Source organism: Strix uralensis, chromosome 17 (assembly GCF_047716275.1).
Source record: "Strix uralensis isolate ZFMK-TIS-50842 chromosome 17, bStrUra1, whole genome shotgun sequence".
NCBI classification, from domain to species: domain Eukaryota; kingdom Metazoa; phylum Chordata; class Aves; order Strigiformes; family Strigidae; genus Strix; species Strix uralensis.
Genome location: NC_133988.1, coordinates 12,995,021 through 13,482,607, shown reverse-complemented (window position 1 = coordinate 13,482,607; position 487,587 = coordinate 12,995,021). Strand labels below are relative to the sequence as shown.

Here is a 487,587-nt window from a genome sequence, read left to right as displayed (position 1 = left end):
CCACAAAGAAAGTATAGCAACATCCTACCGGAATAACTTGAAAGAAAATCTCCTTTGGGAGAAGAATTATTTTGAGGATCGCATATGGGAGACCCAGATTATGGCACCAACAGGTTCTGGGCGGCTCGGCTGTCTCAGTGGCATCTCCTCACTCAGCTTTTGCTGCTCTTGCACCAGAAGAAGATAGGAAAAGACAAGCCACGCTGTAAGCCAGCTAAGGAGCTTGGAAACGGCTCAGTGACTGATACAGAAACTAGAAGCTCTGATGAATTGTGCAAACTCAGTCAATGAGCATTTATTGTCCTGTTGCTTTGGCGAGGAAGCTGCGCTTCATCAGCTGTAGCTGTTTATTTTGTAGATTCATCTGCAATTCTTCCTTATGCTTTTTTTATTCCCCAATAATCCCCTTCTGTTTTCTCACACCTTCTCTTTTAAACTCACTGAGGGAAATAAACACCGGTTGCCCTTACAGTTAGTGATCAGCTGGATTATCCAAGGGGTTTGGTCCCCACTGAAACACCTGCAGCAGTCCCCAGTAGCCCCTGTTAGGGGAGCAACTCCTCTGCCACGGGCTCACCCCACAAGGAGCTTTCTCTGCCGGAAAATCTCTAATTCCGATGCCCTTTCTCTGTGACAACTTCTGGTTTCCCCTCTTTATTTGTACACAGTCCCTAGTGTTCAGTGGCAAAGCCTTCAAAAAAGTTTGTTATTGTTTGTATTTTATTTTCTTATGGTTTGTTTCTTGCAACAGAAACAAGCTAACCTACAGGAGGAGGAGAGAGGGCAATGCCAGAGCAACCATTTTACAATTTGCAGACATCACCTGTTTCTGCTTCACCTGAATGATATTAGCCTTCGTTAAGAGACAATAAAAGCGTGAAAGCAGCTTGCAGAGGAGGGAGCAGATCTTACTGCTTTGTTTAGCTGAGAGAAGCACATGATGAATCAGTACAGCTTTATTATTTGTCTTAATCACAAGTTTTATTAACCAACTAGTCCTATATGCAGCTAACAGGATCGGGGCCCAGCACCTCCCAGTCGATGCACCTGGATCTACGTAAGTAGGATTGGTTCCTTGTCAGCACTTGTTCTGTCTGTGAAATTTCTCACTTTGGACTTTCTTTCAAATGTTAGTTATAAAATAACTCTTAAAAGCGTGCAGCAATGCTGGAATAAAGTCTAAATGCTTTCCAGTGCTGCGTGCAGGGCTTGCAGGTGAGATGAGGGGGACAGGAGAAGGCACTGGCCCTGTTTTCTCTGGCTGGGGGGTGTCTCTGGTTTTGAGCTGTAAAAGAGAGTTGTCTTGTACTGTCCTGTGCCCTGTGCTCAGGCCTGGGCACCTGTAACCCCCCCCCCCCCCCCCCCCCCCCGCCCTGAACTGCAGGGCAAAGCTCATGGATGGCTTCTGGATGCTCTTTGCAATCTCCTGTGCACACCCCGATGGAGGTCAGGGGCAGCGTGTGTACCTCTGCTGGGCTGCCCCCAGCAAACTGAATATTCCTCCCATGCTCCCCAGGAAAGAAACTGGGATGTCTAAAGTAGCTAATTCACTTATTTTGGATCACCAAGTTTCCAGTAGCAGCTAAATGTTCCTGTTGTATTGTATTATATGAAGTACCAAGAGCAGACAGCAAGATGATCTTGATTACTGCAGGTTTTTTTTTTTTTACTTGTTTTACCTTCTCTGAGAAGACTAAGTATTTGTGTTCTTGGGTTTGTTTTTTTTTTCCCCATCTGTGTGGGCCCTGTTCCTCCAGCTTGAGTTTGATTTCTGTCTGTGTGACTCTCATGCCACCATACAACATTTCCCTACATGCAAGATAAGCATTTATTCACGTTTCTGTTTGTGTGGAGTGGTAAAATATTAGACTTAAATTTTTTATGACATTCATAGGAGTGGTTATGGAGGCAAACAAGATTACAGCAAGTACTACATAAAAGGTTGTTTATGCAGGAAGGGAAAAAAAATCAAACTCAGAGACATGTTTGCAAAGCTGTGGAAGAACCCAAGGGGATGGTTTTTTAGTTTTTCCTTCTCCTTTTCTTTCCCTGCCTCGCTGTTTTTATTGCTATCACAGTAACAACTCCCATCTCTTAAAGGGCTGAGTTTATTTTCAGTGAAATACTGGTTCCAGCAGCGGGTTATTTTTGGATTCAAGGGTAGAGGTCTACAGAAGGCGGGCAGCCCTGGGCTTCCTGGCTAAAGCGCCACTTCCCACCGTTCTGGGCTGTGCCTGGCACCCCTCTGCGCGCCCCCAGGCTCCCGCTGCGCACCCCCGTGCACACCCCCTCCCTCTTGCCTGCCCTTTCCGAGGGTCCCCAGCCCTTTGCACAATTCCTTGCCCGCCCCTGGGGCTGCCCGCTGCCCCCCCCCCGCAGGGCTCCTTGCACACCCCCCGGGTGCCCCGGGCCGCCCCCCGCGCCCACCTTCGCACACCCCCGCGCCCAGCTCTTCGCTCCGCGCCCGCGCAGTGACGGCGGCGGCCGCGAGGGGGGGGCCGTGCTCTTCCCGGCGCTCCGCGGCCGCCGAGGGACCCCCCCCCACCCCCCCCTTCTCGCCGCCCCCCGCTCGGGGGTGCCGGGGCGCACCGGTCTGGGGCGGACCCCAACCCACCGGCGGGGAGAAACTTCTCCCGGCCCCCGCGGTAGGGGGAGGGGGGGGGGTCGCGGAGAAAAGGGCACACGGGGCTCCTCTGCCCACCCCATCCACAACCCCCCCCGGCTCCCCAGAGCCGCGTGTCCGGGCGGCGGCGGCCCCCCCGCCCCGGGGCGCAGAGGGGCACCTACGGGGCGGTCCCGACCCCCCCCTTCCCCACCCCCCGCAGGTGAGCCCGGCGGCGCCGCCCCCGCCCGGCCCAGCCCAGCCCCGGCTCGTCTGTCCGTCCGTCCGTCCGCGCCGCCGCAGCCCCCGGCACAGCGCCCGGCTGCCCCCGGGGAGCGCTGCCGCTGCGGCGGGCGGGGGCGGCGCCGGCTGCCCCCCCCCCCCAATCGGGGCGGCGATGCGGCGGGGGCGGCCGTGAGCGCGGGGCCGGCGGGGAGCGGGGACCCCCCCCCCCTGCCCCCCACCCCCCCCCACCCCTCCGCGGGGTGCCCGGCCCCGCCGCCGGCCGGAGCCGCGCAGCGGAGGGGAGCGGGCAGGCGCGGGGGGAGTGGTTACCGGCTCCGCCGCGACACCCCCAGCCCCCCCCCCCCCCCCAACCCCCCCGCCGCCCCGTTAAGCCGCCCCTCTCCAAATAAATCAGCACCATGACTACTTCTGGGCATGGAACAAAGAGGATGCGCTCCCGGGGCCCCGCGCTGCTCCTGGCGCCGCTGCTGCTCCTGTGCCGAGGTAACCCCCGGTTCCGCCGCCGCGACCCCGGCCCCGCGCTTGTTTGTTTCTTTTAAACTCTTTTTATTTATGTTATTCCCTCCCCACCTCCCTATTTTTATTTATGGCTGTTTCCCCTCTCCCAGCCCTCCCACCGATGTGGCCGAGGAGGGCGGTTATGCCCCCCCCCACCCCCCGGGCGCTCCGCGCTGCTCTGCGCGCCCGCGGATGGGACGCACCCAGATCCCCATCATTTGGGCTCACAAAGTTGTCCTCATCCATCTCCACCGCGGCAGTCTGTGGTCCCCCTCCCCGTTGCGTCCACAGTCGCCTCCCTGTGTGTGCCCCCCCCGCATGTCGCAGGATCCCGGCCCCCCTGCGTGGGGGGAGCCCTGGGGCTTCGGCCGCTGCCAGCGGGTCGCTGCCGGCTTGGGGGGAAAAAGAAAAAGTTTGGGTTTCCCGAAGCGCTGGGGGCCGGGGAAGGGTGGCGGGGTTGGGGCTTCCCACAGGGCTCCTGACCCCCCGCTTCTCCCTGCCTCTGGCAGTCCTCGGGTGGGTGGGTGGGGGGAAAGATGTACAGGAGTTAAATTTCCTCGGTAAAATAATACTTGTGCTGCTTTTCCTGCGCTTAATTTTAAGGAGAGGGGGTTTCCATGGGCAGGCGGGGGGCAGGATCAGGCCCTTAGGTGAGCTAAGGTGGCATTTCCTAATTGTGGCCAGCTGTGAGGCAGCACGCCCGTGGCTTGGGGAGCGCGGCTTGGAGCAGCTCTTTTTTAAAATTTTATTTTATTTTTCTCTTCCCCCTCTGCCCCAGCGGAGCTCAGGAGCAGCCTTTTGGGTCCCAATTGCGGGTGTTTGCCGGGGAAAGGCTCATCCCCGGGCTGGCAAGCCAAAGCGCAGCCCCTGGGAAAGTCTTTTGCAGGACTTCTCTCCTGGCATGTTTTCCTCCCCTTGCTCATGTGAGCTCCCTGGCAGATGTTGTTTTTAATAAATAGAGGTTGTTAAAAGCAAATTAATTAAGGTGCATCGGTGCTGAAGTTGCTCAGTGATTCCTTTGCCTTTACTGCTGCTCGGGACGGTGCTCGCATTTGGCCGTAGCGTGGAGCCTGGGCTGCTGGGGAAACTTCGGTGGGGCTTTAGGAATATGCCTAAAAGCAAGGATTTTAGGTGAAAAAGGGGAGTGATCCGTGGGAGGGGTCATAGCAGCAGCTCTCCTTCCTGGGGAGGGCACAGGGAATGCGTTGTAGTAGGGAATTGTTTCAGGAAAGGTCCCTGCAGGGACAGTAAGAATAATTTGCTAGGAAGGAGGGATCAGCCTTGGGGACACACACACGCGAGGGACGGAAGGGGCTCCTTGTTCTGCTCACCCCAAAAAGCACTGCTTGCCCCTGCCCTCCAGCTCCCTCCTCCGCCTGGCGTGTGTGCAGCCACAGGAGCACTGGGAAATCCTGTCGAGGAGGACACGGGGACTGGGGTGCAAGGTTTGGGGTGCAGGGCACAGAAGGTGGGGTGCAGGTCATGGGGAGCGGGGCACCCAGCACGGGATGCGGGGCACAAGCTGCCTGTGGGTCAGTACTGCCCCGGCGGAACGACGGCTTCGTGTGGCCACTGTGATGCCCTGTAGGTGCTCCGTGAATCTCTGCCTTTATTTGAGGAGTTAAGAGCAGCAAAGGAGCAGGTTTTCTGTGCTTTTTTTTTTTTTTTTTATTGCTTTGACACATTAATGATAATCTTTTCACTGATATTCCCCCCTCCCGTCTCCTCCTGTGTGGGTAGCTACCATGGTGAGATTGGGCTGTGGGTGTAATTCTTCCAGCGCTCTGAGTCCTTAAACATATGGAAACCCACTTTGAAACAGTTTGTAACTGCAAACCTACCGTCGTACCCATCCCTCTCCCCTGCTCCCTGAATGCCTCCCTGCACAATGTGTGCGTTAGAAACTCGCAGTGCGCTTTCAGCTCAAGCTGTGAATAATGACTCGGTCCCCAGCCTGCGCCTCTCTCTCCTCTCCAGCATCCCTTCGCTTTCGTAGCGGAGCGCTGCCCTGTCGCACCCGTGGCAATGTCTGCGTGTGGAGAGGGGGTTTGGGATCTGGGGAAACCTCTTCCGAAAGAGGCGAGTGGCGGCAGTGCCCGGGAACACCTCCCGCTGGGGCTGTGCCGACCTTCCTGCAGCTCGCCGCGCTCCAAGTTGCCTTTCTCCTCTGGATTACAGGGGTTAACGAACCACATCTTGGTTTGGGTTGTTGCAGATGGGAGAGACACCTGCATGAGTCATGCCGTGGTGCTGCCATCTCTGCAAAGCTCCCAGCTCACACAGACGGTGGTGTTGGGCACTTGCCATTTTTCTCTATTTATTTGCCTTTGCTCCCTTCCCCCTTGCCGGGGCTGGCTCTGGGCAGGCTGCGTTTCAGGGACCGGAGGTGCACTGGGCTGGGTTCCTCCGGCATCTTCAAAGCGGGTGGCATTTGTTCGCCTGTCAGGCAGGTCCCCTAAATAGCTTTGTGAAGGTCCAATTAAGAGATCACTCTCCTGTCCCCGGGTCTCTGGTGGCCCGGCTGCTGGCGCGTGCGACTCCGAGCAGAGGGTGTGCGTGTGTGTTTGGCAGCCGAAGGCCGCTCACGCCGAGCTCGAGGATGTCTCTTGCTGGCAGCAGGCCCCCGTTTGTTGCTGGCATCTAGGCAGGGTTTTTGGCCGCCTTCCTTGCTGGCGGCGGCGGAGCTGTCTCCGAGGTTGTATGAATAGGTATCCTGTGAATGACCTGGATGAATTACCTGAATATTTTTGTTTTCCTGCCTGATGCTATCTCGCCGGCTCGGTCCCCTGCCCTGTGCGCGGGCAGCGCCGTGCACCCCGGAGCAGGCGTGGGAACGCGGGGCTGGCTGCTGACGGCGGTGGGTACGGCAGCGCGGGGACGGGGCGTGCGAAGCTTAGTGAACAAACCGACTGCTTCAGCCCCTGCGAGAGGTGCTTGGGCTGTCGTGATCCGTGCGTGAGGAAGGACCTGTGAATTGCTTTTAGACTCTGGCTCCAGGGAGGTGTGGGTGGAGAGACATTATGCTTATTTTATTATGTGTCCCTGTATCACTCTACATAATATGGAGGCACTTTTTATGCAGAGGCTCTTCAGGAACAAAAATGAAAGACCTGTATTATCTACTGTACAATAGATTTGCAGAATGTGATCATACAAACTGTTGAAATGTCAGTTATTTTCCCCACGTTAGTGCAGATCTCAACATTTTATGCAATGACTGTCCAAACTGATGTGATTTGGGGGATAGTGTGGTGGGGGGAGAAGTCTGAAATTATTACACTGCCTCTTGCTCCAGCATCCATTAGAGCAATATATTTCAGATATTCTGATTTTACTTCCCATCAAAGTAAATCTTGAGCAGCTCCTCTGAAGTCGGTGAAGCTGCTCTGGATTTATGCATCGCTGCTGTGATCGGTGTTGGGCTCTCTGGGAATGCAGGAGACAACTGTGTGACTTGCCCTGTGCAGCATTTTTCACTTCAAAAATATCCTGTCATTGATGCTGCAGCATCCTTTGTATACTTGAAACGGGGAAGTCCACATCACTCACTGTTTTTGGGTTTTGATTATTTTCTTCAGTTTGTCAGGCTTGGTCATAGAGCTCCATTCACTGACACCTGCCTCTTTGGCTGATCAATAGTCCCTTGAGGTTTGAATGCCAAAATAGTTACACTTAAAAACCCGGAAAATCAATAAAGTGCAATTAATTTGCTGTATTTTATTACCAGGAATGATAGGTGCTCCAAGACTCTCACTCCAAGCCCTGTTATCTCTGTGTTTAAAGCAGCTTAGCGTGGTGAGGAAGGTACGAGCGCAGGAGCAGCTGTAGGAGGTCAGAGCAGCAGGTCGCAGGCACCAGGACGCGCTGTGTGTCTCAGGCAGGATTTTTGGATCAGGGATGTGTTCCTGAGCCGGAGATGGCATCCATTTGTTTAGTTGCTGTGATGGGTTTGCCATCATGGGTTTGGTCACTCTTTGAGCCCAGGCAGATGTCTGGTGTGCACAGCATCTCTGGGCAAGGACTCCCATGTTTCAAAGAGCCTGGAGAGAGGAGTCCGTGCACCACGGAGCATGGCAGGGATTTGGGCTATGTAGCATTTTAGGCTATGTAAGGTTTTGCCATTTGTGCCTATGGGATGGTTTACACCCTGGTGACCCCACAATGAGTCAGGATCCTCCTGCCCTTCTCCATAGCTCCTCAGAAATGTACTTTGAAGCCGGGCTGCTCGGAGGGCCTGTGCTGGCAGCTGTCCCCAGAGGGTCCCTTGGCTGAAAGGTGGAGGAAGCGAAGGTATTGTGACTTGTGGCACTGGGTTATGTGGTGCTGCTCTTCCCCAGCTCAGCGGCTGAGGCTGATAGGGAGCATGAGTTTTGCCGTGCTGGAGAGGTGGCTTCACCGAGCAATGTGTCTCGCTCGTGCAGGTGGCTGCAAACCTGTCCTGTCTCGGAGGTGCAGCTGGGGAGCAAAGGGGAGGTGGCAATCTCCTACATCCTGCAGGAAGCAAGCAAAACTAAAATATTCTGGCCTTAATAAACATCCCACTGAAATAAATACTGTCAGCTCAACAAATTAAAATCACTGAACTTGATTCCCCCCCTTCTCCCCCCTGCCTAGATATAACTAATGTTTATTAATGACAAGCCATGACTTGATTTGTTGGCGTAGCATTAGCACTTACCCCTGTCAGTGGCTCAGCTGATGTGCTGGCACATGGTGGTAACGGAGATGCTTTCCCGACTACGGCTGTCAAATCCTCTTGCAGTAAGTGCCACGGAGGCTGGGGAGTGTGAGTTACCATGTGGTGCTCTAGATGTCGTGGAAGATGCTTCGATTTCATGCTGTCGGGAGTTTCCCAGCTGGCATTTCAGAGGAAGCTGTTCCCACGTGAGGATGGGCAGGCAGAAATTACAAGCAAAGTGGTCCTCTGAGATAACTTACAGGGGTGGACGGGGATTGCTCAGTGTCTGGCTTTCCCTGGGTATTTCCATTCGCCTCTGTGACATAGAGTGCTGCAATGGGAAGTAACGCAAGTGCTTCTTGAAGTGTCTGTGCTGGGTAAATTTGGGGTGCAAGAACTTCACTGTTTGCACAGCACCTTGCACGATGGACTTGAGTCTCAGGTGCAACGTAAATATTAAGCTTTCTTCCACACTATCCAAAAATTCTCTTGCAGCACACTTTCAGCTTTTCTTTGTTTACATAAACGTGTTTGTTTCTGACAGCATTCAAAAAGCTTCATGAATTTATGATGTGCTCCAGATTCAAGCACACTTTCTTTTTTCCTTTTTTCTTTTTTTTTTTGAAATGCTCTTTCTTCCCAAATTTTGGTGATGAAATGGCAAGAGGTATGCATATTTCAGCAGGCTATTGAGAGGCAATGTAAACACCATCTTTCATGGAAAATCAGTTTGTTCAAGTTCAAAAGCAGCCCAGCCTCCCTGCTTGATCAATTTGCCTGTCATAGGAGATGATTTTAAAAGTGGCGATTACGTCCTATCTTGTCTCTCGCAACTTCAGGCAAGGAAAGAAAAATGAAGTGTAGCATTTGATTTTTAACTCTGTTTTTTCTGATTTTTTTTTTTTTTTTTTTTTTTTTGGTGATGGTGGTAGTCAGGGATGAAGCAAAGGGGTGCCCTGAGGGGAGAGGGATAGCCAGGAGCAGAGATGTTTCCACGAGGCTGTTGTCTGCTGAGTAGACTAATTGGAAACTGCGTGTAAACAAGCTCTCCTCATCTCACCGTGCCTGCACCAACTGGCCCTCGAGAGCCACTCTGCCCCGTTGCTTCCCCCGCGGTGGAGGAGGAGACCTGCAGTGGCAGAAGAGTGGGCTTCTAGTGACAAAGATGCTAAATCTTGGGGACAAGGTACTCAGGGCTCTGCTGTTGCATGGCCATGTCCTCCTGCCCTCGGGTTAAAGACTGTGCAGGGACCAGAGTTATGGTTATGGGGGGAGATGGTGTAAAACCACCTGTGTTAGGCAGCTCTACCTTGACATCAGTGATAGTGCCACAGAGCTGCCCTGGATGGAAAGAAATGCTGGAAAACCCCCATTGATGCAATTCAAACTGGGGCTAAATGGAGAAGCAGGGACCAAAATCCTTGTTCTGGCCAAGCCGAGGGGCTCGGGAGGCTCCAAAGTGGGTGTTCCCCAGGACCAGCCCACTGGATGCTGTCGGAAATGGTGCCTCTGGGCAAGCAACTGTCCCTATCCCGAGCCCGTTTATCTGCACAGCGGTAACACGTGCCCTAAATACACAACACTGGGAGAGTTTGGTCACAGACTGAGGGAGCTCTGGGGGGAGTCGGCCTGGGGAGGAAAATATTTCTGCTAGAGAGGGGGGGAAATGTCATCCTCATTACCCAAGAAATAAAATCCTTCAGAAGATTAAATTAGAGGTGCAGATATCTTTGGGGGTTTTTTTTGTTTTGCTTGTGTGGGAACATTTCAAAAACAGATGGCAAAGAAGAGATTTATTTCCCGTTAAGTGCAGAGGGCTGGTGCACAGGACCTTATCTGCTTGTGGGCCCTGTAATAAACCTGCCAGCAGGTGATTTAAATCCAGTTTTTCTGATTGGGAGAGTAGTGGAAGAAACAGGGTTTATATTACTTATGAATTTTATGGGTAATGTTAGATTTTTAAGATGCGGGAATGATCGGGACATGGCTCTGTAGCACCAGAGACTTTCATTCCTTTCATAAAGGATCTTTCCCGAGTCAGAAAAATGAACCATTTTACATTATTTAGCAGTTGGGCTGCTGAAGCCAGCTGTTTGCATGAGTGACAGACGCAACTATTTTATATCTCGGTTTAGGAGTTGTTGTCAATTAGCAGCAGCTTTTGCTTAGCAGCAAGACCTTTGCCATGATGGTGAAGGAGGGCTGCTTAATGGATGCTGCAGCTCTTGAAACAAACATTTATGCTGCAGCTCAAAATAAAGATGAAACTCGCACCAAAAAAAGACAGAGTCCATGCACCCTAAAAGGGAACCCTTGAGCAGATGGAGCAGGTTTCTATGCAACGAGCAGTAATTAGAAACTCAGCAAATAGTCGGTAGCTGTTGACTGTCTTTGATTTTTGACTGAAAAAGAAACAAGTCCGAGATGAGTTTTGGAAGGAGCTGGTCTGGATGTGTGCGTGGGGCGAGTCCCTGGCTGGTGTGAGTGCCCAGTGTGGCAAGAGACAACAGCCTTGTTGCCTCTGTCCCTGATCCCGCAGGGCTATGGCAGTCTGAAATGTCACTGCTGGTTTTGAAAGGCACTTAGAGAGCTGGGGGTAGAGGACTGATAAACACAGAAAGTCTGATTGTCCTTCATTGAGCACAAAAAGGACACAAGGCAGACCTGCACAATGAAATGGGCTTTTAAAATGTTGCAATGGAGGCATCTAGAGAGGATGGTAAAAGCTCTCTGGAAGCAGCAGAGCTCTGTCAGGGCAAGTGTGAAGGCCAGTGTGCCTCAGCCATCCCCAAGTCATGGGAATTAGAGCTGGAAAAGTTGGTGGTTAAGCTGCCTTTCCCATCTCCGATGGTTGTTCGGTACAGCCTGTTCCTGAGCGTGGCTGGTTTTCAGTGATGCAGGCAGCAGGACTTCTGCCGCTTCCTTTGGCAGAGCGTTTCACAGCCTATTAGACCTCTCCCATATTCCGCCTACGTTTTTCTTTCTCTGCTGCTTTCCATCATTTATTGGATGACCCGAATCCACAACTTTCCATCCTTATCATCCATCCAAAACTGAACCCGGGCAAAGCTACAAAACAGGGACAAATGGTTAAGCAGCAAGTGGGAAATGCTCAAAAGAAGAAGCTGAGCCTGGCATGTAAATACATTTACAGTTGGAGGTTATTTGGAGAATAAAGGGCAAGGACTTGAAGTGCACGTGGTGATGAGCCATAGATTATGCTCTGTAAATACTCAGAAGGCAGTTACAGTTGCACTATCTAATTCATCTCCCACTAAGACGTTCTCCTCCAAGGTGTTTGAAAATAATGGAGTAGCTTAGTTACTAACATTATTAAATCCTCATCTCTGACAGCTACGAGAATTAATATACAAAGGTTTCCTCCTCTTTTTTTTTTTTTTTTAAATGCAGCTCAGTTACTCATTTCCTGTCTTTTGCTTAGGAGTAGCCCGCTGAAAGTTATTAGCATGAGTATTGGTGCAAAAAAGGCTCAACTCCATTAAACAAGAGAAACAAGCAAGAGAAAAACAGGAGATAGCATGAATTTTATTGCAGTCAAGGCATTTTTTTTCCCCAATTATTAATCATTCATTGTTCTTCCACCTGTAGATCTCAAAGGGCTTTAGAGAAGAGAGTGGGCATCATCAAAGATATGGTCCATGCTCTCCCATCGTCCCCACGAGTGGCCTCAGGGCAGCAGCGCCATACGTAAAGCCCTGCTGGCAGGGAGAGCAGAGGTGTTGGGTGAAGCTGGGCTGTGGGGTTATGTTTTTTGAAGACAGCTGATGTTGTGTTGTTTTGGTTTTTTTTTTTTTTTTGCTGCTGCTCTTTGAGCAATGAGGCTCACCTTGGATGGGAGGCTGCCGAGGTGGCATGACCAATCCGTTGGCCCTGGTGTGCTGAGCACTGCTCGGACACCATCTCCTCCTCCATGTCTCAGCCCTGGCTTGTTTTGGTGGCTGAGCTGCTTGGCATCTTCAAGCCCCCTCCTTGGCACTGCTGAGGCGTGTGGGTGGGTGTCAGGGTGCTCTCAGGCTTCCCTAGGGTTGACATCACCAGGCTTAGTGCCGTGAGTTCTGTTAGGGAAGGGCTGAACTAACACTTGTGTCTATTGCTGAGTTTGATTTGCACCAGCCTGTTTAAAACCGTTATGGGAAGTCTTAAGCAGAAATGAAGAGATGGAGTTAATGTTCTTTACTGCTGAAATCAAAGACTGTTCTACAGAGCAAAGCCCAGCCTGTGGTGCCCACCCCATCACCCCCCTGGTGTGATGGAGCTGGGCAGCCCATGGGGACTGGGGGCATCTTTTCAGGGACAGCTGTTCTTCAGATGTGACCTTTTAAAACCCACGTGTCCATGTTGCACACCTTATTTCACCACAAAGTCCTCCATATTTGCAACACTGTTAAGTGTCATTACTGATGTCTGCTGTAAGCCCTAGGGAATGCAGGCTTTGACAAGTATCAGCTCCTGGGTGCAGCTTCAGCTATGTCTTATCAAAGCATCCTGCTCATCCAGAGTTAAAATATCTTCCTTCCTTTCTCTGAGCATATTGCAGCCCAACACATTAAATGCATTAGAAAGCTTTATTGCATTTAGCCAATTAACAAAAAGGGAAAGTCAAAGAGAAGTCATTGCTTTGGTTCTTACACCAACCAGCAAACTTTTAGATGGTTTTCCAAACTCCCCTAGGCTCTCTGTCCCCACCACACCCTCTCCTTTGCTGCGTGGCAGCCCCCACTAGCCCTCCCACGGCCGGCGGTGCCGATAAAGCCAAGTCCAGTGCGTATCAGCAGCTGGGCTCCCTGTGTCCCCTGGCGAATGCCCCTGCAAGATGTGGAGTCCCCGCGGGGCTGTGCGAGCCCCATCCGACACGAGCAGTTTACGTTTGTCATGGCTGAAAAGCCCTCAGCCCTCCTGTGTGCCTGTGGTCTAATGCGCTTAAAAAGCTGCTGATAAATCACAGCTCTCCCGGCTGCGCGTGATACGCGGCCGATGCTCAGCCCCAGCGGAAGGTTAGGTGGGGAGGGGGTCTGTAGCCAGCCGGGCTGAACTGACCCTGTATTGCTGCCGTTTCAGCTGGCTCCGTGGACTCGTGTTCGAGGCAATGACCACCGTGGGACTGTGGCCATCATGAGCAAAGGGCCAAGAGCAGGAGCAGCCCCAGCTCTAGTGTGTATCTGTCGAAATGCTCAGCCCGGTTAGGTGTGCGGGGTCTGGGAATTGCCGTATCAGACTCCAGTCTGGGACTTCATCATCTGAGTTATTATCTCCAAAACACAGTTATCTCCCTGAATGGCAGTCTCCTATTGAAAATGATCTCTTTCAGCAGGGCACTTGCATTTATTTACTGCACAGCTTCTCCCATTAGTATAATCATTACTCCTTGGACTGGGTTTGAATTCAGAGCATCCCACTGTGGTACTTAGAGAATTAATTACAGAGATGAAGGAATTCCTCTAAAGACTTCTATGAATTGGTCTGGTTGAAGTGTTTTAGCTTTGCTTCAATTGGTGCAGCTCTTGTCAAAGGATTGTGAGAAAATGCATGGGTCAGTGATTTAGATTAGGCAAATTACGTTAGAAAAATTGATTTGATTTAGAAAGTGAGCTTTCAGATCACAGGGAATTGCCTGCTTCTTTCTCTGCTGTGCTGCTTCTCCCTGAGGATGAGCAGAGGCAGATAATTCAGGGTTAAAGTAAGTGGCTATTGTAAAAGGTTTGTCTGAGAGTGGACGAGAGATGGGTTGACACGTATCTTTAGATAAATGATTATTGACCCTTATATTGCTATCTGTGCATCAGCTGGAGATACGGACGGATGGGATCGCTTATAAACAGGACTCACAGGCAGTTTGTGTGGCTTGCTAAAGAACTGGGTCCCTATTTTTAGATTTGGGTTTGTTTTTTTTCCCCCCAGAAATGGCATTTCTGTACAGCATACCTTCAGAGTCGGCGCAGCTCTGGCAATGTGTGTTGTGCGGTTGCCTTTGCCAGCCCAGCGCCTGCCTTGCCTGGCTCTGTGCTTAGTCATTCCTGGGGCTGGGAGTTTGCTTTTCATGGGGTGTTTTTACTTCCTCAGATCAAACTGAGCGTTTCCTTCTGTCCCTTGTCCTCGTCTTAAAGGGACTGCAGCCCCTGGGCTGCAGCGGGATGATGCCAACAGCGGGCATGTTGGGCAGTGTCTCCTTGGAGGATCAGTTCCTAAAAAGCACCTTCTGAATGAGCAGTTCCCTTCCCTGCACGCTGAGGAGTTTCTTCCAAGTTGTTCTTCTGATGAGCTGTGTTTCGCCTGTGAGAATGATGGGTTGTGAATGCAACGGCTCTGGCCGGAGACCCAAAGTGTTCATGACTGTTTGTGAGTCCCTTACTGCTGCGAATGGGCTCGATGAGTTTGTCAGGGTAGCAGGGATCAAGTTTGGCAGCAAGTGTTTCAGTTTTCACTTTGTAAAATTTATCTTTTAAAAAATAGTTAAGGAGATGGGTTGTGTCTAGCAGTGCTTTTTGTTTCCTTGTCACCTTGCAAAACCCTTTAAATTCCAGCTTATTTCCAGGTACGCTGGAGAGATCTCACTTGTGGTCTGGCTGGTGCTGGTGGCATTTCTCTCCATAGTGCCACCGCCATCTCCCTTGGCACAAAAATCCAGGTGTGGGGGTCTGGTGTGCCTGTGCCGTTCCCTCGCCCCCAGCGTGGGCACGAGAGGTGTGGGGCTCCAGCGGAGCCCATGTGGCTGGGTGCCCCCTTCGGCTCCGGGGGTGCAGCGCACCCCCGGAGCCGAAGGGGGCACCCAGCCACATCAGGCGCTGTGCAGACAGCCTCTTCCATACCCCATCCTGGGGCTGGGCAGTGAGATGGCAAGTGTGAGGAGAGAAAGGATACTGGGGAGCGCTGGACCGGAGGCTCCCACCAGCAACTGAATTCAATGCTGCAAAAAAGAAGTTGCAGAAGTAGCAATCCATCTGTCCACTTAGTGGGAGAAACCTAAGATCATTTCATAGTAATCAGCCCCCTGGTGTTTAAAAAAACCAAAAATACTACAGGTTTTTGCTTTAATGTGGATAACTGGCAAAATCTACAGTACATTAATGTGCTCGGAGTCTGTGGGGCTTTTTTTTCTCCTTTTGACAAATAGAAGCTGTATCATATTAAAAAATAATATAAGAAAAAAAAAAAGATTATCTTTGCTTTTTAGATACCATGTATCTGCCGTAGCATTTCGGAGGTATTCTTTCCTCCCTGAAACTCTCTAGTTAATTACCAGCAGAGTTATCGGCAAGTGGATGTTTTTCTTCGCCGCAGGTACAGTTGGATGGTGAACACTGTCATCGCCACATATCTCACAGTAATACATTCTCAAGGTGATGCATTATGCAGGTGCGTTGCCATGCTATAGCTGCTTGGCTATATCAGTGTCTCCATTAAAATCCACAGTATTCAGGGATTTTAATTTGGTTGTAAAAACTTGCTCTAGGCACTACCTCAGATGACAAAGTCCGGGAGTGTTTTGGCGTTTTTTTTGTAATCTTATTTTATCTTTTCATGCATTTCCTATTTTTCCTTTCCCCTTAACTGTAAGGACACAGAGGAAACAGGCTGCAAAGGCACTGCTTGATTCTTGCTTATATGAATTGACAGGCATTGAGTTTGAGTAAGATCATAAAGACTTCTGCCTCCGCATCTTGAAACGGTCATTCAGATTAAAAGAGGGGTTACAAATGGCGGGGTTTGAACATGGCAAGCTCGAAGGTGTCCATAAGGAGCCCTTGTGGCAAGAAGTTGCCGGGGAGGGGTGTTCAGGGTGGGCATTTCTGCAAGCCAGGTGTGGGTGGCATGTCTCCACTGCCCCTGGAGGGATGCCCCCACTGTCCCCAGCCAAGGCTGTGGCCACCTGGGTCCGTGCTGCTGGCTCGGCCCAGTGTTTCGCTGGGGCTGTGGTGAAGAGCTGGACACTGAGCACAGGAGTGAGACACAGCAGGGCTTTGCTTTGGGACTGGAGTTGTTGAATTGCAGCAGATGCTTTGCTGCTACACAACAATTTGTAATTAAAACACAACTTGCCATCCTGATTAGATGAAGCAGTTAAATTCATTTGCAATATTTTTTCCCCCTGCATTGTGTAATTAGCAACATATGATGCTTACATTAGCTCAATTAAAAGTTATAATGATTAATTTGCACATCAAAGCCTCCCCATGAATCAACGGGTACATCACACCGGAGCGAGCTCAATTACAGTGTGGTTGTGTGAAGTGAACGTGTCCCCCGCCCGCTCCTGTGGCATGAGGGCAGCGGTGTGATGGATGCTCCAGTGCAGTGCTTCCCGGTGTTTCTGGAAGTCAGCCTTGTTGGTGTGCCTTGAGTCGCTCGATAGACACTTGCCCGTTGATGCTTGCCAGGATGTGGCAGTTCCTTCCTTCCATCTGAGTTGGGGTGATGCATCCCAAAGCACCTGACTGACCGTGCACCTCTGAACACTTAGAAGTGATAATGTTAAGGTTACTGGTGGTTCTTGTTGTTGCCTTGTGAATATAAGCATCGTTCTAAAGTGTTTTGGCCAAATTCTGAATGTTTTAACGAGGTTAATCTTTGATTAACATGAGCTTTGCCTGAAGGCTTTGTAAGTCAGACCGTGGCTCTAACTAGTAAAGAACCTCATTTAAGCAAGCCAAAACCAACAGGAGAACTACTATAAGCTAATTATAATGAATTTTTTTTTTCTTATGTAGTCATAATATTGTCTTTCTTTCCACCTTCTGCTGAGCTGTGAAAATATTCTGCAAAATGATATTTTTGAGTTGATGGAAAAGTACACCCCTGTCAACAATATTTTTCTATTGCTCATCAGAGACAGGCTTCATAACAAAAGAGATCCATGTTGGAAAAGTACATCAGCTGCAAACAGTTTATTCAAAGTCTTCTCAAATAGCAGGGACGGTTTATGAGTTCCTGCTCCAGCTGAAGATGAAATGCAGAATGTGGCTTCTAATCTTTCAGAGAAGTGGACAGGGCAGCTCGTAATAATGTATTGCCATTTTCACAAAAGATGGATTTTATATTAAAGGTTCCAGTGGAAAAAGGTCTGGAGGTGTTAAAATATTTATATATTGTTTAAGTTACTGTATGAGGGTGCCTTTTCCTTCCCTAGAGCACTGTGGGGGTTGTGGACACATAAGCGAGTGGGAAATGAGCTCCCACCTTTTTTGGTCCGCGTATGTGTCTGTGTACATACATGCACGTGTGTGCACCGATGTTAAATTGGTAGGGTGTTAAATGTTTCACTTCTCCAACCATCAATTTCAATTGAATTTCATAAGCCATTAAAGTTCTCCGCTGCTTCCTTTGCTGTTCCAGTTACGTGAGCTCCAGCCATTTAGCTGCAGGTCCTGGGGCGTGATTGCTCTGTGGAGCAGCAAAAGTAAATTGGTTCCTGATGTAGAATCTTTTTTTATATATATATATATATTTTTTTTTTAATGTGTCTAACTCACTGTGAGTGATGATGTTGGGCTGATGATGTGAATTTTCAAGCTTGGCTTTTTCTGGTCCACTTCTGGATCCCCCCAACAGCATCTTTTTTAAAAAGCTTTTGTACCTACCTTGAATAGCAAAGTCTTATTTGTAGAGGAAGAGGATTTCTTTTGTTGCTTATGTATTTATCTTTAGAATCATGGTGGAAAGATTTGACTGGGGTTTTGGGTTTTCTCCCTGTAGATTTGAAATGTTTATGAGAATGATACTTATTTGGATCAAAGATCTCTGGCAACCCTGACTTTGTGTCAGTACTGGCAGCGTGACAAATAATGTACAAGCTATCATTTCCCCCTCTTCCACTTTTATTCTCAGGATAAATGAATGGTTATGATCTCTGTGCTAAAAAATAATTGGTTGTGGCCCTTACAAAAAAAATTAAAATCCATAACACCCTTTGAATAGATGATTTAATCTTTTCTGTTGGTTTGTGTTTTGCACTGGTGAGTGAGTGTCTTTGCTGCCAGTCTGAAGCTAAACTTGACAAAGTTTATGTGGAGGCTGAGCGGGTTGAGTCTGTGGGAAGGAAAACTTGATAAATAATTTTACTGCTTTAGAAAGCAGTTCCCACGGCGGGAGCTGAGCAGCGGGGATGCAGCAGGGCCATGCTGCTGTGGTCCGCTGGTAGAAATGTTTTGCACAGCATAAAGCTAAAGAATTTGCCAAAATACAGAATGAATGGAAAAAAGAGTAATTTTCATTTGCCATGTGATTTAAAATAGCTCAAGCATCTTCTAAAATGGGCGTGAGCGGCTGCTGAGACCTGCTGGGCAGGAGTTCACTGCTGCGTGTTCCTCCTCCAGCTGCCTCTGGGGGTTGATGAACAGAGGGAGGTGTCCACTGGTGCTTTGCTGGGATTTCTCTTTCTTTTCTTGCTTTTATGGCAGTGGATGTGAGGGTGAACTGCTGTATTTGACATCTCCTGTCCCCTAACAGTCAAATGGTGCTGTGCAACCAGCTGGCTTGGGTCTGCAATGGCTGCATGGGGGGACCAAGCTGGCAGCCCAGCCCAAGTCCTGTGCACTCCACTTCCTGGGGCATTAACCTGCTGTCATTTCCAGCAAGGCCAGGCATAAAAGATTAGGCTGGGCCTGTACCCCTTGTTTGGGGATAACTGCAGTGGTTTCATTCCTTTTTTTTTTAATGCTGCTAATTGGTGCTCTCAGCCTCAACTCCACCTTAATGAAAGCTGCTGCCTGGGAATCAGTGTGAACAGTTATGGAAATGTGTTTAAATGCTTAAATCCATTGTACTTTTCTCTTTATGTGCTTATTCCTTCCAAAAGGATAAATACGCCCCGACTCCCCACCTGCCCAGGACAAATGCTTGCCCTGAACCCTGCAGTGAGGCTCCAGGCACCTCCGCAGCAGAGTGGGTAGATGGGGGCTAGCACTAATGCCACGAGGAAGCCCGGCCCCGCTGCACCCCTTGTGCTGAGGAAGCACCACGTTCAGTCTGTTCGCTCCGTATTCCAGATGGGGCCTTTGGATGCCAGGATGGCCATCGGTAGAGCATCCAACTTCCCTCCTGCCCAGGGGAGGAGAGCATCCCTTCTCCTCTGACCTGCCCATCACAAGCATCAATTACTCAAGCCAGTGGCCCTGTTCAATCAGCAGGGCTGCTGATTGGTGCCTGCTATGGTCCTTGCTAACGCCATGGCTGCACCACTCATGTTGGTCTGTCCAGCAGGTCAGTTGGTGCCTGTCCCTCTACACTCTATGGTGGGGACACTGCACTTGCACAGAGGCAGAGAAGGTTTAAGCTGTGTCTGTGCTAAAAGCAAAGAAAAAGGGTCACTTGATGGGTTTTCCCATCATGGCTGTTGGCTGCAGCCATACATTCCCCAGGTTTGGAGATCCGTTCCCGGTGGTCCTGGAGGGCATTTGGGTGAGGGCTCGTGATTTCTTCTGAGACGGAGAAGCACCATCCAGTTGGATGTACACTCTTGCAAGCCAGGCCAATTAATTCTGCTCCGGGCATTGAGCCAGCGATGGTAGGAAGCAGTGATGAATAGCCAGGCTGTCGCTTCCTCCTCCGAGAGAGCATTTTGGGAGCTCAGGAGCCTCTGCGGTGGGTGTGTTTCCGGAACGGTTTGCAGCTTGTTTCTGTTGGTGAGACACAGAGCTGGCAAAGGTGCTGCTTCCATGAAGTATCCTCTGAGGATAATGAGTGAAGTTGGTTTTAAATGCCTCTTTAAAAGCTGGCTCTCCACCAAATTTATCGTGCAGTTACTGAGTTGCAAGACCCCAGGGTGGTGACTCGGTGCCCTTGGGATGGTGTGGTTTGGGATTTTTTTCTGAAAGCCTCATCTGGTGCTTGCTCAGGGGTCACCGATGGGAATCCTGTGCCAGCCAGTGGTGTCCAGACGTTGTCACCTCATGGTGGCCTTGCCTGGGCTCATCCAAAATGAGCTGCAGGTCCTTGAACAGGTGTGCAGATCTCCATTAGCTGTTGGCAGCTTTAATCAGAAAAACTGGATCGAGCATCAGCTTATCGTCTTATCTCAGGAGGTGGTCGGTTCAGGCTGATGATGAGGGACAGGATCTATGTTGTCTCTCACCTTTTATCACTGGCAGGAAATGCAAAACCCTTCCCATGGTGTTGGGGGGATCTTTGGGGCTCACGGATTTCCACCCTCCACCCCCCTTGTTTTAAGGCAGGCAACGTGCTTCTTTGAGAGCATGTTCACTCAGAAGCCTTTCAGGTAGGGATTTCCAAGGTGCTGGGTGGATGATTCTCTAACTTTTTGTCTGCAGGCAAAAAAAGTGATTCTGAATGCTGCTGGTGAGACGAGGCATCCAGGCAGAAATGCAACCCCCTTCCAAAAAAAAAGAATTAAAAAAATGGTTGTGTTTGTATGGAGGTATAATTGTCCAGGCTGTCTCAGTGGTTGCAAATGACTCCAAGTACATGGTGCTTCAAAGCCAAGAGAGTGCCCAGGGCCTCCTGAGTATGGCTGTGAAAGTAAAGCAAGTGCTTGTGTTTAAAGAACAACATGGGGTATTGTTTATTTTTGCTCCTAATTAGAGGGAGATGCGAGTGGTCTAATTCCAGTATTTTAAGAGCAACATTCAGCCAAAATGATGGACAGGGAAGATGAGAAGAGACTGCTACAAGCCAAAAGCAGCAAACCCATGAAGCAGAGCTAGAGACAGCTTTAAAGCTATGAACATAATTGCCCGAGGAATCTGCCAAGGAACCAGATGCTGTAAACGAAAGAATAACTTCCATGGCTTGGCATCTGCCTGCGATCCAGGGAGAGGAGGAGGAGCAGGGGAACCGCATGGAGGGCTGGGAGACAGTTGGTCCAGCTGCAAAACGGGTACTTTCAAAAATAGTTGGTCTGTACTGGTATCTTTGTATGGAGGAGAGTGAACCTGTTGGAAAGAGGAGAGATGACGGTCAATGTGCCTGTCTTCTGGGCTGTTTGACCCTATTCTGCGTGTTTGGTGTCAGCGTTATGTGGTTGTTCAGCTGCTGGGAAGATCTGGGTGCTGCAGCAGCTTGAGAGGTGGTAGTAAATGAGGAAGCTGTGGCTGGGTTGAATTCTGGACGTTTTTGGGACCCATTTCTGACCAGAACCCTACGGAGCGGTCTGTTTGCTATGCATGGTCAAACTTGATTGATTTTTGAAATAAGTGGATACACGTGACTTGTCTGAGGTCATATCACACTTGGCAGCGCTCTAGTTTTGAAAACCAAACTGGAAAGTTCCTGTTATTTTTCTCCCCAATTTATTTTTACAATTATTGTTAAAATAATTGCAGTCCTAGCAAAGGTAAACAGCTGGGTTTGACATAATCAGTACATAAACAATATCCATCATTTACATGGTATAAAACCTGTGCAACACAACATATTACCGAGGCTGCATCTTAAGGAAAAAATCAAGAGCTTTTATGGGAAGGGGAGCAGAAAATCAGCCGGGGTTCTCCTTCTGCATTGAGTACATGTGGATAACGGCCTCAGTGTTTGCTGCAGCGACGCAGTCTCCTTTCTGCTAGCGCTTGAACCAAACACCCCAGAAAAAAGTGATAATAACAGTGCTGCGCATGGGGCATCTTCAGAAAGCTGTGCGGGCGGTGCTGCCCGGTGTGCATAAACATAATGTGCCTTTTGCAGCTGGGGAAATCAAGGCAGGGAGCAGTAATTAGAGGTAATAGGGGAAGTTCATGCAATTTCAGGCAAGGACAAGGAGGATAGCGCTGTTTTTCAAGCCAGGGAAAGGAGGGAGAGCTTTGTTCATAGGTTAGGCATATTTTTACTATTTTAATAGCCTTTTGTTTTCTGCTCTTCTTTCTACTCAGTCGAGAAGAGGTTCAACATGCTCCTTAGGTGCACAGGGATCAGATAGAGATGTGAGTGGGATGGAGGGCTTGGGGCTGGGGAGCATCCCTGGCATGCTGAGGAGCCTGGCAGGGAGTGGGGGGAAGTGGATGCGGCTGGGGGTGAATTCAGCCCCTGCCTCCGCACGCTTGTGGCAACCTGCTGCATGTGCATCTGTGCCTGTAGTAGTTGGGGATGTTTTGCCTCGAAATAACAAAGTGTTTTTGCAAGGAGGGGCGGGGGGAGGTCTCTGTGCATTGCTGCAGCTCGGGGACACAGTCGTGTGCAAGTCAAATAGCCACATCATGTTGAGTGCTGAATGACTCTGCTTATTAATATAATAAACCAGAGGAACATGCTGTCATGACAGTCTCTGCAGTGAGAATCCAGGGGGTTATTTTAACCAAGGCGGCATTAAATCTTTCTGTCTCCTGAAAATTGCACCCTGGAGATCTGGGCTGTAGGGTAAGAGGGTAGGAACATTTAACAAGGGCTTGCAGGAGTTTTTATGCATATTGTGATCTCCAGAACAGTGCTTTGCTGTCTGAGGTTTTTATATCTTGCTCATCTCTATAGTTAAGTTCCTCAGACATGATAAGGAGCAAAGCACTCTTTCTTGCTCTTTTATTTTTTTTTTGTTTTAATTTTCCTTCTTTTCTTAGTTTCAAGATGAAAATTTCTCTGCTGTAGCACTGATACAAGACCTTTCCTTCAGATGTACTATGTGAAGACATGCTGTCATCCTCTGCTTCTGAAGCTGGGAAGTGTGTGTGTGTGTGTGTATGTATGTTCTATATATACACATACACACTACAGAGAGATACATGTGTGTATATAGAGATTTTTTTTTTTCTTTCAGATAAAATAGGCCTTTCTTTCATCTTTAACAAAAACTGAGTGTTTGTTAGGTGATGGAAGATCAAATCTGCCCTGGGGTCCCCTGATGGGCTCACAGCCCCAATCTGCTATGATTGATTCAAGGGCAATAGCACTTCTCTCCAGCACCCCTGACACCAGGATTTTGGTTAGTGAGCACACGGGTGGGTTCACCAAACCCTTGGAGAAGACCTGACATGGGGTTAGTTAATGCCCACAGTCTCTGAGCCCACAGAGGGACCTTTGTGGCTCCAGATGGCCCCAGCTGAGGGGCTGCCCGCTGTGGACTGGGCTTTCCAGGAGGCTCTGGTCCCTGCTAGGGAGAGAGATAAAAATGCAAAAGGCAAATCTCTCAGAGAGAACAAGTTGAGGGGAGTCCCTGCAGGTTCCTCTGAAGTATTTTGCATTGTCCACATGCCTAATGCCAAGCACATTGGGCTGGTCTGTGTTGCTTTATTCCCAAGTGGAGCTGGAGCACCTTGGAACTGAGGGCTTACCTTTGCCAGCCTCTGGTGAAAAATGCACCTGAATCTTTCTGTATTTCCTAGAGGTTGGCTCGACAAGGCAGCAGCTTTCTCTGTTCTTTTTCTCATTGTGTAGAGATGTTCAGTGCATTGTCTGAAATAACTTTTTTGCCTCATCAGGGAGGTTCCTTGAGGCTGTAATTGACTCTTTCTCTCTTTCAAGCAATGGCGTTTTACCTGGGAAAGCAGCCAGTCGGTATTTTCAGCACAGTAGAATTCTGCCTTGCATTAAAAGGAGGTGGTTCCAGATTCTCCTTGGGGTTTTTTCCCCTTACGATGATCTCATTTTACTTTATACCCTCTCTACCATCCTGTCCACAGTCTCTCTAGCTCCTTCTTAGAAACACTCCCATTAGATGGGCACTTCTTTAGTTTCATTGAAACAGCACCTGCAGGACCAACAGATGAATAACCTGGAGTCCTCAGCTGCATCATGATGGGCAGCTGACATCTCCTTTAAGTGACCCTGAAATGAGGGCTGAATTATTACTGATGTTTTTTTCTTTTCAGTGAGGATGTGTGATAGTACTGAAGGTAAATTGAAAGTGAAGAAGATGCTGGATACTGGCAAGAAATCTGAAGAGGCCAGGAGAGAAGAATTTCCAAAGCAGAAACAAACTGTTCTTCGTTCTTAGTTTTTCATGCCAATTTAACGTATTCATGAAAATTTCCTCAATTTAACTTCAGGGGAGAAGAGAAGCTACAGGGTTGGTGTAGCTGAAAGGCTGCATCCTGTTTTAGTAAGTTTGCTATACTTTGGGTTTTCACCAAGAGGTTTTTTTTTTTAATGGTACTTTCTACCGGCACTTTTCCACACCTGGTTCTCTTTAAAAAGCGCTCTGCAGACTGCAGGAAAAAGATGCTAAGTACAGTTATCCCTGTTTTGCAGGTAGAGGGAATTGGCAGAGATGGGCAGTAACTTTGGTCCCTGCCAGAGCCAGGAACAGAGATGAGCCCTTAGGTCCCACATCCCGTATGGTGCAACACCACACGCCCCTGCCTGGGAGTTGTCCTGGCAGCGTGTGACTGGAGCAGGGGGAGTAGAGCTGAGTCGGACATCCTGCTCGACTCAACCTCATTTTATGTGCCTGCCCTTGGGTACAGTGAATTACCTTCTGTGTGATGAGCAATGAAAGCAGTGGTGAATATTTTGCATTATATATACCTTATATAGCTGGAGGCATGAAGCCTTGATAGACTTGGCTACTCGTCTGGCCTCTCTTGCCAGTTAACTAATCTGGGGTTGAATATCTCCACCCCTCTGGGCATTGGTTTTCCTGTCTAGCACTCTCCCTCCTCATCATTTCTCCATCATTAATCTGCCCACATCCAGGTGGGATTTAAGAAGTACTCGCTTGGCTTTACACGATGGAACTAACCGGTTCCGCTCAGGTCATCGAGGTACATAAAAATGCACTAGGAGTCTGGAGATGCTGCTGGTTTTACTGTTTCCTTTGCAGGGTCCGTGCAGCCACCCAGCAAGTCAGTGTTAGTCACTGATCTCTCTCCAGGACAGTCTTGCTTGGACTCACAGGGGTGGGAGATCAGTTGGCATCTGGAGTTATTAAGAATGTACTCTGAGATATTTTGTTAATGTAGCACCACCACCTCTGCCTATCCACCTCCAGCAGCTGCACAAAGTGAAGGTCCAGGACCACATGGGCACAAGCTGGATTTGTTTTCCAGGAGGTTTTGATGCTTGAAATGCAGGGACAGAGTTTCCCGCCTAGTACCTGGTAGAACGTGATCCTCCGCAATAAATGAGCGACGCTGCCTTGTGTTCTGCTTAGGAAAGGGCTTCAGGGAGTTTTATTGTGTAACTTGTGCTGTGCCTCTTGTGTACAAGCTGGAGACTTTAGTTTCTGGGTCTACATCCTCCTCTAAATTTAAAAAAAGTCCTTAGGAAAAAGAGTAATACACTGTCAAATTTTCATAGTTTCCTTCGCATAAGTGTGGCCTTGTTGGGGTGATCACAATACTGATAGGCACAGATCCTGCAGCGTGCTTAAGTAGAGGCATAAAAGTTTGTAGGATATGGGTTGTAGATGTTCAGGTCTTGCAGCCCAAAGGCATTCCTTTCCTGTCTTTGCAAATGTTTCTGATGCTGTATAAATACTGTCTTTGAGGTTTACTGGCAGCTAACATTATTGCATGCTTTCATTTAAAGCAAAATCAGAGTGCCTGTTTCATATCTCTAAGAGAATTATGAAAGCCCTCTTTGCAGCATTGCAAACAAATGGAGATTGACAGTTATTAGTTTATGATCTAACTGCTCTGACAGTGTTTGACGCAGAGGGATTTTCAGTCATTGACTGTGAGGCGTCCCTTGTACGTGCTTGAGAGGGATGCTGAATCCGGCATACCTTTGCTGACCATTTACTTGGCCCCTGTTGGGGACCTTTAGGTCCCAGGGGGGTGAAGGTACTGGTGCTGAGTAAACTGGGCAGGTTGCTGGGCAGAAACCTGCTCTTTGCAGCAGATGCTGAAAAGGGGCTGTAGAAGCTGTTTTTTCTTCCATGCCCTTGTTTGTGGGTATTTGGGAGCAATATAGAAACTGAAGATTATTATGCACATTGCAGGTCACTTTTAGTAATAATCGGCATGAATTTAGCACCTAATAAATGTCTAATAAATCTGAGTTAAATCTTTAATTGAAGGGCTTAATGTGAAGAGTAGCAACAAAAAAAACAGACCAACCTGTTTGGTTGCTATTGCTCTGCTGTTCACTGTCTCTGCTGCGTGAGGCAATTACTGCAGGTCATAATAGCTCATTTTATCTAAGTATAAGCAGCATCGCTGCTGGAGTAAGGGTTCAGGCAGCACAGGTCCCTCTCTGCCCCGTTTGCAGGTACAGCGTGGGCCACTTCTTGCATCCCAGAGCAGCGCTCTAAAGCCCTGCCCGTCGTGTCTGGCATATGGCATTGCAGCCCTTAAATATGATGGCTTTCATTTGTCACAGCTGTCAGTGATTTGAATGAACCTCTGGCACCGTTAATCCATCCTGAGTGGAGATCCCAGCAAAGCTTTCTGGTAGTCGGGAGAAGTTTACTCTCTGCTGATACTTTGCAACAGCAAAGAGACAAGTATGTTATTGTTCACAAATGACTGTGGATGTGCCCAAGCACTCAGATTGCCAGCGCAGGCTGCTTTTTGGGACGACAGTAAGCTTTGCAGTGAAGTCACTGGGACACTGGCGGGGAAAGCAAGGCATCACCTTGGTTAATTAACCATCACCATCCGCTTCCTGCGATGCTATGGCGAATTGGGAGTTAAATTTTTGTAAATCACATATAATAAGCACCCTGCCTTTTCTATATTTTGCATGCAGATAGTGCTCCTGCTTCTTGTCGTCAGTATTTTGATTGCTGTCGAAATCTCCCTCCTCCCTGGGTGTAGGCAGCAGCGTAAGGATGGGCATGCATGGGCTATATTGCTAAGCAACACTGCCAGAGCGCTGCGTACCCCAGGTGCTGTCATTACCACACATCCATTTTGCATCGTCCACTGCCTCAGTGCTGCGCTTCCTTCATTTCGATCTTGCAGCCCTGTCGATATCATTGATTAGGGGAGATTACAGTGATCGTAAAGTTAAGCAGAAAATGGCATTGCCTGTTGCTGGTGGGAGGCTGACGGCACAGGAATGCTGTTCGCAGGGAATTGATGCTCATGGCTATTGATTGGGAAACACTTTGCATTGCATTGAATGTCAGTCTAGTTAGTTCATAAATTTATGGATGTCATTCTGCATTTGGCACAAACTTACCTGCTTTCTGTGTCATTTTGTCTGGAAAGTTTGTCTAAAATGGCAACGTGATCCGGTACAAACAGAATGGAGATAAGGGAATAAAATACTAGCTTTATTATTTGCATTTACATCTCGAAGAGCAGTGTTTACCATACCTCTGTTTTTCTAATATTACTTTTTAACACGATTTGAAGCCCAGGGAGAGTCATTACATGTCGATATAATGATATTGGTACAATATTGGTATTTGGAGATGGCTGTCACATAACTTTAGTTTTCCATGCACAAGTGCATAGTAAATACACAGCATTTATTTAATGCTTTGGGGACAATTTTAAGTCTTTCAAATATATGCTGGGTAATTGAAAACAAATGTTAGCTTCTCTTTAATAGTGCTTCACAGTAGTCACAGTGCAGTGTGACTGAGTTTTCATTTTAGTATTCTTTGGAGACATTTGAAGTATGTGGCTTCTTAAATCTGAGCTGACTTTAGAGCATGGGGATCGCTCTCTGTAAAACACACTATTGCAGCATTTGGAGGAGAGTCCTCAGTGAGCGGTGTTTGCCCCTCTGGATCACACCTGGCCTGTTCAAAGTGGATGCACTCCTTGCAGCTGACCAACTTTCTGGGCTGCAATTTGGTAAAAACCATGGTAACAGAGGCTCTTGTGTGGCACCTCGCAGCTGGGAGGCAGTTGCTCCACGCAGCCTTGGGAGTGTTGTGAGCCGTGGCAGCACGGGATCTCATTGTGCCCCCTCAGGGCTCTTTGCGGGCCAGATCCAGCCCATGGGGTGCTGCATTTGTTTGCGTTTTGCGAGCAGCGAGGCTTGCTCAGAGGAGCTGACCTGCATTCGGAGCAAGACTTGAGCTGCTGAGTCAGCAGTGATCCTGTATGCCACGTCCCCAAGGGGCCAGCCGGCTCCAGGTGGATGCTCAGTGGTTTTGCTGTGGGGATGGGACTCAAGAGGCAGCTTGGCTTGGCTCTGCAGTGAAGACCCATCCCTAGATTGCCAAAGGTAAGCCAAAAGAGAGCCAAGAGAGAGCGATGCCTTTTACTCCCTGCAGCGTGTTGAATTTGGACTGGTGATGCTGAGGAGGTGTGCCACATGTGGGATGTATCTTGTCTAACAATTAGTCATCTAAAAAGGGTGTTTTGGTTCTCTGTTTAATTGCTGCAGAGGAGTCGGCCACTTCAGAGGTAATTTGTCCTGCTTTGACCCACGTACTTGTACAGGGGAGCGGGCTCCCTTGTCCTGCTGGGTGGCGAGGGGCACGTGCGGGCACAGCCATGGGGTTGGTCTCCGACTGGATGGGGTTTTCCGCGCTGTGTGTGCCCTCAGCCATCCCTTGAGCTGAGAAGTATCCTCTTCTCCTGCTATGTCTTCACGGGAATGTTTCTGAGGTGGGGAAGGGACCGTCAAGCTCCCTATGCCCTGTGCCACCATGGGAAGAGGAGCCACCACACTCCTCTCCGAGGCACAGAGGTTTTGCTTTTAGCAGAATAAACCACTACTGAAGAATGGAACCTAATGAAGAGAATTTGAAATGCATTTACTCTCTGAATACTGAGTCTAAATATAGTGCTGTGGAGTTCAATATCTGTCTCTCCAAGACGTTCAGATCAAAGGTACCCATTTTGAGATTTTTATTTTTTCCTCTCATTTCTATCAGCCCGATGGCCTCCCCTGGGTGTTTAAATTCCAGTTGAGCTCCTTTGGATTTGTGGATCACTTCCACTTACAAAGGCACTGTGGTGCAGTTGGGATGTGGGTAATTACGTTAGTGTTGGGCAGGGCAGAGTAAAGCCCACCTCGCCTCCCTCCTATTGTATCAGCTTTTGGTACTGTCTCAGGAATAATAATAATAATAGCAGCAATACAAGGGCCACTGTGAAAGCCAGGGGACCTGACTCAATGCATGCAGGTAAGAGAGAGGCTGAGGAGGTGGCAGTCCTTCCCAAGTGCTCCCCTGGCAAGTCTTTACTGTCCTCAGCCTTTTTTTTTTTTTTTTTTTCCTTCCCTTGATGAGCTGGGGCTGTGATGAAGCAGTGGCTTCTTTTGCGAGACAGGTATACCCAGAAAGGCCATTCTCATATGCTGTATAAAAATGGAAATTCATCCCTGAACATCCACATTCATTTGTAAAACAGTTAAGAAATGAAAACTGTCAACACCTGAGACTGAGAGTGCATCTGGCCCCCTGAAAGAGCTCAATTTTCCCTTTGCTGATCTGGGCTGGGTATATAAATGTGATCACCAAAACAGCTGCAGAGGTGCCCAGGCTCATTTCTGTTTGCATCCATCCACTGGAGACTTCTTTTTAAGGATTTTCTAGGCTCCTGAATTGTCATCTTATCATAAAAAGGGAAATAAATCCTTTTGTTTGCCCTGTGCAGCGGTTCTCCACAGATCTATACCAGTATTGGAAAATTCTCTGCCTGACATGGTAAAGTTTGAAAACCAACTTAACCTGTGCCTTGCTGTGCATCCTTTTGAAAAGATGTGCTGAAGATTTGTTCTGTTTGTTCATTAAATAACACTAGCAGAGAAAAAAATCTCATTCAAATGCGTTATTTTCTGAGAGTGACATATGCTGTTGACTCACACAAATATGTCTCCTCTGGAGAGTCCCTCGTGTAAGAAATCTCGGAGCACTTCATCTTCAGTCATTAATGAGATTTTTTTTCTTTTAGCAGAGCTATTAAAAACTCTGATCTTAATTCTCCAAAAATACAAAAGATGTCAACTTATAGAAATCCAATATTTGATATGTTAATAACTGAATAGGTTATAAGAGGGGGAGCAAAAATTATAACCTGAGGAAATGCATTCTCTTCCTGGTGATGTTTCTTCCCTGGTTGCTGTTTATTACTATCCATGTTACCTTGGTAGCAGTTTCCAATGTATTCCTAGATAATAACATGCACGCAGTAATATGAAGCATGTATGGTATACAGGAACACATATAGTACATGCAAGGGTAATGAACTGTATGTCTGTCTGTCTTTTTCCTTCTGGTATTCCTGAGGCCATAAAGTCTTTAGAAGTAATTTGCTGACTTTCCTTATGCTGTCATGAGGGTGGTGTTTCTGTACCACTTCCAGGGCTTACCTTTGAGGGCTGTGTCCTGGCTTAGGGTGGCAAAAGTCACGGTCCTGGCTGTAGGAGCATTTTCCTGCATTTTTCCCTTTTATTTCAGCTGACAATTAGCAGCTGTTTGTGGCATGTGGCAATCGGATTTTACTTCCTATCTGAATTACAAGAGTATTCTCTATCAACAAAAAACTCATCTTGGGTGGTATGTGCTCAGTTTTGTCCTGCTTTTGGTCAGTCTTTGAAAAGATACTCTCAGTTGCCAGCTCAGATGTTTTAAATACTTCAGCAAAAATCATAGAATGGTTTGGGTTGGAAGGGACCTTAAAGATCATCTAGTTCCAACCCCCTGCCATGGGCAGGGACACCTTCCACTAGCCCAGGTTGCCCAAAGCCCTGTCCAACCTGACCTTAAACACTGCCAGGGAGGGGGCAGCCACAGCTTCTCTGGGCAACCTGTGCCAGGGCCTCACCACCCTCACAGGGAAGAATTTCTTCCTTATATCTAATCTCAATCTGCCCTCTTTCAGTTTAAAACTGTTACCCCTCATCCTATCCCTATACTCCCTGATGCAGAGTCCCTCCCCAGCTTTCCTGTGGCCCCTTTAAGTCCTGGGAGGCCACTCTCAGGTCTCCCCGGAGCCTTCTCTTCTCCAGCTGAACCCCCCCAACTCTCTCAGCCTGTCCTCACAGGGGAGGTGCTCCAGCCCTCCGAGCATCTTCGTGGCCTCCTCTGGACCCGCTCGAGCAGGTCTGTGTCCTTCTGATATTGGTGCCCCCAGAGCTGGACACAGCACTGCAGGGGGGGTCTCACAAGAGCAGAGTAGAGGGGGAGAATCCTCTCTCTTGCCCTGCTGCCCACGCTTCTCTTGATGCATCCCAGGACACGATTGGCTTTCTGGGCTGTGAGTGCACATTGCTGGCTCACAGTCAGTTTTCCATCCATTAATATCCCCAAGTCCTTCTCCTTGGGGCTGCTCTCCATCCACTCCTCACCCAGCCTGTGTTTGTGCTTGGGATTGCTCCAACCCATGTGCAGGACCTTGCACTTGGCCTTGTTGAACTCCATGAGGTTTGCACGGTCCCACCTCTCCAGCCTGTCCAGGTCCCTCTGGATGGCCCCTCCCTTCCCTCCAGTGTGACGACTGCACCACACAGCTCGGTGTCATCAGGGAACTTTCTGAGGGTGCACTCGATCTTACTGTCCATGTCACCAGCAAAGATGTTAAACAGCACCAGTCCCAACACCCACCCCTGAGGATGCCACTCGTCACTGCTCTCCACTTGGACATCAAGCTGCTGACCACAACTCTTTGGGTGTGACCATCCAGCCAATTCCTCATCCACCAAGTGGTCCATCTGTCAAATCCACATCTATCCAGTTTAGAGACAAGGATGTCATGTGGAACAGTGTCAAATGCTTTGCACAGGTCTAGGTAGATGATGTCAGTTGCTCTTCCCTTGTCCACCAATGCTGTAACCCCATCGTAGAAGGCCACCACATTTGTCAGGCACGATTTGCCTTTAGTGAAGCCGTGTTGGTTGTCACCAACCACCTCCTTATTTTCCACGTGCCCTAGCATTGTTTCCAGGAGGATCTGCTTCATGATCTTGCTGGGCACAGAGGTGAGACTGATTGGCCTGTAGTTCCCTGGGGTCTTCTTTTTCTCCCTTTTGGTTGTGTTTCCCCTTTGCCAGTCCCCTTTTGCATTTCACTGGACTGCCACGACTTCTCAAATATGCTGGATAGTGGCTTACCCACTTCATCTGCCAGTTTCCTCAGGTCCTATGGATACATCTCATCAGGTCCCCTGGACTTGTGCACCTTCAGGTTCCTTAAATGGTCTCAAACCTGATCTTCTCCTACAGTGGGTGGTTCTTCATTCTCCCAGTCCTTGTCTTTGACTTCTGCAACTTCAGCAGTGTGGCTGGAGAACTTGCTGGTGAAAACTGAAGCAAAAAAGTTAACGAGTGTTTCCTCCTTGGATCAATGTGTGGTGAAAGGCCCTGTCTGGAGGGATGGGGTGGGGCTTTGCTAAAATGGATTTATCTTGAAGCTGAAGCATTTCAAATCCTGACCCAAATAAATTTTTCTTCCCAATGAGATAGTTCCCCTCTCCTAGCAGAAGGAATTACCATTTCAGCTAGGCAATTTAGAGCTATCTTAGGTGGTGGTGTCAGGCCTGTTCCACGCAGGGTCAGTTCAGCGTCATGATGATGGTTTTGAAGGTTCCAGTGGTGTTTATAGTGCTGTACTAAATTGAACAGAAAGTAGTTACAGCACGCAAATGGCAAAGGGCATAACAAAAGCTAAAATCCATTTCAAGTAGGTATGAAGTTCCAGTTAGGTATTTATTTGTGCTTATGTAGGAAATGCCATCACAGTGGTGACAATATGTCCCCCCAGTCCTCTGTACCTACCATGAGCCAACCCCTCCTGGCAGGGGGTGGTTCCTAGATATATCTGTGCTATTTTGTGATGCCACTTGCAAGGACAGTGTTCTAATGAAGTTGGTGCTTTTTCCGCAGGAAGGACTCTTCATTGTGCATCCAGCCTGACTTGGATTTCTCTGGTTGTCTGTGTCTCTAGTCTGCAGCCTGTATCTCTTGTTGTGTTGCCCAACTGATTCCTGTGACAGCGAACAGGAGTTTGAGTCAAAGAAGAATGCAGAATCAGGTCTCTGGTGCAAATGAGCATTGGGTAGTTTGCTTTCTGGGATTAGTTAGGGATTAGTGGCTATTTTAGGAGCTTTTAGAGTTAGCTTCCTTTAAAACAAGTTTGTATGAAAATTGTTTTTTGTGGTGCAGTTTTATGGAAAGCAGAGAAAATAATAAATCAGACAGGCTCTGCTGAGGGAAGTCTTCTTTCCCTGCAGTCAAATATGGCAAAGTTTAGCTGCTGGTATCTCTCAGGATGGCTGCATAAGGACTGGATCTTCAAAAGCTTGTCTAGCTCTTTGGGAGTCAAGCTCAGTCCTGCCGGATGCTCGTTTCCTTTTCTTTGCTACCAGAGGATCCTTGCAATGACTTCATGGATGCTTAAGTAAGTGTTTAACGTCTCTGACTTCAACTACGTGTTTTGCCCTATTGAAGTCTGCTCCCATCTTGGGAAGAAGAGAGGGTGCTTATCGCTGAGCGGGAAGAGGAAAACATACCCATCTTCTGGCTTTGAATTGTGTTAGTTGATGTACGGGCTCGAGGGCACTGCTGTGCTGTGGTGGATATTTAGGAGAAAGCCATCTGTTTTCTGCAGGTTGCAATGAATGGGAAGTCTCTGGGCTTTTGATTTCAAGATGCTTTAGTTTGCTGCTCTTTGGGAGTTATGAAATACTGTACAAATGCTGGCAAATTAATGACTTGGAAAACAAGCTCTCATAAAGAAAATGTCTGGGTTTGGGAGACCTGCTTGGTGGCTAGGGAGAGTCCTGTGTTTTTTGCCAATGATTACGAAGGTGCTGGAATGGCTAATTTTGTGCTTTCCTCTGCAATATTTTATGACACGTTATATACTTGGCAGAACAAATCCGGTCACTGCCTTTACTATCTGCTTGTGCAACATGTAACTCTGGGGACTGGAGGGCAACATTTGAAATTTGCACAGAAATTGGAATTTAGCTGTGAGGATTCAAGACACTTATTTTGCTTGGATTATGTTCTTGTTTATCAGCATCGGGAGGTATTTGAGAGACCTAAAAATTGAATTCAAGGTTTTGCATTAAAAAAAAAATACTCTATTCGAATGAGTTTTTCTTTGTGGAAGTTGGATATTGAGTATAGATCTGACTCCTGTGTCTGCAGAAAGAGGATAAAGGATAAACCAAGCTTATTCTTAAAAGGCACATAATAAAAAAAGAAATGACAGTTTAAAAAAAAGTCTATTGGACTGCTTTGAATCAACAACACTGAACTGGGAACTTCAGAAACTCTTTAGAACAGATTGTGCCTGCTTTCTTTTTATCTTCATAAAAACTAAAACTTAAAAAAAAAAATAGCCGTCACTAATGAAAACACTGAGGCAACTATTAACTATCATTTTCGATTAAACCATCTAGCGAGGAGCCTGTGGGAGTTGGCTTGAAGAAGGATATTATTATTACATTGCTTTATAGCAATACCAATTTTTAACCACAGAATATGTTCTTTAGGCATTAAGTACTGGGGAGAGCAAAGAAAATGAAGATCCTGAATTACATAAAGCTGATGAAAATACATTTATGGGATGATCTTTCTCTGCTGGTGAGAGAGTAAATGCTAATTTACTCTTGCTGTCTAAACTGAGCTGGAGTAACAGGCACACCTATGGTGAATGTTATGACCTTTGTGTAGTGCTGCTGTGCTCCCTCCCAGAGCTGGTAGTGTTTCGTGGATCAACAAAGTACTTCCCATTTACATAAAGACTTTTAAACTCCTCTCTTGAATATATGATTCACTTCAGAGATGTGCAGTTGTCTAACAGAGCAATGGCTGTTGCAGTTAGTAATGTATTTTGAGATCTTTGAGATTGGAAGATGCTATCAAACTCTATGATGTCTGTTATTTTAATTTTATGTTCTGCTCTATACAGTCCTGAAGCCTAATATATCTTCTATTCTGCTAGAGGGAACTGGCTTCTTTTTAAGATTTTACAGGCTGTTTCTGTTGTGCAGTGGAATTCAAATTAGGAATTATTCTGTTCTATTCAGAAAAGAAAATTTTATGTTAGGATGGAAAGATAGGCAAGGTTCAGTGGCAATAAAATTGTGGGGTAACTGAATCTGTGGCAGTCCGACACCTGCTGTGAGGGCCTTTGCATACACATAATAGCTGGGATTTTCAGTCTGGGTCTTAAAGAATACAAGCCCACTTCATGTTATTTGGTGTCCCTTCTAAATAAAAAAGTTTATCTTCAGTCCTTGGGAGACATTCTCAGGGAACAAACTGGTTTAGTCAAACCTTGTCTTGATTTTTGCAAAGAAAAGTAAGGGATGGTTCCTGTTATGTGCTCAGGGCCCTGGTGTTCACTCGCAGCCTTTAGGGATGAGGGATATGTGCCTGACAGTGATGCATTGATGCATATTGATCTCAGAAAACTGATGAGGGGCCCAGACTTGAGTAGTCCATGTACATGGAAGCAGCTGCAGTCTTATCTCACAGCTTAATTGATTATTGAAGGCTTTTCTGGCTTGCAAGCCAGAATGAGTTCTTATTAGATTTGGCCTTTAATGGCAGCACAGTTACCTGAGGGCAGAACTGCAATGGTATGGCTCCTGAATGTTTACTGACTCCTCCCTTCTCTCCTTAATGCTGCTCAAGGTGACTGTCAAACCCACAGAAGGCTTTCCTAATGAAATGTAGAAACTGTGTAAATCTATCTTCTGCACACGGAAGTTTTTTTTTCCTCTGTTCTTTTTATCTCCTAGTAATTGTTCCCTCTAGGATCGGCTGCATGATATTAAAGAATCTTTTCTTGTTGTGCAATTAGTTTCAAAATGGCATATTCTGCTGGTGCATCAATCTTGTTCTGCAGAGGCAGGCGGCCATGGGCCAGGAAAGACCTTGGCACCGCTCCTGCAGGGACTCTTTTTGCCCTTGTAGACTCAGGTTTTTTTCAAAGCCTTGATGGTGAGGATGTGAGCCATGTGCCAGGTCTGCCTCCCAACCCACGTGAACATGTGTGCTTGGATGTTTACAGGTGACTCTTCATCTCCCATCTTCCCTGGGAAGTGCTGACATTCCCCTGGGATGAAACCAGCAGCATTGAAAAAACTAAGGTCCAATAAAGTATTTAAGCACCAAAGTCCCATTAATGTCTGCAGGGCTTCAGCAAACCTGGATTAGTGAAGCCAAGCTTATAGTATTTGACCAGAGTTGAATAGGAGACAGTTGGCATCAAACTTGGATCTTCCAGCCCCAAAGCCAGTTCCTCGCTGTTGCATCGTTGTCCCCTTGCGCATCAGGCGATTGTGTTGCTGGAGGAGGAGCAACCATCACTATTTTTGTTGCTGGTGCTGTCACTGCAGATTCCTGCATTAGCGGACACGCCAGCAGGCTGTTTTGTGACTGGTTTCAAGCCTGTGCATGCCCTTGTGTCTCTCTCCTGCAAGTTTCAAAGTGCGGCCCCTGCTACTTGTATGGTTGGAAGTGCAGCAGGGTGGGTGCTGGGTGTGAGGTTTGCTGGCTGCTTGCTCCTTAAAAAAAGAAATAGATCTGTGCAATTCCTTCATGTCAATGAACAAACCCAGATACATTGTACAAGCCTTTCTGGGCTTCGGACTTGTTTAGATTTAGTCAGCAATTCAGCATGGATGGACCAAATGCAGAAACAGCTGAATGAATTTAGCTGGATCAAATTTTCAAAGAGAGTGACAACAAAAGATAATCTGCTTGAGTAAGGATATTCTCGACCATTTCAAACAGGTTTCATATGCCTGCAAGCCCTGGATCCTTTTTTGGTTTTGTTGAATATATCCTACCTGTTGTAAAGCAGCCTAGCCTTGTTTTAATAAATGCTACATAGCTCTGTACTGTAGCTCCACAGCAACAGAAGAAAACTGGGAAAAAACATTCTCTGCTTTCGGCAAGCCTGCAGAGTGACTGAGTTGCTATGGGTTGTATTCTTGCATGTGCCACTGTGAAATTAAAATACCAGGAAAGCTGGAAAAAAACCCCCCAACAACAGCCATACCAACCTTCTTATTCCTATCTTCAGCTAAGTTACAGCAGTGATAACTAGAAAAGATCTTTTCAACTGTCTGTCTTTCTCCCATTTGGAAAAGCAAAGCTAATGTCGCTTTTTAAAGAGTTTTTACACCGCGAATGTTCTCCTGCACTGATCTAATGTTAATCTAAAGTTTGGACTGCCAGCCGTGGTAAAGAATATTTATTTAATAAGCCACCCCCGTCATGAAATCCCTTTGGACTTAAGGAAAAGATGTATAGAATAGAAATGAAATGTAGCAGAGGTAAACAGAAATTTAATAAGGTTCTATAGGAATTTCTGTACAAACCTAAGGAGTTTAATAGAAAATGAGAGGTTATTTTTAATCATCCTCTGGAACTCCATAGCACGGTTTTAATTAAATTATGTAGGATGGGTAGGAAAAAAAAAACCTAAGGAAAGATGACTAATTTTCTATTAACCTTTATTCAACTTTTCCATAAAATGAATTAAGTTAATGACTCATTTCTGTTTGTGTGGTCTTGGTGAAAGCTCATATTTACAAAGTTTAAACTGTCTCCAGTATTTCCGGTCTGTCCTTGTCCTTCCACCCCTTGTTTGGTTATTCTGTGCCCTGGTGTGGGCACTCAGTAGGAAGATGAACCTATAGAAAACATGACACTATAGGGTACTAAGCCATGCTGACCCTTTGATTTACTGGGGGACAATGGGGGCTTTTAGAATTTTTTTTTTTCTGATTTGTGTGATTCTGCCTGGAAAGGGGATGGTTCTGAATTCCAGGTTCCTCCAGGCTGATTTGAAATGGGTGTCTGAAAGAGCCACCTCAGTTCTGACCATCAGCAGTCGGAGTGGACCCATATGGACCCACTGGCTGCTTTTTTTTTTTTTTTTCCAGCCTTGTTGGATTTGATTTGCCATGCTGCTTTAATAGCTGTAAAATGAAGTAATTAAAGAAAACTTGAGAAAGTTGTCAACCTTTTGGACACTTGTAATTTTTTGCTAGGCCGCATCTGAGCCTGGTAATGATTGCACTCCCATGGGCCATTGGTCTCTTAAATGAAATTTCATCCTATGCTTTGAAAAAATGCTTGATGTTTCCTTTAGTATGAGGGAAACCAAGTCCATAGATACCCCCTTGAAAACGGCTTTAGTAATTAATCCCACGAGACTCATCAATGTTGCTGGTGTCTCCATTAGTTACATGCAGAAATAAAGACAAATGGCTCTTGTTAATAGCCCCAGGAATGCATAAATCTTGCTTGTTTATGGGAGAAGGCAACACAAGGAGACATTATGTTACAAGGCTTTTTGTTCGATTTATGGCATGTTGCCTGCCTCTACAGTCGTGGATTTAAGTCAGAAATGTGCGGATGGGTACAGTGTCCTGGTTTTATTTGCATTACCCAGAGGTATGTCCTGCTGTCGCTGCAGCCCTGGGGGTGGGAAATGCCTCTGCCATGGGATGGGGAGGCTAGAGGATGCGGCCGGGCTGTGGGAGACTCTCTGTGCCCGTCATCCCCATGGTGGGGGGTCTTGAGCCTTCGTCCTCAGCTTGAGTGGGAAGGGGTGCACACATGCTGGCTGAATGCTTCCCTTTGCTGCAGGTCTCAGCTTGTTGCCTTGCAAAAGATCAGACTACTTTTTTTCGTCGAAAAGCAGTTTTTGTAGAAAGACATGTCATCCTCAGGGCTTCAGCCTCCTACTTTTCCTTTTCTTCATGGCCTGTGCTTTCCTGCATCCTCCCCCTACCAAATGCATCTCATTGAATCTCACACAGGTGGTATCTCATGACAGTGTAGAAACACTGGTTGGAAGGATCTTCTGGAGGTTTCCAGCCCAGCCTTCTCCTTGGAGCAGGACAGTTGCCCACATGAGGTCAGGGCAGCAGTGGCTTTGCTGAGCTGAGCCCCCAACCCCCCTGGGATGGGGATTTCTCCCCTCCCAGGGACTGTTCTTGTGCTCCCTCTGAGGGAAGACCTTCCTGACCCCCAGACTAAGTCTTCCAAACTGTGACTTGTGGCCATTGTCCCTGTTGTCATGAGGGATCCCTCCATCTGATCTTTACTGCACTCAATTCAAGCTGCTTCTGCTCCCCTCCAGTCCTTACTGACCCGTCATCACCTTCCCTCCTGCCTGCCAAGGCCCCCCCAGTCCAACAGGGTGAACAATAACAATACATCATTTCCTGAAAATGTTTTAGTTTTTCAGCTGTCACAGCTCACACATTTCTTTGCCCTTCCACTGTGGCCCTGCTCATCTTTTTTTGCTTGTCTTATGAGAGCCCCAGTCCCCTTGTTGGGCATGGACAGCTGTCTGATGATGAGCTGGCTGTGGGTGCTCACGATGGCTGTATTCATCATCTTACGAGAAGGCTGGATTGTTCGAAAAGGGTGAAGATGGGTACTTCTGAAAATCAGTTTGGATATCTGTCTTAGAAAATTTTGGCTTAATTTTTCTCTGTGAGCGAGCAGGGCTTCATGGAGTCAGACCTGGAAATCAGTAATGAAGCAGGAGGGGACTGTGGCTGCTCAAACCATCACTTGATCCTCAGACAGTGCAGGAATGACTGAGGAATTTCCTTTTGATTTCGAAGTAAAGGAACAAGCACTCTGTATAGCTTGTTTTAACAGTTGATGTAATTAATTCTGCTCTTTTAGCTGGGGCTGCTATTTTTATCAGCCCTGGACTTGTGTACTGCTGTAGTAACAGCTCTGGGGCAGACCTCCTGTTTCTCCAGTCCCGAGTGTGAGGTACGGCTCTAATTATATTTACAGCTAATTCACAGTTCACTGAGTGGAGCTTGGGGCCCGTTTCACAAGTTCGCTTTGTTATCAAACTGCTAATAAATACGGGGAGCCGTTGTGAGTGAATGCAGGTAGTAAAATCCTAACTAGTGTGGAAACTCGTGTGTCATTAACTCCATGCTGCAGCAGTTGATGAAAAGCAGAAGGAGCGCATGGGATATCGCAGTGCATCCATCACAAAAATGATATTTTACTGAAACACGATTTAATTGGTGTGTAGGCTTTCCTGATCCCTTTTGAATCTTTAATGATTACTGAGGTATTTGGATGGAGGAGAGTAGGAGATATTCTTGTATTTTAAGTTATTAGACTGGGATCAAGAGATATGCGTTCAGTTCTGCGCAGTGGCTAGGCTTTGAATTTCAGAGGACACTTCATCTGTGCGTGTCTCAATTCTCCAGTCATAAAGCAGAGCTAATGTTTGCAAAATTAAGCTGCCATCGTAAGTCCTGCCTGGCTGCCTCCAACCCAGACGGAGGCGCGACTCCTCCAGCTGACGGCTCCGGCTGTCTCCTCTCCTGCTGCCTGGCCGTGGGCAGTCCTGCTGCCTGGGCGACCACCACACTTCTGGCCTTCCCAGGCTGGGCAGGCACCACGTAGGCAGTGCCGGCAATAACTGGGGTGGGCAGCATGGCTGGGGGATGCCACTGACCCTCTGTTGGAGCATGTTAAGCCAGCTCCACTGTTGAAACTTTCCTGCCCAGGCAAGCCCTGTGCTGTATCTGGATCTGTGTTAGTTCCATCCCTGAGTTGTCCCTGGTGTCCCATGGGTTTCCCTGTGGTGGGATGGTGGCTCTGGGGGGGAATATCCCATAATCCCTCCCTTTCTTTCCTGTAGTTGCATCCGTGCACGGCGGCTCTCCAGTTTGTCCCTGATTCTGTGCAACTCTTTTCAAAGCAAACAGGAAGAACAAGGAATAATGGGAGAAGAGGGGGTTTGGGTGGTGGAAGACTTCTGTGCACATCTGTCTTACCTATTGACTTAGTTTTTACTCCAGCACTCCCATCTCTGAGGGCTGAGCTTTCTTCCTTCTTGTGTCTCCCCAAAGCTGTCAGTTCATTTCTCCATTAGGTTTTCTCCTCTCTAAGCTGGTTTCAAGCTCAACAGTTGGAGCTGGTGGGACTAGAGATGGGATTTCAGAGCAAGCAATGCCAGCCTTGCCCATCAGTGGGAGCTTCCTCAGGGGGTGGTGCATTTTTTCTGAGTCCCCGCTGTTGAAGCTGGGGTTAACTGTGAAATTATGTAGCAAACACCACAGTTGAGGTCAGGTCACTGCACTGCTTCATTCTATTATGGAAATATTTTCAGACTGATTGAGAACCCCTTGCACCAGTGAGAAGGAGGAAGGGGTGTACAGCCTGGTGTTCAGAAAAATCATGAATCATTGATTTGTCTGACTGGGATAGTGGATATATAACATGGCACCATTGTGCCTTGCTTTCCTCCCAAGGATAGGCTGTGTATCGATTAGAAGCTCATCTGTATTTTCAAATGTCTTAGGCTGTAGGTGTTGAAGAGTTTTTCAGTGAGTATGACAAAATGTCAAGCTTATTTTGTGGATTAAGCCCTCTCCCTCAACTAAAAATCCCCTCCTGCCTTGGCACTCTTTATGATACAGATGTTGATGTTTATATTTTAAATTAATTTTTAGACTACTGAGCCAGATCAAAGGGAGAAATTGAACGTCAGCAGTGGGCAAAAGGCTGCCCATTAAGAGAGATGGAAGTCATGCAGCTTTCCTACGGCAGAGCTATGCAGGAAGCTAAAACCCCTGTAGTAACTTATTTTCCCCAAATCCACTGCTGGCTGCTTAGTGGGAGCACATAATTTAGGTCAAATGATGCAAAAAGTAAGGAAGAGCCCCCTCTGTCCCTGCTTTTTTTCCTGCTTTTTGTCGAATTTCATCCTCCTGCACCTCCCATAGTTTTTTGGCATTTCCTGGGAATCTGAAGGTGGTGTGTCCGCGTGCGGCAGGTCTGTGCGTCCCTGCTCACCTGCCCCATGGTGGTGGGGCTGGTGTTACCGGCTGTGCAGAACTGAACACCACGCAGTTTTCCTGCATTTTTGGGTTATTTGTGTCTCTCACTAATATACCAGCTTGCTTTGCTTGATAAAATACCAGGACCTAGTGACAGGGAGGAACAAAAGGCTGAATTCACGTTATATAGGATTGGTGCTCTTGTGTTTATCTTTCCATGCTGGTTGCTAGCCGTAGGTTCCCTACTAGGTTTTATCCAATTAGTATCTATTGTATTGATTTAGTGTTTGGATTCGAAGCAGGGTTTGAATGCCATTGCCCTGTACGTGCTGACAGAGAAAGGGCGAATGACTCGAGTGCGCTGGTGTCCCATTTCTGAAAGCATTGGCCAGTGGATTTGTCCACCTGTGAGTTACTGCAGAGGAGGAGAGGGCAGAGCTCAAGCTGGAGCAGCTGCTGTTGAAGCTCTGTGTCTGCAGACAGCTGGTGGGGCTGGTCGACGTGTTATTTCCCCATGGACCAGCCCTAAGCAGCTCTCATGTGGGAAGGAGTGACCTTTTTTCCTTTCTTTTCTTTTTTATTTCTTTTTTTTTTTCCTTTTTTTTTCCTCTAGTCTGCTCTAGAAGCAGATCACTAAGTCACCAGAAGGATGGAGCTGGTATCAAGCTGTACCTGCTGTATCAGTAATTATAATTAGCTGTTACAGCAAGAATTATATTGGGAAGGCAAGCTCTGAGCCATTGAGTCCTCACTATTATTTAAACTCCTTAGGTGCGTATGTTGCTCTTGAGAGTCAGAGTTGAGCTCTTAAATCACTTTGAATCCTTTTGGACAAAATAGTTATTAGAGCTGGGGGCTTTTTTTCCCTGTGACGCACAGAGGTATTTGTAGAGTTGTAGCCTATATGTTTTAATGGAAGAGATGTGGCAATGATTAATAACGTGGTCAGCCCACGCTGGCCCTTCCACTTCTAAGACAGCAGAAGATGGAAAATGGTGTGCAGAGAAACACATCTCCTCATGGGATGCTGGGCTGGAAATGCCTGGCGAGGCTGAACGGAATACTGTGTAAATGGTATAATAATGCTGCTTAACTGAGGGTTTTATGTAACTGCAAATAAAAATTTTGGAGTTGCATAAGAGCCTTTGTAAAACCTGAGACTGTGGGTTCTTCCCTGACTTCAAAGGTTTAAGCACACCGTGGAGTTCTTTAATAAGCTGAAGTCCTTAATTGTGAAGTGCTAGGACTGTCCTCATGCTGTGAGTGCAGAGCTACAAGTTATTATAGGTTATGCACGATGACAGTGACAAGGTGTTGTGAGCGCTGGAGTTGCTGGAGACCGTGTGTCCCTCAGCAAGGATTGAATTTAGCACCCTCTAGTCTAAAAAGCCACTGACCCAGGCCTGCCCCTGTGCAAATTCATGGCGGTATTGTTGTGGAGGAGAGTTCTGCATCAGAATTTCTGAGAACATGGATAATATCAGGGATTATGGCCTCTATCAGTGGGTACCAATTAAGGGGTGTCAAGATCATTAATGCATAATTAATCTTAATCTTTCTGCTGCTGTATGTACTTAACAAACTAATACAGAAGCAGGGATCCTTGCGCTCGTTTTGACACTTCTGATAATAGAGGCCAGCAATAAATTTGGTCACGGCATACTTATGTTTTTCCTTGTAAGTTCGTTCTGAGCTCAAACAATTAAAGATTGCCTTAAAATTTATTCCCACTAGAAATCACACTGAGACTGATGAGACTACAAAAGGAAATGCAGTGCTGGCTTTTGGGCTCTGGGCTGCAATAATTGTTTGCTTCTGCGTTGCTGATTGAAGTGCAGGGTAGGTATTTGAAAGGAAATACAGAACTTTAAATTTTTAGCTCATGTTTGTCCTGAGTTAGCAAATCACCAGGAAACTGGCTAAAAAGAAGTGATTTCTTAGCAAATGAATTGTTAATTATTGAGCTCCTGTGAATTCCTGTAATTTTAAAATCATGTTGGCAACAGATCAAAAGAACATGTGGTGCCACAGTGTTAGAGTATTTTTATTTATATCTGATTCACAATTGTCTCCATGGCAATGTGAGAGATGAAGGCAGAGGAAAGAAATGAGTTATCACATTATTAAATGACCCAGTGGAAAAAAATTAAGACATGTTAAGGATTAATTTTACATTATAGAGCTGCCTAGCAAGCCATTATCATTATAGTTAAGGATTTGTTAGCCTTTCTATTATAAACGTGTTTTTGAAGTGTTTATTACTGTTTTAATTTGCATCAGGCTGCAACTTTGTATACAGGTTCTCAGAAAAATTAATTCTAATTTTAAAATGCACCGAGTAGACCAGTTTATTAATTTTAGAACATTTCCGTGCTCTGTGTCTTGTAGAGAGTGATATTTCTCCACTCTAATAACTAAATAATGGCTTTTTCCCTTCCAAAAAGAAACCCCGGTCCCTCAGTTGGAGAAGCAGCCTTTACTAGCTTTTTTTAGTGGAATTTGGGGCAAAACTGTATATGGTTTTTGCAGAGGTGAACACAGCCCAGCTCTTTGCAAATTGAGCTGTTTCTGCTCTGCTTTTGTCACTAGTATTGTCAGTAGATGAATGAATAAAATGGAACGAATAGCTGGTAAAAGTGAACATCTCTTAGAGGACAGAGGTTTTGTTTGTTTTGTATGGGTTCGTTGTTTTTTTTTTTTTTTCTTTTCCCCCCTAGCAGAGGGGGGAGATGCTTTTCATTACAGCACACAGTTTATGCAAAATCCCCCTGCTCTCAGTGGATTATTGCATAATGCAGGATAGCATTTTCAAGCTTGGCTAGCTGTGATTAGAAAGCTAAATGGGGGGAAAAAAGCAACAATTTTTGTTCTAAAGCAAAAGCATATTTACGTCTTTCACAGACCAGGGTGCTGGTTGTGAACTCTGGGCAGGGAAAGGCCAGAGGCGCTGACGTGCCAGGCTTTCTCAGCAAGGGTGCTGCGAGTGCGAGGCCCCACATATGCCTCTAATGGAGAGGAGACCTCCCCATCGACCGCAATTTTACATATTTTTAGCAGGGTCTTGGGAGCTTCAGATGCCTCAGAGACCTGGCTGCAGCATCACAGTGCCACGGAAGAGTGCTTTGGGTGTGCATGCAAGGTGGAAGTTGCCTGGAAGATAACAGTAAAAGTGTTACCAGTGTTTAAAACAGAGAGGAAAGAGGAGTCAGGGCTTTATGGACCAGCCCATTTATCTTGGATTCCCAGAAAATCTGTGAGGCTCTGCAGGGCTGGCTCCTGTCCATCTCTGTTCAATATTTTCATTATCAATCTGGGTAATGGAATGGAGAATACGTTTGTTAAACTGACAGGTGATATAAAGTCAGGACTGCAGATTCTCGGTGAAGAAGAACCAGAGCACTTTCTTAAAATAATCTGGACAGATTGAAATGGTGATCTGGAAAAAAGGGTAAAAGGGCCAATTGATATCTTGGGGCAAGAATTGCTGCAGATGGCAAATAGCAGGCTAGGCAACACTTCAGGAAAAGGATCTGGGGTTACAGCAGGCTATCAGCAGGACAAAAATCAGCATGTCATGTAACGATAAAAAGGCAAGGATGTGTGTAGGGAAGACACATGAAGTGATGCTGCTGCTCCAACAGCTCTGGGAAGGGCTCGGTGGGATGTGGGGCACAGTGTGAGAGACTGACTGTTGACGACCTGGCTGGCAGGGGGAGAAGGCCTTCCAATCTTTTTGAAATCTCAAAGCAATTCAGGTAGGCTAGATGGCTTGGTGTGAGAAGACACTGGGAGGAGCGTTGCTCCTCCTAGGAGGTGCACCATATAATCCAGGACCACAGGAGCACTGAACCTTGCTTTGTATTTCCTCCAGAAGCCATGGTGTCTGGCTGGAGTATTTATGCAGAAGAAAGGATCAGTAATATACGTTTTTTCTGCAGCTCACCTGTTTTCTTGCAGATGTCTCTCTTCTGAGCACCGAGCTAGCTTGACTATTCTTAGCTTTCAACTTTAATTTTAAAGAAAGTTATTAACTGGGTAACAGCACTGAGCAGGACAGAGCTAGCTGAATTCCCTCTATGAAATGCTACTTTACTTGATTAAGTCCAATGACATCTTTGCATTCAGCTAACTAGCTCTCTGCAGGTGATAGAATAACTAATCAGAGTAAAAACATCAAATGAAATGAAATATAGACTGTAAACACCATTCTAATTAGTAGCTTTATGGGACTCTGTCAGTGAATGATCATGGAGCAGATTTCTTGTTTTCCATCTTGAGAATATTTGGGGTATTAGTCATGGCTGAATGCCTGCTTGTGTCTTCCTGTCTGGGATTTAGGATATTTTAATGCTGGCTCTCTGTGCAGGCCCTGTCTATTATGAAGTGCTGAAAGCTGTCCTTGGCCTCACACCGACCTCTGGTTTTGCGTTTGTATCAGTCAAACCTGAAGAAGGTGGGCTGGGTTTGGGGCTATCATCACTATCAGAGTGGTTGAATGATTTGCTGTTTTAACTGAGGAGTCTTCTCCTCGTGGTTTTGTTTGGGGTTGGGGTGAAGGTGCAGGTGAACAGAGGAAAGCACACAATCTGAAAGTGCTGCGGGTGTGTGTTTTAGCAGGACATGGGGCTGGGGTGAGCACGGCTGTGTGGGGATTGCTCTCCATGGGCGAGTAGGGCCACCGGTGGGATTCCTGACTCCAGTAAAGCAGCTTTTCTTTGCGTACTCCAGTATAATGTATTGATGAGACATTAACATCCTCTTCATCTAGCCTTGGTCCAGGTTTTAGTAAAAGTGACTGATGTCATAGGTGTTGATTAGAGCTGTTCTCTGCAAAGGATCGCTGTGGATGGTTTGAGCTTTGTCGTGCCCCAAGTCTGGGCCCAGGCTTTGCTTTGAATGTTGATGATAACCTTCACTTTTGATTGCCTGCACTTCACTCCTTCATTCCCAACTCCTCTATCTCCTCTGTCCACTGAGCAGCGTAGGGGAATGGGGAACAGGGGATTGTGGTCTGTCATAAGAGTTCCTCTCAGCTTGCTCCTTCCTCCTCACACCCTTCCCCTGCTCCGCCGGTCTCTCCCTCATGGCTGCAGGGGACTCTCTGCCCCAGGCCTGCAGCACCTCCTCCTCCTCCTCCTCCTGCTCTGACCTGGGTGCTCGCAGGGCTGTTTCTCACACTTTTTTCCTCACTCCATGCACCGTTTTGCCCTTTCTTAGATGCGTTTCCCCTCACTGAGGGGCTCAGCTGTGCCCTGCGGTGGGGCCGCTGGAACCGGCGCGGGGCAGCCCAGGCCTCTCCTCACAGAGGCACCTGCAGCCCCCTCAGCTGCCGCCGCCTGCGCACGGGCACCCAGTGCAGCATTTTAATGGCTTATATTTTGAACACCGTTATCTCTTCCTTTCTCCTTTGGAGCCAGATCAGGCCTGCTCTGTTTCTGGAGCCAGCAGCCTTCGTCTTGGAAGTTCATCAAGGGTGATTTTCAGTAATTAACTTTCCAGCATGGAGAAACAAACAGTATTTCTTGACTGCGGAATTATGGCCCGTTATGTAAGCAGAAACTTCTTTTAAAAAAAATACCCAAACACTTCACATTTACATCTCTCTATATATAGACAGAGAAGAACAGGTGGCTGTGGCTACGCTCTGCATTTGATAGCTAATGGCTCCTGAGCTGTAGGGGTATTGCACGTCTGAGAAGGAAAGTGGTGTAGCAAATCCGGTGATCATCCTAATAATGTATTAAAATGATATGTTGTGGTGATGCCCAGACATTCCGGTCATGTCAGCCCACTGCTGTGGGAGAAGGGCAGCGGGGGGGCACATGTGGGCTTTCGCGGCCTGGCAGAAGGAGCTGCCGGGGCTGTGGTGTGCTTGGGGAGGAGACATGGTGTGGCTGATTGCTGGAAAAGTGGTAGAGCAGGGGGCTGTTGTTTTTTAAAACCTTTTAGTAAGATGGAGAGGAGGAATGATTTCCATGACAACAATTCAATTAGGGAGAGAAATGAAGGCTCTTGGAGAGGAAATCTGAAGGGAAGGTGTCACTGCCATGAACCTGGAGGGGGCTTGGGGGAGAGCGGGGACGATCAAACATTAAAACACAAAAGCCTGATTGTTGCTCGTGAATCAGCCCTTTCAAAAGGAAACAAATGATGGGAAGAGCCATGTGAAGCAAGCTGGTGGTGAGGAGATGGAAGGATGGTGGGGAGGAGGAGGGCACACTCCTGCCCAGTGGTACCTGGGTATGGGAGGGGAGTGGGAATGGGAGGTGGCCACTCACCCCGTGGAGCCGCTTGGCTTTGCTCCACCACTGCAACTCCTCCATATGTGTAAGTGAAACCATCTTCTCTGTGGTTCAATGGACATGGTAGGTCTGGGGTCCAGCTCTAAGCATTCAGATTCCTTCTCTGTTACTTTGCACATGTGGTCTCTGTTTTTTTTCAGGTTTTCTTCTCTTGCCCTGAAATCTTGTAGTTGCATGTGTCCCTGCAAGCTGCTCCCCAAGTCGGCCTCTAACTATTTTCTTTTTTTTTTGTCACTCTTTATTAAGCTGATTTTCATTCCTATATCCTTGAAGCCCAGCTCCTTTTAATGCTAATGAGAACTGATCTATCATTTCAAAATTACTTGAACCTTGATTATGATTATTCTTCCTTTTAGACACTATATTTTTGGGCAATATGTGCATGGGGAAACTTGGTTCTGGCACTGACACTTTTGGTTTTAAAAAGTTTGTTTGGCCTTAAGCCCATCCTAAGACAATACTGATTAACAGAAAACATAACAAAAATGTGAATCACATCAAAACTAAACTATGCAAAAATGATGTTCATTGAGCTATTTGAATTCTGTGCAGGAAGAGCAGGCTTGAAAGGCACTTGGATGCGTTTTCCTGTCGTAAACCAAACAGGTTGTCAACTTGAAAGGTACTTGGTTATTGCTGATAAAAGACGTGGCCAGTAAAAGGCAGAAAGATACACTGGGAATAAATAACCTAGTCTATAAACAATTGGTATTTGTTATATGTCTTTGTAATGCAGTGTTTTTGCAGACAAGTGTACTGAAATTTCAACTTATCAGATTAAAACAAACAAAAAAAAGTAAATAAATTCTGCTTGGGATGGGTGAGATAGTGTTCTGCAGGGTAATCACTCTCCTCTGAAAGCTCCGTGGGAATATGTGAGCATGAAGTATTGCTGAGCTCACAGCAGCCCCGAGCTGCTGAGGGGCTGTGCCAGATCTGACCGGGTACCTGCCGTGTAACCCTGTGCCTGGTGGCGTTGAGACCCTCCCCAAGGCTCTCTGCCCCTGGGGGACCCATACCAGCATGGGGACTAGGGCAGCAGCAACTGGTTTGAATTAGTGTTGGAGGGGTGTAGGGTGTACACAGAGCATCCTTCACGGGAGGCGTGCTTGTGGCATGTGTCTGTGACTGTGTGATGTGGTGATGAACAGTGCACAGTCCTAGGAAGCGCTAATGGAGAAGCAGGAGTCCTTTCTGGTTTCAGTAAGCCCAGACATCAGCACTTGCTTATAATTAGCACTGCTACCCCCTTTTCAGAATCTGGCTTCCAGCAGCTTTTAACTCTGCCGGTCGTTAACTGTTTGCGCTGGAGTGATCCATGGGCAGAGAGATTGCCACTGAATTATGAAACTTCTCTCCTTGCCTTCACCATGGATTTTATGTGCAGTGCCAAGGAAATCCGTGCAGCCCACGCTGCCACAGGGATCTGTGGTTGCCTTTCCTTGTTCTCTGGTGTCCCACCTCGGCATTCCTGATTTGCGGGAGAGCTGAGTGGCGTCCTTGGAAGTGAAGTGCAGGACAGCTGTGATGTGAGCACATGCTGTTGCATATTCGAAGTACAGATCTGAGTTTGAGGCACCCCAAATTGTGTGCCTTGGATGATGGGTGAGGGTTTAGGCTTTTGCCTTTTTCCAGCTGTGGAGTTGAGCAGAAGCCTCACTCAGAGCTGTGTAGAGAAGATCTGATAAGGTTAGCTGTGCTCTGGGATGTAGTGTGGTGAAAGAAAAGCAATGAAGAAAGAAGCTGCCTTGTGCTCAGGGCCACACGAGCAACGTGCTGGAAACAAAGCATGGGCAAGGAATGAGAGAAGCAGTGGCTTGTAGCTCCCTGAGTGAGCACCTGATTTGCCTCACCCTGGCTAAGGCTGGTGGAAAATGTCTAACTGTATATAGACTGAATCATAATGTGAAGCCAAGCAGCTGTGCAGCCCTTGGCCATGTCCTCCTGTTGGAGCTGCGACAACCCTGGTGCTCCCATCCCCAGTGTGGTTGTACAGGGAACTTTAATTCAAACCCTTGTATTTTTTTCATTGCTGACTTATGTAACCACAAGGTTCTTTTGGGTTTTGGTTTGTTTGTTGTTTTGTTTTGTTTGTTTTTCTTTTTTTTTTTAAATGTCACCTTGTGTGAAGTAATGATGCTGCCTTAATTTAGGAGTAAAAGCTGCCCTGCAATAAAGTGAAGGTCCTGGATTGATACCAGGTTTTTCAGTGCAGCATCTGCACATGATTGTGTTTGCCACTTGTTTGCACTTTGGCATGATCCAGCAGTGTCCGAAATGAGTGCCAGAAGGAGAAGTCAGCGCATGGTTCTCTTTTTATTTTTAACCGGTATTTACATAGAAGAAGGACTTCACAGACCCCTGTGGTGGTGTAGCATGTATCATCTTTGGAGAGCTGCAGAGGAGCAGTGAAGCCACATGTCCGTGTGGAGGGGCTGGTAAGCCGAAAAAAAGAAATCTGTGTAGGCTCCTGCATGTGGAACATGAGGCGTGTGTCTTCCTCATTTTTATTTCAAACCTTTTGGGGTAGAGCAGGAAGGGAGGAGAGGAGAACCAACTGACTCATGTTCAAAATGCTCTTCGACCTTGATAGGAAAAGCCAGATCGTGTGATGGTGCATGAGGCATTGGGAGTGACTGATGAAGCTCTTGGGCCAATATAGCCACTTTTTTCCCCCCTTTTTTTCAAGAGATGATCTTGCTTCTGTTTTCCAACCTCATTGGGCATTAGGAACCATCTACCTCACTGGCTCCCACTCTGTTCTGTTCTGAGTTTAGTCCCAGGTCAAAAAGTCCCAATAACCCTGGCAAGAGTGGAAGGCAGAAGGGCAAAAGGCACTCTCACATTCCCAACATACAGTTTAGCCATGTTTTTCCAAGTGGCGTTGTTAAAAAGTGGATACGCTTTAAAAACATGCACAGTACTGAAGCCCCAGTTTAATTGCTGGTTACAGATGCTGCTTTTGATCCAAGCTAAACTTATGAGCCAAGCTGAAGTTCTTACAGAGAAGAATTTGTAAAATTCTAAAGAGGAGGAAATCAGCATTAAAATAGCATTTGTAGAGAATCTTAAGCAAAATGTGCACTTTTCAGTAAAGGCCTTTGCATCATAAATTAGCAACATCTGTCCTCCTATTCTATATGTTATTTCCTCTCCAAATCCCCTCCAGAATCTGCCATTTTTCAGAAGTATTCTTGGATACATTGAACCGTGGTTGAAGATGCTTCATAAAATATGCATAAGCACTTATCGCTTGGATAATGCACTTGCCACTTTGCTGTATTTTAACAAATTAACCCTCAGAACATGACTGATACCCATGTTGAATATGGGTTGGATTTCTCAAGGGCTTGGTACCCACCATGGGTGGCAAAAAGCTGTCAAATTAGTCCCTTCCTGTGTGGTGGTTGTGGACTGTTTTTCAGAGAACCCTTAGCCCTTGCATGTGCCACCATTCTGAAAACCTGCCTGGGCTTGTTCCCTTCGCTGGTGTGTGGGCTGAGAACTCCTAAAAATCTGGTGGCAAGGGCTAAATTTGACTTGCAGCTGTGTTAGTACTTGGTCCTGGGAGCGACAGCTGGAGAGAGTCAGGGCCAAAACTCAGAGGTTTTCTGCAATCTGCTGGAAGGGCAAAGACACTTTTGCTATATCATGCATTGGTAAAATAACAAGGGGAGGAATTTTGGTGCAGAACTCATCAGATTGTAGCAGTATAGGCATTGGGTTTAGAAAAAAAAAAAAATGCAAACCCCTTTAAAAAAGAAAAAGGCAGCTTGTGTGTGACCACAAAGGAACATGTCTCATGGCAGAGGCGCTGAATGCAATGGGCTCAGCTCTGTGCTGAATCAACCTGAGCCTTGACTGAAGGAGAGCAGGGTTTATTGCGTCAGTGAGGTCAGAAGGAGGGCTGTATCCATGTTATCTCTCCGCCTGTGGATGTTTTGACTGTAGGTGAAGTTATCTGGAAGGCACTCCAGGTTTGGTCAAAGTGGTTAATGAAAAAGAGAAGTGTTGTGGAGGTGTCATGAGGCAAGACCTTCCTGCAGTAAATCCAACCTTTAAAGGTGAAGGCAGTCCAACAGCTGATGTGCCACACTGTGCTGACTCACACAAAGAACCACACTGACCTTACAAGAATTGCTGGTGGTATGAGTCTCCCTCTCAACATCTCCCCCCTTTGCCCATAGGCGAAGACTACACTATTATCTCCTGTCTCATATCCCTCATGTGAGGAAACAGCAGTGTTGTTGCATTCTGTAACTGCACATTAGACTGTTGTGTTTATAACACTCTAGCAGCAAATTTTAGAAGTCCTTCATTTTGTCGTAATAGTCTCAAAACTGTGCATGGGTAAATAAGTGTATGAGTATTTCCAGTCTTGAGTGAACAGGTCAGTATCAGGACAAGACTATATTGGAAATACTGTTGTAGATGTGTGTGTTCAGTTCTGAAAAGTTGCTGCTCTTTTTGTACAATATATTGCGGTGATTGGTAAAATCTGAGAAATTCAGATGGTTTACAGATAATCTCCGAGATAACCAGATTTTAGAGGGATGACATAAGGTAGGATAACCTGTCATCTTCCCCACCACTGAGCTGCTGCTGATGTCTCAAAGGGCAGATTAACTCTCTCGGTTGTTTCAGGTGCAGAGTGTGCTTGACTGCTCATAGAGAAATAGGGCTGGGAGGGAACATGAAGAATCATCAAGTCCGTGCCTCTGTCCCAAGGAAAGCTCAGGTCTACCTATGAAATTCCTTGCAGGTAGCCTGTCCTTATAGACTCTCAGTGATGAAGACCCTGTAGTGCTCCCAGGCAATCTGTTCCAGTGTTTCACTGTTGAGCGGATAATACTGAAGAATAAAGTCCAATCCTGGAAAGCTTCTAAGTGTGAATGAAAACATTTAAAAATCAATACTGTGCTTTACAAGGAGAAAATAGCTGTGCAGTGACACTGGAGAGGGATACCAGGCAGATTTAATGCCTGATCCAGAAGTCCTTACTCAAGCAGAAGTTTCATTTTATTCCTAAATTCTTTTATTTCTGCTTTACTGACTTAATGGCCGCATGCATCCATTAGCGGCACATCCTGTGCTTTGCGCCGCACTGAGGCCAGCTTTGGCATGGACTGACTGGAGTTTGAGCTATTTCTAATGAAACCACCAGCAAGTGTCCCCTTCTGTGAGTCTGAGTGGGGTGGAAGCTGTCATCATCTCAGGGGCGAGCAGGACAGGGACCGCCCATCCTCAGTCCCTGCAGAGATAGTGTCTGTCTCAGTGACTGCCCATTTCCTCTCTTTCCACATACCCTCACGTCTGGCCAGGCTTTGCTTGCATCTATTCTGCAGGTGGAAAAAGCTTGGAGGTGTCTTTGCACTTCGCTGATCCTTTGGCCCTGCTGGACTAGGCAGGCGTGATCAGGAATTACATGGCGGAAGGCAGAAGCCAGCTCTGAGCTTCACTGAAAAGCTGGGCTTTGCTTTTTGGAAAATGCATTGTGACTACTGTAAATCAAAGAAAAGAAGGCAGAAAACATGAAGTTGTGTAATGTATGCTACACTAGTCACTGAAAGGTCAGCTGGCTTCATGCACATTAGCAACATGCATAAAAAATTAATGAGTCTCACTAATTGGTTTGTTGTGGTGGAATTTTATTAATGAGACATAATCAATTTTTAGTTTATGCTAAAAACCTAATAAAGTGTGGTGAAAGCTGGTCTTCACACATTTCTGGTTCTCATTGATAAAATGACAAGACTTGAAGGTGGTGTGGGCTACGCTGTTGGAGGCAGCATAGGCACAGTCCCAGAGCTGGGGCTTATGCAGGCCTGTGGTAGGGCACGAATTCAGCCTTCGCTGCCTCTGTTCCCCACTGCTGCTCCGATCGCCCGAGCGTCCTGATGTTTGCTCCGATAGCAGTACTGTCAGGAGCCCAGACTTCCCGGGACTTAATTTCCTGCTCTTGTGGGATATCTTTATATTCAGAAGGTGAAGATTGGCTTATTTGCTTTACAGGTTTTGTAACGCTTTTTGCTTTTGGAAAATTAACTAGTTTGGGTCTTTGTTGCAAGCTGTATATGCTGGAAACGTTGTGATTAAACGCTCAGGAAAGAGGAAGATAAGGCTGTTGATCAGTTAAAATTGTATTTTTCCTTTTTACTCCTACATTAGAAGAAGGAACAGATATTTTTGTTTTTATTACAATCTATCTCATTAACTGCATGAATAAATATACTGCATTTCTGAAAACTAATACTCCTGAAGAAAAGTGCAAACATGTTCTCTTTAAAATGTGGTAATCTCTTGCGAATCCTGTGCTTACTTATGTTCAGACAACAGGCCTCTGAGACACTAGTATTATGAGGAGAAGAAGGTGATCTCTAGGGCTGTAGAGGTGTAAATAAATTGGTTGAGACAAAACCTACTTGCGGTCCGTGCCAAGGATCCAGTTAAACATCTGCACCCCTCCTGGTGTGAAGAGACAAAACCCAAGAAACCCAGACATGAGCCAAGAAGAGGAAGAATGTTACCTCTTGTGGGCTATCATCCGTTCCCGTGCAGATACTAGTTTCTGTGGACACGTGCTGGGGAGCTCCCTGGCTTGTGAACCTTGCATTCCTGCATGGAGTTGCTTTAAATTTGATGCTTTCCCAGCTGTGCTGTAGAGCCTCTCTGAGTGTGTTCAACAGCCCAGTGTCCTTGAAGCTTGGGGTGAAGGAAAATAGAGGATCTCTGCTTGTGCAACCTTGTGCCCTAGTCAGATGTAGTTATGTAAGAATTGCTTTATTTTTTGGAGAAATGATGTGCCAGGTACATAGGGCAGCATTATGGAGCCGGTATCTGTATTAATCCCCTATAGTATAATTTTTCTTCACCATAAGTTACTTGGAACTTGTTGAGAATTCATTTGGTTGCAGACTTTGGGAAGCCTTGATGGATGCCTGGCAGACAGGTGCATTTTTCCTTGCCGAGTTTCAGAAAGACTTCTGTAGCATCCTTGTTCTTCAAAGCAGGTAGCTGACAAGCAAAGTGCCACATCATGACGGGTGGTCACTGCTGAGGTTAAACCGGAGTTTTGTTGTGGGCTTGCATTAGCAGCTTTGATTGACAACTTCCTCCTCTTGAGCTAATTCATCCTCCATCTTCATGTTTCTGTCTCGCCCAGCCTTGAACTGAAGGCTAGGATGGTGATATCAAAAGAGAGGTTCATTTATAGTCTGGTGCCTCTAAATATTTGGCTCTAAGTTTCATCTAAAATTCAGTGGAGATGGTGAGGTTCAAAGGGTGTGTTTGAAAGGTAAGGGCTAGGATTTTTTTCTTTTCATTAACTAAGTCTTTATTTTCCTACTCCTTGTTTGCTTTTTTGAAGCTTGCAGCAGACTTTTGTAAGAATTCTTAAAAGCAGTGACTCTCAAGAAGGGACTCTTAGCAGATTTTGGGATCTGATGGTGGAATTTTCCATGTCAGGCAACAAAGGATGCTGGTCTGAACCCCCACTGCAAAAAGCAGTATTTTCTTCTGTTTGCAATTCTTACAAATTTTCTGTATGAGTAAGAGTGGCAGAGCATTTCTTGAAGATTAGCCAGGAATAGGTCTGGAATAGGCTGCCTTTTGGAGGCAGTGCTTCCTGTTAATTAATTTAGCATCCTACCTTGGTCATCCAAATGTACTTGGTGTGTATGAGATGTTGGGTGAGTAAAGATGGCAAAATAAGGTGGGTTTTTTTTGCCAACAAATGAATTTGCAGTGCAGGATGCATCTGGGGCTGTTATTCCGTATCCAGCATTTGTATGTAGAGGCAGAAATGTCTGTAGCTCGGTATGTAAGCCTTGTTTCTGTACTCTCACAACACGGTGAGTCATTCGGCTCCTTACCCTGAGCTGAAACGAGACTGTGTGGGTGCTGAGGGTGCCTGCATGTCCTCAGTGGCTGCGCGGGGTGGGACTGTAGAAGTGGGGCTCTTGGTGTGGGTTTCCCTACCTGGTGTGTTTGGTGTTCGTTCTTGTCCCGAATTAAGTCTTTGTGTCTTATCTCTTTGCCGATGCACCTGGCTGGCAGAGCAGTGGTATGGATCAGGCAGTGGTTGTGCTTCAGGGCTGAACACAGCGTGGTCCCTGTGTAATGATGGGAGGAGATGTCCTCTCCTTCTCTTGTTGTCCCATGCCTGGTTTCTTGCTCCGGCTGAGACCTGTGCTTATGCCTTAAGTGGGAAGCAGAGGAGAAGCTCAGACTTCTTTGCCAAGAGGTCCAAGTCCATCGGAATGATGATGGTAAAGTTTGAGGAGGACAGTCTCCACCCAACCGGCATGATGTTTGTCATCAGTCAGATGTTGATTTTTATGCTCAGGCAGATGTTGAGGCCAGCAGATAAATATGCTGCCTGAGAAGTTATCTAAATAGATTTTCCAGATCAAAGCACTGTGCAGGAGAGGAACCAAGAATAATTAATCTGAGTGCCTGCAAGAAGCGGCTGTTCTCCCGAAGTGCTCCCTGGGAGAAGCAGAGGTGGAAAGGGAGGTGAGGATGATCCCAGGTAAACTGGTGCAAATCGTGCTCAAGCATCCGAGGAGCTTTAGGTCCTCGGGGAGGATGCTGTGCTGGTGGGACCTCTGAGACAGGAAAGCCTTTCTCCCTGCCTGACCCAGATGGGTTAAGGGCAGGACATCTTCATCTCAGGGAGGAGGGAAAGGCTTCAAAGTGGCTTGTAGCTTTTTAGACCAATGATTGCTGTTTTATTTACTTTTTTTTTAAAATGTAAATAGCAAGTTTTCAATCTTTGTACAGTCAAGCTTCATTCCTGCTCCTGCCACCTCCTCTTTGCTCACTGCTTTTCCTGTCGCTCTCTCCAGGACTGCTGCCTCCTGCTTTTCCTCTGGACTGTTTTCCCTGCCTGCTGCTGTCTCTTTTTTTTTTCCCCTGTGCTGATTCACAATCCCAAACCTGTCAGCCTTGAAGAGTGTATGAGCTCAGGCTCTGTGTTGTGCCTCTCCTGCTATTGGCACATTCCCCCTAGAAAAGCATCCTGCTGCAGTTGGGCACTGTGGCCTCAGCCTTCACCCATGGGTGTCTAAAAGGAGGGGGCCCTTTCCTTGGCATCCAAGTCAAGCCCACTCCAATTAGCAGAAGTGGGAAGCATCTGCATTTCCTTTAGTGTCAGTGGGGGCTGCAGGTATTCAGGCCCTTTTGAGAGCAGCAAGCAACTTTTAAATGTGAGCAGAAGTATTGGATTTAATTCATTTGTTTGGAGATTTTTTTTTTTTTTAAGTACTAGTATTTGTAGTTTCTGGTCTTGCTGCTTTGTGTTTGTCAGTAGAAATAAATATAGCTGGGAACTTGGATGAGATTGGTTTCCCACCGAGCTTGGGGGTGTCTGGCTTTATGGATCCCAGCCTCCTGGCACAGCCCATGGTAGTCACGGAAGGCTTGTTGATTCTGAGAACTAATCTTGAATGAAATCCTAGACTAATATTTGACTGCATCCCTTTACAGATTCAACATCTAGTGTTGCGTTAGTAGATTCCTGGCAGTTGCTTCTGATATAAATTTGAAATGCTGATGTTACAAATGAGCTCTGATCCAAAGTGCTCATCCTGCAGGTGAAAGTTTTAGCTCATAAATACATTAATTGTCAGATCATTATCAAAATCAATATTTGTCTACCATTTTTTGCATATCTATTTAACAGTTGCTCCAGATTTACATTTCTGATCTATTGTGTGTGTTGTCTGTATTTTAAGTCCACATACTACAACGAGCTTCCTATCCCAACTCTGAAGGAAAATATAGGACCAATTTTAATGACAATGTACAATTGTACCGACATGTCCCAAAGCCTGGGGAAACCTGTCCGTTAAAAATTAATGGAGTAGGAAGTCCTGGCATAAAGTAAAGCCTTGAGTGAAATTCCATGGCTTCATGGACTGTTAATTCTTTATTAGGTTTTCCTAAGACTGAGATAAAAGGCATTTTATCTTTTTTAAGGTTTGCATTAACGTGTCATTGAGTTTTATAGATACATTGATCTTCATTTGGCTAATCCAGAAAGGGTAATAGAAATGTGTGTTATATGCTAGAGCAAAGATAACTTCATAACACTTCAGATTTTTTTGTTATTTTTATTTATTAAGTTTTCTTCGGATAAAGAACTGTGGTCAGTGTCCGGAGTTGTGAAATTCAGCTCATTTTATATTTTTATTGGCTATCCTGTCTAAGTTTCTCCCTTTACTTTTTCTTGATGTTTTTTTAACTGCCTTTACTTTCTAGCTAATTTGGCAGTAAGGTTGATGTGTCTTCACTGAAAACTAGCAAAGAAGTTTGGCAGTATTTTTTTTTAAAATACTGTGTCGGTGATGGATTCTTGGCTTTCTTGGCTACCTGACAGGTTTTTTTTTTTTTAGAAGTGTATTCCAGTTTGAGATGGAGCAATGAAGTGTGTCTTTGGATTCAGAGAAAGGACCTGATGTCAATAGTGGTTTTTTTTTTTTTTTGCTGCTGCCCATGAACTAAGATTAAGTGCTGGCTCTGCAAATTTCCAGAAGAATGTACCATGCTGTAGGACATAGCTGGGACAATGGAGGCTACATCTGGAAAGATAAAGACAATTCTTATCGCCTTACCCTAGCAGTGAAATCTCGGCTTGGTAGAAGTTGGAGAGGCTTTGGCAAGTCAGGGATTTATCTCTGCTCTTTCGGTCAGCAGCCCTTGGTGATAGTTATTGCCTTGTGCAGTGCAGGAGGCTGCGTCTTCCTGCCGGGGGCTTTTAATTGCGCCTGTCTTCAAGAGAGACGAATCATCCTCACCAGAGCCACTATGTGCATTTATTAAGGAAGCCTCTGTGGAGAAAACTTTATTAATAGCTGTCGTTATTAATGAAGATTGTGAAGTGGTCAGTGTATTTTAGTGCTGTGTATGAAGGTGTGTGAAAGGGGAACAAAATGACAAATGATTTTTGGCTTCGCTGTGTTGAAGCTGTACATGCTTTCATCAGTTCTGCATGTGCATAAAGTAGGGACAGGGGGGAAAAAAGAAGGTGGCTATGGATCTCTGCAGCCAGTGAGAGCTCAACCCCGGGTTGGATGCTCGTTCCCAGCCTCGTCAGATCTCTGCACCTTGACAAATGGGGGACAAATCAAGCACCGAATTAAGTCCCCCGTGCAGCACTGTGTGACGATGACCTTCCCTGCTTGTTAGCTGAGGCGGGAAATCTTCCTTCCTCCGCAAAGACTGCAAGGACTACATTCACAGCGAAAGGGCACAGGTTGGTTGGTTTTGGAGATGGTGCCCTTCATATCGGGGGTTTATTTGATCCTTTCTTTGCCAACCAGTCTTGCCAAGCCGAAGTGTCAGAGCAGCTTAGATCTCACTTCTCATTTCGGCTCCCACTCTTGCAGCCTCTGGCAAGTGCTTATTTTAGCACCAGCTGGCTGTGATCCCTTTGAACTCTCTGATACAAGATTGAATGTTAATTTATTACATATCATTATAGGATTATATGTTATCTCTAGGATAATGGAATCCAAATGTTAGAATAGCATGTTTGAGATTTAGTGCTTGCACACATTTTCCTCCTCTCAAGAAACAAGAATAGTTGAAGGTAGAAGACTGAAAAAGGGGTGAATTAATCTAACTGATCGCAGATAGCCAAGAGCTCAAACCCTGGAAGAATATAGCCAGAGGTTCATAGTCTTTTTGCAGATTTCAGAAGAAGTGGAAAAGTTGACTAAATTTTCTAAAAAATAAGTATGAAGAAATCGCTATCTGCTTTGGGTGTTCCATGGGCTAAATCCTGTGGATAAATTATGTAGTGTGAATTATGTGTTCGGCTCTAGTTATAAACACCAGATGAAGCAAAGTGCTGAAGTGACCTGTATGCTGAGTTTCTGCAGAATTTTATTCTCTAGGCTATGGGTAGGTGAGCAGTACTGGATGTAATGAGATATGACTTGAACTTGAATTGACTCAAACTTGAACTGTGCTTGTGATGTTTCCGCACAGAGGTTTATAGGAGATGCCACTAAGCAGAAGGTGAACACAGCTTTTTTGCTGCTCCCTCTCACTGCCCATTACGGCAGCTTCAGACGGACGAATGCTGACGCTGAGCTGTGATGGAGCTGCATCTTCAGCGTGCACAAATGCTGGGCTGTGCCCGTGTGTGACGGCTGTCTGTCATACACGTGCAGAAGCCTGGGCTGGCTCTCTGGTGAGCCGAGGCAGTTGTAGGTGTGAGTTTGTGGAGTCTGGGGTGGGAGCAATGCTGCTGCATTTGGCAGGAGCAGGACAGGCTCTGCATCCTGCTCTACGTTCAGAGGCACATAGATGAGATTGGGGTTGATGAAATCAAATTGGATTTACAGGGTCTTATTCCAGCCACCAACTAGGCCTACAGACTTGTGTTAATGTAAGAAGTGGCCCAGGGGAGCAGGGGACAGCTGTTCATATTTCTAACCTCTGAACTAAATTATTGCTGGTCCAAATTTGGTTCCTATTTCTTAAATGGTTCATTTTCCCTGAAATAACTGACAGCTACTACTACAGGCTAACCCTATGCATAACCACTCCTGGTGTGGAAAGGTTTTTCCCAGACTTCCCAGAACTCTCAATCCTCAGTCTTTTTCCCAAACTGATACAGATTGCTATCAGTGAATTGTTTCAATTTGGAGGTAACAGGGCAAGTTGGGAAACGCTGCTATAAATTAGTGTGCATCCAATTTACACCCTTGGGGCAGATGATCCTGGTAGGTGAGCACTTTCTGCTCTGGTCAAAGCACTGGCCTAAACTAATCATCATGTTGATGGTTTGGAGTTTCCTAACTAGTATGCTGGGTTGGGCTATGGTAGTGATGTCCTGTGACTCTCAATTTTATAATTGCCCTGTCATTGAGAAAAGAATTAGATCCAGCTTTTTGCCTTCTCAGGCAGTCTCAAATATGATTGAATTTACTTCTCTTGACTCTTGAAGAGTTTGAGAATGCTGTCAACTAACGCTCATTATGTTTTATTACCTTAATATATTAACACAAGTGAACCACACAGCAAGTATAACCTCATCCAACTTTTTTTTTGCTTGAGAGTTTTTATTCTTTGCCTATAAGTTAATAATTGTGAGCAAGATAACCATATTTTGTGCACCGCAGTATGAAAGCCATAATAAGGTTTCATTTTCTTTACACACCAATATTTTGACAAGATCTCCTTGAACTGCCTGCTCCAGAGCTATTGGGAATTTTCTTTGTGCTTAGAAAATCGGACTCTAAATTGCTAATCGGCAACAGAGAAACAAACACCCAAGAAGTCCTGGGTGAGGCTACAGGTTCCTTCTCCTCTCCTCAAGAGGAGCCATTCTCCAGGTGTGAATGACAAGCTGCAGCCTTTGATCACTATAGTAAGAGAAAAGTGGTACCAAGGGATGGTTATTTTGTCCGTTCTGACAGCATCTGCTGTGAATTTGTAAAATATGTCAAATGTGTATTCATAACATAAAATAATGCATTCAAGTGTGAAAAATTATGCTTTGTTCTGATACCAAGATGTGCTTGAGCAGGACTGTTTCAATAAGCAAGGGAGCAGGGGAGGAGGCCAGCGATCACCCTAGGAATGCAAAGCTCTTTTACTCCATAACAAATTAATGGAGTTGCTTGAGGCTGTTGTCATTTCAAAAATAAAATGTTGAATTAAGTAAAGGAATCTGAGAGAAAACAGAAACTTTTGTTCCGGGTATTTTGGGTGGGTGGGGGAAAAAAAAGCTGTCATTAGGAAGGATTCATGTTTTCATGTGCTGTTCCTTGAGAGACACATAAATTGATAACTTAATGATGTCTGAACTGCAGAACTAGGCCTGTGTGGTTGCTCCTATGAGAGTCAGAGCACTCATATTGCTTTGGGAGTCTGGTTAGTGTAATATTGGTTGCCTGTGAGAGCAATGCAAAGTGCAGCTTGAAGATTGGGTTCAGAGAAAAAAGGCACAGATATCTCTGAACTAATAGTGGTGAATCTGTAAAGCCGTGGAGCTTTTTCTGAAGCAGCTAAAAGGCTGGGTGGCCTCCCAGGTCTCTGTCCTGAAACTTTGTAGCTTGTGCTCAAATTTCCCAGTGGGAAAACTCCCTGACTTAGTGAGACTGCACACACACTTTAAATGATATATGTGCATGCATGTTTACAGGATGGGGACAGAAGTTTTGCTGGAGGCAGCAGCCTGCACCTCTGGAGTTCAGTGGGGAAACCTAAGTGAAAGCTGACTTCTTTCCAGAGACCTAAACACTGCAAAGATTTAACCAGGATTTGAGCTATCTACATTGCTAACAGTCCCAAAAATCAGCATGTGTAGTCAGGGTCACTATCCAGGTGAGAAATCCAACAGTAACGGGGAGTGAAATTGGAATTGCTCCCAGTGCTCAGGCAGAGCTGTGGAGCTGGCGCCGGACCCAGGATTTTGCTTTGCGTGTCTCTGCATCCTGTTTTGTTTTATCGTGGTCCCCCAGCAGGGCCGTGTGTGGCGTGTGCTCTTTCTGGGATTACAGTCACAGTGGGATATGGATGAGTGCTGGTAAGACACAGGATTTTCTGTGCATTCAAGACATATCTGTGTCCTTAATAACTTTACAGGGGTTTTATTGTAAGCTGCTTTTGTGGTTTCCTGCGGCTGTTCGGGCCTGTTGGTTTGGAGCTCATTTCCTCCAAGAGCTTTGAAACAACAGGATGGAGAATCCAGTAAAAGCCCATTGCTCTGGAGAAAGACTTTGGACCAACCTTACCTCTTTCTGACAATGCCTTTGGAGAATCTGCTGCCAGCATTTTAATACCCTGTAATTTCTGGTTCATGCAAGGAATTTTTCAGTACCACCAAAGGCAGAAGCTTCTGTGGGGAGAATCAGAAGTGCTACAATATGACATACCTGTGGATGCAGGACTGTAGAAAGTCTGTAGTATATAGAACTTCAAGTTACTCTGCCTCATTTAATCTTTAGGTGTAATATTCAAGGCCATGGACTGCAGTCACAAGCTGAGGTTTGCAAAGAGAAACTCAGCCAAGATCCGGGTGCTCCAGGAGCTGAGGGAGAACTGCCGGGGTGGATCAGCCCAAACTGGGGCAGAAATAGTTGCTATTATTGCTTAGAGGAAAAATTGAAAATGCTGAAGCAGACTTAGGGAAGGATCCTTTTGAAATGGTATTTGCTCCTTAAAATGAGAATGCAAGGAATGCAGTCAGCATTGTGTTTCTCTGTATTGTTTTAATGGTTAACTCAATCTGGGAAAAATGACAACCAGTGTTAATGATTTGGGGAGCAAAATAGGCTTCCTGAAAATTTGGGAAGTGGAGTTGAGAGGAACTTTCTAGTTCCTGGAAGGTAGCTGTGCCATGGTGTTGCAGGATGCTGTTTATACCAGTGCCCCTTGTTCCCTGCCCACTTCCTTTTGGGGTGCCATTTGCTGGGGTGGTGAGGGCATTTACCCCAGTCCTTTACTGCTGTACCAGTGGGTAACTTTGTGAGAGATGGGGATGCACTTTGCTATTCAACCTTAGCTGCTTAGATCAATATCTGCAGCGGGAGAGTGATTTTAATAAAAGGACTCTCTCTCAGCTTTCCTATCTCCATGACAGATAGACCCCAGCTAACATAAACCCTGGCCTTTCTCCTGTCAGTCTCTTGGCTTTGTGTGACATAGATGTTTTGACACTGAATACAAATATTTCACAGTTGGCTAATAGTTTAGAGCATATATTTAAGAGATTTACTTTTGCAATCTCCTGGTGCCTTTAGTGAATGTGTTTGCCTTGTAAGGCCCTTTGTATTGTTTGGTGAATATATCCACAGGCTCCCATACATGTATTCATTTTCTGTTGTTTATGAAATATCACTGAGGAAAAATGAGTTTTGCTTCAGATAATGGTAGTAGGGAGCCCTCTCCTAACCTCCTCTTTAGCAATGAGAACCTCCAGTAGCCATGACAAACCTTGTTTATCAGGTGTCAGGAGGGAAGCACAGGGGTTTGCAGTGCTGGCAGCCAGAAGCACCAACTCTGCACTGGGGTAAGGAGCAATGCCAGGATGGGTACCATGTGGTGGGGAGCTGGGTGAGAGCTCCGGCAGCCCTGCTACAGCCCCTGGGACTGTCACCCAGCTCAGCTTCACCTGGGGTGGCTGTGCCTTTCGATTCCCCCCGTAGCAAAGGTGTCCTGCCCGGGTGTGTAAATCGCCCGTCCTGAACTGGTGGTGCCCTGGTTTTCAGGGTTGGTTTTGGCATCTCCACCTTTGGCCGAGAACACCTGAGGGGCGTCTGGAAGGAAGAAGGACGTTTTAGAAAATCCTAATGCTGCTCACACCTGGGGGGAAGCACCTTGAGGTGGGCTGTGGTGTTCGGGCTGCGGTGTTCATGGTTTGTGTTTATGGGGTTTCTGCCCACCAAGTGGCAGGTCCTGCAAAACCTCCCTGTGTGAGTGCACGGCTTTAGCCGTTGTGTCTCCTCTCCAGGTAACCAGAATAGAAGCCCTCCTTGATTAATCAGGTATTTTTAAACTTCAGTTTAGCTTGCAGTAGTGGCTCTGTCATTTAGTTCTTTCAGCTGATGAATTTGTGACCTTTAGCCACTGTACTAATACCTCTAATTGTAACTGGCAGGACAATTTCCCCCTTGCTGTTGTAGGAGAGATGCAAAGAAACTCGCCAAGAGCAGCTGGTGACTTTTAACAGCCATATCAACACCCCTGTTCAAAACTAAAATGGCAAGTTAGGCCAGTGATCAGCCCACCAGAGCAACCTGAGCGATTGCAACAGCCACATTAAATGAGAAAACTCATAGGGGATTTCCTCTCTTGGGCACCCTCCCTGCACTGAGGTTTGGGCAGTTAAAGCAGCTTTGTCAGTTGTCAGTCAGTTATCACTGAGGTGGCCTTGGCTGCGCTGCGTGTGATATGGAGGAAAACTCCATATCTACTCCTATCTAGTACTCAGGGAATTAGTCTGGGCTGGAAAACCTTAGTTCTGCAAATACCTGTATTGCCTCTGTCAGAGGAGGTGGGAGCTGGAGGCGGCTGATGGAAACTCGAAGGAGGGGAAACCCTGAGAATGTCTCATCTCATTTCTGCTTGGTTTTTGGAGAGGGAGTGTTCAGTATGCTCGTGCTCTCTTCATGCTCACGCTTTTTCTCTGTAGGTTCACCCTCAGTATTCGTTCTGTCTTTCACCGATTGGAATGATCCCCTTCTTAATGGAAAGAGTATTTTACACCCAAGAGATTTGGGCAAGAACTCACTGGCCCTGGGAGGCTGTGAACATCTGGCTTAGGAACACTGTTACCCTGTGCTTTGTACTGTCCATGGATGAAACCAAATAGTACTTCTGCACAACATATAGGTAGCACTATGGGAATATATTTTATTTAACTTCTAGCTTTTGCCATCAGACACGTTTGAATAAATGTTTTTAACAACGAAGACTTTGGCCAGAAGCGTGTGTGTGTGTGAGGCAGAGATGAATAAATAGAATACGTGATGACATAAAGATTTTATGGAGTAAGGGGATGGGCACATTACTCACGGATGGTGAAACCATCCCAGTATGTTTCAAGAAAAGCTATTTTAGGGATGTTTAGAGAGTTTTTAAAATTTTTTTATTGTGGCTATTTTTTCTATTACTCCAGCCCATAAAACCAGGTGCCTTAGTTACCATGTTTCCTGATGTACAGGGTTCAGAGGGAGCAATAAAAGCCTCTAAAACTTACCTGAAATAGCCTTCCTACAGTTACAGATGTCACAGGTTTAATGTCCTGTATCTCAGGTCCTTCCAGGCCTTGACATGATGGTAGCCTTTGGGGGAAAGGGGATCTCTCTTCTCCCTGGTGGAATAAAATATCTACTTTATAACCTATAGAGATGCTGGATCTTTGACTTAGAAGATGTGACAAATTTAACTATAACAGCCAGTGTTAATGATTCAGGAGGAATTTGCACTTCTCAGGTTTGGACAGCATAATTTTGGACAGTTTCATATTTGGGCAGGAATTGTGCTCAAGTCTGGTAGTTCTCAGAAAGAAATGATAGTGCTGGGGCAGCAGAAGGGTGTCCTGTCTAGGAAAGTTAAACCCTCGTGAGAGCTGAATTTAAGTTGTTCTAGTGGTGTAGTGCATTACATACATACTCTTATTTCATCCTTACATACTCTTTATTTCCTCCTAAAACCAAGGGGTTTTTTGTTTCAGACTGTGTCGCCTTTAAGTTAAAAGAAATAAACATACCCACTTGGAGAACCATTCTGCTGTAATGATAATGGTTCAGCTGTAGCTTTATACCTGATAAATATCTTATGCAGGCAAATGCAATGTCTGCATTGGGTTAGCATGGAAATCAGAGGAGGAAGCACAGTAGTTTTATTGCTTGGGTTGCATGCTATTCCCTGGCTAGGATAAATATGTGGTCTATTGTGATAAACAAGCCTGAAGTCCTCCTTCCCAGTAATAAAGTTGTTAACAATCATCTTCCCAGAGAACGGCAAATAATGAGGTAGTGGCTTAACAAGGCAGTTCTTCAACCTTTTACAAGTAGAGCCTTGTTTCCTTGAAGAAAAAAAAAAAATCTCTAATCTGCTGGGTATAATGTTGCTATAAGGGGTTTTATTTTCAGTTAAGCAAAAAAATCAGGGTAAACTTTGCATATTTGTGTGATGCATTTACTTTACCCCATTTTCTTTGTGTGCTTGCGTGTGCTTGTGTAATGTTGTGTCTTCTTGTTATGCCGTTGCTTTAGGGATCACCCCTGAGGTGTCACAGAGGAGGGAGCGCGGAGCACAGATCCATCTGGCCCAGCAGCCCGTTTCTGATAGCACCCGAAAGCGGATACTTGGTGGGAAAGAGCAAGACTGGGCAAGCACAGAGGATGCTACCCCTGAGCATGCTCTCAGCAGCCCATTGCAGGAGGTCCTGTCTTTGCATAACGCTGATTTAGGGAGTGCAGCAAGCAGTGTTCTCTCTGGAGTCCAAAATGTCACATGCTTTCCTTGCCGGACTAATGGCAGTCTTGAGCCTTTTGTTTTTCTCCAATTTTCCAAACTTTTGCTGATAGAGAACCCTGAATTAATCTTCAGGCCTTTTGGGTATTGGATTACACTCTGCCTCACTCCTTTCTGTGCCAGCAGTGCTGGAACTGGCATGGGATGCTAATCCTGCTGTACCTATTCACTCAGTCGTAGAGGAAAATATATAAAAACAAATTGCTAGTCCAAGCTAAATTTAGATTTATTCAGTTGGAGTTAATTATAATCTTTATTTAGTCCCAAGTGATGCCTTCTTATCATATACTTATTATAGCTGAGAAAATTAATTTTTATTCTACTATAAAGGTGAATGTAATAATCTGGGTTCAGGGAGGGGATTACTTTAATAAGATTTATAGGCAGCCTTTCAGACAGTACGGTTTTATTACTATCTGTAGGTGGCCTTGCTGTATGTATGTCTTTCAGTATGGGTGACTGTGCAAAATGCGTGCAAGCTCAAAACTGTAGTAAGCACCAGCTCAGAAACTTCCACATCCAACTTAATTTTTTAGCAACAGTAAGCACGCAAAGCACCTGACTTGCTTTGGAACACAATAATACAATTCATTACTGAACTTGTGGCCTGATCAGGGCTTTCATTCACATGCGTGGTTTAATTTTGCACTGAAAAATGTATTTTAGTAGAAAAAAGATCTATGAGGCCTGAGATGTTGCTTTCAAGCTTTTTGGAAGCAGAGTGATGGGCAAACAAAGGCAGGTGGTGTGGGAAGAGAAGCTTTAGTGAAGAGTGAGCCATCAGATCTGATGGGCCAGAACTCCTTTGGCCATAGACATCTCAGCCTCCAGCATGCAGGTCTGCACTGGCCACCTTTAGCAGTCGAGTTAGTGGATAGAAATAGGCTCCTCCCAAGGGTGATTTGTCACCGCTAAGATATAAGTGACTAGGAGTGGGTGGATGAATGAATTCTGGAGATACCCTTTTCTGTGATTTACTGAAATGGGAGGCTGGAGTGTGTGCTGGCTTACGTACCTATCTAAAGTGAGATGGGCTGACTCCTGCCGCGGGTGGCTAGAACACGTAGCCGCAGTGAAACTTGGGTAACAGAAGTTTGAGATGCTTGAAGATAAGTATGTGAGACATCATCCCAAGCCTACAAAAGTTAATTAACCTCTCTTCAGTTTTAGATGTTTGGATCAAATAGACTTACTTTTTTAAATTGCATCCTTTTTCTTCTCTTTCAAAACAAGCTGCCCGACTAGCAATGTTTTCCAAAGCGAACCTCTGTCTTCACAAATGTGTAATCAAGATTGAACTTAAGGATTGTAAACTAGTTGTGAGTCCTACATCAAGTTCTATCCTTACATCAACCTAGGATAAGAAGAAGAAAGAATGAGAAAAGCTTAAAAGGATCCTATCATCTTTTCTCGTGCTATAATTTTTTATATGTTGATAGCTTCTGGGCTGACTTTAATGTTAAAAAAGTATCAGGAACTCTTCTTAGCTCTTTCTTGCAGCATCATTTATATCTTCAAATTATTCCGTTACAGTTGAAAAGACTGTTTGTTATTATGGTTTTTTTTTCTGTGCTGGTGTGGTTCACTATGTAACTGCCTCAAGTACTGAAGGAGTAAGGCTTGTTTTTGAATGGTAGGTGATGGAAGTTGTTCCTCAATGGGACTATGGAGGGTTTTTCTCCTCCTTTTCCTCCCTAATGTAAAACTGAGGAGATGAGTCACAGGACGGACTCTGAATGTGGGAAGTGAACAGGGGCATCCTCCTTTCATGGTTGTCTTATTAAATTTTGAATGAGTCAGGGAGAGCATGAGGCTGGTGTTCATCTAGGCTCCTTAAATCCTCCACGACTCAAACTTATCCTACTCATAGCGCTCAAATGAGGCCTAAACTCGTGGTAGATTTTCACACTGTAATCATCCTCCTCATTTTCCGGCTGCCAGGATTAAGAGTCAGAGTTTCCCCAGCGGTAGCCAGGACTAAATCACCTTGCACAACCTTTCACGGCTGGGGTCCCTAAACAGCATCAAGTCTGACCCCTTGCATGTGTGAGAGAGTGACCCACACAGCTGGTCCAGAATTAATTATTCTCCTATAATTTATCAGGTCCAGAATAGCTTTCCTTGTGTAGACACCCTATTCTGGGATACAATGTGTTTTTATTCAAGGATAATGCCTGCATTTCCAGAGCAAAATAATTATTATGAATAGAGCCATTTTTATAGTGGAATAATGTACATGTGTAGTTTGGTCTTTATGGTCTTTAGTGAGGGCTGGTGGGAAGGGCTGGCGATTTTTCTGCTATACAGACAAACCATTGATTGCCTCTGTGTGAGTCATGGGTAACATCATAGTACTTACTGGCACCACATTACTTGAAATTCTTCCTCTTTTACAAAGAGGAGTGTCTGTATGATCTCATGCTACAATTCTGATGATGCTGCAGGAAAGATGAATTTTAACATTTTCACAGTTTTTCCGCAGGTGCAGGATTGGCTTGCTTGTTTGTTTTCAGAGAAAAAGGGTATTGAAAAAGTTGCAATCTTAAATGCTTCTTGTTCCTCTCACCTCCAGCTTCAGAATTACTGAGGGCTTATGGAAGACTTGGCTCCTGTTAAGTAGTTAGCTAAAGTAGAGGGAAGATTTAGATGTGAAACTTGGATTTGTGCTCCAACAGGAGTTATTTTTGGTTTTAGTTACAAAATTATGAACTTTAAAGACTTGGCTCTTCCTACAGCTTAACACAGATGCATTAGTTTTTAATACTGACCTGCCACTGCTACCACTACCTTCGACCAGGATACTTGTTTTGCTTCTTATTAAAATGTATGAAATCTAGGAAATGTAGCTGGGATGAAATCTTGAGTTACATGAATGGCAGATTTTTATTCCACAGTGTGACCTACAGCTATGGCTTTGCATGTGCCTTAGTCCTGTGCTGCTACTTTTTGTGGTATCAGTCCAGAGTCAAGTGAGATTAAAAACAAAAACAATGGATAATTTTATCGTTAAACAAAAAATTATCAAGACAACAGATGGGAAGCTTTGTCTGATGTCTGAGCTGGTCAGAGTAAGGATCAGGAAGGGTCATCTCCCCGATGCACAGCATTGCATGGTTGGTTATGTGCATGATAGCTTCCTCTCTCTCTGCTCTTCAGAAACATCAGAAGGGTGTTTCCTTTCTTGTCTGCATTCTCAGAGTTTGCAGCATGACCTGGGCTATAAGCTATTGCACAACTCTGGAGAAAGGGGTTTTGACATAAAATGGGAGCAATGAGATTTTACAAGTTGACCTGTTGCTCTAGGGGTCTTTGTATTTGGGTAGTCCAAATAAATGTTTTAAAAGGGGCAAAGCACCTGCTGAAAAGCTATTACAAGGTAAAAGTTATTTTAGAAATTCAAGCTAAATATCTCAAGTCATGTCATGTTATTTCCATACGTCTCCCCTCAATGTCCCCAATGCCACAGTAGTCTGAGAAACAGACTCTTCAGCCTTTGAGATAGCACTGGGCTCTGGGAATGCTCATTTGGCCTCCATTTACTTTTCTTCAACTCTTGCTCTCTCTTGTTACATAATTAGGACTAACCCACATTCTGATCTAATGTTCTGCCCTCTTTTGATCTTGCTGGAGTGCTTATTAGGGGAGCAGGTGATTTATTTGTTGCTTTGTTGCACACCAGAAAGCTGGAAATGTGTCCTGTTTCTGATTGTTACTATAAGGAGATTGATGCTGTGGTGCTGACATGCCGAATTAAAAATGCGGGGTGTTGGCCTGCCATCGTATGAAGTATTGCTTTTTAGATGTTCCTACAGCATCATAAAATGCTGCTAAATTCAGATATCATATTTTGTTACAGGCTGGTTCTAGGACAAAGCCCAGCCCTGTTTACTAGTGTTTATGGCTTCCCATATAACCTTTCAGACAAAATTTGTGTCTCATTTTGTTTGAGTTACAGCAGGCTGATATCCTAGTCCTCGTACCAGTTCTGAGAAGAGGCACTGAATGTTGCCACTGTAATGAAACGGAGGAAAGGGAAAAACATACCTTTTAAACTTCCTGTAAATCACTGTTTGAGAGAGATAAAATATCTGCATAAGGAATGGGGGGTGGGGAGAGTCCTATAATGTAAACATAAATGCATTTAAGCCTTGCCTCCTTTTTGGTTCCTCATGAGGCTCAGGAACTACGTTAGTGTTTAAATCTCCTCTGCAATCTGGTGTGTCTTGGGAGAAGGCAAATTTTAGCTCTTCTCCCAGAAATCAGAGGGTAACTCTGGCTGCTGTGTGTCCTTTGTTTATCTGTATGGTGGCATAATTTTTATGATAAATGCAACTTCTCAAAAGTATTGCTTTCAAATGTAGTTTGATTCATCTACAATTAATCCAGAAAGGTGCTTGTCTGCATTTGACTTCTCAGTGAAGAAACAACACCCTTCCTCCCCTCGGTGCTTCGGCTTTCACAGGAGAAAAGTTCACTTTCAGTGGCTGAGTTGTGCAGTTGCACAATAGCATGGCAAGCCATGCTGTGTCAAGGTGCTCTGTAGATAGCAGAGCAGTAATGGGGCTGCTAAAACATCCCTTGGTGACTTTGGTTCTAGCATTGGCATTGATCTTCTCCTTTCTCCTTTCTCTGCCTGCTATGATCAGGATGAGGTTTGACCCTCAGTGTGAACTTTGTTATTCAGTGGTGGGATAAAAATATTGGGGCTCCACAGAGCAGCACAGCAAGTGGTGTTGGGGCATTGGTTGACCCTTGCTAAATGGTGGTCACTCCCTTCTGCTCTTTGCCTCCATCCCTGCTGTAGGTTGCCATGGGTTCCTTGCTTTGTGCAGCCTCCTGTGCCCAGTGCTAACGGGCAGTGGTGTCCATCTCTGCTACACAGCACCTACTGCTTTCCGTGGTGTCTGTCTCACCTGTGCCTCCTGCCTCTTACACTGCTTGTATCTTGGTTAGCCTCTTGCCTCGAGAGACCAACTCTGTCTTCTTCCAGAATTGCTTATTACTACTCTCAGCCTGTGGCTTCCCATAGAGAACTGGCATCTCTGATTTCTGCACGCTGCCGGGCGTGCGCCAGCTACCCATTGTCCGCATCCGAATGAAAAGAGATGGAGGGAAGGGCTAAAGTCAATTTTTATCACTAAAAAAAATGGTTGTCCCTTGCGTGAGCTATGATACCAGAGCAAGCTGGCCCAGGTCAGTGCTCACATGGAGAAGGGAGGAGAAAGTTTCTCATCGTCTGGGTTTCTGCATTTCAACTGGATGCCCAGGTCTGGCTGTGTGCAGCTGGGGGAAAGTGTTGGCTGCCCTGGTGTGTTTTGTGAGATGGGCTGCAATGTTTATGCATGGGCATAAGAAACAAGAGGAAGACACTCAAGTGTGGCGATTGCATGGCAGCTGCTCTGCAATTGCATTTGCTTGTGGAGCTGAGAGGAAACCCTGATCTGATCTCCATGTGAAGTAGTGAGAGAGGAGACTGTTGATACTGTTTCCTTCTAAGAATTTTTTTATGCTTTTGTGTATTTTTGCATATTTACTTGTTCCTACAAAGAATATTCCAATGGCTGCAGAAAAACTTTGACACAATTAAATATACAGCAAAAGTAAAGGCAGAAGTACTGTGATGAAGTGAGCAGCATTTAAACACGCGTAGGTAATACCAAGCCATTGAAAATAAATGAGCAGAATTTCAACTGAGAACAAGAGTGGAGCAAAATCAAATGGATGAGATTTGCCCTAGAATCTGTCTTCGATAAGTGTAGGCTTTAAAAATACACAACCTGAAAAAACAGCTTAAATATTAGAGCTTTTATCTGTGCTAAATTGTGGCTGCAAGTATCTGAGTCATCTGGCTTGTAACAGGTGTAATTGTTTGTATGGTTGTTGCGTTGCGTATCTGCTCTCCCCAGTCCTGACAAACAGTAAAATTGCCACTAAGTTTCAGCAAGAGACAACGAGAGCTTTGACCTTAGGATCTGTCATTGTTCTTTTGTTATCTCTGTGCATTATGGAACTGCTTCATTTTAATTCATTTGGTTTCTGTTTATTTCTTCTGTGGCAGTCCCAGGAGCTTGCATTCACTGGCTTTTTGTCGGAGCGTATGAATTGTTAGTTTGAAAGACCCACCGTTTCTTTCTGGTAGAATTGCAGCCCAGATTGAATATATCTCACTATTAATTAGAGATCGGCCCAAACCAAAGACGTCTGTTTGATCCCTCCCTCCCTCTGGAATCTTTTCTTGCCTGGGAAAAATTGCTCAGTGCTGGCTGGAGGATTGGCTATTGTGTTGTAGAGAAACTTTTGTGGTTTCCAAATGTGTTTCATTCTCCTCTGGAATTAAACCAAAAAATTCTTCTAAGCATCTACAAACCTTCTGCATGTAAAGGATTTCTCTCCTTCTCTCAAGTTCACTCTTGCCTATAAATCCATCCCACTGAGACCTCTATCAAACCCCATATTTTTTTGTGTGAGAAGTTTTGGTTTCAAGAACACAAAGCTTTTATCAGTTTGCCACTAACTTCCAAACTGCTGACCTGGCAAAAGCGATTGGGAGTGGTGCAGATTTGCAACCCCTCATTATATTGTGTGTTAGTGATGTTGATTAAAGAAAATGAGCTGGTTTACTGCCTACTAATATTCAGTATGCCAGTTTCTTATGTATATTGAAACATGGATGAGCAAAAGTCTATGTTTGATCTGGCAATAAAAAACCAACAAACAACCAGTAAAAAGTTTTGGAACTTATGTTGGGATCTGGCCAATCAATCTCCTCCTTGTTTTATCCAGTACTTGATTAATGGCTTTCAAGTAGATAATAGATTGGGGAAGGTGGAAAGGGATCTGTACAGCTGATGCAATGGGATGTTTTCAGTGTATGAGCTTTGAGCCAACAATGTTATTCCATGGTACCTGTGTCAGATTGTTTCGTAACTGTGGCTAATAGTATTGATCTCTGGTAACACATTGCTTTTGAGAAAAACTGAGGGGCACGCTAAGCAAACATTAGAATTGTCTTTCTGTTTCCTTTTATCTTTGGCCTGCAGTGGTGGAGAGCCGAGGAGGGATCATGGACAGCATACAGAGATTTTCAAACCTGCCAACGTATCTCCCCGCGAGCTATCACATCTGCAATGCTGATGTTTTCTTCTTCCTCAAAGAAGCCAACCAGGATATCATGAGGAACTCCAGTTTGCAGTCTAGGGTGGATTCATTCTTTATATACAAAGCCAAACTGCCACCTGTCCTAAATGCCACGTATGGACCCTTTTCTGTTGAACAGGCTGTCCCCTTGGACCTTATGCTGACCTCTGCATCTTTTGGTTTCACAAGTAAATTCACTTTTAATTGGAAATTAAAATCTCACATAATCGACAGCTCAATCTATTCCAACAAACCTAAAATACAAACCTTGTTCTATATTGCGGGGAAGGACTGGGATGACTATAATTCTGCGGAGATGTTGCCTTGCGTGAAGATGTTTGCTTTCCTAGAGTCTAGAGAAGTTGTGGCCAGCTGTAGATTGACAGGTCATCTAGGATTATGTGTTGCAGAGCTGGAATTATCTCCTAGCTGGTTCAGTTCCCCTCCACCCTTGGTTTCAGAGGAAACAGCCTCCCTGGAAGGGATTACTGTGGAGCTCTTCTATAAGATTTATACAGCAGATGGGGAATGTTCTCCAGAGGATGCAAAATGGGAGAACAATATCCACGCAGGTCAAGATAATGAACACAAGGCTTTGTCAGCTATGGAGAGGATTGGTAGCATCATTGTTTACCCAAATCAAGACAAATTAAAACAGTCTTCACTGAGGCTAGATGAAAATGTCGTTATTCGCTTACCACTCAACCCGGTCAGAGAAGGTGACGTTGTGACCTTTCATGTTTCCTTGGCTGATGACTCTCTAGCAGACCAGTTTGTATTAAGGTAAGAGACTTTTTGAAGTGCTGTATGCTGAACAGTCTACAAATATCGATGACAAATCGATGTCAGGTATAATTTCTTTGGTTATGTTCAGTGTCTTCCTGAGAGAGCTTAAGCATTTTCTTTCCAACTGGGGAAAGCTCTAAATAGTCTTGAATTATCTGTGTGGATGACACTTCTTGGAACATGGGAATTGATTCTAAAGTATAAGCTATAAATGTTTGTATTATTATTTTTTGTTTTAATTCTATTTGCTTCTAGTCATAATTCTGCCTCTTAAATTATGCCTCTCAGTCAGCCAGGGTAACTGCTGCAATCCATTTTGCTAGACAGTTTGCAGAAGGGTTTTCAGTTTCTTTGGTGAAGCTTCCTCTCTTTTTATCAACTTTCTTATCATCTTTCCAAAGTACATGGGATGCATCTTGCACAGGTCATATGTGGTGAGGAACTATTTTGTTGCACTGTACAGAGGGGAGCTGAGAGGTGAGAAAATGAGACGTGCCTCAGCTTGCGTAGGAAGTCTTTGGCAGAGCCAGGATTTGGATCCAAACTTTGCAAGTCATCTTCAGTTTTTCAGTAAGAGAGCCCATCCTGCTTCCTCAGGCTTTTGACTGCTTGTTGCATGACCCATTTTTGCTTTAAGTTTTGAGACTTTCTGGTGACCTTTACTTGTGAATCTGCCTGTAATGGGAGAATTCAGGCATTTCTAACCACCCCAAGGGTTAGTGCTGCATATCTGTTATGTCCTTAGCTGTCAGACTGTGGGTTCAGAGCCGCATAGAGACCAAATTCAGAGAGAAATGTGAGCCAGACTGAGGGAATAAAAGGGCCAAAAGGTAATTGGAAAGTGTCATATGCTGTGAGAATGTGAGACACTTGGGAAAGAAGGAGTTGCAGCCCATGCTAGCAAACCTCAAAACAGATTCGTGCCTTACTTCTAACTTTTTGATCGGAGAACGATGGGAGCAGAACATGACAGAAGTGCACTTTGGGGACAGATGTTGAGAAAACAGACAGCAAACCTTATGCAGCACTTTCAAATCATTCAGTGTTTGTGAAACAGCACATGCATATTAATAAACTTAGATTGCTGTGTGAATTGGGACAAGTGGTTCATAGTGCAGTGCACTATGAGGGAAAGAAAATGGTCCATAATATCCCAAGCACTCCATCTACTCAGGGTTGGGGAGAAATGCATGAGAAGTATAGCAGGGTTTAACCAGACTTTGAAAGGTTTGGGTCAGGAAGGGTCTTCCTATAAACCCAACTTAGTCTTGCCTTTACCTGGCTTTACTGTTTTTTCTTTGTTAAATATGGTTTTGGCCAGCATCTGCTGTCAGTAGATGGACCAACCTCATGGAACAGTCAGGTTTTGGCAGTTGCGTATTGATCCTCGGTGCTATAGCAGAGAGATTATGGAGTTTGCCTAGGGCTCTGCGAGGATTTAACATCAGCTCTTAATTCTCAAATTTTTATTCTCTGTGCCACATCACAGATAAAATCCCCTAGGTATTAGAGATAACCTAAGATGAGAATGTTTTCTTTCCATTGGAATTTCTAAAAAAACATTTACCTTGTAACAAACAATGCGAGGCTAGAGTTTTGATATTTCTCCTGGCTAGGAAAACACCAAAAACTTCTTGTAGCCATAGTTTTGAAATGCTGCCTTTCAAAAGTAAAATAGTTTCTGGAAGCACTGAGCACAGTAACTAACCTGGGGTTTCAAGGAAGTAGAAACCAAGGGAGTCAAGAGCCTCCAAACTGGGGAGCCCCAGGATGAGCCACAAGTGTCTGGCTACTGCCCAGACCCTCATCTTCTCCCACAGGCCCCTATGACTTGCATGTCTCCAGCCATCAGGTGGGAGTCGCTTCATGGCGCTCTCCCGACCCTCGGAGTGTGCATCTCGGTGCTCCTGAGCTGCTGGGAAGGCAGTCAGGTTTCCATGGGGATTTCCTTCTTTGAAAAGTGTGCGGAATCGGTTCATCTCCAGGAGGTGTTTCTGTTACAATAGATCAGCATGTTTTACGTGCCCAGAAATATTTCCTTGGAAAATTCACTATTGGCTCTATGTAGTCTAGCCTGTCTGGTCTTTTATTTGGCTTTGCCTGCATTGTGCTTTTTATCAGAGAAACTGCAAGTATTTTTATTTAACCTTCAGTTGAATGCTGAAAGCAAGAGGCAAAATGCAATTCTGCTGATGGTTCACCCGTCCTTCAGGATGGAGAGAGCATGAGCAACTGTTGCTATTTGATTATTTCAAATGGCATACGTGGGGCCCACGGAGAGATTGAAGTTTACATAGTAGGCAGGGAATTATGCCGAGGGAAATACAATCACTATAGCGCCTGCGTCTAATTTATGCAGTTTCCCTCACAGGCTTTCCCTGTTTTTCAGCTCAATGCTAATGTCCATGAAAACCCAGAAGGTTTTTATATACATAGAATTTCTGTGTGTTATAGCCAGAGAAAAATACATTGAAGCGAATGTTTGCCTTGGGAAATATATTTTTGCCTAATATAACTGATTGTTTTTAATCATATCTGTTACAAGTGTAGCAGGGTGAATTGCAGTCTGGCTCATATGAGACAATAGATCAAAATCAAGTCATTCTCAACACAGCGTTTGATGCCAACCTTGAGCTCTGACAGTATGCAAAAAGAACAGATATGCTCAATTTTATGCACCTCTTTACTATTTCATGCTGTGTCGTGTAGTATTTTATTTTATGTTGGATTTTGTTCTAGCAAAACTGACTTAGTTCTCATATGAGAGCAGATTCTTCCTTGTTTTGGTAAAATTTGGGATTCTTAACCAAGCTTGGAAACTGAAAAGCAATTGGAAACAGTTTCTTGATTCAGCAATGTGCTGTGTTGAAGGATACTCACTTGTTAAAGCCCCTTCCTTCCCATAATGTCACTTACAGGGCAATGTGAAGCTCCAGTTATCACTTCCAGTCCCTTTCATCAGTCCAAACTGGTTTTGCTCTGCTTAAGCTAAGTCTCGGTTGTTTGTTTTCATTCAATAACTAGAATTTAAGATTGAGTTGGAGCTCTCATTTTGCTGTGGTTTGGGGAATTTGTTTCTTTTGATACTGCAATCCAGCCAGTGTGGCTTGGTGTAATTGAAGGACCCAGATATGTCAAGGGGCAGAATTTGGAGGCTAAGCGTGCATTTAATGCTTTTGCTGTGCCTGGCAGTCATATTGCTCACTTTGTTGACAGATGATCTATACATGTGTGCAATGAAATTCTTATGACACTGGAGATTAATTTGTGGCCTTGCCGGTCTGGTCTGTACTGTAAAATTTACCATCTGTGAACATAAATTTTGGCCATTATGTTAGGTGGGTTGCCACTAAACATAGTTTACCCATAAAGATAGGTGAAATGGGCTATGTTGCCATGATTAAACTTTTTTATGGGCTACCTAGTTTAAAAAAAAAAAAAAGGAAGAATGAAGCACAACTTTGAGATTCCAGCAGGACTAATACATGCATCAGTGTCACAGATTTTCGGGCACTTTTTGTCTTTTCATGCACAGGAGTATCTCTGTTACCTTCTTTACTGACAAACTTAGATGAAACGTAGTAAACAAGGAAAGATGGAAATCATGACTAAAGAAGGGGTAACGCCAACTTTTGTGCTATTTACTAAACAGAAGAAGTGTCCTTACGTAAATGGAGGAGTTGTAAAAGAGAGAGGAGAAAACAATTCTAGCTTAACTGGAAGGATGGAAATCTCATCCAATAGCACTGGGAATGGCTTGCATTTCTTTTGTGGTGTATGTTATTATTTAACTCTGTTTTGAGACTCAGAGGATGTTTTTAAAAGAAAAATGGGAGTAATTTTGTACAGCAGTAAAACGTTTAATGGAATAAATAGACAATCGCCCCTTGGTAATAGGAAAGAAACCAGGACACTCTCTTTATAAATAAATGACAGAGTTTTGTCCCGTTTTCCAAGTCTCCCCATTTAAACCGTTAGTGAGGATGTGCTGGTAACGAAGGCTGAGCACTAATAGCAATTTGTCCAGTCACAGACAAAAAGTGGGTTTGTCGGCATTCGTTACACGTCCCTAACACGAACGACCCATCCTTCTTTTATGCCCGATCAGAATAGAAACGGAGATTGGAGATATTCCAGGAATAATAGCAAGGGGCTGGAACCAGGTAATGAATCCCATGCTAGAGAAATGAAAGCGGCTGTGGTTGGGATGCGGTCCTCTGTCTGGAGGGGCATGGCAGGACCGTGCAAAGAAACCGCACTGTCGTTCGGTGCCTAGGCAACCTCAGGGAAAAAGATTATCTGCTTCTCACTGCCATGCTCCACATATTGCAGGGCAAAGATTACTTTTTGATTTTTGGATGAACCAGTACAAGGTGTAATACATGCTGGTTGGCTTTTACTGATTATTCTCACCAGGAAAAATGATATTAAGGATTTATATTAATAAACATATATCCATATGGAGGAGGTTATGTCTCCTGCTAAGGAATAAAAATTGCACAGGCCATTAAAACTGACTTACAAGGCTTCTGTGTTAATAATGAAAGATCTGTAGAAGTCTGAGCAGTCGTCTAGAAGGCCAGAAAAAGATCATTAAGAGGATGTCTCCTGCCAATAGCTGCCAAGAGCAAACAAGGGAAAGAAAACAGAAGGTTTTAGATCTGGAAATGCATAGAAAATGAGAGCATACAGACTGTGGGGAATGCAGCCTGGCTGCATGTGAGGAGGAGGCTCTGCATGGCCTTCATCACTTATAACCAAGAATGAGGAAGCTGGGCAGGATTATTACTGATGAGAGAAATAAATGATTAACTGAAACATCATTTTAGGATGAAAATTCAGCAGAAGTGAAAGTGTTGAGAAAGGGAAAAAATTAATTTCAGAAGTGTATCAGAAATGCTAGCTCAGATTCAGAAATAATTACAGAATTAAAGTATTACTGGCAACTTGGGAATATTTGTTTTTTACCCAAAGATTTTAATAAACACAGAATGAATGTTTAAATTTGTTATTTCTCTCTTTTCTCTGAATGTACATTGAACTAAATGTAAAATATGAAACAGTAATATGTAATATTAATAAAAAGTATCAGCACTGCAAAGTCTGGAAGTGCCAGAGATGTCTGTGCAACCGTAACTCAGTCCCCATGTATATACACGTTATAACATATTCCTCAAAGAGAAATTCACGCTTTTTTTTTCCAGATCTCTTCCTTCATTTGATGCTTCATTGTCTTCCTCCCACTGTTTTCTTTTCGTCAGTGAATGGGAAAGGGAGTAACATCCTTTCAGGGCACTCCTGCAAAGCCTGGGGGAGCTGTCACCAGAATTTTTTTTAGCTTGGATAAACCATTTCTATAAATTCTCTTTCAGAAAGGGTTGAACCATTCTTTTATTTTTTTAATTTCTATTTGAGACAGGCATGTGGCCCAGAAAAAGTGGCTTCAGCTGATGAAAGCCTGGCATGAATGGTATGGAGTTATAAATTTCACAAGGATGTTGTATGAAGTAGTTAGACCTGAATCTTTGTTGACTGAAGTGAAAAAGGCATCCTCCCTGTGTACCTGCAGGCAGTGCATGGCGGTGCTGCCCACATGCACAAACCAACCCGCCCTGGAAGTAGTTGTTCCACACTGCCAGGTTTTCTCTCCTTTTCATGTGCTTTAAGATAACCTTCTTTGTCCTAGCCACACTAGAGAGGGAGAAGAAAAGAAACCACCCCCTCATACAGTCTTAAAAACAGTTTAAAATGACCAAAAAAAATAGCTTCTTCCTAGAGCTTGAGCAGTCCTAAAAGCTTAAAAACCGATGGATATCTGACAGTGAATAAATGACCCAGTGAATCCTGAAAGACCCCACAAGACTACAGTCAATAAAGCTTTTTAATGGAATTTTAGATAAAGGTCAACTATCTGCTACAATAATCAGCCGTCCGCGATCACTCTTCACAGAAATAAAACAGGCAGAGCAGCAGCCCCACGCGACAGCGAGAAGCTCTTGTTAGTTGTTGGATATTGCCTTTGAAGCACTTCCAGACAGGATCGCAGCGTCATGGTGATAAAATGTTCTTTTTTATTGAGACATTTTCTGATGGCGACTTCTGTTGCCCTGCAAAAGGGATCCTTGAAAGTGCTGCTTTGTCCAGAAACGCAGCTGCTTGTTACTGTGGCGTTATTAAGGTGTTTGTTAAGGTAAAGGAGGATGAGACATTGGTGGGAGGCTGTAGTGCTGAGTTTGGGTGGCTGTGGCGAGTGTCCCTGCTGTCTGCCCCTTCCCTTGCCCATGGGAGCAGGGAAGTGGGAATAAGAATTGGAGGGGAGAGCTTGACCAAAATGCAGAATTAGATTAATTAAAAATATTTAGCCTGCATGTGTATTTCACCAGTGTTTTTCACTGAGAAGGTGAATAGTTTGACTGCTAGGTATTTTTAATTTTGACAGTTTGGGAATATTTCACATGTATGGTGGGGGAACACTGAATACAACTGGAATGAGACAAGGACCCACTTTCCATTGGAAAAGGTGTTTGGTTTGCCTTGAAACCCTATTTTTTCTTCTATTTGAGTCCTGCCAGCAGCACAGCTATCTCATTCATCTGCCCATCTGCATCTGTGAGCGCTAAGGGATGTGGCAATGTTATGTAAATCAGTTTGCTGTATCTCGTACTCGGAACCATAAAGTGGTAAAAAAGAGAATCATGTTGATTTTAAGTCACTTGGTGTGTGAGCAGACCTGTCGTCTCTGCAGTACTGAACTAGAAGCGGGTAAGCAGTGCTGTGTGTAACTGGTGGCAGTGCATCTTGTTTGACACATCAGATCATTCTGCACGCGTGTGACAAATAAAGTTGATAATAGGAACCCCGACAACCTCTCGTCTGCCAGTGTGTTAGCAGACACTGTTAAACTCTGCAAATGGAGATGATGTGAAGAGCGTTTCCCGTGGATTTGGAAGGTGCCAATACACCATGTGACTTGACACAAACTCAGCCTTGTTGATGGTAATGGAAGGAGATTTTTACATTTTTCAATGGTTCGGGTTCTACAAGCTTGTTCCTAGGCTGATTCCCCTCTCTGAAAGCTTCGACATGACAGCTCCTGCTAATTAACTCCAGGCAGCTCCTGCACAACTCAATGCTTGCTTCAGGGCCGGGTGCGGATCTGCAGAGCACTGTCAGCAGATGTGGCGTGGTTGCACTAAGAGCAAGGTACAAGCTGTAGTTAAAATGCTTGTGACGCAGAGTGTGCCTGGGAAGGAGGCAAATGGATTTTGGAGGAGGCCACAGACAAAAGGATGCCCTTGGTTTGTTGTATCTGCTCAGACTCTCTCTATGCAACATGAAGGTGTGCTGGGTAGTGATTCCTCTGGGATGAGGAGCTGTGTCTAAGGGGCTACTGAAGGTTCAGCCTCTCCAGTCTGCACAGGGCACTGCCACTGCTCTTCTCCAAATCCTTCTTTTGCTGGGGGCTATCCTGTTTGTAGTTGTTGCCTTGCAGGAAGGGACGGATGATTTATCCCTGCTGTGATCAACATCGGTGCAGATGTGAAATGGGAAGGGAAAGCCACTGAAGATGGAATTAGGAGCTGAGTTTTGCCTGTGAGCACCTGGCTTGGAGTTCAGTTGCCTCTGTTAATGAACACAAAGCTGCCTTCAGGTGACAAAACTACTTAAATACACAGTATCAGAAAGGGTAATTTAAGGAAGACAGCTGCAAGATAAACATTTTCTTCATCTCTTTTTTTTTTTTGCACCTTGTACTCAGGTTGGGAACACAGGTCAGAAAAGGTTCCGGTCTTTGAGTGATCATTTCAAGTTCTGGAACACGCTGTGGCTTTTTGCAAACTGTGTGTACTAGTGAGCGAGTCCCTGGCAGGGAGCTTGGGAGGGGTCTTTGTTTTGGACAATATGCTGAGTGGTCCCTGCTTTGTGCTGCCAGACAATGATGGCATTGATCAGCTTCTTGTACGGCTCTTCATTAGCTGGCAGTGCAGTAAATCACGGTCTTGTTTAAACAAGTCAGACACAACAGTGATTCAGTCGTTGATGCAGTTACTTCTAGTGTGTAATGAATAGTATTAAAAGAAAAGTATAAAAATGTGTCTACTTTGAAATTTACTTTCTTCCTGAGATAAATGTTTTGGGCCATGTGTTGCTGTCATTTTATCCTGGTAAAAAACAGATTACTAGCCCATGAAGCTGATGAAGTATTGCTTTGAGTGAGCATATTGATCTCAATTTCTTCATATTCCTGCTGATGCAACAGAGAGTTGCTTTTGTTCTTGTGTTTACCCATAAGTTTTTGCATGGCCTGATATAAGAAGGCCAGTGTGATGGTTAGCTGACAGCTTTGTGGAGGGAGGACTTTCAGAAAGAGCAGGAGACAATATTTCGAGAAAATTGGCAACATATCTTCTTCTTTTGGGTACTCCTCCTGCCCCCCATACAATTTATGTCAATAAAGGATTTGTAAGAAATGGTTTTGCTCAAAGCAGAGCAGGGACCTGTGCTTTATGTGAGGTATTTAATGCTTCACATAGCTGCCACATGTGCTCCGGATGCTGTACTTGGCCAGGGTATGAAAGAAATCATATTAACAAAGTTATTGGATCCCAAATGAATCAAAAGAGCTGCAGGAGAAGAAAACAGTGACAAATGAGTCTGCCATCCTAAGGCACAGCAAACGGTTCTTACAGTTAAAGCTGTTTCACTTCTTGTACCATTCAGCCGCCAGCCCTCCAACGCTGCGTGGGCAGCGGGGAGCGAGGCAGTGTGAGGAAGGCGATGCCTTGTGCTGGCATTGCTGCAGAAAGCCCCTGTGCAGCGGGGCCAGTGTTGCTTCACGTGGGAGGACTTGCAGCAAGAGCTCTGCTTGAGCTACCCAGAGCCCAGGGAGCTGCTTCTGGGTGGTGGGGTTCATCTCTCATCTTCCCCGAGCTTTCAGTCTGCCACTTAAAAGTCCCCTATCCTGAGCAGTGCTGGGTGTCAGTGCATGAGTACATAAGAGGAAAACATCTCTAAAATATAGTCTCCTTAGGATTCCTGCAGAGATGCTGTGGATACTCCCAGCAGAGGAGGAATTGGTCAGAGTAGCAGAATTTCTGGGGGTATCCCAATGAGGAGGGTGCCATTGGGAGGGCCATATTCAAGCAGCCTTATGTTTGTGGAGCAAATTTGTCACCCTTGTCACTCTGAACCATCAGGTGTGGCTCCAGCAAGTCTCTCTCTGATCCCGCTGTGCTTTTGTTTAGGTTGCTCACTAGGACCAAAATATACCTTCCCCTTGCCACTACATCCTTCTTAAAATTTTCCTGCCAAGTGAACTTTCTCGGTTGCTTTTTTCTCACTGTGTGGCCCAGGCTTTTGTGGTATTAATGAAGTAGTCCTCAAATGCATTTTCACTGAATCCCCATCTCTAATTGCGCCGGTCCTAGAAGACAACAAGTGGGAAAGGAAAAGAGGCAGAAGTGTGGGATAGATGATGCCTTGTTCATGGGCTTTCTAAGCATCTGCTCAAGTTAATGAGGGTCTGGGCAAGAAATGTGCCAAGCGGCCACAGGAAGCACACGTATGAGCACTTTGATGCAGATCCCTGATGGAAGATGGTGATAAAATGCACCAAGTGATGCTTGGAGACAGTCTGAAAAGTTTGTCCTGTCCTAGGAGGTAGCAGAGGGTGAGGGAGAAGCAGGCGCCGACTGTGAGAATCTGGACCAGGATCCAAATGCATTGTGAGTTTTGGGTTGTTTTGGATCTGGGAGTTTGGCGCTGGCCCATCTCTAATTTAATTTGCCTGGCCAGAGTCTTCTCTCTCTTACACAGAAAACAGGGGTGATTTAATTGACTTCCATAGAGTTGTTTAGGATTTGTGCCAATAAAACTATTTGAATTTGGTTGTGTGCGAGGCACGTGTGTGTGCCAGTGTTCTGGCTTTGTATTTCTGATAATCACTGGGAAATTTGTTAGGGACAGTAGTAACCTTGGGTGGGTGGGTGGATAGGACGCAGATGGATAAGGAATGGTCATGTTTTGGGTACTCTTTTTAATAACACACAGTAACACAAGTAGTACAGTCTTAATTATGGCATTTCCTGCTGTTATCTCTATAATGTGGCATAACTACCTATGCTCTTCAGCTAAGATGATTTTTGACTCATTTGCCAAAGCTAATAGCCCTTTAAAAATAATTTAAACCTTTTCAGAACTATTTCACTGGTGCTCTAGGGACCAGTAGTCCTTTATTTGCTATGGAGCAGATACAGAATGAATAGCAGTACTGTGGACTCCCTCAAACAGCGACCTTATGTGAGATGTAGTGATTACAGCAATTAAATCCTCTTTGCCAAGGCAACCAGGGCTTTATTTCAAACTGAAGTTAGATTTTTTTCCCCCAAATGAATCTCTTCTGTATGCATTATTCATTTTTCTTTGGAACATTTAGCTGGTACGAGTTGCACGAGCTCAAATTCAGTATTATTATTTATTAATTATTGCATTGAGGTAATGTCTAGGACAGCCTGCCTCAAGGGGTCAGAGAGCGCAGAGTTCCCCTGTGGAGCCAGAAGCAGAACAAGGCCATAACCCTTGTCTCAAGGTGGGGGTTGAAGGCTTAGCAACATTTCTAGAACAACCTGTGAAGAGTTTGCATTTACTTTTTGCTGGACTCCATAACCCATGCCAAGGAAGTATGGGGCATTTCGGTCCAGTGGATGCTTAGGCCAGTACAGTTTTGATCATAACTCTTAAACTTTTTTATGTAAGTATTTGGAAAAAAAAGTAGGTCATGTCAGCTCAGGCTTTCTAAGTCCAACTAGGTTTGGGTGACTTGAACGCTGAACTTCTTGTCACTGTGGCTCTTGCTTGGATCAGAAATGATGATTACGATGGAACATTTTCTTCAACAATTTTTGAAATTTTAGCTTAGGATGGTTTTTCAATTTGCTTTTTTTTTTAAAAAAGGAAAAAATGTTAAAGAAATGCCTATAGCCCTTGTCTTGAATGTGCTCCACCCTCATTTTAAGATTAAGTGAGTTCATTGTCTGTTTCTGCTATTATATAAATAGCATCTTGATTGACAAGAAAACTAAAATGATTCTGTTTAAATCTGTAGTGCTCTCCTAAGAAATCTATATTCGTTATTCCTGGGATGACTGAAAGATTTACAATAGTTTATAATCTAGTATCATTTCATTCTTCTTCTTGGTATTATTAATCACATTGTCATAAAATGTCAGGAGAACTTTGTTCAGCTTGCATGATTTGGGCTGAGAAAGCCATACTTTAATATTAATGTTTCTTAGGAAATTGGGTAGATATCTTTGCATTTTGGGAACCATGAAATGTATGAGTGATGTCCTTTAACTAGACATTAGATGCTTACAGGGTGCTGAAGTTGACGAATGGTTGAAAGAAACCTGCAGCAGTACCACCTTGGGAAGAAAAATGACCATGCAAAGCAGATCTGGTTCAGGTCAATATTTGGCTGTAGATGTCTGAAATCACGAGTACTGTGGAGGCTGGTGCTTGTGGTTGATCTTTCTCTGTGTTAGTGCTGGACTGCTGTCCTTGTGTGGCAGTGTTGATGACGGTGTCTTGCTGGCGACATGAAACCTACAGGTCCCAATTATTTGGTCATTTAAAGATTCTGGGTTGCATTTCACAAGCCTGGAGGCAGTCAACCAGGATCCTGGCTGGGTTTCAGCTTCAGTAATTACAACTTGCCAGAACAGATTCTCTCTGCCTCTTAAATCATATCCGCTATTTTTCACTTCCTTTGCTAAACTGCTGTGTCCCCCGTGCTGTTGTTGATGATAATAGTTCTAATGCTTAGCCTATTTATGTAACGTTATTTTATCTGTAATGTCTCACGGTGTTTTTACAAGAAACGTCTGTCATTGCTTTCATTTTACAAATTACTATTTTTATTGCTCATGTTCCAGTGATACACCTCAAATAGTAGATGCTTTCCAAAAGGAGGAAGGCAATGTCCCTTCTACCCCTAAACTGTTATTTTTCAATGAGGACTGTGAGGCTGAGGGGATGTTCCTGCCCTTTCCTTTAGTTGTCTTACCAGGGCAAGTGTATTTGGATGGCCAAAGAAGTACGCAACACAAGGGTGGTGAGTTTGGTGGGCAGGGAGGTGCCATCCTGTGTGTGCATCATGTGCAGCCCCCCAGACGACGATGACCAGTCCATCTTCCCTGGGGCTGTGGCCCTCTGTCTGTCCCTTACAGGCTCGGGCTTTTCCCAGCCCACCTGGATCCCCTCCGCACAGGGGAGATTCAGGACGACTGCACAGGCTCGGATCTGTACGCAGGCCAGGAGAGGGCAGAGTGGACTTGGGTCTGGCTTGTGTCTGAAGCAGAAAACTCAGGAAAAAGTCAACAGCAGGTCGGGAGGGGAATAATTGTGGGCAAAGATGAGGTTAGGTGCTGGTGCAGGTGCCCTGGCTGGGATGGGAAGCTACTTCACCGGCTGTGATCCCCCTGAGTGGCCTCAACACGTCACCTCAAAAATGCCTCTATGGCGGGAGATTCAGCAACTTGTTCACCCGGTGGTGCAAGCCCTCTGCAAAGGGCTGGAGACCAGGCAGCCTGGAAGGCTCCCCCAGGTATTATTTCTTACTGAGGAGGAACAGGTCTCTGGGGTGTCCTCCACACATCCTGGGGTGCACCCAGGCAGTAGGCAGTGGTTGTGCGCTCATGTATGCAACCTTGCTACCTGAAATTGAAATCTATCTAATGTGTTTTTTCTTTTTTTTTTTTTGTTGTTATTCCCTCCCTTCCTTAAATGATATCTGAAAACCGTGCATTTTCTTTTTATGAATGCACTGTGCCCCTTGTGTGCGCTGGACATTGCAAATGCACTTAATAAAGCAAACTTTTCTGCTGGTCTGTACATTAAGAAGCTATAAGCGAGCTTGTCTCTGCAGAGCAACTTTCTTTTTGTACTTGAAAAACAATGGAAATGTAGTTAATGTTCAGCCTGACAGAGTCTTAGCAAACATATTAAGGGCTTCATTTAATAAAGTCATATTTCACTTTCATAGACAAGAAGCAGAATAGAGTTGAGTCTTTTTTAATGAATAAAGTCCTTAGTAAGGCACTTGCAATCTTTCTTTATGTGAGGCTCATTCTCAGTTTTTTTATTTTAGGAGCCAGGGAGATTTAGTGCAGCATTTTCTAAATTGTGTCGTGCTTCCTTTGGAACAGAATAGAAAGGGAAATGTATCTTAATGTTAAACAGACGTGAAACAAAAATGTGGTTTTTCCCAAAAGAAAAGTTAAACATTTGCAAGAAAAATGTTCTTCACGGAAATTTCAATTCTGGTAAAAACACATTTACTGTCAGAAAATAATGGTGCTGGATGAGCTCTAATAATAAACCAATTTGTGTGTACCACGGGAATGGACTTTTTCGGTCTTTTGTTGTAAGTCATGCTGGAAGGGCTGCCACTGGGCTACAAGAGCACAGATATTTTCACACTGGGATTTGTGTCTACTTGAATTATGTGAATAACTCTATTGAAATACAACTGGGAAAAAATTCATCATGTGACTTATTATGAAAATGTTGCTTTTTACTCCATTCAGTGATGTTTGAGCAGCTCCCTGTATTTTTCTCTCAGACTTTTTTAAAAATTCATTTTTCTTAAATACTTTCTTTGCACAGTGCCTTGATTGTACCGCACACAGACCATGCGACAGCAGACTCCTGATTTCTGGGTAACTGGACTGCTGCAGCTAACGAATAACATTAATGGGCTGGGTGTAAGCCGCTTTCCCAGGGCACTGGGGTTGCACAGTGCTCTCCTTTCGTTCATTGATCCAATTTGTTGAGACCAGCAGGTGCACCAAAGCATGCAAATTTAAAATTTGCTTTGAGGAAAATTGAGTGGCATTTTTTTCCCCGAAACAAGCTGTTTTTCTGAACATCTCTGCCAGCTAGCTTGCTTGGGAGAATATTTGCAGAAATGGAATGCAGAAGTGGTACAAACGCAGCCAAATTGAATACATTTACAGATGTAAAAGGCTTGGCTTTTTTTAGTCTTGCAAACTCTTTGGGGTGAGGGCTGTCACTTTGTGTAGATTTATAGTGTCTTACATAATAGGTCCTTAAACACATTGGCCTTCAAGTGCCACTGCAGTCTGATGGGTTTAATAATGGTGATGGTGACAACACTGGTCCCACCCAGCTTATAGACCTGCAGGTTTCTAAGACAGCGCAGGTACCTTTTATCCTCTCTGGTCCACAGTCAGTCATGCTCGGTAACAGTGTGAAAATTGGATTTGTCAATTAGTAATCCCTTAGTGATCAATAATTAGTTGTAATTATGTGCTGTTTAACTGCTATGGAGAGAAAATTGAAGTTTGTGGCCGGAGTAGGAAATGAAGAATGGCAGGTAAACCAAGCGCTTTGGCGAAAGAGAGATTCATGTAAAGAACTGAATTTGCACAGAGAATGATGAATTAAGCTGCCTTCTATAGCCAGGCCATGTCACAGCTGTAGGGGTGGTAGTGTTTAGGCTAAGTGGGCTAATGTAGTCCTTAGCGAGCTTGCTGACCATAAGGCTTCGCAACTTGAACAACAAGGAGGTTTGCTTTTTATTTATAGTCTCCCAAAAATGTGCCTGGTGTGAAATGTCATGAACAAGCTTTATTTATGAGGAAATATCCTTTGAAACTTCTATTGTGTTTATAATCGAGTATCCTCCCCCCACCGTGGTTTAAATTTTTGTCCAAATATATGTGCTAGGAGAGACTGAATTCGCTGCTTGAGTATTCACTCACAGGACTATGCCGTCCTGTTGCACTCTCTCTGAAAAGGTGTGAGCCTAGACACATGCTTTGGTTTTGGATGGAGGAGGAAAGGTCTTTGCTTCTCTTTCTTCTCTCTGCTCAGAAGAGCACAACAGACCAGATTTCCGTATGGACAGAGATGTTATGCCAGCTGTGCTTGTGGAGGCTCTGAAAATCCAGTGGTGTGTGTCCTGGGATTTCCGTGCAGACTCTGAAGTTGACTTTGCCAGTGGTAACTCTCATCAGTCAGGGAGTCGGAGAGGGTCTGTCTTTGTTTATCTGTATATGCATGGCTGATTTCCACTACCTCATATGTCTGATTGTCATTTGCTAAGTAGACATACAAAATGCAACTGTTTAACTGCAGGAGGTGGGAGTGGAATAGCTGGAGTAGACCTTATTACCCAGTGGTATGTGAGAAAGAGCCAGGAAAATTTATGGTTTCTGAAGGACCAGTGTATTTTTAAGCTTCTTGTATTCCTACACTTCACAGCCAAGATTAGCAGATTGTTGACAGCTCCATGATATATTTGCCGTCACCTGGCTGGAGTCCGAAGCAAGTGATAAATTTTTAGTTTGAATGAGCTTGTGTGACGTGCAATGACAGATATATTTTTGTTACTACAAGTATGTAGCATGTCCTATGGTTGGGGATTTTGGTGCTATTCTTGGTGTGGCCTTGAGTGATTTGCTTGCTTTCCTTGTGCTGCTGTTTCACCATCCAAGAAAAGATGGAGAAAATGACACATTCCTCATTTGCTGTGATGGCTCATTCTTTTTCTGCAATGCTGGAGCCTGACACAGGCTCGTATCATCTTCACTGAGTTCAGTAAAGACTGTCTACTGGCAGGAGGCAGTACGTGCTCTTGCAGAATAGAATCCAACATTTCCAGTTGCTGTTGCTGAATTTCATGTGTCTTGGGTATATGTCACATGAACTTAGATTCAAAAACCTGGAGTGTTTTTGGAGCTATAATAGTATATTCTGGGAAGATTCCCATCCCAGAATACACATTCAGTATGGGAGAAGGGACAGTGTGAATCAATTTTGTCCTCATGTGACTGAACACCTAGAGGAACTGAATTTGCAGGTTTTGGCATGAGGGTAAAACTGTAGTGCTATATATTGGTGAATTCTATTCAAATGAAGAAGAAAGATAAATGATCGTTTATTGGATTCCCTCATCTTTATAGTTTCTGGTGTTTAAATTTATCTCAACGAAGTGAAATCTGTCTTCCCCAGGGCTTTTAAAAGGTCTCCCGTATATCAGCATTAATGGGATGTAGCTGCACTGAAGTTGGTATTCTGCTGCTTGAGAAAAACCTGAGTCAGGCAAACTGGCTTTGCTCGCAGTGGAAGAAGGAAGAGACGTACAGTGTTACACCCCAGATCAGGGGCTTCTGTTTGCTGGGGGAGCTGGACCCAGCTGTGGACTGCACTGGACGCGTTGTCATCTGTGGCTGATCAGCGAGGGAAATGGTGACACAAACAATGTTCAAAACCACTGCAAAGTGTAGCTGAGAACTAGAAGGTCTGTTTATGTCTACAAATTGTCTATCGCTTGTAACAGCAACTTTTATCAGCTTAAACAGGAAGTTTGAAAAGCAAGTAATTATTTTATTCCTTGGAATAGGAACATTGAGTTTTCTCAAGACCATTCAGAAATGTATGCACACTAACTACTTCAGTTCTTCACCTGGAAGATAAAAGCAGCAGTTTCCGAGCTGGGTAATACACGTCTGTTTGATGTGACTGCTGGGTGGAAGCGAACAGAGAAAAAGAATTCTCTGAGAAGGCTGCAGAGTCTGCCGGGGAGGAGAACGGACAGAAGTGCAACACTGCAGCACGAAGGCATTTGAAAGCAATTCTACTTGTGTGTGCAGCACAGGGACTATGGGAAGCCAGGAAGCTGTCCCTACCTTTAGTCACACGGTGAAGCAGGGACCCACTTCTGAGGGCATACATAGCATATGTGTGGCAAATGGGCTCGTGCGGGGCCCCATTAGCTTGTGCTGTCTGCTTTCCGTGGCTGGCGTGCCATGGGGGAGCTTGGCAAAGGTTCATTTTGGTGGAAAACAGTGCTCTGAAAGGGGATTTTACAGTACATGCACATGCGGACTCCCGGAATCAGGCCTGATGAATGGATTTAGCCAGAAAACCGAAGGGAGTAGCCAGTTTGGGAAGTGGCACTGCTGTCTGTGTGAGTCTCCCTGAGAGCTCGGAGCATCTGTGCCCTCCAAACTGCCAAGGAGGGAGCAGCAGCAATCTTACAAAGTGGGTAGAATAAGAAGCTATGCATATACAGTACATATATGTGTAAAAGAGCAAAGCCCTCACCTATACTGGATTGTGTATTCGTACTGTTCTGGAGAAAGGTTCCAACTGCGTCTAGAAATGGGTCTTTCTGAATTTGAGAGCATTTTAATGATAGAATGTAGCAAACAAAAAATTGTGAATATGCACAAGTGAAATGCATACTTTAAACTTTGTGTCGCATGAGTTTAGATTTCCTAGACAGTTTTCTAAGGTTTTAAACCCCGGATGCTTCCAGAGAGCAAGAGATTTGGTGCCAAAAGTCCCATCATGTTATAAAGCCTATGCCGTTTTTACATACCTTGGAGTGAAGGGGGCAGGAGTTCACAGATTAGAGGGATTAATGTGGTTTCTTTTAAGTGTAAGTGTGCAAGACACATATATTTGAAACAAAGGAAGTATCCATGTCCATACATCCATTTTACTTGGAAACAGTTTAGTTGCTGATGTAAATTATTTTGCTTTTGTGTTGCAAAAATGAAGTTTGAGAGTGAGGCTGGAAAGACCAGAAGAGGACAGAGAAGCAGAATTAGCTTGAAAACACAAATGTTGGATGTTGGAGACTGAGAAGCATCAAGAGACAGGGAAGCTGACTTTTTCCACATCAAGGAAATTTTTTGCTTTTGTGTAGGTAGAGCAAGGAATTAAGCCTGGGCAAAAAGCTTGAAGGTTGTGTCTATTCAGCAGTAGCTTGAGAGGTGCCACGTGTGGAGCTGGCATCCTCTGTCTTTTTTTAGTATAGCTGTGTTTCATGGGGAAGACGAGGGGCAGATACCTGGCCCAGAAGCACCTCTTGTTTGCGTTTGATTCTGCCTCCATGGCAGTTCTCTGCTGCCTGCTTCTTGCTCAGGTACCCACACGTCCTCCTCCAAGAAGGGTAGAGACACTCTCCGAAGCACCTCCACAACTCTGATGTGCTTAGACGTCAAAAATGGAAGGTGATCACTTGCCTTAGGGGGGAGAGCATATGTACAGCAAATGGACACTTATATAACCCTATTAGTTTATACTGTATGATTTCAACTGTTGGTTTGCCACAGGGAGTTGAAGAAGAATTAGGTAATATAAATAGAAAGATGACATCCTCAAAAAGAGCACCATTCAGCACATATTGCTGGCTGGCCTCATGGTTCAAAGCCGATAAGCAAATTTGGCCTGAATCCTGTTGCAGCATTTTACAGTGGCACCAGCATAGCAGAAGAATTGGCAATATCAGCAGAGGTGGACGCTGTGGATGTGATTCCTGCCATCCACTGCCCGCAGCTCTGACTGCGGGAGCCTGCCTCTCAGTGACAGAAACCTAGGGCCAAATTAATTGTGATTAATTCTGATTACGGACCATTCCCTTTGAAGTGACTCTTGAGATGAATTTGTCCCATGCATGCTTTCAATGGCAAGTTGCTCAGAAGTGCTTCTGCTAATGCATCCTTCAGGTTTACTTCAAATATCCTTTTTCTTTCTTTCAGAAATTGGTTCCTGGTACAAATGTAGACACTTTGCATTAATTCCCTGCAGGGCTTCTATGCCTTATTTTTAGGCTTTTGAGTGGAAAACATGAAAGCATTATGGTAATGATCAGGGCCAATTCTGGTGTTCTTTAGTCAGATATCAGGGAAAAAAAAAAATCTGTGATGCTTAATCATGCAAAAATCCTACTAAGAACTCATTTAAGGGAGGGTTTGAGTGGGGACTTCAAGATTTGGCCCATAGTGTGTGATGGATTTTAACAACAGCTAGGTAGTGATTAGGTAGAAGAATGTAAGTATAAATGTTTGAAGTGCTGGAATGAAAAAAGATTTAATAGTATTGTCCGTTCAACACCACAAGGAGCTGTTGCATATTATTACATTTAAAGAAAAGTACAATGAATGTACTTTTAAGCCAATTCCTCCCACTGTTCTTTTCATTTGTTTGTGAATATTCTGTAGGACTGACTGAAGGCTTTGTCTGATCTAGTAGGAGCCTCTTGGCTGTCTAATAGCAGTGCAGAAGGTATGGCACAGCACCTTTTCTTACTTATTTATTTACTTATAAAAAGGAGTGTTTACAGAAAGCTGTGCTTTGACCCAGGCTTTAAGAAAAGCCACCTGTGCTTCACTCCTTGTGGTCTTCTGAAAGCTCACGTGGTGAGAAGCACTTCTCACCATGAACAAACTGCCAAATGCATTTGAAGTGGAAAATTTCTGATTGAAATGGGCATCTTGGAGCTTCCAGCTGCTGGCAACCGTATGGCAAAACAATTGCAGCGTTTGCAATCGTTTTGCAGAAGCTGCTTATCTAACAATCAGGACAACTTTAAATATTTATTTGAAACTGGTGGATTTTAAGTATGGAAGAGCACTGCTTTTTTTCCCCTATTTGTCTAATTAAAACAGGGTGAAGGCAGCCAGGGATCCTGCTTACCCACGTCATGAATGCTGAACGTAGGTCATTTCAGGGCCTTGCAGGTCTCTGCAGAGAAGGAAAGGAATTTGGAAATGCTTAGGTTCATTTGAAATCTGTATCTTGAAGACCTTTCCAAACAAATGTGAACATTTCAGAGGAGGGATCAGGAGCAGAGGAAAACTGATTTTTTTTTTTCTTTTTTTTTTTTCCATTCATAGTCAGAGATTGAGAGCAGCAGGAAGCTGCCCATTGCATGGCAGGCAGCAAGCCCCAAGGCTGGGGCACTGGCCAAGGGCTCAAACTTGAATTGAATCAGTTTTTCTTGTCATCTTTCCCATTTTCAACTAAGGGAGACACTGACCTCCAGCTATGCTACCTCCTGTTTCCTCTGTTGACCCTTGAGCTTTGTGGTAGGGGACTTTTTGGTGGGTGGAAGGAGTGAAGGAGAGCTTTGCCCCTCACTTGCTTCTCTCCCACAGCTTGTTCATGAGTCTCCAGCAAAGCTGCTTCTGACTCCACAACTGTATGTCTCAAATGCAGGACTTTGGAGGAAAAGTATTGTGCAGCCATTGGGGTGACTGCAGCCAGCTGCCATGTCACAGGCTGATGGCAACTGGGAAGAGAGGGGCTGTCCATCTCTGTGTTCCAGAAAGTCCTGCACGTAGGTGGACAGGCTCTTTGGTGCATAAAGTCCTCTACCAACTATCAAATGTGATTTTGAAAGTTATCCTTACAAGTCATTCTGACAACTGTTCCTATTAGGAACTCAATCAGTACAGCATTGTGAATTCAGTCAAGTTTTCCCTTGACATCCTATGAATGTATTAAGTGATGAAATGTCAGTCAATCAGAGCAAGTTTGCACTTATTCCAGAAAAAAATCTGAATATGTAACTATTGTAGTGGTGATTGGGAGAGTAGAGATTTTCACAGTCCTTTGCTGCATAATCAAAGTCCTGAATAGTTGGGTGGACCTCCCAGCTAGTGTAGTGGAAATCCTGCTATAGCCAAATTGTTTCTCATTTCTAAACACTTTTGTCCAAGTTTGAATCACAGTGTTTCTGTCTGGTCCTGGTTTGCAACTGAACGATTTAACCTACTAAGGGTCCTGACTCCCTGTCGTATTTCCATGTACTCTTTGCAGAATTCCTCTCCTGAGCTGTAGAAGGTGATTGGGGATGAAGAGGGGGCCTTCTGGCATCAGCAAATCTCTTACTGTTTAAACAAACTGCCTCTTGTCTCGAGTCACCTTGAAGAAAGTAGGCTTTTCAGTAAACAGAAAATCTGCTTAGTACGTTTTCGGTTTTGATTAAGACTGTAACTTCTAGCAGGCTCTGCTGCTAATCTGCCTGATGTAGAAATGGGTACCTTTTAAGAAGCTGCAGCCCAAAATTAATTTCTGCAAATGTATTCACTCTTTGAAGAAACTCTACTAAGGATTTGAAATCTGGAAATGCTGAGGCTGTTGGGAAGCTTGTCTGGCTCGGGAAGAAAGAGCTGAGAGGTAGCGTGTGTTGGACGTGCGGTGGGGCTGAGCGTATTGAGGTCGGCTGTGGCAGGCGGACGTTGCGGCTGAGCTCGCGCTGCTTTCCCTGCTGTGCACCGCGGGACCGCGCGCCAGGGTCGCAGGGTGGGCACAGAGCTGAAACGCTGCCTCTCTTCAACCCTCCTCAAGTGCTTTCCTGGCAGGGAGATGACAAACCCATTATCCTCTCCATGCGCTGAGGTCTTCTGGCTGCTGAGCCATCAATAATACACGTCGTCATTTCCCAGATGAAGCTTTTCTGTTCTTTGTTTTTTGTAACACGTTTGCATTCGTCGCTGCCACTTCGGCGTAGTGTCGCCCGGCTGTGTGAGCCTTCCGCAACACATCGCTTCGCTCAGTGGCGCTTGATATCGACAGTGTCGAAAAGCAGCTCAAAGGTGCTGAGGTCTCCTCCTTGGCTTGTTGCAAGCCTGCGCATCCTAAGATTTTTCCACAGTTTTGTTCAAGCCAAGGAAAACTTCCATGGAAGGAAGAATCTCAGGATTTGGTTTTATAACCTAAATGCAGCTGACTTTGCTACATAAATGCAGGGTGGTTTATCTGAGCGAGGACTGCAGCATTGGCTCCTTTCAGGAGCTCTTTTCTCCCTCTTTGCCCTCCCTCTCGGCAGTTTATAATGCATTTGGAGCTCTCTGAGGCCATTTCCATAGTGTTGTGATTCATCGATAATTATACTGCTTTAAATCTATTGTTCGTTTACTTTTCATAAAAGTTCCCAGCTTTAAAACCTGCTTTTAAACTTTTATTTCATTCTAGCATATATTGGTTTGCTGAAAAAAAAAACCCTATGCACTTTTATTGTCTCTTAGCATCTGCTTCATTATCCATTATATTTCAATACTTATTTATTCCAATGAAGGAATATAAATGTTGAAACATTCTGCAGAAAGCTAAATGAACTGCCAACAGTAAATAGCATTTTTGATCAATTTAATAATTTTTCTTTCTGTTTGCAAATCAATTGTAAATATGCCTTGATTTTTACAACTTTAGTTGCTATTTGAAATTATTCTGCAAAGAGATTATTTGAATTGTTTCATACTAGGTGGGCTTGCAGGATTTCATCTGATCAGCCGTAAGCTTAGGGGTATTTTTTTTGAGAATAACTTCTGTTTATGTAGTATGCTTTGGCTGGCAGCACAGGCTCTCCCAATGCATTGGCTTGCATGCTTTCTCTCTCTAGATCAGATTTGAACTGATTTGTAGGAGTTAAATGAATATCAATGTCTGTGCTGTTTTATTCCTAACTTTGATAAAATTCCAGCGCTTTGTCCTTGTGTTTGCTTTAAAATTAAAATTCTTCATCTGCATTCAGATTGCAGTTACTTTTTTCCCCGAGTATTTTCTAGCTATTCTTAATGAGTGTGACCTGCTGTGTCCATTTATTAGCCTGTTCTTTATAAAGAGTCTTTAATATAGCACTCTTGGAAGCATATACAACATATGAAAACCTGAAAACTCTTCTGCTACGAGTAAGCTTCCCTTCAAATTCCTTTGCCCCATAGAGCAGAGCTGATGTACACAAGTTCTTAAGGTCAGCAAAATTGTTCCTTGTGAGATATTTAATGAAAATAAAATCTAAAATCAATGCTCATCTACTGAGACAGCATCTTCCTAGAAATTTAAGATTTGAACTTACTGGTACTTCACGACTGGCATCTTTGTATGATTGTCTTGGGGAATTCAAGGAGTCATAGCATCCTTTCTCCCCTTATGCAATGCTTTACCTGGCTATGTAAAGGTAATCTTACATCAAGTGTCATGTTCAGTGTAAATCAAGAATGTGGAGGAGGCTGCACTTTTAAACCAGTGGCAGGAAATCACATTAAATTCAATGTAATTACATTGTTCTAGAAATGTGATTATGTGTTTCAACTACCAGCCTCCCACTAAATTACTTCAGATCAGTCTCAATCTGTGGAATGAAATCTGCCTGATTTAGATGTAAAAGATGTAATAAATATGAAGAAGTGCATTTTGTATTTATATTTTATATTCACCTGTGACTGTTTATTACATTTTCCAGATCTAGCCTTTCCCAAAGCATATATCTTACCTGCCGTATGCAGGGAAATTGAACCTTGATGTCCCTTAATATCATGATTTAGTCTTTGCAGCACCACGTGTATGACATTAGCTACTTAGTTTCACGTAAAACTGCAGAGAGATCTTAACTGCAGGAATGGTCTGTAAAGAAAGAGTTTCCCCATGTGAAAACAAGATAAAATGTTCCCAAGAGCAAGCACAACCTTGATCGTAGTGGTACTGCTGAGGTTTCACAATTCTAAAAGGTAAGAAAGAAGGATAATATTGGTATTTCTGATAGATGAGCTTTAGACTATAGCTTGGAGGCCCACGTTTTGAAGCCTACTGCTATGCTGGCAGGCAGAGTGTTATACCTGAAAATAGTTGTGCCTGAAGTTAATTGAGGATGATAGCTTGACAGTGAAGATTCAAGTCAGGAAGGCAACACAACCGGGAAAGAATGGGGCACTTTCTCAATGCCATTTAAAATCAACGGAAGTAATCCATATATTTAGTGATTTTTTTTTTTTTTTTGAGTGGTGCCTTTGTAATTTGAGGTCTTCATCAGGAAATCAGATAATCTATAGCCTAACTATCAAATTAGAAAGCAGTCTCAGCCACAGTAATATACTGGCTTCACTTTTAATATCCACAAGCTATTGACATTAGTAATTGAGAATAAGGTTTTGTATCAGCAATTACTTGCACAGAAGATATTGTCACTTTAATGCCTCTGTACTTGACTCTAGGATAAGGTCAGATATAGTGACAGTAATTGCTGGAGGAAATAATTACAACCACAATCATGCAGGCATCGACAAACACCACCTTTGCAGAAGACTGGTCTGAAAGCTGAGCTCTAACTTGATGTTAGCGTTGCAGTTGGAAAACAACTGCGATTTCTAGGTGCAAAATTATGTTTACAAAAATATAAGGCAGGTTTCTTTGCTTTCTCATCTTCATCCCTTGATTCTTCTGTAGGAACAGAGTCACCCAGTTGTTGGAGCAGGCTGCGTTTCTCAGCCCTTTAGTCCCAACAGCATCTCCTGTGTGCAGAGCGCTGCAAGGATAGGTGACTGTTCGACGGTGGAGAGTTTGATTTATGAATAAATCTCCAGCTGTCTCTTTCACTTAAGTACAGGATAACTTTAAGCCTCCCTCCCCCACCTCCTTTCCATACTAAGTCTGGGTGAATGGGACTTCCCCTTAGGTTTAATGAGTCTTTGAATATCTCAGCAGTACAATCAAAAGGACCCTGGAAATAAAGGTTTTGCAGCTGTAGAAACTGCTCAGATGTGCCATGAAGATGAAATAGGGAGGAGCATAATTAATCTTCCTGTCTTCTTCAAGATGTGTTAAGATCAGACCAGGTCATTTTCTCTGAAGAGCTGGGGAGGAGCTGGAGGGGAAAAAGGCCTTGTCTCCAGGAATTAATCTCCTGGTCTCCAGGATTAGCCTCCTGAAATATGTCTGAAAGTGACTGCTGTAGCAGAACAAGGAACATTTATTCTATCTTGGTGCATTTTATAAACCATTTCAAATATAATTAAGCCCCCACCCCAGATTATTTCAGAGGATCGATGGGCACATGATGAGTGACTTTATTTCATCAAAAATGCTATCTTTTTGTTTTTCCCGGTTTTATCCGTGTTTTCATGGCCTGGGAAATACATTTCCTATTAGAGTCAACAAGAAGACTGGGCTGATGAGACTGCAAGCAGGGCTTCCTCTAGCCTTGCTATCAAGCCTGGAGAGGAGAGCTGTCCTGCCTGTCCCCCCGTCCCCAGCTGAGGAGGTAATCTCCTCCTCTGGATACCCTGGGAGAGGAAAACTCCCAAGGGACAGTTCTTCCCTTCCAGGCACAGGGAAGAAGAGCCATGAAGGCGCTTGTTTTACTTGTCCCCTTGAAGCGAGAGAGGAGTGGCTGCTGTTTTCCTGTTCAAGCATAACTAGTCATAATTAGTTTAGCCCTGGGTTATTGGTCCTTTGCTATATTAGCTCAAAAGACTGTGTGTGCGGGTGCGTATGTGTGCATGTTTCTCGTAGTTAAGAATTTGGGTGGAAAACCACACTTGCACCATCCTCAGTTCAGTCGCAGCCATTTTTTGACCAGCCCCAGATTTACAAGCAGATGTTAAACATCCTTAACACATGAAGATGATTTTGTCCCCAGATGCCAAGCTGTGAGACCATCGCATGGCACCACGGAGCCGAGAGCACAGCATGCTGCCCCTTGTTAAAATGACTTAACAGCTGATTTCCTTTATTGAAGGTTTGGAATAACCCCTAAGCACAGCAGATTCCCTCACAGAATTAGATCGTCTTTCTGTAGTTAGAGCCCGTATATCAGAACAATTTCAGTATTCACATCCTCTAAACAAGGCTCATTAATCGCAAATTCATGACTAACAGGGTTAGGGACTAGTTAGAATTGAAAAAGCAGAACAAGAATGGGATGTGCTTAATGCTCAGTGGGATACAGTATCTCACTGTGAGTGTTTTTTGCTGAAAACCACTGAATGCATTATAGAGGATTGTAGCGGGTTTTATAGGTAGTTGATTCAGTGCCCCCCAACTCCCCCAGTGGGAAAGCCTGTTTTTAAAGTGTTTGTTATTGCAAACACAGTGTATACTTTGAAATGCTGAAAGTTTAAGCGACTTTTTAGTAGCTAGCACCTAGGCATACGTAGTCTTCATGAAACATGAATTGTTTCTTCTTGCCCTTTTTTTTCGTGACCTGTTGCAGAGACGATTTTTCATCTAGCTTCTGAGGATGTATAGGAGCTTGAATCATAAAGGCTGGTCAAGAAAACAGAGGCTAACCAAAATCAAAACTGTAAGGGTGGCTCATTCCTATCCTCAAAAATGCTGTGTGATGTCCCTTGCTATTTGTCTTACTGAAATTCCCTGGGGCAGTGCGGGTCAAACCAGAACACAGCAGTCCTGGTGGCAAACAGACCAATTGCAACGATAAAGGAAAAATGCTAAAGGATAAAGGGAGGTTTAGTACTGGTGTTAGGAAGGAAAGGGAAAGCCACAGAGGGAATGATCCTATCAACTCTACTGATTTAGGAAGTGAATTGACCCCCTATACTACTAAACACTTCCACATGTATAGACCAAATGAGAACACCCTCCTGTACCACTTAGATTGGTTGCCTCCAATTTTTGATTATGGCGTTTTTGTCTTGTTATTTCCACAACTTTTTGTTACATGCACAGTGCCAGGACCTAGGTCTTTGTTAGAGATAAAAGATCTGGAAATGGATTTGGCCCTCTGAAATCTGTAAACTTTAAAAAAAAAAAAAAGTCAGAAGCACAGTGTGCTGCTGCTTTTTACTCTGTTTTATTGCTGTGCCGGACCTATCTGCCCATGTGCTGTATCATGTTTTTGAACCCATCCTGAAGGAGGCTGCTGTCTGCGAGCGGTCTTCAACTCTGCAAACACTAGAGTTTAATTTAAAAATCGCTGCAAGGATTAAAGAATCCTTCCCCAATCCTGCTGGCCCAGGGTGAGTAATCTCTTTCGACAGGCAAGTAAAATGCCATTAGTTTCTTGCATTACCATCAATCACTGTGGTAAACGGCAAGCAATTTTTGTGTGGTGGCTGGTAAATTTTCCTGACAGCTTTGCAAGGCTGGATAAGCATTCTGAGCTGTGGCAGCACTGTGAGCAACAGACTTTGGAGGGCTGAATCCTTCTGACCTCTTTGCCCATCTCAGGCTCTGGGGCTGCTGGGGTCTGTCTGTCAGGCACCAGCTTGCAGAATGATATTTTGGCCAGATCTGCAGAGCAAAAGCTGGGACTTGAAGCTTCAGGGCATCTAGAGGGGAAAAACTGTCTCCTCATCTTCATGTCTAGAAATATTGCAGGCAAATCCAGCAAGCCAGTGCTTTGGTACTGTCCATTTGTGGGGCTTTCTCTGGACTTTATTGCAGTAGATTATGGACCCAGCCAGCCTCTGCTGCACAGCCTTTGTCAGCTGTGCTTGGAGGAGAGACAAAGCTTGGGACTTGCAAAACCTTTGCCAAATCTGCTGAGATCCAATGGGGGCTTTAAAGAGTCATTGATGAAAGCTCAATCTACCTGCAGAGAGTCTTCAAAAAGCTTCTGGGAAGCACCACCTGAAGAAACCAAACTGGGCTGTCAAAGATAAAAGCCTGTTGGGACAGTGGCCAAAGGGCTAACTAAGGCTACCTGAGCACCAGAGTGGGATAATTTTATTGTAAAGTGCTTACTCTCTAGGAGAATCTTGGAAAGTTGTCTGCACTAGAAAAAAATTTTATAGTAAAGAAAGCAGAATGGAAAAAAAAAAACAGGGGAGAAAAGTCTTTGATGTTTTATCCCAGCTGGAGGGCTGGTTCTCATCAGAATTCACACATTATTAGCCTGCTTGGTGGTCATTGGTGCCTGGAGTACAAACCGCATAATCATAATGCTCACTAAAGTTTTCACTAGCAGCAGAAAAATGCTTTTTTGCTGTAATATATGGTGCCACCTTTTCAAGAAAAGTACTGGTCTGAGCTATACTGGAAATTGAATTCTATCTTGTGGAAAGGGAGATTATTTCCTGAGCTTTCCTTATTCACCGTCCTAGCACATACTGCTCAAGGTAAAGGTGCACTCCAAGATGATTGATTGGCAAGTGCGAGAGGACCGCTGTTCCATGTGACAGGGATATAAAGAACGATATTTTTATTTTTTGACAGTGAAGGGGAAATGGCATTACTAGCAATATTCAGCAATGTACTCTGCAGCCCCAGTTAGCTCTGCATATTTTATGGCATCCATTTTCTTTCTTCGATTAAACAACATAAAACCCCATAAAATAATCCAATAAAAACAACAACTACTAGTTCAGGCAAAGTTCTTGTGGCCTTTTTAATTCTGGAAGGATTTTCATTGCTGTGCTTTTTTTTTCCTCTTCCCTCTAACTCCATCCCTTGTGCTCAGGTCAATGTCTCCTTGCTACAGCCTAGGTGGAGTTTCTAATAACAACCTTTTCTGTGCTGCTTTTTATGCAGGGTACTGAGCAAGTGTAGAAAAAAGTATGATAGATCTCTTAAAGACCACTTCATGCTGTTAAGCAATTGTTGGATGTGCCAAGGATTTGGGCTGGTTTCAGAAGAAGTTAGAGGTATATATGTGTTTCAAAAATATCCCCGTTTTAATGTTTTTTAAAATTTTTTTTACTGGTGCAGTTTTAAGCAATCTTTTAGGTAAAGATGACCAATGTCGTCTTGCTTTTAGCCTCATCTCCTAAGAGACATGTCAACATGTTGTCAGCCCATCAACCTCACTGCTGGTCTTCTCTCTTGTACTTTTTAAACCATTGAAAGAGGTATATTAGCTGTGTGAAAGTCAAGGTGAGAACCCATTCAGTGCATGCAGACTGCCTCTGTTATTTACTTTTCTGGGCCAGACTGCACACGCTGTCTCAAGACTAGCCACAGGCTGGCTACCACTGGCCTCTTCTGGGCATCTGCCAATTGGGGGATTTGCAGTCACCACCTGCCCTGAGCTGAGCTATTGTGCCACAATCTGACAGCTACAACAGACTCCAGGGTTGACTGTAGTACTCAGCAGCAACGCAGGAAATTCTTTCTGATCCTGAGTCATATACATTGATGTCTGGTAAAAGATAATTAATTGTATTAGTCTGAATTGTATTTAATAAACTTTTTCGTCACAGGAAACGTTTGTCTCCAAGGTGCTGAGCACTTTCAGACACATTGATGGACTATTTTAAATGCTGTATGCCCCCATCCAATGTTAACCAAGACAGTGCTATGAAGCTCATTATCTAGTTTTGCAGGGAGAGGGATGAAAAGTTTTTACTTTGTTGTTGTTTAGGTGCTTCCAGAAATGGTGACCTTCAGGGCTTTTTTTTCACTTGTAGAGGTAGAAAAATGACTCCTTTATAAAATTTCTTTGTCTCCCAGGAGGCCTGAACTCTATTCAGGCTGCAAACATTTTTGCAGTGCTGATTTCTGAAAGGAGCCTTTCAATAAAAGGAAACCTTTAAGTATCTTTGTCTTTGCGGGAGGAAACCTCTGACTTACTTTGATTTTTTCATTATAGTTTTCAAAGCTGTGTTTGTGCATGATTGCAAGAATTCCAAGTTCAAATACTTTGGACACCTTCAGACTTGGTAATGCATTTTTTCCTGTACTTCTAGGCTTTAAGGAAGAGTTTCATCTATTATAGCATTGCATTGGTTTCAAGGTAAAGGACATAGCCCGAGTGTTTTAGATCTTTCAGAGAAGGGTTGAAGAGACCGAGCAGGCTTTGATATTTGTTCTGTAGACATGTGTTACAGAAAACCACTCCAGCACTTTACCTCTTCTCTCCACAGAGAAGGTACACCACAGATTGTTGTGTTGGAGAAGAGAGGGCACATCAATTCTTGGTGATGTCTAAGAGTGTGTGACAGCAGGCACTCTTGAGCTCTTTGAATAATGATCAACACATCGTAACTCGGTTAACTGAACAGAGGCAGTGAAATAAAGGGAAATATCTCTCCTCTTTCAGGGGAGACAGAGGTGTGAGCTGGTTGTGCATCCTAATGAGAAAGGGATGATACTGGTTGTTTGGTAGCAAGGATCATTTAGACTTGGAAAAAGGCCTGTTGTCTCCTTTTGATCAATAGTAATAATGGTTAGTTCATGTTTATTGGATACTTTGAAAGTGTAAAGTGTCAAGTGAGTTTTAGAAATTGTGTATTTATTTGCAAATTATGGGCACCGTTTTCTGCCCTCCAGGCAGGCAAAGGACAGAGGACCTGACCTGCTTCCCCGTGCTGGTGTAGCAGGAGTCTCTGGAGCCCTGCTAGCAGGATGCCAGGGTCGGCAACCCAAAAATCAGACCTGTTCTCCTGGTGTGAAGAGTTTGCTGGAATTTAAGAGCTTTCAGCATAATCTGTAGTCACATTTGCTTACACTATAATTAATTGGTATGTCAAAGGCACAACAATGTTTTCAGGTGGACCCAAATCAATTTTGGCTTTTAGTTTTATTAAGGAAATTCCAATTGCTATAGAACTCTTTGACTTGCAGTTTTAATACCTACTGGGAAATTACAGAAATATATTGAAATGCACTATCTGTACAATTTTTAAGTATATAACTGCACAGTGTCTCATGAGAAATAATTTTTTTTTTTTTTTTAATCCTTGGATGAGTTTCCAAGCAAAGGTTAGTAAACATCCTTATTCACCATTTTGAAGTTGCCCAGACAATTAAATGGTTAATAAAATGTCTTGGGTTGATAGAATCGGACCCTATGTCTCCTACCCCAGTGCCTGGCAACCCTTTTTCTTCCAGAGGGACAGAATTCCACTGTTGACATATTTCAAAGAAAAGTGTTCATTGTGGGAGATGGCGTTTTCATCTCATGTTACATAAAGGCTTCAGAACCTCTCAGGTTTCCATAGCAGTGTTGGTAACCCATATAAACAGGACTAGTTTATGACAGGAATAAATAAGAAGAAAAATTAATAGCTTTAATTTCAAGACAATTAGGATGCCTTTCTGCTGTTTTTCTAAGCTCCATTTTCTTACCTGAGTGAGAAAGAGAGCAGATTGAAAAATGGAGTTTCTGCTGAAATAAGAAGATGAAATCTTTAAATGTCTTATTTCCTTTAAAAAATGGCAAAAATTGGTAGTTTTTCAATGGATATGGAAATACAACATGATGTTAAACTGCTTTGAAGATGTTCACATACTCTTTGCTGATTTTATGATCTTATACTAGAAAATGTTTCTGAGACACCTTCTCTTTCAAAAAAATTCGTGAGGGTTGACACCTCTTTTGCTGACCTTCCTTCACAGATGTGAAATTCAACTTTTCAATATTAAACAATTGCTATGAAATTCATTAATCTCTGGTGATTTAGACCAGCTGGAGATGTCTCCTAAAATGTCTAGACATTCTTAGGAAAAATGGGGGGCTCTTGAGAAAATCTGCTGCACTTTTTTAATGAAGATACATGTACAGTTTGATGAAAAGGAGGAGGGAGGATTTTTGATAAAATACTCCCCCCATCGTCATCTCCTATTTTTCATCCTGCCTTATTTTGATCATGCTTCTGTAAAAGCTTCCTCAAAATCATAAGCCATCATACTCAAGGGTAGGTTGTGTTAATTTGTCTTCCCTAATAGTTAATTTATCACATGGAAAGCACTTTACTGTCAGAATCCAAATTAAAATCCTGTTTACTCTTTTCATTATTCAAAATCCAATATGCTAGTGAGCTTGATCCTTAGCATATTTTGAAACATTTGATGAGCTGAAAAAAAGTAGGTTGATAGCTTCACCTTTTAGGTAGAAGAGAGGTAATTGTATCATTCTAAATCTTTAGCACTGATCCCCTCCATGATTTCAAAGGGTTTTCTGTTCTCTGAGTTATTGGGCTTTTTTCGTGTCAGCCACCATGTCTGTTGAGCAGTTTTGTTCCTGCCTTGCATTGTGCTGGTCACTGTACCTGTTTTGTCTGCTTTGTCCTAGCTGGTGCTTTGGCTTTGACTTTCTTCCTTGAGCGCATGCTGGATAGAGATATTCTGATATACGACAGTAATAACTGTTTTCATAGAAACTGCATCCCTAAATGCTTGACAGCTACAAAAGGTTACATAAAAATAACAGATGCAGAGTGAAATTGAAGTATACCGAAGGGAGGGAAAGGCAAATTTTCTGATGTGGTGTAAAGGTGAGAGAGTGCTGAGGTCATGAGATACAGAAAGGGCATTTCCACAGGGTGAGTGGTGGCTGAGAAAGCTCTGGCCCTGCAGTGGGGAGGCGTTTCAGGGTGAAGCAAGGCCAAGGCAGGCAGAACACAGCATATCCATGTCTTGTTTTGAAAACAAATTTGGGACAATTATGCATTGGACTTGCAATGAAGGGCCGGTCACTGCAGTAGTTTTTAGCGTGGATGAAATGTGGAGGTCAAATCTTAAGTAAAACTCCAGCTGACTTTGGAAGTTGCTGACTCTGTCTCTAAATATTGAGCTGTCTTTATCCCTAAGGGCAAACATGGGTTTTTTTTGTCCCACAAGTTCCTACCTTATTTCTCTGGTAACACCTACTGCCACTGGCTTTATACCAGGGCCATGTTGAGTTTTTTAACCCGTGGTACCATTTGTCAAACCCTTTTACTTGGGGTTTCCTTTTATTTGATGCATTGCAGTTGTATTCTGTTCCACGTTACCATCTGCCTGACATCTACCTACACCTCTCCACAGGGCTTTGCAGGCTGCTTCTTTTTCTTTGCAATAAAGCAGCATATTATTTGTGCTTCTACACTTGTGACCTTTCGGAGAGGCCTTGGATCTTTGCAGGATCTTTGTGTATTTTATGTACTTAGAAAGATAGCTTTACTTATAGTGACATTAATATGGAATCACAGAAACAAGCACAGCCTAGTGTTGCTGTTTTAAGGAGAGTTTGATGGTGAAGTAGTTGGAACATAAATTTGTGACAGGTCTTTTAAAATATAAAAGAACAAAGAAGTAAAGTTCTTGGGAAAAGTACTTTAGAAAATAAACACTTGCTTAGTCTGTGAAGGTTTAGGACCTGATACTTTGAGTTGTTTTAAATCTGACTGCCGTAAGAGGCGAGGCTGTGCAGCATGATTAGCTGCACTCTCATTTCATGCCTACTTCAAGCCCACAGCAGCAGAAAGCATATTTGCCCACATGCTGGTCTTGCGTGGCCATTACAGGCCACACTGTCTTAGTTGCTCTGCAGTAGTGTCAGGAGAGCTGGGTGGGTTTATGGTGAAGGCATCAAAACATTCCTTGGCAGCTCTAGGTGTAATTCTTGGTTTTGCCACGTGTTTTCTGGGTGACTTTGTGTCACCTCATTTTCCTCATATTTGTGGATTATCTGTAGAGAATTTTGGCCAGGAAGCTTAGGAACACAAAAGAGAGGGATGGTGCCTCCCTTGAGGGGAGCTCTAGTCCCACCTCAGCCCTCCATCTGCTGTAACAGTTTCCCAAACAGTTTTGCTTTCATATGCTCACACCAATGAACTCCTGACTGTCTGTGCCTCTCTCCCAAATGCCATGGAACGCATTTGGATGTGGCAACTATGAATCACATACCCTCTCTCCTTCTATCTGCCAGCAAACTCTACTTGCTTCCTCCCCCTATACAGGGATGCTTCTATTCCATCCTACATAGAAACATTGCCCATCTCACCCACACCCCAAAAGTCTCCAGATGTTATGTCTGAATTCAGTGATTATTTTAATTTATAGTGCTTGGCTTAATGTATCTTAAAACACATGTATTTTAACTAGAAACTCCCCAGGGACCTAATTCAAACTAATTGCTTGCTGTTTGTGCAATTCTTCAAATATGTAAAATGCTCTGTGAGGGCTTGGAATTACTCAGCTCTGCACAGGTTTGGTCTTAAAGATGGGTAGGGGTGTCTAGCTGAAGTGTAAGCCTGGGAATCAGGATGTAGGGACCTTCATTCTGGCTTTGCTGAGACAGTATAATTTTAGGCAAGTTAACTAAACTGGCCTACAGCTTGGATTTCCTGTAGGGGAAGGATGATGATTTTATTTTTAATTGGGCTAAAAATGCATGTTGAAGGGCTGACTACAGAAATGCTTGGAAATTACAAATTAAATTTATTATCATAAGCGTTATTATTAGTATGCCATTGAGAGTGAATTTAGCTCAGATCATGTTTTCCCTCATAATGGGGTGGGGGGGGAGATAAGAGGATTTCTAAAATAGCTCTGAAAAAGTCTTTTTTTCCCATCATTTTGAGCATTTTCCATCTGCTGTGAGCACATTCCTGTTTTATTTCCTAAATATCTTTTCCGTCTGTTTCTATTTTAAAGTTCTCTTTGCCAGGATTTAACTTCCCAATTACTGCTGCTGGGAGTGTTGCTGGGGGTGTATTGCAAGCAAGCATTTACCTTTCAGATTTTGCAGTTAATTGACTGGGAGGCAGTGGAAGTCCCTGCACCACTTCCGCTAAGTGCTCGGCTGTGTAAATCCCTCTTGCAGCCCTTAAGTTACTTTCCAGCCCTGGTGATTACTCACACCTTCTCCTTTCCTTCTGTTGTAATAACTGAGGGAAGAGGTTTAGAGTGGCCGAATTCATGGGGTCGCATACATTTAAGGCTGGGATTGCATTTTAAAATAGTTTCTGGTCGTTCCAATTTGGCAGGCTGGGGACGCTTCTCCTTGCCTGCTCCATTCAGTCTATCATGTTTCCATCTTTATATTCTACAGTAAATGGAGGACACGCTGTTCAGGGAAGAAAACATTGCCAGGGATACCAAATGTATTCTGAAGTCTAAATTGAAAGCAGCTTCCTCTATTCTGCCTTTACAGCTGGAGAAGAGAGTTAAATTCACCCATGAAACAGTTTCATCGATTCCCAGTTCTGCACAGCTTTGCCACTTTTCACGCCCCACCCCCCCGCCCCCAGCTACCCCCTCTTAAGATATTATGGGCATAAGTGTTACGAAAGACAGTGCTTGAGGGTGTCACCTTTCTTGTAGAACCTCCTCCACCCCCTAAAGAAGAGAGCATCATGAATAAATAGTGATCACCTCATTTGTGATACAGGCTGTAACGTGGGGGCCCTGTTGCACGCTAACTTCTGCTGAGCTCATTCAGTATTCCTCTGTCTCATTTACATCTCTGCTAATTGCGTTATCAAAATGCCACATAAGTTGCAATGTTTTAAAGGTGGGCAAGTGCTTTTTAACAGGACAGTTTTCTGTCTGAAAATTCTGTTTTTCAGAAAGCAAGTATTTCATGGAAATGAAATGTCAGTTTTGCCAAATTTCCAATTGGCTGTCATGTTTTCTTCATTTTTTTCCTTTTATTTCACAATTATCTTTATAAAAAGGAATTAAGCCATCTTAGTGTTTGTCCTGGTTTTGGCTGGGATCGAGTTAATTTTCTTCCTAGTAGCTGGTATAGTGCTGTGCTTTGGATTTAGGGTGAGAATAATATTGATATAACACTGATGTTTTAGTTGTTGCTGAGCAGTGCTTACACTAAATCAAGGACTTTCCAGCTTCTCATGCTGCCCCACCAGTGAGGAGGCTGGGGGTGCACAAGGAGCTGGGAGGGGACACAGCTGGGACAGCTGACCCCAACTGACCCAAGGGATGTCCCAGACCATATGGCATCATGCTGAGCAATAAACTGGGGGGAGTTGGCTGGGGGGCAGCAGCCCACTGCTTGGGGACTGCCTGGGCATCATCGGTCAGCATTGTGCATCACTTGTTTTGTATATTCTTTTATCATTATTATTATTTTCCCTTCCTTGTCTGTTCTGTTAAGCTGTCTTTATCTCAACCCAGGAGTTTTACCTTTTTTGTGATTCTCTCCCTCATCCCACTGGGATGAGTGTGTAAACAGCTGTGTGGGGTTTAGCTGCCTGCGGGGTTAAACACAACAGTGGTAACCGTTACTTCTTGGGTCATGCTTCTGTGAAATACTTCAGTAGGTTGTTTCCATGTTTTCAAGCCCAGATATGGCAGAATTTTTCTCAGCTGGTAAACTTTAAAGGACATCAGATTTTTCTCAAGCAATTCTATTTATCCTCACAGCTCCCTTTGGAAAGTGCTGCTCTTCCAACTCAGTATTTTATATGTGGGGAAGGGAGGTACAGGGAAACTGAATGATCCACCCAAAGTTATAGCTTGGCCTTTGCCTGGCACAGAGCAGGGCAATAAACCCAGTGCCTGGGCTCACACACTAGCCGTTCACCATCCCTTCTCTAGTTAATGTCAGCTCTGGTAGGAATTTCTTATTCTTTTTCAAAGCCTCAGTCCCAAACACTTACAATAATTTTTGTGCCCGTGGAGTTTGAGGGCAGATTTAAAGATATGAATCACTTATCTGAAGAACAGTAGGCTCAAACCTCCCATATGTAGGCTGGTGTAATTTGAATTTCTTGACTTTTCCTAAGTGAGAAGCTGAATTCAGTTTCTTCCTTCTTTCAACCTTCCTGGCTCTACTGATATCCAAAAATGCAAAATGACATCTTGTCTCAGCCCACCAGAGCAGATGCATTGCAGGGGATTAGACTGGAAATTTTCCTAAAATGCAGCGTTCTGAGACGTTTTTGGAAAAAGTAGCTGGGGAACAGAGTATGCGATGTTCACTTGATGCTAACCCAGCAAGACAGTAGATACGCAGCAAGCGAAAGCTGTAGGCACAGTCAACAAGACTAAATTGCCAAAAACCAGAAGGCCTCCTGTTAAGGGACGGTGCCCTGAAGGAGAAGTCAAGTGGTGAGCCAACAGGACAGGCATCAGGACAGTCTCATCTGATGTCCAGACAGGCAAAAAGCATCTTGTAGCTGTATTCAGACACAAGAGAAGAAACAGCAAAGCTCCCTGGCTGAGGGGGGCTGACACAGCTGAGGAGTTGGCCCAAGAGGGAAGCCAGTGTTTTAGGGTGCAGACTGGAGAGGTTGGAACAGTTGGGCATGTAGATAGATGTGGATATTTGAAGCTCTTGCATCCTTATCCCTACGCTGTGTGTGAGGACCACTGATGGAGGTAAAGAAGAGCAGCAGCTTCAGCTTCCATGAAGAAGGGAGCTGCACAGGTGTCCTGCATGGTTAAAGCCTGCTCAAGTGAGGCAGGGAACTGTGCCATGTTGCTTTTCATCCTCGTTGGGGTAAACCAACCTGCTAGATTCTGATCAGAGTAGATGAAAGTAAATGCTGCAGAGCGAAGAAGAGTGCAAAAGCTGTGTAGGAGGATATAACAAGCTTCTGACAGATGGAAAAAGGCTGATGAATCCTGAAATCATGGGTGAAATCCAGCTGTCCTGTCCCCTACGTTCCCTAGCATCTCCTGCCCTTCAATTAACCTTTAATTAACCAGAGCTTTGACTTGGGTGGAAAGTTGGGTTAGAAGTTTCCAGACATGTTGTCAAGAGAAAACATGAGAAATTGAGGGGGTGGTGGGGAGGTGAATTTGTTAAAAAAATATAATTTTGGCTGGGAAAGAGAAAATTTAAGAAGTGTGTGTGTTGGGTGGTTTTTTTTTTTTTTTGTCAGGCCCTAATGATTTTTTTTGAGTGGTTGACTAAGTCTAAAAATTATTGAATCCATTCCTGAAGGCCTAATTCTCTATCTCATGTAAATTACCAGTCTGAAATGAAGCCATGTAGGTGTCTTGCAGGAATTATTTGGTCCAGTGTAATTACTACAGAGTAAATGAATGTTCCTCTGAAAAAAGAAGAGGAGATGATAGGAAAGGGGCACATAAGCTTTGAGGCATGTTGTTTGGAGATATGAATGACTGTGGAGAAACATGAAGGAGACAATTAGAAAAATATCAAGTAAAATTCTCTCCTTACAGGAAACATTTTTCATCAGTTGGTTATACCAGGCATGAATTTGGCCCATCAAGTCAGTAAAGCCTTACAGGCAAAAATAAGGATATCATAAAAGCAGAATGAATTAATTCCTTCTCAGAGGAAAAGACCACCTATTGAGTCTTGAAGTTACTTTGATCCAAACCCATGAACTCAGCTAGAACGTAAAGGAAATTCCTAACAGTGTAACATGAGCACCAACTGGCCATGAGGCATTGGGGCAAATCCATCACAATTCACTGTTAAGTAACACTTCAAGTCTCAGCAGTGCTATTTCATTCCACCATACAACTAAGAGGTCCCTCTTGGCTTTGCTTTTAATTAATTAAGTCACAGTAGTGGCGAACGTGGCGCTACAGCAGTTGCTTTCTGCCTAATTGTTCTCCAGGCATATTTGCAGCACTCCTGTTGAAATCCCAGCCTTGTTTTAGGAGTCAAGCTGCACAAATGAAGTCCCTGCTATTAAAAGCAGGTTTTTTTTCTATTCCTTGGCAATCTGTTCCTAACGCTGAGCCCCAGTGGAGCATGGACTTTTTTTTTTTTAACCAGATTTTTTTAAAACAAAAAAATGTTGACATTTACCAACTACCAAACTGCTTTCAGACTCTAGCCATGCTTAGAAAATGGAGGTTTTCCATGTCAGCATCATACTGTTTTCAGCAGCAAGAGTTTGACATGCCCAGTTTGATAGATCCCAGTACAATGGCATAATTATTTTCATTTCTCAGTCCTGAATCTAAGCTAATGTATACCTTCTCTCTCCTTCCTGCATTATGGTCTTTGAGCAGTGAAACACATTTTTTCCATGCAGATTGCCCTAATATTAAAAGGCACCTTGCTCCCAAAGGTTTGCAAGCAGCAGAATATATTTTATATCACAGTGCTTTGATTCTCCATCTTAAACTGCAAGACAGACACAACAAATTAAATCAACTTATGCTTAGTCACATCTGTTTCATTTATATCAAACTGGTGCCACCGAAGCAGAAAGCATTCTTATTCTCTCCACATTGTTCAAGCTGAAAATTAACTGGCTTTGCACATAATGAAACTCATACTTCATCTCTTTAAAATGATTGGACCTGTTTTATATTTTTAAAGCAGAGTGACTTACAGTTGCAATGTATCAGTCTATTACTAATGGAAGAGGGAATATTTCCTTTCATCTTCCTTGTTTACCTCTCTGGATTTATTTGTAGGAGGTCTGTAACTGAAGCAATCCCTGTTGTTCCCCAACAGAATCAGGACAGGCCCAGGTGTGAAGATCATGGACATCAGAGTCAGTGATGCAGACCAGTGGGGGGTTCAGGAAGAGACGGACAGCGCGAGGACCACTGCCACGATCACATGTATGCACAATGACCCAACCGCAGAGAACAGGTAAGCCGCCAAGCGCTGTTGTGCATTAACCCTTGCTAAAATGCTGTGAGAGATGTACGATAGCTTTTTTTAATAAGTCGTATTGCTCTTTTAATAGCAGTATTTTTTCCTCTCTAGACTCCTTGGAAAAGCTATAGGTGATCTAATGAGAGTTTTTTTCCTTTCGTTTCACTTTTGAGCTTTGGAAGTAGATTATCTAATTAAACTGGAGGCAGCCAACTCGTCCTGGCTCACATTTGCTTTCATGCACCTTTAGGGCAGCAGCAGAATTCCAGTTGTCAGAGAGTCAACAGAAAGAAGTGGATTAGCATAGAGAAATACGAAGAATAATTGAAAGCAATATAGGACAATGCTGTCTTCTTTATTTGAAAAGCTATGAAAGTAATAGCTATTAAGTGTTATTCATTATTGCTGCAAAACACCTATGAGTGTCTATGAACTGTCTCATGAATGCTGTGCATGTTTGTTATGGTAATGCTCCCACAAGCTATATCAGAGGTAATGAGAAATTTACATTTTTAGTCAGAATTATGTATTTTACAATACAAGCACTTTCTCTCCATTATCATGCAGTTTACTCTACACTTAAAGTACACTGTGCATAAATTTAGCTTGAATTGTATCATAATTAGGAAATAACAAAACTTCATGTCAGAATTTTTATTTGAGGAGTCTTTTGCATCCATCTTTTTCTGGAGGCTCCTGTAAGGGAGAAAAATGGTTGCTAGTAGTTGTTTAGACCTAGGAAGAGGTTTGAAGTGCAAAGAGAGTTTCTACTCCACTTAGTTTCTGAAGCTGTATTTGAGGAACAAATGAATCCTATCTAGCTCTGGGTACCTGCGATACAAGTGTTGGGGTGAAAGCTCTTTAACATGAGTTTGCTTTTTAGTGACAGGGATAAATAGGTACTGCTAAGGTGAGAGTCCTCTTCGATGTGTAAAACAGGCCTGATGAATAGCAAGCGAGAAGTGCCTGTTTCTCTCCAGTAAAGATTCAGAGTGGAGGCGACTGAGTGGGACACAGACATTTGCATTGTAAACGCATGAAGTGAGGGGAGGTGATTCCCTGCTCAGTGTCTCTGGTTAAGTCAAGTGCTACAGAGCTTTCTGGCATGAAATGCCAGGCAAACCTCTTGGTTCATTACCTGTTTCATGCACTTCCTCCCCATTTAAAAAAAAAAAAAAAAAGGGGGGGGGGGGGGGGAGTTCCCTCTTGTTTCATAACCGTGTTTGTCAAAGTCACAATTCTGATGATGTGATGTAGGAAATCCTAGCCAGCTTCCATTGTGATTTTGCTGGGGTTTCATGGGCTGCTGTACTGATAAAGCAGACCTCTGGCAGCTGGATTTGGCACTGTATGTTTTGTCTCCAAATCCTTTGTCTTTTGGCAAGACTTCCCAGTTCCTCCAGAAGCTGTTAAAGAAGCCAGCAAGTCCCTTTGGTGGGGAGAGCGCTCAGCCAGCAGAGACACTGGCTCAGAGGGGAACCTTTGGGCTTGTTCTGGAGCTGCGTGATGACACATGATGGCTCCAGCAGTGAAATCTCAACCTGAATTAGCTCAGGCGGCTGATCTGGGTGCTTGTGCAGTATCTGCTCTTTGCTGAATGCTGCAGTCAGGTTTTTTGCTAAAACAGCTGTGACCTCTGTTCTGTTCAGAGCAAGGTGGAAAGCCATCAATTCGAAAGTGAAATGCTGAGGTTAAAGGAAGACTTAAGATCATTTCGTGTTACAGAGGAATCTTTCTATTGAAATGAAACAACTATTTTTAAAGTTAGACAAAAAATAGGATGAAAACTGAAACTTACTGCCTTGTACGTGGTTTCACTAATCCATGAAATTATACCTGTCACAGTATCTTAGTTTTTATTAAAACTGATTTTTGCTTTGTGTTGAACTGTTAAATTGCACAAAAGCAACGAATCTCAAGTTAATTAATACTTTGACCCTTTCCTTTGTGAGATTAGTTTAATATTTTTGGATTAATTAAAGTATGCAAATAGGAACTGCTGAAAGATCGTTTCCAGATTTGCAAATATTGAAGTGCTTAGAGTAAATATTTAACTTTGATCTTTACTTCAATTTGCCTTTTTGGTCATAGTGGTGGCCCTCTTGCTTCTTTTGAAGAATGTTAAGTCTTTATGTGGGGATTCTGCTGTTTCATTTAAATGAGCAGAGACCTGAACTTGCTTCTGTTAAGGTCAATGTGGCAAAACTGTCACTAGACCTGATTCATCTGTTCCTCCTTTCAGTGATTTAAGGAGCTTCATTAAGGCAGTTTATGTATGATTGAGAGTGCAGGATCAATCTCATCCATTGCAGAGCAGAACCTATTAGTAAACAGAATCATATTTACCTCGGGGAGATAGTTTTTTCTCTCTTAGAAGTAATTTCAGTTCTGCTGACTTGCCTGGTGTTATGCTGGTAGTAGAGAAGTGGGTAAGAGCCTCTGAGCCCAAATAGTTTTCTCTGAGGAAGAGATGGACGAGTTTGCTATGGTTTTGCAACCTCCCCTGGGCGTTGCGAGGGGGTGTAGAGCCCCGGCAGCCCTGCGAGCCGACTGGGCTGGCACAGCTCTGGGAGGTTTGGTGAAAGTGAGAAACTCCAGCAAGTCACAGCTGCATTTGCCAAAATCTCTGACTATCCTCTTTGCCCTTAGCTCAGAGAGAACTCTGTTCTCCTCTGCTTTGCACTTCGGTTGCTCTTTCTTCCCCAGTGTGCAACTCTGATAAGAGCCACCGACAGACACTGCCTGCAAGGAGAACAGTGGCTTTGGACTGTGACATGTTCGTAATCCAGTCTGCATTCGTTTTAGCCAGTGTTATCGGCTGGAGCCTTTTCAAATTTGCTTACTTCTCTAATCTTTCTCCTTCTCCCCTCTGCAGTGTTATCGGTATCATGAGTTTTTCATCTCCGTTTCTCACATTTCCCTGCGCAAATTGAGTGTTCATTAAAATGTTTTAAATTAAGACCTTTCCTCCTTTCATGCAGAGTGCATCATGCCTTTTCTGTGCATTACTTAAAAAAAATTCCTTATCACAATGTTTCAGGCAGTTTACATTATATTCTATTAAAAATCCATTTTGTCCAAGGTTGTCACAATTCATAGATTAAAGCTTTCCAGAGTGTGTTTTGTTAGGAATACATTCATAAATTCACCTCTTTAGTAGTCCCATAAGCTTGTATTTAAAACCTCTTTTTGATAATGTAGTTGAACAAAGAGCCTAAAAAGAAGAGATTTGTTTTAAATGTACACACACAAGTATATATGCACGCATCTATTCTGATCTGTGTGGGGCCTTGCTTTGCCCTTATTGCTGCCATCTCAAAGGACTTTTTTGGTAGCTCTTTGAGAGAGGAGATTGATTGTTGCCATCTGCGTTTATTCTCCCTTGTGTTCTCTCCTTGGGGCAGAACTCTGTGAATCTCATTTTGGTAGGGTTAGTTGAAGCAGCAGCGTGCTTTGTTTCAAAAAGACAGAGTTTCTACTTCAAGCACAAATACTCTTGCATTGTGCCTGCAGCTGGAACCCAGCACTTCCATTCCATAGGAAAGGACCGTTATGGATTTCTGCATTGAGTGCAGAGTGCATCTTGCAAGGAGTAGAGGAGGTCAGGACTGGTGGGCTTAGATAAAAAATTTTGTGCTTTCAGCCTCCCAAGCACAATAGGTGTGTTTGTGAAGGACTGGGATCTTACCCTGTGGTGTAGGGCTATATGTTGAATTATTGGAAAAAATGCTTTTGAAATACAAGGCCAAAATTTGGGTGTCTACTAGACACAAATCCTTTCTGGCTTCCAGAGAATGGATCCATCCTATTTCTGTAAAGACCATGCAGGCTTTTTCCACTGTATTTGCCAAAAGATGGATTGAGCCTTGCAATTCTTCTGTCCTTTGCACCTCAGGAGTTCTCTGGAAGCATCTCAGGAACATGCCACAAATTAGGCTGCAGTAGGACTAGGGCAAGAGGTCTTGAAAAGATGCCCCGAGAGCATGGTCCATCTTTGGCAAGCTACGGTACCCCATAACTCAGCGCTGTTATCTGGAGGAATGGGATTTCAGGAACTTTGCCAGACTGATTTAGCATTTTATAGGATTAGGTTATTTCAAATCATTGCTGAGCAGGAGTTGAGTTTCCACAGTCTCATTTGAAAGGCCCCATGATACGACATATTTCAAGGTGCTTGGTGTCTCCTTGCTGGAAAGCTGAAGAACTAAAACTTAATGTGACCTGGCCTTTGGTTTGGGAGAAACAAGATGGCACAAACACAAATGCTTAGGCCAGAGAGTTGCAACTCTGCTTTGAAAGGGAATATATGAAGAGATAATTTTTCTTACTCGGGAAGACCGTCATTAAATTGTATTAGATTATTACCAGGTGAGGAGGGTCCGATTCTCTGTCAAACTAGTACTTTAATCTGAAAGGTTATATTTATGCTAACTGGTGAAGTTAATATTTATGCTAACTAGCAAAGTTAATGAAATTTATTTTACCTACAGTGCTGAGTATAGTGTTGTTGAGACCGAACTGGTTCTTCTCACTTAGGGATTATTTTATCTCTGTGTCTATAATACAGCTTCCATCTCTCAGGATATCCATCACTGCATAAATTAAACTTGCATGAGGGAGACTCAGAATGCAGAAGTAGGGAGGGTGAAATCTTCAGAGGGATTTTTTTCAAGTGTCCTCAGAAGTATTTATTCTGTTGCCTGGAAATTTATATTTTTTTAATTGATGTAGACCAGCTTAGCTGTCTGGCATTTGACATTGTCTGTCTTTAAACTTGAATAAAATATTAAGATTCTATAATAATCATTCAATTTCTTTACCATTTTAAAAGGTATTTACAGAATTCAAATAATTTAAATGACTTTTTAAAATTGTAATTGGGGGTGTGTGTGTGTATATCTTTAAATCAGGAAAATCAGTTATTTATGTATTTATAGGTATGCAAATAGATCCTCCTATTTTAAAATAATTAACTTATTTTTCTGTGCTTGGGAATACCCTTTGAACCAGAAATATCACTCAAAAGGAAGATGTAAAGTTGTTTGCCAGTTAAAATATGTGCATATATTTATTTAAAGTAAATATGTGTTATTGGAGCTGATGATCAACTGATCAAAGATATATCATTTGGTTTTGTTTTTAAAGCTTTGGGTATGTCTCAAAAATAAGAGCTGAGGTTCTCTCCCTCCTCACTTTGACAGACAGCTTTGAGACTCATCCCTTTATTGTGGGAAATACCATTTTCCCCACTACATATTCCAGTCTCCACTTCACCGAGGACAATAAGCAAACGCTCCACCTGGAAGGTCCCTGGGTGCTGTGAAGTTTCCTGGCTGTACTCGGCACTAGCTCTGCCTGATTTGAGCTCTCTCCCACAGCGTTTTGGAGGTTTTTCTGCACTGAATTCCCTCCCACTCTGCTCCAGAATGACATACTTGGGTCCTGTGTTGCCTCCAAGCTCATATACCATCAAGAAGTGGCAGTGTGGTGCAGAGATTCCCACTATCTCCAAAACAGAGCCTGGTTGTTTGATGAGCTGATTTACTGCAGGGACTGGGCCCTCCCGGAGGACGCAGCTTGGTTGTATCTGAAGTGTCTGTGCTCTTGGTTGGTACACCACAGGGCATGCTGCAGCTAGAACAAGGAGTTTGGTTGCTTCTGTAAGATAAATAAGCCTATAAAGATGGGTGACTGCAGCCTGCTGTAGCACACAGCAGCGTGCTGTTAACCACGCTGGGGAAGGCATCAGGACATGCAGTGAAACACTTACTGATGTGTTTATTGCCAAAGGAACTTGCTTGGCCCCAGGACACTGAGCGTGTAAAGTGCCATCAGCAACAACAGTTGGCTGACAGAAGATCAATTTGTGTGTTGCTTTACACAAAAGAGCAGTAACTGGTGCAGACAGACAGCCTTGCTCCATCTTATTTTAGGCCCATGCAAAGGCAGTGGGCTGAATGCCATTAAGTTCACATAGTACTAAAGTGAGTGAGTAAGAGGAGCAGAGGGAGCAAAGAAACACAAGGAGGTGTGTAAAGCAGACAGGAAAGAATAGAGAAGAGTTGAGGGAAGAAAGCTGGGGAGATGGGGAGGGGAAAGCTGATGGCTGTCACCCCCTGCCAGACTAGTCTGATGTAGGTGAAGTAATCGGACTTCCATAGGGCCTCTTTCCACCATGAAAGCCATACTTCCACAAAGCCATACTTCAGCTACTTTGAAAAGGAAGGTTTTGAATTAAAAAATAGAGGAGCTTAAGGTGTGGGAAGAAGTCATATTCTATGTGGTGCAGTGTACTGGCTTGGGTGTTTCCCTCCTATTCTTATGCACTTGCTGCTTTCCTTAGGTCAGAGGTGTCCTGGGCAAAGAGACGTGCTTTGAATGTAGAGTGCGCATGGCCTATAGATCCTGCAGGAGTTCATTCTCTGGCCTTTGGCCAGACCCCAAGACAGCACTGTCTCTTGAGCCATTGATGAAGAGGATTTTATCTTTAATGCACCAGTTTTAAGGTTGTGACCTCTATTAAGAGTGATGGAGTCTGTTCTGCTTTGTGTAAAGAGTGTTCCAGTGAGAAGCATCCACACACATTTTCAAACATAAATGACTCAATAGAGTCACAAAGAGAACCTGAGTTATAAGAATTTTAACTAACCTTTATTCTTTATATGTATGCCTTTTTGTATAAAAGAACCCAAGCCTGCTTGGAAATGTTTCTGTAAGATAAAAGCACTGACACCTCACAGTAGCTTAGTGAGGACATAAAAAATAATAGACAAATTAACAGTGGTAGGAGGGACAACTTATTGTAGAACACTGTGGTTCTAGGATCAAATAGGAATGTATCCTTTCTGGAAGGATTTTTTTTCCTCTTTTTTTTTCCCCCCCTTTTTTTCTTTTTTCTTTTCATTAAAGGCCAAGAACAATGAAATTGTCTGTCCGTGTCCTGTTGGGAGCGTAATAGCCTGGAAACCACATGAATTCTCTCCTGGCCAGCCAGCTCTTTCGGATGGCTGTTTCTTCCTCTTTTTTAGTGAGGCTCACTGCTGCTCTGGTAAAGACTCCAGTAGAGATGGGTCAGAGGGATTACTGACTGGTAGTCCAGATAATTGCTTTCTGGCCCCAGTTCACCAGTCCAAGAAGGTAATGACTTAGTGACTCTTCTTATTCCATTCCTTCCTGTGCCGCTCTAGTTCCTTTATCGTGACCAAAGGATATCTTTTTGAACAAGTATACCTTTGGTAGTTGGCAAAACCTGTTGTGCAGTGCAGCAGGGAAGCCCAACAAATTAAATATACTGTTGTCTTGAAAATTTGGAAAATGTGGAACATCTTGTTGGAAGAACTCAATAGTATTCACCTGTATTCAGTGGAGTAAGATGACACAATGCAAGGAGGCATGAAAATTACTTAGAAGATTAATGTTTGATAAAGATCTCTTAACTTGCCAAACTAGTAGAAAGCTTGGTGTAAATCCAGATAAATATGCAGAAAATTCCTGCTGACAGTCTTTGTTTAATCGGCATACAGAGAATTGGAAATATATTTTTTTTATCTTCTAAAAGTTGCATCTTAGAAAGTTTGGTTATACCTCAAAAAATATTTCTACATACCCTGCTAGGTAGAACGGCTCTAATTACGAACTGTTTTTGTACAGGGTAGGTATGATGTTACATGAGAAGCTTCAAACCTGAGCTGTGTGTAGCATATCTTGCTGAGCAAGGGCCTGGAGAGTTAGAAGACTCAGAGTGTGGAAAAGAAAAAATTCCTTGAGTGTAGAAGGACCTGTGCTGAGAAATAGCAAGACCCTTCTTGCATCCCATCCTCCACCTTTTTGGTAGCAATGGGAAGAAGATGATGACAAATAGCAGATTTATCATGAAAAAAGGAGCATACAAGTTTGACCACCTGGTCACGTTCATGCCCAGTTTTGATCTTTGGCTCAAAAAAGCGAATTCTGATTCCTTGGCCAACTTGCTTGACAGATCAGGCAGTTCCTTGTTAGCTGTGTTTGTGTCTGAAGACTTTCATCCAGAAGTCTAGTTCCTACTTCTAGAAGTGGTTTGACAGGCAAATATTTAGCGTATGATTTAAGCCCTTTCAATTTTGATCTCTTTTTTCTGTATTGGCAACTTAGGTGATATAAGCAAAAAGGAAGCCATTTCTTAATACCTGGCTTTGCTTTTGTATATAATGTGGGCTTAAAGAGAAAAAACCAAATCAGTGGAACTCCCTGATCCTTTGGTCTCTTCCTTGATCCAGCAACGAACATGCGAAGAAGTGACTTAAACTCTTCCCAAGTGTGGTCCGCAGAGCCTGATCCAGAGCCTATTCTGAGTGACATTTCTTTTAAAAGATGAGCCCGATCATTCTGAAATGAGTCTTGTTTTTTTTTAATTTGACCTAATTAGCTTCATTTTGGGTATATCATTCCTAGATGTGAATCTTAATATTGATGTAACAGTTGGGAAAGTTTAATTTCAGGGTAGGGTAGTCTGCATAATTAGGACTGCAAGAATATAGCAGGGAGGCTGGAAGCAAAATTCAAATGCATGTTCATGAGTGAATGACTGTTCAAATGGTTATTCATCCATTGGTGCTTGCATGCTTTTTCCATATTGGATGCCAAAGGGAGTGATGACATATTCAAGAGTCAATGAGCTTCTCTGAGTACTGGTTTACTGTCTGTTATTTCCTATGCAGTATGTTTTAATGGTTGTGTGGATAATTGCACGTGAGTTACCATAGGAGGTCCATGACAAAATTCTGTACAATTCTGGCAAAATTTCTAAAGTTTTACAGAGATATGTATGCACGTTCCAGCTGTGCTTAATTGATAATTTAAGACTGAGCGATAAAGCCCAAGCAGGCATGGCTGCTGAAATCATTACTCTCATAACAGATATTCTGACTCAAGGAACAAGAGTGATTGTGTGTTAGATGTTTGGGTTTTGTTTCTATAATTTAATTACCTTTTTTTTTGCTTCCTTGGTAACTTAGACTTGAAGAAGCCTTTTCTTTGGTGTATGCTGGTCTGAATATTCAGGAAACACAATTCTTAGTCATAGTTCATCTTATGAATGCGGGGTCTGCACATGTTTAGGTATCTGTGCAGCACCTTTAGATACCTAACATCGCCTTACTGATGGGAAGGTTTCGATGAGCATTATGGAGATTACAGAGAGAGGGAGAAGACGTGATCAAAATCATTATGCCAGAAAAGCATTACCTGATTCTTCTGTAAATATTGTACTTATTTACATAGTCCCAGATTAAAAACCTATTCTTTTGGCAAACTTAAGTCTAGATTCAGAAGAGCACCTTTATGTAGGGTGCCACTTCAGTATGTACTGGTTTTAAGTATCTACCTTGGTTCTGTTGATGCCAGGTATAATGATGAGGTACTCGGAGTCAGCAATTAGAGACAGCAATATGCAGAAAATATCAGTCTTGACGGTAAGCCATGTTATATATAATGAGAGGCATTAGTGTGTCACACCTGAAAATATTGTGGAAATCAGAAACTGAAATTTTCTGTAGCACAGAAACCTTTCTGAGTATATTGGAAGTGTTGCTAAGGAATTTATTTTTGGCAACTGTACACAGAGATTTAAGCACCATAATTGTATTGTTCTTCAATATAATAGGACTTGAAAAGATTACTGAATGAATGTGAAATCGGGGAGCTGGTATTTGAGGTATGTTTAATTCCCACTTTCATCAATTTATGAGTTTGACTTGTAGCGGAGCCTACTGCACACATATGAATTCCATTTGAGATGTGTTGACTTGCTTACTTAACTGCCAGTGCATTAAAGTACAAAAACTAACAACTCATTTATTAGGCATTTAGCCAAAATTTAAACTCATTTTATTGTTAGGAGGTGCTGTTGCTAGATAGGCAAATATTAAGTTTGTTACTTGTATTTGGCACAGAGCATTCAAATAAATCAATCATAAAACATCCCAGCATTAACTTTGCATAAATTATTTTTTGTTTTAGTTAGACTTTTTCACTTATTTTACCATTGATATTCCTCACCTGTGTTTATAATTTAAAAAGTTATAAACTCTTGTAAAATAAAAAGTAAAAATTGACTGATACTTCTGTCAGTGTCAGCATATGATTTTTATTTGTTTCTTTTAAACCTCAGTGTTTCCTTGAGAAGAAGGTTAAGTCGCAGTCAAGCTAAGAGCCCGTGCACATTTATTACTGTGATGAATCTGTAAACTGAGACTTGGGCACTTCTGCAAGATCCCTGGTCCTCCAGGGTGTCTGAAGGATAGCTGTGTAGAGGTTATACCAATCCAGAGGGCAGCTTGTGCCAGTACAGAAAGGCTAGAGATAAAATGGACCTTCCAGGGAGCGCTGGTGATTGGAAGTCTCTGTGGTAAGAGGCAAAATACTGGGGAGCACATTTGACCATGGTAGCTTTCTGCCGAAGGAAACAGCTTGCATCAGGACTGTTTACCAGCTCATCTCACTAGGCCCGTAACAGGAGAAGAGTTATGTCCCCCTTGTCACCTGGCTGAAAATGCAGGACACTGTTTTATTATGAACTTGGACATACTGTCTTTGGGAACTTGCACGCAGGTACTTGAAAGCTGTCTGTGTTTGTTCTTTCTATACAGTTTGATCTGTGTGGATTTTCCCAGGATACTTGTTAAGGGGTTTGCTGTGAAATACTGCAGTCATTAAGGCAAATCACTAAACCTTTAGCAAAAAAGCTTTCCTTAAAACCAACTGCCAATAGCTTGATCTCACAAAAATTCCTTTTTTTAATCAGTATAATTACTGAACAAGTTTGATTCTTCAGAAGTTCTTGGACTCATTGGGCTCAGAAGCTTGGCACTTACAAGTCTCATGAAGAGCTTTGTTGGGGGTTGCTCTTCGGCATGTGTTGTCTCGGTGCTGCATTTTTTGGTTCTTAGCCTGTGTCTGGATTGCGAGCAGCCCTGAGCTGAGGCCAGGCAAACGCAGATCCTCCTCGATGTTTGCTGAGGTTGTGTTAGGCTGGTGTGCAACAGCAGGACCACCAGTGTTGCACTCTGATACCGTGTTTCACAGTGCGCCTGCAACTGCTGGGATGAGACTGAGAGCGCCAGGCTCCCCCAAGGAGATGTCCCTGTTAACTGGCAGCCAAGGGGCTACCTTGCATCACCGGCATGCTTAACACATTTTAGGTCTTTAGCCAAGGGAGTGCTCAGCACTGCACAATTGAAAAGAATTATTTGGTCTTTTCTCTTAGGAGTTTTCAGTGGAGAGATTTATCTCCTGAAGTGATTGGCCTCAGCAGTGGAGGTATTTGGAGATACGGGTTCCTGTTTCTGCTTTCCCTCTTAGGCAATTTTTATTCATGCTGGTTTTCTAAATCTGTGACTGGTGTATCTTTTTGTTAGACAAGCATTCTTCTTAATGGTGTACCATTTAATTTCTCTAGTGACAAGAGGAAGAAATAAGTTATTCCTCTTTTTAAAAGAGTGATTTAAGTAGGGAATAATGAATGCAAAATGCTGTCATTAAAAATCAGCAGATAAGCTGATGGATCATCTGTCACTCCCAAGCCTTGCCGTAAAGGAAAAGTAGATAATAATTTTTTTAAAAATAAAAATGGTAAAGATGAGTATGGAACATGTTGATTGTGAGTGCCTTAGTAGTGAAAACTGCTATTTATTCAGCAGATGACACCTTCCAGCTCCCTGCTGACCAAGATACTGTAGGAGAAAATAACTTCTTTCAAGAGGCTTCCAAAAAGAGTGTAGCATGAGAGATGGGGTATTTCTGTCTTCTCTGTATTTGACCACTTTTCTTGTGGCAGATATTAATTCTATACTGTAGCAGCATACTGGCATGAAATTGGATTTGCCACAGTATATACTCAGCTGTTTTGAGTAGGAATGATGTGTCTGCACTGGAAAAGGCATTTGGGTGCGTGCAGTGGGAGATGCCTGGGTCTGACCTGCCTGTGTTCAGGTTCAGTGCTTCCAGGTATGATTCATTCACAGAATCACAGAATCATCTAGGTTGGAAAAGACCTTGAAGATCACCTGGTCCACCCGTTACCCTAACACTGACAGTTCCAGGGGAGGTACCTAAACCAGCCCCCCAGTAATTGTGCAGTAAAAGTGCTTTTTCTCTACACAGAACATGCAGGGAGGCTACTGAGCTAGCTCAGATGGATACATCTAAATTAGAGAAATATTAAATGGAGTGAGATTAATCCAAGCCTTTGTTTCTTGGAAACTTTTTGCTTCCCTTTTGATACCATTAAGGAGTTGTTAATTTGTGGGATTCCTCGGCTGGGACTGTTATCTGGGATACAACAGCTTTTCCCTTGGTTCAAGACATGGCTTAGCTGAGTGATAGCCCTTGGCAAATGTTGACTCTGTTTTGCTGAGTGTTGTCCTTATTAACCTACCCCGAGCTGCTGAAGATTCATTAATCGGGTTTTCCTGTTGCTTCTATATAAGCTTAGTGCTGGTGTAACAATGGAAAAACAGTGTCTTAGTTCATAGGTATGAGGCTGGTTTTCTCACATTATAGGTGAGTGTCTTCACCCCTGGACTGCTGGGGAGATGGGTCTTGTAATCCTGCAGTTTTCAGAAAGACAAGATTTTTACCTGAAGTGAAAAGAGTGTATCTCTTTTAAAAACAGTTTTTTAAGGAAAATTGTTTCCATCCTTATTCTTCTTTTCACTTCTGACATATACTAAACATTTTCATTTGATTACCAATTGTCATCCTATTATTGTTGTTTATGAACTGTTTATTAATCAATACTACACAATTTTAGAAAGTCTTTTCCAACTCTCTTTCCATCTCTGGCATCTGTCTTAGGCTCTGGGTGCATGTGTAGGTTGCTGTCTTCGAAAGGTCTCAGTAGACTCGTGCTTGGTTCAGGGACAGGCTTTTGGAGAGCTCATTACAGAGCCTCAGCTGAAGTTCACAAAGCCAAAGAGCAGCTGTCCGCTGTTTTGTATGCCTTTATTTTTTTTTTTTTAATGGGGTGCTCACCTCCTCTGCAATGTTGCCAGTAATCTAGATATTAGACTGAGAGTTGTTTGGAGTTCAGTAACATTGAAAACTTACATGAAACAGGACCTAACTGTCCCAGTCCAGTGTCTGGTTTAGCCAGATACAAGTGCTCTGTTCCTCACTACACACCCTAGAACATCTATTTTTCTCGTTCGTTACAAGGAGACAGGGAAGGAGAAGTTCAAGCCCTCATCACAGTGTATTCTCCATCCCACAAAAGCATTTCTATTGACTGTGTCCAAAGCTTTGTGAAATGATACCATCATCAGGGTAGTATCAGTCCTTGGCATCTGGGAAGAAGGCTGTCATAGATACAATATAAAAAATATTTTTACTCTTGGTGGTTACAACCAACAGCACTTCCTTCCCTGCACCTTCCCAAGTTTCTCGGAATATTCACTCCAGCTGGATAAAGGTGATTCTCATCACGGCGCATGATGGAGCAGATGTGGTCGGTCTTGCATGGCTGCAGGAACTGCCCTTTCATTTTGCAGGGGTAGCAGCAGAGCAGAACGGGTCATGTGCAGGGCTGCAGCTCCCTTGCTGTTTGCCAACCACAATTAGCTCAACTTTTCCAATTACTCATGCTTTACGTATATTGTTGCCCCAAGCAAGGTGAACATATGCATGTTCTGAAAAGACTATAGTGCAGGGGGGGACAAAAAGTCAAATATGTCCTTAGAAGCTGAAAATACCAGCAGATTTCTGTTGATTTGGAGATGCCTAGGTATTTGTACCTTTATACTTTGCACAAGTGTTTAAAAACACTGCAGGGCTCCTTTCTTTGTGTTTTACAGAACAAACTCTCTGATCTTTTTTTTTTTTTTAAATATATAATAACAATAAATATCATAAAGAGCTCGAGAACTGGATGGGTGGGAGCGGGATTTCTTTCAACCAGTTGAATGGAACAAGAAGTTGATCACCTGCAGTGGGACAATTTGTGCTTTTGCTTCTTGTGATTCAGTGAATTTGTGAAGCTTTTGGGTTGGAGTTGGTTAGTCCTTAAATTTTACTTTTTTGATGAGGGGATGTCTGCTGGACTTCTTCCCTCCACCTCTTCCTCCACCCCCAAGCTCCAGCAGAGATCAACAGAACTGATGTGGTGATGTGAGCTGTAATTCTGTTTCAGCCATGATTATATGTCAGTCTGCTGCACACCGTAAGTGGTACTTCTGGATTCCTGCTGTGAGCAGTTGATTAGATTCTAGTACCTTTTATTCTATACATAAGGATTTTTTTTAACAAAGCACAGTAATACACAAAAGCTCCAGTTTATTCTTTATTCTCTTTTTTCCACTAAAACTTCATGTTTAAATACAAAACTAAAATGTTTTTTGGCATGCCTGACCTTCCTTAATTCCATCTGTTCTCCTGTTCCAAATAAAATTCAATTTAAAGGTTCATGTTGACCCTAAATTGTAGGATAACTCTGTGACCTAGGTAGAAATTTCCTACAAAATGTGAATCTTAAGTTGAATTTTGAACTCTCTCTGACAAAATGAATGCTAACTGCAAGTTTATTTGTAGTCCCGCTTGTTACGTTTTTCTTTGTCAGCACCAGCTTTATTCCTCCAAATATATTATTGAATGAAAGAAAGAAGCTATTCTTTTATCTGTTAATGCTGATGCCTGTAATCCATCCTGTTCATTTTCTGTGCTGCTATTTTCTTTGTATGGTTCTTCTCCAGCTTATGTAGCACAGAAAAACTTAATTGCTTAAGTCTGATGTACTTTTCTATTCCTGGCAACAGTGTAGGTTGCTAAACCATTATGTGGGAGATGCCTTCTGGAATATGAAGTGTGTGTTGCAGTTGGGATATGGCAGGGTTAGGGCCTGGTCCAGGAGGAGCCTTTTAATTAGCTTTTTGGATATTTTCTATAGAGCTGCCAATTAGATTGTCATTTCCTGAGCAAGTGGAAAGTGTTCTTTCTGAAGGTCTCATGTTACAGGGCTTTCTTAATGTATGTGGTACCACTTAATTTTGGGAGATCAGGAGTGAAACCCCTGAATTTATACCAGCAGCTGATGTTCGACAAAAGCCAGGAAACAGCTTTTCATCTGGTGACGTGAGGACAGACCCGTTTCCCTTCATAGCTAATCACTTTTGATTTCTTGCCATTCAAAGCTTTATTTGGTTGTTAATATTTACAAATAGTATGCTTGGTGCTGGATAACGTGTAACACTGGAGACAGATTGTGCCCCAAAAGGTTGGGGCAGCTTATGTTTACTCATTTGCACATACTGTACCTGAGTCTTAATTTTCTTTTAAATAGAGCCTTAATTGGGTCTCTGGATGAACACTTATGTTCATTTCTGGTCAGGTGCAGAATGGTATCTTGTATAATAAAGGCTGTTCAGAAGCCCAGACCGTGGGGTTGGTCAGGATTGAATTACTCTCTGATCTGCACCTGGCCCTTGGGCAACCAGTTAGACTCCTCTGTAAGTCTTCAAAAAGCTATAGAGGAACGACTTTGTGATACATAGGCTTGTTGTGGATTACATGAATGAGGTTAATTTCAGCTGTAGTTTCTACTTATTTACCATAAAATACTATGACAATGCTGGTACTCTTATGTGCAGAGGAGTTTCATTAAGTAGTGATGGTGATGCATATTGACAAGTCTTGCAATTTTTATCATGTCTTTTCAAATATTTACAGTCTAAGTCACTGACTCCTGAAGTCAAGTGATTTTGAAGAAGGATTCCACTTACATTTAAACGTAAGATTCTGTTTGTTGTGACTGATGGAAAATCTTGAAAGTATCCTGAGACTCAAAAGACAAGAAAGCAACTTAAAAACTTCAGGAATCCTTAGGATGAGCTCATGAATGTGCAGGATCTGATATGTGATTTTTGCATGTTGGTCTTGCAGAGGACAGCTGCTCTTAGAGCCCTTGCATTAGGAACAGCTGAACTGCATGCCACAGTAAGGAGGGCTTCCATGTTTTTGGGCATAAGTTACCTGTCTTCTGAAAGCGGTTGTTTGATTTCCTGTCTTGGCAATTAATGATGGAGCAGACAGTCATTTTAAGATGAGCATGGTCATTCTACTTGTTAATACACCATGAACACAAATGGTCTAAGTTCTGAGGATCCCTGTGCTGCTAATTAGTATTGCTGTGGTTTCACTAATCGCTTGAACTGGGAACTTGGCCAAAACTAACAGAAGAGACTTCCAGTACAATAAATTGTTTTAATTTTGTGATCTGATCTTATGCATGGCTCAGTGTTTCTGAAGGCAAGGGTAGAATAAAATCTCATTTTGCATGATATATATGCAAATCAGAACTTTTTGGTCCCAGATGAAGCTCTGCTTCTATTGACATGGTGCTAGGAAAATGCTGTTAAGAATAAAAAGCCACTAAAACTTTATTTTGCTGATAATATTTCATTATTGCTTTGTAAGCTGCCTTATCCATAGGGCAAAATCTGCCAGAGAGACAAGATCACATAACTCCTGTTTGCTTGTATCATTCCCTTTATGATTTATACAGTGCCATAGATGTTCATGGCATTTTGCAGACATATAAAAGATTGACATGTTCTTGCCTCAAAGAACTTAAAAATTCTGCAGTTTAGCAGCAGTCAGCAGTTCCTCCTATCTGAATTTTACTTTTAATGGATCTGTATAAAATCACTATTACACAGCCACCAAATGAAATGACATTTTATTTTTAGTTACAAATGTGATGTTTTTAAAATGTTTGCTGAAGGTCCTAGACTGTCTACATGACCGGCTAGAAAGCTCTATTCCCTGGCCTGAAGACAGAACAGAAACGATACAAAATAGCTCCCTGTCCTCTGATCAGGAGTGATTACCTGAAATGTCCCTGTGACTACCAGTAAGAGGACCACATAACACTAAACGTGGTAGGGATGTTTAAGATATGGGTAAGACTCACTGCTGAGGAGGGGAAGATTCATAGCTCCTTTCACAGCAGGAGCCAAACTGTGTTCCCTTGGTAATGACTCCTGGCCGTCACTGGTTTATGCGAGATTTGAACTAGTGACCGAACAATGAAATGCTCTGTATCCCATCATCAACTTCTTGAGTCTCAGAACAGGCACTGCAGACTTCTAGCAAGCGGTTTGGGATGATTTCTCTAGCTCTTGCAGAGGTCAACCAGCTAATTCCTCACAAACTACCCTGAAAATCTTTTCATATAAGTGTAAGGGCCTAGGTGAGTAAAGTTTTTGATGTGGATAATGTCCCTGTCTGAAAGAGAATAGAGTCACCTGCTTAACTCTTTGCTTAATTGTATATAAAACCTTTTCCCACCATTGGCTTGAAACAATTAGGTGTTATGTCATTACCAGGATTTGCAATGTAGCTTTGCTACTTGACACAACTTTACATTCTGCATTATGTCCTTATAGTAAAATGTGAGTGAAGTTCCACCTTTATACATGCAATTTTAGGGTTTCCAGGCAGTTGTATAAAGAAAAATTCTTCTACATCCTGCCCAGGTAATTTAACAGAATTATATATATAAACATAACATTAAAGGCAATTTTCTGAGCCTCATGATTACACTGATTTTGTTTGTCACACACCTGCATGCACTGACTTACCATATTCTGTCACTCATAGTAAACTGTGTCCCACAGCGTAATGTGACAGATGCTAATGAATATGATACATCATAATTTTTTGAAGCAGAGATACTTGGAAAGGTCTTACTTTTACCTTATTAAATGCTTTGAAAATTAATTTTATTGAAAATAAAGTAGGTTTCTAGGGTTTTTAAGGGACTGTACGCTTGACCCTAAGCACAAATGAAATTCACTTAAATTTTATGGATTGCTTTGAATTCCAGCCTAAAAGATTTTTGAGCAGCAGACTGGTGGGAGGCTGGAATTATTTGGAGGGGTTTTGTTCCTAAGGAGGTGAGTGAAAAAGCTCCTGCTAATTTCAGTGGGAACTTGAGCAAGCTGTTATGCTCTTGTCCAGTTACATTTTCTCAGTGCAAGTCAGCAGCAGGGGTGGTTTTGTCTGGATTCTTGGGTATAACATAAGGCACTGAGAGGATCGCAAGGTCAAAACTACACGAGTTTGTCAGACACCCTGCCCTTCTCTTTGAACAAAAGCTCAGCAGAGAGCACAATGTAACAGAATTAACAAAATACACAGTTTCAAAGACAGCAAACTTTCTTAAGGACTTTGGGAAAGAAGGACTACCCTTGATTCTTCTGTCAGCTTTGAAGTGTAGCATTTACGCTGGTGGAAATATTATCACGTGGAAGTGTGAGGATAGAGATGGGTATAACAACTGTCTTGTAATTCCCTGACACACAGGTTTTTATTCCATATTTGCTGTGGGAGATTAGTGGACGTGCGCTGTGCTGGACGAACACCAGCTCCAAATCTCTGTGCATCCACAGCTTTGCATTTCCTTTGTTCCAGTTTCCTCTCTTTGTATCTCTTTGTTGTTTACCGTTGCTGGTTGCCTGCAATGGGTAGTCATGCTCTGGTATCAGTTTTTTATGTTTTGCTGGGTGGCACCTTCCTTTTAGGAACAACCTCAGAAGCACGGTGAGTGCTGATCTTGTTATCTGCAGGGTTTGCACTGCGGTTAGGGAGAGCTCATGCTGGGCAGGACTTGGTTTTCATCCCGTCTCTACACTGATGAAACACCTTTTGTCTCCTGCTAGCAACTCAGGGTTGCTCACTTGTGTCCTTAGTCGAGGAAGAAACAGTTAAAATAGATTTATAAAGCTTTAGTTGGTTGTCACCGGCTTTAACCAGAAGCAGGGTGAGGTGAGCAGGGCGAGGCACAGCCTGAGGGGCCCTTTTGCCTGAGGGGAAGAGGCGGAACATCCAGGAAACAGGACGCCCTGCTTGTCCAGGTCCCTGCCCCAGGAGGGCCTCTCAGGGATGGCACACCATGCCTGCTGCTTGCCCCAGGGATTTGGGAAGAAGCACCAAAATGCGAAGAGGATGTGTTGGAGGAGGTGTTCACGCACGGCTGGACCCACGCACCACCCAGTGTGGCACTGAGGTGGGCGCTGCCGGCGCTCCCGGGTGTTGTCAGGGGCGTCTCGCTCGAGGCCGCCATGGTACGAACCAGATCAGCGTCTCTCTGATATGCACAAATGTTTTATCAGTCGTGCTTTAAACTACAGGGATCGTTGGCATTTCAGTCACAAGCTCTGCTGGGGGGAGTTAATATCCTTCCTGACTGAGTACATTGCCTAGAGGGACCATTTTGTGTGTAACACTCTGGTAGAGAGAGCTGTACCAGGCACTGAGCAGTGCAGGGTAAAAGACTAATGTGCGCTATGTTAAATGGTGTCTTGGGTTTTGCTGGGTCCCTATTCATAAAACACAACAAAGTGGCGACAAGTATAAACCTTGTCAGCTAAAGGAGCTGCTGGGAATACCAGAGAGTACTTAGTGACTAAAACAAATCAAATTTTGAAATCCTCCCTTCCAAAGGAAAGCACAGAGGGGATTTGACTAGAGTGAGCAAGTGTGTGTGCAGTAAAATGGCAGCGTGCGCATGAGCGGGGTGCGGGGGGAGGAGGCTCTAGGATTAACTTGGCTGTACCAGGGCAGAACACTCTGACGGGCTTGGTGTGGTGGCTCCAGCAGGCACTTTGTAAGGAGGGATGTGAAAAAGCAGGGCTGCCGTGACCATCTTGAGCGGAGCCTGGATTATCCCTGTGCCCTCAGCCCATGCCGTGGTAGTGGCAGTCAGAGCAGCAGGTGCTTTCCAAAACTCTTCTGGATGGCAAGACGCTGCCTGCTCAGTGTAGGTTCCTACTGTAAGGGGTTAACTATACATTCTGCTCAGCTACCCTATTTGGGTCTGGGAAGATTCCTTTTTAATTGTAATTAGGCTGTCCTTGTGTTGGTGGCTGGTTTCCATATGGGAATTGTTCCTGAGAGAAGCTGTTCCAGGAGTTTGGCTGCTCGCCTGGCACTGGGGAGCTGGGCTTCAGCTCTGTGCTAAACCAGATGCTCCCTCTGCGACTCTGGCCAAGTTGCTTAGACCCTCTGTGCCTCAGTTTCTAATCATAAAATGGGAATATTGACATGTACCTGTCTCACAAGGGATTTAGGAATACAGTACTCAGACAATTAGAGTTGAACACTGAGAGAGTGTTGGGGGAGATGGTACATGTTCCTTAGATGGGCAGAGAGCAGCACCCATGGATTTGACTCTTGGCTTGGACCATGTCCTTAGGTGAGGGAGACAAGTGTTGACTTCAGTTCCCCGGCAAAGCTCCAACTGAATTGTCTTTCATAGCCATAGAAAGAGGAGTAATCAAGGGAATACCATGAAATAGATGCTCTCTTCCTCTGCCTGAAAACGCAAATAAACTTCCTTGGGATTTTCAGAAATACTTTGTACCTAACTCTTGTTGAGGTTTGCAGCAGTATGACACAGAATTCCACTAAGCCCTTAGTGTTCATGTCTTCTGGTACTTAGGTCATTCATTTCACCCTTTAGTCAAAGGCTATTTATTTCCTTGCAGTGTTGTCTCATGAGCCTCTGTTGCACCACCATTAGTCACCTCATGGTACTTGACTGAAAAGCCTCTCAGTCCTCTCTGGCAGCTGTCGGTTTGTCCAGCACAGTCTGTTCACTGGTTCCTTGTGCTCTGGAGACGGAACATGTACTGTGCAGGTTGGGACACTGAAGTCCTGCCAGGGATGGGCCCTTTCTTTGAATGGGCCATGGTGGTGTGTCATTACTTGTGTAAAATCACATAGCCCAAAATACTGGGCTGAAAGTCAGTTTTTATCTTGCTTCGATATACATTTTTTTCTCTGAGCTATAACATTGTGCCCCTAAGGGGATAGGGCCTTTGCTCCATTACATGGAAAGGTATTGAAAACTTGTGCAAAATTATGTTCCTTTTCACCATTCTCTACTATTGTATTAACTTGTTCGAACAGCTCCAGCAGGTAACTGAGTTTTCTCCATCAGAGACCCTGCTGCCTCAAGACTGTCATGTTAATCTCCCCTTAATTAGGTCCTTCATCCCATTGTCAGGAACAGATGGGAGGCTCAGGGCTGTGAAATATTTGGGATCTCCTGAGAGACCTGAGGAGTGGTCCTCCATGGTTTTCCACCCCTTCACAAATTTGGCCATCAATAGCAGTCATCCCCGTTGAGGCTTTCTGTGAGGGTCCGCTCAAGGGCAATGTGGATATCCTCTCTGTTGCCTGTGGAGTGCTGCAGGCTCACGTTGGCCTTATGGTGTCTCCCTGCCTCCTGCCACCTCCATCCTTCTCCCTGCACCTCAGCAGCCCTATGGAAGTGGCAGGGTGAGCTGCCTCTTTCCTGCAAGGATTTCTTATAATGGATTTTGGCTTAGCAGGAGCACACACCATATCTTATTTAGTCTCCTGCTTTGTTACCAGGGCAGATGTCATCATTTCACATGGCTATATGAACTGGTTTCTGTCCGTTTTCCTTCCTCTCAAAAATGTGCTCTTTCTCTATACAGTTCCACATCACAGCTTCAATGGGTACTGTAAGATCTTTCTCATGTAACACATACAATGTCACTGATATTCAGTGGTGCTCACATCTTCTAATAATGTCCTAATATCCACTAAGACCAAGTGGAGAAATGGCCTCTCATTGCTTTAGCATTTGCTCTAACAGTCAGTGGCTTACAGGTCTGATAAAATGGGAGTCTTGTACTTTCCTGCCTCGTGTTAGATGTTGATATTCACAAACCTGTGAATGGGTACTGGGCAAAAAGTAGTAAACTGTGCCTTATTGGATACACTATATGGCAATGCATAGCCCACATTATAGACGAAATCCAATTACCACTGGATGTCATGAGCTTTACTACATGCTGCTTTCGTATAGTATTGGAATATTCTGCCAGAAATTCATAGCAAGGTGTGTCACTGTCATGCATCCATAAACTAAGCTAGATATAGCACACTTGATGAAAAAGGAATGTTGACAAGGGAAGGAAACTGAAACACAAGAAATCTGACCCCTTTTTCCCTGGATATTGTAAAAGAAGATGTACTGCTGTGTACTTGTGGTGACAGTTATTTTTTGTCATTATTGTAACCTGTTTACTTTCTTGGCTTGTCAGCCAAACATCAGCAGTCATCCCTGTCTTTGGATCAATACCTGCTAGGAGCTGTAGTTTCTCCGATAGGAAACCTGATGTACAGTTTTGTTGGTTTATCCCCTCTTCATTCCTTCCTTCACTGGTCTAAGCCTTTGGTCCAGCTTTGCAGATGCCAAAGGGTTTTAAGTGAAATGGCTGCATGCTTGGATTTTAGTCTGGAATAGAACATTGCAACTGTCATTTGGAAACTATGGGAGACAGTTCAGACACTGAGCTCAGACTGTTACGATTGGGCATGTAAAGGATGAGGAAGAAGCTCTGAGTGAAACCCCTTATGGAGGGTTTTTGATCTGTTTTGTTTGCTGGGTCTTGGAATACAGACAAACCCATTAAAATAAGACCATAAAACAAGCCACTGGTTTTGGTATATGTACAAGTTTGGCAAGACCCAAAGCAGAGAGCAGCAAGATTTAAAGCAAGTATCCTTCTGAAATTATAGTTTCGAACAGGGAGCTCCACGCCAATCGATGGGAGTCTGCTTTTGTTATGGTCACAAAAATTGCGAGTCTGACTCACGCTATTACAGTGATGCACAGTGTTGTCAAGGTAATGGATTTGGGCACTTGGCATATACAGAAAGGGTGTAAAAGGCAAGGAGGTATTCTGCAGGCCTCCAGGAACAAGCTTCATATTAAGGATTTTTCTTTATGGCTGAGATAGAGAATACTCAATTTTTGTTGTAGAAGTGAGAGTTTTATGCCCTGGCTTATTGCTGTTGTCGTGCACATCACCCATGGGAATGCTGTTCTTTCCCATACGTAGCAGGGTTTGTGAACTTCTGCTGCCTTGCCTCCTCCTGCTGGTACCTAAGAAGCTTCCCTCCACAGGGCTTAAGTGGAAATTGGAAAGGGGGAGAGAGTAGAGATATCATGCATATTTCAGTTCCTTAGGAAAAGAGCTTGGCTGTAAAAGACTTGTTGGGCTGAATTCTGAAGAGACTGAGGTAAGAAGCAAGCCTCTAAGGACCATGTTTACAAGCTATCAAGGCCTTTTTTCTTTTTTTTTTTTTTTTTTATAGTAGCAACCACATTTTGAAGCACCGTTTAAAGACTCGCTTGAAAAGATCAGCCAAAAAGGCAAGAGAAGTGGGGTTTCTGTTATCAAAACTTTGCAATCCAGTCAGCCTGCTTAATTGTACTTCGACAGAGAGAAACTGATAGGAGGCAGGGGAAAAAAAAAAAAAGAAGAAAAAGCAACTACTTGTTAAAAATTATCAAGATGAGGGTTTGCTGTCTGTAAAGCTTCTTAAGACAAATCCTTCCTTATATAACTCCTTGTCTTTTTTCCACTAACTTATATGAAATCAGAAATTGACAGTAGAAGTGAAATGTCTGAGCTAATAAGATAATCTGACTTGTAAGGACCAATAAGGCAAAGGATGTGTTAACTATATGAATAATAGAGCTGAAGACTTTGTCTGGAGAAGTGAATGCTTTGTGGGAATGCAAAGGGAGAGCAGAGTCAGGGGGTCAGAGGAAGAGCAGTGAGTAGTATGTATTAGTATGTATGCAAAAGTCAGTTCAAGTCAAGGCTGGGAGTAGAGCTATCCAGACAACCAGTTTTGCCTACTCTGTAGCTTTTTTTTTTTTTTTTTTTATTCTAAAAGAGACAAAGAATGACAAGGGATAGGAAACCCAGAGAAACAGAGGAGAGAATCTATCCAGAGGTTTGGAAAAGGAATGTTGTGGGGTTTGGAGACTAAGATATATTGACTTGAATTACCAACAGTAAGTGGCCTGTTTATTCAAACGCAGTGTGTGTTCCTCTTCTGAGGGTCCTAATCCAAACCCCAGCAAAGCTGGTGGAAAAGCTGACACTGATTTCTTGTTTTTTGGATGAGGCCTTTGGTGGGATAAATCTGGGATCTTGCTTTGATACAGGACAGGATTTAAGTAGAATGAATTATGAGAAAAGCACTTACACCTCCTTTTAACTGCAAGCTTACAGTTAATTATCATGAGCATCATGGATGAGTGTTTATGAGATTTCCTTGAACAAAATGCAAGGTAATGTTTGTTTTTATGTGGTACCAACAGCATGCACATGGGTTCTCTAATAGCCTCTGGTTTTGCCTGAGATGGGAGATGGCTGAGGCTGGCATTTGTTGGTGATTTATTTTGAGAGATGTGCACTTTTTTTCAGCTCAAAGTGGATAAATTAACTTACAGCTTGAAATGTCAAACTTTTTCATGAACGTTTAGGACTCACAAGCACTTTGATATTGTAAAGCCATTTTGGGGGGTTTTGTGTTACGTTTTGGCAACAGAGATTTGCCACTTCAGTCCAATATCCATTGTGCCTGTTGGTGGTGAGGCTCTGGAACATTTATGGCTCCCTGAGGAGCAGTCAAACAGCCACTGCTAGAACAGAGCTTACAAATGGGATAATACAGCATGGTAGCTAGCAAATGGCCTAGATGATTCAGTAGGTCACCTTCAGTCCTACTTTGTCCTTTCTTGTGTATTAAGAAAACTCTGAGTCAATTTAGAGCGTCCTGAACTATGTTAGCAGTGGCAATATTTTACTTTCCAAGTCACAACACACAATGAAGGTGGACTATACATGTAACAATTCACTGAGGCTAAATAAAATGCTGCTTAAAATTAATATAGTGGTAGACATTTAATCATCACAATCTATCTGTAAGATATAGCAGTAATCTTTTTGTTTCAGTAAATTAAAGGCCAACAGGAAAAGCAAAAGGAGGTGAGGCTGAGGCACCATGAGAAACATGGCACGGTACATTAAAAACCAACTGTGGAGAAAGGTGATTCATTAAATTAAATGCCAACTTTGAAAGAAAGACTGTAACAACCTATTACTGTAAAACAAATAATAGCTTATATGTGGTCTTTTGCCATCCCATATTCTCTTATTTCTCCTTTGTTAGGGAATACAGAGATCTGACAACAGTGATGGAAAAGCTCATGAGTGGCAAATTTTGGATTGCTTGGACAGTGTCAGCTTAAGTAAAGGTATTAAAAGTCATCACACTACCTTTAGAGGTAAAAGTTTGGTGTTTAGGAACCACTCTGAGATCAAAATTTAACCAGTGATGCCAAGTCTCAGGTATGTTGCTAATTAGCTCTGCAGAGCTGCAGGGACCCATTACGATTTGTAGCAGTGGTAGAAAGCTACAGATTTTATATGTCTTTCTGTTTTCTTGTGCGGGAGGTCTATTTCCATTTACCTTAGGACTTGAATTTTTAGGTGAAGATAGTTTCTCTAGCCAAAAAATAAGTCCTTCAGGTCTTTACTTATGTTGCAATGTCAACTTCAAAATATATTTTCTAAGAGAAATGATGGCACGCCACAATATCTACGAAGAGATATCTTACAGTACAGTGTCTTTTACTTTGAAGGATCTCCAAATCCTTTACAAACTTTGATCCACGTTTCCTTCTCTGATCTGCAAACTGTTTTTCACAACTTTTAGTGTGTTCTTTACAGTACTCAGAATGCTATTGATGTTGATTTACCATGAAGATTGAAAGGGCTGAATTGTATGTATAGGTTGGGTCTCTCATTTCCTCTGCATGGCATATGTATTTATATATTTGAGCACATGATAGATACTTATAAAGCATCTCAGTTTCACCAGAGCAATATAGAGAGGCAGTAACATGGTCCTTTCATTGGTCAGAGAAATATACTCTTAGCTGTGTTGAAAAGCAGCCACTCTTTAATAACATATAGGAAACTGTGTGATAATCCAACTGTCATCTCAACGCTTTAGGAAGCAGAATAATGCAGAGTAGAACAGGCCAGAAATGCAGCAGATACAAATCGGCATAGTTAGCTGAAGCCGGGGGAGTGATGTTGATGTGTGTTCGTTTTGGTTGTCGTATTGAGCTAATCAACGTAACATTTTACCACTAGCTGAGATTCTGGCTCAACATCAGTTTCCAAACCATACTGAACTGAATACAGAGTTTTAAATACAGTGTTTTATTCTATGCATATATGCATAAACACCCAACTTTAAAGAGCTTTTCTTATGAATCTCTGTTGTAAGGGAGTGAAATGTGATCTCTCGTCCTGGGCAAGTAGATACAAATTACTGATTTAAATGCTAGCATATATGAGGAGACTCTCAGGGAAAACCAATATCCTGTGGACAGATTTTTTTTTTCTCTTTCTTGAGTCTGTTTTCCCTATCTTTGATGCCTTTATTTCATCACCTTTACTATTACTCTATTTGACATATAGTCATAGGCTTTCCAAGGCAATGGAATATTCATGGCCATGTAAGAGAGCTTTTTCCTGATTCATCCTGAGCAGGTAGAGCATCACAATGAGTCTTTCCTGTCTCTTAGCTAAAAAGGACTGTGGGTATGACCAAAGGGAAGGGGAAAAAAGTCTCTCTGCTTTGTTGCCAGCAGAGAGGCCTTTCCTTTCTGCCACTGGGAGGAGCATGAAAACAAGAGAAACCGCATCTTTCTCCTTAGGAGCAGAAAGCTGCAACTCCCTTACCGGAAAGACTAAAGTTGACATCTGTATTAGTTTTCCTGCTGACACATAGGAATTGGTGGTCTCGTCTTTTGGGATGTCAGTGAATACAATTTTGGGGGGCTTGAATACTGAGATTATTGGGGAATTGTGCTTTTGTTTCCCCTTTCCAGCCTTACAAACCGCATAGGGATGTTGGACATTTGTCTATGTGTGCCATTAAAAATGGACTGGTTGTCACTTTGTGCAGTCCCAGCCCTGTACCAGCTCCTGGGCTGGGATGTAGCTGTAATTCTGCTGGCCCTGCTTTTGTTCTGGGGTTCCAGAACAGATATGTGCCCTCTCAGCATAACCTAAAAACTTCAGGGATAGAGGGGGCGTTGAGCCACTTTTTAATTTATTTTAAACTATTATTACGTGTTGCTCTGTTCTCCTGTCTTTAGCTAAATGAACTGGGCAGCTATAAGCAGGTTGTGGAAAAATGGGTATTCTCCAATGGGCTGAATTTTTGTTCTCAGATGCAATCCTGCAGTCTGGGAGCTTGAGGGCAGAGGGAAGAGTGCAGGAGGAGCCATGCTTATCGAAGGAGGAGTGATGCTGGAAGTGACTGTAGTCCTGCTGTGCTAACATTTATGTTTCTGGACAAAAAAAAGTCAGATTGCTGTAAGTGAGTGAATCCAGACCCTTTTTGGTGCATAGGGGAGAAGCACTAGCTTTCCCACCCTTGTGAAATAAACTCGTGGTGATTATTTAAGACCTGACTGTAAGGTCTGAAGTTTTGATGGCTGCCTTGGATACAAATGCACATGTATGTAAGGCAGTGTAATGACTGATATTCACGAAGTGGAACACAACAGCATAAAATGTCACTGCAGTCACTTTGACGTTCAGTACAGTAACAGGGCAGCACTATAGGGATATGGTCCCATAAAATGGAGGTTTAGAAATGACAGCAAGGGTTTCTGCCTGATGCTACAAATTAACAATAAACCTCAGGGGCATGGTGTAATTATTTACTTTGCTAAATAACACAGAGGAACTATGGTTTAATTACAGTAGTTTAGCTATGCAATAGAATTGCAGAGACTGTAGTTTCAGTGCGCTGCATTAATGAGCCTTGCTAACGGTTACTTCTAATATTGGATAATGTTTCTTTTGTTTTAAATCATCCTTTTTAAATGAATTCCATGCAGATGAGAAGGAACCTTTCCAAAGTATCACAATGGATTGTTTTTGTTTCCAAAAGACACAACCCAACAAGGCACTTGATATTACAATTATACTCAGTAAAGCCAGATGCATTTGGCTCTGCTCTTGTGTCATTGACATCCCTTTTGTGCTAGCTTTTGATGAAATTTAAGCAAAAAAGGATGTAACTGGGCATCTTCAGATGGCAAGAGTCTGTATTTCTCAATCCTATCATCAATCCAATCAACTCCTTTCATTTAAAGAAGATTGGAAAGGAGAATAATGCACATTAAGTAATAGCTTTTTCCGAACATTTAGGGCATACTAATTAATAAATAGTTCATTACAACTTTAAGGCCTAATTTTATCTTTATTGAAGTCAATGGCCCAGCTCCCTCAACTGAACAAGAATAGTGTTAGCCATTGCTGTGTAGTGTCCCAGAAAATAGATCCTTCCTCTGTTGTTACTAATCCCTCCTCTTTTCTAGCCTTTTCTCTAGCTTGTCTATCTCGCCTGCTCTAGGATGATCTTTCTCCCCACAATTACAAGCCTGGAGACACTTCTTCAGGTGCTGGTGTCCCACTGACAGTCCAAGAAAGTCTCATTTCAGATAATGACAATTTTGTACTCTATAGTGGAAGATGCCATACAACCATTCATATTGCTGTCACCATATAATTATTGAAGGTATTTGTGGTCTTTCCTCCCTTTTTGCAATAATTTGCAGCTCCTTGGTTTTACCTTCAGGCCTCTCCTACTTCTTATATGGAAAGCTCTGCTTTTCTCTTGTTCTCTGCTCTGAAGAGTCTCTTCTAGATTATCCTGCATCAGTTTGCCATCCTGTGCTATTTATTTTTGAGAAAGGAGAGGGTTGCCTTGGTTTTCTTTATTTTCCCTCTTCATCCCAGCTTTTATTTTCATTGTTATCAAACACTTCTTATAAGCCTCCTTGCATTATTGTAGCCTTGATCCATAGTTCAACATAATCTTTGCTTGAGAAGCTGTTCTGCATTTTTGATGGTGTGTACTGTGCAGGAGATCGTTCTTACCCAGCTGGTTTGAGCTGGGAGCCCGCTTTTTACTGGTGATGATCAAAGTTAGAGGTTGCTGAGGAAAGCTCAGCAAATAATTTTGTGGAAATGAGAGCAAAATCTTTCCAACTCCAGAAATTAGTCATTATCCTTTAATTAAATTCCTCTAAATTCTAGATCTAAGTGGTACCTTGGGCCAGCCAGTTCCTCAAATAAACTCTACAATAAATAAGATTGAACTGTGTACAAATAAATATTTCTAAAATACTGTTGCTTTTAAGTTCAATTACATGTCCCATGGTTTCCTTTGTTATGAGAGGAAGGACTCTGTTTTTTATTCATCTGTTTGATGCTGTTACTCGTTTTACGTAGTTGTGTCCCATTCTCCCTTTTTCATACCCTCATGAAACTTTTAACCTATGACAATATGAAGCATGAATAGTGTGTGGATGGAGCAGGAGACTGCATGTCAAGAGCAGTTACCAGTTGGGAAGGACTTGGCAGCGATGACAGACGTCTGCATTTCTCGATCAAGTTGGCTGTCTGAGAGATGTAGGGCCTGGGGGAGTGAAGAGTGAGGACTGTTCCTTGTACTTATTTTGAAGATTTTTTTTTTTTTTTTTGGTAGGCTTTTCAGTTGCTCTGAGAGGAACAGTTTATTTACCTTTCTCATAGATGTTACAGTGAGCTGGACTGGAGGAGCATTTGGAAGAGAGAAGGGGATTATGGTTAGTACCTGCAATTTTAGTTATGGATGCTGATCTAAGGTGTGCATCTCAACTATGCATGGTAAATTCATGGTTAGGCAAAATGTGCTTTCCTTTTCCTGCTTTATACCTTTGAAGAGATCGAATGCTTTTCACAGACAAGCTGATAAAATACCTGAAGTGCTTTGTGTCGAGCAAGGTCATATTAACATGGAAATCTAGGTTGTTCGCTGATACAGCTGTCCAGGCTTAGTTAAGTTTCATGTATTGGGAGCTGGTAATTCTTCAAACTGTCAATTTTGGGGGTGGATGAGTGACTAAAACAGATGTATTAATGTCTGGCAGTTGGAGTACTGTAGCCTGTGGTTATACAGACTAGGTTAGCATCTTGCCAAGATTCAGAAAATAAATGGAATAAGTGGTAAAAAGGGGAATGCGATGTACACGAGGAGAAGCTGTGGTGTTTCCTCTCAGGAAGCAAAGGAAATGAAAGACTGGTTTAGTGCTAATTTTTTCTGTCAAGGGTAAAAATAAGACTGCAATACTTAGAGATACAAGGGCAGTTGGCATTTTCTTCTCAGAAATGTGGCTCTAAGTCCTCATGTCCTGGCCCAATTATGATTTGGGTAATCATATTTTGTAGATCAAAATTTCCATTGTTGTTTCAATTATCTGAAGCTATTGATTGTTTAAGGTTGTGAAGTTAATTTTCATTTCAAAATGCAAGTGAATGACACGAAATGACTTCTTTATGTTCTTGCTATTGTGGTTGTGAAATTTGGCATGGAAAGAGCACGTTAGGCACTTGGGAACTGCAGTAGTATACTGGGAGCTAGAGAGAAGAAGAGTTCTCTAGTCCATTACCTTGCTTTTTTGGGGCTCTTTTTTGAAATAATCTCATCTGTTCTCAGTTAACTATAGTTACTTGTGGAACTGGACAAAAATTTATTTGTTCACTGAAAAAAGTGAATTTTGTGTCAATGAAAACTACTTATACATTTATACCATTTAGGCTAAAAATAAGAAAAAATGTTTGATACGCGTTTTCTCTAGACCTTGGAAAAATAGATGGATTGGAGTTTTTATGTTGTTGTTGTTTTTTTTTTTTTTTTAAATATCCTTGTTTTGAATTGTTATTTTCTTTAGAAATTTTCTTACTGTGGCTTTCAAAAGGTGCAGGCTCTGACCTTTCAAGAATGATATAAAATTTTTAATTTTGGTTGATTTGATCTGAAGAAATACTGCAACTTTTTTTTTTTTTGAGATTCAGTCACGTTAAAAAAAAATCAATTCTTTGCACAGCTGTATATATTAGGGACGTTTACAGGTCCATAAGTCTATTTTCAGAGAACTGAGTCTTGTAGCCATCTAGGTAAGACAACAAGGGCACAACAGTAAATTGAGTGCTGGTATTTCTGTCAGGTTTGCCCGAAGAAATGCCAAAGGGTTGTGTACAAGGAAACCTTGTGCAGGTGGGAAGGACATCTGAATTCACTCTAGCTCAGGAGCAAATACAAGCAACAGCAGGACTGCAAATGCAAATAGCATTCAGAGAAGTCTAAAGAAAACTGCGGCAGAAGCAGATAAAGCAGCCTGTTTGTCACCAGAACCCCACTGTATGCCCCATGCATTTCCCATTCTTGTGACCAGCACACTGTTCATTCAGAGCTGCGGAAGTGATGATCCATAAAATTTATAAATATAATAAACTCCGACAGCAGCAGCAGAGTTAGAGGAGCCTCGTGCCACAATCTCCTGCTTCCCACTGTTAAAGACGTGTAGCCAGAGCATTGTTGGTCTGCCTGGTACAATCAAAGATGTTTGCATGCTGCACTGAACATATGCTCTAGGTACTCTCCACAGGGGCTGGCAGATTGCTTCCTCTGTGCAATCATTTGTGTTGCTGCTGCTGCTATTCTCCTGCCCAAATGCAGGTCTGAAACTGACACAATAATTTTCAGTTCTGCTTTAAGTATTCCTGATGCTGGGACTCCCAGAAGACTGCACTTCAAAAAGGTACTGTTTGAGCCAGTCCTAAAAAGCAGAACTACCCAGATATCTGGGGACTTTTATTTTGAAAGGGTTTTTCCATTATTTTGGGCTAGAATTTTAAGAGTATAGCTTATCGGCGGTTTGAATAAAACTTCAAACCTAGCTCTGGTTGGGCTTTAAACCCAAGTTCTCCCCAAAAACTAATCTTGCTGCTGAAGACAACCCGCTTTATTTAGCTCCTCTGTGTGATATATGAGCAGCTTATGAAGTGTACTCTTTGATAACAGCTTGATGAAAAATTTTGCCTTATATAAATAGTGTCATGAACTCGGTGTGCCATTTTGCCTTTATTAGATGTATGTGGGCTGCTCAGATCTGCAACATGCACTCTGTGATCCCAGCAGTTCTCGGAGGTCCCTCGCTGTAGGGGGTTGGGCCCAGAGGGGGGAAGGAAAGACGAAAGAGAAGAAATTATTGTGCTGTGTCTGTTCAAATCCTAGCCATTGTATTGTCCAGCAGAATGACAAACTTTACGTTTACACCACCGAGGTGTTAATCCACTTTCTGTATTACCAATCCCTCCTTCCTTCCAGCAGAAACAACTAGACATTTTCTCTACTTTTTTCTTTTTTTTTCCCACTTCTTTTTTTCCAGTGGCCATATGGGCATTTTGGCTTTGAGTTGAAGCACAGGACACTATGGTGCAAACAAGCAAACTTTGCATATGGGCTGCTGCTTTGTTACGGCAGCTAATGTCTGTTCAACTGTGAGCAGAAATCTGTTTAAAGAGGATATGAGATAGCAATACAGCTGGTTAGGCAAAAGTTTCAACTTTAGAAAATTCTTGAGAAACTTTTTAAGAAGAAGAATGGAGTGGGTGCCAGAAGAACAAAAGAATCATCCTGACATCGTACTATTAGGATAAAATCACTGTCTGGATCCATTCAGGCAATGATGGATGGGATGTGTACACAACATTGATCGCTGCACATTTTATTTCCTTAGCCTGACTATTACCTACCAGGAGGGTATACCACTGGATTCTTAGGCAGTTTCTACTTATCTGCGAGAGGCCCAAATTTCACCTACACCGAGACTCTTTTCCACTATTTTGGCAGTGTGAAAGAATCTCTGTATGGCTCAAAATCAACCCCAAGATCTTTGTTAAGCTCCTTTTCCTTTCCTACCCAGCATCAATCCAAAATCAGAATGTGTTCTTCTTTGTCAAGTGTTGGACTCCTGGGGTTAGTCTCCTGTCCCTGCTTACTGGAAATGGGAGCTTCAAAGGCACAGAGCCATTGAACAGCGTATTAGGGGATGCTGCATCCTACTTGGATGAAACAGATTAGAAGTGGGAGTTGTAATCAGATGAAACGGCATCCAAACCTTAGTCTCTCTCTCAAACGTCGGTCTCATTCTGAAAGTTGAGGTTTTTGACGTAGTTTTTTTGTCTTTTGAAAAATTATTTATATTTTCCTGTTCTTTTTGGAGGCCTAACCAGTAATGATCCCAAAGATCAACAGAGATCGTTTCTGCTGGAAACAGGAACTAGTTCTCCCAGGAAAGTGTGTTTAGAGGTTGATTTTCTAGGCTGTGGGTCAGTTCCTTTTCAAACAGACACTTCTGTGTCTTCTAGGAGTGGACTACAGGGGGACTAAAGGATATCTGTTCATTGATGTAATTGGAATATATTGTAAATACTCTAGGAAGTGAAGAGCAAATTCTTGGGTACTGTGCTGTGAGCACCACAGAAAATCAATGTCAAACAAACCCAGAATGTGCCAAATCTGGCTTCTTTGCTGTTTCCGATTTGGCCATCTCTAGATGCAGCACTGCTGCTCATCATGTGATACTGAAATAATCTGCTGCATTTTAAACAAATCCAGACCTTCAGATTGTGTTTCTTGTTCAAGTGAAAGGCACAATTATCTCCTCTATTAAATATGCTAATGAAGCCAAAATGTGGTTGGGTGGGGGGCAAAGCTATTGTTTGATTTTAATGAAACATATTTTCTGTTTGCATTTTATTTTAATGAGAGATGTCCTATTAAGCTTAATACAGTCAAACTTCTGATAAAAGCCCTTATCAAAAACCATGCCATAGGAAAATAAATTAATTTAATTGTGTCAGCTAAACAAAATGGACCATTTTCTTGGGTTGGAAGTGAAAGGGAATATGATCTAATAACACCACACTTATTAGTATTTCTGATATGTAAATTAAAAGCATTAAGTGAATAGCAAGATGATCCATAGCTTCCCTAGACAGAGTAATAAATGCAAGCCAGTTTTTTTAATACAGAAAACTGATATAATTAGAAGACTGTTAACGGGTTTTTTTTTTTAGCTGCGTGAAATGAACAAGCCACAGGAGACCAGTTCGTCATAATAATTAAAGTTCAGGAATAGTTTTATATTACCATAAGTGAGATTTGATAGATATCTTTTTAATTTACTGCAAATAGCTGATTCTTGGTTGTGTGTTTTTTTTTTTTTTTTTAAGAAAGCCTTTTTTTTTTTTTTTTAACAGAAGTATGTCTCATCTTTGGGTGATGGTTCTGTTTGTTTCAGATGCTCCATAGTCTGTTATTTGCCAAGGGCATACATTAAATATCTTCCTAATGTGAGGAACATATGGGTTACCACTTCACAACAGCAAACAGACACAACAATTTCTCTCTCATGCAGGGTACGCACTGAGCATGATCATTGGATATTGCTGAATTTCAGAATTTCTTTAAATTCCAAATGCATTCTTTACAATAAAAGTTTATGAAGTGTTGAGTACGAATTAACGACAAGGAAATGATATCTGGGCTAGGGATACTTTGTACTCTGAAAGTGAAAAGTATCTTTGTGCAGTGCCCGTAGGAACACTGGAGGCAAGATCGCTCTTCCATTCTAAAATATGTTGCTTTCTTCACCCCTGGCTCTTAAACCTATCTTCACTCACGTTCGTTTGGCGTATTCAGCCCTGTCGTTCTGTATTCAGTCCTAAATCCCTTCCTGATATATTTTCAGGCTTTCTTTAGTTGTTCCTACATGGATGATTTAAGGCCAGCAAATAACTTTTTCCCAGAGTATGCAAGTGTCTTCTCCAATAAATAAAAACCACATCTCACATCAGTGGACACCTTGGGAATTGTGTAACAATTCCACTCCTGTTTAGTTCAGATGGCATGGAAACGCAGTCCAATTGTGTTGTACGTCGCAAAGGCCTGCTGTTTCAATGCAGGACTGATTTTCTACTTTACTTACAATGGACAATAGGACATCACTGTGTTGGGAGGGAAAAAACAAGAAGCCGTTGCAATCTGCTTTCGCTTGTGGCTATTCCGCTTTATATAGGTCTCCAGCAGAGTTTAAGTAACTTTAGTTATGTAGTGCAAGAAGCCAAACTTAGTTATAAGGTTTCCTCCACAGTCATTTTAGAGCAGCTATGGGTTCACAGAACCCATAGCTATTGTCTATTCCTAAACATCGACATCTGATTTATTTTAGTTTTCAATCATCATTTAAAAAAATACAGATCTTTGTCAAGAATCCTCTTTTCTCAGTAATGCCCAGGGGCATACATCTGGAAGCATGCGTTACAGACTTTAGAAATGGAAGTGGAGCACAATCCTTCTTTGTGACGCTTGGAACGCTTTCTAGATCTGAGCTAGTGAACAGCCATTCTGTAGGAGCTGTATCTCAGTAGTGTCTTTTAGCCCTGTTGTGGAATGGAGCGCAAAGATAAATAAGAGCTGCGAGTTAGTATTGCTTAGGAAACGAGCATCTGGAGAAAAGGGTAAATTCAGGAGTCAAAGAAAATATTACTGGCAAACAGAAACTTTATCTGAATGTATTTATTTATCTGTAGATCATAAATAAGCTGGCAGTCTTGATCTCGCCAAGCACTTCAAACTTGTCATGATTACTTTTTCCTAATTCCCAGAAGAGGAGTTAAGAATTGGTCTGGGTTAAAACTATAAGGAAAAGTGAAATGATTTGGATTAGATTCCTGGATCAGTTGTGGGCTTAAATGCTATGGTGAGTACATCACCAAATTATTGTATTTTTGCCTCGATTCTCCATCTTTACAATCAGGGTAACAGGCCTTCCCTGAGATAAAGGGCTGGCATGATCGGAACTGAAGCCATGCTTGCTAGGCTGATATGAGCTAATTGACATAAATGTTGAGAAAAATCTCGCAAGTTGACTTAATGCCTGTCCTCAATGAGGTAAAGCCAGTAACTCAAGCAATGTTTGTGGTGAAGTCCACTTACTGCAATGGTATTTGTGCTATTAGTTCCAGTTCTGTCTATGTTATAGCCCTTGCTATAAAAACAGCACTAAAATTTGCTTTACGTTCAAAGTCCTCATAGAAAGCTGCCACTTGGGAGGCAGTAGACCTTGATTTTAGTCCTCAGCTTCAGGAAGAGACAAAGCGACGAGGTGGGGTGATAGCCTTGCTATCTTCCAGGACCACTTCTCGGTGTACATAACCCCTGTGCTTTACAGTAATGAAACTTGTGGTGGTGCAGAGCTGCTGCTGGTGCCTCACCCGGATCTTTTTTCTGGTTGGGGCCTAGTGACAGAGGGGAAAAGGATCTGCACCCTCCCAGCTGTAGAGAATCAGTTGTCTGTGTGAGAACTTGGAGACTGTATCTTTGAGAGAGAGCACAGGGGTTTCTGTATGCTCCACAGGGCCAGATTTTCCAAGGAGAAGGACAGCACAGTTGTGTTATAGGTTTGGATTTTTCAAAGGAAATTCATAGCCACCATGTTGAGTGATTTTTTTTTTTTTTTTTTTTTTTAATTTTTTTTTTTAAAGCCCAGCTCTGGTGATGAGTGCCATCCTCTGATTCAGAGGATGATTGTGAGATTAAATTTCCTCTTTTCATAAAGACTTGGAAGTTTGGGGATGAGAGGTGTTCTACAATCATAGTTAATGGGATTAAGAAGATACTTTATTGATAAGGATATGTTTGGGGAGGGTGACAATTTGCTTCTGAGCTCCCATACAAACTAGCCTTAATATTCGTCTGCCATCTTGAGGCACTCTAGGGAGGAGAGTAAATTCCCACAGTCAGACTGGAAAGAGCATTCCTATAATTCTGATTTAGTACCACTTCCTATTAGTCCCAGCCTCTCATCAGCTATACTCAGATGATAATTTATGTTTTAATGGGCAGAGCACTTTACTGCCCACAGGGTTCTAAACCAAGCCAAAATTTATGTCCTATGCCTCTGAAATACCATATATTTATTTCCCTGGCACTCGGGGATGGTGGAGTTGAATCTGTAAAGAGCCCAGCTCTGTCCCTGTGCTTTGCTGGGAGGGGGCCTCAAATGTGGTTTTCATTTGAAACCAGACACAAGTGGTGGCAGATGCAAGAGAAAGCTGTTTAGTCCTGTAATGAGGATGGAGGAAGAATCACGGAAGGAAGCACAGTCATAGGGTGGTTATGCTGTTTCTACCTCAACTTACCTGTAAATTTGTTCCTTCCTAAAGGCACAGCCTTCTGGTTTTCCTGAGAGAGGACAGGGAATTGCTGCTTGCGGCTGCTGTGGGAAGAGTGCCCTCTCAGAGGCACAGTGCTCGGGGCGCAGGGCTTCCCCTTTGCTGTTGCATTGCAAAGAGTCCTGGGATGATTTTTCTCAGCACAGGAGTGACAAAGTAGCAGAAAGGCTTTTTTTAAAGAAATAGCAGTATTATGTATATTTAAAGCTATTTATATTTATGCAGGCCAAGGTCCCATGAGAGGCAGAGGCAATGGGAGAAGGCACTTTGCAGTGCTGAAGCAGTGTGAGAGTAAGTGTTGAGGGAAGAGGGAGGTGGTGAAACCCACTACATCTGTTTTTTCAGGCCTGTAGCTTGCCAGCCCTCTCCATCGTGTCAATTTAGAGCAGCTAACCAGCGTTTGGGGCTGGGCTGGGAGTCGGTGCAATTCTGAGAGCACATTTAGGCATTGGTTTCTCTTACCACGTGTTTTAGGGCTTAGCACACCCTGATGGCAGAGATGGGGGAAAGCTAGCCATGTGCCTTGCCTTGGTCTTTGATTCTGCCAGTTTGCTTCTCCCTGTCCTGAGGGGAACAGAAAAATTAATTTTCTTGACTATCCTAAAAGTTGGAGAGGTTTTTCCTTCTAGCAAAGAGGTGTTAGGAGGATTCCCATTTTTAGTGCTGAAGTTATCACTATTGCTTGGAGCAGAGTGAAGGTGAAGCTCTTGCAGACTGATACGATCAAGAAGGACAGTTTGACGATGATTGCAGTGGTACCAGTCCTTGACAACTTGTGACATGTGCCAGTCAGAACTTGGAGCTCTGCAGTTAAAATTGATTCTAAATTATCTGCAGGCCTCTATTTCCTGAATCTCCAATTCTAATAAGTCTCAATTAAAACTTCTCACTCAGGGTATCTGACCATTAACTGCTTTCAGTAAATCTTATTCCACTAGTTTCCAACTAGTAAACTCCACTGGGCATTTAATTTAAATATGTGGCAGCCAAATTTCTTTGTTCTAGGTATGGGGTGAGATTCTTTTATATAAAATCAACTGTGGCAAGTTTGTTCCATTTTATTAGACACAGAAACTGTTCCCAACATTTGAAATGCTGTCAGGCACTTGGTGACAAGAAATGTGTATGTGTGTTTGTGCATGTGCCACATGAAATTATTACTGTTTGTAGTGCAGAAGACTGGTTTCATCTAAAAGAATATACAGATTTTTTTCTTAAAAACCTATTACAGCTAATAAATAGATGAAATTCCAGAAGAAAAATAAAAACCAGAAAAATAAGTCACAAAGGAGAAGAATCATGATGGTAAAAATAAATAAAATGCATCATTGGAGTTAGTATTTACAGCAGATAGTGTTTACAAACCGTTGGAAAGGTGAGTAATTATAAGTGACAGGTGCTGTAGAAACAAAAAAGTAGTCCCTACTGGTAGGCTTTTGTGAACTTGGTGTGAGGCAGAATGCAAAGAGGGGACAAAGCAGGCAAATGCAAAGAGGAAGGGTTGGTAGGAGAACAGAAATTACAGCTTGCCGCTGATGAATATGAGCAGAGGCTGAATTGCAGTCATCACGACTTGAACTTTTCAGCAGCTTTGAAGAAAAACTGGGGTTTTGTTCTTCCTTAAAATGAAGAAGTGCTAATGCACAAAGTAAGGGGTGTTGAAAAGGCTGACCAAAGTTTTGACAGACTGGACTAACTGAAATCTGAATCTGGTTCTGTCTCTAAGTGGCTTCATTTATGTGCTGCGATGCATAGCAGAAAATATAAGTTACACCATGTCAAATTCCCTTCTGTTACCCTGAGGACTGGTTGAAGTATCCCCACTTCTCATGGTCTGCTACCAGTTGTCAATCATGTGTAACAAGTTTTTGGTTTTATTTGTCTGCCTTGGGAGTGCCTGCTATTGTACCAGTCTGGAGGTAGACTGTGGGCCCTGCTGATGAGATTGGCAGTGCTCTGTCACAGTAATTCCTGTGTTGTAGAGGATGTTGACTGATTCTCTTTCAGAGACAGGGCATCTCCTGTCCTGAGAGATGCCTGGATTAGGAGGTATGGTAATCACTTGTTTATTAAAGGCATTTCAGCCACTGAACTTCCCATTACTGTTAGTAGCTCCTGACGTGATCTATTTAAAACTCAGTAGTTTGGTAGATATGTTTTTAACATGTGCAAACATTTTTCTGGCTTTGCTCAGACTCGTATCCCCAGTGTTTGCTTTGTATTTCACCAGTAGCAAGGTTTAAATAGGGAATTCTGGGGAGAAGTTTTTGCATCCCAGCAGAAAACCAGGCAGCTGCTTTGTGTTTTACTGGCTCAAAGGCATGGATCAATTGCCTACGACTTGGTGCGCAACCTTGTCACATTCATATGGATATGGGATGCAGGGGAATGAGTCAATTGAAAGCTTATGGCTAGTTTGCTGTATTTTTTCTGCAGAGAAAATTTGGGAGATTGTTTGTGCATAAATAATTGTTAAACCAATCATTAACACATAGACCTCCCCAGCTGAAACACTGGAGTGCATGATTCATCCATCCTTGCCTCCCGCTGCACCTGACTGCTGCAGCTGGGCTCAGGCAGCCGTTCGCTCTGGGGTGAAGGAAGGGTGCTATCTCCAGTCACCAAAACCGCAGTATAATAGCGACTGACCAACACAAGGAATTAATGAACTTGGCTCTTTTCTAAGAGCTCTTATCCTCATGTCCTCTTGCCAGCAAGTTCTATTTACCTTAGGAGCTGTGCTGGCTTGGTAGTACCTCTCCTTCCCTGAAGGAGTGCTGCTTTGATCTCACTGTTGGTGAGCTTTGGGTTGTTCTTTGGGGCTGGATCCTGATTCTGACCTGTCCTGTGTATGTTACTGTGCTCAACGTAGGTGCTTTGAAGCTGAAGTTAAAAGGAAGCCAAACCTTTCCTTCCTGACACAGGATCATGCCCTTTTAAAATGAAAGCATTTTACATTTATTTAATCATTGCTGCCTGGAGGAATTTCTCTGAGCATTTAATACACATTATTGTTGAGAAGCTGTTAAAGAGGTTTAATTCATTTATATTCATTTATGTTATATCACAACAGAACATCCACTTCCCTCTAAAATTACATTGTGCTGAGCACCAGAATTCCTTTCTTGTAACGCTTGGTTGAAGGCTTATTCATTCATACTGTGGTTACAGGTTTCATAGTATTTGGCAGTCATTGTTACTCCAGGTTTTTGCTGCTACAGTGTGGGACTTGCAGATATCTGCCTCTTTTAAAGTATATTAGCTTATTTTAGCAACAGGCATCTTTCCTTTTGGATCCTCCCGTTCTTTGCAAGACACGTTGCTTGCTTGTCAAGTCAGCACTGTGTTAGCCTTACTTTGTATGCTAGTGTATCTCATCTTCACAATTACAAAAATCAAAGACTTTAGCTTTTGAACAGGTAGAATATCTTTTTCTGCAGGAGATAATGGTGGCAGTACTGATACAGGTCCTCACCGAGATCAGTGCAGGCTTGGCTGTTTGGAGGGCTGGCTGGCGGACCCAAATACACACATGGTGATGGATGGGGTTCTTGCTATGTAAAGTCAAAGCTACTCCATTTCCTTAGATGCAGGAGCCATTTAATTCTCCATCTTTACATGAGTCCAATGGCATGAGCAGAATTAGCTGAAATTGTCAGATTGACTGCCTGAAGTGTTCCTATGTCAAAAAAGAACATGACACTATGTCTTCTGCAGCCACAGAAATAACTGACTTTGGAGTGCTTTCTAAATTTGAAAGAAATTGTATTTTTAACGATATAATTTACAAGTACCATCATTTCAATTTATGTTAATGGATATCTTTCTAATATTTATTATTTAAAGAAATTTACCTACTTTCTTCAACTGAATTTCTATAAACTGAATTACCACCAACATCCAGGACATTTAGTTCTAAAAATAAGGATGCAGAAGGTAATTTCAGTTAAAAGATTAAAAATTACCAGCTAGGAAGGCAACATCTGTGTTGTTCTGTATGAAAGGGAATATGTCCACTGGCATGAAGATGTGTATCTCAGTGAGAATGAGTCAGGTCTGAAGAAATTAACATTGTGTCAGGTGAATAGGGAAATTAATGTGTTTTCCAAAAAAAAATTGGTGACACCACTTGAAACTGGCAGCTGACAGGTTCAAAATGAGAGGAGGTACTGCTTCACCAACTGCATAACCTTGCCAGAGGATGTTGTAGATTATAAAAGTTTACATGGGTTTGGAAAAGGAACAGGCATCTTTACAGAAGGAAAATCCATTCAATAACATTAATTATTTTTCTCCCCCCACCCTTGGATAGTTCCTGCACTGTAGACTGCTGCAGGCTGGCTGAGGGCTTGGGATGTGTGTTGCTGCACGCTTGCCCTGTGCTGACATTCTACCTTCGACATCCTTCCCCAGGGATCTTTGGGATCATAGTGAGGAGAGATGTGCCTGTGGTCTGACTTGACTCCTAACCGGAACAGTCGCACCAGCACAAAGCTGATGTTGAAGACAGGCCTAAGGTGAAAGGAATAGTCTCTATTGCTTCCTCTGCACAGCACTGCATGTTTCTTAATTTATTTTGAGATGGTGAAATGAGCTGGGCCTGGGCAGGGATGTGACCTGCTGAACCCACAGTGTTTCTTGTTTTCAGTGCCTCCAGAACAAAGGAGCACTTCAGCAAATGGGAGAGTCTTCTCCATGTGGGATGTTTTCTCTTCTTCTCCCTCACCCCAGTCTAGCTGAGTAATGGTTATTTATAGTGTGCAGTTCACTGGCCTGCATGTGGCCATTTGGCTGCAGAATCAGGTCTTGTCCTTTAATACGTCCCTTAGCTAGAAGCCATCTGATAAACTGCTGACACAGGATTTGTATTTTCCTAAGGCAAAGCCTCTATGTAATTCTAAAATAGAATTAGAGATGGTGTGGGCATGCCTTGGTTAATGCAAATCCCTAGAAGGAAAGTCTAAACTTTTCTGGTACATGGTCATGGGAAGAGGTAGGCTATAAGTATCAAAATGATCACTTGCTTTAAAGCACTTAATGTATAAAGCAGAGACAATGCACTTCAGTGAAGCTACTAATCTCCATTCCTGCTCTCCCCGCTGCATAGCAGGCTACTGCAGAGAAAAGCAGGGGTCGGCTTGCCTTTATTTTTGGTTACAGCATAGTGCAATCACATCATTCCTGTTTCTGACACACCCTCTATGGGGCCTTGCTCTTCCACCTGCCACCCAGGGAAACAGTCTGTCAAATCACATGACTGCCATCACTTTAACTTCAGGCAGCTCCATTTTCCCCATTAACCCTCTACATTACACCCTCTTTCAAAGCCTTATGGCAATCTTCTTCTTTTCCTTGGGAGTTAAATCAGCAGATGTTGTATCATCCACTGCAAGTTTTAATCTGCCTTTGCTTCCAGGATATCTTGGTCACTTAAGACTGAGTTAAGTAGAAGAAAGGAGAAGGAACAAGAGGAAGAGGAGGAAGAAGAAACAGATGGCCACTGGTGTTGCCGAACACTATCATCCATGAAAATCTCAAATTGGCAGCCACAAAGTGTGGTGGTGCCAGACTGCAGATGTACTGACATGGGCTTCAGGCTTTCCATTTACTGTGAAGCTGCACTTGCAACAGTAAAGGCTTAGCGCTAACCCACAGAGACCGTATGCATCGTCCTCAGTAGTGAGAGAGTAGGCCAGAGCGGGCCTTTTTCTGCCTGGCACTGTGTGTGTGCTTCAGGAGGTGACATTCTGAAGTTTTTATGGTCCTGTTGAAGAAAGGTTAAAACAAATTGAAGGTAGATGTAGTTTCTGCTTTTGCTCTGCTACAGTTCCTGTGTGATTATGAGCAAGTCATGAGAGGCCCAATTCTGAAGTCCTTGCACCTCCTGGGAACTGTGTTGACTTTGATTAGTTGGCCATCCATGTGAGCATCAGGTAACAATGGCAATACTGTGCCCTTTTCCCTCAACTCTCTGGAGTGATGCAGTTCCTTTTGCAATCATGTGCAAATTGTGCAGTCTGGTAGTACCAAGTCATTTCTCTTTGTGATAATACATGTCAGATGCTGATAAATTCCTACCTCTCTGTCTACCAGTACTTCATTCTTTAATTCTGTTCCCATGTAAGTCCCTCCAGTAGTCAGCTTCTCTTTCAGGATTGTCTGGCTTTTATCACCGATATCCCCAGTAAAACATGCAACCTTCTCCTTGCGGTCCTGCTTGAGTCCTGTCAGTAGAGGGATTGTTACAGTCCTGTGCTGTTAAACATTTCCCATTTGTGGTGCAACTTTTGCACCAGCTTTTTTTGCATACATAAACTACTGGAAAATCATGTTTCATTCTTGGTGTCATCTAAATCCGTGGGTTTGGTTTTGGCCCGCTTTCCTAAAGAGATGCAGTGGAGAGGGGTGTGTCCTGTTTTCAACAAATTTGACAAAGGTAGAGTTTTCAAAGGTACTGAATTCCTGTAAATTTCATGAAATAAAAATGCTATTTAGAGAAGAGAGTCTGTATTAGGGCTCCTTCTGGCAGAAAAGCCACAGCATCGTTTCCGCACCTGTTGGACACCAGAGAACTCACCAAAGAGAGCAATGTTACAAAAAGCCAATGTCAGAAAATGTCTCACTTAAATCTAAGACCTTATTAGATCCAAGTCTGAAGCTCAGTTTTGTTAGTCCTGCTGTTCCCAAACCTCTTGCATTATTGTAGCATAGATGTACCACTTTATTTTCCCATGGTTATTTAGTGCCTATGTATATCACCTCTTTAGGTGCTTTTTTCTGGTTCTTTGCCCTGGCTAATGTTTGCATTTCCTTCCAATTTAATATTTTACATGTAATATTGTACATTTTTATAGGTAAAAAGAAAGGCGTGCTAAAATATATTACTGATTTAATACCAGTCCTGTTTTTTTTCCAGAAGCTGAACTAGTTTTTTAAAACTGAGTTTATAAACTGAGCTTGTTTATGCAACTTATTAAGGGTTTTCTGCTTAAATAATTACACACTAAATGTCCTTACGGTTCATATTTTCTTATAATTTCAATTTGTGTCCCTTTACAGTCTTCAGAAGCATCTTTATTTCAACTGAGTAACAAGCATGTGTCTACTTTCTCTATTTAAAAAAAGTGGCAGTTTTCCAGACAGTACCTGTTTTATAAGACTGTTTATAGAGATCTGTATTTCAAACAACAGGGATCATGGTCTATATTTCACCCATGACCTACACCTGCAAACCATATAAAATCATTGCTGAATGGAAGTCTAAATAGGATACATTCCTTCTTCAGCAAAGATTTTTCTTTGTACTGTATCATAACAGGTGACAAACCAAAACATAACAGTGAGTTATTCAACTTAATTTCTTGAGCTGGATGTACAATTTGTAGCAAAAGCTTTGTTTTGCTTCTGCTGTATTGAATTGTTCACAGGCTGTTTGTGATTTGACCACATTATTTAACATCTGAAATTATTTGCCAACATTCGCAAATTACTTTATTCTGTAGATTTGTGTGCAGGTGAGATGCTATGATTTTTCTTATTGCATGCAGTAGTCATTTTGAGTAGGGAAGTTCATGGCCAGTGCCACTGCTTATTGTGGCTCTGAGTAAAACCCCTCTTGAGAAGCTTTTCACACCCAGAATATGTGAAATTCTTGTGAACACATTGCACAGGCAGTAAGTGTGGCGAGAAGCTCTCCTGTGGGTAGAAGGGCTCCTGCAAACGTGACATAGGGTCTTACTTGGTGCGCACAAGTTCTTCTGTTGTGCTCATCTGTGTCTGATCTGTTTGTGACTGAAGGGCAGTGATATTTCCTCCTGGCACTGTGTGATAACTGCTTTTTGTGTTTGCTGATGACAACTCCAAAGCTATTGTTAAAAATGGCGATAAGTGGATATGCAGTGACGATAAATTGATTTTGAAGGAGTCGAAGCCCAAATAGGCCAAAGTTTCAATTTTTTTAACTCCCAGTTAAGTTGAAAGTAAATTGAGACATACTCAATTCAAATTAAAAGATTAAAATGTTTGATTTTTAAAGCATAGGCAGTCTTTTAAAACAAAAAACCATGGATTTTTCAATTGATTTTGTATTTCTTCACGGTAACAACTGAGGTGTAGGCACGTGCAAAGTGTGCTGCTGCAACTGTTCTTTTTAGCCCAAAGAATTATTTTCTTTACATGCGTTTTTTTTAGCTTTGAACAAATCTGCAGGGTTCCAGCTGAGTAAAATGAACGCATATATGCACTGTTGTCCCTAAGTGAAAATTACTACAACATTGTATAAAGATATTTACAGAAGTCATGATGAGTTAGAGAGAAAATACCATGAGAATGTGTTGTTTGTAATGTATGCAAATAAATTTACTCTGGCAAAGCTGTCCTAAGTTTTTAATTCCTGAGTTTGTTAAAATAGGGAAAGGTAATTATCCTTTTAATTATAACAAAACAGTTCCCAGATTGTAATAATTGAAAGTATTTCCCATAAACTTATTATTGTGATTGTAATGACCATTAGCTTTAAATACTTTTTTTCTTCTTTTAATTACAAAGCATATGATTCCCCCCCCCCCCCCCCCCCCCGCCCAAGGTTAAAGACCAGAAGTAAAGTTGTGGGAAGAAAATATGTTACATGTGCGAGAAAAAGTATCATTATGCTACTGATCATAGTACCGATTGTTCAGTTGGTAGCAATTGCTCAACTGTTCCAGAACTGGAGCAATGACCCAGGTGGATCAAGGACAACTTCCTTATAAATCAGAAAATGATGGCCCTCCTGACTGGTTCTCATATCTGTAGGTCTCTAGTATTCTTTGCAGAAACGTTGCTATTAGTTCCCATGTTTGATTTGATTGAGAACACACTGTCTCCCTAAACTTTTTTGTATACTCTGAGGGATATGATTCACTTCCATTCTAAATTTATGTGGAGTATCGTAGTGTGGCTGTGAAGGGGCTGCTGCCTCCCGTGTTAGTGAGTCCTCTGATGTTTCCATGGCAAGTGGAGAATCAAGGTAACGGCAGCCATCAGGACAAGAGACCAGAGCCCATGTACCTTAAATAGCCAAGCCCTGCTGAAGGAGCCACCTCTGTAACAACCCTGTGATAACTAGAACTGCTCAGCAATTTGTTTTTGGAATTATTTCCTAACAGGAAATCCATGATATGCTAGCTTTTAAGCAAATGTTTAGTGTTCAGCCAGGAAACTATTAATGCAATGCCTTATTTCAGGTAAATTTGCTCTGAATTGTAGTATTTAATTTTATTGGACTGGTCTGAAATGTTTCAGTTGAAATCCATTCAACAAAACCATTAAAAAGCTTGATCCCAGCAGGATATTGCCATACTTAGTTCCTGTTTTCTCTTCCGGGTCAATAATTGTAGATGAAAAAACCTTTCCCATTGACTCTCTGGGTCACCTTAGAGTCTGCAAGAGTCTTTTAGTTGGAGCTAGTACATCATCAGCTGGAGAGCCAGAGAGATCTGGTGTCCCTGCAGAGAGGCTGGTGGTGTGCTCTGTACAGCAGAACCGTCTCGGTTCTCGGTGGTCTGAGACACTGGCACTGGCGGGTGCTGCAGGGTGCAGCTTGTGCTCGTGTAGCACGAGGGCCCCCACAAGCGTGTGCGGCTGCCGCCCAGTGTCAGCAGGATCGGACCTTGTTGTGCGAGTGGGGTCTCAGAGGATGTAACTCAATGGGGGCTCAATATAAAGGGAATAACGTTGTGCACGTCTTCAAGAGTGAGAATAGCATCAGGCCTTATCTGATTACTCTGCTTGATGGAAAATCTCCGGTACCTGCAGCCCTTTGAAGCAGGTGGCCTCAGTTGTTTTTTCGTGGAAGCTAAGGACATGAGTGCATCTATAGAGACCATGGCCAAAGCACAGGACTTGTTCTGAAGAGATTATTTATGCATTTACCTTCATCAAAAGCAAAACCACTTCATTAAGCACCCAGCAAATGCAAAAGTGAGGGGAAAAGTGGTTTCCTTGATGAGATAAACACATTACCAGTTACTCGTTATACATAAAATAATAGCATATACCACATGTTCCAGGGAGTTCAGGCTGGAAGATGTGTCACCATTGCCATGTTCCTCTCATTTCCTGTGCATTCATCTAAAAGGTACTGATTCAATCTCTGTAACTGGCTTGTTATACACTTTAAAAAAAAAAAAAAAAAAAGCCCCCCAAATCCGCAACAAAACTCTTCAAACTTTTATACTGAAAGCTGTGCTGTGTGCTTGTATGTTTCGATTTGAATATGAATCAGAAGAACAAGAACTTCCAGTACTCCGATGAGTAGATGAATAGATGAGTGAAGAGAGAAAGAAGAGTAAATAAATAAAAAAAAATATCTAAGTAAAATAAAAAGCTTGTAATAAGCCTCGGTTTTGTGCACTGCTCTGGGAGGAGAACCATCTGTCCTTTTGCCTCGGACACCATCCCTTTTATTCACATGGTCCTCTCAATTTTAAAATAAAAGAAAAAAAGAGGAATTTTTACGGATGCCTCATTATCTGTATTTTCTTTATGGAAACAACTCCCAGCACAACTTGATGTTTACTTCATTGCCTAGTATCTGAGCAGGGGCTGGATGGAAAGGAAAGCCTTTTGGATACATTTTGCAGCTTGCTGTTTTAATTAGAATATTGTCATCTCTTGGCTGCTTGCAGATCTCCAAAGAAACATTGTAGCCTGCTGGGTTATTCACTAGACATTTGTGTGATTGATCTTCTTGCAGCTTTTTCCGATCGTGATTCTTTCATTTCTGTAAGCGGGCTTCCAGTCGGGCTTTGGATGCTTGGTAAATAATATTTGAAGTGGAGGGGGGAAAGGACACTGTCTTTGTCCAAGTGGATTATTTGTCTTTTCTGTGTCACCTCTGCTTCCACGGCAGGACCTGGGCAGGGCTGTGTCCAGGGATCTGGGCTCTGTGTCCCTGCTTCCTGCCGGGGAGCTTGGTCTGGTGCTCCTGGGGGCTGACCTGGAGTTGCAGCTCTCGTGTCCCACACAGATTGAGTCACTTGTATGGGACTTTTCTTCTAAAAGGAGGGGATGGAGGGGGCTTGTTCTCAGTGAATGGAAAGGGCACTTTGGAGAGATGCCACCAAATCCAACGTTGCGGCTCACAATATGCTGCTTGTCACTCACAGGAAATACTTTGTCTATGGGAAGGTGATGGAGAAGTAAAGTCTAGGAGACAAAGGAAAAGATAAGGAGAGGGGACTCCAAGAAAATGAAGCTTCAACCTTAGACTGGTTCCATGAAGACCTTTGTGTTCTCAGTCCCACAAGCCAAAAAATGTGAACAGTTTGTACAGACTAGTATTAAAGGTAGTTTAACACCAATGTGACTTCAAGTACTGTGTAAGGGGAAAGGAGCCTTTATCTTGTTTGTTCTGCTTTTCAGGTCTCCTTGGAACACTCGCATTTTAACTTTCAAATTGAAAATTGTTTCATTTTAAATTAATTTAAAGTAATAGCTCCTGCAATCACTCACAAATGGTAAAAAACCCTAGTATTAAGACAATTTGATGAAAACAGGTGTTAGTAAAATGCTCTATAGACTGCCTTCAAATGTGCTTCCTGATTCTAAAGGTTTTTCTGCTTTTTTGCATTCCCTCTGCTGAAAATGATATGCAGAAGTACAAGTCTTGCAGCTAAAGCTGATAATCTACACTTACCTCCCACAGTCTGCTTTGTTTATATGATGCCCTGGTGAGAAGTATTTGGTAGGGTTGGGGTTCTGAAGGCAAAAGGTTTGAATAAAAAGGGGTGCTGGAAAGATTTTTTTTCCTTTTTTTTTTAATAAATAAATTCTCAGTTTCTTTTCCCTCCAATTCTTCACTTTATTAAAAAATTGCTTTTGATTTCTGAAATCTCTCATTCTTTTCATAAATTCTTCCCACTCTCCTCTGATGTTTCAGTATATCAGGCAGGACTGTCAGACTTTCTCGATCGTTCCACAGTCTTATGCTGAAGATGTCGTTGTTTCACCCCCCAAAAAATAATAAGGCATTACTTTATTCTTTAAAAGAAGCAGACTTATATACATGCAATGTCTGCTTCAGTGCCTCCAGTCAAACTGGATAAAACTCATTAACCTGATGTTCCTGTGTTAAAAGCAATTTAAAAACAAATATAGCTTGGAAACCTAAGGATGCTATTTAATACCACGTTGTGAGAAACACGGTAGAGGTTGCTTTCCTCTTGTAACCCTGTTTCAATACTCAGCTTATGAACAGAGGAAAATACCCTCCAAGTTTTTTTGTCTTTCAGAAGTAATTTTTGAAAATGAATGTATTTTTTAAAAAAATACCCCTCCTGCTCTTCAGACCAAATCTATGTAAAAAGCTAAATTTGACCCCTAAATTTGACATCACCTAAATCCTGTCAAATTTAGGTGCTATAAGCAGCTTCATGAAGCAGATAAAAACCCTATAATTTTAAGTATGTTTTATTGTCCATATTAATTGCACTAATAATAATTCACTTTATATTTGTGGTCAAGGTATGGCAGCCAGTGCAGCACTTGTGTTTGCTGCTGTCTCTGAAATCATCATTAGGAAGTGATCTGATAAAGATTACCCTAAATTCTGGTTTACTGTTGATCCTTCACCCTGTTTAGCTTATGCAGTTTCTTGTGCTTCTTGGTGGTGTTTCGCTCCGTGGTTAGGATCCTCTGTATTCTGGGTGATGGTCACTAAGTGTTTCAGAAAGCTGCAGTTTGTTAATGGTGATTATAAATGAGATTCTAGGGAGCGGTGAAGGGCACCAAGCCAAGGGGACCTGGTGGTGCCGCTGGAGCAGCAAAGAGGTGGCAAAGTGGGGACAATAAGACAGGGTTAGTGTCAGAGGGCTGCCAAATGGCAACAAAAAGGGAAATGAAGGTGGGAGGCCAGGGAAGCAGCATGGAGAGGGATGCTGCAAGGAATAGTGCATACCTCAGGGGACAAAGGTGAACTTTAAATGAGCAAGAGCAGAAGAGAAACAATTTCTGTGAGTTTCTAAGGCTTCAGCAAGGGAGCAAAACCGGAAGGGATAGACGTTGCCGCCTTCTCCTAGTATGTGTTTGAATCCTTATCAAAGCAGTTTATCGACTGATCTCATTTTCAATTATAACCCGTAGAAGCATTCATATAATTAGATGTGCTGTTGTAATCCTCTTGAAAACAAAATATGGACATCGTGCAGCTGATAAATTGAAGTAGTAGGGAACAGCTAATATATATTTTAATAAGCAATAAGTCTAAAGTGTCTATCTAGTGAATTCTGATGATATCTTGTTTTTGTTAAATTTATCTTGTAAGGGTTAATTTATGGTCCTTCTCAGGAAAAAGGGTTAGGTTTAGATGCAAATAGATGTTTGTCTTCTGCCCAGTGAAAGCAGCTGTAAAGCTCACATGGACTCCAGAGAGTTAAAACTTCCTGTGTGGTCCTGCCCTGTACATTGAGTATCTTCTAGATACCTCTTCGTCAAATAACTAGTAGATCTTACTTTGGTCAGTGTTCTGTACAAGGATGCTGAACTGGATAGCTGTCGTCATAATCTGATAAAGGGGGCTCAAAACAGTGAACTGGCAGTGAGACTTGAGCGTGCTCTGCAAAAAACTTCCCTGGAGAGGGAGGATGTGGCACTGTAGAGGGGCCATGTCATGAAGCTGGTCACCAGTGGCTGGTACAGACGTGCACAGGGGAGCAGAAGCAGGCAGCCAGCTGTGGGAGGGCAAGGAGGGTTCTGCTTGAGGAGCATCAGGTCAGGGGCAGGGTTTGCTGCAGCTCGGGAAGTCTCTAGGTTAGCTGGGACCAAGTGTGGAGGACCTGCCTGCAGTGACACCACAATCCGAGGGCAGAGCTGGGCATAAGGCTTTTTATTTCTCTTCTGTTTGATCTAGTTGCTTTGTGTTTTCCCTGTTTAATAAGTTACATATTCAAAGTTTATTGTGTTGAAATCTGGCTTTATTTGAGTTACAAAGGCTGTTGGTCGTCTTTAGGGGGCTCATTATGAAGAAAAATCGTAGGCAGTGGATGTCAAAGCTCTGGCTGACCCAGGAGCTTATTATACCTGTTTTTTAAAAAAAGATTAAAAAAGTGGTCACAGCATGAGCTCTCCCTCCTCGTTTTGCAAGGGTTACACAGAACTTGGAATTTCCTTCCAGTGTAGAGAATGATCCTGCCTCTTTGGGCGTACACATTCTGAGCTGTTCATGCTGGCTTTATGTCCCCTCTCTCCAGAGATGCTGGGACGTCATGGTTTTCCTTCCGGTGGGAAGAGCTGGACAGAGCTCCTTCAAAAATCTTGCAGTAAATCCGTTAGTAAATAAATCCTGAGCAAACTTAAACACCTAATTTTCCCTCTGTGGGTGGAACGTGAGAACAAAAGCGATGAAAGCTGAGAAACAAATGAATTTCATTCTTCAAACAGTATTATTTGCAGGGCTGTGGAGTGTTTTGCACTCTGTCTCCCTGCCTGGTACAGATTAGCTGGGAAACATAAGCCAACCAGTTGAGGATCATGCAGGAGAATGCCAGGATCTAGTGGGCCACTTCTATGGTGCAATCTCCACAATGATTAATTTACTATAGGGCTTACCTCTTGGGGCCTGTTAATTCCCATCATCCTTTTTTATCCAGCATGAAGTGTTGGACTGCTCAGCCAGGACACCAGGTTTGCTTTACAATAGTTTTGTTCCCGAAGTGTTTTATGTTCTGTTCTACAATCAGGTTGCCCTTTGGCTGTTTTTTCCCCTTTCTTATCTACATTCAATAAACAACTTCAAGTTCTGTCCTGCTATTTAGCAAAGATAAATGATTTGGGAAACTGAATTCTCCCAGTTCAGCTGACTGTCCAGAATAAAATTATAAACACATGAGATAAGATTAATAAAAGCACCAAACTGCTGGGTGGATATTCCCATTACGGTATACAAGCTAGACAACATCCTCCTCCACCAGTTTCCTAGTTTGATAAATGCCTTGAGCTGATTTAAAAATGTGTAGGTTATTTTTAACCATGGTAGCAGAGCCATCTGTATTGTATCTGATGAAGTTCTGTGATAGAGCAAATTGATTTATTCTATCTCCTTACAAGTTATACTAAGCTTTATGTTATAAATAAGCTTGTTTGAAGTACATGATGTCATTGAGCTTGAAAGTCTCTAGATAAATTTGTACTTAAAGGGTTTGTGCTTTCTGTATGAATTTAAATTGGTGCAGATTGTTATATCTCTTTTCTGTCTCTGTCTTGTGGACTGCAAGCTCTCAGGGGTCAGGACTGCCTTTATAGTTGTGTTTGTATGAAATACACAGAGGGCCCAAATCCAAAACTGGCGCTCTCATATGTTACAGTGATAAAAATAAGAGCAATCAACAAAAACAGAACCACACATTTGATGACAGGATTTTTCAGAAGCGCTGCAAGGAACTGTGTGCCTAAATCCTACCATTTGTTGTTATCAAATAGAGGGAATTAATGAGGAGCTCATTTCACTTGAGGTATAAACAGTCCCAGCTATAGCAGGAGCGTGCCTTATGCCATAGCAAGTCTGAGCTGAGGTCAGATTTGAGATCTCTGCTTTGATTTCTGTTCCAGGAGGTAAGTGGGGCTGGTGGCAGCACAGGCCCAGCACTTCTTCCCTTTGCCGTGCTCTGAGGTCACTGGGGCTTCTGTGAAAGTTCATGGGAAAGGTGCCCATAGCAGTAAGAAGAGAGAATTAATCAAATGCCAGGAAGAATACAGTAAATCCTGTCTTAGCTGACTGCTTGCAGAACCAGCAAAATGGTGGCTTGAAAAAGGTACAACTTCTAAAAGAGATGGACTAGAATCACTGTCCCTGTGTTTAAGGATAGTTTTTGAGACCAATATGGAAGACAGGATGTTGCCTAATGAGTGCCATGTATGGTACAGATTTTGCTGTAATTAAAAAGAAAATGAGCAATGCTTTAATTGAGATCTGAAGATTAAAACTTAAAAGCTCAGTATCCTCTCTTACTTATTGTCAGATAGGAATTACGTTGCTTGTGTGTAACAAACCATTGCATTTTAAAAATGGAACCATAAAGAAGCTGCTGTAATTTAAAAGCAGCCAATTTTCTAGGAGTACAGTTTGCAGCTCTGTCACTTGCTAATCAGTCTGTTAAACATAATAGCCATTCTTGTCTGGAGGCAGTTAATCATGTTGTGAATGCACTTATCAGCGCATATTAGAAATACAATACAAGACTTCCCGACAGAGGAATGGATGCAGTTACTGCAATCAGTATACATTTAGCTACTGTCTTATACCATGGGTTTTTTTCCATTTCTTTTTTTTAAGTAGTCCAGCAGTGACAGATTTTTTTCTTAGAAAAATATGAAGGACACACCTGAAAGTGTTGTTAAACTCAACAGACGTACTCAAATGCATCCTGTCGATCTAAATGAGAGATGGCTGCTGGCTGGCTGAACCTTTCCTGGACTCAGCAGTGTTGGAGGCTGCTGACTTTGAGTGTTGTGGTGATGGTTTTCAAGGTCTTTGAGCATTTTCACGGATGGGCTGGGAAAAAGTGTCTGTGGAGGCATTCGTTAGGTGGTGGGGAGCGGAAGTTGCTGCGTTTGAGTTAGACTAAAGGAGCTCAGCATATGGGTGAACTTTTTTTTTTTTTGCTGTGCTTCTCTACATCTAAATCAATAGCAATGAGGGATCTCAAGAGATTTTGAAAGGGGATATTGAAAAAGCATGAAAGCTAATTGCTTCCAGCATGACTACCCACCAGCAATGGGTGTAAATACAGCTGTCTCAAAGAATGCCAGGACTCAGAAAAATCTAAGGATTTCAGCTAAACAATTTTCCAGGGCTGAGCACATTCTTGTACAGGGAGGAAGGGAGTTGGGAGGGGGCAGGAGAAGGGAAGGGTTTATGAAATCCTGAAAAGATTCAGAAAAGAGAGGAATGGAAGGAGGATGATTTTGTAAACTCTGCTTCATGTTAACCCTTAATGTTAGGGATATTTTATGTAGCTTAGCGTGATTTGCAGCGCTTGCAGGAACCTGCCTTCTTTTCCTAGAAATCCTTTTATCTGACTCTGTTCTTCATGATAGTTGGTATTTTTGCTTAGGTAACATTTTTAATTGTAGCAAGGAAAATGAAAAAGCAAACCAATCCCCAAATTATATGACTGTTACAGCGGGTGATAAGGAAGTCAATATAACATCAGAACATCGCACCGCAGTGTCTGTTACTGTTCTGTTCGGGTCGTGCATTGTTCAGACTCCCTGAGATAATGTGGGAAGTCCTCCGTGCGATGTCCTTAGTGGTGGTTCTTCCCGACCGTGCAGGCGTCTGGCCTGCCTCACGCTGGTGAGCAGCTCAGCTTGGATGCTCAGCCCCACTCCATCTGCAGGTTATTAAAGCTTTCATTGCTGAGGAAATTCATTGAAATCAGGTCCTGGAGGCACATTTTATCATATAAACAGGGGAGTGGGGAAGGCGGGAAGGAACACCACTTCTCCCCTTTCCATTTCTAATTATTGCTTTTCAGAGCCTAAATGAATTAACCTCACTTATTACTCACTTGTGCCTCAACTCATTTATTCATGGTGTGACCTTAGCTCTGAGCAATATCCCAGCAGCCCCCCATTAGCTGTCACTACATTTGAATTCATCACATGTTAGGAAATCATTGTCTTGCAAGCTGACAAAGTCGTGATTACCCTTTGAAAAGGTGACCTAGAGACATTCCGTAGTGACCCTTGTGTTGACCTTACTTTCATGCCATTAGAAAGTAATTGTGGAATGATTTTAAAAAAGAGAAATATTAAGTCCACCCCTCTGTTTTTTGTTATTTGGAGTTATCTTTGGACTTCTATGGAAATTTGGATTAATTTCTAGAACAAAAATAGGCTTTTAATGGGGTGACTTACATTATAATTGCTTGTTTCTCTCTTGCTTTTAGTTTTGTTGCAAAGATAGGACTTAAAGCTGATCTCAGCTAGCAAAGGGTGGAGGTACATAGAATTACTGCAAATGGCTCTTTCTGTTCATACACTGAATGCAGACCCTGATCCACCCTGTGTTTGCTCAGCTGGATGAATTAATTTTGTTTATTAATTAAAACATGGGAAACTGATGTTTCTATGCCAGTTTCACTTTCATGTTTTTACTGTCTGTTCAGTGGGTATCAACAGTGAGAGGGAAAGCTTAACTCTTTTTTTAAAAAACATAATTATCAGCCTATAAAATAAAACAATTTTATGCACACCATGTGTGTCTCGGGGAAGTGGGGAAAGAGGAGGTCCTGTTTGTGTTAATGGGCTACACTGATCCCTGCCTTAACTTCTCTGAGGATGTTGTCATGGCCACTTTTTTCTTAGCAGAAGTGTGAATTAGCCACAGGAGACCCTGCACATTATCTCTCCATCTGAGAGTACCTTAGATTCAGAGAAAGCTAGGTCTAATTCATTAGATGCTTAATCTTGTTTAAATCTGAAGAGAATGTAGGAGGAATAAAATAATTCTTGCCCATGTTCCTATTTTGATTTGTTCTTCAATTATTTCATGCAGGTAGTATTACAGTAGCTTCTACAGCAGACTCATGTCTTTTGTGCACTATTAGCAAGCTTTAGAAAGAAAAAAAACCCCAACAACTTTTAAAAGTCCCATTGTCTTTGCTAGCTGCTTGGCATTCTGTTATTTACTTGTTTACTGTCTGCCCAAGCAAGGATTAACTTCAAAAAGTGTTGAATTAGGCTTTTTAAATCCTCAAGAGGAGAACACGGTTTGCCACTGCTTTCATCTATCCTCCAGCACATTAGGTATATTCGGGTCACAGTCTGCAGCTTGTCTCCCCTTTCCTTTCATTCATAAATTTCAGTGCATGGGGAGTTAGCATTTTTAGATCCCCTCTGGTTGATTTTACTCCCCAGGAAGATCCAGCTGTCAGCCTCAATTTTAATTCTGAAATCAAAACAGCAACTGGATTGCTAGTAGCTTTCTCCTAGGTCTAGTCGTGTTTTTCTTTTCTGATGCACTTGATGTATACAAAAGAGTCTGATCACTTAATGCTAATGTCAGGCATATAAAAATCCTAAGGTGTTTAAAATGCCAAGGAAACATGTTGGAAATGCAGTTTGAGCCATTAGGGTGCATCCAGGTCACTTACCCAAGCTCTTATCTCTATATAGGAAAATGAAGAAGCTGCATATGTATTTGTACATATAAAATTCAAGAGTCTTACATAATTGTATGAGTTCAGGAGCTGTCACATGGTGTCACTCTTCCTAAGACTCACAATAAATTTGAAGAGTGTACAGGTAAATTAAACTGTTGCATGTCTTCCCTTTCATAGTAGGCTGGGGAAGAGCAGGACTCTGCATGAAGCATCTTCAGCCACTGTGAGCTGGTAGCCAATAAACTAGTGTAGGGATAGGGGAGAAGCTGAATTGAAGAGTGGCCTTTCTTTTCTGCTTAATTACCTGCAGGAAACTAATTTATTTGGCTGTTATGTAGTGGCGTTATAGACAGACCCAGAGTCTGTCCCACTGCATTGCAGTGTGTCACCAAGGATTTCCAGCAGGTGACTTTTAGGGTATATTCCCTGTTTCCACCGTTGAGTCTCTGGATGTCCCTGACCATCCACTCTGTTTTCTTTGAGGTCAAGTGAAATGTTTGCTGCAGGGACTTTACATGCAGCTTGGCTGAAGATACCCATGCCTTGGGTTACTCAGCTGCAGCACAGACTGTGGTAAAAAAGTGCCTCCCAGAGTTGTATTCTTATTCTTTTAAAGGTCTTTTGAGAGTCTGTGGAGGGAGGGTCTTTGTATGTGAGTTCCTGCATTGCAAAGAAAGTTCTTATATCACTGAATTTATTATCTTGAATTTTCAGTCACTAGTTCCTTAAAAATCCATCTCTGCTTTATAATATATTTCAGCTGCTTGCACAGCAATGTAGAAAATAGACCATGTGATTATGGTATGTAAATATGTAAGAATTTCTGAATAGGTAAAGAAGAATTATAAGCACCATTTGGGCTGTTGATATTTATTAACTGGTTAGGATTCAGCATAAATCTTTCATCATAAAATCATTCTTATTTTTTATACAACAATAGCTCCCTCTATATTTGCATCCAACATCAGCTAAACCCTGGCCCCAATTTCTTACTGGATGTGTTTGTTATATTCCCCAGCAAGATGCTTTCTCCTGGCAGAGAAGCTTTATTTTACAAAATATACGGCACAGCAATAAAGAGGTTCTAAATAGTAGTCAGAAAAATATTCCAGTGCAATCAAAATGCTTTTTTAAGCCCCAAAAGATTACATGCTGTTTCAAAAGGGGAGAGTCAGGACAAAGGAACAAATGGAGTCCCAGTGCCCAGCAATACATGTTACCAATGGAGCGCACCAATTACACCCATATTGAATTTGGTCCTAAAAGTCCTGTTTTGTTAAAGGCTAACTAAAATAGTATCTAAGGACTCTTTTACCAGAAGAATTTCTGTACACTGTCATAAGGGTGGAAGCAAATAAAAATAATTGAAGCAATTGTCTCAGTTGTCTCCTGGGTTGTCATGATGATGTTGATAAAATCAAATAAAGTGGAAGTTATTGCAAGTTGTTAGTGAGCAGCACAGTTGTGAATTGGCAGTGGAAGAAGCTGAAGAGCTTAAAAGGTTTGCTCATTATCTAGATTTACTGTTTTCAGTTGTGGGAAAATGTTGGCTAAGCAAAATAACATGAATAATATCTGGTCTTGGTGGTGTGTTTTGAACAAAAATATTTTCTTCTTGTTTTTATGGCTTTTACTGGATTATTAAAAAGTGCTGTGTCAATTCATACATTCTTAACAGATTTAGCAGCTTGGTTTTATCCTCTGTAGCCATTTACATTGCCCATGCATCTGTGAAGAGCGTGAATTTTTACAGCAGTGAAAGAAAAACAAGATCAGTCACTAAGAAATGTTTTGGAGAAGTCTGTAGTTGGTATAAAGTAAACTGGACAACAGAGTAAGTTCTCTGTTAGACAACAGGGCAAATAGTAAATTGTGATTTTGAAATGCATCGTGAGAGGAAACAAAGCAAACTTTTTCCATCCCTGCAGAGTTGCTTGTCACCTGCCATCCATCCTGTCTTTTTTCAATGTTTGGGACTTCAGCCTTGCCCTTCTGTGCTGGGTCAAGGAAGAAGAGTGAGCAGGGCTTTTCTCAACCATTTGTGTCTGCCTTGCACCCTCAACTGTCCAGTTTCCCTAAACAGAACAAAAACCTCTGGGGGCTATGCAGTAAGGGGCAGTGGCACGGTGTCATCTGAATGTTTTCACATTGATGCAAAAGCTTGCAGATATACTCAGGTAGTTTGCCCCGGCTTCCAGGGATGTTCATCCACACTGCAACTCTTGACGGGGATATCTGCGCTTGTTTATGCCGGGCTCCAGCCAGGCCCATCTCCAGTGCCCCTAAGGATGAGGCCCTTTCTCAGCAAACTGAAAGCAAGCTGTAAAGATGATGATAGATGCTGGGAGAAAAGGGTTTAGGTTTTAACATTCATTATCAAGTCAAACTTCGTGTGTAACACAATGTGTAGCTGTTTCAGCCCAGTAAATTCTCAAGTAGGATCTGTGCTTAAGGATGTTGTAGCTGCTAGAAGATAACTGGCTTTAAAGGTGTTAGGTGCTGCTAGTTCTGTTACCCAGTGCCCACATTCAGGAAGGTGTAAGGGCTGACAGTACGCAAATCTTCATAATTCAGAAACTGGATGCTGCTCTGTTAGGAGGTATTTACTCTCATTTCCTTCATCTTGGGCTGCTGGGATCTTAATTTCCTTAGGGGGAGAAGGTCAGGACCTTTAATCTGGATCTTTTCCCCAAGAGGTCCTGGCTGTCTGCTGCTTCATTTGACTTCAGCAGGAAATTAGGGTCTTGAGCATTTACGATCAATCACTGAAAAGCCTCCTCTTGTAAGTGTTTGCTCTTCAGTAAACTGTACTTATGAAATTAATCCTCTTGAGATCAAAGGAGTGAGACCTGTATTACTGAAATATTTTATAAACTAATGTGCCTTGCTTATGTAATCCTGTTCTCATTGAATTTGGTGACAATTTGTCAGAGAGACTAAGAACTGACCATTATTAACCTTGAAAAGATTCTCAAGCAACATGATACCAGACATTTTATTATTTTCAATTACCTAGTGTCTGCTCCATCTTTTTAGAGTTTTATTTACACTGCTGTGGGCCTCATAAACAGATTGCCATTTACTGAAAGCATTATTTTATGAATGAATGAAACTCATTTTTTCTTGTAATAGCCAACTGCACTAATAGAAGGGTCTAACTTTTATCAACTAAATTGTTGATGAACCAGCAGTGTGAGCTAGCCAACCCTCTGTGTGCCAGTGGCACACCCAGACGAATGCACTGTCACCCTTCACTGTGGCATTCCGCATATTCCATTCTCTCTAAAAATACATAGGGAAGGCTCTTCAGTTTGGTTAGCAACGTAAATCTTTCCTAATAACTAATAATAGGCATTTGTTCATTTAAGGTAACTACTAACTATTTTGACTGTCACTGCCATCATAACATCAATCACTGTGTATCATTCCAGTACTTAATTCAATAATTCCATGTTTGGCTTAGACAAAAATTAGGAATAAATTAAATTCAGTATTATTTCAATGCCAGATGATTTTGTAGTACTTATTAAAACCTCTAACATTAGAGGTATGGTGGACCTTCACAGTAATCTATTATGTTGTGACAAAAAGCCTATGCAGTTCCATATAAATACTTAATAAGGTAATAAATCATAGGATCACAGAATGGTTTGGGTTGGAAGGGACCTTAAAGATCATGTAGTTCCAACCCCCTGCCATGGGCAGGGACACCTTCCACTAGCCCAGGTTGCTCAAAGCCCCGTCCAACCTTGAACCCTTCCAGGGAGGGGGCAGCCACAACTTCTCTGGGCAACCTGTGCCAGGGCCTCACCACCCTCACAGTAAAGACTTTCTTCCTTGTATCTAATCTCAATCTACCCTCTTTCAGTTTAAAACTGTTACCCCTTGTCCTATCCCTACCTCCCTGATAAATAGTACCTTCCCATCTTTCCTGTAGCCCCTTTAAGTCCTGGGAGGCTGCTCTAAGGTCTCCCCGGAGCCTTCTCTTCTCCAGCTGAATCCCCCCAACTCTCTCAGCCTGTCCTCACAGGGGAGGTGCTTCAGCCCCTGAGCATCTTCGTGGCCTCTGGACCTGCTCCAACAGGTCCATGTCTTCCCTGTGCTGAGGGCTCCAGAGCTGGATGCAGTACTCTACAAATGTAGAGAAACAAAGTCTGATACTGGATTTTTTTAGATTCAGTTTTAAAATATATATTTTTTTCTATTGTTCGCATACACTAGCAGATTCAGGAAGAAAATCAGTCAATGTAAGTAACAAGGGAACATGACCGATAGACCTCCAAAACTGGTGTGAACCTTTACAAAATATTTTAGACTGGTTATTAGGAAATATTTCTTTCCAGAAGGGGTTGTTGGGTGTTGGAATGGGCTGCCCAGGGCAGTGGTGGAGTCTCCATCCCTGGAGGGGGTGAAGAGTCGGGTTGACACAGCGCTGAGGGATCTGGTGGAGTTGAGAACGGTCAGTGTGAGGTTAATGGTTGGACTGGAGGATCTTCAAGGTCTTTTCCAACCTAGAGGATTCTGTGAAAACATCTGAATGCAGTAACACAAGAGTTCTCTAAGGTGCTTAGGAGCACTTGAAACCCAGGCCTTATTTTTCTAGTGGTTTGTGCAGGCTGTGATTTGTTCCACTGGGAGACTGTTTTTAACTGAGGAGAAGCTCTGCCTCTGGGTGGAGTGCTCACTCCTTTATGGCTTAATGTACATCCAGAGGAAATACTTCAGGTTCAAGTTGGCAAGTGGAGCAAGGCCGTTGGGCTCTGCGTGCCTGCAGCTGCCCGGCTTCATGTGTCCGAGTTCTGGGACTTAGCAACATTTTCCTGTCCTGATTAACTCTTCTTATTCTGGAGTGAGTTGGAGCTGGAGTTGGCTTTATTATGTAGAAATCTCAAGGTTTTGGGGGTTGTTCTAGCACCTAGCAGAGGCAGTATTGCGGAAGTACACAAATAGGATTATGAATTGCAATTTGAAGAAGAGGGCCTACTTACTGGAGTTCGCAAGAGGAAATAAATCCAAGCCCGTGGTTTCTTTTTCTCCTCTCACCAGAAAGAAAAATGTGTAATGAATGTCTCATGTCTGAAACACTGGGCTGGATTCATCAAAGGGAGTTAGTAATTACCAAATTGAGAGAATCATGAAGCGCTTTTCTAAATTTGAAAGGCTCATCAAGAATAGATCAGGAGCAGGCAAAATTAATAGTTATGAACTCATTTCCATAGAAATGGACTTATTAGCAAGCATGCCAGCTGCCTAAAATTATAAGGTCTTTTCCTTGTGCTTGCAGGAAATAATCTTTTTTTATAAAAGTAATTTTGACTTTTTATTTTTTATTGCTCCTCTAAACTAGGGTTTGGCAAAATCCGTCTAAACCGTGAAAAGACTTCACTGGACAATAGAAATTTTTAACTAAAAAGGGAAGAAAGATGTGGAAAGGAGAAGTGATATATAGTCCTTGGATTCCATCAGACTCTTCCCAATAGTGCAAACTTATTTAAGAGAAAAATGGAATAAGTCTCAAGAAAAAGCTGAAAAATCTTTATAGGATAAAGTTTGGTTTAGCAGGATTTAATGGCTGATAACAGCATGAGTTACAGTCGTTGTCTTCTCTGCTAGTGGATTTTCCCACTGTTAGCGTTTTGTCTTCACCAGGCAGTTGCAGATCGACAGTGACTACAAAGACCAACTTACTGACCACCAGCTACAAATCAGACTAAATGCTGAAGATTTGCCATGGCAGGGTGGAATGACTCCTTTTAAAAAGGGTTATAGTGTAATACTGCTTAGCCACGAGAGGAATTTAGATACAGGTGTTGCCATGTGGATTTATCAGCTAATGGAGCTGACATAAGTAAATGCTAACCTTTAAGGTCTTGATTATGGTTTAATTTATCTCTGGTTTTACTTTAGCAATCTCCATCAATTTCAGTGGAAAAAGACAGTGGTCTCCCACACGGTATGATAGAGGATGGTTAATAAATTGCAAGAATTATGAATATAGTACTAATCTTCCTGCTAGGAGAGAAGCCCCTGTAGGATAAGAGATGCAGCAGCAGTCTGAGCACTAGTCTAAGCAAGAGAAAAGTTAACTTTTCAGGTTTTATCATGGGTTCATTATAGTTGTAACCTGGGAAGAGACTCGGAAAAAAGAGGGTGGATTAGTCCGTGGGGTACTCCGTGTTCCAGATACTGTAACACTTGGCATTACTTGAATTGATTCTTTGTCCTAAAGAGGTAAAAAGGGAGACCATCATTTTAGAGAAAATTCATTGACCTGCTGTTCTGAAGGTAACTGGAAACCTGCTGGTGAATAAAGGAGTCCAGAAAGTTGAAAATGGTTTTCTGATGCTCTACACTCAGAGGAGAAACTCTCTAAGTGAAAGATGGTTAGATACAGTAAGTCCATCTCTTTCAGTAAAAATCCAGATGAAAAGAAGTGGATCCTTCTTTAATCAATATCAATATGTCATGCTACGTGGTTTGCTTCTAAGATAAAGCAGAAAACATTTGACAAGCCATGTTGTTTTTCCAGGTGATGATAAGGATTCTCTTTGGAACATGAACCTAGTAAGTCCTGGGAGACCTGGGAAGTCTGCTTTGCTTTAGTTCATACATTAATATTAGTTAGGTCTGAGGAAGGTTTATGTGAGTGAGTTGCTGCTCTTTTCTAGATGCACAGAGACTTAATTTCTAATCCAGCAGTGTATAACATGTCTACCTTTAAATGAAACATGTCTTTTATAGCTATACAGCCATGCTAAGGATGCAGTGAAGGTCTTTACATATTTACAGGTGCAAGAGTCATTTTACTCCCTGGCAATTATTTCAGCTTGCAATATAGGCAAGGCACACACACGCTTTTTTTACGGAGATCTGAGTCCCACTCCATCTTAAAAATATAAAACCACTATTATGGTTATTTTTTGGATGTGTAAAAAGACAAACACGAAAGGAAAGTTGAAGGCATGACGGACCAAGCTCAAAGAAGTGCCGATGTGGAAGTGCAAAAAGACATATGGAATGGATTTATCAGTGCACGCTAACCCGGTATTATTTAAGTGGCGTATCTAAAGCAAAACCTTCCATCAGGGGTTTTGTTCCAAATTTGAAACCACTCGTGGGTGTTTTTATGAGTGGCAACTATTGACTTGAACAGATTGAACCTAAATTGCAGATCTAAATATACCTTGACAGGCCCAATATCTAGATCCGTAGTTAGTGTAAAGCTCATCCCTAAATTTTATTTCTGTGTTGTAAGCAAATTAATTTTATGTAATTTAGATAAAACAAACTGCCAGAAGTGATACGCAGAAGACTATGAATTTGAGTATGCTTTTGTGGTGCCCACAGTGGTTATTTTTTTAACAGAAATGGTTTAATTACATCCCTAGTATTGTGTAATAATATTAGCCTCAAAAGGTTTTTGCTGATTGTCTGGTTGGTCACCCAAAAGATGCCTTAATAGCTTCTGGTTTTGCCTGGAGGTGGATATTATCTTCTGTCAGCATGGAAAATATTTATCCTCCAGGCATTGAAGCATATGTTTGTGTTGTTTGTTGTCAGAAAGAAAACATAAAAATCAATAATTCTTGTTCAGATTTTTTTCCTTTACAATGTGCCTTCAAAAACATATGGCAAAACCAGATTCTACCTCTGTGCAGTTGGGAGAAAGAAAAGGATGTTTAAGTCTTTGTTTGTAAGTCTCTGCTCTTTGTAGTAGTAGGCTGAAACTTTCCATGAACACAGCTCTTGGAGCCACTACTTTAGGGTAAGGGCACACAAATAATGTGCTGTGGGACAGGAAGAGGGTGAAATTACAGAGGACAGGTCATTACTGAGGGTGCCTGCCTGCCCAGGACACATCCCTAGATTGGGAACTAGCTCATGCTCACAGTAAGAGCATATTCGAGTTGTTACAGATGGCCTAGCGTGCTGCAAATTCATGTTTTAACCGACTTTATGAGCACATACCCTGAAACTTCAGTAATGCTGGTAACATTGGTTGTCTTTTCAACAAAATACGATTAAGCAGGTGGGTCTGCAGTCAGGTTAGCTGCCTTTCCATCCTGCCTCTGTGTTTTGTAAGCTGCATCAGGTCTCCACACTGCAGGTGTCTGGGAAATTGGGGCAGGAACTTGTGTGCTGCTTTGTAAAGTACCTTAATTTTTGTGGAAGTAAAGCACTGGATGAGCAAAGATCTATTTTCTAAGTAGGTCCCTGCTGTGGATATGCCGAGTGCCGTTGGTTAAGTCTTGGTGTCTGTTTTCTTCTTTGTAACATGAAGATAAGATCTGTCTTTCTAACCTGAGGATTAATTATTAATATTTACATAGTGTTTGACCAGAGGAGAGTGCTAAGTGTTGTTGTTAACAAAAGAAGCAGAAGTAATTTTTAAATACAGTTCTGAATGCTATGCATTTACATCTGTTTCTGTACCTTTAAACTTTTATTTCCAGGTGAGAAATATAAAATAATCACCGTATAATTACAAGTCTGCACCACGGATGAGAAGAATGTTTTCATGAATTGAAAATAAGGATAACCTACCCCCCAGTTTTTGTCATGTATAATTTCTGTGAATCCATTTTTGCACCAAGATAAAGACAAATTTTGGTTTGAAAGACTTCCCCACCCCCCAAGAGCTCATTTCTGATACAGCATGAGGAATGGCCAAGTATTCTGTTGTTTTGGAGCATCAATATTTGCAGAACAAAATTATAATAATGCTATATTAAATAATTAAGCAACATCTGTGCAATGCAGTTCCCAGGGTTTGGGGCTTATTCTGTAAGTTCGTGGTGATTGTGGAGAACAAATGACTGAGTTTAATGGAAAAAATGCCTCCACTTCTGGAAACTAAAAGATACAGTATCACCTTATCTGTAAAGTGTAGCTGTTGCCCAGTGTGTAGTTTGATTTAGGTTTCTGTCGGTGTCTTCAAGCCTGTATGTTGAATTTAATGCTGAATCTTCTGGTGAATAGAAAAGAGAAATCAAAACATATCTTTCTGTTATTAACGTCCTACTGATGTTGTGGGAACTTTTTTTTTTTTTTTTTTTTTTTCCTTCAGAGCAAACATGTCCTCCTACGAGATCCTGCAGATGGACTTTGAGATTGACAACACTAGCAGCCTGGCAGGAGCCCAGCAAATTACCTGGCAGGTGGAATACCCTCGAGATGACTCTGTGAGTGAACTGGTGGTCTCCGAGATCTTTGTCAGCCGAACAATGTTTGTGGGAATTGTTCCTCTTGCGATGGTAAGAACCTGCTGCTGCTTCTTTTTGCTAAATGTTTCCGTTGATTCTCATTAGTATTCAAGGGAATGTGAGCCATTTTATTATATGCTACTTCCTATGCACCTGCTGCAAGTGATTTAAATGCAAAAAATACATTTCAATAATATTTTATTTACCTGATATGCCCATAATGGCTCCTTGGAAACCATTTGAGTCTTTTGTGAAAATCCTTTACTGTTTGTGGATTATTGGCCTGGTTCATGGTAATAGCTCCTTTGGAGCCATTGTCTTCTGGTGTATTAATGTGACTGCCATGCATGTGCTCTAAGGGTAAATGTTGCAATTAGTTGGGACATTTTCAATGAAATAAATTAGCATGCATGTGTGGGAAACTTCATTGCTAAACCAAACAACTGGACTGTTTTCTGATTTGCTTTTCCCCAAAGAGACACATAGTCTAGTGAGCTGCAAAGTGTCAATTTAATAAAAGGTCCATTTTGAGTTACAGAGAAAGGACAAAATACTTTCTGAAGATGTAGGTGTCGGCCATATTTTCAAGGCAGGTTTAAGGTGTACGTGTGCAGAAAACTTGAAGCTGATGGTTTATTTAAAAAATGCAAATATCTCCTTTTAAAATCAAATGCACTTTTTCGAGGAGGGACCTTTGGCCTACGTTTGGGCCTGATGGACTTCTTAGTACTAGAGCTTTAAGCTTACCAGGACCAGTGATTTCAGTGAGGATATTTTGTTGCAAAACTAGAGAAACAGCCAGAGAGCCTGGATGTTACACCAGTTCCCTTAAGAATACTCCAGTAATTTTTGTTTACCTCCTCATGAACGTTTGCCCTTCCTTTCTGAGTTGGTCTGTGCTGGTTTTCTTTCTATTACACCATACAACCAACAAATATTGGTGTTTTCCTCTGGATGACCGCTAGCTTCTCCTACTAGGCCAGTAGCAAGGAAAGATGCTTGTAAAGGTAGACAAGACCCTAAATTTAATTTCCAGTTCCTACTGCCAAAGTCTATGCTTACTGGCAGCCCAGTGATAGAGGAGAAATTATATGCAGAAAAGTCAATAGAGAATTGTCTTCTAGTGCTTTTTTTTTTTTTTTTTTTTAAGCGTGTAGTAGATGAAACAAAATTGTGTGGATGGAATGTTATCAAGTAGTAATGGTGAATCAGATATAATAATGACAGAATGTGGTGCATGAACAGTCTTGCACATAGCATTGCCCGTTTCAAATGGACAGCATTGAGTTTACGCCTTGCGGAGCACCGCAGATATAAAAGAAAAGCGAATCCAACCCAAAAGCCCATTGTGAATGTTGGATCAGAGCTTTGCTGCTGCCTCTGCCAGGGTTTTGCCAGGGTTTTACTTCATCTCTTTGCAGTTATGGCAGATGTTGGCCACTTCAGCTCTCTCTAAATGTCCTTGGACCAAATCTGAGGCTGAATCTGAATTCAAATTGGAGCTAATCTAGTCTCTGACACTTTGTCATTGTAAACTAACTGTGGAGTAAAGGCAAATGCTTATTTTGTGAATTTATGACCTTAGTCATTAAATGGGTATCTTGTGGGCTATTATTTTGCTGTTGCATGTGAGCATCCTTGACTGTCTTGGCCTAAGGCTGATAGGAGAGTTGATGACAGCTATGGCAGGAACAACAGCAGGTATTTGTATTTCTTTCCCTTATGTTTGCCAGTTTGTAGTCCTGCTTCACTTCACAGGCACTAACCGGTGCAGGTTCTGGCGCTGCATTGCCCAATCAGGAGCAAAAAATAATTGCTCTATGCATCATCCTGTGTTGTTCAGAGAAACATGTTTCCGAGGCCCAGAGTTCCTGACTGAACTAAATGCATTTTAACGTTTATTCCTCTTCAGGATTTGCCTGGCTCGTTGGTAAGGCAGTTTCCCTCTGAGTGCAGGTGGTATCTGTAAAGGAGAGTTTTGTCATCTCATGGGCCGTGGTCTCTCAGAAGAGCATCACAAAAGGGTCCAGAAACCAGTGCGTTTCCATGCCTTTGCTATTACACTGAACATAAATTACTTGCTGTTCCTTTTCAGTGTATCCACTCTTTCATGGTAAACATTGAATATTTATAGATGAAAACAGAATTCATTGGAGAGTATAAGATTGGAGCAAAACATTCAGTCCTTGATTTGCAGGAGTGAATGTTTTGATGGGATTACCAAAACCTCATGGTGTTTCAGTAGTAGCGACACCAGCATTTGAATGAAGAGGTGCAGATCAGTGTCAAAAAGAGGAAAAATTTCTTTCCAGTAAGAAGACACTGAGGTGGATTCAGTAAGAGCTTAGTGGAGGAGAAATTAGCTGTGAAATCCTGCAAAACAAAAGTGAACTTTAATGTGTGGATATCTTTCTGTAGGTCACTTGGTTCTTTCAATAAAAAGACATCCTCTTCCATATGGTTTGGAATATTGCTGTTTTGTTGCTGCGGTTGGTCATGAGTTCATCTTTGTTTTCCATGCTACTTTCTTAAACAGGAGAAAATCGAAAGAGCCCCCAGATAATTTTTTTCTGTCATTGCATTGTGGTGACTCTGGAGATAGCGGTGGGGATATTTTTCTCATTACTAGCTTGCCTTATTTTTTGTAGATAAAGATATGGGAGACTGCATTGTAACATTTGAATAATAGCCTGATGAAAAGAGCTGATTTTTTGCTTTAGTGAGTTTATGAAGCCCTTAACATCAAATCTCATGTTCTTAACATTTACGTTTGGTAGCAAGCTTGAAAGGCATTTTTTTTGTTGCTTTTTTGCTTTTGGGTTTTTATAAGTGAGGATACAGCTGATTTTTGCACATTATGTAGCAAGAAATAGCTCCTTATTAGCAGACAATCTTGCTGTAATGAATTGATATTGCATATTATTTCTGGATAGTCCTTTGCTATCAAATCAGCAGCACATTAATAAGCACTGTTTTGAGATGCACAGAAGGAAGCAGGACCAGGGAGAGCCTACAGGTGGAATCCTGGCCAGGGTAGCACCCATCAGCTGTGCTCTGTGCCTGCTCTTAGCCTCCTGAGATGAGGTTGTGTCCGACGTAGCTCAGTGAACGAACGTTGTGGTAAACTGCAATGCCTATATGCTGTGACTAAAAAGGAACAGAGATTTTTAAGCCTTGATAGGGACATTAGGAAGTAACTGGAAACTTGTTAGCTTGTGAGAAAGTAGAAATACTTAGTGTAGCAAACCCAACTGTTCTTCCTTCTGTATGATAACTAAAAATACTGTGGGATTCTTAGGGGGTTTGCATATTTTTTGAAAGAGGACTAAAATACAATCTTGAAATATTGGAAATTCCTCCCAAACTACCCATTTTAGTTTGAATGATCCTCCATATAATAATCTCAGTGTTATTTATGGCCAAATTCAGTGCATTTAAAATATGTACATAAATAAAACGTTTGCACTAATGAGAGAAAATAAAACAAAATTTCATATTGAAAGAGCCTGCTTTCTGCATCATCTGACAGCTCTCCCCAAATCCTTGAGCTCCTTCTAATTGAAACATCCAGTTTCAACTGCACAGGGCCAGACAGTTGGGATTTCCATGGGAACTACATCCAGATGGAAACAGCACAGTCCAGTAATTTAGGATTTGCTTTCTGAAAGTCTTATCTCTACTTCTGGGTGAGCAACGTAGACTCTGTGCACAGTGGGAAGGTGCACAGAGAGGACGCCGTGGGAATGCAGACCACCCCTAGCTGACATGGCAAAGAAAAGAGAAAATATCAAGATGAGTGATCACAATTGCATGCAGCCTACACTTCTCAGGAGCTGATTTGGATGACAGCTGTGATAACCCTACTGCTGCTGTAAGGGCTGGCTTTCTTTGTGGAGTTGTTCTTGCAGCTCTGCTTGTAAATCAGATGCCTGTGGAGAGGCTTCAGTCCTATAGCACTTATTATAGAGGAACATAGTGGGGAATGCTCTCGTTAAGCTGTACTGTCATTTCCATCATGCCCAGCTGCTGAAAAGTGTGGAAAAGGAAGGGACCAAGTCCCGTGCGTACAGCCAAAGTCATATGGGAAGACACATTAGGTCTCACTTGGGGAATGTTTCGAGAGGTGAAAGGACTTAAGAGGGTAGACTGTATCTTTCAGCCTGTGCCCCCCCCCCCCCCCGCCCCTTCCTCCCCAAACCAAACAAAACACACAGTTTTTGTTTAGTCCAAAAACTTGGCCTTATTACCTCTTAGCGGGTGACTAGAGCACCAGTTCAAAAATCAATTCAGAGTGCAAAGCGCTTACAGTCTCACTGGCACGGTTTCCAGCCTCACCTACGATCTGATCCCAGATGGTATTGCTGTGTGCATTTTACACCATTTTAGAAACAGATTGTTTATTTTGTCTAGTACTCAATGTGACTTATGCTGAGATGATCAGACAGGATTCTGGGCCTCACATGCCTGTCCTACCTAGCCTTTGTTTTATAAAGTAACTGAGCTCCCAAAGTGCTTATACCTATAGCCTGCCTTTTGTTCCTGGAAGGTTTTGTTTCTGTAGATGAGGCTAGGTTGGGAAATTCACCCCTTCTGAGTATGAAAATTGGATATATGCATAATTGTCCTGTTGTATAACTGTAGAGGTATAATAATATATGTATTGAGACAAATAGTCATAAGATACCCAGATATAAATATGTAGGAAATACAGATTCTTTCTTAGTTGCTTTTTTTCACACTGCTTTAGTAGTGGTCAGTGAAATTCTAAGTTCTTTGGACAACAGGCTGAGAGAACACAAAGTTCAAAATGTAGCAACCTCTGAAATCCTTCAGGATGCTGCTCTTTTAATACTGGAACCTCTGCAGCTAGGTTCCTGTGAGGAGGGACAGTGGATTTGAAAATGAATGAAACCATCTATACGTGTGTATTCCTCTATAAGTATAACTTCGCAGGTCATTCTAAATTCATTTTCTGTGAACTGTGACACATAAAATACATGAAGATGTGTTGTCCTTAACTGCTAGAGCATTTTCTGATAGCCAAAAGGGATTGGATGGGCCCGTTTACACAAGGAAAATAAATAAATGCTAATTCCTGAAGCTCCATGCAGATTAACAAATTATTTTTTCCTTAAATACTCTATTATTATTTAGTATTTATGTAGTGTTTTATATTTTCAGAACACTTTACAGACATTAATTAATCACACCTGAACAAAACAAGCTCGAAGAGAATGGAAAATTACATGGAAATTAAGTCACTCTTATTCAGTTTTACCTGTTTCTGAATGATTTTGAATGATTTGTAAGTCACTTTTCGTATTCCTAAAGGTACCTTTTAAAACACTTAAAAAAAATCCTACAATGCTCTTGCTTATTATCTCTAAAAACTGTTTTGGTTCGAAAAGAGGTAGGACTTATACCGTCAAGAACTAATGACAGCACAGATGAGTGGCTTTGAAGAATGTAAATGCTGTTTTATCACCTAAAGCTGTGCATAACTATTTAAGCTGATTTAATTCAGGTAAAAATGCATGGATGGGAGGATTACTCCCTTAATTTGAAGCCTATTTAGAAGCCAGAATATTTGACTCCTCGAGGTTTCTTTGGAGGAGAGTGGAAGGAATATTTAGTTTTATCTAAGTTTTTGTCATAAGCTTTTAAGATAAAAAACTGTTGAGAAATTTTGCCAATAGAAAATGAATGAGACTAAACACTGTGCTGAGGTGGCTAATTTGGAGATAACATGCAGGCTTCTAGCTTGAGCATTACTGCACTGTCCTCTTGCAAGATACAAACACGTCCCTAAATACCTTGGAGGATCTGGGTCCGACTGTTCAGTTTAACATTCCACGATGCACTGAGTGGCAGATGAAAATGTCAGCTGAGTTGGTTCTGTGAGGCTTATCTTGTTTTCTTTTTGACAATAAATGTCTCTGATAATCAATTCTTCCAACATCTGGTGTACAGGTTAACATGGGGAACTAATGTCCCAAAAAGTAGAAAGGTGATCTATTATCATCATGTTGAATAGAATAACAGGTCATGGTGAGGAAGTGGAACATTTGAAGCTCTTTTTTGTTCCACTATTTTGTTACGTTACTCAATATCAGGAAAAAAAATTTCCTTCTGATAGTACAATTGCTAACTATAAACACTGCAGGTGATTATTTTAAAATAAGTTTTATGGCATTGAAGTAGGATGCAAGTTGTGAATCTGGTTGATATCTAATGCATCAGAAGGTGTGTTTTAGGCATCCAGCAGATCTGTCAGAACATTGTAAAGTTGAATCTAAAGTAGGCGCCTTGATTTGTCTTAATATAATAATCTCGTGATATAATAATCTCGCAAAGTGGAAGTGTATGTCCTGCTAATTATAGAAATTGATAGCACAGATAAATCAGTTCCATCCAGTGGTGATACAATTCACAGTTATCTCTCTTGATCTAAATAGACATAACCTGCAATCTCCATAGATGTGGAAAGTTGCTGGTAGCAAGGTAGTCAGTGAAGTCTGACACTCCTGGGGTACAAGAAACAAACACTTCACCAGCTTTGAGCCTGTTATCCAGGTTTCTGTCACAAATAAATGTGATTGGATTAATCTGTTGTCTAACTAACAGTTGAGGAAAAATTAAAAAAAAAAAAAAAAATCCAGGTCTTTTAGAGAGTTTCTAGGCAACCACGAATTTAGTCAAAGTAAAAACCAAGACACTGAAGAGATGTATTTTAACTGGTTTTTATAAGAAGGCTCCAACTGAGGCTGAAGGCTTGAGGAACAATAGGTTTAATAATAGACAAATATCTAGCATTCTCTTCTTAGCTAGGAAAACGATGGCTTGGTCTGTGACTGGCAGCATTGGTGTCTTAGATATATGTGCTACAGATCCTTTCTGTATAGTAATAGAATTGTAATTCCCAGACTGTCATTATTCTAAAGTGTTCTTCAAATGCAACAATCAATATTTCACCAGTGCTCTGAGCCCCTCAGCCTGAAACATCTCTGTATATTCTACAAGTATTTAATCTGTGTCTTCAGAAGTCTTGTTTCCTCCCCAAAAATGTAAGCTATTGGTTGACTAATGGTTTACTAATGTTGTGACTCACTTAGAACCACAGATGGCTGTATATACTCTAGTGAGTTTTCTTTTAAATGAGAGGGTGAATAATAGCATCTCCAGTTGCTGCTAGCAAACATACTGACAAGAACACCCGGAAAAACCGTCCTTAAAGATGCCCATTTCTATAACTCAGGCTGAAAGGGGATTGCTGAGCGCAACACTTTGCTTATTTGTTTTAGAAAAAGCAGGAATGCAGGGTGAGGGGTTTTTGTTTGTTTGTTTGGGGTTTTTTAATGTACTGCTAGCTTTGACTGCAGAGTATCCAGTGAGGAATAGGAGGGTAAATGCAGTTTGGGATGAATGCCACCAAATCCTCATTTGCAGAGGAGATGGCATGGTCTTGCTTTCTTATTCATGTAGAGTCCACCTCTGTCATATTCCGATATATCTTCCCAGGAGGGGCTGCATCCCTTTCCAGCTTAAAGGTTTGATTAAAAATGTAAAATATATTTGTGGAAAGATTTTCCCAAAATGATTGACTAAATAAAAAAACCCTCTCTAAAACATTTGGTTTTGTCTGCCCTGCATAAAAGAGGCAGGACTCGGGTGCCTAGATTGTGCTGGGAATGTTGTCACATGCCTGGAGAGCAGCAGTCTCCATATGTAAGCCCTCAAGCAAGCTGATGCCATGGCACAAACTCAAGGCAGATCTGCATGCAGCCACCTCCAGCCATGGTCTGCGGTGGTTCTCCATGCTGAGTGATGCCTGTGTGACCCTCTAGTCAAATAAGCAGTCATTCTACAGTTCAGAAATCATGTGTTTCCTGGTACTACTTCTCTTCTTTTGTAGCTTTTGCCTGCGAACGAGTCTGCTGAGATTACGCTCTGTTCCATTATTCAGATTCTGCCATGGCTTTCGTTCATGACGATTCTTGTGCCCTTCTTTGGGGAAAAGATTTCTTCTGTGCATTCATTTTAATTCAGTACAAGCTAAAATATGTCTGAAGTAATGTGAATTTGAGTGTCCGTGTTCCTACATAAAATACCGTTGAATCCAACTGACAAAAAGGGAGTGTTTAAAAATAAAGAAAACCTTTACAGAGTTTATTTTTCCTAGAGAAATAATTTTTGCTAATGGCAGTATAGCTTACATTCAGACACCAATTAAAGGAGCACATTCATGCCAAGATGGAAATTGACCCAGACTTAGAAGGAAGCTTACCTTCACCTTAAACTAAAATAAGAAAATGTCAAGCATTAGCAGCCTCTTTTCTTCATTCTCTCTGGGCTCAGTTCTAAAATTCCAGAACACTTAATCCTGGAGTGTCAAAAATACCAGAATAGGATCAGTCATTTCTAGCAAACCCAGATGACTTACATATTTTTTAGAGGTTGGTTAAAATGTATTTATGTGCAAAATGTCCCATATGTGTTTATCCACTGCACTTAATGCATATTTCTTAGTTGAAATCATTTTGACCTTTTGCCTTCCAGTTCCCTTTAAATTATACAGTGCATCTCTGTTTTACTTTTCATGCAAAGTGAACTGCGCAGAACATGATTTTGTCATTCACAAAATTCACCATTTCATGGGAAAACTATTTAAAAGTAAATTCAAAATAGAGTAGATCTTCATCCTAGAAATATCAGGGATTATCAAGATTTTATTAAAATAAAACTGGAATCTATGACTCCCAGATCTCAGATTTCAGTGTGATTTTTAACATTAATTAATGGGAGCAGGATTAAAGCCTTGAGCTTCCCTAAAACCCCACACCGAAAGAATTGATTTTAAAGTCAAAGCAAATTAACTACTGTGGAGAGAGTACAGGATAAGAAAAAAGAAATTCTTCTTTTGTATTATTATATTTCCCATGCCTATAGCAAGTGTTTTATGTTTCTCTAGCAGAGATAGTATCTTCTTCAATTATTACCATCTTCAAATTAATTGTCATAGGAATTAAATGGTTTTGTTTTGTAAGGCTGTTCTGACAACCACAGGGTGAATTTTATGGAGAAAGATGAAATTTTAAAAGATTTCTTGAGACATACCAGCCAAAGTACAAACCACTGAAGATTTTATTAAGTTTGATCCAGAGGAAGACTTTGGCTCTGAAATACGCTGGAATAGAAGTGTGTGGGGAGTGCACGTCATGAGGAATGCCCACATGGGCTTCACTCTGACTGAACAAAGCCAGGAAATTTCAACTTGCTTTGTGAACAGACATTCAGAAAAGCTGTTTTGGATTGATCAAAATGGTTTAACAGCAGAAAAACATTTTTCCTTGTAGAACTGAGGTGTTTGATTAAACTTGATTAAATAATGTGGAAATATTCAATTTTGAAAAAAAAGCTTTTTTTTCTTAAGTGAAAATGTCCCATTCTGAATATGGCAGAGTAGGACCATTTTGATAACGTCAGCCTTCTTTCTCAGTGTTGTTCTGAAAATGAAATTCCAGCCAAATCTCCTCAATTTCATGAAGTGTTTCAATTTTAACTGGACTGTATTTTCCAAAGGATACCACATTTTTTCTCTTTCAGTCTCATTCTGGGCATCTGAACTAGCTTTTGGAATTGCTCAGTGTGAACCATTATCCTTTTTTTCCTCTGCTCAGTTAAACATACTCTACCATTTAATTTTGAGAGTAAAAAAGAAAGAAACCAAAAGAGAATTTGCTATTTGTGGGACAAAAATAATGGCGTTTTGAGTGTTTCCATGAAAGCAATGTGACATGACAAATTTTAAGAAGCTCTGTGAATACTATTAATATTTATGACGCACTCAAGAAAACAGCTATTGTGTGCCACATCCATCAAAGATAAGAATTGTATTCAACTGTGTTGGATGATAAACATTGAATGACAATAGCAAGAGATTATATGAGGGATTTCATACTCATGTTTTATGCCTGCTTGAGTAAAAGCACCATGTTATTCCACTGTGAACCAATAATTTTCTTTCATAAAATTAGATACACTCGCTGATACTTGTTACAACCATAGTCCAAAATATTAATGAATATTCAGGGAGTGCTGATGTCAAGTGCTTCAGAGATCCTGTTGCAAGCTACTCAGGATCAAGTCCTAATGGCAACGTTTTCCACTAATCCTCCTCTTGGAAATCACTCTGAAGCTTACCAAATTGCAGAGATTTGATCACATATTGCTGGTTGTTTGCAGTTTGGATGAATGCTAATGATTACCCCATGAAATGAAGGTCCTTCCAGCATAGCAAGCTGACTTTTTATATCCCATGTTTCTCTTTAAAAAGATTCTGTCTCTCCACCACCAGGAATGGGGCAGAATTGCCTGTGCTGTGGGAGCGCCTGCTCTGATCCCACACCGGCATCTGTCTTTAGATAACGTGCCCATGAATGTCGTAAGTCTGGCATTGCTTTTCTTCATTGTCATTGCTGTAAAATGCACTCTTGGAACTAATTTATGACCATCCAGGCAAGCAACTGCTGTGGAGAGATAAAGGGGACATCTCTCCCCACTCCTGCTCTTAAACGCTGCACGTCTCCTCCCTGCGCCATGTGGCTGTGCCTGGCAAGCTGCAGGCCTCGTCCTCCCCCACTCTTGGTTGATGCTGTGTCTGCTCCTGTGATTAATCTCTTTGACACAGAGGCTGCGTGCATTGCCACTTCCATGTTCTTTCTGCCCTGCCTTCTTATTAAAAGTGTAATGCTCTGGAGATACTTCTTTCTGAAGATCAGACTAATGATGCCTGAATTCTGCAGTGCACACAATTCAGAGTTGAATGACGAATACCTGTAGCGTCTTTGGTCAGGTGTTTCTAAATAAAGCTGTATTTGAAGGAGTTAACGTGCTGTCCATATATCAAGGGTAGGAGGACATCCAGGTGTTCTTGAAGCCAGAGTGATCTCGGGTCTCTTTGATCCATGTGGAGAGTTACTATTCTTAGAAAACCCTCTCCAAGGATGCACAGGCACTAAATTCTTGTTAGAAGTAAGTGGTTCCAATAATAAATGTGCAGAGGAAAATGCTAAGAGGTGCTCTTCTGCTGAGCTGATACAGCTGTGCTGTCTCTGGAGGGCTATTTGGTTACCTCTGTTCCTTTAGGTTTGCTTCTTCTATCTTTATGAAAAATTTGCCAATGGGAGTTCAGTGCAAGCTGATGGAGGGATCCCTTGACAGGCTATCAAGAGTGGTAGGACCTCCTGCAGGCCAGGAAATAAGGGCACAGCGAACCTCTTGACAGAGTGACTGCAAGAGAGGGATGAACTGAGCCAGCCTGAAGTGATTTTGTGTGCAATACAGACCATTAACAGGACCCAGACCGGGGAAACACAGTGTGCTGAAGGGAGCTACAAAGCCTTTGCTTTGTCTACCTAAAATGAGACTCTTCTTGTTCCTTAACAATTACCCAATGATTTGGCTTGTCTGTAATTTTTTCCTGAGTGCTCATTCTGGTTTTACTGCCAATTAACTTAACATTCTAGTCTTGGTCTACAGCTGATTGGCCAGTAATTTGAACTAAAGCCCTCATCAAAAGGGCAGCATTTTTAAAACAGAGAAGAAATCTCAGAGATACTGAATTACTGTTAATTAAATCAGCACATGAATATAATGGGCACACGTGGACAAAATTATGTTTGTTTTTGAGCTGTTCTGCTAGCTGGAGAGTAAGTCTTATTAGGACTATTTAATTGTCAGCCTGTATTTATAAGGTGTACAGAGAGCTGAGTCCCTTCTGCAGGAATTAATTTTGTATTTTGTATACATGTATGAGTGATACATATAGTTCTTAGCTTATGCAAACAGACCATGTTCTTGCCAAGCAGACGCTGTACTATATTTCTTATGTACATGCTGCACTGAAAGCTTTTCTTTTTAAATGATCATTTATATTTAACACACCTCTTGTTCAAAGCTGGCATTGACCTTAATGTAGTTACTTCTGACTTACATGGCCTCAATACCAGTTAGGCTTAGGAATTATTTTACATGTAATTTATATTTTTTTAAATTCAATTAAAATAGCATCATAAAGATGGAGCAGAGCAGCAGTCAGAGAGCTTTAGAAGTTGTAATGTAGCCTATAAGCAGCTATTGTGTATAAAGAAATTTCTTCCAAAGGTGCCTCAGCTTTACTGAAAATGCTAAGCTACAGCTTTTTAAAATAATCAAGATACTCTAACATAGTGCTTTGGGACAGCCTTGTCATCTGTGTTGCTCAGTTCTGAAGTTCTTGAAGTAGCCGTTTCACAACTCGGCCTCCTGTGGAGCTGCAAGGCAAAACTGCATTTTGTATTGGTTGGCACTTGTCTGTGAGCTCTTTCACATCAGTCCGAGGCAGAAGACAGCACTCCCTCGTGGGGATGGCAGGAGTGAGGGCAGAGAGCAGCAGGTGTTGCAGATTCCAGGTTATTTGAGAGGTAATAAATGCATTCCCTGCTGTGGCTAGGGGGAGAAATGGATCCAGGGAGTTTCAAGGGATGAAGTGTTGGCATGACACTGAAATCTGTGGTCAAGGATAGGGAGAAGCTAATTGAGTTTTGCATAATATTTGGGACCTTCTAATTCTGGGTTGGTAAATGCACTGAAATGGCAATGACTTGTCATTCCAGCTTGCTTTCCACAGCTTCTGAGAATACCACTGTCCAAAACCTCAGTGCCATGAGACCAGTACTGGCGTGGCTCCTGTACTGGAGCTTGGGAGAGAGGCCAAACCTGCTCAATTGCTGCAGAGGAAGAACCTTGCCCTGACTTACACACCGATCACAGCCAGTATTTACTGCCTGTGCAGTCTCCCACTAAGGTGGTACTAAAGAGTAGGAGGACAAAAGCAGATAATACAATGCAAAAATCGCACTTCATTCATCCCCGTTCCTGTTGTTTCCTTGTGGTCAGGAAGAAGCTAATTCCTGTAGTGTTGGCTTGGCTCTGCGAAAGAGGAGGAGCCACAAGAACCAAAGTTTGATAGGAAGAAAACACAGAGCCATTTGGACACTGCAGCATTTTGGTGTGCCAAGCATGGGTTAACAGGCTTGAGGTACTTCATGTTGCTAGAGGTTTAAGTGACAAACAGTATTTGATCTCTGTCTCTCATTAGTGTGTCATTTCTTCCTTAGAGTATGAATGTCAAAATGCATTTGATCTGTTGCAGAGTTAAAAACACTCATTGTTTCAGCCTCCATTTTGAAGCTCACCTAATGAAGAGCAAATTTCAAAGGGAAAAATATGCTATTAAATTCTGTATCAGAATAGGGAGCTGTAATGGTTGTTCAGCTTTTTGCCTCTAGATTGCCAGCTCATCTAACTCTGCCGATAGAAATCAGAAATGTTTACCTTGTAATGTTATCTGGTTTCTAGGGACCAGCAATTTATGTTAAAAGCAAAACTCCAGACCTATGAAGTGCGATAGCCCTATGACTGTGAAGTATGTTTATAGAATTTGAGATGAGATTTTCAAGAGCATCTTACGACTGGATTTTATTAAGACACCAGGAGCTACTGATAGTCACTTCATGGGATTTTTGAATGGACCTTGCTGTTTAACTCTGTTAGACACCTCTCTGCAAATCATGGCTCTTACAGATACTAAAGAAGGGTATTTTCAGTGTGCTTTCAGTGAGTTGTATGCATCTAAGCCCAGTTACGTTGACAAGAGGATGGGGCCCAGTGATAGTGGTGAGCGGAAACCCAGGTGCCCGGCGGTATCAGGAGACCTGTGCTGGCTGTCCGGCACCTCAGAAGAGCATCCTTCAAGGAGGCGGGATGCGGGAGCTTCCAGTGGGGCCAGTGCTGAGAAGAGAAAAGGGGATGTGTCTTAACATTGTGCTGGCCAATATCTTTTAGTCAAGTAGTGATGTTGCAGGGACTTTAAGAGTACATAGCTTAGGATGGTGATGAGAGACGCAAACACCTGTTTGTATTTCAGCCAAATGACACATTTTTCCGGTGTTCCCCCAGTTCAGCTATTGCTTATTTTTTCCCTTTGCCTGTGGGCTTTTAACTCAAAGCGAAGATGATGTACTTCCCACTTCATCTCTAGTTTATGGACTGTGAGGAGCAGCATGCTCTCAGTCCCTCATTTTGAACCTTTTCTACTCTACGCAAATACTCAGAAAATGGGTATAACTTTGGTGGTTAGGGCAAGGGGGAGACTTGGGCTCCAGTCTCTCTTCCAGTTACTTTTCTAGAAGTTTGTAATGCGTGTGTGTACCTGGGGACTTCCGTAGCTTGACTTAAAAGGAGCCTATGCGAGTATTTTTACTGAGGTATTTGCCTAACAGGCATGTCCTTTAATGAAACCTTAGCTGCATTGGAAACTCCCACCCACCATCCAGGTCTAGGCTCTCCCAAGGACTGATGCTGTTCAGCGGCAGCTCAAGTGAATAGGAAGTGAGCAACAGGTAGTTTGTAAAAACAAGTGTGTTAGAGATCTACAACACAGCTAGAAGTACTATGATAAATTTCCAGAAACACGTGCATACTTGAGCTTTTATAAAACAAGTAATAGCATCACAAAGGTTCACATTCATCAGTTACTTTCAGTTGTAAATTTTTCATTTAAAATTTAGAATTAGTTATTGCTTATAAGTTGCATAAGTTGTTTTCTTAAATTACACAAGTTATATAATAAAACGAGCTGCAAACTGGCTTTTCTTGGGTTGGTTTTTTTTTTTTTTTTTGGTAAGAGCACTTTTGCATTGTTGCTAGTTATGTGATAATCTGCTCAAGGAAAAAAAGAACAAAAATCCCAATGGTCTCCATAGCTTATATCCCATAAAGTGAATTTTAAGCCACAAGTTAAAATAGTATTGTTTGGTGGAAAAATATTCAGGTTAAGAATTATTCACAGAAAATAATTCTGATAAATGAGAACGTTTTCAAGTTTTCCGTGGTCATGATCAATTCACAAAGAGGAAGAGGAATGCAAAGTTAATCAAATAAATTATTCATTATATTCACTCAGCTATAGCTAACAGTGAATTGTCTAGACAGTAATTACTAATTTTTAACCTATGCATGTTCACATAACGCTATTGTGTGAATAGATTCAGTATACAGCGGCTTGAGATAATAGTAATGGATGTAAGTCAACTAGCAGGTGATTTTAATTGGGAAATTATATTGGATTTTTCTATTGAACTTCCATAAAACATTACATAAATATTGAATCTTCTTAATGTTTTTCTCCAGTTGAACATATAGGCACACAGTGTTCTATGCTAATTTGATCAGTGGAAAAGCAAACATTTTTTTTTTAATTCTGCTGTAAAATTCTCAAAAAAAAAAATTAAATTCAGAATACAGCAAGAATCTACAAGAAGTCTGATGCAGTAACAATGTTTTCCATTTCAGTGATGATTTTCTGCTAGCTAGTTTTACTGCTCCTTAAGGAGGGTTCATGTCTACTGGCATGCTGTAATGTACCTGATGGCACAAGGAACAGAAGCCTTAGTCCTTCCCCTTTATTGCTATGGCAAAAAATCAAGACTTTGGGGGGGATTCCCTTTGTTTCCTAGGCAATGCAAAACCTCTTCAGAGATGGATCTCACCTCCTGCTTAGCTACCGGCTGCCTGGGGGATGTGGTTGCTGAGATTTGCGTGGTGGGAGCTGGGGCTTGAAAGAGGACATCGGAACGGTTTCACCAGATGCCCGGCCACAGCTGTTGGCAAGCCCGTGGGCCTGCAGGTCTGTCAGTGCTCAGCAGGAGCACAACAGATCTCTGCTACCAATTGTCAGTTTTGTGGGTGTGACAGTGAAGAAAAGAGGTTTTTCTCTTCCTTTGACTTTTTTGCAGAAATCTCTATTACTATTACAGTTAATTAGAGAAGAGTTAGATTGAAAATAAAGCAGAAAATCATATCTCTAATGGATTTATTACTGAAGCATGTGCCCTGTGGACTACCTGCAAGTTAGTAATTTTGTGGTGCTCAACTGCTCCGAGTTGATCAGAAACTGTCATTTATAAAGCTCTTCCAGTTCACTTAGGGTAACTCGCCTTAAGAGAAAAATAGCAGGAAACCCACACAAACGATTGGAAAAGATGCAAAAACTAGGACAGTGTAAAAGAATATTTGCATAAAATTTTGGTTTTGTGTATGTCGGTTTAAGCTGCATCCTTTGGGGTACGATTTATAGAGAGGTGCATTAAAAACTAACCACGTGTAGCTCCCATTAACCCTAATACAAGCTCTGATTCTGACTTCCTGTGTGCTTAATGTTATCTTAATGCAATTTGATTTATTTAATTGCAGTAATTTAATTAATGGTTCTGTAAATAAAAAGGCTAAGTTGTGCCCTCCTACACACACAGATACGCACAGCAAGCAGCTCTAGTGGCTCCTGTGAGACTTAAATTTATGTGTCTTAGAGCAGAATTTAACCCTAAGGATGTATGATAAAATGCCCAAATCCCAGAATAACACTGTAATGGTGTTTGCATTGGAAATGTTACAGTATTAGTTCAAGCTTACAGGAGGAGAGTGGCATTTAAAAACCAAACCTACAGATTTTTCCCTAATACTTGTCGACGGGATACGTCACAGAACTGCTGCCTTGTATAACAGGAGTCCACTTAAAATAGTTTACGAAGACTTAGTTATTAATAAAACTCTTATTAATTGGATAACCTGCTATTAAAGTTGTTACAGAATCCTATTGGTCCAACCGGTTACTTACAAGCGAGAGCTTATATGTGTTTTATAACCCTTCTATTGATGTGCCTATAACCTTCTCTAACACATGCTACTCATGTCTGTTGCACACTTAAAATGCCTATTAAATATTGATTAGTCTCCCCTATAAACCATTTATAAGTAGAAGCATATAATATAAATTGAACCTAAACTCATTAAGGCTACATGGTGTGCAAGTTAATAGCAGCAATCTTGAAAACTTAGGGAGTGCGTGAATTAAGGGAATTGTATTCATAAACTATTTTCTTAGTACAAGATAGTGGAGCTCCCATTGAATCTACTTCTCATAGCATAGAGAGATTTTGCTCTTTTTAAAAATCTATTTATAAACAAGAGGTGACGCAATGCAACTTCAGATCTACCAGGTAAGTGGAATTATTTTTCCATGTTTTTTAGGATAGAGTAGAGCTGTGTAAACTACAGCTCCAAATATTTATGCAAAGGAGGAGGAGCATTATGTGTTGACGTATGGAAAAGAGGTCTACATTCTCTGGTGTTGCTGCTGTGAAATACATAGGTATTCTGCTGATGTTAATGGAATACTACAGTATTCTCTATGTAATACATCGCAGACAGCTGTTTCCACATCAGCCCCTAAACTGAACTGAACTCAGCATAAGTAGTGTCCCACTTCAGCATAATTGCCCGCTGTTAAGCTTGGAGGTAAATCACATTTATGTCCCTTCAAATCCATACCTCGTATAAGAGAAATCTCAGTAAGATCCTTTGCCTGAATTTGCCTTGCCCTGAGTTAGCATTGCCATTTAACTTAGCATTGTTGCAGATACCCAATGTGTGCTTTAAAAGTGGGTTTTATTTTGGAAATGGCACTTGACCCCTAAGGATAGACCAGATTCGTGTGTACCACCATTCTGTTGTGATTAACAGGATCTTTAGACGGGCAAGAGTCAACTCTGATCCAAAGTCTAATGTACTCTGAAAACTTACAGAACACTGTAGGAATGACAAGTACAAACCCCCCAGGCAATAATGGCAATCAGCAGGCCTTTTTCTTATGCAAAGGAAAAAAAATTGGATAGATGGAAACACAGTAAACCAACAATGATTCAAAGTGCTTTCTTTCAAAACATCTCTTGCAATTTCCAGCTGCCTCCCTTCTTTGTCACATCTCACTTCTCAGATAAACAGCAGAATTGGTCAGACTCTTACTTTGCCTTTGCAGTTTTCACTCATTACTCAGTGTCTGTACCTGACCCCCAGCTCTTAAAAGCACAACAATTAAGCGAACTCCAACGAGGATTACAATTGAGAATCAGAGGGTATAAATGTGATTTAGCATGGAGTGCTGAGCATGACAAATCATTTTTGTGCCCAGGCCTTACTTGTTCTGAAATGAGTTTCATTTAGAAACACAGAACAGATTCAGCCGTGTTCCAGTGCCAAGTGTCAGGTGCAGCTGTGCAGCTTTTGCAGATCGGCTCACTGAGGGTGTAATACCTTTCCTTAAGACCAAAGTGCCACCATTTTTGTCAGCTTTGTAGTCTTGGGAGGAAATAGAGACGTGCATGCGCAGACCAACCTCCCTGATTATTTCCTTCTCTTTGGAAGAGCTTGACTAAAAGCATTGAGTTGTAAAAGGAAAGCTTAAGGACATTGCGAGGTGGGCTCAGGATTCCTTCCCTATGTGGCTAGAAGAGACAGGAGATCTTGATGCAAAAAGTTCCCAAAGCATGTGGTCTAAGTGTACAATGGAAGGGAAGAGTTTCTTGAATGTTTTCCTGTTGTGAGTTACTCTGAGAGAAGTTTGTCTTAGGCTTTCACTACTACAGAAGCTGGATAGTGTTTCATTGATAAATGAAGAAATCTCTCACATCAGAAAAGAATATTAATAGCATGCACGTGTGTGTTTGCATGTGTCTGTGTATTGAGTTGCCTTGGAAACAAGTGGAGAAAGCACCATGAACCAGCAAATGCTTTCCATTTAAGGAACACTTGTGCTATTGTAAATCTACACACAAAAATAATCAAATTCATTCATCCATTCTGTAAGCATCTTGCTACGGACAGCAGCGTATGTGGATCCCATGTAAAGATGACAGAAAGCCACTTGACATTGGGTTTGAGCATATGTTGAACAAATGAGTTGACATCGGTGAAGTTGCTAATCATGTGCAAAAAGAATGTATGCAAATTATAAAAAAAAGGCAATGCTCCAGGTGTATGTTAAAGTTACTAAGATATGAACTAGACCTAGAGTATTCACATTGCAAAACAAAGCGGACAATTTTACCTTACATATAAGAACAGCTGTTTCAGCATATTGGCCTCAAAGACAGTATGTTGGAACAGCTGTCCAAGTGTTTTGGAGGTTAATCTACTCAATTAATCATTGTGTATTTTTTTTCAATTTATAATAATGTTCATACTGTTCCTTGTGGGTATGTGAATAAAATATTAAATATAAAGTTTTAGTCATCAGTGAAATGCATATCAGAAAACTTTGTGTGAGAAGAAAATCTGTCTTCAAACTGACACCGGGTCTTGGAGAGATAAACACGATGTCAATACTGATGCTGATCTCAGCAGCCAAATTATGGTGGCTTTTCAAACATGAATTTCAGGGGAGAATCACTAGCAGGATTGGTCTGCAAGACACAAAAAGCCTGGACTTTTGCATGAAGTTTTGTGAAATAAGTGAATAAAGACATTCTCTGTTTACTGTGTTTCCAACTCATCTAGGAGCTTCCACCTTGAGTAACTTGCAAGCTGCAATTTCACGTGGTCTAAACCAAAATTCTTTGGCTGCAGCCTGGAAGGGCAAAACGGCTAAACCATTTTGGTCTCTGATAAATAGCCGAGGGCTGTCAGTGTGGACATCGCACGGCAACCTGAGTTGTCTCGCTCCGGTGCATTTGGCCGTGTGATGCTCAGGATCGGGTGCAGAGCAGCGCGGTGCTTTCCTCATTGCCCACGCAACAGCCCCTTGGAGCGGCTGGATGTCACACGTCAGCTCCCTTCGTGTTGTGCTGCAGGGGCAAGAACGAGAGAGAGGCCATACAACTAACAAAGCTGTGGTGGTTGTCATTGTAAAAATACTCTTCAGTGAGACTTTGCCATGGAGGGAGGTCTGTTCTCAGGTGTGTTGTGCTCTGAAAATCATGCACGCATGAAAAAGCTAACTGCTCCCACCTTGTCTGAATTCATTTTGCGAAGGTTTATGAATGAAACCCTAGAACCTAGCACATTTTCTGCATATTCACTGCCATCGAATTGCAGACAGCCACTGTGAGAAAAATCCTCTGGCAATCCATTTGACCAGAAATGGATAAAATCTAAACATAATTTCCAACCTTTCTAAATATCACTGCACATGTAAAAATAGCAAAATCTTTATATGTAATATCCCAGTCCACCTTTCATGTCAATGTTTTATTTTTTTAATCAAATGTAGGGTTTCTGGCTTTGTTTTCCCCAAGAGAACATGCAGAATAAGTGTGAAGAGTTGTCATAAAAGTTGGTGAAATATAGACTACAGCAGCTATGCACAGCTATGTTTAATGGGTTCTAAAGTCTTTTCCTCTGCACTAATTTTCCCAGATTCTAGGTTTATTCCCCTCTGGACTGAATAGCAATGCATGCTGGAATGAGGCTTTTTAGATTGAAACTCTGTTTATGAGATTCTTGGCCAAGAAAAAAAAGGAAAACAAAACAGAAACACTGCTGCAGAGAAGGAAGCTGCTGCAAGCCATGGCTGCCTGGAGACAGAGCTGTCAGATGGCTGCCTCGTGAAATGCTTCTGCTTAACGTGTCCGAGGTTGATTCTGTCTCAGGCTGTTGCTGTTTCTCAGCCTGATCAGTGACACAGCCCAGCACTACCTGGCCGGGAAACTGGCATGTCATCTTCTCTTCCACTCCTGTCACACTTTGTCTTTAGGAAGAAGTAAGGTTGCAGTTTTATTCTGGGTTGTTCTCTGTAATAACTTTTGTCAGATTGCGTTGGATATGCATATCCAGTGCAATGCGACCACTGCCTTCATTAACAAAGAGGAAGAAAACCAGCATTAAAATGCCAGGTACTGCTGCATTTAAGAGAGTGTAACCTTTGTGCAGTTAGTTAAATGTCAGTGTCATTTAACAAAAAATGAAAAGCAAATAGAAAGGTATGTTTGATGTAGTTGTTGTGTTCCTGTGATTTTAGAAGTTGGGCATTGGTTGACCACTTTGTGTCGTATTGGCCATGAAAGAACAAAAGTTTCTCCTTCAAAACTAACCTGCTGTAAAGCAGGAGAATGTGGAGTGAAACTTTTGATCATCTTTTTCTGCTTTTTGTTATAAGGTGTCTTCTGGCAATAATTCTTGGGCTTCTCGAAAATGATGAAGTTGCATGATAGCAAAGGAACACAGTTTGTATTGAAACGCAGTTTTTGTTTTAAGGTCCAGTTTATCCATTTTCAGATCATTCCTGTTGCCTAGAATATTTGCAAATTCAGTAGTGTAAATAAGAAACTTTACTCACCATGTTCTCACTGATTTCTTCATGTGGACTTTCTTGTTCCCAGACCCAGGTCCAGCTTTTGCATACTCTCACCTAGGTTTTGCATTTGTGGTGTGGATTTAAGCATAAACATGGTTCCATTGTGACATGACCATTGATTTTATTCCTAAAGTGTTTTCCATCCAAAACCTGAGAAGAACATGTTGAAGCTGTGCTGAGACGGTGTGGGAAGTGGTGCGGTGCTGGGAGGAGATGTTCCATCTCTGGGTCCTCAGCTTACCGCAAGGTCACAACACATGCAGAGCTGAACTTCCTTTTCTACGTTGCTCTTTGTATTCTTATGAAGTAGACGTAAAAAGTTAGTGGTGTTTGAATGAAAGAGTTTATAATTTGATTTATGCAAGACCCTCTCTTTCTGGAGGAATACTTTGAAAACAAATTGTGGGAAGTACTGGCCCACGTCTGTGCTGTGGAAGCACATTTCAACCACCGAGGAGGTGAGATGTCATCAGGGAGGGAGAACGTGGCTGAATACGTCAAGGTGTAAGAAGAGAAGGGAAAGAGCCCCAAATTATAAGAGGTGGAAGGTGAGGGGAGCTTGCTCTTTTCTGTGTGGTAATTGTATAGGGGTGCTTTCAACCAGAAGCACTTTTGAGCTGGAATTCTGTGTTGCGTTTATGAAGGTCTTCAGGTGCAACGCTTTTTCCTTCTTTGTCAATCCTTCGCTAAAATGATGTGTCAAAATGCCAGAGAACCTTATCTTTTCTTAAGCTGTGTCTTCTGTAAAAAGCATCTTCCCTTGTATTCATCTGTCCATTTAGCAGGAGCAATGACTATGCAGCAAAAGGACCCCACCAGCTGCAGTACAATAAAGAATATGGCATTAGACCTGGCCTTCTTTCCACCTTACAGCAGTAAACAGTTTGAAATTGGTACTGCAAAAGAAGAAATAAATGTATTATCATTTGGAAATCTGCCCATTTTTAGAGGAAAAGTAAAGAATGAATGGTTAACACAGCCAATTTTAAGGAAGATAAATTTCCTTAATGGAGACGAATAGCAAATATTCATTCCATTTGAACAGTCCAGTAGTGGTGATCTAATTTCTCTTTGCAACTGAGTCAGGGTGTGTAATTTTGTGCCTCACATTAAGTAAAACGGCAGCAAATGGGAGAAGTTTTCCTTCACCAAGATAGTTCTTGTAGATGAGTTCTTCAACATGAATTGGGTACTTCTCTTTGTCCTGTCTTGCTCTACCTAGTTTATCTTTCTGGAAGATCAGTATTTTTCCTATTACTCATAATGTAACAGGTTCTAAAGAAATAGATTGTATGAATTTGAATAGTGTTTTAATGACTTCTAAAGGCTAATTATGAAGATAATACTTTGGAAGCAATGATAGAAGTCTTTTTTCATTGTCCTTCTGTCCTTCAGTGTCTTTTGTTGAGATGGAAAACCAAGTCAGCCACTACTTCATATAGTTTACAAATAGTTTAAAACTTTTAGTTTTAAACTACATTGGAGTCCTTCTTGGACTGAGTTTGGTGCTGAGGTGTAAGGACAAGGAACCATTGTTCTTGGTCAAAGAAACATGCTATAATTTTGATATATCCTTGCTTTCATAGAATAATAAGTAAAGACCTTTGTCTGTTTACAGAATGCTTCTATTGAAAACCAATAATGCTGTCATTTTCTATGTCTATTCCTGAGAAACATTAATGTCATCCCCCTTGTCTGGTATTGTCTTGCCCCATTTCAAACCACCTATGAGATGACATAGGAAGCCCTCTCAAAATGGAATGTTTTGCAATAGTTTCATATTAAAAGGTATTCTATGATTTTTCTCTTGAGTGCATTCAGCTGTCTGTGGCATTAGAGTATATGCTAATATGCCATTATCATTTTCCACTTAAGCAAGGTGACAAGTAATACAGTATATCTTTCTTTCCTTGCATCTGTTACTGGTTGCTTTATTTGTAGCCCTCTATATTTCTTTACAGTCACTGATATTTCTTTTGCTGCACTGCTGAATTTCAGTTAACCAACTAATAAATTAACTGTTTGAGATGTTGCATGCTCAGCATTTACTTGTTATGCAAAAATGCCATTTAGTAGGAAAAATGTGGGAATTGGTATTTAAACTGTACAGAACCAGCAGCCTGAAAGAGCAAGTTTGAGTGTAACCTCTCAGAAAAGGCACAGACACAGGCCATTGGCAATATGGACTCAGTTTCTTGATCTGTCACTGGCCTGGTGGGATTTCTTCTGCCTCAGTTATTTTAGCTCTGTTAATGAAGATAACAGTCCTGTTGTCCTTGGCAGAGCTGAGAACTGTTTTTGAAGTATTGTGGAAAGAAAAGATAGTATAAGGATTAATTTAAATAAATCATTCAATATGTAAGTTTTGGAACAGATGAAAGAGAGACAGGGGAAAACATCAAAAATTAAATAGTTTGATCCTGGTTTCACAGGGCTTTTATATTTGTGTTACTTCATGGTCTTTATTAAAATTACTTTCTCTTGCACTAGCATAGCTGAGAGCAGAATCCAGTCAGTTTTTGGTTTGTTTTGGTTTTTTTGGGTTTTTTTGTTTGTTTTTTTTTTTTTACTTACAGGTTCTTAAAACATTCTTTAGTTGGATGGACTATGTCTCCCAAAAGCTGATGGACTCTGGAAAAATACTGATGTTCTGAAAGCAGTGGCTCAACTTTTGAAACACAGATGATATTGTCCTAGTTTGCAGGAAATAAACACACTGCACAAGAGTTCACTGAGAAATTCAATCATGAAAACAAAAAAGGGATTTCATTTTGAACTTGAATGAAAAAGAGGTTGTTCTTTATAAAAGTTGAGCAAAAAAAAGAAATAATCACACATAGGGGTATGTCAGAACAAGGTAGTGCTTCTGAACAGGTACAAGGTGAACAAACTGAAAAATTAAAATTAAGAACAAAATTCAAGCCAAGAAGCAGCAGAGGAAGGAAGAAAAAAACCTCTGGTAGTCCTTAGATCAGTGAGAAGACTCTCAAAAACTCACCTCAAATAAATCAATGAATCAATATTCTTATTTGAAAAAAGTAATAATTTTTAATTTTACCTTTTTTCAAAAGAAAATATTCTCAAAGGTGTCTTTTTTATGCTTTTTGATTTTTGTCAAGAAACTTTTTTTTTTCTCCATGTCAGGAAAGTTTCTAGGCAGTTCTACAGGCAGGAGACATCTTCTGTAGTATTTAAGTAGAAAGTAAATGCTGAAGTCTTGAAAGGCAACACTTCATTCAAGTGGAGTGGCAGTGCAAGGATGAGCAATGTACAGACAGTGGGTGCTTCCAAAAGCAGGGAATAAAACAGCAGAAAGCTCTGAGTGTGCAAAGATAGTCAAGGCTGATGCCTGGACTGGCTACAGATATGTTCTCCTGCTTTTTATTTTCACTGCATCAAATACAGCAGTAGGCAGCTTTATGAAGTGGATAAAGGGCATGGTTGTATCATTTGTGAAGTCCACATCCCTGTAGGAAACATGCAGTGGTGTAAAAATTCTTAGGGGTACCTTTAGTTCCTAGGAGTAAAGGAGCTAACAGTAATGTATAGGTACTGATTGTTTATAATTATAAAAGTGGAAGGGGATAGAGTTTCTCTCCCCTAACTCTAGACATCAAGTCTAAACTGGACATCTGAGCCCTTTATTAAGCAATGGAGAGAGATAAAACTTCCAAAGTGTCACTTATGCTGTCCTAAGACATGTGCCTACAACACGAACTGCCAGAGAATGAATCACTCACTGCAGGCACTTTGGGGAGAGAATAGCCTTTCTGAGAGAGAGCAGGCAGTAGGAAACAGTCCGCTTCCAAAGCGTTTGCTGTCTGAAAAGCCAGTCCTCTAGCAGTGTGTGTGTATGCTTTACATCTGAGAGCAGTCAAATGCAAGACCATGAAATTACTTAAACAGGTAAAATAAGTGAGTACAGCAGTCTGGTCCTGACAGATAAGACAGACCATCTTCAAGAAAAAAAAAAAAAAAAAAAATTATTTGGGTAAGGCCTGGGTCTTTCCTGTCAGATCCATGTTCTTCGGAAAATGATGTCCTCCTTTTGCACGATGATGACTGTGAGCATATAGTAGATCTCTATTCCGTTTTAAATTCCGTAATGCGCTTCTCAAATATAGTTAATAAGTACATGCATCTAGCTCTGTCCAGAAGATACAGTTCTTTATTGAATTTACTTGACGCATTATGAGCTCTGGGCTTACACCAGTGTTTGTACTATGCTGAGGGAGAAGATATAAAATTCAGTTCTTCTGAACCCCCTCTCTAGCAAATGCTAGGCAACTTTCTTGCATCAAGGGATTTCAGAGGACTTTGCATGATGTCACAGTTGCTTTCCCATGTATCTTTTTCCGCTCATAAATAGGTATTCTTAAGCCGTAGCCACTCTGTGAATGGCTTAATGAAGCAAGTCACCATGTCCAAAGCAGAAAGAGAACCTGCACTCCCTCCGTGAGAGGATGCTTCTGCAGGATGTTGGGAAGTTGTGTAGACATGCTGTAATTAATTTGTGCATTCTTCTATAGCATTAAACAGCTGTTATTACAGAAGGACATGGATTTCTGCCCAGGTAGCGCTCATGGTAGAAGATGAGCACACAGATTGCAGCAGTAAACTCATGTGATACGCAACCTTATGTTTCAATGTCTGTAGTTTTGCACTTGTGAAACTGAAGCCTTTTCAAGCCAGTGAGTTGCCAGCTCTCCCATTGCACCAGTAGCATAGAATTTCCTCCAGAAAACCCTCCTTCCAGCCCCCTCCAAAAGAATTTGTGATGACTAGGAAAGGAATTAGAGAAGTGTCCAAAAGAAATTCTTCAAAATGGCCATCCGCGATGTTGTTAAATATTAAGCCAGTGGGACAAAGATACAGAGTCAGAAAATTATAACTTTGACTACTGTTGGTACTCAAGTGAATCTAGTAGTTATGTTCCATAAAGTAGGCAAAGCACGGCCTCCCTAGATTTTTCTGTGGAAAAAAACAATGCCTTTGACGAGTGTTCATATTATTATTTCATGGCCACTTGAAAACAATCATTAGTGTATCAGTTTGTACTGAGGCTCATGTCATTGGTCTGGAGTAGACAGCTCTACCCATTCTGTATTCTCTTGAATTCAGGTAGATATTGTTTGATTTCAGTTGGAGGTGGCCCACAATTTTATTAAGTCAGAATGTGATAGTGATTTTCTCAAATAAATGAACTATGAACTTTAAATGAACTATGAAATTCTAAATATGCTTAAAAATGGTTATCAATCACTTTCTGTTGAGAAGAACTGGCACAAGTCCGTTAGATGAATGCTCAGGTGCTATACAGATCTCTAAATATAGTGTAAATTCCAGTGTGGATGACTGGCAGAGTTCACCATATTTTTAGGCTGACTTTAGGTCCTGTATTTCTTGGTGTATTTAAAGGTCCTGAAACACAAGCTGGGAGCTCTTGGTGTCTGTTCTCTGTTCAGACAACTAAAACCAGATGTGTGATAGTTGCCCTCCAGCTGTAAGAATTTCCCATTCCTTCTACCTCAGGTATGCACTTCAGAATAATGGTGTCATGATGTTTAACACAGCAGGTTTGGAGAATAAACTCTGCTGGGACATGATGGGCTGAAGCAAAATAGCATGAGCCCGGTCTCAGGAAAGGTCTTTTGCTCATGCAGAAGGCACTGGTACTTAGCTGAGACAGTGGAGACTGCCTGACAGGTTGCAATTACTTCTGCCAAGTGCACCAGGCTGTGTTCTGAACCTTTGCTTAATGGGGGCAGATCTGTTCTGAGTTATAAAAAATAAAATAAAACTGCCTCAGGTCATAGATATGACAGTATTTGTGCTTCTAATCAGGTTTCACCTTCAGCAGCAGGTTTTGCTTATTCATCCTACATAAACCTCAAAATGAGCTGAATTTCCTTCATAAAAAAACATGGAAATGGAATAAATCTCAGCTTTAGTTTCCATGAGCTCCCAAGGCAGAATTAGCACTCCAGCTGATCGCGTGTGCCAGGTACACTCTGCTAAGATGAGAACTTCCTTCAGTGTATCTGTGGCAAAAAGACAAGTTACGAAATAAGATTCCACTTTGGAGTCTCTGTTTCATGCTTTTTTTTTTGTGCTATACCAAATCGTTTTTGCAGCACACACTAATATACACCTAGAATAATATTTAATTAGGCTAATAGTTGCTGCTTACATTGTTCTGTAAGAATCGGTGATTAAGAACCTCTCTGTATGGTTCAATCTACTTCTATTAATTTCTCCTACAAAATATATACACCTGCCTGTTCTTTCTTTGGGATCTTCATATGAAGTAAAGCTATTATGCAGGTAAACAAAGGAGATAAAGGATGACCTTTAACTTTGACACGATAGCCTGTAGTATTTGTGATTTGCCATCTGTCATAACCAATCACACCTAATAACAATATGCTGGATAAGAAGCTGAAATGAGGAAACAGCCGGAGACAGGAAGGTTGGAGGGGAGCAGGAGTCACCTTCTAACAACACGCGTTCTTGTCAGGGCAGGAGGACTCGTATGTGGTTACACTTTAGGCCTCACTCCGACACCTGAAAACTTGGTAAACACTTGATTCCACAAGTGGCTCCACTGCAATGACGGTTGCAGAATAAGGAATTAGCCGTTGTTCGGCCCTTTTGTTAGGTCTTGTAACTCCTTTCACATTCAAGGCCTCTGCAGGCTTGAGGCAAGTCCTAGGCAGGCAGGATTTCCAGTTCAGCCCACAAATAACAACTGATGAGCCATCTGCCAAAGCAGCCAGCAGCACTCCTGCTAGCACTGCTGTGGGGTCTGTCTCCTTGGCATGAAGTGGACTGTCTGTATGAATGTGGGGAGGAAAAAGGGTCAAAGAACAATGCGAAGTCTTTGCAAGATTGTTTAGGTTTTCTAATGTTGCATAAACACATAATCCCAATTGTCATTCTCACCACTGGGTGACAAAATGGTATATCTTACCTGATATAACGGTGGAAAATATAAATAGCTTTCTAGCAACCAGGCTCTATTAATATGTATTGGAAACCTAAAATGGTATTCAGCTATGAGGGGGAAAAAGTACAGAATTGCTTTGGATTATAATAATTTCAGCAAAGCATCTAATTTATATGTTAAGCTTGCTTAATGGACTTATATTGCCTTGCTCTTTGATCTGAAGAAAAAGGTAGTGAATAATTTATCAAATAAAAAAAACTCCCCTAGCCCAGCCCACACGTCACAATCTGCCCTATAATTTACATTTTTTAAGAGATGCCATTTCCAGGCAGGAGAACTGGTTCCTAAAGATTCTTTCTAATATTACAAATGTATTTTCGTGAGGTACACTCTGGGGAAAAAATAATAAGGAAGGAATGCAATTCTGCAGACAAATGTTTCAGCTCTATGCCTTCTTCACTAAAGACAGTCATTTCAACTAAATGCCAAAAGGCATTTAGCTGTAGCATTTGTCAGTGGAATAGGGTTGGCTTTAGGTTTCCCTCCTGATTTACAATTGAGTGTTTATTGGGTTTACTGTACTGTAGCATGTTTTGTTAACCTCTAAAAAAACACATCCAGCTTGTGCATTAATCACAAGGATGATATCTGTCATGGTAAACTGGGTCCGCGTGGGGCTTTTCTGCTCTGCCACACTTGATGGAAAGGATGCTGGCTGATCCCGGAGGGGCAGGAAAGATGCACTGGCAGCTTTGGGCTGGGGTGTGGGTAATCTGTGTCCAGCTCCTGGCTCCTGAGATGCTTTCTTGCAAGACGCATAATCTATTTCTCCATGTCTTCATTTTTCAACTAGAAGAGGGGGGAAAAACTGCATCATGTCAGCTCACAGTAGCTGGGTGAGCTGCAGTAGTGTCCCATGCCTAAGGAGGATTTAGGTTGGTGTGGTGGTGTTTAAACCCTAATTATTGGGAACTTTGTGCCTGAAGTTCCTCAACTGGTTTATGTCTACCGATTGCAGTCATTCCTCAGTAATCCCTGTTTCTGGTCACATACATAGGTAACAGCAGTGTTGGTAATCACAGCTCTATCATGACTCTTGACACATCTCCCATTCACGTTTCCCCCCCGCCCCCCCCCATTTGTCCAAAGCAATGAGTTGTCAAACATTTACTATGGCTGTGCACAGGGTTTATTCATATTTAAATAAAGCCATTATCCTGGCCTTGAGTTTCAGTAGTTTTCTGCTCTTCCTCTTGAGTATTTCTCTCAGTAGTGCCATCTAATCAGCTTTAGGTTTTAATTAAACAGCTGTCATTTGCTTCCTAGTTCTGTTGCGACCTGATGTTGTATTAAATTTTAATTTAGCCTAGGCTGGATAAGAAGTAGATTCCTTCAGACAACAAAGAAACGCTATTAGCAGGTTACAGTTGTAATTAAGAAGAGCCCTGCTGAAGTGCTAATGCATTCAGGTACAGAGAAGGAGCTGGAGATAAACACTCACATGATTATTATTCAGGGATAGAGCCTGCAATATGAATGTGTAGCTTCCACCCAGGCTGCCTGAATGGAAGGTTTGGGTCAAGATCTGGCAGCTGAAACCCTTGACAAAAGAAATAGGAAGGAATTCCCAGTCTTTCACCTGGGACCTTGCAGTGTCAGCAGTTAGAGGTTTGTGCTGGTGGTCCCTGGGTGTTGTTCCAGATGTTTCACTGATGCTGTGCCACGTGGGAGGACCTGCCTATGTAAATCAACATTATTACCCTTCTCCACATTTCAGATGCTGTTAGTAATAACCAGCATAGGTATTTTAAACTCAGTAACACTTTTTTTCTGCAGTAAACCCTACCATGGAAATATAAACCAACCTTAACAGAATTTAGATGAAATGCTATTACTTGTTGAAGATGTACTAAAAAAAATAAGTCTGTTTATAAATCTAATGGACAGTCAATTAGTTCAGTTCTGCCTTCATATCTCTTCCTCAGAGGAAATATATTTTTTCAGTCTATAAATAGCCAGCTCTTAAAAAGGTTTTTACACAGCCTATTATACTTGTGTAACACTCAATCCAGGCATCAGGTATCTGAAATATTGATTTATATAGTAGAATTGCTTACCAGTGAAGTGTAGTTTTTGTGAAGCAGCACCAGCTAATTAGCACGGTGGGTAGCTGTACACGCTGGAAGGAGGGACTGTTCAGGACAACGCTTTGTCAAGAGTTGGATGAATATATATGTCAGAGCACCCACAAATAGTGGGGGCATGAGGTATCTTATCTTATAAAGCCTTTTCTCTCATGCTCATCTTCACGGGGAGTTTACAAAAGGAATGCAAATGTCTTTATAAACTTTGCATTATCCTTCAGAGCATCAAAGTGACTTCAGCTTGGTAGCTAAGCAGCACTGAGAGTTAAAAGGAGGCTCGATGTTTTGTTTATCCTTTGTCACACATGAGGGTCAACACAAGGGTGATACAAGGAACAGCACAAAAACCAAAGGACAGATTAGTTCAGGCCTGTTGAGAACCTGGTTCCAAGTCCACTGAGGTCAAAAGAAGCCTTTCATCTATGACTTAGTAGGGCTTTGGATCAGGCCATAATTGCATACAAGTGCTGCTTGCCCCAACATGTAGGAGTTACACAGCCGTGCTAACAGAGCGTGGGTTTGGAAGTAGAATTAGTCACGTGTTCATTGTTTGTGACCTTGGCAAAAGTACTGTTTCTTCTGATGCCCTGAAGAAGAGTGTCCATTGTTGAAGAATGGCGTAGAAATAGCATACTGGCAAACTGCTTCTTGGGAGTGTTTTGACACAAGACCACCATGTCTTCATCATATATCTGGCATATGCTTATATTGGATTGATGGCTTAGGATTTATGGGGTATTTGCTGTTGGTTTGGGGAAATCTAACCACCTCTACTCTGACATACTTGTGGATGAAGCACCCTCAGTTTCTCTTTGTCTGTCTTACACAACCTCTTTCCACCTGAGGTGCGTCTAATTGTTTTCTTTGACCAGGCAGTGCATTTTCTTCCTCAGTCACTGTAAAGGTTTTACAGTTGTCCTTTCACACTTCCACTTTTGTCACATACTTCTCTCTTTCCCAGTGTCCCTCTATCATGGATGGTAGCTGGTTATAAATGAGACCATTCAGCATAAACAAAAACTAGACAGTCATTTACTGTGTGAAACATCTGGTTTGTGCCTCACAGAGAACAGAACAAAGACAGTATATTTGTTTCATGAGGTATTATTCAGAAAAGCATCTCTATTCAGGACAACACTTAAATGCTTAAATCAAATTGAAGTCTAAGTGTCAAGTTGAGCACGTACTTTTAGTGCTGTTCTGAACAGAAATGGACTCGAGTACGTGCTTAAATGCTTTTCTGGAACATGACTGCCCATAAAGCTCTAGTAGACTATATTAGTTAGCTGGCACTAGTGTTATTAGTACTTCAACTCATTTAATTCAGGGTGCTTTTTGTAGAAGTTTCCGAATATTGATTAATAATACATCTTAGTTGCAAGTATTTATTGGTCTTCTCCAGCTGTCCTTAGCTTGTGGTCAATGCCCATTATTTTCTATCAATCTAGCTAGCAGACAGAAGCAAATGATAGTGAATATATCTCCCTATGCAAGCTGCCATCAAATTTTTCACTAAAATCCATTTCTTCTTCCACCAATTCTAATAATGGAATTTAAAGTTAGATTAGTTTGAAGCAACTTTTTTTTTTTTTCCAACTGGCAAGCGATTAGTTTTATGGAAGTTGAAAAATGAAAAGCAGATTGATTCAAAGCAGTATTTCCTACTGCAGGCTTTTTGAGAAGACCGAACTGCATCTCTATGAAAGCACAGATTGTTCCTTGCCCCACATGTGTGTCAAGTTTTGGGCCTGCAGTAAGCACTGCTTAAGCAAGGACAAGCTGCTCTGTAGGCCTTCGGAGGCTGTTCCCATCCAGTCTGCAATCCTGGTTATGCAAGTCAGGGACCTCTGTAGCAACTCATTTGGAGTAATCAGTCAAACTGCAGCCATACTGAGAGACAGAGGAAGGCTGTGTTAATGCAGTCATTAGAGTGCCAGCACTGTGAATTCATCAGGATTAGAGATAAATGTGGTAAAACATCTCTAGGTGGGATTTTGATGGGGAAGGATTAAAAAAATTGTATATGCATGGCATTGCTTAGTTTGTAATACCCTACCTCGTGCATAGGTTTTCTCATCATGTATTTATGTCCCAAAAAAGGAAAATGGTCAACTCACAACACTGAATAATAGCTGGAACAGTAAGGAAGAAATGCTGTTAATTGTAATGCTTGATAATCACCTCCCAAATCACTGGCATGATTTGGGACAAATGGGAAGGCTTGCTGACACCCTCTGGAGACTGTACCTGAATAGTGCTGTGGTTCTGACAGGCTGCAGACGTGCCTTCATGCGTAATTGCGTTACAGATTTCATTGGCACAGCAGCCAAACCTGTAAATGGGTTCAAAAAGAGTAAATCCATATGTTTGCCAAAACCAGAACTTGATGGTCCAGATGCAACTTTTGGCTTAGAAAGTTGTTAAACCATTGACTGCAGGGAGCTTGAAGGGTGTGTGCAAGGAAAGGTCGCTCCTATCAGAGGCAGGGTTTTGGTTCATCAGCCTGACCCCTGGGGCATTCTGATGGGTTTATGCTGTCTAACGCCCATCCTTCGTTTGTGTGTGTGCATACAGGACACGGAAGTCCTTAACACGGCCATTCTGACGGGCAAAACGGTGTCTGTTCCGGTCAAGGTTGTTGCTGTGCAGGAGGATGGGTCCGTGGTCGATGTTTCGGACTCCACCGAGTGCAGATCAGCTGATGAAGACGTCATAAAGGTAAGGCACCCACATGAGGTGGAGAACAGAATTTTCACCTTCTTCTCCACCACCACCATCATATTGAGACCTAGCCTGCAGTCGGGTTTTTACATCCATCAGTTGTTTTACAGTCATGGGTATTTCTGTGGCGGGGGGTTGTTTCCACTGTGCGATGAGGACAGTGGTCTCCAGAGGTTATGCAGGGCAGGCACGTTTCCATAGACTGATGCAGAGCCATTTGTGCTGGTGTGTTCCATGTGGGAGAGAGGGCCAGGCATGCTGAAAGAGCAGTCCTAGTCTTCCTTCACTGGCCAGCTGGTGCTGATGTGAATGAACGTGTTGTTTGATTCCTCCCACTTGAGAAAAGTCAACTCCCCATACAGGGATCTTTGTTCTTGTGTGGCTTTTCTGCATCCATTATTTAATAGTGCAGTATATTGTAACAGTGTACAGCAAGGTTTCCTACCTGCTTCTGACTGCATCACCTGCCTTCCAGTCAGGGATTTCTTATAAGTAAAGATACTGAACTGTACCAAAATCTGGAGGAGCATGACAGAGAATAGAAAATAACAAACATATTGCAAAAATTCTTAAAACGAGAGCTGGAAGCTTTTAAACAATGTTGTGTTTGGGTGGGTTTTTTTAAGTAATATGTTTAACTGGTTCTCCCTCCCTGACACTGAGATGAAAATAGCGTTAATGTGACTTTATCAAGACATTGACTGCATGACTTCTGACACCATTGCATGGCTTTCAGCTTTTAGCTCATTATTATTTTTAGGCATAAAAGCTATCAATTGTGTCATGCGTGAATGTATTTCAGACCCGAACACTTCTTTCTCTTCAGATTGCATTTGAAACCCACACGCTATACCTGTGTACTTTTAACCTATTATTATAACCTCTTTGTAGGTAAAACTGCAAAGGTGCTAATAGATAGCTTATACTTTGTCAGATAAATTTTCATGTTCTTTCACTGGCTAAAGAATTGCACACAGCAAAGCTATTTATTTTGAAGATGATACACTGGAACAAAAAAAAAAAAAATCACCTTTTCACAACTCTGAATAAGCTTGTTACAAATTTTTGGAATAAATTGCATCCTCTAAAGCAAACAAAATTTCATTACATTTTAGGTCCAACAATAATGAAATTTCTTTGCAGTTAAAGAGCTTATGGAGCAATTGTACATTTTGTAGATATTTTCTCTTTCTGAGACCCATAGGTATGTGAAAGATGACATCCATTTGATCCTAGGTAGCTATAGGAAAGGCAAGGTGGGTTTGGGCAAAAGCCTTAGTCAGGCAGCCTCTACTTACTTCCAACTTTTTTCATTAAGATCTATCTCCATTTAACATGAAGGCAAATAATTCATAAATAAAATTCAAATTATTGGGCAGAGGCATGTGTGTGGTTGTATCCTCAGAGAAGTTGATAGTTTGGGGCTTAGTTATACAATAACAATGCCTAGCACTTTTCAGACCTCAAAGCATTTTTCAAAGGACATCAGTGTAATATTCCCTTTTCATGAAAGTGACTGTTCCAATGTTTAGCCTCAGCCAGTGATGGAATAGGTCTCCTGAGTCTCTAGCCTGTGCTCCAGCTTCTATATTTTCCCTTATATATCAGATGGGGGAAAAAATAATCACATTTTCTTTTTCTGGAGACCAAATTTCCTTGAAAGTCCTTACTAGAAGAACCATGAATAAATATCTTTGTGACTAACTTAATTGTCAAAGGATCAGACTCTCCTGATAGATTTTGCTATTCGTTTTTTGCTGTGTACCATACAGCTATTACCTGATTAGTGGCTATTATTTATCAGTTGATAAATATGAACAATGAATTGTTCATATTATAAACTCAAGCACCAAGTTATCAGATTGTTGACATACTGCTGAGACTGTCTTTTTGTTTTCACTTTAGAAAATCAGATCCAGATCTGGACTTTTGTTTCTGTTAATTGAGTTTATAGTATTTCTAGGACTTGCTATGGTTAGAGAGTACCGGACTGAACCAGATAGGAAAAGGTCAGGAAAAAGACTCCCATTCCTCTTCCGCCAATAGAATTAGTAACTGCAGACGTTAGGGAGATGTTGCATTTCAAAACACTGCCTTTTTAAAGTCCATTTAGTTCAATCAGCAGTTGTCCATATGGATATCCTGTCAAAGCTGGGCATGAAGTTGTTGTGGTTCCCAAATCTAAAAGGTCCACTGAAGCTGGCAACTAAATAAAGCTTGACGTGACCTCTGTGGGCAGAGACAAGATTTCCAGTTGCAGTTGTGGATTTATACACTTCAAGAAAGAAAAGCTCTTGCCCTTTGACCATCTTTTTTGCTTTTTCAAAATGGGTTGTATATCTAGGTGGAATTACATCTGCTCCAAAGCACCTCCAAGCTGACGAGTGTCCTCCCATTCCTTTCAGTGATCTGGATAGAACAGACCAAAACACAGGCCAAAATTCTGCACGGGTTTTACAAGACTTGCACCATAATTCCTGTTTGTTTGGTAGTAACTAAGCTGGTATAAATCAGGTCTTTATTTGACTGCTCTGTGAAATTATTTGTGTATCAAATCACTGACAGAAGAGAATGCCTCTGGGACTCTTTCCCAGACCTGGTACCTGACTGTCTAATATATTGACTTAATGAACAAAACCAGGAGGTCTGAATGTGGTCTACACTGAGTTCATCTTCCCTCATCCTGGTGATATAAAATGGGAGTAATGTTATTTTTGTGAAAATCACGGCATACTTATAATGGATTTCAGTCACAAATTACTGAGAGGTGCTCTCAGACTGGATGCTGTTCAGGCATAATTTTTTTAACTGGAAATATATGTATTGGTTGCAAGATTGAATCCATAACGATTAATTAGCTGAGTTAAAATTTAGTACAGGGTTTATGTGGCTATATTTTTTCAGAAAAATGCATATTCCCTTTACAAGCCCCTTTGGTAAAGTCAATATTGACTTTGCTTCCAAATTTGTGTTGCCTTTTCTATATAGGTTGTACTGCTAAACCCTCTAATAAGAGTCGTCAGGCATTTTGGATGTAATTGCCTAATCTTAAGCTTCTTTTCACTGTTAATTCTGCCTTTATTGTTTCTTTGTAATTGGAGAGATATTCATATTCTTTTGGGCAGAGCAGAGAGTGTTGCATTCTTAACCTTTCATTTCTGTTTAATAGCTAATGATTTAATAGACAATTAATGAGACAATTCTTTGATCACTGCTGTAATGCCATTATTTTCAATTAAAACACAATGAATTGAAGCTAGTTTAAATAAAACCAGACTTTGGCCCAGTCTATTATGCATTTATACAAAACATGCTCCTCTGGGCAGCTACCTAGATATCACGTTGATATGAATACTACTCCGAGATGGTCAAATAGATAGATGATGTACAAGTGATTTATTTGTAGGCAAGAGATGTGAATCTTTCCTCTTCTAAGCCATATATTCCCTCAGCCTAACAGTTTAATAGCTTCCCAGCAAGAGAATATTTCAGTCCACATTTTTCAAAGCCTACCTAATTAGTGGTAAATATAATGAAACACACCTAGTACTTTTCAACCTTGCATTTTCCGACCTTAGCGTGACTTGATCCTCAAAGGATATCTCACAGGTAAACTTGCTCAGTTCAACTACAATCCCTGGTCCCTACAATTGCTGATCCCTACAGCTGGACATAGGTTGTAATACTGACCAACCATTTTACCTTGAACTGGCTACTCTCTGAAATACTTGGGTGGAAACATTACAGTAAGTCAGTGAAACTCTTACACTTATTTCATTATTGGAAAGGAGCATTTAATGCTGCTGGCATTTGAGGGAAAAGATTGGCTTTATGATTAAGGCACTGAAATGTTCTCAGCATTAATTTCCATATCTCTTGCTGATTTCCTGTGCAACTGTGGGTAAATCACTCATTCCCCTTGGAATCTCGCTTCCTTATCTGCAAACAGGGAGGAGAAATACATCCTTTTCCCAGCCTCAGCCTGCCATAATGTAGTTCCTGAAGCTACTGTTGACTCTGAATGGACAAAATTCTTATCTTCACTAGAGCCTCATTAACTTTAGTGGTCTTCTGCCATGGACTCACCTGAAGGACTTCTCTCCCAGTGTCCTGCTTTTCCTGCAAACCGCAGCTAAATAGGGTTGTGAAGCTGAAAAGAAAGAAGTGGTGGAAACTTGATAGAATTTAGCATAGATTATTCAGCTGCTCTGGTGATGGGCAATACTGAGAGATAAAGGAGCTGTAGGCATGGTGGGGTGAACCTTTCCATATGTATGCTGAACCATGGGGCCTCAGTCTTCACAGGTGGGAAAAAAAAGCCTTGAAAAAGATTAAAGCGGTTGTACCATGGCAGGGACCTCCTTTGCTCATCCATCCTGCCAGGAAGTATAAGCAGTGCTGAAGTTTTGCTGGCCTGTTACAGTGGGTGTTGCTTGCTCCCCACTTGCCTTTGAGCCATAGTTAGAGGGAAATAAAGAGTTAGACCAGCATCAGTGTTGGAGGGAACAACCTTGAGATGGTTTATTACAGAGGGAAGTCTAACCCGAGGGGCTTTGGCACAGTCAATCTTTACAGCTGCTCAGAAGTTCCAAGCAAGGTCCATGCACTTCTTTTTTCTCCCTGTAAAAGTGTGTTTAAAAGCCTGAACCATAGTAATTTCACATGAAGAAAAATTCTGAAAACATTGTAGTTACGTGGTAGTTATAAACATCACCCACAAACCAGCATCCAGGGAGGAAATTATGAGGACAGCTTCTTAGTCCAAATGTTTATCTCAGTGGTGTACAAATGAAAGGGAGACAGCTGCCCAATTAATTCATTCTTAGATTAGTCATATTTTCATGTCCTTTGCAAGTTACGCAGAAATTGACTGATGGTTCGAATTAATCTCTGCAGTAATTCAAATGGCTTCCATGGAGTTACACCATGGACTAATTTCACCTAATTTTTTTGTAACAGAAGGGGCCCTCAATTGAACAGAAGGGAGTCAGAGGGCCTCATCCTGCCTATTTCTGCCCACATGTAAAGTGCAATAGAAACAGGCTCAATGTGCCCAGGCAGAGGCATACATTAAGAACAATGGTGCTTCAATAATGTACCATGAACTCCGTCTGTGCGAGAATGCACTTTCCTTGTTAGCTTGCTAGAGGAAAGCGCTTCAGTGAATTATTTTTCACCTTTTCATAATTTCCTGTCTAATTATAATGAAAGTAAAATTCAAACTATTCCTACCCCCTACTTTTCTAACACAAACCTTATCTTGAACTCTCCATAATTTATGTTAAAACAATAGAAGACCTAATTTTCCTAGCAGCAGCCAGCTAGGCTTTATCTAATGTGCTGTAAAAATAGTGTAAGAAAGGCAGGAAAGGTAATAGCTGAAATAGATTGAATCTGAGGAAGGTTCCTCCCTCTTCCAGATAAAAAGCAGATGAGCAACTGAGGACCTTATTCAACAACCCTGGGCACTGAGATCTCTAACCACAGCACAGTAACTGCTACAAGGAACCACAGTGGAAAAAAAACACTAAGGAAAGGGAAGGATACTGCAGTTCTCCAGTTTAGATGATACTGAATTTTGGGGAACAATTCCTTGCTGCAGATTCACAGCACATTCTTAGGACAATTTACAGAAAGAAGCGCCTGCCTGGAGTTGTTAAATACAACTATTTATGCAGGAGCTCTGAAAACAAAGCCAGAGCTTGTAATTTGCAAGTTGTGCAGCTGCTTCGCCATTAAAGTATGTGATCAAGAATGTAATGTACTTGTACATAAAGTGGAGCTAATCTTATTTCTCCATCTATCATATTTTTGAGTACCTATCACTACATTACCTAAGAGCTTTATTTTGTGGTCACTCGCGCAGAAATTAGCTCGCTCCAGGAGTTCAAAGTCTTTCTGGAAGCAGTGAAAATACTCTCTACTTGTTTATATGACGGATTTACTTTGGTGCCAGTTGGTTTATTACTCAATTCATTTTGAAATAGATCTTATTTTTTAAGTGAATTTTTTCTTTAGTGCTGCTGAATGGTTCAAGGCTGACAGCCCTGGAGGCTTAACCGCTCAGTTTTGCCCCAGAACAGGGGACAGGTTGGGGCTGTGGCAGGCGGCTGTTCAGCTAGAAAGCTTTTGAAGTGCGAATGTTTAATTTGGTGAGTCCATCTCCCTGTCCATGCTGTCCTTATAATCTCACCTGATTAGTGCCAGTCAGTCAGTATCATCAGCTCCATGAAATCAGCTGTTAACAACCTCAGGTCACTGTCAGCTTCATCTCCATCCGTCTTTGGGAGCTGGGAGGTAACGGACTCTGTGGTCCATTACAAAGCCCCTGAAATAATGACTCCTCTGATGCCTGGCCCAGGCAAGAAGGTTTACGGCAGTGAAGCATTCCTCAGCTGAACAGAAGGATTACTTAGGAGGTGAGGATCCTGCCTGGGACTGAGGAGTTCTGGTTTGCTCTCTGCTTTGCTCCAGACCTCCTCTGTGAAGCTGCTGGTCTCTGGCTCAGCAGCGCCACAGTGATGATGATGCTCCCGGGCCAGTACAATTTATTGGCAAGAAACCCGTTGAAGACTGTGCACCTTGTCTTTTGTATCTATAGACAGGTATGTCTAAGTTAGAGCAATAATTATATATAATTGAGCTGCTTGCAAGTCACCAAATTTATAAATTAGAGCTTTTTAGGATTTCTAATTATTTTGGCCAAAACCCCCACCTTCTTTGCCCCCAGAGTTCATCTTTATGAGTCGTAAGAGAAAGGCAGGAGAGTATAGCAGATCTTTCTACAATATGTTGACTGTTGAATTAAGGATTTTGCTTTTTGTTAAAATATCAGAGGTTCTGACATTCAGGTCAGCAGATTCTGCTGATTAGTTTTCCAGCTAGGCAAAGTATGATCAGAAAACAGTAACATAGCCACTTACTGCATATTAAAGATTTATCTTAAAAAACACTCTTGTTACACAGCAACAGGTTGAAATCTATATTGTTTCATGATTGTGCCAAGCTAGAACTTTGGGTCTAGAATCATATTTGCACACAAACCAGCTCCATGTGTAGCAATAATGATGCCAATGAGGCAATCTCACAAAATCACATATTGAAGAATTAATATTCTGTACACAGTACACATTGTACACAGTTTATAGCAAAATATATGTGTGTATCTTCCTGAAGCTATTTTTAAACACACACAGTCTTCAAAGCCAGCTTGAGAAAACAGTGTTTTGTCTGGGAGAGGATACGTTAAGAACAGACCATGCCGACATGTGCAATTACAGATTTCGGCAGAGATGCTTATGGTGTCTTCCAAGGGACCAGCTGCTGCTTCGGAGGAAGAAAACAATTCTATGGCTTAGCATTTGGCTGCTCGAGAGCAGACATGCAAAGGGCATGGATCCCAGACCTGGAAAACAATCATTAGCCTGAACCGTGATATGGCTTAGGATAAACTCTGAATATTTTATACTAAGAGATGCACAGAGTAAACAACTTAGTCCAGGCTCAACAAAAGCAAATGCAGCAAAAAGTAGCTGTTGTCAGGAGAAAATGACAAACTTCTGGAGGCTTTTTCTCTAAGTTCTGTAGGAAATTAAGTCTGCTTTATAAACTTTAATGCAGCTAGCCATTTAAATATTTTAATTGCAGATGCGTGAACCTCATGGATTCTGAGGCTTTTATACCTCTTGAACTATCATTCTGGCTGGGCAAATTAATTCAGATTCCCATTGTCATCAAAACCCCTGGGGCCAAAACGTGCTCTAAGCTAAAGTCATGCAACTCTGTGAAAGGCATCGGAGTGACAGAGGTGTTCCAGAGGGCAAAATTTACTCCATGTGGAAGTTAAAACAGCCATTAGCTGTCTTTCTCTTCCGCCCTCTTCACTGAAGTGATAGTTGGGAGAAGTGGGACTGGGCAGCAGATGACACCTTCTGGACGGCATAGCATCCCATTTTAAATAAGCAATACTGTTTTGGGCACCAAAAATGTATGTTAAAATGTACGTACAATTCTGAAGCTTTCAACCCACAAACAGGCTTTATTTCCAGAGAACTTTGTGCTGAGGCAGCTCAGCAGTGATCGACACGCCCAGCAACCAAACCTTTGCACTCCCCTGGCTCTGTGGGTCACAGTCGGATTTTGAATGCAGTTTTTGTGGTTTAGCTTACCCACACCTGTGTTTTAGTAATGTGTTCTGAGACGCATTCCCTTGAGATACATAATTGGAGTTGAGGATGGAGATGATGAGGCTGACATGCCACCATCATTTTGAAGTGCAGTTAATTTATTTGACATAAAAAACACCTACCATTGACAGTAACCAGCTCCCCTTCTCCTCTGTGATAGCAGTAATTTTTTTTCTTGCTCTGTTTTTAATTATTAATGTTTTTGCATTCTCATCATACAGAATTGGAAAAATGAAAACTATTTTGATATCTTTCATAGGAACAGCAACAAGAGGAGAAATAACTTGTAGCTAGGCAGATCTGCCTTTGTACACCGGGACTGGGGTGTATCTGGGATTTTTGAGGGGAATGGGGAAAATCCAGTCTTAAAGAACAGTAGCTAAATACTGGATTAATGAATCAGACAACTCATTAAATAAGGATGAAAGAACAAAGTGAAGTTATAAATGGTATTTCTTTTGCCACCTGCATGAAGTACAGGGAATGGAAGATACGCACTGGGGTGTGGCTCTTCTTTCAGCTGCATTATGCACTCTAGTGAGAGTACCCCTCGGCTTCCGTGGGTGCAGGGTTAAATAAATGGCAGGATTTAGCATTTTGTATTGTGGATTCTTAAGGTCTGATTTATACTAATGTAACTGTACAGAAACATTCACTCCCACATCGAAGACTTCCTTTAATTGCTAGAGAGGTAAAGAGTTGCTTTTGTGAGTCGAGTCAGGTTACTGGACCACAGTCCAGGTATATCTTTAAAAAAAATCAAAAGTGTCAAGCAGCGATTAAAACTTTAACGTTTGCATTTGGTCAATAGGAAATAGAAACTAAGTCCATCACCTCTACATTTTACAACTGCTCAGTGGAGCAGATTTGGAATTCTGTGATGCTCGGCTGGGGAATTAAGCAGCTTTTCACTGAATTCAGTGTGAAAATGAATCACTGTTTTGTTAATATTAGGTTGTTTAATTTTACTGCTTTGATGAATTTCTCCTGAGCAAAAGCACTGGAAGTGCTCCCTGATTTTAGAACAAATAAGCATATTGCTTAAAGTAGTCAGTGGTCAAACAGCTACCAGCGTTGGCACTGACAATGCCATCTCCTAGACTCCATGCCCTGGAAGGCAAACAGGAACTTCAGGCACCTTAGTACTTCCGTTCCATCAGCTGGTCAACGTTTTTATTTTACATTTGATACAGATCTAGTCACAACTGCGTGGCAAAAACTTGATTTTGTTTAAAAAGTATGGTAGTTTAGATTCAAAAGCAAACCTACGGTACAAAACCAGATTCCCTCAGGAAGGTGTGAGGTGATAAAATACTGGTGCCTACAAGGCCCTATGTATAGATCCATACATGTGTAGAAATTAATAGATGCATGGGGATTGTATAAATGCCCTTCTCATATATATATACACACACAGACATAGTAATCGTGGTCAGTAGACATATAAAACAAAGTCTTTACTCCGAAGAGCTTAAAACAGAGTCTAATCTTGCTCTGACATTCTTCGGCACCCACCTCTTTCTTTGACATGTTTTTAAAATACAGCCTCCAATAGCATTTTTACAGACTTGGTTTATTCTGTGATTCCCCAGGCAGCACAGTGACTCCCTCCAGCCCCACTGCTTCAACCCACCATGGCCTCTGGAGCCAGGGATAGGATGGCTCCAGGCCAGGATGGGCAGGGTACCGCTGTCTCCTCCGCGCTCTGAAGTGAAGGTGCCACACCTGGGCGCCTGCTCTGCTTTTCAAAACGCGCCCAGAAAAAAGGTCTCTGGCAGTGGCTGACAGGTTCGCTGGCTGACACGTCCGAATGGGAGACGTCCCGAGACCCAGCGTTTGTAATTAGCAGAGGGGAGGCAGCGTGTCAGAGGAGTGATTGATGTGCCTGGGTGGTTTGGCTCGATGGGAGGCAGGCTTTGTAAACACAGCTGGTGCTTCTAGAGGTGAAATGCTCTGCTTTGGTTCATCCACTCAAAACAGGGCAAAGTCAGAGCTTGCAGGGGTGCTCTGATCAGTGAAGGAGTAACACTGCAAAGACAGCAAAGTCAGACAGATCTGTGCTATATGGAGATGTATAAAATCTATGCGGTACAGATATTATAACGCTCACTCCTGTTCTTTTTCTGATCCCATAATAATTGTGCTAATAGCCCCATTTACTGAGTGACAGTAAGGGCTACTCGTGTGAGAAGCATTGCAGGATATGACCTTCCAACACTCTAAAAATACATTTCAGCAGCATGTAGCCAGCAGCTAACGAACTCTGCAGCTCGTTCAAAGGGAATTCCAGCCCGCTCCTGTTAGACAGCACCTGTGATGTCTTATGGGCTGAGCAACACAGTCCTGCCCTGGGCTGGAGAATAAAACCTCCCTTAAACAGGAGTCCGGATCCAAAATCTGTCATGAGCCAGGGAAAAGGATGTATTCTAGTAAACAATGAAATAGCGAGCAGAGCTACGTGAACTCTTGCAAGTGTCAAGAAAAGGCTGTAAAATGCATGTATACTTCATTGAAGAAGATTTGGGCGTTTGAGTTGCATGCATTTATTTGTGGAGTGCTAACAATGTACTCTCAAGCCTGTGTAAAATGGGTGTGGACACGGTGCCTGCCCTACAGATCTGGCAGATGCACAGGAGTGACACAGGGCTTGCTACAATACAGACATTCTGGGAGGTAATCCTTGCCCGAGGTACTTGCACAAATACCCAGCGCAGTTTAGCAGTGAGGAGGGGAATGGAGATTGCTCAGCAGGACTGCCAGGGAAGGGGAGTTCTTTGTTTGAAATGCATTGTCAGAAATGATAAGTTCCTAGCAGGAAATACTATCTCCTATTTATATGCTTTATTTATTTGCTCTTTTTTTCCAATTGCTGCTTCTGAGATTACTGTTTGGATTTAATTTGCAACTCCTCTCCAACGGCTCTCAGGCTTTCTTCTGAAAACATAAGAGAAAATCCTTAAGACACACAGTTCTTCCTTAGATCTCTTACACTCAACATTATCCACTGCAGAGCAAAATTAATGTATGCCCTTCCTTATTGTTTTCCTTCTTAATTCATTTCTTTCCATAGAGGCTCAGCAAGCACCAATTTTCCAAGTGAGTTTTTAATCGCCTGAGCCCAGCGTGATTACTGTCTTCCAATCTAGTTGCCATTTGATGCAATCAGTATTTCAGAATACAATGATTATCTTCCCCCCCCCCCCCCCCCCAAAAAAAAAAACCCTGAATGCTATATGGCCAGCTGGTAACACTTGGCTGCAAAGAAACATAAAATACCGATAGTGCTGTGTGAAAGAATATAACCTTTGATTGTGAGGTCTTCCCCAGCCAAGTGCATGAAGGTGATGTGAAACAGTTTCGTAAGATGGGGCACAAAGAAATTTATTATTCTGATACTAAGAGCACAGGCTGGGGAGGCGGTGAGGGAAGGAAGGAGAAGACGGGAACGCAGCGTGCTGAAGTATTTCTCACTGCTGGAATGTTTGCTTTGAAAGGGCCTTTCAAGAGTACATGTTGCCAGGGGAGATTTTCTCTCCACATCTTTTATTGCAACCCCACAAATAAAAGATTTCAATACACCAATACTGGAAAACTGCAGACTTAAATAGTCCCTGCCACGCAGAAGCTGTAGACTTTTAGATTTCCCCAACTGTAGTGAGTTTAGCATGAGAGATTATCAGTGTAAAATGAGAAAACCCTTCCTCGGAGTAAATCCTTCACTGCCGTGTTTTTAAGCACATTTTGTGCACTATAGATGCCAAGCAAACATTTGCAAATTGCTGAGTGAAGATTAGGACCTGAGTACCGTAAGCAAGGAAGGAGTAACACCGAAGCAAATAAAGGGTAGAAGGGAAATGGCAGCTGTGAATATGGGGCTGCATTTTTCTTAGATCAGGCTGCCAGAATTGTGTGTCTCCTCCTTACAGCCTATCCTGCAACACCTCCTCTCTTAGCCTCCTCCTGCAGAAGTCCAGGGATGGCTTTTTGTCTCTTTATGCAACATAACACTGGGACAAAGCCACACGGGTGCAGCTGGATCCTAAATAATTGCACCTAACCGTGGTGAGATGGGGAAGATCCACCCAGCACCATTACAGCTGAGATACTGGGAGGCTTCTCTTTTGTGCTATTTGTTTAATAAAGCAAATGCCCACAATGTATGGATCTTTCCCAGTATTCTCTGAGGATACCATGCAACTGTAACTGTTTAAGTTACAGCTTGTTTGTTTTTTACAATGTTGTTGGTGAGTATGGTTGTCTGAAGTCTAGTAGACAGCCATTTGCTGAGACCTTCTGTTCTTAGCAAACTTGACAATGTGGCTTGTTTAATCGCCTTATGTTATTATTGATATTTTCATCTTGTGTAACTAATTTTGCTGAGGAAAAATACATTATTGCCAACTTTGATCTCCTTAATTCTTGAAAGAAAATGCCTCCAGCCCATTTGTAGAATACACAGATGGTTTTGTACAGGAGCGTGACTCCTTGGAGAAGGTTGCTGACATTGTGTGAGTGTCCGTGGGTCAGGATGGGAAGGGATCCTATTTAGTGAGACTGAAGAGATTTTGAAAGTGGTTGCTTCTGCCTGTCTTTCAAATAATTATTTTTCTGTCACTGGGAATTTGGAAAGAGCTGCAGCAAGCTCAGGGAAAAGCCTGAAGTACCTGGAAGTGAAGGTGATTCTAAATAAAAAAGGCTAGGATGAGACTGAAAGACAAGAAAACAACTAAAGAAAAGAAATCTAAGGTACCCTGAAAAGCAGGAATCTGGCTGGAGCAGCTTATCCCTTCCCAACTCCCTAACTCAGTGCAGGATGCCGGTGCAACCTTGCCTAACCCCTTTGCTGTAGCTACAGTCACTGCCTGTGCTGCTCTCCAGGAAAGGAGAGGAGATATCCACTAGTGCTATCTAACTGTTGTCAAGTGAGTTGCCCTTTTTACCTCATGAGAAGTGGACCCTTTGTACGAAACCTTGTCCATGGCTTCTGAAGACTCTGGCAGTGCCTTTCAGGTACTGTAAAGTGTGTGAGATGCAAGCCTGAAAGTGCTGGTGTGTCTTCTAGATAGCCGCCTCTTGAGCAGCACAGGAAACCAGAAGTGTATTTTGGTTATTCTAGTTTAAATAAAATCTTCACTGGAGAATCCCCTTGAACCTGAGTGCATAGCTAGAAATGAAGTGTACTATAGATTGGCAAGTCAGAATATATCTGCATAAGAATGGCCCTTAACGCTGGATCAATAGGCACAAATGCCCTGCATTGAACATGAGTTAACTGAAAACCTGTGACCTACGCCAGCTGCAGAGAATGTCGTGTTAGGCAACAAGGAATGCAGCAAAATGTAGAAAAGCAAACATCTTACTACCATGAAAAGGGTGCTCTCTCAAGTTAAATCAATAGGACTACATCTATGACCTGCATAAAACATGAGACTTTAATAGAGTTATTTCAGTAAACAGAATCTAATAGCTTTGGTAGCCACAAACTGACTTCAGAGATGCCTGCTGCAGGGGGATGTCATGCTATAAAGATGAGATTATTGGCAGGCAGAAATAAGTTCCTTTAAACTCATGAGCTCTCCCCTTCTTGAAAGTTTGGAGTATTTACATTTAAGGGCCCTGTCAGTGGTGAGAACCCTTGTGTCCCTTTTTCATGTTATCCTTTAGCAAACAGAAAATAAATTGGACATACGGTGCTCCCTGGTACCTGCCACACCAGCCAGAGTGATTTCGATGGAAAGACTCTTAGGGATTTGTCAAAGATGGGTGCATGTCCAGGAACACGTTCTCCCTCCCGTGGGATGTTCTAAGCCCAGCTGCTCAAGCAGCGTAGCAAAGGTCACAGGGACACTGTGGCTCTGCCTCCCCACTGCTTAGTGGTAAAAGACATTCCCTAGCAAGACAGGAGGTTTGAGGGAGAGTTCCGGTTACTCTAGAAGCTTGAGAGCTCCTCTTTTAAAGATGGTTTTGATAATCCTTCCTTAGGTGTTGAAATTTCCTCAGGCACAGGGGGCGACACCTCCCTTGTGGCTGCAGATCCCGCTGGATTGCCAGGCTTCTGTGCAAGCATAGCGACTCTTTTGGCTTTGACTGTCCAACTCTTAAATGTCTCAAAAGGGTCATCTTAGGCATCTGCCATCAGCATAAATTAAGAGGATGTGCGGATCCCACTCTCTTAAGCCCCTTCTGAAAGTCTTTTATGTGTGGAGGATAAAAGATAGGGGAAGCCACATAGCTATAAACTCTTAAGAGCTTAAAGGGACAAAAATGAAAGAAGAGCTGAAAAGAAAAAGCAGAAACAAACAGGTGAAAGGGAAGAATATGAACTCTATTAGTGAATAAGGTGAATGGACAGAAAAAAATGTATGGTTGTTGGCAGCAGGTGTAGTTAAAATCCCAAACAAAACAGTGTTCACTAAACCCTCCTTTGCCACAGAAGTGGGAGATCAATGCAAGAAACTATTTGAGGATTTCAGGTTGAAATAGGAAATGAAGCCACCGAAGAGCAGATGACAGCTATCCTATCACAGCGTCCAAAGTGCACTTGAGCATGAACATTGTAAAAAAAAAAATCCATGTGATGTCAGCTGGGAAGCCAAGAAAACTCCAAGACCAGTGAAGAAGAGAGGGAACATGAGTTCCTTAAAGAAAATAAAGGCAAAATCTAGTCAGCCTTCAGTGCTGATTTTCAGAGAGTGTAAAACCAGAGTATAGCACCTGTTACCCTGTGGTAGGGATGCCTAGGATACAGTATTAGTTGCACAGGACTTGTGTTCTGCTTGGACAGAAATGTGACAGTCAAAGCACTGGGTTACATTGTCTGTTTAATTTGTACAAATGGGGAAGGGAGTGTCTCCAGAGAATGATAGTACAAAAGAAAAATAATGCATTAATTAAAAGATGAAATCTGTGCTTCACATTAACTTGTTTTTCATAGCTATAGCAAACTATGAGATGAAAGATAACAACTCAGGATTTCATGTGAAAGTAGTTCCTGTATTTGTGCCTGGACTACCTCACATCTGGATTGCGCCTCTCTGGTTGTTCATCTAATCATATCCCTCTGAGTAAGCCATATAAAATCTCTGCTAACTTTAAACTAACTAGTTTGGGTCGCAGCCACTGCAAAGAATTCATCTTGAGCTAACGGACCTGAGCCTGCAATAAATGTGATACATGTAAAATTGTAATACATTTTAACCCACACCCAGGCTAACTAATGTACAGCTCCATCAGGTACACTTGCCAGTGCTGTCAACCTGCTTTGTATTCAGATTACCTAGTTAGTTTATTTCCATTTTGCTTTCCCTGTCTCCTCTTTTAGGGATTTTTAACATAGGCTTTTCCTAGCCCTTTTTTTAGGGATTTTTAACAAAGCACCATTTCTAACGACACCATTTCCCTTTCAGACACGATCTGGAAGTATTGCCTTTTTTTTACATCGTCTACATCTTCATGTATTCAGTAGCTCTACGTGTGTAACAACGGCAATAAACCCAACAAATTTACTGTCTAAGCAGCTGTTTGCCCCAGTGTTGGAGCAGCCTGCAACCCCCACATCATCTGACCCTCTGAACGGGGAGTGGCAGCATCTCTCTCCTGCAGACAGGCACCAGCCATACAGTCTCATGAAGCTGGTCAGGCTCCTGCCATGCTCTATCAATGGCAGAGGCTTTAAACAAAACTGTTTCCTGAGGCTTTTAGGGAATATGTTTGGGTGATTAAGCAAATGTGGCGTCATTAAAGAAATATAAAGAAATGCACATGATCAAGACAAGCAACCTTTCCTGGTTTGCTCATCCTTTGCTTACACTGCTGATTGAATATACTTCCCATTAAGTCCATAATGTGCCTTTAGGGTTTCTGGTTAGGAAAGAGAAATCATAACTACTAGTAAAAGAGCCAAATGGATTAATACATTTTCTGTGATTCCAGGGTTTGGGATACATTTTTACGTTGTATGTAGCTTTTACATATATTTGTCTTGTGATGAAGTGAATTGGTCTAACTTTAAGAAAAGAAAGAAACCTTTTTTGTTCTGTTCCCATGTTTTTTACATTCTTTGACTGTGGCATGTTTTTGTGTAACTACACAGCCGTAAGGGAAGATGTTAAAAAACAAACCCAAAGAGAAAAATCCAAAAGTACAACAGAAAACTTATGGCAGCACTCTGCGGTTTGTCACTTATCTTTCATGCATGAGTTGGAACAGTTATTTTTGCCCAGATTCAGTGGGGAAGCTGAAGAGCTTTACAGATCTATCTTGGCATTTAGATAGAGTTCATACAAGTACATGCACTGTGGCTGTAGATGGGAGAAAGACTGACAGATAGGAAGAATGCTCAGTTGTAGCTGGATTTTAAGAGAGTCTTATTTGGTGAGAAAGAAACTCAGTCCACCCAGGTCATATGGGCTTTGGAGCAAAGATGATCCAGTGAAGAAAGCAATGGAGGAGTCAGGTAGCTCTACAGTGATTTTTCAGATAACTCAATCTCTACCTTTAAGCTAAAGTCAATAGCAAACTATTGATTTTGATAGGTCATGGTTTCTGAAGAGCTATGTGGAAAAAGGTAAATTTTGTGTCATCCAAAATGTAGACATTTTGACAGTTGTTCTCACTGTGATTAGCAGGTTTAAAAAAATTCTTCTCTAAAGAGAAAACTCTGTGGTCTGTTATGTGTTTTGTAGACCCTAGCAGTCCTTAGGTCTGCAGCCCCCAGCACAGTCTTTCTGCTGTGATGTCTGGGAGCTTTGGGCCTTGCCACCCCGGGCTGCTCAGTGCAGGGCCACCTGCCCAGAAGCTACTTCTGAGCCACACACCATGTGTCCTCAGGGCTCCTCTTCGGCTTGAGGGTTTTAATGAGCTGTGTTCCCTTCTTGGTAAAAAGGACTATGACAGTTAATTCTCTTAGTAAAATACATTGAGATGACTAGCAGAGAACATCTGGAGAAATGCAAACACCATCCAATGACTTGTGGCAGGTGTGTGTAATGTGGGGCTGAATTGCGTGTTTGAGTAGTAATGTGTCGGGAAAAATGTCATCCTTGGCAATGCCGTTTCCTTAACACTGTCCTTTGCCCATGGTGGAAGACACTTAAAGGTTGAGAGCTGCAGCATGCTAATAAAAGAGGAAAAAAAGGTGGGAGGTGTTAGCAGGAGATGTCAGCGGCCCCGTAGTCCTGCAGACCCTTTAGATAGAGAGCACTTCCACCACTGGTGCATGTCAATGACAAGACATCTCCATCTTCAGTACAACAGATTCATTACTATCAATGCAGTTGCCAAACATCTATATTACAGTTGCACCAGGCATTTTCTTATCCTGCTCTGCATAGACACTCTAGCCAAGACGTGCTGCTTTCCCCCTTGTTGGAGTTTGGATTTATTGACACAGTAAAAGTCAAACAACAGACAGCAACAGAGCAGACTGCACCCTGAGTGTTCTCCCCAGACCGGGCTGCTCCTGCAGGATTTGTTCTGCTCCACTCCCTGCTTCTTCCTGCACCAGAGGGACAATTCAATCCTCTCCTGTTCCAGGCGGAGAACACAAAGGCAGCTGCTACTGTGATAGATCAGATTTTCATTCCTGTAACTCCTGAGCTACCTGTAAACCCCTCTGTGATCTCAGGAGCAGTGCAACTGCTGTCCCTGTGTGGGTGACACAAGGGGAGCTCTGCCCCAGGGCACTCTGTGGCTCGGTTGCCTCTGAGGCTGCTCCCTCCTGCCTTAAGCTTCCCTTGTTTTTACCTTGGATTTGACCTCCCTTGATCTGGCAAGAAACCTTTGCTAGGAGTAGGAGGATTTGTAGGTGTACAGCTGTCACAAACAGTGGGTTATATAGGGGCCTATTTTCAAGGGGTTCCATCTGACTGAGGTGCAGCTTGTGTGTGTATGGTATAGTAATTCCTTTGAATTCATACGCAGAATTTAAGCTTCTAAGTTGAGGCTGTGTCACAACTGAAGCATGCCATCTTCAGCACAATCTTAGATCTGTTTATATACAGAAGCAAATCCAGTACTTAGCATTAAGGAGTTAAGCTAAGTCTCATGATTGTGTCATTCTGACATTAAAGAGAGATGAAATATTTTCTTGGAAAAGATCTGCTGTGTCATTCAGTCACTTCCTGACAATTTCAAGAGCCCTGAGACTGTACACTTGAATGGAAATCTGGCTGTATTTTTGGTACACTGAGACTTTTTTCTTTCCAGTGCATTCATCCTAAAGGACCTCCCTCTGTTTCCCTGAGTGACTGCCCAAGAGCATTCCCTACAAGTACCCGTCCGCAGGAGCACAGCTCCGCGCGGGCAGTCACCAAGGAGATGACACAGCACAGTCCAGTGGGAAGCTCCCAGAGCCTGTGCTAGCACGGGAGCTGGGACATCTGGACAGGAATGGAGATGATGGGAAGGAGCAGAACACCCCTTTTTACCTTCATCATCTGCTCCCCTGTAGCCAATGAACATTTCTTCTCTCATCTTCCCTGTGCTGTAGATAAAGCTCCCTGTATTGTTACAATACCGCTGTCATTTGAAAAGTGCTTTTTGCTATGCACGATATCTAGGAATACTGTAGTTACAATATTGGCCTTATGGGTATACACAGACCCTCCCTCCAGAAAAGTGACAACACGGGTTGAAAATCAAGTTCAAAATCCTTTTGGGGCCCTTTTGGAGCCCATCTGTATTTCCAGCCTTTAGGGAGTCCACATTTTTAAACTGTTTAGTACCTACTACAGCTAGTTGCTTTTTTCAGTTTGAAAAATTTAGTTTTTCACAGACTAATATGACTCCAGGAATGAAAATTTTCATATTTTGAGTGTTGTGCTAAAATTACAAGCATTAGCTGGGCTGTAGTGCATGCAGTGCAATAGGATGTGTGATCTAGTGATGTCTAGAAATTGTTTGACCATCTTGTACGTGCGAGGAACTTGCATCATCTTTGTATATATCTAAATTTGATTCTTTGAATTACATCCACCTGTGTCACTTGGCTTTTTCCATTTACTGAATAGGGAACTCTTTCCTAATGCTCGTCTTCTGCATCATCGTATATTAGATGAATAAAACAGTTTAGTCCAGAGAAGGAAGGTAATTTTTTTAGGTAAAGGCTCTTGATGTTCTCTCCAAATAATTTTACTGAAGCACTTGGCTGAATGAATGCAGTTTGAGGGCTGCTTTTGTTGGCTGTGTTTGCTGTCTGAAAGTCCCTTTTTCCTTTTTTACTAATTAATGAATTATTTGTTGCTCAGAGACTAAAAACTATCTGGGAAGACTTATGAATGTCGATGCACTAGTATTTAGGCATAGGACCAGAGTTTTCTTTACAAAATAAAAGTGTACTGCTGTGTATTTAAAAGCTCTTTTTGAATTTTTTTTTTTGGTTTTCTGTTGATCCTTTGGGATAGGGATGGTGCATCCTTTTGTTCCTGGAACAAGATTAAAGGCTAGATCAGTGTGGCTAACATTCATGACTTAACATATTACCCAATACTATGTTAAGTTCACAAGCTTTATTACTTGGCTGTCTAGTCTTCTTCTGGGCTTGTGGCTTTACAGTACTGTTGTAGTTGCCATATATTCAAACTGCATTCCTAGGGAAGGGGTGCAGTTGTCCTTCGGTGGGAGAAGCAGCATACAGGGCTCCTTTCCTCTATGGAAGTCCAGGAGCAGCACAAGGACTTTACATGCAGTGGTCCTGTTGTGAGCATCCTCCCATTTACTCCACAGTGTTTCTGTGCAGCTGGGAAGGGCTGAGTGGCTGGTGTCCTACACGAGGACTGCACACACTTAGCACCCTTGAGCTTTTTGCACACTGGGTTGTAGCATCTATGAAATATTTGTGGGAGATGAGGAAGTCTCAAGGTGACTTGCATCCTCCAGGAACGTCAAGAAACCAGCAGGCACAGAAGAGCTAGTGAGCTTCAGCCATTAGAACTGACCTGCTGGTTTTTTTCAAGTACACGTTCTTTAGAAACCTCTATTTCCCCTGTTAAAATTTCATTGAAAAAACTGAAGGATACGCAATACATGAAATTGAATGAATACGCATGTAATTGTTTCTTTTTCTTTTAATTTCATGGAGCCTTAGATCTTAAATTTCAGTCACAGGGATTAGAGCCATGAATCATGAACACTAAGTTTACTTAGTACACAGAAGATTACTTTTAAAACCCATTATTTTACAAAGAACTTCAGTGGAACTGAAGTATGTTACATCTGCCTGAATATTCTCCTGTCTTACTTTTCTCAACGATGTGTAAATTATTCTGTCAGCCTATAACCCCATTTGTGTGAGTAATTCAAGTGGGGAAAAAAAAAAAGGGAGAAAAACCCCACCTTAGTTTATAGCTCAAACATATGTGTTAGTTTCACCTAATTAATAGTTTTCACAGAACAGGTTCAGTGTTTGCAATTAGAACTGGTGCAAAAAAAGCTGGTACCATATGCTGGGGTTTCACCAGATAAATAACTCTTAAGTCCTTCTGGGATGCCAGCTGATGAGCGTGAAACGCATGGATGTTTACTTAAACTAACAAGTGTTGGTAATGCCTGATCTGTGGAAGTTTAAGGACCAAATCCATAAGCAAAAGCCACCTCTTTACCTCAGTGTGAAGAACGAAGATGTCTGTCTAGAGATAAGCTTGCCTATCTGGGAAGGATCTTAGCCCAGCAGAGGTACTGCATCATGGTGACAAGGCAAGTAGGAGCCATGCTGGCTTGTGTACTAGGTTGTGTAAAAGAAACAGAAACTTGTGGTGCAAGAATGGGACTGGCATAATTTCAATTGCAAATGGACAAGGAAGCAGGAGATCCTGCTCTGAGCTCTGGTCCACGTGTTCCCATTATCAACAAAAGTAGTGGTTGAATGAAAAAAAAGAGCGTTCCTGAAGTTTCCTCCAAACACAAACTGTGCTGAGATTTAAATAAGCTTGAACCACATGAGATAAGTTTCATGTGCACCTGCTCTTCTGCATCCTGGCAGTGGAACTGCTGCTCTATAGATAAAGAGATAATTGTAGTTTGTCCAAACAACTTGAAATATGACATACCAAAGAACTTCAGCCTCTGAAAAAAACCACTAACTAAAAATCTCCCTATTCCAAGCTTGTGTCACTACTGGCTGTCACTGCATTACAATAGACAGTGGAGTCCTTGCATCCTTTAAAAAGCCTGGTCTGAGGCCAGTAAATCAGTAGAAAGTCTCTCATTTGCTTCAATAGGGTTGGATCAAACCTAAAAAAGGCATGTTGTATCCCCTACCAGTTACATCCCATTTTTCTTCCACACATCTGGTTTCCCAACCGCCTGTAGAAATGTCTGTGCTAAGACCAATAGCAACACAGCCACCACTATCTTTTAGTTATGGGTGACAAGCATCATTTTTTCTCGAGCAGGGGAGCTGGCATTCCTGATGGACCAACTGCTGTCTATTCCAGGTACCGTGAACAAAGGCGCTCTCTTATCTTCCACAGACACCAGCATCTCAATACGGCCATTGATTTGATGATCTCTCTTAATCTGCACACAGTGATGATAAATCAGTGGGGAGAGCAGAAACAGTAACTTTCAATTCTGCCAGAATTCCTCAGCTTGATTTTTGTAGAAAAAGTGCAATTAATAGCTCAGCTGATGAGTAAAGGAACTTGGTACATGGAACAGAGAACATTTTGGCAGCCACTGTGTTCTGCTATTAGCTGCCCCCCAGTCACTTTCAGTATTCACTCTACATAATCAATAAGAACAAAACGCCAGAGCGTCTGCCCTTCCTAGCAGCTGCACCACCACCGTGGATGCACAGCAGTTATTACTGAGCCTGAATTAAGCCAGGCCAAGCAGCAGGCTGGAGTCTGAAAGCACACCCACCTTCTTTGGTCCTCCCCTTTCAACCTGTGCATCCGCCAAACTTATCATCTCCAGCAGGAACGCCCCTGCCCGGCATGCCGGAAAGTGAATGAGAGCAGCTGCTCTGCACCTGGGACTGAAATCCTGGCAGATCTCATGTGTTGTTTAATAATTTTGCATAGATCAACAGTTTTTGAATAGTGCACACTTCATTCAGTACAGCAGGTTTTTAAATTATCATTGAACATTCATGGATCACTGCACCTTTTCTAAGCCACAGCAATTGTCTCTATTGTTAAACCAAAATGTTAATGTCTTCCATGCTGTCCTTCCCTCTAGTTCAGTGCATTTCAATGGGGGTTAAAAGGTAAAAAAACTCTAAAACTTCAAATATCCATTCACATCATTACAAGCTATACCTAGTCTCATCTCCCTCCTCCCCCAGTATCCTGCTTCTCTTCATCAGTAGTGTTAACTAGTGACATCTACAGAGAAAATGAGCAGAGGCTTCTTCAGTAAAACACAGGGTATGTGCTAATTGCTGCTGAGCTGCTACTAAAATGGTCTCATGTTGTCCACGTCGAGCTCTGTGCATCTGTGTAACGGATAATCCCCTCCACAAGCCTATCGTGTTCTTCTGGTCTCTTGAACACACAGCACTTCAGTTTATTATCTGGTTTTCCAAATCCATGCTTTCCTGGACAAAGGGTTTTCCTTTCAATCTTGCTTCTAACTCATCATTACATTTCAGACCTGAGTCTAAATTACAGTTTGTATTTTGTACCACTGTCATGAGTAGTCTTCAGGACAGGCCCAGTCTGGCAAGCACAGTTATGGATATTGATATTACCTGTATCTGTAACGTTCTCGGTGCACACTGTAGCCGTGGGGATTGTGAGAGGCCCTGAACTGGGTCTGGGTTGGACTGAGTGCTGAAGCACTTGTGCTCCCACTAACTCCTCACTTTCAAAGCAAGTGATTATCAGATTGTGCTTCTGTCTCTAATAAGAGAAACCTGAAGTCCAGACCCGAGTTTTGAATCTCTGACTTTAGTCCTTTAGAACAATGAAACTGTGAAGGATGACCATTACAAAATAATTCCAAAATTACCTGGATTTCCCAATGGATTAGTTCGTGTGGTTTCAGAAATCTCCACCTACCTGGTTTAATGCCTGATAACCTCTGAAACTCTGGGCTTTGATGCTTGATCATTCTCCACTTAATTCGATTGGATTGACTTCAGCAGTTGTAAGATCAAGACTTTGGGTAATTAAAAAAAAAAGCAGGTGAATCTGACAATAACTAACCCAAACATAGCAATATTCGTGCTGACAGATGATGTGACTGGCCTGTTGTTACAGGATACCACAGTGCTCTGGGGGCTGAACAGACCTTCCTGCCCCAATCCAAATTTCCCCAAACAACAAGATTAGGGATACCTCTTGTTTCAGCGTAGAAGTATGTGGTTTTCTTCTAGGTCGATGTTGCAGTTTAAGACTACTTAAGATGAAGAGCATTGGAAATGCTTCAGGCTCATCTTGACATATTTCAGGTTTTAATTTTCTCCAGTGAAAGCTGGTAGTGGGGGGGGGGGGGGGGGGGTGGTGTGTGTGTGTGTGAAAAAAATCATTATATTCATATTTGTAAGTACAGCTATTGGACTGCATTGAATCATGCAGTTTGTATACTGCTTCCGTGTAACGTTATTATTCACTGATAAGATGAAAAGCAAACACATATTGAACACATGGGATGGGGAATACTTAAACTCTTGCCATTGTTTCTACGTAGGAAACAAACCTTAGAATATATCTCGAGGGATTCCTATAGCCAACACTTATATCTGAAACTACAGCAGCTATTCCAGAGAACAGTACTTGAAGAACTGATTTGCCAATAAAAACAAATTAACGTGAAAAGAATGTTTCAAAAATGACACTTCCAAAACTACTCTGCACATGTCTAAAATTAAAAGGGAATAAAACTTCTGTTTTCATTAGTTTCAATTTCAGCATCATGTCATTTGCCATCCTTTACTCTGTATATTCTTAATCTACCATTTGCCTCAAATTGCTTGGAGACGATATCTGCAGACCCCGGTACACATAATTAGCTGGGGTGGGGGGAAGCAGAACTATTGCCAGAATTAACTGCATAGAAGAATCCCTGCTTGTGGAAGAGGCTGAGGTAAATGCACAGTAAATGCCTATCAGGCCCCATGCAGTGCTTTGACACGTACAATGCAAGGGCTGCTTTGAAAGTCGCACTGCATTGCTGCATGGGTGTCAGAAGCAAGGGCAACGTCTCCTCCTCACGGGGTGCTTCTCACCTCGCTGGGTCCTGGGGGACAAGGCGACGTCTCTCTGCAGGAGTCCCACACAGCACCGCTGCTGCCTGTACAGGAAAAGCGTGGGACTCGCAGATGGCCCAGAAGTGCTTTGCAGAGGTCGGCGTTCAGTTGCCAGCACAGGGCGAGACACCGGACTGTCTGCCACACAAGCCTGAAAGGAGATAGTACGATCTTCTGGGGCAGAACTGTGTAACTCAGCCTTGGCCAATTAGTTTTAGTTTTTAAAGGGAAATAAAATGTAATGAAAATTTCTACTTTTATATTATCACTTGACATGTGCATATGGGAAAATATTGTGTGCTAGAATAATTAACATGTCATGACATGACATGACATGACATAACATAACATACAACTACAGCCAAAACAAGAAGTCTGACCGACTTCTAGCCTGACTAGTATCAGGCATAATTCTGAATTTAAATAAAGCCAGCATTTCTTAGCTGAAAAAGGTTTGGGAAAACCCTTTGTTTGTTTGCTTGTTTGTTTGTCTAAAGACATGAGGCATATCTTACCATCATCCCTTTGTTGGTTTAGGAGCGACTGCAGCAATGTCTTCAGGCAGGCACAGTACAGAAGGGGACAGGAGCCAGGGAGGGCACGGAGGTAACTAGCTGTTTGAAAGAGGGAGAAATAAGAGGATAGGAAGAAGAGTAATCCTTTTTGTCTTCACTATTACCCAAACACTAAGCCAGATTCCTCAGGCTGAGGAAGTAATTTCAGAGTATGCTTCTAAAGCAAACATGTAACTGTAATAAAGTACAAAATTATCCAAACCAGAAAAAAAAAAATGATACAGCCGTGCTGTGGCCATATAAAAAGCTGCAAGAGGCAGAAGAGAAACACACAGTGTAAGGGTTTGAAGTAGCTCAGCAAATCCTTCCTAACAGGCTAACAACAATGCCAGGAACAATGCCACAGAAAAGGTGGACAAGAAGGCATTGAGGAAATACCACAAAATTACAGTTTTAAGATTATTATGAGAATGAGCCTTTTACTTTAGGCACCATTCGCTTTAAAATCTTGTTACAATTGTTCTCTTTATAGCCTCAGCCACAATAACGAGGCTTTGCATCCCTTACGCAGTCACTGCAGAGCAGCACGGTGCACTATTCCTCTGACCTTTTTTAAATGTCTGTGATTTGCCGGTCTGTCATTCCTGCCTCTTCTTCCACGAGGCTCCCAAGACCAGCGGTGGCTGGGCCTGCTCGCAGAGGACTCCGGTGGCTGCAGCCAGACCGCATTCTGGGCTCTGCCTCGTATGCTGGACATCAGAAATAGCGTTGTCTCAGGCAGGGATTGGGGTTTGCTGTTGAAAAACCAGGGTTACAAAACTGAAGGAGTCTGCACATCTGTCCCATTAAACTTAAGTTTTTTTAAAATGCCAGTAGATCTTGACTCCAGGCAAAAAACTCCTCTCGTAAAGGCCAGTTCTGCTGAAGTACTGGTGAAGGCTCTTTTGAAAGCAAGTGTAAAAAGGACCTCTTTTCAAGGGTGAATTTGAACTTTGAATTTAAATCATTTGGGGACCTGACTGGATAACGAAATGGCTATAGCTCTCAGCTGAAAAGACTCTGTTAGACCCAATTCTGACAGACACTACGCAAGCCTCAGTTTCCTCTTCTATAAATGAGTTGTAAAAATGCCACCATCCGTTTGGTTTTTGTGCGTCAAAAATTCACAGATGAAACGTACCCTTGGACAGTTTGGCATTGTACTTGGTACCACTCTTGTTGCTTCATACCAAATTAAACAGAATTAATTCATTTGGGTGGTAGTTTTTCCTTTAAAATTCATTATACGTGTGCATGCACAGCTGTGTGTGCACACACCGTTCGTGTTAGTACCAGTGAGAAGCGTATGTCTGAAGGTGAAAACAGATGAATGTGGAGATGAGGTATGGGCTGGGAAAGCCCCGCCGTGCTGCGGACTGGAGCTGCCCATGTGGTGGGCCTCTCCTGAAGCCATCCTGCTCTCTGCTCCCACACAAGAGAGTGCTGGGGAAAAAAAGGTTGTGCCAAGCAGGCATTCAGCAGCAAAGTCTTCTTTAACTGAAAAGCTCCTGAGTGGTTAACAGCCACAAGGCTTGTGACTGCTTTGTGTTACATCTACTGCATTCAGGCTCCTCACAAAGTGACCTGCAAGCTGAGGGTAAGGTATGAGCTTTGGAATCAGACCTGCATGTAAAGATGAACCACTCAGCAGGCATTATTTGTTTTCTTGTCAGTTCACATTCCCCCCATTTTGCCTGTTCACCCAAAGCATGTATAAACCTTTGCTGACCTGAACATCAAACAGTTTCTTAATTACCCTTTTGGAATGCTAGCTACTTTGGTACTGGATTAGTCTAAAACGAGGAGGCTGTGACGGACTGTACAGGGCAAATTGTGCTTTTTACAATTACTTGTGGGGATTGGAGCCAACCACCTGCTTCAAAGCCCGGAGAGGTTAACTGCAGCTCTCTTTCTCTGTCTCTCGACCTGAATACCAGAGCACATCACTGGCCGTCCTGCCCTCCTGGCTGCAAACTGTCTTAAATCACACTTTCTGATTTTGTCAGGCAGTTGACAATGGATGGTGACAGACTGTTTTAAACAGACTTGCTCTGTGCATTTTAGATGAGAGGGCGGCTTTCTAAGTTTGCTGTGTCTTCTCACCGAGTAGTGTTTGCAGGAGAGATTTAACAGCATTTTCCCTCTTTGTTCCCTCAGAACCAGCAGCTCAAAAGAAACCTGTGTGTTGAGTCTCCTGCTAACGTAACTCTGCCTGTGTTGCCCTGCTGTGTCAGAGCTTGCCCCGTGGCGAACCTGAACGCTTTCTGATGTAAACAGGCACGCGCTCCCCAAACTCCAGCATCCGTTGTATGAGTTCCCCTTCCAGCAGCATCCCGAGCCGCTCCTGGCAGTCAAGAATGTGACTAGAAAAGTATAGAGGAGACTTAAAAGGGGAGAAAGTGAAGGGGAACAATTGCTGTAGGCCATTGGCCAGAGTCCCCAAAGCTCAACGTGTGTTTCTCATTCCCTCTCCACTTTGGAGGAGAGTGCTGTTAGCGTGAAATCACAGCTCTCGTCTGAGACCTGGATGAAACGAATTCTTTGTCCTGGGCCTGTAGTAGATCCCAAGTGAAATAGAAGTGCTGGGCATTTTCTATACATGCTCAAGGTTCCCATTTCCTTCTGATAAACCAAATCTACTTTCAAGTAACAACTGCTGTAAGGTGCAGTGAATAAAACATAGCAGTAATTAAATGCATGTCAGTGTAACAGAGGCTTCCTCAGGTGAACTTTAGTCTAGCCTGAACGGTTAACAGTGGTCATGGTTTCACATACTTCATCATGGGATTCCACTGGATTCAGCTAGTTTTCACCCTTATTTGCACAAACTTAATTTTCCTTTAAAGAGAGTAAATGGACCTAATAGAGTAAATCCAGATAGAGAACTGAAAAAACAACAATGCCTCTCTTCAAGTTTTCTTATCAAGGCTGGATTATTTTTTAGAAGATAGACTTCAGTGAAACATGAGCTCTGAACTCTACACAAGGCCACTGGGTGAACTTCTATAGCATAGTTATATATACTGATTTATACTTACCTCTTGGTCAGTATATAAATGACTGAACGGCTTGCCTAGACATATAATCTATGAAATTTGTAAGCCTGGCCTGATATTTTTACAGCTACAATTAAAGTCCATCTTTCAGTTCCCTAATTTAGTACCTTTCTTGCCTGATGACAAGAAGACAAGAACATTTTAAGCAGCAAGAAGAGAATCTAAAATATTAGCCGCTGTCATGTCAGATATTAGTTATTCCCCTGATCTGGTCTGGATGTTTATCCCTCCTTCTCTGAATTTTCTTAATGTCGTGGTTTAACCCCAACCAGCAACTAAGCACCACACAGCTGCTCACTCACTCCTCCCCCCTCCCAGTGGGACAGGGAGGAGAATTTAAAGAAAGTAAAAGTCATGGCTTGAGATAAGGACAGTTTAATAACTAAAATATAATAATAATGATAATAATAATAATAAAGAAGATAACAAAGAGAGGAATAAACCCCAAGAAAGACAAGTAATGCAATCACTCACCACCCACTGACTGATGCCTGAGCAGCAATCCGCCCCCAGCCAACCCCGCCATGAGCATGACATCCCATGGTGTGGAATAGCCCTTTGGCTAGTTGGGGTCAGCTGTCCTGGCCATGCTCCCTCCCAGCTTCTTGTGCACCTCCTTGCTGGCAGAGCACGGGAAACTAAAAAATCCTTAACTTAGGATAAGCACTACTTAGCAACAACTAAAACATTGGTGTGTTATCAATGTTATTCTCACATTAAATCCAAAACACAGCACTGTACCAGCTACTAGGAAGAAAATTAATTCTATCCTAGCTGAAACCAGGACACTTAATTATTTGTCTTGTATCAATTCTCACAAAACTCCCTAGATACAGGCTTTATGATTTAGAATCTCATCTGCTCTTTGAATTAATGGGCTTGCTTAAGGTTATGCTTAAACTTTCCAAACACACCTGTGACACACTGTGAGGGGGAAACAAAGGTTCTGAGTATGCTCCATCTCATCTGTGGTACTCCCGAGCCTGGAGTCCACTTTAAGCTCTTTATCAGATAGCTAGATTTATTTATTTTTTAAAATTATTGTACTCACTAAGCATTTATGTGGAAGGAGTATTCTTTCCAGAAGAGTGACTTAGTTTCCTTTGCCTCATCCCTCATAACCTGGCTTAGTCCCTTTGTGAAAAAGCAATTGATTGTAGTTTCAGTACTTTGATTAGGATCTCAGAAGCTGACTTGAAAATGGCAAACATGGAAGTGCAGCTCTTTTACTTTCTATATAGATATTGCATATGGAGAGAAAAACATCAGACAGTGAACTTTTCTAACAAGAATCCCGAGGCATTTGACACTAATAATAAGCAGTACAGGAGAATGACCTTAGTTGTACAGTGATGTTATAAAAGGTCTGAAAAGTTTGGCTGCATGGTCTCACTAAGTGTGAAACAGTCATCTGATATGGTCGATGTTCAGTGGATATATACCAACAGGCACAATGTTTCCCAAATGTTTCTCCTTCCATGCTTGGCTTAAGAGTTGCCGTAATTTTCAGAGTCACAATAATTCTGGAAATAGAACTTGTCACTGAATGACCTGCATAAAAGTTGCTTGTATTCTTTTGAGCCGATTCTTAGGCAAGTTGCCTATAAATCTTAAAAGCATTATGAGAGCCATTTAGGCAAAATTTTGTTATTTAAATGTGCTCCATATGATAGTAGAACTCAGGTGGTGTCCATCTAACAGCAATATAGCATGTTAGAGCTCAAGAGAAAAATTACATTATTCCAAGATTTAAAGCAGGACAAGCTTAATTTCAAGAAGTCGTATGTGAGAACTGCCTTTGAGAAAAAAAATGGGCCGCTACACATTTTCTGTAATTTTTCTTGGCTCAGTAACCCTTAATTCCTGTTAATATCAGAAAAGATTTGAGCTACATGTGCAGAGCAAACTCAGCCTGTGTTTCAGCATATTCCCCACTGAAGTCTATATGAGTTATCACAGTAACTCCAGTAAACCAGGATTTAATCACTGGTTTAGCCAGAATCCCTTCAGATCTGAGTCCCACTGCATTATACAACATGACAGAACAGTCCTGACAAGAGACCAAAGTCCATTTCAGTAACACAACTACATCTCATGAGCCATGGTTTTAAAAGATTTAAACCACAGTACATGGATAGACTCTGTTGGAGACTATCACCTCTCTCTTGCTACAAAGTAGACTGCAAACCTGTATATGGATACACATACACATACATATAGACACATATATACATGTATATGTGTATATATATGTGTATATATGTATATACATATATATAAACATGTTATACATTAATCTAATAAGTGTGTGCATATATATAATCTAAAAGTACACACACAGGCACGTTCATAAATATATTAGAAAACGTACCTCATGAAGAAGGAGTTCTGTCTTTCCAGGATGCAGGTCAAATGTGCTGCTACGTCGTGTTCTTTCTATAAATAGGATCTGTGCTCAGGACCTTGATTTTGTGCCAAAGGATCCCTGAGACCAAGAGGGTAGGTGAGTGGTAGCATAGAGCCCACGTGCTAGTTTTGGCATTAATTTCATATAATGACACAAAGCAACTATGAATACATTTTGCTAAAACAATTACTGAGAAGTTCTAAAAATTAATGCTTCTGCTGCACTTCTGCTCATGAGCCATACGGGGATTTCAGCATTAGAGTGCTCAAGGAAAAAGGAAAGGATTCTGTTTTATGGTTCTGAGTCAGTCTTTTTCTTAGTAACATATGGCCCTATTTTTTCCAGGTTCTTTAAGCAAGTTGTAAACATAAACTTTGGTGCACATGGAGTTTGATTCATGAAGAGTTTAATTTGCCTAGTATAAAAGATTCACATAGGTTATATAACATCATTAAATTATTTTTGTAGTTTGAGTAGTATCCATTGAGGAAAGCAGAACTGTTTCCCTGGGGTCCATTTATCACTGTTTGCTACTAATTAGAAAACTGAAAATGCAATATGCATGACTCACATTATCAGTGTTGTCTTTGGACTGATGTATCATTCCTCGTGCTTCCTCAGGAACTTCTATTCATTTCCTAATTAATCTTTCTTCTTTCCTTTTTTTTTTTTTAAGGTTTCTGACAGATGTGACTCCATCTTCGTTAATGGCAAGGAAATGAAAAGCAAAGTGGATACTATTGTTAACTTCACTTATCAGCATTTTACCACCCAATTAGAAGTGACGGTCTGGGTTCCAAGGCTCCCACTGCAGATAGAGATCTCTGATACAGAGCTTAGCCAGATCAAAGGCTGGAGGATACCCGTCACCTCCAATAAAAGGTATGCTTACAGCACTGGCGCAGTCCACATACGTGCCCAGGGCCTGTGATTTTAGAACACAATGAATTTTTAGAGTATTTCTCAGAACCTAAACTCTTCTGTTTAAAATTAGCTTTGCAGTCTGTCTTAGCCTTCATTAAAACATCCAACAATGACATCAGTAGGCTACATTTTATCCTGATCTATACAGTTTAAAAGTCAGTGGCTTTACCTGAAACATTAATCAATTCCACATAATCTCAGGGAATCGTATCATACACTCTGATGTGCAAATCTGAGGAAAAGGACCTGGACCTCCCCCATCCTGTATGTAACATTGTGTGCATGTGATATTCAGCACTGCCAGTGCTTAAGGTTCCGTCTATAGTGCTAAATAACATAGGGGCAAGGAGGGAGTCAGGTGGGGGAGTTGGACTAGATGATCTTTAAAGGTCCCTTCCAACCCAAACCATTCGAGGGTTCTGTGACTTTGGATGAGTACTCAGTCTCTGTACAGATGCACCGTATGGCAGACCTAGCTCAAGCATTACTTAGCAGATCTGAATTAGACAAAATAACACTGATGCTCCTATTGAAGACTATATTCTGATGAACGGATTCTATCAGGACAAATGTGGACGGGGAAAAAAGGAGGGGGAGGAGGGCAGGGATTCTGAGCTCTGTTCCCATCATTCCCTCCTGAAAATACCCGTTCTAGAAAAACCATCATTTGGACAATTTGTAAAGATTAAGAACTTCCAGGAACACTGCTATATTGGTGGATTTCAGGCTAAGTTGAAAAATACTACTGGAGAACAAGGCATGACACCAGCTCAGATTTATAATACAGTGAAAAAGCATTTCTGGCAGCAGTAACTGTAGTGCTAAACACTGTGGCAGTTCTAGCTAGAGCACTTGCTTTGCCCAGGAGAACATCTCACCTATTGAAGAGCCTTAAAGAGCCCAAACAGACAGCAGGGGAGTGGAATTATCTAACACTTTATGAGGGCATAAAACTAAGGGTAATAGGACACGATTTACAGGATACTCAGATAATAAGGTCCAGAGAAGGGGACTGACTGACCTCTTGGCTATGTGGACGTTTTTCCTGGCTATGACAGAAGAGGTGGTGAGGATCTGGCACGAGAGAAATTCATGCGTTTGCTTCAGTGATAAAGGCAAAGTTGCCATTTGTGGCAGGAAGAGATGTGCTAGGTGAGGAATGAACATATGCCAGCTGCTTAAAGTTTCACTTAACTTACCTTCTTCTGCCTGTAATGTGCCTAGTGCTGTAACACTCCCTTAGGCGCAGCTCCTACGAAAACCAGTGGGGATTTTGCTGAGTAAATGGCTGCAGGATTAGACTGTTGATGTTTATTATAGGAGTAAACTTGCAGCAGCAAGCTCAGTGAGTTAGACATTCAACTGTGGTTAACGGTCGTGGACATTCTGACTTTAAACCCATTACACACAGTGCTGGAAATTTACCCCCTGGTGTCTAGTTCTGATTTATTTGGCCAGCTGAAATAAAGATAATGGTCTGAGAGTCTGCTCTGTTTGCAAGCTGGCAAGCGGTGCGAGTTTGCTGCTGCTCAGATTGCATCTGAACTGCTGGCACATCTTCAGCAAGCACTTTCTGTGAGGGGTGGAGGAGAAAGTATGGACACTGTATCATTCCCCAGAATTGCAGCTGGTAGTTTATGACATTGTGTGTCAGCAGTCCAGGCCTGTGTGAATGGGAAAGGTTTCAACTAGAAATAAATTATCTCTTGTTTTATGGAACATTCGTGTGGATTTTTTTTAACTTTGGGACAGGCAGTCTAAGACTAGCATTAGTTGTGCTCATTCTGACATTTGCTTTGTACATAAGGGTTTTACATTTCCTTCATTTTAAAATTTGGATGGGTTTGACCTGAGATGTAGTGGCTTTTCCTTTTGTTTTTTGTGGTTTTTTTCCCCTTTAATTTTTAATCTGCTTATATCTCCATCTCCTTCATAGCTACGTGTTTTCCAATATCCTAAACATGGGGGAGTTTTTATGATGAGTTTTTAAATGGTGGCCTGCAGCACACAAGATATTTGGACTACAGTCAGGAGCTGCAGGTTGGTTTCCTGAATCCTCCTTCTGTGATACAGCCAGAAGGACACACTTGCTTATTCTGAACAATGGTTCAGCCTGTAATTCTTCACGGGTATACCCACCCAGTATGTACAATGCAGTCTTAGTGCTGTACAGTAAGAAGGTTGTCTTGTGTGATACCCGATAACAGGTTTGAAAGAGAGGAGAGTGTTAATCTTTTAAAAAAACCCAAATCAGCATTTCCCAGCAGGTGTGGTCACCACAGCATTGCTTCAACATCATTTTCATGTAAGAGCCGGTAATTTGTATGAAGTTTCTGATATCTATCCTTAAAGGAAATTAATTTGAAAAGAAGAGGGCATCTAACTCATGGATTCTTTCCAAAGTCCCTGCCAACAGGCTTAGGTAGTCTTAAATTTAGGTTCAGTTGTACGTGGCCCACAGGTCAACCAAAAGTATATCACTATCCTCAGGTTTAGTCATGGAAGGATTGTAATGCGTCTTCTTTATTCCTCACCTCACCAGAGACAAAACAATGTTCTACTCATCTCCTGTCCACTAGGGTTGGTATCTTCACACCACTCCCTTGTCTTCTCGGCAAGAACTAAATGTTGCTATAAAGTAATTCATCAATATACAGAAGGTAAAATTTTTTGGCATTTCTTACAGGGATTGTGCAGAGACACTTCACCAACCTCCAAACATTCCTTCATCTCCTCTGGCTCCCCCACGGCGTTGTTCCCACATGCTCAGCGTGGCTGTGCTGGTTCAGTTGTCTGAGGGGCTGAGCCAGATGGCAAAATATAACTGGGTTTCCTTTTAAATGTTTTTATTGGTGCTGTTGACAAAAGAAATGCTTGTGAAACTACTGCCTCAGCATGGCTGTTCCTCATCTGAATATAGCTGCTTCTAGTTCAGACCTGAAAAAGTGTTTATATGCCCTAAATCACATCTGTTCTTTCCCATGACGTTTGTTGATCTAATAAAATGTATTGCTTCTCCCTGTAAACACTGTCATGTGTGTAACTGTAAAATACATGTGATTACAGACATGTTTGCTTGCCTAACTTCTTGAATAATTTTCAAAAAGCGATGAAAAAGACAGGGTCTTTACAAAAATTTTACAAATGCCACATGCCTAGCTCAGTTTGGACTGTGTCAGTTCTCAGGTGGTCTGAACTGCTGGAAGAGCAGGAACTCACCAGAGGAACAGAAAGAATAAAGAGGCCCCTTTTATGCCAGAAACTGGAAAAAAACACCCCTGGTCTCCCCTATGTAAGAGCAGCAATACAGTTTATCAGATCAGTCTGTAAATACATGACAAACCTTTATTATTATCCAGAGGGGAACTTGATCTATGGTGTGTGCTACTGCAGATATGAAGAGCCTCCCTCTCCAGATGGCAGTCAGCTCCATGGATCAAAACTCACTGCATGGTACGCGGTCCTCGAACGAGCATGGGCTGACAGAAACTCTACTCCTGCAATGGGCTGCAAAAAACCCAAAATCTCAGCAAATGAAAGGTGTATAGTTAAATTAAAGTCCAATATTAGAGCGTAGAAGAGGTCCAGGTAGACCCTGATAGTCAAACAAGAACATTTTGATCCTTCAAGCATCTGAAAATAATTACTACTTTCTTGAAGTTCCTGCACTAGCTAGTCTCTATGCACATACGTTTACATGGGCTGAGTGGCTTCAGCTTGCATTAATAGGAATTGCATGGCTAAAGTCTCACAGAACAAGATGGAAATTTAAGTAAATATTTGCAACTGGGCTAGTACATTGTTTTCATGAGGCCCCCGGGGAGGCAGACATCACACAGTGTGACTCCAGCACATGCTTCAGTATAGGGCACACAGTTTATTGGACTTATACCAGCATCTGGCCTTACTGAACAATAGCTGATAAAGCCATTACTAAGTCACGGTGACTGCAAACCTCTGAGCAGCATTAACCTTCAAAACCTATGAAACAGAGTTAAGCCAGACGTGGTATTGCTTATGAATGGCACTCTGTTGAACTAATGGTTAATTAGGTGGTAGCTCTACTTTAGTCCTGTCTAGTACTAGAGGCAAAAGCAGGAAAGTTAGCCTAAGTTAAATGCAGGAAAAAATAATCATCTACTTTAGTTAAATCTCTGTGTGAGTGCTACCACTCAGACATAAAGCCATACTTTAAGGTGAATTAAGTGAAACCAGATTCAAACCATACCATTATTGAATAACAACATCTGCACAAAGCTTGAACATGCTGTAAATTCACTCCTTTAGTTAATCGACTTCAACGTTCTATGGAGGTAAGGCCATAGAGATTTTTGTTAATAGGTAGACTGTATTTTCAAGATCTGTAAAGGTACCAAATTGCATTTCTTCTTGAACTGTGAGTGGAGCTATGTGCAACTTCTTATTTCTGAAGTTTCCACTAAATCAACTTCTAGTGGCTTGTATTTTGTACCTGAAATAGATTTTTTTTTTCAATTAGAGGTGTTGCAAATGTTTTTTAAATACATTACTTTTTAATGAGTATTTCAAATTCAAAACCAGCAAAGCTGATTTCTTTAGGGTTTTTTTAACAGAAAATTAGCATCTGGCCCAAGAACGTGATGCCTGGTTTGAGAGTGGTGCAAATTAAAAGAGACATACTTAAACAGTGTCTGTAATATAAAGTTGACAGATCATTGATTAGATCAGTGCTAGCAGGCACCCTCGTAACAGGGCTGCTGTTTTGACTCAGCTCTCTGGCAAAGGCTTTCTCTGTGTAAAATGTAAATGAAATGTAATTCTGGCAACCTTGGTTCACGCCAGAAAAGCAAAAAAATCTTACAAGCAAGTTTGCCAAGCAGTGAGAAACAGGATAAGGATTCTGAGAGATATCCAGAGCTAACCTTGGAGATGACCAAGGGGGAAAAAAGTACAATATGCAGCAATAGCTTATATTCATGAGGACACGTCTTAAAAAGAAAATGAGTTCACTCCTTAATGAAGGATTTTAAGCCTCCTGGAAACACTGAGGTTTAAGACTCTAAAGGGAACTATGCAATTCAGTGGATCTCAAACATTTTGTTTCACCCATGGAGACAAAACACTGAAATGCTCTGACTTACTAACTGAATCATGGATTTGTGGCTTTGAAGTGGAAATGGATATAATTTGTTTAAAAAAAGAAGTTGAGTTGGTACCTGGTAAAGCAGACTTGCAAAGGTTGGATTGAAAATTCAAACACCTCTCTTTTTACTTTGCACTGACATAAGTGCCGTGTCCATTCCAGGTTTAGGGATGCTTTTCTGATGTTCCACATTTGCATGCAATAGAAACCATGCATTTCTAAGGAGAATTATACAGATACTAACATCTATAGATGTTTTTGTAACAAAAAGGAGCCCTACCATTTGTTTGTTAGAGATACCACAAGGAAAGAGTTGGATTTGAATCATCTTTTTGTGGTTGGTAGTACTGGCTGCCCACAAGTCTTAAACCTGGCCATAAGGGCAGGAGTGCTCCCTCTGTGCCCTTGTGCACTCCTTATCTCTGGTCATTTGTCCCACAACTCACATTTATGACCTGCATGGGACTGGGGCTGAAAAATTCTTTCCCTCAAAGTTATTTATTTCCTCTTAAACAGTCCAGTAGTCTAAAGTTTTAAACAGTGAAAGTAGAAATAAATAAGCACAGAAATAAATATGAATAACAGTAACACATTGGATGAGTAAACCATCTGGTTATGTAACAGAAACAGAAAACAGAGTTGTGCAAAAAAAAAAATTAAGTCAGCATGAATGTTGAACATGTGAACATTTTTCTTCAAGTCACAGAACACTGGTTCTGTGTCTCTTTTTCCATACAAAAACTGGTTCCTGCTAGTTCTGTGGCTCTCTTCCCTGAAATCCCATAAGTACTTCTTACATGAATAGCTTCTGCACATTGTTCTCCAATTCCGCACAGGTACTAATGTTACTGTCTGTGTTGCTAAAAGAGGGTCAAATCCCCAAATCTCAGACCTAAACCTGGTTTTTCCAAAATCTGAGATTATTCAGAGCTGGGTTCTGGTTTAGATGAGCTGAAGAGGGTCAGGATACCAGAATAAATTGGAAGTGGGAACGTTAAGGAGTTCATAAACTCTTTTATAGCATTATAAAGCCCAAAGCAATCTAAATAGGCATGGGCCACATAAGCTCTATCAATATCCCCCTTCTAGTACTTTCCTTGTGGCTGTTCTGCTGCCTGGCTGGCTTCAGCTTGTAGTCCAGATTGACACTTGTGTTGGGAAGGAGAGAACAATTGAAAGTTTCCCTAAAATACCCAGCTAGTCTAATTCTGTAAGACTAATTTCTTTGTGTAATATAAACCCTATTTTAGGATTCTGTTTTTTTCTTAACAATTCAGTGGTTATTCAATGATGTTTCATTCAGGGACTAATGATGGACACTGTTGTTTTACACACACAAAACCGAAAAGGCTGTACCAAATACCATTTACTTGAGGCCAAATACATATATTCAGCTAACAAGTGATGCATTGAAAAGGTATTTCCAGTGCATTAGATTCTGTAACACCAGGACTTTCTATCATTTTGAAAAGCACAAGGGCTTTTCTTAGATACGTTTTCAGCTTACTGTTTGCCAACTTTGTCATAAAACAATTTATAACAAAAGCAATTCTGTTTTATAATAGTTTTTCATAGCTGGTATTTCAAAGGAGAAGATAAAGGAACACAGTAAACACAAAACTACTTCCCAAAATACTGTGAAAAATAAGAGACTTAGCCTGTATTTCTCACTCTTGCTATAGAGGTGGCTTCAGGCTCAATAAATAAGTAAAGGAGGAAGGCAAATTATTTCTGAGCAATGAATTCCACAGCATGGGGGCATAATGAGTAAAAGTGTGACCACCTAGTGCTTAATACCTGACTTGAAAGAGGCAAGAGAATCCATGTGTTTGTCCAAAGGAATAAACAATAGCAAAAAAAAAAAAAAAAACCACCCAACCATAAAACTGATTGGAAACTGGGTTTAAACCAGACAAAATTCTGTGAGGTGTGACAGCACTGCTATCATGTACAAATCACTGTGATGCCTTATATAAGGTTTATGGAAAGCTGTTATTTTGTCATGGGTTATATTTTGCAAGGGGGACAGATGGTTAGAAAATGTTAAAGTGTGTCTAAAGCTGCAGTTGTTTCGATGGGGTGAGTGGCAGTCTCACCAGTCTGGTGTGGTGTAATCTGAGTAATTGATGTCCTGAGTGGTAACTTAAGTGCCTCATTTGGATTTTTGGAAGCCCCATGTGGTCATGACATGACTAAGTCCAATGCTTGCATGAACTGTATAAAATTTAAGGTGAAATCATGGTATATTTCTCAAATGCAAAGGGCTTAATGAACCTATGAGCTAGAGATGTGGGACAAGGTGGCGTGACATTACCTAAGTAGGGAATCCCAAATGCGTTACAATAGTTTTGAAGAGATGAGCAAAGTGATACAAATGTTATGGGCAAAGGTTTAAACCTTTGTTTCTTAAAACATCCTCTCCCATCCCTGCTGAGCTGTTGTAGGGGTTTGTTCTAGAACTGCCCTCTCATATACATTTCACACTGCTTTCTTTAGCCTTCTGCAAGATTTGACTGCCACTTGGAGACACGGTGAACAAGTGGTGGTTCCACTGAAACCTCAGCAATGGCAGACATATTTTCAAGTTGCTGGGAGGTCCCACTCGAAGAAAGAATTCACTAACAGAAGTGACAGTAGCTTTTAAATTGTACAGCACAAAAAAGCTGTGCAAGCATGTCACTCAGATTTAATAACCTACACATCCAAAATCTGGTTTCCTTATTTCTCACACAGCAGCAGATGATAACGTTAATCTAATTGAACATACCATGCAATGGAAATTCTGCAGTGTTGTAGGGAGATTGTGGCAATGCAGATAACGAACCTGGATCTATTTACAGGCCTACCCGTGACAGTGAGGATGAAGAGGATGATGAGAAAAAAGGAAGAGGTTGTACCCTCCAGTATCAGCATGCCATGGTGCGAGTCCTCACACAGTTTGTAGCTGAATCCTCTGAGTTTGGAGGCCACTTGACCTATATGCTAGGCTCTGAGTGGCAGTTTGACATCACTGACCTTGTGACTGATTTCATGAAGGTAGAAGAACCCAAGATTGCCAAGCTTCAAGATGGCCGAGTTCTGGTTGGTCGTGAGCATGGCATCACCACGGTCCAGGTACAGCCTAAGATGTATCTGCAGCGTCTGTAGAGAGAGTTCTGGATGCACACACACACACACACACAATATCTAGTTAGTGTATAAAATTAACTGCTCTCAGAAAAAAACAAGCTGAAAAAATTTACATGCTAAACATAAAAGGAAGTTTGAATGGGTTTTCATTTTTGCTATTTGTCACTTCCATAAAATACCTTTAGGTGAAACTTCTGAAGGGATTTTTCCATGTTAATGTGACTAGCAACACAGTGAAAGAGGTTACATGATGCTCACAACTAGCTTCTTTTAATTTAAGGTGGCACCTTATGAATTTAACTGTTAGGAAATTTTACCAAAGACCTACATGCATCTTTATATGCTTAAATGTCTTTGAAAAATTAATCCCTTTATGTTCACAAAATGAAGCACAAAAAACGGACATAAAAATAATCTTCAGGAAACCTTTAGAGTATTCATGTTCACCACCTGTCTCTCCATCTAACTTCATGCATATTTCTTAATCAAAATAAAGGAATACAAGCATTGGGGCTCTTCTTATTAACTGCAAACATCCATAATGGTCCAGTTACACTAAGTTTCCTTTGTAGTCAACACAAAGAAACAGGTACTTTTAGGGCTCAGCTCCTTTCAGCCTAAAACAAACATCACAAAGAGGTCAAAGGATTTCTGCCCTTAAAATGTCTCTTTCACTCCAGTGACTATAAAAGAGCAGAAGGCCACTAGCTCTGATGGTGATGGCTATGCTGTAGATTTCTCGTTAGTTTAGACAAATCAAACCTCAAATATTTTGGGCTTGAACCAGCTGTTTCTGGCATCAGTAGAAAGATGACTGTCTCCTTCTAAGCATGTTAGAAACAAGATCTTAGAGCAAACTGACAGGACTGCTTTGGCATTGAAAAATGCAGACAGGCACCCAGTGGGATTTTCAAAGTCCTTTTGCAAATCTCACTTTCATTTCATTCAGGTCCTCTGTCTCTATAATGCCATTGGGCCAAGTTCCTATCAGCCAGGCTTTGTACACTTTTTCATTCCCTTACTGAGTTTTAGCATTAATCAGTGTCTTACACTATGTCTTGTGCTATACTGCATTAATAGGTTTTACAGAGCACACAAAAATGACTTTTTTTTTTTTTTAAAAAAATCCATTTAATTTATACCCCATTGTTGAGATGAAGCTGAAATTTTGAAGTGATTGGTTATTTTATTAAATTATTCTTGTAAATAAAGTAATTTAGCAGGAAATGAGTGTAATGTCTTGGGGGAAACATCAATTATAGCTTATACATGGATGTGACAAACCCAAGATTAATCTGAGGTGTTATGCCGATTAGAGTCTAATCTTGCTTTACCATGCAGTTAGTTGCCATTTCACACAAGGTGTTTGCTTTCTCTTTCAAGGTTCTGTCACCTCTTTCCGATTCCATCTTGGCAGAGAAGACAGTGATAGTTCTAGATGACCGTGTAACCATTACAGATCTAGGAGTACAACTAGTTTCAGGCTTGTCCCTCTCCTTACAAATCAGCAAAGGAAGTAAGAGAGCTCTCGTTTCTACCACCTCTGCGTATGATATCCTTCATACTCCAAAACAGGTATGATCCAAAATAGTATACAGAATTCATTTGTTTACTGTGCTTTGTCAGAAGCTAGGGAAACGCTACTTGCTGCAAATTTTAGACAGCACATATAATGTACGGCTTTGTGAGAAGCAGTAAATTCACATATTAAAGGCTGTTCATCCTACTGACCAACTCCTACAGGTGCAAACACCCATACAGCATGACCACTAAACTCTTCAGAACTAGCTTCCCTGTGCTGTACAGGTCTGAAAAGTGATGGACATGTCTGTGCGTACATAATGCTGTAGAAAGCATGTATGTGCCACTCAAAACACTTTTTCTACGGGAAAATACAGCTTAGCTATGTAAGCAGAGGTAGAAACCCCATGCCTTAATCGCCTCACAAAGTTCAGCCAAAAGGACTTTTGGTTGCACGTACAGAAGTTTTCATGATCTGCATTGCTGAAATTGGACAAGTTTGTGCCTACTTCAAACTGTATAATCTGAGGAATTAAATAGCTTTCAGTGAGACACCAGAATAAATTGCATACATCTTTTTTACTGTATTTATTATAGAATTGAGACTCTGTATCACTATGGAAAGTGTAACTATCTGTTTAGCACTAGCAATTTGCAGTAATGTGACGAATTGCTTTGGTCAAAACATCCTTAAAAATGGTGGTTTTGTGAGCGTTTCTATAGTTCCCAGAAAAGACTACAATCACTTTTGTATATTTTACGTCATCTTGTATACTTGAAAGCATGGCAGAAAATTTAAAATATTCCATTGAGATGTGTTCTTAACCTAGTTTGTTTTAGTGGGCTGAATGGGATCACCATTCCGACACTTAACACCTCTGCATAATGTATTGAACATGTCATAAGAAATGCAGTGTTACAGAAATTCCCCATTATAGGTCCTTTATAAAATTAATTAACTTTGGAAATATGATTATTTTCATCACAAAGCCCAGGCACTCAAAAAAGGTTTCTCACTTCAAAGTGAAAAAAAGAATTGTCATTTTTTTTTTTGTCAGCCCCTTTTATTAAATTTAGATGACTGTGTCTTTGATAGTTCCTGAAGATGAGATAAATGCATAAGTGGTCTAGAGGACACAAATCTGAAAGAAGAAAATGAGAAGCAGAGTAGACATTTTGGTTTTCTTTTTCAAAAAACCAAAATAAACTGAAGTTAAACTGTGTATTTATTTTGCCAATGTCAAACAGACTTTAAAACAACTGAGTGTCTGATATGCGCTCTCTTACCTTTCACGGATTTTTTTTTTTTCCCATCCTCTTTCCCCCCAGGAAGCCATAGTCAGTGCTTGGATTTTGTTCAGTGATGGGTCAGTGACACCATTAGATATCTACGACTCCAAGGACTTCTCAATCACCATCACTTCGTTGGATGAGATGGTAGTGTCTGCACACCAAAACCTTCAGTCCAAATGGCCTGGGGTAGTGGCGGAAGGGGATGGGCAGGGACCTCTGATTAAAATTGAAATGGTCATCAGTGAGCCATGTCAGAAGACTAAGCGGAAGAGCATTCTGGCTGTTGGGAAAGGAAGTGTCAAAGTGAAGTTTGGTCAAAAAGATTCTGACCAAAAAGGAAGCACTAATAACATTGATGATGTGGATAGAGATTTTAAAAGCCATGCAAGCAATTCTATAGAGAAACCTGCAGAACAAGAGAGGACAGCACAAGAATGGTCCAAAAACCATGAGGACATGTTCAGTCACGAGGACAATGCAAACAAAAGCACAACTTTCACATCTCCCATTGATCAGGAGTCCCTGGAGGATGGCCAGCTCCAAAATAACCCAACCGCCTTCACAGGGTTCCCTACACAAGTAGAAATACCAGGAGAAAACAATCCCAGTGATCTCACATTGACTTCAAGAGGGTTAACAGATTTGGAGATTGGCATGTATGCCCTGCTGTGTGTTTTCTGCTTAGCAATCTTGGTCTTTTTGATTAACTGTGTGGCATTTGCTTGGAAGTACAGGCATAAAAGGTTTGCTGTGAGTGAGCAAGGCAACATCCCCCATTCCCATGATTGGGTCTGGCTTGGAAATGAGGTTGAACTGCTGGAAAACCCAGTTGACATTTCGCTCCCGTCAGAGGAGTGCACTACCATGATTGACAGAGGAATGCAGTTTGAAGAAAGCAACTTTCTCCTTAATGGGAGTTCTCAGAAGACTCTTCATAATCATATCCTCAGATCTTCTGAGTACCTTTGTGAAAAAGAAGTTAAAAGTGAACCTATAAATCCTTCTGGGCCAAAGCAGAAGCGAGTAAAGTTCACTTCATATACAACAATACTGCCAGAGGATGGAGGCCCCTACACCAACTCAATTCTATTTGACAGTGATGATAATATTAAATGGGTATGCCAAGATATGAATCTTGGTGATTCCAAGGAACTTAGGGACTATATGGAAAGACTGCAAGACAATATGTAAAACTTCTTTCTTATGTTTGTAATCACCTTTATGCCTTCTGTTTATGGATGGTGGAGCAGTCAGTCCAGTCAGCAATAGGAACAAGACAGTGCAACCTTGGAGTTACTGAGATGATAACCTGATATCACTGAGCAGGTACAAGAGGCTGGCTGAGTTAAACCTGTTTCACCACAAACCAGGATGTGCCCCTAAAACAGCTACCTGTAGGTGTTGGAGGTGTCACACACGATGGCTGTTTTTGTATACTGCCTGGTACTAGCAAAATGCTAATACAACTACGCTCAGACTCAGAGGAGACTTCATTTGTTTGTCATCTCTCATGATAAATGGTAAATCAGAAAAGAAAAGGATATTTGTTTGCATTGATTTTTCTAGTCGTCGTCCTTTGTAAAGCACAGTGGACATTTCTTGCTTACAGCCTGAAACGAGGCTTACATTAAAAGGGATCTGAATGAATCTAATTTTATTGCCTATGTGCAATGCAGCCAAGTAGTCTTCTTATTTTTTACAGATATAAAAATCCCCATGTGGTTAATTTCTTTTCCTATTGCTTATGAATTTTATTTGACTTAGGGAACATTAAATATTTTCTTCGAAAGGGTTTTTTTTCGGTTGTACCAAAGTGTAGTACAGTAATATTTATAATGATTTAAGTTTTCTATTCATCTTCATCAGCCCCTAGAGATACCTCCTTCATCACTGATTATCTTTCTCCTTTCCATATGGGTATATGGGTCGTTAGTATTTGAAACATAGAAAGGCATTAGAACTCTTACTGGGAAAGGGTTGTATCTTCTTACAGGGAACTGTAAATACAATAATAAACCCTGGAAAATAAAAATCAAGGAGTAGCTCTGGGTTTACTTTTGTCATTGCTTATATGAAAAAGTAACCTGCAACAAAACGGCACATACTTCAAAGGAAAATGTGTTGCTGAAACAGCAGCTTGGTTGACAATACACATTATTATCAGAATGAGAAAGTGAAATGTGGTATTGAAAAGCATAGAATAGGAAGGAGATTTCCAGCAAATAAGCAAAAGCTTGGAGTCACTGTTACTCTGTCCTAATTAATACCCTGATGGTAGAGTTTAGCAGGACAAAGAAGTCCATGCTCAATGGCTGATGCCCCAGACCTTGTCTAAACCATCTCTGACCATAAGGCTGATAAAGAGAAAAACTTTACACTGTGTTTCATTAAAAAAAGGAAGAAGGAAAGGAAAACACTGGGCACATTATAGAGCAACTATTCCAAATTTTAACAAGGAAAACATGCTGGAGATTCAAAGCTGCCATTTCGTATGCATTAACGTGCATTTTTTTACTGAAGGATGACTGAAATCAGTTGAAAATTACAGTTAGAAAAAACTGAATCTACATAATACTTAACAAAAACAATAAAGCACATGTTCTTGTGATGGATCTTGTGCAATAAACACAAGATCCAAATTACAACTGCCTTACGTACCGTAGTTCCCATCTTTTAGGTATATCAAGATAGGATTTCAATTTTATAATTCAGTTCTGATATTAGAACAGACCAGACAAACTTAACTATGGGAAATTCTGCATTTGGATCCTAATCCACAACTGGGAACATGTATAATATAATTACTGCAAAATGCAAGCATTTTAATGGTAAGACTAGAAAGTGAGGAGGACATCAAGCTTATATAAGTGATTAGAGACTTATGTTTGCTGGCACTGAACTGTGCCAGTGAGGGGATGGCATCTGTTATAATCTAATTTTAAGTAGAGAAAATAATAGAGCACAGAGATGTTTCTGTTTCATAAGGGATGCAGCACTTGTGCGTCAAATAAAATCTTGGGTTGTTTAACAAATGTTCTCTCCTCTTTAAATGATCCAGACCTCGTAAGGAAATATTAATTCCTACTATGATCCTTATTACTAACAACATAAAAATCCCTTTTTAGAATTTAACGTCTCTTCCGAACATGTTATTTTGTATTTTGCCCAACCATAAAGCAAGAGTGTTGTTTGCACAATGGTAAATGAGTATAAATCAACCACAAATAAATTTAGTCTTGAAACTGGTGGAAGCCACATTTTCATGAATGCATAGCCATCGGTTTACCAGTGAAACGATGCTCTTACAGGAGTGTACTGGACTCCGTGACCCCAGTTCTTCCAAGTACAGCAGCAGCTGCTGAACTCCATCCCTAGTCAGTGCCACGTAAGCACACCGAGTGCTGAGGGACATACAGGTGTGCTTAGCTGCTTTTCTGACTCATTAATAGGTGACGAAAGGCAACAGCTTTATTCACTTGTTTAGGAAATGTCCCTTCAAGGGCTATGGCTTCAGACACTGAGGATCACTAAAGGGTGCTCCCTACTGTCATACTGGTGTGTCCTTGAACTAGTACCTGAGGCCTAACCCTGGTTGTCCGTAGTACCTACAAGCAGCTATATGTTCAGGCTGCATGCTAGTGTGTGGAGGAAGGACTGTCCTACCTGCAGTGTGGTCACTGCTAGGAGCCACCAAAGGAGACCTCAGGCCTTTTCAGCATTTACCTGCCACATGATGGCTTGCAAACCCCTGCTGCTGAAGACAGTTATAAATGCAGGGTTCCAGGACTGTTTGTGTTGCACCAGAAATACTTCCATGCTGGTGTTTGACTGAGCACGTATCTAAAATACACTCTGGAGTAGGATGTGACATGTAACCAGGGTCTGTGGTCTAGTTACCATAGGGGGATAAAGTCCTAGCTCGGCACAGCATCTGTCAGCGTGGTCCTGAAGTTCTTCACTGAAGTTCTTCAGTGGCTCAGTGGGTGAATGCGAGGCTTCTGTAGTCATGACTTTTGCAGTCATAGGCATCGTACTATCTCAAATTACATATATTTATCCCAAAGTTAAATTACAAATACAGCCCGTTAGAAAGGAGTACAGCTACTACTAGTGATCAGTTAAACAATGGAATTGGATACAGCTGTCTAGAAAAAAAGACCCCTCCCCAAATCTAGCAATGGGAGGCGAGGGGAAATCTACAACTGCAGAGTCATACAACCTTTTTTTTTACATCACATGCTGTTACATGAAAGTTTTTACACAGAAAAATGGCAATACAAAAACCAAAAGAAGAGGGAAGAGAGAATTCTCAGTAAAACTGGGATAACACCAATAAAGTGGAGTTATTCTGGATTTATGCTGGTTTAAGTGCTTGTGCTATTTCTCAAAAAATCAAAAGGAAAATAATTTAATTATTATATTTGATGCAAAATATAGTTCTGAGTCAATCAGTCCTTTTTAAATGAAGTATCTCAAATTTTAGTTTCAAAATGATGACATACTTTAAATGCAAGTGAATTTAATTTAAAATTATTAAAACCCCTGCAATTTTCTGATTCACCTAAATTTTTTTCAATGACGCTTTTAAAATAACGTCTTTTATTCATGGAATATATATTATTCCACTTTGCTGTTAAATGAACAGCGTTTATATGTTGATTAAAAAAATCTCTGCTTTTGAGAGTACAAAACAAAGGTAGCCAAATGATCAAAAGGCACAATATGTATATATGCAGGAAACTAGAACTGTCAAAAAAGAAAATAGAAACTATACTGACAAATTAATTAGAACTATGCTTCAGTGGGTGCCCAGGAAAGCAACACCTGTAATTTAAGACTGAACAAACAGCACATCTTACTAATGGCATGTATAGAGAAGACATCGTGAGTGAGTTTCTTGGCCCGCTATCAAAGACAGTAAGTAGTATCAATACATATACCAGGAGACACCCAGGAAAAAATCTGTAAGCAAGGAGTGGATTAACGGAACATGGGGAGTTTGCAAACTTCAAAAATAAAGCTGAAGCCAGACCCTCATCTCTGGTAATCAGAGCTGAGTGATTTATGGCAGCTGAACACTGGCATACAGAGAATGGAGAAGCAAGAGCTAGTAGTTCTCACCTGTGCAGAGCTTTTTATTTCCTTTGGCCATCCCACACAGCCTAGCACCATGGGGCCTCTCTACGCCATTTAAGTAAGAACTTAGGAAACCAGTGCCCTGCTCTCCTCTTGATGTAGAACCACGTAGATTAACGTTTTGAGCTGCTGTTTCTTAATTCATCAATCTTACAGCCATATGACACAGTACAAACAGTCCATTATACAATGGAAAAAAACCCCTGTATTTCAAGGTAGAGTACCCTATGAATGAAATACCAATTTTTCATAGCGGATGTGCTCTGTTCTGAAATATAAATCATGTGCACTACATTGAAATACACTATAGTGTATTGTGAAATGCATACATTAATTGCTGAATCTATAACACTGGATATGTATATACATCACACCCAAGATATTTATACAATATAATAAGTCTTAGATGTATAACATAATGAATTCTGTACAAAATAAACTGTAAGTTAAGACAATGAAAGAGAACTTTTATATCTGTGTAATTTGTATGCTGATTAAGTTATTCGAGCCTCAGTTTTCATCTTTAAATGTGCTCTTTAAAAAAACCTTATTTTCTATAGGCAGATATCTGAAATAAAGACTTCACTCTTCAGAAAAGAAGCAACTGAAAGACTGTGAAAGAAACAGATTCTGCTGGAGAAATAAACATAATGTTCATGTGATTTTTTTTTTTTAAACTGACTAAACCTTTTTGCATTTATACTGGTCAGGGTGATCTGCTGGTTGGGTTGAGGGTGATGTGCCCCTGCAGTGTGAACACTCAACCAGCAGAATCACCAGCATAAGGATTGCTCATCTGCCTCCGCGCTCAAAGAAAAACCAATTACCGCATTATAGAGTCCAAGAGTTTCAGCCAACCTCCCCTGCAAATGGTGCTCCAGCCCTCTCTTCCTGCAGTGAGTGATCCTTTCCCAGCACCTAATGTAAAGAACAGATAAACATACTAAAGACCATTGTCTTGCAAAGAACAGTACAGTGGTATGTTTGGATTTAAAGGAAAAGGTAACAGATTTAACCTGTCCCCTCAGCTCTCCAGTGTGAATCATTATAGGTCAGCTTTTTGATTCAGTGTTCTGAATTTCATTATGTTCCTATTAGAATCAAAGAGTCTCAAAATTATTAAGTGACCCCTGACCTCATTGCAAGTGCTATAGGAAAGTACCTTGCTAATGCCAAAACAGGAAATTAAGCCTCAGTTTTTAGCTTTTGCTCAAGGTCTTGGAGGTGGTGGCAGAACCAGAAACACAGACTCCCCCCAAAACCTCCTGGGGTAATCGGGCCTCCCACAGACAACACAGTACTGGCCACTGGCGCTCAGGAGGTGCCTCCATCCTCCTCTTGCTGGTTTCAGCTGGACCACTTTGAGATCTGACTGTACAAACTCACTGCAGAGGTATGGGCTGCCTTGGTACTAATGGGAACCATTTCACATCACCTGAATGATTTAATGATTGCTATTGTAATTTCTAATGTATTGAAACATGTTTTTATAGAAAGTCAGTAGGATGAATGGATTGAAAACTGTGGTTTAGGAAGTGCCTCAGAGAACCTAAACTTTTCGTGCTTTGGGTACAAATTCCAGTCGGTCACCACTTAGTATTCTCAACAGTAAAATAAGAAACATTCTTCATAAATGACATTTTTTTGAACTGGCAGTTCTATTTGGTCCCTATCTGACCATTACTATGCCACCCTCCCCCTTAGCAGCATTTGACTAAAGAGATGCCAGTGGATCTATTCACACTGCAGCACTCTCTCTATTCAGTATAACTAAAGGTATCAGAATATGAGCTTTTACAGAAAAATAGTCTTTACGGTTATATTTTACACACACACAAATGCCTACATACACTCAGCTGTTCAAAACAACTACCACAGGTGTAAATTTTAACTACCAATGTGTGTGTGCTATGTAACAGAAAATAATTACCTGCAGTCATTTGGGGAAAAAAATAGCCAAATGAACACAACTTTTTTTTTCTTCCAAAAAAGTGAGCCCTCAGGATTTGGCAGGCAAAAGGCTCGCATAGTGATATTTGTCACAAATTAAATAAGCCAAATCCTGAAGGCTGTCTCAGTTGAAACTCCCGCTAGTCTTGTTAGGAGCTGGACTGAGTTAGGACCAGAGACAGACAATTCCCAGTCAGGTCTGGAGCCTGAGAGGTTGGACATGTCCTCGCATTACACAGAACTGGACCCTGCTGTTTCCACTCAGTAGCACCTCTGGCTGGTACCAAACAGAGCAGGGGATGGGGTTTAGAGTTTACATAACTGGTGACACATTGCATTATGTAGTATTCATGAAGCTTAAGAGATTTTCTTCGGTGAAAATGGAGCCAGTGTGCAAAATTAGCTATTAATTCTGCACCTTCCCAATACAGTCCTTAGAGCATAACTTTATATTTCTTTTTTATTTCTATTCCAGTGATCCATGTGGCCAGTCTCTGCAGAAGTGTGGTTACTGAGGGAATAAAATTGAGCTGTCTTATTGAAAGAGGCAGCTTATTTAAGAAATTAAAGTGAAGTGGATGATGTTTTGAGACCTGTTCTGAGACTCTTAAAGTGTATCACAGTGTTACTTGCTTCCAAAAACATACATATCAGTGTAAGGATTTATAAACCAATGTAGATGAAGACTTGTATCACTCCTTCTGATGATCTGGGGTTAGTCTATTTAAAAATCAATGGGAATGGATGGTATAAAAACCAAGTAAGAAGTTCAAGATTTACTGGAAATGAACAATGGATATTTTTCATCCTCCAACTTAAAACTGTGGTAGGCAGAGCAGAATAGAGTCTCCTATGCTATAGTATTATCAGTAGGTTTTTTTTTTTAATCAGTAGGCTTTAAAAATGAAAAATCATTGGCCATATGAACAAAATTCTGATCTTACTGAAATCTTTAACTATTACCAAACATTCATTTTCAGTTAGGTTTATCTATACGTATTTATAACGTATGTGTTCATTACAAAGAATGATGCCATTTTACAATATATTTACACTGATATCTTACCCATTAGTTATTTCCTGTGCTCAAATAGCACACAAGCAGGAGTTACAGTATGCTGTGAGTAGGATATAATCTTGGTCCCACTGGAATCACGATGACTTTAAATATGATTAGGATTTCCTGGTGTTCTGGGTACCACTGCTAGCCAAACCAAAGCCCATGGCAGTTGTACTGGCCAGAGTCTGACCCTAGCTAGTGGCAAAGGGAACATGCATACACACCAGTACTTAACAATATTAAAAAGTTCTCCTGCTTACTGTTCCAGACTTCCTTTTTTCTGAGTACATGTGCCAGTGGAATTTATAGCGTCTGTATTTTCAAGTGTATGTACTTTCTTCATAAAGTGAAACTAGTACTTTGTAGAATGGATTTTTATGTGAGTTTAAGTTTTGCTTTTTTAGACACTTCCAGCTTAAAATGGAAAAAAGTCCATTAAAATGCGTACAAATTCTTGAGAAGGGATCCATTATGCACCCAATACTGACCAAGACATCAGATGAAATACACAGTCTGGGCACAAATCTAGGGTGGATTAACATCAGACATCATATAAGAACTGAAATTTGTTCTATAGTTGAAGTTCATGGTCTATAATCACAGAAAATGTCACCTGTCACGAAAGGTGCTTAAATAAGAGCAGCATAAGTTAACTGCATATTCTTTGAAAAGAATAAACAAAGAGAAACCCAGAAAACCCATAATGAAAGCTTAATCTCTCAAAAAGCACAAGGAGGCATTATTGTTTGCTCGGAATTAGCAACTTATTAAAACATTCAAAAAATTGTAACATATGTAAACAGATGCCACTTACTATACTGCAGGCTATAAATCAACCTTTCACTTGAGGTAAAATATTCTTCCTTCCATGGAAAATTAATTTTGACAAGGTACTTCATTTTATTTCCAATAGGTAAAGAGTGTGTTTTATTTTCACAATTTAATTCAATTTTGGTACACAACAAATAGTCAGAGCCAAAACCCAGACAGACAGGTAAACTAAGTAAAGCCCCCCAGCTAGGGCAAGGAAATAAAACTACAGAAGGGAACTCTTTGTCTAATCACAGTTAAGTCTTTGTTAATGTTTCCCCTTGGTTTGTATAAAGTGGGTATAGGCATCTCTTTTAATCCCAGGTACAGTAAATAAGACCACTTATACCTGCATACATATGACATCATTACTAACATGTAGCGGATAGCACTAAATTGACCAATTTAAATGAAAATGTGGAATCAAAATCACCTGTTCACTTCCAAGACCCTGATTTACAAAGCCAGGTTACAAGGATCTCTTTTTCTGGAGGAGTTTAGAGATTGCTATGCAGCAGGATACAAAAAGCAAAATTAAGAATGTTATACAAAGCCAGAGGATGTTAATTCCATTGACAGCAGTTATTGAATAAAATGGGACAGCTAGGATCCCCACCCGCTCTATTGCAGGCACAAAAGGCTGTTTTCAGCAGTTGTTTTTCACTGAGCAGTAAAGATACATGGGTACACCCCCCTCACAGAAGTCTGCCTGCAGAATGAGAGAAGGGCCCTGCACCAGCCCCGTGGCCTGGCTGATGACTCAAGGTGAGCATTACTCAGGGGAGGGCTGTGTGTAGGAATGCACCCTAGAAGGAAGGAGACAGCAGACCATTGCCTATCTGTGCAGGATCCATAGGGTGACACACAATCTTCCTCACACATGACCAACCCGCACGGTTACTTCCCCTTACCTTGTTGAGGCTCATTCTGGGATTTGCCATGCAGTTGGCAATAGCACCATTTTGGGTTGTCATTAATTAGTTAATAAGTGCCCCGTATGATGGTGACACAGAAGAAGACACAGCACACACACACATGCCTGGCGTGGCTCTCTGATTCTTGGTCTTTGCCAGTGACAGCCTATACTGATGTTATTTCAGTGTCCTGAAGGTCCCTGTGTGTGACACAAAAATGGCAATGGCTGCTACAGAGCCTAAGCTCTGTTACACAGCAAGTTACTGAAGGGACATTTTAAAAACACTGCTCACACAAGGCTCTGACAAAATCAGGCTTCAGTGAAAAACATCTAACCTAAGAATTGCCACGTTGGCTCACAATAATGGCCATCTAACGCTGACATCCTATTGAAGTCCATAACCACCGGATGATTCAGCAAATGTCAAGAAAACCTGCAGCACGGGTTTGTGCAATAACATCTGTCAGATCAATGTGCAAGGAAAGTTTTCAACCAATGACAGAAAAATACAGGCTGTGGTTCAATACAGCAAATACAGTTACTTTTCCAAACTGCTCCACAACGTAAAAGCGTGGATGTGTATACACTTGTTTAGGTACACAGTTACATGATTCCTGAAAATTAATGCATAAAAGCTCCTTTGTCTGACATATTCGTAAATACTGTGTATGGTGCCTGTGCCCACTCTCGGTTAGATCTGGCCCAGTGCAGAAGAGGGTTGCTCAAGTCCTTTTCTGGCTTTGAGCAATCTCTAATGCATCATTCTAACTTAGCAAATGCTTTAAAAGCACCAAAGTACGCATCACCAAAATATAGACTAGCAAAAAAATTCAGGCTTTTAGGCTCTGTGCCAGAAGCAGCTGAGCATGTAACTGAAGTCATTTAATTTGCTGCCCCACAGAAGCTTCATTCCTCTAGATAAGGTTTCTAAAAGCCAGTTTCTAAGGGCATCTCCTAATTTGGACAGAGTTCATCTTATCTCGCTGCATTTCTTTCTGTTGACTCCACCAGCAGAAAGTATACGGAAATCGAAAAATTGGCAGGATACCTGCTCACAGTAGGGATGTAATGAGCCATTTCGCGATTCCTGATTCCCTTTCAAAGAGGAAGATGCTGCTGCCGAGCACCATGCGACTGCTCCACCTCCTGGCCCCTGCGCGCCGCGGCCGGGGTGCGTGTCCTCGGGGGGCCCTGCCCGCAGCACCGCAGCGCCTGTGCGGGGCGCCGGGAGCCGCCAGCGGCGGCGTGGGGGGAGAAAACAACTTCACCGTGAACACAGAAACCTCATGTGCTGCTGCGGATTTTGCACATCAGCAACAAAGCATAAATCAGCCAGCCCTTTTCTTAACAAGTTTATCATGCACCCAGGAGCCACCGTGGCATTCCGGGAACCACTGCTTCCACTTTAAACTAAGCTTCATTTAAATAAGGACACTTGACATAGTATTTCCAAAGGCAAACAAAGATCAAAGTGGGGATTTCGCTGTATGTTCAGCTGCTTTTTGACTGTGCTACCTTTTCTTACTGTAGCTTACTTTGTTACGCTCTTGGTCATTGTAACTCTTGAGGATAGAGGGTATTTTAAAAGGAAGTGCTAGCGATCTGAGTCAGCACTGCACGTACCAGCGCTTCAAATAACAGAACGATGTTTTTCTCAATATAATACAGTTTGTAAGACAACTAGTTCCCTTGACTTGCCAGAAGCTGATCGAGTGTCCCTACCTAGAGACATACCAGTGCATGGGGCTGCCTTCTGCCATCATTTTCTGCCATTTTTAAATATTTTGAAATTACTTCATACAAGCCCTTGGAGCCATTCAATCTGGCCATTAATTTGGACTCATTCTTGAAATTAATCACCTGCTGCTTATGTTCGGAGGCTGTTTCTTAGCAAGGATACAGGACTATCACAGAAGTTCCCCTCTCCCTAGGACCTGAGCTACCCTCTAGCAAACGACACTCTTCATATTAAAAATTCAAGCCAGAGGATGGGTCATGTTGAGAAAGCTAGTATGACTCACTTTTAAATGCCTTATATCTGCAGGTTACATAGATATTAGGTGTTTCTGCAGTTGAATGACTAGCAATTTTAATGGATTAAAAAAAAAAAAATTTCTATCATCTTTCTTGGAAATCCCTTTCATGAAAGGTAACAAGAAGTAGCACTAGACAAGGATTATTTTTTCCTGCCAGGAAAGAAAAAACAGAGGCTAGGAACACTGAGGTAGCCACATCAGTACAGAAGTTTGCAACAGTTGGCATCCGTTATCTGTATGGTATAAAAAGAGAAAACAGAAGAATAGATTCACAGCTTTTTTTTTTTTTTTCCAATAAATGGGGCAAATGTGTTAGAAGTGTGCTAGATCTCCTAATTACTTAAAACTATATGCTTATCACTGAATCTATTTCTGCCTGGTTTAATCTTTTTAACACTGCTTTTATATACTAAACCTGGCTTGTCTTTACTGTGAGACTTGTTTGGCTTTGTAGTCAGGAAAAAAATAATCACAAACAGAAAATGTTGCAGTTGGCTTCCTACACTGCAGTAGACCCGAGAAAGGCATCAATAACGGACCTTTCTGCTGTTCAAGGGGGAAGAAGAGCGCACAGGCAGGGAGAAACACAGCAGATACCAGAGCCTTGTCTTCCTGAACAGCGTTAACAACTGTCTCCAGCCCGAGTTGAGAATGAGGCCCCAGTAAAAAAGGGATACAAAGATTTTCAAATATTCTTTGGCATCTACATCCATTTTGACATCTCTTACAGTATCCAAATACCTTTAACAAATCTTTTAAGCAGGAAGAAGGCTAAATCTTCCTGAAAGCTACCATGGCTTGTGTTCCCAGGTGCCACTAGGTAACATTCTCTAAAGCATCATAAATGATTTATGACCTTGACCTATCAGTCAGGCAGCACGACTTAGTAACATTTGCAGTTTTTTTGCTTAAGCATTACAGCAAGAAAAGCTTATCAGAGCCACAACGACACATACCTGTCACTCACTTTGCCACCTATACTGAGAAGCTTTTGGTTCAACTATTTTGCTATTGAGCAATATTAGCTCTGTTCTCTTTCCAGCAAAAGAGGGCACTTGTCCATACACCTAAATTAGAAAACACATGCTCTGTCATTTCTATTGTAGCTGTAACTTAGTGATCCATTAAATATGAACCAGTTCACTGAACAGAGAAACTAAAATGATGAACAAACCCCCAAATTAGTAAAGAGAAAAAAAGATAATAAAAATAATGCTTTGGGCAACAGCTTTTTATTTTTAACTCCCATCTCAGTGAACACATCTAATTAGTTTCAAAACCATGCATCTGCTTCCTCCTTCTCTTTTCTTTCTCCTTTGGAATGGAGATGTCTTTTCCAAAGCCTGGAAAAGGTACTTAGCACTGGTGAGACCACACCTGGAGTACTGCTTTCAGTTCTGGACGCCGCACTACGACAGACATGGACATACCAGAGCAGGTCCAATGAACTGCCACTAAAATGATTAAGGGGTTGCAACATCTGACACTTGAGGTAAGGCTGAGAGAGCTGCCACTGTTTAGCCTCAAGAAGTCACAGTCTCTTAGGGGCAATCTTAACTGTGTTTGTAAGTATCTGATGGGAGGGAATAAAGAAGATGGAGCCAGATTATTCTCTGTGCCTTTCAGTGAGAGGACAAAAGGCAAAGGGCACTAATTGAAATACAGAAAAAAATGAGGGAGTAAACACCTGATACCTGGGGATATCACAGACGAGGCAGAACTGTGCTTTGCTGTGTCATTATTGAATCAAATACAGTGCAAGGAATAAAGAACTGGGAGTCACCCAAACTACAGAAGGATAAACATAATTACATGAGCCTTGGCCAGCATCAGCTGCTATACATCTTGGTAGCTATTAATGTTTAACTGTGCAACAAGTGTTTAGTTACAGAGGGTGTTTTGTGCACTGCATTCTGAGCAAGGAACATAACACAATTTAAGATTTGTTTTCTGAATTACCATCTAGTAGTAATAGGCAATGTATAGACAGGTGTGGAGACAGGAGACCTCATGGGAACTAGGGACTAAATGCACTGCTAAGCCAGAGCTCAGTACATCCCACACTGTGTCAGACTCGTCTGCACGCAGAGGGGTTTTTTTTAGGTTAGCTGCACAGTGATTCTGGCTAGGTCAAAGCATGCAGGTGAAAATTCTGTGCACAGAGGTGCTGGGTAAGTCTAAATACATTTAAAGATGTGCATTATGGCCCCTGTTCTAGTATATCTGAAAAAAGCCTAAGGCACAGAGGCAACGTACAAGCATACAGTAGGGTGAAAAGAGGAAAACAGTAAAGTAGCATGACTCAGTGCTAGCCAAATAGCCCCACAATTTTTTTTTTGAGTGGAGTGCTAGTTCAGCATCTACTGAGACCTCTGTGTCTGAGGAGAGGTCTAACAAAGAACAGTATTTTGGAAGTCAGAGGAGCTTGGAATCATGATGGTCTGAATACCACAGCTCTAAATAAAGCTGGCAGGACTTGTTTCTGCTCCCACAACTGCTCACGGTGAAGGTACAACAGATAACATCCTATACTGTCCATCCCTTGCGGAATGCTGCATGCAGAGCTCTTGAGTTGATATGGCCTCCTTTTGACAGTGGCTTCCATGAAACGCTTTCTCTCCTCCCTCTGTAGACATGCACCACTGCCCAAGGGAGCAGAGCCCTGGCTGGCCACAAGCCATCTGTCTTGACTTGGCTACAGATTTCCCAGCAGCAGCAGAGCAGGACCCAGATCAGACCATACTGCTTGGTTGGTTCCTCACAGCATCTTCTAACCGACTGTCTGACTTAAGATGTTTCAAAAGGGGCTATTTTTAGTGACACATATTATATACTTCACACATTTTCCTCCTACAGAGGCCACCCACATTTGGTGCTTCATTGACCCTGTTCTAATGTTGGAAAGCACCTTGGATGTCCCTCCCTCCTTTGGTGTAATTTCAGGATAAATTAGAGGAGATGATGTACAGTGAGTTTTTGGCATTCCTTTGTCAAATACATATCATCTGAGTCTGGAGCTGCAATGTGCCATTGACAGAGTATCTTCTGTAGGGTTCCTGCTTTTGTGCTTGCTATACTCAGGTGTTAGCATGTCCCTGGCACTCTGGAAATGGTAAGAAGCACTTTCTGCTACCTTCTCTAGATCTTTTTGAACTGGTTTTGTTGAGATAAGAAGGTCTTTTTCTTGCCCCTTTCACTTTTCTTCTTCAGTTACTGTAAGAAGCATAGCAACTTTACTAATTTATTTGCAGAAACCATTGAAGATTACATCTACTGTGATCAAATCCCCTTAAGTAAAATATAAACCGCTACTTCTCTGAATGTAAAGCCTAAATCAATAATGGACATGAAATCATCAAGTTTAATCTCAAACACAGTGAACCCAAGTAATCACTCTTCTTGATATAAAACTAATTCTGTTTGACAATAAAATACTACTAGTCTGTGCCATAAACCAATGGAACAAATAACTTTCTTAACCCTGACAGTTGCTGTCCAAAACCATTACATCTCCTCTCCTTAGTGATCAAGCATGTCACTATAGTACTATTTCAGCTCAATTCCCTTTCTATAAAACACATCATACGCACCAGAACTTTGAAAGAAGTTATTTTTAAGCAAAGCGTTATGGTATTTTCTCTTCTTCCTATTTGCCAAAATTGCACAGGTTGTACAAGGAAGACACAAACACCACTTACGATGTTCCTTGGCATACAGCTAGATTGTCTCTCAAGTTTAAGTATCAGTGATGAATGAATTGGAGCCCCAAATGCAGGTATCACAAAATTCATAATCAATGGCAGTAAGGCTGAGGTTTCTTACAAACGTGCATTAATGTAATTTTTCCAGGAGCTGCACGATTCCTTCCTGTGCTGGCAAACAAAGACTCAGAATTCAGAGGGCTTTGCCAAGGGGTCCACCCACATGGGCTGCTTTGTAGGTCGGTGCCTAAAATGCTGCAGCATTTGTTAGTACATAGGAGACGGAAATGCATGCCAACACCCAGCCCAGCACATATGGATGTCTGCAGACACGTGCTAAGAGTACCTGGCCACATTCCTGTCATGTTTCTCATAACTAGAGCTCCTTGTGGTAATCCTGTCACCAAGCCCATAAATTCCTGATGTTATTGATAACTAATACACCAGACATCTAAGATATGAAAGCCGTCTCAGCTGCCCATACCCTCCAAGGCCTGCAATTACAGAAAACTGAGCCTTGTTGATCTTTAGGGTGATAGCCAACTAAACCCCACAACACTATTACTCCAGAAAACAGGAGTGTTATCTAAGTAATAACTTGTCCTTGCAATAAAATGGGAGGCAGGCCAGCAGAATGGGAACAAGGATCGACTAAGCAGACGCACCCAGCCAAGGCTACAAACAGACAGTGCTTCTCTGCTGCTGCCTTGTGGGGGGAGGGTGTGCAATAATGTACACCCAGGTGTTTGCTATGGGAATGCTAACTGTTCACCAGAACACATGGCACAGGCAGCAATAGAAAATTCAGGAGATATAATCAGTTTTGTTCCTTGAACTTCCTTGCTCAAGAGTCACTGAATCAAGATATTACGTGTTATTATTAACTTAGCATCACTAAAGCGTTGCTGCATTGAGGAAGCTTTTCAAAAATATGGATATTTGACTTAAGATGCAAACATACACCAGTGTCTTAATTATTTAAAATACTAAGAGGGCCCTAACTCCTTTTAACTGTTAGCATTTAACCACTGGGTTGTCTACATACAGTCAGAAATCACACCAGAAAGAAAATCTGAAACAAGATCTGCAGGTCTCCTCACCAGTGCTTCTTAGTTCTTAGTTGCAACTGGAAGAAATTATGTGAAAATCATCTTATGAACTCTCAAGTTTTGATAACATCTTCTGTGGTTGTAATAATATTTTAAAGCACAAAGCCACAACACGCTTTTTAGAGTAGGAGCAGTGTCTGATTTCTTTTTTCCTCTACTGGCAGAATATTTCACATCGAGATCAGCACTAGGTAGATCCTTCAGTCTCCCAAGCTTTCAAAGCTCTGGATTTTCAAGAGCTCTGCTTACATTCAGACATCACATGAGTGCAGAGGTAATTCAAGGATCTGGACTTGTCTGTGATTTACCTGTCTGGCATACAGTCTCTGCTCTTAAAAACCTCACTAGGGGGGTTATTATTTTTGTCAAAACTCTTCCAGCAAATAACTCCACATAATAACAGCCAGGCCAAAGAGCAGAGTCTGATCTAAGTCAGATCCACTGCCATACAAGTCAGTGAAAGCCTGATTATCTCACTGCTGAAATTCTGGGGTGGAAGTTAGTGAACAAGAGCCAATGGCTGTTATCATCTTGTTAATGTCAAAGCTTGATTTTTTCCCCTCCTTTCACTATTTCTGAAAATTTATACCCTGTCACAGTCCTTGATAACAGTTTGGTATCTCTGAAGCTGAGAAGTTTTAATATTCTGTGGGGTTTCTTTTCCCCCAGCATTTCTTCATTTTTATGAAAAAAATTATTCGATATGGTCATTTTATTGTGAGAGGAGGAACAGGAACATTTGCTATTGTGTGAGCAAAAGGCATGTTCCAAGTAAGTGTTGCAATTTCACAACTTTTTTGGTAACTGTTATAGCTTTGAAACAGAATGGGCTTTACATTCTGTGCAGGTAGGATTTTTTTAATTTAATTTTTTGCTTGGGCCTTGATATTTAGATTTAGGAAGATCTTAAAAATGGAACAACCAATAGTCTAATCCCTTGTCAGAAAAAAACCTGTCTGTTTCTTTACACTTGCAAATGTATTCAGTGATAGTTTAGATGTATAATTATAAAGATTCTGAAAGATAAAGAATTTAGTATTTTAAACAACATGCCAGATTTTAAATGACAATTATGGCTTTCTGTGGTTCAAGAATCAACATGCTGTTTTTCTTCTGTTGGAGAAATATTCATCAGCACCATGATGGCATTCTGGCAGTAATTATCTAGAGCTTAGACAGAAATAGATTTCCAGTATTACCTATCACAAATGATGCAGAAACCTGGCACTGAGGTACAAAGCTTGAATCCTCTGCCTGAAAAATCATCTTTTTCTTTTTTTCTTCCCTTCACTGTACTACTCACAAGGCTGGATACATTTGCAGTTTGGATAGGTGGAACAATGCAGTCTTGGTACTGGTACTTTCAGGAGAGCATTTGTCCTACCAGGCAGTGGTTCAGGGAAGGGAAGGATAGGGATGGAAAGTGGGGATTGCTTTTCCCATAGGCTCACTGAGACCCATACTGAACTGGAAGCATGTTTTCCAGCATTCCAACATTTTCCTATTTTATAATGGGATAGGATCAAAGCTGACAGACATCCATATGACAGTATCCAAACATGATGATGAAAATGCTCATGTCTGCAGTGGAGACCTAGATTCAAGGTCTGGTTTTGAACTGGAGCTCCTGACTTCTGATTCTCCTGACAATCCAACTGTTCTGTTCTACTTGCATCAGACTGTGATTCTTCTCTACTGTGCCATTCTTTATTGGAGAAAACTTTCCCAACAAAAGGTTAATCAAAAGTGATGTGTCCCTGTAAATCTCAGTGTTTTCACAGAGAGTTCTAAGGAAAATGACCTAGAGAAGTTGCAATGGGATCTATGCTATTTCTCCACAAGTGCAGCAAGAAGCTCCAATTATCAGTTTTCTGTGTATCAACAAGCTCTTTGACTATATTCTTTTCCCCAACTGCTATCTGCCCTAGTCTACACTGCCACAGCTCACTTGGTACACACCATTTTACACCATGTCCAGCCAAAAAATTTGATGCTTCTTTGGTGCTTCTAATTACTGGTGTTGATAAAAGCAATTAGTTCTTGTGGGTGAAAATTACATGGAGATTTGTAAACAAATGGTATGGTTACTCTACACAGTCTATCATTCTCAGCCTCAACTTGCCCTCTTGAGAGTAGAAAAAAACCTGTGAAGTACTCTGTCCTTAGCAATGGTGTATATTTGCTCATTCATATGGATTAGTAAGCCTACTGCGATAGTGTCAAATAGACTGAGGGGAAAAAAGGAAAATTGTCTCCCCAACTCCCAGGTAATGTTTCTACACCTGAAAAATGCTGGTTTGTTTAAGCAAAATGTTCCGTTTAACATTATAATCATGATGAAATTTCACTGAAAAATACACGAAAGGAAATGTTTTAATTAGGTTTCCTTTAGAGATGGGAAGAAAACATATGTTTAAAAGTCTTTTAGAAATTAAGGTTTTGTTTTGATTTCTGAGTCTCAACTGGAGGTTTCTTATTTTTCTTCTTCTTCACCCCAATAAAATTCTTGGCAAGGAGAATACTTTGGAGAGAAATTTCTAAACCACATGGCTCTTTGCACTTTAGAGTGAAAATCAATATGGAATTGTCTGAATTTCCTGCAGAGCCTAAATTCTGAGTTTCAGCTAATGCTAATTAGCCCTTTTAATTATTGAGCCAAATTCAAAGCCTGGTGTAACCCTGCCATGGTAACTGAGATGTTCCAGGAGTAGGCTTGACTCTGTTTCCTCAGCAAATGAAAGAAACTAGAAGGAAAAAAATGTCACTTACATCCTAGACTTGAATTTTGCACTGTTCTAGGCAAAGCGTGTGGCCCACTATGGTTGGAACTGGAAGTAGGTCCTGACAGAAGATCCCTGCATGAAAGAATTGCCAGGACCTTCACTCCAGTTTTAGCCATGGGAAACCAAGGCTGCGCAGGTTACCCACCTGTGATTAAGTGGATTCTAGCACCTGCTGAAAGCTTTGCTCAAAACAGGATAAATTTTTAATCCCTCCAAATTGCCTCTGCAGCTGCAGAAGGTTTCTCTTTCTTTTCTAAAATATTGATAAAGTGGGAGCAATATTCTGCAGGGAGAAAAGATCAGCATTAAAAATGAAATCTCTGCCTCCTAAGCAGCTATCATTTTTATGGGAGTTGTTCAGGGGTTAATCTTCATGGATTATCTTCAAAATGTCTGTGTTGGCTGTTTTTCCTTACGAGTATCCTGACTTTCCATGGTGATGACATGTGCATCTTCCTGTGGACTTTGAAAGGCTATGAAAATGTAGGTAAAACGTCTTGTGACCACCTTGTGACATAGATTGCAAAGGCAATGACAAGCTCTGCTCTCGCCTATCCAGCAGAGGGATTTCAAATTTCAACTAAAGAGCAACTTTTCTCCTATGATTTGCATTTTCTGCTAACACACTGCCTTTCTAGGGTCTACATGGCCATGAAACAGTAATCCAGACATAATAAAGTACTGCATCAGAAGAATTTAACTAGTCGTTTCTAGTGTTCCAGGAAAGTTTAACCTAGGTCTTTATCGTAATCAAAACCTGCAGAGATTTTTAAAAGCCTCATAATTATTGTTTACAGTTAATACCACAGTAGTACTCAGAATAGAGTCAGCTGAGTATTTTCCAACAAAATGCATTTTCAGAAAGTAAAGCAATTGAAATTGCAACTTAAAATGAGAGAAGGTTGGTTTTGATGAGTTTTATGGAAAGGCTGGCCAAACCTGGGATGGAATTTCTGGTCAAAACTCAGAGCAAAAGTACACCTGACTATCCCCTAGCAGGGGATATGGGGACTTGAACATTAAGCAGGGACTTGAACTTTGCTCTCCCACACTTACAATGAGTCACAAAACTCTAAGATACCAGGAATTCTGGTGGAATTTCTGCATGTAAAATATTCAACTGTATTTGGTTCCTTCTGAAACAGACTTGCAATTTCTATATGTTTGAAATACCAAAAGCGTTTTTGGCACAGCAGACCAACTTCCTAACCAAGACAAACCTACAAGACCCAGTAAGTGGTGGGATGCAGTAGTGGGACTGTACTAAGTGCTACTGAGACGCACACTAACAAGTCTGCCTCTGCCCTGAAGTACTGTCATCCATGTGTCCTAAGTGGAGAACAGGCCAACTGACATGTGGTCATACACAGAGTTTCACCCACACAGAACTGAACCCAGAACATCAGGACCCTGTCTCAGTGTCCTTTACCTGAAATCATTATTCAGCTGCCTTCCAGCTGACTGCCTGTCTAGTATAAGGTCATATCATAAATTGCAAACAACCCTGAGGATGAAACCATTGATCTCTGATCTCTAGTTTTGTTATCTGTTACACTCTTTTATAGTCAGATTTCTTCTGCTTTATTACTTTGTCAAACAACATGCTTTTTTCTTTAAAACAAGTTGGTGGGGTTTTTTGTTGTCGTGTGTCCCCCCCCCGCTACTGGTGTAACATTTTCAATTAATGGTATTTGAAAAGATCACAGATGGGTGAACAGGCCTGGGAAAACTAAAAAATGACCTCTACCAAAATGTCCAAAATGTGTGAAGCAATCCTGTCTTTATATTGATGTTAGATAAAAATGCAAGTACTCACTTTTCCCAACTAGAGCTTGTTAGAATTCTTTTAATTAAAAACATCTGAAAAACTTTTTTTTTACTGTCTGTACAAGTGCTAAAAATTTCAAAATGTCATCTTTGAATTATCAGATTATCCTCAAAACTTAACCCTTAACTTCTTGATTTTCATCTACTCCAATGTTTTTCATGTTTCCATAATATAAAATTACTTGTAATTCCAATTGTACTTCTCATTTATATTTTTAGGTTGAGCCATTGAGAAACTGTGCGTGTTGCTGAAGCAGGTAAGAACTGCAGTTCTCATTTAAGAAATGTAGAGGAGGATCAAGCATAGATCCACTAGAAATATTTCTGTCAGAACTAATTTTCCAATGAAAAATTCAGTTTCAAGCAATATCCAAGTTTTGCACAAAATGCTGTTTTCTCACTGAAAAGCTGAACCATCAAAGTGCAGTACATTTTAATTCTGAAATACTGCAATTATGCTCTGTGATAACTGCAGTTCATCTGCCTTTTTCCTGTTCTCTATGACGGGAGCTCTCCTGGCCTACATCTTCCAGGATGTGGCAGAGACACTTGGCAGACATGATTCATTACCTACGCTCTGGTCATGAGCAGAGATGCCTCATGGGATGTACAGCCTGACCCTGGAACAAACACTACAGAGAGTGACAAATTAAGACAGGATGACAATATCTATGAGGAACCAACACTGCAATAAAATACCTGAAGTTATATATAAAGTTAAAATCTAAATAATATAGATAAAATACATGATTTCAACCCTTCCCTGAAAATCCCACACTTGCAAAGGAAGATAAATCCCACTTCCTGACTGACTCTGGGTAAAAATTCAGTTTATAATCCCTTAGTAACTCAGGAGTAAATTCAGGACTAGAATTCTGCAATGAGATTTTGGATTGGTTTGGATGCATTTCCATTGCATGTTCACGCCTTGAATTCTTAATTTGCTTCTTGCTTTCAAACTTAAATCTGATTTTGAGTATTCCACATTCTGAAACTTGCCAGTCCTTCAAGGGTCTGCACGTGTAGATGATTTCTAACTCAGGCATATAGGCTATTTAAATGCCCTTGAGTCACCTCACCTAATGTTGCAGCTACCCTCCTTCTTACACTGTTGTAAGGTGTATGTGGAATTTTTTCTAGTCCCCAGCTGCTGCCACCCACATTTATAACTGAGCAAAAGAACGTCTCACTCTCAGCCATACTATGTTTCCACCTCACAACTTCTCAAATTTAAGCGGTGAGAAAATAATTTGAAAAAAAATCACAAAATCTCTTGAGAGCTTTATTGTTAACAGGTAGCTGAAAATGAGCATACCCACGGCTACGCCACAGACAGTGAGAATTAACATTTATCCAAGTATTAGAAAAGACTGATAATATAACTCTAAGACAGAGTTATAATTATCAAAAACATCCCACTATGTGACATAATCCAATACAATTCCAAGCCTCTTTCACTACCTCTTTTGATTAATTCTGAGTATAATGCTATAATAGCTTGAGATAATCTAAGTATGGATGGGAAACCATACCAGAAAAATTGAATTTTATTTTTTTGTTAGGTTAGTTTTCAGCTGGATCAGCTCCCTATACCTTCTCACTTTACAGCTGCACACACAAGGGAAGGTAGGGGATTGCACAGCCAGGGGCAGGAAGACAGAATATATGTCAGCTTCCATCACTCAGTTTTAGCTGCTAGGTAACCACAACTTAGAATTTACTAGTTCCCTTCCCATTTACTTCCAGTTGCACAACAGCAGACCATTTGAAGTAGGGCTGTAGTTTGAGAAGCGTTTAAACTGTTACTGTTAAATTGGCCTGTCTGCTAGCAGAAGCGTCTAGGATAGCAGGAATACTGCCAAAACATCATGACATTGCAGCAAAACACTAACAACATTTATCCAAATGTGTAAATCATGTTGCAAAGATCATAGTAGCTTTGCAAAATGCTAAAGTTCTTGTTAGAGCTGCACTAGCAGCTCTATTTTGAGCAGAAAATACTAGGGCCAGCCAATCTGGGAGCTATGGTTTTAGACCAGGTCTCCTGTTTTACGCTACCAATGAACACATACTGTCACTCCACAAAGAAGAAAAAGGTAGCAAGAGCCTCCTGCTCAGCAGCATCTCGGGAAAAAGTGGCAAGTGTATGACCAGTTGTCACCTGTTGAAAGGAACATTTCATTTTACATTAGGCCAGGTGAGTGCATTTCTCAGCAGGCTCCAGGAATTGGCTCTGAGGTTGAAGTAGTCCCCTGGGTTGGAATGACTAGGGTAGAGAAGCACTTTATTCTTCTGTAACACCTGATGCTTTGGTTTCACCACTGAGCCCAAACTTTTCTTTAATCTATTGTGTGGGCCAAAGGAGAACAATTTCACTCAGATCTAGGTCTCTATTATAACACTGCTGCTCAGCCACTTCCCTCAGCTGAGCCTGGTCCAAATGGGTCTGTAATTGGAATCAGAAAAAGGAACATTCAGCTACAGTTAGCAGTGTGTTAATTATTAAAGGCTAAAGGGCCCCACAGTTATTAATATTACAGCGTGATTTTCCCTTCTTCATTTGGGGAGGAGAGGGGACTCTGCAGTGCTGTTTAAGAACTGACAGAGCTAGTAACACAATTTGGTTCTTTCTCCACTGTTGACACAGTCACCAAAGTAAATGTATCAAAAACAAAAAAAGGATGTGCTTCCCTTTATTGCTAAGCTTCCTCAAAGAGTTCAGTGCAGCACTTGCAAGAACAAAAGCACAGCTATGTATCCCTGGAGGGAACGCAGAAATTGTGGTCTTCCACTGGGACATCTAGAGGTCCTTCTGTATGCCCCGATCTAAAAAACCATTTATGTACATACTTACTTTGAATATCTCTAAGGAATTTGTCTTGACCTAATTAGATATCTTGATTTCGCTTAAGCATTTTTTGTATGGTGTTGCGGTAGTTGTGCCATGCAATCCAGAGACACACAGGCTGATCATAATAGTTTAGATGGCCATTATTCACTTCCAGTTAGAAAACAAGTACATTCATGGATACCGATTCGGAATCCTCTAGCCAACATCCCTGTCACTAGCTTTATTTCCATAGGGCTCCTGTGTATGTCACTCTAAATCCTACTGCTCTCACAGTGAAGCTATAGCAATGTTAACTTGACATGAAGTGGGCAGAATCTGAGAAGTCTGCAGTAACTGCAGTAAGTTTTGCATATGGCAGAATGAAGCATTTGGGCTTCCTCCAACAAGACTGTATGAGAAGCCACTATAAATAACTTACCCTATGTAGAACAAAACCATGTTTTTGCACATTTGCCATAACAAACAAGTCATATATGACTAAATAGTGGATTTTTTATTTTGGAAGACAGAAAAGGGAAGGTGTTCCCTTTCCAGTTCACCAAGTTCTTTCCCCCTGCCTCCCAGTTTCTGCACTGCCCTTAGCCATTCTGTAAACACTCATCACTCATCTACCACCACATTAACTTACAGAGACAGCGAGCTGTTCCTAGTTGCACCCCCCTCAATTGGTTATTTTTAAAAAGCCCCACATTGGCAACATTTTCTGCCCTTGACAGCTTACAAAGACACCAAGGTATGGTGCCACTTGCCCAACACCACAGAGTCATGAATGGCAGCTGGAGCAGAACTGAGACGTCCTTCTAGAGTGCATGTTCTGCCGGGTAGCACTGCCACTCACATGGCACCATGAAACAGCACCATGAAGCACATAGGTCAAAATACAGATCATCCAGATGATACAAAATTCAGACCTTCAGAAATGTACATTGAGAGTCAAAGATGATGTTTTCCCTGGGACCGCATTTGAAAGGCTTTTAAAAATTATTATTTTTTAAAAATACAGAAAGGTTTCTTTTTCCTCAAAGTAAGACCATTTAATTTGAGAGTTTAAGTCACTGGGATAAAAAACGATAAAATTAAGAATTCTATTGAAACTGCATATCCATATAAACTAATGAACTGAATCAATAAGATAAAGGAAAACAAGCTAAATTGCAATTATGAAGTCAAACTGAGTAATTTACATTTTTCTCCATTAAAAATTCATTGAGAAGCGACATGTGCCATGAAATGTTTCAATTTCGGTAAAACTACTGTTTTGAATGGAAAACTTCCATCCAAACATTTCTGAAGTGTTACATGGGGTTTTTTTTAAGTTTCCTTGCAACAACAGTGCCACCCTCTGGCTACTGCAGAGCTGTCTAGGCACAAGGCCTTCACACAAGAACCTTGCAACTAACTCTTGTTTCTCTGGGGAAAAAGAGGGTTCTGGTCTTGTCCTGCAATCACCACTGACCAAAATACTACAATTGAAGAGCTGCCTCTTCTCTTCCAGAGCCTACTAAACATCAGGAGTGTGTTAACCAGCTTGTTGCAGCAATGAGAACACTGCAGAGGATGGTGTCCTGCTAATTTTCACCATCAGGAGTACAGCAGAGGACTGCTACCTTGTCTCCATCTCCATAATAGAACATGAAAGGGAGCCAGTATGTCATTTGCCAAAAATCATTAGGTTATTTTATCTTAATCTCTACTGATCAGTTAGTGCCCAAAACCATAATTTTTGGAATATCATAAGAACAACAACAATATGGCATCAGATCAAAGGTGCATCTAGCTCAGTATCCTCCTCTGACAGTAAGACAGTCCGTCCAGCCAAAATGTGTAAGAAATCAGATAAGTGATCCTATCCCTTTTAAGACCTCTGAGCTTCCTCTAGCAGTCAGTGGATCAGTGACTTCTTCAGCTGGAAACTGCAGCCAGGCCATTTCCTTTAAAAGCCACTTATACCTAGCCAATCTCTCATTAATTTGCTTGAGACCATTTATACTTTTGGCTTCTACAACATCCTATGGTACCAAGATCTGCAGTTTAATCACACTTTGTATAAAAAATTAATTCCTCTTATTTGTTCTGAACCAGCAGTTTGACAATGTCACTGGGAACCCCTGTGTCATGTGTTACAAAAAGCAATAAAGTAATGAATAACTATTCTCTATGTGCCTTCTGCATCTTCTTCATGATTTCATACATCTCACACCTACTCCAGCTCAAGCTCATAAGTTCTGCTCTGTTTAATTTCTCCCTCTCTGTAAGCCACGCTCTGGCTCTGAGCATCTATTTCTGCAAATTTTTGGCACCATGTGTGGTCTGGTGGCAAGTACTTTCCACAGCCTTCCAGCCAGGTATGTGGCACCACAGAATACAGGGCAGCACAATTACTTTTACTCTGATTTCTCTATTCATTCCTACAACTCTGCTTGCCTCTTTGACTGCAGCTAGCACTGAGCTGTATTTTCAAAGAGCCACCTTCACAATCACATCAATGTTGTACTTTATCCTCTTCTATGCTTTGTGCCAGAGGTGTCAAGCAACCAGCCAGAGCCTGGATTAGGTTCAGGACACTAAATCCTTGATTGGAAAGATATCCATAAACTGCAGGCTGTCTAGTATTCCTGGATGAGCCCAGTATCATTATGACCTTAAAACATTCAAGTGACAAATAGAACCAAAACCTATGAATAAGCATCAGGTCATACTCGGGGACCAATTCTGCACACATTTTTATGCGTAGCGTTTCCCTGATTTAGGCTTTAATAGATTGGTTGTAAATTCTCACAGTATCAGAGACATAATTTGAAGTCATATGGTGATGATTTCTTCACTAAAGCCATCCATTGCATGAGGCAGAGTGCAAGAATTGCCATTTTTTAGATGGACTCAGTGTGTTGATGCATCCTTTGTTTGTCAATATTTTGTTAACTGACCAATAAGAACATGCAGAATCTCAGGTTTGATAGTGGTTTTCCAAATATTTTCAGTAGCAGATATTGCTTTGTTACATTCTCCTGCACTTCAGTAACCTGCGGGGTGCCTGCATCTAGCCCGTTAGAGTCCAGCTTCCTCCCAGTTAAAGTGTGCTAGACAACTACTGCGTGCCAGAGGCTCAGTCAATTCACTGGCCCATGTTCACCCCAGATGTAAATCTACTGCAATGGACTTATGTCAGAATGAAACAGGCTACCTCCTCTAGGAAAGGAAGGTGATTTTGTGAATGTATTTGTTAATATTGTTATTTGCAGACTTCTTTGCTTCTGCTTTGATGCTGGGGCAGCCATTTTCCTTTTTACTAATTTACCTTTTTCCTTGTTTATAATATTTTAGCTAATTTCATGGTAAGGGAAATTTAAACACAAATCTAAATCAAAATTCTAACGCAGCTATGGATGTCAGGAGATTTACAACAACATGCAGCTTTTTCCTTTTCTTTCTCATTGTGTTGTGTGTCCTTTCTCTTCCCTTATTTCAGTATCTGTATCAAACTGCAGACACTAATCTGCATTTTGTGTCCCTCCTATAGCCTTCTGTATGCGCTATAACCATTTCTGTGCAGCAAGTCTGCCCTCCACCTGCTCATGCCAACAACTCCATAGTCAGACCCAGAATGGCTGACTCTGGAGTAACTCTTCAAACTTACAGGGGGCTGTTCAAGAGTTGCCTTCTGTCTCTCCTTCAATCATCTATTAAAATGACCTTGCACAGTAGATAAACTGATTTTCCATCTCACGTAAAGTTACAAAGCAAACTGAGAAATGACATGCACCAAAGCAGGCTTCATAAAACGTGAAGCCCCTTTTCTGCCTCCCTTCTGTTACTATTCCTGTGGCAACTCTGCTCTCAAATCCCTCAGATCTGGCACTTAACAGCACAGTTCACATACCTGTAAAATACAGCCTATAATTCTCATCTGTGTTGGTTATCAGATAAGATTTTGTGAGTTGACTCCACAACATTACTGTTAATACATAATTCATGATTAACAGCAGTCACCCGAGATTCAGACTCTATTATGAAAAGCAGAGCAAACATTATGAGAACCAATCCTTGCCCCACAGAGCCTGGCAATCTAGGCAGGCAAATACTGGAAGATAGTAAATAGAAACTCAAAGTGGGAAAGAATTGTCCAAGAATTTACAGCAGGTCAGCGTTACAATCCAGCCTTTGCCACTACAGTAATCATTGCCTTAGCGCTAACTGACTCAGGGCCCGTTTTCATTTTCACAAAAAGCTACTTCATAGTTTGCTACTGTTTCTGAAAGCATCAGGATCAAGCTGGAAAGAGGCAATACTGAATGTCTCTATGCGAGTTAATGGGGCTACACACTTAATAGGAAGCATTTGGCTCTTAGAAAAATCAGACCTTCAGTTATTGAGCTTTATTGCATACTTCCCATAACACAGAGGGTGGTTCAGATGTCTCTGCAGAAACTTTGTGGTGTCTCTTAGGTGACGTTTTCTCAGAACACAAACGTAAAAGAGAGGTGAGATTTCCTACTGCAGATTTGTTTGGCGTGAAGTCTTCACATGTCGGTATTTTTCCCCCCATTAATGAGATTCCACTGTCAGGTTTAGACAGTTCTTTAGATTCATCAGATGAAGAAAGGGGACATATTTGCTGACAGCCTAGATTCTAGCCCATCTCTTCAAAACCAAAGGCATTAATATTAGATATAAACAGATAGCTCTAACACTCTGTCTGTCACAGGAGCCAACTCTAGTGACATCTTTAGGAGACCCATTACTACTAGTTTCCTCTGAAGCTTTCTATGTCATCCTGTAATGTGGAGGCAAATTGCTTGGTAGCATCAAACCTTGAGGAAAAGCCTCTAAAGGCAACTTTTGGGACATCAGTTTAGACTTGTACTCTCCATAAATCAGAAAAGGTAGTAGCCTTCCCATTCAGGGCAGTGTTGGAAGAGCATATTCCTCTCACAAAAAAGAAATCACTCAGGAAGAGGCAGATACAAAAGAATCTATCATTACCAGTAGATAAAACCAAATAATGCTTCAGAGTCCTCCAGTAACAGCATCATCATCTGTCAGTTCCTTGGTCGGATCCATTAACCTCTTCAAATACTAGCTCATACAAATCCTGACTTTTTTTCCTCTTTCTCCTACCCTCACCCTAATAAATGCACAAGCCTTCATTCCTACAACTAACTCTTTTTTCCCCCCACAATACTTTGTCTGTAGCGGAAGTGGTCCTTGGCTACTCCACACCATGGCCAGGCACTGTCTGGAAAAGGGCCAGCCGACACCAGCCTTAACAGTGTGAATGTTAAGGATGGTCAAGCACTAGTGTGGGAGCCTGTGCCCGAAGCCTGTTTAATTTATTAGTGTAGATGCAGGCATGGAGTCCCAGGCAAGAGCCTGAGAGCGTGGTTCTCCCTCACTATTAATACCAGAGACAGGTAATTATCTCACTGTCTGCAGGCTGGAAAACAACAAATCAGATTCTGAAATGTGTTCAGCACTTACAGCTGGGGTCAGATTTTTCAAACGAGTTCCTCATCTGTTCAGGTACTAAAATAAGTGACCAGTTTTTCATAAAAGCACGTCAGATATTGAGCTCCTTTGAAGATTATTTCCAATTAGAGATCATGAGGAACATGCAAAAACCTGCCCCAGAATCTTCAGAAAAGAAACTACTTTTCAGAAATAGCTGTAACTGTAAAAAATGTACCAAAACCTAGCCATCTCTCCAGGATCACAACGGTCTAAATCAGGAAGTGGATTCAGTATGTCAAGGATAGAAAGATTCTGCAGGAAATAGATTAAATTAAACCAAATCATTATTTTTGAATAAAACCTAAAAAGAAGAAAAATAGTTTTTATATTAGGTGAGCCAGGTAGAAAGAACTGCCTGTGTAAATATATAAAAAGTAGATATAGTGTAACTTTTATGAATCCAAGAACCATTTGTCCCCACCAAGTTTAACACAGTCACCTTGAGCTAGGAAAAGTTTCTAATTTTGATCTGGAAAGAATCTGTATTTAATTGGAAGCACTCTTCTGCCAGTTCTGTCGTAAGAAGCTCAACACAGATTTTCAAGCCATTACAGAGAGAATAAACGACAATGCTTAGGTACTGCCTTTGAATCTAGGTCCTTCAATTTGGTTTTATTTCCCTCTTTAAAATTAATGATATATTCCGCATGCCTGTGGAATAATGGGAACAGAAGTTAAGCAAAGAATATAGCTGTTTCTAACTATTCACTTCCTCTAGAGATTCAAACCATCCATCTTCCCATAATTGCTATCATGGTAAACAGTTCTTTAAAAATACTGTGTTGACTTTCACTGCTATCAGCTTGCATCACTATATTTCAGGTACTTAGGATGCTGAGTGTATTGTAAGTACAGGACAGCACTGCTCTGGGTCCAGAGAGAGAAGGATGTTGCTTGTTGTCAGGCAAGCAGAATCAGGCCTGGGAGATTTCCTAGCTGGCCATGCAAAAAAAATTACTCCTTGCGATTGTACTTGTTTGAGAAAAGTTCTGTCTGGCTCCAGTAAGGAGGGCAATACTAAATAATAATTTTGAAAATGCAGCCTTATATAATCACATCCACTTTACTGATCAGTCACAAGACCAGTTAGCACTCTCCCATTAGTGCAATAGAGAACGAAACCTGACCAAATTAAACACCAACAACATTGGTAAAACAGTTCCTTAAGGCTAACAAGACAGGGAAAATGTTTAAAACAGTGGTAAAATCATACAGTTCTGAAAAATATTGAGACAAAAAGGAAAATACTATCATGTTATGATAACAAGAAAAATTAACTCGTAACAAATTATATGCTAGTGTTCAACTTGGCACTAACCAAGGCTGTGAAAGCACATAATATAATTACTCTAACACAATGATTAGCCAGTAATTAGCATTGGCCTATCTTACATTAGAATCCTAGCTTTTTGTAATACGTTTTTATCTTTACCTACATTCATTTAGTACAAAAGCTGAGACATGCACATCAAGGCAAATAATTAGAGCATGGATTTCAGCTTAGTACTTTGCAACAGTGCACTACAGTCCAATAACTGGAATAGAATTTAACGTATAACATAAGGGCTAATTCACATTATCTGTATGCTAATTATTCATTTGTTTCTTTACCATTTAATTAAAAAGCTAATTGTCATATACTGCCATCAGTAGGCAAAACAAGGTTCAGTTACTCCATGGAATAATGCTTTTGGTCATATCTGCCACATACCTCTCAATATATCTGGAAGAGGGTTTATTCCTGCAGATGAGGAGGGGCAGGCAGGGCAGATTCAAATTTGATTCAGTCTGCTGGAACCAGCTACAGCTGCAACAGCCCAGGGAAGCTTACTGCACTAGGGCAATTCTGTCTAACACTGAAGCACTGCCATGATCAACAGTGTTGAAAAAAAAGATCGGTGACGTTAAGGGGTGAGAAGAGGAAAATATCAGTTGCTTCCAGATTTTGAAGGGATACAATGCAATGGAGGAGAGTAGAGAATCTGTCCCCTTTCTCAGCAGCAATTTCGTTATCCTTAAGAGAAAAACTCACATTCTAACAGAGTAAATCTTTGGCATGGAGAAACTATTCTGGTTCTCTTAAATTTGCAAAATGACTTAACCACAATCTCAAATTTCGAAGTCACAGGGATAAACTGTGGTCACAGAATTTGTCCTTCTGGGTGTCCCCGCTATGAAGTCTTTCCCAGTTTTGTCTTTCAGTGGGTCCAAAATATTCTGGCTGCCTAGGAATAAATACCATATGCTGACAGTCAGGCAATCCTATTAAGACCCAGCATTACGAGTCCCTCAGGGCTAAGTCTGCTACACTACTGTTCTGTAGCACTTCTAACCCCTGACCCTTCAAAATGCAAGAAAACACAACCAAGAAGTGAACTTTCCTCTTGGTTATCATAAATAGCATGAAACACTTAGGCCAACATGTGGGAGCATCAGTGCCCATTGCTGGTGGTACTAGACTTTGTGACCATACACACAGGGCCAGACACTTGCTGAAAGCTTACACAGATTTTTTGTTGAAGTGGGAGAGGATAATGTCTGAGTGTGGCACTCCCCAAATCTCCTCACAATACAAACATGCAGTTTTGTGCGAGGGTGGCACATGGTAACTGAGATAATCCCACGTTACTTACAATGCTTTACACTGCTGCAGTACTTTCCAATTGATTTTCAGAGCATTGCATAAACATTTTTGCTAAGCCAATCAAGCTCCTGACTTAAACATAGTGTCCTTATTCGGCTGTTCTTCCCTTCTCTTCTTCAGTATATAGGTCACAGATGCTCAACTCTTTGTGGCTCTGTTACCCATGTGACTTACTGTAAGCAATGAAACTTATGATAAAACCTTGGCAGATCCTATTAATACACAAGGTGACAAGAATTCGTGACCCAGAAGAGGATCTATCATTTGCTGGCAAACTCTTTAAAACGACTCATCCTCCTAATGTAGCTCCTCTCTAAGAATAGAGCAGTACTGAAAACAAGATCTGTCAATTTGCTTTTCCTGCATTGCTGGTGTAAGTTTGAAATCTAGAAGTGTGGCTCTCCAAAGCACCACTTCACTGCAGCCACCGGAATGGTTACCTCCCTGTGACAGGAGGTAAGCATCCGCAGGAAAACATGTGAGAGATGCTAATAGTGACAATAATGAGCTCAGCTATTGAAGAACATTTTTGGCCCACATACTAAGAGCCATTGAATTACATATAACTGCTGTAATGTGATTGGAATTTACTTTTGAGAAAGTGTTTTAATATTTGACATTAGGAGTTTCTATTACCGTGCTGAAGAAAACAATCTCACTGGGGTAAAAAATGACACTTCTGATGAGAGTCTTTAATTTCCATTCTGTCTGTTTTGTGTTTATCTCCACAAACAGCAGGCACATTGTTCAGTCATCCCATGTTACATTTTTCCTGAAACACTTTTTCTTGAACAATAAAATGTCTGATAAGGAGGAGAAAAAATTACAGTATGTTTCCACTATAGCATATTGTTGCCCTTGAAGAACAAGAATAAACCTCCCTCCCATAACTTTGCCATCAAGCCACCCAAGTCATTACAGGAAAAAACATGTTGTCCTTATGCAGAAAGGTTATGATAATTGTATTACTTCACCTAGGAATGTTGCTGATTTTATTACTTTGCAAATATCAGCAGACAAAATCAAGTTGTTATCTTTCATTTATGGCTGTCTCAATTTTTTTTTTGGAAATGACTAGTGGAAAAAGTGCAAGATTTCAACCACTTCATTAGGACAAAAAATAATGACATTCCAGATAATTATACAGCCTCCAAAACAATTTGAGATGCTCCTGTCCAAATGTTTTCCAGGATTCTATTCATTGTTGCAGAAACCCAAGCTCCTATAATGACTGCCAATTAAACAAATGGTGAACCAACAGCCTGTCCATCCTCTCTGTACAGAGTGTGTTCCATACAGGAACGGAGGCTAAGGCTGGAGTGTCACTGAGCACCTGTGGTCTGCGTTAACGTTTCACTGACTTTAACAGGTAAGTGTTTAGCTCCCGGACTCCATATGGTTTAAAGCACCTTGTTTAATTATTAATTACCTTATATCAGTGCTCTAATCTTTCAACTGCCTACTTTTACTCTTCACCATTTCTGCGTTCGTTAATTTTTTATAACAGAGAGAAACTGGTGTGAAAAAGAGATACATCATACATATATACGCACACACCCCTGGCTGGGCAAGCACTAAATAATCCAGTAATATAATGATCACATGACTACTGATTTTGGAGACACTTTTTCTGGGTAAACTGAGATCCCTAAGGTGGGGCTTACCTGTTAGAAGGCAGATATTCTGTCCTTCCAAAATGCCAGGTGCCTTTGCAAGAGTCTGTCAGAGAACAAAAGGGAAGTGCATTACCCCAGATTCCTTAGTCCTTTTTAAAGTATCGGTTTATGCTTTACTGGTCACTGTCAAGAAGATCAGCCTGAAGAGTTCTCACTCTCAGATTTCAGCAGTGGGAAGTGTTCTGCACTGTTCTGCTCTCTCTGCAAGGAGGTGGTGAGAAATATCAGCAGCTCCCAAAAAACACATTTGCAAATTATGATCTGGCTCTAGTACAGCTCAGGCACAGCAACATTTCTCGTTGCAGTCCATTTAGCATGACACTGCAAGCTGTAGGAAAACAGGCCTTGGAAGTTCATTATCATCAGGATCCAGCTAAAAAATATTTGGAACAGATCCTGAAATAATTACAAGAGTATGTGAATAATATTACAATTAACAGGAACAGGTTGGTGAAGGTTTCTTTCCTGCTTACCTCTAGAAGAACAAATATGACCCTTTTCTGAAAAATATCATCAGCCTTCAAAATCTGCCAAATGATATTATGAAAAATTAAAACGGAGATTCTCATTCAGACATTATTAAAGCAAATATATACAACCCTCCCTCTATGTGGGAGTCACTGTCTCATTCCCAATGGTGACACTTCTCTGGTACATCGTTTTTTATCTATCTTGACATTGCTCACTGCTTTAAAGATGACTGGCATCTAAAATACAGCCCTGTTAATCTCACTAAATTTCACCCTATCCATTCATCGTGCAGCATTGTTTAATGAAATCTGAACTTTTTTTAGCAGCACTGCAAAACCATGACTGATGAAGTCTTATTGGAGTCTTAACACTGCAACACATGGTGGTGAATGCTAAACAGTGAACAGGTGAGGAAGAGAATGGGATTTTGTTTTTCAAGGGCCACACTCCTGCTTTATTTCCATGCAAGAATGCAGTCACCTGAAGAAACAGCAGGAGTTTTTCTTCCAGTACAGGCTAGAAGGACCCAACTTTTCGCTGTGTAAAGCAAGCCATATTGGCATAGGGTCAAATGATGCAGAGAGCCTTATGCCCTTTCTGCAACCTCCTATATAGGCTCATAAAAATAAATGAAAGACAGAGGACCCCAGTGCCAGCACTCTCCTTTCTATTCAGTATTGGAGTGGAGAAAGCAAGCTTAAGGTGTGGTGGAGGGAGATATAATATCAACAAAGTAAACAAAATTGTATTTTAGCATTACAATGCTGACATAGGATGAATTTTTTGAAGCTTTATGATGAGATACCACTATGGATGGCGACAGCAAGCAATATTACTATCTGGGGACTGCGGCAGCAGGTAAAACCTCTTTCTTTCTCTTCCCTCATCATGCTCTAACCAGAAATTCACAAGTATGGTTCTTGTTCTCAGGACCATGCCTATCATTTAATGGTCTGAGAGATAACTAATGAATATTTGATCAGGAATTAATCACTGCAAATACAAACAGCATTTGACAAATCGGGAAGTTATGCAGGGTATTTCTAAATGCACAGAAAACAAATCAAAATGCAATGGATTCACATGCTTGAATCCTTTATGTCAATTGGAAACATCTGCTTTTGGTCACATAATCTTTTCCACGTAGCTACAGGCACTGCACTTGTGAATACAGACCTTTGTCCCGTGCAGTCATTGTCAGCATAGAATTCCAGTGGACAGAGATAAATGCTGTTGATGGCAAATACTCAACACAAGTTTAACCACAGGAGTCAAGGCAAACTATTGTCTGTCTCTTGATACACTGATTTATGTCATTCTTAAACCTGCGACAAGGAGCTGTTTATCAACAGCAATTTACTTACCAAATCTAACAGCCAAAAACCTATGTGGGTTCATACTATTAGGAAGTGCTCTTACTGACTTATGCTCTGAAACCTACCCATGGGATCAGATTTCTACTCTGTTGGACGTGCAAAACAATTCAAAGACATCCCAGAATAGTTTGCAGTCTACACCCACTTTCATTATACTCACTAGAAGCAAAACCAGAAGAGGTATAAGAAACTATGCAGAATCCGTAAGACATATCCACAAAGGAATGTCCATTCACTCTTGTGATAATGGACAGCCAAATTCCAGTTATCCATTAGCAACAGCATATCCAGTGAAAAAGGTTTTGCATTTAACTTCACAGAACACTGACCTTTGTTGTCAGAAGTCAACCCTTTCCTGAACTACCTGGTATGTAGTTGCAAATAGATTAATGTAGATGACCAATAAACAAATGAAAAAAGGCAGAGCACGGCTGGACGGAGAACATATATAGGCAATAATTTAGTGGATTCCCCCTCTCTACTTAAAAATTCTATTTTGGACAGATCAGAACATTTAAAAAAAACAAACAACCCAAACCACCTAATCCTATCAAAGCAAACGATCTCTGGTGAATGGTTTCTGAACTTTTCACATCTCAGGGCCATTTTTTCCCCCTTGGTATTCAAATTTTCAATCAGTTGGCACTGGACAACTAGATTATGTGTTCCTGTGATTAGATAAATCTACAGAGAAAAGCTCCTGGCATGAATAGTTATGGCGGTGAATGCAACACTGTTTTATTTATTTCCTCTATCCTTTTCTATTAAAAAAAGGAAAAAAGGAAATTCTGTAAGCATTCCTGTCATTACAGTCAAAGACTCAGAATAATAATAGAAAATAAAATTTAGAGGAAAATACAGCTGAAGAAAACTGGTTTAAAGACTCAAATAAGTATTAGCCAAGTTTTGCTTTGCCGTGGTTCAGATTCATAAAGCCACTTTCAGTGGAGTAGGAAGGAAGTGATGACAGATGCTATCATTTGCAGTTGGGTCCAGCAGCAGCGAGGCTCGGTCTGGCTTGCACCAAGTCTCCCAGTGTCCAAAACAGAGCTCGGATGGCGCAGTACTCAATCCACATGCAGAGTCATTGAGAGCTCACAGACTGACAGTGAAAGATGAGCCAGTGAAAGGCTCTTTTAGACAACTCTCTGGAGAGTGACAGCTGGTGTAATCCAGGGGGGTGAGGATGACTGATACCAACTAAGGACCTGGCTCATCATGTTTATCATTTTTGAAAGCATTTACAAAAGCTATCAAACAGTATGGCAGGCCACAGAAAGGGCTTTTGTCTTCTAAATGTTCTTTCCAGAAGGAAGCAGTAATAGAACACAGAGCTGTGATACATTCACTGCTCAGCAAATATTAACAATTAAAGGTATACTGTGAAGTTTTACTAATTTTTAAAAAATGTATCAATTCACAACACAATCCATCACTTAAGGTCTAAATCCCCTGGCAAGAAATCAATGCAGCAAGAGTCATGACCTTGAATACATCAATCTCTTACAAGGAACAGAAGAAATCGTGGTAATTCTTGCTTAAATAATTCCAGTGCTGTGGTGTACTTTTAAAGCTAGGAGCTCTTATACTGAATCCTGTAATTAAAGAGCAGTCAGCTTTCCTTTGTCTGGATTTGACTATACACAAAATGGACCCCTGTGTACACTGGAGCCTGTGACTGCTCTGTTGAACCCTGCCTGCCAAGGTGAAGAGTACCCTTCTGACCACTGCAGCCCCCTGTCATAGAGCATCACCCCGTAGAGACCTAGCATGAAGGCTAAGCAACAAACAGGGAGCCCCACTTCACCAACACGCACCAGTGGCAGAACACACCAGTCCAGCTTACCAAGAATTCTTCCAAAAGGTGAAGATGGCTCAAAGCCAAAAATGCCACATCAGAGAAGATATAAACAAGTAAGGCCTTGGTTTCCTAGGTATTTCAATTTCACCACACACGTTTTTATACTCAGCATGCAAGAGATGCCAGGAATTTTCACTAAGTCTTATCTATTTGTGGAAGTATTCAAAGAAACAACTTGTTGAAATTCCTAATCATAGCTCCTCCTCATTTTTCCTGCTATGGCCTGCATTCCTGAACAGGTATGCAGTCCTGTGCATTATATACTGAAACAGTCCTGACAGCTGCCTCCAAGAGAACAGAGAACAGTCAGCCACCTATTCTGACACCAGGTTGAGAGCTGGGGAGTGGTTAGACACTTGTGCCTTTAACTTCAACAGCAGCACGAACATACTGGCTGAACAAGAAGGGTCAGGCTTGGGTGGTTTAGTTTGCTATGCTGAACTACTTGTTGCTGGGGTATTGTATTTCTTCATTCTGTGTACAGCCTTAGGTATTGACACCTGGCTCAACACATTCTGAATACTTAAGTTACCCCATGGCTAGAGTAAATGCCAAGGAGGCCCTGCAAGGGCAGCCAAGTGCCACTATCCAGCTGGCTGAAATACTTTTATTTTAAATAAATTAACTGGCTGCCTTCCACAGAGGTAGGGGAGGGTAGCCACTCGAATGCTCTCTGCCCTCAATCTTTTTCTGCGTGTGTTCAGTTTTGGATGGCTGTTCTATGAAACTTGAGCCACTCTGGCTTGCTGACAGCTACACAATAACACAGCTAAATGGATATGGGCATGGATGAAGGATGCCAAAGAATTAGATTTGTATTTCAGAGGTGGAACTTAAGGCCAAATTTGTAAGTTTGTAACTGCAAACGTTACTGGAAAAATCTTTTTCCAGTAACACTGGGAGAAGGCAGGAAAACGCTACTTGAGGAAAGAATTGCCGGCTGGGAACTAGACCTCTGAGGATCTGCAATGGATCAGTCTGGCAACCCTGAGCACATTACTGGACCTCTGTCTCACACTTTTCCTCTCTAAGTGTTCACACTTACTTGACAAGTGTTACCTTTTTCAGGAAGTTTTGAGTTCCTTAAGTAATGGAGCTTTTATTAGTGGAAAGTAACTTCAATGTCTTTATTACCTTTTTTTTTTCACCTCTGCCATTTTTTGGCTACCTCTAGTATAAATTACTTGAATATCATAAAGAGCTGTTAAAAAGAATCCTGCTCATTTGCTGCTGTTGTTATGATTGTGTATCGGTGATAAACATTCAAAGAGTATTTTATAAATTGTGACAGTGGAAGGTAATTTCCTAGACTATAGCTGAGATAAAAGGCAATGATGACTATAACACATTTCTCTAAGTAAATATAAATCATAGCTGTTTTGGTGTTTGTCTTAACTGTTTCAGTTTCAGTCTACCAACTCCTGCAAAGATCTTTATTTCTGTTTGGATTAAATGGATATAGGAGGCCCCACTAAAGAGAGCTGCTTCTCCCATCATACCGGATTTTTGGGTTCCTTGATATTTTTAAATTTCTTATTATTTAACACAAAGATATAAGCCCTGTCCTAGTGAAGAAAACTAAGTTACCCCAGATAAAAACTGGGACATCTTCCACCATATTTTTTTTAATTATTTGTGAATTTAAATTGAAACCCTTACTATTTGCTACTGCCAAGATGAAAAGATATGCCAGGGGAGATGTCCACAGACATTCACTTTCATTTCTTTCCTCTTCTCATAGCACTAGATGGATTTCTTTTCCCCTCAAAGACAGAAATTAATATCACACACATATAATAATGGAAACAAGAAGTAGGATATGAACTGGAGACATTTTGGCCTCCAAACAATAACTTCTCTGGACAAACTAAATGCCTTTGACTCAGTCAATAGAACATTTCTATCTATAGAGGGTAATCACACCCTCCAGCACAAACGATAACACATGTAATGTTTGAGCTGGGAAAAAAGAAAACAGGAAGATGGACCCATCAAATTACATTAATATACTGGTTAGTTGTTAGGTTGGAAAAAAGGGCCAAACTCTACACATGATTTGAACAGCATATTTCTAAAAGTCAGAACTCTGAAAGAAAACGTAGGATTAGTGTTTTATTATAGAGGCACTGGCATATACTCCTAGTTTCCTCCATTAGACTTCCATCCCTATTCCCAGGAACCCAGTATTGCAACAAAAGCTGCCTGAAATACAACTTCTGTAATAGATCTAAAATCTAAATGCCAGTTAGGGCTGAACTTGTTCGACTTTTTTTTTTCTTTTAAAGCAATCTGAAGAGCTGGGGCCATATATGTGGCACCCGGCACGCTGCCTGTAGCTACAACTCTCTGCTGAGCTAGCATGTTTCCTCCTGCAGTGAACCAAGGCGATGTATCATGCCTACTGCTGCCCAGCTACAGCATTTCCCCTTGGAAAAAACACATTTTTTTGATGCCCTGCCCACCTAGCCAAGATCAGCTTTAGGGCCAGGGTCTTCTACATTACAGCACCACCTGCAGAACTCTCTGCTTTCTGATTTTCAGGATTCTTCCTGTACTTCATCCTTCTGTGGTGCAAGAGAAAGAAAGCCTCTTTAGCAAGTCTGTGCTCTTTTCAAGTGCTGTAAAGAGGTTCCTTCCAGTGTTCACTCCTCGTAGTATTTCATGTCTTCAGATGCATTGGCTAAAGATGAACAGACACATTTTCTCCCAGGAGCACGAGAAGTGTTTCCCCAATCAGCACTAACAACCCCACCATTCAGGCTGAAAGTTAAATCTAAGTTACAGGGAAACATGGAAAGGAATCTGCCCAAAATGTCTACACTGGAGAGAAACCTAGCTTCTGACTTGACTCTGATGAATAAATCTTCACAACATCTTAATAATAAGTGAGCAGTAAATTCATTTAAACAGAGGCGCTTAGCCAGGTAGAAGTCTGGTTTCTCCAGCCCCTCCAACCCTTCTTTTGATGGATGCCAGCATCCATCTGCTAATCCATACATGTCAAACAATTCTGATATGTATAGTGCAGTCCTAATTTAAAACACCAGAGTAAAATTTTTTGACGATGGATGAAGGAGGGGTGACAAGGTCACTGCTTCTAGATCCTTCATAAGACAGTCTCCAAAATCATCATTCATAGCTGCTTTAATGCAGTAACATTTATAGGGTTGAGAATTCAGCTTATTTTCCAGATTTTAAGATGCAGATTTTTCTCTCAGTAAGGTAAAAAGCAACAGTTCGAGTCAATACACTTATGTCTCACTTGTTAAGTATATAGTGAAGCTCTGCATGCTTGACAGTATGCAGAAGCAGTAATTAAAACATTATATCAACTTTGGCCTGTTCAGGACTTGGGTTCATTTCTCAGATAAATGCCTTAAGTCTAATACAGGAGGCAATTGTACACTTGCAATATAGATCAGTTCTGTGGTCTACTCCCTTCATAGCCTTGGTTAATTCACTGAATCTCTTTGCTTCAGTTTCTTATGGGCAGAACAAGAAAAAGCAACATTTTCCTTTCCCATCCATTTTCCTTCAATATTACTATGCAACCTCTTTAAACAGAAGCTCTCTTTTAGCTTCACAGCACTGTAGCTGCTACCTTACATTGGGAAAGAGGAACACCAGGTTTTGGAAATTATAAGAAAAGGGGAAACCACACCCCAAAGACTTTCCTCTTTGATTACTTGGATTCAAAATGGGCCAACAGTTACGATACAAGCTCAACAGAAAGCCTAACACTCAAATGCAGTGCATGCCCAAATGGAAGGGTTGCCAAATCAAAACAAAGTTGTTCTTTGCCAATTGTCTAACTATGTTGCACAGCTTTCTCACAGAAGCTGACACACAGGCAAGCCTTTAAGACCGAATCAATAGGTGGTTCATCTCCTGACAGCTTTTCCCTAAGGTCTAGATCAATGCTAAAGATAAAGCCAGTGCTTTAAGGGCTGGCAAAGCAATTGGTTTGGCATCAGCATTAGGTGTTTGCCTGAGTTCATTAATGCATCATTCTTTACCAAGTAACTACAATGTCCCACACTTCCTGGAGGGTGTACAGAGCCATATTCTCTTTCTATTATTCAAGCCTGAGAAGTTCTTAACGAAGGGTGAAGAACAGTGCATGTGAGGACAGACATGGTGTGTTAAAGTGGGAGCTCTGAGAAACAGTGTATTTATCCCATACACAGCTTCAACAGCCTGACAGTGTTAACTTATTTTTTAATAAAAATACCAGCAAATCAACAGTATTAAGTTCTGAATTGCCCTAATTTCTATATTCAGTTTTTTTAGGACAGCTAGAAAATAAAGACCCAGAGGAGTGAAATCACTTTTTAAACTCTTTTCAGGAAAACAAGCTTTACTATTCCTACCTTCATGCATTTTCTTATACAGGACACCCTCTTGTCAAAGCAAATAATCTGAAATTGGCCAGAAGTAGTCAACAAAAGTAAGAGCTCAGGCAAGGGCTCAGACACAGAGGTAACTACAGAATAACCATGTTGTTAGATTGAAAGCTAAGGGTTTCAGTTAGGGGCTGGACATTAAGCAAGAAAAGATGTATTGTAATGGGAGCAGGAAGGCAGTGATGACCCAAGCCAGTGGTTGTGGCAGACACAAGGACTCTTTAAACTGACAGTGTGCCAGCAATGATGGGCTGCAGAAGGAGAAAATAAAGCTACAAGAGGATATAACGGCAAAGACAGAGAGATGGTCTGATGTCTAAGTGGGATAAAACTTGGCAAAGAAAATAACAGCGTCACTTTACTAAGAACAAAGTGAGAGAGGCCTGCAGGCAGCAGTAGGGAGGAAAGACAGGAGGTGGAAGGGATGGGCTGAAGGTGACAGGAGAATGGTACCAAAGGCAACAGGAGCTTGATGGAAGAAAACCATTTTTCAGGGAAAGAGCAGAGAAGAACCTACTGGGCAGAAAAATATGCGACTACCCCTATACAAATTATTAGCTGCTAGAGGAAAGAACAGTTACAGCTTGTTTTTATATAGATGCACATTCAAAATACTGGCACCACAACCTTAGTAATAGAGAATATCTTTACTTTGGCTTGAAAGAGTTTTAAAAAAGATTATTCTGGTTAAAAAAGGTTTTCAAAATTTCATTTAAAAGAAAAAAAAAAAGACTTACATGGTCTTACAAGAATATGAGGTCTGCTAATAATGCATCCACTAGAATGACAGGAGAAGTCTTGTACTTCAGAGGATGGTTTCTATCAAGTGTGATATTCAAATACAGCATTCCAAAGGTTCAGGGATCTAAACTCCTTTCACAGAAGAAATTTGCCTGGCTAATGTGTAGAAAATAGTGGCAACGTTTTCAAGTTTTGGGGCACTTTTGCCCTCCAACATGCATGCAGGAAACTCATATCGGCCTTTGGCTTATAATGTTCCTTTAAAAAAATACCAGTGAAACTCCTTTATAAATACCTATGACAAAGACTACTGGTACTGCTAGACCTTTGTGGAAAGGCCTTCATAAATTGTTTCACTTAGAGGCTTAGGTTAGATGTCATAATCTCAGATACGTTTTCATGAACTCATGAGTTTATAGACACCTCCAAGGAAAGAAAAGGCTTTCCTTTCTATTTGCTACCAGGAGCAGAGAAGAAATAAGGCAAAACCATTTAAAAATCCTCATTTTCCAAATAAAATGAAAAAATCTATTACTTGAATCTGAATTCTTATTTTTTAAGTCCTCATTTGTCATCCTCTGCCCCTATTTGTTCTTCTGAGCCTGTTAAATCTACAGGCAGTGTTAAAATTGTATTGCCAAGGCAAGTTTATTTCAGTAGTCCTTCTAATGTTTGCCCTTGATAGAACAGCATGCAGGTCACATTACTGCCTTTTTCTATTCTCCCCCAGCTCAAGAGGATTTCCGCTCTTGGGAGTGCCCTTTTATCTGTATGCTGAGATCTGGTAACTGCGGCTGAAATTTTGTTATGTAGCTTTCAGCTCAACTAGCAGCACTTAGACACTGGAAGCTTCATTCCGATCTAACTTACATTGCTGTAAATGAGGATTAATTCCATTAGGGTCCATGAAATTATACAAGCTATGAAATAGAACTAAGTGAATCCAAGATTAGACCTTATATTTTTCCGTCCTTAGAGGGCAAAATAAATAATCTCCAAACATAAGTACACAGGCATAATCAATAAGGAATTCTAGTTCAGTATCTGTATCCTAAATAGAAAGATACTCTGGCAGTAAGAACAGTTTCAGTGGAGCAAATTGTAGTTTACATCGCATGAGGTTCTAGATTTTTATGATATAAATCCTGAACTGCACTTCTGATTGTGCAAAAAGAACTTACTATTCAAAGCACATCAGTAAATGGTACAGTAAAGATCTCTTTTAGATAGAATGAGAAAAAAATATTTCCTTTTAATCATACAACATTGGAACAAAGTTATGTAAACAAGATTAAATATCAGTATTGCATGTGAATAAATAATGGAATTATGGTACTTCACAGAACTGAGTATCTTGAGTTTAGTGAGGTTCATATATAAAATGAATATGTGAATGTGTGAGAGATGAGGAAACGTAAAGACTGACCTTGTGGAGCTGTTTTTTGGGGTACTGCATCCCAGGTGCTGAGGCTGTGAGTGCAGAAACTGCTGTTACGAGAATGAATTTCCATCATCAGTTTGTAGTTTGCTAGCTAACCCAAAACCATCTCTTTATAAGATCTTTAATAACTTCATCAGTGACTATATGAATGGATGAATCCAGCCATTAATGAACTAGAGGAATAACCATTTAGTGAAGTCCTAATTATTTACAGAGGCTCTGCTGGACTATAGGACCATCCTGTGACCTTCCCCCGTCAGTTACAGCACAGGAAGGGCTGGCTCTCCTGTAGTAAACAGCTAGCCAAGTGAAGTCAGTGTGAAAATTTGACTAATTTCTGTGCAATATTCTTCTGAAACTTAATTTACCAAAGCAACAGGACTAGGCTCCCTGCCCACTGCGCAGGCATTTCCCAGCATAAAATGAGATTATGCTTGAAGGTAGATTTCTACACTCATACAGAAGTCTAAGAAATTAATAGACTGTATGCAAAGTAGGACATGTAGGATCTATGTCTTTATCCCAGGTGACTGTAACAGTAGCGCTACATTCCCAAACATCTCCTAGTCTTCAAGTAAATCCACAGAAACACTGTGAAAGGACTGCTTCTTTTACCTCTTCCCCCCTGAACTTCCCAACTGAGATCCATTAGACAAGATTCCAGGTTCCAGCAGATCTAGACTAGGTAGCTCTCTACTAACACCACCAGAGACACTCACAGCATGGCAATTATTAACAAAATGTATCAGCTGAAGGAAGGGTTATCAACATGACAATACAAAACTGGCTTTTTGTAAAAGGTGGCATTCACAAATATGGGCACATACATTTGAATCCAAATGTATCATAAAGAACACACAGTGCTCATTACTTTAAAAATCAGCTGTATACCCATGAATTTAAAGATATTCAGATTATCTGCCACTGTATGACTGCTTTCTGCTGGAAATTATTTTTCATGGTATATAATTGACTTGCCACAGTAATAATTTTATCTGACTATGCAAGAAATATCTCAGATGCCAAAAACAGTTATGAGGACCTCATTTTTCTACTTTTGTTGAAACACATGGTTGTCATCAGCACAGAGTTCCATGTTTTTAACTAGAACACACTCTGCATGTACATGCATATATAGGTGCAAATATATGTATAAAGTGTGAAGAGTTGACGGAGGAGTATGTCAATGGTGTTTAAATACAGAAAGAAGTGCTGTTAAGAACAAGGCAACAGTATGTTCATCGTGAAAGATGGAACAAAAGCAGTAAGGTAAAAAAATGCAACAAAGAAGCTCCAGGGTAGATAGCTGGAAGAGCTTTGAAATGTTCAGGTTATTTCAGCACTGAAACAAATAGGTTAGAGAGTGTGTGGACTCTTCATCTCTGTAGAACCTTAAGAACACGAAACACTTCTCTTGATGGATGCAAGGTACTTTATTCTATCATAAGGCAAGAGGACTAAAGAGACCTCAACATCCATAAAGCTTTGAGGCCTTGAATATGGTCACGATGACATTTGACATTCATTTTCATGGAAGGAGTTCATCAGTAGTGTCATTTACACCTAATTTTAAAAATTAAAAGTAACAGATAGGAGGTAAAGCTAATTTCTTCTAATTTGAATCATGACTGAATGATCCCAAATTGAAACCCCGATAGCCCTAGGAAATACAGAAAAGCAAAAAAGCTAACACTGTCTGGCCTCCCCAGAAGCCTACACAAAATAGCTGCACACAGTTCTCTAGATAAAGTCAAAGTACTTTAATCAGACACAAATGATTTTTGTTTAAATATCAAGGAAAACAAACTTTGCAAGGGAGAAACATGCAAAGTCCTTTTAAATGATTTGGATTTTGATATGCTATTTGTTGAAACACTTTCCCTCATGCAAAATAATGCAATTAGATAGCAAAACCTGAAAAATTCTATATTTGCCAAGTGAGAATGCTAATTTTTTTCCCATTTAAAATAAACTTTCCAGAATGAGATGTACTCCATTTTCTACTAAAACATCTAGTATTTTAAAAGGTTAGGCTGCAAACAAAATGCCTCAATGTAACTGAAATGCTAAGTTTTTTTTTTTAAATCAGAATGCTGTACAGTGGCACCAAAAATAAATGTTCTTTTTCAGAAGCTAAGAATCTCTTGGGAAGTAGAAAAACCACCTTATACACGATTCTGTTTTAAGAGGGACAGAATAAAAATATTTTTCCCAAGAGTCTTCAGCTTCATTTTCTGATGTTGCAAATGCACCAGTTCTCTAATTTTCAACTTTTTTCTAAAATAAATAGAAGATCAAACCTCAATTTCTATATATAAAACTAGCCTTAAAGAATGTAATAGTATTTACAGGACAGATATCAGAAACTTCTGTTTGCATTTGTAATTATGTGCTGATAACGCTGCTTTCACAAACAACATGACATAACCACTGTTCATAACAGCTCTGGGCTGTTATCTCAGTGCCACAAGGAATCTCCTTTGTTCAGATCTTACTGATCACTGACAAGTACAACTCACAACACTTCTAGGGAAGTCATGACCTTCTAGTACCTAAGAAGTGGTGCCCCTCCCCTATTAATTTAATCAACAATTGTTTTTTTACTCAACACGTTTTGACTGATACAGGATCAGAAGCCTGTGGCAGCAGCCATCCCTGGCCACACACCCTGGTTTGAAACAGAATCTAATAAGCATGTACTGCAGAAGAAGCAGGTGAGGACACAAAGTTCTGAAGCTGGAGGTTGGAATAATTCTTCAGGGTGGTCCTATTAGCCCATTGGTTAAACACCATTCAGCTAGTGAGCCATGAGAAGAATCTAGGTATTTTAAAATCCTTGTCAAGTGACCCCCACAGCATTGGTGAAAATTATATAGCTCCACTGATGTCCCTGCAACTTCTGCAGTTTAGACCAATAATAAATTTTATTCACAGTTTCTTGCACATGTTTCTCAAAATGATGAGTTCTGTATTTTTCCAGCTTAAAATAAAACTTATTTGGTTGAATTGTAGAGGCAAGATACCCAGTTGTACACAGGGCTTTCAAATGAGTTTTGTCTGAGTAAGATGTGTAAGGGCCAGCCTCACTACATTTCATTCACTTAGAATGCATTTGTTGATCATAATAGATAATTGTGATGCCAGGATTACATCAGTTGTCGCAATTTGGATGGAGTCCACCTCTCCTTTCATGGATTGAAATGTGTGAAATTCAATTGCTCTGGTGAAGTCTTAATTTTATACCAATTTACTTACAAACATTGAAAGGAAAATAAAATTTAAAATGTGCAAAAGATTAAAGCACTCTTGTGCTAATGAGAGCCATCTGTTTATTTCTTTCCTTTTTAAAGCATTTTCAATAGGTGGAAATGAAAGACTTTAGACACATTTTCATGTCTTGAGCCTCAGCAACAAAAAAATAAAAACACAGACTCATCATCTTCAGTCAGCAAACTTGCACTAAGAAAATAAGCTTCATTCCAGCTTGCCAATTCCTTCAGGGCCAACTTCAATTGCACCACTGATGTGAAAGTGGCTTTGCCCCACACCACATGTCAAGAATGCCCTTGTTTTAACTGTGTTACCATGTCTCAATGGCCCCCCTCTGGTCACAAACTGGTCACCGTATGTTGCCCACTATTTAGAGGGTGGCCAGTATCAACAGAAGCATAGCAGCCAGTCCATCTCTTAACTCTTGGCAAGCAGGGGCAGTGGGTTACTCTGCTGCTGCAGCATTGTGGCACCAATCTTTGGGACTTCACCACCACTATACTACAGGATCAGAAAGTCTGCCCAATGCAGTCTGTATATAGCTTTGATATATAAGCACCATAGCATATATATAAATCCCACAACATAGTCCAGAGGACTATGACCATATCAGGCCATGTTTAAATGGAACAGCAAGAATCCTCTGAATACGAAGTCCGGCAGCAGAAACAAACTGCACATCAGTGGACCACAGGAGCTCCAGCATACTGAGCAAACCAAGAAATTAATTGGCAATTCATCACTTCAAACAATTTTTGAATGTCAACCATATATTAGACATCTATATAGACAGATTTATAGCGCTGCTTGGAATTGCACCACAGTAAATATATGCTTAACATTCAGCCAAAGGTATCTAATCAGACATATGCTGCAAAATGACATAAGTCTTAGTAATCAACTGAACAAGCAAAAAATTACTGTTTTTTTTAAGGAGGGGTTATTTTAGTTAGATCAGTCACCTCTTCCCAGTATAATTTAATGAATGGTGAAAAATGGGAGTGATGAGCTGCTGACAGTCACCCAGAGAGCTGCAAATGCAGTACCATCACATACTGTCACATTCTGGTCTAAGACGTAAAAGTGGTCAAATGCAAGTTAACTAGTGAAATAGCCAGACAGCCAACATCCAGAGAAAGACAGTTTGAAGTGTCATCACATAAAGGATCTTTTCTATCCTTGCAGAATTTCTTAAAGTTTAAAAAACCCGAGATGCATAGGTTAACGAAGATTAGAGTACTCTTAAGAATCCTTATGTTTTATAACAACTGCTACCTATACTCTGTTGTATAACTGGAGGACTATTGACATAAAGTTCCCAATGTATCATAATTAAAGCAGCATCTGTGCTAAATGCCCATATGCTGTTGCTCAGGGAAAAATCAGTAGAATGTTTCCCAGCCTTTAAAGGCCCATTTCCTACAGAAGCCCATTTGGACAGTACCATGATGCTCTCTAAGGACTGACAACACAATGACATTTTTCTAAGGACTGTGTATTAATGTTGGAAGGAGACAGGGATGCAGTATTCTTGGACACTGCTTGTCACATGTTACTCACTTGGCTTCAGTCAATGGCTTTTGCCACATTTGTTAGCATCTACATAAAAAGAACAAATCCCTCCCGAGAGGCATGCTAGGGCATGCTGAAAGCAAACAGCTCAATTCAGTTTACATGCAAATATTAATATTTTGCATGAGTTTACTCCTATTGAAAGCTTTGTTGAGACCCATATAGAGGAAAAAAAAAAGTTCCTGTCGTTAGGAATTATGGATGATATAAGCAAGATAGAAAAAAGCATAATAAGCAGCTGCCTAAGTACAGACAAGAAGTCAACAGCCCAGTCAAGGCTGAAATCTACTTTCCCTGAGTGCTAACCCAACAATTTAACCATGGGACTGCTGGTTTTTTGGAGAGCGCATATATGAAGAACCAGAGGAGGTAAAAGAAGTATTTTGAAACATCTGCTTTGACAAGAATTAAACTATACAGGGTGTGAAATACTTGTAGTTTACTGACAAGCACCCAAACCCATATTTGGCCAAACTAAGACTTTACGCCACTGACGCTATAGGATATAACCAGCTAATAAGGATGTATGGATTTTCAGTGGTGGCTTACTGTATGAGATGTGATTTACATGTAAACAAGCATCTGGAGCAGAAGTCAGATGAATAAAATTATTTTACTCTTTAAAGTATACGGATAATGGAAATCCCCCAAACATTTAATACTTGCATTAGGATTCCACCTTTTATTTTTTCTTCCTTTTATTCAACTTGGCACAAATAGCTGCCTAATAAATTAACACAACCTTGATTTGACAAGCTTTTCCCCAGTTGCATTACAATGTCAAGTACCAGGGCCACTGCCTTCAGCATAGCCTTGACCATTTGTCATTTTCTTGTAATTAATTACAGCTCTCTCAACCAAGGCTGCTACAGAAAGTGATAAGACTATTATACAGCTTTCAACATCCATTGTCTATGGGATTTGCACTCTCTTCATTGTTCTCCAAGGGGGCATTGTCCAATGTTTCAGATATAAAATTAATTTTAGCACTAATAGGAATCCAAAGCTCATTTTCTTGCAGAACTCTGAAACTTTTGTTTCATGTTTTGCTAATAGCTGGCATGGTAAAGAAAGAAACACATTCTGGCCTCAGAATATGCAGTACTTACCCATGCTGTGTTGGATCACTGCTGACTTAAGTCAAACTCCAGAATTTTTAGCTTGCAGAAAACACTGGTATTTCAAAACCTGCTTCTCATCTGAATCAGAATACTTTTCCTCTTTAGGGTTCCCATGTAAGAGACAACTAGGAAAAATGTCTGTATTGTAAATTTTGTAACATTTTTTCTTTTGAATTTCACTTCACAGGTTTTGGTTGGCCACACCTCTTACTTTTTCTATATCATTTCATGACAGAGATGTCTAATCTTCTGTCAAGTATGGAGTTAAAGAATTTCAAACAGGACATTCCTTTACTATTTTAACTAGATCCCTTCCTTTGCCTCCCACATACCCATCACATGCTTTGAAAGATTTTTATTCTTACTTATCCAATATTGTCTTGATACTTGGTCACCAATTTCTCAGGGTAAGTAATTTTTACCATACCATTATCTTGATTTCTTAATTAAGAGGTATTTTTTGAATTACGATAATACCTGCCAGCTCTAGACAAGACTAAAGTCACAGCCACCTGAATCAACCCCTCCCCTAAAGATCTTGAGATTTACACAGGACAGACAAAAGGTAGAAAGTGAAAGAACACATATTGGAAAAAATATACTCAGCAGGTTAGAAGCAGACTTGGAAAGAGAAACCAGGTCTCTGACTTTGTTTCAGTATTCAGCATACTAATCCAAACTGTCCGTCATGACCTTCACCAAAAGAAGACCTGTCAGCCAGGTTTCCAGCAACACAGGGTATTATCACCTTTCCTTTTCTCAAAGTGCGCCATGCTTTGAATATTTTGTGCACGAACTTTCAGTGCACTACTTCAAGTAGTAAGATTTCTTTTACTTTTATTACACAATTAGGTAAATTGGACAGATGTTCTACCTTATTTTCCAACTCTTTACTGCTGGCATCTATCTGTGTCACTCCTCACTAGCCTGCTCCTTTCAGCTTCCCATGTTGCTCACTTGGGTTACTAATTGTTCTATTTTTACTTCAATGGCCACAGTTATTGATCGTGCATGGTGGGAATTTTTGATTGAGTTGTGCAGCAACACAAACCCCAAATCTGTCAGGGAAGGTACTTCTCTCTGGATTGTGTCCTGACCTAGATAAATAAGAGGATATGGGTTCAAGGACCACACCTATTTTATACTACAGCAAAACTTGCCCTTGTCTCTACTTTGCAAGGACAGATGATAAATTCCTGATACTTTCACTACAAGGTGTGGATACATTTGCCTCATTTTTAGGCACCCTGAACAAATAAAAATCTGGCTATTTTCACTATAATATTTATTTCCAGATGCATTTGTAAGACTGTAAATACACTTCTAGACACTAGTATGTGTATTATAAACAGCATTTTACAGAGAACGCATTTTAGACATCTCTCCCTATTTCTGGAAAGCTTAAGTCTGAGAAAAGTAAAGGTTAACCACTGAATTGAAACTTAACCATTAACCTCAGGGAGAATATAATAAGCATTCAACAGAACTATGAAGATCTCAGCATTTATAATTCTCTGCCTGAACAAGTTATCTGAATTGTAAGACTTCTGCTTAAGTAACATATACCATTTTCCATGAGAGCTTGTAAATGCTTTTGGTTTTGCCCCTATAAGCTTCCAATAAAGTATTTCAATTTTTGGATGAAAACATAAAACAAAATGAGGCCAAATATTCAACTTCCGATGACAAAAGCTAGCTTTTATCTAATAAATTATGTTATCACCTTTTCAATGGGGAAGTTGGGATATTTTAAAAAAGCAAAAATCTTCCTCTTAAGCTCTTTATTCTGATTCGAAAAGCTGATTCTTATTCAAAAATATTATTTCCCAGTAAAAGTTAAGGAGGCGAGAGACCTTTTAAAAGCCCCTCTATTAAGGAAAAAGAGATAGTATAGCAATAGACATAAATAAAAGGGACCTGAAATCTTATCTGATCCATCGTGGCAAAAAATTTTTCATTAAGTTCATTAAGTTGGTCTCCTTGCCCAATTGCTTCCACACTTTCAAGTTCTGTTTGCTACATGAAAGTAAAAGAGGTAACACAAGAACACTGCAATGCCACAGGCCAAATTTTAGACATTCTCCACTCAGGGCTCCACTCCACACAAGTGAAACTCATATGTCTGAAGTTCTGCCTTCCCCAGCTGTTATATTTGATGTTTTATCTTTTGGGTAGAAGCATTGCCCAGTATTGTAAAGGGAACAAGTTCTGCTGCCGTTGAATTTATTGGCAAAAGTTCCTTTGAAAGAGATCAACCCTTTAACATATAACATTGCACAATTCACATAAAAACAGTCACATTTCTTCTGTGTGTCAATGAATGTTGCACTACTCGGTATTTGCCTTTTTTCTTAAATCCCCATCCCACCAATTTCCACTAATCTCTCTCTAATGAGACTCCTGTGAGACTTCAGACAGTTTGCATATATTTAATACCTTCCTCTCCAATTAATCCGTTGTTCCATCAATATCTTGACAAATTGACTGAAAGGTCAAAGCAATAACTGTTTATATTTTTATCCAAGACTGTCCTTCTGCTACCAATTTTGTGGGGGTATTATTTGCCATGTCAAAGTATCCCTCTACTTTTAAAAGAAACACAGTATCAAGAGACAGACATGGTCTGTCCAAGCATCTCCAAGGACAAGTAATTTCAGTCTGAAGGAACAGTTAAGCATGACATCAAGTCAGAGTTGCTAATGGTTACAGAAGCATTTTCACAATAAAGTGCTGTTCTTCTTCAGTTGCCAAATTGTTACTAATTCAACCACTGAAGTAATGCAAGTTTTTATCTTATACAGTGTGTGAAAATGACCTGTTAAAAAGAGCTATTCTTGAAAGGTAATGGATGTCCCACCATACACGCACACAAAAACATCATAAAGACAAACTGCATGGAACAGTTTTGATAACAAAAACATGTACCAGAGGACTTTCAGGGCTTTCTCTGGTTTTATACCTGCCTAACAAATGAATCAATAAAGAGAAGCACCTTCTCAAGGGTACTAACCCCTCAGTAGAAACTGTACAAAGTGTAGATTATGCTTATCTCAATTTAAGTCAAGTCCCTGAGACTTGGAAAGATCTCTGTAGCTCAAAAGGTACTGTTCTGTAGGGACTGCAGATGGTTGCTTCCATCTTCAAGGTAATGTCTTTAATGCAGGTGCTCTTTTGCATATCCAATGCACCTCCTCTATTGCGGGGTTTAGTGGTCCTCTGCGCTATGACAGGATAAAGGATTAAGTAAAAGTCTTTCAGCTCTTTACCACCAAAATAGCCTTCTTCGGAATTAATGGTGGTACAGACTCCACAATTTTTAAAAAAGAGTTGATTTTGGTGGCAGTCACATTTTTCTAAAACTAAGCAATGAATGACATCCAGAAAATTCAACTTGTAAGAAAACAAAAACCTGCTTAGTAATGAAAAGTTCCTTTGGTGCCGCCTCTAGTCTAGCACTTCTGGCACTTCAGAGCTCCCTAAATGTGGCTAACACCCCAGTATTCTAGAGCTGAGGGCTCTCTTAGATTTTCCTGAAGTGCTGTGTAAAGCCTCACCTATTACTCCTAGAAAAATCCCCTTTTAGCATTCAAAATTCCACTCTTTGGTGCTTAGATCCTTCAAACATTTGTGTGCTGTTATGTCTCTCTGTAGCCACTGCTCAGCCAAACTGTATGTATCTCACTCTTCTAATGTTTCCTTTTATATGAGTCCCCACAGCTCACTCTTCCCTCTGAACTACCTCCAACATTCAATACCTCTTTCTGATTCCAGAAATCTGACAATGTTCAAGTTGGATTCTGTTTCCTGCAGTCAGGAACATTCTGTACTGAGTTATTCTTATGATTTAAACTATTTCTATGAACATATTTTAAAAGTTTTATCCCCTGTACATCTTTTTTGGTGCCAAACTACAGTTGTGTGTGAGGGGGAAGCACTGATATGGAATTACTTTATATACCTAGTCTAGATGGGTTAGAGGTGCACAGAAGTCTCAGAGGGGAATGGGACCAGGTGGACAACACAGGAGCCAGGGCAATTCTGACTGTAAGGTTAGATCTGTGCCAGTACTTCCCAAACACATCCATCTGCCCCAGCATACAATGCACTGAGCACTTCAGCACTGACTTTTGCAATGCATGATGTTCTCTAGTTACTTTATCACATAATCATTCAAGCTGAAATTGAAATAACTGTGAAGCACACAGCAAGAAGCAGCAGAAATGGGTGGGGTAGATAGCATAGCATTGGTCCCAACATCAACAAACAGTTTATTTGCACTACTGACAGACATTGGGTCCAACGCCTAAGAGCCATTTTGCCTACGGGTGTTATGATTTTGGCAAGAATCTCCATCTCTTCATACTCCTATAGAATCATATATGGCCAGTCAAAATTTTTAATGAGAATTTTCCAGAAGATTAACAAGCTGATTCCACATTATGAGTGATGTGAAGTTTCCAGAATAGCCTGTTCTGCCAAGTTTCACATTTATTTTTGAAAACTCCAAAATGCTTCTTCCAAAAGTCTTCTAGTGAAACTTTAAATTTTTCTTTGAAATTAATTTAGCTAACTTTTATTTATTCCCTTTTTATTGTAAAAAAAAAAAGTAAGAAATTAAAGAAGTCAAAATTCTCAAAGCAAAGCCTCAGCTAGAAAAAAGTTTCAATTTCCTGAATGCAGCTTTAAAGAAAAGTCTAATCCAGTTATTTTCACCTTGAATTTCATAGCTGCCCCAAGGCTAAAAAAGTTTCCATTTTCATTCTACTCCACTCAGCACCTCTGTGGACAATGCCATAAACAGCATGTATGCCTAACCTATAATTTTTTTCCTCCACTAGCATCTGCCAATTTCCTAAATTATAACAGAGCAAACAAATGCATTTGTCACAGCTGTAATAAGATGTATCCATACTACCTACATTGTTTGATTGTTATTAAAGAATGAGTAATCTTAACACTAGATTAACACTACTTTTGCCTGATTGAACAATCTACATTATATTTATTTCTGCTAACCCTGATTAAAAGTATAATGAGAGCTGTAAGAATTATTCTGCTTGATTGTCATTCTACTGACACTCCCACTAAACCATGCTGTCAATAAATTAGCTGATGTGCTATAGCACTTTGACTCCACTGATACACAATGGTAGTAATTTCAGTACAGATGAAAAATCAGAAATACTTAATGACAGATATAATCATAGTTAATGCTTTGTAAGGTTTCCTTAGAAACAACGTTAAGCTCAAAAATACAGAGAACAAAATGTTTGAATACAACAAAAGACAAACACTACAAAAAAGCCTTTCAGACATAAGAATATAAGCAAGCAAAACCCAATGTTTATTCTCATACTCGCTAACACTGTCTAGGGCAGAATTGTGTATTAGAGTCATGGGATGGTCATTTTTCCTTCAGAGACTGAACCTGAAATGTATTTATTTCTTCCTTCCCAAAATTCCAGTGAGATCCAGTTCAGAAAATAAACTTTTATCTTAATACTCATGAATGAGCTGAAAGAAAAACAAAATACTTTTCCTCTAGAGAAGCTGTTAGGCTTTGGAAATTTTTAGTCCTAGCAAAGGTGTGCTAGAGATGAATAAAATGATAACCAGATTTTCAAGGGCTCAAGTTCTTCCCTGGCAACATTCCTTTGTTCCCAGTGAGATCTTCCAGCTGTATAGCCTTAAAACAAATGTGGCTTCACTTCAATTAGGTATCAATGCGGGAGATGACCCTTTAAAAAAATGTGGCTTTGTTTAGTCTTTAAAGGACACTAAAGATATCTCATCTGTTTCTTTCATTTTACATCTCATTTGAAGGACAGAGAAGACATCAGGTACTAAATAAAGATAAGTGCCACAGCCTTCAATGTAAGCAGGGTGCAGCAGAAAGAAATACTAATTCAATAAATTAGTGAGGGGGAATTCTTTTGAAGCATTTTACACAGAGCCTGTTCTAGGTAAACTTTTAAGGACGGATGCCTTGCACTTTAAACTAATGTGACTTTGCAATGCAGAAGAAACAAAAATATTGCTGAGCCACAGCTTGGTCAAGCTTTACATTTCAAGACAGGCATTTCCTTGAGGGTAACTGTGTACGCACTTTTTCTTGGACAAGCATTATTCAGTTAAGGAACTGCATAATTTAAATGAAAGATGAGGGAATTTTGCATGAAAAGGTAAACCTGGGCAGGACACACCAACAGCTGGCATAAACTGTCTTGCCTCCAGGGAAGTTAATAGCAGTTAAGACTAAGTCTGAATTTAACTCTTGGAAAAGACAGTTGGATATGTTTTCAGTAACTTGATATTAAATGAACTTCACTTCTCTTCACATGTTACACAATCCTGTTTTATATTTTATTTCAGAGATGCAGCCACAACCAGTGTAGAAGACTCCATACCTGTCACAGTGCCAAGACAAGGAAAGTAATCTCAAGTTTCCCTGTTTCTAATAACAAGTAATTTACAGAAATAAATTACTGTAGAAGTAGAGTTATAGGTGTAAGGTCATACACACACAAATGGATCTATGGAAACGTTTGTGTGAGGAAAGTCTGAGACAAGCAAGTCAGTCTGACCATCACAAATTACCTTAACTTTGTAAACTAATGGCACAAAATATCTGGGAACTTTGAGGAGAAGCATGACTGGGCATGAACTTAACCCAAATAAACTGATTTTACAGCAAGAAAAAAATTCAAAAGGCTGTAGTCTCATATACATTAATATCCAATAGTTATTAGGGCTTATTTTTGTAAAAGGATTCAGAATATTAAAAATCCAACAAACGTCTATTTCAGTCATTACTAATGCACTGTCACTGACCCAGGAAAACTAACGTCAGATTTTGGGTGCCTCAAATATATGCTGTCAGGTTTCTTATTTTGGATTTATGCAGAGAAAGTGTCTGCTAAAATAATAATTAAAAAAAGAAGCGCAATTGCACAGTTTCACCAAGAATAGATCTCAACATGCTCTTTTCACAACTCTCTGTAGGAAGACAGAGGAGGAAGGAAGGAAGGAAAGTAATTGCTATTTAATTATATCATAAAAACATCTGCTGACATCGCCAGTAAATGTGCCATCCCACATACAATTTCTCAACAGGTGCACCTTTGGAGCTCATGGAAGCCTAGACCATGAGCAGAGAAAAAGGCAGGTAGTCCAGTTCAGGATGCAGTCCCCATTCTCACACCCCAGGGCTCAACATCCTAAACCACATGCTTATTTACTACCTCTTTTCACTCTGTAGGCTCACTCAAGCCCTTGAGCATTAACAGGAAACCACCTGACAATGAAACACCTGGGTTCAATTATTCCCCTAATTTCTGCAGCTCTCCCAGTCTCTACACCTGGCTGGTGTAGAGACTTTGCCTTTGATATTTGGCTTTGCCAAATGCTTTGCCTTTGATATTTGACAGGTGTGACCCCTATCATTTAAGGTTTCTCCAGCTAAAACCAACTGCATATGCTAAAAGTTATCAGCAAATAGGCTAAGAGAGCTCACAAGAAAGTGATGTAAAATGCTTTCTATAGCATTAACAGCCATGTCCAGAAGACCAATAATAAAGATACCTATCATATTCACAAACAAAAGCCTACATCCACAGGAAAACTTACCTCTTAAGAGAAAGCATGAATCCTGACAAGTGAATGTAGTGGACGTTCTCCCCAGCATTTCTTTATGCTATTCCAATGTATGGTGCCCCATCAACCACTGCCCAATATGCTGCACAAGACACCAAAGCCCAGAAGACCATCAGGAGGTATTATGTCCTCTCCTACTGCAACTGGCATTCAGCCCCGTAGGGCCACAGAGACACCACTTTGAACCCAGCACCCCATCATCAGCCACAAATCTTGTCCTTGGCTCCAGCTCTTACGGCAAATGGCAGCTCAGTGTGAACAAAGCCCTCAGGAATTACAGTGCTGACAGCCACAGGGTATTAAACCACTGCACGCCTTAATCAAAGAGCAGAAAAACACATGCACACAGTCATCCTCACCCCAGTCCTGGGCGCTTTGGCCAGCCAAGTCAACAGGCCCTTGAAGAGCAGCAGTTCCTGATCAGGCAGCAAGCCCCAGCCCCTCACTGCCGCCATTTTGTAGCCACCTCAGCCAGGCTCCACCAATCCAGCCCGGGCTGGGGGCTGGGGCTTCCTCTGATGGGTGCACTCAGAACTCCCCTGTGGGCCACTGCCCCTCCCTCAGGTGAGGAGGCAACGACCAGCAGAGCAGGCAGGCAGGCATGGCTGGGCCTGCACTATGCCATGTCCTGAGTGTTTCTGGGGAGCCTTTTTTCACAGGGCATATTTACCACCCAGTAATTCCTTAAGCTACTGAAAGAAAAGGGAACGTCCTCTTACTATAGCCCAGTGACCAGGAAGATTTCTCTTTCACATAAAAGGCTTGTGTATGCCGTGCTTTCCATCAATGAGCCTAGTTTTGAAGATTCTGTGTGTCTTCCTCATATACCAAATCAGCGGGTGTTTGAAGGAGCCCAGCTAGTGAAATTCCTCAGCTCTGCTGCAGAGCTGAAGCTGCATTTTCCTGTGTGGAGGCACCATGTGTCTGGGAGAGCTGCATGAAGGTTACTTCAGCAGCCAGGCTGCGCTGGCTGATGGCCGGCTGCCTCCTGTGCTGTCCTGCAGCATCTTCTGCTTGGCACAGTGTTTGTCTTGTTCCCACTGCATCCACTGTCTATATAATAAAAGCTTTTTTTCTTTTTTTTTTTTTTCCCCCCGGAGGCATAGGAGTGGTTTTTTAGCACATCTCTGAGTGCATCTTAATACAGAAGCAATATTCATTTTCATTCAGCCGTGTCAGAATATGTTTGCTCTAGATTTTGGGCTGTAGAATGCAGATGGATTTTGTATGAAACTCAGGCTCCGTATCTTAGCCTTGGCAGTGCCTTATGTGATCCACTAAATAAGCAGAGCAGTGAGTTTCAAACAGCAGGTCTGCGGCATTGACAGTTCCTACACTGCTGGGTTTCCACCAAAGAACATGAAGAGCTCACCAGTATTCCACTGAGTATTCTGACAGGCACATGTTAGCTTTCCTCATTTCCAACAGTTAAACCCTATTAAAATAAATCAGAAAAGCATCAAATATTTTTCTAAAGTCACTAGCCTGTGGAGCAATTGCTTTAGCCACCATGGGGAAGCCATTCCTTCTCCTGTGTCAGGGGAAATGATATACATGAAAAAGGAGAGAAGATCAGGCTACCATACATCCACTCATGATTACCAGACACACCTTGGCTTGTTCCAGCTTTTGTCCAGGGACTGCTCTTTTTGCTCAGATTTCTTAGCTCTGCAGGCACGACAGACAGAAACTCATTCTACCTAGTTGTGGCAGACGTGCAGTTTTCTCCTCTATTCACTTAATACAGCTTGAGAGGGTTGTAAAAAAAAAAAAAAAAAGCTAACCTGCCTTCCTTACTGCAGACTGCCTCCTTGCAAGACCTAGTCCAGATCCTTGGATCCTTAATCCTCTTTTCTGGATGGTAGACGTGTGAGAAAAAATAGTCTCATAACTCATACTCTGCTGGGATGGGTAGGATCAGATAGCACCTGTTACTGGTCCTACTGCTGTGGGGAAACAGGATGATGAAACAGGCAAATAAACAAAATAAAGGAATTAGATTTCAGAAGTGCTGTACCTTTTCATATTTGAGGATGCTGCTAGCACTGGATGTTTTGACTATAGTTTTGAGATTTGTATCAGGACCTCTTAGAAGAGGATTTGAGTTTGGAGCTTCAGGTCAGGCAAAATGCACAAAGAACTCTGTACATACAGGTGAGCACTCCTTCAGCCTCTGCAAGATTTTTCATCACACAACTTCATAGCCCAGGATGGTGGTGTTGATTTGAATTCTGTTCACATAAACACATTCAGACCAGAACATTCCAAATCACCAGCTTTCAACTGGAGCCAAATGGAAAATGCAACGTAAGAGTCTATGAAAGGCAGCTCAGGCATTTTTATACTCTTACACAAACGGTTTGATAAACTTGCGAATTTTGAACTGATACTGAAGCACTATAGAATGAATTTACCCATTTTGTGGTTTGTTTTGGAAGTTTTTCATTCCTCTCAGAAAAAGCTATCAGTAATGCATAATACCATCCTTTTGCCTTTAAAATATGTCTCCATAATGAAAGCACTTGGATCCTCCAATCAAAAAAAATTATGTTTATAGGCCTCTTTCTATAGCGAGACTTCACCATGTGAGAGCATATGGATGTGGGATTGAACTCCTTTTCATTTTGTATAATAGTCAATAATGGCTAATCACATATTGCATTTTTACTTGGGGGAAATGATCTCATTATATCTGATTTTGATCCCCCATGATTCCTGAGACTCAGTAACTGGAAAGGTTTCCAAGTGAGTAACTGCATTCTTGATGAAACTGATCTCTTTTTACACAATCCCATAAAAGACATCTTTCCTCATATTAGTTGGTTAGCACTATGTAATATACAGTGTTTCATCATTAGCTAGCCTAAATGGACATTCATTGGATTAACATTATAATGTTTAAATTTCTCCTCCAAAATAATACATTAGAGATTATTGCTGTAGTTTTTGCTCCAAGGCACTACTGCTTGTAATCAAAATCTCATTAAAAGGAATTCATATATTCTGTAGCCCAAAGGATCTCAATTTCATTCCTTCTCCTGTCCCTGTGCCTCCCATGCACTAATTTATATGGGCGTTTTACCTAAGGAAATACTGCCCAATTCGGCTCTTTTAAGAGTGAGCGTCAAAGGTAGAAACAGAATTAGACACCAAGTTGTTTACATACACTGAAGAGCGTTGAAAAAAATTTCGTTCTCTCACTTTGCCCATCTAATTCAAATATTTAAAGTAATAAGAACTTTTTTACACACGCTGCTCTGATGTATGGTCAGATAAGAAAATCCTCTGACATTATAATCTATTTGACCAGAAGGAAACATGACTTTAGATAGATATCTGGCCCTGTAACTAACTACCTTATCTTCTATTTTTGCCTCTCCTCTTTGCCTAAGTTTCTTTCAAATAACTGATTACTTTTAAACTGAACTCAGGGATTACTGGAACCAAATCATATTGAAATGAGATGTGAAGTCTTCTGGATTTTATATTGAGTGGTATTTGTCTGTCATGAAGCAGAAGAAATAGATGACAGTTTGCAGTAATCACAGGTTTATTAATCCTTTTTTTTTTTTTTTTTACTTGAACATTAAGATTGTCAGAAGAACATCTGCATTGTTTACTTTTTAGAAAAAAAGGCTTAATTTTTATCCTTTCCATCAGAAACTGACATGCAGGAGACACTCATGAAAACCTTGTCTGGGCAGAGCCTCTAGTCTAGTCTCTTTTTTTCTGTATTTCAGATGAGTCTTTCTTCTGCGATCTGTACTGGAACAGACACCAAAGTACTAGGTTCTTCAGGTGAAATTCTTCCACCTTTCTTTACATCACCAAGGTGAGATAGCTCTCCCAGGGTAGCCTGCATTATTTGTAGTTTGGTAGCACTTTATGGAAGATTACATGATAAGCTAGTTTCATTTGGGACATGATTTATAGTGTCAGTCTAAACAGAGGGTGCTAAAAGGTATCATTTCATTGGTATGATCCATGAGGAAATGAAGTTCTTGTACCTCTTTACACTGATAGTGAAATCACAGGTGGAGTCTGAGGGAAGACAAAACTGAAGTTTGAGTCCAGAACTCAAGCTGTGTTCTTCAAACCCTGTTTTAACCATAACCGTCCTCTTTACTTGGGATAGTCTTTTCATATTTTAATCCACATTGTTAATTCATAGCCCACCTTAGTGAAGTTGTTGCTTCTGCATCTGTCAGATCTTGTGTTCCTTCAGATGATCACAATGTACAGGCCACTTTAAACGTGATCCAAAAAAAAAAAAATTCCAACTGGCTCTTTGCTTCAATTTTGAATTCTGTAAATTGTATATTAGTATCCAAACCCAGCAGATACAACATGGTGAGGTTCCCTAGGAACTCCTCTTAGGTAATTTTACAGATTGATTGCCTCAAATACAATTTTGACAGTAAATCTATTATACGTATTTCTTAGGCTCCCCATTTTTCTCCGCTCTGGATTAACAGTGGCAAGGTGGTGACGAAAGAGTTTGATAGAACAGCATTTACAAAGAGTGCAGACATGTAAGTCTGTGAACTGATAGAGTGGCACAAAACAATACTGACCCTAATTTCTGGTCAGTTTGGAATCCTGAAATATTTTTAAGATGAGCGTGATGCTTCAGAGCTGCTGGAGGATTTGAAAGCCTTTGCTGTTTTATGTATCTTTTGGGCCCTTTGAACTTCCTTGCTATATACAACGAATGCAGGAATGCTGTTTGTTTCCTGAACCCAACCTGATAATTCACAATGCCCAGTTTGTTTCCTTGGCTGGAAAAAACTTCACAGATTTCCATCCCTGTCTTTGAGCTGTGAATTTTATTTGCACTTGCTAATGTAGGGAACACAGTTTAATGACCTTTCCAAGTGCTAGAAAGTAATTCATCACTAATTGTTTTTAGAAATAGGTTTTCCAAAGTATCAGTTTAAACTAAGCTTGTTTACTGATGCTCACTCATCCATATAATTCACATCTTGCATCTAAAATCACTTTTTCTTTAATATAATGAGATTTTAGAAAGTCCTCTACAGGTTTCCCAAATGTTCAGAGAAAATACCGGAGTGGCACATTGGTATGTTAATAAACATTTTATTTACTTCACATTCAACACAGGGACTTGTACCTGGAAGAGGATATAACCCACAATTTAGGAAGAGCTGCTCAAAGGCAATCTTATTCATGGTCCTTCAGAGCAATGAGTTCTAAGTTTTTTAACCTCATGTAAAATCTTTGAGATTTCATTGCCTCTCACCTAGTTTAAACAAAGCTTTTTACACAGTCTTTTAAGGCTGTAGAAAGTTCTGCAATGAAAGATGTTAGAGGTTTATCTAGTTGACTGTGTCTAGTAACAGCTTTTCTATTGAACTTCATGTTCATCAATAGTAAAGTAATAGTGGGCTCATAGGGGATGGTCTTCCTTAAATTTAGGGAGTAATTGCTGTGCTTGTGCCTTGCAGCACTGCAATTTATGACACCAGTGTATACAGAACTAAAGCACATGTTAAATCTAAAGCAGATGATTAGTACCAACAATTTTAGTGAAATTACTCATGTTTAAACATAAGCATCTCAGCATTAGTAAGTTCCTTAAGGATATCTTACATCTCCAGTCAGATTTTATAAAAAGTCTGTCTTTGTGTAAGAAGATGATTAAGCTGTGGGTAGGTAGCAGGATACCTTTCTTTTAGTGGCACTATTCAGATTTTTTGTCCTTAAAGAATTATTTGAGTTGAAATCTTTCCCCTCCCTTCCTTTGCAGTTAATTGGAGGTTTTTCTCTGATATTACTGTGGACAAGCTTTCACATATAGGGAGTTTTCTTTTATTTATCTATCCAGATTCTGTCATCATCATGATATATGGGTGCTGCTGCTTTTCTGTAATACTTATATCCACATAGAAAGATCAAAAAGAAAAATATTTTCCGTTAAATCCACTTACTCTTCTTCTGGGAAAGAAGTCGAATGTTCTCATTATGGCTTCTCTCTCTTTTTTTTTTTTAATCACATCTCAAATTGGCTTCATTTGATCTTGCCTACCTTTGTCCTAAAGCTATCACTTTTGTCTCCTTTTTCTGAAAACCAGGGTTTGTGATTTTGGGAAAAAGAGATAAGCCGTTTTCTTAAGTTTTCTTTCATTGCTGTGTGCTCCCCTTGGAAGACTGTAGCTTGAGGACAGAAAGTTACATTGAAGTGGAAAGAGGATGAAGCTAGATACAGGAATTCACATTTTACAAGCAAATTTTAATTCTGCTTTGATTTCAGTCACTGACAGAATTTGCTTGCCAGATTCTATTCTCTTGACAATTATTTTGAAATTCAGAAGCACTCCATAATCTCTCTTTCATCTTGTTTTTCCTTATGAGTTTCATCAGAAATTGGTGATTATTGAGCATTAGTCAAGCTGCCTTCCCCCTAAATGCCTGCAATTCAGTATTTTAAATTTGGTTTCATGGTCCAGATGCTATTTAGAGCTATATTTATGCTCACAACTGGAACTGTAAACCCTCCTCTAGCCTCTGGCTAAGAGACATATGTGCTGAGGCAGATGTTTCATGACTACAGAAGAAACCCATCTCTTAAATACATGACTCGCTTAGCAAATGGATCCTGTTTCCCCAAATGTCGAGAGATGATAACACTGATCCTCTCTGAACAATCAGTCTGTTCTTTTGAGATCACAGACAGTGATCTGTTAACGCGGGTTATGAAGGCATGCTACTCAGGCTAGAGTTTTCAGAGAAGTCTACGGCACTGGGCTTTCTTTAATATCTTCTGAAAACACTTGCACCTGTGCTGGTCTGTGCAGGTACTGTGCCATTCACACTCCACCCCGAAAAGATATTGTCCAGGTTAGGATCAGATAACCTTTGTCTGCAAAGACAGTCCTGGAATACAGCCGTATCCCAACATTACAGTCTTCCTTCAGGATACAGACAGAGTTTCTAATCATGTGCCCTAATGGGAAAGAGTGCCTCTCACATGACCTAGCTTCAGATGGGCTTACAGTTCATGTCCTGTTTTGCTTTTCTTGTACCTGTATGCCCCCAGTCTAAATATGAAGTGGTGTGCTTAGAGTACCTGGCTATTATTTCCTTAATTGGAAACCACCATTGTCATTTCTAGATTTGAAGCCGATCTCGAATAGATCATACCACCCTGCAATGATTAAGGCACTCACTGAAGATAGAAACTCAGAAAATCAAGTTGCCCAGTAATATTTCAGAGATGAAACACTGCATTATCATTCACTTTGATACCCAGTACCATGATAGCAGATGTGTCTGCTTTAAGCTATTAGTCAAAATGCTTTCCATTCTTAATACCAGAGGAAAAAAAAATTCTGGTTAACTTAATGCCAGTGCCCAAATAATTATTATGACATTGGGTTGAACCATACATACCATGGTACATAATTATTTTCCTGAGGAAAACCATTCATCTCCCAACTCCTTAATACTCCCACATTAAGCTCATTGAGCAAAAATAAAGCTATGAAGCATTATTTCAAACTCTACAGTGGAGGTATGGTGCAACTACTAAGTATTTGTGTTGCAAAGGGAAAGGAGATCATAAACAAGGAACAAGGTAGATAAAATGACCTACCCTAGGTTGCTCATGAGGTCAACAACAGAACAAGGTAAATCTGATTTGTTCATTTCTCCCAGTAACTAAACCTCACTTTCATAGAATCATAGAATGGTTTGGGTTGGAAGAGACCCTAAAGATCATCTAGTTCCAACCCCCTGCCACGGGCAGGGACACCTTCCACTAGACTGGGTTGCTCAAAGCCCCGTCCAACCTGGCCTGGAACACTTCCAGGGAGGGGGCGCCACAACTTCCCAGGACAGCCTGTTCCAGTGTCTCACCACCTCCATCGTAAAAAATTTTTTCCTTATATCTAATCTAAATCTGCCCTCTGTCAGATTAAAACTGTTACCCCTCGTCCTATCCTTACACCCCCTGATAGAGTCCCTCCCCAGCTTTCCTGTAGCCCCCTTTAAGTACTGGGAGGCTGCTGTAAGGTCTCCCCAGAGCCTTCTCTTCTCCAGCTGAACACTCCCAACTCTCCCAGCCTGTCCTTACACGGGAGGTGCGCCAGCCCCTTGATCATCTATCATACAGAGTAAAGTTCAGGCCAAAACTAATACTACAATGAGACCTTCAGGCTAATCTCACACTTACAAATCCAGGAAGGAGAAACTACAGTGTGAAGAATCCAGTCTGCCCCCTGGGAAACTACCATGTCCTCTTCCCTTCTATATCCTCTATATCACAAAAGTAAATGTGTGGGACCTATCCCAGTACGTATGGTATGCCAGTTCATTTGATACATGTCTCACCCTTATCCTCAATTGTTTCTTCACTTCACAATTGAGAACAGGGACAGAAATATGATTAACTGTGAAATTTAATATATGTCAATTTATCTGCAATTTGCTGTTTGTGGCATATTGTGAACAGAAGTGTAAACTTTCTCAGTTTTTCTTATCCTTCACGCATGTCAGAAAAGCCAGATTCCTGAGCTGTACAGTCAGAGAGAAAATAACTGAAACATCCCTTCCTGAATCAATCCTGTCTTTGCTGACATGGGAAGATGTCACAAAACTCTGAAAATGAAAAATTACTTACGGTACACAACAGCAAATTAATAACAATACAAACACTGGAGCCAAATCCTACAGGTGTTACTCAAATCTGATGCCCATCAGCTCCAACAGAACCTATTTGGCTAATACCATAGGCTGCATTCTTCACATGCTACTGCCCATAATCATGCAGTATCCATAATGGATCTGCAGTACTAGAACACAGTGAAACTCACCTTTGGGCACAGTGTTTGCACGCATAAAACACAAACCAGTAAAGTCCAGTTTGGTACATCAGAAGAAGGGTTATGTGGCACCACATTACTGGGATTTCTAAATGCGTTTCAAGCTGGCCTAATCTGCCTCCTATCGAAGTAATCCGTATCCCATTAAAGTCCCTGGTAAAATTCCCAAGTTCGGTTTGAGCAGACTCAAGTTGAAATCAGTGAATTTCTGAAGGTCGCTTGCCAAGGCTAATAGTCACCACTGACATAACCATGACGAGGTAGAATTTTCTTTATGAAGTCGTACCATGCTGAGGCCCTAACTGAGGTCAGAGTCTCACTGTCCAAGAGGAAAATAACAGACAATTGTATTCTCATTAGTTTTCTATCTAAATATACAAGGACAGGAGAAAAGGAATTATTATTAATACCGCAGTTTTGCAGATGGCAGCTGATGGTAGCAACTTGTCTAAAGTACCCATTCCCATACTTTAGAAACGCAACAGATTTTCCCTTCCAGGATTGTTGTCTCAAGATATCAGAGACACTTGTGAACAAAGGCTGTTATGGTACAAGTATCTGAAGTCTCATTATTGCTTCCGTTAAAGACAGCAGAATCCAGGGAGGGAAACAGTAAAAACAACAGACGGTTGTAGAAAAGGGACACAAAACCCCAAGTGAGTGATAGCATAGCTGCAACTTCTAGCTCCCTCCAGCGACTTGCCCGCCATTCTTTGTATCTTCTTAGTTCTTTGGTTTTCAGTTCCTTTTGGTTTCCCTGATACTATGAGCTAAGTAAGTTTGGTTAGTGAAGGACAATGCACAAGGAAAGCTGTGTACCTAAAAATGGGCAATGAATTTAATCACTTCTTCTCTGCTTATTCAGCTAAAGAATAATCAAATCCAGAAGCACAGCTGAATTCATTCAGTAGATTTTGATTTATATTAATGAAAGAGAAAGGCTCTAAAGCTTCCCTGCATTAGAATTACCTTAGCATGGGCTCAGCACTTGTGTTGGCCTGTCACATCTCTTCCCTACTTTCTCTCTACTTTTGTCTTAGAAGTTATTAAATGGCAAAGTTCTCAAAAGAGGCTTATAGCGCTTGTCGATAAAAAGTTTCTCACCATTACAACTGCTGAAAAGTTGGGAAAACAACTGTTTATGTTATCATGCAGAACATTTTCACTTTTTATCTGTAGAATTTTGTCTGACTTTTCCAAAAAAGCAAAAAAAGCTTTTCCGTCACTTATTAAAACTATAGAGACTCTGTCTGGTAGCTTTCCACTGGGCCTCCCTCTCATCTCATTCTGAATTCTGCCTGGAGAATGGCAGCAGGCCCAAATCTACATGAAGCTCCTGTTTAAATATGACATTCAAAGTGAGCCTGAAATGTGACAGGTATACAAAACAAGACCTCAGAGGTTTCATCCAAGAATCTGAACTAAACATTTTTCTGAAATTGAGAAGGGTTTAGTAATTCAGTTTTGAAGCTCTGTTCAAAGGTCTCTAGAATGAGAAGCACATTCCCTGAATCTTCCTGGGGAATTTGGAAATACCTGTTTCTGAAAATACCCTCTGCTATCTTGGAGGGTTGTGAAGATCAACAATTGAAAGAGCTTACATATCTGTATAGAAAACTCTCCATGAGAAATCTTGCTGTAAGGGGCCAGCTACATGTGGGCAGCAGGAGCCTAAAACAAAATTTGGCCAGTTAAACTGGAACTTAAGTGCAACTCCTAATGGACATAGACCTGCCTAACATTCTTAGCCCAACAGTGAATTTTAACCCAACCATAGGACATTAAACAAAACAGCACAGCCACGTTTTTTTGCTAATTTATCCAGTCCTGATGTTTGCCTAGTCTTTAGGGAAAGAAGGTTGATTCTTGGCCCCTGTCCCTGCTTACTTCCAAACTTCCCAGCAAATTACTAGAAGAATTCAATTCATCATTGTCACCAACTGTAACAGGAAACAAATATGGCTTCCAAACAAACAATGTTGCACCTTTTTGGATATATTTCCCTTTCTTTCTCCATCCTTGACTTCCTACTAAGTTAACTAGGTACCCATTTTCCCTAGTCTTAAAGCTGGTTCTGTATTTATTTGTTTGATGAGAAAGATACTGTTTTTCATGATGTTTGACTACAACAGAAATATATAGCATCAAAGACTGGAATGATCCTTGGCCAAAGTAAGACATTTTCCTAACTTGCAGCTGAATAAGAGTACAGTTTTAAAGTCCTGCATTTTTAGGGTAATTCTCACCAGGAATTAAAAGCTGCTCTAACCATGAGATAATACAAGCCTTGAGCAGAGAAGCACTTACAGTTACCAATCAGCATGTGAAAGCTCCTGCAGAATTCATCAAGGCCTCAGGAAACACTCCATACTCTCATAGAGGGCCTGGGAACTAACTGACAGTGTCAACTTTGACCTCATCCAAATCATCCCTCATTTACCTACTGGAAAAGAAAAGAATTTTGGGAAAAAAGCTAGAAAGTGACTGATGATGTGCTTGTGATGCATTTATCAGGCAGGATGTTAAGCTGCAATAGCAGAACATTTCTTGCATAAAACAGATTAAGAAATCAAAGCTGTACATCTTCCATACATTTTCAGATCTACGATTGAAAGACAGACTGCATGCTTTCCTGTCACGGGATAAGGCTGACCTTGAACACAGGAAAAAAAGAAAAATGCCAGTGATGTGCCAGAGATGATTAATGGGAAAGAAAAGAGAGCTCCTTCCAAACAGCATTAGTGATCAGGTAGGGGAAAACTGAAGACTCGAAACACATCAGTGCCCAAGCCAAGAGAGCACACAACAGTTCCATCCCCTCTAAAGCTACCTGCTTCTTTCCTCTGCAATTCATCCATCACACCCTCCAAAAGACTTCCATAGAGAATCTTTTCCAAGTTGTGATCTGATAAGTGTGACCAAATAGGATAACAAGGTAAGGAAACCTCACCATACTCTCATTTCAGATGGAGTACCTGCAGAGAGGAAAACAGCTATGATTTTGCTTTTAAAACAAAGGAGCCAGAAAGAAGTGAGAAAATGTAACATGGACTCTCTTATCTCTGTGCTGATAGGTGCTATTGGCTGCCACCTCATAAGATGATCAAAGAGCTCATAAAACCTTTTCACCACCAAAGGCTTTTTCCATGCCCAGGACAATGAGAAATAAAGTCATAGGTGGGTTGGTTCAAAACTACCTTTGTAGGTGCTGAATGGTAGAGGAGAACAAGCTAGAAGAAGGAATGCTGGTCATTGAAGCTAAGAGGAACCAGAAGCACAGATGATCTGAACTGCCATACCTGAGATTTCTCAGCAAGTGCCCTGACTTCTGAATGTGAATGAGATCACTCTCACTTTATTTCCAACCTGATACATGAGAAAATGACTGCAAAACAGAACAATGCAGCAACATGCAGCAGGGCGATTACAGCTTCCAGTTTTGCTCTTTTGCACCTACTGTATTTCTGCTTTTCTTTGCTTTCTTTTCATTGTTTTCATTTCAGTTTTGAATTTATTAAAAACAACAGCAGTTTGACTGTGAGGTCTGCCATGGAGTAAGACTCCATTATACTCTTTTACTTGTGGGGGAACCTGACTTGCCTCCTAGAGCAGGTTATGCTCTCTGTTGTATAGATGCTTAGATGTGATAATTAATTTTCTCTGAAGTTACTGAATATCCTTGATTAGCAAAGAACTCAGCCTTTACTCAAGTTGTGTGATAAGCCTACAAGTGGACATTTAGATTTTAGTCAACTTTTCAGACTTTGTCCTGTGATAAACGTTTTTCTTTACATAGGATTGCTGCTTACTCCCTTCATTTAATCTTTCCTGAGGCAGTGGAGAGTTATACGTAGTAAATGTCTATAAACTGTACTCTCCTGCACCTAGCACAATTAAAAGAATTTATCAGAAAGACTGCTTCAGAATTCTCTGCACCAGCCAGAACCATGTAGCTTGTAAATGTAAAGCCACTTGTTAATGTAAAGCCACAGATGGACCAACAAAGATTGATTTCAGCTGAAGGTAGGATTCCAATCTCACATTTCAGAATGGAACCAAGTAAGACTTGAGTTCAATAGTGCAGCTCTCACGGGTGACACTTGTATCAGAGGGAGTTGGTCATAAGCAGCAGGATCCACTGTCCTATATTCTAGACTGGATGTTGTAAATTACTAACTCCAGAAAAAAAAGACATACAAAACTCAGTAGATGTTAAGTCATGTTTCTGAGGCTAAACCAGATTGCTTTTACACTGCTTCCTTTCCCATTCCACACTCTGTACAACACATAGTTGAAGACTATATTCAATCTGTTTAGCTGAGTTGCTTTCCATGTTGTACCCACCATCCATTTACAGCCAAGTTTGCAGTTGTTCCCATCCAAACTGTAACCTTGAGACATCCTCCACGCTCACACAGAAATTTCATGATTGTTCCAAAAGATCATGTCTTGCAATAATCAGACTATTTTGGGGGGCCATCTGTTTTTTTGGCTTTCTTGGAAAGTGTCACCCTCAGGTCCCACACATAGATGGAATTTTTCCAGTCAATGGTCTTATCTGTACAACGAACCTCCTCCTGCCTCAAGCTCATCTCCTTGCAAACACACAAACGCTGAAGTTTTCTGTAAATATCTGCAAAAGCCACTATGTGAGCAATAAGAGAACTGAAACAAATATTTTTGTCTGCATTAAGGAACATGAATTCCCCCTGCAGCTCCCTGAATCATTGACAACCATTAAACTTGTTCCTCCGTGCATTGTTTTTGCCAGTGTGTATTTTTAATCCTGTTCTTGCTGCTAGATGGATTTCAAACCATCCCATGCAACACAGAAAAATAAATTGAAATTAGCATTATCTAAACCTGTAATTAAAGTAGTATTAATTTTTCTTCATTGAAAAATTAAAGGGAAAAATCCCACACTTGGCAAAAGAAAATGCCTTGTCACATTTTTAAGTCAAAGTTAATTATGAATTATGGATCATTTGCAAGAAAGCAATACAAAAGTACCCACTGGGCCTGTATCCAAAGTAAAAATGAATTTATGACAAAGTTGATATTGACCCATCATTTATAAAGTCTGTTAAATTCATCTTAGACTGGGCTTCTCATCGAAGATGATTTATTAAACAAAGTAATATAAAATGTAATGAAATAGATTAAGTCTCTTTTTGAAATATTGTTATCCATTAGATCTGGTAAATTTAAGTCTCTTTAAACATGAAATACCGCTTTAGCAGATACTCCAGCTCCTACCTAAATGTGGGGTTGCTAATGCTTTAGTCTCCTATGTTAAAAAATCTTTGTCAGGAGAATAGATGGCGGTAATGATTTTATTTATTTTGGGACTTTAAATTAATCATCTTTAGGATATCTCAACAACTGCAAATCTTTTCTGCCTCCACAAAGAATATAGATTTTATCTAATTTAGATGCAGAAGGGTTCCACCCTGGTTATCAGGGCAGCTGAACAGTGGTGTTACTCAGAGTTAAGCAGTCTTCCAAAAAGCCTTGCATGTTCACCAGGGGTTTATCCACACTAGTGGAAATGGTAGCAGCAGCACAGGAGATGCTTAATTTGGCATCAAAAGAAAGCAGTGGCAGTAAAGATGCATCAGCAAAAACTTTACCATGGGTAAGCAGCTGAAACGTATTCACTGGCAGGCAAGTACTTGTAGCTGTCCCTCGCAGCATGTCTGCATTGTTCAACGGGGCATGATGCAGTCCTCTCCAGGTGATAATCCAAGCCAGGAAGACCATGTGTTGAAGAGCAACATGGTAGCTGTCAGGCATGTGACAGGTTGTTGTGCATGTGAGGTTGTCATGCCCGTGCAGTGCTGGCACTGGGCTGCCAAGCTAGCGTAAGTGGAGCTAAACTGCTTCCAGTTCCGAGTTGATGTCTGGTTACCTCTGCTGAAGTGTTTATGGGCTCCCCCACCACGTAATATATTTTCCTGACATAGTCTGTGTCTCCACAATGTGTCCCTAAGGCTGCCGAGTATTCTAGTGCATTTTACTTTTGGATAAATCAAGCCACAATGCAATTAGGAGTAGATGTAACTTTTCTTGCCCATGTTGTGTAGACCTTGGGCTCTGGGTACATTCTCGAGGGAAAGGAGGCTGGAGGCAGCCCACGGACCCACTCAGTAGATAAATGTTTGGAAAAACTAGTGATGTCTGTTAACTCTAGAGGAAGACAGACATTCAGGGACAGAGCCAGGTACACACATCAGAGCCTAGGAATGAACTGAAGTATGTGAGTAGCCTCAGTGAAATCAGAGTATCCTTCATAGCACTCAGGTAATCTATTACTGCCAAATCAAAAGATGTTCTTCACTGCGGAGTTGTGCATGTGTGCTTTATGGTGTAAAGTCCCATGCAATTCCTGCACACCCTTGGATGGATCTCTGGTTACTAATCTGTTGCTACAAGTGCTAGGATTCATTTCTTGAAATAAATCTCTGGCGTACTGGCTTGAATGGTTTATAACCTTGCTTCTCTCTGTGTTCCAACAACATTAATTCTGTTGTAATGACTCCTGTAAAGATATCATTTGAATAGTAATGTTTTATCAGTTTTACTTTTGCCTATTTTCCAGAATAATCCATTCTCTTATCTCACTTTTACTTTTCAGCCTTTGAACATTTCTAAGCTTTAGTGTTTGTGCATAATGCAAAATCTTATTGCCACAGGAAAAGCAGTTTCTCTTTTTTTAATTTATTCATAATTAAAACTCCCATGTTAGTGACAGTTTTCAAATCTGACATGACATTTTTATAATCTAGTTAATATCTCAAAAGGTTTTTCTGCATTGCAGCCTGGGAATTATGCAAAATAAGATAAGACAAAAAAAAGCATTGCCTCAATGTTGTTTAATCATAAAGCTATGACTGAAGAATTATTATTGTTTTTATTATAGGAAAACTACATTACAGGTTTTTTGCCAAAAGCAGGTAATAGCCCAGTACATTCTGCACTGTAAGAATTCTCCCTTTCCTACAGTTTGCCTTTGCAGACAGAAAGATATAATAATAGATTCACTGCCACTGCAAATACACCTGGCCTTAGTCCAAAGCTAGGGTTGAAGTTAATAGAAAGATTCAGTAATGGGCTTGGGATCAGGCCCTTTATAAATATAATTGACTGTCATACCTTCCTCCCATCTTTTTCCATGCCACTTGATGTTTTACACTGCAAGATCTTATATATACAGACATGCTTGCACACCATGTGTTCAGCCTTGGCTGGAGGAGCTAGATGCTACTGTAGATTAGGTACTAAATGGGCAGTTGTTTCTTTACAATGACTCTAAATTTTTAATTTTGTGTCTCTACAGTTAATTACTGATTTCTTATCCCTGTATTGGGTTGGGATTAGTGAGACTCCCTCAGTGCAAGGGAAGCTATGAAATGCATCACAGAGGTAATCCATACATCTCATTTATCCCTTAGCAGATATTTGCTTTGGTAGAGGCAGGCACAGACAGTTCAGAATCTCCACAGAGATACTTACAATAAAATAATGTGGTCTGATGGCATGAAGGGCTGGTGACTCAAAGGTCCGTGCTGCTCTGTCACACTACTGTATCAAGGAAGGAGGGAAGTACTAAGGTTTGGCCTTATTTTTTAAGGTAGAGGAGAGGCAGAAGAGGAGAGACTGACCAATATTTGGAAGTTCCAGGACTGCCAGTGGAAAAGGATGGGACAAAGACTGAGGATAGGGCATAGCCCAAAGGTGCACAATATTTAGAAGAGGATTATGCATTCCTTATGCATTCCCTACAGCCAGCTCCACTAGAGCTCTTCCATGAGTGAAAGTAAATAGCAATGAGTGCCTAAGCTGAGAAGCATGCCTAGAGTTGAACTCCTGCAGCCAAGTGATTTATAGTATATTTACTTTTCCTGGCCAGCCAGCCAGCAGTCACCTTTAAGCTGCCATCATTACTGTGTCACTGGAGAGTCTATTATTGCTCCAACCTCTTACTCATTTTCACTCTGCTCTTTCTCATAATTGAGGGCCAGGCAGGATTCATTACACCGAGACAGACTTAGACTATCACAGAGTTCCTACAATGTCTGCCGCTACCAGGTGTCTTTGGCCCTGTAAATGGTTTCCTTGCACATGCCCATGTGGCCCAAAATATACTCAGTTCATTTACCTGGTGCCTGTATTTGCTTACTGTCCTATGTGACATGTAGAACTGGACAATTTTTCCCACCAGGAATCTTTCCCAGACCTGTGCAGAAGAGCTCCTGCCACTGCAAGCCTTAGGGCAGCCATATAAAACTGGCTTGTTCCTCTGGGATACAGTATATAGGATTTGATTTTGAGGACTTATGCTGCCAAATGATCAGTTATGTCTTCAGACACAAAAGCTGACCTGAGGCTCTTTCTTTCCTGTCATTTCCCTTCATCAGAAATGAGTCACTGAGAGTGAAAGATCAAAAGTAAAATCAGTGCAAGGGAGCAACGAAGTGCACAGTTGAGTGTGTGTACATGTGCTTCTCGCTGTAAAGGACTGCAGCTGAGTGCTATGAATTTTAAAGAGATGGCACACAGAAATGGAGCTGCTCATTCAAGCCCCACAATGACAGAGCTAAGGTTTGTCCATGGGAAATGACTGACCACTGGGCTCAAGCCTAGACTCTGGCTCTTGCTTATTCTAATTAACTGCCTAATTCCATTGGGTCTTACCCAGTAAAATCTACTTGCATAACTCAGGCTAGACTACCTCAAAATCAAAGGGGAGGCCGTATGAGTAAATTCTCTACAGTGATGGGTTCTGTCTCATGGCTTCACCAGTGAGGACAGCAGTTTTCTTGAGTTCAAAAGCATCTGTGTTTGCTTGTTGCAATATTGAGCTTGTTGCTGCCTTGTGAGGACAGTGCACAGTGCTCAGAGTAAAGCATATTTGTAACATGTATTTGGGTAACCTCTTTCTCCAACTGTACAATATCTGAGCTATAAACCTTCCCCATTTCTTACACATTTGCAAATTGTGCCAGGCTATAGAACTAGAACAGCTACACTAATGGCAAGTTCAATTTTGCATGTGTGCTATACAGAATACCACATATATGTGCTCATGCCACTGTAAACTGGAATGACCCTTAAATATAAAATTTTAAATGCCATACATTCACTAGCTTTATAATAGTTTACAAGTATCTGATGGCAGAAATTCATTTACATCCCAGAATAAATCTTATATAACTGAAAAATGCCTTTAGCATAATTTATGAAGGTTGCTTAGCTGATATTTACAGCAGCTGCAGTAAATCCAAGATGCAGCTTCAAACACAACTCACAGTATCTCCCTAAGATGTAACCTAATACTGTCAGGAAGTGTCAGCTTTAAACAAATAACTCAACACAACACTGTACTAAATAAAGATTATGACAATCCAACGCTGATCTTCAAACTTGAGATGTTTAGGCACAACTGAATTGATTTTTTTTTTTTTTTTAAAGAAAAAGGTTACCCAGAAAAACGGTATTTCAGAGGTCAATCAGTTCACAGCCCTCAAACATATTTTGCTAAATCTTAAAATTTCACTACAGAAAGAACATTATGACCATTTGTCTTGTCCTGCCAAGAGGGGAACAGGAAAGATGACGCAACATCTAAGATTTGGTGAAATAAATACCAGTAATGTCACTGTTTGTAGAAAATAATCCCCCAAAATTGCCAAGTAACACTGGGTTAATTTAATGATAAAGCCCACAGTCATTTTACTGCATTTAACAAGATCATGTATCTTTTTTCTGTATAACCATCTTCTATGCTTTATTTTCATACGCTATTAGTGTTATAGTGATAACCACAGTCCCAAACAACCTTAATCTCCCCTCACTCCCCCACAATTTATTTCTTGATGGACAAAAAGGGTTAAGGCAAAACCAGGCGGAGAAGTGATCAGACCCATGTCACACAGTGGCTTGGTACCAGAATCAGAAATAGAACTCGGGTCTCCTGAGTCACATGCTAGAGTCTTATCTCTTAGATAACGCTGTCATCAGAAATAAATACCAGTTGTAGGTTAACTGGTTAATGAGCACACACTGGTTTGCAGAAGGGACAAGTGACAGGCCTAAGCTTTCTCATCTTGTCATGACTGTTCCTTGTCAAGGGGAGAGATGTTAAGGGAGGAGATGTGTTGCCTTTGGAGATCCATTTTTTAGAAGGAGGGAAAGGGGTCACCAGTCCCCTGAGGAATGTGGATTTGGAAAAGAAAGAGAAAATTCCCAATAAGATGACCTGATAAATATTTTCTATGAGGGGGGAAAAAAAAAAAAGAAAGAGGACAGAATTTAATACATTATATAAATACAATTTTAGATCACTAGTAAATATAGCATTGCTTTTCAAAGGCTAAAAATTTAGGTCTCCTCCTTTCTCCCACTCTCTCCCCTCTTTTTTCTTTGCTTACTCAATTTTGCTACTGTAAAGACTTGGGGGAGACCTTTTTGCCATTTTAAATGCATTTACCTGGAAAGTCAAGATATACTTTTAGCTTTCCACAAAGGCAGCTCCAGAAGCAGTAAAAGGGAAGGCAAAAGGCGCACTGCACTGTTCAACTGTAATAGTTTTAGTTTGGCAACCCTTGATAAACCAGTAAATGAATACACTGAAAGAAAGTTCAAGCATCAGATGATTTCACATAACAAAGAACAACCTGTGGAGCTAATAACCCTGATTTTTCTCCCTTCCTCTCCAGGCAGGATCCTATACTTAATTTAGTATTTCAGGCTTTATTTCACTGGTACAAACAATTTGCATAGTCATTGCATCTCCACAGTCATTTCACTTGTCCACATCCTTCTGACATGCAACAGGCTGTCACACCATGTTTAAAAAGATCCAAGCTGTAAGAGGTTCCTTTGCTTCTTAGTCAGTACACAGCCTTGTATACCCACTGCAGAGCCAGAAGCCATCTGGTATCAGTTTAAAAGTATCATTTGGTTTTATTCCCATTTTCTTTCCGGGTTTGGGTTGAAATTCAAAAGCAAGAAAGATAGGAGAGGGATATGTGTGTGTGTGTGTGTGTGGGGCCTTCTAGGATGTTATATGGGAATAACAACTGGAGTTTTTGTTTAGAAACATGCCCAAATGCCCACTCACTCAGCCATCTTTGCTGAAGGACCAATCTGTAACAAAGTGAATAGAGAAAATACCTCACTGGTATCCCTGGCTTCCCAGGTGCCATGCTACCAGACCAAGAGTCTCAGGAGGTCAGTCCTAGAATTTAACTTGGTGTGCTCTGATTATATTATTGGAGACAAAGCCTTCACCAAGATATACACCAGAATCTCTGAGGTGAAACTTGTAAAACACAAATTATGGGAGGTTTTCTCACGCAGAACAGCTGTTCTCCTTTACCTGGGCCTCTAGGAGTAGGACCATTTTATAGTTTTCATTTCAGCAATTAAGCAAGAGGTCCTACCAGCAAGCTAATGTTTCAGCAGCTCGTATGACTGCCTTAACAGAGTTAAAACACTGTTTATCCCACTGCTTTGATCAGCCAATCTGGAATTATACTCCCATTTCCAAACGCTAAGTGCAAATTTCATTTTCAAGTTTGTCCTATCCTCACTTTGATATTAGATCGTTTCCCTTTTGTCCCTGCTGCACTAAGGTTGAGGTAATGACTCGTGATTACCCACATCTTTATGCATCACTTCAAATGCTTGCCTCGGGAAGATGGTATTTTAGAGAAGAAGTAGTATAATAAATTGCTAAATACATTATTATGAGACATGGAACACCTTAGGTAAATAATTAGCGTCTTACCTTGTGTCACGACAATGTATGAATCAGAGGTAACTTGTCATGCTACAGCAAAAAAAAAAATATTCAAGCATAACTTTAGATGTCCATGGGGGAGAAACAGATTACAGCCCATCCTGTTGTTTATTTTTTATTCTCCTGGCTCTGCGGAAAAGAAAATACAATATTACAGCTGACTAGAATTTCTGATGGAATGCAATGGGTTGTAACAAGTTTATCAACTGAGCTAGTATCTTCCACCACTGGAAAAAATAAAAGGCCTGCTTGTGCAAAAGCTATCATTTCAGTAATCTGTGTCATTACATTTCCGTCTTCAGGGAGTTGAACATGTATGCAGCGTCTAGGTTCAAATGGCTATGTAATGGTTGATTGCCTCCCATTCCCCAGGCAAGTTGGTGTTCTGCTGATGATGTTACTAGCTAAATAATTGGGAAGTGATCTCATGCAGAGAGTGTTAACCTAATGCTTAGTGAGATTAGTGAAATAATTAATTGTATCTATTCAGGACATAACTGGCTGGTGTAGAAGGGAAATTGCTTTCCCTTCAGAGTAGGGAGAGCATACCATTGAGAAACATTAACTTCACCATAGATTAGGCAAGGATATAATAGCGTTTTCTACTGCATGTCAAAGGTGAATCAAGACACTTGTAGGAGAAGTAAGAACAAAAGGGGAGTATTGAAAGAAGTGAAAGACCTGTCTGGAGCCTCAGTCTGCCAACAGTGGCAATGGACACTCTACCTTTACAAACAGCATGTTGGCCATTGACTGACTACACGTACCAGGGCAGCGCTGTGCAGGTTGCAGTGGTTTTGGAGCAGAATAACTATTTCTGAGGAATTGCTGCTTGTCTGAACAAGGTCTGGTACGTATACAGAAGATGGTCCTAGCAGTGTAGACATGATCATTGCAAGATGGAATCAACATGAAGCATCGTTAGTATCTGGGGAATCACGTGGGCTCTGCACGTTTCCAAAGGCATCCAACCACCACCCCTTCACTTCCCCTTGGGGCACCAGAATCGCTGATGTAACTGCAGCCAAAAAACCAGCAGGGACAACTAAGACTTTAAGAGTTTTATACTTCTATATTTATGCTAATATTTTTAAATGATCATGCTATAATTGTTGAGAGAACTGTTACTTAAATGTAAACTCTATGAGCAAAGGAAGATAAACCAGGCATTCAATGCACATTTGGTTTGCATTGAATTAAAAAATGAAATTAACTGTTCAGTTAAACTAGTTTTCTAGCCTGTAAAAATGCTGTAGATTCTTGTACCTGACATGGAATACTCTTTTGTGATTAGTTAATTAGTTTAATGAATACTGAAATTATCCCACTGTTTCTTTCTGATTTTACTGCATAGATTAAAAAAATCCCAACCAAATAAGCAGGAAAAGGGTCATACATGAGTAGTTGGGTTTGACTTACAACTCTTACCTAAACCACATTTTAATAGTGAACTGCAACAACAGTCACTCCCCAACAGCCAAAACAAAGTGTTTTCAGTACATAAAATACGAAAAAAACATAAGGACATATACTCTGTTGGTGTAGGGTGGAGTGAGGAACAGGGTGAAAAGAAATAGTCAGAGGTTTCCATGTGACCCATGGAAAGTCAACAATCAAAGGACGAAAAAAAATTCAGAGGTTGCCTGCTCAGATCCTCATTTCCAACACTGTAAGCAAAGTTGCTTCCTGTGATTTCCTGAATAGTTCCTAAAGAAGCTGTCTTAATCAGCATGAAAATGTGACATTTCTTAGATTTATGAATGATGCCTGCAGTGCATACACATACACCTGCATACTTACGTATATGAACGTGTTCACGACCCCAGTAGTAATGTCCAGAGAGTTTTTAATAAGTGTTCAAAATCCAGATCACTGCATGGTTTTTAAAATATTTTATTTGGGCTACTAAACTGGCAGAACTCTGGTCGTGACCTTGTACATGCCTGTGGGTTATTCACTATACATGATTTCCACTGTACTTGGACTTTTACCATATAGTGTCAGCACGCACCTTTTACAACCTCTGAAAATAAGTCTAAACCACTGACTGTGTCTCAGGAAGATCTATCATTTTTTTTTCAGAAGAATACTTGTTAGTTTTATAACTGAAATTTTATGTCTTCTTTAAGAAAAGAAGAAAAACCAAATGTTGCAGAGGTCTCAGTCCTCCTTAACTGTCATGAATATTGTCAGAGAAAGAAAGAAGGAAAGTGTGAAACTTTTAAACTACAGTGCTCTGGAAATAAAAAGGCTAGACTTGTAACTATTTATAATTATTTAATTGGGACTCTTCAGTTAATGTTGCATTAACACTTTGCATAATCTAATCTCTGCCTTACAGAAGTGCTATTTTAAGCTTTAAAATTTCATGTCGCAATTTTCAGGATAAAGAATTTTGATTGTAATGATAGATCAGAGACTATTTGAGAAAAGTGACACGAGACAAGAATGCAAAGCTGTGATTTTTCTCCCTGGCCACAGCTTTCCTTTCCTCCATAGAATAAGGAGCAAAGAGTGAACCTGCAATTAGATTAATCCTACAATTGATTCCAAAAAGTTCAATGATTAAAAACAACTGTACAGAACCAACATTTAGAGAAAGAACCAAACACTATTTATGCACCAGCAGCTTTGTTAAAAACAAGAAAAAAACCCCCCCGCCAAGCCAGAGGAACAAGCCCAAGGTTTAATTTATATAAATTGCAGCCACCTGTTCACTCAAATTCCAAAAGAAAGCTTTTTCTGCATACTATAAATCACTTTCTCTAGCTAAAGGAATCTCTGGGAGTCTCACTCATTTAATCTTCCATCTAAGGTTGCCAACCTTTCCCCTTAAGCTGTAAGTATTATTAGAAAATTAGTAAGTGATTACCTTCAACCAACCAACCATTACCTCTCTCCAGACAATCAGATGCATACATACATTAAATGCAACAATACATGAAAAAAACGTATAAAGGCAGGGAATCCTGCTGCACTAATAGAATATTGATTGTTAATGCAGGGCACTGAACTAATGCCTGTGGAATGAAATTTTGACATACAGTCTGAGGAGCTGTTGGTACATGCAGCCTTTTATGATATCTCATTTGGCACTAGAACATTTCTACAAGGTGGGCTTCCAGTTGACTGTCACTAGCAGAAAAGCAGTGAGTATCACTTAAAAGATACAGAAGTTAGTGGAATGAATATAAAGAATAGATTAATGTTAACTAGTTCATAAAACCACTTAAATGAGGGCTTACACTGCTAGGCTGTATAGGAATGGACTTCTCCATTGAGAGCTAATTTTCAAAACCCAGTCACAAGGGACTCACATGGTCCAAAGTGCTGCCCAAAGAACAAGACGAATACTTTTATCCTCCAATAGGTCATCTATTGCCTCAAGCAAACAAGTTTATTTTTGGTCTTGAACTGTTTGCAGGTCACTAGAACATTTGGTTCTTAATTACTGGGCCAAATTCATCCCTTGTGTAATTCCACAGATGTGTAGTGAAATTGAATGCTACCAACTTTAAAAAAGTCCTTATAAGTACTTAAAAATTATTTCTTATAAAATACTTTAAATATGCTGTCTTGGAGGGGCCACTTGAAGTAGGATATATTTAGGAACTGAAGGATGTTGGACTATCACTGACAAATTTGGACATCTTTCTGTCACTTCTAATCTTAATTCATTGTAAGGGAAGAGCAAGGGAGGAAAAGGATTGTATTTATGAGCCACTGTTATTTTATGTCAATTGATATTCTCCATGGCTGCTGCTCGTGACTCAGATTTCTTTACTATTTATATTCTTTATTCCTTAAAAGTACTCAATAAGTGAATTATTGCCAAGAGCTTTTACAATTTAAAACATGCTTGTGGCAGAATTGCCAGAATAAACATGATTATTTCTCTCTGAGTTCTAATATGTGTTATCAGTGTTGGAATAGTTAAAGAAAGGATAAAGGAAAACAACGTGTCTTTCTCTGTATTTGATACACTGCAATATGCCACATACCAGTATATAAACCAACCGTAAAATATCTAGAAGTAACCCCCAAGCCTAGATGCATGTAAATCTTTACATCCATTAAACAATAACTGTACCCTGACTGAAAGTAACTATCCTATTCTCTCCCTCAGTATGGCTCTGCCCATCGCATGTTACAACCCACGTCAGGATGAATTAAGTTCTGGGACAGGAGGGCTGTGGGATTTCAGTTATCAGAGATATTTAAGAACTGTCAGGAATGGTTTGGGTAGAGCTGATCCCTCCTCAGGGTGGGATATAGGCCTAGATGACGTCTTGAGCTCCTTTTTAGATGTATTTTCTATGATTGTCTACAATTCCATGAGACATTGCCCCCGAGGAAAAACCCTTAGATTGACATGCTCTGTCTTTACTAGATAAAGTGGGGAATAAAAATCTCTCAGCTGAGAATACCTACCACAGTACTGCTACGCCAGGGACACTCCACATCAGCATGTGCAGAAGCTCTAGCTGCTGCCATCAAAGCTCAAACAAGAGCTTTTCAAAGCTGCTCCATGGCTGCCCTAGTAGTGTGGGTTGGTAGAGGTCACCCCAGGGCTCCTTTCCAATTTCACATCGAGAGCTTGTTTACATTCCTCCTTTGCAGAGGAAGATACATGTTCTAGAAGCTATGAACAAAGAGAAAAGCAATGCTGTGTAATCAGTACTGCTACTGTCCTCCTTTATTCAGAACTATCATATAACGCATTTCTGCCCAGATGCTGTCTCCAGATGCTGTCTCCAGAGTTGCTTTTCCAAATTTAGTTTACCTCATGGTTTCCAAACTTTCATCTTCATATTTTTTCTCCGTTTGGAAAAAAAAAATAAAAATTGCACAGAGCACTTCTGTGCAGGAAGCAAACTACTGTTAAACATCTGTGACTGAGGTCACTACTATCTTCTTGTCTGGCCTCTCCCTTATTTTGCAAACTTGTTTCTTGCAGCTGAGCTAGAATTCTTCTGAATTAAAAAAAAAAAAGTCCTCTGCCACACTTTCTGGAAATGAGTCTTCCTATAAATGGCATTCTTTTTCCTCCCTTGAAATGACTGCTGCATGATCACACTGTAGGACAGGGATGGGATGGGTTCAAAAATACTTTCAAAAAATGCATCAGTACCATCTATTTCTTACCTGGGAAGCCTCTGCAAAACAGCAGTTGGATTTAATCATATTTCTAGCAGACATACACTTGACCACAAAATATTAGGTCCAGACAGCACTCAGCAAAGGAGCCAAGATCTCAGCAAACATAAAAGCTGAACTCACTTCTGTGACTGCAGGGACGTTAGTGTCTAAAGACCAGCTGCTGGAATGCAACAGCACAGGGATGTTTACCCTGGTGCAGTCCATGCCCAGGTGCAAAGCCCACCTGGGGAGCTCAGCTTCAGCTCCAAAAGGGCTGAAACTGGGGCTTCGCACATGTTTTAGTGCCCTACTAGAGAAACCATACACCCAGCACATCTCACCCCAGGTTGGACAGCATACTTCAGTCAGTATCAGTGGTTAAACTGAATGAGAAGCAACTGTTTATATCACATGTGATGTTGTGTGTTGCCAGTATACATGAAGGATCTGTTGCTCTTTATTAATAGATATCATGCAGAGCTAATTCAGTCAAAGCTGGGACTTATTTGGGAGTTAAAATAAGGAGATGGACTTGCAAGTATAACTGCAAGCCTAGTTGGAAACTCAGAATCAGAATCTTCATACTAGTGGTTAATCTTTGGAATCATATTGAAATGCAGGTGATCTAAGAAAATAGTGCTGTGAGCTTTTGGCAAGAATTAGAATTATTGATTTTGCTGCTGTGCAGATAATATAACAATGGCTTAACTCAAGGTATTTTTTACCTTTGTTGCAGAAAACTTTTGCAGGTGGGGACCGTGTGGGAGATGAGAGTTGCTACCTGCTATTAAGTCAGCCCATTTCACACTGACTTGAAATTCTGCTATTTGGTCAATGATAAGTGATCAATTACACTTTTAACAGTTTTTTAAAAAAATGTCTCTTGAAGGTAGTGCCTCTAAACTTTCATTTGTGTTTTAATTAAACTTGATTACTAAAAATTAAAAAGCTATTTGCTAAGATTATCATCATTTAAAAATGAAAAAAAGAAAGATGCATCAAAACAACATCAAATTAAATACTTTTTGTCATTATTTACCTCCCTGCTGCAGATGGGGTTCACTCCTTCAGTCCCGTGGAGTTCAGTGTGATTCTACCCACATACCATCCTAGGTGGCCTCATGAAAACATGGTAAAAGGCATTTTAGCATCTGATAAGTGGCAGTGTACATTCTGACTTGTATATACTTCAACATTCTTATTTATATTGTAAATTTGTCGTTTGTGGGTGATTAATCTGATTTATGAACTGATGCTAATGTACATTATTTACTTGTATAAACTCAGATTTTGTGCTGCATTGTCTAACAGTAATTAGGTATGGGAACCCTCCTGGTTCTGCCTAAGAAACAACTAAGGAGTCTAAGGAGTCTAAGTTAAGAACTTGGGAGGAGAGGGAATTTCTGTGGTAATCAATGATGCACTGAAATTAGCAGTGGCCTTCCTAACGGCTTGTTTAGCAGTAGGATTTATGATGATGCCTGGACGTACCTTTGAGTCAAAATAAGACTGTCAGCTTAAAGCTAAAAACATTTAATTTTGGAAGAAAATTATCACTATTTAGAATTACGAGCTGACGCATCCCTCTTATTACTCTTCCTCCAAATGTTTTTACAATCACTTTTGTGACAATTTCTCCCTTTTTTTCAGTTTTTCACAGTATTGGAATTATATCTTACCAAGAATTTTACTGAGATGTTTCTGATTTCTCAACCAGTCCTTTATGGTATAATTCCCCCTTTATATAAAATCTTTAGTGTTTCTAGCTCCTACAAAAATAGACAGAAATTTTGAGGACTATAGTGTAAATATGCAAGTCAAATTCCCTTCAGCACAAGCCTGTGTAACTTGGATACTGCAGTTCCACCCCAGTGAACATCTCATTTGCAGCCCATGCCATGATTTCAGATTATTTTTTTAAGAGCAAAATGACAAATAATTGCAGGTAATGCTATGCAACTTACCATCAAATCAATACAGCAGAATGAAGAAGGAATGTTAAAATCAAGAGCATTTCCCTGTTCATGCTGGGATCTAGCACACATCAGATATGTGTATGTGTTTAAAGAAAGAAAAACATTTGCCTTCTGTCTTAAAGATGTTATGCAGAAAGACTGAAAAAGCAGCTATAGCTCCATCAGGAGGCATTATATTCTCATGTTCCATCCTTATTCTCTCAGGGCTTTCATATTTGGCTGTTGAATTGGAAAAGACTTGACCATAATTTCATATAACTCTAAATACCAGTACACTGCAAATGATAGTAAGAAAAAGGACAGATAGTCAAATATAGAAACCCACGATGAGAATCATACAGCTGTTAGAAGGGAAAGGGCAAATCCCAGCTAGTGTAGAAATAAATATGTTCAATTTCTCTCAGGATCTGCTTTAATTATCTTCATAATGGCTAAGCCTCCATTTAGTTTTCAGTGGCTTTTGAACCTAGAACACCCAAATATTATAGTCAAAATATTTATTACTGAAGAGACTAATTCCACTGCCAGCTAAAGCAGAACCTAAACTTTCTGTCAGCCAACAGCAGGGAATAATGTCCTACACCCCAAAAACCTGTTCCACTGGAAAGGTTGGGACTCATTGTGAATATGTCCTGACAGAGGACTGACAAAACACGCCAAAAGTATCACGCTAATGCAGGAAAACCACTCTCATGGGGTTAGCACTGATACTGGCGCTCTGCTCCAGAGACAGCCTTGTTACAGTGGTGGGCAGAGCTACAATACTTCTACATCCACACATATAATCTGTTGAACTCACTGACAGAACCAGGTTTAATTAGATTGTATTTGCAAATCTCAGTTTTTGTGGATGAAGGTGTTGAGAAAAACAAATGACTAATTTTTAATTCACACTATTATGCCTTTCAGTTATAGTACATATGCTACATAAGAACAGAGTGCGGAGAGATTTCAGCAACACTCAGCTGCAATAGCATATGCTAGTGAATATCTATTTTATTCTATTTCTTTTTTCAAATTTGTCTTGAAGCTTTAAGTCAACTTCATGAGTATGAATCTGATCTCACTGACAGTTTAATAGTCAGGAATTGATTGCATCATAGAAGCCAGCAAAAATACATCAGTGTAAAATTAGGATTTCTTAGGTCCAGCATCAGATCTGCTATTTGTTGCATTCAAGAATGAATATTCAAAAGGGAAAAAGGCATACTGACCAGTCATAAACTTCTTATTTGAAGGTAAAGGTTTCTTAAAAAAAAAGACAATTATAAAAATATCATAAAATACCCCCTTTCAACTTTTATTCCACTTTTCACAGTAGGTCAAAGTCCAGACGGGAAAAATATTCCAATCATCTAATCCCGGGTCAAGTGTTTCTTACCTAAGAATTTTAAGACCAAAGAAAAGAACCCTCTGTCCTTCAACACTTAATGAGATTGGACTGGAGGCAGAGGACAGGTCTCTAACGAGAATCTTTACGTTGAGAGACTGAGGTTTGTACGTCACCATCTATAGGTGATGCAGTTCTCTCACGCTGACACACGCCATTAAGAAAGCAGTGGTCCTCCAACTCATTTTTATGAGAAGGCTGAGGCAGACAACAGAGATACAACCGCAAGATGAAATGGACATGATCTTAATGCAGATTGGGGATACAAGTTTACACTTGTTTTCAGAAGCAAGAATGATTAATGGAGTACAAGTGTAGGAGACATGAGTGAACTTTAACAAACTCTGTAGCATGCTGAAAGATATGATTTGTGAGCTGTATTTTCTCTGTGGGCCTTTCCCATCTATGCATCATAAATATGCACACTGGCTACAAAATGAGACAGAGAATTCTGTCCTGGCCTTAAAAATCTCTGATCCTCCTCCCTCTTCGTCTTGCCTGTCTGTGCATGTCTCGCCCTCTTCTTTGGATAATTTATAGGTCTATCCTCTTTATAAGATAAGCTTGAGGATGGAACATAAGAACTAATAGTTGGACACTGTGAATGCCAATGAACTGCAGAACCCAGCTGCCATTCAAATGTTTCTTATTCTCTCCAGGTGTAATCTAGGTAGGGCAGATGGCAATTTTACCATCTACCCTGAGAAAGGAACAGTTCATAGCTACCCTGAGGGGCAGATCAGAGATTAAGCAACACCTTAAAATCTTGTTCCTCTGATTTTGTATCTCTTTTTCTGTAGAGAAGCTGACCTCTCCTTCCGCATGCAGCTACTTGAGCAGACTGCAGCAAGGACTGCGAAGCAAGGCTCTGAACCCATCCATCTCTCCTCCTTGCCTATCGGCAGCAGTTTAACAGTCTCTGTTCTCTATTCAGGAGCTGTAACCACTGAACAAGGCATGACAGAAACATGGAGTGCGTTTGCACTCTCCCCAAGGTCCCTAAATAAGCCTGGGACAATAATGTTTACAACAGTATTTCCTGCTTACAGGTTTATAAATCTAGTTGCCTTTTTAAGTTCCCCTTTTTATCCCTGTTGGTTTTTGGCTGTACGCATAGTTTGTTGTGAAGTTCAGCCCCTGGACCCTGTGGGCATTTTTCATCCAGAGACTATTTTTGCAGAACAGCAGCTGGAGTGTAAAAACATAGTCTTAACTCCAAAGAGGTGCTGAGATCCAGGCTTCTGGTAAATGTTCATCTCAAGAGAATGCTAATTGTGCTACCAGTAAGGTAGAAACAATTCTGGCAGCCTGTCCCTTCTTTCCTGGGTGAACTGTGAAATCCAGAAAAGAGCTGATGAGTGGAAATGTTTGCAATGCAGGTTTGCAAGAGCTGCGACAGTCACACTATAGTTCCTGGAACCAATGTCCCTCAGCACCTCTTACATCCTAATTCAGATCAGGGAATACTGCTTTTCAAATAAGGGGATTGGTGTGGTTTTGTTACAAGAAATTGCCCTTCACTGACTTGATTAAGACTGTTCTTGAAAATATGCTTGAATTCTAACATAAGTCAGCACAGAGCTTCGTTGACTTCCAGTTGCAAATTTAGAGCCTATAGTGATTTAAAAACCAAATCAAACAAATCCTGATCTATTACTGTTTATCAGAGTTGAAGTGAAGAAATTTCTACATGAAAAAAGGCTCTTAAGTCATCAAGTGAAAACAGAAATTACATCATGAAGCCTTTTATTCCAGGAAGAAATAATCAGGAAAATAGTATGTTCCTTCAAATATAATTGTCATTTTTAATCCAGCTAAGCAAGAGCAGACAATATATTCATATGGAAAGCTTTTTTGTCAACAGATTGTAAACTAGTTTAAAAAAAAATGAAAAGAACCCTTTGATTTTAAACTGTAGATAAAAGTTAAACCCACAAAGCAGCTGAGAGGAAGCAGAACAATCAATCATTCCCCTACTTACAAATGCAGCTAATTGCCTCCAGCACCATCTTAGCACTATGGAACGAATCAGAAATCAAAAGCTATTTAATGTCAACACATATAAACTATAGCAGTGCTTTTCACCAAATTATTAGAAAGCAATTTTCTTTAATTCAGTGATAGAACTTGCATCAAATTTCAGCCTTACCTAAGCTTTGGCAATACACCAGGAGAGTAAATGCCAACTTTGGTTCCACCGAGAATGTTCTTCCTCTTGGATTTCAGAGATAGCTGTTTCCTGCATCCACAGAGACCTAGTTTACCCTCAAGGGCACCTGGCACCTAAATAAAGAAATTCTATTACAATTGAGCTTTCTTTCCCTTCACATTATCTAAGTATTCCAGTAACAATGTATGGGCAGGCCAAATGTTTGAGTTACAGCACACTGAAGTTTTAAATCATGCTTCTGCTGTTTCCCTCCCTTCCATTCAGAGCTATTTCTACAACTGGCACTAATGACATGGTCAGGGAATAGAAACCCGAAAGTTAGCACATCTTATGTTACCTCCCTCAGATCAGAAGTAGTAAGTGGCATTGTATGCCCTTGGCACAATGCAGTGGTAAGAATAAAATCCACTTACAGGTGCTTCCAAAGTCACAGAGTATTTTGGCCACTGGAAAAATCCCTAGCCGTTACTTGCACACAGTATGCTATATATTCTAAGTCAGATGAGACTTTTCTCATGAAATGTTTTTCTACAGGGAAATGTTTATTAGCCCGACCAACTTTTGCCAAAGAAGGGGTTGGGAAAGGGAGACAAATAAAAAGAACCATGCTGTGTAAGGATTCATGTCTTAATTTCCACCAGGCTGGAAGTTTCTTATTCTATTTGGTCTTGAAGTACGTGAGGAAGTTTTGAACTCTAAGGAAACGTAATGGTCTTCAGCTTCTCCTTATGAAAAAGGTATACATTTTTTTTAAAAACTGAAACGTTTTTTAATCACAGAAAAATCAGTTTCTGCCCATTTCCATCAGATCCACACTTAAGAGCTCCAAATTTCTTCCAGTAGAGGGCTGAGAGATGCATACAGCACTTAGGCAGTTCATTACAATGTTTTCACAACCAACTGTGACTCTCACCCCAGGGACATATATGCTGTACTACGAAATGGAATGAGAATATATGTTTAGCCAGGAATTTTCATTGTACATAACAGTTCAATGGCCATTTTATTTCTCCAACTTTAGTGCTTTCCTTTCAGAAGTGTACATTGTGCAGGCACCTGCAGCTGTGTTTAAAGCGGTTAGGTTTCACACAGGCAGTCTTTGTTCTCAGTTTTGTTTTAAGTATAAAAGCGGGTTCTGGGTTGTTAAAATATATCCAATATATCAAAAGATGGCAATTACTTAAAAGCAGCAGTTTCCAAATAACATTTTTACAGCAAAGAATTAACTCCTTAGCTATTTCTGACATTAGATCATGTTTTGGAGACATTGCAGTGACTGTCTTTTGCCAAGAAAGATTCTACTTCACTGAGTCCAAAGTCTAGTGTAGGACAGCCTGTATGTGAGGCAAAGAGCAGGAGTTACAATATACTCTCTTGTCGTTCTCAGTGTACTGCATTCTACTACCAGCATGACGTTTTTCATATCTGCAGTGTACCAGAGTACACCATTTCATTAAAGTGAGACTAAAGATACTCTTGGGCCTTTCTCCTCTTCAAAACACATCTTAATTACATAAAAAGCAGAGAACAAGCAAAATCTCCTCCAATAGCAGTGATGTGTCAGAAAAGGAAATAGATATTAGTTTCAAGTTTTGGAGAAGTTATTAAACAGCAGAGAAAAATGGGGTCATGACCAACAAAGTCTTAAAAATTCAACCAAAAGTCCTCATTACATTAAACACTTTGGTTGATGGAGTATGCCTCCTAGTCCTTCTCTCCTGGAATACCTTAAATGTCATCCCCTCTCCCCAGCCAGCTCACTTATCCTCCATTCCCATGCTCACACCCTCTCTTTGTCTCTTGCCTTTGTCTGTGTTCATCAGTACTGCACTGTGACCCCCAATAGGTGAACTAATGCTATTTCCTTCTGTGCCAAGGAAAATGCAGGTGAAAAGGCTAATGAATACCGTGACCTATGTTGGTCATGGTCTAGGCCTTGGTTTAGGGAACACTTGTGAGATGTATGATGCTCTGTGCATGTAAATACAGTACAGAACAACAGTAAGCCTCTGAGGGTAAAATAAGGATACAGCTGTGAAAAGGATGGGTGCATCCACACTTTACAAGAAATGGCAAAACTATTATTGCAGAGTTCTCCACTGCAGAAGTGATAGGCCTTAGGGCAGCTCAGCTATTCCTGGTGACGTTGGGGAGCCACTGGAGCCCTGTCAGTGTAGCGTGGTTGAGAACTGCCCAGGCAGTGCCCCAGGCAGGCTGCAAACCTGCGCACTCAGAGATTGCCCTCCAGGAGCCCAGGTTGGAGAAGACAGCCAGGGACACAGCAGAGCAACAGCAACAACACCAGAGAAGCCAGCGTCATGGCACAGTCTAAGACAGGCAGCATGAACAGCTCTCAGAAAGTGGATCTTCTTCTCTTTGGGTTTTATTTGAAGCCCCTATGAAATGTTTAGAAGAGGGACCTCTGGAAGGTCAAAGATGGGTAAAATATACGTCACAGGCTTCCTTCAACAATTTTAGCCACATGGGTGCTCTGGGTAATATTCCTTAAGATAATTAATTATTAATTTAGATTATTATCCTTTCAGGATAGCTGTCTTCCACAAATTTTTCTATAGGACAAAACAGCAGATTTTTTTGGGGTCTTTTTTATATGTGTGTGTGTGCTACACTAGGTTTTGCAGAATTTGGCAGCTTGAAAACGCTGACATGATTGCAGTGATTTCTTTCAGTTTTGCCCTTCAAATTCCATCCTTTTTGCTAAAAAAGGAAGTCTCTTCTGTCATTAATTTTCACACATTTTTCCAAAAATGTGATGTCTCTTTAGCACTCCTCTTTTGTTGTCATGTTACAAGTCTAATTGACATTTCTGTCAGGCCTGGGGTGCATGGCCAGCATACAATGTTCTCAGTCTCAGCACATACTTACCAATAGGATCAGTAAGGGATATTCACAAGGACTTGAAGATATTAAAAACTGAAGTTAAGAGAAGAACAACACTTAAAACTTGTTTCAGCATCCTCTGACATTAATAAGCACCTTCTGATTGGATTCAGCAGACTTCAGATGAAGCCCATAACGCATCCTCTGAAGGATGCTTAGCGTCTCTAGCCCTTAACCAATATGTGAAGGAAAACTTCCTTTTTTTGTACAGGTTAGTCAGCTACTGACATATCTTTTTACTTTACCAACTATCATGTACTTTGGTGCCCAGAGACTGCCACATCCCTCCCCTTTCCTGACTAGCTCATTCATTCAATGGGAGAATCAAACTAGTATCCCTGCCTGTATTTCAGCTCCCTCCTTCCTTCATACTGATTTTGTACTTTATTCCATAGCATTAAAAGAAGTGCTATCACTCATCTGTCCTACTAATGCAACAAATGAAAAGTGCATCTCAGAGGAAACAAACACCTTCAGCAGCTTAAAATGCCATTCATATTTATGTTGCAAGAGAAGATGAACTGTATTCATTTGAGATGAGGAGCTAATGTAAGGTACGTTAAATATCTTGGGCTCAGAGGAAGTGCTGTTTTCACACTACATTATACTATATGTTACTGGTGAGCTCTGCGAATCCATGAAATATGAATGCATTTGCCTTGCAGAGGATAATCAAGTAGCTAAATTAGGGTTCACTTCACCTCCAGCACCTTCATGTGTTTGTCAGAATTCCCTTGACACGCATCCCAATGTGCTGAGTTAAATATATTCATAAACATATGATTATTTATAGAATAAATGCAAGCTTCTATTCTGGACAGGATGTTCTTCAACACAGGGACTGTCCTCTGTTTGGCATTTGTATATAATTTTAGTTGGATCATGAATGTAACATTTGACAGCACACATGGGTGCTACAACAATGTCAAACTATCATGGTGATAACCTCGACAAAAAGTTCCAGCTGCTTTTTAGGGTTTTACTGGAAGATTGAGACAGTGGAAAAATTGCCATTGACTTCAGTGGGCTTCTGGATCAGGGCCCTCCAGAGAGACCATTCCTGAAAGAAAACCTAGCAGATTTAAGGACAAACATCCCTCTGGAGCTGAACTTAATTACTTTGAAAGACCCGTAATTCTTCCATTTCATCATGGATTTAGTGAGAGATTCTATGTTGCTTCCTTTCTACTGCAAATATTTAAACGCATGCACTATTTTATTATTACTTTTCTTTCCTTTTTTTTTTTTTTTTTTAAATTTCCCTGTTCAGGCTATATGCCCCAAAGGGATCAAAATAGAACAGGGATAAACGATAGCTTATTAAAAGAGGAAAGGGAAATATTCTTCCGATTACTTCTTTACTTCTCTGTCCACTGTTACACCTTGCTTTCACGGCTCTTAATGATCAATTTTATCATGAACTGTAAGACATTGTTGACCTAATTTTTGGTCAACAATACTTTGCTGCATAGGCTCCCGGTCTCATAAAATAACAACCTCTATCAGTCGACAGGGGCTGGAAGTATAATAGGTTGAACATCAGCTAGCCTAAATGGAAAGTCTGACAGCAAAGCGCTGTACTGAATGGACTAGAAGGAACAGAGTGAAGTGAAGCATAATTAAATATGCAGGAGCTATTTTTGAATCTATTGAAATAGAAGACAATTGAATGGAAAGAGCCAGGAGAGATTCAGTTATGGTAGAGATGGACAAGAGAAGATGTATATCAAGGGTCTCGACCAAATCATCATATCTTTGAATTTTGAAAAAGTTCAAGTCCCATAGTTCAGTCTAACCAAAGAAGAAAGGGGGCTAGCAAAGATGATGGCAGCTGCAAACGGACCACACAGCTGGGAGACCGTCAGAAAGAAGAGTGAATAAAGAAATGAGTTCCTAGAAAAAAAAAAAAAAAAAAAAATCACAACATGGAGCAATCACAATATGGACCTGCTTTCTCCAGATCTTTAGGTAACTATAGTAATAGTTGGGCCTTTAATGCCCTGGTACTGAGAAAGTGGCTGTGACCTCTACCTGGGAAACACTAAAATGGCATAATGGTTGTTACCGGTCTGCGTGACACTGATCTGTGAATTTTGCTGGTTTCAGATGTCAGCAACAGTGGATTAATCCAATTGTGACAGACAAAATGACGCTGCTGCACACAGAAACTGGCTGCCTGGTCTGAAAATTTCATTTTGATGTGAATTTGCTGTTCCTTCTTCAGTACACAGCTGTACCCATACTGCTGAATAAATGCTAAGTTCAGTGCTAGTCATCGCTAAGCTACTCCCAACAGCTTGAAACTAAACTGGCTGTACGTGTTCTTGTGCTTTGCCTTAATCTTTGAGAAGATACAACATGACTGTAAGAAGTTCTTTTGGTCTCAATCCAGTCCAGCAGGCAGCTTCTAAGCTGTAACACATTATCCCCAAGCAAAGTGAGACTCGCACTACATAGAACAGGCAACTGCAAATTAGAAAGTGTAAACTGTGCTCAGGAAGACAGACACTGAAGCCAGCATTACTCTTTTTTAGTACAGTCCCACACAGTATAAACAACTGTAAAGCAGAACTGTCCAGCACAGATTTCTGTGGATATGTGATTGCAGCTCCTCCTAAGCTGGTTGTTCATATCGGGATTCAGCTTAAGCCAATATTAGCCATCTACATAGTCAAGAGAGAGAGGGGAAGGTACTTCCAAAAGATTAATTATCCCTGTATTTTAGAAACCTGCCACTGGCTCTTGAAGGAAACTGGGTGATGTGCTTAGCCATTTTTAGCTGGCTGAAGTTTAAGTTAAAGAAGTTAACATAATGAATTTTCTGGGAATTTGGCATTCTGGAAATTTGGTTTATCCTCCTGTTCATGGAAGGACTTCCTTGGGGGTCACTGCAGACAGTGCACAAGGAATGTCAAGCTAAGCAAGAGGACAAATTTTTGCCAAGAACCAAAGCCAGTGTATAGTGTCCAAATGAACTCTTAAAAATTGTTCCCTATGATTCAGTCTTCTTGTACTTTTTGAATTACTTCTTTCCAATTTCCCATATATAATTTGATTATTACTGGTAACCTCTACGATTAAGACTTGTAGAAGTGAAGAATTATAGTCCAAAGGACTTGAACTCAATTTTCTAGAGTTTTTAGTTTGGGAGACTCATGGAACTAAACACAGAAATTTAGGAACATGCTGGTTAGTTATTTCTTGTTCAAAGGATCTTCATCAATTAAACCTCTTATAGGTACATGGATGAAGCATGAAGTTTTAGGGTTTATTCCAGATCATAAAAATAGATAAAGGAGGAAAAACTATAAAATCATTCTTCCTAGGGAGAATAAGTAAAAATGGCAAGCACTTAAATTTTCTTTTTATAAACTATTTAGTAATATTTATTTAATGATTGCCCAATTCAGCTACTGCAACATTCTTTAATAACTCATAAAGCATATTTTATGCCAGCCATGAGATTTAATGATATCACAGTGGAAGGAAAATCTATCTTGACATGAAGCTTCTGAAAGCAATGGGAAAAAATGAAGCTGAGGGTTTTGGAAGGGAAAAATATTCTTTTTATTGAGGTAAATGCTTTCTATCAGCTTCTTCATCTGTGTACTGTAGCCAGGCAGCTATTATATGCAATTCGAGGCTGTCAGTTGAGGAGCATGATGCATATTAGAGTGGGTAAAAGTAGTTGTGAGCAAGTTAAATTTAGACCTTATTACCTGCATTATGTTAATGCCTCTAGGTGCTAACAGATTGAAACCCGTTGTGATAGACACTGTACAAGCACATAGCAAGACAGAAGTCATTCAGGGCATGGACTGAATCAAAATAGACAAGACAGAAAAAGGGTAGGAGGTTTGGGGATGAAAGCAGAGAAAAATAAAGGAACTGGCAGAGCCAAGGGAAAAAACGGCTTATGATTTTTTTGGCAAAAAAATATATTTCATCTGTAAGTGAACATTTGTCAAAGCTGTAAAATGTTTTCATGAGCTATGTTCTTCCCTAGGCATGTGAAAGAGATACACGCTAGTTAGTGTAGACCCAGGCTCAAATCTGGTCTTCAAGGATTAAAAGACATGGATCTTTGGTCTCCTAAAGAGTGACCTAATGACCAAGCTACTGTAGTTCGTTCTCCTCCAAGATGTTTCTGTGAAGACAAAACAGTGAGGCTTTTCAAAACTTCACAGGGTTTTGTGGCATAGGAAGAGGATTTTCAAGACATCTCCCACCTGGAACATCAATCTGCACCCCCAGAGTCCCCCCCCGACCCCAGCCCCATGCTCTCCCCAATGGACTATGCAGTCTTACACTTCAGAAGCACTGTTTTTCTTTTTCTTTTGTTGTTGTGATTTTTCCTAACTGTAAGAACCACTGCTGCCTTTGGAGCTTAGCTTTCTATTCTGACCTTATTAAGCTAATAGCAGCAAGTTTGTAAACTTTTCTAAGTACACGCACAGGGACTCTCTTTGTTAGAATCACTGGTAAAATAGCTCACTGACAGCTCTAACCTGAGTTTAACTCAATATGCCTGGTACAACATGTAGTAGAGTATAACACAGAACCCCGAAACAAACCAAAATTATTTAGTAGATTACCCAGATCTACTAAGAACAATCACTGAGCTCTGAAGTGGCATGATCATAACTTGAAGCTCTGACAAAGGAGGCAGGGAAGAGAAAACTGATACTGGTCTACTGATTACGGTCATACACTTTTATTAAATAGCTAAATACTTGCACAGAATGATTTAATACAAGGAGACACAGAACATGTAGCTGACAAGCTCCATTATATCATGGCTATATTTCCTTGGCTGTTATACAATTTCTGTTTTAATGTCCTGAACGGTGACTATTGCATGGTGACAGACAACAGAGAGAGTTCCCATGTTTGAGGATTTGGAATGGCTGTCATCACACAATGGTTTGAGGCTTCTCTCTAGCCTTGCATTGCAAGGATGCTAAAAAATACTCCCCCAGGAATAGCCTAATTCTTCACTGCAGCAGCAAACAAAGTGCTGTCATTTTAGTGAGTTTTGTTTTGAAGCTTATACAACAGCTGATGGCATGCCTGAAGGAAGGGAAATAACTCTGAACTGTCTAAGTTTCCCCAGAACTCTTTACATTTCAGCAGAAGAAAAATTGAATCTTCTTTCCTCATCCCCTTTCCAACTGTATCTGTGCTCCCTGCATACCCGTGAGGCTGTCTCATATCACCACAGGGTAAGTTGCAAAAATGGATGCATTGGAACCATTTTCCTCTGGCAAGTTCATTTTAACAGTATCTTCAACCCTACCAAGCTTAATAATGACAACAGGAAAGCCTAATGAATACACCACCGGGCTGTGTCTTGGATCTATCAATGGGAATTCACTTTCTGTAGTACTGGAGTACAAGGATGGATGGAAGAGTAATATGTAACATTTAAGTATTAACACTTAAGCTTTGATATTTTTCCATGTTTCTCCACCTTGTCTAACTTTTATGAAAACTACTGGTAGAAAAGCCAGCTACAGCAACTAAGTCTGTCCCTTCCTCTGTCTGATAAAACTGCACCTTGCTTGTCACGGTCATATTCTGCCTTCCCGCTAATAAACAGAAATATGTCATCAAGAAAAGCCAATTCCAGCCTAGTCCCAAGAGCAGAACCAAGTATGAAACTGAATGTCTTTTTTTAAAAAAAATCCAAACTCCTTTTTTCTGTAGCTCTCAGCAAGATGGAGAATCTTCTAGTTTTATGATGCAAGAATCTGAACTTCTAGATACCTTCATTCTGCTGAGGTTTGCTTTGCATACTCAATTGTCTCAAGCCCTGCAGAACCCAAGCAGTCATTACGCAGCTCTAACTACGTTTACTCATCAAACCACCTGGCTTGTTTCTGGTTGCAACCTGGATGCCTGGGGAGAACTGAAGACAAGATGCAATTCCAGAGCTTTGCCAGTTCTGTGCAGGAAAACATTTTTCCATAATTAAATGCTGATAACAAAGAATCCTTAACCTGGCCAGTATCTTTCCTTCCTTTCCAATTCATCTTCCTAACCATTTCCTTAATTTTCCTGTATTTTTGAAGAACTGAATTACCAAAGTTAAAGGGGACAAAATCAAGTGGTCAGATCAAGCCCATGAACACAGAAATCAAAAAAATCCTGTAAAGCAAAACATCTGAAACTGTCACAGTTTGGAGTTGGAATACGGGCTAGCAGCAAATGAGTTACATAGCCAAGGTGAGTACCAAGAACACTGCTTTGCAATTTTCTGTAGCAGGTTATATAGCCTCTGTTCATATAAAGGCCTCCAAGACTTTAATTTATTTATCCTCACAACATATTGCACTATGGAGAGTGAAGAAATATTTCTCCATTCATTAAGACAGAGAGGGACTGAGAGACCAGACCAACATAGAATATATGTAGCCACTTATTTCCCATTGAAATGGCATTAAGGGAGAATTACAACAAGTAACATGCTTACATAATTTATTTACCTATATTGCCACTACCAATAAAACTCAACAAAAACATACTAGGGAAAAACAATATAAGCATCTTCTGCAATATGAGAGCTCAGCAAAGATACATCAGAGCACGTACCAAATACACTCCTTCATCTGGCATGCCCCTGACCCTTTGTGTTTCTTAGTGACTGATTAATATTTATGCAAACCACCACTTCAATTAGAAACCTAGTGGGATTAATTGGATGGAAAACTACTTGCAATGCAGCAGATAAAGGAAAAAAAAGTATCAAAGAGAGCTTTTCTCTCTTTGTCTATTGCCACCAAAATAATGCAGGCAGTTACAGGTTTAGCACAGGGATGTACCCCCTAAAGTGTTTCCAAACTAATAACCTTTGAAACGTATTTGCAGCCTTGGAGAGGCAGCAGGGATACACAAGGGAATAAGATTTGATTTAAGACGAACACTGGCTCATGCACTCATTAAAGTAGCCTGCTCTACAACGAAATGTCACAGGGTCACATCCAACCTGTATACTCAGAAAAATCTGTTTTGATTATTTTACCCGCTCAACCCCATAGGCTGCATGAAGTTGCATGAAGTGAACCTGGTGCCCTGATCCTGGAATATCAAATCATTAGGAGTGGGAACAAATAGCTGCTACAGCCACACTGTTAGCTACCCTGTGGTAGTATGGCCGTGTGTCAGGTATTGTGTGCACATGTACAGCAAGGGGCTTCAAATCTCAGTTTTGCCTTTTCGCTATCAAACTTCTAAAGGACATCACACTGAGATTTCAGTTAACATTTTTGTGTGTGTGTGTTTGACAGGTTGGTTCATGTTTAAAAAGAGGGGAAAAAAAGGTATATGAAGAGGAAAAAGAGAGAGCTTCAAGTGACTCCAGGATAGGTTAAAGCCCTTGCTGCAGACTGTGAGCCATGGAATTCCTTCTGCTTCTGACTACATTCCAGGGGGTTCGTGTAACACTCTCCTATAGATCACAGATTTTCCCAGTAGCAGGAGAAACTCAAGATCACAGACAGGAAACTTCACTTTTCCAAAGTTTGCTTGAAAAAAAATGAATTATTCACTAAAGTCACCCTAACTCTGTGCTTTGCCTGGTAGTCTTGTTCTCACTGAGAATGCAGGGCCCCGCTCCTGGTGGACTTACAGCAGAATTTTGTCCCCACCCACAGAGTGCTGCACAGATACAGAATGAAGCTGATCCTAGACTAGTTGCTCTTGCAATAGGTTTCCCCTGTCATAGACTAGGTGCTATACCCCCTGGATGCAAAACAATGGGGTAGGTCCTGTCTTACTGGCTTCTAATATACTGGCAGTTCTCAACATAATTCTAGCTAAACATTGTCAAAGAGCACCAAGCATGAGGGAGAAGCATTGTTAGCTCACCAAGCCTTTCGCTTAGTTACAAATATGATAGTAAGTCCATAGCCACAGAAGCATTTCCCAGATCTTGTCCTCATTTTGAGCACTCCATGTTGACTTAAAGTTTTACTCAGATGTTAGATAAATCTGATGGTAAGGGTTAGATCTGGAACTCCAGGTATGCCTGGACCACCACCTGGATATAAGCAGCACTGAACTTTGGCTTATATTCACACAACAGTTTAGATCAGAATCATTGATTAATGTGATTCTGGGCATTTTAACTTGTGGGAGCAATGCTCTTGTAGTCTGGACTCAGATTTCCTCAATATCCTTAAGGTAAGTGCTGCATGGCAAGCTGGGAGGAAAACCCTAGACTGTGACCTGTTCTTCAATAGCAGTTTCATTAGCAGCCCTGAAGCCGTGGTTCCCCCAATCATTCCAGCTTCCTCTACCCCCATGTAGATGCCACACAAGTGTTCATGTTCATTGTTACAGCTCCATTTTTGAAACTCAGCTTAAATATAAAAAAGGAACAAATTGCTTGCTATGGGTTTTAATCTTACTGCTATATTTAGACAATGGCTTAACAATATTTCAATTGCAAGATAGTTGTGAAGAATCTACTTTCATAAGACACAAACTCACTAGCAGTAGGTATTACCCAGAAAGAAAATTCTCCCTAGGCTCACACCCATGAAAATAAAGATGCAATTAGATATCAGACCTCTGCAATTAAACAAAACATTGCAAACATGTATTTCCGTTTTCTTTTGTAACTTTGTCATTTTTGTCTCCAGCAATGTATCACTTAAACTAAAAACTGAGCCATGAAGTGTAATATTTACTGTTGAGCCCCAGGAATACATGTTGCTTGTCTTTACACCCAGGAGGCCTCAGGTCACAACCTGATGTGGCGCCAGTGCCAAAAGCTGTGGGATGGATATATAGAGTCATCAGTTTAAAGACAAGCAGAGCCAAGAAATAACACAAGTTGTTAATCATTAAGGCTCATCCTATCTGGGTGACCAAAAACAAGACCCAATGTGTTAGCAGGCTGTAATGTCATGCAAAGGGGAGAGAGTCCACATGCTCTCGTCTGCAATTCGAGAAAGTATGTTTCAGTAAGTGAAAACAATGAGGTAGGATCAAACATGGAGCAAAACAGGCCTTTTTATTACAGAAGGTCTTGTACTGTTTTCCATTAGAACTCTGTTTACCTACATCATATGTTAGTGTAGAACCTGATCATTTTTCCACAATACTTTAAACAATTGCCTACATCTCTCACTTGCTGTTTGGGCAGGGGATTTTATCTGACCAGGGCAATGACCACTGAACCTGTTTTGCCTCTCATTCTGCAAATGTAGCCCTCTTCAGAAACAATGAACCTGGATCTTTCATCAGTTTTCCTACAAGTATAATTCTGTTATCTCAGAGAAACGTTCTGACCACCTGCATCTGAGTGAGAAGAGAAGCTGGTCCTAATCCTCTTCTACATGCATGAGCTCCCCAGTCAGATTCACAGAATGAATACATAAAAATCTAAGAGATTTCTTGTAAGAAATCAAGTCCCTTTCTTCCCTTCATTGCTAAAACCGTGGGCCAATTGCTAAAAAAATAAATACCACATCTCTCTCCTCTCCTTTTTCTTGCCAACGGATCATGTTTTTCCTCAAATCCTGGCTCCAAATACCAGCACACTAAAACACTGCACACAGTATGAATAAATCAGGCCTTCTAAACAAAAAAAGTTTTAAAGTGTTAAATGGAAAACTCAGCTTCATTCTGCTGTCCTTTAAAATGGTTATTGTGGATGATAGAAATAACTGTTTGTCAACAGAAAAAAATTTTATGGGGCAAAATGTTTCAGCCTAAATTATTCAGCTAATGGTTATTACCTCTGCAAAACGGAATAAAGAGCCATGTGATGCTGCTATGGCTAAAGCAATTTTGCTGCGGTACCTACAGAAGGAGTGTGAAATGTCTCCCTCAAGACAGCTCTCAGAACTTCAGCTTTCTTGGAGAAAGAGCCACTGCAGAGGCACTTGCATAGTAGATTTGAAGAGCTTGATTACACTCTCGCGTACGCTGCTTTTTCACTTTTGGCAGGAAGTTAGGAGCTGTCTACATGAGCTCAGAATTTTATTTGCAAGGTTCTGCTGCTGGTTTTAAACACTGTTTCTTGCAATGCTACTTCTTTCTTACTGCCGTTTGGAGGTGTTTTCTGCTTTGATGGACAAGATGCTGGGTATGTGCTTCTTTCTAACAGCATAATTCACAGATTCCTCAGCCTTCTTGGCATATCAAGCGGGAAATGGCTTATTGTGCACTCTGTGTATGTGCACTAATTTTGGCAACCTTCGCACTTAGCATAAGGAATGTAGGATGCCTTTGGCTATATGCCCTCCTCAACCCCTAAAAAAAGGCACCTTGTCAGTGGTTAGCAGTGCTGTCAGAATAGAAAGTTTGCCTCTCAGTTTCTGTTGAAATGGCTTCAGCTGGAGTGGGCCTAGACTAGGCTATGGATGGGTTCTCTACCTGAATCCTGCTCCCACATGAGCTGGTGCAGCTCCAAGAAGGTCAGGGGAAATCCTGTCTCTTGCACAACCCAGGATACACCCAGGCTGGCTCTTTGCATTTTCTGCTGCTCCTTTCCTGAGCAAACCTCTGTTGCATGATACACAGGTGTGCCTCCCATGCTGTCACACAAGCTTTTTCTACCTAGCTCGGGACAACTGCTTTTCCTAGGTGCATAACTTCCTTTCCCACCTACACTACTACTTTCTGCTTAAACAGCAGATGGAACAGTACATTGTGGGGAAGGAGGGCTTTGACATAGCTTTAAATCCCACACAGACAGTACTGTTTTCTCTTCAGGCTGCCCACCAACAGGAGATGCCTGGCACTGCCTCTGTGCTAGCACAGGCGCACCCTCCTCCTTTTGTCCTCATTAGGAGCGTGTGGGCGCTGCTTTCCACCGAGCCTCCGTGTGCCATTCCGGCAGTTCCGCAGCATTAGCGATGCCAACAGGTTTCACAGCACCCTTCTGGCTGTCCCTCTGCCACCACCCTGCACAGTTGAGCACAGGAAGAGAACCAAAAGATGCTGATCACAATGTATGGATATGATATCTCAAAAGCTCAGATGACCCTGCAGCTCAAATAATTACCAAAGCTCCCTCACACATATATATACACACACATACATGTATATATATGGCTTAGTTCTTGGATGGAACAGTCATCTATAGTGCTAACATGTATTTGACTACCCGATAATGATTAGGATTTAACATTCCGAGTGTGTGTTACAGTAAGAGATCCACAAGGCAGGACTCATCTGGAAAATCTTTATCTAAGCTGATCTAAACTCAGAAATGAAAAATCTGCTGCTGGCACAAGACCTCATTTTTTGGGGGAGTGCTAAGTGTCTGTCATCTGTCCATATTTCTTTTTCACTAGGCATTCCTAAAAAACTTAAGCCAAAATGTATTTAATATGCTTCTGTAGACCAGTCATGGGCCATTTACCATAGTTTTACAGCACAGCAGTAAGCTATAGATCATACTTTCAGATCCATTAGAAAGGATTTAGCTGTTTGGTAGTTACAAACTTTGAAGGGGACAGGTACAGTCCCCTGCTCAGCATTACTAAGCAAAGTGCTTAAAATCAGGAAATGTTAATATTAGGAACACATATATCACCACAGAACCACTTTCTTTAGTGACTGATCACGTACCATGACACTGTCACAATCTATTTCAAAAGTGATCATGCCATTTTTTATCCATGGCGGAGATCAGAAGATGTAACAATAATAAAAATACTGATGATAGAGTGGCTGAAAGCAGAAGTTACTGTTACAGTAAGGACTGTATAGAACGTTTGTCTCCTGGAGCAATTAACAAGAACTCTGATCTGGAGTGTAAAGCTATGCTGAAAAATGAGTCTTCAGTATCTGAGGGAAGAGAAAAGGATGCTTCCTGAGCAGTGGGAACATCTGGAAGTATATTTTCATACGCAATATTTCAGCAGCACTACCAGCTTCTGCTAGTACCTCTTCTTTCTGCTTGCCCTTTCCCACCACCAGTATGGATGGGTGTTCAGCTTCATCAGATTCTGATTTTGATCCATATGACTGCATAAACCTCTGTCAGAAGAGTGGCTTGAGGCTGATAGCAAGTAGCCAGTGCTACTAAAGTACTAGCCACCTTCATGTGGGTCAAATACAGCCCTTTAGTAGAAGAACATAATTAAATTGGGAAAATGAAAAAAATAAAGATAACTACACATTTAATGAAGCTCTGATGTTTCCTTTTGAAGCATCTAATGGTTCCAGTGGACCCAAATCTCTGGAAGAGTCAGTGTGACCTAAATGGCTCAGAAAGTCAAGGTTAAAATTAGAACTTCTAATGACATTCACTAAGATTGAAGATACTTCATCTTTTTCAAGAAAAAAAAAGAAAATATATAAGTGCTTTTGAAAATGCTGTCTTTTGACTTCTAAGCCACTCAGGACGTCCAACAATGTACAGGTGTTGTGTAAAACTTGAAAGCACTTGGGACATTTAAAAAACTAGCCTAGATGAGGCACTAAAATATATATTCTGGGAGTCAATCCGTAAGTGGAAGAAGAATGAAATTAGTTGAATGCCATTTTTTATCACTACATGCATGATTTCATTACTAAAACAAACATCAAACTCAGAAAAAAATTATGGATTATATTTTACACATTAATTGCTAAACACCTAACTGATGAATATTTCTATTTCATGTTATATCACATTTACAATTCTTAATATACCCATTGGTAGATATAAGATTAAATCAAAAGCTTCTCTGATAAACTATTGGTCAGCAATTGCTTAAAAGGTCCTTAAATATTCAGTCATGTGCCCACTTTTTAAAGTAAACTGACATCAGTGAAGGCGGTTTTCTGCAGACTTTCATAGTTTCCCATGTGGATGACACAGCTTTACTCTATTGTAACCACAAAATCTACACACATACTGACAAGGTGATAACCTGCAGAATCATAATAAAGGTGTTTTAAAATTTGGATCCACTAAATGGGAGATTTGCTACAGTCTTCAACATCACCAGGTTTCACATCACTGTTAATCTAGATCCTCTCAGGCAAAACAAGTGTTTGTGTCACATCTAAAACACGAGCCAAACTTAATATTTGTTACCTGAAATACTGGATTTTTTTTTCCTAATTTCATAATGAAGGAAAGATCAATAGCACTGTCAACAGATTTCACTTTTATAACTTTGTAATTGAAGAATTTCATAGAGGAACTACTAAAGTTTTAAAGTTGATATGTAAAAGAGATGCAAAGCTAATGTTACCTATTTATGAAAAATTTTTAAATAAAAAAATTCACGCTCAAGGTCTGAGGTAGGCATTAATTTTCTTCAGCTGTGGTCAGATGGTCACTGTGGAAATTAATGTGGTAAATTAAGAACTATCTTCCTTTTGTTTATTACCACGGATTTATCTGAAGAGCTACATAAATAAGTAAACATAAAAAAGGTTGTAACCCACAAAGAACAAATCAAATTTCTACATTCAAGATCAAGTATTTTTACAAGTGCAGAATGGAAGACACAGGCTGGTCCCTTTTCTGCAGAAAGTAAAAGCCAGAGATTATAGAGAGTCAGAAACAGAATACAAACCAAATGCTTGATAAGCCATACGGGAAACACAAATAGTAGTTTAGCTGCAAGCCACGTGACACATCATGTCATCCTCTACTCACCTATAACTGTATTGAGCTTTGGAAACTACACTTCAGGAAAAAAGTTGACTCACTGCAGCAGTGAGAAAGATCAAAGTACGAGATTTACGAGGTAAAGTTGAAAGATCTGGGGCTGTGCAGACCAGAGAAGAGATGGCTAAAAGAAGGGATAATAGTCTTCAAAGTACATAAAAGGCTGCTGCAAAGGAGAAAAGGAATAAGGAGTTTTTGCATGCTTATTTTAGGGAGAAGCAATAGTAATGGGCTTAATCTGCAACAGGGGAGAATTAGATTAGACATAAGGAACATTCTGTAAAACTAACGATAAATAAGCCCTGAAATAAATTGTGTGGGGAGATGGGGAATCTGTGTCTTTGGAGACTTTAAAGAATGTGTTAGGCAAACATCTGACACAAACTATACAGGTATAATTTCTCATGCCTAGGGGCAGGGAGATGAACTGCAGGAGTTTGTGGATTATCTATGCCACAGACGTTAGCTGGGAGTGAAGCTGGAAGCTTGGAAATATTGCACAGACACACCCAGACCACACCAAGGTCCTGCCAGGCTTGGGAGATCACTTCACCATTGCTATCGGCCTGGCCAACAGATGCAGCAATTCCAATCTTGGGAAAGAGTGAGATGCCAGCGATGGTAATTTTCTCCACAGGGTTTACCATTATTGCTGCAGAAGAGTGTGATGCCCAGAATCACCTCTGAACCAGTGCTGCACCATGCTGGAGTCCAACTTTTGGAATGCAGTGGGAGTAAGACACAAACAAACAAAGCGAGACCTGTGGTGTTCATGTCTCAGAAACCATTTCTATGGTATTGCTTCCCTCCTTCCCCATGCCCTGCCTGTGAATTTGAATGAATTATACAAGCCGGCATGACAGGGGAGCATTAATGGGCCATTTACCACCTGAGAAGTGCATTAATGGGTCATTAATGTATACCCTGCAGTGTTCTGCTGTTAGGAGTCACTAGATAGTTCGTACTTTTAAAAAGATTATTCTTTTTTTTTTTTAAGTAACCAAAATTTTTCACTTCATTTTTTCTTCCATCCTCTAAATAAATCTTCAGGTTCTAAGGGAATAACAATTCATGAAAAAAAGAATGAAAAGAAAGGGCAAAATAAGAACAGCAGCTATTATTCTGTGGACATAATTCTCCCAGCTGCTGCACATACACAGCTAGCAGGAGGAACATGCCAATCCTGTCATCTCATCTCTTCTCACAGGAATATGACAGTTTCACAGAAGCTTCAGTTGAGATACTAATAGCCCTAATTAAGCAGACTGACCAGAAGAAAGGTTGAAATCAGTTAAATTCAGGGCTCTCTCAACTCCTAATTACATGGAGAACTGAAGATGCCTGGCACTTCATACAAGTAGGCCTTGACGAAAAAAAAATTAAGATAACTCAGTACATGAACTTGTGCCTGAATTAGTCTTTGTATGGAGGGGAAACTGGATGGAAAGGTCTTCACAGTCCTGCTCTCAGTGAAAGTTGTGCTTTTTGAGTGCATGAGGCACTGTTGGGTTGTTCAGTGCTGAAATGAACAAGAAGAATCAAGAGTTGACATGAAGTCATTATTGCAATATCAAATAATTTTTCTCTTCTGCATCATCTCTTGTCTATACTAGTTTGGGAATGAACAAATAAGGTTTTAATACCATCAGAGAGTTTATTGTTCTATCAGAAATGTGTCTTTTGCCAAACGAATGCAGATGTTCATGCCAGGACAGGAGTACTTTGTAATTGGAAAACAGCTGAAAATAGAAAAAAGGAAGTGCATTCCTACCATGCTTTAAATTGCCTGTAATCCTTGAAACACAATCAATTGTATTCAGCTACACTGAAGTCTTTTGCTTGATTACTTCTCAGCCTGACAACAAAAGTTTGGAATTTCTACAAAGGGAGCAAGTGCTTTTGGAAAGATAATTAGTCCACTTCGGTGTGCTCTAAGATTTTTTGGAAGAGGACAGTACCTGTCTAGTTCTGATGCATTCACTGAACCCAAGAACAAAAAGCAGTAAAAGACACCAGAAATTTTTAAACTACATTCTGAGTGTTCTTCTCCAGAAAGTGGACCTGACACTGGGATCTGCTCAGCAAAAGAGGTACACTGAGACTGGAAAATGGAAAATATTATCCTCTTTGGAATTCTTTCTTTATGATCACTTGTGAGCTTTATTTCTTATAAATAAGTGGAAATGTTGTAAATCACAGGTGAAGACTGTGAAAGTTGGGTTTTTCAGTTACTGAAAATAGTGACATGGACACTGATTGCTACAGCAAAATACTTGCACGTATGAAAGAGGCCTACTGAATCATTAGGTCATAAAGAAAAGGACCAAGAACAAGAAGAGTGATGTAACCTGAATTTCATCAAGCTTCAATATCATCAGAGAACTCAAATCAAAAAAAGCAAACAAACCAACCAACCAGCCCCCACAGAAAACCTGAGTGAAGGAAATAAACAGATGGAAAAAGGCTAGCAGTTCCAGCCTTGCTCCAGTTAGAAAACTAACAGGTAAGACAGCTTCAGTGTTATTCTTTCATGTACTTCTTTCACTGGCGCCTGTGTTTAAGAGAAGGCTGGCCTGTATTTACAGATAATCTTTATCTGCTGTTTTTCTCTGAAGTACAAGTGTGTGTAAAAGAGGCCGTAAGTCAGAAGATAAAATCTTTGTATATGCTTGGAGCTCTATTACATACGGGGCTCAAAGAAGGCAGATATGAAAAAGCAGTTAGAGATCCAGAAAGCAACTCATCAATGTCAGCACTAATGAACCAACCACTGATGGTAATGTGAGGTCAAAGATCAGATTAGGTACTTATGCTGTATTCTCACACTACCAGGATCAATGAAAAAATAGGTCAGTGTCCTGCTTTCTTAGGATTTTTTGTGGCTCTGTGTCCAGGTACTTGCATATGACAGAAGGAGCTGGACTCTCATGTAAGTTGAACTAAGATCTTATTAAGATCTTATGTAACCCTTACTAACTTAATAGCCCAAATGAAACATGTTACTCCATCCTACTCCATCCGTAAGGCATTACTACTGAGTTCATAGTGAATAACTATTTCTTATTTTCTTAATTTTCAGCCACAGCACAGTATATATTAACATAGCAACTTTCTAGTAATTTTGGGCTCCAGGATATACGACTGCCTTTTAAAATAAGAAGCGTTGGTAATATAGTGAGAGGAGCAAGCCAGCTTGCAGCCTACAAATTTTCAAGAGGAAATGGTGATTGAACTGACCATGCTAGGGAAGGCTTTAAGTTTGAGCTGAAGGAAATGGATGTCGCACTAATTCCATGTTACCTATTGAATGTTAATTTCAGAGATATTCTTTGCTGAGTGTTTGAAAGGACAAAATTTGAATTCTAATTTCCAGAGAAGGCAAAGGCATTTATAGCAATTGCCTTTGTGTAATTGCTAGAGTACAGACTGTATGCAGGGGCATAGGACAATGCATCTCATAAGGAGTCAAAGATAAATGACTTAATCTGAGATCTACAACTCTAATTATATACATCTCTCTATGTTAAAGGGGTTTATTTTGCTACAGTTGCTTTTAGAGCCATTAACAAAATGTTGCATTATATCTCTGTTAGTGTGGGGGCATGTGCAAAGACTGCGTATATGCCTAAAGCCTATTTTTATATTGAATGAGTCCTAAAATGGAATTCAAATCCAGTTTGTTTCTGTTACAGTGTTGTGATCATTACAAGTTATTATTTTTTTTAAATATTGATAATCACATTTACACATTGAAAGGGTGTGTAAGAAAGGAATAGAATTCATATTAAAAAGGTGAATTAGGAAATATTTACAAAGGAGCAAGTAGAGAATGAATCTGGCTACAAATGCATTATCTCCCTAGCAACACAAATCTCAGCCTAAGCTTTCTCTTTAAGCTTAAATTCTGTTGGCTACAAAAACAAGATCTCTGCTTCCACACTGAAATTGATACTCTGACTTCTCCATCCTGGTGGAAATGTGTAAAGATTTGACTGCAAGGATGAGAAACAATGGTTCAGCTGAGAGATACACACCATCATAATCATCATTTCAGGAGGATCCACATCACCAAGCAAGTCTGTCAAGCTATGTGATGTAATGAATTATGGGAAAATATTACTGCTACTCTGAAGCCTGAGTAGCCAAGGATGGCTCAAAGGCATTCAGAGAACTGCCAATCAGCTATGGAAAGTTTGATATTAAAGTGCTGTCCTCTGCTTCTGCTGACAAAGGGTCACAAAATGCATAGAAACAGGTTCTGCATCTATAAAGTGCTCCCTCTATGAAAGCTCCAGCAAGTTAATACTCGTATGTAAAACTTTTGGGGGAAGCACTCAGTACCGTGGCCCTGCAGGTCTACAAACCTTACCCATGAGTTGATACCAATGCAGGTAATTCCCGTGTTTGATTTCTTATGGTTGCATCAAACTGGAATTCCTGAACAAGTGATTCTTTTGAGGACAAGTTTTTTTAAGGACTACATTAGTATAAGAGAAAGCAGACATACCTTCTACTTGTGTTATTTCCTGCCCACTGGGTAGATATATTTCCTACAGAAGAAAAGGGCTGTATAACTTCATAACAAACAAACAAAAAAAGCCTGGGACAATGTTTACATCTTTTCTAAATCAACATTTGACTCAGGATTTTTATATTTTCCAGGAGAGCAGAGTACCATCTGCATTGCTCATTTCAACCCTGAATCAAAGTCCTTAAGCATACAGTTACAGGAATTGCAGAAATGCTTTTGCAAAATGAACAGGATGTGAGCAGATGCTGATTGGTAAGCATTGCAACCAAACAACAACTGCGTAACTTTCAAAAGGAAAGTCAAAAGCTACGAGTGCATCTCTATATTAAATGAATATAAGATGCTCATATCCTCTTTTTGTAAATGACTTAAACCACTGGAATGTTCTGTGGGAAAATGAGGAGGGGTGTAAAGGGTTTAGCTGCTATCCTTCAGTTAAACACCGTTAAATCTGTCATCCAGCACAGGGGGTGTTTGCATACCAAGAGGTCAAAATACAACAAAACAGAATTCCCAGATAAGGCTTTAATTTACTGAGAATTCACCTCATAGTCCTATTGGACATTCAGGACAGGTCTGCAGTGTGAGAAGATGATCAGCAATTTAAGAAGCCCAAATAATAGACCACAGTGATTATCTGACAGAAATCAGAGCTAATGGGACATCTCACATGACTGCATGAGGCTGTTTGAAGATGAACTTCAATCAAGAAGGTCATCTTTTCTCAGGAGGGTTTAACAGGAAGAACATGAGGGTGTCCGGTTGGGATCACACAATTAATTGCAGATTGATTCTTACAGTTTTTCAAATTAGCTGGTTAATTCTAAGGTAGCATATGAGAAGTAGTCTCTGCTTACACCTCCATCACTTTCTAAGCTTTGGAAGCAGCACGTTATGTTGAGGATCATACATGAACTTGGCTGATTTATCTAGCCTTTTGGAGATGACATGGATTACAGTAATTCAAAGATTAAAATGCTTTTAGAGGGCAAAGGAGGAGTGAAAATTTAGCAATCTACCCTTCTCTTCTCTCCTAAACTCTCAATCTAAAGTGGTACCTCTCAACCTTCTTTACTATGTCACACAATCATTTTTATTTGTAACCAGATAAAAATAAGGTGTAATGTAGGATGCTTTCCCCATTCTTTGCTTCCCTCCTTGGGAGTGTTTAAAATTTGGAGGGGAAAGGGATAGTTGATTTTATTTTTTGTGATAATTGTTTTGTAAACCACCACCTCAGAGGCCACTAGAGACTCTCAAGACCACCACTGAACCACAGACTCAAGGCTGAGTAACACTGACCTAGAATAAATTCTTTCAATAGCAAGAAAGTCACTGTACCCTGATGGCAATGAGGGAAAACAATAATCCTGCCTTGCAATTTCATCTGCTTCTGGAGCTGAATGGCCATGATCTGCCCCCTTCAAAGGACATAAAGGTTACAGTTTTGTTCTAGAAAGCAAACTCTTGTTTCAAACTGGTTGACAACTTAAAAGGCTTATCCGACTTTTACAAATCCATGCAGGTTTCATTCACTATAAGCTGTCTCTCTTGTTTTCTTTAGAAAAATGAATTCAGCTAATACTTGATAAAAATGGATCTATGCCTGTTAACATACAGCAGCTGTTCAGAGGAGCAAAAGTGAAAAAAAAACAGAAAAAAGATGCACTCTCACAGAATAGGAAATATGGTATCATTTTTTTTGCCTGTTTTTGTCCTAGTCAATCACCTCTTGTACCTACATACAGCCTGCAGAGTGCCACATCCATAACCTGTAGCACATGAAGAAAAAACATATACATGTACACAAATCACCAGGAAAGACTTTCTTCGGGTTTGAAACTAGACATATTGCACCATAGTGAACATCACTAAGTTTTTATGCTAACAAATACAATTTATTTTAGGAAAGGAATACTCCCACCGCAAAACCTCCTGTAAAACAAACTGTGCAACCTTAACTACACAAACTAAAACTCTCAGTACTTATTAGCATAAAGGATGCACTTAGCCCTTTTCAAAATGTTCTTGAGAATGACGATGTTTTAGTTTGGAAAAAAAAAAGTCATAGCAAAATTATAACAAAATAATTTGTATTATAAACTGCTACTACAAGTGATTCCTGGTGACCAACAGACCTGAATGTTTATCTTACTGCCACCCAGGACTATAAAATGCCACAGCCATGAAATTCTGAGCACTCAGTATTTTACCCATTTTGTTATAACAGTAGCGCTATTTGGATCCACACCATTTGACGATGCACTCACCCTAGAATTTCACATCAGATTTTAATGACAAGGTGTATACTATAACAAAAGAAGAAAAAAGCCTTTGAACATAGATAAGTAGAAATGCAGGCTAAAAAAAGAAGGAAAATATGCAAATTAGATCTGAAGTGATTTACTCCATGAGTTTTCACTATAAATCGGAGATTCAGGGCAAGTTACAAACCAGGCTGATTCTACCAAAGATGCACTGGCTACTTAAGAGATCAATTGCCCATAACGTGTCTTTGACCAAGAACTCCAGAAGAATGGACTAGCTGCATGACCATGGCATAAACAACATTTACCATATATAACCTCAGGGCTCTCAGAATAGGTTATAGGCATCAAGCCAGAAGACAATTACCAAGAACAACAATCAACATAGATTCTTTGTTCTCTTAATCCTTACAGTCTAACTTTGTGTTCTCCAAGCTACTTGGCCCTTCAAAGCAGAAGAGGTAATTGAATTTCAATCATATCATGGTCTGATTCAAAATAACCCATAATGGCACTCATTTCAATATTGCACAGTGCTGATTTTTATTCTGGGTGTAGTGTCTGTTCTTTGCTGTAGGAATTTCCATATGCTCTTTGCCCTGAATTTCAAAGAATAAGTTTGTCTAATGGAGCTGAATATTGAGATTTTTCCCCCATGACTTATGGGTGCAATTTGAAAGGGGGGAAAAAAGTAACATGTAAATGAAAAGCACGTACAATGCTATGTGGTGATAAACAGCCCTTACAATTTGCTTAGCTATAGCTTGTTCTTCATTCCCAGAGGCACTAGTCACTTTTATTATGAGATGACAGCTGAGTTTTATTCTCAAGATTGTGCAGATTTCTCACCTGACTAGCTCATGACTGTATATTTCAGGTCAGAGAGCAACACAAGCTGGGATCTATTTTTCTTCTTCGCACGGCTGTTCTCTCCTGTCATTCTTTATGCTGATTTTCATTTCTCTGCCCCACCAATAAGTTCAATTTTCTCAATTTATTATTATTTTTTTTTTTAAAAGCAGATTTTAGAACAATCTGCATGCCTTCTTTCACAGGGCATCTTGTGCATGCCCTGTACACAGACCAGTTATGCTGTGTCCGTGAACTGAATTGACTGGTATGTGGATCAACAGATGTCTGCTTCCTTGTTCTTTCATCACTATATCCATCTTCACATTGTGAATATTTGGAAGTCACATTTTCTGTGTTACTGTGAGCAGACAATTTGCTGTAGTATGGGAGTTAAAAGACATGGGAAACTATTAGTGACATTTATCAGTAAAAATTTCTGTAACTGAAAGGGTAGAGCACTAACTGCCGTTCAGTTCAATTACCAGCTCTGCTGATAGTCTGCAGAGTTACCTTGGGCTAGTTGCTGCTGTCCAGTGTTTTAGTTTTCCACACGTAAATGGGCAAATTACACTACTTTGTGAAATCCTTAAATCACATATGTCTTGTATATGAAAGACTGGATGCCTAGATAATAGTCTCAATTATTTTAAACATGCTTATAACCGTCTGTCAGGGACATATTCGCTGTATCAGTTCAATAGAACAGCTTCCATTTCCGAGTCCCTGACTTTGAACCAGATTCCTAGCATCATCTCTACAACTCTGTTGAGCAATTTGTAATTGGTTGTTTCAGGACTGGAATGATAGTAAAAACAGACTTGAAATTTCTTCTGCCAGTTTCTACACTGACCTCTTTTTTCAGGGCTATCAAACTAGCATTACTCTACTGCTTTTGCTTAATAAAACAAATACAAATTAAGTACACAATCCACATCTGCACAGACAGGTCAAGAAATCAGAAAACTTGGATAAACACCAGCCAAGTCAGATGGAACATTTAGTTAGCAAGGAGTGCATTAAAAAGCTTTATTAAAACTTAAATCAAAATGGTTGTTTTTCAGGGTTGGTAAGATCATCCTTAAATATTGCTGCTGTATTTGGCTATGTCAATTACAGTTAAGACAGGCTTTGGAAACTTCAAGGTCCCAAGAGTGAAGAGTAGATTGAATCCTCTCCAGAAATTTTGCTTCACTGATTAAAATCTCTGCAAGCTTCCCACACAGCTCATGCACCATTCACCAGCTCACAATACTGAGAGTATCTACAGCTTTCAAATCATCTCCATCTAGTAATGTACATTATTTAGGTAACTTTAGCAATAAAATTCAGACTCCATGTTGCCCTTGCAATGTCACTCATGAGTCTTAAAGACCATCTCTCCACACTACAGGTTCAGGTTCTAGTTTAAGAATGAAAAATCTCCCAAATCTGAACATTTTCAAGTAGATCTTTTACTTGTCTGATGAGAACATGGTTTTCACATTACTCATGGCACCTGAGTTTATTTACTTTTTCCTCAAAATCTTCGTTTGGTAACCTTACCATGTGAAAATTTTATTAAACAGTTTTATAAAATAATGGAACAATTTCCAGTTTTCACTTCAATCAGATGGGAACTGGAGGTCAAGCCCCGGAGGACCATCCCATGGTTTTGACCATTAAAGGGATGAAAGGTAAGGTGAAGTGTCCTGGAGAGATGGGTTTTGAAATTCTAAGGCATCTGCTGGGCAAGTAGAAGCTCAGCAGATTTTCTCCTAGATTCTTTCTTGTGTTCATGTGATAAATTCATAGATCCCAAATAATTTTAATGGAATGTCTTAAGCTTTCCACATTTTCTGTTTTCCCCTACAAAAAAAGAGACGCTCAAGTTAGAACCACTTTGGCAGAAAATTCCCAGCCAATTTTATATCAAATAGTGGTGGGGTATTTGATGGGTAACAAAGCTGAGTTTTCACAACATCTTTTTAGAATTCTACAAACCTGCACACACAGTTAAACACACATGGAGACTGCACACTTCCCCTCTGAAAAAATAAAAATTGAAGTCTGTAGGCGGCTGGTTATGATTAGGTTGTTAATATTTCCTCTCTCATCTTCCCCCTTTTTATATTTGTCCCTAAAAAACAAAAAATACACCCCGGTCTTCTTTAATCTGTTTGAAACGCATGTTGGCCAAGGAGCTGCATTACACTCATCTGTGGAGGCAGCTGCTCGCCCACCCTTCTGTCTGGAGAAGAGATAAATACAGAGGCTCAACAGAATTTTTCGTTTTTCCAGTGTGCTTGCCTACTTAATCAAAATCCACCACTGCTGCCAACTGTCAGCAGACTTACAGTTTATAAATGTTGTAGTTCAACAGGCGCTAATGCTGTATGTTATCTTAAAATAATAACAACCTTCATCTTGAGCAAAATTGAGATTTTTTTTTGTGTGAGAAGGAGCACAGTTGTTAATGTTCAGCTTTATTTTAGTTTTGTAACAGTCTGGCAGTTTAAGATGGGGGTTGAGCATTTGTATTTTGCATGAAGGTGCTGGAGGATAAAGCTACTGAGTTTTCCCTGATGTTATCCTAAGATTCAGAACACTTGAGCAAGGAAGAGAAAATATTCATATTGTTTAACATTATACAACTAAATCTAAGCCTCCCTAGACTTCAAAGATTCAACAGAAACCTGATCATGGAAAAAGATTAACACAAGTACTTTGGATTGGTCTGTGTAGGGTAGCACCTCATTAACTAAAGGGGAGACTGGTCTCCCAGCTTCAGCAACTAAGAGGTTCTAGAACTGGTCCAAATGATCACCCTTTGGTTCTGCTCTCAGCTCTGCCTCTTACCTCATACCTAAAGGTATCCTGCTTTGAGCAGGAGGTTGACTAGGGATCCCCAGAGGTCCATTCTAACCACATTGATTTGCTTTGATGTAGAAATCAATCTCCTTAGGATATAAACCAAGTCCTATTAGCTTTAGGTAGAGTATCCCACATTCTGGAGCTCTGCTTTTTTACTGAGGTGGGGAGGTGTAAACAGCAATGTAAGAGAAACATTAAAAGATATAAATGCAGTGCCCAGGGCTTGTCAGAAAGTCTTTTGCTGGAAAAGATCCACTAAATCCAAGTCTAACCTCCCAGATCCCTCAAATGAGAAAACTGCAACATGCAAACAACTTAAAGATACATATTTAATTTGAAGTATCATAAAAAGGAAAAAATAACCAGAGAGAAAGCTTCTAAACAAGACAAGAAAATTCCCATCTTTCTGAAAGACAACAATCCTATCAGATTTAGCAGCAGACCAGCATTTCAGAGGTAAAGCCTCTTTACTGCATTCCTGTGAGCAAATCGTTAGTCCCGCCATAGACCCTTGGCCTCCATGGGACCATGCAAACCTGGTGCATGGGTGCATTTGCAGAAGGAAGGCCTGATGCTGGTAAGTGGTAACAGAACTTCCTTTAAATGGCCTGCAGCAGGCCAAGGTTTAGTATGCTCTCATAAACATCTTCTACAGAAACTGGTGATCTTAGTATGTTTCTCTGATAGAATGGATTTTGTTTGGTTCCTTCCACTAGTGATTAACTATCTCCAGAGCATCATACCTCTTAACTGCCATAATTCATGGCATTCGTCCTACAGCTGTAAGAGTCAGTCAGTGGTACAGAGAAACACACAGAAACATTTCACCCTCGCTTGGCTTTGCACATGGTTACACAGACATCCTGCAAACAGAAATAGCCACATTACCTTTAACACACAAATTGAAATGATACTTGACAAAATGTTTTCAAGCATGTACCTTCTGCATGAGTCAACATAAACAAATAACTATGGAAAAATAAGGGATATTGAGAGCAGATTTCAGTCCCTCTCTTCTGAATCTTGCACCTGCTTTACCAACTTAACAGCACTAGTACATGAGCAGAGACTTGACTATAGCTTTGATGGAGTGTTATTTTATTAGCATCTTAGAAAACAACATCTGGCTGCATAATTGTGTGTAGGCTACTTCTTATGGGATTACAGTGACTTGGATGAGTAGGACTAGAGAAAGAATCAGGATCGGTTTTGGTCAGGAAGACAGAAAATGATCCCTTTCAAAGAAAGCTAGCTTAAGGGGGAAGACCCAAATACAAGGTTAAGAAAGAAATCAGTTTGGGACTGGAGGTTTAAATCATACCACATGGAGATTAAAAGTACTTTATTTTGAGCATGGGGCAAGAGGCACAATCTCAGATGAACAGTCAGAGCCATAAAGGTCAGGTGAAAAGAGAGCCAAGCCTGTGGCAACAAGCTTAGAGATTTTAGTCAGAAAGTTCAGATTTATAGGCATGAACCTATGAGGCTCAGCAGGATGGGCCCCTGTTAAGAACAGAATGTAGCATTCTACATTTAATAAGACACTTTCAGCAGAGATAAATCTAGCTAAAAGTAAAAGGAAAATAGAATGGGGCAAAAGGAATTCCTTGCCATGGGAACAGAAAAAACAGGCAATTGGCAAGGAGGTGTATTTTAAGTAAGAAGATGGGTTATTGAAGGTTTTTTATCTGATGGTGAGCAAGTCCTGAGCATGCTTCCTACAGAAGAAAGCATGCTTTCATCTGTTAGACCTAACACTTGAAGAAATGATCCAGCCACTTCCCAGGGAATAAGAACACTAAAAAAAAAACACCCAATGGAGAGCAAAGCTAGTACTCAAATCTTGGAGATGGAGGCTCAAATGTCTGTACATACAAGCGGAGACAAATAGTTCCGTTCTGAAGGAGAAAGGCCAGATTCAATCAGGGGGAAAAAACTCTTGGAACTAGAAGACTAGCGAAATTGTAACTCAAATGCTTCTTGCAATTACCAGCATAGAACATCAAAATGGCAATAAGTCAAAAGAAGTTCTGTTGCATCCTGTAAGCCTGACTGGCTCCAGCAGCCCTTTCATCTGGTCTTCATTATTCTGTCAGATTTGGATAGTTTAAAAAGTGACAGGATTAATTTTTTTTTTTAAATAAAATCACTGTCCGTGCTTTTGAATGAATCATCAGCTGTCCGCTAGCACTGAGCCAAGAGTCTGAGGATATGATGCAGGTTAGGTTAATGCATTCTGAAGTCTCTATGTATGGGCCACCCCTGTAGATCACCTTCAAGCTGACATGGTGGTACCATGAGAGCTCAATTCTTCATTGGGAAACTGAAGGTTATAGGATCCCTGCTTCTTTGCCCTTTCCCCCAAAAAGAAGCAAACAGAAGGCTTGCCCCTGTAGAGAGGGGGCTTTTCTCAGTGCTCATCGTTCACTCCCTGTCCTTGCTGGTCATTTATCTACAGCAATGGGAGATACCGCCTGGAAGTGTGTGCTGCTACCCCTTCTCTCCATCCCCTTCCTGGGGAGAATTTAATGCTAATGTAAAGAACTACTTAAGAGGACGAATGCAACCTGCAAATGCTAGGAACAGGAGAAAGTAACACAGAGCAGGATGTGGAAACACCAGTCAACAGAGTTCTCAGTGACTGGCTTTGTGTTTGCAAAGCAAACCAGACCTGGCCCACTCACCAGCAAGCCCTGCATACCTTTGCCCAGAGGTGTCCTGGAAGGTTGCTGTGGCCGTGACTTCAAAACTCACTATGCAACACCTGCACTTCTTCCTTCTCAACATGCTTTCCATATCCCAGGTCTTGAATTCCTATTAGTTAGGAGGCTGCTAGAAACCCAGCTGACATATACATAGTGTAATGCAGTGACAGCTGAAGAAAGCATTGAACAGTAGTCTAAGAACCAGAAGACAGTAAGGTGAGGGGGATGCTCTTGCAGTATCCCATGTTTTTGAAACTTCACAAGAAACATTATCTCTGACTTTTAACACTACAGGAGAAAGATAATTAGAAGAAATTACCCAGCAATGAAAAATCGTTATTAAATCTCAGCGAGTTATCCACTAGGGTGTTTTGTTAAGGCTGGGCTTTTAAAGAGGAGCCTAAAACAGTAACACAATATTGACAGCATTTGTAATGAGGAATCAACACTGTGAATACACACAAAACTTTAGTAAAAAGGTAAGGAGCTTTTTCAGGCAGAGCAAGAGCAATTAAGAACAGCTCTTTTCTAGCAATCCCTGCTTGAACTATGAGACTCGATTATCTCCCAGGAAAACTAAACCTCAGGTTTGGCTGCAAAAATTTCAAATACTGATTTTGCAAATATAGAGGGTTACCACGGGATTTTAAACTTAAGTTTTGCTCACACCGTGCAGACGGAATAACAATGCTCAGTAAACGAAGGAGAAGCCAAACCCCACAATTAAGAAGGTTTGCACTTTCTTGTTAGTGCTTTTCGATTTCCTTTGGTCTTGTCTTCAGTCTCTTAATTGTAAGTTAACTTATCTCTGAGCATGGCAGGTTTTCTGTCATGAGAAATAGCTCTAAGTTTTCATTTGTGACTATGACTGACCTACAGCTGAAGACTAGTTAAAATACTGTTAAAGCTAATTTTTCAATTTTACTGTGAATTTCAGACCTGCACCCAGAAATTTCCTTCCAACCTGGTGACTTGAGTTTTTGCAGCTCTTCTTTAATAAGCTAAGTTGTGAATTTAATTAACTGCATGATCACATGAAGTGTCAACTTGGAGCCTCTTACTGCCTTCTACAGACAGCAGTGAAAGCAAGAGCCCTGTACAGTTTCTCTGGAAACTCATGAGAGCAAATGAGTTGAGCTGAAGTCCACAAAAAGACTGTGAGTAGACTCTAAATCAAAGGCAAGAAGGATCCCAGTTGATGTGTCAGGTGCCATTTCCACAACTCAAATGAAGGCTGTTTAAATGATTTTACACTCTCCAAATAAGATTTAACACACAGCTCTTTTCTGTTGGTACAACTTTATGTCAGTATAGGAGGTAACATATTAAAATGTTAGAGTAGGCAGAAGAGCATCAGCTTGTCACTTAAATAAGGGAGCCTGGGAGTGTACTTTCCCATATTCAAACTGAATGGGTGTGGAAAAAAATCTTGTTTGTCCTTATAATGAATTCAGCCATTTATGTAAATTAGAACAGAATTCAAGAAATGTGGCATGTCTAAGTGTGAGCAACAGCTGGGAAAAATTGCACAGCAGCTGCCAATATCAATAATTTATTATTAATTGGTTCCACAGCCATTTCTGAAACAGTCGTGCCAAGAAGCTGTGCAACAGGATGACAATATCATAGGGAATGGTGAAAGCATGTGTTTCTGTACTGCCGTCCTAGAATTTCCCCAAATATTTGTGTATTACCCGCTTGGCTGCAGATGCTTTTCTTTGTGATACAAACATTATTACAAAATACAACCAAACAACAACAAAAGCAGCGAAAAGACAAACAAATCCATGAATTTGTGTTCATTGCAAGTACAGAAAGATAGAAATGGAGGTGGAATACACCTTAACCATAAATCTGTTTCACAGCTATTGTACAAACAGATATGGTTTCTCATCAGAATTAAAAGGGATTTTGTAACCCTGCAAGCTTGAATTTGTGGGGGCTGAATTCACTTCTAGTTTGATATTGCATGTTATCAATCAATTTGACAGAACTTCACGGGCAAGTTATTAAGTTCCCATGCCACTTCCTCATTATCTGTAAAATAGGGCTAACAGTATTAGCCCTAGTACTTTACAAAGGAGATCAAGGATTATGTAGAGCTACAAATAATTCACAAATCCTGGTTGAAAATTGCGTGCCAACATTTTCCTCTTATCTGAAAACCTCCAAGCTCCCTTCAGTGTCATTAAAAGAAGACTTATTCTAATATATTATTTTATGAAAACAAAATAGACAGCAAGCATTTAAGGTAATTATTTGCCTACAAATAGCTTGACTGCCATTTTCCTTTTTTTCTAAAAGGAATCTATTTTTGAAGGTGACCTGCATTATCGCAGTGTTAATAAAAATGCACTGTGTGTAATAGGTTATTATTTTATCTCTAAGCATATTCAGTCGCTCAAAAGGTGTAAGCATTCTCAAGGGGAGCATCATGCCAGTAAGAGAAGGCTCTTCTTCAGGAAAAAAGGGGGTCAAATCTTTCCCCAAAGTACTAAGTCTCTGGTGATACTGATCTATTTAAACACTGCATAATGTATTTCATATTTGGACTGTTATAATGTCTTGGACTTCACCACATATTTTATGTTTTGCCACAAGAATAACTTATTTTCCTGTAGGTGCCTCTGAGAGCCCACTGGCTACAGTTCAGGTGAAAATCTTTCTCATGAAAAAGAATTACTTAAAAATAATGCTGAGCTGCTGAAAAATAATTTAATTTTCAAGAAAAACTGCCCAACCATTTGCATCCTTCTTGTTTTCCTTTCAGTCATGCTCTCTTGATGTAGTCCCAGAAAACTTGAGATTTGTAAACAAAAGCATCTCATTTTTTTATGCTTAGTCTTACAATCTATGTACAGCATTCTAGGGTTACAGGGAGGACAATACCCCTTATTTCCAGTACTTCCCAGGAACAATTTCATGATGAAATGTAAGTAGCTATGGAAACAATTTCTTTTGTTTCCTGTACAATAGTCTAAATTTCTAAAAGCTTTCACTTACAGAGAAGGACACTACTTCCTTACAATGATACTATTGCAGTATCTTTTTCCACTGATACACAACATGATGAGTTCAGCTGCTCCACTCCAAAACAGACAAAACAGTGAATTTCTTACTCTTGCACAGTATGTTTGATCAGTGGGGAAAGGCAGGGAGAGCAGGTGTCGGACTAACACTCAGTTTTCAGCCTGAGCTGTGCAAAGGGACTAAGATCTATTTAGAGGAAATACTACAGTATGTGATACCCTGCATTATATTTTGATTACCTGTAAATAGTAATTACATATAGTAAATTAAAGTTTGAAGTCCTATAAGGTAGGAAATTGGATATGGTATGGATCAAGAAGGTAGAGATCTAGGTGAAACTCCTTGGTTAAACTCACATATTCTGTGTATACTTGAGCAAATCTCACCTTTCCTCCTTTCCAATTTTCATGGAGAAAATGGGAATCACACGCTACAGAAGTTGTGTAAGGATATACACACCTTGGCTCATACTTTTATGCTATCTAATGAAAGAAAGACCTATGGCTCATTTCTCAATAACTATCTCTTCCCCTGTGATCTACCAGGATGGTGCCAATCTTCTGGGTCACTTTTGCCCTGTGTCGGGGACTAGAGAGCCCACAAAAAGTAGCCACTGTCTGACACCTTCTCCCCACACAGCACCCTAAATGTGGCAACTACCTGCAAGATTCAAATACAGCTCTTACCACATAATTCATTTAGATTGTATCCTACACTGGCATTATTTAATAGGTGGCATTTAATAGATTAGCAACAGGAGGGAGTTACGTCTTTTCAGTCTTTATTCCTTGGTCAGGAGTAATTTTTAGTCCTAGTTACAAGTTTTGTTATGTCTGTGCAGTGCATGATTATGGATTTAACAATCCTCTACTGTAAATTAAATCTGCTGATTCTATAGAAAACATCCAGCCAACCATGATTAATAAGGTATCAGAGAATACAAAATATTTCAGTTCAACTAGCACATCTACCTTCCGTTCTTTTACACAGGTTTTTATATCTACAGGGCAAAAGTCTCTTCAAAAATAGAAAAATCTTAAAAAGAAATACAAATATATATACACAGGTATGTATTTGAAAATGTCTCTGCACATTGTATAGCTTTGGCCAGGGCATGATAGACATTTCACAGAGATGACAGCACAGAAGAAAAGTGATATTGGTTCCAAGTTCATATTGTGACTGGTTTGAACTTTATAAAATATACCAATTCAGTAAATAAAGAAGCCCCGAGTAACTGATCTATCTTGCAGTGTCCAATTCAATGTGGGAGTCCTTTCTGAAGGGACAGTAGCAAAGACCAGCCATAACTGCACTCTTCCCAGTTAACCACTACTTTTTGCTCTAAAGGCAAAACAAGTGTGATCAGCTCCACACAAAAAAAGTATCACAACTTGTGGTCAGACACTCAGGTGCTTTAAAGTGCCCTATCTCCATTAATTTCTGGACAAATACAGAGATTTATATCAATTTAATTCTGGCCTCCATTACCTGAAGGCCAGACTCGTAGTAGATGAAGGTCTGATCTGGGCCTGGAAAAATCAGGATATCCCTTCTGCCTCTACAGTGATTCCAGTGTGACCTTGGTAAAAGTCACTCTATCTCCTTCTGCATCAGTTTCCCTTTCTACAAAAATAGGGCAATGACACTCACCTCCTAGAAGTGTTTTAAAGTCTTCTGATGGAAACAGCAAACTGAGTGTCAAATATCCTTATCAGTGTAGGGAAAAATAATCCAACTACCCTCTGCAAATATTTTGAAGAATGGGGCAATAGATTTTCTTCATCTGATTTGTTTCCTCCCCAGCAGATTTTATTCTTATCTAAAACTTCCTCTTGAAAATCCCATTTAGTTTTATAACATGCTTGGGAATCCTTTGGAACAGTATATATTTTATAAATGCAAGATAATACCCAGTGTTTCCAGGCTTCTGCATCTAACTAACATTCATCCAAAAATGTAAACAGATTGAAAATTTTGTCGTAAGTGCTCCATTTCTTTCCCCAGCGTTCCATAACGTTTGAGTGGGGAAGCAAAAGAACTGATCTAACTACATTTGCTTATTGATAGGTTACACAGAGCTCATTAAATCATGTGCATGAGCTGGATGCCAAACACTTATGTCTACTGCAAAATTAATTCAGAAACAGAGGGAATATCCTTATGCATTTATGGCTTTGGGCACCAGGGTATTTGGCTGGGATATATGAACGCTGCCCAGTCTAGAACAGAGTCAATAACAGAAAGCCAATATTCTGAAGTAATATTTGAAATCTTAGGAGAGCCAGAAAGTTTTCTCGTACTTTCTTAGTTTAAGTCACTTGATGACAGCTTCATTTCTAGCACCTCCAGATGTCATATAAAATGTGATTTAACTTTCTGTAATGATCTTTCAAGGGTAGGGTCAATTTTTCTCATTTCTTTAGTGTATTAACATTTAGTGAATGAATTCAACTCCTTTTCTCCATGGATGCACACTACATAAAGTTACTGGATGAAAAAGACTGCTTGAAACTGAACCCAATGACACTTTCAAAGACCCCTGAGTCATTCCAATCCTTGCAAACAGAGTTCCTTATGCCTGTGGAGAGGAACTCTGGTTTCTTATGAAGGCTCTGACGGACATATAGGCCTGGAATGTGCCTAACATCAGTATTTACAGTTGCAAAAATGGAAAAATAGTTTCAAATTGCAACTGCAGGAATGGAACACCCTTCACTCCTTTTGGTAAGCTGGCATTCAAAGACTTTTGACAAGGTAACGTTCTGGCATAGCCATTGAACTGAAACTAGAATCCAACTCTGTACAACACTATTTTGGGGGAAGGCATATATTAGTGCCCCAGGGCAGTCTGACAAAGTTAATCACTCTTCTAACAATACCTCTGTGGCATATCTTTCAGTATTATACTTTCTAAGGATCTTTAACAAATACTTACTGATTAGAGGCCTCAGATTTTTCTTGTTGTACTGTCTGCCTGCTTTTTAGTTATCATTACTGTTTAAGACAATTTTTATTAGAATAGGTTGAATAGTTAGTAGCCAATTTCTGTAGCTCACTCACCAGTTTTCTGGCCACTGGTGCATATTTAAAGTTACTTTTTTCATCATCTGGCTTTTCCATTCCATCCAAGACTGGATCATCCAGTCTTCCCAGGCCTGGAACAGTAGCAGGTTCTAGCCCTACTTTCAGGTATACAATCTCGAGATAGCAGTGTCTTAGGGAGTGATCTAGACCTTTTGCAATCATTCAGCTTGCTAGCATACATGGTACCATTCAAACTACTATTCAAACTCCACTTGTGCCACATTATATTTTTAAAACCACATGCAATCTGGATTTTAATTTCAGTCCAGGTCTGGTGTTCATCCCCAGACAAGGTAGGTAATTAAACATGCTACTTCTGTTCACAATCCATAAAAAATAAAAAGTTGTGCTGTAAGGGGCATCTATGCCATGTTTTATTTAAACCTAGATATTACTGGATGGTGATGCATCTCATAACTGAAAGCAATTGTATTTCCTTGGCACACACCCAGCTTAGATCCTTAGTCAACTCGATGGAGATTTTTTTAATTAATTTTTTCAACCCATGCTCTTCAGACACATAACAGCACAGAAATGCATACTGCCATAATATGTTCGGAGCAAGAACCCCTTATGGATTTACTCTACTGAGCAGAAGTTTTACAAAGCATTGCTAGGCCACATTACATGAACTTTTACTATTTTAAAAGTATTATGTCTTTGGCAGTGTCTGACATGTTGACTTTTGCAGACAATATCTGGAACAGCTACTTATCAGAAGGCATCATTAAACTATCCTAACACACAAAGACATTTGATAGTTCAGTGGAATCAGTCCTGTTCTGCTATCAGGAAATCAAGTGTTTCTTCAAATCATGCCACAAAGCTAGTTCTCAGCTTGAATTCTCCAGCTTATTTTTCTTACTTTGAATGTTCAATCTCACTGTTTAGCACTGGATTGCTTTCCTCTCCTAGTGACATTCCATAAAAGAAAATAAGGGAGAAGAATCACCCCTCAGAATTTTTATTAATTTATCTGTTTTGGGACACTTGGAAGAAATGTTGGGGGTTTATCAATAGTGACCAAGTATCTCAGGAAATGTGCAGATGGTCAGAAATCAGCTTCTCCATGTCTTGATATCTCATCTGAATTCTGCTCCAGTGCTTCTGTTGAAGACTCTGGCACAAAATTTTCTCTCCCTAAAAATGGTTCAGACACATTTCAAGAGCACTTTTCAATCTGTCTCTTCCTCATAGTTTTACCTATAAGCTGACTTTGACCATTACCATTTTCTTTCAAGCTGTCCTTTCATCACTGTCTTCACTGCGGTCTGACAGCTATTTTGCTTCAGTGCCCTGAAGAATCTTACCCTGTACTGACCCCTGTATTTAATTCAGTTCCTGCTTCTACTTTCACTCATGAATATTTAAATACTGTAGTTTACACCTGCTGGATCTCATTTTCTGTCATTAAGATCATTCAAGTTTACTGTGGGGGAAAGAAAATAAAGTGCTTTGTGATGTCAAATAGTTCTCTGAAATGATTCTCCTTGCTGATCTAGTCCCATCATATTCCTTTTAACCTCTGTTTCCACCATCAGGTCTCGCTCTGATGATCCCTTTAGTCGGCTGCCACCTCTTCCCACAACAGAGACCCTTGGATAAATCTTTTCTGAGTATTTCTATCCAAATTAGAATAAAGAGAAAACTCCCTTAGAGAGTCACCTTTACTGTCTGGATAGGTGTTAAAGTCAGAGATGGTTCTATGAATTTGATTCAGAATTTATCATCATTTCATTCCTTGCACCAGCATCAACATGAAATTGAAGAGACCAGCAGCAGTTTCCAGTATCCACACACAATATAGAAATAACTTCAGAGGCTGAACACCAATTTCTTCCCTTTGAAAGCTTTTCCAGTCTGCAGCCCGCTTAGTTGTTCTAGACATTGACAGGCTTCAATAGGACCACTCAGTTGAAAAAAACCTGATATATATATTCTTTAAGACTGAATCAGCAAAAGTACTTAATTCTTAAGAACTGATGAAAGACTGGTGTCATAAGGCCCGTTTTGGCACTGATGATGCAACCCTGTCAAGCCCTGCTTCCCTCTGTACAGCTTCCTTAACCACCGAATCATAGCGTAATTTAGGATGGAAGGAATCTAAGGAAGTTACCTGCCCTAACCCTGCTCAAAGTAGGGATAACAACATTAAAACAGGAATAGTGATTAAAGAAAGAAAGGAAAAAAAAACCAAACCAACCCACAGAGCTGGTAAAGAATCTGAGTTACCATGCTGCAGTGGTCCATGGTTTAGGCCTTGACTGAAACAGCTGACAGCTCCTTTGGTGTTACCCATTTTTCTGTGGCTTTCCAATATAACCCTCTCAAGTAGTCACAACTCTGGATAAATACTCTGTTAACAAATTAAATTATTCCACTATTATGCTCCTTACTTCATAATACTGTCTTCCTTGGGGAACTATTTAGGTCAGAAAAAAATTTCCCATTTGCTGTTTAACCACTTCTAGTCCAATTTGCAACACGCTGTTGTGAGGACCCACTGATCATCTCTCTCCATTATGAAAACTGGACATTTATCCTTTGTTTCCTACGTCTTAGAGCAGCTAGTCCACAGAAAGAGCCTTCCTTCTTAGCCCATGACAGCTCAGTTACTTTCAAAAGTTTTGATGATGAATCTTATTTGAAAGTTTTCTGGAAATCCATCTAATGCAGCACAAACCAGATCACCCTTCTCCTCATATTTATTGATTCCATCAAAGAACTCTAATGGATTTGTGAAATGTGACTTCCTTCTACAAAAACAATGTTGTCTCTTCCCCAGTATATTTATCTAGGTGTCTATCAATTCTGTTTATTACAGTTTTCTACCATTTTGTCCAGGACAAGAGTCAGACTTGCTGGTCTGTAGGTTCTCAAGTTTCTCCCAGACCCATTTCAAAAGAAAAAAATCTTTATTGTGTCTTTATATTTCCTACTTTCCTTTCTTTACAACCACTGCAGAGTTCATTTCAGTACTTTGAAAACCCTTTGTCCAGAACTTTGGTTGCTTTGATAGGGTAATGCTTCAGTTCTTTGATACAGGAGAAGAAATAACAGAGCAATTAATGCATTGTCACAAGTGTTTATGACAAGTCTGGCACCAACAGAATTGTCTTTTTAACGTTGCTAATAAGACAACTGGAATTTTGGCTTAAAACTTACTCTTTCTCCCATGGTGTTGCAAAAGAGGTTACGTTCTTGCTGGTTCCTGCAAGCTAATGCCAGCAAAGGGAACAGGCTTTTTCAGTTGCAGAGAAATTAAAAAAACAGAGCAAGTTTGATCCTTTACTGATGATTAAACAGAGTATCTTGTGGTCAAACTCTAGCTATGATAAGAATGATACAATTTACTTAGTAAAATTGTACCAGTTGTGCACTGAAAGGTAGAAGAAGAAAATAAGAATTTGAAAGTTTTGTAACTATTAGAACTGTAAAACACATCACTAGTTCTAACTACATGTAGATCCTTTGTATCAGGAGGTTTTTATTTCAGTCTTCAACAAGTGGAGACTTACTCTGTTATTTGCTGATATTTAGATGCAAGAATAAAGCAAACGAGCTGTAAAACAGAATCTTCCACTGTTATATCTTCTGCAGATTAGGAATGCTATTTGTTCAAAAATTGAATTACAGTCCATTAATAAAGGAATAAACAGTTTAAAACTACTTAAATGTGTAAAATGGTATAAATTGGTTAAAATTAACACTTTCTTTCCATAAAATAAATCTGATTGTGTGATCTATATTTAGATTCAGGGATAAAATCAGATTATGCAGGTTCTAAATAATGTACTTTGCTGTTGAACCCTGATTCTTATATGCTGGTTTATGATTGAACCTGTAGAATCATAAGACGTTACTGTTTGAAGTATATGTTTCGCTAAATCAAACCATAAAGTATATTCATATTGTACATTTTAGCCAGTGAGCAAACTTGAGGCAAAATTCATTACCTGCTGAGAGTTTTAACGTCCTTGTCTGGTAAAGGGACAGAGCATTCATTTATAACAGGTAGCAAACCAGAATGGTATCTCTGAGTATTCAAATACTTGCAGTGTTAAGTATACAGTGTTTTAATGAAAGAAAGAATCATGTTGCCAAGCAGATTATATAGGCCGTGGTATTAAACGTAAGTACAGAAAGAGAAGTCTTGGGAAAATAGGGACATATTTCCAGATTAAAATTACCAGATGCAGTGTGATTTCACAACAGAAACATTAGATAGAAACAGTAGGGTTACCTTAGTAGACCATATGGTCAGCATCTAATGTCCCCATAAACCTTAGAATGCAAAACAAAGGCATGAAATAACGCCCGCTGCTTTCCTGTTCTTATAAGAATTTAGTCCAAATCACTTCCTACTTCTATGACTATACTATTGACTTCAGTGAAATTACTTGCATCAATAACGAGAAAGGTATCAAAACCCTAGTAACCCGTGTTCTTTTCTCAGTCTGCCCCCTACAGATACATATATTATCTTGCCCAACCAAACCATTCTGAATTGCACAATAGTTTAAATATATATCAAGGTCAATCTGAACATGGAGAGAGAAGGTGGCTTTTTAACTTCATTCTTCACATTACAGCACATAAAGGATAGGTGCCAATGGAATTAGGTATAGGCACCAAATGCTGATTAGTAGTAAAATAACTACTATGAAGTATGTTGGGGAAAATGGAAGTAGTTCTCCTAATCCTAGTTCTACCTTCAACTTTTCCATAAATGTAAAGCAAAAATTCCTGGATTCCAGCACTGTGTTGAGACTTGCTAACTAATACCTTTTTATAAAATAAGGATTTACAGTATTTTTACAGCATCTTGCACAACAGAGCCTACTCCAAAAACAGAGTTCTTAAAACATTAAAACAAAAATGAGAAGTTATTGCATTAGCCCTTAGATGGTAATCAAAACTACAGCCCCACGCCACTATCACTATCAGAGACAATCCTGGTCAGAAATTTGTTTCTTTCTTTTTTTTTTTGTGTAAGTACTGTACTCCAATTATCACTTGAAGGTCACAGAGAAACTGAGCTGGATCGAATACTTTACATTAAAAAAAAAAAAGGAACAAAGTCACGACTTCTTGCCTGTTTGAGAGATCGAGGACCAATGAATACTGTTATATTTTAGGACACAGTGAAGAACTGCAAGCCAAGACACACGAGCTGTGCGATGCTGCGAAGTGTTTGAATGCTCTAAAATATTTTCATACTCCAGAGGTTGGAATAGGCTGTGAATTTATGGTTTTTGTTGCTATGGTAATTTGTATTGTCAGAGTTTTAATAACCTCATCAAAAACATGCATTCAAGAGCAATGTGGCACCTCTACATAATTTAACACCAATCCATTCATAGCTTGTGGTACCATTTGAAACACTGCACAAGGAAATTAAAAACAAATAGAAATAAAACACCACAATACTGAAACCAATAAATATTTAGGCTGAAAAGGTGAGCAGTCAGTGGAAAGAAAAAAATATTTCCAGAGAAATGATGGAAGCCTCTAACACAATTATTCTCCTACCAACAGCAACAGCAAGGTTAGCCAACATCACTAGTAATTAGCTGAGAACTATGGTTTTGTTTGCTTGTGTGCATGTCTATGTGCGTGAAAAGCCATTTTAACCAATAGCTTTTCAAAAACCAGATTTGTTAGTCCTGAAGTATAAAGTATACATGTTGCTAATATTTAGTTAAGGCAGGTTAAAAACTACAGGTGAAAACCTACAGAATATTAGGATTACTATACATGACAAATTCTTTTTTGAATGAAGAAAACTTCATTAATGTCAGTGGCATTTCATCAGGGTGTAATTTGGTCCTGTATCTAAATTTCCTCAGTGTCCTAATATACTATCAAATGACTCGTATCATTTATTTGGTAGCTTTACATGCTGCTTGTGCATCATTTACAGGAAGAGATAATTATGTTTCAGCTCTTTAGTTTATTTTTCTGCTTGAACTTTATTGCGTTTTAATAGTTTTTCTAACTCTCTCTGATGCCTAAATAAGGGAGGGAGAAAGAACTTCAATAAATAATTATTTTCCTGTTGCTGTTATTGTTTGATATGTGAAAATGGCAACACCTTCTACTTCCTTAAGTTTTTAAGCTGTGTTAAGAGAGCTCAAGTTATATAGGGCCAAACACTAATCACTGTGTATTAATTGAAGCAAAAAAACCTTCCGCCAAATAAGAACCCTGTATAGTGTGAACCTGAATTCATTTCAATGTCTGACAGATGCACAAAGAGTTACAACACAGAGTTCCCCTCTGAATGCCTAGTTTTCCTCTGGACTGATTCTTTGAATCTCCTTCCAACATGTATTCTAGCCTTTCTTCAGCCACAATCATGTAATAGCTGCTATTTTAGTATATCGACATGGTTTTAGTCTTACTGAAAACAAGACAACAAAAATTTATTTATTGCCCTAGCTTCTACTTGCAGCCAGTATATATAAAAATGGTACTGATCCTTCTAGCTTCATATTGCTACTGAGTAAGAGAGAAGAACAACTTAGAAGGCAAGTGCTTCAGGGCACGAATATACATTGGCATTTTCATGGAATGGACAACACATTTAGTGGATTTGCAGAAAACCTTGTAAAGAGCTCCAAAGAGACTGGCAAAAAATCCTGCAGGAAATCATATTTCTTTTAACACTGTGATGTTGGGGTTGGGGAGCATAGAAAGCAGAGAATAGGTAAAAGCTCCTGCATCAGCACAAGTGTCTTCTTAATAAAACCAGCTCCTTCCCTGCTGCTGGAGTTGCTCTGATGACCAAATTGTTTCTTTCTCAGGAGAAGGAAGAGTTCACAGCCTGAAATGCCTCATAAAGGACCTTCTTGATTTTGGATCTGTGTCACCACTTAAGACACACCACCCTCCTAAGTAACCCAGGTCTGTGCCATGGCACCAGAGTAAGCACACTTACTGCTTTCCAGTCCTCAAGGAGTTGAAATTCTCCCTCAGTGCAAGGAGCTAGAAAGAGGCATATTCACTGTGAATATTTTAATAGTCTTGAATACCATAGGCAGTAATCAGTTTCCCCAGGTGCACAATTCTAAATGAATCTCATACTGAGCTTTTATTTTTAGAGAAATATAATGATCAAAATTCAGAATAGCAATTACAGTTGTCACTTCATTTCAAGGGACTTCAAAAATAACCAGACTTAAAACATTTAAGGTTAATTAAGGAAAACAAAAAGATTTATACTGTATAGAGAAGCCTTGTGTAAAAGTTGTGAATTGCCATGGGATAACAAGTGGTCTAATTTCATTGATGGCCTTGTGATGTGAGTAGGGGTGGGAAGGCAGAAACGTACAGAATAAATAAGACAGAAGAAAAGGTCATCGCTTACAGAAGAATAAGCAGGATTTGAGTATCATGGAGGATGCAAAAAGAATTATAGGTCATTCCACCAACTCTTCTGCACTGACTAGAAGAATCTTCTGAACATTGCTCCACCAGTTCTTGAACACCATGAACTGTTGAGTTATTCTTGATGTTGCAAGTCACACACTACTCTTTTCCAGCTCTATGCTCAGGTCTACAAGTGTTAAAATAATACTTTTGTTGCAGCCACAAAACTACTTTATCTTTCCTTATTTTCAATTTTCAGGTATTTATCATCGCTAGATCCTCTAAAATACTATTAAAATGTACATACTAATTTTCTTTACTCTCTTTTCAGCTACTGACAAAGGCTCTTTCTGCACCTCTCTAGAGCAGATAATCTCTTCCTGTTAGCAGAGAGTACAGTTGCTTAGGAGACTGTAAGGCCCTGTAAGAATTTTAGAAGCTGTAATGTGGGATGTTATTGTATGAAAGCAAGTTTTAGCATCAATAGAATAATCACAACTCAATTCCCCTTTAAAATGCTGGGTTGTTTCTTTGTTCCATCTCATAATTAAAGTTTGTGTCAGAGCCTAAACAAGAAGGGTTCTCAGGTACCTGTCTAGAAATAATGAGAACTTGACCCTGTGCAAGCTGTTTGAGAAGGCAGGCAGCTGTCTACTTAAGTACCCAACCTGGGACCAGACTGCATCTTCTCCAATTCAGTGAGCTATGAAAGCATATGAAAGAGGAAGCTGGTCAGAAAATTTCCCTCTTCCCAAAAATCACTTTCAACAAAAGCATTTCTTTCTCTACTTGAAACTCTGCCTACCCAAACAGGAAAGCTCTGTACTTTTATAAGCTGCATCCCAGATAGCCAGTAACTAGATCAGTCAATATAACATTTAGCCAAAACTTCAGTCAGTGATACTGCAGTAAAGTGCGTTCATGTCACCTATGTACCTTTTTAGCTCCTTTCCATACAGGTTCTGGGCAGAAGACCACCAATCCAGAAAAATACTGACTGAGGACAGATTTTATCAAATGATTTCCATAGTTCACTGTCTCCCAAGAGCCATACAGGATTCAGATGAGACTTCCTGTCCATCTCTCCTTGCTCTTGAGTACAACCAAACAACATGTCTACAAATGCTAGAGATTCATACACTTTGTAGGTCTGTTGTACTCTCTGTCTCACAAATATTTTGACCAGGCTCTATGGTAAACACTTCATAATCCAAACTGGAAAATAACCATCGCTTGGTGTGCAGAAGCACAGCGGTCAGTCTCAGACAACATTTGTGGTGTTGACTTTTTTTCCTTTGAAAGACATTGTTTTCACGTTTCAGTTTGGAAGAGGAACCCAGCCCTGTATTTATACAGTACTTTACAGTCCTTTACCCACAATTATCAGATATGTCCCCATTCTTCTGCCATTGTTAGCTATACTGGCGCTTGGTGTTGGGTCACTGGACTTCTTGTGTTTGCAAACAGGGGCTGGGAAGTGATGGAGTAATAATGACTGGTGTCCTGTTGCTGACCATTTCTCATGGTAATGGCCTACCTGTTCTAGGAGGTACAGCAGGACCAATGAGTTGTGTCAGACTGGTGCAGGCAGGGAAGGCAGTAATGGTAGAGGCAAAGGTGGGAAAAGTTGGCTGATTCATAATTCTGTCCTGGGCATGGACCCTATATGGTTTGAGAAAAGCGCTGCCCCTCACCATGGCAAACTGAAAAAACTTAAACCTAGGCTTCAGTCTTCTCACAGTGAGGCAAGACATGTCTGTAATCCAGAGATTCTGTTTTTCATTTTTGCAAGCCATATTCCAGTCATAAACAAAGCCAGAGTTTCCTGAAGAAAATGAAGTCCTATGAATAGCTCTGTCCAATTATTAAAAAAAATTCTTTGAAAATTTTGCTTACAGACATGAAAGGGAAATTTGACTTTCAGAACATCACATTTGGGGGAACAATGAATTCCTTTTTCAAAGTGAAATGTCACCAAAGTTTTCAACAGAGGCTATCACAGCAAGTACAGCAATTTATTCAATATTCTAGAAACTGCCAAGGCAGAATTGGTGATAACATGACCATGTTTGCAATTCAATTTGTTTCTGTTCTTTTCATTTTTTAATTAAATCTTGATAGTTGTAGGACAGGACTACTTTTCTGTATCACAAGTGAACAAGCTAAATTCAGATGCTCCTTTACCCTTTTTCTTCTCCTGATTGCTCACAGGACTTATTAGAGAAGAACCACATATGCTGTATTTGATGAGAAAAGGAAATATCTAGTACAAAGTGTCTCCTGTGAAATGATGGGAACTGATATCATTCCTTTATCATCTGACATCTAGCCAATTAGCAGCAAAGGACTGCAGAAACTGATCAGTTAGGTCCCACAACCTGCTTAAAGTTAAAAGGAATTTTAAAAAAGGATGCAAAGGGGAGCGCTGATTTTCTCTACAGCAATGAAATGATCATGTCATTAGCTACAGTAATGGAAGAACATTTTCACTAAAGCTGGTCAAAAATAAGTTGAAGCAATTTTGACAGAAAAATACCCCTAGCTTTCTGCAAAAACTCGTATTTGAAAAATTTCCATTCAAAATGCTCAACTTTCTTTAAGCTAATTTGAAAACAAAATATTTCAACAAAAAAAAAAATTTTGTTGCTTGTTGAAATATTACATTGCATTCTAGAAGTATCTTTCCAACAGCTCCATTTTTTAAGTCTGTGAAAATCTTCAAAAGTGCCTGCCACAAATTTATAACTTTGTCTGTTGGACTAGTCATTAAAAAAAAAAATCCAGAAGGCTGTTGAAGAGTGTTATAGGCTCATTAAATCACTTTTGCAAAAGTGAATCATATAAGTATAGTAATTAGATCACTGGAAGACTTTTAATACACATACTACATTGTGTTGCACCAAAGTTAACCTTTGCACTGTCACCTGACTTACTGCAATGTCTGTAGAACCAAAATTATAAAAGAATGAACACCATAATGTGTTCCTAATTGTTGTGCTAAACCTTAATACAAGATGGGGTCAGAGAGACAAGGAGCTTAATTGATTTTATTCCAGGAAACAAAGACAGCATGCAAAGAATCTGCTGCTATGATATCAGTGGGAACAGTCATTAAAAGCTTATTAGTGGGAGAGGTCCAGGCAATAAGACACAAACACAGAACATTAAAGGAAATAAAGTTTGCCCAACAAGAGCAGTATGGTTTTATTTTCCTCACTGAAGTTTCTTCTATACTATAATACAATTAAGATAATTACCACACTGTAAATGTGAAACTGAAGAGCCTATTCAGCAGGTAAAGATAGGAGTTTAACGACTGCAGTGAAGCAGCAACATGTAAGAGTAAGACAGGCCTGGGAGACAACTGAACTCTGGGAAAGTCTGGTTCTACAGCCTGCACTAAATGTGAATTGCCCAACTCTTCCTTAGTTCTGCGTGCAGACAGGCATACACATCCTTTCGGTAACTGCAGCATAAACCCATTAAGAGATGAGACCGTGCCCACTCCCCCATGAGCACGGAGGAATGATGACATTCCTCTCCTCGCAACAGGATAAACTGCAATTCAAGGCTGCAGAGGAATGGGGAACCTTGAGCTAGCAGCAGCTCTACAGCATGAAGGAAGTCTCTCATACCCCCTAACAGAGAGGAAATTCAGAAACTTGTTGGATGTTTAATGGTGTATTTATCAACACATCAAAGGAAGGAAATAATTTACCTTCCACCTAATGGGCAAAATAAAGACACAACAATATCACAGATAGGATTATAATCTTGCGATGTGGTTCCAGTGGCACATGAAATACAGCCTGTTTTCTTGAGTCCCATTCATCATGCTAGAAGTATATTAGTAATTTATATTTTAACAATAATGAGTATTTTATGTCTTAAAGTAACATCAGTGCTATGATCCAGAAGACCTTTTGGAAAGGCAGTAGTTTAGCATGGTCACAGTCAGGAAAAAGCATCAAAAATTGCACCCAGATACAGAAGACACAGACCAGCCTTCCCTCCCAAGCCATGTGCAAAAGCTAACTCAGTGACTAATTCAGCCTTGCTTGGCTGTTTATGGAAGGGATTATTAACACTGATTATAAACTCAGCTGATCAAACTATTGTGGCTACAAGGTTATTTCAATTTACAAAGCTGTATTATGTCATATATCATAATTAGTGCTTAATTGCAAGCCCTCCCATCCTTCCTCCCCACCACATGAAACAAAGACTGCCAGTCTGGAGCTTATTGGTAAGCTAGAACTGTTACAGAATACATCTGAGGGAGAAAATCATTCTGAGGCCTTTCCTATGGTATTCCCACATACCACTCTCCATTCTCTCCTCCCCACACCAGCTACCAAGCACAGCAGTTAAAAGAAAGGTTTCAACCCCAGTCATGTGGGCTTTTAAAAAGCACACAGTGCCTTACTTCTTCCTGAGCTGTTGGCCTCAGTTTCCCCTCAAATTGCTGAGTTGTATTTCTCTGAAGGTAGTTTGCAAGGAGTCCTTCCTTCCTTCCTTCCTATGTTCTGCAAAGCACAAGCTCTGAGCAATTTCTGCCCCTCAATATGAAAAACACATTTTACTTCTCACTATGACTGGAGGGACCCTGCAACTCCCAGGGATCTCTTGGCCCTTCATCCGCCTTCTCAGCCAGCCCAGCCTTGGTTAGAACACAGCTGAAGTTGCAACTGTCCATCTCCCACACTGCACAGCCACAGTTTCCCTGCCCACAAAGTGCAGAGGGCCAGCTAACCTTGGGGACAGAACTGGGAATCCAGACCCACTCCTGATGATGGTGACTAGAAGGGGTCTTGATTCTCGAACACAGGAACTGGGAATATTCAAACTACAAAAAAACCCCCTGTGTATTGTGGGAGCATGGTTTGGACAAAGCCAAATGTCTTTAAAATCCCACCTTATAATTATATGCAGCATCTTACAGTTACTATCCAAAAACATTTCTCCTACTGTAAATGCCTGGCACAACCCTTAGGAGACAAGTGATGAATGTTTACTGCCTTTGGACAACAAATATAAATAAGTGTCTAACCAGACACAGCAGTTCTGTGTAAGAGTCTGAGGAAAGTTTAAGACAAAGTAGCTTATCTACATGTTTAGTGGGAAAAGGGAAATATGTTTATTGTTTACCAGAAATATGACTCTTCCTATTTAACCATTTTTAATTTTGGATAGTATTTATTCTTCTCATGATTGTTACTGTGGAATTTAATGAGAGGGTTTGTTTCCTGTGCTGAATATGAGGCTACTGTCACTTAGACAAGCCCAAGTTTATACGCTTTCAGCAGTCGGATAAGAAAAGAAGGCAGCATTTCTGAAAGAGGTAATATCTTTCCGATGACCAAGTATTAAGAGCAGACAAGTGGTATTTCAGTCAGATAATTTGAAGCTAGTGCCTAAAATTAATAATATATCAGCAGAGTCAGTGCCTGTGGTGAGGTTACTGGAGGTCTTTGTTTAAAAAACGCTTATTGTTTAATATATCCTTCAGGGTAAAGCAATGTGCCAGGAATTCATAAGCCATATTGCTGCTGCTCTCTCTTTTCAAGTGGCCTCCTTTCAAGACCGGCTGCGGCACCAGAGGCAGAGGGGGAAGAATAATAGATCGCAGAATCCCTGCGGAATATGGGTTTCAGAGAACAAGCAGATGAGAAGGGGCTTGCATGCTCCCAGTTCTGGGAGGCCTGATATCAAGAGAATAGGGCTTTTTCATTAAAATAAAAAAAGCAGTGAATTATTAGGACCCCAGCAGATAGTGAAGTTATTCACTGAAAGAAGACTAGACAGCAGAATAAAAACATTGACTGAATGATTGGCAGAGTGGAAGGGAAAGCACAAAAGAGCAAGAAAAGCCAAAATGTGAGTAAAGTAACCGACCTATGTCTGCACTGCCGTGTCTTTGGCAGTTCCTGTCCTTGCTGAGTTCTTAAGGGGTAAGGAAGTGATGACATAGGGAAGATCACAGCACCAAGATGTACTCAAATGAACAACTCAGTGAAAATCAAATAAATGCCAGAGAACAGCTGCAAAGATAAACAAAAGCAGAGAAGGGCTATGGTCTGGTTAATGCACTAGGATTCAAAACACTGGGGTTCAGTTTGGTGTTTTGCTGTGGATTTTTCCTGTGGTAATAAGAAACTGAAGGTCCTTGAGATGCAGTAGGAGGGGAGACTTCCCCTATTTCTGGTGGCAGTAAGGACTAAATGTCCACTCAGCTGGAAGGACTTAAGACCTTCTAAAACCTGCAATAGGCTTTATATGGGCGCTTCCTAATGGCAGTTCAACAAACATCCAATGGCAATAAATAACATTGTTTGCTATTGAAAAGTAAACTGAGGCACAAAGCTGTTAAGAAACTTATCCAAAGTAATAAACAGAGTCATATCCAAAGTCATGAACAGATCCAAAAATACAAATCAAGTACTCCTGTATAAGACTATTAAAAATAGAGTTGAAAAAATCAGACACAAATGACAAGCATAGCAATTACTTGTTTTATACCAGAGGCCTGTATTGTATAGTCCCAAAAAACCCCTATTCCAGACTTATAGTATTTAGATTGAAGAGGAAACTGTGAAGAGAATAGATGGAAGAACTGGTTTCCAGCAAAGTAGGATGGTGTAACTCTCTCTGTAGAAATCGCATGTCATCTGCAGTCATGAAAATAAGAGTCGCCTCTTGTGTGTATGTCTGCCTTTGTGAGCCTGTCATTCATCCGCCTCTTGATATATGTGTTCAAAAAACTTGTACTTCCCACACATTTCCTCTCCAACAGTAAGAAAACACCTTCGCTTTGGTCAGCTATAGTCTTCAAAATACAGCTTTATAATGTCTAGTGAGAGACGGTGCTGCACCAGCCCAGCAATATTGTCAGCTTACAACTTCAGCACCTGAGTGAGCAGTGAGAGTCAGAATTTGCCTGAACAAAAAAAAATAAATTGTCCAGAAGAAGTGACATTTCTTAGACGTGGTAGTCTGTAAAATTTTTGCATAGGTTGAAATCTGTAGAGGAGCTTAAATTGCAAGTAAATTGATGTGAGAAAAATATTTTATTTTCCTTTTAGTGCAAGAGCAAAGGACAGGTAAACAGGTTGTGTAGAGGAGCTCAGTCACCCGAGATCCAAGAGCACAAGGTTTTTATTGTTTGCTGTACAGCACTGCAAACGTGCGGGAGAAGGTGGACAAAAAAAGAAAAGAGACCAAAGGAAAGACCGAGCAGAACAACAGTCAAAGCTGAGACTCAGAGAGCAGAAGTGAACTAGAAGATTCACTTTGGAGAGAAAATCAGTGTCCAGACACAGATCACATTGGTATTCATACAGTGTTGTATCTGCTTATGTGGTAAACCATCAGTGTAATTTCTAACCCCAACAAATCACCAAAGCGATTATTGTCCCACCAATCTTATGTGGGAAGAAAGAATTATGCGCATGACAGAGGCAGGAAACAGAAGTTTGCACTGTCCACGCTGAATCACATCAGACCTTTCAGGTCCACTAAAGAATTAAAACCAAGTGTAACATGCTGGACTTACTAAGATCGAAAGAAAAACTTGAGTATCTTCAGTGAATTCAGGTTTTATCTAGTTCTCTTGCTCCCCATCCCACACCTTAACATATTTTCCTACCTAGAATATTTTATCTGTTCTGTATAGTGAGAAAAGCCTGATCTGGCAAGATCTTAACTCTTCTATTTCTAGTCTGAACTTAAATCTGGTATCAGATTGATATCTGCCTGATATAAAATAGAAACAGAAAAGGCAAATGTTCCCCATTTTGACTTGTGATTTGATCAAATCTGGTTCACCTGCTGTTGCCACTGTTAAGTAAAGGAGACCAAATGATGATACTCTTGCTCCTATGCAAATTACCTTATTCCAAGAGTAGCTCCACAGAGATTATACACAGCTCTTCATGGGCTGAGGTGTTGTTTGAAGGAGGTGAAAGAATCACAGTCCAAATCAGTGTAAGTAGAGAGAGATAATAATGTTCTCACCTAAAATAAAATAGCATTTTACCACAATAAGGTCTGCTTTGGGAGTGTAAAGACTTCACACATTTCAGTTTATTATATAGCCAGAAAAGGATTCTGTCTCTTTCTGCATATATACAAACTCATATGCCCAGACACTTTTGCAGATATAAAGATAACCAGCAGATAGATATGATGGATTTTTTTCAGAAAGGAGAAAAAAAAAAAAAACCAACTCCAGGAAAAAAACAACACACCTTTGTGAATGGTATTGCAATAAAATTACTATGATCTCTGTGGTTGCGATGCTGATGTCTCCATCTATAATGTGAATAGCAGGCGTTTTTCTCTCCTTCCAAAAAAGCCACAGCCAAACAGAAATGTATTTTTAATAACTGGTATTGAAGAAAATTTCACCCAATCTGTATGCAAACTGAGATCTGATTCTCTCCATTTGTTAAAGAAACCTACTGTTGAAAGTTTATGTATGTTTTTTATTTCAAAATCTTCCAAAGTATTTCACCCACCGAAAAGATATCACACTTTTGAAATATGGTTACCTTGAAAAGAGAAGCCAACAGTAGAAATAGAAGAAATACTATGAAATTGTGATTGAATGAAAAATGTCTGTTGTTTCAAAAGCATTCCACATAGGCCACATAACTCTTTCCACACAAAATATTGATAGTTTGTCAAAAATCTTTCACCAGTAAAAGCAAGTATCTACTGATACAAACAAACCAAAACATAACACGTTTTTAAACTTACAAATAGCGAGAAAGTAAAGTACATCTGAATGAAAAGAACACTGGACCTTAAATAAGAAACTCCTAAACTCTCATCCTGGTATTGACACTGACTTTTTCCACGGCCATAAGCATATCATCAGACCTAGCAGTGTGTACACACACACACATCCTCACCGCCCACCCCAGGGATTGGATGTCTGTTTAGTAAGATTCTGATGCCTTTACTGAATATAAGTAATATTTTACTCAACTAGTATTACTGACTCATGAAAAAAAAGTGAATAATCTGGTAAGCAACAGTACCAGGATCTGACTGAACAATTCTGATCCAAAACTTATTCTGGAAAGACTCACACTGATTTCAAGACACTGTGTATTGAACCTTATGTTAAACTGACTATTTGAAGATACAAAGCTCTCCGTAAATTCTAAATAGGGCTATTATTTAGTGTGTTTGCATTTTTAAAAATAGCCTATTGTCAGAAAAATTTAGAGACAAATAGCTGCAGTTCCAAGCAACTGAAAACCAACTGTGGACCACAATGCTAAAGTACAAAGACAATCTAGATAAGCTAATCTACAGAATTTGCAGATAGCTGGATGCATGACTTACACTGGAAAGCTAACTGAACAGGTAAGCCACCTTCCATGGGAAACAGATTAAGCTATAAATTCAAGCATCATCAATCTAAAATTATGCACTTAAAATTGCTTCTTCTCTTGTTTCTGCATTTCACTGTGTTGGATCATTAGTTTTTATTAAAATACGACAATGCTGTTGAGAATGCTACTAACTAGCTTTTACCAGAGAAAGAAATAGAGACAAAAGGCCATAAACTTATCCTGTTGAAAGTGATCTGGCCATAAATACAATTATATGTCATGATGTCCTGACTTGACTTTATATGCTATGTAGCTGGAGAAGAGGGAGCAAGAAATCACACCAAAGCAACCTCAGAAAAATCTGAAAAAATTATATGGATGCAGCAAGAAAGCAACTGAAAAGGCAAGTGCAGGAAAAAGCCTGATTGGGGAGAGAGGAAGGGTGAGCAAGAGGACATTTTTGATACTGCATTGCATTTTTCTTAATCTTAAGGATAGGTTCAGTTTTAATTAGAAAGCCTGATTCAGAAAAATGCTTATGTCATCAACAAATAGCTCTTTCATTTTGCCGGTGCTTAGAACTTTAACAGGTGGTTAACTAACTCATTATTTCATGCAGGCTTTTTACCTACCTTTGTTTCTGAAAAAAAATCTTTATTGTTACATGTTTCTTGGTAATACAGCAGCTGCTGTTTATGCTAATTCTTGCTTACTTGCAAATAGACCTATGTTTATTTTGTGCCATGCCAGCTGCCAACAAAGGCATTTGAAGAATAATTTCCATACTCAAAAGAAAGGCTCTGCTCCCTCTTCTTATTGCTCATTTCTTTCTTCTGCATTTCAGACCCAACCTGTGCTCTACTGGAAAAGTGTCTAATGGTAAGTTAAAAGATGAACTGAACCTGAAATGCCTGACGGTCCCATGGGTATCCATTAATTACCCTGAATATATGCACGGGCCACCCTGAACTCCTACTGTCCCTATTGCTATTCTGAACTTGTTCTCCAAAACACTGGTAAGGACACCGTTACAGTTGTGTTCTCATGGCAATGTTCAACTGTTGCAAGAAAACCAACTTGCAAGCTTTGGTTCTTACCTGTATTTGAGATGAGTCACTCTATACAGTCTTATTATCAATAATTTGCAAGTGCAGCCTCACTACACAGAGCGTGTCACTGTATTTGGATGAGGCTCAGAGAACTACAGAGAGGAACAGCAGACTTGAGACCTAGCCCTGATTTTACCACCGACAAACTGCTCCTATAAACAACTTATTTTATCGATCACCTACATTTTCTTAATAACTTTATCTTGGTGGAACTGAGTCTGAAAGTCTGAATTGTGATTTCTTCCAGCATCTAAATCTTAAGACATTTCACCAGCTCAGTTTTCCCTAGGCCAATGCCACAACACTATTTTTTCAAAGCATGTGGAATTGCTTGTATCTTCTTCTGAGATTTGAAGTTGATAGTACCTTAGTCCTTAAGACAGTGCATTACTACCTATTAGCATTTAGTACATTTAGTATTAAGATCAGCAGAACCCCTGAGGACAAAGCACTTTAAAATCAATCATTTGGGGACTCTTAGACCTGATCAACAGAGCTCCTTTATCCCCTATAGCTTCTATAGAGAAAAAAAATCTATTTACTGCTCCCAAAGAAACACACGCATGTGAAATGGCTATTGAGCAACATGAAGAAGCATTGATTTATTGCTCGTACCTCACCAGCTGAGGCACGGAGAGCAGGTATCGCTGCCAGCTCCAGCTCGGCCTACACCTGCACTGGGTGCCCGTGCGCAGGCGGCGGCAGCTGAGGGGGCTGCAGGTGCCTCTGTGAGGAGAGGCCTGGGCTGCCCCGCACCGGTTCCAGCGGCCCCACCGCAGGGCACAGCTGAGCCCCTCAGTGAGGGGAAACGCATCTAAGAAAGGGCAAAACGGTGCATGGAGTGAGGAAAAAAAGTGTGAGAAACACCTCTGCGAGCACCCAGGTCAGAGCAGGAGGAGGAGGAGGTGCTGCAGGCCTGGGGCAGAGAGTCCCCTGCAGCCATGAGGGAGAGACCGGCGGAGCAGGGGAAGGGTGTGAGGAGGAAGGAGCAAGCTGAGAGGAACTCTTATGACAGACCACAATCCCCTGTTCCCCATGATTTTTAAGTGATTTCCCTGTCTTTATGCCGAGCCACGTGATTTTTCATCTTTCCCCTCTGTTCTGTTGAGTAGGGGGAGTGAGAGAGCGGCTGGGTGGGCGTCTGGCAGCCAGTCAAGGTCAACCCACCACAACACCCAAAATGCAGACACGTTTTTTGTTCTATGATTGTGGTACGAACTTGCAATCATACAAGAAAATTGTTTCCTTAATTTTCTATAACGACTTTGTAAGCACACCTTTCCACAGCTTTCACCCTTAAGTAGCAGTTCTTCCCATGGTGTGGGTAAATATGTTCTCCTCTGATTGAGACATTCCACCTGGTGGAGTATATGGCAGTTCCAAGTTGTAACTGTTGTGCTATTTTATACACCATCCATGGCCACAATATCTGTGTGCCTCCTACAGACTTACCAATGCATCCTCACAACACTTTTGTCTGGCACAGTAAGATTAAACAATTTATCCTAGGTAAGACTGAAAGCCTGTGGCAAACCAGGAACTCCGCTGAGAGCACTTATGCCCGAGTTAGTTACAATAATCACCAAATCATCTTAAATTGTTTTATTATGGGCCATAACAGGCCAGAAAACTTCTGGGGACAACAGATATTTCATTGTTTTAGAATAGATTTATAGCTACTATTTGTAGGCAAATGACACAAGAGTATGTTGTCACCACCACATCTCATTCAGGAATAGCTGCCTGAAATCAGCATTCTCTTATTGCCAACTCTTTGCTGGCCATGATACTTACATTTATAAATCTAAGCAGGCAGAAGAACATGCCAGTACAAGGTGGTGATTTCTTCTTTTTCTGCTACAATTACTTCCCAGCCAGCAGACATGAAAAGCATCACTGAATATATTCTCACTCAGTGCACTCCATATGTTCCCAAGGACTCAATCTAAGATGATGCCAACAGAAATACAGAGTTACACTACTGTGATATACTTGATCCTATGTTGGCTGTCTAAAAGTCAGTTATCCAAGTTCAGTTAGAAGAAATGTTCCCCTAAAAGGCAAGTAATCCGGTTACAAGTAGTTAATTAACAATAGGGAGTTTGATTCATCCTTCACTTCTCTTTGTATTCAGAGAGGTAGCAAAGATTTTTCTGTGCTTCTTTTTAAGAATAAGCATGTTTATAGTAACATTTTACGTGTACATACAGACCTCCGCTTGAAGAAAGTGCTGTATAAATATTATATAACATTGCTACAGAAATCAAAAGCATAATATTTGTGTATATACAGTGTTAATCAGTTGAAGGAACGGGTCCCAACTAGTTCTCTTAAAAGCTGCTATTAGCTAAGACATTTACATGAGGTATGTTTTACTCAGTGAGACAGAGGTTGCTAAAAGGGGAAGAATCTATGCCCATTCCATGTATCTCCACTGCACCCAGGAGTATGCTGAGCAAAACGACAGGGACACATCTTTCTAACAGCTTTCTATGTTGGCTGCCTTTTGAACTGGTTAAGCAGAAAGGAAAGAGGAAAAAGCAGATATGAAAAGGGGATGTACCACAGTAGAAATAATCCTGGCACATGGAAATTTGCACGCAAGCTCTCTTCTGTCTTTCAGTCAATTAGGGCTTATTTCCAAAGCTGAGTCCTGGTAGAGAGAAGTGTGGGTGAATCAGTACAAAGGGAACTACCAGAGTGGGAAGAAGGTACATGATATGGTCCCAGCTGGACAGACTTATGTTAAATCCCCATTTCAGACCTCTGGTGTGCCTTGAACTGAATGGCTTTCACTAGGCAGAAGACTCCACGGGCTGGTGCTTCTTCAGATCCTGCAGCTATGAGCCGGTCTTGCTGCTTCAAGGCCAGCAGTTGGCAGATACTCTTTGAAGTCACCAGAAGTATGTCAAGAATTACAAGCTACCAGCACGTACATATCCAGGCTTCAGATCTGAACTCTATTTTTGGGGAAATGTTCTGAATTTCCATGCGGTAAGCGAGAGAGAGAAAAGTGGGTGGAGAAGGGAGAGGGAGTGCAGTAAAGCAGAGAGGCTCTGTAAAAATTGCCTTGCCCTGTCTCTGAGAGAGGCTGATATGTTGTCAAGGGGTAAATGGGAATACCAGCTTTCCATTTAAATGTCTGCAAGTGTTTTTCTTCAATAACTTGTCATTTCTTGGTGAAAAGAGCTGCTGCAGCAATGATTTGTGATGGTAATTCTAACAGTGAAAAACGCTGTTAGAATTATGAAAAAATAAAATCCTGCCGTGCCACTGGGTCACAGCATCTGTGTCAGCTGAGAGGAAAAGCTAGCAGAACAGGCAAGAAACAGCTTCTATCTGTCTGAGGCTGTCTGCTATGAAGCAGCTCTCAAATGATGAGCAACTGGGCTCCAAAGTGAGATCTAACAAACAACATACAAAGGCTGGTTTATGAATGACCTCTGGACAGTGATGTTACCGTGTGCTCTCATCACCTGCTGCCCAGCAGTACGTGTGTGTAACCATATGTACTGCGAGCAGGGCCTGTCTAGGATCCCTTGTCTAGGGACCGGCTCAGCATTAGGAAAGCTAAATATGTATCTTTAATCTTTCCAAGTGTAAGTGCTCAGTGTCCTAACTTGCAATTAAAGCTACAAAGTTGCCACTGAAATTTGAGTTTGTGGTGTTAAGCTCTCACTCTCCAGCCTTTACAGGTCTGCAGCTGAAGGAGCCCAAATTTTGCTCATAGTTATTTAAGTGAACTTAGATGTGTACATACCTGGCCATGTGTGCAACTACAGGGATGGGGTGGACAAATCAGGCCTATGCTGCTTGCATACTTCTGCATGTCCATTTGGCTTTGATGAAAATGAAGTGCATCATGGTTGGGGGATACCTGTGAGCACAGCAAGCTTAGTACCCTGTACTTCAGGAGAGCAGACTTTGGCCTCTTCAGGGATCTCTTGGCAGAGCATCATGGGATAAAGCCCTGGAGGGAAGAGGGGCCCAAGAAAGCTGGTTAATACTCAAGGATCACCTCCTCCAAGCTCAGGAGTGGTGCATCCCAACAAAGAAGTAGTCAGGTCAGAACGCCAGGAGGCTTCATGGATGAACAAGGAGCCCCTGGACAAACTCAGACACAAAAAGGAAGTCTACAGAGGGTGGAACCAAGGACAGGTAGACTGGGAGGAATACAGAGAAACTGTCCAAGCAGCCAGGGATCAGGTTAGGAAGGCCAGAGCCCTGATAGAATTAAATTTGGCCAGGGACATCAAGGGCAACAAGAAAACTTTCTATAGGTATGTCAGTGACAAAAGGAAGACTAGGAAAAATGTGGGCCCTCTCCAGAAGGAAATGGGAGACCTGGTTACCTGGGATATGTGGAAGGCTGAGGTACTCAATGACTTTTTTACCTCAGCCTTCACCAGCGAGTGCTCCAGCCACACCACTTAAGTCACAGAAGGCAAAGGCAAGGACTGGGAGAATGAAGAACCGCCCACTGTAGGAGATGAGGTTTGAGACCATCTAAGGAACCTGAAGGTGCACAAGTCCATGGGACCTGATGAGATGCATCCATAGGACCTGAGGGAACTGGCGGATGAAGCAGCTAAGCCACTACCCAGCATATGTGAGAAGTCGTGGCACTCCAGTGAAGTTCCTGCTGACTAGAAAAGGGAAAACAACCCCCATTTTTACAAAGGGAAAAAAAGAAGACCCCGGGGAACTACAGGCCAGTCAGTCTCACCTCTGTGCCCAGTAAGATCGTGGAGCGGATCCTGCTAGGACACATGGAAAATAAGGAGGTGGTTGGTAACAACCAACACGGCTTCACTAAAGGCAAACTCTGCCTAGCAAATTTGGTGTCCTTCTACAATGGTGGACAAGGGAAAAGCAACTGACATCATCTACCTGGACTTGTGCAAAGCATTTGAAACTGTCCCACATGACATCCTTGTCTCTAAATGCGAGAGACACGATTTGACAGATGGACCACTCAGTGGATGAGGAATTGGCTGGACGGTCACACTCAGTGAGTTGCAGTCAATGGCTCGATGTCCAAGTGGAGAGCAGTGACGAGTGGCATCCTCGGGGGTGGGTGTTGGGACTGGTGCTGTTTAACATCTTTGTTGGTGACATGGACAGTAAGATCGAGTGCACCCTCAGAAAGTTCCCTGATGACACCGAGCTGTGTGGTGCGGTTGACACGCTGGAGGGAAGGGAGGGGCCATCCAGAGGGACCTGGACAGGCTGGAGAGGTGGGACCGTGCAAACCTCATGAAGTTCAACAAAGCCAAGGGCAAGGTCCCGCACATGGGTTGGGGCAATCCCAAGCACAAACACAGGCTGGGCGAGGAGTGGATGGAGAGCAGCCCTGCAGAGGAGGACTTAGGGGTAGTAATGGATGGAAAACTGACTGTGAGCCAGCAATGTGCGCTCACAGCCCAGAAAGCCAACCGTGTCCTGGGCTGCATCAAGAGCAGTGTGGCCAGCAGGGCAAGGGAGGGGATTCTCCCCCTCTACTCTGCTCTTGTGAGACCCCCCCTGCAGTGCTGTGTCCAGCTCTGGGGGCACCAACATCAGAAGGACATGGACCTGTTGGAGCAGGTCCAGAGGAGGCCATGAAGATTCTCGGGGGGCTGGAGCACCTCCCCTGTGAAGACAGGCTGAGAGAGTTGGGGGGGTTCAGCTGGAGAAGAGAAGGCTCCGGGGAGACCTTAAAGCGGCCTCCCAGGACTTAAAGGGGCTACAGGAAAGGGGGGAGGGACTCTTGATCAGGGGGTATAGGGATAGGATGAGGGGTAACGATTTTAAACTGAAAGAGGGTAGATTTAGATTAGATATAAGGAAGAAATTCTTTATTGTGAGGGTGGTGAGGCACTGGAACAGTTCTGTGAGAAAGAAGGCTCTGGCTTAGAAAACTGGCATGATGCAGTCCTGAAGTGTGCTTTCATCTGACAGGTTTGAATTTTTGGAAAGAGGTCCCTTATGCTATTAACTACATCAACTATCTGCAAATGAAGTCATGAATAAATTATCATGAATAAACACAAACATCCAAATTCAGCCACTGCAATAAAGTAATAATGAAAGTATGAAAGAAACATTGTCTTTTTCTAAGAGGTATTCCAAACACACTAGTTGGCAGGATGGAAATCAATGCATCAGAACTGAAAAGGTTAGACATTTCTGCTGAAAGTTATCTATCACTTAAAAGTTGGTCTAATGGTAAGTAAGCTTCAAATTCCTCAGCACAAGTTGTTTACATAGATTCTGCATACACCAAATTTATACAGATCAGCACACTACAGGGAGGCAGGTAACTGGAAGCATTCACATAGATCCAGTATCCTAAAAAAAAATCTTGATAGGGCTCACAGATACCCATCAACAGTATTGGAAATACAGAAGCCAAGCTGTACATTCCTGAATTATGTAACTGCTATTTCTTTCACCTACAGTCATCAAACTCAATAAAATTTTAAAGACCTCTAAATCTTCCTATAAGTGCTCCATCTAGTCACTGTTTTTGGCCAGAAATAAATGTATTTGAAAAATACAATCCACGTATCTCACAGTGATTTGATCAAACTCTTCTGAAGAATCTGGACTTAGCCATTCTTGAACAGAGTGCGTTGGGTCTGACACACTGTGCCCTGTCTCAGTAGGGCATCCCTTACAGAATTTGAAGCTGGGTGAATACAACAAAGGTGGAGAATCACAGAAAGCAATTAGTGCGAAAGAGATCTTCATAATGGAATGCTTCACATCAAAGTACAGGAGCTGATGAGAAACTGGCATACAAACACACAGATATTTAGAACATTTAATCTCTGAAATCAGTGGAGTCACCTGAACTGGATTTAGATACCTAAATGCTCTAGCAGATCAGGGCCCTACTCCCTCCTTCCAGCAGACAACCTGCCTTGCACTGCATTTTGAGTCCACTTCTGGCTGCGACATGGGCTGGCTGTACAACGTGATGAACGATGTGTGCACGTATCTGAATCACAGGATTGAGTCCTGAGAATCTGTCTGTTGCTTCCAATTAGTGGTTATACAACAGGACAAGAAAGAGAAAACACTGTGGAGCTATAAACTCCTTTTTGTTGTTGTTGTCTAGAGATGGGATCAGAAAAGAAGCTTCAGGCAGAACATCTGTAACGTGGACAGACAGATGTTTGCAGTTGCAGCTCTATGCTTTTATCTTTCTCAGAAATTAACATATATTCATAGAATTTCTTTCCCCCTCGTGATAAAAAAAGAGGTAATTCTCCCTTAAAGCAGTTCAATCTTCAGCTTTACTGTAAATGGGGAGGTGGGTGAGATTTATTTGTTAAACATTGCCATAAATATTTAGCAGAGCAGGGCTCGGTTGAGAAGAGGACATCTAAACAGATTGCTGGTGAGCTAACCCTTGGAGATTTTCCAGATTTCTCTCTCCTCCTCCCATTTTTTTTTCCTTTACAGAGAAACTAAATAAACATTTGAAAGGAAGTGCACGACTGGAACAAAAAACTCCCATAAATAATTCAAAAGAAAATTAATAGGATTCCAGATACCACTTTCTGATTATCAGCATGGCTGCTACTTTTTATTTTATTTTTTTACAGTAGCAACCAGCTGGTACAGTGCATAATGCTAATCAGTTAGTGTCTTTCACATTTTTGAAACTCCTTGGAAACACATCCCCATCAAACTGCTTTGAAGTTCAATTTTAATTTAGATGCAAACTATCCCAAAAGTACTGATAGTCTAAAAAGTGCCTCTGGCAATCTATAATTATAATGCAATAGAGCTGTCAGATTTGATTAGAATGTTGTTTCAGTCACTCGGTCCATGCAACACCGTTTAGCCTCACATGATCATTTAAACATTCCTCCCCACCAGTCAATACTTACCCAGCACTTGGGTATCTAATAGATAGGGCTTTATTTACTTGATGGTTTTCAATCATCCAGATCCTCCAGACCATTGGAATGATAAAGTTGTGCAGAAAAGCATCCTCCAATCTCCTTATCGTACAGATATTCCTGTTGCAGCATTTCATCTGCAAGAGAGTCACAGCATAAGGCTTAAAACAATCTACTAGTATTATGGCTTAATAAAAGAGCAATATTGTATCACAATGCTGGAGTTTGAAGAATATCACTATAGCTGAAAAGACTCATTCCGATCCAAATAAATAACATTTGGAGGATAAAAATAATTCTTTTGGGAAGAATTTCTGTGCTTCTGAATCTATCATGTATCCAATATGCAAGTGCAGCTCATTCAGCTGACTTCAGTGGGGCTACCCTAGACAAGTACCTGCACTAGGCTATTTAATTAATATTTGCAGTTCTTGCTGCTTTCAACACACGTGCCATGGACAGTGAATTCCAGAAAACACAGGCATCTTAAACATCTAGTCTGACTTCAGATATTCACAATAAAAGCTGAAAGAACCTCCCTTCACCCAAAGCTCCAACCCCACACCCTTACAGCCTGGCTCCAGAAGGGCACTGTCCAGTTTGAGAATGAAATTATATTAGGAATATCTGAAAAAAACAAAATCTCTTCCCCAAGCAGAAGAGCAACACCAAATAAAAGGATACTAATTTCTATCCATCTGTGGGGTTTATTCTGTGAACTTTCCTGTGCTGTTTCTCTTTAGGCCCAGGGCCAGCACACTGTCTCCCCACTCTCTCTGTGTGTTCATTCTTTCCCCCTATTCTTGGAATCCTCTCCCTGAAATAGACACTGTGCATGTACTGTCTGAAAAGAAGGAGGCTTTTAACATCTTGGGACATGCATTTCCTTCAGCTCCATTGTCTCAGTTCTTTAAAGAGGTGAAGAGAATCTGGCAATGCTTGGGATCTGGCAATGTTGGCTAATGTTGCCCTTCTTGATTCTGTCTCTTCTAGATGCTTTTCAGAAGCAAAGAAAAAACCCCACAGTTCTGAGGGTTCATCCTTCAGACAGCCCAAGTGCTGTGAATCACACAGACCACCTAAGTTCTCCCTACACAAGCTTTTCCTCCTGCCCACCCATAAAATAAGATCTCATTATAGTCTAAAGCTCTTATTCCTAGCCAGATCTGAAGGTCACAGCAGCAGCCCCATTGATTCTCGTACCCAGAAAAAGTTTAACTTTCCATCCCTTTTACTGTGTGCCTCAAACACACCGATAGTCTTTTGGGTCTGTTCAGGGTCATGCTGAAAAATAAGCCTATTAATAGAGCAGAATTTCAAAATATTTGAAGAGCTAATTCAGCAGAGTTTATATCTCTTGTGTAGACTTCACTGGAGCCAGCATTCTTCACTCTGTATTCAGTCACTCTGAATATCAGTCAGGGCACTTTACTCAGCCATAAAAGAACTGCAAGCAGAGATGAATCTCATCCTTTCTTCTTTCAGACAGCTAGGAAGCCACCAGCCTCCCATTTTAAACCTAACTACTGAAGACAGCTTAATGAGGCTCAGGGAAGATCACCTTGAATATTAGCCAACAGCCCATTGTCACAAGTAAAGTTTCTTGCATCAAAAACTGTATAACCCTTGAATAAATCTTTTTCATTCTGCTTACACTGGGGTTGTGCTCATTCTTGCTCCTTCAGCTGTCACAGTGGGAGGTGTGAATGTGTGTGGGATGCTTAGGGTGAGAAAGACAAGGGTACCATCTTAAAGTCTTGGGTGTAATCATTAATTTAGGAAAAGCTATAGCGAGTAGTGGAGAACGAAGGGTTTAGAGACAGACTCTTTCATTCATTTATAAGTCTGTAACAGAGACAGACCACACTGAATAAAAAGCACTGCACATGTGCACGGACACTCAGCTCTCAGCTTGCTGCTTGGTGGTGAAACTTTCCCATGTTTGCCTGTGGGCATCACGTGCATGCGCAGGTATGCATCGTTTCATGGTACCTCCAGTCTGAGAAAAAGCCTATTACAAGAAGAAATTAAGAGCAAATAAAAATTGCATAATTGCAAGAAAGTATATCTTCACACAAGCAGGGAATGTATTAACATTCCTTTTCCCACAACAGCAGAGGAATATACTGAAATCTGAATTCTTGAAAAACTATTGCTAATGCTGACCATAAAATGGCCCAGAAATAATTTCAAAGGTTTTAGTATGAATTGTTTAAATATACCTTCAGTGTTTTCTTCCTGCCATTAATCAGACATTTATTACTAATAACTTCTATCTCTCAAACATTCACCTATAAACCAATTATTATAATTAGGCAACGGAGGTGCTTTGACCACTACTTAATATATGGAGCACAGAAGCCTCATCTCCAACTTGAATCTTCTCATCTAGTTGTTGCACTTGCCAGCCGCCCTTTCATGTGTAGCAGCAGAGGGAAATCTTTCTTGTTGCATGCTTGCACAGCACCTACCACACTGGGATTCAAGTGTAATCAGAATAAATTTTCTGGTCTTGTTATATTAACTGGTTTTGATATGAAAATCATAGCATTAAATGAACACACAACTGAAAAGCAGTCTGTGCCAGAAAAAAAAATGTGCTTTTTCTTTTTTCTTAAAAAATCATACAAGTTTTCTCATTTCTCTCATGGATTAAGAATGTATTTAGTTAAGAGAAAACATCTGTCCAAATGGTGAGGAAGGAGAGAAAGCCATATGCCTGAATGAACTGCTGCTTAGGAATAAGTAAAGAAAATTTAGAGGGCTGGCTTGGGATTTAATTCTCTGGAGGGGAAAAAAGGAAAAAAAATCACCACAATCTGTTCATGTACGAGAGAGGGACAGAGGAAAAGACAGGAGGGCATAGTGATAGGAACATCTGCAGAAGTAATCTTTTTGAATAACAAGCAGCATACACTGGTTTAGGACAAACATCTGTGCAATATGCAATAGAAACATGCACACTGGTGTAAGCAGCTCCCCCTCCTCCCAGTACTGGCATAGGAAAGAGGTGGGAAGGACACATGACAGACTGAGAACAGATGAGGGACAGATACTTCATTAAATGGCACAACATCCATTTCCTTCTATGTGCTAGTCTAAAGGTAGTGTTAATAGAGGAAGCTGTAGGCAGTCAAATTACCTGTCAGATGCTAGAGGCTGCTAATGAAGAAAGATTCAAAAAACATGGGAAAATGCAGCCAATAAAACATCTCCAAATGCAAAATGAATGAGAATGCTTGGCAGAGGTGTGCAGCTCTCTCAGCATGGAAACAGAGGGCTTGGAAGAGCCGATGGAATATATATACACCCCTGATTCGGTAAATATCCCCACAAAAGCAGGAGTTACTCTGCTCCTAGGGTCACAGAATGTGATATTCTCAGAGAAGTGGTGACTACGATTACTTACTAGAATGCAGAAGGATAATACGGGAATTACAGCTATATCACTGGACCTTGTTTTAATTGTGCAGATCACTTGGATTCCCACATCACTGTCTGAAATCTGGGTGTTTGTGTGAGTTGTCTAGGCTACCTCCACAAGATCAATGATAGCTCTTGAAATAAGTAGGATAAATCATCCTCCAGAAGTCCCCTTCTCTCTACTGAATATAGAGGGAGTCTAGCTTATTTAGACCAGAAATCTATTTTTCATATGTCTAAAGTTATGTGAGATAAGCCTCACCATTTTTCTAACTTTTTTCTAAATATCTATCAGCAAACTGGGAATAACATTTCCAGTCACACTGTTGCACTGTGAAGACATCAGCCATTACTGTTTCAGCCGCATGCAACTGTACTAACAACTGTACTAACTGTGCAACTGTACTAACAGAATATAAACAGATATTAAAAAGGCAGAGTTTTTTAAAAATTTATGTATTTGTGGTCTAGGTTTCAAGATGGTTTTATTTTTCCTATCTAACAGAAATTAAAGGTCCACAGTGAACTTCAGTTCTAAAGGGAGTTCTATAGAGTATCAAAGGCAATGCTACAAAGCGACTTTTTTATTTGGATGTTTTCGAAAAAACAAAGGGAGGGGATTTTGGTCTACATCCTAATAGTCTCAATTCTGTGAAGTCTGACGGGAGTAGTACTGAAACACTCTTATCAGTCATGGTCCATTTCTATATTGGGCAGATGAAAAAGCTTGCAGCTTCACAGACGCTGCAGATCAGAGCTGACTGCACTTCTAAATGGAAGAGTTTTATGTCTGAAAATGCAGATTTGACAGAATTGAAGTGCTTCACAAACAGATATTAATCTCTTGAAAACCTTAGATAAAAATTAGTTGAATAAGGTTGAAACATTTGTTTGTCTTAAAGTATGAAATAAATGTTTTAGGTAGTTATGATTTATAGATTATATATGCTGAATGATACCTGTCAAAAAGATACAACTGAAATATGCCAGAAAATTAAATATTTCAGCAAAGTTAATTATAAGATGATCTCTGAGACTTCAAAGAAAGTTTTGCACTTTTTTTTTTTAATTTGGAACAAACTCAGAGTAATAGGTGATGCTTCCTCAAGGAGCTCAAATCCCATTTCAGAGCCAGCTCCATTCAAGGTATCAACACGACCATGTGCCCTGCTGTTATCTATTAGTTGTACAAGGGTCATGTCTTGAAGGGGTATCAGAGTGAAGACATTACATATTTCAGGGGATCGTTTCCTGTGTTCTTCAGCTAACCTGACATTCAATTGCATTGTGACTATGAGCAAGACAGTACAAGAAAGCCATTTAAAGATGGTGATGGCTTGAAGGCATCTAAGCTTTTGAGTTACTCGGATTTCTAGGGAATTATTTTCTATTTCACTACTGCAAATTATTATAGTATTATGCAAGCAATTCTTAATACTACTGTTCCACATTAAATCCACCACTTCTCAGGAGGTCTTGGCCACCAGGTGCTATTTTGATTTAAAATGTACACAGGAGAGACTGAAATGAGTAGAGTATATTATCTCTGCACGCATTTGTCACTGACAAAATTTATTAATTGCACATGGAAATCAATGCAAAGCAGTGTAGCTTTCAACCAAGTTACAGAATTAAATACAAGGCCTATAAAATCTGATAATCCCTTATTGAATCAAACACATTGCCAAGGTCACCAAAAATAAGCAGTCTGTGAAACAGATCAGAGCACAGTAAATCACATGCACAACTGTGTTGGTGGATGTGTGCATTATACTATATATACTTTATAGCACTTGCCGTTAAATATATCTGCAACTACCATATATTTTCCATTAGAAATTGGCAATGTTGAAGGAGGAGGGGATGCTCCTGTGGGACTCAAGGAATTAAAGCTCAGTTCTTGGCTTAGTCTCAGAAATTGTGCAAATTACCTCATCTTTCTCTACTTTGGCTCCATATTTGGAACTAACCCTGGATCAAGGTATTTACCTCCCCCATGGAGCTATTCCACTTGGAGAGTTCTTTGCATTGAATTTCAGGAATTGAATGACATATGTCACCAAAAAGGGCTTTTTCAGTAATGCAGCTGTCACCACAGAATGTCAATGATTAACACTAAGATTTTGAACATAAAACTTCGGATAGTAAGTGATTGTCCATTAAAGAAAATACCAGGTTGTTCAAATTGAGCATCACTCATACATTTCAATTCAGTGTGCAGCAGTTTGAACAAGCACTGATGGACACTGATGGTGTCATCTGGCTGCTCCCTACACCAGTTTGACTTAACACCCTCTCCTCTTTGCTGTTTGGCTATTTACGGTAAGTTCCCTCCTCTCCTCTTGTTTCTTCAGGTAGCTATCACTTTCCTAACTTGAACCCACTGGCAAGACTGAAATTACACAACTACACACATCACAGAGTGAAAAGGGTATTTGCAGACATCGTATTGCATGCTCATCAGTACCTGCTGTTCCTTTTCCTCACCCTTTATTCATCCTGTCTCTTTGGATTTGTAAGGTCTTTGGGTCTGGGATTGATTTTTTTTCTCTAACAGAAGAGGAGCTAGGGGGAAATAACCTGCTGTTTGCTGCTCCTTAGTTATTTCCACAGTAATGTGATATTAGGACTCAAAGGTAGCTGATTATCAAGTCCATACCATACTTAAAACAATGCACAAATTTACTGCTCTTAAAACAATGCACACCTATTCCTCTGGTAATTCTGGATGTTGCATTCTCAAGAGTTCCTTTGATTTATTAGCCCAGTGTGTTATTAAAATAATGAATTATGTGTTGGTACATTGCATTTAACATAGTATACACAGGAGCAAGTACATCTGGTAGCTATTAATCAAATATTCACTAACAAAGGTTGATTAACAGCATTTTACATATTTACAGCAAGAATGAAAAGCATAATAGATCTCCACTGAAGTTAAATGATAATAAATTATTAAAATGCATTTATCTGTGCACTGATTAGTGCGTGGGATAGACAGAACTGCAGGTACAGTTTTGTTCATCCCACAATACCATTTACGTACTGAAACAGACATTTATTTAATACATTATTTTTAGCTTTTGGAGGAAAAAGAAAGCGCCCAAAAGCTGTGTACAGCTGTGTACATTTTGAGTCAAATTTAAAGCAAGTTTTCTCACATGTAATTTTAATGTCCACCAATCTACTGGCTTAAGCTTTCAAAACAACTGTGTTGTTGATGTGTAGTGTAGAGCCTGATATTTGCACGTCCTGATGCCAAAGTTTGTTGTGACTCTGGGTAACTGCCTTAAAGCTGCCTAGTCTTCAGCAGGTACTGGAAGTGGAGATTTGTCAAGTAAGCACTAAAAACCTGAGGCCTTTTAAATGTATATACAAGAACTTTTTCCTGTTAGGAGCTGGAATTACAAAACCATATTTTTATTTCATATCTGGAGAGAAGGCTAGGAGCATTTGCTTTTTACTGAAGCTGAACTGATTTGCACAGAGCTAAGCGGAATTTTCTTACACAGGCCCAGCTCCCAGCTATGACAACGGATTAGTATTTCGGAGTCTATGTACCCCTCTAAATCCTACTGAAGTCAGTTAGAAATCTGAGGGCTTCCAGGCAGCAGGATTGGTCTCCCTTGTTAATTATTGGCAGTTTCTTTAACTAGACTTCAGAGAAAAATCACATTTTTTTCCTGAATCGCCTTTTTATTGATTTTCAACAAAACAGTATCACAGAAAGCAAACATGGACTATAAATGAGAGCTTAAACATGCAGTGCACATACTGTCAAACAGGGGAGAAAAATATAGTATGTTAATAAACCCAGCTACAAGAATACAAACCAGAAAGTAAATAAACAGATGCAGGAATTAGAGGAGTTCAGAATTTGAGTTCAGGGAGAAGAAATTAGGGTTTGCATTAGAGAAAATTACAGTACAAGGAAAAATATTACAGGAAAAATATTTGCAGCTGGTGTAAGCCAATATTGACTCTGTTAATTTACTCCAGCTGAGAATCTGGTCCATGCATGCTTATGTTAGTACTCAGAAAAACAACCCATTTGTTCTCTGTGGAAAATAATTCCATATGAAAAAATCTTTTTCCTGATCACTTATCTAAGAGCTCATTTGTAAGCCATTCTACAGGGAGTAAATCACTTATCAATCTTTTCCATAAAACAAAAGCAGAGATAGAGTCTCAGGTTTAAGCTATTGTCAGTGGCACTGCACAGCCAAGAAAGCAATTTATAAATAAGAGTGCAATTAAAATGACCTCCAAAGTTTTGCAGTATAAAGAAGCACAAACTTGAGAAATTTAAACAATGAACAGCATATAAACTGCATGTCTCTTACAGATACTTCTCTTTGAGAGTCTTAACTCACTTCCAAGGACCCAGCTGGGTAGGAGGCATTTGATGTGTATCACAAGTAGTTACTGTGTTTTGTATCAGTGGTTAAGTCTTCTTTGCCTGTATTTACCTGGGGGTATTGTGACAAGTTGGATGTGGAACAGAAGTCCGTAAGAAACCAGGCTTCATTAGCTTGACTCCTCACGGAACAACTTGGTTAATTTCTTTGATGACAAATCAGGGGGCCCTGTAAGATGCAGGGATGGTCTAGAGATTGGGGCGTCTGCACCACTCCACAACAAGACCAGAATTCAAAATGATCTGGGTAGCTAGAGAAATGGACCAAGATCAATAGAATGAAAGTCAGTAGACAAGTGCAACATACTACATTTAGTAAGGAGAAATCAAATGCACAAGTACAAAATAGGGAATAACTAGCTAGACAAAAATACTGCAGAAGAGGAGCTGCTTTACCACAAACTGCATATGAATCAACAACATGTCACTGTTGCCAAAAAAGGCAAATCTCATTCTGGGGTAAATTATATAGAGTTTTATGCAAGATGCAAGAAGAAGAAACATCTCTGGAAGTTTTAAAACAGGTGAAAGAAACATCTTTTGGGAAAGCTAAGTATACATTTGATCCTACCTGAGCATGGGCAGGCAAACTGCAGATCTCATGAGGTGCTTTACAGCCTTAATTACTATGATCTTATACTCTCAGATGAAACTTAAAAGTATGAAGCCAGACAAAAGCAAACATATAAAAAATACGAAGTCCTGTTTGCAGAGATGGATACCTGCCCTGCTGTCTAGCTAATAACTTCACCGAGACAGTGATTCAGGATTCAAGTGAAAACTACATATTACATTCTGTGCTCCCCAAGTTCATGAGCCTTTCAAGAGAATCCAGATTAAAGTGCTATAAACTATTAGTAATTTTCTTTAGTTTCGATGAGTAGCAGGTTTTTCTGAGTTGTGCATGGAGTTTATCTGAAGTTAGATTTCAAAAGATAAAATTCTGTAGAATCTCAAACTAATTTTTCAACCAAAGCCACTCTATGTTGTGCAGTTATTTTGAGAAGTGAAAATTATGCCTCTCCTTTCACCCTATCCACAAGAAACGTGGAAAACATTAGAAATCTGTCAAATGTCCAAGCAAAAAAGATGCTGTAATCACACTGGGGGATATTAATTGCAACTCCTGATTGAGCTCTATAGCTGCAATCAAACCAATGCCAGCTCCACCAAGAGTCAAAAGTGAGAAGCTGTGCTTACCTCAGCAAGCAGGAGGTTACAAATACACAATAATTGCAAGGAAAGGTTAATTGACTTACATTTCTCATTAACAACTAAATTTCTCTTTTTAATAATTGTGCTACTTTTCTGCTTCCAATTTCTACAAAGTTGTGCAGAATAGAGGTAATAGTTTTTGATAAAGACAGATTTAAAAAGTTATTTAATTTTTTTAACTGTAAAAAAGAAACATCTTGCATAGATTTCACTTCCAATTCTAAATCATCAGAGCCCATGTAATAATCTGAACAAATGTTATTATAAAGTGAAAGAAAAGTTATAGAGTGCTCTATCAATAAACCAGTATCAGAACAAAGTTTATTAATTTTCTGAGCTCCCTTCCTTCTGTTCATAATAGCAGTCAGGGAGGTGGAGCAGTAGGATCACATGGAGCAGACCTGGCTCAGTTAAACCCAGAATCCAGTGCAGTCATCACCCTTTCTCTGGTGCCCCTGTAAAAGGGCTGAAGCAATATGAAGGGACTCTAACATTCCTGTTTAGGTGTGGGGAGCCTCCCCCTATCGTAGCAACTGAAAAATCCTGTGTGTTTCCAGGTATGAGGATGTGGCAGGAGCAGGTGGGGTGTGATAGAGCACAGCAATACAAAATCTGCAGGCAGCACTGTCACTGGCTGCGGTGATGGGAGGTGGTGGTGTGGGGAGCCCCCGACCACTTTGTTTTGATGGTTCCTCCCAGCCAGGCCATCCCACCCTGGCACGGCTCTCTCTGCTGGACTAACACCAGGGTTTCTGCACAGTGAACTGGATTAGGAACAGCAGCAGCTGACAAACAGCCTGCCAGAAGAAATGGAGATTTGCTGCAGTGTGTTCTGAAATGAGCCACAGGGATCAGCAACTATGGAAATTGGTGCTGCCACTGAAAAAATACCTCCAACTATGGCCTCTGCAAACCTCCATGAATTGAGGAGCTCAGCACAGGTCCTGACCTCCATCTCTAAATCCATCTCCTTAGCATCTACATCCTCTCTTCCTCCTTCAACAGACAGTTGTGCACACACACGACTCCGTGCTGGTGTGTTGTAGAGTCACAGAGGCAAGCAAGAATGCCTCAGAAAGTGGGCTGTGATAAAACTATTTAATACTATATTAAAAAAAAATTAGCAGAGATGTCATAATTGCTGCTAGCAGTTCCTTAATTATCAACAGAATCCCCTAACTTCTATAGCCTGCTGAGTCTTTGCAAAGTGCACTCTGAAGTTAAGCAGCTCTCTCAGTGGCTAGATACGATCACAGTGATCTGTCTTTCCTACCATACATTATGCTCTGTCATCTATGTACTCATTTTTCCTACACCTCAAACATTATCAGAAATGTATGGTGTAGTAAAGTTGCTGCAAAATCTCTAGAGCTAGTGAGCAGAGCTCCTGCTAGCAGCAAAATTAATTAAGATATTAATTCAGGAAATCTTGACATCAGATGCCAAGGGTGTGAGTTAAAAAAACAAACACCTCAAAGCCTAGTGGAATCCAGCAACGTGCCAGAGATCAGGTTAGTCTGAAACAGCAATGCAAATGACAAACAGTTCCCAAACTGCCACTGCTGTGCCCTCTTTTCAGGAACCCTGGCATCAAGGTGTCTCCAGGAGAGAGACATCCTCTTCCTCCCCCCCTCTCAATGCCAGGCGAAGGCCAGGGACTCCCTCACCATGGGAGAGCCCAGTCCCTGCTCCCACATAGAGCTGTGGTTGCTGGAGAAAGGACTTGTGGTTTCTTCTTGAAATGGTGGCTTTCCACTTTTGAAGGGCCACTAATCAGATGAGAAACGGATACAAGGAGTGGCACAACAATACAAAGAATGGATGTTTTGGTGTGACTGCTCTATGATAGAGCTCAGCTGCAGCTCTGTGCATTTGCAGGCTGTAGAATATTTGCTCAAACCAATGTTTTAACTAGAACAAGTGGAGCAAATAATTTATGCAGCGTATCTAGCCTCTGTTTCTGAATTGATAAGAATGATTATTAAATGTCATTTACTTAGAACATCTTCTGCTTGCAGTCTTTCTTGATTTAATTTAATATCCCCTGGTTATGAGTTATCCAAGCTCCCATGCTTCCAACATACTTTTTGTTTTTAAACAGTATATTTAATCTAAGCAAATATCCATATTCAGACTATATTGATTGGTGCTCATTACAAGCTATCATTGAAGACTTATGAGAGTTTAGGATGGGACACTAAGCACATACGTATTACTCTAGAATATATTTTCTGACTGTTTTGTTATTAGAAATAAGTGCCACACTGAGTTGATGATGACAGATTATTTTTTAAATTTAAACTAAAATTGGATTACAATATCTGCTAGAAGCTTTTTGTAACATGAATTGCTCTTTTTCTGTACTCTTAACACAGAATTATCTTTGTCAGCTTTATCTTAAAATTACAAAAAATAAGAGCAAGTTTGCTTTCTGAAAATATACAGCTCAATGGCTGAGAGAATATTTTTGATCCAACACCTGCTATCTAAGCTGAAGAACACATACTTACTCCAAAAGGTTTTCTCTAAGTTAGGGATACTAATATTCCATTATATGACACGTCATGTGCTGGAATGACTGGAAAAATACAGGAACTGACTGCTAACCATTACATTAATCATGTAAACAACCATTTTCTTCATTACAAATCTTAGGCTCCTACTCATTAGTACCCAATCATAGCTGGTAATGCAAGCTTTTCAAATTGTGTTTGAACCTCTTATTGACTGACATCTTCTATGTCTGTGGCTGGGAATTAGTAAAAACTCTGGTGTTAGCATGTCTAAGAGCTGTCAGTACCACAGTGTGCTTTATGCATGACTGGAGCTGGAGAACACTGGGAAAGAAATGCCAAAGAAGGTGTAATAGGATGTGTTTTCAGTTGTAATGAATGTGTAGCTCCCTTGTGTGCTAATGGTCTAGTCTGCCTGAAGTATGCCGTGAGCTTCTCAGCCCCTGCAAGTCTACTGCTTTGAAGTTACTGATATAATGGAAGTTATGTGACTGTCCATTAGTTGTATAAGCCGTGTGCTTAATAGTAAACATTGCTGTCATGAAACACAAATCACATCCTTGGTTCTATATGGTTCCAAGCTTCAATTTAATAAAGACCCCACTATGGAAAAGAGCTCCTCTTAACAAGGCTTTCTGTGACAAAGTGACTACTTTACCATTTAAAAATTTCAGTAGCAGGGAGAAATTTTACTGCTAATGAAATATATATTTTTCTTTTGTCATATCTCCCACTCCAGGAGCTCAATGCAGCTTAAGGCTACAAATGCATCTCCTTTTAGATACTGTGTCAGCATTGCCATTTTGCTTGCAAGACAACTCACATGCACAACCGTCAAAGTCTTGCCCAAGCCACTGTGGAGAATGTATTACTGGTGCACCTCATAGACTGTCATCAACTCATCTTTACAACAGCCCTATGCAGTAAGGATGTCATAGTCTTATTTTACAGATGCAGAACTAATGTGCAACCAAAAGGGCAGAGGTGTACCTAACTGCATCTTGAAGCTGAGTGTCAGTTTAGAGCCTAAACACTCCTTACGGTCAGTGGATTAGAACAGGCTCTTCCTTGGGATGGCTGAAAGTCCTCCAGGCAAGTCCTTGGCCTGCAGTAGAATTGCCTTTCTCTTTCCTTTTCCTACTTAGTCGCAGTTCAGGCATCTCAGCTACATGAGATGAATCTAGGCATAAGCAACGTGCTCAGGACCATACAGGAAGGCTGCAGAGAAGACCTGAACCCAAGCTACAGAAATGAAAGACTAGTGCCTACTGGAGACCAACTGCCCTCCAGCTCCCCTATGGAGTCTGTGCTAAGAGGGAAACAAGGAAAGCCATTTGCAGTGCACAGCAGCGCCCCGGTTTTAGAAACTCCATGTGTAATGCTACTTATTTTTGAACACCATCTCCCGGTATGGTAACTACCTACCTGCCTACGTACAGAACAGCCATTTCGGAGTATCTCATGACACATGCTAGCGCCAGAAAGGGAAATGAGAACTCCTCACACCCAGTCTTGACCCTTAATAAAACCACCCATCCTTTCTGTCAGACAAGGATTAAGTTTTGTCATGTCTTGCAATAACATTGTTTTAACATATTCAGTTCAGCTGAGTGACTGCAGCACAGCAACTATTTTGCAGTGACTGTCAAGCTTTTAAAAGTTACCGTGATTTGCACATGGAATTACTGTGCAATGCCATAAACACAGGTAACTCAGACTTGTCAAGAACCATGCATTAAATTCATCCTTAGTGTAACTCGGTAGGAATCCAATCAAGTTTGTACTAGAGATGGATCTTGTCCACTGTCTCTTGATTCTTGATATACTGGGATCAAAGCCTTGCCAGGGATCCCACTGTGTACCAAATGGCTGCATTTGCCAGTGTTTCCTCCATTCCAGAAAGAGATGTAGTGCTTAGGGACATGGTTTAGTGCTGGACTTGGCAGTGCTAGGGTAACGGCTGGACTTGATGATCTTAAAGGCCTTTTCCAACCTAAACAATTCTATGATTCTATAAAAGGCTAAACTGAATATAAGCAACTGCAAACACAGAAAATGCGACTTGATCATCACTAGAAATTCATCAAAACCTGACAGATCATTTATGAATGGATTACTTTGCTGTTAATAGTTTTCTATTGAATTTTCCTTTTTGCATGTAGCTAGAACTGGGATGCTCTAAAACCATGTCATGGTATTTTTTAGCTAAGTGAGATATAAAAATGATTAGTATTATTTCCAATGGAGTCCTAATCACGCAGGAAATAGAGTGTAAGGCTGGGTTGACAGTAATTAATTTTCCAACATCAAGTTACATCTCCTGTGAATAACACTGCAGCCATCACTATCATCGTTCAGAATTGCACAGTATTTGCAAAGTACCTTTTTGAATATCTGCCACCTCCACGAGACTTTTGTGGTCAAAAGTAAATTGTAACACCCTCCTTGATTTTCAGTTACACTAAGGCCTTTTACTTTGTTTAATGTTGGCAAAGGTTACGTGGTTTTCTTTCTGTAATAGTCTTCTCAAAGCTAGCAAAAAAACCACAGAAGGTCAACAGAACACAATTCTGTTTCCTTGCCTACATCAACAAAACCTTATAATGAACCTGTACCAACATCTATCCTCCTACTGCAATGCACTGTTAGCATTCAAAGCTTCATAAACTATAACAACAACAGTGACACACACATATCCAGAAGATATGTAGGTTAAAATTATACCTAAAAGTGTGCTTTGAGTTTTGGGGTTTTTTTAAAGAAAAGTGAGTTTAACACATCTGGTGTAAGGTGTCTTTCAGCCTTACTCTCAACATACATACAAGATGACATATGGTAAAAGTATAATTTCTCTTTTGAAAAGGAGAGTTTTCTTTTTGGATTTCTTAGAAGAAAAAGAACTTTTTTTTACCATATGTCTCCTCTGTGTATATATTGGAGTTGGAACTGTGTGGTAGCTCCGACGAGAAAGAGACATATGTTGAAAGCTGTTCTCTTTTCTCTGTTCAAGAAAATAAAAAGAAATAAATAGCAGTTGCTCCAACAGACACTAAAGTCAAAGTAATACCTCACATTGATTACAGCAGTAATCAAGTCAGAGCCATGCTATTCCTTAGTGTGATTATTTGCTTCCTTTTCTAAAATTAAGCAGAGTGGGTGACAGTGTGCTGCGTTCTGGTATTCCACAAGCTGTAATACAAAGGGAGCATCAGTTAGACAAGTTAAAGGGATTCAGCAGAAGTGAAGCATGACGAATTAGGAGAAACAATCAATGTAGACATCATTATAAAAGTCATATCAATGATTTTAGCAACTTCAAAACATCCAGAAAAATCTACAGTGTTGTGAATTAAGCAAAAATTACAGATTTCAAAAAAAATTTTCATTGAATGTTGTTTTGAGTGAACCTGTCATTCTTGGTGACATGACTATAATTTCTCAAACACTAACATGTGCTCTTTTCTTCTACTGTATATACAATTTAGCACACTACTATACCAAGGATAGCTGCAATAATAGCTATTTGCTTGAATTAATACTTGAATGATTATTTAAAGAACCACACCTATCTGAATACAGGGTAAAGGTCACTATAATTAAATAGCCATTGAATGGATACTTTCCTCTTACAACATTTGTTCACAATGAAGGACAGATCTGTTCCATCCCATCCTTTACATATTAGACAATTCTAATAACGGTATTGGTCACAGGGGCTCTGGTAGTTGGGTTTTTTTTTCTCCTTTCTGAAAATGTTGATGTTTCATAAGGCAACTGTTTTTCACCAGGTTATGTCCACTGAAACCCACCATTTTCAAGAAATTAAAAGCAACCAATCATCTCTGCTTTCAGATACAGCCTTATGACCACTGCACCTTAATCTTCTTGTAAAACATTCAAATTTTCTAGGAAAACACACATTTTTCCACCAAAAAACCCCATTTTTCTATTGTAAAAACCAGAACTGGAAGAATTTCAATTTGTCACACGGCACTAAAAGTTAAACACTATCTTATCACTTTTTTTACTTAAAGAGTATACATGAAGAAATACAGAAGAAACAGGAAGAAAACCAAAAGACAGACACACATGTTTTGCAAATTCTCATAGAAAAACTGACTGGCTGTGTTATTTGATTCTGAGGTCAACCAACGCTGAACACATGCACTCATCTTCCTTTTACTTGGAACTGTAAATTTGTCCAAGTCCGAGGCAAGTTTTGACCTCTGAAATAGCCCCCATTATTCCTGCTTGGCAATGTTCAACTGGCAAGTCCTGCAGGTCATTTTTTTTAATTTCCAGGCTACTAAAATATTTAATCTAAGGTATAGCTTTTCCATTAATGAAATCAAAGGGTTTTGGTGGAAATATTCTGCAGGCTTTTTACCATTAGGCCACTAAAAAAAAGTAGTGAGAGGAAAATCAAAACCCTGTAATGTCTGGAGGGGAAAAGCAAGTGAGGAATAATTCAGAGAAAAGATGAAAAAAAGGAAGGGAAAATAAAGGAGGTAATGCAAATGTTATTCTGGTTTGTTTTCACAGCTCCTAAGTAATTTCTCCCACTTGTGATCCAAATTATATTGCCTGTGCCCTTAAAAAGCAAATTACCATTTACAGACTTCTTTTCTCTAGCTGTAATCATTTATACCCCTTTCATAACTGGCTCTGTCAGTTAACAACAAAAACCAGTAACAAACTGTATCATCTATTTATTCCTCTGTCATTTCCTACTGCCCATTCTCAGTCCCCATCATCCATGTTGAAAAGAAACTTCTGACACTAGGTTATATCAAAGCAACTTCAAATGACTGCAAAATGTGAAGTCAGAATAGTGTTTTCTTCCCTAGCATTTTTTATTAAAAATACTTAATATGAAGCCCCCAAAGCTTTTCTCACAGCTGGCTGATGGCTCTGCATACCTGTCACCTGAGGATGGGAGGGAAAGTGAACGTCACACTCTCACAAGAAGTGGGGGATCCAGAGGACTCCAAGCACCCAGATAGTGCTAAATAAAATCTTTCTGTATTGCATAATGAATGCAGCATGATAAAGATCTAATGCCTTGCAAACAAGGACAAATGAGAGTCTAATAGTTGACTCCAATGTTTCATTTGGGTCCTAAGTTGCTTGTGCTGTTTTGCAGAATCATAATAAACGGCCACATTCAGAAAAGTGCCCAGCCTGCACTGCTCAAAAATGTCTAGCAAAATCTGTAAATCCTGTCTAGGCTGAAGGAAACAGTTCACCAGAAAAAGAACTGCAGCAGTGAGAAACGAGGGGACTTAGAAGGATGATTCAGTTGAAGATTTGCTTAATTAATAAGTTGGTTGCTACCTTCCTACAAGGTGACTTCATTGACTTGCCAGAAGTCTATTCTGTTGCGTTGGTTAGATTTCTAACACTGCTCTGATTCACTGCGTACATTAAAGCCAGCAACAAAGAGTTCTGCCATGTCCTAATATAGGTTTAATAATCCTTATTTACACCAAATGGGCACCGAAAGACTGAAATAATTCACGTTTGTAGAGGGTTTCAATATCGTCAAGTGAAGCACAGTAGAGAATATAATAATCAAAGAAATTATTATATGCTACCATTCCAGTATAGGTTGTAATAAGAAATACACAGAAGGGTCTTCACAAAGGCTAATTTTAGGCACAGAAGACTGGTCTCTGTAAGCACTTTCTGTAATCAATAGAAAGAGACAGGCACCTTCAGAGGGCAATTCAGAGCAGGAGCTAATTTAAGTGCTCTGAATTGCACTCTTGAAATCCCCATCTCTCAGTGTTTTATATATTGGAGCCTAGGGAGATATACCTCGAATACTGACACAGAAAGAGCAGAAGAGAAGTAAATCTTCTGAGTTTTGTAGAAAAGTCATGACACTTGTAAACTGAGGGCATGTCAACACGGCAAAATAAAGACAAAGTGCAAGGCAGGCCCAATTTAGCCCTGACTTGGGCTGGTGAGTCCACAAAGCACAGTAACAAGCAGGTGGACAGGCAACACAGCCCTTCTGGAAAGGCTTCTCATCTCTCACCCAGCTCAGGACAGCCCAGCTCTGCAGTTTCAAGATGCAGGCCGAGGCAGGCAGGGCCACCTGAGCTCCCCGAGCACCCCAGCCTGCCCGTCCCATCCCCACCCCTGCAGCCAGGCGCCAGCACCAGCCTTTTCTGCCTCCGATTACCAAGGGACCTTGTCCTGCTTGACTTTTTCCTCCTTGTTAGAGTACAGTGTCCCCTTGGCTTCACCAGAAACAGAGAGAAGCACGAGAGGAAACAGAAGTGCTGGGGATCCTTCTAGCACAAAGCAAAGCTGATTTTGGAACAGATAGACAGTGAAAGTAGGACACATCAGACGCATGCATTACGTGAGATGACACCTATTCATGTTTACTTTTAAACAAAAGACTTACTGACAACTTTGAACAAACTTTTTTATTGTTGATGCACGAAACAGAATAAATACATATTCAAAACCAGTAACGAAGTTATGTGCAAACTCTATTCTTTAAGAGACATCTATTATTTTTGAGTTATGACAGTAATAGGGCTATTACATCTTGTCTGCAAGGGCTGTATTCTCTGAAAATCATTTTTGCAGAAACGTCACAGTGTATGAGTCAGCAGGTCAAATTCATCCACCATGTAGATCAGTTGGAATAACAGGATTTCCAGCTTTGAACCCAGAGACAGTTGTCTTACTGCCTGTCCCTCCGAGCCAACCTCTTTCATTTATTCACATTTATTATTTGTGAGTGAAGGGCAGCAAATATCAGCACTGTCTCCAAAGCCTCTCGGGGATGGGACTCATGGAGCTGCCTTCTTCTTGGACACATGCTTCCCTTCTATGGGAAGCAAGTTCTTCCATATTACCGTATGGAATATTACCACCCATAGGAGAGGAACTGAGGGGAAAAGAAAGGAACAGAGACTTTTCCCTGTCTTCTACCATTGTCTGTCTCTGACTTGCAACAAAGGGAGCATACAAGGAGCTGTTAATACCTAGCACACAATGGCTACTGGGGCCATCTTCTTCCTACAAACTCTCCTGAAGATATTTATGATTTACCTGATGCTAGAACTAGCAGAAGGAAAGAGAAACAGAAGCTGAGTTACTTATAGCACTCTCAGAAAAAAACATGAACAGAGAGGAAGGAAAGGAAATCAATATGTGTGATTGCTCTTCTCCATCCACTGTAAACGTGTTGGTGAGGGACATGATTCATCTCTGCTGGTGAAAATTGGATTATAAGTGTTGTTGAAGCAGAAAGGGAATTTTGAAAGGAAAATATGTTCCTGCATTCATGGCTGAGCACTCTGCAGAGAGACTTTTAATTGGATATATGACAAATCCTGTAATAGAAGAGCAGTCCTGGCTAGAACCTTGAGGAGCAGAAGTCGGCAGTTGTCCTACTTCCCTGGCATTACACACTGGACCTCCTTTATAAATGACTTTACAGTCCTTGGGCGTTCTGTAACTCCCTCCAGTGAATCCTTCAGTGGGAATGACACACAATGCAGAGTACAGGTGAAGCTTTGACATGCCAATGCTCCTCTTAAGGCTCCCATCAGAAAGGTAGGAAGGAGGTATTAATATAAATGTTTCCCATTTACCTAGCTCATTCCATTCAACAATACTAAACAGCTTTGCAAATACTCTGAAACAAAGACTTACAGTGTGTCTGAGAAGTAAGATAAAGTAGCAAGGACATGCCAAATGAGGAGAGTCCCTTAAGTGACCACAATGATTTTAGTTTGCAGTGATTTTATTTTATTTTTTTTCTCAGGGACACCTAAATATAAATGAAGCCCCACTCCGCAATAGAATAGAATTGACAGATTTAGTTACATTGCTTGACCCGTATTCTTCTTAGTTAATGGTGAGAACAGGCAAGCCAGGCTGTATTTAGATAATTAAGCCAAGTATAGGAAAGAAATAGCAGAAAATCTATTTCTTGTCACATTCAGAGAAGACAGTGACTAGTTAGACAATTAAGCAACCTCACCACATGTAACACGAGCATTTGTGTTTCGTTTGTCATCTCTGCCACTGACTTGTTGTATGCTCTTAAGCAAGTAACTACTAGTCCAGTTTGCCTTTCCTCAATACCGAGTCAGACATCATTCACCTACAGCATTGAAAAGAAACTGCACTGACGGCAGTTACACTTCCAGCAGTCACAGAGGAGCCCTTAAAAACCTCCCTAAATGACTGTTTTTCAAGACTGCTAAAGAACTGCCATTTTTGCAATCCAATGCAAACCAAGCAAAACTTAAACCCATTAAAAATTAGAGTTTCAGCTTGTTCATCTCAGGCAGTTAGCAGTGTTTTACCTTGCATAGGCTCCAGAGAGCAGGTAGGAGCCCCTGGGACACCAGGGCTGCAAGGAGAATAAGCCAGGCTGTTCTTTCCAAGGAGAAAGCAGCAGCTGCATTGTCACTGTTGTCATGGAAGTTTTTCCCATTTTGAACTAGTCTAGACAAAAATAAATTTTCAACAGCTCTACATAGTCGTAATAATCAATATTTAAAGGGTTATGGAACATTACAACAAAGAGGTTTGATTTTAGTCCCTGACAAAACTAGAGGGGTAACCTGATTTAATAACAGAATGCAGCAGCAACCATGCTTCTGAGCCACTGTGGCTAATTCTAAAGACCCATAGTGATAAAAGAACAATAATGACTGAGGGCTAATAAAAAAAAAAAATCAGTGAGGGTTTAATCATCAGCAGAAGGATATGAATTGAGTGTTAGAAAGCATCTTCTGTTTAGAGAGTTAAGCTGTTAGGCACACTGAAGCATAATTTGCTGTCACTGTTTTATTGTCATGCAATATATATTGTAGAGTAATCATTTTAATCTGCATGCAGATTATTAATTAGTGAAATAATAATTTAGCCCAGAGTGAAAGCACAGGCAGGATGAGGAAGCAGCTGGCTATTTCTCCGACCTTTTCCATTTCAAAGTTATTCCATAATGACCCAGCTGCTGTTCAGGGACTTATGATACAATTTTTATGTTAACTTTGTTGTAAAAAAATCTGTATTATGTGTAAGGCTGCATTATGAGTATGTACTTACAAAGATTTAGATGCATATATATTATTTGTGCTAGGCTAATAAACTATACTTCACCATTAATTTTAGTGGACATCTACTGCTGAAAAGTGCCTTTCACTCACCAGTCAAACTTCCTTGCGGGTTAGTGTACAGTGCAAGCGGGCGTGCCAGGGCCTGCCGAAAAACCCAGGACAAACGGAACAGCAGAAGTTTCGTGTGCCCTTGGGAACTATCTGCTGTTTTACTGGTAGAGTTACCTGCTGGCTGATCTTTGCCCTCCCTTGGACCAAGCTCCAAAGTGCTCCATAGCTGTATCCTACTACACACACACACACATTTATTGTAGCCAACAGCAGAGATGCTTAGTTATCTCGCTTGCATCCTTGGGAATCTAAATAACTCTGCAGTTTTGGCTCCATGGTGATCGCTTGCAATATTGTAGATATCTCAGTCATTCCTGGAGGCAAAATTCACAACTTGAAATATTCAAAGCATACCAGTGGGGATGAAGGAGTGAGTGCCTTAGCCATCAGTGAAGATCTGGCCATTTTAATTGCTGATTCTAGCCACTAAAACCTGACATAACCACCCCAGTGTCTGAGGGCTGAAACCTACAAAGTTGCATTGTTTAGATAAAAGTAACATTCCTATTAAGTTTAATGAAATCTCTGTCTTTAAATGCCTTGCACCAAATGGTAAAACTTTTGCTTACTTAAATGGGAGATGTTTAGGGGACCCTTTGCCTGTGGACTCTGGGGAACTCTCATTTGGGACTCCCTGCCCTGCGTATTAGCAAAGCTGATTCTTCCCCTTTCCTTTTCCACTAAGTATAAAGGAAGTGTTTAAGAATTATCCTCCCAAGAGAGATGTGCTAGTTCACAAAACTGATAATGAAATATATCTCCTTTTACTTCAATTCTAAACTAGAGCGCCCCAAAACTAAAGCCATGTCTAGTGGCTCTTCTCTTTCTCTGATTTTCACTAGGGAAGCTGTAGTTCAATGTGTCATGGTGGCATTCAGAAGATGGCATGAAAAATCCATTTAATGCAGAACCCCAAATGCAGGTGCCTAAGAACAAGGCAATTTTTCTGGCAGTTCCTTTCACAAAAGCAACTTGCAAGTAAAGACAGCATGCACAGTGCAATTTGCAACATTAGCTACTCAAAGTTTTCTTATTCAACCTAAGTGAATTTGTATGTTCAGCTTCAAAGGTGACACTGCACAGCCAAACCTGTCCTTTGTGTTTCTTAGATTTCCCACCTCGCAGTAAACCTGCAGCCTCAACCAAATCAAGACAGACAGTTGTGGACAGTTATAAGCAACAAGGTAATTAAGGGATTAGCTGACTTTAGTGAAAGCAAAATGAAATGAAAACTGAATATGAATACATGTGGGAAAATCAATGCAAGATATGCAGTGGGGTTTAAAAAGGCTTAAAGAAAGGATTTCCAAAGCTTGTGGTGTCTTAGAAAGCTTTCATTTTTACCTGATTCAATACTATTACTTATTTTCATAGGGAGAAAAAAGTGATCTCAGAGATTGTTGCTGTATCTGGGGTTTCTGAGGAATATATTTTGACTCTCAAGAAGCCAGTCTGTTCCATCGCTGAGAATTGTGCCTGACTGGTACTTAGTAATAAGACTTCTTTTAATCTGCATGTTCCAAAAGAGACAAGATTTGTAGAAGGCTTAGGTGAAAAAGTACCCTGTTTCTTGAGACCTCTTATATTGCACATTTTGTGAATACCTCTTCCATCAAAAGCTTTTTTCTTCATCCAAGTAGGCTGAGATTATGAGGGCTCTAGATATCTTTGAAAACTGCAGCACACACCTACGCTCAGCCAGCACTTTTCTAATTATATCAGCAGGTCTTTGAATTATTGCTGGTTAAACTCTATATAAACACCTCTGAATAGAGGTGATCAGGGATTGTACTCCACCTTCATTAGACAACCCGCACAAAGCAGCCAATTTTTGACAGTCTAAAAATTAAAGCTTTACTTTCCTTGGTAAGGCAGACTTATTAACAGACTACAGAGCTTTCCTGCTTCAGGGCAGTGCAGCAGCAATTGAGGGGGAGAAGGACTGAAAGTTGTTAACATCAGAAGTTTGTTTTTAACCTATATGAAGTAATAAGATGGTCTCACACCACTGCCTGAAGTGTAAGTGTGCAGGAAAACAAGATACCTTGGAAGCTGCTCTCTTTCTTCAGAGTAAAGCAATGATTTTCATAATCAAGTCCCCAAAATCCTATTCACAGGACTGTCATTAATTCAAAGCAGACCATCTAAAAATAAAAGTAAACGCACAACAGAGTATGTCTTATTCTTTTTCACTTTCTCTACCTTATTAAAGTTTAATGAGCCTTTGGCTTTTCACATACTTGTATATAGGTGGGAATTAACCCTGCATTGTCAGAGAATGCCACTTGATTCAACACATTTGTCTTTGAACACAATTATCAGAGCAGCTCACTTCATGAAGAAAGCATAGGTAGGCTCCTGAAGCATATATTACACAACTGAGTTCTGCCCAGAAAAATACTCCAGCATAACATCAGAAATGTGTGACTCAGTGTGCCTAGCTATTTTTGTGTGCAGACTGTCAATGAATATGGATCATACAAAGTGGATGCTCACTCTGATCCAATACAGTCATGACCGTCTTTCTGCCAGTCTTCTGCTTGCTTTCCTCCAACATACAAATACATTCATCACTTGGATTTATGCCTTTTCAGCTGGTTGCCCACCTTTCACAGTAAGCTTATAACATGTCTTTTGAGTTCAGTGATACTCACTCTTCTATGGTTCATTTCACCCTTAGGCGATACTGTCTGAGCCTTGATTGCCTGCCGCCAGTGAGCCCCCAGCACAGTAATTTCTGTTACACGCTGCTCAACACCCCCAGTAATTGCAGTGGGTTTTGCGAGCACCCACTGAAATGCAACGCCGTTTCGTAGCCGAGCGTGCTTTCCTTCACTGCAGGCTTGCACTTCTGAGCCTGCTCTCTGTGAGAGGAGCTGTCAGCTCTGTGCCCTCCCTGTCAGTTCCCCACTGGAAAACAACACAGAGATGACCATGGCTGGGAGTGTATCCGATCAGGAACGGCATTTATACACGTCAAAACACTACACAGGATACTGGATCTTATGCTGTGACACAAGCACAGTGAAACTGCTAGATACAAGCTCTTTAGAAGAGCATCAGTTACTCTAAACCCACATATTTAAAATTTATAGACAAAACAGTTCATGTAACTGTCATACTTAAAAATTAACAAAACTCCATTAATGTTCCCCTAACTTATCGGGAAAGTAGATGGAATATTTGAACACATCTGAAAATCTGACAGCTAACTGCAATAGATCATGAATGTACCTTTCTAAGCCATACATAAATTCCCCTAGTGTTTCAAACACGAAGATAAATAAGCTATACCATCAGATTTTTTTTTGGCAATTCTCCTTGCTTAGGATGATATGTAGACAGGGCTTCTTCATCTACAGAATTTTAAGAAGGGTTTCAAACAAAGGACCACATCAGCCAAATATTCTTTATGCAGAGCTTCTAGTGGCTTCTTTCTGAATTCCGACTACATTGTTGCTGCTGCACTTGGGATGTTTAAATACAATTTGGGGGGCATCATGGACCAGTGGCTTCAATAAGGTTAGAATTTAGTTTTCTGGGTAGGTTTTGAAAGTATAGAAATGTCATTCACTGCTGAAACGTATGCACATATAAAAAGGAACAGCAAAATACTCCTACAATTTAGATCAATAATACCATACTTTCTGAAAATATGATCAGACATCCATATACGTCTTTACTTTCAGGCCATGAGTATGCTGGTTAGCTACCTATTACGAAGCAGTATGTGCAAATGGAAGTAGTGCTGGTGCAAGGCATCTGAGCAAATACACGTGGGGCTTTGAATCCTGCAACATGAAGTAGCTGAAATTATCCTCTGAAATAAGCTGCAGTTTGCATTCACTAAGTACAGAAAACAGCTATAGAAAGAAGATGAACGATTTGAAGAGGATATATCATGAAGGAGGAGTGTTAACTGTGCAAAAACATGATTAAAATAAAAATATGTTCTTATTGACCCAAAAAAGGGTGTTGGTCCACTGTCTGAACTAATGTAAGCATAGAGGTCTCTCATTTATATACACACCCATATATCCAAATCTACAGAAAATCCTCTCAGCTGAGTCTGTGATACATTCATGTGCCCTTTAGAGAGACGTGGAACCAAAAATCTATGTTACGTTATATCCCTGTGAAACAAAAGAAACCCACCTAGTTATGATTCTGTCCAGAAGCTGGATTAAACTAGAACACAGACAGTTAAAATGGGGATTCAGAGAAGAAAAAAACCCAACAATCAGCCATGTAAAGTTTCTGACTGGTTTTAAATTTTCAGACCACATCCCATTCCTCTGCTGACCCCCGTCTGCTGCACTACGGTGGCTGAACTCTGCAACGTGACAAAGCCAACCTCAGTGGTGCAGACTGACCCCACAGATTGCAAACCATAATCCTCCTGGAACAGCAAGGGCTGGAAACATCATGAAAGGGGAAAAGTTGATATTTTCCCATTTCTTTCTGTGCACTTTTTATGCTTTCAGCAAATTATTCTTTGTCTCTTCATTTCACAAATTAGTGCACACAAGACCACACTGGCAAAGTTGCCCTCCCAGGCAACTGTATTGTTGGAAACCACGAAGTTTTTCTCAAAATAACTACATGGACAGCTGTTCTGAAAGCTGCAGAAAAAGAATTCTACTTGGGAGGCTGAAAAGGTTTAAGCTGCTGAGAAAATGAGGACCCAAGCTGATATATAGATTTAGGGGCTATTGTTTTTAATCTCTCACCCTCTCTCCAATGAATGCTTCTTCCTACACCGAGTTGCCATAGTTTCAGATTTCTGTGGTTCCCTGGCTGCTGGTTACTAGGACGTTTTTATATGCCCTGATGATTTTATGATGTGCACAGTGTCTGAATTTGTTTTCACACTGTATATAGCATCACACCTTACATCCTAAACCAGCTGTAATTATTCTTTACTCTTAAAATAATCTCTTTTGGGTGTTCTTTTCCAACTTGAAACTTAAATTATTTCAAATTCATTTTCCTTTAGTTCAACATCCAGCTTTCAAAAATCTCTTTGAAAACTATGGTTTAAAGAAAGAAGTAATTAAACTTACATTATCAGAGTTTTCTCCGGTGCTGCATACTAGAGGGAGCCAGTAGTTAATGCTAAGTACAGACAGTCCTGTGCAGTCAGTGGGAAAAAAAGCTACTGGGAGTTCTGAAGAAAAACTTCTTTTCCTGTTACTAATCCCCATGACCTGCACAGATGCTTAATTACCAAGGGGTTTTTTTCCCTTTTACAGATAACCTGTGTATTACAAGCATGAAACTAATGACAGATATTTATAGTTTATAATGCTTTTTAACAAATTAACTTCCATTCTTGAAGGTGTTAAAACACAGAATTTAAAAACTCTCTCTAACCTCTTTTCAGCATCTTCCACATTTGGATCGACATGCTAAATTGGGTTCTGTTACAGTATGTTTGCTTCTGTCTCTCCTTTCACCAGATCTACATGTCTCTCTACAATAATCCTTGCCTCTTCATTGTATCCCAAACAAATTATTCTTTCCAAGTCTCTTTTTCCAGGTTGCCAGTCCTCTTTTCTTTGTGTCTGGTCTTGGCAAGATCTCTTTGCACTTCTTTCCCAATAAGGCCAGGTTTTAGCTTTATCTCTGCCTCATTTATTTTGCAGCTGCTTTGTTCTCATGCCCAGGCTATTTAACAACATGTCCTGTGGAAATGTTAAAAATCCCCCCCAACAACCAAACATCTAGTCCCCATAACGTATTTGAATCAAATGCCAATGCTGCCGCTTGAATCAGATTTCCAGGCATTTTCACTAATTTATTCCATCCCCTAAGAAAAAACAAAACAAACCAAAAAGACATGGCTTTAAACGTTTGGACTGGAAGCACTTGGCTTTGGAGTGCTAAGCACCATTACTGATATTCAAGAATGCTGCAGTGAGCAGCAACTGGTCTGTCTGGAAGCAGGATGTGGTCCACTGCAAAATGTTTATTCCTAATCTTTTTTTTCCTGCTTGATTTTTAATTTCTGCGGGTTAACATTATCCATCAGTCACTCTCTCTAGATGCAGAACTATGCCAGACCTCGGTAAAAGATCTCAGGACAGCATTCTGACAAGGGCAGTCCTGCCGTTTCAATGGATTTTTTTCTATGTCCATTGGTCCACAATTCTTCATGCCATGATCTCAAGCAGCACAGCCAAGAGATAGGGAATTGTATCATATTAGACTGCAAGGGAATGTTCCTTTCTGTTGGCTTTGCTGCTTGTGATTGCAGCGTGAGAGTGGAATACTCAAACACCTAGAAGTACATTTAAATCTCCAGGGTAGAAGCCTTTTTGCTTGAGTGATCAAGGAAAAGTGAACAGCTGTTGAATTACATTAATAGTGGTTTTATTTACCTATCTTTTTGTAGATTTGGGTTTATTTTTTAAACTGGCTGCCTATAGGAACTGCTGATGCCTCCCCATGATACTAGTCAGTAGCTGCTGTTCTCTTTGGAAAGAGATAACTGGTTGGCCATTACTGTATGCGCAATTTCATCTTTTTACACACAGGATTTGTTGCTAATAGAAAATTCTTAAGGGCCACTAACCAGTTGTATGAAGATAAATTACCTCTGCTTAGTATCAATGTGAATGCCACTCTTTCTACAGCCTAATGTCACAAGTTTACCCCTGAATTGTGTGATTGAGATCTGTAGAGTGAAGGATACCACAGGATGGTAAAGGCAGGCATTGTATGGTTATAAAGACTGATTTTTCTCCAGAGATAAATCTGCAGTGCATCACTGTCTTATTATATCCTTTCCTTACAAATGGAAATTATTGAATTTCTTTTGCCTCATTTAATTCTTTTTAATCCCTTTTCTTTTTTGCCTTCTGGTGATGGCTTTTGCTTACTAATTGTCCGAGGCTGACACCCAATGGGTAGCATTATACTCTAGTGCTCGCAGAGCTATATCCACTTCCAAATGACTGCTATTGAAGGAAGCCTCAATTATGGCAAAATACTTTTCTCCTTCTGTGATGCTGACACGTGTAGGGCATTAGCTTGGCTTATTTTATGGGAAGTTATTTGCTTGCTTTGAACTATTTTGTAGAATTTCGAGACAGGTAGGTATACATCCTTATCTTATGCAAAATTACTTATAACTGTCAAAGACTTACTCAGTGTAAATCTGGAGTTCTGTGGTCTGATCCCACATGGAATACTTTATTCCTGTGAATTTATGTTCACTCAGCTACAAGCAGCTCCACATAAGACTACTTGTATGAAGAGAGTCATCCGTCAGAATAAGTATTTCCACCACTGTCCCTAGGTAATTCTGATTTAGCTGGTACATCAGCTCAGGATTTTGTCCATCAGGTGTTAACCTGCTACATAAGAAGCATAAAGCATGGCCACAGTGAATGCATTTCTTCTGTACCACACCTTGCTTCAGCCCATCAAAGCAACGCATTTAGATGTATCACACTGAGAACTCAGTTTGATTGTGAATTTGGTCATGAACTGCAAAACCCAAATGTGCATTATAAACACAAGTAGAACAGGGAACCCCACTTACAAAATACATGGATTATTATAATCTTAAAATCACAGCAGTGCATTATGCAGCAGACTTGATGGCAAAGTCTGAGCGTGAGATAAAGTATAGGAACCTAAAAAATGTTATTAATGCAATTAATTAGTTTTTGTTTCTTTGTGCAGTGTTAGAAAAAAGCCAGAAATTTAATATAAAAGAGATCCTTGAGGAGACAAATTAATCAGCATTATGATGCACCAAGTGATTAATATAAAACACAGGGAGGTATAATGAGAATATCAGCATTAGCGAAGTAAAAATTTCTCACCTCAACACAAAATGTTATTACAAATGTTAAAATACAAACTGTATTTTATTTCAAGGACTTATAGTCCTTAAGTATTTTTTAAAGATTTGGTTTTCTTCTCCCACTTGTGTTTGTTTAAAAAAAATTTTCTCATGCTCAGAAATTAAAAGTTTCCTCCTGATAAACAGCCAGACAAATGAAGGTCTGAAACACAGCCCTTTGAAGTCAAAAGGCAGCTTATCTTTGTGAGCTGCTTTATCAGATGTTAAAAGCTGAATTCAGAAAAGCCATGGAATTTCATAAAAAACAAAAGGGATTCAAATACATTACTACATCATTGACCAGAAACTGTGCTAAGTCAAGGACCAAAACTTTAAGCAGCCAAAGTCTTAGACAAATTTTGCTCTAAACCTGAAAACCAAGGTACCACGTCCTTTCACTGGGATGGAGTCTTCTAAAAGCTGATGGAGGCTTCATTCAGCATGGTCTGCCAAAGCTGGGAAAGGACTTTTTCCTAAAGAACGTGAAAAACAGTTACGTACGTTGGCTAATATTTTTTTACCATAATGTGGCAACAGAATATGGTAACTCCTAGGACTCCAAGTCCACAAGTGAACAGGTCCAAGCCCTCAACAACACTTGCTGAGAAATAGGCCAGTAAAGTCACTAACAGTTTGTCTGGATAAAAGTGCTGGAAAACACAGAAAGCCCAAATACATTTCCAACCTATGACTCATACAGCACTATTCAAATCAGTAAAACCTTTATTATCTTGGCTGACAGATCAAGGGATGGACTGCAAGGTGTGTATGTGAGGGTGTCTCAAAAGCCCAGCCCTTTCCAAAGTGTTGAACTGTAACTGCAGTCAGGGTTTTGCATCTCTGGCCAAGTTGTACATTGTATAAAAACATCAAGGGACAGAGAGAAATGGCCGTGGAACATAGGGTACCTTTCATTAAGCAAGGAAGGCCAGAGGGATAGATAGAATCCTATCTGTGCACCTAAAACAAACAATGCACTTGGATATCTTTCTTCATTACGGGAAAGTACACACATAGTAAGTTTTTGGAACCCCAGAGAAAAAGTTAAACATAGTAAGATAGATAAGTATCTAAGCAGATATATTATTTTAATGGAGAGAGAGAGAGAGGGGGCAGAAAAAAAAAAGCTAATCACACTGACGCTGAGCCTTGCAGGTGTTGATTTTCATTAAACCACTTTGATGTTATTGATGTTCTCCCCCAAACAATACTGAACATTTGGCTTCTGCATAAATGGCAGAAACTGCAGTAGATTAAGCACCAGGCTATTGCCTGCCTTTGGAAAATTGCCATGTAATAGCAAAGGAGCAAAGCACTCTGAAGCAGCAGCCTTCTTTAAGAGTGTGATAACAGAGGAGGACTTCTCATAAAACATCTTTTTAACCTGAACACCCAGGTGGCAGAACTGCCATGTGATACCATTCTGACCTTTACTGCCAAATATGAATGATCTCCGCAGAGTACTAATCTGTTCACAATAGTTATTGCTTTTTTTAACAAATCACTTAGGTTTTTTTACTTAGGAATGCTTTATTCTTTCATCAAATTTGTTTTTGTTTTTGTTATTCAAGGGTTTCCCTCCAGAATGGCAAAGGATTCAAATGTATTAATATAGGTGTCAGTCAAACTCTAAAAGATATGAGACTGGATCCTACTCTGTATAAATCAATTTCTTCTTGGATATTATTGGAGTTACAGAGATTTATGCTAGTAGAGGATTTTGCCCTACAAATAAAGAAAAACTACCCAAAGCTTTGCTGCCATTCACTCTAACTGAGCTACTATTGACTATCAAAATGGTCCTCACATCTTTTAATGGCAGGCTTTAATGAAGTCGCCAAACCAGCAAAACTGAAGGCAACCTGAGATTTAACCCAAGATCTAATCCTGGTCACGAGGCAGAGCAAAAAGGGTGGCTGTGCTTTCACTGCACCTCAGTGAAGCCAGCAGACTTATTATCTGAATGTGATCTGCTTTGTACAGTTTGGGTGCAGGTCTTTGGGATGATCTAGGGATCTGTATAATTCCTCTCTGTTTTTCAGCCCTTTCAAGTTTCTGTAGGTTTTGTCTGCAGCAGCTTAGACAAATTTAGCCTAGTCACCCAATTAGTAAAGAGCAGAGACTACAGCCAGCCATCTCCTTCCACTATGGCAAGTAAAATTACATTTAAAAAATATTTCCTTATTCTTTTTCATATTTGAGTACCTCCCTGTGCAATAAGCAAAAGCACTGGAGACCCTGTCACTAATGTATCTCCAGCACTTGCTGCTTTCCAGTTTTCATTTCTTGGGTTTTGATGAAGCCAGCTCAATTTCTTAGTCTTCACCTCTTTCTTCCAAGGTGGACTGCAAAGAAAATCACTTGCCAGCAGGAGGGCAGCGGCTCTCTTGAGTCCCCTGTGTACACCCCACATGCAACCCCAACAACCCAGAATGGATCTGGAGATGGGAGATAACGGGTGTTACAAAGAGAAGAAACAAGGACTCACCGGCTGAGGGGACAGATGGAGGTGAAAAGACTGAGAAAAGGAGGAAGGACTGGCCATCATGTTGTAAGCATTTTCAGTCTTCCCCATGTCTGATTTTCCAGCATGAGCATTCTTGTGGTGGAGTTTTATTTGCATGTAATAGACAGGTAATGTCAAGAAGAAATTCTGTAGCTCCGACATAGCTTAGCTGCATACAGTATATTGTAAGTCTACCTACCAATTAGTGTGGATATGCTGCAATTACTACTGCCTTTTGTTAATGCTTCTTAGTTACTCTGTCAAGCACAAGATTTATATATAGGATGAAATTCTACTTTGAGTTACACAAGTTTAAAATGAGGGGAAAAAACAAGCAGCAGTATGGTACTAAGCAACAGTCTGGAAAAATAATTTTTAAGGGACACTAATCCTGTGACTGATCCACTGAAGGAAGAATGCGCTATTTTGTCAAGCGCTGAGATAAAATGGAATAGTCCCAAATTGCTGAAGATCATCAGGTGTGGTTGTTTCCAAGGCTCACATTTGACTGACCAGGATAGTTAAACCCTCATGCTCATACACCCCCTAATCTCAGCTACCCTGGGACGGTCAGACCAAGACAATGACATCCAGAAGGTAAAATACAGCACTTAATAACCTGCCAGGTATTAGCTGCTTTTGTATGCAGACCAAAATCCTCTGCGTTGTCTGCCTTCCAACCAGCCAACTAACATTTCTAGAGCCCAAGAAAAACTGCCTTACAAGCGGAATCCAGCCCTCTGGCCATTATTTGGACATCCTTGACTACAGCCATGACCTTGCAATACTCTTTACTTACCTTCAGTCTTTGACTAGACTCACTCATTTCAGCAGGATTATTTCCATGCTTAAACAAACACACGTGTGTGTGCAGAATTGGTGACTAAGACCACATACTGATCTTCATGTTAAAATAAAATACATGAAATTGCTTCATGAACTCTAACAAGGAGAACAAAGTGATATCCAAGCTAAATAGGAATTGTTAGCTATTGTGATGATCATATAGATCTCTCACCCCTCAGCATTGACAATCAGCCCCTGACAGAGTTAAAATATTGTGCTAAATTAAGCTATTTCTCTCTTCTAGGTGAATTGTATTTACTACTAAACTGATTCTATGCATACTGATCCTACTCATAAAGAAATCTATACATAGACAGCTATACTGTATAAGGTTTTCTATAGAAAGACAGTATATCTTGAAGAAACAAATCCAACCAAAACACAGTAACATTTGTTTGCTCTCTTGGTGGCTGTATTTCCATGGGCAGGACTGGTTTACCTCCTATGCAAATCAACAGTTGTGAACAGCTTTCAAGGTCAGAGCTAAGGAAATAAGACAAATAGCAAAGGAGAACAGTGCTGACAACAACTAATAAGGTGGGTTTTGCAGGTGCTGAGTAGCTCATCAAACACATTTTGAGGCTATACAATAGAAGCTCTGTCCCAACTACTATAGTTCATAAATTATGTAATAAAACAGAAATAAAATGAACCTGAGCATAGAAGAATTTACCATTCCTCATGACCTGCATTAAAGAACATGTAGACTAAGAGTATGTATGAAATACTGATAGATAATCTAATTTAACAGACTGTATTGAGGAATAAGGATTTGATAAATGAGGAAGGTTCCATTTTGAAGAGAGCTCTCAGCATGAGCAGTGTTGTTTAGAAATTCCCACGTGACAGAGCAGTATGGGCATTTGATAACTTCAAGTCTGAACACAAAACATTATGCAATTAGCTTATGCTGTAGGCAAACCACACTATAAAGCATCATGACAATATCAGAAAATATCACAGTATCTGCAGTGTTGCCTGGTGGCTCAGGTCCCAACCTCGGATTCAGGAAAAGTCTCTCTGGGATTCAGGAAAAGTCTCTATTTTGATGCTTCCAACCAGCTGTGACATGAGGGTAAGCCAGGGAGGCACCAAAGTTAAGACCAGAACTTACTCTCTCTATTAAATACTGTCCCAGCTCTAAGGACTGTAAACCAAAGTCTGTTCGTGTGAGAGAGTTTTGAGGACTTCCGATTGTACAAAACGAATTACGAAGAGACGAAGAGACGTATCATAATAGAGATTTCCTGTTTGTATACTTAAACCTGTCATACTCAATAACACCTCAAAAAACAGTCTCATATTAGTCCTTACCTCTCTTAGCCTCTGTCTGTAAGCAGAACCTGTAGGAAATTGCCATGCAGATCTCAATCTTGAGCTGTCATGAACACCTTACAATCATCTTACTGTGAACTGATCTTACAAGCTTCTGGATGCAATCTCTGTCTCAGACAAGGAAGATGTAGACTCTGATTAACTGTTTTCTGTACAGGTAGCACTTGCTGCTCCTGTGATTCTTCTAATATAAAAGTCTGCTATCTATCTCTTATCCCAGTCGTGTAGTCCAATCTCAGATGTTTATTATAGCTGTATCTTACTCCTCCCTGTGTCTCAGCATGAGTCCCAGACTGCAGTTACAGCCCCAATAGCTACTGACTTTGCATTGTTTCACTGAACACAGGGTTTCAAGATATGTGCAATTTTAAAAAGCAATACAATTTGTAGTATTTTTGCTAACACATCACATCAACCAGTACTCCACACATTTACCGATAGATTTTCTTTGATACAATTCCGACAGGTAGTAATTCCTTTTCAGTTTTGGCATTGCTTTGTCCTCCTGGCAGAGTTCATGGTGCATTTGAAAGCAGACCTCTACCCTGTAGTATGAGACATACTCCTCTTACAAAAAAAATTGCTTTCTGCAGAAGTATTGGTATTATACTGAGGATTTTCTTCAGCTGATGCAGTATCTTGTCACACTCCTACAACCACAAGGAAGTTACAGGCATCCCTGGAGCAAGTTGTCCCCCTTGTCTTCTAGAGTGCCCTTCTGCCCTTGAGTGTTTCATACTGGCTTTAACTCCCCTGTGAGCTGGCTTACTGCTCCTCATATCCGGCTGCTTTGCCATAAACTGGATCTTATCTGAAATGAACTTACTATTTTCAGTTTGATTCCGTGCTGCCACTTCTGGGTGTGTCTCCTAAGTGGTCCCACATTATGAAGTCATCAGCTATGACATGGATGTTTGAAGTATCTCCAAATGTCTGTTTTTCACTGAAAAACATCACTAGTTAAACTTCTTTGAGAAGATGGGGGAAAAAAAATACATACTTGCACCACATTCTACATGTATAGTTTAGATGATTTCTCATTTAATTTGACTTGCCAGTAGCTGACACTCTCCTCCACAGTAGATGGCTTTACCGGGCAGTGAGCTCACAGCATCTCTCTGGGGGAGGGCAGAACAATGCTGTTCCTATCACAGTTTAAGTAAGGCTCAGATTTCAGATAAAAATCCTGATCTTACCACTTTTTTAATTTCTGACTAAATCTTTGACTCATGGGGTGGGGGTAGGAGAGACTAGTTCAAGCCATCTACAGCTCCATGTGTGTCTAATTGCCTGAGTCCATTTTTCATTGCAAAGCAGAAGCTTCTACTGCTGGGTAAAACAGATATGGCTACATCCATATGTCTTTTTAGTGTGCATTCCAGGATGGTCTCTGGGTGTTGTGTGAACAGCTCCTCTTTGGTGTTGGGTGCTCTGGTGTGCAGCTAACTGGTCTGTGTTCAGCCTCCTCTGTTAAGTTGTGGTGCATTAGTAACAAGACTCCTCTTGTCTGGCCACTGAACTAGCTCTGCCAGAGAGCACAAGAATTAAACTAGGTATTAATTCCAATACAGCACACCTTAAAGTTCTGGTCATGGATGTGAATAAGCACTGAACAAAGTAGTAGTTTCTGTGCCTCAAAGAATTCAAAAAAACCCCTTAAAACATGTATAAGATGCAGAAGCACTAAACATGCATCATAGATGGTATTTCAAAGGTTCAGAGCTAAGCTGAACCTTCTATTGAACACTGCTAACTGTTGGAGTCTGCACTTTACTAACATGCCTGATTAATCCATTTCCTGCTATGCTTGTTTGCAGCAAAATTATATTAATATAGGAACAGAAACAAGAACAGTACTGTAAGAATGCCTGGCTATGAGAATAGAAAAAAAAAAAAAAAACAGACTCAAGCACTTGTGATCACTGATTATTATATTTTCAGTGCTGCTGAAGAGAATTTTTCTGAAGTACGTTTACAATCATCTCCAAGTTCTATAAATATTGCTTTGTTATTGACTTTGTGCCATGAATCCAGTACCGATGAAAATACCCTCCCCACTGCCAATGGCAAATCAGCACTCTTGCTTTGCTTGGCCTTTGTGCAATTTTAGTATTTGTAGGACTGAAAGTTCAATGGCTAAAGTAATGAAAAGAGTGAAGAAAACAACTTCTGCCAGAACAGAAGAATAGTACAAGTTTTAAATGCTAGGTCCTGTTTACGTAAGAGCACAGTAATTACACAGCCATTCGAAAGGTGTCACTTGTAAAGAGAAAGCTATGGCCATGCAGGGAAAAAAAAAGAGTTTTGCCTGTTCACCAGGTTCACACAAAAATATACCAGTTAAAATTAATTGAAATGCCCAACTTTTAAAGAAAGAATACAAAATCTAAAATAAAATGTTTTTAGAAACAGAGTGCAGGAATTTGTTTGCCATATCTACATTTCCCTCAAGCAATGGAATGTCATAAAACCCCCTTGAATGGGAACTGATAATGTCCCAAATAGCTCTACACACTGTTGGCAGGGCTGAACTCCTGCATTACAGGAGCAGAGGGATACAATTGGGGCAGTCCTGACATCAGCTGTCCTACAGATCCCTTTACAGGAAGTTACAGGCTATTGGTTGCAGTTAGTTACATCCCTTTATCCTAAATTCTGATCTCTGACAGATAATTACATTCCAGTATAGTTACAGATCAGATACATTGAAAATGCTACAAATTAGAGAAGCCATGAATGGCCAAAGACTTTAAAACCATTTAAGTCAGTTCAGTTCCATATAGAATTGAATAGGGATTAAACTATTAAAAAGTTCTAATTCCTGTTCCAGTTTTGTAAATTGATCTGAAAAGCAAACATTTATTCTGTAACTACAGGACTCACTGTAAAAGCAAAGAACAGATATTTAGAATTACTGAGCTCCAGTGATAAAATTTGATATATCTTTTGTTTATTGTGTGCCTTGTTGGAGGCACACAGGCAGTGTGGTCAGGTAGTTCTATCTTTTTGCAATAACTAAAATGTTTCTCTGAAACAGCTTAGGCCGGCGGGCGTGTGCAAGGTGATAGGAAGGTAGGGCATGATGTCAGCGGGCTATTATCCCATCTTACGGAAACTGATGTAGAGGAGGTAGCAGCTGGAATAAGAACCATAAGGTGAATTTGGGGAGAAGGTTGGACCTGTATGTTCTGTTGTATTCTTGTTCACTACTTCATTAACAAAATCAAGCCCAGCAAGGAGGACGTGTTTATAATGCTATGCTGTGTGTGGACTTCATGAGTTACCTGAGAAAGACATTTATTATCACTACTGTGATTTGAATTTTATTGAATAGCATCTAAAGGCCCTATTTCCCTTGTCACAGTGATTGTGCTATTACGACAGAACCCTACCCCTGAGAATTTTCAGTCTCAGTGTAATAGTAAAGACAGCAAACAGGGCAGAAGAGACACAAGGAAGGAACTTACTGTGCTATTACTATCTTCAATCCAGGTTACTGTAGTTCTCCAGGGATATCAACGGGGGTAAGTAGGATCTAAAGTAGAAAAAGTATGACGTGCTTTACAGTGCCAGTGTCTTCCTCCCTTCACACCCTGGATTTCTAATATGCACTCAATCTTACATGCTAGTTAGTTATTGGAAACAAATGCTTCCAACTAGTTTGGTGCCACAAAAGTCATACAAAGATGAATGCAGAGCCCAGAAAACTTTGGGCACTGCTCGTAGATGATTTATTGCATGAAGTGGAGACTCAACTGAGCTTAGAAAAAATGTGAGAGGCAGTTCAAGGACAAAAAGGCTGTGTGTGATAGCCTGTCTCCAGTTAACTCCTCCCCTTTGGAAGAAGGGGTTCTGGCTGTTTGACTCTATCACAGTAGAACTGCAGTCGACAGCAGGTTTCTCATCATTGACTTAATAAAAACATGACCAAGTAATATTTGGAGACTTTCTGGCAGAGAGGCTTTTTATTTTTTAAGGTTTTTCTTTTTCTGTCAGGAAGATTTATGGAAGTCACTCTGGATTCTCATTTCTTCCTGAGCATCAGACATAAGCAGAGCAAGGCACAGGTAGTTTAAAGCAGAGTTTTGGTGAAGTTGGGAGGTTAATGTTCATTTGATACTAAGCTCATTACCATTTACCTTAATTGTCACTCTAAAGTTGAATGACCTGTTTTTCAGTTTACTAGGAATTTGCACAATATTCTGCCTTTGCTTAGAGACATGTCACTGCATATATCACATTGTGAAGAAAAAGAAAATGAAGATGATCCTCAGCAACTGAGCCATAGGTATCATTAGTCGCTAAGCTCTCCTTGCACTCGACTACCTCAGATCCATCAAGCAACATTTATGCCATAGCAAAACCAATGAAAGAAGGCATGAGAAAATAGCACAAGTGCCCTTTGTGACAGAAGCAAAGGTGTGGATACTAGTAAGCGTTAGCTGTTTTGATTTTCAAAGAGCTGAGGCTGGTATTTTCTGTTCTGACAGAGGAGAAAACAATGGTTTGTTCTAGTTGCAGTATCTGTTTTGACCAATATTATTGACTGTTACACTGCTGGATAAAGGTCTACCATACTGTCACAAGAATCCTCTTCTCCTGAACACTCTCCACATACCTCCTGAGCCCATGAATCCCCCTCATTCATCTCTCTAACACGTACCTTGTCTATTTTTTGTTACATTTATTGGCATTTAGTTCAAGATTGCATGTTTCCCCAAAGATTTCCTGTTTCTGTGGCAATATATCTTAATCATTGGGTTTTCTGCCTTTGACCTCACTCACGTCTATTATAACAGCTTGCCATGCAATAGCAACACCCAGGGTCTTTTATCACACCACACACTTGCAATCATCTTCCATTGTGTTTTTGTAGGTGATGCACCTCTATCATCTTGAAATGTTATTTTAACCTTCATTCAGTAACCAGAAAAAGAAATCACTTAAAAGAGCAGCAATGTCTAGGCTCTCTCAAATCCCAGTAAACTGGCCCAGCTTCATGATTTAGCATGATGCAATTACCTTAACAATAAGATTTCTAGTCATTACTTTTAAAAAAGAATGTTACCAAATATTATTAGGAACTAATAAAATATACTAAGTTTCAACAACCGCCAATGAAAATTGAGTTAAGCAATCAGCATACTATAAAATGAGGGAATAATATTAGAAACAGAACAGGTACATATGAAAATTATGGTTGTGTAAGTGGATGGTCATATTCCCCTGTGGGTAGTGTCATGGGGCTACGGTTTGCACTAAAGACATAAACCTCTGAACTCTGGGGAAACTGAGCCAACTTTTTAAAGTTGACTCATCACTACTTGCAACACAGCCATAGCAAGAAAAAAAAAAGTCACAGCAGAAAGACATATTTTACAGAAGAATACAAGAAACATGTCATTGTATAAGAACAAAAAAATACCAATCTGAGATTGGACAGAGTGACTAAGAGAAACAGAGGGAAGCTACTGACAGATTAAACTGATACTTCCAGGATCCACAGATGGCAGATGGGAAAGTTGAAAGTTAATGACAGATAAGATAGATGTAGCTCTCAGTTGGTTAGCTGCAGTTTACATCATGTGAGACAGTGAAGCTCACAGCCTAGGATAAGCAGGAAAAAATACTTGATAAGGGAAAAAGGGAAAACTACTTCATACATGAGAAATTTACTTCAATAGATTTCTGTGATTACTCTCTGCTCAAAGTGGATAATCTGAGTTTTTCCCTTGAAGAGCATCTTGCCAGAGGTCTAACACAACTCCCTATTCCTCTCCCTATAAAACATTGCTCCTGGTGACCATTATCATCAACTAAGCAACAGAAAAATGAATGGCATAAGCCTTCTAAGGACTCCAGGATGGGCAATTGCTGACTGATATAAACCCGTTTTATGTTCCCAAGAGTCCCACTAAAGAACACGCAAACTATGCATGATGTTAAGAATTAAAACTGGCTTTTTTTTCTTCTTTCTTAAAATTGTTGGATTCCATTGATTTCAAACAGATTTGCAATTTCCTGGCATTTCTTAAAACTTGCTTTATGCAATGACCCAATGGGAAAAGTTTAATGTGCATCACGCTGATAGAGGATTGTCTGGCATGCATTGACTTGATAATGTCAAGGTCTGTGCAAAAGTAGTAGTAACATTATGCGTTACATATTTCCAAGTTGTCTTTAGAAGATATTTTGGTCATTGCATTTTAAGAGCATCCTTTTAGAGAAAGCACAACAGTACAGCTCAGGGCAAGCCCTTTGAGGGGTTTTGCTAGAGAAAAGGATTAACTGGCTGTTGCTTAAAACAGCTGGAGACAAGTGAAAAGAGAAAGGCATCCCAGTAAGCTGTAGCATTGCTCTAGGGCATAAGGAAGGTGGCTAGCCTTGAATATCACAATGACACTTCTGAATGTGTCTTCATAAAATGTTATTGCTGAGCTTTGAAGAGGAACAAAGCAGGTCAAGGTTTGCAGTAGGTTTCTGGTGTTAGTACACAGTTCAGAAACAGGAGTTCATACACCAACATTAATTAAAAAATACTAGTCTAGAGGATATAAACCCAATTTGTTACGAATTATGAAAGGTTTTTATGGAAGAAGTGCCCTACACAAAGAATTCAGGACAGCATGTTTTGTTTTCTTCCTCCCATGATCCTCCAAACCAGTATGTGGCTATGCTCTTAGATAGGACTTAATTACTGTAGAAAATAAGAAATTAATCTGCCCTGAATACACTCTTCCAATTTTTCTGACTTGTATGTTTTTTTTTAATTTCTGAAATCTTCAAATAAAAAGTGGTTTGTAGAGAGACTGCCCATATTGTTCCTCGTGTTCCTACATCCATTCAATGCCTTGAAATTGGAAGTCTGCAGAGTAGTAGTTTCATGTATAATAAATACAAAATTCTCTAACACAGGCTGTCTACACAATGCTGACAGAACATGAATGTGAAATAACACTCAAGAGATCACTCAGAAATCAATAAACTCAATCAGCAAGGATCTTAACACTGTCTACACCAATAATACAGGGAAAGTGATGAACACTGCAAGGTTACATGGTGATTTTAAACAAAAATAGAGAAGATCCCCAAAACATTTTCTTTAGGCTGGGGGGTGGACGGGAAGGTGAAAAACAAAACAAAACCCTAATGCAACCCAATCCCAACGTATGTGCCCCTCAGAAGTATGGAGAGACAGAGGATGGGACTTGTCATCACAGACTGGCTTAAATGGTTTCTTCTTCTGATCTGACAGTGGCCAGTCCCGCATGGTTCAGGAAAAGATAAACTACTATTGGAAGATTTTTTTTTTCCCCTATCTCAAACAATTTATAACCTTTTAAGTAAGGATGAAGCAATGAAAATGAGATTCAGATCTGCCAGCTTCACTCAGTTGGATTTGGCTTGTAGACAACCAAAGAATGGACTCAGACGTTTTACCCAAGATATCAATGTTTGAGAAAACAGAGATGAAAGCTGCAGATTGATGGTATATGCTATTTAAGCAGACTACGATGACTCCAGATTTAAAAGTAGGATTTGTTAATAAAAATATTGAATTTCCTTTGAATCACTAATCACCATCATACTCATTTCAATAGGAACAGCATCTGACCAAAATTATCCTTAAGAATTCTCAAAACCATTAGCGCTTCTGTACAAAATAACCAAGTAACATTACTGAAAGTTAAAATTCGCAAGAGAAGATCCTTCAGACCATGTTTCTGCCAAATGTCCAGAGGGATTGCACCACAATCCAGGGAGGCGCTTGGGGCCTTTGTACTTACAAAGGATTAACAGAAGTGAAACTGGGCAGGCAGTAATGGTTGAGGTGAATCAATAGCACTTCATGTACCCAAAGAACAGTGCTAGAAACAGTGCAACAAGAGAGGGGATGAGGCAGCGGGCAGCTGCTCCTAGGAGGAATGACAGGTAGGAGAGAAATCCGTCCCCTGGACCTTTGGGAACACTGAGCATATCAATTTACAGCGAGGGACCTGAAGCACTGCCACAAAGCAGATCTTCATGCCACATGCACCAGCCCAGCTGTCCACATGCTGCTTCATTCAGTCCTTTCAAATACATTTTTACATCAGCTTTGTGTCCTCCATCAGGACATTATCCAAGCATCACATGACATCTATCAGTGGCCCCCTCCCCCACCATTTCACATAAAAATAAGCTGCAGCATAGGAATAAGGATTTGCTACCACAGAAAGCCTATGAAAGAGCAGAGGCTTGAATGCAGTCTCCCCAGTCTCCCAGTAGTGTTGCTCATTCTCCCATCCCCTGTTCTTCCCCCCATGCATCATCACACACTGCTATACATAAAGTTTCCCCAATGCTGGCTACTTAAAGGCAGTCCCATCATTTACCAAATGAATAATTTTATGGAACAAGTCATAAGGAGCTTGCTAAACTGGTAAAGTTACCAAGTGGCTCAGTTTTGATTCCATTTGCTCTTAATAAATGCATTTCCACACCAGCTGGTATTTGGTTGCTGCAATTCATTTGCAAACATGATTAAAAATTCAGTCAAGATTAATCTTTATTTTTCACTCAACTACCTTCAAACAAAATCACCTACAGCAATGTGTATGGTAATCAACCCAAGCAAAAAAAGCTTAGAAATGGAAAAAAAACCACATGAGTAAAAGGTAAGGTTATTAAAATTTGAATTATTTCTTTCCTACAAAGTTTTGAGGTAGTGCTCTTTAACTTTGGATATGGCAGTTCCTCTACATCTGCTCCACCTGATATGAATAAATAATTGACAGTCATTTGACAGCCCTTTAGAAACAGCACATGAAATATATAAATAAAACGTTACAGGATAATAGCAAGCCTCCATACAACAGACATGAAAGAGAATTTGCTTGCAATCTGTATTGTAGAGACTTGACTGCATTTGAAATTACTTCAGAAAAATATTGGGACATCCAGGTTACACACAGGAATACAAATACTCCAAGGGGCTAAAAGAAGAGACCAGGCACAGGCAGCACACAGCACCGGTGTGTCAGCGTGCCTCTGAGCGCAGCCTTCCTCTGGAGATTCCCTGCGACGATGACAAGGTCTTAGATGTACGCACTGAGTTCAGAACAAGACCTGTGCTCTCTTGGTGAGGTATGAAAGCTCTCAGAGCAATTATAAAAGGCTGTAGCTTGCATTATAAGCTAGTTTTGCACTGTTAGTTGCCTTAGCATACCAAAGTGGTGACAGAACTCCTCTCAATATCCACCTTACTGATTACAAATGGCTTCTTAGGGGCAAATCACAGCCTGAAAGAAAGCACTGGGGAGAGTGTGGATGTTGTCCTTTGCTCCATACAGATGGTCGGTAGAAACCATCAGGAGCAGTGCTATTGGATTGCATTTGTCGATTACTATGGATTAGGCATGCAAATAATGCATTGAGTCCCAGAGATGTATCTGCTAAATGTAGCATTTGTCTAGTCTAAACACTCATGAAACAGGCACAGAAATCATGCCATGGCGCTTGCTGCTGGGTGGCAGCTCTGGCCTGAGAAATGCTTTGAGGATCCCAGATGAAATAAAATGCTTTCGAAAGATACTTATTGTTCTGATGACTGTGTTTCTTTTTTTAGCATGACATGCCCAGATATATAGAAAAGGCAAAGGTGAAGATGCAGGGTTTCGTTCTCTCCAGTTTGGGAGCTGGGTTCAGGAAGGTTTATTTACTTCATTCTTAAGGCCACTCCTAGTCCTGACTGAGATACTAGTTGCTTCCATTCAGTTCCAATTTACATCACCTGTCTTTGACCCTACAATGGTAGGAAAAAGCCCCTAAAAATATGTTTCCAATTGTGGAAGTGACAGGGAATCAAACCTTTCTGAAGCTTTTCTCTTTTGTTTCAAGGGGAGTGCAGGCTGACTGAAGGGCTAAGTTGCTCAGTGAGTAACAGTGAAAATTAGGAGGCATAAGCACATTCACTGCAGGCAGTCAGAGGTGCTCTTTTTAAGCAGACTAATAAAATCAAGGAGACTGCCCAGTATACATGCTAACAAGAGTTGATTCGAAGCTACAGAACTAAACACTTTTTCCCTAAAGCTGTCTGAAGAGGATCAGGGCTCCTATTTAAAGATGAGAGAGTGAAAAGTGTCTACAGATTCTCCATGGAGTGTGGAAAAATACAGCGATAGCTGTTCAGAGACTGCAACCCATTCTGTTAGCTCGGCAGAAGATCAGAGCTCTGCCTTTTCTTTAGCACAGCACAGTTTGCCTGGCAGAATAGATGGGAAACCCATGCAGCAGGAATGCCGCAACGCTGGGGGACTCACTACCTGTGCCGTAGCTTCACAGGGCTGTTCCCAGCAGAGGAACAGTTCCCCTGAATATTTATCGTGAGACAAACCAAAACACGCACACATTTTGTTCCACTCTGTACCAGCTGCCAGGTGAGCTCTCCTGGCCAGATCCCACCCCCTCACAGCTGTTCCGCTGTATGAAGATGACTTTTTTTTTTTAAATCTCTCAGAATTATAATGAATTTGGATTTGACAATTCTGTACTTTCCTTCCTATCTCCTAACAGCAAACTCAAATAATGATGAATAGATAATGTGCAGGGAACTCATAGGTAAAGTGACAGCTATTTTAGTAATGTCTCTTGCACATTAACGCTTGCAGGGCATTAAGACAGCACAATAGGATGACCGTTGCTAAGAAGGTGAACTGGGAAAATATGTTTCTTTTCTTTAGGATATGAACTGAGCATAATGTTATTTCAGAAGTGATAAAGATCAGAGAGCTGTAGCATAAGGAAGATGAAATCTGACTCACCGATTTATTCAGGCTGGAATATCCTATTGATTCTCTCTTTCATCACAGACAGCCCATCTGTGTTCAACTGAGTTTGGGTCAAAGGATCCTCAAGTATTTCATTATTTAGACAAGTTAACCTACTTAAACAAAAACATTATCAGCTATCCCAGGATGATTCGAAATGACATAAATCCTCTGAACACTAAACAAACAATAACGAAAAGCAGACACTGATGGTAGTAAGCATGCAGCATCAAAGACTTTCAACAGCAACCACTGTTTACGTACAAATCATTTGTTCCAGCACCTACTAATGTGCATAGGAACATATCAGGAATTGTTGCTTTGGGAGGTTGAAAACTACTATGTTTTCAATTTTCAAACCTCTGAGAGTTTTGCAGCTGAGGAAAAGACATCATATAATGAATTTCTGTCTGCTAATAATGGCCCAGTTTTTATTAGTTGTCTCATCCAGACCCTTCAGAAGTAATCCACAGAGCCCACTGTGACCTGCTTACTGGTTTTGACTAAATCTGAGAAGGAAACAAAATTTTTATTTGCAGGGAAAATTTCAATTTCCAAGTTTGTTCCATAGACTTGTTCCAAAGAGAAACACGAGTATAATTTTGAAATTTTTTGAAGAGAGAAGTTTCCCAAATATTGCTTCAGTTAAGCAGCTAAGTCAAATTGGTTTATGACAATTTTGACTTTTTTCTTTTTTTTTTTTTTGCAATATAGAATACTTTTCCATTGAAAGTACACTTAAAAGCAAAAATTTACAATGCTTTGTTCCAATATATCTAAAACACTCCCTTTGAGGTGGTCAACACATTTGAGTAATCACAACAAAATAAGCTAAAAAAGTAAAAGAGGCATTCTGTGAAACACTTCAATTTTGAAAAAGGTGCTAGAAAAGCATCTTTCAGAAGCTTCATCACTGATCTACCACGTAAACGTTACCTTTAAACAGCCAGCTAAGCCAGCAACTGTAGAGAGGATGAATTTGTAGAAATATGAAAGCTTACAAAAAAGAACCAAAGCAGGACACCCAGAAAACTTACATAAAGCCTACTTAGGAATACAATTATGGAATCACAGAGCAAATATACATGGACAAGATACTGAGATTCAGGTTTTGTGAAGAAATGGGTTTTCAGATAGAAACCAATTAAGGTTTTGCAGGGTTAAGAGAAAAGATTTGTCATTATTGAACCTTGGATATAAAAATGTAGAAAGTGATAATGGCTTACTTTTATATAATAAAGAGCATAAGGTTCCTACTAATTGAGTAAGAAGAGCAATTAACCTTGTAGTGCATCAATAAGTCAAGTTTGAAATATTTGTAAATTAGGTAATTAGAATGCTTTAAGTTTAATACACTAGTCAAGTAAGCCTGGGTTTCCCAGGACTCTTGCAAAGCCAATCTCATCTTTAAGAATTTTTAAAGTTCAATGGTACTATCACGGAACTGAAGCATCTATTATGTTAGCCAGCTAAATAGTACACGTAACCAATTAGTCCAGCTTAGAAATTCATATGGATGGTTTAAAGACAAAACCACTACATTTAAGTGCTTTGTTTGGTTAGAGTAAAAGCATCTGTCTTTTGTGTCTACTAGGTTACAGAGGCAGACAACAGTCTGGATTTGCATTTTCTTGTTAAAGGTATATCTTCTTTATTGCTGTTTCTTTCCAATATACAGCATTTCCTATAATAAAAGTAAGTTCTATGCAACAGGAGGGAAACTTAACTACAGAAAGCTATTAAACAAGCCCAATTCTAGCTTTACCTTATTCTACGAGGGAAAAAAGTGGCAGGTACAAACAAATCCAAACCTCTCTCTGTAAGAGACCATTCTCCTGCAAGCCAGCTCTGGTCCAGGAGCCACACAGCTGCCCTGGCATCCTCTCTGCCATGCCATAGTTGTCCTTTGTGTGGTAAATAGGCAGGATCACTAGGAAAAATCACACTGATATTTCCTGATAGTTTAAGAGGACTTTACACAGATTATGTGTCTCAGAATAACTCAATGGATGCAAGAAAATTATTTAAAGGCCATAGATTTAAAGGCCACAGGGGAAGTTTTATCTGAATACCAGTCTTGATATTTCACTTAAATATAATCACTTAGTGCTTGACTCTGATAGCTAAGGTGACTTTTCTCCTCCCTTATTCAACTCAATGAAAGGGTCCCTCAGGTATTTTTATATTCCCAAGTGCCTTCGTTACTTGTGTAATTCATGTACTATTGTTTCTCCAGTATCATTGCTGGCATTTATGGTTATGCAAAGGGATTTAAACATTGCTTTGAGGAATTAGTTCTGCAAGCTGCTATGAACAACATATGCAAAGCTAAAGGAAGAAGTAAACTTGACCACTCAGGATTTTGTGGAGATTAACAACATAGAAGGATAAGGAGGGTTTAAGAAAATTATTTTAAATTTGTGCAAAATAATTCACAGTGCTTGTCCAGTTCTCTGCATAGCGACCTTGTGTTGTCCAAGTTAATGTGTCTTTGGAAAAAACTCATGAAAATTGATAAACCAGCATATCGTTCAGGCCATGAGCATTGGTCAATATATGTCCCTTTCTGTGATATATGCAGGTTATGGTACATGATTGATTCTTGCTTATCATTATTGATTGGAAAACAGTCCTTCCACTTTGTAGCATATTCTCCTTGAGGTGTGATGCACATGAATCATCTGAACAGTTACCTATGGCCATTAGCATGAAGGATAAAAGGGCTGGCAGGTATAGGATCCAGGGAAGAGTAAACAGGAAGGCCAGTGTGGGCAGGGATTTGAACTAGAAATACTGACTGTAGGGGTCTTCTTCAAACACTAACACGGGTATTATGGTGGTCTGTAGCAGACAACCCTGTCTCATGCTTTGTTACATAAATATGAATCAGCAAGTGCTCCAGATTTGCTACCAACTGGCAGCCACTCTTGCCTGCTGTTTTGTTCAGTCTGCTCTGCTTAGTGGAATACAAGCATTTTTATAACATTCCAAAAATGTGAATCTTCTCAGCAGGTTTCAATAACGCTGGCTAGTTCAAACAGCCCATTTGTAAATATTTCAACTCCTCTTCTCCAGTGGAGAATAGGAGATTAAATAATTTCTCCTCATGCCCTTCCACTACTTAAATTTGCTCAGCTTCTTGGTTTTGTGCTAAATGAGTGCAACTTTGTTTCTTACCCGCCTTTTGCTTTGTTTCATTATTTAAAGCCCACTTCAATAGAATCAGTTCCCCATCTGCTACGGGAAAGGCCAGGCAAACAGTATGTCCTTCTTAATATGTGAATCCTCATGGCAGCTTAGGGTAAGAATTCAGCCCCAGATGTAGCCATTTAGCAAACAGAAATCCAGGGGTATCTTTTGAAGTTTCCATGCTCTGATGCCAGTACAGACCAGGTATTTTAACTATGTGTGGCAATTGTGGCTCCTTTTCCTATCTGGTAATCTGCCCATCCTCATCTGCCTACTTAGAAATCCAACTGACAACCATTCTACTACTACACCTCCTTACCACACCCAAATATTCACTGGAATCAGGAGACAGCCACGCAGCACCTCCCTACCCCTGGTGACCAGCTCTGGTTCTGGCAGCAAAGCCATACAGCTACTCTTCCTACACCACACTGTAAGCACCAGCCCAGCTGGGCTCTTGGCTTTCACCATCCCCGACCAAAGGGGAATGAATCCACACGCAGCCACCGCCTCTGCACCTGCTCCCAGTGCCGGCTGCTCTGGGTGAGGGTTTTCGGCACAGGAATGCTGCCGAACAGAGTGCCTGGCCCTGCACCCACCCTCGTGCCTCAGCACTGGGGACCCCAGGGGGAAGACACCCCAGCGGGACTGCTGAATTCAGATTAAGCTAACAGGCTGGTGCTGAGTGGGAAGCGATCAACCCTGCTGGGCTGGAGCTGGCTCCCTGCAGAAGCTGGGCAATGTTTCTGCACCATGCTCAGCAGCATGTCCTTCATCATCTTATCACTGTCCAGATTTTCTTCAGCAGCCCCCAGATAGCAGAGCTGAATGTAAGAAAGTATCAGATCATTGCTTTCATTTGTTAACTTTATAAACATAGAAGAATTACCAGTATAGTACAGATCATCCAGTTACATATGGCCTTAAAAAAATCTCTATGGTGCAGAGGTGACATGCAGGAAAAATTATGACCAGCATTGTGCTGAATTTATTTCTTCAGTTAGCTCTGCATAGTCAACTGAGGGAACTGACACAGAATTTTATCTGCCCACCACCACCACCCAGCAGATCCTTGGCACTTTGAATCCCAGAAACTTCCATGAGATTAGACAACTGGTTTTCCAGCTTTTGAACAGACAATGCTTCAGAAGTAGAGTGAGAAAAGAGAAAAATCAACCCTAAAGAACTAGGTTTAGTTCAGAGAAGTTTCTCAGAAAGAATAGACAAATAAAGAAAATGTCACTGCCATGAGCTGGCAGAGTATGTTTAACATAGCACCTAATACCAGGGGTCAGATAAGTGTGCTGTTCTACCAGAAAACCTATTAGCAGCCTGCAGAAAGGAGACATCCTCTCAATCTATCCACAGAGAGGGTTAATGAGATTCCTTAATTAGGTACAATAGAGAGGGGAATTTGGAGCTTTATATTTTAGCTCTGTGGTTAAACAAGACCTTAATACCCTCAGGGCATTATCTTTAACAAGAAACAGTAATATGAATAAATCTACAACCACAGAATCTAACAGGGAGAAACCAGATCCAACCAGCTAGGAAACCACCGTCACAGAGAGACCATTTACAATATGCAACCAGAGCTTTGCCAGACAATCTTCTTCACATCATTGTGAGCACTGAATTTTACTTATTGGGCTACATACACCGCAGCCTGGCATCAACTCTGTGTCCAGACGCCAGCAGAAAACTGCTGGATGCAGAAAACCTTCCACTGGAGGGAATTTGGTGGCCGAGAGATAGAAGCCATCCCACTCTCTCTGGCCAGAGGACCCACGCTGCAGCTGAAGTGAGCAGAAAGATGTGCATGATATTTAAGAACACTGGTTTAAAAGATCATTTTCAATAGTTCAGAGTACATTCTCTGCTGTCCTAAAATTGCTGGAGTTTCTAATCGTCTTTGACCTAGATCCCATGTTGATACCTCACAACCTACTTTCAAAAGAAATGAGATCTGAGAGCAGTCAGCACCTCTAAAAATTAGGGCGAATTCTTAATGCTGTTGCCTTCACCAGGTCTCAGGCTTCATCCTGCTTCTGAGGGAGGCAGATGGAGGCACTCTTATAATATGAAGGTAGAAGGACTTTCTTTTGATAAAACTATGCAATAAAAAAAAAAAAAAAAAAAGGAAGTGCAGAGTATGATGTAGAAGAAACCTGTGGGTTTGCAACAGCTTTTGGAAGCTGATTCAAAGATTTTATTCTTCAGAGGAGGCTAAGAGCCCCTAAGTAAGAAAATGTTCCTATGAGGTGTTGAGGAATCAGGTCTTAATCCTTCCATGTTCTTACTGGTGTAGGTCAGAAAGAATCTCAAACACGGTAAACCCTGAAAAACTAAAACCAGCCAGTTACCATAAATGTCCTCACAAGCAAAGCCTGTTCCTACTTGAAACATGACTCTGCTGAAGTTAATGAAGCTATAGTTGCAGTAACTCTAAAGATCAAATTGTGTTTTTTCTCTCGCATTCCTTAAGCGGATGGACAGATAAATGAAGCAAGTACTCCTAGATAATTCCCAGCAAGGGACTACCTTGCTGGATTATGAAGATGCCTGTTCAGATGATAGGTATGTCAGTTCTTAATTTTATTTTTCCTCTATAGCTGGTAAGTCCGTACATCTCAGAGCGTCTGTGAAAGCAGAAGACCTGCCATTTCTCAAGAGTGGACGTGTAGGTAATTGTGATAGGTTGTCAGTAGAGGGGCTCATTTTAGTAACACAAAGGCGATCCTGTGCAACACTTGCATCAGTTTTATTCTAAAGTCTGATGCTATTAGAAGATTTATACCAAATCCAGAGATCATGATGTGAACACTGTCAAATGTCAAGGGAAGTTTTTTTTCTGCAGCCTGGTGTCCAGCACTCATATGCAGTTACAGGTCGATCCATGACTGAATGGGTACTCATTATTCAGCTCACACAGGAAAGTAATAGTTCCAAACAAATATCTAGAATGACACATAAGGTTTCAGACCCTTTAAAATCATGATGCAGGCTGAAATCCATGTACTGTCCACCCCTGTTCCAACCTCACCACCACCAGTCCCTAGTGAGAAGCATTCCTCTGCGTGAATGTTCATGTCACTCTTCCAAATATTTCACACGCAACCACAACGTGTCTTTTCCTTCCATCCGTGTCATAAGGATTTGGGATGGAGAAGAGGACTTTTTCACTGACTGTATCTAAACAGCCATGTGGGTAAAAGAGTTTTTGCTACAACTTCTGTGTGTTAGGCAGCTCTGTCTCAACTATACAGTCCTATGCTTGAGCTCATGCTACAGCAGTAGTCTTAAGGAGAAAAAAAAGAGGTTAAAATAACTATTTCCTCTGTTAGCATAAGGATGCACATTAAAGCATATGTTGTTCTGCATGTTAATCCCTTAAAATGCCTTTCTTTAAAAAGTAACTAATGAAAAGAGTCTTAACATTTTTTACTTAGCTCACATGAGAAAATGAACAAGAAGGGCAAGCTAAATTAATGTTTTATAACCTTTGACATCAATGCAACAGGAGTAATACTGAAAAAGCTAATGCATTTTCAAGGTGTATGGAGATAAAGAAATCAGAATTTTAAAGAAGCTTAATAGCAAGACTATAATGAAAGAGGTGGCCTGGGAAATCACATAGAGATGTTCACTCCTCCAGATCTGTATCTGAAGGTTGTTACTAAGAAGGAAAGATAATGTATGGGGTAATGTTTGGTTCTGAGTGGGTGAAATACGCCAGAAAGTTATACAGTAGCAACTTTTTTTATTGCTCATTCCAGTAACATATTCCAATGCAGTCTAACTACAATTGTGAAATTAATTGTGGATCTACAAAACACAGATTTCCAGTGTCCTGCATTTATTGCAAAATAACTAAAATCTTCAGTGGCCTGTGGAGTCTTTCATTAGACAATTCAAATTCTGTAGAAGAGTTTGCATAATCTGCTTTGACTGGAAGTTGAATTTGCTTCTGCCTCATTTTGCATTATCTGCTAAACAAAAAATTGAAAGCTTTATACTAATGGCATGTTAACAAGCAAGTATTAGTAGTGGTGGAACAAAATGCTTTTTCTTTCTCCTTATTGGATTAAGAGGGAAAAAATCCCACAGTTTGACATAAAATACAACAGCTAGTAATTCAGAGCAGCCACATTGTGCAATTAGAGTTGGAAAATAAAAACTACAAGTTATAATAAATCTATAATAATAAAAAGGGGGAAAAAACATAAATTACCATTAGCTTCCATTGAAATGAGAAGAAATATTGCAATTTTCCCTTTGTTTTAATTGTATGATGACAGTGTACCCATTATTTCTTTAACTTTTGGTACAATAGAGAGGATAGAAGGTTTGGATGTTTCACAGCAGACATCCTCCTGTTTCAAACTGAGGTTCAAATATTTTGTTTCAAAAGAATGCCATGTCCCACATGTACTTTCAGTTGTTTCAAGTTCTAAAGCATTATGGAGTTGTATTCTGGAAAAGGGTCAAAAATATTCACAAAAATACATCTCTGAAGTGAGGCATTTTTTCCCATGATACCTTTGAAAGGTTCTATTAATATAATGTCTGTAAATACCTTACAACAGAAAATACAAAAGTACACGTGCCCATTAGCGTTAGGGAGATCCTCACTTTGGACCTTCATGTAATCTTTATAGCAAATAACTTCTCACACACCTTAGTAGACCAGTTAGATTATTGTTTCTTAGAATGTAAATGCTTATCTGAGTCATTAGCCCAGCCTGCAAACACCAGAAGTCAACACTGACCACCCTGGATGTAAGAGGATGCACAGCCAAGCATTTGCAAAGTCTGAGCAGCTGTCTTAAGGGTTTTATACAGCAATAGAAGCATGCACAGGCAATGCCCACTTTATTAATTCAAATTAGACTTAACATAGGCACAAAATGACGATCACATCCTACTAAAAGGTGAAGCATACAGAAAAGTTGTAAGTAGAGAAGAACTTGGAAAAGCGCTTTGTATTCATTCATGTTCTGTTACAATCAGGAGCATCCTTGTGAAAAAAGAGAGGTACGTGATGTAAATGTCCTTTGTAAACAAAAAACGTATCAACCTAGGGTCTACCTGTTCTTTGCTCCCATTTGGGTTAGCATGTCAAATTCTGCTTGAACTTCACATTTCTTCCTACCAATGAACTGACTAGGGAATGCAAAATCAGCCTCACCACCAAACTGCCAGCATGGAAATAAAGATAAGTTTGAGTTCTTTAGTACTTTGCAGTGCTTAAATGATGATAAATGTTATGCTATAATACGGTATCTAGTTGAATGTAATTGCTTTGACTAAGTCTAGAAAGAAATTCATTTACTCCAAATCAAATTATTCTGAGGACTTTAGGGTAAAATTTTTAACTATTGTTGAATTCAGATGCTTAAACAATTATAGTGCCTCTATTAGTCTGAGAGTATACTAACATTTAGCATAGTGAATGACTCAGTCCTGCAACTGCTTTATTAATAGCTTTCACCAAGGCAGCAGGAATTACCAGGCATTTTAAACATAAAGTATTTAAGAAATTACTAGTTATACGCATAGAAAAAAAATTTCTGCACAACCCATCCAACAGCTTTGCAGGTTACATGATCTTTACTAACAGAGTAAAATGTGTTTCATGAACTAGTCGCATAATGAGAATAATTTTTCTGGTTGACTGCAGATTCAGAGAATGTCATAGATAAATTTCCTATTAGGCCTATTAGTTAGAAACACCTGCTACAGGTATCTGCTTCAGATACACGTCCTTGTGGCAATACATTATTCCACCACAGTATGGAATCAGTGTTCAGTGGCAGTCAGGTTTTTGTATACGCAAGAATGCAAAAGCACCTTCCTTTTGTAGAACCACGTTACTGCCTGACCAGCTGGTACGCTTCAGTCTGTGGTAAAACAAGAGGCTGTCAGCAACAAGCTTTAAGCCTTGAAGTGGCTTGTTCATCTAATCTTGTCAGGAAGTTAGAGGCTTTACTGTCTTCTTATTTATTAAATCTTTATATATATCGTTTGCATGGACAACTATTAATCTGAAGAGATTTCCTTTGATCAACAACCAGATTCTGGGTATTCCGAATCAGAAATTGTGAAAATATATTCCAAAGCCTTCATAAATAATGAGAAAAACTAAACCAAAACAAAACCCATGCAAAAAACCAGAACCAACACCACCACCTCCTCCTCGAGAACAAGCTATGTAAAAATCTAAATGAAAGAGTAATTTACATAGGAAATATAATCCTATATATGCATCCTTTTTACATATATTATATATATGTACACATACACGTCATATATATAAATTAGTCCCCTATTAGGGACTAGTAGCAGCTTTGTAGAAAAAAAGACTCCAAAGGACTGTGACAAACACAAAATCTTAGCAGTTTCCAGAAGTGATCTAATGAGAAAAAACAACCCAAACCAACTTTGAAGTGAGATGGCATACACAAAGCTGTCTCTAAAGCATCATTTATGTGATAAAACAGAACTAGAGTATGGACAATGTTTCCCTCTGCTCCTGTAAATGAATATCTGATAGCCTTGAGGGGTTTTCCAGTACAGTTCATCAATTCTTATCATATTTAATTCAGATACACTCAAGAGAACCGCAGGAAAAACTGGTGATAGCTCAGCAGATAATTCCCCAAAGAAACCAACACCTCTCTCTCCTTAATCGCACAACATATCAATGCTTGATGTTTTAAGAAGAATATCCTGAGCTTTGGGCAAAGCCATCGTTCAGAGGAATAAATGTAAGAGGTCCAAAGATCTTCAGGTAGATTCTGATTTTTGGCTAGTAAGGATGTTACTAGCATGGGGTAACAAGCTATTTCTTATCCTATTCTACCAGGAGCCTGCAACTAGCTGACATATCCACAACATATGGTGGGCCTATCTGAGATTTATTTTAGACTGTTTCCTAGAAAATGACAACACAAATACCTCTGGAAGAATGAAAGCATGGTAGGGAGACATGTGCACAGGACATGTAACATTGTTGTCACGATTTCCAGATACTGTCTGCCATAACATTTACTTGCCAGTGAAAGATTTTAAATTATTTATAGATTTTATTAATATAGATGATTATAAATTAGATCGGAAGGATCTAATTCTGATCCTTATAGCAGGAAATATACCCTGATACACATATATATAGGTCAGAAGGAACAAAAAATACCCTAAGTCTTCAGATTTTTTTTTTGTAAACCAGATCAACCTGAGCTCTTCTTCAGTTCTGACTGGCTTGGTCTAACTTTGCATTTGCTTAATCTCTAAGGAACCAGACTGCTTTCTCATCATCTTGCAGGATGTCATGGTGGAGTCTGGCACAGGCACCAAGTGCAAGTGAATTCTAACAGTGAACTACAATAAGTGAAAAGCTCCTGAAAAGCTCCTCACAGCAATAGCTGAGCAGAGAAGCTGCCAGACCTTACACTGAAATCAAGAGGATTATGAAGTGAAATGAATTCTAGCAAGGTCAAAAAGCATTACCAAACTTCAGGGGAGCTTCTGTGCTTCCAGTTGCTAGCATCCATTCCTTCATCCCTACTTCTTGATGTGCCCATCACCCTTGGACAGGGAGCTCCTACCTCTGAGTCTGTCTGAAGTTTGCTTTTCACAAATACTAACATGGCAAAGGTGAATAATAGGGCTGTTGTATTGGCCATTTCACTGTACAAATGGGCTTTGAAAAACATGTATAGCTACTCTCTAGCCCCTAGCACCTCCCTCTTCTTCAATAACTCTGAAATGTAACTCTGTTTTAATTAAGGTCTCAGCCTCTGCTTCTTGGTTTCATCATGTCTTAGTCTGTTACTTAAAACTAAATCCTGTTCTTGTCCTACAAAGATCCATAGACCCTAAAGGAAAGACTGCAATGATGAACAAAAAGTACTTAATACTGTATTTTCAATTAGATTAAAACTCAGAAAAACTTTCCCAAAGCATCAGTTGTCTGTTACTGTAAATTAATCTTTTACACAGACATGAACTAAAAGCATGGCTGTTCCCTGAACTAGAAGTATATTCCATACAAATTACAGTTCTACTGACTGTTACACTTGCAGGATTAAGCACTGTAAATCAAGGAATATAAATATTTAGATTATTGGAAGAGCCTTAACTCTTGCATTCGTTTGTGATGATACAATTCCTTTTCCAAGGGAATCACTCTCCAGTTGAGATGCACAGTTACAGCCCAAGGAGGTGTTTACAGGCTAGAGTCCCCATCTCCACAGTCACTTGGGCAACACTCAAAAAGATGTACTTTGTAAGCATGACAAACACATGCAACACAATAACAAACATTGTGGTTTGGTCCCTGTGGGAGGTTTCTGCAGCCTGCCGTAAACACAAACTCTTAGAATACCTTACCTCTGATCTGCAAGAAGTTTATCAAACCTGAAATGTTTCAAAGTGAACATCTGCTGCAACTGAGGATTTGCTGACAAATCTGTTTCCTCAGAAAGTTTCTGCACTAATCTGGGAGTAAGCATGTCAAAAATCCCAAATTCCACCCACTTTCTATCCAAGCACTTAAAAATGTCCTCATTACTGTTTCAAAGAGCTATCCCTTAATTGCTATGAGTTTCAAATATGAAGGTAAAAAAGAAGGCATGTTGCCACAAAGCTGTTTGATAGTTTTAACAGTTTTTTCTTGCCTCCTTATGAAGCAATTGCCAGCATGAGCTGGCATTGTATTTTGTGGTCCACGTCAAGGAGATTACACTATATGTGGGCTTTTTTCCTTGGGATCTGCTTGTCTGCTGACTGACAGCCAAGAGAAGCATATTAAGGCTTTTTAAGTTCCAAAAATTGTGTAACAAGCTCTGGAGATTTCAGAAAGCTAACAGCTTTTTCACTAACCAATTTTTATTGCAGACTAACATATTTATTGAAAGATTGTTTTTCTGGGTGCATATTTCCCTTTGCTCTGTTTTTAAGTTGCCACTTCATACAATAAACCAAGGGGGAAAATGATGCACATTTTTTAAAAATAGCAAATAAAGTAATTAGACAATAGAAGGATATGCTTGAATATTCAAATTTCTCATATTCATATCTATTTCTCTCCAACGCTGTAAACTTACCTGTGGGCAGGCACAGGAATCAATCTGATACCTCAACACTGGAAACAACTGCACTCCAACGAGACTTGATTAAAATATATAGCAGTGGAATGCCCTTCAACTGCAGGTGAAAGCAGATCACAAACCAGCACAGACTAAGAAAAGTATTGAGAAAATACAAAATAATAACCAGTGTTTTGATGGTGGTTAAAACTTGTGCATGGCTCCTGGAAAGAGGAGGGGGAACAAAGACAGTGACCTTGTCAAATGGGTGAGTTTTAAAGCAACACCAACTGTCTAATAGAGTTGTCTTTGTTGATATATTAGCTTCAGGCTAGATTTGGATATAATTGAGATTCATGTAGCGAGAGGGGAGGGCTCCATTCTGAAGGAATTTGATTTTCAGGGAGAGAATAACGTGACTGAATCGCTCACTTGGGCACGTGTAACCAACCTGCTCTATCCAAGTAGGCAAGTTAGGGCTGCAGATTAATTGGGTTCATTAAACTTCATCTCTGAAACCAGACTATTCAAACCTTAAAAAAGTCTTATTAAACCCTAGATTTTCTTATGGGCAAACAGTGATCTTGTACTAAAAGCTTTCACTTCACGCTGACCAGCTTTAGGCCTTAGAAAGTTAGGACAGGACCAGACGGCACAGCCAGAGCGCACTGCACCAGTTTTTCCCTGATGCTCAGGGCTCAGGTTGGGGAGCAACAATTTTAAGCCTGTTATAACTGGGACTTGCGGAAACGAGCAGGTAGGTAACCATTGCTCCTTTCCACCTCCCAGCCCTCATTTAAACCTCAGCAGCTGGGAATCCAATCCATTCTCACTTTACTCAAAAAAGAGAAAGAGAAAACTTTTTGCAGCTGGGGATGGTGGTGAACTATTTTGTGTCAGTCTATAAGCATCACTTCCACCAAAAAGAGTGAGAAGTACATGAACTTAATGGATGAATAGACTCTATAATCATAATGATACATTTTCTTTGATACCTGTGTAAATGACCCAGCCCTGGCTGTATTTTAATTTTTAATGTGCCAGCTATATTAAAATCCTAAATAGACTCCTGTAAACCTATTTAGAAGCATAATGAAACAAAATTCAAGTTTGAATAGAGACTGCATTGATTTTCTATGTCAGAAATGAAGCAATTTAGTATTTCTTTTACTCAAGGTGCTACTGTTCTGTGCCAGTACTAATTAAATTCTAATGTGTTCCGAGCACAGAAATTATGTTGTCTCATAGTAAAGTAACTATATCAAATTGAGGGGTAAAGACATTAATGGCCTGATCAGTTGAATTAACATAGACCAGCAGTCCTTGTCATCACACAAGTACATTTTTCATTAGAATTGACTTTTCTTGATTTTTTTAAAAATAGGCTACTAAATAGAGTGGATAGGAGGAGGAGTTAGTAAGTATTTTGCAACACTAGATCACAGAATTGTAGATTGCAGAAAAGCAACTGAAAATTGTTTGAAGGTTTAAAAACTAATTCATAAGACTAAATGACCCTCACAGACCCTCCCCAAATTTTCACACATGCAGCTTTTCTTAGCAATTATTCACCACGCTCTTGTCTCATCTACAAAATATTCCTATATCACTCTGTAGATATCTTTGGGTCAGACAGGTAGTTGAATGTAGTGGATGTGTGCTTACCTAAGCCCCTAAAAGCCAAGGGGTTGTTTCCCAAACAAAAACTTTACAGCTTCTAGCCATGCAACCCAATGAAATAGTGCTCTTAAATTCCTAAGGCAAAGCAGGGATAAGACTTGGATCAGAGTCCTTCAAGAAACACCAAGGTTATACAGAGCAGAAAGTCATGTTGGCAATAGAGCAGAGAGACTTCTTTCCTCTCAGTAGACAATGACCTGGAAAAGCAGCTGTGTCCAGTACAGTCAATAGGATCAAATTTCAGTGGCAGAGCTTTTCCAAAAAGTTCAGTTTTCCTTTACATGTGCAACTGATTGCATGTGGTCCTGCAAAACTAAAGCAGTTTCTCCTCTTCTCCAAGAAAGATGCAGACATTCTAAAGCTCTTTTCAACTGTGCTACCACTGGCCAGGACTGCTGCCTTATTAATACACACAACAGCAACACAAGCTGCGTAGAAATTCTATATTGCAAAGTACCAAGTAGTGGAAATCAAAAGTGTTCATGATAAAGAGTCACTTCCATCGAATTCATCAATTTGAAGAACATACGCATTTGTTAGAATCTCCAGTTGATAGGCTTTAAATTAAAAAATTCAGTATGTAGGGTTATGTGAGGAAAATAAAGTGTTGAATTTAAACAAAACTATTTCAACTATTATTTTACTCAATTTATTAAAAAAAAAAAATCCAGAGAGAGGAAAGAATTAGGATTTGGATTCATTACTTCTCTTCCTGATCAAAGGTAAGAAAACTAATGAAATGTGAAAATTTTTCAGATGAGAAAAAAAAATTTCCCAGTTGGTTTTATTAATAGCCTGTACCAACTCCCTTAAGGTGTGATCAAAAAGATACAATAATTTTCAATTAATTACAAGTTAGTCTGTAGGTAAGAAACGTTCTTTTCTCACTTTAGGCTAAGTCTCTCCTTGGTGAGTGAAACCTGTGTGGTCCCTCTTTGCCTTTCATTAACTTTGAATCCAAAAGGCCAAAGTGAGATAGGAGGGAGACATGAAGTTAAATCACTCTTTCGGTAAGAACATCTTGCTGATGCTGGTCTCCTCATTGAGTTGAGATACACTTAACATACCTACATAACCAGGAGGAAGCTTGTTTCAGAGCGTGCCTTCTACCTATCCCACAAAGTGATTTTGTACAAGATTCAGAAAACACACATGCAGATGGAATTTCCTTATCCTTGAGGGAAATAAGCCAGCTTCATCCTTGCTCTAATGTAGATGCTTTGACTATAACTTCTGATAAGGGCCTAAACTGCCCTGCCAGGGATCCTGTGCAACGGCGGGGCAACCAAGGGCTGCCAGGAGTCCAAGACACTCTGTTCTCTGACAGGGGAACAGTACAAGGTGGGCAGACCCAGGCCAAGCGATATAATATATTCTGACTCTTCAAAATCTTTCAAAAGCAGTTTTTCAGCTCTTGTTTTCAGTGGGAAATGGAGGTTAGCTAATTAACTTGAACCAACATTCCTTATTTCAAAGGCTAAGTCTGCTTTAACAGTTTATTTTGGCCAACTTGAGCCTGTGCCTCAGTTTACCTTGTATGTAAAACTTGAAGAATATCACAGGGCTCTGCCAAATCTTAAAATTAATGTACTGCTTTAATGTGTTCCTTGACCAAAATTAGCTCGAGATGCACACATGGCAATAGCTCATTAGGAAATCTGGTTGAGATTTATGTGAACAGTCAAGCCCAATGCTTTGGGCTGGCGTGCAAACGAACACTCGCATCACATAACCGAGGCTAATCAGACAGATGGGCTCTGCCAGCAGCAATGTGTCTTAGCTGTCAAATATCCTGAACTTTCCAGCCACCTACACAACACACAGCACACATGTGAACACCCAGAGAAATTAATATGGATATTAGACTTCACCATTCATTATCCTGTCATCATTTGAAAGTCCAATTTTGAGGTGAGAGGACACATTGCAGCTTTTTAATTACCACTTGCCCCAGCTACTGCAATCACAGACCCATAAAGGAATCCCAGCATAAATTGTTTTTTGCTAATAAATATCAGTCACGGATAAATAATGGACCAGAGCTCTTTCACCTTTTTATTAATCTATGATATTTGCTGTAAGAGTCTTGATGAAGGGAGCTCTGCCCTTGCAAGCAATGAGGTGCAAAGGAATGCAGCAAGTTCTTTGGATCTGCTGGGATTAAAACTTCCACCAATGACTGATAAGGTATCATAACTGCATAAGCAGGGAGATGTGAGATATGGAACATGCCTTGATGGCAACGTCTGCAGTATTCATACACATTTATTTTATTTATTTAAATTTTTGCAAGGTTCACTTCAAATCCTGAAAGCTATTACCTTAGTAGGAAACAGGGACTACATTAGGGTTGGTGTGGGGAGGAGAGGAGCATGCTTATCACTCCAGCACATGGTACTAAGACTTTAAGAGCCGAGTAGCCATTTTGCATTTGCCACATCTGTGTGTAAAACAGATTAAAGTTTAACCATGTGCTATTAAGAATATTTTACTAAAAAAAAATGAGTTATTTGCTCAGCTGGTGTCAGTGTGAGCAAATGGCTGATTTATCTCCTGACCAACATGTAAATACAGACATGTAGTAAGTGGTGGTATTTGTGGGAACAGGAGACAGGCTGTAGCTAAGAGCTCTGCAGCAAAAGCCTTCACGCTCATCTGTGAGGCAGTTAACAATGAGCTCTTAGAACAGGGGATTTCCAGGTTTTGGGGTGTGTCAGATTTAACATCTTAATCTTTGTATTTAAAGTCCTTATGCACTCTTTGTCATGCCTTTTTTGTCATCCACTGCCTTGTCCCACTGCCTTGCTAGAAGAACCAGTTTGAGATCAAGTTTGTTAAGGTGGCATTGCATAAAAGCTGGAGTTTGACATCTAGAGACGGGGCATCCCAGGACACTGACATCTCCAAAGGTCCCAATTTTACAGAAGAGTTTCTTTTCCATGATCAGAGCAACACTAGGATCCTCTCAACCAAAGGGAGCTGAAAGCAACCATGGAAGGCTACAGTGCACAGAGAAGAACTACATCACTGAGTTGGTAATGGCTCTGTTCTCCAGGAAAAGGACAAGACTAGATAGAGCCTGAGCTATGAATTGGAGCTAAAAGTCTTATGAGTGTGCTTGTCAGAATAGTAAAAAGAATTGATGCATGAAATAGTAACCAATACCTGTTTTTATATAGGGATTCCATAAAATAACTAGTTTATGAAAATGGTTCTTATTTCCCTGTAGCCCTTAAAACCTTCAGAAGATGCTATATTTATGTTCATATTTCATTACGACACCTATATTTCACCCTCATCCCACAAAGGAGTACAAGCTTTCCTTTTTAACCCTTGTTAAGTTTTTACCTCAACACTCAGCAAATTAAACTGCATAGAGAATACCTTCCTAAACTGCTAAAGTAACTGAGGGTTAAATGTTTTGTAATCCTTTTCCTTTTCTTCACTTAAAAAAAATCCTTGAAAGTTCTCTATCTTGATGAAGATATAATTATGTCTCAGTATAGAGGCAGTCACAGCTCATGGCATTTTTGGACTTGCAGTAGAGGACTTTGGTCCTCCAAGCAACACATTCTTCTCCTGTCTCATCCTAGGGACAACCTTGAAGCTTTTAAACTCCAGAATTAGAATTCTGAACTTGCTCCAGAGTGCCTCAAAAAAGCTGTATGTGAAAAAGCTGTTTCCTGTCAGGCTGCCTAAAATCCCTAGTGGTTAAACATAATTTTTTTTAAAGGCTTTATTTGCTATCAAGCACCTGAATCCAGTATATTTTACAAGCTAATGAGCTAGTTTTTGAGGAGAAAACGTAGCTGTTAGGAATATTAACTGAAGTTATGCTTACTGCAGGAGTGTGTGTAGGGTGTGTGTGTAAAAATCCTACTTTAATGTCTAATCTTGGAGTAAGTCCCAGAAGAGATTGATTCAATTTCCATTCATTATGAGAGCAAAACTTAAAATTACTCTGATGTATAGACACTTGCTATTCCCAGCATCTTTCAGGCAGCAGAGATTAGTGATGTGTGGCAGGGCCTACGATGACTAGTAATAAAGAGCCTTAAAATTATGGTGCAGTGTGTATTAATGGAAAAGCTTAAGGACTGGGTTTGTGTTACAATACGAGCTCTATAATTGACAGCTTTCATTAACAGGTCTCCAAACCACAAATTGGAAATCTACAACTGCTCATCCTTTTCATATGAAAGGGTACTTAGAAGAACCTCTAAATTATCATTCCTGGTTTGTGTTGCCTTGGGAACTAAAGCACAAGTTTTGAATTAAAAAAATATTATAACTTAAAATATATTTTCAATACAATACTTAAGGGAAACTAGAACATTTACATATCATCTGGTTTTATATTTTCCTTAAAGGTGCTCATCTATCCCTGACCTACATGTTGTATAAAATAATCATAGAATCATTGAATGGTTTGGGTTGGAAGGGACCTTAAAGATCATCTAATTCCAACCCCCTGCCATGGGCAGGGACACCTTCCACTAGACCAGGATCCTCTGAGCCCTGTCGAACCTGTCCTTGAACACTTCCAGGGAGGGGGCATCTTGTTGATACAATCTTGTTGAGGCAAGTTCATAAACTAGAAGAACTATGATGACTGTGAAATAAGCTAAACTTTCTGTTATACACTCAGGGACTACCTCTATCTTCACCCACAAAGAGACAAAAACAAACCTCTTGAAAATGTTTTATGACATTCATCTTGCTGTATTGTGAAATTATGATTGTATGTGGAAAAACTCCCTACAAATGTCTACCTGTAACCAGCCAGAGAAACACCTAAGGCTTAGGAAACACTGGTCCTCCCTGAGCATCAGGTTCACTGAGCCTGAATACCTACCACAGGAAGATGTAAAACCAGAATACTTAAGGACACTAGAAATACACATCAAGTTAATGACAATACTAAATCAAATCCCAGACTGCAAAGCTCCGAGCACTTCCTTGCGATTCAGTTCGCTAAGAATCATTTACACTGACTGACAAAGGTTTCAGCAGGAAGGTCTTGCTTTCAACCTGAAATTCCTTGGAGATTTAAATAACAAGAGGTGAAGATGTACAGGCTTAAATTTGTTTCACTCCTGAGAAGATCAGCTCCAGAAAGGATGGTTCAGGTGGATTCAGGAACCCATTCCAATCCCTGCCTCGTACAACATAATTTAGCTTCTGCAGGCTCCGCTTCTCCTTCTAGCATGAGACATGGCATTTATGAAGAGCCCAGCACCACACTGGTACAGAAACAAGTAACTTAGATGAAAACTCTCCAATATATTTTGTATCCATCACAGGGGTTAAAAGTAGGCCAAATGAAATTCAAACATTTTACAGTAATGTAAATTCTACAGTATTTTGCTGGTTTGATGACTCTTGAACACTTTTTAAACATTAAAGTATCTGAGCTGAAATAGTTTACCACAGTTATTTCATAATTTCATATTATGTATATATCTATAAAATCTCTAATAAGGAGAGCAAATATCCTATAGAGGTCTGTATTTGTGAAATATCAAATATCAAAGCTTTTTGATTTTAATCAGGACTCAATTTAGCCACTCAAACCTGACAAAGCAGCCTGACATTTTCACAAGGAAGTGTCATACAGCTGTTCCAGAATCAGAGTATTGTGTAAACTCTGTGATTTATTGTTTTTATCAGGTGCTTTTTGGAGAGAGAGGGGAAGGGAAAGAAAGATAGTTTTTTTATTTTGCCTAAAACAGAAATATATTTTGATTCTGTGTAACGAATAAATGTGTTACAAAAAAAAAAAAAAAAAAAAAAGAACATCAGCCTTGAGTTCAGCGTAATGAAGGCATTCAGAGCAAACGAACATTACAACAACAGAAGTTCAGCATTCACATTTGCCCTTGAAGTGCTGGGGACACTATTCTTCTGCACAAATGCCCTTAGGCAACAAACACAGAAACAAAAGACGTGAAGAGGGTGGTGGGGTGAGACAGTTGTCATCTTTATTTTCCTGCAGCTTTTTCACTTCCCAGTTTAGAAACATTTTTGTTAATGATGACTTGAAAAGTCATTATTCTTTGCAGATTGTAGAATGTTGATCAAGAAGTTAACACCTAATTTCCAAATAGCATTAAGCTGATCCCAAAGAATGCCAGGACAAAAGGATAAAAGAAGCCCCAGGATTTCTGCATAGCAAAATGTCAGGGTAAACTTTAAACCAAAAACAAATAGGACAAAGAAAATCAGGTATGACCAAAATAATTCTCCTGTTTTTAATTTATAGAGTTTTAATAACTAAAGAAATTATTCTATGTGGTGATCAACCTATGGATTAAATATATCAAATAATGTGTTAAAAACATAACTGAAAATACACTTTCAGCTCTGTTCATGCATCAGACTATCAGTGGGTTAGCTTCCTTGTGAAAGGACCAAAGTCCTGGCTTGATTGACTAATTATGCACACGAATGTGTGTGTTTTTCGAAGTTTACTGGTGTTGACATTTAATGAAGAACACATGTGTCCCAACAAAAGTTACTTTTTTAACCTAATTTTGCACTTTGCCCATTTCCCACCTTTGTGGCACAGTCTTGATTAGTCTTTTTGCTAAAGATCTGAATTTCTACAAACATTATTGTAATTGTTGCAGATAAGGGCTGGAACAGACCTAGAATCACTGAAAAGAACCTTGGGAGCCCAGCTAATTCCCTTCCTCTGACTCTATCCTGCCAAAATTCAAAGTAATTTAAGGGGTAAGTCGTAGGAGGAAACATCATTGCAGTTGTGTGTGATTTACAAGAATGTCAGGACACATTACAGCTGGTATCTACTTCCATGCTAATTTATTTTGAGTGATAAAACACTTGTCCTGACTATTAGTGACACACAGAATTAATTGTCAGTATTACTCGACCAAAGGAAAACAAAGACTTTGCAGAAAGGCAGAAGGTAATTGTGCTGCAGAAGCTTAGTGGAGTTTTCAAAGACTCTGAAGCTGTACAGAACTGCAGCACGCTTTCAGTTAAGATGCCATTTATAAAGGGTTAGTGAATAATCAGTGTATTATTATTAGGTTAATAAAAAGTTTCCAGAGACAGCAGGAACTAGATTTAGTAAGGAAGTCTCTTTAGATACTGCATTCCAAGGCATACAGATGTTATGAGCATATTACAGACATTAATTAGGATTCATTCATAGATAGTCACAAGCACATCAGCAACCCAAAATCAAGAATTTTAATCAATGGTTAATTTTTAGAGTCCAACTACAACCCATTAATTTCCATTAATTTTCCTTTCATAACTGAAACTTCAAATACAAGTGTGGTAAAAACCTCACCATTTTCTGGCTTTGATTATTTTAGTCCCAATGATGCTTTCAATTCAACAGCCCTTAGAATGTTTATAAAATTTTTAGATTTTATTTGAAATTAGGAAGAACGTAGCTTTGCTGACTAACATTCATTTAAGGAAATACAGATGATTAACTTGAAACTCATTAGGGTATAAACTGAAAAGGAAAACACACTTAATGAAAAATATACATTCAATCTGATAGTTCAAACTTTGTTTCATCCAAAAAGTTATCCACTAAGTAACCAACATGATTAAAACTGCTCAGATTACTGAAATCTGATTATAATTTCTAATTATACAGAATTATAGTTTCTAATTATACAGAAAAGTATTTTGCTTAGAACATAGATATTTCATACATGATATCCCCAAATGACATAAGCACACACTTTGGGCTACACCACCTCAAAACAGGATGTGGTCATCCTTAAGCCCGTGACATCTGTACTCTCTTGAAGTTGAACTTCTACGGCGTGTCACATACTCACGTTCATCCTCTATTCCTAACTCTCTCTAAACCATCACAAAGGAAATATATGTCTGCTGTAAAACCTTAGAAATTTATACAAATTCAAGAATGGGTCTGTAACAGAATGCATCGTGTTGTACAAAGCTTTCTCTTTCTATAGAAAGTGCAAATAAACTCCCTCTGTCTCATTAAATCAGGAAATAGAATGTGAATGTTTGACTCTGAAAGGTTTATTACTCTAAACTCTATTGATTAATAGTAACACACTGCATTTCTTAATTTGCAAGCAAGTAAATCAGTTCCCAATCTATTATACAACACTACAAGAGCCAAACAGATGTAATAAGTCTCTGGAACATCTGCAGAAGGGAGAAGGTTGGCCACTGTCATTTAAGTTTTCCTGCAGGTATTTTTCTTGATTACCAGGACCTCTCCAATTGTCAGAAATCCCTGGTTACACCAGTTGATATTTCTACCACATTAGCTCTTCTCACAAATTTGGGAGTTTTTCAACGCATTTCCCAAATTAGTTTGTTCAGATTCCACACCTCTCCCCCTTAGCTTCAACTGGTCTAAGTAGGAAAGGGAGATATTCCCACTCCTCTGTCTGCTTTCCTGCTGATGTCTTGAGAACATCTAGGGCCAGTTCTTCAACAAATGTATCCCCTATTTTCACCCATCTACTCAAACTACATGTCAAAAGTCTAGCTAACAACCTTTTTTGGGGGGTGGGAAAGAAAAATTTGTGCTCCCTATAGAGTTCTAACAATGTATTTGCAATTTATATAGCAAGTTAGATTTTTAGGGTTACTTCATCACAGGTTTTTTGCTGATTGGCATCAAGTCCTACCACACAATGCCTCAAGTGAAAATGTTATCAATCCTACTGTTAACAAGAAGACTGCAAAACAATACTAGAGACATGAGATCCAATGAAATCAATCGGAGAGAATCTCTTAATTTCAACAGTATTAGGTCAAATCCCAAGCGAAGATAAAGGAGTAAGTATTTAATGCCATGAGGTCATTTTTCCTGTACCTTGCTTACTTTCTTCAGCCCCAGAGGGAGCAATTTGTATCAGCATGGTATTGTACAGCTACAGATTCCACCTGAGAAATTGATTGTAAAGAGAACTCTCCCAGTTCCACTGTGGAAGTAGGAGTCCAACCACTGTTTGCAGATTTAGTAATGCTATGACTACAAAAATAAAGATGTATTGCCTGTAAAGCAAGGCTAAATAAGCAGTATCAGGATGGCAATGGACAACTGAATTAAAAATGTTCATCTTTTAGTAATCACATGCATTGTTCATAAGGAGATTATTTTTCCAGCACAGTCTAACACAATTACTCCACATAATCATTGTTATAGTTTGCTTACTGCATAAAAATTTAATGCTCTGCTCTAAAAACCACCACCTTGCAAGAGAACCTGCAATCAGTTTGAATAAAATTCACATGAAGATGCATTTTCTCCAACTTTAGTGGATTTTCAAGCAACTAGAAATACATATTTTTCAATCAAACGTAACATTATAGCTCAAGGAACCAAGAGAGTCTTGCAGAGATACTGACTTTTGTTGCGCATGAGGTATTACTTTAGCAAGATTTGATGGGCTTCCTCCATTTGTGCTGAAAAGATATGGGTGTTAATATCCATAAATCGGTTACATTTTTTGGCAGGTCAGAGACTTTGAGGCGAAAGTTAGCCTAAATAAGAGTCAGTGACTTATCAAGCCACTTTGTGCCCAGTGTGAAACTATGACTTCTCCATTGAGCAAGACTGAACACAGCTTTAGTTAACATGAGTGGTTTTTAATAACCAGGAAGACCAAAGGGGTCATCACCAAACCTGGAAAGCACAGATATTTATCTGAGATCAAAGAGGTGAAACACCAGTTCGCAATTTATGCTTTTACAATCTTTTCTTGGAAATTACCAAATGCTTTGGTGTAACACATGCTTGTAGCAATTTTTTAAGGTTATAAAGAAGTTCTACTGATTTATAATTTTAAACAAATTTCTAAAGAATATTAAATACCAGAATTAATTCTTAATTACTTTTATGGTGCCAAATCAAGCATTCAAATTCTAGGAAGTTTCAAACCTTGAGTTTTCTTCAGTTGTATTAACTCAGCTACAGTCAACACCACATTTATTGACATCCTAAACACTTAATATTAGGCAATTTGAATGTCTTTCTCAATATGGAAATTAGAGGATGAACTGCTTTATTATCTAACCATGCTACCTAAACTCTGAGGACCTCCTTCCTAAGCTCTCTCTAATCGCAGTCTATACTACATGCAAGGGCAAGTCCTTTAGTACACTCACTTAATGAATGCCTCTCCTTTGCCACGGACTGGGGCAGCAGGGATGTTATAAAATGTAATGTATCAGCCTGTTTAACACAGGAAGCATTTGTTAAAGAAAACAAACAAAACCACAAACACAAGCTGACAGGCTTCCCACGCAGCTTGAGATACAGATTTGTCTTTTTCTTTTTTTTTTAAAATCTAGAATTTCTGGAGAGCCCACAGAGACATCTTGTGCCTGGATAATATATAGCAAGTTATCAGTACAAAAGAGGGGCATGGTCCTTCTTCCTCTTTGCTCCAACCCCCTTGGGACACCAGAAACATAGACAGCTGGCAGTTTGCAGCACCATGGCTTGTGAGTGCAAAGCTATTATCTCCCTTGTCTTTAGATGGATCAAGAGAAGGTGGTGGTGGAAGCTCCTGCTACTGTGAACTGAGATTGGCCACAGTAGCATCCAGTCTTTTTTTCATCAGGTACTGTCTACTGATATTTTTGAGTCATTGTGTCTTATTCAATAAAATGGTTTCTCTAATAGCTATTGATAGGCATTGATTTGTGAATCAAACATCGCTGAGTTACACGCTGGTAACTGCACTGCAGCAAGGAAACCTTCGAACAGTATTACTGAGCTTTGAAACCAAACACTCACTTTCCTATTCGAGTGCTCTTTCTTCAGTAGGCATTCTTGGGTTTATTTATGAAACAGGAGATAAACAGCATGTCATTATTTGAGACAGAGTTTAAATATTTCAGGTAGTGACAGTGAGATGAAGTACAAGTGTTGTGAGCTGACTGGAGCACCCCGAGAGAGGTTTAGCCATAGGCAGCAGGAGGGGCTGTAGGCTACCTTGGAGAGCTCAGAGCCAGACTGACACTGTTTTCTGTTAAACTAATCCCTCAGAGCGTGAAAACGTTTCCCATTTCCTCATGTTAAATACTTGTCTTCCACTCAAAACTAGATACTATTCTATAGAACTGAGATTTATATTGGAAATTCAGGGTCAAATTATGCTGTCACTTATTTTTCAACAAACCTTTTAGAAGATGGCCTGATTCCACCTGAATAATTAAAGCATTTGCTACATAGTTGTGGCATTGGCATAATTGCCTTTGTCCAAGGATATAAAGAAAGGAAGGTCTGTAGGAAGAGGTGTAGGGTGTGACATAGCCCAAGACTGCTCCACACCAAGGGGCACTGACAATACATGGGGGAATTAGCCCCAAGGACAAAATAGCTGCCTGCTGACATTACCTGCCTGTGAGAGCACACTCAGAGTGGCACAACAGCCGCTGGTTTCTCAGAGGACACGTGTATCTGAGTACGCCAGTTCTTAGAGGACCTTTTGAAGTATACCTGCTGTTTGGGCAGGCACCAGCACTCTGTGCAGCCTCTGACTACTCCATGTGCCTTAGGATTTTTAATGTCAGGCAGACAAAGAGAGGCACCTGGTTGAGGATAAAGACAACTGCTTGGACACCCTGAACCCTGGGCTAGTTCAGGCTCTCCAGGAGAAAGAGAAAACAAAGGTTCTGGCTACCCTTCTACCAAGGGTCCCCTAGAGCCGTCTCTCCTGATGCAGTTGATTAAACGGCCATTGTGACTTAGAGAATTTTGTGAAGTAGAGTTTTCTCCCTGGTTCATTATTTACTCCACATCTACACTAGCAGCAGATTATCATACCCTTTCTCTAACTGTATTTTATTCACTCACTGACCAGTGAAGCTAAGCTACGATCACTGCTCCTTCAGTCCCTGGCTACCCACTTTGAGGAAACAAACGGGTTCACAGGATACTCTGGGTCCTGCAGGGTCTGCAGTCAAAGTCTAGAGAACCCATGTGAGATGCCTATTTTCCTCATGTAACCATTGGATCATACTGTACCCCAAATCGTCCCCAGTCTGGATAGTCCACGTAAGACCCGGTGGAGCTGGAGAGGAAGATTTCTTGTGCACATGCAATACAGTTCACAAATACTCCCTAGGAGAGCTCTCCCAATGCCATTTGTAAAGGCGATCAATAAAGTTTTGCTATCATTTGCTTAACCACTAATTGTGAAACCGAACTGACCAGTAGAGATGTGGCTTACAGTGTGCATCATTAACCCAATACAACAGCTGCCATCACACAACCTCCCTTATTTCCTGGCAATATTGCACCAAGGCATGGAGAAGCTATTTTTGTGCTCAGTGTTACTGCTACACAGGATGATAATTAAGAGAAGCATGCCCTGGACTGGATGGAAATGTGTAAGACACTCTGGAAAAGTAGCCCTGAAGCTATACTAGCAATGAAAATGAAGTTCTGTTACTCAGAGCCAAAAAAAGTGAGATCACAAAAGAATTTACTTATCCCCCCTTTCATCACAGGAGGCTCAGTAAGATTATCACTGGCTCAAAGGTACATTAAAATTTCAGAGATGAGAAGAATGAGAGTGACTGATTTTTAAAGGTAGACACATGAAGTAATTGTAAGTTTGACTGGACAAGAAAATGCCGTATGTGCTCTCTCTCCTCAAAAGAGAAAGAAAAATACCAGCCTCTTGACTGAATATGACATGTGACAATTTCAGAATGGCTCTTGACCTGTCTGGTAAAAAGTAGGTGACTTGCCAGAGAAAAAAGTAGGAGAGATGCTGGATAACAGACAATGTCAGAGGGTTCCAACCTGGGGACTTGTGGCAGTGCAGCCAGCATTCAGGAGAGTAACTGTTATGATGTAAAAATAAAATAAAAAAAAAAAGAAAACATACACTGGAAAATGCTCACATAGTTGGCATTTTGAACAGATGTGGAAGACAACAGGTTTAATTCCCATGTGTGTAACAACCTTCTTTATAAACCCTTGGACAAATAAAATAATTTCTTTGCACTGTAGTCCTAAACCTCTGGAATGGACACAGTGACATTTACCTTTCTGTGATCTAACCAAAAGCTCTTTAGAAAGGGAATTGTCTCCCACTACTAGTCAATGGAGCAGATAAAAACATCTGCCAATTTATTTAGCTTATGACTTGATTTCAGAGTGCCACATGTGGAGCTGTTTCAGTCTTTGTCAGAAAGCATGGGTTAACTTTGCACCTTAAATAGCAGCTGAAAAGGTGACTTAACCAGCTCACTGAAGATTCCCCTGGGGTAACACACTCCGTCTCATGGAAGGAGAGGGATAGACCTAGCAGCAAGGATTCATAGCCAAGACATCTCTACATTCCAGTTGGCTGCTACAGTAGCCAAGCATCATTTAGCCAGAGCAGCTATTAAAAGTTCAAGGTGGTATAAAACACACCTTAAGAAACCAAATCACAAAAATATCCCAAACCCCACCAACATGAACAGCATTTCTTAACCAGTTCCTCTTCTATCGGATGAGAGCACCAATGGAAGATGGGTGCACTGAAGATATTGGGCGCCTGTCTAAGACCATTTATTTCCTTTTCAGAAAGAAGACAGACAAATTCTTTTGGTATATGCGTCTTCATCCAGACTGCTTAGTCTGCATGATTGCAATGGTCAGGCACCTACTTTGGGTAACGTTTTTTTCTATCCTTAAAGGATATCCACAATAGAAAATTATGTCTTCCTGTCAGTAGGTAAACTGCTTGTGTGGATTGTCACAGCCAGGCTGAGCACTCTATAATACTTTCCTTTCCAGCAAAATGTATTCATTACTAACCATAAAAAAAGAATCCATGTAATAGCCAAACAGGCACAAAGGAAGATTATTTAGCTTTAAACTTAGTTATTTCCACACATGCACGATATTTACACAAGCACAATTTTATTAGGCTTGATTTTCTTCTAGGATATTTCGATGTCTGCTATAGTGATTTCAACAAAAGGAATTTGGAGATACATTAAAGTGTTATTCTGGTTCATTCACATTTTACACAGGGGGAAATTGCTATCCAGAATGCAATGCTGTGGACTTCACCTAACAGTGGAGCTATTCCTGGTGTAAAACCAGAAATCCACTGAGATTATACTTATATTAAGTTTGCATAAACTCAGAATCAGGCTTTTTGTTGCTGAAGAAATTTAGGTATTTTTGCTTCTTAAAAAAGGGCTAATAATAACAACATTTCACCCATTTCCAGTAGCATTTCACTTTTAAAATATGACATATAAACCTGAAAGAGTATAGGACAACTTGTCTTGGGACTCACAGAGATCTGCTTTCTTGATACAAATTAGCTTTACAGAACCAAAACTCCACTGAAAAAGAGATATTTTTTAAAAAAACCCTTTTTTTTAAAGGATGAAGTATTTTGTATAGGAGGAAGGACAGAAAATGGGATTTTCTTCAGAAAACAACTGGAGAAGTTGCAGATAACATTTTTTAAAAATGTGAACCCTTACAAAACTATTGTTTTGTATCAAACCATCACATTTGGTTTGTTATATCAATGTGACTAATCTCTCTTCACGGATCTCTGCCATTCCAACCTTGCAAGGCTTAACTTGCATGATGTTGATGGGACTACTAAGTTGAGAATTGTAAGAATATAGTTTACAATACAAACCTATTATTGGCTTTCACAGATGCTCTAGGGCTGGCTCAAGAATCCACATACACACTCATCAGTTGAAATTAGTGACAGATTAATAGAACAAATTATATCTGAGCACTGAAACACACAGAGTACATAATCACATCAAAGTCAGCAAGACATTCAGAAAAGGACAGGAACCAAACATACTTTTATTGCAGGCAATGTTAAATATTGAAATTTCATTGTTTTGTACAGTATTGTACCATGAAAACTATCTGACATCTCATCTAGTAGCTCACTGGAGTATAAAAAACCAAGCAAAACATTCATCTACCTTTTAAGCAATCTACTTCTAGAGTACACCAATTTGCCTATTCCTCTCTGAGCAAGTTAATCCTTACAGGAAAAGATCAGTGGTATAAGCCAGCATAACTTTGGGTATTTGAGGAACTGTGCTTATTTCCCAGTTGTCTTTTCAATGCTGTTCTGATGGTGATGCAGAAGGGGAGGCCTGTCTCTAAGATGCAGGCATGTTAACATATCCCTTTACTGTACATCCAGGAGTGTGTGAAAGAGATGGAAAACAAGTTATCTCGTGACAGATCTTAGCTCTCTTTAGAACCCAAATTTAAGAGTTTTGGTCTATTCAAGTTCCAGTCCCTTGTCTTTCCAACAGCAGTGGCATTTGTGTCTCTATGCTGTCTTTAGTGAACGGTTTGCAACCAAAAAGCTCATCCATCTCACAGAGCACTGCAAGAGACTAAAGTAGATCAAACCAGCATTTGGGTCAGTTGGTAATTTACTCTGGCATGAGAAGATTAAATGCAGCTCATCTCTTTTGTCTCCTTTTGTATATTCATCTATTTTGTAGATCCCATGCTATAAAGTTTCCACTTTGAGTGGGTATCTGCCAAACTCCATAAACCTTTATGAGAAAAATTTACTGCACAGAATTAGACAGCTGGGTAAATGTAGATTCTTCAGCAGCCTCTCATGGTCCTTGCTCCAGGTGCAGGATTCCTAAAAGTCTACTCCATTGGAAGTATTTGAAAGGCATAGTGATCTGGGCAGCCAAAGCAGACCCATCTGACAAAGCGTACCTTCTTTGGAATGAGTAGCTCTGTCCACTTACACCTAAGCTGTTTGTTGGAAAGAGATGCATTTTATCAACATCATACATAATTAAGCTAGAAAATTTGTTTCACTAACTGTACCATATTGAATATCATTGTTCCTTAATTTAAATCCAGACTTTCTCATCACAAAATATCTGCCATGGGGCTTTGCTATTGACACTTGTGCACAGCTCTAACCACCTCTCTTCCTCACCTGCATTAACTCCTAACAGGTCTTTCTCCCTCCTGCCTTAAAGAATCTCTCCCAACATCAGATGGACCTGTTGGAGCGGGTCCAGAGGAGGCCACAAAGATGATCTGGAGGCTGGAGCACCTCCCTTATGAGGACAGGCTGAGAGAGCTGGGGGTGTTCAGCTGGAGAAGAGAAGGCTCCGGGGAGACCTTAGAGCAGCCTCCCAGGGCTCAAAGGGGCTACAGGAAAGGGGGGAGGGACTCTTGATCAGGGGGTGTAGGGATAGGACGAGGGGTAATGGTTTTAAACTGAAAGAGGGTAGATTGGGATTAGATATAAGGAAGAAATTCTTCCCTGTGAGGGTGGTGAGACACTGGCACAGGTTGCCCAGAGAAACCGTGGTTGCCCCCTCCCTGGCAGTGTTTAAGGCCAGGTTGGACGGGGCTCTGGGCAACCTGGGCTAGTGGAAGGTGTCCCTGCCCATGGCAGGGGGTTGGAACTAGATGATCTTTAAGGTCCCTTCCAACTCAAACCATTCCACGATTAGTAACAAACTCCCAGCACGTATGCTGCATTTGGAATGAGACAACTGAGCTAGTGTGGCCACATAGAGCTGAACTGACTGTAACTCAACTGAACAACATGGCTTGCTTGGAGCCTTACCTTATTCCCTTTTGTCAATAGCCATGTACTCCTGTACACCAAGTTCAATAATGATGAGACCTTAACTGTAGACATTATATCATCGCTAAGAAACTGTCCCATAGAATTCAGGGGAAATTGGCAGATATTAAATTAGCTGACATTCTTGTTTATTCTGTGTACTACATGTTTGAAGCCATAGCTGACTAATATTCTGATGGTCGATGCACGCTTCTCTATTACTTTCCATTTATTACACACTGAACAAAAGGCTAGAAAGTGCAGACTTCAAGGGGAAAAATTCTAGTTCCACTACACTAGCTAAAGCTGTCTGCTGTTGAAAGCAATGATAGGCAATCTATAAAATAATTTCAACAACACTACAATAAAAGAATCCCACTATCAGTGCAACCCAGCAGTACTAGTAGCTGGAAAAGAATTTATTCAACAGCGAAAGTTAGTCCACAAGAAAAAAATTGATGTTTTTATAGTATAAACCACATGGTTCTGTGATGTACAGAGCAGCATCGCTGGAAATCACTGTGGAGGAATTAAGGAAGTTTTAATCAAGATCAAAGTTTGGGTGACATCACAATGTTAAATATGAAGAATAAAACTGTCTACCAACAAAAGAACATTGTCTAAACCAAGTTTAAATGCAGTCTGACAAACACTCTGGATAAGGAGCCCAACTTACTTAACACACTGCATTTAGGGTAAAATAAGTTTTCAAGTCACCCTTCAAACCGAGTCAGTTTTTATTCTGTCTTATCAAGCGCAACCAGAAATTTGGAACACAATTCTTTGTCCCTGGTAACTGCTGTAGCAGCAAACTTTCATATCTTTCCACCTTTTCATGTTTGGTGATCAATCTCAATGGAAGTTAGGAACAAGTCCCTGAGGTTGTTTTGGCAGCCAGCAGAGGCAGTACAGACGTGCACCTTCAGCATAACCCTTATGCTTTCAAATCATAGAATAGTAAATGTTAGTTCTGTGCTGCCAAGAGTTTCCCTTATGGTAGCATATTCCTAGGTTATAGGAGCCACACAGATCATTTATGATGCAGAACCAATATAGAAAGCTTTACACAGAATGCCAAATCCTGCCCTCTATTTGTGTGATTTGTTAAACTGGGATTTCTTCTGGATGCTGACACAATCTATGAAATTAAAGGGCCTGCAACTGCCTTTATTGTAAAACTTGAAACTAATATTTATGACAATATCCCATTATTAGGGATTTTACAGTGAATTAAGGACTTGGCAGTGTTAGGTTTATGGTTGGATTTGATGACCTTAAGGATCTTTTCCAACCTACATGATTCTATGATTCTCCATATACTTTCCAGACAAGTATGAGCATATATAGTAGTAATTAATTATGTTTTATGATAGGGAATCACAGCAAAGAGAAACAAGATGAGTTTGAAAGTGTCCTTTTGTCTTCTGAAGGACTCATTTATTGGTCTACCATGGTGTTACTCAGTATCATTAACACAAAATGTAACTATGAGTATTGTTACAATGGGGATAGATCCAACCTTGATAAGTGAATTAAGAAGCATATCTAGCGTATCTGTATAGTTCTAGGAAACCCATGAGAGTGGAAGGTTGAAACTGTGTTTTGCTACACAAGTGGATGGTAGCTGGCAACTAGAAGCTGAACCACTCTCAAGGGAAAGCAAACAGAGTAACAAAAATTCTGTGAGCAAGGCATGCAGAAGATCGAGCACCATCTTCTAACATGACTAACTGTTCCACAGCTCTGGTCGCCACAAGGCTCTGAATCAAGATGGATTCAGAGGTTGATGCAGAATTAGGCTGGAGTTTTTTTCTGGAAACACCTTCAGAACCACACACACAAGGTACCTCTGCATCCGTTCTAGCACCCACGTTGGCGGTTGGCAATTTATTTGCCTGTAGGCACTTGGCCACAAGTTTGCGTGTCTGAACAGTGCAGACAGTCCTGCGTGGAGAGCTCTGAGTGAGCCACGCAGCACCTACACAGCACACCGTGGTGCACACAGATGCACTAGCTTGAGCTGCAGAAGCTGCAGAGCGAGGCGCTCAGGCTGAGCTAATATGACACGGCTGATTGATTCAGAGCGGCTGCTTTCTGCTTTGACAGCTCTACAGAGGGCTGCGTTGCACTGCATAAAAGTAGCCAGACACAGAGTTAGAGACCCCTGAGAAAAAGAATCACAAAGATTACCACAAGTTATTCATTTTAACTTTGCTTATTTAGGAAGCTTTTTTTTTTTAACTACAAAAAACATTTCTCTACTGCTCTAAATTGGGAACTAATGTTACGTGGAATGAGTGAAGTGAGAAAGTTTGTACATCAAATATTTTAGCTATGGCTTCCTAGAAAGTCAGAAACACTCTTCTACGATTAAGTGCAATTAATTAAATAGTTAGAGAATTTCATGTGGTAGGTATAAACGAGGCAGCCTTGTTAATCCAGACAGATATGAAACTGCCCTTTAAATAGTGTTAGAATTCTTTTAAATCATTTTTCTTACTCACAGCTGTATTTCTATTCTTTAGTTAAACAGGCTGGGAAAGTAGTAAAATAGAAGGTACGTTTTTCTAATAATTATAATGATGTCTTTTTATCATCTGAGTCGAGATAGCTTCTGCAGGGTTTTATAAATGATTTTGCTCCAATTCCAAATAAATGCCCAGATTTTGGTATTACAATGGAGTGAGTCATCATCCTAAGTGAAAACCACTTTTTACTTCTCTAATCCAGGACAAAGAAGAAACTGGCAAGAGCAAGAGAGGACAAAGTTAAAAAAAGGGACAGATTATCATAGCATGAAACGTTTTAACCACTGCCAGAGTCCACGTAACAAATCACACAGGCAAAGGCAGTAACAGCACAAATTTTTCCAGGAACTTTGCTTTATTGTCTTGACTGCCACCTGTTTGTACATTAGACATTGGTACTATCAGTTTACACCCCTACAGCTCAGTGCCCTCCTTCAACAGTTCCACACACATCAGCAGTTCCAGGCTGCAATACCCTCGGAGAGCCCAGCACTGTGTATTTCACCAGCACAGCCAGCCTGTCCAAAACAGAGCAGCAGCAGAGTAGACTCTGTTCTCCACTCTATGAGACTAAACACCAGGTAAATCACAAGTTTCAGAGAAGGCGGCAGCTGTTCTGACCTTATTTCTGGTTCTGGCCTGCACTGAAGCTCTGGGCAGACAGATTCAAGCGACAGAACCAGATACCAGCTGACAAGGAGGTGTGGCTGAGCCTCCCATCCTGAACTTTGTCCATGGTCTCTCCCCTCCCATCTGCTTCCTCATACATCCTTTCTGCTCAGCTCTGGGCAGCCTAGATTTGGTGAAACTTGGGAGGGGGGAAGAGTTATAGAAAAGCAATGACGAGCACCACAACTAACGGAAAGCTTACAAAGACATTTCTGGCCAAATATATTCCGTTTACAGGGAAACCGCCAATTCAACAGCCGGTTCAATTTAGCAGACTGAGGAATCCAGCCCTTCGATTCCTCGTCTGAATCTCTGCAGAGTCAAACATTAAAAATGATTCAAGGCAGAGATAACACAGTTTCAGTACTGGCAAAACCTCTTCAGCTGCTCATCATTCAGATATATTTTTGAATTCCTGAGCAGTGTAGGAAGCAGCAGTAAAGCTTGTAGTTTATGCCTGGCCCAGTTACAAATGGAGACAAGCTACTACTTTCTCTTTCCAAGAATTCATTCAATTGAATCCAATTTTGAAAGCTTTGGAGAATATTTTGAAATATAAGGAATTTTAGGTTCCTTCTGAGCATTTGCAGGGCCTTGACACTGGCATTATTCATCCACAACTTGCCAATAGCTTGGAGGCTATAAATTCAAGCAGAACTAATAGCAAAACAACTTCTTTGATTACATTGTGAAGGTGTAGCTTGTGTAAGCAAATATCTGGCAAACATTCCCACTTCTGTGAAGCTCTTACAGATACTTACTTCAAGTGGAAGTATTTTTAGTATAATTGCCATTAAATGAATTATAGGAAGCCAATATAATTTTATAACTGGTGAAAAATATTGCTACTCTACATCATTAAAATGATTTTTAGAACTGCTGCAATCACATTTTGCCTATATATTGTCTGTCAATATATCTGAGATTCATAAAAACAGGCCAGTTTCACAGAAGACTTGAAATATAGTTTATGTGCAGCCAGAGACGTTTTATATTCTGCAATATGTGCTTTTCATTCTTCAGCGTGTGCTCGTCGTACCATATACAACACATATTGGGAATACAGAGCTTTTCCCTCTGCATTTACTGCAATGTCATTTACCAATGACATTGTGTCAGGTATTCAACTCTTTAAGCACGTATTTCAGCCCAGACACGGTGTATCTGTGGAGCTACAGCAAAACCTGTTGGAGATCAGCACAAAGTTGTACTGAGAGATGTTATCTTCACCAACCCTTTATCTGGAACAGATAATTTTCCTTGTCATAACTACTAATTCATGTTTTCAGGGCAGGCAAAGTAGAAACTCCATATACAGCCTGTCCTTGCCTTCCCACTCACCACCTGCTCACTTGATAAGGGACATAGCAGTCATGAGGAACTCACCATCTCTGATGAGCTGTCCCTTGTAACGGAGCTAATCAGGGCAGGGATGCTGGAGTGACTTTTCTCGTCTACCTTATTTCCCTGCAGAAATGCCAAATGCAAGATACCCTTGCACCCAATATGATTAATTAGCAAACCAGTGAGTCTGAAAATCTATACATGATGACAGATGGTGGGGCTCTCAGGAGCAAGCGAACAGGACTTTGCTTCCTGTTTGTTTATTACTGGAAACAACATTACCAGTCTAATGCTCACACAATCCCAGAAGACGTTATTCTACAGATGAAAAGGACTGTCTATAGCTGCTGCAACAGGGCCTCTTGGGGGCTGGCACAGGAGTGCTGATGAGGGTCTATATGGCAGACCACTCATCCCACCCACACAGATGTCGGCTGTCTTTTGCAAATAACAGCTCGGCAGTATGTGGGGAGAGCAACAGAAGGCAGCCTGGGAGGATGAGGAGCTTAAGCAAAAGCAGACCCTTTTGAATAATCAGGAGAAAGAGGTGACAGTAAAAAAAAAAAAAAAAACAAACCATAATCTAATGCCTACTGCTCTCTGTCATCCAAGATGACCATAACTCTGTTTATAAACCATGCAGAACTTATTTTCTTCAGTATTTTTAGACCGGTCATGAACCATTGGCTCAATAATTTGACAGTTTAATTCAGAGGAGGAAACAGAGGGGGAGAAATCATCCCAGAACACAGATGAGTGCTGTGAGACACAGGATTTTGACGAGTGGCCTGTTGGTCTTGCCATGCTGGCAAAGGGCAATCTCAACAAACAAGCATAAACCGATTGAAGCACTAAACACAGCAAGAAAAATAAATCTGTCAGTGTTATTTTGCAGAAGAAAATGCTTAAAACAATGAACTTTAATATCTAAGCTCAGCACTGAAGGCTGAGTTTGCATTTGTACTCTGTTGCAGTGGGGAGCAATCTTTGTCTCGCTTGAGCAGTCAGTGGAAGAGAAATGACTGACTACTGTCATTGCTTATCTAAATGACTAGAAAAGACTATAAAGATGTAGAGATGAGGGACATCAGCAGGCAAAGGAAGGACCAAGCCCTGTCCATAGAATCAACAGCCAAAAAACCTCCAAACAAACAAACAATAAAAATATCCAACAACCTCCCCAAAAAACAAGCTCCTGAGAAGAAAAATAATGCGTGTTTTTAAATTCTCTGTTGATGATTTCATCTTTGGCTCTGCAATGATTCTGTTATCAAGCTTCCCTAATGACAAAGAAAAATAAATTCTTGTTTGCTATTCTTTTACTTCAGATAATCTACTCTAATTGGGTGTTTTACTGAGCAATCAATTGTACTTCACTCACTTTCCTGAATTTGCATTACCAAAATAGGAGTGAAAAAGCGCTAGCTAGTTAAGACTACGTTGTCATTCTAGTGTTAGGATGAAATTCACCCTGGGCAAAGGATTCCTTTGCAGCATTTAAGTCCTATTCTGAGTAGTGAGAAATGAAATCTTGTGCTCCTTTTCCACATAGAATTGGAGCCATCCATTCTTAACAACCAATTTTGAGTAGTTTTGGTGAAGTCAGCATGATCACCCATAGGAATGACATCTCAAATATAAGCATTAAGGACTGTCCCATTTTAAACCAAAGAATCTGGTTCTTCACATCCAGTAGAAGGTGGATGAGCTATTTACTGCAGCCATTGCAAAATAAACTGTTGTAAGAAATGTCAGGAAGCATAGTGAAAACAAGAAGAGTGAAGATATAGCTAAAGTCCAATACAGTATTTATATACAATATGCATCATACAAAAGATTTTATATTTATGATTTAATAGAGTTTACTATTTTAAAAGTTAAAATTAGCTTCCAATGAATCCTAATAGTGAAGCTGCAATGTGTTAAGTTAATGTGTGAAGGCATTTTTAATATTAGGTCTAGCTACAATTTCCCATATAATTGAATGAAGAGGGGAAAAAAAAAGGAGTTGGTAGTATATGCCATCACAATGGACAGTTACAATGGTTTTTATGGTTCTCTTGTAATGGAAATATCAAGTCTGTGGGTAAGCACTGTAACTGTGGGTAAAAGCCAGCAATATATTATATTGTGTAAAGAACCAGAATAACTTTATTGGTCTCAGATTCATCCCAGTTCTTTACTGTATTGCAGCAGCAGAAAGGGATGACTTTGACATTTACTGAATGTGAGATATAATCTGATAAGTGTTATTTGTCTCTCATTGCTACCAGCAGCAAGGCAAGTTTTGCAAATGCCAATTTAAACATTTGCCTGAAACATATGTAAAGCACAATATTTGGTTATGTTTGCAGCTATCAGACCAAATAGCCCCCCTGCAACTGGATGATCAGAAGTATAAAGGAAGCCAAAAATCTCACAGTAATCACAGAGCTGGTAAAACACTACTGGCCAAACCTTAAGTTCTTGCAAATTTGTATTGCTAGGATGGAAAACCCACAAGGTACCTAAACACCACTACAGAGCTGACCCTAAGTGTCTAACCTTTGTCACACTTTGTGACCTTGATGTGTAGAAACCACATCCTTGCTCTACATCCTCACAAACACCTCTGTAAGTCCTATTTAGGCACTTAGTTTCTAAGAATTACCATGGAATCTTTAAATAGGTAATATTTAAAAAATGTTGGTTTTTTTGAATAAACCAAGTTAATTATCGGACCCATATCATATCTCAAAAGACAATACCGTAGACTAAAGCTGAACTAGCATTTGAATATTATTCCGCACCTCAAGTGTGGAAAAATACCTTGCAGTTCAATTTTCACACAAATAAATCTCTTTTTATGTGAAAAAAACCCCACTTAACCCTGCATCAGAAAGGAGAATAAGAAATTTCCCCTTCAGCTTGTTGTTAAAAAACTTATACAAAATTTCTAGATACTGGTTACACTCCTCAAAAAAAATCACACATGCACTTGAGACGGCTCCGCAGTCAGCATAGTATTCCATTCATTATTAGGGGCAGGTTGGCTCGAAAGTCTAAGGTAAAAATATATTCATATAATAAGGTTGGGGGTTTTTGTCTTCATTGCAGTAAAAGCTACTGAAAGAGAAACTCAGAAAGGTAAATAGTCTATAAAATTTACTAGCACAAGGTTCAGCTTGCTATGCCTATCATTCTAATGATAAAGGTATGTATTCATCTTCACCTTAAAGATTCAG

General features: G+C 40.8%; 1 protein-coding gene and 1 long non-coding RNA gene across 3 annotated transcripts; one reads left to right on the top strand and one right to left on the bottom strand.

The window, feature by feature from the left end:
• Positions 1-3,208: 3,208 nt before the first annotated feature.
• On the top strand, positions 3,209-259,973 carry TMEM132B (transmembrane protein 132B). Its single transcript, XM_074887367.1, has 9 exons — positions 3,209-3,331; positions 73,896-74,775; positions 113,444-113,584; positions 178,816-179,002; positions 211,845-211,988; positions 243,060-243,265; positions 251,270-251,543; positions 252,942-253,133; positions 254,409-259,973. The coding sequence occupies exons 1-9, from the start codon at positions 3,247-3,249 to the stop codon at positions 255,561-255,563; spliced, it is 3,264 nt and encodes a 1,087-aa protein (XP_074743468.1). The 5' UTR covers positions 3,209-3,246; the 3' UTR covers positions 255,564-259,973.
• On the bottom strand, positions 221,610-242,379 carry LOC141951264 (uncharacterized). Of its 2 annotated transcripts, XR_012631306.1 has the most exons (5): positions 242,348-242,379; positions 237,489-237,675; positions 236,882-236,980; positions 236,346-236,517; positions 221,610-222,205 (listed from the first exon to the last, which is right to left on the bottom strand). It is a non-coding gene; the product is annotated as an uncharacterized LOC141951264 (long non-coding RNA). The 2 variants fall into 2 exon arrangements; XR_012631305.1 differs by lacking the exon at positions 221,610-222,205 and having other exon boundaries at positions 236,177-236,517.
• Positions 259,974-487,587: the final 227,614 nt, after the last annotated feature.

Excerpts from the sequence above, each read along its gene's own strand:
- TMEM132B (XM_074887367.1), top strand. The coding sequence starts at position 3,247 with ATGACTACTTCTGGGCATGGAACAAAGAGGATGCGCTCCCGGGGCCCC. Across the intron at positions 74,776-113,443 it reads GCAGACCAGTTTGTATTAAG|AATCAGGACAGGCCCAGGTG; the intron begins GTAAGAGACTTT and ends GTTCCCCAACAG. Across the intron at positions 211,989-243,059 it reads CTGATGAAGACGTCATAAAG|GTTTCTGACAGATGTGACTC; the intron begins GTAAGGCACCCA and ends TTTTTTTTTAAG.